Below are 558747 nucleotides of genomic sequence, written 5' to 3'. Positions count from 1 at the left end.
ACTGCAGAGGCCAGTGCTCAGTCTCGAATGACAACATCAATTCCATAATGTTTCGCAAATGTTATATCTGAAGACCAGGTTGCCGCACGGCGGATATCTTACAGCGGGATGCCTTCAAGGAAGGCTGTCAATGTGGCTGTCACCCTAGTGGAGTGAGCATTCATCAAGGTAGGTATTGGGTTATTGCATATTGAACATTATGTGATGCATTTAAACAGTTAGTTTAGAAATACGTTGCGATGTCAAAGGCTGGCCCTTGGTTCGTCTGTCTGTGCATAGTAGCATACATTGTGACTGTCAGAAGGAGTGTGTTCTCTCAAGGTAGAAAGCCAATGCTCTACGCACGTCTAAAGTATGTAACCAGGCTTCATGGCCTGAAGTATGTGGTTTGGGATAGAAGGTTAGAAGTATTATGGGCTTGTTGACATGGAATTCCGAGTTCACTTTTGGTAAGACGTTAGGGTGGGATCGTAGTATTACTTCCTGATTGGTAAACAAAGTATAAGATGGGGCAGCCGACAGAGCAGCCAGCTCACCCACTCGCCATGCTGATGTAATAGCTAGAAGGAAGACAACTTTCATTGTGAGTATGGTCATGTCACAGGTGGCTAGGGGTTCAAATGGTGGGTACGTTAGAGTGTCCAAAACCAGCTGCAAGTCCCACAGCACAGGAGTTTTTCTGCATGGAGGGTATAGATTTGCAAGGCCTTTTAAAAATTGTTTGATCATGGGGTGAGCAAATATTGAGTAACCTTCTATTGGTTGTTTGAAGGCAGAGATCACCGAGAGATGAACCCGGTTGGAGGGCAACATCAGTCCCGACTGCTGGAGGTGCAGTATGTAGTCCAGGATACAATGGGTAGGGATGGACAGTGTGTCGAGCCTATTAGCCGTGCACCAAGGATAAAAGCGATGTCATTTATAAAGGTAAGTCGTTCGTGTGAAGTCATGTCTACTGTGCATTAACAGGTTTCACCTCTTGAGAACAGATGACTTCCACTCAGTGGAACTAGCTAGGAACCACCCTGATAGGTGTAGTTGATCGATTCGGGGTGTATCATGGAGCGTCCCCGTTGCGTCAGCAGGTCGGGTTGTTCTGGCAAGTGGTATGGAGGCCATGGGGACATTTGTAGAAGAAGTGGAAGCCATGTCTCCCTGGGCCAAAACGGGGCTATACTTATGACCGTGGCCCTGTCCATGGCTATCTTCTCCAGTACTGTCGGAAGAAATGGAATTGTTGGAAAAGCGTATAGTAGGTGGCGACTCCAATCGAGCAGGAATGCGTCCCCGAGGGACTTCAGTCCCTGTTCCGATCTAGAGCAGTATTTCGGACACTTAGCATTGAGGTTTGTTGCGAATAAGTCTGTAGTGGGGTACCCCCATCACTGGATGAGAAAGTGCATTGCATCGCATTTGAGCTCCCACTCATGCTGGGGAAAGAAGTGCCTGCTGAGGGTATCAGCAATGGTATTGTCCTTGCCCAGTAGGTATGTACCAATGATGCTGATGCCTTGCCGAACACACCAGTTTCACAGCCGTGTGGCTTCTGCACAAAGGGATTTCAACCTGGCTCCACCTTGACGGTTGATATAGTAAACTGTGGTGGTGTTGTTGGTAAGGACTTGAATCATATGGCCGCAAATTGTGGGTAAGAATGCTTTGCAGGCATTGAATACTACTGCCCTGAGCTCCAGAAGATTGATATGTTGAAGCGCTTCTGTCGCGGTCCATCATCCTTGCGCATGTTCTCCTGAGCAATGAGCTCCCCACCCCAAAAGAGATGCGTCTGTTGTAATTTGTATGGTCGGTAGTGGAAGGGAACGTCTGTAAGCATGTTGGTGGAGGAGTCCACCATGCCAGGGAGCATCACATGATCGGGGGCACCGTCACTAGCCTATGAACATCCTGGTTGTCCGGGCAGTAGATTGAAGCTACCCAGTGCTGTAGGCATCTGAGATGGAACCTAGCATGTTGTACTACGTACGTTGTGGCCACCATATTCCCCATGAGTTGCAAGCACGTGAGTGTGGAGAATCTGGGTCTGATACAGATCGTATGAACAAGGTCTTGTATCTTGTGAAATCTGGCCACAGGAAGATAGGCCTTGGCTGTAGTAGAATCTAGTTGTGCCCCAATGAACTCAAGGGACCTTTAGGGCATGAAAGAGGACTTCTGGGTACTGACTACGAGGCCTAGGGCTGTAAATAAGTCCCTTTTGATGTTGGTGGCCCTTAGTGCCTGGCCATAAGTGGGTGCCTTGATTAGACACTCGTCCAAGTACAGAAATATCATGATGCTGTGATTATGCAGATATGCGGCGACTACCGATAGCATTTTGGAGAAGACCCTGGGTGCGGACGATAGGCCAAATGGAAGAACTCTGTATTGGAAGGGCTGTGTGCCTATGACAAATCTGAGAAAGTGTCTGTGTGCAAGATGTATCGTCACATGGAAATAAGCATCCTGTAAACTGAGGGACGTAAACCAATCTCCCATATTCAGGGCTGGAATGATAAAAGCTAAGGAAGCCATCTTGAACCTGTGTTTCAATAGATATTGATTGAGCCGTTGAAGATCCAGGAACGGTCTCCATTCCCCAGATTTTTTTCTCGGGGAGAAAGTACCAAGAATAAAACCCTTTCCCCTGAAATTATTTAGGCACTCTCTCCACTGCCCCGATGTTTATGAGATGTAGAGCCTCCTGCATTAGGAGAGCCTCATGAGATGGGTCCCTGAAGGAGGACGGGGGGAGGGGAGAAATAGGGGGAAGAGAAAAAAGTGGTATGAAGTAGCCTGATGTTATTAGCTCTCGGACCCAACGATCGGTGTTGATGGCGAACCACCTTTGTTGAAACAGTCATAAACGATGGTGAAAAATTTTCTGCAATTCTGGTTTAGATTGTAGGGGAATGGTCTGCAGCCCCTCAACAAGACCGTCAAACTGACCGCCTGTTGTGAGGGTTAGGTGCCCTACTCATCTGCGGATGTCATTTTGGCTGGCGTGGTTTCCCCCATTGTTGGGGTTCATATTGCCTGTATCTAACTGTGGCGTATGAAAACGGTTGTTGTCTATAATAGGACATATAGCATTTATGGCGGTACGGTGGTGTGTACATACTGAGAGTCCTCAGAGTCGTCCGAGAGTCCTTGCCTGAACGTAGGACTTGGTCGCTATTTTCAGCAAACAGACTCTGTCTGTCAAATGGCAAGTCTTCTACTTTTGCCTGCAGTTCTTTAGGCACCGATGCCATCTGGAGCCAGGATGATCTTCGCATTACCACAGATGTCACTGTGGTGTGAGCTGCTGTGTCAGCGATGTCTAATGAGATTTGTAAAGCTGCCCTTGAGGCAGTATAGCCCTCCTGAACCACTGATTTTAATATTTGACGTTTGTCCTCTGGCAAGTGTTCTAGCAGCATCACCAACTTCATAGAGTTATCAAAGTAGTGATTGGAGAGGAGGGCAGCATAATTTGCCGTCAGCATGGCAGAGGAGTAAACCTTCTTTTCAAAGAGGTCTAAACATTTCACCGGTGGCGTCGCATGCCACCACACATACGCATTCTGGCTGAACGCGTCCGGCCTTTAGGAATAATCATCCATTTTCGTAAACCTTTACCCACCTTCCTCACTCTCTATTCTGACCATCAGATATTATCACTTTGTTTTCTCTTATCCCAGGACTCAGTCCATATGTAAATATCTTCATGTTCATAATCCTTTACATCAAAACTGCTAGAAGGAAAGGAAAAATTCAAAAGTCTTCCCTCCCTATTCCACTATATGAATTAGTTGACTTGTGATTAGTACTTTTCCATATATCAAGAACGGGATTAAAAATATGCATTTAATTTACATAATGATAGAATTCCCTTGTTGAATAGGATATATGAATACACCTTCATAAACACATTCTGAAAAATTAGTGGGACTGCTGTTTTTGGACAAATCACCTTATTTTCTTCTCCAAACGTGGGAAAGGCATCAAGAATGCAATTTCTGGGAAAGCAAACTGAGGTTTGGACTAACACTAGGTAGCCACTGGTTCTTTTGTGTGGCTGCCAAGGGAATTGTTTATAAAACCCAGGTATTTGGACCATGTGGTAAAGAATATGAATTTCATCACAGACATTATTTCATCACATGAACAGTCTTAACAGAAGCATCGTTATGACACAGAATACAAGCATTTTGTGCAGAAACTCCATTCTGGCACAGAACTTAGGTTGATATTTTATAGCAACCAGATTTCTGCCAAACTACTGTAAATATAATATTTTACAACCAAAGTTAAAGTATACCCTCTGTATTAGATAGCAAACAGTAATACACATATATAAATAGTGAGATTTTAGAGAAGAAACTTTGTACAATAGTTTTTTATTAATTAAAAACAAGAAACTTATGTTGACTTACAATGAGACAGATCAGACGAAGTGAAAAAATATCACTATCAGTGTAATTTTCATTAGCACAATAGCTCTATCATATATTTGGAGGATGCATCTTTTTCCCCTCAAAACCGTTTAAGTAGTATTAATTAGTTTTGGCCTTAGCCTTGTTCCCACAGATCCCACTGAGTACACAGTTATGACAAACCTGAAGACAAGAACTGCATCTAAAGACACATAAGGCCATGGCGGTCCTCTCAAGCAAATCAGGGTTGTTGTTGGTTTTTTTGTTGTTGTTGTTTTTGTCGATATCCCTGGTTCATTAGCAGAAAAATAGAAAGAATTTCACATTTTTGATAGAAGACTTCTTTTGAATTCCATATTGCCTCCTACCTGTGACTTCCAAATGAAATATGGTGATCCTATCATTTTGCTTTCCTGGGTGGTGATGCATAAGGCATTATTTTCAGTTCTGTCCTTTCCATCAGGAAGGCTGTTAATGTGTCTCTATTTAGTTGTCTTCCTGTGCAGAGACTATTTTGAGACAGGTGTGTCTTGTCAGCTTGCTGAGGAAATTTGGTTCCTGATCATTCATGAAAGTCTTATACAAAATATTCTTACTTGGTTACTGTCTGTGTGCTTTGTGGAAAGTAGTCCTCTATCCTACAGTCAGTCTCTGCTGTCTCAAGGTACATTCATATCCTGTGATGGTCTCTCCTTCTTCCCATGCATTTGGTCCTTTCGAGTAGCTTTTTAAAGTTCTGGCTGGTGTAATGTCCCACCATGCCCCTTTTCTCCTATCTGGTCATATGCAAATTTTTTCTCTGGACTCTCAGTTTACTTGTCTTGGGGAACAGCAGCTCATGCCTTATGTTTTTCTCTGCCTTTGCTTATGGATAGTCTCATCTCTCAAACAAAGAGGGATTAGTGACACCCCATATCACTGTAGGTTCCAAACTCCTCTTGGAAATAGAATTCTTTTCTCCATTTGTGATTGAGTGTGCTTAGCTGTGTACTTCTGGTTAGTCTTTTGAGAACATGCACTGTCTTGTGCTTCAAGGCTCTTGTTATTTTCAGTTCTGGGTCGGTGGACTGGCTTGCCTTTTTTTTCTTCCACTGATTGGCTGTCCCTTGACTTGTCATGTGACAGTCAAGTTTACCTCTTCCTCCACTTTCCTCCTTCTGGAGATGCAAGATGAAACAGGAGTAACTAATTGTAGATTATCAGGGGATTATCTTGTAGGAGCTGAAGTGTGTGTTTTCAACCCATAGTCTTTACAGAGAGGCAGCAGTAAAGGTTATTATTTAAAAAGGCCTCCATTTACTTTGGCTAGATTTCCTGCCAATTTTTTTGTTTCCAGTTCAACCTGTAATCTCTGTGGCTTCATTTCAGACGCAGTGTTCCCTTACCACATCTGAAGTTTATTATTTTGGTCTCTGGGACAATAGCCATTGGTCTCAGTAGATACTGATTCCTGTCACGTGACCAGATATAGGCTTGTCAGACCCTGACACCTGTCAAGTGACTGGAAGCTGGAAATAAAGTTCAGCCAACCTTGCAGCACTCCTGTGTGTAACACCTTTACTACATGGCATTTTGATGTTTTCATGAAAGTAGAGTCATTCAAACATGTAAAATTATTTTGTCAAATTTCAAAGTTATTTCCTTTTCACAATGATCAGAACAGACCATTTTTTACATTCCAGTATATGTTTTGCAAAAGATTAAGTAAATTTTTAAGTGAAAACTTTATCAAAATCCAATCAATATAGACAAGCCAGTGGTTATGGTACTGTGGAAGCAGGCACCCAATGGTGAACACCACTCAGCAAGACATACGTTTGATCTGAGCACAGCATGTGCTTATGTGATAGAGATGTATCTGCCAGTTAAACAAAGTTCCGCAGAGGCATGTGATCCAAATACAATATATATGCCAGAGATAATGAGCACCGAACACATTTCCTGAACTGTGGAAATGCTACAGATGGAAGAGGTTTACTCATTCTGCATTCACACACGGAAGCAATGGTGACCAGGAATCCACAGGGTTACTTCTCCTGATCTCTTTTCTTTCTCCCTCAGTTAGTTCAGCTGCTCTGTGTGACTCTGCTTTTTCAGCAGTTATCGGAGAGTTTGCAGACCTGTCACTGGTGTTAATTTCTGATTTTAATATGCAGCTGCAGCACCTATGAGTAAGGAAAATAACATCAGTTAGCAAGAATAGTTACTGCAATGCTGTGTGCACATTCCGACGGCTTGCGACCAACATGAAATGTGTAAAAGGGTATGCCACCATCATTTCCATTTTGGTGCCAAAATAGCAACCAACAAATACAATGTAATTTTTCCTGATTTCCCTCACTTTTTTTCATTTTAATTCATTCCAAAGAGTGACCCACATCAAGACTAAAATCAAGGCCAGAAGCACAAGTTATCATAGAAAATGCACCTTTGCAAAATAACCGAACACTTTTACATTTTTAGGGGTCATAGACACAGGGTATGTCTAGACTATAGAGCTTTTCTGGGATACTGGAGGTCTCCCAGAAAAGCTCTGTTGCGTCCAAGGAATGTGTCTGCTTTTCCGAAAATTTTTTTGGAAAAACATATGCGTTTTTTGGCATCCCTGTAAACCTCATTTTATGAGGAAGAAGGGATGTTCCCAAAGACGTGTTTTTTTCAACATTTGGCCCTGTGTAGATGGGCCAAATGTTGAAAAAGCCTCTTTTGGAAGAAAAGTGGAAAAAGATACGCAAATTGCAATTTGCGTATCTTTCCCCGACTTTTCTTTGTAGTATAGACACAGCCAGAAAGTATGGCCAGAGTCACTGGGAAGACTAGCCTGTAGATACAACATGGTGCCATGCAGTAGCCACTTCTTTTAGAAACCAGATTCTCTCAACACTGCAGTCCTGGCAAAAGGAACTAACATGTGACCAGGAAGTTGGGAGACATGTGTTTCTGTATGTACAGAATGCAGTATCACCCTCTATTGGCTATGAACAAGAAATAGAGATTATAAAATCTCTATGAATGAAAAAAAGATTGACTGATACTAATATTTAAATGTCAGGCACTGTATTTTCGGGAAAAACAAATTAAGATAGAATTCTGTTTGTAAACAAATATCCAATAACTGAAAAGCACATCATCATTATAATAGGACAATCATTTCAAAGTGAGACATAAAAAACTAAGATCCTTTTACAGGAATGTTGCCTGCCTTCTCTCCTCCATGATAAATAAGTAACAGTCTTACTTGATTTGGTGAACGGGATTCTCTGAGGTCTATGGCCTGCGTGAATGCAGTGGATTGGATAGAAGTGTGTGTCTGGTGTATCAGGAGAATTGGATCTTGAACACACACTCAAGGAGGGTGAATATGGAAGATACAATGAGGAGTTCATGTCTACACTTCAGCAACTCTAACCTATCAGATATGGTCTGGAGAGAGGCAGTCCTCTTATTCTAATTCACATGTCCTCTTTCAACATGGTATTTAATAAAATTAATAACTGCTGGGAAGTGAGACGGTGGAAAATACCTCTGAGGAAGGTATTTCCACAACATTTGAGTGTCTTCCTTTTCATATTCCTTGAGAACTTCCATAGCTTCTGTTTCATGCTTTTTTCCTCTTTTTCTTGGTTGGCTGCTGAGGTACCTTCAGGGACAGTTTTGCCTCTCAATTGCTTTGAGCTAAACTTGTACTTTAATGGGATTTCTCTGACTTTAAAAATCTTGATCTTTCTTTGAACAGGCAGAGAGCAGAAAAACTTCCTCAGTCTGGAGAGAGGCTCTGCTTCAGGCAAACAAGCTGTTTCAATATTTGTTATGGTGTCTATAGCTGCAATGCTGACTGAGTCTACAGGGTCATATCTGAGATCCTCAAGAGCTGAAACCAAAAAGAAATGAAAATCAAAGCACATAGTTTAATAAGATGATATTTCAATAGGCCGCATTATCTAATGCCATTTTCTTGGGCCCCATAACATATTTTAGCCCCAGAAGCAAAAAATATATATTATTTCTTATGTGTCCCATGTGCCAGGATGAAAATTTAGTCTTTCTTGTCCCCTGACATCACCCTCAGTGCAAAGCATTCAGGCATTATATCGGATGCTGTAGACTGAGCGCCAGTGAGTTCCATTTGTGAAGTCCTCCTTTCTCCTCTGTAAATGGAAATGTTGGAATGTCTCCAGATAACACAAAACTCACACACACTGGGAATGCTCCTACAACAAGAACTGGGGTTAGGAATTGTAAAGGGATGTAATTAAAAATAATGGGATGACATTAAGCACGAAAGATGTGGGTCAAATGTGAAAAAAAATGACCAATTTCAATCTTTCAAACTGTCGTATAGTGTTGAAGAAAAGGGCGGGATGCCTGTGGCTTGGCTGATTTTTACTACATGACTACACAGAGCACGGTAGGGAACAACCCTGAATTAGATCTTCCCGCCCACTTCTTTTTCTAATGTATTTTATAAACCTCATTTGATTTTAAATAGGAATAAAGACTGCACAGTGCTGAAAATTGGGAATGGTTTTAGAATCTTTCATTTGCAAATCATTAGTTTCAATTCAGCCCGGTTCTACAATATGCAAACAACTTTTCTAGCAGCCAACTAATGTAAGATGAGTTAGGAATATAAAAGGTGCCACACTGAAATAGATTAAATAGATTCATTGTTCAACAGGACAAAGCTGGTTCTGAGCCACAGACATAGGAGGCTGACAACATGAACCCATAATAAGCCACAACAATGTTTTAATCCCATGAGGTATTAGGACCCTAGTTCAAAATTCCAATCTGCTGCAGAGACTGCGGGGGTACGTCTAGATTGTGGTGCTATTTCAGGATACTGGAGGTATCCCAAAATAGCTATTCTGCGTCTTTTGAACCAGCCCATTATTTCAAAATAGATTTTGAAATAATGAGCTTGCTACTCTGATGACCCTATAGCCCTCCTTCCACAAGGGTGAAGGGACATTTCAGAATAGTGCTTTATTTTGAAATTAGATCGAAATAAAATATACAATTTGCGTAGCCTAGATGCCTAGAATAGACCCTAGAATAGCTACCCACAGTGCATCGCTCTTTGAGTTGATGCAACCTCTGGCAATGAGGATATGCTCCGTCGACCACAGCCACCTAGTGGGGACATGCAAAATCACATTTGTTGAACCAGATTCTCAAAGATGAATTAAATAAAATTGACCTAATTTTGTAGTGTAAACATGCCCTAAAGTCTCCTTCCTGAGGGGTAACAACCAGTTTATACCCCCTCAATGTGCCCACTTTCATCTACATTGAAATTTCACCCCCATCATGTTGCCCAATTTTGTAGTCTTATAAAATTCTTCTGCACTCTTCCAAGTGTTAATTAAACTAAATGACTAAGTCTCAGCAAAATTTCACCACCTCACAATTTATCCCATCTTCCAGAAGGATAATAAACATATTGAAAACAGGCCCTAATGCTGATCCTTGAAAGACAACAACATACTTTATATGTTACTTTCTGTCTTTTAACTAGCTGCTGATATATGCCAAAAATTTACTTCTTGCTCTCTGGTTACTAAGTTTCCTTAACAGTCTCTTGGAAGGAACTTTATAAACACTCTTTTGAAAGGATAAACACATTTATTTCCTCTTTTATCCAGTACTTTCTTAACTCTTTCAAACAACCCTACCAGTTTAGAAAGGCAGAAACTATACTACCATTACAGATGCTGAATTAACTGGACATGACTCTTCTAAATGGTTTATAAATTAACAATTTTCTGACCTATTTTTTTCAGACACTGAAGAAAAACACAGCTGTCAATAACTTCTTAGAATTCCTCTTAGCACCGCTTAAAAATATTGATACAAGGCTGGCAATCCTTCAGCCCTTATTGCACAAAGCTTCTTTCTAGTGATACATGACATATTTATGTTGAACTCTTGCATAAAACCCATCCATTTCTGGCGATTTATTCCAAAAATATAGGAATTATTTATAAAAAATATCTCTGAATAGAAAATTATTGGATAGATTTCAAACACAAGGATACAGTAAACTTCCCCCTTCTAGACAGGCACAGCAAAGATGCCACAAAAAGGCATGGCCCCTGGTGCCCACACTCCAGTCTCAGCCCTCAAGGTTTATCCCTCCTAGTCCAGGTTTAGGCACAGTGGCGAGGTAATATGGGTATAACAGGCATAGTCACTACTCATGCTGTACTCATTCTGCAGATTAATAGCAAGATTTCAACTCTCTTGAGTGGTCAGGATCATACGGAATTCCTTACCTCTGAGCAGCAGCATCACATCATCTCTGTCAACTTCAATCAAGTTCAAATTCTTTACTGTGAACTCTAGATATGCAATCAAAACAACAGTCAGAAATTTGACTTGACTTCTCAAGTTTCACTCTTCCCAAAGGAAGAAAGGAGGAAGCTGCTCTATTAGGAAATCTGACAAATCTCTCCAAACCCCAAGTTCCCAAGAGACCAATTTCTAAAGGAGACTAAAGGCCAGGTCCTCAGATAGTGTAAAAATGAGTTCAATGGATCTACACCCATTTACAATAGCGGAGGATCTGATCTCTATAGAAATGCCCATGTGACCAGCTGAAGAAGAGCAAAGGTACGGAAATTCCTCTAGAAGGAAGAAAATGGAGAGATTCTCTGAGATAGCAGGAGAGAGCATCTCCTGGGTGCAGAGGGATAGCAGGTGGGATATCAATTGCTCCAATTTTTGTACGAACCCCTGGGGTCTGATTCAGTTCAGTAACTTAGGAACCTAGAATGCAGTTCTCACACAAAAAGGTCATAGCACAATGAAGAAAAAAAATGGCTTTGAAGAAATTCATTGGAACAGTAAAGAAATTCATTTTGTTTACCTATAAACCTGGCTGCTGCCTCTCGTAAAAGGGGCTGTGGGTTCTTTAGGTAGGTTATGCTCTTAAGTAAGAAATCCCCCAACATTCTCCTGCACTTTTTCACCTAGAAAACAACAAGAGTTATAGCATATTAACAACCCCCTTCCTACTTAGGCCAGAAATGTGGGGGAGCATGAAGCTCACCACTTCCCTGGCTCAAAGGACACCTTCACATGGCTTGGATTTAAGTTCAGAGAGAACCCAGCTAAGACTGGTGGACTATTTTAATTATGTTTCCAAGTCTGACATTCTGAACGAAATCTGGTATTGACCAGTGGGTGCTGATGCTAGTAAAGTCTCTACAGTAAAAGAAGCAGTTATAAGCAAAAAAGGAATCATTTAAAAACTGGAAGTCAAATATTAGTGAGGAAAATAGAAAGCAGAATAAACTCAGGCAAGTCAAGCGAAAGTGTATATAAGCAAGTTGTATATACCAATGTCTTTATGGGTGACCTTGAATGACGTTTCCTCAGCTCTCGTCCCCCTAAGAACCTTACTCTACTTATGCCACATCGATTACATCGTCATCATGTAGACCGACGGGAAAGAAACCCTTAAAGAATTCCACAGGGATTCCAACAATTTCCCACTATCAGCCTCAGCATGGATCAGTCCACATGAGAAATCCACTTCCTTGACACTACAGTACTATTAAATGATGGACGAATTTCCTCCATCCTATGCCAGAAACCTACCGAGCGCTATACTTACTTTCATGCTTCTAGCTTCCATCCCAGACACATTTCCCAATCTATTGTATACAGCCAATCCCTAAGATACAACTGGATTTGCTCCAGTCCCATAGACAAAAGCAAACACCTACAGGATCTATGTAGATCATTCTTAAAACTGAAATACCCGCCCGGAGAAGTGAAAAAACAGATCGACAGAGCCAAAAAGTACTCAGACATGAACAACTTCAAGACAGGCCCAGAAGAGAAAACAACAGAATTCCACTTGTTATCACCTACAGTCCACAATTTAAACCCCTCCAATGCATTATCAACAATCTACAACCTACCCTGAAAAATGACCCCTCACGCTCACAGGCCTTGGGGGAAAGGCCAATTCTCGCTTACAGACAACTCCCTAGCCTCTAACAAATTCTTTCCCGTAACCACGCAACACTCCTCCATCATAATCATCCAGGAATCCACCCCTCCAATCAGCCCCAGTGCCAACTCTGCCCACACATCTATATCGGCGATTTCATCACTGGACCCAATGATCACATCAGCCACCAAATCAGAGGCTTATTTAACTGCGCATCCACTAATGTGATCTATGCCATCAAATGCCAACAATGCCCCACAGCAATGTATATTGGCCAAACTGGACAGTCTCTATGGGAAAGAATTAACGGACACAAATCAGATATCTGAAAAGGCAATACACAAAAACCTGTTGGAGAACACTTTAATCTTTCTGGACACTCACTAATGGATCTCCAAGTTGCCGTTTTGTTTCATACCAATTCTACAAGCCAAATACACAGAGAAGGATTAGAACTTAACTTCATTTACAAGTTTAATTCTTATGCAAATGGTCTGGACCGGGATATAGGGCGGCTCACACACTATCTTCCACCTTTTAATGACTTAACCAACCAATCAGCCAATGGAGGTGCTAATGTTTCTTAACAGCCTCTTGTAACTATTTGAACTATCTACTCACTGTCTCTTTTTTCTTCCTCCTCTCCTCCTTTTCTGCTCCTCTTCCCTTATTTATTCTTGTATCTGGACTTATTATACTCCTGTCATCTGAAGAAGTGGGTTTTGCCCACAAAAGCTCATGATACCATCTACATGTTTTGTTAGTCTTTAAGGTGCTACCAGATTATTTGTTGTTTTTTTTATTTTTTTTTCCTGTTACAAGCTAACTTAGCTACCCCTCCGAAACTTCTGTATATAAGAAGGCAGGCCAAAAAATACTATGAAGAGCAACTAACAAAAGACATAAAAACTAAGAGCGTTTTTTAAAAAAGGTACATCAGAAGGGTCACCAGACAACAAAAGTGCTAACGGACACTCAAGGAAGACAAAGCCATTGTAGAGAAGCTAAATTAATTCTTTGTATTGGTCTTCACTGCAGAGGATGAAAGGGAGATTCCCACACCTCAGACATTTCTTCTTTTGTTGACAGATCTTAGAAAAACTATCCCAGACTGTGATGTCAATAGAGGTGATTTCAGAATAAATTGATAAATCAGGCCAATGGATCTTTGTCTTTACAGACTATTGTATTGTTTTCAACGGTTTGATTTGTCTTCCTACCCCCAAGCTTCTCCTCACTTAAAAACCACTCACTTACAAAAACAGACAGAGAAATAAAAAGTTCTACGCACACTACTATTGAAAAATTGCTCACCTTCTCGTTTTATCATATAATTATAAAATAAAACAACTGGAATACAAATACTGTACTTCCACCTCAACGTATAGTATATAGAGTAGTACAAAGAAGTCATTGTCTGAGTTTGTACTAACTTTGTTAGTGCTTTTTAAGTAGCCTGCTCTAAATATCTAGCTGAGTTGAAGTATCCCCAAAGTATATGTACCCTAACTGAGAACCACTGAATTAAAGGGGAATAAGTCACCATGATCAGATGACATTTACCCAAGAATTCCATAGGAACTCAAATATAAAATTGCAGAACTGCTGACTGTGGTAACCTGATCATCTAAATCAATCTCTGTACCAGATGACTGGAGGCTAGCTAACGATGATAAATGCAAAATAATTAACATTGGAAAACATAATCCTAACTACACATGCAAATGATAGGATCTTAACTAGCTTTTTACTGCTCATGAATAAGTTCTTAGAGTCATTATGGAAAGTTCTCTGAAAACTCCTACTCAATATGTAGCCGCAGTCAAAAGTGCAAACAGAATTTTAGGAACCATTAAAAAAGGGTCACTAAATAGTAAGATAAAATATAATATCCCTCTATAAATCATTGGTATGCCCACAGTTTGAATACTGCATGCAGTTCTAATCACCTTACCTCATAAAAAGATATATTAGAATTGAAAAAGGTACACGGAAGGGCAATAAAAATAATTAGGGGCATGGAATAGCTGCCATATAAGGAAATAGCTGTCATATAAATAGACAGACTGTTCAGTTTAAAAAAAGAGATGACTAAGGGGGGATATGATAGAGATCTATAAAATCATGAATGGTGTGGATATAATAAATAAGGAAGTGTGATGTGATTTACCCTTTCATGTTTAAATTGCAGCAAGGCTTAAACTGCAGCAAGGGAGGTTTAGGTTGGACCTGAGGAAAAACTTCCTAACTATCAGGGTGGTTAAACAGTGGAATAAATTGCTAGGGGTGTTGTATTATCTCCATCACTGGAGATATTTAAGACCAGGTTGGATAGACATCTATAAGGAATGATCTAGACCGTGTTTGGTCCTGCCGTGAGGGCAGGGGACTGAATTTGACCTCTCAAGGTCCCTTCCAGTTCTAGAATTCTATGATTCTATGTAACACAAGTCACCCCATGAAATTAATAGGCATTAGGTTTCAAAAAACAAAAAACAAAAAAAACAACAACAACCCATAAGGAAGTACTTCTTCATACAGCACACAGTCAGCATGTGGAAATCACTGCCAGGGGATGTCCTAAGGCCAAAAATATAACTGGTTTCAAAGAAAAATTAGATACATTCATAAAGAATAGGTCCATCAGTGGCTATTAGACAAGGTAAGTCAGAGGTGCAACCCCATGCTCTGGATGTCGCTATATCTCCAACTGCCAGATGCTGGCACTGGACAACAGAGGATGGATCACTCAATAATTGCCTTGTTCTATTAATTTCTTCTGAAGCATATGACATTAGCCCCTGAGGGAAGACAGGTTACTGGGTCAGATGGACCGTTGGTCTGACCAAGTATGACCATACTTATATTCTTAAGTGACAGGTTTTGTTATTTCTATAAAATGCTGCTGGCAAGAATTATTTAAGAATCTGAATTTTCTCCTTTATAGGAAACTGCTCTTGCTGCTGTGTGGACTAAGGAAGCCTCCATGTAGCAGCATTACATGTGTAAGAAGGAAATGTAGGATGGGCCATCTGTGGTGATGGAAGCCAGATTCTAGAGTCTACTTACTGAGTCTGATACACTGAAGAGGACACGTTATATTGCCTCTTGTGCTTTTCCAACCTCAGAATTGGGGAAAGCACTAACACACACCTCCTGTTCTCAACTCCATTGAAAACTCAAGATCACTTGCCAGAAATGTGCACATCTCTTGCAAAACCTGCAGATGGTCACTCAGCGTCATTTGCTGGAACAAGTTCCTTGCCTGACTCCATCCCATTACCTGTGCACACTCTGCCAGGGTGTCTCCACATGCCTGCAAGATAAAGACAGACATGGAGGAGTTCCTGACAAGAGCTAAAAGCTGATGATTGGTGAGAAAATACAACCAGAATGAAGTCAAAAATGCTTGGGACATGGGAAGTGAAGGTCCAGGCCCAGTATCTCTTTTCTCTCATCACATGGTAAGATTGAAGATGGGTGGGGTAAGATTGTCCACTGAACCATGGATGTAGAGAGAAACATCCACAAGGCAAGAGGTCCTAAAAATTCAGGTTCCTTAGCTCTGACTCACCTTGAGTATCTCATGATTATTCCCCTGCATCACGAGCATCAGCGGCACCAGGGCACAGTAGATCTCGTTATGGATGACAGGTCCAGGTTTATATTTGTTCACACGTTTCAGCATTTTGCCAAAGGCAATGATGGCAGAAATGCGCACTTTCTCTCTCTCCTGTGAAGGACACAAAGACGGGGAAATCTAAGGGCGAAAGACTCCTGCAATCAACTACTGCCATTATCCCTGCATAACGTAAGTGACATCATCAGGTCTGCTGATTAGTGCAGTCTTTAGATGTATAGGAAGGCAGGGTGCAAAGCAGCATAAGTTGTAGGTCAATCAGCAGTACCACCGTATATATTTCTTTTATTGTGGTGGACTCTGTCCCATGGTTGTTGGGTGATTTAGTCCAGTTTCCAGAGGTTCTTACCACACAAATCATGACCACAACTAGCACACTTGTTGGAAGTCTGTGAGGCAGCACCAAGGAACGAAACAGGCCATGCAGGCTAGACTCCTCTCTCCAACCTTCCAAGTTGGGACTGGGACACATCAGCAAGACGGCACGGAGCTGCTTGCAGTGCCACTGATTGTGCTGCCTCTTTTCCATGGAAAGAGGACTTTAGTCGCCAGTGTTGTCACCCAGAGACTTATCACTAGCATTAGAATTCACATACAACCCCCCAGTCTCTTTGACTGCAATTATAAAAAGGCCAAAATGAAACACAGAAATACAGACTATAAAAGGGACAGAGTGGGGACAAAAATAACTGGATTCCCCAGCATGGTGCTCAATCCCCTACAATCCACTACCTGCTTCCTAGTGAATTTTTCAACATACAGGTCTGTAGGGCAGTACATAGGACCTTGTCCTGACCTAAATTAAGCCAAGAAGAAAAAAAAATGTGCATTTTAACCTAGCGTTGCTTTCTAATATGAAACTACAATATTCCCTTCTGGTGAGACATGATGTTGTCACTACAGAAAATGGGCTAAGCAGTAAGGGGGTAGTGACAGGCGAAGAGGAGAGGATTGTGACCTTTGATTCCCTTCTCACCTGCTATCTGGAGAGGGCACTGAAAAATCCATGAATCTTCTAACTGAACCAGGAGAGAAACTCTCACCAATATGGCTTCATGGTCCTCAGGATTTGAGAGGGAGCTAGTAGCTGAATTCTCTCTCCCCATTTCCTCCCAGTCCTCACCTTGCACATGTCAGGTCCATGAGTGAACAATGGGTGGGGACTACAGTTAAGACTGACTCCAAGGGTTGGGTGCAGAGAGTAGTGGGTAGAAGGTGTGTGTGTGGGGCAGAGGGGGGAGGAAGGGGAGAGATAAGAAAGTTGAAGGCGGGAGATAAGAAAATTAAAGAAGTGGAAGGTTAGAGAGTAGAAGGTTAGAGAAGGAAACAGATTAAGAGAGAAGACTGGAGAGATTAGCAGCCTAGTAGAAATCAAGGAAAGAAAGAGACTGTACAATAAGGGAAGATGAGGAAAGAAAGATAAGGAATGAGGAAGGCATGAAAGGAAAAAGATTAAAAAAGAATATGGGGAATGAAGGGAGAGAACACCAAATTACTAATAGAAAGGGGAAATAAGAGGAGGGAGGAAAAAAGGGCTCATTAACTATAATTTTAAAATTAACACCAAAATATACATAAGGAAAGACAAATATTGCTGAGAAAGAATGGAAAAAAGAGAAGCAAAAGCAAGCAAGACTAATTAGCAACAAGATCTTTTATTCAATCCACAACACTCTGCTGCCTACCTGAAGTTCTGACAGATCAATGATGTAATGGTAGAATTCTCAATACCTATTACGTGGCTTGCTGGGCTTTGTTTATGGCCCTGCAAATAGATATAACTAGGGATAAGGGAGGAAAATGCAATGTAGGCTGGTCCATCTGGAAACATATGCTATCACTGAGGGTCTTTTGGACTCTGGAGGTTTCCCTAGAGAAATGGTGGCAATCTGGTAGTTTTAATTATTTATAATTAGACTAGAGAAAGCCCTTAAGGTTTGCTCTACACTAAAGTTGACTTAAGATACGCAACTCCAGCTACATTAATTGCATAGCTGGAGTCGACATATCTTAACTCGTGTTTTCGGGATGTCCACACAGCAGGAGGTTGACAGGAGCAAATGTTCCTGTTGTCTTCCCTTACTCCTCATGAGGAGCAGGACTACTGGCACCGATGGGGGAGCTCTCTCAGTTTGAATTAGTCGGTCTTCACTAGACTCCCTAATTTGAACCCGTGAAGATCGACTGAGGCATCATCAATCTTCCGCATAGGATAGATATGTCCTAAAGGAAAAAACCTCCATTTGCTCCCTCAGATATGGACATAACTCAGTAGCCTTTTCTATGCCCTGCCTATAGGACTCTGAGTATTACTGCACCGCCTGGCTTTTCAATTATTTGTATTCTAAAGAATTTCATGAGACTTGAAAGGAAGGAATAGCACAGACCCATAGACTCAAAGCAAACTAAACAAACAAGTTTTGGAGGATTTTTGCCTTCAGTCACTCCAGTCACTGTATGCTCTGTAACGACCATGCTCCTTTGTATAAAATTGTGCACACATGCAAAGTCATTCATGGTTTTGCCTTACGTCAGTAGTTAGCTGCCAAAGAGGCCGGACGATATGGCAAAATGCAACCTTGACCTCTTCCCCTTCCATGTAATAAATGATATTTCGTAGGGCTTTCACAGCCTGCTCCGCAATCCTCTCCTCTTTCTCTTTTAAGAACTCCCGAAGGATCTGAAGGAGGTTTCTGAGGTGTGTTGCCTGCACAGAAGCAGCAGTCTGTTAAACCTTCGAGAACTGGTAGATTAGGATTAGTCAAACTAAAAATGTTATTAATTTAGAGGGGTTTTTTTGTGAGGGAGGGAATGAATTCATAATTCGTTAACTATTTCTCATTTTGGCAGATGCATTTGTTATATTTGCTAGTATTGCATGTCGGAATAAATAATTTTCAGACTACGAATGGCTTATCCACAGATTACCAACTCTCAGCTCCAGTTATCTAGAACTCAGGATTTGTGACTGGTCACAAAGTACTGTTTCTTCTCCCTGACTGATGACTGAAGCTATTTAATAGGAGATCAACAAAAGGTGAGTATCCAGTCCTGAATAACAAACTTCCATTTCAAGTTTGTGACACTAATAATTTATGAATATGTCCATACCATCAGTCTTCATAATGTTCCCAAATAACCAATTGTCCGATACTGTGAATACTGTACCAGTTAATTAGCGTAGAGTAGTATATATATTAATAAACATGACTTTTCATTATGCAACTCCAAAAACTACCAATGACTGAACAATTTTCTATACAATGTCTTATCCTAAGTTTATTATATCCCTTATATATTCTGTTTTTTGTTGTTTGTTTGGGTGTTTTTAAACAAAAAAAAAGAATATTTTTTCCATCTTCCAGGACTGTACTGTCATCTCCTGAAGGCTCAGCTAAGTGTTAACCCTTAAGCCATAATCAGTAATTTTATTTCTCCATTGGTTTGATTTTACTGTTTCAGTGACATCAATACAAGTGCCGTGGTTCTCACATAATTGCTCTGAATTTGATTCTGCCTTACCATCATTTCTAGTGTATTTTTCTGGGGCTTGCTTTATAATGAAAAATTGTCCGTCTCACCTTCCCTGGGTGGAGAGCTAAATTACTGATTCCTCTGAGACCCAGCAGCCTCATGATGGGATTTGGCTCTTGGATCCATTTTTTCAGTGGGGCCAAAACATCGAGTTCCAGACTCTGGGCCACAGAACGGTGCCAGAGAAGCTACAAGCAGCACAAAACGAGACACGGTCAATTAACAACAGGCTTTCCAGTTCTATTTGCTGGGTAGGTAGCCTCTTAACTAAAATCACCCTTTCCTGGCAAATAAACTTTGCTGTTTCAAAAAAGCTCACACCTTACACCCAGAGGTTTAAGCTAGTCATGTTTTTTGAGCACTCGGTCAAGATCAGACTAATATTTAGATTTGACAGTAAATATCCCTTATAGAAATGGTGGTAGTAATGGTTTTCACTGAGTTAGATGAGAGGTCATTTAATAAGGATGATCCCTAAGAACAGGAAAGGGAAATGTTCTGCACACTGCACATGGATGTATAGTATGGTTTAATATAGAAAACTAGAACCATTTCTTTGGTGATCTGACTTCATCCCTATCACGTTTGCTATTGAACTTTTCTATTGCATATGTCTTGTTCACTTTTGGAACTGGCCTGGAGCAAAATACTCTCTAGAACTCCAGCTCCGCAATTAGTTAAAGAAGCTTACCTGAGCATAAAAGGCCCTGGACATAATTTTATCATGCTCATTCTCACTGTTGAGCAGCGGTATCAGCTGGTTAAAAATCCGGTGCAGATTAAGAGGCGTGAAATGCTTTACCATGGCACTGCAACAGGACACAAACATACCTGTGTATTATTAGGTGAAAAATGAATTGTATAGCAGGTTTCTGGAGCAAGGTCCCCAACTGAAGACAAGTTGATGAACGAGTAGCTTTCGCCTCTTACCTTGTGATCTCCATTATTCCACAGTAGTAATCACTGGGGCTGGAGAGCAGGTCCCAACCTCTGTGTTCCTCGACATAGTCTAATACCTCAACATAACCAGCACCTGAAAGCAGGGTCTTCACAGCCTCCAGAGCACAGCTAGATTCAAAACAATTCCAGTGTTGGTGTATTATGTCAGCACCACTCCTGCTCACTACATGAATCTGCAGAAGCCCCAAGACACAGATACCATATTATAACGTAACATTACCTCAACCCTCAGTGCCTGCGTAATATTAGAGTGTGCAGAGACCAGAAGTGGGCAATGGGTGCTGAGCAGTGTTCCCTCTAAGCTGCAGGGCAGCACAGCTTCCCAGGTGATTAACCAGCCCCGCCCCGTCAGAGGCTCACGGCTCCTTGTGAGGAGCTGACTGTCTGAGCGGGGCTGATTAATCACCTGTGAAGCTGTGCAGCTTAGTGGAAACACTGGTGCTGAGTGGTTATTTAATATAAGTGTGGATATTGAAACAATGGGAGGACGACTGTGGGGACATTTCTTCTCCTTTCTGCTCATATATTGCACTCAGCTTCTGTATGTGTGATCCCGAGATCAGCCATTTTGTCCATTCTCTGTAAGTAAGGGAGCCCAGCTGACTGCATGAAAATGTAACAACGCACAGGGAGCTGAACCACAGAAATACTATAGGAGAGACAACCAGGCCAAACAGAGCCTTGACTTTTCAGTAATTACCTGGAAGGATCAAATGCTTTGGGCCTCTGCCCCTGGCCACACTCTTTCCTGTAGACCACCATGTTCTCTAATGGATTCTGCTCAATGACTCGCTGTACATGGCCAAGCACCGCCAATAAGAGGCGAGGGTAAAGTTCCTGCACTGCATCTCTGCAGTTGGGGGTGGAGAGCATCTCACATAGTGCACAGGTCACCTGAAGAGGGTAAAAGAAGATTCTATTACTCTGAGTTCTTAGAAAGAGAGCAAAGGATATGAAATTGACACTCCTCCCCCCAAAAAAGATGCTCAAAAACAAGGGTTATCTAGTTCTTAGGGCCTTAAGGAAAGAGGGGGCCAATATCAACTTGTGATCAAATGAGGAATTTTCCAGGCCCTGAGGGGACAGCCAAAGTGTCTCCCCTCCCCCCGCCTACCAAATAAAAGCATCCCTAAAGGTTTTGCTTTTCCAGTTCTCTCTTTTGCTGTCAAAAAGCCACAGCCTAAATGCTAGTGTACTCACAGCAACGGGCTGGAGGGCGATCTCATCATCAGAGATATTGCTTTTGGCTTTTTGGACTGGTTTTTCCTCCAAGATTGTTATCAGCAGCTGAAGAACATTGAGTGTGGTTTCTCTTCTGGTGCCCAAAAACCTCCATAGCTCAGTTGTGTTGCTACAAACGTAGAGGCCCAAAAATAACACTTTTTTACTTCTATACCAACTTCCATTCAAAGATATCGGAGGACTGCAGTGAAACAAGCCTCCCAATACTGATGAGCAGCAGTGTAAGTAAAACTAATTAGCCCCATTTTACAGATGGAGCGGTTGTCCTGCACTGGAAAAGAAGAGGCTAAAACAGCCCCGGGTGAGGGCTGGGCCTTGAGCCAAGTGGGAGAAGGCGTAAGGCAGCTAGTCTGCACATGGCTGGTTTATACAAAATGGGCTGCAGAGCAGAGGGTACTCAGGCTTTCTCCAGCTCTGGGGGAGAAGGACTCACTGCCTGTATAGAAAAAGGTTCCCTGAACAAAGCCATGCTAGGGAAGGTCAGGGGGAGCCAGGGGAGCTCCAGGATGACCAGCTCCCAGACTGAGTCCCTGATGCAGGGGCCAGAGAGGGTACTAGAGCTGTGGGAGGCGACTGGGGATGAGGGGAGTAGGCAGCAGCTCCATCCCCCTTACCAATGATGAGAGTGGCTAGTGCAGACTGTAGTTTGCCCTAGAGGGAGGGGGTGAGACTCAGGATTGCGGTGGGTCATTGAGATAAGTGGTGCGATCAGGGGGAAGCCAGTTCCCTGAAGAGGAGGAACCCAGAGAGCAGGCATCACCCGAAGGCAGCACCCAGGGGAAGGGCACCATGGTCTGGCAGGGACACAGGGCATGGCATGAAGGAGAGGGAAAGGAGAGAGACCTGCCAGAGAAGGGCACTGCAGTGCTGGAGAAGAGCTAATTCCCAGAAGACGAGTAGGAGGTGCAGTAACGAGAGTAAACCTGTGCTGCAAACTCAGAGAGTGATTTGGTGGTGGTCAAACAATGAGGCACTGATAAAGCTGGATACAGAACCTGGGGTTCTCACACTTAACCCTGCGCTCAAACCACTAGATAGGAGGCGTCCAGGCCAACTGATGCAGGAGTACAAAGAGGGCCCAGGGTTCCTGGCTGCTGCTGCTGCTTTTGGAGCCGTGGGCCCTTTAAATTGCCAGCAAATCCCTTGGCAGTGCACTCCAGGTGACAGTGGGTGGGGAAAAGTCTAGTGCAGGCGGCGCTGAGGGCTGCCTAATCAGTCCAGCCCCTTCATCCCAAGGCCCTGCCCTTGCCAGAAGCACAGAACTGGGACCCCCTCCCTTGCCCAGGGATCTGGCAAATCTGTCGGCTCACCTGTATACATCCCTCATGCATGGACCTTCTACACAGGTTAAACCTATACTGCTATAACTTGTCTCCCTATATACATATATTGGTGATATCTGGAGTAGAATCATGCCCATGAGCAGAGAGCAGAGAAGTAAGAAACAGCATTCTGGGGGAAAAAACCCGAGGAAGAAGTGATTCCCCATCAATCATATAGAGGCGACACTGGCTTTATTTGTCACAACTGTATGTTACTAGACCAGAAAAGTGGGCTATCATGGTTTCCAGTAAAACCAGCAAGACACTATCACACAGTATAGGTTTTAAACACATCAAATAATTAATCACAACTAAAGCTGGTCCCAAAATTAACTAAATTTGTTGTTAAAATTTTAACTTTTGCCAGAAAGATGATGAATTTCTAATGAAAGAGATATCCCATTTTTCAACTTGCTTTAATCACAACCTAGTACAGTGAGGAACATAATATGAAATCTACATGCATAAAATGCAGGAACAAAAAGAAAGAAGGAACATACATTTGGGCTGTGTCCAGACTCAGGGGTTTTTTCGAAAAAAGTAGCCTTTTTTTGAAAAAAACCTCACCTGCGTCTAGACTGCAGCCACGTTCTTTCGAAATTAAATCGAAAGAACGCGGCTTTTCTTTCGATGGCGGTAAACCTCAATTTACGAGGAAGAACGCCTTCTTTCGAAAGTTCCTCTTTCGAAAGAAGGCGTTCTTGAATGTAAATAGGGCTTCTTCGAAAGAGAGCATCCAGACTCACTGGATGCTTTCTTTCAAAAAAGCAAGCTGCTTTTTCGAAAGTTCAACGTGCAGTCTAGACGCTCTCTTTCGAAAGAGGCTTGCAGTCTAGACATAGCCTTGGAGAACCAAGGCAGAAAGAGCATTGGAAAACTTTCTACCTGTCCCATGGGAGAGGATGGTCCAACAGGATAGGCACCACTTTCTTGGTGTTGTTTCCAGCCAAAAAACACACTGCCCTCAACATTTCCTGCCTCGTAGTGGGTTCATGGATAAGGCTGAGACGCTGGTAAATCCCAGTCAGAGTGTCATCTACCTGTAAGAAACACCCAGTTAAAGATTTTTCCTATACTTGGATACATGTGTTTATATGTTTGGGATGGGGGGATATTGTTTTGTTTCCCCCCTCTGGTGATAAAATGCACAATTTAAATTTCAGACACAGTGATGATAGCAACAGAATGTGTTCCTGTCTCCAAAGGAGACATCTTCCTAAAAACAAAACCAATCAATTTCTGGAGAGTGGTTCTGCATTGTCCTAATTATTTTGTCTAATTGAACTTTAATCTTTAATGGTAGCCTCTCATTGCTTAGAAGTCCCTTTATGCCTTCTCAAAGACTCTATGAAATTTGCAGAGAACTTCAAAAAATTCCCAGTTTCAAAGTTTCACATCTAACAACTACAGTATTTTCCAGGTAGCCTTACAATAATTGTCCAAATCCTTTGTGCTCTTTACTTCTTAATGTACAAACCAAACTGGCTCAAAAATAGGCATGAGAAATTTCAGGAAGAAAAGAGATCGTCTCCTTCAAAAATCTAGAAAGGCTTCAAAATTGGACTTATAACAGAAACTGCTTTACAGCCTTAACTATAGAGTCATTATTGTGGCTCTATAAGAAGACACTGTATGGCTGTGTCTACACGGGCATGAATTTCCGGAACTGTTTAAAACGGAATACTATTCCGTTTTCAGTTTTTCTGGAAAAGGAGCGTCTACATTGGCAGGCTGCTTTTCCGGAAATGCCCTTTTCCTGGAAAAGCGTCTGTGGCCAATGTAGACGCGCTTTTCTGGGAAAGAGCCCCGATCACCATTTTCGCGATTGGGGCTTTTTTCCGGAAAAGACTACTGGGCTGTCTACACTGGCCCTTTTCCGGAACAGTGTTCCGGAATAAGGACTTATGCCCGAGCGGGAGCAGAATAGTTTTTCTGGAATAGCGGTTGATTTTGTACAGTAGAGCGTCGTTGCTTTTCAAGAAATTCAAGGGCCAGTGTAGACAGCTCGCAGCTTATTCCGGAAAAGTGGCTGATTTTCCGGAATAAGTGGCCCAGTGTAGACACAGCCTATGGGTATGTCTACACTACAGCGTTATTTCAAAATATCTTATTTTGAAATAGTTTATTCGAAATAAGTTATTTGAAAATAACGTGTCTACGCACAAAATGCATTTCAAAATAGCGTTTTGCTATTTTGAAATAGTGCGTCCACACGCAGTGTGGACGCTGAATCACATTTAAGGCTGGTCAGAACCAGGTCCGGCAGGGCATCAGGTCAGGAGTTACTTTGTGTGGCTGCTGCCTGAGGCTATCTGAGGGTTGTGCTTAAAGGGACCCCCCCCCCCCGACAGTTGGTTCTCAGGTTTCTCTGCTTGCTTGACTACCTCGATGAGGGACAGCAAAACATTTTGTCTCTGCATGCTCTGATTGCCCTCACTCGGGACATCACAGCACTCTGCAACATGGAGCCAGAGCTGCCCCGGGCACTCTGGTGCTTCTCATGGACACGTTGCTGTGAGCCTGGCTGCACTTTCTGCAGGCTGCCATCCGGGATGTCCATCGGGGGGCTGTCAGTATCCAGGAGCCCCTGTGAGAGAGCTTCCACCCTGAGGAGCACTAAGAGACTCCCTGGTCTGCCCCACTGGGGGCTTGTGCCTCATTCCTCCCTCACATCTTTCCACTTACCCTTCCCTAACCCCCCTTCCTGATGTAAAATAAAATACACATATTTTCATGAACACAAACTCTCTTTATTTAACAAAACTGTGGGGGGGATGAAACTCTGGTGAGACTTGGGAAAGGAGGTGGGAGAGGGGAAGAGAGAGAGTGGGCGAGGGGAGGGGGAAACCTGGGAAGAAGGAGCTGGAAGGGGGAAACAAGGAGAAGAAGGGGGAGAAGAAGCTCAGGGTTCAGAGTTGGGGGTCTCGCCGGACCAACTTGATTTTCATGCAAACCTGCTCCTGGGTTCACATGTGGCCGTTGGTGGCCAGGCTGGCAGCTATCCTACCATAGACGGCTGTGTTCCTCCGTCTAGTGAGGAGATCATGGATGTTGGGAGCATCCCCCCCCAACCTGAATAAGGTCCATGATCTCCACCCTGGACCAGGAAGGTGCCCACCTTCTCCAGGCGCTGGCAGGCTCCTGGGAGCTGGCAGACTGATCCTGGGGAGCAGTGGAGGGCTGGCTGCCAATGGCTTGCTGGCTCATGTTTTGGGGCCACTGGGTCAGAGGCAGTGACTGCTGGCTCTGGGCTGGCAGGCTTGGAGCTGGCACAGGCACTGTGGCCAGAGTCAACCCCTTTAAGGGCTCCAGAGACGGGGGGAGGGAGAGAAGTGTTCTTGGTTGAGGCTGGTGTGGCCACCAGGGCACCCTGGGAAGGCTGGAGGCCCCCTATTTTGATATAAGTGTTTACACCGCGCTTATTTAAAAATAGCTATATTTAATTTGGTGTTATTCCTCATGGAATGAGGTTTACCAATTTTGAAATAAGCCCTCCGCTATTTCGAATTAATTTCAAAATAGCGGTTTGGCTGTGTAGATGCTAGTAAAGTTATTTTGAAATAACAGCTATTATTTTGAAATAACTTCGCTGTGTAGACATACCCTAGATCTACATTTTTAACTAGAATATCAAGGAATGGAAGCACTTAAAGAAAAATAACCTCCACTGCTCAGATTCTGGTTCCCCAGAAACAGAAGGTATTTCACAATGTTCTGACAAAGTGTATTGGGACTAAGCAATGGACAATTAAGAATGAAAGAACATAAGAATTTATGGCCATACTGGGTCAGACCAATGGTCCGTCTAGCCCAGTATCCTGTCTGATGACAGTAGCCAATGCCAGATGCTCCGGAGGGAGGGAACACAACAGGTAATCCTCACATGATCTCTTCCCTGTCACCCATATTCAGACAGACAATTTCATCACAGGGAGTTGTCAGCCATACCTCCTGGCTCCAGAACAGTCAATTCTAAAAGTGGCCTCTCAGAATCTCCTACCTTCTCCAGATCAGCTCCCCGTTCTTCCAGAATCGCACTGAGAAGTTCTCCAGCTGCCCGAGAGATTTTCCCCCTGGGATCTGTCAACCCATCAAGCGCTGTCAGAACCAGGTTTGTTAGCTGTAGTGGGGTAAAATATTCTGCAAAGGCCTAAAACAAAGAGGAGAAAAAGCATGTCCTGCTGTCACCAGAGCTGGAGTGACCAACTAACAGACAAAATTCAGTTCTGAAAAGGAGAAGAGGGGAGTACGCTAAGCTTGGGACCTAGGAAATCACATGAACTGTGGGGATAATTGAACGTTTATCCAACATTCTTCAAGGATCATTTTCATATTTTAGATGCTTTTAAATTTGTAATTGAAAATCTCTTAGTATATAGATGTTTCAGAAATAATATTAAGAAGCTGCCTTAATTTAAAGCAACAAATCCCAGCAGGGGATTTCAGCACACGAAGAAGAATGGGGGTATGAGGAACCTGAACTACAGCTTCAATGAGAAGGGCCCTACCAAATTCATGGCCATGAAAAAATGCATCATGGACAGTGAAATTTGGTCTCACTCTCCTGCCCTATAAAACCTGGTCTTTTGTGCGCTTTTATTCTGTACTGTACAGAAGACAGTATGTCTTTAATGGAGGAGACATATGTTTCCCAAATTGAGGGTCCTGACGGGAGTGCAAGGACATTGCAAGGTCATTTTAGGAGGGGAGGTTGCAGTATTGCCACCTTTGCTTCTGCGCTTCCTTCAAAGCTGGGTAGCTGGAGAGTGGAGGCTGTTGGCAAGGTCCCCAGCTCAGAAAGCAATTCCTTGCCAGCAGAAGCACAGAAATTAGGGTGGAAATACCAGACCATGCCAACCTTACTTCTGAAGCACCTTCCAGCTGCTTAGCTCTTCGGACCTGTGTAGCCCTCCGAGCTGGACAGCTGGAGAGTGGGGGTTGCTGACTGACAGCCCAGTTCTGCAGGCAGCAGCACAGAAGTCAGGGTGGAAATATCGTACCAGGGCATCCTTACTTCTGTGCTGCTGATGGTGGTGGCAGTTCTACCATTAGCAGCTGCCGCTTTCCAGCTGCCAAGTTCTGAAGGCCGTACAGCTGCCTGCAGCAGCACAGATGTAAGGGTCACAGCATTGCAATGCCCCTACAATCACTTTGTGACCCTCCCCAGCTCCGTTTTGACCCCTACAATTACATCATTGTGAAATTTGAGATTTAAATAGGTGAAATCATGACATTTACAATTTTTTAAATCCTATGACTGGGAAATTGACTATAATGAACCATGAATTTGCTAGGGCCCTACCAATGAAGTATTTCTAAATTATATTTTTTGGTTTTCAGCCAAAAAGTTTTTGGGTTTGGGGTACTTGGTAATTTTGTTTTCTGATGAAAATTCAGTTTTCTGAGCAAACCAGATATTTGTGTCTCAAAAAATTGTTTGGTGAAAACCACAGTTTTTCAGTTGATTAACATTATCAATGGACAAATTTTGAAAAGCCATACTCATACAATAATTGTTGCTGAGCAGCTCTAAAATCAGGTTAATGATTCATTACCCGTAACTCAACCCCTCCCCTTCCCCCCACACACTTTGGCCAATTTTTTGTTTTCAAAAGAAAAGGTTTCCTTGGCCTTTATAGTAAATGCAAATTTAGGACAAATCAAATCTCCCTAGCCAAAGTTGGAAGGAAATTCAAATAGGGTTCATTTTGATATTTGGCTGCATGCTTCACCAAGAATTTGTGATCAGTGTTTTTATAATACAGGGCTACTCAGTTTTGGAAGCCAGAATGATCCTCACAGCACATGCTGAGGGCTGCAACTTAAGTGTGGTTGCATATACATGCAAATAGATATGCAAATAGCTTCTCTCACACTGACGGCATGAATACAAAGATTAAGACAAGACTACGCAACACACAAGCCCCATTTAAGTCAGTTCTGCTGATATTAATAAAATGCAATATTTACCCTATTTCCACTCATATGACAACACTTTCAATGAGCAATGACAGTTCAGGAATTTAACTATTAAAACACATATCAACAGAAGACCATTAGACTGACTACTTTTTTGTTGAGCCCCGCGTAAACCCAAACTGCATCGCAGGCTGCAAACAGATGGGCTGCGGGCCACATGCGGCCAGCGGGCCGTGCTTTGAGTAGCCCTGTTATAATACATAGGAAAACACCATTCATTGGTCAGTGCCTTGAATGTAATTACCTTAGCAATTTGTGAGGTGTTGTTGTAGAACACAGAGGGACTGTATGTTCCCAGATTTTTTAGCGTGTCTACCTTCGTCAGTCCATGTCCCTTCTTAAGCTCTGGAAGAGATACACACCTTTGTGTAATTTGTCATTTCTCAATTAGGTGACATTTCTTTCTGTTCTTGTTAATATGTCTGAATGGGTCATGGTGCTAGTTGGTTCAAAACTCAGTAGAATAGCTAGTGATGCATGTAACACAAGCCCTGCCTTTATATATCACGTGTGAATACTATTATACTTATATAAGCCTGTGAATCAATATTTAATCTGAAAAGTGTGCACCACTCTGAGCTAGTCCTTCTTTTAACACTATATTTCCCTTCTGAAACTGAGCTTCCCACCCTTTGGGAAAATTAAACTATCTTGGTCTGCCCCTCAGCACTATCTCCCCCAAATGAGCAGTTACCCAGAGTAAATCAAGAGCTTCAAAATATACTTCCTCCCCTTAGATGCATTCAGTAGTGAAATAATTAACAATGTTGACCCATGAAATATTATTATTGGCACTTGAGTTAGCACCCATTGAAATAAATAGGAATGCATAGGACAAGTCACATCCAAGAGATGTTGTTTCAGTCTCTTTGCAAGGTCAGGCATACTCCTCTACACTGGTTATAGTTGGGTAACATTGTGAAGGTTTTCATTTCAAATCACAATGACCAGGGATTCCCTTAAAAGATGAAAGCGGAGATTCCAGAGATTCCTAGGGTCAGGTACCCCTCAGTTTGAGGACTACTACCTTAATACTAGATACTAGTTATAAATCAACTGCATCATTTCCGTGTGTAATTTGCTTCTCCCTTCCCTTATCTCTTCACCCCCCCTCAGGAAAACATTAATTTATTTCCATGGCCTTCCCAGGCACAACAGTTCTGCACCTGCACTGCTAAGGGAAATATGTATTTTCCTTGTCTGTACTTCATGTAGGGCACTGTGGGCTCAACTGGAAACAGATTCTAAATACATAAATAAAAACAGCAGCAGCTGTAACCATTTTTTCTAATTTCTTGATTATGCGGTGCCATGTTATAAAACAATAGAAACGATTACACTAGGAATTTGAAACTAATCTGCTGGTAATAAGAAACGCTTGTAAGGGTTTGCTCCAAGGAGGAACTTTTCAGTTTCCAATGATGTAGAAAAATGGTTTTCACTTACGCCTTTTAACCAGCTGGATACAATACAAGTTGTATACTGCCCGGGCTGCCAAGAAACAGATGTTGTCCACTGGGTCATGGCATCGAAGGGCAAGCAGCCTAACCAGGCGACCTAGTCTGCTGAATTCAATTGATGTCTAATTAAAAAGAAAACAAGTCAATTAGCAGTGGGGTATGTGATCATCAGTCAATATGGAGAGACACCTGGGCTTTGTGCCTATGAACATTTTAAATATTTCCCTCCTAACGCAATATGTTGCTTCAGCTTCATTCTCAAATTAGCATCTTGTAGTCAAAAAGTAAAATAACCTGAAAATCTAAATATTTGGAGTAGGAGCTCTGCAGAATCTTAACTGTCTGTGATTTATAATGGAGATCCTTGTGTACCAGAGGCACTACCTATGACGACAATGGACCAGATCCACAGGTGCACTGGAGGACTACTTTGCATATCTTTGGGGAACAGCAAAGGGTGTTTTTCCTCCTTTGGTACTCCAGCATGACTTTGAACAGCCTCAGGATTACTCTAAGTGGGTCTCTTATGCCAGTAGGGATTGATGGAGTATAGAATGCACCCCCTATGTCACTTTTGTTGGGGCATAAAGCAGCATGGTGGCAGAGTGGCTTAAAGCCAGTTCTAAAAGCCTGAAATTGCTCCTGAGTTCTCTCATGCCTGAGAAATCTTCAGCTGTCTACTTAGATCAGTTTTAAATACCCTTTGCACAATTGGTGTAGTACAAGGGAATTAACAAGGCCAGGGCTGGACCAATAAACTTTAGAAACTGTTCATACCATTGACTACAAGTGAAAATGCAATATATTCTATACGGATGCCTCAATGATTGCGGCTCTCTGGTAGCTGCAAAGAAACTGTGTAGTATGCAGAGGGTCACAGTCTCTATCAAGCCTGTTTCTATAGGGAAAGGACATAGAGCCATATGGGGAGGATGGAGAAGGTACATAGAATGGGATTTCTACTCTGGGCATTGAAAGTGAATGAAGATTTGGGTTCTCAGGTTCACAGTTGAATCAAAGCTCAAGAAGGAGGTCTCTTTATATAGGTGAGAGGTTGGTGTGTTTCTCCAAGAATGGTTAAGTGGACTAAAAAATGGGCAAGCTATGGTAGTAGTTGGTTTATGAATGGCAGCTGTCCATCTTGAAAGATGATGATGTAAGTGCTAAAGCAATCATGTTACTATGTGTCATGCAGCAGCATCATGAGTGGCTAAAAAGTCCAATTCTCAAGCAACCAATCCTGAGAATATATCCCCCCCACACACACACACACACAAGAGTGTTGGTGACAAAACACATCCCAGTTTGACACCCCAACAGATTTTAGAACTGTCAGATTGATCATGATCAGATTGGAGTTAGTCTTTATGCTATCATGGAAGTACTGAAAAAGACAGGAGGCTTGAGGGGGCACCCAGATATTCTCCAGCAGCTAGAAGTGATCTTTTCTGCTGACTAGGTCAAAAGCCTTTGTAAGATCTAAGAAATCCATGTAAAGAGGCTTTTGCCTTAGTAAGAAGACCATATCAATAGTTGATCTACCAGCATGGAAGCCTCACTGACTTTCTAGATATCCATAACTCTGGATATAATTGACTTCTAGGTTGGTTGTCACTTCATGTGGACCCTACTAAAAACATGGCAATGTAAATGATGGAAAAGTTCAGATTCCAACTTTGCCGCTCAGTCTATCTTTATTATACACAGAATATGACATGAGGTTTTGAGGTTAGCATTGGAAAAGCAGAGGAGATCTATTTTGGGTGAAGTGTGTGGGGGGTAGCCGGTGGCTAGATGGATGGGTGTTGATACCAGGCAACATTTAAAGTTGTTTACAGAAACTTGTCTCAAACATTGCATATAACTATGATGTTACATTTAATTAAACGATACTTACAGTGTTACCTTTATGTTTTTTGTCTAGCAATTTACAAACATTTAAAACCAGTGGTATACTTCGGAATTCCAATATATTGTGGGGTAGAATTACACAAGACAACAACCTGCTTTGCAGGTGATTAAATTCCATAGTAAAGGTGATGCTACAACTAACACAAATATTATTGGAAGGAAAAACAGCCTAAACACAAGAAAAAATAGTTTTTCTTACCCTGAGAAATTTTAAAAGGCTGGTGCTGATTGCATTGACATCGCTTTGGGGAATGGACCAAAGTGAATAACTTCTCAAGGGATACATTTGCACTGAGATAGTGCTAATAAGGCTTTCAGGGTAATTTGTCAGAAGAGTAAGATCTGCTGGAGCTTGACTCCACTGAAATCACTGGCAAAGCTCCTACTGACTTCAATGGAGGCAGTCTCAGTTCCTACATTTTGTTTGCTTATTCTGTGAGTAGTAGGTTGCTTATTTGGGCAGATGTATGTGCTGAAGAATTCTTCTTTATGGAGTGAGGTCAGTAGAGGTAAAGGGTTACTCACATCAAAATTGGGAAGCTTGGCCACGCATCTTAGGATCCGGGCACTGCACCACATTGCCCGTTCCCGCTCATGATCCTTTCTAGAGATGAGCCAGGGCTCTAGGTACTGTAGGCAAAAACAAAGGAGGTCACTGCTCACAAACATAAGTAAAACTGCTAAAAGATTGTGGCCCAGATCCCTCACTGGTGGAAACTGGGGTAGCGCTACAGACGTCAGGGAAACTCCTCTGAGTTATACAAGCTAAGGGTGAAGTGGCTCCTTTACCTGACGTTAGGTCTGATACAAAATATAGAATTTTCCTCTATGGGTTTTCAGCAAGAGGATCTCCCTACCTGGGTGGATTTTACTGTCTGCCTCTGTGGGAGCAAAGGGGGCTGAGAGCTGAGGAGCAGCTTCAACCTAGGACACCAGCAGGAGATGAGGAAACTTTGCTTCTGCCTAGTCCAGGGGTGGGGAACCTAAGGCCCAGGGGCCACATGTAGCCCTGGATTGCCTGGATCCAGCCCCCAAGTCTTGGGACTTCCTCCCCCCCCCCCCATATTGGGGAGCCCACATTGGCACTCCAGCCACCCTACCACAAGGCTGGAGCACATAAAATCTACTACACTGGGCCTGCCTAGGTTCTGGTGTGTGAGGGGAATGTGGGGAGTGTCTTTCTGCTTCTCAGTTGGGGCCATGTCAATGAGGGCCTTTTTTAATTTTGCTTCTCACCCAAAAAAGGTTCCCCACCTCTGGCCTAGTCCATGCCACTAGCCAAAGCAGAAATTGCCTGCATTTCCTGATACTGGCTTCTGGCCTCCAACTTGGCCAGGGGGCGAGGAAAGGAAATGTGTGGTGCTCTAGTTTGTGGGGGCAATGCCCTCCCTATCCCCATATCTGCCCATGGGTTCAAGGCTTCTGCCCCACAGGGAGGACCAGGGCTCAGCCCTGCACCTCCTGGCTTCAGCTTTAGCTGGGGCTCAGGCTCTGAGTTTCAGTTGCAGGCCGCCCCGGACTCCCAAGGGGCCAAGGATTTCTGATTGAAAACTGCTGATTTAGGGAGTGTAAGGGGCATTTCTGCCCACAAGTCAAGATTTGGGGAAAAGCACTTCAGAGAGGCATGAGGAGGGAAGTATATTTCTCAGCTGTTACAAAAGTGCTGACATTTCTCTTACACGCATTTGATTGTTCTAATGTCTTGAAGAGATTATAAAACCTCTAACATATAATCTCTAGAAAGAGAAGCGTATGGGAGACCATCCCTGGTAGGGCTAATTAAGGCATAAGCAGAATGGCCAAGATTTGTAAAGGTATTTATATAATTCAATGCCTAACTGATGTAGGAGTCTATGCATCAAAAGGGCTTTAGGCACACAGGAGCCAAAATTTCATTGGGCTCTAAGCATCTAAATCACTTCAGAAAATGAAATTCCTAAATATAGTTACAAATTCAAACCTGCAGGTTTGTGTACAGGGCCCCAACTCTTGGAGTCGTCTCCTGAGGGCAGACGCCCAGCTTTCATGATTGTGAAGAAAAGTTTGAAAACGTGACCTGAGCATCGCGGTGTACAGGTGCCTGCCTGTGTCTGCTAAAAGCCTGACACTACGGCTCTTAGAGATGTGAACTACTTTGTGCAGACCAATAGGACACACACTCCAAGGGAACCATTTTGCCAAACCATCTTGCCAAAACAGCCCCACTGAAGAACTCTATGTATGGTGAAAAGAGAAGAGTGGGCCCAGACCACCCACCCAAGTGGATATACTCTGATGCCGGGCGAAATACTGAGAGGGCCCTTTGCTGCTATCCCTGTTTCTCTGGGATGAAGAGGTCACCCCTGCTTCCCTCTAGGGTAGTGGAGCCCTGATAATGATCCTGAGGTACACAGGGGTCCCATATCACTGTTCCTGCCTCTTTGGGAGAAGAAAGGGAGTTCACTGCCACTGCCACTCCCTTTGATGGGCGAAGTAGGCTAGAGCATAGGGCTGTAGCCAAGGGATCCCAATATTGCGGTGTGCCTTTGGCTCCAGATTGTCTTAATTCAGCCCTGAGCTCAGAGGGGACAGGCAAACCATGACTGGACAGTTTTTCTTTTATAACTCCTTTTTCCTCTCTCGCACGTCCCACAGTTGCTTACCTCCAAAATCTTCTGGGCCTCCACAGGACATTCGAATACCAAACCCTCAAGCATTCCTCTCAAGGCATCTATAGTTTCCTTGTACAGAGACTAGCAGAGGAGGCAGTGAAATGGTAAGTGTCATATAACCTGACATTCTATGGGCAGCATGAGGTATAGGATACTTCTTTAGAGAGACAGGATGAGTCCCTTAGCCTCTCTGTGCCTCAGTTGCCTATCTGTAAAATAGGGATAACAGCACTTCTCTACTTTATAGGGCTGATGTGAAGATAAATATATTAAAATTGTGTGGTGTTCAGATACCTGGCAATGGAATCCATATAACATCATTAGGAACAATAATTTTGCTCATTCAGATATATGCACTCACTATTATTTTCTGGAGAGCTGCCTTAAACTCTGCTAAGAACAAGATGTGAAATGGGCTAGCCATTTTCAGCACAGATTATGATTCAAAGATCAATAAGGGTATGTCTACACTACCCTCCTAGTTCGAACTAGGAGGGTAATGTATGCATACCGCACTTGCTAATGAAGCCCGGGATTTGAATTTCCCGGGCTTCATTAGCATAAGCGGGGAGCCGCCATTTTTAAATCCCCGCTGCTTCGAACCCCGTGTAGCGCGGCTACACGGGGCTCGAACTAGGTAGTTCGGACTAGGGTGCCTATTCCGAACTACCGGTACACCTCGTTTCACGAGGAGTAACGGTAGTTCAGAATAGGACCCTAGTCCGAACTACCTAGTTCGAGCCCCGTGTAGCCGCGCTACACGGGGTTCGAAGCAGCGGGGATTTAAAAATGGCGGCTCCCCGCTTATGCTAATGAAGCCCGGGAAATTCAAATCCCGGGCTTCATTAGCAAGTGCGGTATGCATACATTACCCCGCTAGTTCGAACTAGGAGGGTAGTGTAGACATACCCTAACAGTGAAATGGCCACAGACACACAGACCTGTGAACATTGTTCAAAAATCAAGTCACAAAGTGAGAAAAAGAATCACTCTTTAAAAATCAAATTCTGTCATTGGGATAATATTTTTTCCTGAACTACTTCCCAGGCTAAGAAAACACCACCTATGGTTATGGTACCAGAACCATTCTCTTCTCAGGAGCCAACACCTTAGTTAATTTAAAACTGTGATATTCCATTATTTTCCTTCTGCCCTGTCTGTGGTGAAATAATTTGAGACTAAGCAGAACAGAGGCACCCTTAGTACAGAGTCCCAGGTGTACATACACTGGTGAAGCTTGCACACTTTGTCACGTTACCTATTAGTAACAGAGCTTGTTTCTTTTTAATTAGACATCAATTGAATTCTGCAGACGGGGTTGCCTCGTTAGACTGCCCACTTTTTATTGTCATGATCTAGTGAACAGCATCTGGTTCTCGGCACCCAGGCTTATATTCAATTTGTAATCTCTCCTTCTAGTCAAAAACGGTAAGTAATACTTAACATTCTTACTCTAGATCTCAGAATGAAGCTCTTATCAGGCCAAGTGGGGCCTGATGAATTAAAAATGCATAGGGCTTTTCTTATGATGAGGTTGGTTCTTTTTAAGGACAGATTACCTCTGAGAGTTGGCGTTGTATATTGTCACATGCCTCTGCTAACATGGTCTCTACTGGTGGCAGAGAAAAGACACTTTTGTAGCATGCCCGAAGTAGATTAGCTTTCTTCTCAGGTTTCAGTGGTGGCTTCAGCTTTCTGATGGAAGAGAGAAATTAGCATTATGACAATGTCTGGAAACCAGAGTAAGAACAAAGGAATCATTCATTAGTTCCCTTCTACCCTATTAGTGGTTAAGCACCACCAACCATAATGAGGTATTTGCTCTGACCATACTATGCAACAGAAAAGTGTGAGTGGGGGTATGTACCAAGATAACAGCTCTAATATCATGCACCAAAACTTATTTTAATAAGTGCCCTACTTAGTGATAAATTTATATCCCAGAGATAGGAAAATTAGCTTTTTCCTCACTTTCTTTAGAGGGAGTTCATAAAGCACACAGTAAGTTAACTATGTCAATAAATATTGCTTATGGGTAGATCTTGGTATAAACCAGGGAACAAGCCATGTTTGAATTCTGAAGTCTTTGTTGACAATTCAATATATACATATTTTTGCAAACCACAAGGCTTCCGTTGCTTTAGTCAGAAAATATAGTGGCACCATCTACTGGCCATAATCCTGCTGCACCCTTTTTGCATTTCTAGCACAATGTACATGTTGCACAGTGCGTATAGGCTTGCAAGGGTTAGATTTTATGTTGATAAACATTGATTTCACCATACAAAGAAACGGATGAAAAATATTTCCACTGATAATAATCTAAATGTACAGGGAGCCAACAAAAGAGAAAGGCTGCTTGAGAACTTGTTAGAGTCTAAGGGTAATATTCTTTTTTTATTCTGACATGTGTTGTTGATAATTTGTATTTTAACTTTTAATTTAAATTCATAAAAATAAAAAAACTTGATATAAACTTGAATATTATCTGTCAAAATTATAAAGAATAAAAATTGAATTCTGCCAAGCCTAAGTATGTACCATTGCCTGGACTACCTGGCTTAGATAGGCTTGCTCAAGTGTATGGTAATTATTTCACCCTCTGCTAACTGTAATACAATCATGACAGTTTCATGGTTTACAGCTGGTAGATAGTAAACAAAATGTAAACTAATGCTTTCAAAGTATTTGCATTAAGCGCTCAGTGTCAGTAATATCTTAGTTTTGGTTGTGTTCATATTTAAAATTCTTCGTATCCTTTTGCCTCTGCCAAACTGACCACCATTTTTTTAACAAAATCGTATATGGCAAAATTACGTCAACGGTTCTTTGTTGAACGAGTGAAATATGCTGTAAGTATACTTGTAACAAGCTAACAACCAAATTAATGCAACCTATGCAGTATACGGTACAGGTGAGCGGCACCTTTACATTTCAGCAAGTTGAAGCAATTTCTCATAACATTTTGTGACTGACAAATTTGTTTCCTGAAGTTTATTACCCAGGATTCTATGCAACTATAAAAACAGTTTGTTGCAACTTCATAACAAATATTGAGCTGGACTGTCAGACTAATAATACAGATGGTGGCCATCAGAGAGCTAGCTGGTTATCTCCATAATTTTCTGCCTGGCCCTGATCCCAGAAGTCAGAGTAACCTGAGGAAGTGTTTGGCATTTGAGGACAGTTAGAGAAGGTATGGCCAGAGTGCATTGTGATCCATGTCCTGATATATCCATTAAATTAGGGATTAGTGTAAGGCTTTGTGGAGAGTGCACAGTGACCATGTCTGTCGCTAAACCTTGTGAGTGTGGAATGTGATCCTACCATAGTCTTTAGCTTCCTCCCTGCCCTCTTTGGTGTAATTTGTGCACTGAGGGACACTAAGGCCATGTCTACACTGCACAGTTATTTTGGAATAAGGTACACTGGAATAGTTATTCCGAAATGGCTTATTTTGAAATAGTACGTCTACACTGCAGGGAGCCTCAAAATTAGTCCGAGGCAGGCTTCCCTAATGTAGACATGCCAATCTGATTTAGAGCCCCAGGAAGAATAACTAGGAGTGGCCCTGGTAAGAGGCTATTTCGAAATAGCAGCAGTGGAGTGTCCACACACACCTTATTTCAAAATAGCTATTTCAGAATAGGTGTTATTCTTCGTAGAATGAGGTTTACAGAAGTTGAAAAAAGCCGTCTGTTATTTTGAAATTATTTCAAAATAACAGAATTGCTGTGTAGATGCACACATAGTTATTTCAGAATAACAGCCATTATTCCAAAATAACTTTGCTGTGTGGACACACCCTAAGGTAAGTCTACATTGCAACACTATTTTGAAATAACTAGCACTATTCCAAAATAATGTAGTCTGCGTCTACACAGCAGGCAGTTATTTCAAAATATTGTCAAAATCCTGTCAAGCCGGAGGACTTCTTACTCCGACTCCTGTAACCCTCATTGTATGAAGAGCAAGAGAAGTCTAAGGAAGAGTGCTCTATTTCTAAATAAGTGCTGTGTAAACACTCCCTATTTCGAAATAAGGTATTTTGAAGATACACAATTGATGTAGCTCAATTTGCACAGCTTATTTTGAGTTAAGCCCTGCAGTGTAGACGCACCCTAAGGAGTAAAGAGTTTGCTGTGACTATGGCTGACCCATATGCAAGTAGACCCAAGGGAAGGGGAGAAGGCTCTTTACACAACTTCACAGGGGCCATACACAATTTGACCTGTCTTGTATCTGTAATAAAGTCTCAGCAGGGTAGCTGTGTTAATCTGTAACCTGAAAAACTATGAGTAGCCCTGTGGCATCTTAGAGACTACAAAAATATGTACAGCCTCTCTCTGACTTATGAACCGGTTACGGACCAAGCACTTGGTCGTAACTCGGTTTGTTCGTAAGTCGGACCCCATAGAATTACACACGACCGCGGTGTTTGTAAGCGAGGATCGCGTTCGTAACTCAGGGTCTGTCGTTTATGACAGTGTCGGTCGTAACTGTGAACAGTCATAAGTCGACCGTTTTCAACTCGGGGACCGGGTGTATAGTATCATGAGCTTTCATGGGCAAAACCTATACTACTCACTGAATCTGTAATATATGTAATACTACTTCATGCCTCTGTGGTTCTTGTGCCTTGTACAGGGGAAAGGAGAAAAGAATCTGAAGAGCCAGAATGTGTCTGGCTTGTCTCTGGTACTGTGATGTCTCCCCAACCCATGCAATCAGGCACTGCTTGCCACATACTCCACAGTATCCATTTCAGAAATGCTGCAATAAATTACAGAAACTTTGACCCAAACCACCAGGGAAACCTTTTTTTAGTTGCTCACAGAAAAGCTCTTCACTTTACCAGGTGCTATCCTAGGGGTAATATGGAGCAGAGACTCAAGACTGAAATCTGATGGCATGCTGGTTGAACTTTCACAATACCTCAGATTTGTGACAACAATCATGGCCTGCTGGCGCACGGGGTTAGACAGCAAGTTCACTGACTCTTCTTCAATCAGCTTCTGTAAATCAAAGAGGTGACAGAATAGAAGCAAGTGAGCACCAGCTTTGACCATCAACACCCTATCCTTATTTTCTCCCAGACACCGGATATTATACAGTTCTGCAGCACCAGTCAGTACTAGTGTAAGCAACACACCTGCTGGGTGTGGTGTACTATTCCATGCAGTGGCATGTAGATCACTTGAGGGTACGTCTACACAGCACCCTAAACTCGAAATAAGATACACACTTTGCATAATGCAAAGCATGTATCTTATTTCAAATCTATTTCAGAATAGCTTATTTTGAAATTTGGTGCATCTACACAGCATCAAATTTCGAAATAATGTGCTATTTCGATCCATCCCTTAACCTTTATGCAATGAGGTTTACCAGGATGGCAAAATAGCATGCACGTTCCTTCAAAAAATATTTCAAAATAATGGGCAGCTTGTGTAGACGCGAGGTAGCTATTTTGGGATACCTCCAGTATCCCAAAATAGCCATGCAATGTAGACATACCCTTACGGAGAGAAAGAATGAGTGTGCTCTATGGCCTTAGCTGGGACCCAGCTGGCATTTAGCACAAGCTGTAGCGGTTCATGCACTAAGCTCCAGAAATCCCAGGTTCAGTTTTGCCTGTCGGCATTACACTAGCTCCAGAGAGAAACAGAGCTGCTATTTAATCTCCGGAGCTCTCCAGATCTTAACTGTAAGAAGAATTTGACTATAGATCAAGTGACTAAAACAATTTCAAGTCCTTTTTAAAGAGGAAATCTATCCAGACCCTGCCGTATCTCATTTTCTATGTGCCATAAAAACCTTCTTAAACTGATTCAGTCAGTATCTCCACAATACACAGATAGACAGTTCTGAGAGATCCTGGGAGAGGCTTCCAAGTTCTGCTAAAGGCACATGGGTGCCCTGACAGGTTCGGCAGAAAGAGCAGGGTGGCTAAAAGCAGCATTGGTGGTCATTGCACTATATATTTGAGTGCTAGGGGTATGCAGTGTGCATGCATTTAAATGCTGAAAGCTGGTCTCTGGATGCTGGGCATGCACTCAAGATACGAGTGACTGTAAATTGCAGGAGGCCAGCAATAACAGTAGGCAGGGTTAATTCTGACAGGCCATGTAAACTGTGATAATTGAGGCTATGTCTACACTGCAGTAGTCCCATGCTGGCTGGCCTGGGCTCAGGGGTGTTTAATTGCAGGGTAGACATTCAGGCTCAGGCTGCAGGCTGGACTCTAGCACTCCCAAATCTTGAGGTGTAGCTCAAGCCCAAACATCTACACCACAATTAAACAATCCCTGAGCCCGAGCCTGCCAGACTCAGTCAGCTAGCACAGGCCAGCCAACTGTAGTGTAAACCTACCCTAAGAGAGGTGTAGAGTCAACATAGCACAGATGGAGAATATATGATAAAACAGAGCTGTCCACGTGCTGAACCTTTTAAAGACCCAAAGACTGCATGTTCCTTCTCCAGATCCTGCTAAATCTAAAATTGCTCAGTGTTGAGAAAACCTCCCTGCAGCCACCAACCAGTGAAACACCAGGCCATGGTGGAAAGATATCACCGAAGTGGCAATGGGGAAAGATATCACTGTAGTTTTATTGGGAAAGTAAGGGTTCTTTCTTCATCTGCTCCCCCCCGCCTCCGCCTCCCCCAGCTGGACTATTCCTCTGGGTCCCTGCTCGCTCACAGTCATTTCAGGCTGCCTCAACTGGGGGTTTACAGCATGCTTGAACCTCCTGGCCATTTCATTACTGGATGGCTTCTCTCCCTACTATTTCCTCTGTCATAGCCTAAGTCTGAGGCACATGGCTAGGGCTCCCAACTAGTTGCTGCTCTATGTTACCCCTACCTAAGGGCTTCCTCCACTGATCCCCTGCATTCCAATAAATTCAATGTTGCCTCTGACTGCTTGTCATGAATAAGGCTAGGGATTCGCTAACCCGGATGCACCCATAATGTCACAGCTGCAAAAGAGGGTCAGATTGGCCTTTGACTGAAGAGGGAATTCACCTCAACACCAGTGTTCCCGCTAAGCTGCATGGCAGCACAGCTTCACAGGTGATTAATCAGCCTCTCCCAGTCAGAAGCTCAGGACTCCAGGCAGGGAGCTGACTGACCGGGTAGGGTAATTAATCACCTGTAAAGTTGTGCCTGTCATGCAGCTTAGAGGGAACACTGCTCAACACCCGTCCAGAGTCATCCACCCATGTAACCATTTACAACTGAGGCCAACGCCTCAGACTTTGCCATTGTTGCAATATTATCTCACCACGTGGGGCCTCACAAATATCTCCATCCCTGTACTTTTTATTCTTGGAAACCTTTCACCCCAGTGGATGACAATACATCTGGGAAAGAGATGTAGGGATCCAGGTGGCTTTTGAGGGAATGGCACCACCTCCTAGAAGAAGCCTCACTCCTGGCCCCGGTCCTAATGGAACACAAGGATCTGGAGGATCTATGTCTTAACTAACATTTAGAATGACTGATTTCTCTTCTTTGTTTGCCTCAACTTTGTACTAACCTATCACCCAGGGATAAGAAACAGAAAGGCAGATGCCCTCCCCAACAAAGATGAATATCATGAACCTGGCGAAGAGTTCTCTGCCACCATGCTCAGGGTGTCCACATTTATCAACATCTGTCAAAGTCTGACATCCTCCATCCACTCCTTGCTCCCCAACAACCCATTTGCCACCCAGATCCACAAGAATCTGAATAATGAAGTTACCCAACCAGATTCCTAGTTCTGACTACGAAATAGCCACCTCTATCACAAGAATTGTATTATGTTCCGGGGAGACAACTTTGGCTTCAGGTATTAACATTATGCTTCATTTCACTACATGCAGGCCATTTTGGCTAATTCATGAGCTGGAATTTGGTTTTGATGAGCTTCTAATGACCAGGCCTGTCAGCTTACTGCAAGTTCTATGTCTGTACCAAGAACCCACAATCAAGATCTTTAGGAGTCCTCTAGCCCAGGGGTCGGCAAATAGCAGCCCATAGGCCAGATCCAGTCTGCCGGGGTTAGTCTCTGGTGGGCCCACACATTGCTGTATTTACCTGTGCCTCTGCAGGTATGGGGGATCAAAACTCCTGTTGGCCATAGAACACTGTTCCCAGCTAATGGGAGTTGTGATTGCCCGCACTTGTGGAGGAACAGGTAAATATAGCAACAGCGGCCCACCAGAGGCTAACCCTACTGAACCACCACCATTTTATTGCCCACACCTTGAAAGATCCCAGATCTACGTGGACTAGCCTTGCAACCAGGTTCCAGCAACTGATTCAAAGTGCCGCACCTGTGTATGTGGCTGCATGTCCTCAAAGTCTGCACACAAACTCCATCACTCCCAGTGTTTTACTGTCAGTATTTCTCAGAATTCTCTATAATTGCTCATTAACTTTGATCCAATGAACCGAGGCCCTGGGCCAGATTCTGCATTCATTTCTAGGGTGTAAAATGTGAAGCCCGTGGAGATACTCCAAGAATTAGACAGCTGTAACGGAGAGCTGTGTATTTTACTCACCACCATGAAAGCCACAATCATTGTTTTCTGTGAGAATTCATGGGCTTCTTTTGCTTTTTGGGCAATGTCGCCAACAGTTCTGGTGAATGCAGCCACTGACCTCAGAAAGTTCAGCTTCAGACTTAGGTTCTAAGTGAGGAATGGGGAGAGGGACAGATTAATAGCACAGAACTCTATGTCAGGAGATATAAAGCAGTTTAGGTCTTGGCTAGACTAGAACATAACATTGTGATGTAGTTCCAGCTAGTTTGCTTCTACTAATAGAGTAAAATGTTGACACCATCTCCCCTCACAGGCCTTAACTCAACCAGTTTATCACACTCTAAAGCATGCTGACTTTCTCTACGAGAGTTTTAAAAGGTGTTAATTCAGTGGTGGGCAATCTGCAGCCCGAAGTCTGTGGTTGCATACAAAATTTTGTATCTGCATCCACATCTGTATCTGCAAAAATGAGACAGGGATATTTGCATCCACATCCATGGATACCTGCAGATATAAATCGGATAGCTTCCATGTTGCTATATAAAATTTATATTCACATCCATAAAAGTGACCCGCAGATATAAAGTGGCTATCTAAGGATTAGCCACATGCAGCCCATCTGGGGTTCTACGAGTGGCCCACAAGACATTTTGTTTACTGTGGCCCACACACAGGATTGCCAGATTCCATTCATTTCTATCCACATACATTTTTTCCTACCAGTATTAATAAAGGGACATTTGCATAAAGAAAGGGCCCATGAGCTGAAGTCCATGCTGATTGCACACAACATTAACTGGAAAAGCTGAGCACTCCCTCTTCATCCAATCAAAGTATTGCTATGGTTCAATCCGCACACCCCGCAAATTCTAGGTATGTTAATGCAGTTAGCAAAACTACCCTATCCCTGGAGACCATATTGATTATGACAATTTTGCAACCCACTGAGTTGAAGGAGGCAGCCCACTCACTAGCCAAGGTTGCCCATCACTCTATTAATTAGACCAAGATAGCTAATGCTATATAACATTATGCTTTTACAGCCTAGTCTAGATAAGGCCTTAGAGAGCTCATATCAAAGCACATTAGTCCCTTACTCACTTTCCTGTTCCACATTCTGAGGCTAAATCTACACTAGAGGCCTTACAGTGACACAGCTATACCGCTGAAGCTGCAACACTGTATGGTCTCCCGTGTCGCTCTCCCGTCGGCATTAAGAAAACCTCCATTAAAAAGCGATGGTAGCTATGCCAGAGGGAGAACTTCTGTCACTGACATAGCGCTGCCCACACCAGCACTTTTCTCACTGAAAGGTATGTGGGTCGGATGAGTGTTTTTCCTCACATCCAACAAAAGTTCTACCAGCACAAGTGCTAGCATAGCTATAGCCTAAGAAATGTCCTCTCTTTATCCAACTAATATCCAACATCAGTGCTCATTGCTTGAGCTAAAGGGCAAAAGTTACTATTACGTGTTAAGCCCTTATGACCCACTGAAATACAGGAACATAAAGAGGGAGCCATGTGTATTTAGTATCTCCATACAAGTATCATTTGTTTTAATTATAGGTTGAACCTCTGGTAACTAGGGGTATGTCTACACTACAAAGTTAATTCGAACTAACAGACATGCAAACCGCTAGTTCAAACTTAATTCGAACTAGCGGAGAGCTTAATTCGAACTAGGTGAACCTCATTTTACGAGGACTAACGCCTAGTTCCAATTAGCTAGTTCGAATTAAGGGCTGTGTAGCCACTTAATTCGAACTAGTGGGAGGCTAGCCCTCCCCAGCTTTCCCTGGTGGCCACTCTGGGCACCACCAGGGAAACTCGTCTGCCCCCCTCCCGGCCTCCGATCACTTAAAGGGGCATGGGCTGGCTACGGTGCCCGTGCCAGGAGCAAGCCTGCCAGCACCCAGCCAGCAGACCCTGCACCTGGCATGGCTCGAGCCAGCCACCCGCTGCCTCCCAGCCCTCCGCCTCTTCCCGGGAGCAGGCTGGCGGCTCCCGGGAGCCTGCCCGGGTCTGCAAGATGTGGGTGCCCGCTTGGTCTAGTGCGGAGATCGTGGACCTCATCCACGACCTCCGCACTAGGCACAGGAAAGTGGCTGTCTAGGGCAGGATAGCTGCCAGCCTGGCCACCCAGGAGCAGGTTGGCATGAAAATCAAGGTGGTCCACTGAGACCCCCAACCCTGAGCCCTGAGCTTAGAATGTCTGTACTGGGTCAGACCAAAGGTCCATCTAGCCCAGTAGCCTGTCTGCCGACAGCGGCCAGCACTAGAGACCCTGGAGGGGATGGACCGAAACAATGACCAAGCCATTTGTCTCGTGCCATCCATCTCCAGCCTTCCACAAACAGAGGCCAGGGACACCATTTCTATCCCCTGGCTAATACCACTCCATGGATCCAACCTCCATGACTTTATCTAACTTCTCTTTAAACTCTGTTCTAGTTCTAGCCTTCACAGACTCCTGCAGCAAGGAGTTCCACAGGTTGACTATTTGCTTTGTGAAGAAGAACTTTCTGTTATTAGTTTGAAGCCTGCTACCCATTCATTTCACTTGGTGTCCTCTAGTCCTTCTATTATGGGAACTAATGAAGAACTTTTCTTTATGCACCCTCTCCACACCACTCATGCTTTTATAGACCTCTATCCTATCCCCCCTCAGTCTCCTCTTTTCTAAGCTGAGAAGTCCTAGTCTCTTTAGCCTCTCTTCATATGGGACCTGTTCCAAACCCCTGATCATTTTAGTTGCCCTCCCCTCTCCCACCTCCTTTTCCCAGTCTCCCCCAGTTTTGTTCAATAAAGAGAGTTTCTATTTTTGAACACACGTGTCTTTTATTTTGTACATCAGGAAGGGGGGCTAGGGAAGGGTAAGTGGAAGGAGGTGAGGGAAGAATGGGGTACGAGCCCCCGATGGGGAGGTCTGGGGTGGCTCTGTGGGCTTCTCGGGGTGGAAGCTCTCCTGAAGCCCCTTGATTGACCCCCCCTCCGGATGGCAGCCTGTGGCAAGTGCAGCTGGGCTGATGGCCGAGTGCTGCGACGTGCCGAGTGTGGGCACTCAGGGCACTCCAAGCCAGGACTGCTTTGCAAGCAGGGAACCCCTGAGAACTGTCTGTCCGGGGTGGGGGTCGGGTCCCTTTAAGCACAGCCGGCCTGCCCAGTGCATCCAGGAGCCCGGCATGCCTGCAGCGGGTCTGCCTGCCTTACCAGGGAAGGGGGTGGGGACTGGCAGGGAAGCAGAGCTGGCGGGGGTGGGGAGTGGCCAGTTCAGGGCTCGGGGGCCAGTAGCAGGGGAGCAGATATGACCATCTCGGGTCCGTCAAAATCCCTTATCCGTGACTGGTCAGGTCCCGAGAGTGCCGGACCAGGGAGGTCCAACCTGTATCATGATTAACATAACATTTATTAAGGCTGTAACTTACCATTTAAGATGATAACAAATCACTCTAACCATGACAATATGAATTTGAAAAATGAAAAGCTATAAAGGTAAACTTTTCAGTTTAATTTAAATAAGAAGGGAACAGTCTGAAACTGGCCAGTTGCCGTATCTATAAAAATATCCATTAGTAACACTGATCACTCCCTGCTACTTTTCATGATCAAGATGGAAAGAGACATTTTCTACCCCATTCCATAGATCCTGTGACCAAGAATTTGACAAATCTCCTGCTCCCAGGACATGCTGAGATGGCAAAGTTAAAAAAAAAACCTTTTCCTCCGATTCCAGTTCTGATAACCAAATGACAAGTCACAGCACTGTATTTGGATAACACTAACCTTGCTAGAAAAGATTACCACCAATCTCACCTATTAGTCTTAGAAACATCTGAAAACAGACATGGGAGAGGCACAAGGAATATAGAGAGAAGATATCTGGTAACTATACTGTATCTTTCTCTGGATCTGTTTTTCAAACACCAAATCAGAAATCCTCATTCTGCTTTAAAAATCATTATTATTGTCTTTTAAAAAAGGAAAGATCTTGGGAACGTATAGAACAGCAAGTGTTACTTCAGAATCAGGAAAACCAGTCAGATGGGATCACTAGTCTGATTGAGAATGGCAATCCCTATGTTCCTATGCTGTGGCTGCAATGCGGATATGGAGGCCCTACCATGACTTCTTTCCAGAATATTCACGTGAGAAGCTATGATATGACGACGTCCTAGCAGTTTCCTGTTAGTTTCCTAGTTGAGACAAGCTGAGCCCAAAACAAAGACTGCTGCCCCCCATGAACTCGAAAGCTCAAGGAGGAGAAAGCATTGTTAGCAATAGATCCAGATTCATCATACCGTGGCTGAGGCAGTATAGCGGCAATGGTGGTATAACATTTGGGATAGGATGTGGTCTACCCAGGGCAGGATGTTGTCCTTTGTTTCCTTAGCCATCTGGTCATAGCAAAGGTGAAGGGTGCTGGATGTCATACTCCACATACTCTGCTGTGCATCCTGTGGCAGAAGGGGAGATAAATGCAAACTCATCTTTCCAGATCTCTCACTCTCACTCTCTCACACACACACCCCACCACCAGAACTGCTCTGCAGTCCAAATATTCAGCGCTACAAAATTGTCTCCAGACAAAGAAAAACACCTGTATATGAAGGTGATGTTCTCTGAAAGGCTAAGAGTCATGGGCTTTATGGCCAGGGGGATCATTATGACCATCTGGTCTGACACCTCCTGCATAGCACAGCCACTAGATTTCACCCAGTGATTCTTGCAGTGGAGGAGGGGATTATTCTTCCCTCTGTGTGAGTGAACTCTACTGAGGCCAGTAACTTGTGACTGAACGAGAACAAATCTAATCGCTCTCTTAAAAGGACGCTCACTCTTAAATAAGAGCGGCAAGTAAGGAATTGACAAGAGCTGTGATATCGCAAGAGAAATCTCCATTGTGTTAGCATGGTCTGAAGGAGCTCTGCCTTGACATTTAGCGATGAGCTGTGGGGAAAAGACTTCAGGACCAGACTGTGGTGACATAACCACATTTACTCCGCCTAGGTATTCAGCAGACAGAGCTGGGTGGCCAAAGTGGCCAAGCGTGGCTATTGTCGGCTCAGCACCACCCTCTTTCAGGAGACCGGCATTTAAATATCAGAAGAAGGGAACACTAAGCAGCATCTTCTCCATGTGTGTGTGGGGGGGAGAGGGCTGTAACCCCAGTGGCCCCCAAGACAATGTGCTAACATGTCTCCTTTACCGTATTTCATAGCATTCATCCCTGCAGTCCTTTACACATCGGAATAATCTTTTCCAAGCCCATGGAGCTGAATAAGGGTTACTCCATGAACAAGAATTTGCAGACTTGGGCCCATAGTTTGTATCAAGCAGCGACATGAACGCCACACGAAGGCTGAATTTTAAAATCACGCCAACACAGGAAATTCAGCTTCCCACAACAACCTTAACTCTCCTACTTCGTACATTTGCATTAGAAGGAGGTCTGGAATGGGATATACAAAGGAGATACACCCCTGTCCTGGACACTCTATCCCAGCAGTGGGTGTCAGGCAAGGGATAAAAGGGAAAGTTACTTAGAATCTCTGGTGTCTAATAGCATATAAGGCAACACATTCCCCCACCTCCCTCCACCTGTCCAGAGCAAGATGTTAAAAGAGGAGAGCAGTGCTCAGGCAGGGGCTGACTGGGGAGAAGAGCAGCTCTCCATCTGTGAGAGAGGCCTGGCTCAGGTGAGGAACTGACTGAAGACTTGCAGCATGCCAGAGCCTCCCCAAGGGAAGGCAGGCCTAACGGGGATTGAATGTTTCATTTAGCACCAGTGATCTATCTGCGGCTGCTGATGAATGGGTTTGCTGCAGGTGATGACAGCAGCTAAATAAAAGACCTTTTGTTTCCTTCCACTGGACTGGGAGCTCTGCAGCAGTTTGTCTTGTGCCCAGAAGTGACCATGTCACAGGTCTTCCCCGGAAAGATCACGTGTCACCAGGTAGTATGACCCATTCTCCTACAAAAGTAATTCCTACTGGGAAAAGGCAGCACTCTTCTCCATGACTTTAAACAAATACAGATGACCCCAGAAGTGTCACTGAAAAGAAAGGATGGAGGGGAGACTGAGCCACCTGGTTGCTTTGCAAGCCTCATTTGAGTCATGGTTCCACACAAACAAACACATTTTAGCTGTACCTCATCGGGTGAGCTTCCTTCTGGGTTCATCATGCTAATAAATTCCTGAAGCACCACCAAAGTGTCCGTGAGGTGGCGGGTAGCTACAAGACTGATAGCTGAAGCAATCCCCTAGAACACAAAGTCATGCTTCAGTGTTGAACCTTCCCTTTCCTTGTTCCTCACCTGTACCCTTCAATGGAGCCTTTCCTTCATCCCAGACTTCCCTTCTACATCCCTTTGCCAGCTTTGGAGAGCCTCACTGGCCCTCCTATTCCATTCATACAGAGAGGCAAATGCTAACTCCTCCATCACTCTTCTCCTTTCCCCAGTCTGCTTGGAGATCTTTGACACCCTTTATATTCCTCTTAATTTCCCATCCTCCACTCCAAGATTACATAATTTCTAGTTCACACAGAAATATTTGCTCACTTTTCCGTTTCTCTCTGTGTCCCCCTCTCCACTCTATGGAAATCTTCATTACTGTCCCTTTCTCTCACCACCAAGATTCACTGCTAACTGCTCTGTTTCGCTCACCTCCCTCTCAGCTTCCTCCTGCTGAGAAGTCCGCAGTATAATGCTGAGGTACTCTCTCACCATATCTCTGTTTCTTGATGCCCGTAAGACTGCCCCATAAAATTTATATGGGAAAAACTATAAAAAAATACAGTAGTATCAGTAGATACAGGGGGATGATTATTCCCCATTAGTAAATTTTAGAGCTCCAGTTTGCAGTATATAATACAATAAGAAATAATTTCTTTGGTGCTTCCATGTAGTTGAAAGAACTTCACATCATTATGGGCACCCCATGGCTATGAGTAAAGACTTATGACGTTTGTTGGAGCACTAACTAAAGCCAGTTGCAGTCTGACCCTCCTTAGCTCTAAAATGCCCAGAAAGGCTCATTATATCTTTTGCGAGATGAAGATTTTGTTTCTTTTCATGTGTCTTACAATGGAAGGAGACAGTTTTCAGAAACTGCAATTGGCCATGATCCAGAGATAACATTCAGAATGGAGTTACCAGATCATCATATTTTATCTGCTCACTAAAGCTGAGATTTTAAGAAGTGGGTACCTAAAATTAGGCTCGTAAATCCATATTTAGGCACCTAAATGAGTCTCATAAGTGATAAGCACCAGTTGCTCTCATTTTCACTGGAGCTACATTGTTTTACACCATAGCTAGAGAACTGTAAGAGACAAGACAGAGTAATGGAAATACTACGCTCGATAAATGTATTTTGCCCTCAAAGAGTCGAATCTGTATACGGAGTTATTAGCAACTATTTTGGTAGTCCCACTGTAGCACACAATATTCAATATACATTTTTGAGGTGGATCACCACCTAAGACTGATGGCAGAAGTGTGTTTGAAGTAAGCACTGGAATGAGGAGAGGGTAATCACTTAGCCCGCAATCCAGCAAAGCACTGAGGTACATGCTTAACTTTAAGCATCTGAGTAATCCCATTGAAGTCAATGGAAGCCAAATGGGAACTTAAAATTCTTCTGAGAGAGAATATTAATTTCACTTTCTCTAACAAATAATCCTGTGTTTTTGTAGGTTGTCCCATACAAATTTCATGGTCAACCTGTGAGGAAAAATATACATGTGCATGAGTACTCTGTTGGTACAGGACTTTGACACAGAAGACTGGAAGATTCTTTCCCAGGATAAAGAGCAGCATAGAAGAAGATACAAATACAAGAACAGGAAATGAAATAGAAGAGAGAGCAGTTAAACTAAATGTTATGTAGAGTGAAAGGAATGTATAGAAATGATTGGAACAGGAGGGTTCTACTTTGTCAAGTATTCTGGTGCCATCAGGGAGAACATGTTGTTCAAATGCAGCATAACTTTCAGATCCCTATGGAAAGAGTTTTAATATGTATTCCTTACACACTGACCCTGGGCACCTTGTAATCTAGCCAGTCTGGCATACTTCCATGTCCCCAGAAACCTCTCCTAACACAGGTAGGCTGCATCTGTTATTTCACTCTTACTCTTTACACCCTAAACCCAGAACTGACCTTATCTTGGGGCCTCTGAGAATAGCTTTTACTTTTCACAAGAATCTCATTTGCAAGCTCACAGGACCATGCATCATCCATAATGGCTTCCATTGACCTTTCTAAAAGCTGTTGAGGGTAGGGAGAAAGCCTGTGTTAGGAAGAGCATTTACAGTTCTTCACACTCATCATTACCTATTTTCAAAATATGTGAATAGCCCAACATTTGGAGAAAGCTTGTCTGAGGATCTTTTATTAAGGCAAGACATTAGGAACAGAGTAATTGTGAGAAGGCCTATTTAGTCAGGCATTTGGTCTCCAACAATGACCAGTACCACATATTTTAGAAATAGCATAGGCATGGTTATGACAGGGTGAAGACCTAACTTCATCTCCCTCGCCTGCTTTCTAGAATAACTATGTAAAGAACATTGCACTGGATATTGGCCCAGTGCAAGATAATCTCTCCCTAGGGCAGTGTGGAAAACAGGAAGCTCCAGGGACTACAGAATGTACTACAGTGAACCCTCGCTACTTCGCGGTTCGACCATCGCGGATTCACGACTTCGCGGACTTTTTTCATTACATTATGTATATACGTGAATCCGCGATGGTCGAACCGCGAAGTAGCGAGGGCTCGCTGTATACATGTTAAATATACATGTCCCTACTTCGCGGATTTTCAACTATCGCGGTCGGGTTTGGAACCTATCTACCGCGATAAACGAGGGTTCACTGTATTACAATCACTGTTGTATAACATGCTGTATGTGGGTGCACCAATATGGTTTTGTTGCTCTGTAGATGCAGACAGTTGGTCAGGAAAGATAGGGCAACCAATCCTTTTATGCTACAGATGGCCCTGCATTTGTAACCTTGGTTAGTAGATACATGCTGAGTGCAGGTGGAACATAGTAAGCACATTGTCATAGAACTAAAGGCCCTTAGAGATGATGAATGTTACCTGAAGCAGCTTGTCCTTCCATTTCTCCTCTTCCAGAGTTCCTTCATTATGTGCTAGAAGGGGCAGAAATGCAGCATGTCGGCAAAAGCATTTTGAACACTGTTCAGATTGCTTCAGCAAGACATTATGGAAACTCAGAATACCAGGACGGAGCGAGATGTACCAGGCAGGACAAGGATGTGTACTTTCAGCTTGGCTAATAACATACACGTATGCTATGCAATAAAAGTGTTCCACCACTGGAACAAATTACCAAGAGAAGTGGTGAATTCTCCATCAGTTGATGTCTTTAGATTGAGACAGGATACTTTTTTGGAAGATATACTTCAGTTCAGCAGAAGTTATTGGGATCAATACAGGGGTAACTGGGTGGAATTCTATGACCTATGTTTTATAGGAGGTCAGACTGGATGATTGAATTGTCCCTTCTAGCCTTTAATATCTATTTATCTATGAAAATGTTATTATCAAAATGGATGGAGATACTGCACAACTGGCAGTTTTGGACAAAACAGAAAAGGCTTTAAAGGTGGGATTTTCAAAGAAGCCTATGGGAGCAAGGTGCCCAATTTCCACTGAACGATGGCAGTTTTCAAGTATCTAAATGGGTGTTATAAGGAGGAAGGAGAAAAATTGTTCTCCTTGGCCTCTGATGATAGGACAAGAAGCAATGGGCTTAAATTGCAGCATGGGAGGTTTAGGTTGGACGTTAGGAAAAACTTCCTGTTAGGGTAGTTAAGCACTGAAACAAATTAGCTAGGGAGGTTGTAGAATCTCCATCACTAGAGATATTTAAGAGCAGGTTGGATAGACATCTATCAGGGATGATCTAGACTGTGTTGGGTCCTGCTGTGAGGGCAAGGGAATGGACTTGATGATCTCTCAAGGTCCCTTCCAGTTCTAGTTTTCCAGTATGAATGTCACTGGAATTTAAGTGCATAATTCCCTTTCACTCATTTGAAACATCTCAATTTTAATTCCTTTTCGGACAAATTAAAACCATATTCCCTCCTCTCCTCAGCAGAGTCTAAAAGAATGGCAGGGGCTATATTTGGATAGTTTGATCCTTCTGCTACTCCCCAACACACTGTTACTCAGGGAAAATTCCTGTTGGAAAGCCAATGAGAGCCTGAGTAAGTACTAAGGGCCTCACAAATTGATCCCAGCTAAATAATATAGAAAAAGACATGGTTGACAAACAGCTTTTCCTTCCTTTCCAGTTCTGTTTCAGGGAATCAGGGTTACTAGGAAAGAAAATCCCCAACGGACTCAAGACGGGAGGGGAAGGGAAGGAGGTTTGACTTGCCTCAGGCATCAGAACACCTGTCAAACCATATTTGGACTATATTACACTGTAGTGACTCAAGAGCAAATGTCAACCCATGTGGTGTGCTGGGACAGATAAACCACTCTAAACCCACTTCTGCTACCACTGAAATCAGAAGCAAAACTTCAAATGACTTGAATGGGAGCAGGATTGCATAGGTTTGTAAAATCTGCCCTGACACAGACACATACTACTTCAAAGGAGCCATGCAAGTGTATTCTGAACATTCATCAGTTGTCCTGGGAACCCATCTCCCACTTCCTTACTTTCTAGATATTGAATAAGCTCAGGAATCATCTCCTTCCACAGCTGTCCCAAATCTGAATGCATCACAGGATGAAGAGAGTTGAGAGGGTGGAGGGCATGCAGCAGTTGGAGAGCAACAACCCCACAGCCTCCATCTTTGTAGGGAAACAATGAAATCACCTGGAAAATGAAGAGCCAACATTCAATTCAAGGCTTTAGCAGCAAAAAGGAAAGGTTGGGAGAATAAACTATAATGCTTCATTTTGACCCTTAAAAGATTGCTTGTACAGGGATGGGGATCAGGGTGGTCTAGGACAAGTTGACTTATTTATGGGGAAAATGGCATGTGTAGGACCCCACAAATTAGAGTTATTTCACAAGGATGGCACAGAGGCCTGCTTTCAATTTTCTGTTGCCACACTCGTCATCACTAGAGACCCCCAGTGTTCCAGCAGAGATGTACAGGCATCTGAATCCTTGGAAATGGTCCCTGTCCGCCAACAACCAGTACAGTTTAAGAAAGGCTCAGTGGGCCCGCCCAGAGTATGTCTATACTACATGGTTCCATCAATGGAGCCATGTAGATGAGGTTTCTAGACATAGGGAAATGAAGTGGCGATTTAAATAATCACCGCTTCATTTACATCAAAATGGCTGACACACTGTGCTGATCAGCTGTTTGGCGGCACAGCACAGGAGTCTGGACGCTCCGTGGATGACAAGGGAAGCCATTGTTGACCGCCCCGTTATGCCTTGTGGAATGTGGTTTCCCGGGGCGGTTGACAAGGGATTCCCTTGTCGACGTGGAGCGTTCATACTACCGCGCTGTGCCACCAAACACCAAACATACCAAACATACCCCCATTGACAACATTGGCTTCATAGATGACATATTTTAAATGTTCTTTGATTTATTATTGAACTAAATGCAAATATCCTGGACCAAATAGATGAGAATTTCTTACCAAAAGGCGGATCAGAAGGGCCTGAGGGGTTGGGAGTTCGGTTGCTGTCATAAAAAGAAATAGAAGGTCACTGAGGGTGTGTCTACACAGCAAAGTTATTTCGGAATAACTATGCGAGTGTCTGCACAGCAATTCTGTTATTTTGAAAAATACATCATAATTCTGAGATCCAAAATCTTACTGGGTTAAGAAGCCCCATTGAGTGAGGATTTCAAAGTAAAAGTTGATCTTTAATCTCTCTATACAGTATGTATATACAGCAGTGTTTTTCCGAAATAACAATGTGAGCGTCTAAACAGCAATTCTGTTATTTCAAATTCAATTCAAAATAATGGACGGATTATTCCGATCTCTGTAAACCTCATTCTATGAAAAACAACACCTATTCCAAAATAGCTATTTCAAAATAAGGCGTGTGTAGATGCTCCATTTCTGCTATTTCGAAACAGCCCCTCACCAGGGCCATTCTAAGTTATTCCTCCTGGGGCTCTAAATCGAGATAGCATGTCTACATTAGGGAAGCCTGCCTCAGTCTAATTGTGAGGCTTTTCTACAGTGTAGACGTGCTATTTTGAAATAAACTATTTCAGAACAACTATTCCGGAATAGCTTATTCCGAAATAACTGTGCAGTGTAGATGTAGCCTGACAGAGCACATTTCTGGTACAGGAGAGCTGAGGGGACAACAAATTAAGCTGTGACTTAAAGATTATACATTTTTTACCCATACATAGTGTTTGTTGATCAACAGAGTGGTTCTCTAATTTGTTATAAAGTCTGTCTCAGTTTTTCACTTTTGGACAGCTTAGTATGACCAATAATAAAACAAAGCATTTAAACATCTGGCCAGATGTCCATGTCTCCTGTCAGCATTCCTCCCATCAGGCAGATAGCACTAAAGCTAATGATATTTGAAAAGGTAAAAGAAGACAAGTATCTGGATTGAAAGACAACTGGGTAAATAAGAGACATCAGAATTGGATAACTTATCAAGAAAGGATGCTTGCAAAACACAAAGCAATTATATAGATTCCAGTACCTTTTGAACACTTATATAATGGCAGCTTCAAAGCATATCTATGCCTCTTTGAGCTTTGCTTTTCATCCTTTTGCTATTTAGCATGTCTCAATCCCAACTACCCTTTAATAAAAAATATGAAATGTAGAAGGCAGTCCCATTCAGAGTCTCAAGTAAAGACTTGTGTTGCTCTCCAAATAGTTTAAGGTAGAATTAATATAGCTGATCCCGATTTCCGCCTCCCTGGGAATTTTTTTTTAACATCTGCTTCTATTTAGGTATTATCTCCCTGCTCTTAAAACTCATAAGTTATAGATTCCTAGCATTCAAAACTTAAATGCTGACCAGAGTTTTAGTCAGTGTATGAAACCTGGAATGAAATGCAGCACTTTCATTGGTTGCTTGTGTCTTTACACATGTGTATGCAGGGAAACTAGGCAAGTTCTGTGATCGTCTGAGAAGGTGCCACAAGAACTCGATTGTCTCTTGCTAGTAGGCTAGGTACCTTACTGGTGTCAGTCCTGTAACCTCCAGCAGAAAGTTGCATTTGCATCTTATATTATGAAGAAGATTTAATTAAATGTAGCTTTTCTGATACTAACGTCGTCTGTGTAACTCCCCCAGGTAAGGAGACAGGCCTCCTTTCCCTGACTTTATGAACAAAGACGTCAAGGTCTTGCAGACGGGGATGAAAGTATTGGCATACTCCAGAGGGCACACAAACTGCAGTAGCATTTTCCAGGGCACCTGAAAACAACAAACAGCACAGGTGTGGGTATCTTTATGCATGCGACATGAGCTCTCTTTTGACTTTCTTTTTATCACTGGAAACAAATTGCAGTTGCTCAACCAATACTTCAGAACTCTGACCTCTTATTTAATGGCAGATAGAACTGACTGTCTCTGCCTCTGACAACAGCACATCCAAATCTATACCGTTTTGTGTGGTTCCTCAATCTCATTATGGTCTCGATTCCTCTGGTAAGTTAAATACCTTCAGTAAGCTAATATAAACCCTTAAATGCCAAGGAAATGTAAGGAGGTTAAAATATTCAAAATCTCACAAGAAAAACTTAGCATTTAGCAGGATCAAAGATACTCCTTCCACTCTTCCTAGGCAACCACATATTTCCCTCTTTGTGACAGACAGGCTTTTTTGCATATAAATAGCTCTCATGAGGAACACATTTGAAGGAAGATCTCTTAGAGGTGTGGCCCAGCTGGTGCGTTCAGATAAGGAATTCAGGAAGTCCCTTGAGTGAAACTACTGGTAAGTTCTCAGCCCATGTGTATTCATGCTTACCAGGTTTAAGGTGTTGATACTATACACCTGGACTGCCTCTTCATCCCAGTCACTTCCATGTTTCTATAAATAGATGAAAAGCCAGAACAAGTTAATCTATTTGTCTTCTAATCTCATCGAGATGGTGGGGAAGAAAGATAAAGTAAAGGCTTGGATTACTACAGGTATCAAGAGGAGTCTCTGAAAGACAGTTATTTGGGTCAAACACAGTGGTCCTTAAGAAAGTGGCATCAAGATCCAAATATATCCCCTTTCTTCTCTCAACTTGCTGTGACCCAAAAGCACTTTTCACTGAAAAATTTAAAAAGTGAAATCATTCCCATTCACTTAAAGATTTGTAATTTTTTCTTATTATAAAAAACAAAACCTATGTTTTGGGGTAAAACATACTTGATACCATCCCGTTAACTTAAATAAATGTAATTTGTGGATACTGGTGAAGACAGTAATAAGGGACAGAAAATTATACAGAACATGTGATATTTTTGTATCAATGGTACATAGTGATATATACGTTTATGGCAGGAAAAGGTATAGCAGAGTTTGAAAAGTCCAGGGAAAGACTAACAAGAATTGTTAAGAGGCCAGGAGGATTCAAAATAAGAGGAAAAGATATTCTGTTTCTTACCACAATGCTGCCAGGAAGCTCACACTGCCGAATGAGAAAATCCACCAATACACTGCCTCCTGGCAGAGTGAGATATCCACAGCATGCACAACTTCTAATCAACTGCAAGAGAGGCCTTTTTATCTGCAGGAGACACACCAACAAAGATAGTCAAAGATATCTAAAAATCCCAGCATGCACCACAAATGTATTTTCTAAAATGCTCATCCCCCCACAAAAGATTGTTTACTTTGTATTTCTTAAGCAGGGGCTCTGGTCTTGCTAATCATAAATGAGAAATCAGAGAAGACAGCTACCTCGACTCTGTTGTCAGAGCCACAGTGCCAACTATATGCCTCAGCCTAACAGGCAAAATCCTTACCATTAGTTACATTGGTGATGCTATACATTGATCTCCCACCATAGAAGTTTAAGACAAGCCTGACCCAAGACATCTGAAAGCTTTCTTACCTTATAGATGTTTTCCTGTATGATGAGAGCCACAGACTGCACCATAATCTCTTTCACTTTGTCCATATGAGGAGCTGAAAGGAATACAGAGAGGTGGTTTGGCAGGTTGGAGACCACCACGAGAAGCGCATCACTCTTTCTAACTTCTTTTACCAGCATTCTTGCCTTTTTTGGTGGATTAGATCAATATCTGACTCACTAAGTTTTAGACTCTACCCTCCAAAACAAGCTATGGAAGCAAAACCACTGCCATACTGTAATATTACATCACCTCTGCATGATGTGTCACCATGGCATGGATAGCAATACCTCACTCCAATGGTATTTTGGAACTCTTTCCATAGGTTGCAAGTCTCACCCTAAGCATGCGAGACAGCCCTGTCACAGTGAAGACTATTTTGCCTGATGCTGCTCCTACTGCCAGACTAAGGATACGTTTACACTGCAGGCTTATTTAGGAAAAAGCTATTCCAGAAGATATCTTCCGGAATAGTTTATTTCGAAATAGAGCATCCACACTACAGGGAAGCCTCAAAATTAGTCTGAGGCAGGTTCCCCTAATGTGGATGCGTTGTCTGTGGAGGCACTGGGGAGCAGTAACTTAGAATAGCCCTGGTGAGGAGCTATTTCGGCATAGCAGCAGTGGAGCGTGCACACACACCCTCTTCCGAAATACCTTTTTTGGAAGAGGCGTTATTCCTCATGGAATGAGGTTTACCAACATGGGGAAAGACCCTCCATTATTTTGATTTTCTTTCAAAATAACACAATTGCTGTGTGGATGCTAGTATTGTTTTTCCGGAATAACAGTGTAGTGTGGATGCACCCTAAGACTGAATAGAGCTATGCTGGTTTATACCAGCTGAGGATCTGGCACTAATACATCAGTCAGGTTGTGCACATATTAAAACTGGGAATGTATGCTTGAAATTCTAACACCAAGTTTCAATCTGCCCTGCACACAAGACGCTGGCTCCAAAAATCTGGGGCAGGACCCTTAACTGGGACACAGTTCCACTCAAGTCAGCTGAGAAAGGATTGGGTCCATGGGATTGACAGTCTGCTAATTCATATCATTTTTACACATTCATCTGGTCTTCAGGAAATGGAGGAGCTATGGCACTTGCTAGTGCGAGAGAATATAAGTAAGTAGTAAACAAGCTCCCCTATCACGGTTCTGGTCTCATGTCTTCCTTTGCTACTTACACTCCTCGGCAACTTCTCTCAAGACTGTGAGCGCTGCAGTGCACTTCACCTCTTCTGAGCCTTCCATCTGTTTTCTGAGGAAAGCCATAATCTCCTCCTGATAAACTGGGCCTAGCAGAAGAGAAGTCTGACTAATAACAAATTACATAAAGGGAAACAAACCCAACACTCGATTTCCAAGTGAGGTTTCTCTGAAAACTCAGGAATGCGAGACCCTGTTTCTGTCATTTCATTTCATTTCAATGTTTATTTCTAGTCTTACCCAGCACTTGGAAGGCTCGCAATGCAGAGGTTTGGTTACATTTACTTAGCATATCTGATTCATCAGTCTTAGTGCAAACCTAAAAACAGAAGAAATGCCTGTCACAGATGCATGGTACCATAGCAAAGGAGGATTTGAAACATGCACAGAAGCTGGAAAACATGGAACTTCAACTTGACCATCCCAGGAAGGATTCACAAACCAGCTCCTCTCAGAGAATGAGCACATGGTCTTCATTCAGCCCCACGGGAGTGTCCCAAGAGAATCACCGATACGTTTGTTAATTTTTCCTCTGACAGAAGAACAAGAGTCTATGTGACCCTGATTGATGCATCAGAAGAGGGAATTCCTCCAAAGGGAGTAGTTAGGTTCTTATTCTCATGAGATATCCAGTGATAAACCTTTCAGATTGAGAAGAAAGCAGGATGCGTTTCCTGACCTGAGAGTAGAGCGCAGGACAAAGCTCTTTTGAGAGAAGGGCAGTGCCCCACGTGATAGAGAAGAAAACAGCATCTGAAGGAGGGCAGATCTATGATGGTAGGAAGGGATTAGCAGTGGCTCCACCCTTGGAGTACACATTGCCCACTCAATGGAATAGCAGGACAAAACATTTCTAAACATTTCAATCTTGACAGCCCTCTGCAGAAACGTTAGATTTTTTAAATCCTTTTTTAGGATACCTGAGAAATGAGACCTCCTAGGACAACAAACAAGGAAGTGATGGGGAACATAGAACTGCAAAGGCCCAAATGAACTATTGACCACAAGTGGTATCTGGAGCAAAGTGATACTAGTTTCCATTCCTGATTGGTGTCAACTTCCTTACTTGTGCGAAGAGAGAACTAAGAATATTGTCAAGACTCTGGTACAGCCTCTTACTCCATTTCTGGTGGCACAGTACAGCATGCAGAAGATGGCATAGGCACTGTGGAAAAAGAAGAACAAAATAATAAGGAATTCTCAAAATAATAATGAACCAATTACCTATGGAACTCATCTAGTTATGAAAGGTTTGCCACATATCCTATCAATGGCTGAATTTACCCTGCGCCTCTCTCTGTACTTCCTGAGTCTCCAGGACAAGAAGCAGAGCATATGCTTCATTCCATAGGCCCTGAATCTATCAGCTGCCACCATGAAGTTCATCTTCTTGTATCCTAGTCTCAGGTGTTTTTTTTTTTTTTTAAAGATTTCCAACCAGTTCATCTATTTCTTATTCTAGATATCAGTCTGAAAGGAGCTGGGCAAGAGACATCACCTAGGCTTGGAATCAATATCTCCCCACAATATGGAAGCAATGGTTCTGTGGCAATGATGGGCAATCTAACTCCTCTAGTCACAAAACATAGGCATACCCTTGGACTGCTCACCTCTGTGACATAAAAATGTTGTATCCTGGTCCCATACTGATGCAGGAGTTGTGAGATCAAACACTGTAGATGATTTTTTAGTGTTTGAACAGACATGATGGAAAACAGCTGTCCGATTACATCCAGCGTGGCTTCCATCACCTACACAGGAGGAAGGAAAAACAAAGAATAAACATTTTCCAAATCAGACTGAGCATAGTGACCAATGTGTCCATGTATTTGCAGCATTGAGATGCCAGGAAATATCTTAATATTGTCACACTGATCTGGGTTTTAACATTACAGCTCCATTGAATACCTGCATTTCAGATTATTTGTCTCTCCCTGCCCTCATTGGGTTAACCTGCATTTTCCCAGCTTGAATGTGATAGTGAAATTTGCTACCTGTATTTTTTAGCTTCTTTGGGTCTTTTTGCTTATTGTTGTGTCCTCACTGGTATTTGCAACACTGTCCAATTTACTGTGCTTTAAAAAGAAAATTCGCCCTCCTCCAAGAGTTAAAAATTGTGATGAAAACTTTTATATATCCCTTTGCCCAGGTCTCTCTTGTTCTGTCTCTTCATGATGTCTGGTGTCCCCTTTATCCCTTCCATGAAGCTAATTTAGCACTTTAGAGTATGTCTACACTGCAAGCTTCTTTTGAAATAAGCTTTTTCGGAAGATATCGTTGGAGCATCTGCACTACAGGGAAGCCTCAAAATTAGTCCAAGGCAGGCTCCCATAATGTGGACGTGTTATCTCAGTTTAGAGCCCCAGGAGGCAGTGGGGAGGAATAACTTTAGAATGGCTTTGGTGAGGAACTATTTCAACATAGCAGCAATGGAGCGTCCTCACACACCCTCTTCCAAAAGAGCTTTTTTGGAAGAGGTGTTATTCCTCGTGGAATGAGGTTTACCAGCGTTGGAAAAAGCCCTCGGTTATTTTGATTTTCTTGCAAAACAACACAACTGCTGCATGGATGCTAGTATTGTTTTTAATGGTGCAATGTAGACACACCCTATTATGCAGTTAGGAGTAATACAGTTATTGAAAACTATCAATAACTTTCATGTGGAACAATGTCCCAAAAGAAGTGACAGAATTTCAATTGCTTAAGTTATTTCACATTCACCAAACCATGGGAAGCATGGAGAAAAACCTTGCATTGGTACCAGGGATAGGTAAAATGACCTAACAGGTCTTTCCCAACTTTAACTTCTATTTATGATAAAAGGTTAAGGATGAACCATTTTTGCTGAAATTTTGCTCACACCCCATCTCAAACAAAAAAAAAAATCACGTTCCTGGCATGGCGAATTTAAGTCTAAATAGTTGAAGTTATACCCAACTGAAAATTTTACAAAGGAAAATACCAGTCAAACCTACTTGTGTTACGTACAGTTCCACTATACTTGGTAACATGTTAGATGAATGTTCCTACTAAAATTATCAGTCTTGAAATTGTTAACAATTTTGAAATTTGAACCGTCATGATTAGTCTACAGTGATAATGTCCAGACAAGATAAAATGAACAGCTAAAACCTCACAGAGGTATTGTTTTAAGCTGTCTCTTAATAACTCAGGGAGATTTGGATCTTCACAACCCTGAAGGCTGGAAAATTAATGTTGTTTCCTAAAAAGTGAATGCTCAATTCCCCCAGAAATCATGAAGGCATTAGAAACAGAATGGCGTCCTAGCGCAGCCTCACTCACTTTCACACCCTGCTTTGTTCTCCCATGGCGGCTTCCTTTACACCAAAAATGAGGCCACATTTTCAGAGGCAGAAACAGATGTGAAGGAAGTTTGTCCTGCCTAATATGTGACTGTACTGTAGATAAATTAGGGATCAGAGAGTATGAAAAATCAGAACAGTGGGTGCTTTTTATTGTGTCTGTATAAAAAGCCCTGAATGTAAGGGGCTATAAAATTGGAACATTGGGTCACCCTAAGACAAGTGGACTATTCAACCCATAGCACAGGCTTTCAGACTCCTTTCACCTGTACACATTCGCTCTCCAAGCCCTACACATATACTGAAAACCACTCAGGGCCCAAGATTTTCCCTCCTCACCTTCCCCTTCGCAGTTGGGAACCACTTGTTGAAAAACACCAGGAAAGTCACGTAGGCTTTGGCAGCTGCTGTTTCTCCGGTAATGTCGAGCTTCTTAGCTCCTTGTGGTGGCTCAGCAAGGTACCTTGATGCACACTTGGCAAGTCCTCTTAGTACTGCATGGAGAGCCAAAGATTGTTATTGTACTCCACAGCTCGTAATAATCAGTGTCATTCTGGAAAGTTCTGTGGGGTCTATCACTGAAATGAAGAATATCCACATATTTTGCAAAGGCTTTGGAAAACAATTTCCTTTAATTCATAACTACTCTCCTTTAAACTCTGCTGGAAACCCAGGACACGTGTACATGATTCAACCTTTGCAAGTTTAATTGTCAAGAGGAAATGGGGCTTAACCACTCTGCACCTCCGAGAAAAAAAAACCATGACAATTCTCAGACCCAACATCTTACTTGGTAAAGAAGTCTCATTGACTGAGGATTTCAAAGTAAACGGTAATCTTTAATCCAAACCTAGCAGTGTAGACGTCAAGAGAAAATGTTTCAAACTCTGGCCCAGGGCACTGAATCCAAATGACTTTTTTCTGGACTTTATGACTATATGCACTTTTCACATTCACTGTCTTCCTAACCATAGTTCCATGCTCTGTCAGCCTCCACTGACTTCTCTAGCCTCCACTGACTTCATTTATATATCTCCAAATGAAATTTAGTATGTCCCTCCTAATGTATGAAAATCTCCCTGGGACTCACTTCAATAGATTTCTCTGACCTGTATATTCAGCTACTCCCCCTTTCTCATTCCCACTCTTCCATCCTTGCCCTAAGAAAACATATAGGCTAAGTAGGGTTCACTTAGTACCAGCTGGGCCTTAGTTGGGGAAGAAGTGGGTATAAGGAGCTTCTCTTCCCCTCAGTGTGTACTCTGCATAAGGCTGGCAGAACAGCAATCACTGTGCTCAGGCAAGCACATATTAATTTCCCCCTCCCCTCCTTCCTCCTCACACATCAGAAAGCCAATAAGGAAAGTCTGTGGGAAATGAGATCCAGACCTAGGAATGGAAAAATCCCTAAATACAAGGGAACTTGAAATTCTCACCATCACTAAATACCAGCATATATTCTTCTGACTCTACCAAGGGTAGGGCTGGAAGGACACAGTCCCACATTGCACCTATGTAGGGAGCCATTACTGGAAGAGAGGAGAGGAAAACACAATCAGCTTTGTTTCCAGCTGGAATGTTGCTTTTTGTCCCATGGGAGATTTGCTTGAAGGAATTCCATCTGCTTGACAGCCCCACTACAGAGCAATGGAGCACGCATGTAAAAGGGATAGACAACTCTATGCATTTTTGATAGATATGGCTCAATATCCTCCCTACAAGCAGATATTGCTGGTGGGCAGTTCCAAGTGGGCTGATACCTTAGTAAACAGCTCCTCAAGTAGCAGTTTTATAAAAAAAAAAATGTCAGAAACCTTATGATGTAAAAGACTCTCCCCTCATTATCTACTAACAGAGAGGACAGAGGTTTATCCATCTGTGGCCTAGAAATATACCCAGATCACTTTTCAGACAGCTGTACCTACCCCTTCTCATCATGATAGTTTCCAACCTCTTCCTGCATCTTCCACCAATACCCACTGGATCCCTTCTCCTCCTCCCACTCCTTCAAAAGCTTCCTTTCCTGGCACCAGAAACAGATCCTTCCCCTCAAGCCTCCCTGGTCTCCAACCTTCCTAGTGGTCAGTGGCTCCTGCAAGAAGCCAGGTTTTATCACTGAGCAATATGGTCTTTACCAAACTGGTGTACCCGCTGTAGCCACAAGCTAAACTCAAATGAGGGTATAAAACCACAAGGGTGCAGGACTTACCTTGCACCATAAGGGCCAGAGAGTCTACCTTTAAGGCACATGTTTGTGGTGGAGGCAGTGTTCAAGGAGTTTGAGGAAGGAGAGTTATATGCTGCACTGTCCCTTTGGATGGTGCAGCCTATTCAGCTCTGCAGTCCAGTGCAATTGTGGGTCAGGGGCTTGTTCCTTTTGGGGTGACTTGCAACCCAGGTGGCACGTGGAAAGAGCAGCCTGAGCAGCCCACTTCATCAAGCACAAACTGCTTCTCCCCACTGACATAGCCACAATAAGGCTATGGACAGTCTGTCCTCAAAAGGATGAGAGGAAGCTCCTTCAGGAGTGAATGGGGTAGGGCAGAGAGGTGGAAAATCCTGCCTTTCCCACCACTTTGCTACAAAAAATGGAACGCTAGAAAACCAGGAAGGTTTTAGCTTAAATGGGAGTTTTAATGCCTCTTCATGTCTCCATCCAACTCTTTGTGCTGGGATGCCCAGCTGGACGACAGCTGCTATAATGCAGCATGGCCAGGATCTCCACACTATACTGCCTCTCTTCACCAAGAGGGCTGATCATGCTCCATTATGGAAGATGTAATCAAGCAGCTGATCCCAGGTCATAGACAAGAATGTGAATCTGATGAGCCAACTACGACTCCCACGAGGCAAAACCACCCTCATTTTCAGCAAAATCCTTAGGTTCTGGAGCTAAAATGTTTTGGCAAAAAACAAATAACCCCTTTCAACTTCCCCTTCCCCTCCAAATCTACCAAGGAAAACAGACACTTTTAATGAAAAAATAATTTAGTCACAAACCCAGTTTCTTGTTGAAAACCAGTTTAGGTGGAAAATTTTTGATCAACCACAGTGTAGGGCTCATTATCAGAAGGGCTCATAAGAAAAGCTAAGGTAATTGAGACATGTTTAGTAGGGTCATATGAAACACTTTCCAATCTAACAAGAAAGTCAGACAACAGGAAGTTCAGAAAGATGGTACCACTGAGTTGACAGAGCTTCTCCACAGCACAGAGGACTTGGTGGAGCGGCAGGACTTTTGACTGGAATCTCTCTTGCAGTGTGGCCACGACCTCTCCTGGACAGTGCTTACCAACGGCCACTATAATGGCAATGGCAGCCTCCTCAAATTCCTCCTTCAGTTCCTTGATCAGCACAGAGAAATTCATGCCTCATTACATGCACTCAGAATTACATGTGGTGGACTCGTCTCTGTGGAATCATTACCATCAGAAAAAAGAGTCCAAGAGACGGGTAAGGAAGTGAACAGCTTCAGCTGAGATCAGGAAACCTTGCCCCCATGTTTGGGGAACAAGAACTGAGGGATAGGGTGGGGGGAAATAATGCAACCCTATGACGGAACTAGAAAAGTGAGCAATCTGATTGACTTAGGGTATGTCTACACTGCAACACTATTTTGAAATAACTAGTGATATTCCAAAATACCGTAGTCCACTTCTACACAGCAGACAGTTATTTTGAAATATTATCAAAATACTGTCAAGCTAGAGGATTTCTTATTCTGACCCTGTAACCCTCATTGTACGAAGAGTTAAGGGAAGTCGGAGGAAGATTGCCCTGTATCACAATAAGTGCTGTGTAGATGCTCACTATTTCAAAATAGCAATTGACGTAGCTCACTTTATGTAGTTTATGCCAAATTAATCCCAGTGTAGACACAGCCTTAGTTATTACAGTCCTGTGGTCTCACAGTTATAGCATCATGAATCAAATTCATCTTTGGGACCTTATTTTCCAGCTACAGGTTGATAATTCCCATTGAAATCAATGCTAATGAGGAAATAAGTTTGTTTAAACAATGAGAATGGGCGTTTCCAGGGCAGGCATTGCTTTCCTATAATTATCCATGACAAAAAATAATAAAATAGGATTCGATTTTGATTAGGGATGTTAGATATAGTGTAATTGAATAGTCGTGTAACCGCATGAAATCTTAACAGTTACGCAACTATTTGATATTCCTCGGGGGTGAGGCCAGCAGCCAGTGCACTCCTGACCCCTCTCCCAGGGAGCCCCCTGCCACCCTGCGCTGCTGCCTCTCTATCAGAGGCAGCAGCAGGGGGTGGCAGGTGGGAGCCAGTCTGCGAGGGGAGCCAGTTTAAAAACCAGTTCCCCATGCAGACTGCCTGCCTGTCATCCCACACTGATACAGGCAGAGCTCCTTGTGAAGAGAGGCTGCTGCAGGGGTGCAGGGGCAGGGGGAGATTGCCACAAAGCAGCCTCTGTCCATGGGGAGTTGGACCACCCTAGGACAGGGGCTGCTGCCAGGGACCACCTCTGTCCACAGTGGGCTCAGTCCACCACAGACAGACACAGCTTCACATCAGCCTCCTCCACCCACCCCTGGTGCTGCTTTCTCGGATAGAGGCAGCAGTGTGGGGAGGGAGGGAAGCTTTAAAGCTGGCTCCCCCCCATCACTGGCTTATGCCTGTCCCCACCTTTGCTGACTCTGCTTAAAGCCAGCTCTTCATGGGCATCAAGCTCCCCACTGCCCCACCTTGCTGCCTCTGATACAGAGGCAACAAGTTGGTGGGGAGTGTGTGTGGTCAATAAGATTAACCAGTAAACCAAGGCTTATTGGTTAATCGTGTAGTGGACTACATGTTATATAGTTGCTAAAGCAGGGGTGGGGAATAATTTTTGCCCAGGGGCCACTTCAAAAATTTGTGTAGCCGCCCTGGACCACCCTGGAAGGGGCAGGACCTAAACAGGAAGAGGCGGAGCCACCCCACCTCAAGGCCATGATTGGTCCCTTTGCCCTCCCTTCCAACTAGGCACCCGTGCCCTGGAAGGGGCTTGGCACACTCCCCCTCCCTCAGGTCAATCAGGGGGAGTGCAGGAAGCCTTCTCCCGCCCTGTGAGGAGCACGTGGCACTTTGAAGTGCCACAGGCAACTAGCAGGGCCAGGGCAGGACGAAGGAAGCTTTAGCTCTCCCGCCCCCAGGCCCTGATTGGCCTGGGGGCAGGGAAGCACATGAAGACTCCTCCTACCCTATTCCTGCCCTGCAAAGAGCACACGGCATTTCAAAGTGCTATGTGCTCCTCACAGGGCGGGGTGCAGAGGGCGGAGGACAGAGGAAACTTTGCACGCTCCTCCTGCCGCCAGGCCAATCAGGTCTCGGGGGCGGGGGAGCACGTGAAGTCTCCTCCTGCTCTGTGAGTAGCGTGCGGTGCTTCAAAAAGGCTTGGGGGGTGGGAGAGTGGCAGGGCCTCCACAGGCTGGATCAACCCACTTGGCGGGTCGGATGCGGCCCACGGATCCCCTTTTGCCCACCCCTGCCATAAACAGAATAATGGCCAATGCTAGAATATAATTTTGCCAAACATAACTCAGAGTCTGTTCTAGTTCAGTTCAGCTACTGAAAAAAACCTGAATATGTTTACTTAACTCATGAGAGCTGATAAAGTCTGTTATCATATGGGTTTTAGAAACATGTCACATGACATGCCCAGGACACTTATGCTCATCCTTTCTTGTTCATGGTAGGGATGTGAACGGGTAGCCAAGTACATGGTTAACTGATGATCTTGCCTGCATCAGAAGCAGCAGGGGGAGAAGAGGTGGGAGTTGGTGCGTTTGAGTGATGGCTGCCATGGAGCCACCTGCCCCCCCTCCACCCATGCTGATGTCTCTGATACCAAGGCGGCAGCACGGGCAGAGGTGGCAGCCTGGAGCCTGTACACACAGGGAGCCAGCTTTCAAGTTCACTCCTCATGCATATTCGCTTCTGATGAGCCAACTCTCTCCCCCCTACACACACACACACACACACACACATACACATACTGCTGCCTCTGTGTGTTCAAGGCACTCTGTATCAGAGACAGCAATGGGGGGAGCGGTTGGCTGGGCAGGAGCCAGTACATGTAGTACAGAGGCAGTAGGGTGGGATGGGGTGCAAGGGCTGGTGTTCCCAGGGAGATGGCTTAAAAGCCAGCTCCCTGTGAGCATGGGTTCCCACCTCCTGCCCCCGCCCCCACTTGTAAACGTGTATCTTCTGAAAACTTTAGTATTTACACAATTAAAAACATTTTAACATCCCTAGTTCATGGTACTATTACATAGAGAGATAGCACGATGTGCTGACTAAGACTTGGAATTCTGGATTCAGTTCTGAGTCCCTCTTTGTCGCGTACATCTTATGCTATTACCTTATCCTTGATGACAGTGATGGAGGTGATGTCAACCAGCCGCTGGGCCAGGTCACTATGCAGATGGGTGATAGCACTGATTTTTCTTTCTAGGTTTCTCAAGATGTGGAGCTCGTGCTCCACAGATGACTGCAAGGAGGACAGAACACAGTGAACTGGGTTGATATTTGGCAAAGTGAAAATGTAACATAGTTTCTTACAAATTCTGGGGATTATGATATCATTCCAGCTACTGGGATAGATGGGATGGATCAAGAGAGAAGGAAACAGAATATATGGGAAACATGAGAGGGAAACAGACTGAATCAAATCAAGTAAGTGGAGGGATGGGATGAATCATAAGTGAGGGGAAAAGTTGGCTTATATGGGAGAATGACAGCGGCTGGGTAATATAAACTGTTTTTGCATTGCACAGAGACTGTTCATACCAAATCGCGGCTTTCAAGATATTCTAGGATGCACTTTATCTCCACCTCCTCATTGTCTGAGTCAGCGAGCTCGGTTACTACTTCTCCCTTCCCCAAAGCCTTTTGGAACATTTTTGTGGCTGACAAAAAGAAAGAAAGTTAGTGTTTGTTTAAAAGACTGGTACTCTCCTCTCCCCTGTCAAGCAGGGCGAAAACGCAGTAAAACACACAGTCTCACACGATCAGTTCCTCTGGAAACGTTCCCTACATTCTGGACTAAATCCTTAGGTGCTTTCAATCCATTGACTTCAGTGGAGCAATGCCAATTTACTCTGGCCAAGGACCAGTCACTCCCTGTCCAAAATTGTTAATGACACAATGGAATATAGAAGTTTCACACTATCATGATCCTGCAAATGCCTCTAATTTGTAATGCAAAGAAGCCAATGAATAGTCTGGAAAGGAAACATAATCCCTATGACAGGGACAGTGTTATACAAATGAAGGGATTTTTAGTTCTCAATGAGACAATATAGAACACATAGCGCATGAGCATATGGGCATGATCCAAAGCACACTGAAGTTAATGGAAAGATTCCCATTAACTAGAACTGCATGAATAATGGACTTTTCACTTCACTGACAATTCTGAGAAAAGAAAAACAATGTTTTGGATTGAACCACAACTAAGATTTAAATAAATTTTTAGGTGAATTGAAAAGTCAGAAAATAATGAGTTCAGGTCAAATGAAACATTTTTGTTTTGACAATGTTAAACTGTTTTTATTATTTTCCAGTGTTTTGTCACCTCATTGAAATAAATCTGGCAAATTCAACATGAACTTGCTAAATGTTGCCACACTTGAATTTTTTGCTGAAAAAAAAATTCAGTCAAAAATGTTTTGTCCAGCTGTACCACTGATTCCCCTAGATTCTGTGACATTTGAATTGCAACAAGTTGCAACTCAATAAGTCAGAGGATTTCACAGAAAAAAAGAAAAACTAAACAAGCAGTTATGAAAAAACTAAAAATAATATTTATTTTGACTAGACCTCTAGATAGGTAAGCAGCGAAATGCTTTGAAAACTTTACATAAGAAGTGCTTCTAAAAATCAAAGTATTATTCATGTATTTTAATTCATTATAAATATCTATCAATCTATGTCCCAGAGACACGCTTCTTATGACAGGGATAGTGCAGATATTACCCATAAAACTTCAAAGCAAAGTTAACCTAAAGCAGAATATCATTAATTTCAAGGGTGAGAACAGGGCCACCACTTGGAAATAGAAAAGATGGGCCTGGAGCTGAACCTCCTCCCTTTTCAATACACCACCTAGGTTTGGCCACCAAACTCACAGATTTAAGGGACACACACTACTTCAGCCAGAATAGCCTTTATTCTGAGGTACCATGGCTATAAAGAACCCTGAAGTTAGTTTTCAGAAGTATAGAGGGAGAGGGGAAATAAAATTATGCTGAAGTAAAAAGTAAGATTTAAAGATCACAGGATACTTTCTTCCACTATTTGATCTGAGGAAGTGGGTCTGGCCCACGAAAGCTCATCATCTAATAAACCATCTTGTTAGTCTTTAAAGTGCTACATTGTCCTGCATTTTGCTTCAACTACCCCAGACTAACACGGCTACATTTCTATCACTAGGATACATTTGCTGTCCCTAGTTTGGGTACATGAGGACACTAATAATTTCCGTTGCCTTTCTCTGGATCAGCTCTGTTTCTGCTTTTTCTTTTTTGATGTGCTCAAGTGATACATAATTTTTAAATCAAATTCTTCTCTCAGTTCCAGAAGAGTAAATCCAGAGTAATCTTATTAAAAACCAGTTGTGTTACCCTGCCCCTTCTTTGGCCCTGTGGGGCCCCCAGCAGGCAACTGGTAGGAGCAACCCCTGTCTGTGACAGGCCCAGCCCAGCCCTACCACTTCAAGTTACATGCTGACGCCCCAGCACCCAGCTGCAGGCCTGGCAGCGAAGCCTCTCTCAGAGTGGGGCTGGCAGCCCTTGCTGATCCCATTCCTGGGGAGGCTTTGCTATGAGATCTGCAGTATGAAGCTCAGTGGTTTGAGCATTGGCCTGCTAAATCCAGGGTTGTGAGTTCAATCCTTGAGGGGGCCTTTTAGGCATCTGGGACAAATCTGTCAGGGATGGTACTTGGTCCTGCCTTGAGGGCAGGGGACTGGATTCAATGATCTCTCAAGGTCCTTTCCAGTTCTATGAGATAGGCATATCTCCATGTATTATTATTATTTATATTGCTAGGCCCACAGTGTGTGTAACCATGTAGGATTTCTAGCAGTTACACAGTTACATTTTTAAATGAATTTTTACATCCCTTTTATGTAGGTTACCATTCCTGATGTCTGATTTGTGTCCATTTATCCTTTGGCATAGATGCTGTCGGGTTTGGCCAATGTACATAGCAGAGGGCATATACATGCCACTTGACGGCATGTATCATTAGTGGATGTGCAGGGGAATGAGCCCCTGATGGTGTGGCTTATGTGTTTAGGTCCTGTGACTTTGGCTGCACCCACAACCATTTCCAATTTGGGGACAATTTATACTTTCAAGTTAGCATCACTACTATGGGCACCCACATGGCCACACAATATGCCAACATTTTTAGGGCTGACCTCGAAAAACATTTCCTCAGCTCCTATACTCTACTACCACTCCTCTACTTACACCATATTGATGACATTTCATCATATGGACCCACGGGAAGGAGGCCCTTGAAGAATTCCACAGGGATTTCAACAATTTCCAAGCTACCATCGCCTTAGCCTGGAACAATCCACACAAGTTCCTGTCTACTTCAGTAATAAATAATGATAGTCAGTTAACAGCACCCTATTCTGGAAACCCTCTGATTACAATTGCAACCACCACCACCAGATGGATTTGAACCTGGGATTGCTGGAGCTTAGTGTAGGAACCTTTTCATCTTGAGCTATAAAGCCAGCTCACTTTCAGCTTAGGCTTATTCTTATCTCTTGCTGTACATGGTCTAAGTGCCACTACATGGGACAGTGAACCACACTAGGTTTGTGGGTTACACTATTCTCATCTACATGCCTCTAGCTTCCATCCAGAACACACCACATGATCAGTTGTGTATAGCCAAGCCTTAAGACATAACTGTATCTGCTCCAATCCCTCAGAGACAAAAACCTTTAAGATCTTTATCAGTCATTCTTTTTAATGCTTAAAAATACCCCCACAGCTGAAGTGAAGAAACAGACTGAGGCTGTGTCTACACTCCGGAGTTTTTTTTCCCGGGATACTGGAGGTATCCCAGAAAAATTCTGCTGCGTCCAGGGAATGCTCTGCTCTTCCGAAATTTTTTTCGGAAAAGCAGACGAGCTTTTTTGGTATCCTTGTAAACCTCGTTTTACGAGGAAGAAGAGATGTTCAAAAAAAGGGTTTTTTTCCCCCTGACATTTGGGCTAGTGTAGAGAGGCCAAATATCAGAAAAGCCTGTTCCGAAAAAAGAAGCGGAAAAAGCTACACAAATTGCAAACTGCAATTTGTGTTGCTTTTTCTGGAAGATCAGAATAGTGTAGACGTAGCCTGACAGAGCCAGAGGAGTATCCAGAAGTCACTTGCTTCAGGACAGGCCCCACAAGGAAAATAACAAAACACCACCTATTATCATCTACAGCCCCTTCTAAAATTCCTCCAGTGCATCATTGAGAATTTACAACCTATTCTGGAAAAAAATCCTTCATTCTCATAGACCTTAGGAGGCAGGTCAATCCTGGCCTACAATCAGCCCCTCAGACTGAATCAAATACTTACCAGCAGCCACATATTGCACCACAGAAATATTTACCCAGGAACATATCTCTGCAACAAACCTCATTGCCAACTCTGTCCACATATCTATTATAGCAACACCATCACAGGACCTAACCACATAAGCTGCAACATGAGGGGCACATCCACCTGCATATCCACTAATGTGATCTATGCCATCAAGTACCAGCAATGCCCCTCTGCCATGCATATTGGCCAAATTGAACCAAACGATAAACAGTCACAAATCAGATATCAGGAATGGTAACATATACAAACCTTAAGGGGTGTGTCTAGACAGCACCCTTCTGTTGGAATAAGCTATGCAAATTGCGTAGCGCAAATTGCGTAGCTTATTCCGAATCTAGGTCAAAAGAGTTTATTTTGTGTAGATAGTGCCAAATTTCAAAATAAGGCACTATTCTGACAAATCCCTTAACCCTCATGGAATGCTATTTTGGGAAATAGCGAGTGCATTTAAAAACATGGAGTTGCTATTTCAGGATACTTTCTGCAGTCTAGACATGCCAGGAGGAACTAACCTCACTGAACATTCAGTAATGGATTTAAAAGTAGCTATCCTACAAAAAAATTTCAAAACCCCAATTACAATGGGAGACCAGCTGAACTGGAATTCATTTGCAAATTCAATACTATCAGTTTAGGGCTGAATAATAATCTTGACTGGTTAACACATTACAAAGGCAATTTCCTCTCTCTTGATTCCCCCTTTTCCATATCAACTGCTGTAAATGAGCCACTTCTACTCTGACTTGATTAGCCTCATTCACACAAGTACCCTCTTTCTTTGGTTGTCCTTATATAAACTCTGTAAACTGCCTCTGTAAACTCCACTCCAATTCATCTGATGAAGTGGGTTTTACCCACAAAAGCTTAAGCCCTAATAAATCTGTCTCAAAGGTGACACTGGATTCCTCATTGCTTTTGCAGATACAGACTAACATGGCTACCCCTCTGAAGCTTCTGTTATCCTGAAACCAAACACAATGTTTAAGGTCAACAATGTATTTAATAGCAGACGTATATAGTGGCAGTAACAATATTCTCCATTTTGTTTTCTCTCCTTCCATAAAAACACCTCTGACAGGTTTTGCTTGTTCTGTGGAGGTGAGACAATAACTCGGTGTTGAAGTCCTATTAGGGAGATTTCTGAGGTGAAGACGAAATACTCAAGTTTGAAGTTTGGCTTTGGATATTGGATCATTCAGACTCACTCAAAGGCACTTCCCCATCTTTTCACTTCTTTTATAGTATCAAACAAGTGATTTGCCTACTTTCTGGCCTGGTATGAATGTGCTTCTCTTTTCCTTCTGCCCGAGTTGGACACATTCTCTTCCTTTTCAATCTCCTATTTTCCTCTCTTCAGACAAAATCAGAAGGAAAATAAAGATGTCAAGACAATTTAGAAAAAGGTCTTTGTGAGCACATTAGCATAAAACAGAATTGACTCTGTTATATCTACAGCACTTTCAAGATGTAAAGTGTAATGCAAATACTCTTCATCATTAACAATAACAATAGTTATTTAACTATTACAGGAAATAATAATACCTCTAAAATCCAGTGGCTCGTCTACATTGGCCCCTTTTCCGGAAGGGGCATGCTAATTTTTCAGATCGTAATAGGGAAATCCGCGGGGGATTTAAATATCCCCCGCGGCATTTAAATAAAAATGTACGCCGCTTTTTTCCAACTTTTAGAAAAGCCGGAAAAGACCGTCTGCACTGGCCCCGATCCGGCCCGATCCTCCGGAAAAAAGCCCTTTTCCGGAGGATCTCTTATTCTTTGAAGTAGGAATAAGAGATCCTCCGGAAAAGGGCTTTTTTCCGGAGGATCGGGCCGAATGGGGGCCAGTGTAGACGCTCTTTTCCGGCTTTTCTAAAAGCCGGAAAAAAGCGGCGGACATTTTTATTTAAATGCCGCGGGGGATATTTAAATCCCCCGCGGATTTCCCTATTACGATCTGAAAAATTAGCATGCCCCTTCCGGAAAAGGGGCCAATGTAGACAAGCCCCAGGACTCTCTGGTCGGGCAACATCTGTGGTCTGGCAGGAACTCAGATACTGTTGGACTAGTGACTCCTGGCTGATCAGGGCTGATGTCAAGGAGCGCAGCCCCAGTCAGGGGCCAGGGCTAGCACAGTGGGGAGTGCAGCCTAGGCTGGAGCTGGCATGGTGAGAGGCATAGCCTCAGTCAGGGCTGGCATGGTGCAGGAGCGCAGTCCCAGCCAGGACTGGAGTCAGCTGCACGTGCAGCCTGGGCCAGTACCGGGGGCATGAGAGCACAGCCCCAGCTGGGGCTGGAGGCAGTGGGGTGAGCCCCGGTGTGGGGCTGGCACTGCGGAAGAATGCAGCGCCGGCCTGGCATGCCCGGTGGAGGGCTGGAGGCAGTGGCAGGCAGCAGGGAGTGCAGCCGCACCCAGCAGCAGAGCCTACAGCCAGGTAGGGAGCCTTGACCTCCCCTCATCCGGCAAACTCGATTGTTCGGGATGACTCAGGTCCCAAGGGTGCTGGACAAGGGAGGTCCAAACTGGACCAGGTATGTTAGCCAACTTTGTGATATTACAATGTTATCAACTTCCTGTTTTGAGATAGTATTAAGTTAGCAAGGACCAATACATTGCAATATAGAATTATGACAAAGTCCAACATACCACATGAGAGCACGGGACAAACCCTAACAAGCCATATGGCCACAGAATGTGGATACATAATTTCTTAAATGTACTGTAATGCACAATTCTGCACTGGCTAAATCATATGGAGTAATGGCCAATGAATTATATATTATCTGATCCAAAGACTATTCCATCCCTACTTGCTCATCACATGATTTAATGAGACAGTATTAGGTAGATTAGACACACACTGTAGATGTTTAAAAACTAAAACAGAAATAATAATTAATGTGAAAGTGTCTCCTTCGAACACTGACATATTTGGATGATTGTACATCCCAATGTGTGGGAATGATCAATCCCAGTCAGTTATACCTACTCTAATTAGGTACGGAAAGAAGGCAAATATATTATTATTATTTTACACTGATACTGTGGTAGTGACTAATGACATCAGTTAGGTCATAACAGCATTGTATACAGGATAAATGTATAGTATGTGACATCCAATGAGTTTATAGTCTAACAGACAATAGAAAACAGGAAGATAAAGGTAAGACAAGGTAATAAAAACAATAGTGTGTGTGTATTTTAGGACCGACTAGTTGTAAATAAAAATTGTAAACAATCAGGAGCAGTTCTCAGAGCTCACCACAGAAATGTATAAAAGAAAAATGCCCAAAGTCACAGGTCTTGCTTTAATAATATCCCGTTGCCCCCTTTAGATCCAAGTGGCTGGTCAAATTTTAGGGCCCTGGAGATGTAGCTGTTGGAAGAAGAAATTGAGGGAATCTGGCATTGTCTTTGAAGCATGTTTGCTTATTTATATGGAATGTACAAAATCTGAGTGCAGAAGGGATCAAGAACAAAAAATAAAGTGCAATTTCATAGCTTATAGCCCCTCTCAGCCTCTGTAGCCAAAATCTCACCCAAAATTCTCCAGGTCACACTGTGCTCACACGCTAGTGGTTGGCTTTCTTTCCTTTTGTCTCTGCATGTAGGTATTCTGTCTGTTCTCCATTTCCATAAGTTTTGCCTTCCATTGTGTACACACACAAAATGAACAATATTCAAAGCTGCTCTGCCTGCCTACACAGTCCAAATTCCTGGATTTTTCACAGTCCCCTTTTGTTTTAGATTGGAGGCTTCTGATTATGTAAATTGAAGGCTGTGTTTATACTCAGTTCAAAGAGGTTTGTGATAAGTGCAGTCACCAGTACCTCTTCAGCATAATGCTCCTTTCTTTTCCAGTAAAAACTACTCAAGTCTTAGAGCTAATTAACATTTTGTCGAACTGCTATACTACCTCTCATTCAGTAGCAGTGATCCTCTTGACATCATAATCAAGTGACAAATGCCTAGAGTAATTCTCAAGAAATCCTGCCTACTTTTAGCCATTGATGCAGCCAGGTTCGAACATGGCAATGCTTAAGGTTCTCTGTTAAATTAGTGCAGTCATTTATGATGACAGAATTGTCTAATGGTTAGGGAAGAAGGGAACCCAGGAAACCCAGGTCTACAACCCTATTCTTTCCCAAACTTCTTGTATAACCTTTTGCACATCTCTTTCTGCCTTTGTTCTAATGCTGTAAAATGGGGATAACACTTTCTTAACTCACAAATACATTAGAGATTATGAGGAATGCAGAAGCTACAATAATGGAGACCAGATAAGTATCTAAGGCTATGTCTAGACTACATCCTTCTTTTGGGAGAGGGGTGTAAATTAGACATATTGAAATTGCAAATGAAGCCGGGATGTGAATTTACCGCGCTTCATTTGCATAATCGTGTCATGGCGTTTTTTTGAAAAATGCTATTTCAAAAGTGAAAGTCTAGACACGGTTCTTTCAAAAGAAAAACCTTTTTTGAAAGACAAGGTAAATCTCATTTTTTGGCTTTTCTTTTAGAAAGAACCGTGTCTAAATTGCGGTTTCACTTTTGAAATAGCGTTTTTCAAAAAAATGCCATGACGCGATTATGCAAATGAAGCACAGGAAATTCAAATCCCAGCTTCATTTGCAATTGCAATATGTCTAATTTACATCCCTCTTTCGAAAGAGGGATGTAGTTTAGATGTACCCAAAAGATAGCTCCCCCAGCCCACCATCTCTGAACAAACCTCTTCGATAAGTGTCCAATATGAAGAAAGCAAAGAGACGCCTTCTCAAACCTCATTCAACCCAGTAATCAGATTTCTCTTTCCTGAGACATAAAGATTATTTATAAGAAACCATTTTAAATGTATTTATCAACTGTTCTCACTGCCATTTGCTTTAAAAAAAAAAGTTACTTACTTGTAACTGGAGTTCTTCGAAATGATTCTGCATATTCACATGTATGGGTAATGGCTGACCAGTGCAAGCTAAGTGCCAAACCTTCTCTAAGCAGTGCCTGTTTGAGCGCTCCTCCTGCTGCGCCTCTGAGAGTCAGGCTACATAAAGGATGCTGCACCCTCTACTGCCTCAGTTGCTTCCACCACTGACCCAGAGGCACCAAAATAGGACTCTGGGGGTGGAAAAAGGGAAAGATGAGTAAGAAGGTGCAGAGGCCTCTCAAAGAAGTAAACAAAGCAAACAAACCTCATTTCTTCTTCAAATGGCTCTGCATATTCCCACTTATGTGTAATTTGGCAAGCAGTGCTAAAGTCAGAAGGTGGTTCAGAGTCCTAATTATATAATGATTGCAGCACTGTGCCACCAAAACTATCATTTTATCTTGAAGCCAAATCCAAAGTATGATGTTTAGTAAATACAGGCAGTCCCCAACTTACGCGGATCCAACTTACATCGGATTCGCACTTACAAACGGGGCTTTTCTCGCCCCGGAGCTCACGGGCGGCGGGTCGCCACCCGTGTCCTCTGGGGAGAGAAAAGCTTCTCCCGGTCTCCCTGGTCTGCTGGGGGGGTCCTGCAAAGCCACTGGACCCCCCCAGCAGACCAAGGACACCCGAGCAAAGCCGCCGCCTGGGTGGCTTTGCTCCCGGGCAAACGAGCAAAGCCGCCCAGGTGGCGGCTTTGCTCTGGTGTCCCTGGTCTGCTGGGGGGGTCCAGCGGCTTTGCTGGACCCCCCCCAGAAGACCAGGGGGACAGGAGCAAAGCCTTGGAGCACGCCCGCAGCGGGACAGCCCGGGCGCGCTTGGGCTGTCCCTTGCTGCAGTCCCTTGCTGGCAATGAATGTAAAGTGGCGGTGCCTCCACCTGGCTGGCCTTGTACACACACTGGTGCCTTAAGAGCCTCCAGGAATATACAGGCAGTCCCCGAGTTACGCGGATCTTACTTATGTCGGATCCGCAGTTACGAACGGGGATTTTCTCGCCCCGGAGGACTCGAGCGGCGGGACGCCTGGTCCTGCCGCCCGCCTCCCCCGGGGCGAGAAAAGCTGCTCCCCGTCTCCCTGGTCTGCTGCGGGAGCCAGCAGACCAGGGAGACGGGGAGCAAAGCGGCAGAGGACCCAGGGCCGGACCCGCGGCCGCTTCCAGATCAGCTGGAAGCGCCGCGGGTCCGGCCCGGGTCCTCCGCCGCTTTGCTCCGCGTCTCCCTGGTCTGCTGGGGGGGGGATGCAGCTAGTGCCCCCCCCCCGCAGCAGACCAGGGAGATGTGGAGCAAAGCCCGGGGCCTGTGGTAGAGCAGGTGGGGCGCTGCTGGTTGGTCCCGCAGCACCGCTCCTTGGCGCTGCTGGACCAACCCGGCAGCACCCCAGCTACTCTGCCCCAGGAGTCCTGATTCAGCCGCTGCTGATCAGTTTCAGCAGTGACTGAATCAGGACGCCTGGGGCAGAGCAGCTGGGGTGCTGCTGGGTTGGTTCAGTAGCACCGAGGAGCGGCCGCGCTACTGGACCAACCCAGCAGCACCCCAGCTGCTCTGCCCCAGGCGTCCCCAAGTTAGCCGCTGCTGAAACTGACCAGCGGCTGACTACAGGAAGCCCGAGGCAGAGTTGCTCTGCCCCGGGCTTCCTGGAATCAGCTGCTGATCAGTTTCAGCAGCAACTGACTTGGGGATGCCTGGGGTTCTTAAGTTGAATCTGTATGTAAGTCAGAACTGGTGTCCAGATTCAGCGGCTGAATCTGGATGCCAGTTCCGACTTACATACAGATTCAACTTAAGAACAAACCTACAGTCCCTATCTTGTACGTAACCCGGGGACTGCCTGTACTCATTCCAACATAAATCTAGATCTAATTCCAGAACAACTACAAATCATATACATCTAATAGAACACTTTAAAATTAACCATCTTTACTTAACTAAACAGGGATTAACAGAATTAGAAGTGAATAGCATTAACAAAACACATAATAACTGAAGCTTATATAACTAGACAACAGTGACCCCGCCCCAGAGTGTGCACACCCCTAGACTCAGTCCCAGACACTTGTTTGTGTTGGCGCGCTGATGTTGCAGCTGTAGTGAGGATTTGGTCCAGGCTAAACAGCAGCTCTGTCCCAGGCAGCACTTTTCCAACAAGGCCCAAACTTACTGCCTCATGCTATGCCTATGGGAAGCAGCCTGCTAACTCCCAGTTCCAACAGGCATCTAGTAGCTGCACTCCAACAGCCACTCCACTGGGTCAATGTCCTTGGCGGCAGCAGCCTGGCTCCCCTTTTGGTTCCAAACTCCAAGGCAGAGTCCCAGACTGCCAGGCCTCTTTCTTCAAGCACATGGAGCGAGAGCCCTCTCCCCTTCTGATTCCTTCCTTCCTTTTTTCCCAAGGGCTCATGGGAATTGTAGTCTGGATTGTAGCACACAGGGTCTTCTCAGAGGCCCCTTTAGTAAGAGAACTACACATAAATGGCAGATTGGCTATCGAGGCATGGGATTTGCTCATCCTTCTGCTTCATGTTAGAGGAACAGCAAAGACAATATGAAAGTATGAAAACCACTCACAAGGTAGCTTATAGAGTTTGTTTGGCACCTTAAATGGGCTCACGAAACTCACAGCCTTAGCAGGTTGCAAGAGGCATCCAATATGGGTAAAGACACCCTACTCCTTGAAGGAGGGATGTTTAATACAGGATGTGACTGACACCTCTTGCACGGCAACTGAAGAGAAGGTCAAAATGGATGCCACACAATCAAATTAACTTGTGGAAATGCAAAGGATGCTCAGAAAGATGATGCAGCAGCAATGCCCAAATGCTTGACAAACCAGGACCAAAGTCAACATCCACCTCACCCTGCTCAAAAAAAGAAAAGCACTAATACCTCCTCTTCTTTTTCTGACAACCGCTGTTTCAGCTGCGCATGGATCTGATAAAATTGGAGCCAGAGAATCTTCAGCCACCAGGTCCTTATCAATCAAGAACACCACTTTTATAGCCATAAGGTATAGTATTAAAAAATGCAGGTGGTAGACCCGCCTCAGACCACAGAGCCTTTTTAATTTTACTCAGTTGGGCTTCAATCACAGCCGGTGACAATACTCTACTGTCTAATTGTGTGCTGTGTGAAAAAAATATTTCCTTTTATCAGTTTATCATCTTGTATTGAATATCCCCTTGGGTTGTGTATCATGAGACAGGGGAAACAGGAATGATGGAAATAGCAGTCTTCCTGAGGCAAGATAGACGCTGCATCGCATCAGATACTGTAAACCCTTTGTTTAGAAGTTATTAACCCGAGGTGCCTGATATATATATGTGCTGCTATAGGTTAGCAGCATGAAAAATAGGCTACAGTGGCTCTTAGCAAGAACCAATCTGTATGAATAATTTTGCATCCAAGATCCATTCTGCATGAGCAGAAATGCTTTCATTATTTATTTATTTATTTCAATGAACACAGTTTGTTGTGTGTATTTAAACATTTTCCTCCAGGGTTTGCAAGCCAAGCATTATGATGTTGTGTTCAGGCATGAGAATCAGTGAGTGCAAATAACTTATGTAGCTTCATTTCCCCAGGCAAGTGAAATGGAAAGGAGTAAATAGTATAAATGATGAAAAGTATGGATCAGCACAAAATCAAGTCCTGAATCCAAATGATGCTCAGGTGCTTGGGGTGTATTTTTTGAAGCCAGATTCACCGTTTGTGGTGGAGCCATCTTCTCTACAGCAGCCAAACTGAAATTCTGAATCTGAACATTTCTGAGCTTCTGTGAAACACATATTGAAAACTGGGAAAAGGTTGGTTTTGTAAGCTCATCCAATCTGCTGTATATTACTGATAAAACCATACAAAATTCTGTCCAGACTTTTCCTCAGATTTGGTTGCTCCCAGCTCAGTGAAAGTGCACTCTCTTCAATTCATTCTGGCTGTTTCTAGACTACACAGTTCTTCCGGGAAAAGATACGCAAATTGCAAACCACAATTTGCATATGTTTTTCTGCTTCTTTTTTCAGAAGAGGCTTTTCTGACATTTGGCCCATCTACACTGGGCCAAATTTGGGGAAAAAACCCTTTTTTGGAACATCCCTTCTTCCTCGTAAAACGAGGTTTACAGGGATGCTGAAAAACCACGTCTGCTCTAACAAAAAATTTTTCAGAAGAATAGACACGTTCCTTGGATGCGGCAGAGTTTTTCCAGGATACCGAACTCTGCAGTCTAGACGTTCCCCCTCTTTATTAGTTAAGATCAAATTGTACATCCCCATGTTGGGTACTTCTAGAACCTCTAAGAAACATATCATGTTTGTAATTTAGAAATGAGTGAAACTAGTTCTTAAAATGCTTACCGTTATTGTCTCAAAACTTCTGCGTCTCTCCTACTCAGTAAACCTTTCCCTCCCTTTTGCAGTCTGTACTAAAATCAGGCTCCGCATACAGCATATACATTTCTGAGGTAAACTGAAGGATGATCACTTTTTACTTGAAGGGAAAAACTGTTTGAGGCAGATCCTCAGCTGGTGTAAATCAACATAGCTCCCTTGATCCTAAGGGAGCTACACTAATTTACACCAGCTGAGGATCTGGTCCTAAATATTTATTAGGTCTTTGGTCTTTTCAAAGCAGAGTTCACTAGAACTATTATAGGAATATCCAGTGTCTACCCACGCAACCAGCTGAATTCTGGTGACATCCGTTGTCAGGATAGGTCATAATAGATTTCCATACTGTTGCTAGGAGATCCGCTATAAGACTTCTATAACAGGTTCTTCTGTTAGTCATCTCAGCTCTCCCCTCACTCGATTAAAGTTACTGGTATAAAACCAATGTTAAAGGTGCATCAAATCCAGCAAAGAGAATACAAGATTTGGGAATTGGGCACCCTTGGAGTGGAGCAGTCCAATCAATCAATCTGGTAGTCTGAAATGCTCAACATTTTTATTTGTATTGTACTAGTATGGGCCATGATGCTATTGTGCTTTTCACTACAGAAACACAATTACCTTCCCAAGTTTCCTCTTTACATAAGCAGCACTTTTCTCTTTTTAAAATATGAATAGTTCATTATTGATAGCACCTAGTAAAAAGCACTGACAGAGAAGTAAGTGGTAGAGCAAGTGCCTTTACAAAATAAATGCTACCTCCTTTGCCATGTTGAAAATATGCCATACTCTGGTAGCATTCTCATTTTCTCAGTGGAATTTAGTGGTGGAATACGGTTCTATCAATGCAAGTAGAGCGAGGCAGAACCTGATTCCAAATGAGTGATTATGAAAAAAACATGGAGGAAGAAAACAGGGATTCTGTTTGTCTCTTGACTATGTTTTGAAAAATAAAGAGGTGGTAAACAATTAAACCAATTCAAAACAGAGAAAAGGGACTACACAATCGTCCCAACATTCATGCACCAAATTATCTCAAGTGGTATATAGTAGTGTAGCCATAGGTCTTCTCCAATAAGTGACCTTTCTTATTCATACAAAGGACTTGATGCAAACTTGGCGTCCTGTTGATCTATGTACTTTGCTAACACAGAGATGAACAGGATCCCTGCCTTGTTGAAATCACTATCTAACATTTCAATCCTACAGATACTTATATAAAGTAGATACAATGTATTCACATGTTTAGTTACATATGCTTAAAAGTTTGCAGCAATGAGCATTCTAAGTATCCAGTTTCATGTTTTAAAAGAAAGATATTTCTCTTTCAGTGGAACCCTTATTCCTGAAAAAATGAGGTTTACGGGGTTCTCTTGAAAAAGGGTTTTATTTTCTGAAAGAACCGCATCTAGACTGCTTTTTTAGTCTAGACCAGTGTTTCTTAAACTTGTTAAGACCGAGGAACACTAAATATTTTTTGTTGAGCAGCAAAAAAAAAGTTGGAGGGAAAACGGTCAGGGGAAAACTATTGAGAAAAAAAAGGGTCAGGGGAAAGTTAGAGGAAAAAAAGTCATTTGCTCCTTTAAGGGCGGCCATTTTGAATTCTGTTGTTCTCCACGGCATACCTAGATGCACCCGGAGGGGCCTCGGCAGAAGGGATGGGGTAGGGCTGAGGCAGTGGTGGGCAATAATTTTAGAAGGGTGCCCACTTCACAAATTTTTTAAGAGACCCGGGCTGCCCTGGAAGGGGCAAGGCCTAAGGCAGAAGGGGCAGAATTAGGAACTTCTGTGCTCCCCACCCACAGACTCTGATTGGCCTGGAGGAGCGTCAGGGCAGCTGCGGGCCAGATCAATTGGCTTGGTGGGCTGGATCTGGACCGTGGAGGCTCTCTTGTCCACCCTTGGCAAGCCCCCAGCCCTACCTTCATCAGTTACCCGTGATGCTGCTCCTGGTAGCAGGTAGACTTTCCAGCTGGAAAACTTTCCAGGAGACTTTCCTGGTAGACTTTCCAGCTGCCCAGCGTCAACAGTCGAGCTGGTGCCACCAATGGTGCAGAACAAGGGGTGGCGATGCTATTCAATGCCACCCTTCCTTTTGCACTATACTGCTTTCTGAGGTGGGCACCTGGCCAGTGGCACCTGCTCTCTGGCCACCCCATTTGGAAGGCAGGGCTGCCACCAGCTGAGGTGCAGAAGGAAGCATTACAATCCCACACCCTGCTACATTTCCTTCTACACTGCTGCTGGGAGAAGCACTGACTGCTGAGCATGGCAGCCAGAGAGTAGTGGCTGCTGGCAGGACACTCAGCTTGGAAGACAGTGGCTCAATACCATACCATGCTACCCTTCCTTCAGCGCTGCTGCTGGCAGTGACACCGACATCTGAGCTGGGCACCAGCCAGCAGCCACTACTCTGTGGTCATCCAGCTCAGAAGGCAGCCCCAGCCCCAGCAGTAGTACAGAAGGAAGGGAAGCAAGATCATTTCATGCCACCCTTCTTTCTGTGCTGACTTCTGAGCTGGGTGACCTACCAGTGGCCACTGCTCTGCTGCCACCCAGATCCAAAGGTAGCGCCACCACCAGTGTAGTGCAGGAGCAAGGGTGGCAATGCCAAACCATGCCACTCTTCCTTTTGTGCTGCTGCTGGCAGTGGTGCTGCCATCCAAGCTGGATGCCCAGACAGTGGCCACTGCTTTCCAGCCACCAAGCTTGGAGGACCAGGAAAAATCACAGAAATTTTTCAGTATTTCCAAAATCTGCTCTGCCGAAGATCTGAGGGCCAAAGAAGAGGTCATGTCAGGGAAAATCTGGACAGCTGGTAAGCCTACTCACAACCCCCTTACACTCATTTTGCAACCCCCATTTGGGTTGGGAGCCCCAGTCGGAGAAAGGCTGCACTTGGAGAATCCCCAATGACCCTGAGGTCCAACATGGGCATGTTTCTGGCAGACTGTTTCCCACAACTTCCACTGACTAGGTCGGGGTGGGGGGGGAAGCCTTTTTTGGGTGAACGGCCACACACAAAGAAGAAGCAAACTTAGGAGCCCCAGACTGAGAAGGAAAAAGACACTCTCTACATTTCCCTCGCACACCAGCCCAGATGAGTAGATTTTGTGTGCTCCAGCCCTGTGTCTACACTGGGCCAAATGTCAGAAAAACCCCCCTTTTTTGGAACAGCCTTTCTTCCTCATACAATGAGGTTTACAGAGATGTCAAAAAAGCAAGTCCGCTCTTCTGAAAAGAATTTCGGAAAAGCAGCCGCATTCCCTGGACACCTCTGGTATCCTGGAAAAACTCTACAGTATAGACATAGCCTTAGACTTTTCAAGTCTTCAGTAGGTCCATTTGGTACAGCTTCTGTCTTGTGCACAGCAAATTTCATCATCAGCTGCCCTTGCCTATTTGTAACCTTGAATGACCCTTGCCACTTGGCCAGCAGATTGGACTTCAAAGTTGGAAGCAACAATGGATCCTCTCATTGGGTTTGAATTTTCACATTCTGGCCCATTGGTGTTGGTCCGTTCCTGGCTCTTAGATTTCATCAGGTTTTCCCACAACAAAGCTGGGGGCTGCAGGTTTCCTCTCTGACCGAACACACATTGCAGCACGTTCAGGAGCGGCTCGAGGAGAGCTGCCGGCAACTGGCGCCCTAGGCGGAATGCGCAATCGGCGCCTCCACCTCCATAGCCCTCAATGGTGTGGTGTCATCATTGGGTGCCACGTTCAATGCGGTGCCCTAGGCAACTGCCGAGGTTGCCTACATCCACATGCCTCCCCTATAACCCAGACATCCAAGCAAGGGGGTCTGTAGTAGTAGGCAAAGTCCGGCCCTGCTCTCAGGCCTGGGGCAGCTGCTAGTGGCAGAATCTGTCCTGCAGCTAGGATCCCTGTTGTACCTTCTTCAGCACCTCTCCTGGTCAGTCTCTTGCTCTGTGGGGTCTCTCCCCTGTCAGAGCTGGCTGGCTCGGTGAGGGGGGTGTATCAGTGCGAAGGTGCATCCCCTGGGGGAGGATGTGACTCTGGCTCGCTTGGCTCAGTGGGGCTCAGTCCCCTCCTTGTGCCCAGGAATCTGGCAATTCACTTTGTGTTATGGCCCATTGGGCTTTGATGGGTTGGCTCTTCACTCCTTTCTGGGGGGTGTCCCTGGGTGGTTCTAGCAGTCTGCTGACAGGATTCCTTTCCTGCTGCTCACTCGTCTGTAGTCACCCAGCCAGTCTGCTTCCCAGCCCTTTGACCTGCCCAGCTGCTGTTACCTGCCAATCAGCAGTGGCTGGTAGTGCCTGGATTAACCCTTTAGTTTCTGAGCTCGTGTGCGGGAACATCCACCCTATGACATCCACCCTTTGAAACTCCTCTTCCAGCTGGAGCAGGTTCTGTGGGGGCAGTGGGCAATGTTCCCGCTAATCTTGTCCATCCAGGTGCTGAGATTTATATCTGTGTGGAATAATGTTATGTGCACCGAAGCATATGGAATGTGCACCCCCAGTAGAAACAAAGCCTTGCTGTGGGCGCTCTGCTAATAATCTGGGCGGCATTGGAATCTCTCCTGAGGGGCTGCACAAACGGGGAGGGAGCTCTACACCCCATCAGAAGCACCTGAAAAGGCACAGTGCCTGCAGAGCCTCGGACACCTGATGGGAGGATGGGATAGAGTGGAGATAGCACATCCCCTTGGTTCTGATGTCCTCCTGTCTCGAGAAAAGAAGGACCTGTCAGACTTGGGTGATCTCAGTGTCTCACACCCTCCGACCCATTGCAGGAGGAGCTGCTGCCTCCACTCCCTCCGTCTCCCTATGACACCTGCTCCTTAGCAGCTTCTTGAGGTCAGGTTTCTGTCTGGTGTTGGTGAGCTCCATTCTAGAATGCCCACACCTCCACCATTAATATCATGGAAGAGAGTAGCCCTCAGCTACTTACTAAATTCTTGGAGTGGCCCCCCATCAAAAATTATTGTCCACCTCTGGTTCAAACCTTCAAAAAGGCCTTTTACTATTCTGCAAGATGCTGATTGCCCTCAACTTCCACGGAAGCCCATAGAAAAGGAAGGCATTCAGAACTTGGCAGCACAGCCTAAACGAGTGCTTTTCAAACTTTTTTCTCATGACCCAGTTGAAGAAAATTGTTGATGTCCTTGACGCAACATAATTTGACTGGAGCGTGGGCTGAGGATGAGAGTTTTGGGATGAAGGAGGAGGTTCCGGCTTGCGGGAGGGAGAGAGGGTCAAAGCTGGGGCAAGAGGGGTTTAGCTTAGGCTATGACTAGACTATCTCTCTCTGTCGACAGAGACATGCAAATCAAGCACTTTGAAAGTGCAAATGAGTCCAGGATTTAAATATCCCATGCTTCATTTGCATAAAGATGGCTGCCGCTTTTTTTTTTTTCAAAAAGATCTTTTTAGAAAAAAAATGGCAGTCTAGAGGGGATCTTTCGAAAATACAACCTTTTTTCAAAAGATCCTGTATTCCTCAGATCTTTCGAAAAAGTGTTGTATTTTCGAAAGATCCCCTCTAGACTGCCTTTTTTTGAAAAGGCCTTGTTTTGAAAAAAGCGGCAGCCATCTTTATGCAAATGAGCATGGGATATTTAAATCCTGGCTTCATTTGCATTTTCAAAGTGCTTGATTTGCATCTCTCTGTCGACAGAGAGGCATAGTCTAGATGTAGCCTTGAGCGGCTCCTGGTCAGCAGTGCAGCAAGGGCACTAAGGCAGGCTTCCTGTCTCTCCTAGCACTGCAGACCATCCTGTACCCTAGAAGCTGTCAGTAGCAGGTTCCCAGCTAAAGGGAGTACAGAGCTGGTGCTTGGGGTAGGGGCAGTGCACAGAGCCCTCTCATCCTAGGAGCTGATCCAGTTGCTGGCCACTTTGTGGCACGGTGCAGTCTGTGGTGCCAGGACAGGCAGGAAGCGGCCTTTGCACCTCCACCGATCACCCTGCAGCAATGAGACACAGGCGCCTGACATTCCATAACCCAGTACTGGCCTAAACTGGCCTAAACATCTGGAAGTATCAGGCCCCCTACTAGGTCTGGAAGATGGAATCTAAGATGAAATTGATGCTTATTTTGATGATGGCCAAACATGCTCACCTGGGATGAAAGCTATGCTGATCTGGTCACACTTAAGGGAGACCTTGTGAATCACCTCCTATAAGGTTTGGAAATCCACAAGGACACGGGCTTTGAACCATACATGTTATAAATTCCACAGGGACCATATTTTGTACAGAGAAAACTGGTTGCTAAACAGATAGATGTAATATATAATAAATAAGAACATGCTAAAATCTATTTTTGTAAATGGAGTGGAAATCACAGATATAGGGATATATAAGTACTAGCATATCAAAAGAAGGGACTTACTTATATATTTAAACTTGCACACAGATGTCTATGATTTTTCACTTCATAATGTACTAGATTACTCTGTCATAAATGAGTTTAAATATCTTTAACTCGCAGAGACTTCTGAAACCTATGTTGTCCCTTCCCAGAGGTGGGGCGGGGAGTGGGGGGAAGAATAGGTCTTCTGTTTCAAATGTGGTTGAATGCTGCCATCATGTGGCCACATTTATGTATTTCATGGTCAAAAACACCAAGTTAACAGGCATCCATCACTGAGGCTTAGTCAGCACTGCAGGGTTTTCATAGAATCATAGAATAATAGGACTGGAAGGGACCTCGAGAGATCATCGAGTCCAGCCCCCCGCCCTCAAGGCAGGATCAAGCTCCGTCTACACCATCCCTGACAGATGTCTATCTAACCTGTTCTTAAATATCTCCAGAGATCTTTTGCAAAAACTTCTTGCACAAAAGCATGTCCAGACCTCAAAGCACATCCCAGAAGGAATGTGCTTTGGCGCAAGAGAGTGTGCACACATGGACACGCTTGCGCAAGAAAGCTCTGATGGCCATTTGCTGTGCTTTTGCTGATAGGGGTTTCTTGCTCAAAAACCACTCCGGAATGTCCACACTTGCATTTTTGCTCAAGAGCTGTAGTGCAAAAGCTCTCGTGGGGAGAGGAATAACTCTACTGGCAAAAGCCAGTTTACTTGCGCAAAAATGCACTTGAGATGTGGATGCTCTGCTGGTTTTTTTTGCAAAAACCTTGTAGTGTAGACTGAGCCTGAGTGGGAAGCACAGGCATTGATTTTTAGTGTTGCAGGTGGGTGCTTTTGAAGAGGTATGTGAGAGTGGACTATGCTAGTTTTGGTGGGAGACTATTTTCAGCACACTTATACACTTCCTTTGTGTTTTATTTATTCAGTCTATATCTTTCATTGGTATCTTAATTTAATCATTAATAAAATAGTAGCAAACTACTAATTATATTATTATGAATTAGAGTATATTAAAATCATTGCAGGCACTTACAAGCTGTCTTCATTAATGGCCCAGCTCATGTCTCACCGTAGTTTGTTGAAGGGTAGCCATTTTAGTCTGTATCTGTAAAAATGAGAAGTCCTGTGGCAACCTAAGGACTAACCGATTAATTTGGGGATACACTTCCATGAGTAAAAACCACTGTGTCAGATACATGGAGTGGAAACCCCAGAGACAGGGATATATGTGTACTAGTTTAGTATATCAAAAGAAGGGACTTACTTATCAAGTGCAGGATGAGTGTTAATGAGGTCAATTCAGTCAGGGTGGATCCCTCCCATCCCAGCAATTGCTGGGGAGGTGTGAATACCAAGAGAGGAAAAATTGCCTTTGTAATGAGATAAGGATTCAAATTCTTTGTTCAGTCCTAATTTGACCAGTCTCACAGATCAGGAGGCAGGTGATGTTACCATAAGGACGATAGCATTACATCTGAAAAACACAGGCATGATACCCAGCTCTTCTGGAACTAACAGTGACAGAGCCTTGACAGGTGCTGGTCTTAAGATAAAGTAGTCACAGGAAAAATTATACTCTAATAGCTCAGCAAAACAAATCATGGACTGCACTGGGTTATTCTAAAACTAGATATTAATTTTGTCCTATAGCAATTGAAGAAATGGAAGGAAAACTCAGAACAATTCTTACATCAATGATCAGCAATGAGCTATTTTACTGTACAGAGCTTCTTTCAGTAAAGTCTGAGATGTCAAGATCCTGGGTTATAACATAGGCAGGCAGTTTACTGCCACTGAAGTATGCTTTTCTGTGGAATGCAGAAAAAATATAGTCTACATCCATATATTACAGCCATTATGTCCAGGACCCTTGACTTTGTGTGTTTCAACATGAGAGACTATGAAAACAGGAGAGGGAACATCAGGGCAATGACCAAATGTTAATCTCCTTCAGAAAGCCTCACCTCTCTGTCTTGCTCTTAAGTTTAGCTAAACTTGAGATATCAGCAGGAATCAGAAAAGGAGCCAAAGATCACTTTAATTGCGGTTAATTTGTCAAATGGCTCATTCTTTAAACAAGTTATTTTAAGCCACTAGTGACTCGTTCTTTTCTGTTTGATTTTTATATTATCCAAGCAAAATGTTATCTGAATGCTTCATGTTTGGAAGCTGGCTCTAATAAAGACTTTTATATAATATATTATATCTAAATAGATGGATACAGAATTTTAGATACATAGATATAGATATAGGGTACATCTACACTGCAACACTATTTTGGGATACTGGAGGAACTCAAAATAGCTGTCCCACATCTTCACAACAAGCCCGCTATTTTGAGCTCACCATTCCAACATCCCTGTAAACCTTATTCTACAAGGAGTAAGGGACATTTCGGAAAAGAGCTTTATTTCTAAATTAAATAATTAAATAAGCTAATCGAATGATTAAATAGCATCAAAATAAGATCCAAGCTCAAATTGCGTATCTTACTTTGAATTATGGTGCTGTATAGATGCACCCATAAGGAGTATATAAGGAACTTCCAAGTCTGAACAAATTCAAAATTTTCCTAGGAAGTTCTAAAGGCAAATTATTATATTATCCCCATTTCTTCTATCTCAACAACATTTTCCTCTTAAAGTTTTTTAAATGTGAGTCCCAGACTGAGAACCCATTACAAGATATGGACCAGAGAACAAAAAGGATTTCAAATATGTTTACTGGTCTTTATTTTAATTATGGCTAGTCCTCTATTCTAAGGTTTTAATGAGGAATGTTCACTATTTCTTTTTATTATTGCTATTATAAAACATATAGAACTTTATATTCTCTTCTCTAATAGGTTTAAAAACAGATTAAAGCACCTTCTTTTAATACAGGCAGTCCCCGACTTACGCGGATCCGACTTATGTCGGATCCGCACTTACGAACGTGGCTTTTCTCGCCCCGGAGCTCACAGGCGGCGGGTCGCCACCCGTGTCCTCCGGAGCGAGAAAAGCTTCTCCCGGTCTCCCTGGTCTGCTGGGGGGGTACAGAAAAGCCGCTGGACCCCCCCAGCAGACCAGGGACACCCGAGGAAAGCTGCCCAGGCGGCGGGAGTCCCGCTGCCTGGGCGGCTTTGCTCGTTTGCCCCGGAGCAAAGCCGTCCAGGCAGCGGGACTCCCGCCGCCTGGGCGGCTTTGCTCCTGTCCCCCTGGTCTTCTGGGGGGTTCCAGCAAAGCCACTGGACCCCCCCAGCAGACCAGGGACACCCGAGCAAAGCCGCCGCCTGGGCGGCTTTGCTCCCGGGCAAACGGTGAAAGCCGCCCAGGCAGCGGCTTTGCTCTGGTGTCCTTGGTCTGCTGGGGGGGTCCAGCGGCTTTGCTGGACCCCTCCAGCAGAACAGGGAGACAGGAGCAAAGCTGCGGAGCACGCCCGCAGCAGGATAGCCCGAGCACACCCGGGGTGTCCCGCTGCGGGGTGTCCCTGGTATGCAGGGAGACGGGGAGCAAAGCCTTGCAGCATGCCCGCAGCGGGACAGCCCGGGCGCACTTGGGCTGTCCCGCTGTGGGTGTGCTCCGCGGCTTTGCTCTCTGTCTCCCTGGTCTGCAGGGAGACAGGGAGCAAAGCCGCTGAGCATGCCCGCAGCGGGAGAGCCCGGGTGCGCTTGGGCTGTCCTGCTGCGGGCGTGCTCCAAGGCTTTGCTCCTGTCCCCCTGGTCTGCTGGGGGGTGTGTGCAGCTAGTGCCCCCCCCAGCAGACCAGGCTTTTCTTGCCTACCCCTGGGGTAGAGCAGCTGGGGGCTGCCGGGTTGGTCCCGCAGCGCCACTCCGGACCAACCCGGCAGCACCCCAGCTGCTCTGTCCCAGGCGTCCTGATTCAGCCGCTGCTGAAACTGACCAGCGGCTGACTACAGGAAGCCCGAGGCAGAGTTGCTCTGCCCCAGGCTTCCTGGAATCAGCCGCTGATCAGTTTCAGCAGCAGCTAACTTGGGGATGCCTGGGTTTCTTAAGTTGAATCGGTATGTAAGTCAGAACTGGCATCCAGATTCAGCCGCGGTTGAAACTGATCAGTTTCAGCAGCGGCTGACGCCAGTTCCGACTTACATACAGATTCAACTTAAGAACAAACCTACAGTCCCTATCTTGGGACTGCCTGTACATTATAGTTTTATTTGTTGCATGTCATGGTATCTTCAAGTTGTTGTACAATAATGGATACCAAGATTTTTAACCTACTGAGCAGATAAAAAAGAGAATTAGAAATAATGGATTTCTCTGTTATATATACAGATATCTTAGAGGCTGTCTAATAAAAAACTCTTTCCACTGAATAGTGGTGTTCTAGATCAAGTATAGCATTATTTTTCATAGAAAACATTCAGTATACTGTAAAATTCTGTAAGTTTTATAATAGCAGTAATAAAAAGCAGACATTCCTCAGTATACCTTAAGACAGAAGGAATTTGTCTTCACATACAAAATTCACTGAATTTGTAGCAGCAGCACTAGATGATAGGACATTTTCTGTCTTAATTGAAACCGTGCAATTACTAGATACATATTTTGCATTCCCAAGTGAGCTGTGCAATTGCCTTTTGACATTTAGGGATATTGCAGTCTCTGGGAAATCTGATTGTATCTCTGGATTACAAACGGCTAGGTATTATCAAACCATGAGCTTGATTATAATCTCACAACAAGTAAAAAGGAAATAACTCCACTGCAGTAAAACTGGTATGAGATCAGTGGTTTATGTTTTAAAAAACATCTGGACATATTCTTCATAGCTCATTTTAATTTAATAAGAACTTTACATATATGTTAGTCACAATTTTTTGCATCCTGTGTGGTCTTTTCTCTAAAATGACCATTAACCATTTGAAGAAATCTGTATGCATTTTCTGGTGTAAGCATTTTATAGTAAGACTATACTGACATAAAACTTTATTCAGTAAAAAATATTCTAACAGGCAAATACCTAATGGGACCAGATAGAAAAATACTAACAAACATCTTGGAACAAATGGATCATAAATATGAGGAAGACATTAGTACTTAGAGAGAAAAAAAAAACTATAAACACTCACAATGAGACTCATAAAACCATCATATGGAAAAATGTAACAATTAGTCCCCCACTTAACAAGATTTATTAATCAGTGCACCAATTCAGCTAACCGGTAGGTCACCATTGATCAAAAAGCATAAATGAATAGAGGCTGAATGTGAAGAATTTGAACAATGGAACAAGAGATTTTACCATCTTTATGTCTATTAATTTCAGAGTTTTTCTAAGGTTTTTAAAAAGCACCTTCAATTTATATAGGCTCCTTAAGATACAGTAATACAAATAAATCTGTATTTATGTATACAATACCTCTTTCAATTTTATTTTTCAACTAGTGATGAGCTTTGCAGTGACCTGATGATCAACAAATCTGGACTCTAGTGGATCAATGGAGACAAAAATAAAAGTTGGGATGTTACACTAAAAAAGTATTACTTTCAGTCCCTTCCCAACAGAACTAGGGGGTTATTAAACTGCTTCACAGTTGGAATTATAGTTGGAGAGGCAGTCCCCTCAGGTACCCATGACCTATATCATGTAGGTCTTTATAAATTAAAACCAACATCTTAAATTCATCTGGAAATTAATCGGTAGCTAGTGTAGATTGATGATCAACACAGGTGTGAGGTGCACTGTTGCCAAGCACACAAGCTGCCACTCTCTGCACTAGCTGTTAATTTCTAGGAACATTAATAGAGGATGTAGAGATAATCCAATCTCGAGGTGACAAAGGCATGAAGTACTATGGCAACATCATAAAGAAAAGGTCACAACTTCCTGACCTAGTATAGATCATATAAAATATTCTTGGCCACTTCTAGAAACAGCTGAGGATCAAGTAAGATGAACAGCCCTTCAGTAGAAGAGAGCTGATAGTATTGTTGATGTTATTTTGGTGGTTGATCTGGACTGGACCACAAGCACATTTTCTATGCAGATTGAATCTTAACTAATTTGCCCTCCAATTCCAGCCAGCAAATGGGTAATTAGCTATCTTTGGTGAACACTGATTTTTGGTGATTTAATGCCATTTAATTTTTAAGATTTCTTGCTCCCAGATATGCCCCAAATTAACAATGCTTAGCAGGTGCCTATTATAATGAGTTTAAGAAATCCCTGCCAGTACACTGAAATTGACAGCCACTACACTCAGATATCACACCTTCAATTCTCTTGAAATATCCAGGAGCAAGGGAATTCTGTCTCTCTGGAAAAGCACAAGAGATGAATATGCATTCCTTACTGCTTAAAAACTTGCACACCTAAATCTGGTAACTCCGTGTCGCATTCCATATATATCTTGGAACTTTCCAACCCAATTTTAGATAACTTAAGTTTTACCCCAGATATACACAGACTTTCATTGAAACCCATGTAATGTGATTTAAAAAAAAATTCAAACACTGCTTCAAGACCCAACTGCACAGAGAACCTGAAATCTGCAATGTATTTGCTGTTTGGATGCATATTAACCACTTTCAGCTTCAGTTGCTCAGTGTCAGGCTCTTATAGGCAAGGTTTACACAGAATATTTATGTGCAGAATAATTAAAAATTGCAATTCAATCTGGTAGGGCAGAATATTTTTGTTAGGAACTTTTCCACAACTAAGTACATTTTTAGGAGGCTAAGGCTACATAGTGTATTTTGGTGTATTCTTTGTACTTTTTTTTTTGACAAATTTTTTTTCTACAATGTTAAATTCTAAGACCATTATTTCAATTCTTTTTCTAAATCTTTTCCAGTACTTCTCTTCTTTCATGTTTCCCAGCACCCTGCTTTTACCATCTTCTCCCTGACACACTCTTCTTAGCTAACCCTCCCCTATCCTCTTTATCTCTCATTCACCCCAGGAGTGGGGGTAACACAGGGAAAACTTGGCAGCATTTGTTATTTCTACTCATTACATCCAGGGAGAAAGAAGGTCACTCAGGAGATGCCTCTGCTCCTGTCACTCTACATGAAAATTCTCTTCACTTCCCCTCTCGTAGGGCTTGATCCAGCAACAACTGACTTAAGTGATTAAGGATCAGGCACCCAGATCCCAGTGCTGGCTACCCATATTATACTCAGCAAAACAAGACCAGGCGTTGCAATCCCTCAAAATCACTACAGTAAACTTCCGATAATCCGGCACCTTTAGGACCCAGAGGGTGCCGGATTATCAGATATGCCGGACTATCAGAAGCGGGGGCTATGAGGGGTCTGGAGTGGGGTGGGAGGGGATGCCACCCCAGACCCCTCATAGCCTCCCCTTACGATAGTCCGGCTCTGCCCCAGGCGTCCCTGATTCAGCCGCTGCTGGTCAGTTTCAGCAGCAGCTGAATCGGGGATGCCTGCAATAGAGCAGCTGGGGTGCTGCCGGGTTGGTCCCGCAGCGCCGAGGGGCGGCGCTATGGCACCAACCCAGCAGCACTCCAGCTGCTCTTGGGGACGCCTGGGACAGAGCAGCTGGGGTACTGCCCGGTTGGTCCCGTAGCGCTGCCTCTCGGGGCTGCGGGACCAACCCGGCAGCACCCCAGCTGCTCTTGGGGACACCTGGGGCAGAGCAGCTGGAGAGCGGCCGGATTGGTCCCGCAGCGCCGAGGGGTGGCGCTACGAGACCAACCTCGCAGCACCCCAGCTGCTCTGCGCCAGGCATCCGGATTCAGCCTGCTGGTGAAACTGACGCTGCTGGTCAGTTTCAGCAGCGGCTAAATCCCGACTCCTGGGGCAAAGCAGCTGGGGTGCTGCCAGGTTGGTCCCGTAGCGTCGCCCCTTGGCTGAAACAGATCAGCGGCTGAATCGGGGACCCCTGGAGCAGAGCAGCTGGGGTCCTGCCGGGTTGGTCCCGCAGCGCCGTCCTTTGGTGCTGTGGGACCAACCCGGCAGCACTCCAGCTGCTCTACCCCAGGCGTCCCCAAGAGTAGCTGGGGTGCTGCCGGGTTGTTCCTGCAGCCCCGAGGGGCAGCGCTACGAGACCAACCTGGCAGCACCCCAGCTGCTCTGTTCCCAGCTTCCCCGATTCAGCTGCTGGTCAGTTTCAGCAGCAGCTGAATGGGGGAAGCCTGTCCGGCTGCCCCAGCACTTCCGGGTTCCTGATGGTGCCAGACCATCAGGAGTCCCGGAGCATTGGATGCCGGACTAATGGAGTTTTACTGTACTATAATAAACTGTCATGTCAGTTCCCAAATAATTTCACCAAAGTTTCAAGTTGCTACAATAAATAAATACATACATAAAAAAATCAAGATATTAGTTAGAAAGCCTACAATTTAGCTTAAGTGTCCCAAAGAAATGTTAGAAATAAGATACTCTGAAATCATTTACAAAAAGCAAAGTGATAGGTACAGTGGAAAATTTCATAAGCGCCCCCAACCCAAATCCAAATTATTTAAATATATGGAAATAATAATAATTGTACTCTTTACAATGCTACATATTTGCTCAGGGGGAATTTTGCCTGCATTTGAATGTTGATGGTGAATGACATACGGGGAACATACTGAAAGATATACCTGGCACCAATACATGAGATGTCATGTCTTTGAGACTGATGAGGCACTGTGGAACTTGAGTCTGAGCCATGTGTGTATGGTGGGGTCAATATCTACCTCTCTGGTTATGCATGTCTATGTTCTTTGTCCTCTGGTGACCCTCTTTTGGTGGTTCTCCGGTGATTTCTCTAGCCCCGCCTGAGGTTCTATTTTTAAGTAATCTCAGCCCTGGCATGGGGCTGTATCCCCAGAGTTTTCCCCATGGAGACACTACATGTCCGCCCCCAAGGCTCTGTCCTCATCTAGTTCCTGTAGCCAGCCAGGAGCTCCCTCAGTGCTCCCCTGGACTCTGGTGTAAATTGCCCTTAGTTCAGTCCAAGCAGTCAGCCAGGAACCCCTTCCTCCCCCTGGTCTCTGACCCCCACTTAGCTTTTGTTATGCTGCAACACCTTCAGGCAGCTGGGCATGAAATCTTTCTCCTCCAGCTCCTAATAGGACCTCAAGCCAACAACTCTTACCAACTCTCTTTTGCTGCTCTGTTCTGCCACCCCTTTTTATATGGTCCATGCTTCCCATGCTGCTCCTCTAGCCTGCTTAGAGGACCTTGACACTGCTCCTTCCAGGGATGGGTGGGGGGGGGACCTTTGGGTTCAGTTCACCCTCTTGCAATGTAATAACTCATTCTACCAAAACTTACAATTTCCAGTATGACCACCATTTAATTCTGCTGTTTTTGAGAATTTCTTCCTTGAAAATAACAGCATTGTTCTGGAGTTGGTCTTACTACATGCACACGGGAATGCCAACCACTAATGGGCTTTATCCTGTGATGTGCTGACTGTTCTGGCCTTGATCCAATTAAGCCTGTGTAACTTTAAAGAGATATGTAGTCCCATGGCATTCTCTGTCTTATGCTCTTTACTGGATTGGGGCTAGAGCATCAATACCCTGCCTTGTCAGGTATTCATTTTAGGACTAGGCAGCTCCAGGAAGCACTTTTGAGTAGATCTGGCTTGGAGATAAATAATTGTTCTCACCAGTTGGAAGCCACTGATCTGTTTCTATACTGAAATAATGAAACAGGATTCTCTCTTAGTTGAAAACACACATTCAGAAAAAAAAAGTCACAAGGAATCTCATGCTGAAATCACAACATATTAGCAGAGGAAACAATATTTTTCTTTATAGACGAACTGCTAAAGAAAAAGAATAAAAAAAAAAAGTCAAGAATCTCTTTAGAAACTTAACAACTTAAGCAGATCAGAAGCAGAAAGAGCATCTCTCCTGCCCTAGCAGGTTGTCCACTGCTGACAAAGTGGTGTAATGGCCAGAATTCTAAGTTGTGTAAATTCGGGGAACCTCCCCGCCCAACAAAAACAAAAACAAAATAAACCCTAAGACAGGAACAACTGACACATAACACAGAAGCTCAATTATAAAACTGTCACTGTACCTAGATGAAAAGTGCATTACTGAGTGAAAGAGGGTCATGTTCATAATTAATATGTTCTGTTAATCAAGTAGAAGAATTCATATAGTATCTGCTACTAATAAGCAGACTCTAGAAAGTATTATAGGTTGAATCTCTCTAGACTGAATCTCTCTCGCTCTGATCTGGCTACATCCATGGTCCAGCATGATTTTAGTTGCCCCGTAAGGTTTTGTTTACAGCCACCAGTCCTGGCTCTCAATGTTCTGTCCTGTTATTTAGCTCTAATTTACCCCTCAATGTCTTCTAAGAGCCCAGTAAGCAATGGAAATTTTGTAATGCTGCTAGACAATATTGACTTCCATTTTCTGGCAAATTCTCTGGTTCCCCACTGGTCAGGTCCCGAGAGTGCTGGACTACAGAGGTTCAACATGAAATTTATTCTAGAACAGATTCTTCATTACTGAGATTTTAAGATAAAGGAATAGAAGCAAATGCTTGAGAAAAAATGTTTAATTATAAGCTCTTCATGACTGCATCCTCTTATGAATCTGTACAGTGGCTGGCTCTGGGAGCTTCTATAATATAAATATGTAAGAAATAAGGAATCAAAACTAAAAACAGTCACTTTATTTCTTTCAATTGGCTTTTACACACCATTGGACTTACACTGTAAGACTGGCAAAGTTATTTGTGACAGATATTTAATGTGATTTATAAAATATGTTCCCATCAATGACATCGAAGTACAGGTATCATCATCACCATAGACAGGGAGTTACAAGAGACAGATTTATATGATGCCTTATAAATACATGATAACCAAAGTTTCAACATAATATACTTGGAATCTAGGCTGACCATTTCTCAAACATTACATAATGACTTAAAGGGCACTGAGTGTACATAGTGCAGCCTATAAAGCATTATCCTAGGACCAAATATTTAATATGAGTATTAAAATGATAGCAGTAATGACGGAACATATCAGGTCTCAATGGCCATTATTAAAAATTGAACCAACAGCAAAAATAAGAGTGGTCAGTGATCTAATTTGTAGATGTTTATATAAATTAGGTAGCAGGTAAAGGGAACAAATAGTCTCTTTCTTCCTCCTGAAAAGCTTCAGAACATTTGTTTAATGTATGATTATTGTTTTATTCTAAGCTACTGCTTTTTTTTAAGAGTTCAATGCCAGTTTATATTCTCACAGTTTATACTCTCACTGTTTTGGAGTGTCTACTGAAGAACTTCTATGGAATTCTTCTTTGCAGACTTGGCAATAATCCCTTTTGCATGTCTGATGCAAGAACAGAGATTTTGTTGTTTTTTTTAACTGCAGGTTAGTTAAAATTATAGGCTTATTTTATTTACAGTATTTAAAGTTAAGTTTTCCTTCCCCAACAATGAAATATATGGGAGGGATTACTACATGCTACAAAATAGATTTTAAAAGCCAAACCAAAGCTTGTGAGGAAAATAGTTTGTTCTATGCTCAAGTACACTGCATTATCAAATGAAAAGTGCATAAGTTCTATCATCATACCCAAAGGACCTACTGTATGATCCAAAAATCCAAGCAGACATGGAAAGTAAATACATATAGGTTTGGATATAGCGTCAAATGAAAAGAAAATATTATGAATTCTCTCTGGAAAGCTTCGTGTCACAGGAAGGAGCATGGTTACATCTGAAGTAAAGCAACACTTCTCATGTTGGACACAGAACTGCAAAAGAACCACAAATATACAGGCATAAATCTCATTGAACACAATGTGCACTGCATACACACATTAAAGAGTATAGTTAACAAACATGAAGAATGCTTAGTTCTAAACTCTAAAAGCAGTGAATAAAATCTAGAATTGAAACTGATAATTAAATTGAAACCCACTTCCCAAAAGAAAACTTTATGACAAAAAATGCTACCACTAATATTACACAGAAATGAGTTAACTGAAGATCATGTCTTCAATAATGGAATTTTTACATTTTACAAGTTTTCTACCTTGAAGAATTAAGTATAATTTCATAGAACATTCAAGAAAAGTAGAAGTGCTAACATGTAGTGAAATATTAAAATACGTATGGAAAATTTCAAATGGCAATTTTAAATTCTAAGCTTTTTATATGTACCCTGTGGATCATATAAAGTAGGAAGACAAGACATGTCCCTTCACGGGTTACTCATTCCTGTTTCACATTTGAAAGACACAAACCTCAGAGCAATCCAGCTTTCAAACCAATGCTAGCACAACACAAAAAAGCAAATAAAGAAGTCAGGTGTAACAAAGAAACACAAAAACTTTAGATAATAAAGACAAGAAAATTATCAGACACAATTTTCACAATTTAAAAATAAAACCCTGATGGTTACATTTTTGCCTTTTAATTTAAAAGAAAAAATAAAATTCCAGCCTTTATAGATAACTTGAAAGATCAGGAGTAGAATAAAAGAAGCAAGCTCAAAGATGAGAAACCATACCACTTCCACAATCTAAACTATCAGGAGCCAGGAGGGGAGAATAATTAAAACTATTTAATTTGGCAGAAAGACATGGTGGTACATACATGTAGCAATATTTCCCTGGAACTGCCTTAATTCATAACTATTATTTTTTCATGTATAGGCAATGAGACAAGAATACTTAGATTAGTTAGAAGTTTAAAACCAGTCAGTTTGTTATTGTAAGAATGTATTATTTTAAAAGCACCTTAGGCTATGTCTAGACTACAGAGTTTTTTTTAAAAAAGTGACCTTTTTTCGAAAAACTTCGTCTGCATCTAGACTGCTGTCGTGTTCTTTCGAAATTAAATTGAAAGAACGTGGCGGGTTTTTTGACAGTGGTAAACTTGCTTTTACAAGGAAGAACGCCTTTTTTCGAGACAGCTCTTTTGAAAAAAGGCGTTCTTGAATGCAAACAGAGCTTTTTCGAAAGAGAGCATGCAGATTGCTTGGGTGCTCTCTTTCAAAAAAGCAGATCGCTTTTTCAAAAGTCTTCTGGCTGTCTGGACGATCTCTTTCGAAAGAGACTTGTAGTCTAGATGTACCCTTAATCTGGTTAAGCATTCATATGGACTTAAGTAACTTTTAAAACAGAAAAGTAGTATCTAAAATTATAAATGTCCTTGTGTCAAGAATAAGGAAATCTAACTGGCTTTCACAGATGTGTTTATTATAACGGTAATATGTAATGTATGTAACCAACCTATTGTAAAGTATTGTTAAGGCTGGAGATTTAACTTAAGGCAAAAGATTCAAGCTATAGATATCTATTTAGGTTTTTACATATGGCCATGAGCAAATTTATCTTTGATCCTTTGCACTAATGTATTTCAACAAGGCCTACATATAACTATGCCACACAATAAAAAAAATACTATATACTATATTCTCCATTCTCAATTACAAAAATGTTTTAGTCCTTTGTGTATAATGATGTAATATTTACTGAATAACATCACATTATGAGATCATGCAATGAGATTACTGTATTGTAAAGCACACTGTATACGCAAGTTGGCAGAGTGAAGGCTGCTGTGAGAATATTAAAAGGGATAGGATTAACTTAATCATATTTAGCTGAACATTTTCTGCCTACTATTATTGCAAGTAACACCTAAGAATACACTAGAAAGGATTACAGAAAATACATTAATCTCTGTTTTGCAGTTGCACATTGTGCTATGAAATGCACAAACCAACTAGTTATTTTCATTATTTCTAGTGTTGGCCTTTTGCATGATAATAGGAGACATTTTTTTAAAAAAAAGAGAAGTATCATTGTAAAATCACAATACAGGCAGTCCCCGGGTTACATACAAGATAGGGTTTGTTCTTAAGTTGAATTTGTATGTAAGTCGGAACTGGCATCAGCCGCTGCTGAAACTGATCAGTTTCAACTGCGGCTGAATCTGGACGCCAGTTCTGACTTACATACAGATTCAACTTAAGAAACCCAGGCGTCCCCAAGTCAGCTGCTGCTGAAACTGATCAGCGGCTGATTCCAGGAAACCTGGGGCAGAGCAACTCTGCCTCGGGCTTCCTGTAGTCAGCCGCTGGTCAGTTTCAGCAGCAGCTGACTTGGGGACGCCTGGGGCAGAGCAGCTGGGGTGCTGCTGGGTTGCTCCAGTAGCGCGGCTCCTCGGCGCTACTGGAGCAACCCAGCAGCACCCCAGCTGCTCTGCCCCAGGCGTCCTGATTCAGCCGCTGCTGAAACTGACAAGCAGTGGCTGAATCAGGACACCTGGGGCAGAGCAGCTGGGGTGCTGCCGGGTTGGTCCGGAGCGGCGCTGCGGGACCAACCCGGCAGCCCCCAGCTGCTCTACCCAAGGGGTAGGCAAGAAAAGCCTGGTCTGCTGAGGGGGGGCACTAGCTGAACCCCCCCCCCCAGCAAACCAGGGAGACGCAGAGCAAAGCCACAGAGCACGCGGGCAGCAGGACAGTCCAGGCGTGCCGCGGCTGTCCCACTGCTGGCGTGCTCCGAGGCTTTGCTCCCCATCTCCCTGGTCTGCTGGTCAGACCAGGGAGACGGGGAGCAAAGCCTTGGAGCACACCCGCAGCGGGACAGCCCAGGCACGCTTGGGCTGTCCCCCTGCGGGCGTGCTCCGCGGCTTTGCTCCCCGTCTCCCTGGTCTGCAGGGAGACGGGGAGCAAAGCCTTGGAGCACGCCCGCAGCGGGACAGCCCAGGCGCGCCGCAGCTGTCCCACTGCGGGCGTGCTCCGAGGCTTTGCTCTCCATCTCTCTGGTCTGCTGGTCGGGAGACGGGGAGCAAAGTCTTGGAGCACGCCCGCAGGGGGACAGCTCAAGCGCGCCCGGGCTGTCCCGCTGCGGGCGTGCTCCAAGGCTTTGCTCCCCATCTCCTTGCAGACCAGGGAGATGGGGAGCAGCTTTTCTCGCCCCGGAGGACGGGGGCGGTGGACCGCGGCGCATCTGGGCATCCCGCCGCTCCCGTCCTCCGGGGCGAGAAAAGCCCCGTTCGTAACTGCGGATCTGACATAAGTCGGATCCGCGTAACTCGGGGACTGCCTGTACTTGGTAGATTAATTGTGGAGAAGATATAGCACCAGAAAATACTTTTAACTTATTATTTGAAATTGCCAATTTCAAACTGATGACATCACTTTCTTTAATTGAATTTTTAAAAATCTTGATCTTGATTCATTAATATAGATTTTTCCTGCCACTAAATGCATCCCTCTCCTTCAGATCACTATCATCTTACACTTCTGCTTCCTCCATCCTGGTTTGAGATTGAAAGAGAATGTATGGTTTAGCAGAACAATGTGTAATCCGCTAATCCCCCTTATTGTTCAATGATAGCAGAGGTGTTAACTATTTTTGCTAAATCATCTATTTTACCTTGGATTTAGCTGTGACATTCTGTGTGTGTCTGCACTGCAATTAAACAACCCTGCTTGGCCTGTGTCAGCTCACTTGGATTTCCAGGGCTTGAGCTAAAGGCCTGTTTAACTGCAGACAGATGTGCAGGCTCAGGCTTGCTGCCCAAGATCTGAAATTCTCCCACCACACAGAAGTCTGAGGCCGGACTTCTACACCAGAAGCAAACAGCCTTTTAGTGTGAGCCCTATAAGCCTGAGTCATATGGCATGAACCAGCTGCATGTATCTACTGCAGTGTTAGTACTCTCCAAAATTACCTTTCCCAGACCTGAAGATGAGTTGTGTAAGTATGAAAGCTTGTCTCTTTCACCAACAGAAAATGTTCCAATAGAATACATTACCTCACCCACCTTGTCTCTCAATCAAATTCAAAAGATTTAAACACATCTGGAATGCAGGCTAGGCAATATCTGATTGAAATTCATATTAATATTTCCATTCTAGATCTAAAAAATACCTTGAAATTCAGGAATGAAGTTGAAATTCTTATACAAGAATGGTTAATGAGAGCAGTAAATGGCTCAGAGGCACTGCAACATCAAAGCTTGCCTAAATAGATTGTTTAAAAAGATCTAATCCTCCATTAATAATCCTTTGAAAGAACTGTCTATATGCCAGATAACCGACTAACGTCTGAGAACATTCTGGATATGTTTATACTACACTTGGAGGTGTGACTGCAGTCCATGATACAGATCTAGCCAAGACAGCGTGAATATCAACAGCAGTGAAGCCATGGCTGCATGGGCTGCAACACAGGCTAGCCACCCAAGTACACAGACACATTCCCTGGGAGAACTGTACTCATTTGGCTAGTCCATTCTGTTCACTATTGGTGCTACATAGAAATGTCCATTAATTACAATTAAGTCACACAATTCATTCAAAAATGTAATTGTGATTAATCACACTGTTAAACAATAAAACACCAACTGAAATTTACTAAATACTAGAGGATTTATCCAGTGTTACTCAGGTCCTTAACTCAAATAATTTTTTTTCTTCATTTAAATCATTGTTCTGGGGTCAGAAGACAGGACACTGGTCTAAATGGACCACTGCTCTGACCCAGTATGATTGTTTTTATATTTAAGAGTGACCAGAAGGAAAATTTCAAATTTATACAAGATTACAAACCCTGTATAAACAATGTACATTATTTCCACAGATTATTTAAGTAGTTTATTGTTTCAGAAATATCTGTCTAATAAATACATTTTGAACTACATGTATGTTACTTTGTAAACTAGCCCTTAAATTATTTCGTTTTGATACTATAATGTCCTATGGTGTTCTTTGTAATGTGCTTTACACCATCACAAAAGAAATTACCATCACAATGTTTTATTCATGATGTGACATGCTTGGGGGCCTCAAGGCACATAAAATGAAAGCATAGTTTGAATAGAAGGCAATACAGACCTATTAATTCATGAATGCCTCAAGAACAGTGTTATCACATCATATATTTCATATGCGTCATATTAAAAGATCCCAGCTACCGGATGCATATTAACAGGCATACTCACCCTTTAAAATGTAGTCTGTTAATAAGCTTGGCACTTTCTCACTGTCCTCTTTCATAGCATGAAGGACTGAAAAGTATGAGATGGGAAGGGTGGAAGAGTAAAAGCAACAACTGAGATTGTTAGTCTTAAAGATATCCCTATTGAAAAACCACACTGAAGATACTTTAGCTACTTATGTATAATTCAAACTCGAATCAATAGTGTATGCATAGAATTACTCAAAAAGGACCATTTTTTTTTTCAAAAAAATCACTCTGAATTTTTTCTGTAATGACATAGGTGTTTTTGTTTCTCATGTATTTCAGAGCACTTTTATTATAAAAATCAATATAAACAGTAAATAAAACAAAAGAACATGGTATCAATGTTTCTTATTCCACTTAGCAGCTCTCAATATTGTTTTGGAGTTTTAAACCTAGATCTGTACAATGAGGAAAGATTTCTAACAGGATACTGAAATTATGAATTCTTTAATGTTTCAGTATTTTTTCATATTTTCCCCCCTAACACTGTGTTTTAACAGGCTAAATTTGCCTTCAGTTGTGAAGCTACAGAAGTTCTGTAAGAGTCACCAGGTTATGTATTATTTCATCTTTAGATAAGGCTACAAACAATAATTGTGCCATCATCTTTCCTCATCTACTGGGGAAGAATCTGTGACTGCAGTCACAGCCATCAAGCATTTGGGAAATGAGGTGGAAGAACATACCAACATTCATACAAAGTGGTGATTTTCCTTTCTGACAGTCTTCAGTCATGAAAAATTCCTTGTAAGGGCACAGACTAAAACTGAACTATAGTAGTTGCTAATTTCATTAGGATTGCAGCAATCAGGAAAAAAAGAGATGTGTCCATCAACTGGTTTTTCCACTCGTCTCCATTCAAACAGTGATAATGCAGAAGAATATCAGAATCCTTTCTACTGAAACATTGTATGTAAAATTCACGGATGAAAATGTGTATTTGAAAACAATGACTGTGCAGCAATGGCCCAGGGAAGATATCCAAAACCTGACTGTGTATGGAACTGACTTTGACAAAATACAGTTTTACTAATAATGCCATTTATAAGACAAATTTTATAAATAAGTATGGACAATTCTGAGACAAGTTTTCTGCAGAGGATAAACATTCAGATTTGCATATGGACAAGATATGAAGTTGGAATAAAGAATCTGTAATTGTTGTGAATTCTCCTCTTACCTAAAAAAGGCAAGTTGACAAAACATTTAGTAAAGACTAAGATTAAGCCACAAGATCTTGATCTAAAGAAGGTGTGAACAGTATTGAAAGACTGATGAGTATCCATGTAAGAATCATACTACAGTTGTGGGTAAAAGGTAGAAAGAGGAAAAGGAGGATGAAAGTAAGTAAAAAAGTGTCTACAACTTCAAAGATAAGGGGGAAATTTCCAATGACACAAACTGCAGTTAATATCAATGGCAATTAGGTGCATGACATTTGAAAAATGTCCTGTTTACTACCAAACCCATCAACTTTTCCTATGGGGTTTGTGTGTTTAAGCGTAATATATATCATACTTTAATTTCTTATATTTAATATGCTGACCTTTTCTTTGTAATATATAAAAAACCCACCAGCTTCATAACCTTTTATATGGCAAAGCCTGACGTAGCAGAATCTTTACCAAAATTGAGATATTTTAATTCATTGTTTTTAAAATGAGGTATAGGTTGAAACTCTCTTAACTGGGACTCTCTCATCCAGCAACATCCGTGGTCTGGAAGGACCAAAAATGTTCCAGTGGAGAGCTAGCGCTGGGAACCCTGCAGGCTGGCAGAGCAGCAGGAGCCCAGCACACAGAAGGGGGGCTTTCCAGGAGGGCAGTGGGAGCCCAGCATGTCCAGAAGCAGCAGGGCTGCTGGGCACTGCAGCTGGAGCCTGAAGCATAGAAGCGGTAGGGCTGCTGGGTGCTGCAACAGGAGCCAGGCGCTCACAGAGGTGGTGGGACTGCCCAGGAAGGCAACGTGAGCTGAAAGGGCAGTATGGGCCAGCAAGAGGGGGAAGCATTGGGGCCAGAAATGACCTCCCCTGATCTGGCAAAATCATCCGGGATCGGACAGGTCCCAAAGGTGCCAGACCAGAGAGGTCCAACTTGTAATTAAATACTGGAGTTGAAAATATTCACTTAAAAGTTAAATACTCTGATAGATTCATTTCAGTTGTTTTAGCTAGACCCTTAGCAATATTAGAAAGCTAAACATTATTGTGAAGATTCCATATTTAGTTTAGTAATACTGAAAGTCAACTCTTATATAAGAACTATTTCAGCAATCAGGATTTCACTTTAGTTCTGTTACAATCAATGGTAGTTATTATAAGGAAGAACTTCTGGAATGTGAAAGAAATCCATACCTACAGGGATTTAATTTATAAAGACTGAATGAGCACTGCAGTAAAAATGGTTCAGAAAACATCCAAGAGGATGCTACATTTATTTCTGAAAAATGTTTCAGATCTCTTGGAAACATTCACATGGTTCAAGGAATGCAAAATGCTTTCTCATTCCAGTTATGCAAAAATTTCATTCTATATAAGATAGCTAACAGTGTTAACTGTCTATAATTAGTGAAAAGTGAATTTTAAAAAATTCTTGAAAAGAATTGAAAAGAAAATAGCTCTCAAAATCTGGACAACTACCACAAGCCACAGTAGACTAAACAATCTACTGGCAAAGGATCCAATTTAGTTAACTTGCCAACTGTAGAACTTTTTTGCAAGCATTTAGAGTCAGAGCCAAAAGAGATCAAACTATTAATGAGAAGATTCCACTTTCACATTCAATGCTTGTTTTATGTTTTGAAATAGGCAGCTAAAACACAGAATACGGAAAAGATATTTCTATTGTTGATCTCTGGAACAGTGAAACTTTATAGGAAAAACCTCTGTTAACTGCTCTGGCTTACTTATATTGTCTGTTGCTCCATACTCGACTAGTGAATGGTGAGATGTATATCCCTCTGTAAGTGTTCTCAACACACACAAGAGGAATGAAAGAATCAGAAATACAGCATGTAGCGAGTAGCAGCATTTAATAAGGTCCGGAATGCTCATGTGAGAATCTGAATATCATATGACCAATGTTCCCACTAATTTTTCCCATATATGTGTGGAATCAATTTTGTTATGTGTACCAATATAGAGGTGATGTGTGGCAGGGCTGGGCCAAAGAGTTTGGCATGTGGGAGAAAGCCCAGGGCTGGGGCAGAGGATTGGGGTGAGAGGGGTTGAGTGCTCTGGATGGGGATGTGGCCTCTGGGGGGGGGAGTGGGGGGGCAGGATGAATTTGGGATGCAGATTGCCCCAGGGCTTTGGCAGGGAGAGAGGACTCCTGCCCCTCCCCTGCAAACAGCACCTGGGCTGAGAAGAGAGATCTCTCTCCTTGCTGCAGCAGATCCGGGTCTGGGGGGAGAGGCATTTCTCCCTGTCACAGCCACACAGCTTAGAGGGAACTTAGCATGTGACTATTCAAGAATACTTTTTTTATGTTGAAACTAGCACCCCCTGCTTGCTACGCTCACCAACCCCCCCCCCGGTCACTTTTGCTTCGCTGAGAAAGCCTGTTGATGCTGACAAAATATCAATAATCAAAACCAACTTAACATAACAAAACAAAATAATAAACAAAAAAACCAACAATAACAAACATCCATCCAAAAACAACCTGGCCACTGCAGCGACACCTGAACCTGACCACCCATCCCATGCCTGATCCCTGCAGCGCACCCCTGCCTGCTGTGCCCCAACAACCTCTCCTTGTGCCTGGCCCCTGCAGCGCCCCTCTCACCTGCTGCACCCCACCAGCCCCTCCCCAGCCCAAGCAGTATCTCCCACCCAGTGCATCTTTCCCTCCATGTACCCACCTAGTCCCTGGAAAACACCCGGACCACTGCACCGACAACCTCTCCCTATGCCCATTCCATTCAGTGCCAGTGCCACCCCCACCTCCAACCCTACTATCTGAGTTCATTCTAGAGACATAAAAACCAAAAGACAAAACAAGAACCACTCAACATTTATTATGGCTTAAAAATAGTAATATGATTTGGGGAAGAGAGGGGATCTTTCTCATGATTTTTTAACACTTCGGCTGTGTCTATACTGGCATGAATTTCCGGAAATGCTTAAAACGGAATACTATTCCGTTTTCAGTTTTTCCGGAAAAGGAGCGTCTACATTGGCAGGCTGCTTTTCCGGAAAAGCCCTTTTTCCGGAAAAGTGTCTGTGGCCAATGTAGACGTGCTTTTCCGGAAAAGAGCCCCGATCGCCATTTTCGCGATCGGGGCTTTTTTCCGGAAAAGACTACTGAACTGTCTACACTGGCCCTTTTCCGGAACAGTGTTCCGGAATAAGGACTTATGCCCGAGCGGGAGCAGAATAGTTTTTCCGGAATAGCAGCTGAGTTTGTACAGGAGAGCATCGTTGCTTTTCCGGAAATTCAAGGGCCAGTGTAGACAGCTCGCAGCTTATTCCGGAAAAGCGGCTGATTTTCCGGAATAAGTGGCGCAGTGTAGACACAGCCTTCTGGTTTGGCAATACTAGGAATGGGACATAAGATCAGCAGGAGAATTTTAAATATGCTTACTTTTAGTTAATGTTTGAAGATCTTCAACACAGGGGGGTCCACTTTTCTTCTCATAAGGAATGACTGTTGTTAAGTACTGTTAAATAAAAAGATAATTATTTAGTAACCATTTCATTTATAACTTATCCTGCTTGAACTACAAAAATCTTATTTTGTAGAATTACAAAATATTTAATAAGATCAGATAATTTGCAAGAAACAAATTTCTATGCCGAATGTTGTAATTCCACCTATAACACAAAAATCATTTTTTTGTTTAATCATAAATTACATAAAACACACAAACGTGAAGATGTATTAACAAACATTTTAAGAAAAAAAGTGTGTATCATTTAACATTCCTTACTCTAACAAGTTCCTTGTATCCCTTGTCATAGATGCTACTGAGAGTCTCTTCCTGGCCACACACTAAAACTATTGTGATGAGAATTGAAGCCTTTGTGCCCCAGGATGAATCACAAGTGAATGGAAAGTCACAGAGGTCTTGTCTTCACTACAAAATTATATTGACCTATGTTAGGTTGATGTGCAGCCTCTGCAATAATTACTGCATTTTCATGACCACACTACCTTCCTTCTGCCAGTGGTGGATGTCCTCAACACTTGCACCAACTGAAGTGGGATAGTGGGGCGGGCTATTAGCCTATGTTGTCATCCCTGTGCCAGGATAACAGATGGGCTGTGTCTAGTGTGGCAAGTTTTTCCGCAAAATCATGTGATTTTGCGGAAAAACTTGCCAGCTGTCTACACTGGCTGCTTGAATTTCCGGAAAAGCACTAACGATCTCATGTAAGATCGTCAGTGCTTTTCCAGAAATACTATGCTGTTCCCATTTGGGCAAAAGTCTTTTTCAGAAAGACTTTTGCGCAAAAGGGCCAGTGTAAACAGCACAGTAGTGTTTTCTGCAAAAAAGCCCCGATTGCGAAAATGGCATCCTGCCAATCTAGACGTGCTTTTCCGAAAATGCTTTTAACGGAAAAGTTTTCCGTTAAAAGCATTTTCGGAAAATCATGCCAGTGTAGACGTAGCCATGGAGTCCTGCCACACTTGGCTGTCCTTGGTGCAGGGGTGGGAGGAGCTTCAGCTCTCCAGCTGTGAGTACCACATGAGGCTGACAATCAACAGGTGATATAAGTAACACAGAGTCCATATGGGCACTGTGTCATCCTAACTATATTGATCTAAGTACTACACCTCTTGCAGAGGTAGAGTTAGTAGGTCAGTGTAGTAGGCAACTTACACCGCAGGAGCGATGCTGTACTGTAAATACTTACAGAGTTAGCTTGATATGGGCTGCTTTACGTTGACCTAACTCTGTAGTGTAGACCAGGCCTGATATATTCCAGCTCTCAAGCTGAGAATTTTCATACTGTGAATTAACATGAGTTACCATGAACTGAAAGAACAAAAAAACGGGGAGGGAGAGGAAAAGCTGTTGTGGGTACACAGAAACTGTTCAAAGGTAGTAAGCAACTTGTATTAAAACGGGATTTGAAAGATTTCAGTTTTGAAAGCTAAAAATGTAAATGAACATCTAGAGTTGTGTATGTGTGTGTGCTACAATATACACAAGCATCATGTCATCAATACTTTTAAGACTCAAAGTGCACAGCAACTTTAAACTCTTTCAGGTAACTAAAGCTTTTAAAAAAAATCCTTGGAGCAGACGTATTTCATGTTTGTGTTGAGATCTGAATGTTTGCAGAACTTTTGAAAATCCGAATGTTAAACAAAGTATAAAAGAAAACTGAAGATGGGACATGCACTAAATGTGCCTTTCAGGTTGTCTGTGTAAAAATAAAAAGCACTTGAAAAATCTTCAGGCTTGCATGTGCTATACCGTGTGGAATCTTAAAACAGCCACTGGATTTTTCTTAACAAGTGTTTAACTATGAAATGTACAGAATTCCAAGGAATTGTAGAGATCAAAGAGCATTCACTGCCTCAAGGTCTGGAAGTGATCCTTCTTTTAGGCGATGTCCCCACACACAAACTCATACTTGCATATAATACACTAGGTGCAAACTAAGATAACCTGCATCCTCTGACACCAGGCACTTCTAACTATTAGAACAACACAGGGGAATGTTCTAATTAAAGACATACTGTCACTTTAGTATAAGTAAACATGTTTATGTTACTAACACTTCAGATTATTAAAACTAGAAAAACATCTCTATGCAGTCTAGTGTTTTTCATTGCATACTAGATCCCCTTCCTCAACGCTGGCAGCAGCAATTTACTTGGGAATTTTGGTGCCACTCTCTTACTAGAACAGTTCAATATTGTCTTAGAAGGGTAGCTGTGTTAGACTGTAACCTTTAAAAACAATGACGAGTCCTGTGGCACCTTAGCTCTAGTCTCCAGTAGAAAGTTATTTTGAGATAACAAGCAGAGCATTCACATAACCAAGGCCATTATTTTGAAATAAGAGACTGGTTATTTCAAAATAACAACTCCTACATTCCACTAGTAATAATGATTATTTCAAAATAGTGTTTGTGGATGCTCCACTGATGCTATTTTGAAATAACTATTTCCCAGAGTCATTCAAAGTAATTACTCCTCAGTGCTTCCTGGGGCTCTAAGTCGAGGTAGCACATCGACATTAAGAGAGCTTGTCTCAGACTTATTTTGAGGCTTTCCTGTAGTGTGGCCACATTATTTCAAAATCATTCTTTTGGGTGTGATTATTTTGTAATAAGTTATTTCAAAATAATTTCCTAGTATAGACATGCCCTATGAGACTAACAAAAACAATATATAGTGTCATGAACTATTGTGGGCAAAACCCACTTCTTCAGAGGAGTTTGAAGAACTTCTCTGAAGTAGTGGGTTTTGCCCATGAAAGCTCATGATACTATATATTAGTTTTGTTAGTCTCTGCAACTAGTTGTTTTAACTCCTGCCACATTTAGGTTGGAATATGCTGCACGGGCTCCACCCATCCTCTTGTTTCCTCCAAACTTTCTGTAGATATCAAATTCTTTAGGACAATTTTTTAAAAGGTATTCAGATGTCTAATTTGCATTTCAGTGGGAATTAGGTGCTTAAATATCTTTTAGAATCTGGACCTTTATCTTTAATCCCCCCCGCCCCCCTCCCCCCCCACAATTTAGTCATATGTGCACTATTCAGTGGAGGTAAGCATATGGCACTTTGTAAACAATCTCAATCACTCGATCAATTTTTTATTTGTTTCCAGTAAGATCCAACAGGTAAATATTGTCTGTAATGAAGACTGTTATTTGTAGAACATATTCAAAGCTCAAAATCTTGATTACACTGTAAAGTCTCTGCATTCTTAAAGAGTAAAATAAATCTTTCAACTCACCAAAATGTGGAAAACTTTCTTTAAAGTTTATAAACTTTTATAACCCATTTACAAACTAGGGATACAACCCTTGTTAGAATTAATTATTTCACTTCTCTATCTCTGGCCACCATTTTTTGTTCAGCAAAATGCATGATCAGGACTTTTTGCTTTCATATTTTCCTGCACATCTGTCTTAATTTTCTTGGGATCTTGAAGGACAATCTGTTTTAAGATTGTAGTTTAAAAATTCAGATTAGATTCTCTATATTGTTGGGGAGAGGGTGACAAGTTGTGACAAGGAAAAATTGCTGCACAATGGCTGATAGATATGCTCATATGATATGCCTGCTGCTCTTTATGCTGGAGAAAGCCATTTCACAGCACAGGAAGCAACAATTGTAATTTATGGCACTTCTACATATGAATGTCTGATAATCTTGAGATGTCAGCTGAGGACCACTGTCTTACTTAAACTTCTGGACTTCAAGAAAAAATTGCCAGGATTTTCATGATTTTTTTTGAGATGACTGCATCTGAAGTGGAGATGGGGAGATAGCAGGGAGTGTTGTCTGGTTTGCTAAGGTATATTGCTTTTGGGGGTGGAGACACAAACGCTTCTTCAAAAACAGAGTGGGACAACCTTGTGATGTTGATTCATCCTCCAGAACCCCAAAGAGCTGGGGATTTGATAAAGGGCAAGTTGGGCAGGAGAAACCACTTTTTCCCAAACCAGACAGAGCAGCACTCACCCTTCCATCCTTGGGAGTGGCAAAATACCAGGACCTTTCGGGGCTAAGGATGCTAAGAGGCAGGTAATTGGCTAATTGTGTAGTTTAAAAATTTAATAGAATTTTTATCAACTACACGATTAATCGATAAGGAGCCACCCCCGCTGCGGTGCTGCAATTTTAATGTAGTAGGAGCTGGGCGTGCGTGCAGGCAGGCAGGCCTGACTGAATTACATCCAGTGTCTCCTGTCCTTCTGGTATAGCTGGATAATGATCCAACATGTTTCTTATCACCTTCAGGGCCCTGGTATTTAATAGGGATGTCAATGTGTAGTCAACTACACAATTAACTGATAAGCCTAGGCTTACTGGTTAATCTTATCGACTACACTCATTCCCCCTCCTGAAGCCAGCTCCCCAGAGGCATCAGTTCCCACCCCCTCTCCATGACAGCCTCCCCTTCTCCCCACCCCCACACTGCTGCCTGCCCCTCAATGCTGGTACCTCTATCAGAGGCAGCAGTGTGGGGGTGGGGAGAAGGGGAGGCTGTCATGGAGGAGCTTCTGTCTGTGGCTAGGGATTTAAGGGAGTAGCTACTACCCAATAAGCATATGCGAGTCAACTACTTGCTTTCCTGCCCCTTGTTGCCTCTGTGTCAGAGGCAGCAAGGGGGGTAGGGGAAGCAGGAATTGGTGCTGCAGGGAGCCGGTTTAAAAGACAGTGCCCCCCAGTACTATCTCCGTGGTGTGGGAGGGCAGAGGAGGGGGAGGGGAGAAATGAGGGTGAGATAGAGCTGCAGCATCCTTGAACCAGCACAAGCTGACACTGCTTAGTCCCAGCTCAGGGTTAGCTCCTAGGGTCGGCATGAGCCAGGACTAAGCTCAGCATTTTAAAAGTAGTAAAACAGAGCCACAGCAGGGCTAGCGCCTGTGGCTGGCATAAGCCGGAACGGCTTAGTCCTGGCTCATGCTGCCCCCGGGGGCTAAGCCTGCTGCGGCTCTTCAGTTTAAATGAGGAATTACAGAGCCACAGAGGGGGTTGCGAGCGACTCCCCCTTATCGATTAATCAAGTAGTTGATAAAAATTCCATGAACTACTCGATTAGCTTATTAACCTCAATTTAATATCCCTATATGCTGCTGTCTGCAGCAAACCTAGGCCCGAGGCTGCTCTGTGAGATGCTGGCACAGCCTCTGTCCACAGCGCATGCAGGCCCCTTGCAGACATGGTTTGCTGCCACCCCATGCTGGTGCCTCCATATTAAAGGCAGCTGTGCGGGGCAGCAGCAGGGAGCCAGTCTGCAAAGGGAGCAGGTTTTTAAACTGGCTCCCCTTGCAGACCTGCTCCCGCCTGACAGCCTGCACTGTTGCCTCTGATATAAAGGTACCAGTGCAGGTGGCAGGGGGCTCCCCAGGAATGGGGCCAAGAGTGCACTGGCTACCAGCCCCACCCCCAGGGACTACTGAAAAATTGTGCAATTGCTAAGTGCTGATGCAGTTATATGATTATTAAATTAATTGATATCTAACACCCCTAGTATTTAAAAATTATTCTCCTCCATCTCTGCAAATAAGACAAGAAGCAATGGGCTCAAATTGAAGCAAAGGAGATTTGGTGGGACATGAGGAAAAACTTCCTGTCAGGGTGGTTAAACACTGGAATAAATTGCCTAGGAAGGTTGTGAAATCTCCATCATTGGAAAATTTTAAGAGCAGGTTAGACAAACATCTGCCATGAATACAGGGTACTGGGTTTGAAGACCCCTGGAATGAACCTCAAGTTCTAGTATTCTATGATTCCATGTTGACAGAATGAAACCATTCTGCAGGTCCCTGAAATTATTCATTTCAATCACTGAATGAACAAAAGGAGGTGCCATATCCAAACAGAGGCTTTCCAAATGAATTCTGGATTGCATCAAGCTGTGTTATCACCAATATAACCTGCAATCCCCAGGATAATATTGACTTTCTGAAAAATCATAGGATCATAGAATACTAGAACTGGAAGGGACCTTGAAAGGTCATCAAGTTCAGTCCCCTTCCTTCATGCCAGGACCAAGCATCATCCATCCATTCTAGATCATCCCAGACAGATGTGTGAATCTAACCTCTTAAATATCTCCAGTATTGGAGATTCCACAGCCTCCTTGAGCAATTCATTCCAGTGTTTAATCACCCTGCCAGTTAGGAAGTTTTTCCTAATATCCAACCTAAACTTCATCCGCTGCAACTTGAGCCCATTGCTTCTTGTCCTATCATCAGAGGCTAAGATGAACATTTTTTCTCCTCCCACCTTGTAACACCCTTTTAGGTACTTGAAAACTGCTATCATGTCCCCTCTCGGTCTTCTCTTTTCTAAACTAAACAACCCTAGTTCTTTCAGTCTTCCCTCATAGGTCATGTTTTCTAGCCCTTTAGTAATTGTTATTGCTCTTCTCTGGACCTTCTCCAATTTCTCCACACTTTTCTTGAAATGTAGTGTCCAGAACTTGACACAACACTCCAATTGAGGCCTAATCAGTGTGGAGTAGAGCGGAAAAATGATTTCTTGTGTCTTGCTCTCAACACGTGTTAATGCATCCCAGAATCATGTTTGCTTTTTTTGCAATGATGTCACATTTTTTACTCATATTTAGCTTGTGGTCCACTATGACCCTTAGCTCCCTCTCTGTAGTACTCCTTTCTGTACCCCTGTGGAGCCCTACTTGTTATGTCCTTCCAGCATGATCGTGAGCCATTAATAATTACTCTCTGAGAACAGTTATCTAGCCAGTTATGCACCCACCTTATAGTAGGCCCCATATAGGTTGCATTCCCTAGTTTTTGATAAACATGAGAGATCGTATCAAATGCTTTACTAAAGCCTAGGTATACTACATCCACCATTTCCTCCTTATCCACCAGACTTTTTATCCTATCAAAGAAAGCTATCAGATTGGTTTGACATGATTTGTTCTTTATAAATCCATGCTGGCTGTTCACATAACAGATATCACTAGAGCAGCAACCCGGTCCTCTGCCCATACATCTACACAACATTATGCATTAGAACAGTATGCAACAGCAGATGCACTACTTGGACTCGGATGATATACTACCCTTCCTTCTCCCCTCTACTTCAGAGTTTCAACAAATTAAATACTCAGCAGTAGAGAAGGAATAGATGGGAGGCTGGTCAGGACAATGTTCTCTATCTGCTCGAGACAGAAACAATGGATGGCTGAGAGGTGGCCTGATTCTTACATAGGAGAGTATGACAATCAAAAGTTTTATGGTATGCCTACATTGCAATCATGGGTTGTGACTACAGCGCAAATAGACATATCTGAGCTAGTTCGATTGAAGCTACCTCAGGGCCCAAAACAATGAAGTCACAATGTGAGAAGAACTATCTAACTTAGTAATCCAAGTGCCTGGACAAACACAGATGATCCAAGAGAAAATAGGAGTTACACATTTAATTCCAATTTCTGCATGTAATTTTCTACAGTCTAACTGATCTTTTCCTTATTTTCTAAGATTCAGCTATTAACTCCCATATAGTTCTAAAGCTTTCGTCATTTCAAGTTTGCAAAGGTATCTACTTAAGGCTTAATTTGTGAAGAACAGTCTGTGCCATGAGAATAAAAGTTCTGGAACAATAAAAGTAACACTGATAGATTAATGTGCTATCAAGAATAACATTTTCCATATTAGAAATCTGCACTCAGAGATATCTAGTGGTTCATAAGAGGATTCATCAGCTCAGTAAAAAATAAAATAAAATGCAATCACAGTTATTCCACAAGAGTGTAGATTTTCATATACAAGATCCTCATAAATCAGTTACCCAGGAGTTAAGAAGAAACTGTTCTAACTCCATATGGACAAAAATTGATTACTTTAAAATATGGATTTTTACTTTAAATATTTTTGTTAATTTAAAGGTATGACAATTTACATTGTGACCAACTCTTACTATAATCTATTAAAAGAATATTATTTAAGCAATATGTGTTTATTCAAAGTTTTAAAGAAAGGCAAACCCTTGAAGGACGTCACTGGCTAAACATCTGGAACCAGAGTTTGTTGAAGTGCTAAACCAGCTTTTGACAGTAGTAACCTCTTTTGCAGGTTAAGGACGTTAAGAAGCGGGTAACTGACTAATCGTGTACTCGATACAATTTGCTTTGAGTGCACGCTTAGTCAATAAGGGGCCCATCTGAGGCTCTGCATTTTAATTGTAGAGGCAGGCAGTCTGGCTCCTACTACATTTAAACTGCAGCGCTGCAGCGGAGGTAGGTCCGGGACCTGGCACAAACCGGGACTCAGCCAACCTGGCTTGCACCAGGTCCCGGGCCACTGCACCTCTGCTCTTTAAACACAGTAAGAGCAACCTGGCTTTTACTTCATAAAAAGACAGAGCTGCAGCAGGGGACCTTGTGCGAGCCAGACTACTCAGTCCTGACTGCGCACCTGGCTCTTACTACATTCAAATTGTATCGAGTACACGATTAGTCAATTACTAGCTTCTTAATATCTTTACTCCTGCAGCTTAAGACTGGAGTGAAGTTTCTAATGTATCTGATATATCTTTCTAAAGTAAGTTTTATATACATGCAATACATTTCTAGCATGCTTTATGCTAATATTTATTTTAATTTTGAGAAGTGAAATGAAGCCTTGGAGGAGGCTATTATTTTAGTGAATTATTTCATGCATATCATGACTTGAATGGAGATAAAAAAGATACTATCTGCCAACTGTTACCCTGAAGGCAGGAGAGGATGGGGTGAGCATATAGAAGTTAATGTTTCAATCTGAGCACTAAACACGCTATTGATGCCAGGGTTCAAGATCTTAATTTCTACAATAGCACCAAGCAAAGAATGAGGAAAAGTGAGAGGATAACCCAGCACCTGTTTCTCTCCACCAGAGTTTCCAAATGTGTGGCGGAAGCCATTCTGAATGACATTTGAGATCCCTTCCATGCTGAAGCGCTAAAGGTAGCAAAAACATGGTAGAAAAAAGAAGGGGACAGAGAAAGAAGTTCAAAGACTATTAGTGAGCATTTACCCAGACAACATAAGTAAGATGAATGACAGAAACAAGCTTGTAGAATGTGTTACAAAATATTTCAACATTGTTGTTTTCTATTCATATCCAAAAGAAAGCTTTTAAAGAGGGCTTTATCATTAATAAATATGAACAAACATAAAAATTAAAAAACTGACCTGATTTCATAAAATGTTCTGCACATAAAGTCGGAAGCAAACATTCTTATATGGCAGATCACATGTTTATATGTAAATACACCTAACCACACAGTCTAGATTTCATTTTTGTTTAAGAACAATGATTTTAAAATCTATTAAGAGAATCTAAAATATTGTAAATAAGCTGATAAAAATCTTATAATTTTATGACAGCCAATGGGTAATATAAACCTACTATTCAAACACTGTCATATTTAAAGGTACACTGTTGTCATTTAATGTTTTTATGAAGATCGATGGAGTATGTACAACCAAGTAAAACCACTATTTACAATTATTCCTTTAATTATTTCATTATCCTATAATTTTATCCTTTTGTAACTCCTTTGCTACAATAACTGTAACAATTAAACCACAGTAATAATGAACTGTATTCCCAGAATTACGCTGATATAAAGTGCACAAAAGTTAGTTAACTAAACAGCGATATTAATTTCAAGCTCCATTAGAAACACACGGAGGCCAAGTTAAAGTAATTTAAATGTTTTCTACCAAATCTATCCTTTTGTTATTTTCATTTCTCTTTCGTTCACTCAAGGAAATAAGTTTAACAGATCCACACTTCTGAAAGTCTGTCTCAACACATGAAATTCAAAAGCTGACAAACTAAAAGGTAATCCCAGAATATTTGTAGAAATTTGTGACATCGTATAAATATATATGCATATGCTGTATACACACACACACACACACACGTACATATTGCCCTGTATTTATTTTTTAAAGGAAGAATTAAATGCTATATTAATGCAATGATTAAGTTTGTAAATTTACCACAGAAAATTTAGGAAATCAAAAGTGTAGGCTTTCAAAGCCACCTTAATTCACTTTCTTGAAATATACTAACATATTTTTCTGATTCTGGACACCCTTGTATCCACATCATACAGATTTCTGAAATAATATTTGTACAAAATATGCCTTGTGAGATATGACAGACACACAGAATTAACATGGCTCCTTCACCCCAGAAGTATATGTTTAAGTTCAGTGAAGTGTGTTCTTCTGAAAAGCTAACAGGTTGGAGTGCTTTACCGTCTTTTTAAACTGTCTTTACTATAATTTCTCTGGGATGGTCGAGTGAGATGGACTTGTCTCTGTAGTAGGATGATTTTAGAGTAAATATAAGACTAAAAAGGTAATAAAGTCACCTTGCAAGGAGCCATCTAATTGGACAAAGCCAGAGTAAGACTTGTGGACTGCTGATATTGGAGCCCTAACGCTAACCTAGACCAACGCTACATAGTCACAAGGAACCCAGGATTACATAGCAAATAGAGACTGAGCCTCTGACTTGCCTGGGTGAAACCCAGAACAACACAATTTTACATCTTCAAAGTTACATCACTAACTTTATTTAACCATTTAAACTTAGTCCTAGGTTTCTGAAGATATGCCCCATAATCTGTATTTAAACATAAGAATGGCCATACTGAGTCAGACCACTGGTCCATCCAACCCAGTATCCTGTCTACCAACAGTGGCCAATACCAGATGTCCCGGAGAGAGGGAACACAACAGGTAATCCTCACGTGATCCTTCCCGTGTCACCCACATCCAGAAAAACAGAGGCTAGGGACAACATTCCTACTCATCCTGGCTAATAGCCATTGATAGACCTAACCTCCATGAATCTATCTAGCTCTTTTTGAACCCTGATAAAGCCCTAGCTTTCACCACATCCTCTGGCAAGGAGTTCCACAGGTTGACTGTGTATACAAAAACCAGACATAGTATTTTTCAAAGGTGCTTAGCTCCTGCAGTCTTCATTACCATAAATAGAATCTGGGTTTGCTCAACATCTCTAAAAAAGCAAAGCTACTTCTATTTAGGTGTCTAAATATGAATTTAGGAACCAACATTTTCACAACCCGATTGGAAAATGTCCTATATCAGGGGCATATGGAACCATCAAGTCCATTTATTTGAAATTCCAAATTGAATGATTTGAGAATGGAACTGAATCACTTTACTGAAATTTGAACCATCCCATGTCAATATTTTTCTTAAGTTAATTGAAAATTTTACCTTTTGCTAGCTCATGTTAACCCCCCCCCCCCCCAAAGCCTTCAACTGAATTTCTAATATCACATTCAGTAAAAAGAAGCAAAACCTATTTTATACAAGGCATTTATTTCTCAAATATGTCACTTCTTTTTTAGATTAGAATTTTCCTAAATTACTGGTGTATAAAAAGAATGAAATTTAATTTTGTTTGGTACAGTCTTTCAAATTTTAATAATTTAAACACAATACTTTTAATACTTTTACTTAAAAATCATTAAGTGTTTGCTATGTAATTATGACAAGTATTTTTCCGTTTAGCTTCAAGTGTTCACTTTTAAAAGTTTTGTATTGATTTTGTATTGATTTTTTTACATTTTTATATAGATTTAACTATACCTGTTTAGATACTGATACAGTTAAAAGTGTGCAACCCTTAAAGTGGATATGCTAATAAAAGTATTTTATTATAAATACTTTTATAAATACAAAAATAAAAGTATTTTTACCAATTTATTTTGGTAAATGTGCAGACATTCAGATTCTAGACAGTCCAAGGTTTCATTAAAAAAATTCTATTATTTAGTGTTGGAAGACAATCTTCTCAATTCAAACATCAGTAGCTCTTTTTAAGAATGAAACAAGAACTTCAAAAATAGTGTGAACTGCCTTACATTTGTCTTACATATATTAGCTAATGCTAACTAAGGTACTTACAAGCTCTAAAAAAGTAGACAGTAGGAATGTCAACATGTAGTCAACTACACGATTAACTGATGAGCCTGGGCAGCAAGGGGGTGAGCGGTGGGTGCCAGTACACATGTGGAGCTGGCTTTTAAGCCAGCTCCCTATGAGCACCAGATCCCATGGAGCCCTGCAACCCCACGCTGCTGCCTCTGATAGAGAGGCAGGAGTGTAGAAGGTGAGGGGCGGGGGAAGATGAGTGCTGGCACATGCGGGAAACCGGCTTTCAAGCTGACTGCCTGCATGTATCGGGTCCCGCAGTGCCACCTGCTCCCCCATGCCACACTGCTGCCTCTCTATCAGAGGCAGCAGTGCGAGGCAGGGGGAGGGGTGGGAGCTGATATGTGTGGGGAATCAGATTGTAAGCCAGCTCTCCACCCACCCCTTGCTGCCTCCCACAAAGGCAGGGAGGGGAAAGTAAGGAGCTGGTGCTTGGGGGGGACCTGGCTTTTAAAAGCCAGCTTCCCCTGAGCAGCGGCTTCATCTGCTCCCACCCACCATTGCCCCGCACTGTTGCCTCTATGAAGGGCAGCAGCACGGGGGAGAGGGGAGGGCAGGGGAGCCTGCCGCAGAACAGCCTCTATCCATGGGAAACTCAGGACTGCTGTTTTTAAACCAGCTCCCCTTGCAGACCAACTCCCACCTGCTATCAGAGGCAGCAGCATGGGGTGGCAGAGGGCTCCCTAGGAGTGGGGCTGGAGTGTTCTTGCTGCTGGCCCAGCCCCCAAGGACTATTGAATAGTCATGTAACTGCTAAAATCTGATGTGGTTACATGATTATTCAATTACATGGTATCTAACATTCCTAGTAGACAGGCAATTGAATGTGCAATATGCACGTACAATCCCATACTTAATAGCACAACAAAGCTTAAGGGCTACCACTTTTCAATCATTTTAAAATTAAGCTGGTTCACAAATAAAGAATATCTTGTGTAGTCAACTAAAACAATTGTCTGAAGAAAAGAGAGCCCATATACTAATATCACATATCACAATTTGTATCATTTGAAAACAACAGGAGACACGTGACAATGTTCAGCCTTCTATACCTCCTGGGAACAAAGGGATCTGAGAATTAGAAATCAAGATGATACCGTGTGCACTCACAGTTCACATGATTGATACTGGAGAGGTATCCAAATCAATTTCATTTATTGTTCAGCTGTGAATCTCATTCCTGAGGATAAAATCCAGAAGAGTGGATCTAGGATATCTAACTTCCTTCAAGAAAGGCTACAAAATATACTCATCTATTCTGGCTGCCTCAAATAGTGTACTGCTCAATGAAAAATTAATAGATTCCTTATCAAATGCCAACAGAGCTTATAAATGTGCTGCTTTAAATTTGTGTTTAGTTAAAGCCGGGCTACTCAACATGCAGCCTGCGGCTCATTTGTTTGTGGCCCACAGTGTGGTTTGGGTTTATGCGGGGCTCAACACGCAGCCCGCGCGTGGGAGTCAAAACAAAAAAGTAGTCAAAATAATGGTCTTCTGTTGATATGCGTTTTAGTAGTTAAATTCTTGGACTGTCATTGCTAGTATAAATACTATCATATGGGTAGAAATTGGATAAATATTGCATTTTATTAATGTGAGCAGAACTGACTGAAATGGGGCCTGTGTGTTGTGTAGTCTCTTGCCTTAATCTTTGTATTCATGCCTGTCAGTGTGAAAAAAACTATTTGCATATACAGGCAGTCCCCGGGTTACATGGATCCGACTTACATTGGATCCCTACTTACAAACGGGGTGAGGCAACCCTGCACTAGCTGCTTCCCCACAGCAGACCAGGGAGATGCAAAGCTAGCGCCCCACCCCCTCCTGCAGACCAGGGAGATGCGGAGCGGCTTTTCTCAGCAGACACCTCAGCTTGAGAATAAAGGACTGAGGGAAGTGAGGTGTGGGAGAATAAAACTGAGCTCTGGAGAAATGTTTGGCTAGAGTTTCCCCTACAATATGTACCAGTTCCGACTTACATACAAATCCAACTTAAGAACAAACCTACAGTCCCTATCTTGTACGTAACCCGGGGACTGCCTGTATATTTGCATGTATATGCAACCACGCTTAAGTTGTGGCCCTCAGCATGTCCTTTGAGTATCATTGTAAACCCGGGGACTTCCAAAGTTGAGTAGCCCTGAGTTAAAGGGTCAGTACAGGCAGTCCCCAGGTTATGTACAAGATAGGGACTGTAGGTTTGTTCTTAAGTTGAATCTGTATGTAAGTCGGAACTGGCATCCAGATTCAGCCGCTGCTGAAACTGATCGCCAGTTCTGACTTACATACAGATTCAACTTAAGAACCCCAAGTCAGCTGCTGCTGAAACTGATCAGCCGCTGATTCCAGGAAGCCCGGGGCAGAGCAACTGTGCCTCGGGCTTCCTGTAGTCAGCGCTGGTCAGTTTCAGCAACGGCTGACTTGGGGATGCCTGGGGCAGAGCAGCTGGGGTGCTGCTGGGTTGCTCCAGTAGCGCCGCTCCTCGGCGCTACTGGACCAACCCAGCAGCACCCCAGCTGCTCTGCCCCAGGCGTCCTGATTCAGCCGCTGCTGAAACTGACCAGCAGCGGCTGAATCAGGACGCCTGGGGCAGAGCAGCTGGGGTGCTGCCGGGTTGGCCCAGTAGTGCCCAGAGCGGCACTGCGGGACCAACCGGCAGCGCCCCAGCTGCTCTGCCCCAGGGTCCACAACAAAAGCCTGGTCTGCTGGGGGGAGCACACTAGCTGCACCCCCCCCCCAGCAGACCAGGGACATGGGGAGAAAAGCCGCAGTGGCGGGGTGCCTCGCCTCTGAGGCTTTGCTCTGGTGCGGGACCCGCTTTGCTCCCGGTGCCCCTGGTCTGCTGGAGACGGTCCCCAGCAGACCAGGGGCACCGGGAGCAAATCCGCAGCCGCGGCGGGGTCCCGCGCTTCTGAGGCTTTGCCAGAGCTTTGCCCGGTGCCTCTGAGGCTTTGCCCGGTGCCCCTGGTCTGCTGGGGACCGTCTCCAGCAGACCAGGGGCATCGGGAGCAAAGCCGCAGCCGTGGCGGGGTCCCGCGCTTCTGAGGCTTTGCCAGAGCAAAGCCTCAGAAGCGCGGGACCCCGCCACGGCTGCAGGTTTGCTCGCGGTGCCCCTGGTCTGCTGGAGATGGTCCCCAGCAGACCAGGGGCACCGCGAGCAAAGCCGCAGCAGCGGCGTGTTCTCCCGCTTCTGAGGCTTTGCTCTGGCCTCAGAAGCGCGGGACCCCGCCATGGCTGCGGGTTTGCTCGCGGTGCCCCTGGTCTGCTGGAGACGGTCCCCAGCAGACCAGGGGCACCGGGAGCAAAGCCGCAGCAGCGGCGTGTTCCCCCGCTTCTGAGGCTTTGCTCTGGCAAAGCCTCAGAAGCGCGGGACCCCGCCACGGCTGCGGCTTTGCTCCCGATGCCCCTGGTCTGCTGGAGACGGTCCCCAGCAGACCAGGGGCACCGGGAGCAGCTTTTCTCGCCCCGGAGTTCCAGGTGGCTGACCGCTGCCTGTGAGCTCCGGGGCAAGAAAGCCCTGTTTGTAAGTGCGGATCCGACATAAGTCGGATCCGCGTAAGTCGGGGACTGCCTGTACACCAAAATTATTATTCACCCTTTTTTTCTTTACAATGTCTAACATGATTGTTATATGAAACCCTACATAATCTATAACCAAAGTAGTTCAGAAGTTGAATCCTATGAACCTTCCCAGTAGTTACAAATGCTTTCTATTCTTATGCACAGTAAAGACCATACAATTCTCACTTATCAGAATGATACAAGTCCTGTTATTTCTAGCACCCTCAACCTTGCTCTCTTTTCTTTTCTCTCTGTAATCTTCGTTTTTATGCTTATTCTTTTTAGAGCGTTTGCAGTATAAAGAAAAAAAACTTCATTTGTCAGCTGTTACCAAACAATGACATTACACATTACTACAGTTTTTCTCTGCTTATGTAAGGATACTGTATAGTAAGTGCAGCAGTAGCTTAATTAATACTAATTTCTTTAATGGCTTTCACAGTACTTATTGGGAAGTACTGTAAATCCCTTTCAACTGGTCTGTACATTGCAAGAAGAAAGCTGGGTTTGAATTAAATATACATTTTGGCAGTTTAATCTTTCATTTTAAATGTAGGTTTTTAGTTGCCTCATCACAGGTAACACAGTGTAATAATTAATCCCTAATCTATTATTCAATTATTATTATTATTTTCTGTTGCCTGGTAGACTTAGATTTGCTACTCTCGACCCCATAAAAGCAACAGAAAAAGTAATAGTCATATTTAGCATTTCCAGAATTAAAGAAAATACGTTAACAAAAAAAGTGTGTCAAACAGTCTAAGATCTTTAGGGCAGGTGCTGTTTGCCTTGTTCTGAGTCAAATAAAAGTGTCATCTTTACATGACATTGTAAACTGCCTGAACACACCTTAGGTAACAGTTTTGCTTAACGATTTTCAGATGTATAGTAATTTTGATCTGACAGCAAACAGTTTCAACTACAAAGTATACTACCATTTATATTCAATTTCCATTATTTTATGATGTTCTAAATAAACTACTGAAGAATATTTCTTATGTTTTCCTTCCTCCTCTTTCATTAACAAGCAGTATTATGCACACCTTCTGACAAGTACAGGGGTTAACTGTACTTCTTCTGTCATCATATCAAACTGTTTGATAACATCACAGTGTGAAATCTGCATGCACGTTTTCTTTCCCAGTGGAATGAGTTACAGAAATAAAGAGAATTATTTAGGTACGAATACTAGAATGCATGATGGGAACTATCACAATGTTACATTCTACTGTCTATTTAAAGCTTGCAAATATAAACCATGTATCACATTCTGATCTAAACAAACTATAAGTAGTATACAAAACATCAGTATTATCTGTATATTAGCATGCACAAATTTAAAATAATGAAGTAATGTGACATTTCTCTTTGGATCACATAACAGTGGCATACAGTAACATCAAACTGGCTCTTTTACTTAGGATGTAAAAGGTTAATTGGTAGGGGCTGGAGCAGCTCTCTGCCTACCCTGAGCAGGGGACTGCTGGGCACAGGGCCCACTACAGGCAGTGGCAGCTCCTGTCCGTGGTGGGCCCGGCTTGGGCGGTGTGCCACAAGCAGGGGCTGCTCCAGCTGGCTGGCCGGAGGAGTCCCTGCCACCTCCCCTCACTGCAGGTTACACTCTGGCTGCCAGAAAACTGGCTGCAGAGCCCTCAGTAAAGCCTCCCCAGGAGTAGGACTGGCAGCCCTTGCCAGTCCTGCTCCAGGGAAGGTTTCACTATGGGCTCTGCAGTATAAAGCTTATCATTAAGCTTTATACCATAGAGCCTGCAATGCATGTAATCGCTAGGATTTTTAGCGGTTACACAGTTGCATTTTTAGACACCTTTTTACAACCCTGCTTTTAACACTAGACTGGACAAAGTGTTAGAAAATAATACGGTAAAGAAAACAACTGCACTGGGGAAATTTAGACTGGGTGACATAATATATCTTTTCCATCTCTAAAGCCTGTTATTTTAATCCTATCAGATACATTTTCTTTGGTTGATGGCATATTTTATAGAGAACAATCATAGGGTACGTCTACACTGGCCCCTTTTCTGAAAGGGGCATGCTAATTTTACAGGTCGTAATAGGGAAATCCACGGGGGATTTAAATATCCCCCGCGGCATTTAAATAAAAATGTCCGCCGCTTTTTTCCGGCTTTTAGAAAAGCCGGAAAAGAGCGTCTACACTGGCCCCGATCCTCCGGAAAAAAGCCCTTTTCCGGAGGATCTCTTATTCCTCCGGAATACTTTGAAGTAGGAATAAGAGACCCTCCGGAAAAGGGCTTTTTTCCGGAGGATCGGGGCCAGTGTAGACGCTCTTTTCCGGCTTTTCTAAAAGCCGGAAAAAAGCGGCGGACATTTTTATTTAAATGCCGCGGGGGATATTTAAATCCCCCGCGGATTTCCCTATTACGACCTGTAAAATTAGCATGCCCCTTTCGGAAAATGTATAATGTATCTGTCTTTGCGCCCAATTCTAATTTCAGGTCAGTTAACAGGAACTTTGCATTGAGTTTACTGGAACCAGCATGGGGGGGGGGTGTATATTTCACTATACATACATTTTACATGTTAGATTTATGGGTATAAATGAGGAGTACAGGATCTTTCGAAATGGGGCATTTCTGTCGAAAATGCCCCATCTATATTGCCAGTTTTTTTCGAAAAGCCCTGTTTTGAAAAAAAGCAGCAGCCGCCATTATGCAAATGAAGAGCGGGATATTTAAATCCCTGCTTCATTTGCACTTTTGATGTGTCTAATTTACATCCCTCTGCGGACAGAGGGGTGTAATTTAGACACACCCTATCAGATTAAGATTTGTACAGCATTATCAATGACAGTGCTATACACATCTAACAGTGACATATTTTATGCCTACCCAGACAAAACCATGAAGCATGGCAATGACCACGACTCTGATGAGAAACGCACAACCGATTTTGAGCCATAGTGAAGTTATAAAGATGATGCTCAGAAGCTGGGAAAAAGTAAAAGTCTGGTAGGAATCATGAAAAGGAACATACATTTCAAGAGGAAGAACTGGGCATTGCCTGTGCTTGAAGGTAAGGAGAAAATAGGGATGTTCAATTTAGATTAATAGGCTAAGCGTATAGTCGATACAATTTGTATGGACTATTTGATTACTCTATAAGGAAGCCTCGCCTTTGAAGTGTAGCAACAGCCTTAGCTGACTCTGGGCTCCATGCAGCACTGCCACTTTGAAATGTCACATGAGCCCTGGCTCCCAGCGTTTCAAAGCGGCAGTGCCACGTAGAGCCCGGAGTCAGAAGGTAGTCCCTAGCTGACCCCAGCTCCACACAGCACTGCTGCTCGGAAGCCTCCCCTCTTCTTCCCCCCCTTGATGCCTCTTTCTGATGGAGGCAGCAAGTGGGGAGACGGGGGAGTGACTATCCAACTAGTATATCGACTATCTAATATGCTTTTGCTTATAGGATAGTCGACTAGTCTTTTACATCCCTAGGAGAAAATCAATATGATTTAATATGTGAAAGGTATTTATTATTTTTTACTTACTAGATAAACGTACACTATGAATTAACACTTAAAAAACTTGAATTCTGCATATCTATAAAAGCAATTACAATGACTCTTACTGTTCCAGGCATATGACCTCTTTCTTGTTTGCCATTCTGAGGACTACCGTTTTTCAGCTTTTTCTTCTTCTTCATTGTTTCTTTGTGTTCTCTCTGTTTGTTTTGTACTTCAATGAGGACAGAAATGAAGCTGTTTTTCACTTCCTTCTCAAACTCCAGCTCATCCCGTAGAGCCAACTGCTGTACCAACTCCTCAGAATAATCTTTAATGGCAGTCTCAATTTCTTCTAGTAGATCATTTAGTTCAGCAACAGATAGCTTTTGTACTCCTATTTAAAAAAAAGTAAGTAGCAAGTGAGAGGCTATTCTGCATAAAAAAGCAGTGTCCATTTTTTAGGTTTGGGGAGATTACCAAAAAGGATTTTTAATGATTCCCTAGAGTTTTGATTAACAACACTTCTTCCACTGATAAGATGTCATAACTAATTTTAAAACAAACACATTATGTACTTTCGGGGCATACAAGGTCACCGTGAACTTTTTTGGGGTTCTCTATTAAAATATGAAACATAAAATAACCACAGTTTTTTTATTACCACAGAACTTTGTGAAGAGTTAAGCAATCTGCAACTATCAGGTGGCAGGTATCCCTAAAGAAAGTGTGGTAAAGCTGCACAAGAACCATCCCCTGATATGACAATCTTGCAATATAACAGTTTATGAATATTCTGAGAAAAGCTACTGAAAAATTTATGGCAGGACAACCTATGGTACTTTCTGAAGTCTGCACATTTCAGGCCTGGTGTGATTGAGAGTTGCACTGTGTGATTAAATTCTAAGTATGGATACTGTTGCTGATTCTTATAAATCCACAAGAAGCTTTTGTAACCAGTGATCACTAGATTCTGCCAACATCTGCAAATTGCAGGAAGAATGGATGAGTCACTGGCTTTGCACCTTTTGTACAGATCCCACACAGTAATCTTGGGCAACTGTTCATTTGCCCCAAGGACTCTCACTAAGTGATCCCCTAACAACCTTGAACAGGAAGACTGACAATCAGGTCACTGGAAGGCTGGTAAGAAAACAGGGCTGTGATATATTTAGTATGACACAGTTCACTTTGGTTTCTTCTCTGTTCAGGCTGGTGTGGGGGAATGGATGACCTGATAGCTCTGAAACGAGGGCTAGTTTCAGGCTAGCTGATACACTCAAAGCAGACAAGAAACAAATGAGGTTGGTCAGCAGAGGGAAGCACCAAAATGCAATAGTGAGAGTCATATAGGATCCCTGACAGAGGGAGCATGTCCACCATTTGCAACACAAGTTTGCCTTTTCGGAGTCTTATTAGATTCAAAGTAGTGGTAGTAATAGCAGTTCAGGTAGTAGGTGTGACAAAGAAGAATAAGCAGATGTGTTCAAGTTACAGCTTGCTGGATTTAAAAGTGAAGAGGCCGATCAAGGGATGTTCTCCATTAGGTCTCTGGTTATAGAATTCACTCCCCCAACTAAATTTACCAGAGCTGGAAATTGTTACCATCTGGGCATGCCACAAAGCCCTTTTTTTCCACTGACATAGGGGGAACAGGTCAAAGAGAGACCTGAAGAATATGATACATACAGTATTATGACTCAGATGGCTATTATTGCATGGTCAAGTTCAGTTAGCAAGTATTTTGTAGATTTTATATAGTTACAAAATTGTTTTAAGAAAGTTTAACTGCCTACACCTATGGATAGGTGCTGAAAAAAATAAATATATCTACAGATACAACATATTACAACTACTGCAAATAACAGAGAAAATAACTGAATCTTGGCTTAATTTCTTCAATCACCCTGTGAAAAAATTATATTGGAGCTGGCTCTTCTTCACTCCCTTGCCAAGGGAAATCATCACCATTACACTGGATAGGTCTTTACTCTGGCAAGGGAATAAAGGGCAATCTTTACATACTCAAAGCAGCATAAGCTTTACAAGTTTGAAGCAGTTTAGGTTTAAACACTTGCAAGTGGTTCAAAATGCCCAAAGACATTAACTGGTTAAGATACTTGGGCCAACTCAATTTTCAGCATGTTGGCTTTGGCCTCTACTTAGAATCACAGAATTGGAGGACTGGAAGGGAGCTCAAGAGTTCATCTAGTCCAGAAGTGAGCGAAAGCCACTCAGTGAGTCTGATCTGGCCTGTGCAGCTGTTCCAGGCCCTGTCCCCTAGGACACTGCCTGGGAGCCGGAGCTGCGCGAGCCCTTTCAACTGCTTCTATTCTAAGGGTTCGTGCCTTCCCTGAGCCTGTCAGGCAACGCGTTGCCTGGCAGCCACGGGGAAGATGTGAGCCCTTCAAATAGAAGCAGTTGAAAGGGCTCATGTGTCCTCAGCTCCCCAGGCAATGCAGGGTGGGAGCAGCAAGCCCTTTAAATAGCAGGAAATGAAAGGGCTTGCAGCTTCCATTTCCAACTAACACGATGCCTGGGAGCTGAAGGGGAGGTGTAAGCCCTTTCAACTCCTGCTATTTAAAGGCCCAGCCCCTTCCATCTGAGGCCCATTACCACTTAAAAAATTTTTAAGTGGCCCCCCCAACTCAAAAATTATTGCCCACCCCGATCTAGTCCAATCCCCTATATTCGTGGCTGGACTAAGTATTATATACCATCCTGACTTGTAGTGTAGCATCTCAGCTATGTCATGGTCAATCAACTTATGAATTACTTGGTGCTTCAGTGTGTCCAAAAATTGAAGGGATGTTAACATTCATTGATGCCAATTCTGATTGTCAGTTCTGGAAAAATAAATATGCCAACTTAGGTCAAGGCAGTCTGATGACTAGAAGAGAGTGAAGTTTTCAAATGGAGATTAATTCTGAAACTGCTTTGCAACAAAAAAATTGAGGTAATAACTACTTTCTCTGGGGCAATGATACGAGAAGATGTCAGAGTGGATTCTGAGGGATTGGCAGAGCAAACTAAATGATTTTTTAATGCAAACCAAGGCATCAGTTGGTCAAAGCTGACTGTTTATCCATAAAAAAAAATGAAATGAACAAGAGTAACTGATAAGGGAGAGCAAAATTAATAGCATATACAATATGAACAAGACTGAATATCAAAACGTCTCTGAGATCACCTGAATCTTTTGGAAAATTAGGAAACCTTACTCAAAAGGCTTTTGAAGTCTGTCCCTTGGATTCCCTATCCCTGAAATACAGATTTTGAAGCCTCCATGCTGACTGAGATTTCCAGAGACCAGCCAGGATATGTCAGTTTGCAGTCTAAGTTTGACATTCAGAAAAGACAGCAAGCCACCTTGCCACAAGTGAGGTAGTTTTGTGGCAAGGCCCAGAAAGCAAAAGTGAGAATTCTGTCAAAGCTCTCTAAATCCAACCAAAAAACAGAATGATGTGGTGACAGCCACTGTCTGGGTTCATGTCTTTTCCCAGAGGGCAGTTTGGAAGCACAAGTCAGCAAAGCACAATCTTCAGGGGCATAAATGAACTCTGTTTAGCCAAACGTTTCATTTAACTGCAATTCAATGCATCATGGTCACACTATAAACAAACTCTCCCAAGTCTTTCTTTTGTGCAAGACAAAGAGGAAACAGAGTATTTTCCTTTGGCACAAATTAAAAGAAATGGCTACTTACTATAACTGTTGTTTAAAATACATGTCTGCATCTACCCTTTCGCCTTGCAGTACCCAGAGGGGTGGCACTCGTACCTTTTATTTATGGTTCCTACCCTGGCTATATGAAAGCAGTGCCTCCCCAACATACCTCAGTTTCTTCGCATAGAAATCCTACAAGCAGAGGGGACGGAAGAAGGGTTGTGGAATACATGGCTGCACCGCATCTTGAAGAATTATCTTTACAGTAACTAACAGTTTTCTTCTTCTTCGAGTAGATACTTAGGTGACTCTCGAATAGTACCCCAATCTAGGGAGGAAGAGCTTGGATTCTACTGAAATAGGGCTTGCAGTATTGCCCTTCCACGACCTGGGTCAGGTCTAGAAGATGCACTAAAATAGCATAATGGTTCATAAATTTATGTATGTATGACCACGTAGTTGCCCTGCAAATGTAGATTGGAAATATCACAAAGGAACACTATTGAGACCTCAACCCTCGTGAGGAGACATAGCCTAAACTCTCTCATAACAATCTGCATTAAGACTGTGTATCTGTCTGGAGATGATCTGAGACCACGAGGTCCCGTCAGGTGGTCTACATATGATATGAACAGGAGAGGTGAAGCACAAAACAGCCTAGTCCTGTAAAAGGCTAGATATTGCCTGACATCCAGAGAATGGAGGTGCTGTTTCTTTGGAGAGGAATGCAGCTTAAAGAAAAACACACGTAAATACACCTTCTGATCCAACTGAAACAGAGACCACCCTGAATAAAAACTTCAAGGATAATCACAGCATGACATTGTGCTTGGAGAATTGAATGTAAAGCAGTTCAGCCAATAAAGCCTGCAACTCATACACCCATCTTGTCAATGTGATGGTTATCAGGATTGCGGTTTTCTAGCCCAAGAGGGGCAGTGGGCAAAATACAAGGGGCTTGACTGGACGGTTAAGTAAAGCTGACAGAAAAGGCTCAATTTATGAAGATACGGTAGAGACTCCAAGGTGTCCTGTATGAAAACTCCAGTCATGTGGGTCCCACACACCAAGAACATCTACTTCACTAAGTAGAATATCCTTGTGGAGGACTTCCTGCTATTGAGTAGGAATTACTGACCAGTCACTGAGCACCACTCTTCCTTTTCTTTCAGCCATGTAACAGCTACAGTCTAAAGTGCAAGGGAGGGTGTAATTGTAGCGCCAAGTGAGCAAGTCAGGATAGAGAAGCAGTATGGGAGACTGAACTGACAAAGCAAGGAGGTTTGGGAATTAGCACTTCTTGGATGCTCTGGAGCAATTAGGATGAGCTTGGCCTGATCCGATTTCAGCTTGAGGATGACTTGAGGAAGGATCAGAATAGAGAGAAAGACACAGTTGAAAGCTTTGGTCCAGGCTCCCTCTCCAATGCTCCCCCAAAAGCAAAGTAGGCAACACTTTCTGTTTTTTTTCATTATAAAACAGTTTGATCATGGGGATGCCCCCATTGTGAAGACAACCCAGAGGATACTTGCCTTCAGGGATCACTCGTGGCTTAGGAAAACCCTGCTGACATGTTCTGCAATATGCTTTTGTACCACTGGCAAGTGTTACTAGAATGATGTTTTCTTCGATGAAGAACTGCCACAGTTGATCACCTCTAGGCAGAGTAATCTGCACCAGCCCCTGTTTGTTCACACAATATATTGCAATGGTATTGTCTGTATGTATGTGAACTGCTAAGTGCCTGATACAATCCCAAAAGGCACAATTTGTGTTGTGGATGGCCTGGACTGTTATGCTGAGTTTGCAGTCTGCGGCAGACCTGTTGAACTGCCTGGAAGCAGTCAGCCAGCAGGAATGCTCTCATCCTTGTGGAATCTAACAGGGGCCCAAGGAACTTGGTTTTTTTGAGTGGGAGCCAAAGTTAGCTTTCCAGTGTTTAGAATGAGTCCCAGATGGTCAAGCAAACACAGTGCAATGTTCACGTGGGCAAAGAATCTCCTTTCTTAAGCCGCCCTTTAGCAACCAATCATTGAATTATGAAAAGATGTGAATTCCTGTCCTCCTGAGATATGCCATGACAAAGCCATTGAAAAAGAGGTTTGTTTAGTTTGGAGAAGAAAAGACGGAGGGGAGATGTAACAATTTTCAAGTACATAACAGGTTGTTACAAGGAAAAGGAAGGTAAACTGTTGTGCTCAGTCACATCTGAGGATAGAAGCAGCAGCAATGGGCTTAAATTGCAGCAAGAGTGGTTTAGGTTGGACATTTGGAAAAGCTGTCATGTTAGTTAAGCACCAGCATAAATTGTCAAGATAAGTTGTGGAATCTGTTATTTAGGAGTATTTAAGAGTTGGTTAGACAAACACCTGTCAGGGATGGTCTAAATAATCATTAGTCAGTCATGAGTGCAAAAGACTGGACTTGATAAACTAGGTAAATACAACTTAGATGGTGCATAACTGGCTGGATAACCATACTCAGAGAGTAGTTACTAATGGTTCACAATCCTGCTGGAAAGGCATAACAAGTGGGGTTCCGCAAGAGTCTGTTTTGGGACCGCTCTGTTCAATATCTTCATCAACAATTTAGATATTGGTATAGAAAGTACGCTTATTAAGTTTGCAGATGACACCAAGCTGGGAGGGGTTGCGACTAATCTGCAGGATAGGGTCATAATTCAAAATGACCTGAACAAATTGGAGAAATGGTCTGAGGTAAATAGGATGAAGTTTAATAAAGACAAATGCAAAGTGCTCCACTTAGGAAGGAACAATCAGTTTCATACATACAGAATGGGAAGCGACTGTCTGGGAAGGAGTATGGCAGAAAGGCATCTAGGGGTTATAGTGGACCACAAGTTGAATATGAGTCAGCAGTGTGATGCCGTTGCAAAGAAAGAAAACATGATTCTGGGATGCATTAACAGGTATGTTGTGAGCAAGACATGAGAAGGCATTCTTCCGCTCTACTCTGCGCTGGTTAGGCCTCAATTGAAGTATTGTGTTCAGTTCTGGGCACTGCATTTCAAGAAAGATGTGGAGAAATTGGAGAGGGTCCAGAGAAGAGCAACGAGAATGATTAGTCTAGAGAACATGACCTATGAGGGAAGGCTGAAGGAATTAGATTTGTTTAGTTTAGAGAAGAGAAGATTGAGGGGGGACATGATAGCAGTTTTCAGATATCTAAAAGGGTGTCATAAGGAGGAGGAAGAAAACTTGTTCATCTTGGCCTCTGGGGATAGAACAAGAAGCAATGGGCTTAAACTGCAGGAAGGGAGGTTTAGATTGGACATTAGAAAAAAGTTCCTAACTGTCAGGGTAGTCAAACATTGGAATAAATTGCCCAGGAAAGTTGTGGAATCTCCATCTGTGGAGATATTTAAGAGTAAGTTAGATAAATGTCTATCAGGGATGGTCTAGGCAGTATTTGGTCCTGCCATGAGGGCAGGGGACTGGACTCGATGACCTCTCAAGGTCCCTTCCAGTCCTAGTATTCTATGATTCTATGATGATCTCTCGAGATCCTTTCCAGTCTTCTACAATTCTATGCATTTGGTGAAGACTCAGGTGGCAGACAAGAGACTGAACTGTATACTGAAAGTGATGCTCTCCCACTGCAGAAAGAAGAAACATCCTGTGGCTTGGTAGAATCACCACACAAAAGTAAGTGTCTTTGAGGTCCAGGGAAAAGAACCTGTCATTCTGAGTAAGTGTAAGGAGGACAGCCAACAGAGTGCCCACGCAGAACCTCATCTGTGTTATGAACTTGTTGAGGCCATGAAGATTGAGGATGGGTCTCATCCGCTTTTGGATTTTGCTATCAGGAAATATTAAGAGTAAAAGTCCCAGCACTGGTATCCTGGCAGAACTTCCTCTCCCACTCCCAACATCAGCAGAGAGGTGATCTACTTGATGAGCAGTGTTTCATTAGAAAGGTTCCTGAAGAGGGATGGGGAGAGGCATGAGGAGGACGGATGGAGAAGCACTGGATTGTGTAGCCCAATCTAACAGGATCTAGGACTCAGCTATTAGAGATAACTGTCCCAAGCCCTGTAAAAATGGGCTAGCCTGTTCCCAAAAGGACAGGGAGGATGAAGAGCGGGGTGCAATGCTCTGGACTAAGAAGTCAAAATGGGCACTTACCAGACTCTGAAGCCTGGGGCTGACTGCTTCCTCTTGTAGTATCAAGCCTTCTTTCGAAGATAATCCTGCTGTTTTCAGGGGGAGGGAGGGAGGAGGGTTTCACACAGGAATACTGCAGAGGATACTTTGCTGCTTGTGAGCCCCATATCAGCATCTTTGCATGGACTAGGGATGTGAAAGGTTAACCATCTACCCCAGTGTTTCTTAAACTTTTTAAGACTGAGGACACCAAACAATATTTTTTTTAATGAGGAACACCAAGGATTTTTTGTTGAGGGCGGGGGGAAGTTATTGAGGGAAAAAAAAGGTCACCTGCTCCTTTAAGGGCGGCCATTTTGAATTCTGTTGTTCTCCGTGGCACACCGGTGTACCACGGAACACAGTTTAAGAAACACTGGTCTACCCAGTAAGCATCACCCTAACTGGGTAATGCTAACCGGTTGAGCCAGGAGCTGCTGCCCATCTGCCTCAGGCAAGGTGCTGAAATAGCTCTGCAGAGGGCCCACCATGGACAAGCTGTAATAGGACCATTTGTGGTGTCAAATGCTGAGCAATGAGAGCTCTGTTGCTGAGGTCCTTCCACAATGATTCTGGTACCAGCTCTATGCCCACTGTGGGGTGGGGAATATCTGGGTGCAGTATTAAGGGGCATGAAGATTTAGGGAGTTACTTCATTGGAGGGGCTACTAAAGGCACGCGTCTTGGAAAGTTCTGGATCGGTGGTTAGGATGGAATGGAAAGGTAGAACAGATCTGCTGTAGCCTGGAACATTGACAACAGATACAGGCAGTACTGGCATTGCCCTTGTCAGTACCACACTCAATGGACATCTGGAGGTCAGAGCTAAGGTTAAAGCTAAGGGATTTCTACCCTTCCTACTCAATGCCAGGTAGTGACCAGAGATACTTGTGCCATCTTCTGTACCAGAACTGGTCCTGCACTAGTACACGCTGTTCCTATGGGAGGCAGAGGAGTTGCCAGGTTACTTGGAGTGGTCTCAACTGGTCTTATGAGACATCTTCATCAGCACTGATGACTGAGAACAGCTCCTCTGCCTCTTTAGATTAGTGCTTGTCCCCTAAAAGAGGCAGTGATGCTTTCTGAGCAAAGGGCAATCTTGGCTCAAAGAGGGCCATGGTTCAAGTGGATGCTGTTTGAGATAAGGGTCCCATGCCACCTGAGTCTGCTTTTTGAACGATCTACAGACTGAACAATGCTCTTTAAGATGGGCCTCACCTAGACAAAGCAAGCACTGCACGTGGAGGTCACTGGCATGGAAAGCCTCTCCACTCAAAAGAGGATGGATGTTTGACTCCCAATGAGGGCATTGCCGTGGGACACTATCCACTGACTACAATAAACCAAGCTAAGATTAAAGGCAAGGCTGTGAGATTACTACCACACATAGCTTTGACTATAGCCACGGGCAGTGAGAAGGAACTGAGGGAGAGGGTCAGGGTGGTACTGCCTCATAAGACAGAAGAGGAGTAACAACCATGAGCATTGCCTTTTTATGGGTACTTTTAGCAGTAAAACCTCCAGCACTGGATGCACATACCTAAGTGGAAAACTTGTCAGCATTAGGGATGTAACTGTTTAATTAGTTAACCAATACGCTGCTTACTGTGGGAGCTGAAGCAGCCCAGCAGCAGACAAGGGGGCTCCTCCAGCTCAGCTAGAGCGGCTCTTCCGTCCTGCTTCCTTTAATCAGTTAACCAGTTAAACAATATGTTTAACAGATTAACCAATTAAACTGGATTTTACATGCCTAGTGATCATCTACCTGAAGAACCAACAATGTCCAAAATCGCTAAAAAAAAGAATCTATGAAAGTAAAGGTGAAACTCTCACAACCACCTTCACCAGAGACTATTAGTCAAGCTCATTATGCAGTCGCAGAAGCACTGATTATAACTGAATCTGTTTCTTCTCTTGTTTATACTATAATAGAGAAACCAGAGTAACAGAAAATACATCATGGAAGAACTTTTTCTTCATCTTGTACAAAGCTTTCTACTTCTACTAACTTTAGGTCATTTCTCTAAATGAATATAGTGCACACTAGCAGATGTCAGACACATTCTATGCTTTAACATATTAAAAGTTACAAAGATTACATATCCTGTAAACAGTAAAATGCGGCATGCTAAACTTAAATACAGCTGCTTTTGTTTTAAATATTGTAAAGATAAGGTTTTATATTCTGTTCTAAGCAAACATATTCTTAGCAAAGTTTAGAGGGTTTTAAGTTGAAATCATACTAATTCTAGTTTACTTTCCCTTTCAAGATTTTCTGACTGCCTTGTCAAAGGCAGATGATTTCAAAGATGGAAATGGTTATAGATCAACTGTAGGGCAGTTTGAACCATTACCTATTTTCAAGAAGTTACAAATATACTCAAGATAAATAGATATCCCTTACTCTCTTCATAACTGTTGTTTGTACTGGACCTCTTGAGTGTTTGTATTTCCTGGGAAAGCATGGAAAGCCGGTCTGACTGCGTGGGTGCTTCGTCGTCTTCTGGGTCAGGTGATTCCTGCATCATTTCCTCTATTTCTTCAATCACCTTTGATAAACATGCATAAACGTACTGTTAGGGAGAGAATCACTGGTAATAGAGCAATAACTTATAATTGACATATGTTCTACTAACAACTCATAGACTTACAAATTATAAATTTTCTATTTCTATGTAATTTTTCTTCCAATAAATGCTATTAAGCGGTACTAACAAGGCAAAGCCAGGATTGAAACTGGGAATCAGGCCTCTCAATATAAAAAGGAAATTTCATTAAAACTAGAATATGGCACTATTTGTACAAATTGGCCTTCCCGTAACAAATTTATTTATTAATCTGGCCATATCTGTCTCATAATGGATAGGAAGTAAAGCTTGCAGCCATGCATACACAGGTTTTTATATAAAGCCCTCTGTGTATCTACTTCAAGGTCACTGATGATTTGAAAGTATGAGTCTGTATATATATGTCTTTTTCTAATATTCAGTCATGAAGCCTTCAGAACTCAGAAAATTCCAACTGAATCAAACTGCTGTGCATGTCTCCTTAGTCACACAGGCTACCATGACCACATCACACTTGTCCTCTTTACATTGGCTTCCACAGAATTTCAAATCAGATTTAAACACTTGATCCTTACTTCAAAGTGCTCCACACATTGTGCCCAAGATACTTCTGGGACAAAACCCGCGAGCAATATTTTTGCTCCTTCGGCACAGTGGACATTTCCAACAGTAACAGCAGGGGTAGGCAATAATTTTTACCTGAGGGCCACTTCAAAAATTTCTGAAGTGGCCTCAGGCCACCATGGAAGGGGCGGGGCCTAAATAGAAAGGGGTGGGACCTAAATGGAAAGGGGCGGGGCTACCCCACCCCCAGACCATAATTGGTCTGGGGGTGGGGAAGCCTCTTTGCCCCTTCCTTCCCACTAGGCACCCATGCCCTGGAAGAGGCTTGGCATACTCCCCCTCCCCCAGGCCAATTAGGGTCTGGGAGTGAGAGAGCGCGGAAAGGCTCCTCCCACTCTGCGAGGAGCACGTGGCACTTTGAAGTGCTGCTGGGCTCCTCTCAGGGCTGGGGCACGGCAAAGGAATCTTCAAGCAGCTCCCCCGCCTCCATGCTCTGATTGGCCTGGAGGCGGGGAAGCGTGCGAAGCCTCCTCTGTTCTCCCCCTGCCCTGCGAGCAGTGTGCAGCGCTTCAAAGCACCATGTGCTCCTGGCAGTTAGGGCCTGGGGGCGAGGGAGCATGCAAACGAAGCCTTCTCCGCTCTGCCCCCGCCCTGCTTGCAGAGCAGGGGCAGAGCAGAGAAGGCTTTGTGTGCTGCGTGCAGGGCGGGGGCAGAGTGGGGAAGGCTTCGGGCGTTTCCCCCCTCCCCAGGCCCTAATTGGCCTGAGGGCGGGGGAGCAGCAGTGCCTCTGCGGGCCGGATCCACCCACTTGGCAGGCCAGATCCAGCCCGCCGAGGCCCTTTTGCCCACCCCAGAGTAAGAATAAAGTTTTCCTATGCAAGAGGCAGAACTATTTTCTGGGTCAGTCTGAGGCTGTGGAATGAACATGTCACTCCCTCCTGGAACACAAAACTCACCATTTTCCACTTGCAGTGCAAGGTGCATTTCTTTGACTTTGCCCTCTTTAATATAAACACATAGCAGGAGATATGTTTAACCAAAAAAACACCCCACCAAAACAAGGCAGTCCATTCCAGTTGTTCCTCCCTCTGGGGAGAGGATAAGAGAACAAACAACATGCAACAGATATGTAGCCATGCTGCTGGCTGCACTACTTGAACATGTTCAGTCACTACAGTGATGGGCATAATATAAATACATGAACATAACAGAACAGAATGTAAGCTTATAGATTTTAGAGCACTTAGAAAAGACTGTTAAACAGTAAATGATTCTCAACCTTAACAACAGAAGAGCTGCTGCTCTGTAATAAGCTAAAACTGTGCAGAGATGTTACAATCTAAACCAAAGTCATACTGTCCTAAAAATATAAAAATCACATTTGCCTACACTGTCATTATTGGAAGCAACAAACTGTATATTAGTGACAACACACTTAAAAATTGTCATCTGCACTATTATCCAGCCTCATGCCATACATATTTAATTTAAAAGCATTTTTGTCTATATCTTCTTCCTTCAGATTCCTGCTGGATCATGCCAGGAAACTGAAGTACGAGAATTTTAAAGACCCATATAGAAACCCCAAAGCTAAGGCAGAGGGCAATTTGAATGATGAAACAGTACCCAATGTGGATCTCTACGAGGGGTGTAATTCCCCTACTTATGTACCCATACTTGTGCTAGCTATTATCAACTTATCTAATACATATATAGCAGCGTAACTGGAATTGCACAGATAGGGACAGTGGAAGCATGGCTGAACTGTGACAAGTACAAACCTACCTGAAGGTGGCGGGTATGCACCTAGCACAGCTCAGCTTCATCTTCACTGCTGCCACCTGTGTTACTGCTGCTACACTGCTATTTAGACTCACACTAGCTAGATGAGAGTTGGCACAGGCATGTATACATAAGCAGGGGAGTTGTACTCCTACATCATAGAACAGGCAGTCCCCGAGATACGCGGATCCGACTTATGTTGGATCCGCAGTTACCAACGGGGTTTGCTCTGCGTCTTCCTGGTCTGCTGGAAACCAGCAGACCAGGGAGATGGGGAGAAAAGCCTCTGAGGACGCCGGCAGCGGGACAGCCGCGGCGCGTCTGGGCTGTCCGCTGCCCGCGTCCTCAGAGGCTTTGCTCCCCGTCTCCCTGGTCTGCTGGTCTCCAGGGGTATGTCTACACTACAAAGTTAATTTGAACTAACGGGCGTTAGTTCGAATTAACTTTGATAGGCGCTACACTAGCGCTCCGCTAGTTCGAACTTAATTTGAACTAGCAGCGCGCTTAGTTCGAACTAGGTAAACATCATTCTACGAGGACTAAGCCTAGTTCGAACTTACTAGTTCGAATTAAGGGGTGTGTAGCCCCTTAATTCGAACTAGTGGGAGGCTAGCCCTCCCCAGCTTTCCCTGGTGGCCACTCTGGCCAACACCAGGGAAACTCTACTGCCCCCTCCTGGCCCCGGACCCCTTAAAGGGGCACGGGCTGGCTACGGTGCCCGTGCCAGGTACAAGCCTGCCAGCACCCAGCCAGCAGACCCTGCACCTGGCACGGCTCGAGCCAGCCACCCGATGCCCCCCAGCCCTCCCCCTCTTCCCGGGACCAGGCTGGCGGCTCCCGGGAGCTTGCCCGGGTCCACAAGAGGCGGGCACCCGCCTGGTCTAGTGCGGACATCGTGGACCTTGTCCACGACCTCCGCACTAGGCACAGGAAAGTGGCCGTCTAGGGCAGGAGAGCTGCCAGCTTGGCCACCCAGGAGCAGGTGTGCATAAAAATCAAGGTGGTCCACTGAGACCCCCGACCCTGAGCCCTGAGCTTACAATGGCCGTACTGGGTCAGACCAAAGGTCCATCTAGCCCAGTAGCCTGTCTCTCGACAGCGGCCAACCCTAGGGACCCTGGAGGGGATGGACTGAAGACAGTGACCAAGCCATTTGTCTCGTGCCATCCCTCTCCAGCCTTCCACAAACTTTGGGCAGGGACACCACTCCTACCCCCTGGCTAATACCACTCCATGGACCCAACCTCCATGACTTGATCTCACTTCTCTTTAAACTCTGTTCTAGTTCTAGCCTTCACAGCCTCCTGCAGCAAGGAGTTCCACAGGTTGACTATTTGCTTTGTGAAGAACAACTTTCTGTTACTAGTTTGAAGCCTGCTACCCATTCCTTTCCTTTGGTGTCCTCTAGTGCTTCTATTATGGGAACTAATGAAGAACTTTTCTTGATGCACCCTCTCCACCCCACTCATGCTTTTATAGACCTCTATCCTATCCCCCCTCAGTCTCCTCTTTTCTAAACTGAAAAGTCCCAGTCTCTTTAGCCTCTCTTCATATGGGACCTGTTCCAAACCTCTCATCATTTTAGTTGCCCTCCCCTCTCCCACCCTCTCTCTTCCCCTCTCCCACCTCCTTTTCCCAGTCTCCCCGAGTTTTGTTCAATAAAGAGAGATTCTATTTTTGACCACACGTTTTCTTTATTTTGTACATCAGGAAGGGGGGCTAGGGAAGGGTAAGTGGAAGGAAGTGAGGGAGGAATGGGGTACGAGCCCCCGATGGTGAGGACTGGGCTGGCTCTGCGGGCTTCTGGGGGTGGAAACTCTCCTGCAGCCCCCCAATTGCCCCCTCTCCCCAGATGGCAGCCTGCGGCAAGTGCAGCCGGTCTGATGGCCAAGTGCTGTGATGTGCCCAGTGTGGGTACTCCAGGCAATCCAAGCCAGGACTGCTTTGCAAGCGGGGCACCCCTGAGAACTGTCCGGGGTGGGGGTCAGGTCCCTTTAAGCACAGCCCTCGGCTAGCCTGAGGCAGCTCCACACTCTAAGTCCTCATCTGATGCCCTGCCGGCACTGCTTCTGGCCATCCTTAACCCCGGTTCAGGGTCCACTTAATGTGGACATGCTAGTTTGAATTAGGAAAACGCTAATTCGAACTAGTTTTTTAGTCTGGATCCGTAAGTTCGAATTAGCTTAGTTCAAATTAACTAATTCAAACTAAGTTAGTTCGAATTAGCGCTGTAGTGTAGACATACCCCAGCAGACCAGGGAGATGGGGAGCAAAGCCGCGGAGGACCCGGGCGGTGGGACCGCGGTGTGTCTCAGTCCGCCGCCCGCGTCTCCCTGGTCTCCTGGGGGAGGGGGGCGCAGCTAGTACCCCCCCCCAGCAGACCAGGGTTTTCTCCGGACGCCTGTGGTAGAGCAGCTGGGGCGCTGCCGGTTGGTCCCGCAACGCCGCTCTGGGCGCTACTGGACCAACCTGGCAGCACCCCAGCTGCTCTGCCCCAGGCGTCCTGATTCAGCCGCTGTTGGTCAGTTTCAGCAGCATCTGAATCAGGATGCCTGGGGCAGAGCAGCTGGGGTGCTGCTGGGTTGGTCCAGTAGCGCCGAGGAGCGGCACTACTGGAGCAACCCAGCAGCACCCCAGATGCTCTGCCCCAGGTGTCCCCAAGTCAGCCGCTGCTGAAACTGACCAGTGCTGACTACAGGAAGCCCGAGGCAGAGTTGCTCTGCCCCGGGCTTCCTGGAATCAGCCGTTGTCAGTTTCAGCAGCAGCTGACTTGGGGACGCCTGGGGTTCTCAAGTTGAATCTGTATGTAAGTCGGAACTGGCGTCCAGATTCAGCCTGTTGAAACTGATTAGAGGCTGATTCCAGGAAGCCGGGGCAGAGCAACTCTGCCTCGGGCTTCCTGTAGTCAGCCGCTGGTCAGTTTCAGCAGCGGCTGAATCTGGACGCCAGTTCCGACTTACATACAGATTCAACTTAAGAACAAACCTACAGTCCCTATCTTGTACGTAACCCGGGGACTGCCTGTATACATATTGCGGATGTCACTGTAAATAAAAGCAACCAGTTTGTCTCTAAATTTCTTTAGCGTCCACTAACCAGGAAGAGTAAAAAGGCATAGGACTCAGAGATTATATTAAACCATAACATTGTCTTTTTGTTAAATATTTTTCTTTACCTGCTCTGCTGTAAACAATGGTTCATCACTGATGCAAGAAACTATGATAGAATGCATATCCAGCTGTTCTCTAAGTTCTTCATCATCCGATAGGTCAAGGTTCAAATTTTCATTTAACTGAAAGCAGGCACAGAAAAAGTAAAAGGGCAAAAAGTTAAAATTACAATAACAAAAGAGTCTAGATGTCACCAATGAAACAAAAAAATAGATTTTTGCACATAACCAAAAATCTAAAAGTAATCGTATACCATTAAACCTAATAAACCCCTGTAACTGAAGTGTATTTTATTAATTTGATCCTGTTTTGTTTTGACAAGAATAGTATACATATTCTTTACTTTTCCAAAGGACAACCCAAAATGGGATTTAAAATAAATGCACACCACCTACTTAATGCCATGCAAACATTTGTAGACTAGGCAATCAGTTCATCAATCTCATGTAAATCATCATGCACTCCTTCAAGTAGAAGCAAGATATCAAAACAGGTCTATCAGTGAAAGGATACACAACAGATTTTTATTTATCAGACTTTATTGTAATTTTAAAGACTAGTTCGTAAGATTACAGCTATTTAAACTGCTGTTACCAGAATTTTTTACATAAGAACCAACAGTACATTTTATCACTTACTATATATACAATCTATATATAATTAGGAGCTAGGGTGAACAGACAATTCAAGGCTGTGATGTTCTATCATTAAACGAAATTACTTATTTTCTGGAAAACACCACACACATACTATGAGTTCTAGGGGTGCTGGCAGCCTCTTCAGGCCCTGGGCAAGGTGTACAGGGAGGGAGGGGGCTCCATGCTTCCAAAAGGGGCAAAGCTTTGAGGAGAAGAGGTGGGGCCAGGGGAATTCAGCCCTCTGTGCTGCCTGGAAAGCAGCACCTCCTCCCACAGCTCTCATCACCGCCTGGAACCTGTGCCACGGTGCTCCAGGTGGCAACTTGAAGAGCTGGGGGCTCTGGCAGCTGCTGCTGTTGCAGTAGCAGTAGCCAGGAGTCCCAGGCCCCTTTCAATTGCCAGGCCTCAGGGGAATTGCCCCCTTTGCCTCCCTCTTGTCGGTGGGCCTAATGGGATTCACTGCAGAAATATTTGTTCTTTAAACAAAAAGGCACACAATCTTGTAAAATCTTGCATCTCCACATGTAAGACTGGGGGACACAAAAATCAAGTGCTCAGCCTAATAATGTTAGGCCTACCATTCTGCCATTAGATAATGATGTACTTTTACCGTATAATTTGCATTTTCAGAACCTTGCCTATTTTAAAGTTTCACCCTAGCCAATCTAGGGATATGTCTACACAGCAACATTATTTCAAAATTACTAGCATTATTTCAAAATAACTTAGTCCACATCTACACAGCAGGCAGTTATTTCAAAATAATGTTGAAATACTGTCAAGCTGGTAGACTTCTTACTCCAACTCCTGTAATCCTCATTGTACGAGGCGCAAGGAAAGTAGGAGGAAGAGAGCTCTATTTCGAAATAAGTGCTGTGAGGATGCTCCCAATTTCAAAATAAGTTATAAGCACACTACCTTCCACATGCTTATGACTTAACCAATCAATGGAGGTGCTAATTGGTCTTATTGGCCTCTTGTAACTATTTGAACCATCTACTTAGTCTCTCTTTTTTCTCCTCTCCTCCTTTTTTCTCTTTTTTCCCCTCCTCCTTCTCCCCTTCCCTTATTTATTCTTGGATCTGGACTTCTAATACTCCTGTCATCTGAAGAAGTGGGTTGTGCCCACGAAACCTCATGATACCATCAACCTGTTTTGTTAGTTTTTAAGGTGAGATTAGACGATATGTTGTTTTTTAAGTTTTTCACATTTAGAGTTTATTGAGTACCCTGTTATGTAAAACGTGCTATGTTTTGATTTTAGTATTTCTGGTGCTCAGTGCAAATTTAATCAAGCTTGTGGTTGGATGCAAATATACAATCTTCCCAAATACCGCACCAAGCATCATTCGAAAATTGGGGTATCCAACCTCTTTTTTCAAGCACCCAGCTATTAGGCTGCAAAAGAATATCCAAACTTTCAAAATATGTTTTAGTACATTTGTATTAATAAAATGAAACTTCTTGACTAAGTAATGATACCTATTTTCTCTATTAGTAGAAAGGGGCAAGTGTTGCTACAATTCAGTCTCATTCAGGTTTTGTAGAACAAGGAAGTATATTTGGGCTCTGATCCTGAAACTGGATCCACACAGATCCAGGGACTTGCCTGTACCTATATGAATGCAGAACATGGTCTTGGTGGGAAAAAGTTCACACGGATTTACCAAGACAACAAAGATATTCACCAAAGGTTTTCTTTCTTGTGTCATTCAATACAAAACAAAGAGGCAAGCCTTTAAAAGTGAACAAGACAACTTCCACAGTTTATTACTGTCTTTGCCTTACTCCTCTGTTATGCAAATTGGTTTATTTGTTGACTGTCAGTCAGTTTAGAAGAAACCCACATCATGATACTTTACTGACAGCAAGAAGCAGAAATGTACGTATCAGATATGTCAGTGTTAAAAGACAAACATCATCGCCAATGTCGATATAAACAAACTAAAAAGAAAAATATTTTTAAGTGATCAAGAATAACTGTTTTAATAAAAATTATATCCTATGTTGCTTCTGTATCAAGAGAAAAAGCCCCCAAAGGTTTTTGGCTAGAGTCAGAACTTACTCCTTTTTCTGAAAGATTCAGTGTTGGCATGTGCAAAGCTCTGGTGTGGGAGGACTTCCAATCAACAGGCATTACATTACCATAATTATCAGTCAAAGCATTCCAAATCCTGGACAAAAGGATGAAAGAAACAAAGTGACATTAAAATGAATAGCAACTAGGCTACAAACAAACCAAATCAAAGAAACCAAAACAAAAAAGGATTATCTTTTTTCAAAAATTATTTTAAACATTTTCATGGTAAAAAAAATAAACACTGCAAAGGTTTAATTTTTGTATCCTCCTGGCATGCAAACAAACAAACAAAAGGAATCATTTGCTGATGCTTATACCTCAAGGAAATAAAAATAAAACTCAAAAAACTATGCTTCCTGATGGACGAGGTAACAAAATTTTGGGGGGGGAGAGGGAAGAGGAGTTTTCTGCTTGTTGAAATGCTAACCAGCCAATGTTCTTTACGCTCTTTCCTATTTCTTATAGGCTGTGTCTAGACTGGCCAGTTTTTCTGGAAAATCAGCTGCTTTTCCAAAAAAACTTGCCAGCTCTCTACACTGGCCACTTGAATTTCCGCAAAAGCACTGACTTCCTACTGTAAGAAATCAGTGCTTTTTGCGGAAATACTATGCTGCTCCTGTTCAGGCAAAAGTCCCTTTTGCACAAAAGTTTTGCGCAAAAGGGCCAGTGTAGACAGCTGAGATTTGTTTTCTGCAAAAAAGCCCAGATCGCGAAAATGGCGATTGAGGCTTTTTTGTGGAAAACGCGTCTAGATTGGCCATGGACGCTTTTCCGCAAAAAGTGCTTTTGCGGAAAAGCGTCCGTGCCAATCTAGACGCTCTGTTCCGAAAATGCTTTTAACGGAAAACTTTTCCATTAAAAGCATTTCCGGAAAATCATGCCATGTTGTTCTAATTTCCCTTGCCACCGGCCAATATGAAACTAATCTTGATGGGCAAAAACATTTTAGTCAATGGGATCATCTTAGGAAGAAAACCCACCTGATGCTCACTGTAATGCCAGTCTGTGTACCTTGCAGAAAACATGTGGCAATGAAATGTACCCACCTTGGCTGACCTGGATTAAAACAGCAGCAGGCAAGCGGTTTATAACCCCAGGGAGAAAGCACAGAGGCAATATGTTGGCTTTTAATGTTGCTTTGAAAGATAAGGCCAAAGGAATGGGCTGAAAAAAATCTGATGAGGTTCAACAAGAACATGTGCAGAGTCCTGCATGTGGGACAGAAAAATCCCAAGCACTGTGACAGGCTGGGGACCGACTGGCTAAGCAGCAGGTCTGCAGAAAAGGACCTGGAGATTACAGTGTATGACAGTGGTTCCCAACCTGTGGTCCACGATGGTACTGCAGGGGTGTCTGTGGAAAGTTTAAAAATAAGGATTGGGCCCACCCACTTTTCCTTTTCTTTTTTTTCCTCCCCCAGGAAGGGGGGAGGGCGTATGCTTGGAAAGTTTTTGGAACCACTTGTGTATGAGAAGCTGGATATGAGTCAACAGTGTGCCTTTGTAACCAAGAAGGCTAATGGCATTTTGGGGTGCGTTAGTAGGGGCACTACCAGCAGATCTAGGGAAGTGAGTATTCCCCTTTTTTTGGCACTGGTGAGGCCACAACTCGAATATTGCATCCAATTCTGCTCCTCCATCACAGAAGGATGTGGACACACTGGAGGGAGTCCAGTGGAGGACAACAAAAATGATTAGGGGGCTGGAGCATATGCCCTAGGAGGAAAAGCTGAAGGATTTGGGATTATTTAGTCTGCAGAAGAGATGAGTGAGTGGGAGAGTGAGGGGGGATTTGATAGCAGCCTTCAACTTCCTGAAGGGGGGGCTCCAAAGAGGATGGAGGGAGGCTGTTCTCAGTAGTGATGACAAATGATAAAAGGAGGCGCAATGATCTCAAGCTGCAGTGGGGGAGGTCTAGGTTGGATATTAGGAAAAACTATTTCCCTAGGAGGGTGGTGAAGCACTGGAATGGGTTACCTAGGGAGGTGGTGGAATCTCCATCCCTAGAGGTGTTTAAGTCCCGGCTTGACAAAGCCCTGGCCGGGATGATTTAGTTGGGATTGGTCCTGCTGTGGGCAGGGGCTGGCTGAGCTCCTGAGGTCTCTTCCAGCTCTATGGATCTATGAGGAACTACGGGCAGCAGCTCTGGTGAGCGTCCACAGGGCGGGGGGGGGGGGGGGGGGGGCTGAACTTGAGAGCAGAGCCACGTTGAGGGGCTCCCCCAGCAGCGCTGCTTGGTGCCTGCGGGGTGGACAGGCCCAGCATCAAGCCAGCAACAGCCCAACGGGCTCTTCACGCGCCACCCTCCCGCACCTACATGCCGCTGGCTCCTAGGGCGCCCCTCCCCCCGGCGAGTGCCCGTCATTCCCCCGCGGCGCCCGCCCCGCCCCGCTCACTCGTCGTCCTGCAGGGCGCTCTGCTCCGTGAGGGGCCGCGGCGGGACCCGGCTCTCGCCGCCGCCGTCCCGGGGCTGGGGGGGCTTGAAGCAGAGGAGCAGCTTGTCCCCCAGGTCCCCGGGCCCCCAGGTGTCCCCGTCCCGGGCCGGCTCGGGGCTGCTCCCTGCGGGGGGCTGGAAGCCGGAGAAATCCTGCCAGTCTCCGGGGTCCCGCTGCGAGGCCGCCGCCATGGCCGCCACCGAGACAGCGGCCCGGGCTGCGCGCTCCCGGGACCGGCGCTGGGCGGAGCGCGCTCGCGGGGCTCCTCCCGCTGCAGCGGGGACGGGGCGGGGCGCCTGGGGCCCTTCGCAGCCAGAGGAGGCGGCGCGGGGGCCCCAGGGAGCGGAGAGGAGGGGGCGGCCCCGCCCCGAGTGACCGTTAGGCGAGTCCCTGCGCCCCGCGCGCGCCGCTACCCGAGCTGCGGCCGGCAGGTAACCCCCCCCCCCCCCGCCTCCCTCAGGGTCCGGTTCCCCCGCTGCCCCGAGCGCCAGTCAGGCTGGGGGACCCACTGGCCTAGCCCCCCTCCCAGGTAAGCTGAGCGCTTGGGCCGCTGCCCAGGAGAGTTTCAGGTGCCACCCTGCTGATTTTAGCTGGGGGTCCAATAGGCAGGCACATGTGTTTCTCCTGGCAGTGCACAGCTGCACGTGCCTCGGTGCCATTAACAAAATTTATTCCACACGTAGATGAAAAAAATTGTAAAGGGGGGGGGGGGGCTACTGCTGCTCCTGGTCAAGGTTTTCAGAGAAGCCTGGGGTCTGCAGCTTGGATATTAGGAAAAACTATTTCACTAGGAGGGTGGTGAAGCACTGGGATGGGTTACCTAGGGAAGTAGTGGAGTCTCCATCCCTAGAGGTGTTTAAGTCCCGGCTTGACAAAGCCCTGGCTGGGTTGATTTAGTTGGGATTGGTCCTGCCTAGAGCAGGGGGCTGGACTCGATGACCTTCTGAGGTCTCTTCCAGCTCTATGGTTCCGTGATTCTATGAGCTGGGGTTGCTTTGTAGCTGACCCACACAGCCAGGGAACCTGGGAGGGCAGAGGTAAAATTCATCCAGGGCCAGGTTGGAGAATTGCTCTGCAGTCAGGAAGCTGGAATTCAGTGCAGCCCAGAGCATCAGGCTACATGATTACAGCTTCCAAGTAACCGGCGGCATCCCTTCCTTGGCTCCCACCATGGGACATGTTCTCTCATGGCCAGGACTGTGGGCGGGGGTGTCAGACCTCTGGGGCAGACCACACTGCTGCTGATTGCCTCTTGGATTAATGCACAGAGTGCTTTTGTAGCCCAGCTATGTGGAGTAGGAATGAGCAGGGCAGGGCTGAGACAGGCAGGAGGTACAGGGAAGGCAGCAGGGTATGTCTCTACCACAATCCTACAGGACTGCAGACTACAGCCCATGCCTGGCTTTTAGGATTGGGTGTCCTTGGAGAGCTCTCTTCCGCTTCAGAATGCTGAGAGTGAGCGAACAGGGCAGAACTGAGACCCCAGCCAGGACTGCGAGGAGGAGAATGAGTGCTGGGCTGTGGAGGACACTGCCCCACTATTGAGTAGTTCCTGTCCTGATGATTAGCCATACTCCTGAGTAACTAAAAACATCCAAGACCCCCATGGCATTCAGATCATTGGGAGTATACTGTATTTTCTTTAGGGAAAAACAATCAAATGGGCCTAATTGTTAAGGTTAGAGCTGCCTCTGGAGGAGTGGGAGCTGGGACCCACCCCCATTCATCCCAGGCCCACTTCCTTCCCACCTCTTTTTACCCTCGCTCCACCCCTTCCTCCAAGCCATGTGACCCCAGGGGATTAGTGGGTGGCCTAGCAGCAGGGGTTGGGTCTGCCCCTGCATTCACCCATGGAGGGAAGCAGAGTGACCTAACCCATTCTGCTCCACTGGCTACCAGTCACATTACTGTTGAGTATGGGGTGGGGGAATCCTACTTCTTTGCCCAGACCTCCTCCCCCACCAACCTGACTGGGGTAGCAAACTGGCTTGAGGCTAAGTAGATTCACTTCCCCTGCCTCTTAGTGCAGGGGTAGGGAGAGCAGTGAAACCCCCTTCGTACTTACTCACCCTGGCTGCCCTGAGCCCCACATGGCCCGGGGAGATTGCCCTGAGCCATCCAATGGATTGGACAGCTCTGGTTAAGGTGGGAGTACTGCTAACAAACGTGGGAATTATAGTGGATCACAAATTGAATGAGAGCCAACAATATGATTGTTGTGAAGAAGGCTAATATGTTAAGGTATATTAACAGGAGTGTAATATGTTAGATGTGGGAGGTAATTGTCCTGTTTTACTCAATGCTGATTAGGCCTCAGCTGGAGTACTGTATCCAGTTCCATACCTTAAGAAAGTTGTGAACAAATTGGAGAGTGCACAAGAGAGCAACAAAAATGAAAAACCTGATTTATAAAGAATGACTAAAAAACTAGGCATGTTTCATCTTGAGAAAACAAGGTTGAAGGAGGATCAGATAAGTCAAGTATTTATAAGAAAGACTATGTTCTGTTTCTGCTTCTCCTACCGTCAGCAGTGAGTTTAATCTGTTAACTATAAGGCTAGATATGTTCTGGAATAGGCTTCCAAGGGAGGTTGTAGATTGGATTTGTTGGACTTCTCTGTGTTAAGCTCAAGTGAGCCTTCCCCCTCCTACCATCATACACTGCAACTTTAAAACAGAATCCCATGGAAGCAATTCTGTTTTAATCTGCCTTTCAGTTGCTCTGTAACACAGAGCAAACAAGTATGTTTTACAAACGATATTGTCTTTGTTCTGTTAATAAAGCTCATCTTTTAAAGACCATGATTTGATTCCTGTGTCCTAGAAGGCACGAGATTGTGTGCATGTGCCTAAAACTACAAGGTCAGCTCTTTCTGGGTTCTCAAAGGGGTTTTTGCATTTGGGTGGTGATAGCATACCCTCCAGGCTCAGGGAACCATGGAGTTTTTAAACAGAAGCCTTTAGTGGCAGGGTATATTAAAGTCTTTTGTAGGCCCCCACCTCCTGCTCTTGAAGTGTCCCAGTGGGAAATAGCCTTGATAGTACTGATTTACTTCATTGGCTGGGGAATATGCCTTTAAATCCTGCAATGGAAGTATCAGCATTTATTTATTTAATGGTTGGACAGGCTGAATCACAAGTTAGTTATTGCACTTCACATTCATAGAAATGTCAGTTGAGATCCTTTGTACTTGGCACCAATAGGCACTATAGTCCCTGCCTCTCCGGTGTCAGATCTTCCCATTGGGCCTGGGGTAGTGGTAACCAGGCAGCTCACAGGGCTATAGTACTCAAAGTCCAACTTCATTCAGCATTTCTGATGTGTCTTCCTGCCTTGATGTGCTGCTTTTCTGTAGTGGTATCAATCAGTTTGCATTCCATTGCACCCATGCAAAAAAAAGTTGACTTGGATATCTCAATGTAGATTCATAGTGAAGGCAAGGTACTGTGGTTTTTACTTCAATGTAATTAGTCCAGATAAATCTCAGGTAGGCATATAGCTGATGACCATGATAACTACAGTGAGATATAAATTACCTTTACTTTGTCTCCTCTAGGATTTTACATTGAGGTAGCTAACTTGAGATAGCAATGTAAAAACACAGTGAAGCACCAGTTTTTTGAGCCTATCCTTGGGCATTAACTCTTTTTTCTTTTTCCCCCTGGATCTCCCATGGACTAGAAGCTTGCATGCATGACAAATAAATTGGGCAGAGTGGGGTGCCTCTTTGCTATCACTTCAGCTGAAAGAACCATTGCCTAACAATGGTTAACTGTGTGGCCTGCACACTCCTACGGCATCAGTTTTCAAATAATGGTATCCTTCAGGGTAGCACCGGTTTCATCCACCACCCATCAAAAGTACTTAAGTACATGCCAAGAATAGGCAGCACTTAGTCATACAAAACTAAGCAATTTTTATTTATAATACCAACACAGTCTACATTTTTGTGAACAAATACATTCCATTCTCAGTTCATGATCCTAGGAATTGATAAGGTCTTCATTGAAAGGCTTGCAGAGGCTTTGTGGGGGCAGCTCCTTCACTTCTACTTGCAGTGCTCTAGTTCTCTTTGCACAGGGTCCAGAGAATTAGCAGTGTCAAATCAGAATAAAATTAAATTATTTCAATAATTTTATACTGGCCTGATGAAAGAGAAAAACATTCACTGCTGGTTGTTCATCTGCTGTTAGATTGCCCAGAGTTGATTGGATTTGAAGATACAGGCACATGTCTCAGCTTTGAAGTGGCTAGATAGGAACTGATGAAATAGCAATAATATCTCCTACCACTCCCTCAAGCTTCTTACCCTTCTTATAAACTCTGATTCTGCAATTTTTCTTAACAGCTAAGAATTCCTTGATCTAAGATCTTAAATAAGGCCCTCTCTGTACTTCCCTCCACTTCTATGAACAAAGGAAAAAGTATGGTTTTAGATCTGGTTCAGTGGAAAGGGACTGACATTGTGTATTGAGGGACAGTGAAGGGTCTTTATGGATTTGACAGATTCTCTACTATACCCTCAAAGCCAGAAGGCTACAGAAGTAAGTTATTGTAGACTCAGCCATGTCAGTTACAAATAGGGAGGTAGTGCTACTGATATTGACATAGATTCTTGGGGAGCTGACAACTGAGAAGCCGTGCTATTCAAGAGCCACAGTGAGTAAGGTGTGCTTGGCAACATCAACTTCAAAAGTCAGGAAATACATTTTTTATGGTCAAACACTGTTCCTACTGTGCTTCTGCCTTTAATGCACCATTCTAAAATATATGATGTAATGCAAATGAGATTTTTATGTATAACCTTACAGAAACTAAGAATGTATTATTTTGAACGTGGCTTAAAGTTTGCCTCAGTGGTATCTGCAAACAAACCATGTTTGAAAGATCATTGCAAGAGATTTAAAGTAATAGATGTTTATGGCTAAAAGTTTAAGACCATACCAAGTTTGACACAATCCCTCTATTTGAAGTGCTCTAAAATTGGGACGAGGGAACAAACAAAAAGCCTCACAGTGACAGTATCGGTATAAAAGCAGAAAGCATGAGTTCAACTATCCTCATATTGACTGGGAAAATGTTACCTCAGGGCATGGTACAGAAATAAAATTCTAGACACCAGCAATGACAATTTCTTGGAGCAGCTATTCCTGGAAAAACAAAGGGAGAGGCAATTCTTGACTCAGTCTTTAGTGGAATATATGAGCTGGTCCAATCAATAGCTGAGCTGTGCAGAAATAATGATTCTAATGTAATTTAATTTAACATCTTTGTGGATACTTCCCCATCATGGTAACATTTAACTTTAAAAAAGGGAAACTACACAAGAATGAGGATGCATGTAAGATGGAAATTAAAAGGAACAAGAATTAAATATTTGCAAGAAACATGGGGACTATCTAAAAACATTGTAATAGACACTCAGGCCTAAATGTACACCCACATCAAAATAGAAAATCACATTAATGGAACCATGGCTAAAACAGCAGCATAATGGATGTGATTAGAAGGAAAAGACATCCATTAAAAATTGAAGTCAAATCCTAAGGAGGATAGTATGAAAGTGGACAAACTCTGGCAAGTTATGTGTAAATGTAATAATATACTAGGTCAAGAGAGAATTTGAGGAGCAACTTGCTAAAGACTGGAAAACTTACAATTTTTTGTTTTTAAATAGCGGAGAAGCAGGAGGCTGCCAAACAGATCACTAGATGAGCATGATGTTCAAGGAGCCCTCAGGAAAGACAAAGTCATTGCAGAGAAGCTAAGTTAATTCTTTTTATTGGTCTTCACTGCAGAAGATGTGGGAGATACCTCTGTATCAGAGCTATCCTTCTTGGGGGGAGGTTTTGGAACAAATCGATAAGACAATAATAAATCACCGGGATCAGATTATATTCACCCAAGAATTTACATAAGAAATTGTAAAACTATTAACTGTGATATTAAATCAACTTCGGTACAGATGATTGGAGGATAGCTACTTTTTTAAAAAGGTTCCGGGGTCAGTCCTGAAAATGGCAGCCTATGACAGTCTGTACTTCATGTTCACCCTTTTTACAAAACTGATACATTTTGTACAAAGTATGTCTTATGAGCTGTCATTGGAAAACTCAAGTCCTTATTGTCCAGGCTACATTGTGTGACAACATTAACTTGTAAGATTGTACTGTATGATAGGCATATTCCAAATCTGGGGAAGCAGCCCAAACCAGGTTCTCAGAGAAAGATGGCAAACCGAAACCGTTGCTAGGTGTCTACAAAATTAAATAGACTATCATCTGAGTATGTGACCAATCTTTGGCAGAAAGGCAGATAACAACAAGAAATTCACATCTTGGCAGTTTCCGAGCAACAGACTTGCTGTGGCCTGAACCTCAGCTGATTTTTAAAGAGGAAAATGACTAAAAAGCAAGACTAGAGAATACCGATCTTTCCTTTCATCTCTACTTATGGCACCAAAAATCCTTGAAAGACAGAGGAAGCATCATTTTCTGGAGAGTGATCCTGTCTGCAAGATTCAACCAGTGAAACTGCTAGAACACATGGTGAGAGTGATCTTTACAATTCACTTAGATTATTAAGTTAGGTGTTGGTTTGCATTTTACCTTTTATTCTTTGTAATCAATTCTGGATTTTACACCTCTATTTGTATTCACTGAAAATCTACTTGTAACTAATAAACTTGGTCTTTTGTTTTCTCTAAACCATTATGTGGATTGAATTGTTCGGGGAACTCCATTTGAGATAGCAGAGGTTGTTTATATAATTTTCTATTAATGCAAAGCTACTCAACTTTTGAAGTCCTTTTGAGGCCATAATGATGCAGGATATGCCGAGGGCAACTTGAGTGTGGTTGCATATACATGCAAATCTATATGCAAATTGCTTGTTTCACACTGATGAGCATGAATAGAAACATTAAGGCAAGGGTCTACACAACACGCAGGCCCCATTTAAGTCAGTTCTGCTGATATTAATAAAATGCAATATTTACCCGATTTCCATCCATAGGACAGCACTTTTAATGAGCAATGACAGTCCAGGAATTTAACTACTATAACACATATCAAAAGAAGACCATTATATTGACTCTTTTTTTTGTTTTGGCTACCACCGATGGGCCATGTGTTGAGCCCGGTGTAAACTCAAACTGCACTGCGGGCCACAAAAACAGGCAGTCGGTTAAGTAGCCAGGGCCTGTATTAATAAAATGACAGACTTTCTATGGGCTTGTATTGTCCAAAAGGAAAGATTTGGGCAGCAGAAGATGCATATTTCTGGGGACAAGTCTGAGGCTGGGAATTTGCTGATGTCATTCTGCAATATAATTCAGGAGAGGCCTGCTAAGAGCACTCTTACTGGGAACTAACCTGGGAATAATTTACATGCTAGATGCCAGGAGGGGCTGTTCTCCCAGAAAAGTTGTGTAAAAAGTACCCCAGATTGGAGAATTGAGTGGACACAGTTGTTCAACAGTTCATATTGTATCCTGACTGATGTCTCACAGATTGGAAAGCCTAACTTCAATACTGGAGAAAGTATAGTACAGAACAGAACATCAGACATGTAGACGGACTCAATTTTTTGGGAACAGAATCAATACATACAGCTTTTGTAAAGGAAAGTAATGTCTCACCCATCTATTCGAATTCTTTGAGGATGTCAACAAGCACATAAGAAAAGCATATATGAAAATGAATTAGTTATGGTATAACATGCCATAACTCATTTGATCTGTTCAGATCAGTAATCACTTGAAAGAAATAGAGTAGGAATAATTGGTCAGTTTTTACAACTGAGAGAAGTCAACAAGGATCTGTACTGTGCTGATGAGCTGGAAAATGGAGTGAACAATGAAATGATAAAGTCTGCAGATAATACAAACTTACTCAAGATATTAAGTCCAAAGAACTAAATGCAGAATTACAGGGGGATCTCACAAAATAACAGATGAAAGTCACTGTTGATAAATGGAAAATAATACATGCTGGAAAAATGTGATCCCCACTATACATGCAGAGATGACTGGTATCTGCTGGGGGCGAGGAGGGAAGCACAATTTAAAGTTCCCTCTTGCACAGCTTGAGTCACCCCTCCCACAGGCACATCCCCTCTTTTTATCCTCAATAGCTCCTCTCTGCAGTTCCTAAGCTCTCTGCTGCTGCCTCTCCTGGACACCACTAGGAGCTGCTGTATAGGGAGCTGGTCTGGCCAGCAAACCCTGGCAGAAATCTTGGGGATAGAGGGCATGTAAGGCTGCATACCTTCACAAGCATTTCCTTGTTATGCATTTGTTAAGCATTTCCACACAAAATGATGGGTTCTGAATTAACGATTACTACTCAGGAAAGATCTTGGGAATCACCATGGAAACTCAGTCTCTGAAAACTTCAGCTCAGTGTGCAGCAGTGGTCAAAAAAGCTAACAGGATGTTAGGAACTACTAGGAGTAGAAAATATAATAGATATAATGCCACTATATAAAGTCATGATCTATCCCCACTGTAACTATTGTGTTCAGTTCTGGTTGCTCCATCTTAAAAGAATATGGTAGAACTGGAAAAGGTTCAGATAAGGCAAGAGAGAATCAAAGGTATGGAATGGTTTCCATAAAAGACTAAAAAGGTTAGGGCTGCTCACCTTAAAAAACTGACGACTAAGGAGGGATATGGTAGAGATCTACAATATCACAAATGGCACGGGAAACATGAATTAAGGAAGTGTAATTTACTCTTTCCTACACTACAAAAATCAAGGGGATGATCTATGAAATTAGTAGGCAACAGGTTTAATATATGAGGAAGTACTTTTTCACACCATGAACAAATAACCCATGAAACTCGTTCTCTTAGGATGTTGTGATAGCCAAATGTGGACCAGTTCAAATAAGAATTAAATTCACCGAGGACAGGTTCTTTAACAGCTATTAGCCAAGATGGTTAGGGATGCAACCCCAAGCTTCTGATTGATACAAGCTGGGAGGCGAAGATGGGAGAATCACCCCAGCTTCCCCCCCCCCAGCTTTTATTATTTTTTTTTTTAAAACACATCCATCTAAGCTCTGGTTCTGTCCACTGGGCTAGTTGGACCATTGGTTTGACCCAGAATGGTAGTTCTTATGTTAATATGTATTAAAAGTTTAAGATTTGAGACATTTCAGTCTGTAAGATGAGGTAAAATTTGATATAGTCCACAATTTTACTGCTAAGACTCCACAAACATTTTCTCAATACCATGTGAAAATTCTTCAGTTCAAACCTGGTGTGTTAGAGAACCCCCCTCCCCAACTCAAAGGTCTTTAGTAGTCTTGGTTCAAAATTGCTTTAGAGGAGAAAGATAATGTGCAAATTAAAATCTCACAGAAATAAATCAGAGTAAATAAGATATAATTATAATATTTGCAGAGTAAATAAATTATAAACTATTCTCAAACATTTTATGGTAGTCATACATATGAACATTTTAAAAAAGTGCATCATTAGGTTTAAAATTTTTATTGTGCTGCCAAGAGCCAAATTACAAGAAACCGCCTTACAGTTTAAAAAAAAGTAAACAAGCAATCTGCTGAACTGCAGTGCACTCCGAGTGCCACATATGCATCTATTTTATTTTTCAGAAAATTATATCTGCATTTCTCTTACAAGAGCACAACAGGAACCAAAGTAAAAGAGTGTAAATGGATACAGCACATAGGATAAATCATATCTTTAAAATAATAATAATAATAATAAAATAAAAAACATTTTACACCATGTCCTATATCCTATTTTCAGAATATGGCCTTGATTGTAAAACAAAAGCAAGCTTTTACAATTTATGGATAAAGACTGCTTTCTCTTATGCAAGGAATGGATGATTTGTCTTGACAGAATCTTTGTAGTAACTGGACAGAAACATAGCTGTTTCAATATCATATCGAGTACAAAATGCTGGGAGGACTACATTTTTTCTTTCTTGTTTTTGGAAACTGAAGTCATATATAAACAGAAAAATGTCAACCCTGAATGATACACCTATTTTTTTCTTTGATGAAAACAGCTAGAACACCTTTATGATATTCTAAAACAAAAAAAATTGTTAATCTTCAGATTAATAAATTAGGTCATTATAATAATAAATTAGGTTATTTTTTCAGTTTTAAAGTTCAGCAACCTCCGACCAAGTATTTACAACAATACTTGAGAGTTCCTTTACAAAAAAATACATTTTCTTTTCACATTAAGCATACTGGGTATTTGTGTCTTTTATGACAAGCATTTGTAAAAGAAAAAAGGCAATGCACAAATGGGTAATTAGTATAAAAGTGCCAAGACCTGTCTGGAAAGTTAACTTTGTACTATACAGTCAGAGTTATAAATGAGGCAAGCTACAAACTTCCAGCTTTAAGTGGACAATATTCCAGTAGTTGTTTCAAACAATTGTTTGAATTTAAAAAAAATCCAGGAGCTGATGGTGTTATTCTAAGGAGGGGTATGTCTACACTACCACCCTAGTTCGAACTAGGGTGGTAATGTAGGCATACCGCACTTGCAAATGAAGCCCGGGATTTGAATTTCCCGGGCTTCATTTACAGAAGCCGGCCGGCGCCATTTTTAAATGCCGGCTTGTTCGAACCCCGTGCCGCGCAGCTACACGCGGCACGGGCTAGATAGTTCGAACTAGCAAGCCATTCCGCACTATCTGTACGCCTCGTGGAACGTGGAACGAGGCGTACAGATAGTGCGGAATGGCTTGCTAGTTCGAACTATCTAGCCCGTGCCGCGTGTAGCTGCGCGGCACGGGGTTCGAACAAGCCGGCATTTAAAAATGGCGCCAGCCGGCTTCTGCAAATGAAGCCCGGGAAATTCAAATCCTGGGCTTCATTTGCAAGTGCGGTATGCCTACATTACCCCGCTAGTTCGAACTAGCGGGGTAGTGTAGACATACCCGAGTTGATTAGTGCTGCATGTATATTGCCATCAGTGTCTCTAGCTAATGCATTCATTAAAAGCCTTTTTAAGGCTAAGCAGGAAAAGAAAAATAAGAAACACCCTGAAATGTAGCAAGAGCAACGCTTACTGCTATAATCGTGCACATACTGTACACACGCAAACACAAAAGTGTACACACGCATACATGTGCACGCATGCGCGCACACACACACACACACACACACACACACAAAACACTTTCAAATCAAATAAAACTGTAGGTAGAATGAGATGCTCCTCTTGTCTTTCCTAAACTCACAAGCAATTAAGCACTGCTATGGAATGCCTGTTTTATCTGTTTCTGCTCTGGGTAAAATCTCTCTCAGATAAAAATACATTCAACAAGAAAAAAATAGAAAATTATATATATACTGTATATATACAGATAGATGCTATATATATACTGTATATATACATATGCATATATAGTGTGTGTGTGTGTAGACACACACACACACTATATATATATGTGCACATATATACACACAGACAAATACTTTGTTGTTTTTAGCATAATTATATTTACATAAATATTCCTATAATGCTAACGTTTAAAGAAGCATGATCTCCTTTTTTTCTGAGCTTCAAAAAAGGTGCTTGAGTAATATACAATTAAAATTAGTAGCTTCCTAGCATGGAAGTAGTTTCTAATCTGCATAACCAGTAAATAAAAATCAGGAAAAAAACCTTAAAACAGTCTCTTTTTTTACTCTTTCATTTAAAAGCAAGAGCTTTGTCCAACAAAAATATTTTTTCCTCCCCCTCCACTGAAACTGTATGAACAACCAGAGATTAATACAAAATAACAAAACAAAAACACAACAAAAGCCCCTGGAACTGCATGGCGTTCTTGACTTTTCCTTCCTTCCTTCCTGCCTTCCTTCCTTCCTGCCTTCAATACTGCTGTCAAAAGATCCAGTGCTCAGATCAGGAATTATTTAGGCCTCAGTCATTTGCTAATTCTGCCAAACTCTGGCCAATCAGCTTTGCAGAAAACAAAATTAAAACAAAAAGCAGCACAAGGTATAATTTTATACATCCTTAATAAACCCACCCTTTATATTCTGCTATAACCTTTTCCTTGCTATCTCATTAACTACTGCAGCTTGTCATCATCATATAGAAAAATATATGCTACACCACACCTGTAACATGACAGGTTCTGTTCTAGGAGTATACTTTTGTAGCAACAGCTGGGAAAAAAATCAGACCTCTATTTTCTGTTTCCATGTGGGGTTAGGCTTTGCTGCAACAAATGCAGTTTCAGAGCAACAAGAAAAGCCACCATCCTGATGCTTGGCAAATTTCCTTATTTGTTTTCTCCCCAAGCCAAGCGTGACCAGCTTTTCTTCTTTGAAGCTTTCTCTCATTTCACTCCCCAGCCCCAAATTCCCCCTCCCACACAATCTCTATAGCTATGTTACAAGCAAATACATCTTAACAAGTTTTAAAACTTTGGTTCTGAGAAAACTCTTGGTCAGTTATCGCAAGGAAAAGTGGGAATGCTTTTTCTGGCACTTTGCAGGAGTCAGAGCCCATCCCAGTAAGGTCTTAGAGCTGTACATGAAGTCACAAATCCAATACAATCCACTAAGCAAGTGCACAATTCTAGTTTTATTTTAATAGCAGACAGTCTCTCTTTCTCTCTCTCTCCTTTCTCTCTCTCGCAAATCCTTTGCAAAGGTGCAATTCTTCAAACTGTTTGATAGAAATTATCTGCCTGTAGGTTGTTCTGTTTTTGCATGCTGTAGAATCCACTGTATCTTGAATCTGGGTCAGCAATTCTTAGCATCCTCTGAGAACTATCCACCTGAACCATGGTACCTTTCTTGCAGTCCACATATACAAGCTGATTGTTTAGGCAAGAAGACTGTTGAAAAATAAAGACAACAACAAAAAACACTCAGGTCATAAAAAGAAAGTTTATAAAAACAAAATCATACTAAACTGTTTATTTTCCTTTGTTACAAAGGTATAACTTTTACAGTCCTTGCTAAGTCAAGACTCCCATAGACTGAGTAAGACCTGAGTAAGGACTGCAACATTTCAGCTACAAGTATATAATTGTGTAAGACCAGAAGCAACCAAATGAATCCTTTTCATCTTGAAAGATGTGGTGAGAACTCTGCTACCTTTACTATTATTTATTAGAGATGTATAGGGTTACAAGATGGTTTAACTAAAAATACCGAACTACCTCCTCCTCCCAAAAAAAACACAGGGGGAAAATTCTATTGAGGAAAAAAAAAGGGTGAGACCAAAGTTGTTGAAGCAAAAAAAAAAAAAAAAAAGACCCCCCCCCCCCCCCCCAAAATCCCCATCATGGCCCCTTTAAAAAAAGCCTTTGAGGCTTGTTGCTGGCAGCCAACTTGTTTTCCTGATCCGAGCCAGAAGACAGCTTCCCTGTGGAAAGTGGGGGGCCCGGGGGCTGGGCCTGGTTGCTGAGTGTGTGTAGGTTTGCCAAGTGTCCAGTATTTTCGCCTCCTGTCGGGGGGGTGGGGAAGGGTGAAATCAGAAAATACCGGACATTTTAGGTGTCCGGTATTTTCTAATTTTTTTTTTACCGGACAGGAGGTGAAAATACTGGACGGTCTGGGTCAAGATGGAACACCTGGCAACCCTAGTGATTACTAGTGTAGTCAATCAATCAGTTAGCAAATGCTTATAGATTACTGCTATAGACTACACACATTTCCCACCCCCTACCAGTAAATTTTTTAGCAGACTGTCCAGCAGCCTGATTCAGTTCTGGCTCACGACAGGTCTGGTACCTAACCCTACTGTGGCTCTGCATTTAAGGTGTATTAGGAATTGGGCGGGCAGGCAGCCTGGCTACGTTCTGGCTCATGCTGGGTCCAAGAGCTCAGACCCCACCTCCCAGACAGGGTCAGAGGCAGCAGCACAGGGCGACAGGCAGCTGGTCTGCGAGGGGAGCTGTTTTTTAAACTGGCTCCCTTGGCGGATCAACTCCTGCCTGGTACCCCACGCTGCTGCCTCTGATGTAGAGGCAGTAGCACAGAGTGGCAGGGGGCTCCTAGGGAGTGAGGCCAGAGCACACTGGCTGCCGGCCCTGCCCTAGGGACTATGGAATAGTTGACTAATCAATAAGAATTCATGAGGTTACTCAACTATTCAATTAACTGATATTTAACATCTCTATTATTTATATATAAATATATAGTTTTACATTATATGTTTAATGACAACTATATTTATAAATTCAGGCTAGGCTGTGCCTGTTAGATATAATACAGATTACAAATTTCATGGAGCTGTGACTCTTGTGGGAGCACTGGTATTCTGTTTCTCAGAATTCTCTAATGGAAAAAAGGCAGCACATCTGCTGTTATATTACACTCATTTATAAAGCTCAGTCTTTTTCCTTGTAGGAAGAGGAGGGAGTGGGTCTTAATCTTTGGGCCAGTGCAGGAAGCAGGGTCAATAGCCCTGTCTGCTGCATGTTCTCTTTTGAGATGCCTGGAACTGCCAATGGATTAAGCCAGGAGGGGAAGGGGGCATATGGCCCCCAAACTCAAGGGTTAGAGGGGGTGGGACCACTACTCCCAGTGCTATAACACCAGCTCACTAGACCCCCAGGCTATATCACTCGGGGAAGGAGGTGGGGGGGGGGGAGTGATGGGGCAGTGGTGGAGCAAGGGTGGGGAAAGGGCTGGGCAGGTGGAATCTGGTGTGTGTGTGTGTGTGGGGGGGTTGTCCAGGTTCTCCCCTGGGCTAGAGGTAAGGGGGGGGGGTCCAGTGATGTGGCTGGTTCTCTACTCAGTAGTTGCCCCGGATGTAGAAGTTTTTGTGCTCACTTGAAATTTGCAAAACTATCCACTAATTTTTGGTTCCTTAGTAATTAGGCACCCAATCTGAGACACTTAGTACTTGCTTCTTCAAAGGTGAAGAGAACCCAGTTTCAACTGACTTCATGGACACAAATCAGATATCAGGAATGGTAACACACACAAACCTGTAGGGGGACATTTTAACCTCCCTGGACATTCAATAATGGATTTAAAAGTAGCCATTCTTCTACAAAGGGATTTTACCACCCAGTTTCAGAGAGAGACTGCTGAATTGGAATTCATTTACAAGTCTGACACTGTCAATCTGGGCTTCAATAAAGATATTAATTGGTTAACAAATAAAAAGCCAATTTCCCATGCCTTTGACATTCTGATTTCGCATCAAAATCGATGAATGGGACACATCCAGACTACTTAATTAGCTTCATTAACATGGGTTCTACAATCGGCAGGAATCTGCTTTTGCTGGTATGTATAACTTGGATTCTGAAATTTCCACTCCTACTCATCTGATGAGGTGGGTTTTACATATGAAAACTCGTGATCCTATATATTTGTTAGTCTCTAATGTATGCCCTGTTTCTGTGAAATATCTGCTTTAATACACAATTATGCCTGTGTTGAGTCCCATTAACTTTAGCAGGTCTCAATGTAGGTCTAAAGGTTCAATCCACAGATAATTTTGAAGGATCAGGGCCAAAACATTACACTTCTCTGTAAAGCCTCTTTTTATATTGGAAAGACAGCAAACTCACTCTTGTCCAGTCACACTTAGTATAAATCTACTTTGGTATTAAAAAGATTTAAAATAATGGCTCATCTATAGTTGCTTCCTCTTTCAATATTAAGGAATACAATTTTTGGTAAGATTAATTTGTACAGTTTCCATTTCATCTATTAAAGAGAAAAAACGCTTAGATCTCTGAGGTTTTGGATTGATTTCATGTAATTTGCCTTATATGAAATCTCTAAGCCTTTTTTATTAGAGTTAAATATGTCCATTTATCTATATTCTTTAGGATCATTATGGCTAGCATCAGGACTTCTGTTCTGGTACTGTCAACTGTATCCTAAAACAGTGATGTTTTATTTTTTAAGTTATTCTGATATAAGTTTGCTTTGGATATAAAGTAAAATGTCATCACTTGTGTAGGATGAAAATTTTATGGCTGACATTTCCTTCTGTTGTTTTCTCTCGTACAAGCTGCCAATAGTTCAAATGAAAGGAGGCTTGTGGTTTCTAGCTAAAAACACTCCATTTTTGGGAAAGAAAACCATCATGTTTATTGGATTTTGCAGAGATTCAGGGTTATGTGGCTGAAGTGACTAATGCATTGATGGCAAGACTTCAAAAAGAATAACAGATCAAAGGCTTGTGTCAGTCTCAGCGATCTGATTTGTTACAATTATAAAGGGCTTCTTAATTGATTTATCTTTAAGTATGATTTCTAATGTAGTTATACTGTGAGAATTATTCATCTGCTTCTCTTAATGGTGAGAAGCCACATGCTCAATATGCCATAAAGCGAGGAAAATCGTGTCCCATACAGAACTGTAATGGGCACTGACCTATAGAATACTGAGGATCCAAAAAGGCCTATCTGCTCAAGACTATCTATAAAGAAAATTATTATAGGGAACAGGAGAACTCTCAAGCACAAAAATGATTGTAACCTTTCTACACCAGAGACCTTATTTTCATTCTTGTATCATTTGCACTGTATACAGAAACAATATAAATTATTATAATTAAGAATGATTATGTAGGAGGGGAAGAGTGGATAGCAAACAATGGCGGGATTTAAGTGCTGTTGTTAATATGCTCTCTAAAGAAAACAGAGAGGAGTCAGGGTGTCAGAAAGACTAGTGAATATGTACAACAGTATCCTAAGAAATGTCCCAGTTGTTGAAACTTACTAGTAAGTATCCTCCAGCTAACAGACAGAAGTACAAAAGAATTAGGGATATTTGGAGGAAATAACTCTGTCAAACAAAGGTGAGATCTTGAATAAAATGTGACCATTTGCATATTCAGAAGTCTCCAGAGGATAACTTGCCTATAATTGTGGGAAAACTGCATACATCTAAGCCAATGTGTCACACTATGCTGGTGTTAGATATTGAAACAAAAATGCTTCTGAAACAAGACTGGATAAGGTAATAGATTTTTCTAAATTTAGTTATAACACCAAAAACAAAGTTTCTGGTAGATTTCAACTACTTAGCAAATGTAGGGCCTGATCCAGCAAACCTTTATTCACTTGTTCACATAAGTTAAACTTAGATATAGCCCTTTCAACTTCGGTGCCAGATTTTGAGATTTTTGCTATACAGAGTAGTTCCACTTAAGTTATTAGGACCATTTGTAGAGCAAGATTCTTCTAACTGTGAGAAAAGGATCAGAATATGTCTTTAAATAACTTTGATTTTTCTTCTGACAGAACAATGCAAAAAGTAACATTTTACTACATTTAGGGGACATCTGATGTGATATGAAATCAGAAAATTAGTGAAGATCTGCCACACTCTCTCATCTGCTCCAATGATAAATTTAGAGAAGATATAATACAGCTGTTCCTACTCAAATTTCTCTGTGGGGCAAACATATCCTTTTTTACAGAGATTTGGGCACTGCTTCTGTGTTCTCTTCCCTTATCTGTTCTAGATATTTCTTCCCTAATCTGTTGTGTGTTATATACTCTTCCCATTGGCTGAGAACAGTGAACCATGGCCAATAGGAGCTGCAGGTGGCTCTACCTGCAGATGCAAGGCAAACAACCTGTCTGGTGGTCTGCGTGTGGCTTATTCTGATAAGCTGTGTGTGGCCCATGGGCCGCAGGTTTCTCTCCAGTTGCTACACTGTGCATTTACATGCTACTTTGTAGAATGACTGTAAGAGACAAGGAACATGTAGCTTGGGACTTGGGGCCATGGAGAGCACAGCTGGGCTCAGTGCAAGATTTACAGGCTCTCTGGCCGCGAAAGTGGCAAGCAAGATGGGGATTGGCGAGCATAGAGCGCAGCCCCCTAGGAATCCTAATCAAAGATGTGGTAAGAATCAACATGATGTGTACATGTCAGGAAAGCTAATGAAGGATTGTTATTTGTTATTACATTACCTTTTACATTGTGTATATCTCATTGAATTAATGAAATATGAATGGAACCTTGGAAATGCTAATGAATGACTTCCTGATTGTAACAGAAAATGCTAATTTTAAAGTAAGAAATTGTGAAGGAGTAAAGATTCTTTTCACATTGCTTTCTGCATGGAAAAGCTATAAATATGATTCAATAAAGGATCCAGCATTTCTGAACTATTTGGATATCAGAAGGAACCCCGAGAAACATATAGAAAATTAGCACATTACTGCATCTCTGCTTTCATTTCAGATTTATAAACTTAGACTCACCTGTTAATGTATTTTACTTGCTTTAACCTCTGAATAGCTCACTTCTCTTTCTTAGCTAGTAAACATTCAGTTAGTTTATTAGAACAGCTGGCTGCCAGTGTTGTGTTTGGTGTAGAGACAGTATCTATTTACATATCACCTTCATATTGGTTCACATAAAATTCATGTGGGAGGGGCACAGCCAAGGGGTTTGAGTGTGGGATGGGGCCGAAGTCTGAGGCAGAGGGCTGGGGTTCAAGGTCTCTGGCTGGGGTTGCAGGCTCTAAGCTGGGGCTAGGGATGAGGGGCTCAGAGCTGGAACAGAGGGCTATGTTGAAAGGGCTCTGTCTGGGGGTATGGGCTCTGGGGTGAAGTCAGCGATGAAGGGCTTAGGGCTGGGACAGAGGCAGGGGCATGAGTTGGGGTTCCATGGCCAGGCTTGGGCATGGGTAGGGCCAAGCCACTCCCTTCATGGCGAGGTGAGTCTGGGTTCAGGTTGAGGTTGCATTTGAGCTGGGGAGAGGCTTCTGGTTTAGGCTGTCCCCCTCTTTGCCACCATGGTGCAGGCTAGGTTGAGGATGGGGGTTGCCTTCCTTCCTGGCTGTGCAGGTGCCTTGAATGCCTACGCAGTACTAACTAGGCAGCTGTGTGGTCATACAACTTAAGTTCCCTATAAGTGGCAGACCACACTGGAAAGTATAAGGGGATTGTTTGTGATGTCATAGTAATACCGGTAAAAAGATCCAGGAGTGCATTTATTATTGGCTTGGTGAAATCTAATTATGGTCTATACTACCACTTTATGGTATCTGCCCTTGTTTTCTGACAGTTTCACCTGATACTGGCATTCACAGTTGTGAGCAGACAGCATAACGGAGCATCTATCTATTCGAACAGGGAAGTTAATAACATGGTATGTCTTGTATGAATCAGTGCCAAAATAATGTAATTCTAACAGACTTAATCCCAATAGCTTTGGTTATATACATATTTACTATAGTTGGTTTTGAAAATCTTGATAAGGTAGTTGAATATCTTGATAAAGTAGTTAGAAATGTGGCTCAAGATACATTTATTTTGTGGTATGATAGGTGAGTTGTTGGTAACTTTATGGAGATTGGGTTTTTATATGGAGTCAGCATTAAGGTTGTTTATGAAACTGTAAGTACAATATTTCTTTCAACTAGTTCTTAACTTTGAATTTCCAAACTTTCATATATTTTTTATAATTGCAATGCACTAATAATGTTTTCAATTTAATTAACATTTATTCATATCCTATGAAGCAATTTAAAGACTCTCAGGATTTTTATAACACACAATTTGAAAAAACTCCATGTACTGCATACAATAGTAATTATATTAGTGGAAGTCTATTTTAAAAATGCAATCAGTGTCTGCACTAATATGATTATAGCAGTCATTTATCCACTCACACTTTTTTGTATGCTTAGCTTGGTTTGTACCTCCCTAAAATTCAATAGTATATGGAGTACATAACTGGTGAATTTCATTGGACATAAGCATAACTGTTCTGAATTAGTGCAAACTGTTTGAGACAAGGAAAAAACATTTAAATTAGCTAACTTTAATTGGACTCAAATGTATCCTACAGTATATTTCAGGAGCCACTCCCCCACCCCCACCCCCCCAGAAAAGCAGAAATCTGGAAATAGAAATGTTAATACTGTACCTTTGTTGGGGCTCTGTAACAGGACACTGGTATCCACTGCTTCTTCTGATTGACAAGCAGAAGGGCTATTATAAGAACTAGGGCTATCATGATGGGAACTGTCACCCAGGCAACAGAGTTGAGAGACGTGTCTTCACTGGGGTGCAATTCAATGCCTTCTCTGAAATCTGCTTGAAGATGACTCATGTCTGAAAGAGTGAACATTTTATTTTTTTTGTTACCAACAAAAGTGCTCCTTCTTTGTCTTGGCCATAAACAAGAATAGGGTTATAGAGATATCAGTGTCAGTACGACAGCCTTGTACTTTTTTGTTAAACATCTTTGGAATGTTTGTATTGATGCTGAGGGAGAGCATCACACTTGTGATTTGTTATTAGCCACAGTTTTTGTGGCCCTGGAATAATTATTTCAGCAAATGACTACATATGTAAATAAGACACAGCTACTTATTTCTTCTAATATTGTATCTATTTTCATTTCTTTTATATCTTTGAGGACCTGTGTTACTGCAAGCTTTGCACTTGCTTCTTGTATTACTTCTGTATCTTTAGACCCGGTCTATGTCTTTTGTGGCCATTTTCCTATTGCCCCTTTAAGGCAAATAATAATGTATGCTGCTTTTCCTTAAATTGTTTTTGCTTCTTGCCATCCCTTTCATATGGGTTGATTAATACAGAAATCATGGTGCCTGCCTTCAAAGACTCAGCGTTGTTTATTTGGTAGGCTCTTTATTGGAGAAGCCTGGAGACTCACCTCAGCTGCATTCTTTCAATAGAGGCACACACTGGAAAAATGGTTACTTTCCTTATAGTAACTGCGATTCTTCAAGACAGTCTGTGCATGTGGACTCCACTAATGATGTGCTGGTGCCCCTGCACAGGAGAGCAGAAATTTTTCCTCTCGGGGTATCTTCTAGGGGTCACACATGCAATTCTCATGTTCTCCTGCTACTCCTCCCAAGTGCAGAACAACCCCACATACCAACACTTTTTTTTGTTGCCTGGAATGTCAATAATAAACTCCAAGCTGCAGGGATGGAGGGCTCGTTGTGAGATCCACATAAACTGACTTATCTAAAAGAACCACTGTTACTGAGGTGAAAAATTGTTTCTTTTTCTTCACACTCCTATACATGTAAATTCCACAAATGGTGTCTAGCAAACAGATCAACATGTTGGGGTGGCAGTGTGGAATTTACTGGAACAAAGATAGTACAATTACTCTTCGAATTCAAGTATCCACTCTTGATAATGCTTCTAATGAGCAGTGTCTAGTAAGCATACGAAGTAAAGACCATGTACATGCTATACATCTATCAGCAGGACCTTACTGAAGCATGTCATTGATGAAGTCAGTGCTCTGGTAGAAGGGCCTGAAACGTTTGAAGTGGCATTCAGTTTATTAATCTCTCAGGCTGCTTTCATACAGCTTACACAATCCAGTTAGATACTAGAAGATGCCGATTTGACATTAGCTCTGCCACCAACGCTATTAACACAAAGTTGACCTAAAAAGTCTCATTCTGTTCAAGTAATATAAGAGTTCTTTTAATATCTAAGCTAAGGCATTAAGTTTTATTTCTGCTGGAATGATGGAGTGTGGAGGAGAAAACTGGTAGGTGAATATACTGATTATTATGAAAATGCTAACTGTTCTTGGAATAAATTTAGGAGATGGTCTGAATGAGACTATCAACATAAAAACAGTGAACAGAGACAAGTCTCAGAAGGGTAGCCGTGTTAACTCTTGTTTCCCCCACCCCCCCGAAACCGACCACATGGTACCTGAGGGTATGTCTACACTACAAAGTTAGTTCGAACTAACATATGTTAGTTTGAACTAACTTTCATAGGCGCTACACTAGCGCTTCGTTAGTTCGAACTTACTTCGAACTAACGGAGCGCTTAGTTGGAACTAGGTAATCCTCATTCCACAAGGATTAAGCCTAGTTCGAACTAGCTAGTTCGAATTAAGGGGTGTGTAGCCCCTTAATTCGAACTAGTGGGAGGCTAGCCCTCCCCAGGTTTTCACCAGGGAAACTCTACTGCCCCCCTCCCTGCCCCGGACCTCTTAAAGGGGCACGGGCTGGCTACGGTGCCCGTGCCAGGTGCAAGCCTGCCAGCACCCAGCCAACAGACCCTGCACCTGGCACGGATCGAGCCAGCCATCCGATGCCCCCCAGCCCTCCCCCTCTTCCCGGGACCAGGCTGGCGGCTCCCGGGAGCTTGCCTGGGACCGCAAGAGGCGGGCACCCGCCTGGGCTAGTGCGGACATCGTGGACCTCGTCCACGACCTCCGCACTAAGCACAGGAAAGTGGCCGGCTTGGGCAGGATAGCTGCCAGCCTGGCCACCCAGGAGCAGGTGTGCAAGAGAATCAAGGGGGTCCACTGAGACCCCCGACCCTGAGCCCTGAGCTTACAATGGCCGTCCTGGGTCAGACCAAAGGTCCATCTAGCCCAGTAGCCTGTCTGCCAACAGCGGCCAACCCTAGAGACCCTGGAGGGGATGGACCGAAGACAGTGACCAAGCCATTTGTCCCGTGCCATCCCTCTCCAGCCTTCCACAAACCTTGGGCAGGGACACCACTCCTACCCCCTGGCTAATAACACTCCATGGACCCAACCTCTATGACTTGATCTCACTTCCCTTTAAACTCTGTTCCAGTTCTAGCCTTCACAGCCTCCTGCAGCAAGGAGTTCCACAGGTTGACTCTTTGCTTTGTGAAGAACAACTTTCTGTTACTAGTTTGAAGCCTGCTACCCATTCCTTTCCTTTGGTGTCCTCTAGTCCTTCTTTATGGGAACTCATGAAGAACTTTTCTGTATGCACCCTCTCCACCCAACTCCTACTTTTAGAGACCTCTATCCTGTCCCCCCTCCGTCTCCTCTTTTCTAAGCTGAAAAGTCCCAGTCTCTTTAGCCTCTCTTCATCTGGGACCTGTTCCCAACCCCTGATCATTTTAGTTGCCCTCCCCTCTCCCAGTCTCTCTCTTCCCCTCTCCCACCTCCTTTTCCCAGTCTCCCCCAGTTTTGTTCAATAAAGACAGATTCCATTTTGGAAGACACGTTATCTTTATTTTGTACATCAAGAAGAGGGGCTAGGGAAGGGTAGGTGGAAGGAGGTGAGGGAGGAATGGGGCACGAGCCCCCGATGGGGAGGATTGGGCTGGCTCTGCAGGCTTCTGGGGGTGGAAGCTCTCCTGCAGCCCCCCAATTGCCTCCTCTCCCCAGATGGCAGCCTGCGGCAAGTGCAGCCGGGCTGATGGCCGAGTGCTGTGATGTGCCCAGTGTGGGCACTCAGGGCACTCTAAGCCAGGACTGCTGTGCAAGCGGGGCACCCCTGAGAACTGTCTGTCCGGGGTGGGGGTCGGGACCCTTTAAGCACAGCCCTCAGCTAGCCTGAGACAGCATCTCCACGCTCTAAGTCCTCCTCTGATGCCCTGCCGGCACTGCTTCCGGCCATCCTTAAGCCCGGTTCAGGGTCCACTTAATGTGGACATGCTAGTTTGAATTAGGAAAACGCTAATTCGAACTAGTTTTTTAGTCTGGATCTGTTAGTTCGAATTAGCTTAGTTCGAATTAACTAATTCGAACTAAGTTAGTTCGAATTAAAGTTGAAGTGTAGACGTACCCTTAGAGAATAAGGGTATGTCTACACTAGCTCGTTAGTTCGAGCTAGGTAGGGTAATAAGGGGAAGCGGAGTTGCAAATGAAGCCCAGGATTTAAATATCCCAGGCTTCAAATGCATGTTCGCGGGCGCCGCCATTTTTAAATCCCCCTTAGTCCGAACTCCGTGCCCGCGGCTACATGTGGCACGGAGTAGGTAGTTCAAATTAAAGATCCTAATTTGAACTACCATTACTCCTCACGGGCATGGAGTTCGGACTAAGGGGGATTTAAAAATGGTGGTGCCCGAGAACATGCAAATGAAGCCTGGGATATTTAAATCCCGGGCTTCATTTGCAACTCCGCTTGCACTAATTACCCTACCTAGCTCAAACTAATGAGCTAGTGTAGACGTACCCTAACAGTTTTATTAGGGAATAAGATCAGAGTTTAACATAAGAGCATGGATTTTACTAACTCTAGAGGCAGAAGTAATAGCTAATAAATTAGTAGCTCCAAGAAAAGAGAATTTCAGAAATCCCATCTGGAGAAAAGATGGCACGTTTAATTGTTGCTCTCTGAGCACAGAGAAGCAGCTCACAAATCCCAGAGTATCCCTATGGATCAAAAGAGAGGCAAAGTCTCTCCAATGAGAGAGCACATATAACCTCTGCTATTTCCTTTTGCTATTTTCCCTAGTGTAACAGTCTTCTCTCAACATTAGTAGTGCTTTATTTTAGCATATCTTTCATTCATGCCTAACCAGAGTAAAGACCCTGGGAAAGCTAACCAGCTCCATCATATAGGTAGGATGAAAAGAGGTATAGAGATGACTGACATCTTCAGACAAGAAAAATTTAAAAAACAACAAATAGGCTTGCAACACCTTAGAGACTAACAAAATATAGATAGTATCATGAGCTTTCGTGGGTACAACCCACTTCTTCAGATGAATGGAGTTTAAGGGGTCCAGTTTTCAAATAAATAGCACAGTGACAAGATGGGGGGAGAGAAGGAAAAGGAAGGGGAAAGGAATTGTCAGAGCTAAATGAAGCTGATAAGAGCACTTAATACCCACTCTAAGTACCCTTTGTTTGGTTGTTTATGTCATTAGGATGTGGAATATAATGGGACATCCAGCCAACGTCTTTGTTTAGACTTCTGTTGTAGGTATCAAACTTGGAAATGAAATTAAGTTCTGTAGCTTCCCTGTCATGCTGGGTTTTGAAATTGTTTTGAAATAATATAGTGACTTTGAGATCCATTAATGAGTACCCGGGCAAGTTAAAATGTTCACAAACAGGTTTCTATGTGTTGCCTTTTTGGATATCTGATTTGTGTCCATTAATTCTCTCATAGAGACAGACCAGTTTGGCAGAGGGGCATTGCTGGCATAGATCACATCGGTGAATGTAGAGTTATAGGAGCCTCTAATATGGTGGCTTATGTGGTTAGGGGTTCTAAAATGATGTCGTTTGTATAGATGTGTGGGCAGAGCTGGCACCGGAGTTGATTGCAGGAGTGGGTTCCTGGGTGAGTATGATGGAGGTGTGCTGCATGGTTGCTGGAAAGAACTTGTTTCAGGTTAGAGGGTTGTCTGTAGGCGAGGATGGGTCTGTCCCCCAAGGCCTGTGAGAGTAAGGGTCATTTTCCAGGACAGGTTGTAGATTATTGATAATGCATTGGACAGGTTTAAGTTGGGGGCCCTAGGTGATGACAAGTGGTGTCCTGTTTTCTCTGTAAGGCCTATCTTGATGTAGCTGATGTCTGGGAACTTGTCTGGCCCTTTCAATCTGTTTTTTCACTCCTCCAGGTGGGTATTTCAGTTTTAAGAATGCTTTATATAAATCCTGTAAGTGTTTGTCTCTGTCTGTGGGATTGGAACAAATTTGGTTGTATCTTAGGGCCTGGCTGTAAACAATTGATTGGGAAATGTGTCTTGGATGGAAGCTAGAGACATATAGGCAGGGCTCGACAATTAATGTAATCTACTCGCCCGTGGTGAGTAGATTACAAGCCGGCACAGCCGCTCAGCGCGGTCTGTGCATGGGCAGCGTGCCAAACTGCGCAACTGGTGAGTGGGGCTCACTGTGGGTTGGCGAGCCCTGCAAATAGGTAACTGTACTGGTCGGTAGACATCCGGTATAAGGTGGTGGAAATGTGACCGTTGTTTAATTGTACTGTAGTGTTAAGGAAGTGGATCTTTCGTGTGGACTGGTCCGGGCTAAGGGTCATGGTGGGGTGGAAATTGTTGAAATCCCTGTGGAATTCTTCAAGGATCTCCACCCTGTGGGTCCCTATGATGAAAATGTCATCAATGTAGTGTAAGTAGAGTAAGAGTGCTAGGGGGTGAGAGCTGAGGAAACATTGTTCAAGGTCAGCCATATGTTGGCATATTGTAGGGCCACATGGGTGCTCATCCTGGACTTTACTATTCTTCTTAATGGCTTCAGATACATACTCAACTGATACTGGTGACAAGACTTGTGTATGACCCTCGCCAAGAGAACTATTAGGGCTAATGAACGTCAGCTCTTGGTCCCCTCAAAAAGAAAAGAACGAAGTCACTCAAGAGCAACTCTTGAGCTTGCCAGATCCACAGATGAGTAACAATAGTAACAAGAGTCAACAATTGAAGCCAAAGCTGATATGTCTGCCAAGGGGAGATTGACCAATGCTAATAGGCCAGCCTTGATACTACACACAAGCCTAAACAATAGTGACACATACAAGAAAATCTGAGGACTCCAGTATCTCCAGAGTTGCTCTGCTACTACATTCTTGGTAACTTAAAAACAAACACACACACACAAGAAACAGTGTGATGGGAGGGAGAGAGATTCTAAGCTCAACAGATGCTTTCTTAGGGGACATTGATACCATGTCCTCCTAAAAATAAATGTTGATCTCCTCTGACAACAAATCCATAGTCTCCCTGCTGAACTTCTCCAATAAAGATTATATGGGTCTAAAATCACATTTTTAACCACAGTACAGAACAAGGACGCTTTGGGCCAACATTTTGCATGAATATTTCATTACCCTAAACAGCCAGAAAACAGAAAATACACCTTTAAAAACATGTGCGGCTATTGCCAGCTTCTGACTGAACAAAAACACAGGCATATTTCTTGCAGTGAAGGTTTAGTCCAGTAATTTAGTATTCAGAATTCTGTTTACCATATAGAAATGTCTTTTGGTGCTTTAACATTCAACTTGAGCAAAAGAACAGTTTTAATAGCGTCTACACTAATTTTACTTTTTATTCCAAACATTGTTTATCATACTAGACACTTGTTCCATGGGATTATCTGCCTCTGTGGTTGGACATAATGCCTGGGGGAAACAAAGGCCAACAGTACAATACAACAGCAGTTCCGTGCACCGTCACTAGTGACGAGAAGGAACTGAGGGTGGTGGGTGCTGGTGGTGTCCCTTATACCATGCCATGCATGCACTGATCTAGAGGGCAAGCAGACTATGTCCTCTACAGATATTGCTGAGGGAAAGATTTCTGGAAGCAATGCATGTGGTGAGCACACACATCTAATGAGGAATGGATGTGAGTAAGCACTCAAAAAACTATTTTTTTAGTTACAGTAAAACTCTGATAGTCCGGCATCCAACTGTTCGGCAGTCTTGATATTCCGGCATCAAAATGCCAAGCGCTCCTGACCAGCTGATTAAAAAGTAACCAGACAGAACATAAGGTTTGGAGGGGGGGGGGGGGAGCGGGGGAGCGGGATCATGTTACAGTATGGAGAAGAGCATTTTGCTTCAGTGAAGGGGAAGGAGGATCAGGTTACAGCATGGAGGAGAGAGACAGAAAGAGGAAAGGGGAGGGGAGAGGGAGGAAGATTGTGTCCTGGCTAGCTGTTAAGCCGTGCAGCTGTACCCGACCTCCCGATTCTCTGGCAAATCTGATAATCCAGCACCACCTAGGTCCAAAAGGTGCCGGATTATCGGAAGTCTACTGTACTTTGTTTTCTAACTAACTGTATATATTAATAATCTCTTTAACATTACACACTGGAACTCATTTTAAATTTTTATTTTGCTACTTTAAAATAAATATAATTTAAAAATTGAAGAACGGGCATGCATTCCTACCAGAATGAAACATTTCAGGCATTCTGCTTCTAGTACGGAATGCTAGATTTAATTATTTCTGGTTTTTAACATACAGAAATTATGTCTCAATCTTACCCAAATACTCTGAAAGCCTATCAAAAAGATAGCTCATTTATACCTTTACTTTCTTCCTAGGACAAGCGGATGTGTTTAAACATGTGTTAAAACATGTTGAGAAATCACAGACCTCACTGCCAGCTCTCACCTCTATGGAGATGGACAATGTCATTTTCACTAGGTGTAGGCCAAATTGGTGCTTCTAGTTCAGTATCTCCTCGATGATTTGTTTTCTCAATGGGGACGTTGGTGGGCTCAGGTACATACATCTCTGTAAGATAAGATAAATATTTTTTCATAAGTCCATGAAGTCAGAACATTGTGGTAGCCATGAATGGATGCTGGGCTCTTAATTCAGAAAATATTTCTTGTGTATTGGCACCCTTTTAACCCTGTGGATCTTATTGGTGGTTCATCATTAGTGTTATAGAATTTTTTATCTGCTATAACCTATTAATTGAGTACATTTAGAAAGTTATTATTTGTGCAATGGATCTCCCTATCTTTTACTTCATTTCCTAATGTACAGGATACCAGTGATTGCTACTCTACCATCCCAATGTAAAATGAATGGGATAGTCCAGTACTAATTTTTTTAATGAAAATATCTTTTCACCATATAGAATATATCTGGTAAGATTATCTAGTGCAATCTGGTTCATTTGTGCTGCTCTAAGTGGCATAAAAGGCCAAGAAAGGAGCTGGATCACTGCAGCTGGTGTAAAGTTGGCAGGACTGGTTCCTTTGCAGCCCCTTATGTAGGGGCATCACAGAGTTAGACATAGGGCATGGCTGAAGCTCTCTGACTGTCAGGTAGCCTTCTGGAGGTTAACAGCTGGTATAAGTAAGAATAATTGTTCTAATAAACTAAGTCTGATTCAGGAAGCTGCACCAAAGTCCCTTGGTTCCATTTGGTGCACAGTTGAGAAACTGTCCCATTACATTTATGTTACAATGAAAAGTACTCATATAAGCCATGTACTGTGTTATTAATATAAATAATTTGAAAAAAGTATCCAGGACTTGTGAAGCAACAGAAACATTAGGCACCTGTGGAGTCTGCAAGGACATCAAAATATTTCCACTCACACTTCATAGATGTATTTCACTGATCTAATAATTTTATGAAAGGTCATTCAGAGAGAGCAATGACAAAACAATTAATCTTTTGAGTTAACATTTCTTCCTTAGGACATGTGAGATTTAAACGATACACCATTGTGCACTGCTTTCCTATCTGCAGTGAGTATTCAATTTCCTGAGTTCTTTTCCTGTGTGTGTCTGTTTCTTGTGATATAAGCCACAGCTCCCCTGTTATCCTTTGAATATGTTGCTCAATATAAACCAGCACTCAAAATGGGTACAATAATCTATGCCTGATTACAGCCTTTGAGAACAGTATAACTTGTACATTTTAGCACCATGGTTTTATTACCTGGACACATGGGACAGCAACTCCCCTCAACGTTGATGGGTTCTACACAGGGGAGAGGAGGACAACTGACAGTGGAGCAAAGGGTCTGCCCCTGCAGGCAGTAGCAGTGTGTGCAGCTGTCGATGTCCCAACGTTCCTCATCTGCATATGTTTTTCCACTGAAGTGACATACCACCCTCTTTGGTATTGTATCTTCTGTTGAAAAAAAATTGCCCTGATAAACTTGAGATGGCAAAATATAAACATATAAAATCCAAGAATTAAATAATTTAAAAAATGGCATGAGCCCAATTTCTTAAAAATGTAAACACATGTTACATTAGTCAATGGATATGGAAGTCAGGACAGTAGAATGTAAAAATACCAGATGCTTTGCAAAAATGTTACAATTTTGTTACCAGTCCAGTTTCGTATGTACAAGCAAAACAAATGGGAACATAAAACTTAAGAACAGCGATTTTCTGTTTTTTAAAATATAATGTTTAAGTGTGTTCTTTAGATTTACTATGTTCCCATTCCTAGTTCAGTTATCTTGCCTGTATGCATCAGACCCATTTTGACACTAACAGAGTGTAGTTGTTAGTCAAAATAGTGTTGTAGGACTCTACTTATAAAATACTTAACAGTATTTATAGTATCAAAAAACAAAATATTGCTCAATTTTCAGTTATATTTGGGATTTAAACTTTGTAATAGAAACAGAGCATTAGAGAATACAGATGACTTTCCAGATTACCTTTAAGAATAGGTTTCACTTGATATGTATCAGAAGCTTATGAGTTTAGGCACTTTTTTATTATTTTAAAATTTTTACACACCATGAAAACTTTGAAAAATTGAAAAACAATTTTAAAATGCTCAGAACCAAACATCAGTATTATCCTACAAAATGATAAAAATAAAAATTGAATTTTGACAAACCAAATGATATGGCATTACACAGAGTACTCAGAGAGAGTAGATCCCATTTAATAGAATTAATGCAAAGACATTTTTTAATTGTTAAAGTAAATGAGTGAGTACCCTAAATGTTTTTTATTTCCTATAGATTTCATCTTAACTAAAACTTGAACGAGGAAAATACTGCTCCATGAGTATTTAGTGCAGTGGAAGGAGGAAAGAAAGAAGCAGTAGAGCATCCATGTGCAAAAGTGCAATCCCATCATCCCCTGATGAACATACAACAGGAATGAATAGGAGTGGTCATGAAAGATGGGGTGCCCAACTCCAACTGCCTCTTCTGATAGCTACTACTGTCTCCAGTAAAAGACCATGTAAATGTCTGAACCAGTCATTAATCAAATAAAAAAAAAGCCAAAAATAAGCACAAGACAAACAAGAGTCCATCTTCTTGCTCTATTTCTCTGCTATAAGCAAGAAGGGGGTTCTCAATATTAAATAACCATGTCTCCCCATAAGACAGGAGAATGCAGAACATGGAAGGTGAGTTTGGGGAAAAAAGCAATAGAAAAATTAGAGGAAAGGAAGGATGTGCTGAACTTGTAACTATACTAAATATGATATCTAGAAGCAATCATGAAATGGATCTAAAAATAAAAAGCAATTTAAGACATAATGTGGGAACCTCTGTTTTAAAAGTTCCAACAGCAGAGGAAGATACTAGCCCTACAGATTTTGCCAACAAAATTCATTCTCAATCATGGGATAAAAAACTCAGGAGGTCTGTATAGCAAGAGATGCTTTTGGAGAAGTGCTCAGGAAATCATCTAAAAGCGGAACAACAGGAAGCCATATTTTCAAATATAAACAAAGAAAAGCTATTGAAAGCTGCCAAAAAGAGCAAAAGATATTTTATAAATGTTCCAAGGTTTTTGTTTTTCCCAGATGTCTACCCCACCATTCACAGAAATAGCAGCGAGGAAAGAATCTAGAGACGAAAGGAATAAAAAAATTATTATACAGGCTTTTTTATAGCCAAACTTTCAGATTAGGGAACTTAATGTCAGCGGACATGTTCCTACAGTCAGTAAAACCAAATAATTAATCTCACACACTGCAAAAAGCACAAAATAATGGAAAACAACGGAAATGTACTTATTTACAGTCTCCATAAAAACACTTTCCTACAGAAAATATAGCAAGTCATCATTAGTAGACTATGTTTGAGAAGTAACTGAAATCTTGCTTTTTATATTCTGGATTTATTTGTTGCTACAAAAAGGGAAATTAGCAGGTCATACCTGCTATCGAATTTAGGTATTTGCAATTCAAACAGAACAACATTGTGTTGGTATATGGAAATTTGAAAGCAACATTGATTAAGCAGTAACAAATTAAATAAAATTAAGTAGACTCTTTCCTTTCCTAAGAAAAGAGAAATGTAAAAAGTTAACAAGCAACATATGCAGCAAAGAATATCTTAGATATTTAAAACTCTTTCCATTTTAACAATCTAAGATGGTCTTAAGGCTATTAGCCAGGGGATAAAATGGTGTCCTTGGCCTCTGTTTGTCAGAGGCTAGAGAGGGATGACAGGAAACAAATCGCTTGATCATTGTCTTCGGTCCACCCTCTCTGGGGCACCTGGTGCTGGCCACTGTCGGCAGACAGGATACTGGGCTAGATGGACCTTTGATCTGACCCAGTACGGCTGTTCTTACATTCTTATGTTCTTACTAACTTAGTAGATGAGGACTTTAAAAAAATAGCAATCACATAAGGTTCAATTCTCCATTCCCCTTACAAAGATGTAAATCAGGCTTAACTGTACTGATGTCAACAGATTTTCACTAGCACAAACAAGAAAAGTAGGAAGCCATGATTTTTAATATGAGTATTCCTCTTTAATTTATAAAATACCAGAGAACAAAATTTCATTTTACATGACTATTTCACAAATTTTGTTAAAATAAAATTAATATGATAACACAGATGTGTAGCTATGGAATTATGATTTTTAATTCCCCTCTTATGTTAGAGTCAAGCTGCACACAATTTTTGTTGAGTTAAAAAAACACCAATAACAGATGCAATATGACGACACTGGTTATCATTTGGGATTTTTATACAGCATAATATACTTCACATTTCTGATTTTCTCTCTCTTCCGTACTAGGAAGTTATTTATCTGAAAACCACATTTGTTACACTACATGTTCTCCTATGATTTTTGGATAACTAGTATATTTTACAAAATTAAACATTCTTTCTACTCATTCTGAACTACAACCTCTAATTCTCAAATTACCTATCAAACTCCTCATTAACCATCTAGGATAGTAGCCCTTTTTGGTATCAGTACAATAAGGCAAGCCAGCCAACATGCAATATTTATTGCTCTCCTCAGTCAAAGCAGAAAGGCCAGATACGCAACCTTCAAAATGTTCAGTGTTCTCAACTCCTGCTCATTTTAATGGGAGTTGAAGTATTGAGCACCTTGCTTCATGAAGCCCAGAAACTGTAGCCAAAATAAGCACAAACAAAAATAATAGAAATAGATGCCAAAAGGAAGGGGAAGATGTTCAAAACTAACAGACTGCCTATGTCTTTAAGAACACTGGACAGAAACATTTCTACTTAGTCCACAAAGGAATCCAAGAAAATAGACACTGCCCAATGGAACTTCACCTCGATTATGCTTTAAATACTGTTCAGAACATAGCTTTACAATCCTAGCGACCCTGTCAAAATAGCTTCTCCATACTGAACTTGAAGACAGCTTACAAAATGCTAGGTGCAGATCCACAAGGACATTCTGCAACTCCGTGGAATAACAAAAGGGATGGATTAAAAATAAAGGTGTGGTGGAAAATCTAGTCAGAATTGCAAAAGGATCCACCAGCTGGCAAAATCAGTGCGATACAGTCTGCTGTATAAGTATTCGGCATGGTGAAGGAGCCTTACCACAGAGCTATTCAACTCAAATTCTAAGTGGATCTTGGAAGAAGGGAGAAATACAGAGTATCTTACCGGGGTCTTGTGTCTTTGTCACATGGCCACAGAGGCTACAACTTGTTATCAGAACATTCTGCAGAGGAACATTCTGCTGAGGGGGTCTCTGAGGGTTCTAACAGATAAAGTCTTAAGAAAATAGTGTGTGCTGGAGGATGTAAAGAGAGGGTTTCCTGTTCTCAGAACCCCTTCAATAAAGTTATTAGGATGCAGAAGACAAGGACACCTGATGAGGAATTGAATTTTCTTATTTCCATTCTGTATTCCTCAAACAACTGTGATCAATTCAATCAAACTTAGTCCAAGTGCACATCTACACTACCCTGCAGTTTGGATTACAGCAGTGCAAATAGCTGTGAGCAAAGTGCTACCTTATAACTCTCATGTATGCGTACTGCAGGTGCAAACTAAAAGATTCCTACTTTGCATTAATATAATTCTGTCTGGAGAGGACTGCATTAATTCAAACTAGGAACCTTTTAGTTTGTGACCGCAGCACCCATACACGAGAGATACAGAGCAGCACTTTGTTACACAATGTTATTTACTCCAAATTGCTGGGCAGTGTAGACATGCCCTAAGACTTCCCTAACTCTATAACTCCAAATGAGATTTCCCTTCCACCCCAATGATGAATCAAGAAAGACTCCACCACTTTGCACAACTAAGCGTACATGCAAATGATGCCCCTTCTTTACATGACCACAACAGAAGATGTACTAAGTTGAAAGTGCATTTAATACAAAGATGCATGTATGTTTTAATACTAGTTTCTTATATTTCTCTGCATGTGTGAAAGGTGAAACTTTGGCTGTGTGTGACAGAAACTGATTAGGATGATGATGGTCCGTTATTACACGTGGCAATAGGAGAGAGTATGCAGACCTCAGGTCCGGCCTTAGGGCAAGGAGAGCAAGGTGGTTGCCTTGGGCCATGCGCCTTCAGGGCCCCGTGCTGCCTGGCGCCCACCCCACCTGCAAGCCACTTGGCCACGTGGTGCAGCCAACCATAACATGCCGCTTTGGGCCCTGCAAACTCTTTGACCAGGCCTGGGAGACCTTAACTATCCTTTTCCAGACTTTCTAGTACTTGTGGACTTTTTTGAAAAAAGAGAAACAAACCCTAAGAGAGGTTTAAAGTGTCTTTGTGTTGGCTGACTCTTAACATCATTTCAACATGAACTATCTGTAACTATATTTTATCATGTTGGAGGAAGATGGCAGACACACCTATGTTGAGGTATAGAGCTTTCCATTATTTGAGCTTCTTGTGATCTTTTATTGAGAAATTAACACCTTCATTGTTTGCGGCAGCTGGACTTACCCAAGAGCATTCCCCTGCTAAATATCGTAAGTGCCTTCTCTTGATCCCAGGAAAGTCTGTTCTGGTTTTAGCAAGATCAAAAATTTTGAAAATCACCATTTTCCTTATATCCATTGTTGTCTCCGGGGGAGGGGAAAAGGACATTGGTAGCATGCCAAAATAACAGCTTAACATAAATATTCTTAGTTTTGCGATCATACTGCAGATGATCTTATACCAGAAATCCTTGGAGCTGCAGGGCCAATTGTGGGAAAGGGACAGCTGGGCTAGTCTTCCTCCAACTACCTCTTAGACATAGCCAATGTGCTGCTGGGGCCATCTCACGCTTTGGGGAAACCAGATGTGGGAGGATATCCCTTAACTCAATGTGGCAAATGGGAAAAAGGAGGAGAGAAAAGAGAGATGGGGCAGGCTTCCTATCACCACTTTCCAAGATGGGCTCCTGGAACCAAATACTACATCTCTCCTCTCCAAATAACACTTTCTCCTGCTGATAGCCAAGGTAATAAGACCAATAGCTCAAGCAGTAGAAATCTGAAGCCCCCGCCCCGTCTGACTCTGTTCCAACCTGACTGCCACTGGGCTCCAGCCCTGCTGCTACAGGGTTTGGGCTCGGCAGGCTGCTGCCAGCTGGCTGTGGATCTCTGGGGACCTGCCCTTGGCTCAGCTCTGGCCCTCCTCCGACAACTGTCACTGCTGGCTCCATGCGCCATAGCCCTGACAAACCGCTGCAGGGGAAGAGGGGGGAGAAAGCCCCTTCCGGTCTGGGGTAACAGTAGCGTGTGAGCGCACTGTCTGGAGCCTTTCTCTGTTCTCCCACTGGCCAGATTCTGCCGAATGGGAGCAGCAGAAGGCCTGAAGACAAGTAAGTTTCTCCCACCCCCTCATGCACAGACCTGTACCCCCAACCCCTCTGAGCTGCCACACAGCAGGTGGTTGAAGGTCTGACAGCCATCAAGTGAGGGGGGGGGCTGCCATTTAAAAAACAGTTCATGAGGCGCTGAGATCCATAGGGGGGTGGGACCATGGCAGGATCCGCCCAGGGGTGTGTGTTGGGACTAGGGTGCACCTTGGCCCCTGAGCCACCACTCAGCGGCTGGCTGAAGCTCCTGCAGTTACCATGCCGGCAGCAGGACCCATGTGGCAGGGGGGTAGAGAGGGAAGAGAACGGATTGGGCTGGCAGAGGGGGAAGGAGCCCTGGCTAGCGGACGGGAGGGAGGGAGAAGGGTCCTTGGCTGGAGAGAATGGGGGAGGGAGAAGGAGCCTGAGCTGGTGGAAGGGAGAAGGTGAATGGGCCCTAGTAGGGCATCCCTGCAGCCTGGCCCTCCCCGGTGGTTGGGGAGAGAGCCAGGATTGCCTACCCCTGTGATGGGGGGTTGACGAGTGCAACGAGCAGCTCTTTACTTTATTCCCAAGTAGCAGGACTGTCAACCAGTGTTCCCTCTAAGCTGCAGCAGCATAGCTTCAGGGGTGAGTAATCAGCTCTTCCCCACCCCCAGTCAGTCAGCTCTGTGCTGGGAGTCTTGAGCCTCTGACTGGGTGGGGCTGATTAATCACCTGTGAAGCTGTGCTGCAGCCCAGTTTCGAGGAAACAGTGCTGACGATAGAATTTGCTGGGCCCTGGGGAAGCGCTCAGTGCTGCGGCCCCTCTGAATGGGGTAGAGACTTAGGCAGAAGAGGCAGGGCTGGGGGCCAGCCTCCCCGATCCAGCCCTCAGTGCTGCCTGGACTGAGCTGCGAGGGGCTCCAGCAGCGAGTTAAAGGACCCAATGCTCCAGCTGCTACTGCCTCTCCTTCTCCCACCTTCCACCCATCGGCAGCTCTGCCAAGTAGGGAAGAGCAAACTAGTTTGTTTATTTGCTTACCTATACAATAAGGGCAACACTGTCCTTTTCTCAAAACAGGTCTCTCACAGGATACTGGAGGGCAAGATTCAGAGTAGCAGCTAATCACACCATCCATGCAAATACAACTAGTGCAGACATTGGGTTTCCAGGACTCAGCTGTCAGGAAAATATCTCCTTCGTCGTTTTTACAGTAACTGGGCATGCTTTCGTTGCTTGATGAGGAGGGCTGAAGAGGTTCATCTGGAAACATGAATAGACAGATCAGCAGAAGTAAAAAACGGTTACTTACTACATCAGTCAAGACCACAGGACTACCCTTTCGGAACAGACATGCTAGCTGGGAAAATCTCAGAAATGTGTGGCCTGAGTTCCATGCAGAATGAGTATGGAGTTTTTTCTACTGAGACCCAGTTTGGCTACGGTTATTTGAGTCAAGATGCTGGGGTGATGTTCCTCGCACCCACCTGCCATTGTGATACTGGCAAACTTGAATCCTTTGTCTCTTTAGGAGAGCTACTATGACTGAATGCTGTAAAATGGCTTTGCAGACTGAAGGCCTAGTTAGCACTATTGATATGAGAGTTAGCAAATTGGACCCTGATACCGGGACCACAGACAGGGCACTTGGTGCCAAACAGACTATAGACGCTAGAAGGGACGGTACTGCCATGCTGGCAGAAAGGCAGTGAACAGATGTAATCAGCACTACTGCTACTCTTCTCTTATCCATTAAGAGATACAAGAGGGTCCATTTTAGGCCACTTGCTCCCTTTCAGCTTTGGAAACTGAGACATGTCTAAAACAAATTGACTCCTTTGTGCTTCAGTTCTGAGGGTCTCAGAGAAGGCGACTTCTTTCTCAGCTCAACTTTGGAAAGATACTCCTTCCTAACTGTCTTTAAAAAGTTGACTGTGAATCTCAGTCAATAAGAGGGGTTCCTTAGATATCTTGGGACTCCTGGGGGAACACACTGGGCTATTGATGGCTGAATGACTGGAAGGAGGATTGAGCCTTAGCTCTTGTCCTTGTTTTCCAGCCTTGCTCCTGTTGTCTTGCCTCATTCCAGGCAATCCAGCTCTGACCTTTGGCTCAGATTCCTGTCAACTGACTTCAACTCCAAGCATAAAGGCCTGACTCCTGTTCCAAGCATGAGGCATGACTACCCATGTCTCTAGTCTCTGAGAAACCCTCAATTCGCTTTGTGGAACTGGAACATATTTGTTCATGGAGGAAACCAGGGGGTGGACTTTCCTGGCCTCTGTGATTGTGAAAATCTCTCCATGGAGACTTAAAAATAGCCTCCCAAGTCCATATATGGGGAGCTAACTGACCTAAGAAACCCAGAAGTGCCCCAGAAACATCAGTGAGAGCTGGTAAGCGTTCAGCCTTTTTATAAACCAAGCTATCTAATCTACTGCCCATATACAAACTTAGGAGGGTAACTATAGATGCCATTTTTTTTAAATTGGCCAATGGAGGTTTGAGGAATTTGATACATCTTGGATAACAATAAGAGATATAGGACCATTTGAAGTTTATCTATTTTAACCCCACTTCCCCCCCCGCATTCTTTTATATTAATTCTCTTCTTTTTGCAACATCTCACAGTTTACTAGCATTGGCAGACTAGGGCTGGATTGTGCTGTCAAGAGAATGAGAATGGAAGAGGTTGCACTGCAGTTGTAGCCCCTGCAGAAATTCTTACCAACACCCTCATCAGGCTGATGCCCTGTAGTGCAGCTCGGTTTTCCCTAGGTTTCCACTATGTCTGGCCCTCTTTTCTGGCAGTTAGAGATGTTTACAGTGCCTCACTCCTCACAGCTTCAGAAGGGTGATGGCAACATCAGCACAGAACAGTCTCTGTTTTTTGGATGCACTGTCACTGGTCCTTGTGGAATTTGGGGGCAAGAAGGCTCCTTGTGACCTCTTTCCATATATAGTCAACCACACTCTGGTCTAAGGATGTTAAGGACTAGTCGATTAGGATGCTTATCAGATAGTTGAGTCGACTAGTCGATTATCTCCCCCCCTCCCGTTGCCACTATCAGATAGAGGCAGCAAAGGAGAGGGGAAAAGGGGAGTATTTCAAAGTGGCAGTGCCATATGGAGCCGGTACTGAACTCTGTGCGGTGCTGCTGCTTTGAAATGCCGAGGCAATGGGACTTCCTACTACCCTGGGCTGTATGCGGAATTCTGCATTCTCCTTTGAAATGTAGAAGAGCCCCCACTGGGGGCTCTTGTACATTTCAAAGGAGGAAGGCGGAAGTGCCTATCGACTAGTTGAGTGGTCGATGGAAATTCCATCGACTACTCGACTAGTAAATTAACCAGTATTTAACATCCTTAGTCTGGTCCTTATATAACATTCTGTATATTTTATACTCTCTTCATCTTTTATATGTGTGTCAAGAAAAACTAGACCTAACAAAGCAGATTCTTTGCCACATCAATACCATTACCCTCTCCTTAATTTGAAATATTGCTGTTTATCGTTAACAATTATGTTATACTCTTATTAGCTGTTCTATTGCCAACTTTAACGAGTATTAAAATGCTCTTACTGAAAACAATTTGTCTTAATATTTCAAATAAAGTTTCATTAGTCATTACAGAATACCCTTTACTAAAATCCAATATTAAGTTTACTGTGCTACATTTATCCAGTAGTATAGGAATTCTATCAAACACTTCATCAAATTTATCCAGCATGATTTGTTCTTTATAAATCCATTTGATATACTGGCTTCTTCAGCTTCTAGGTATTTGCACATGTCTTTCTTCTTTTCATAAATGATTGATTCAAGAAATTAGATTATCCCCCTGCCAACAAAGAGTTGTTATCTGCAGTGTATTTGTTAGAGTGTTTTGTGCTTGTCTGTGTTAAATGATTCAAGCAGTGGGGCTTCTATTAATTCCTATGGGAGACAATACCAATCTAAAGGATATTACTTCCTTTACTCTAGTCTATTCTATTATTGCAAGAGTGGCTATACCCAACTGAACTACTGTAAACTATTTTCTCTCTCTTTTTGGCACTTGTAGACAGCTAGTTTATCCTCATTCACAGTTTGGCCAAGCTATGCATAATTAGCTCTTTTAATCCTTCTTCGTAAATCAGTCTCTCTGGTCCCTTAATCATGTTGGCTGCTCTTCTCTGAATTCCTTCCAATTATTCACAATGTTTCTTAATATTTCCTTCACTGTTTTAATAGGTCTAGAAATCAGATTTGTGTGACAGCATTTGTTAGGATTATGTCCTCATCCACATCCAATCCCTTTGAAGACTGGGACAACATTTGCACTTTTTCAATCCTCTGGCGTTTACCCTCACATAAAGTGAGTGCTGTCAATATCACTGCTCCTTACAGCATCTATTCTTTTTTTTTTTTTAAATGTACAAAAATGTTTAAAGCTACAGAAGGCTTTGGAGCTCCTTCTCAAGAAAATGTCATGGATGATGGCTAAAGGGATTGCTTTAACTGCACTAGCAGAACCAGCAGTTGTTTCTATTCAAGTTTAAATATTTTTTGCCAAATACACAGGCTTTTGCAGAAAATCCAGAAAGGCCTATGCTGATAACAGATAGGCAATTGTTACCTGGGCACTGTGGACAGCAGGAATCCTGAGTACGGATGGGGTTTTGACAAAGAAGAGGTGGGCAGACTTCGGTCTCACACAGAACGCGTCCACTATGGCATGTACACTGTGTGCAGGTGTCAATATTCCATGTCTCTCCTTCTACAAAGTATTCTCCTCCTGGAGCATGGCAGATAGATGGACTGCTAAGCTCTGGCTTCTGCACAATAGATTCATCTGGGGAAAAAGAAAGAAAATTAAAAGGGAAACAAATGAAAATATATTGGGACTGCAGTTAATAAAAAGACAATCAACATATATTACTTTCTCATGGTTACTATTGATGATCTCGATGATGGGATAAATTGCATTCTCACCAAGTTCACAGATGACACTAAACTGGGGGAGGGGGGAAAGATAGATAAGCTGGAGGGTAGGAATAGGGTCCAGAGTGACCTAGACATACTGGAGGATTGACCCAAAATGAATCTGATGAGGTTTAACAAGGACAAGTGCAGAATCCTGCACTTAGGACGGAAGAATCCCAAGCACTGCTATCGGCTGGGGACCGACTGACTAAGTGGTAGTTCTTCAGAAAAGGACCTAGTGATTATAGTGGATAAGAAGCGGGATAAAAGTCAACTGTGTGCCCTTGTTGCCAAGAAGCCAAATAGCATATTGGGCTGCATTAATAGAAGCACTGTCAGGAGATCAAGGGAAGTGATTATTAGGGGTCAAGGATCAGAGGGGTAGTCGTGTTAGTCTGAATCTGCAAAAGTGTCGAGGAGTTCTGTGGCACCTTATAGACTAACTGAAGTGTTGGAGCATAAGCTTTCGTGGGCAAAGACCCACTTTGTCAGATGCATCTGACGAAGTGGGTCTTTGCCCATGAAAGCTTATGCTCCAACACTTCAGTTAGTCTATAAGGTGCCACAGGACTCCTCGCTGCTTTAGGGGCCTAGGGTATGTGATTTATGAGGAGAGGTTGAGGTAATCTGCAGAAGAGAAGAGTGAGGGTGGATTTGATAGCATCTTTCAACTGCCTTACGGGGGGTTCTAAAGAGGATGGAGGTAGGCTATTCTCAGAGGTGGCAGATGACAAAATAAGGAGTAATGGTCTCAAATTGCAGTGGGGGAGATCTAAGTTGGATATTAGAAAACACTATTTCAGTAGGAGGGTGCTGATGCACTAAAATGGATTACTAAAGAGGTGATGGAATCTCCACCATTAGAGGTTTTTACGGTTGGGCTTGACAAAGCCCTGGCTGGGATGATTTAGTTGGGGTTGGTTCTGCTTTGAGCAAGGGGTTGAACTAAATGACTTCCTGGTGTCTCTTCCAACCAAAATCTCCTATGATTATTGAAAATACACATATCAAAAGAAAACAACAACAAAGTCAAGTAAAGTTATCCGAGAAAGCAAGCTGCGTAACTAAATGAGATTATATGTGTTTTGTTCTGGCAAAAAGTGAGAGAAATGAGACATCACAAAAAGTAATATGATACTCCACTTACTTTTTTATAAGATAACATAATCTGAGAAAACAATTAAACACAGCCATAATTAATGAAATAGCTATAAAACAAGGATCCTCAACCTTTCTTGAATCATACCCTACCTTAGCATATTTTTAAAAACTTGGAGCACCTCTGCTCTTCTCCCTAGTCTCACTAGTGAGAAGGTTGCTAGCAGTTGGATCCCCATTTCAACTCACTCAAATTTGGCCTGGATGGTCTTCTGACTTATGGATAGGGCCCTAACAAAATCATGGTCCATTCTGGTCAATTTCAGGGTCATAATTTTTAAAATGATGTTTCATGATTTCAGATATTTAAATCTGAAATTTCATGGTGTTGTAATTGTAGGGTTCCTGACCCAAAAAGGAGTTGTGTGGGGGTCGCAAGGTTATTGTATAGGTGTTGCAGTACTGCTACCCTTTTACGGCAGTTGCTGGCAGCAGCAGCACTGCTGTTAGAGCTGAGAAGCTGGACAGCAGCAGACACTGGCCGGGAATCGAGCTCTGAAGGCAGAGCTACCACCAGCAACAGCGCAGGAGTTAATTCTGCGCTGCTGCCCGCGCAGCTGGTCCCTTAGTCAGCAGCCCTCACTTTCTGGACACCTAGCTCTGAAAGCAGCAGTACAGAAGTAAGTGTCACAGAGTGCTGAAGTGTGATATGGTGCTGCCTTCAGAGATGGACATCTCGCCATTATTACAACCACCATTCTCCAGTTACCCAGTTCTTAAGGCAGCGTAGAAATAAGGGTGGCAATACCGCAACCCTCCTAAAACAACCTTGTGATCTTCCTGCAACTCCCTTTTTGCTAAGGCCTCCCAAATTGAGAAACACTGAACTGTCCTGAAAAAACAGATTTCACAAAAGAACACCAGATTTCATGGTCTGTGACACGTTTTGCATGACTGTGAATTTGGTAGGGCTCCCCATATGACATTTTAAGTGATGTCCTGCCCCCACTCCTGGGGGGAATGTTCCCCTTGTTGAAAACCTCTGTTATTGAACATGGAAATTAGCAATTTCTATATAAATATTAAGTACTAGTGGACAGACACTTTAGATATGAGCTTGCAGTGAAGCTAAAAATCGCTGCAATTTTGATCTATATGCACAGTTCCATTCCTATATTGCAGTTCTGTGAGGCAATATTCCTTCTCCAGGGTACTGTACATAAAATCATCTCAGAATTTGATATCATGAATCTGGAAGGAATTCTTAGAACATTTCAAATGTTTAAGGACACGGATTAAGGACAAGAATAAGAACATAAATGACAAAGGGACAGAAAGCATTTAGGGTGGGTGTAATAATTTGGACACAGATGATACATCAGTTTAGTAGTTGACACAACTCACAAACAGTGCAATGCTGCAGATAGCCCCATGTCAGCTGTCTCACAAGCAGCTGCATCTCAAGAAGGGGATATTTCCTCCTCATTTATATTTTCAAGCCAGCCCTGGAGAAAAACTGGATCATGGGAACAGTACAGGATCAATCTTTGCCCCTTCTATATACCAGCTGCCTTCACTGGGGATACTAATAATTTTTCAGTGAGGACATCATCCTTCAAGAAAAGAGTTAATGGTAGGAACTCCTGGTAATGATACATGACTGCATTACATCAGTATTATCTTATTTTATCGATGGCTAATGACCTATAGTATATCTGAATAAACCTAATTGTCTTAGCAAGTAACCTATTTTATATCTGGGCATTCTGCGAAGCTGCAAACCAATCTAATGCACTGCAATTTGTCCAGGGCTGTGTCAAAACAGGAAAACCAGATAGCACTGCTCAACATTTTGCTTCACACTTCCTTAGAATGGAAACTGTTGCAACTGAGTTCCTGAAAAATTATGATAAGATGAGTCTTATAAAATATTCCTCAATCAATAACCTGGCTGGTCAAATGTGCTCTCGAATTGTAATCCTGATCATTTTGTAATCTTGCTGGCAGACACTGAGAAGGCCAACAATACTGGCTACTTTCCTAGTCAGCCTCACAGGCTCTGAAAGGAGATATGATGATTCCTTTCCTCTGACTCCCTATTGAAACCTATAGAGTTCCATAACATTACTTAGTTTATCCTCATCATTAATATGTAATAATAGAGATATAGTAGAGGAGTAAGCTATTGGTTGTTGAAACGAGGGTGGTGCTGCTGCATTCTGACTTATGTGCAGTCTTCCAAGAAAATCAGAAAGTGCAAAAGGCCAGCGTGTTATCCCCAAGCCGAGAGCACAAAGAATCAAGGGAGATAAACTCACAGGGTATGTCTACACTACCCCGCTAGTTCGAACTAGCGGGGTAATGTATGCATACCGAACTTGCTAATGAAGCCCGGGATTTGAATTTCCCGGGCTTCATTAGCATAAAGCCGGCGCCGCCATTTTTAAAAGCCGGCTAGTGCGAACCCCGTGCCGCGCGTGCCTCGTGGAACGAGGAGTACAGATAGTTCGGAATGGCTACGTAGTTCGAACTATCTAGCCCGTGCCGCGTGTAGCCGCGCGGCACGGGGTTCGCACTAGCCGGCTTTTAAAAATGGCGGCGCCGGCTTTATGCTAATGAAGCCCGGGAAATTCAAATCCCGGGCTTCATTAGCAAGTTCGGTATGCATACATTACCCCGCTAGTTCGAACTAGCGGGGTAGTGTAGACATACCCACAGTGTTCAGGGCACTGTGATTTCTTTGTGATTCCATGGCAATGGAATGTGCACCAAATCTGTATTTTGCCAAAGAACTTTACTTCAGATTGTAAGCTTTCATTTTGAAAAAAATGTTTCTATTCTTTGTCCTCACCCACAACTATTTCCAGTTTGGGGACAATTTATACCTTCAAGTAAGCAGCACTGCTATGGGTACCAAGGATTAAAATTACAGTTATCTGGCTAATTGTGTAGTTGATACAATTTGTATTGATTGCACGACAATTTGTATTGACTGCACGATTAGTCAATAACAACAGCTCTGCAGTGCTACCGTAGCGGGTAACTCCCTGAGCCGGATCAAGCCGGGACTGAGCAGTCCCGGCTTTTGCTGGCTCTGGGAGCTACCTGCACTGCAGCTCTGCATTGTAAATGTAGGAAGAGCCACTGGGCTCTTCCTACATTTAAAATGCAGAGGCGCAATGTCCTGGACCAGTGTGAGCCGGGACTGCTTGGTCCTGGCTTGTGCAAAGTCCAGCAGCCCCTGTTTGCAGCAGCCAGGGCTGGCCGTGGCCAGGGACTGCTCTGGCAGCAACCCATGTCCATAGTCAGCCCTGGCTGCCATGAACAGAGGCTGTTCTGACAGCAGCCCCTGTTCGTGGTGGCCAGGGTTGGCTGTGGCCAGGGGCTGCTGCCAGAGCCACCCTTTCTCATGGCCAACCTGGGCTGCTACAAACAGGGGGGTTGAGAGGTGGCAGCAGCCCCTGTCTGTGGGAGGGCTCAGGTCCCCACTGAGACGCCGACAAACAGATACTGCTGCCAGAGTCTCCCCTCTCTCTCCTCTGCTGCCTCTGGTAGAGGCAGCGGGGGTCAGGAGGGCATGCGACACCATGGAAACTGTGCTGGGGGGAACCGGCTTTTAAGCTGGTTGTCCCCAGCACCGTCTTCTATTCCCCCCTTGCTACCTCTCATATAGAGGCAGCAAGGGGGAGGGGAAGTGAGTAGTCGAGTATGCCACTCGACTACCTGATAAGCTTATACCTAACATCCCTAATGGGTACCCACAGGGCCCCACAATATGCCACCATTTGTATGGCTGACCTAGAGCAACGTTTCCTCAGCTCCCATCCCCTAGCATGATTCCTCTACTTATGCTACATTAAGAACATAAGAATGACTATACTGGATCAGATCAAAGGTCCATCTAGCCCAGTATCCTGTCTTCCAACATTGGCCAATGCCAGATGCCCCAGACAGAGTGAACAGGTAGTCTCCTGTCATCTATTTCCAGCTTCTGACAAACAGAGGTTAGGGACACTATTCCTACCCATCCTAGCTAGTAAGTATTGATGGACCTAACCTCCATGAATTTATCTAATTTTTGAACCCTGTCAAAGACCAGGTCTTCACAACATCCTCTGGCAAGGAGTTCCACAGGTTGACGGTATGCTGCATGAATAAATACTTCCTTTTGTTTGTTTTAAACCTGCTATTAATTGTATTTAGTAACCCCCTAGTTCTTACATTGATGACATCTTCATCATGTTGACCCACAGGAAAGAGACCCTTGAAGAATTCCACTGGGATTTCCACAATTTCCAACCCACTATCAATATCAGCCGGGACCAGTCAACACAAGAGATCCACATCCTTGACACTACAGTACAGACAGATGATGGTCACAAACACCACCCTATAGCAGAAACCTACTGACCACTATTCTTACCTACATGCCTCTAGCTTTCATCCAGGACATATCACATAATCTACTGTCTACACCAAGCCCTATGATACAACTGGATTTGCTCCATTCCCACAGAGGAAAATACCTACAAGATCTTTATCAGGCATTTTTAAAACTTAAATGCCCACCTGGGGAAGCGAGGAAACAAATTGACAGAATCATACAAGTACCCAGAAGTCAACTACTTCAAATCAGGCCCAACAAGGAAAATAACAGAACACCACTGGTCATCTCCTACAGCCCCCATCTTAAACCCCTCCAGTGCATTATTGACAATCTGCAACCTATCCTGGAAAACGATCCCTCCCTCTCACAGACCTCGGGAGACAGGCCAATCCTAGCCTACAGACAACCCCACACCTTAAGCAAATACTTATTAGCAGCCACAAAATACACCTCAGATACAGTGGTAGCTTCCTAAGTGAGTTTAACAAACTCCATTGCCAACTCTGTCCACATATCTATACAGCCGCTCCCCAAGTTACGACCACCTCCACTTACGACCATCTGCACTTATGACCAAAGTGGTCGTAAATGTGGATCCGAGTTACGAACGGCGATCCGCGCTTACCAACAGCCATGTAACTCTATGGAATCCGAGTTACGAACACTTCGACCAAGTGTTGGTCCGTAACTTGTTTGTAACTCGGGGAGTGGCTGTACAAGCGACACCACCACGGAACCAAACCACATACGCCACACCATCAGGGGCTCCTGCAATGAGGAGTAATGGTAGCTCGAATTAGGAGCTTTATTTCGAACTACCTAGCCCATGCCATGTGTAGCCGCGGGCAGGGAGTTTGAACTACCGGACATTTAAAAATGGCGGTGCCCGGGAACATGCAAATAAAGCCCGGGATATTTTAATCCCGGGCTTCATTTGCAAGTTCGAATGACTACATTAGCCACCCTAGTTCGAACTAGGGTGGCTAGTGTAGACATACCTGTAGATAGTGTGGGGGAGGAAGGGAGGAAGGCGGGGGGGGGGGGGAGAAATCACACAACTTGACGGGAATTTCTAAAACGTGCATCATCTAACTCAATAGTTCCTGGACAGCTCAGTGGGAGAGGGTGGCTGTACTGTCTAGTCTTGTGAGGAAGAAATTGCTACTGGGGAAGGATGCTATTCAGCCTGCACATACTCTTCCTCACTTTCCTGCGCTTCCCGATACACAGTGCCAAATGTGTTTTTTTTCAATGAGTGAGACTCAGGCTGAAACATAGCTCTCTGGAGTACTGATTGGGGATGTCTGTTCTGTCCTGATAGGCCATTGTCCAGCTCAGAAGGGGGCTCTCAGAGAACACTCCAGAAGAAGTTTAAAACAGACCTCTCTCACCTTCTGTGTTCTTTGGAAGAGGAGTGACAGACAGATTTTCTCAAGACTATGTCTCTCTTCAGGGTAAACCAGGCTTCTTGAGTATTAGCAAAATACTCACATCTCAGCACAGATGAGTTTTGAGCCTGAGGAATTTGCTTCAGTCATAGCAGTTAAATCCAGTCCCTAATCCTAACATAAGCTTTAACTAAACATTGTTTCAACTAATTTTAAGATACTAATTTAAATAGTAATTTCCATGCCTTTTACTTTGTTTCTTATGTTTGTTTTATTTTACAACAAAAGCAAAATATTGCCTTATCCTTTTAAATACTTGTTTTCTGTTGATTTGGCATTTTATTACTATTAATACCATTATTACTATTTTGAATTTTACTATGCAATACCGCCTACTATCTAGTAACTCAGATATTAATTATGATACATTCATATCTATTAAAGGAACAATTGTTTATTGTTTATCATATAAAATAGTCTCCTGTGAGCAATGCAATTGAGACTAAAAATGAAATAATGTTATACTTTTACCCAGCGTCTAACTTAAGATCTTTCAAGTATTTTAATGTGTAATGTTCTTATAATCAAAACAACATAATAATTCTACGTGATTTGTACTTCGCCTTCTTACCCCAAGAGAGACAATTGAATAATTTTCTATTACAGGAGCAAATATTTCTGATCTGCTACATGCAATCAGATTATTCAATTAATCAAGAAACCTGATTGAATGAATATTCCCATCAGACACACTGAAAAATTGTCATCAATAGGTGGCCATTAAGGAAATTTCATTTTTAACTTAAGGCTAATCAGAAGATTTTCATATGACATCACAGCTAGCAAACTGGAAACATAATATTTTAGAATTGCAACACTTTATTTTATTTTTTTTACAAATATTAATGAATTAACCCTCACAACAGCCATATGAAATAAGTATTCATACTTTTATTTTACAGTTGAGGAAACTGAAACACAGAAAACATAACAAAAGTCACCAAAATTAGTTTCTGGCATAGCTGGGTATCAGAACCTCATCTCTTGACTTGTATTTATGCCTTAACTATGGACGAGGAAATGTCACACACAAAAGTGGGAGTAGGGTTGATTTATTATATAATGTAGAATACAACATTTTACCTGGACATGATGGACAACATTGTCCTGGATGTATGGTAGGATTGCCACAGTTTGGCACAGGGCAGGTGATCAACGCACACATCTCCCGTCCATTGAGACAATAACATTCTCGGCAACCATCATGCCAACTCTCCTCTTTCTCATGACGATGACCATCCATTGACAGGCAAGAGCCTGTTTTAACTGGTGGCATAACAGAATCTGGTATCTCTGCATAAAATGATCAGAAAATACATGCCCTGGTGAGACTGTGTTGCTTACAAAAAACAGTGTATACCTTCACTAGATTTGTTTTAAAGTTTTTATTTTTCTATTATTAGTTATTGTTACTTTTACCTAGACTTAGAAATCGGGTAAGCCTCAGGAGCACTTGAAACAAGCCTCTGAATGATGTGCCAAGATAAAATGAACTTGCACAAAGTCAGTATTCACTTCCATCTACTGATAATGCATTGGTAAAATCACACAGAAACTAAATTTTTGGCATGTCAATGCTGGTAAGCAACTTGGCACACCCTTATAAGCAGGAGACAATATGCTTTGCTTGGAATATCTTTAGAGCTGGATTGCAACAGATAGGTGGTCACTTGCTTGGGTTTCCATGGCAGGCATCCATTGCTGCTCATACTGCAGTGACAACAAATGTAAGTCTCAGAGGGATGGCTGTGTGAGTGACAAACAAATATATACTTTTTAAAGTTACAGACTAAGGTGCCACAAGATTGTTGTTAACAAATATAAGATTACCCAATCAGAGTGAGGGCAATAGCACAGAGCAATGCTCATTAGGTTAAATTAATCCATCAATCAAAGAAGCATAGACCACTAGAACTGGAAGGGACCTCGAGAGGTCATCGAGTCCAGTCCCCTGCCCTCATGGCAGGACCTGGTACTGTCTAGACCATCCCTGATAGAGGTCTATCTAACCTGCTCTTAAATATCTGCAGAGATGGATATTCTAGAACCTCTCTAGGCAATTTATTCCAGAGTTCAACCAAATGTAAATGAACTTACCAACAGGGATGATTGTGTTCCACACTTCTGCATTCTGAGTGACTGGGATGACCCCCTACACCCTCAGTCTCTACCCTTCCACTATGAGGGAGGTGAGCACAAGTTTATTACATCAGAGCCACCACTCTCTCCAAGTAACTCCGGGTATGAAAAGGTAAGATCAGCTTCACTTGTCAAAGACCAAAGGAAGATATGATTCCAAAGCAATTTCACAGGAGCTGGGGACTGGGTCCACTACTCCTCCAACAGGGGGGAGGAACAGTTATGAGAACCCCGGCATAATTCTTCTACCCTCAAGACTCTAGTTTCCCAAAATATTGTCTGTCTCCCTCCTCTACTGGTGTATGCTGAGACTCAGCGACCAATGTAGGGTAGAAGCAGGGAAAACAACAGAGATAAAGAGAATGAAGAGGAAGCAGAGAAATGTAGGGAGAGACTGAGTGGAGAAGATAGTGACTAAAGAAAAACTTGGAGAGGAGGAAGAAAAAAAAGGGAAAGGGTGGCAAAGGAAAGGAGAGATGGTGTAAAAGAATGCAAGAAAAGAAACAATTCATAAACATTAAAGGAAAAAGACTAGCTGTAGGAAAACACTGCATCTCAACTCTTTTTTCTTGATGGAGCAAATGATATGACAGACTAACAACAGAGGGGAAATTAAAAGTGAAGGCAGGAAGAAAAGCACAGGCAGAAAACTTAAGCAAGTTTATTAAGAAAATTTAATATAAAATGTTACAATGAATGCTATTTTCTATAAATTATGTGAGTTCATGATAGCAGATAGTGTGACACAGTATTTCCATGAGTCGGAGTTGACCTTATATGCGTTGTAAGTGATAGGTTGAAAAGAAACCACAAATGAGTTATAAAAGGCCAGGCTAGTGAAGGAAAATGTTATGTAACACTGCCCAATACCATGTCTGATTTATATTTGTTTGAGTTGTTTTGGTCATTACAATATTTGATTAATTTAGCAAACATTTTTGTTTTTGTACTGTTCTGACTGGTCTGTAAGACTGCTAGCAAAGTTTGGGTTGCTTTTATTAGTGCATAGGTTGCATATTTTTTGCGGCCAGGATAGACAGGGATGGCAGAGACTTGTTCATGTCCTTCATGACATTTGATGTTGATGAAGGATTGACAGTGAATTGGTGAAGTGAATGGAATGAAGTATCTGAATGCAAATATTTCCAAGATCCAGCAATCTGTTGTGATGGCAGCCTAATGATGATAGAATGGGCACAAGAGCCGGTGAAATATAGCACTGTGTTGCTGAAGATGGAGGTGGGAAAGGTCATGCAGGCCCCCGACCAATATCTCAAACCTGCTGCTTGGTGGACTGGGATATAGAGGAGCTATTGTTGTTTTGGCGCTGCGTCTGAGCATGAGATTTGGGATGAGACTAGTCAGAGGGTCTGCACTGGTTTCTCCAATATAACGACTCACACTGGCATTGGCACGGCATGAATCTCCTTTGTCTGAAGGGAGGTATGCACATCCCTACCATCTGGAGTGTCATTAGAGAATCCTTACTAGTATGAAGGACCTCATTGGTTTTTGCAGCAAAAAGTATTCCCCTATCAAAGGGAAGGTCCTCTAATTTCCCTTTCAGCTCTTTAAGGACTCCTGCAGATTACGCAAAGGGCCTCCTGGCTTCAATGATGGAGGTAGCAGTGGATCTTGCCACAGTATCTGCCACATTTAAGGCCATCTGTAAGGCAGTATGACTTGTGGAATATTCTTCCCAGCCAACTGACTTGAACACTGGTCTTTTGTTATCTGGCAGGTGGTCCATCAGGTCGGTTAACCTGGAATAGTTATCAAATTCATGATTAACCAGGAGGGCAGTATAGTTCGCTTTGTGTAGTTGCAGCGAAGAAGACGAACAGACCTTTCTTCCAAAGAGGTCCAAAAATTTGTCTTGGGGCATATTAGGGTATTGTGGCAACTGTGATCTCTGTTGAGCAGCATCAACCACCAATAAATTGGGTTGTGGGCAGGTAAATAAGATGTTTAGACTTTTTTTGGGGGGGTGGGGAGGGACGACAAAATACTTTTAATCCACACATTATTAGTGGGAGGGGCAGACACAGGCATTTGCCAGATCTTGTCTGCTGTCTCCATAAATCTCCTCACCTATATGGAGCACGATTTTTGCTCTTTGAGTAGGTTGGAAATTCTTCAGGGGGCAGTGCTGCTTTTCCTTGACCTCCGTGAGTTGCATCTGTTGACTTGTGACCACTCTTTAGAACAGTTCTTGAAACTGTTTGTTGTCATCCACTGGGGATGACTGCTTCATCGGGAGATGATGCAGACTGATCAGTGAGTGAGGTGTCTAGATCGGGGCGGGGGGGAGGTGTCATAATCAACTGTTATTTGACCCTCCTCTGTGTCCCACTGAGCTGCAGTGGCTTGGGCACATCTGTGGGGTGAGGGAAGTGGTGGCCTGAAAGATGGTGTAGGAGGGAACCTCTGCAGCAGGGTGACCAGTGTCTGTAGTATTGAGGTGGATACTGCCACTCCATCATCCACAGAGGATGGTGAGCATAAGGACGGATATGCCTGTACATGTCATGGTATGATCTCATTGGTGAGGAGTATCTCAAAAGGAAGACATCTCCACAGTCCTCTTCAAAAAAACTCCGCACCGATGGCACCAGGAATCTCTGAGATCTAGCGGAGCCCTGAGATGAAGGAGGTGGTGAAGGAGAAATACACTTTGTTTGTCTGGGGCGCCATACAGTCCTGCATGGGGAGTTGTGCTGTGAGTGTGAGATATGATGATAGGAGGGGTGCTCAGTCAGTGCTGGGGAACACCAGCACTGATGCTGGTGACAACGGTGATGGGGAGAAAATCAGTTCCAGGCTCTCCAACATCGCAGGCCTGTGGTTGGATTTTGAATGCCCCTGTGTCAGCACCGGGCACTCACTGGGTAACGGCAGTGTTAACAGGGTGGAAGACTTGTTCACTTCACGTGGCTTCACTGGTGCCAGAAAGTGTCCGGAGCTGCCCGTGCCGGAGCTTCGTTTTTGTGTATTTAGTGGAATGGGTGGTCTCAGTGCCAGAAAGTGTCCGGTTTGTCACTGGTGCTGATTCGGGACAAAGAGGCCAGTAAAGAGTGCATTGGAGAGACTCTCTTTTTCGCAGCTTTTGGTGCCAGTGAGCTCACCTGTCTTTTCTCCAGCGTAGGAGGCTCCATATGAGAGCCTGAGTCCCTGGTGTCAGGAGGCTGAAGAGCCTTGTCAAAGAGGAGCATGCGGAGCTGAATTTCCCTCTCACGACAAGCCCGGGCAGTGCGTTTGGTGCACTGAAGGCATTTTTGAGGGATATGCGCCTCACCAAGACATTTAATGCACGAAGAGTGCCCATATGGCACGGGCATAGGTTCGCGACATCTGTCGCAGTTTTTAAAACCTGGTGATCCCAGCATATTAAGGGTCCAGGTTAAGTCTCTTTGTTTTTAGTTTTGTTTTATTTTTTACTGTTCTTCTTTCTTTTTGTTTTGTTTTTTAGGCCACGGCTGGTTGGGCCTTCAGACTCTGTTAATTTATATTATATCTTTCTGTTTCTTTTCTTTTTTTTGGTATTAATAAAAGAACTACTACTGACTAAGATAACTACTATTAACTGTAAAACTATAAAATTAACATTAACTAAGTACGTCTTTCTGAGGCAAAAGCTCAGAGGATAGAGGCGAGTTCCATCTGCAGCTGAGGGATGATGGAACTAAGGAGGGGTTGGGCTGCATGCACCAAGAAAAGGGCACAAACAGCACGAGGCGCCTAGAGTGCATGCACGGCCCTATTGGCTACTGCTATGGAAAACTCCAATCTGCAACACCTACAGTGGAGCACCCTGTGACGGGGCTAGTGAGCCCCGCACTCTTGACAGTGCCATCCCAGCGCTATGGGGAAAACAGGAGAGGCGGCAGTGTGCCACTTGCGTCTGCCTGGCGCAGGCGGACGACGTCACCTGCCGAAGCAGCAGGTGGACGACGTCGCCTGTCCAGTGCGGGAGAATGACGTCACTCGCTGAAGCGGCAGCAGGTGGCTTAAAAGACTTCGGGAGGACCCAAGGGAGGGGGAGCAAGGAGCATGATCCAGAGGAGGAGGACCGGCGAGGCAGCCCGGGGGCCAGAGAGCAAAGACACCGGAGGCACAGCCAGAAGGGGTGCAGTATCCAACGGAGGTATGTTGGCACCAGGATGCGGGTAGGAAATGGCCCAGGGTGGGGTCGGGAAGCCCGCGGGCTGGTAAGTTTAGGGGAACTCCCCTGTCAGCCAGGCATGGGAAGTAGGAGTCCCTGCTTTAGGGCCCTGGCCAGGGACCCAGGAGTGAGGGTGGGCCCGGGTCCCCCTATCCTGCCACCCACAATTGTCTCCTGGTGTTATGAAGGCGGTGAGTCTCAGGAAGGGTACCGGAGATGGAATAACTGAAAGACTGCAGGGAAACTGGTGGAGGGCTTTGGACGTGGCCCATTTGGACCAGGGCAGATGGCAGCTTACAGCTGAGGAAACTGGTGGAGGGCTTTGGACTTGGCCCATTTGGACCACAGTGGGCAGCAACCCACGCAGTGGGAGGGGAAGGGCATGAAGAGCTATCAAGGGGAAGGCTTTTGAGTTTCCTTCGAGTTAAAATAAAAGCGGAACACGCATGCCTCCTAAGTCGGATGTTTTACACACCCATGGAGCACCTACAGTGGAGGACATCACTCGAAGACCTTATTTTAGTGGATTAAGCTTAGCTGGTGTGTTTTGTTTTCTTTTGTTTAGCAACCTATATTGTTCTGTCTGCTATTTCTTATTACCACTTCAATCCTACCTTTTATACAATCACTTTTGTTTATTAATAAATGCAACATAAACCACTGTTACCTAGGAGGGAAAACAGCTGTGCATCTCTGTCATTGATAAAGGGGAGAACACTTTATGAGCTTGCTCTGAATAAAACTTATTTATCTGGGGGTTCTGGTGCCATTGGGGCTGTGGCAAGTCCCTTTGACTGAGCCTTTCCAGAGCTGAGTTGATCTCAGTGTCTGTGTTGCTCTCCTATGGGCTGTGAGACCCCAACTCCGTGCCATTGTTGGAGGAGAAAGGAGTGTTTGGCTCAGCAGAACAGTGTGGAGGGGTACCCCAAAGAGCAGGAATAGCTCAGTGGTATTTCAGCACATCAAGTGACAGTGTCAAGGGGATCTCTGTGACAAAACCCATCCCACATGGTCCCTGTTCGAAGAGTTTTTAGCCTAAATTAGTCACAGATATGACAAAATATAAACACACATCAAAAGTACAGGGAAAGGAAGGACAGTGATTAAAACAAACTAAATATTATGAGTCCTATTATTCTATAAACATTCACAGTGAGTGAATAATTGAAATTCTAATATATGGCTAGGACTAGAATGGTACAGTAGATATAGTTTTTCAGGAGGGATTGAAAAACATGAAGATGCATGGCACAAAAGAAGAGGGATATTCTTCCAACTATACAGAAATCAGTGAGAAAAAAGTCAAAGGTGTAGCAAGACATGAAAAATAAAGGAAGGAGGTAAAAAACTGGGCAGAGACCCGAAGGAAAATTCGAGAGTAACAGGATATGAGATACAGACAGAGGCAGAGATGTTGCAGAATCTTAACAATCCGAGTCAGGTATTTCATCGTGCCAACCCAAGCCGATTTCCTTTCGTCGACTTCCCAACTCTCTAAGCGTAAAACAAACTCCAGAGGCTCATTTTTAAGGAAATGGTTAGATTTTAGCTGCCAAGGACTCAATATATTGAGGATGGAAAGAAAGAAATTGTGGTAGTCCAGGCAAGATAAAAAACATGGTCTTGACAATGGAGGAGAGGAAAGAGTACATTTTAGCACTTTTACTGAAGGAAAAGCAGTAAGATAGAGGAAGTACTTTGATATAAGAAAAGAAAGATAGAGTGGAGCTATAGATATAGATATACAACTATAAGGAAATAAGGAGTTTTTAACCATGGTGGAGAGAATGAGGACAGAAGATTCATTAGGAACATATGTTAGATGTATAGTGTTAATCTGTTTCGATTAAGAAAATGCATAACATTCTTGAAGATATATGAGATAAGAAATTATGCATGCCTGGAGAGCATAAAGTAAGTACCCAAAAGTTAAGTCGAAGCTTGTGTATTATTGCCAAGCTTTGACACTGTTCATTGGTCCTGGAAGAAAGACTGTAGATTTTCCATACATCAAGTGTTTTCCTCAAGTTTTTTTCTACAGACATGGGAATCACATATTTTAACAAAATTAACAGTTATTTGTTAATTTTATTTGACCAGCTCACAGTCTCTAAGAACTTCTTGGACACAGTGTGATGAAATAGCAAAATTATTTTGATAATACTGGAGATGTATTTAAACAGGATCAGAAAAAAAACCCCAGTATTCACCTAGCTACCAAGGATCCTACTGCTAATTTGAAATAATAGTAATAATAATAATAATACTTAGCACTTATATAATGTTGTATATATTCAAAGCAATGTACAAATACTTATGTAATGATGTATAGTGAATTGGATCAGGTGGAAGTCAAAAGAAATATTTCAAAATATTTAAAATATAGATTTAAAGAAAATATATTCCAGCGAAGGAAGAAAAGAAATTCAATCAGTTTTCTCAGGCTTATTACAGGCCTGATTCAAATCCTACATCAACTGACTCTCACTGATTACTCAAATGGAAGATGGATTGGGGTCTCAAATGTCACCAGAAACGTGTGATATGTACCTTCTCTAGGCTGATATTAAAAACACAAAACCCACAAATGATACCAAAGCCCTACTATACAGGGTTCTCCCCTAAAGAATGTGAAATTGACTACCACCATCTGAGTTAACAAGTTTCAAGTCACAGAGAGGTAGCCATGTTAGTCTGTATCTTTGAATACAAGTAGTCCTATGAGTTCTCATGGGCAAAACTCACTTCTTCAGAGCTCATATGAAGAAATGGGTTTTGCCCATGAAAGTGCATGATACTACAAGTAGGACCTTTCTGGTCTGGCACCCTCAGGACTTGACTGGTCTCGAATGAGGGAATTTGCAGGATCAGGGGAGGTTCCTCCCTTCCTGACCCATGCTAAACTGCTGCCCCCCTTCCAGCAGCAGCTCCAGATGCTCCATTGCTGCCTGCTCAGCCATTAGTCCCTGAACCGGAGCTCTCCAGCTCCCGCTGGCCCTGCTGCTGCTGGGGCTAGAGCTCCCTGGCTGCCACTAGGACTGGGGCTGCGCTTTCTGGCCAGGGCCAGAGCCAGAGCCAGAGCTGCACAGCAGGTCCCCTGCTACTGCCCAGCTGCTGGAGCCAGATCTCCCTACTGTGCTGCTTGCCACTCCCCCACATGTGGGGGTCCCAGCTGAGTTGCCAGACCCCCTCCTGCTGCACTCCTGTCCCATAGCCAGACCTCCCTCTGTCTGGACATTGTGGTCCAGGAAGTGGTCCTCCCAAACCACAGATGTTTCTGGATCAGAGAGTCCTAGTTAAGGGAGGAACAACGTGCATGTGCGTGTGCATGTGAGCGAGAGAGAGAATCTCTAAGGTGCCACAGGACTACTTGTTTTTCAAGTCATATTAATATGATGTATTACTCCTTTTAACTTCTCACAGATTCTGATTGCTTTAAAACCAAACAGATATGGAGGTAATGTAGTCTCACACCTACCTCTGCACTTGCAGAGAAGACAACCATGATTATTCTGCTGGAAGCCCATTGGACAGATCTTACCACAAGGAACTTCTGGGCATTTCTTACAGCGACAGGTATCACAGCCATGCTTGTTCTTCCTAGATGACCGAAATAATTTGTCAAAGGTCAGCAGATCACTTTAAATGTCTGACTAAAAATGCTCATGATCTTCAGAGAAAAGGGTTCTCCTGAAATGACTAAGTAAGGCTATGTCTACATTTGCACTTGATTAACAAAACTTTTGTCATTCATTGGTGCCTAACTCCTAACCCCCCATGAATAACAAAGTTTTAACAGGGCAAGTGAAAGTCTGAATGCTGCTCTGTCAGCAGAAATACTTTGTCACAAAAAAGCCAACAAACAGCATTCACACAGGCTAAAGTTTAGAGACAGGGATGTGTTGACACAGCATTGTCTCTAAAAGCTGCATAATATAGATATACCCTAAGAAAATCTCCTTAATTGTAATTCTTGTACTCAGAGGTGGTCAGGAATAAATAGATCTCCACTCTTGGCTTGTGTTCTCTCTGTGTGACCGGCAGAAACACCCTATTTCAATTTCAAACTATTAAACCTCCTCATTTTCCTTACACATTTAAATGCTGATGAGCCAGCACTGCTTTAGACAATCAGTTCTTTTTTTCAGATGAAAGAATAATAGAGTAGTCATAATAAAAAAATCTCCAAACCATCGAGGAAGATGGAAAGGTGAGGAAATCTATTATAATCACTAACTTCCAAGAAAAAAATTACAAATAATGTTTTTTCTCCAATAAGTAGTATACAGTAGATCTCCATTCTTGCAAAATGCTCCAGGGATGTAACCAAAAATGTTAAATAAGTAACAGAAAGCTTATACAAGACAAGGAATGACAATACCAAGTGCTACAGACTGTGAACGTATAGAGACTTTTTTTATACATGGAAGTTTTCTATATTATGCATCTGCCGAAAGATACTGTGTACTGGATCATTTTCCCACCTCCTAGATAAATACAAATCATATCATGCTGGTAATGCTAATCAAGATAGTGTTATGAAAAAAAAATAGTTCCAGTCAAAAAAGCTTGTTATTGTTTTTACGAAATCGTGTTTTATTATTAAATCTATTTATACTATAGAAAGACAATATAGCTCATATTAAGTGTATTAAAATCTGGTTAACTGATAGATTGTAAAACGTTGAATAAATTGGAACAATTTATCTTGGGATTTGATATATCAGTTGATAAATCAAGACTAGATCTCTTTCATATATATATATATATATATATATATATATATATATGTGTGTGTGTGTGTGTGTGTGTGTGTGTGTGTGTTACTACAGCTCAAACAAAAGTAAGGGTCTCATAGTATTACAGTGAGATGGTAACTTCACTATAGGTAAAACAGGGACTAAACAACCAGTGTCAGCTCAACTGTTATACTTTATTGGGAGAGTTGATGATTGTCACCCTTAAATCTTTTGGATAAGACTTGATAATTTAAGTAGCAGTATATTAAAATAAATATATAGTGTTCATTTACGTTTTTATTAGAAGGGTAAGTTTCTAGCTTTATGGTGCAATAGTTTTAAAACTGTTTTTATTTTATTAAAAATCAGAGTATTCAGAATAGTCTCTCTCAGTCATCCCACACTATTAACCAGGGTATTGGTTATCGAAATATCTATGTTGAGCGCTAGCACATTTTCATATGCACACTTCATAGCAGTAAGGATAGTTGTTGGTGTTGGAATCCTAACCTCCCCAATGCCTTCCCCCTTGAGTGCTCCATCTTTTGATTCACCACCCCTACCAAGGGGCCTGAAAGACATGGAATGGTTAAAAAAAAGTGTAAGAGAGAGACTGTGTGATGAGGAAACTGATTCAAGGAAGGTATACAGGGAAGGAAGGCATGCAGTGCAATGAGAAGTGTTAAGGTAGAGGCAAACCATAAACTCAGGGAAGAGAGGTACACTTTTCTTCCATTTAAGCCATCCTAGAGGAGAACATGGAAAGGGAGAGCTCATGCTCCCACCCATTCATTTCCTCTTAAATGTAACTGTTTCTGTGCCAGAGTAATACCTCTTTTTCCATGTATCCCATCAAGTGCAACCCTTTCAGTGCCAAAACAGATGCACCCTGTCCTTCAGTCCCCATCTAGCACAACCTTTCACTACTGGAATGAATGCCCCATTCTTTGTTCCTTTACATGCCCTACAGAGTTTGCTCACTCTGTCAATTGAACCAATCTGATTCAAGGAGCTACATGAATAAGTTCTACAATCACTCGAACATACAGAAGCCTCAATGCAGGATACATTAAATCTTCCTACGATTTCACTGATTAAGTCATAATATGATAAGTTTATAAAGAATAGATTGTGCAACCCTTACTCCTATTGGTGAGCTCTACAAGTTATCCATTTACCAGCCCCACAACTCACAGGCAATGCAAAGTTTCCTTCATGGCCAGTTTAGACTGTGCCATTTGCACAGCTTCCACTGCTTTTTGGCCTACGTTTCCCTCTCAAGAGAAAAAACAGGATTTGAAACAGTTCTCAAATCTTATTAAAAACCACTAATATTTCTCACTATCTTTGAAGTCTAATCTGTTCATACGAAAAGGGGTTCAGAAAACTTCATGGGAAATCTTAGGCCACATCATCTGTAAATCAGCATCTCTTTTGCATTGCTACTTTATTCTTGATTAGAGAAAAACTATGTTCTAAACATTGGAATTTCAAATTATTTCCAGAAGAACGAGAGAGAGAGAGAGAGAATGGAAGCTCTCCTTGCCCTTTTTAATAGAAATTTACATACTTAGGAAGCTATTTTCGTCCTATTATTTTCAATATAAAATTCCACAGATTTCTGATCTTATGCTAGAAGTTATTTACCAAAAATCTTTTTTTAGGCAGTCCCTTAGCATTAGACATTGCCAGTGCACATTCTTTTGTTAAGCTGATTTGGTCTTTAACTCTGCAAAACTCATGAAAATTCCTTTATTTTAGAGATCCAAAGTTTGAGAATACCATTTTCCAGCCAATTCTTCCACTTTAACATTTGACCTTTTATTCTGAATGCTGGATTTCCCTAGATACTGCATGAACTTCAGTTGATTTCTTGGACTAAATATTAGTATGAAATGCATATCTGATTTCATTTTAATTGTCATTCTACTCTGAAAATAGACTATATTTTTGCTAGAGAGCTCTGTGCATATTCAGAAGCATATCTGTTGACTTTACAGAGATGTGTTTTATTTACAAACTTACATAAGGAAATATTGCTAAATTAGATGGATTCCATTCCTTCTTATGCTTTGTCAACACAATTGTTCCCTAAGATATAGTAAGTTAGGTATGCACAAAAAGATTAATTACAAAAATGCCTGAGAGCATAAACTATCCTGTAAAACTTCTATTATTGCTGATGATGCAGTAGCAGGAAAGAAGCCAGCATAGCTCAGATTCCAATTTGAATTGGTAGGTTCAATTAGAAAAAAAAGGATATTTTACTTGTATAATGAGCACATTTGATCTGCAAGTCATTGGCACAATAAGGGATTCCCAAAATGTTTACTAGTGGAAACATAGTTTTAAGTATTATGATATTTTGAAAAAACACATCATCTCTTCTATGAGTAGACTGTATGTGAAGTCAGACTCAATTCTAATGCTTTGCAAATGGTGCAGTGGCATTGTAGGGTCTATGCAAAGGGTCTTTCTTCATATTTGCCTTTTTAAAGTGTGTCAGTTTCCATCTGAGGTGTTTGACTAGTGTTTTAAAGGGCTTCCAGGCTACTTTAGGAAAGACAATCAGACCCAATATAGTCTCTCAAAGTCCTCACAACTTAAAACTATATTCTGGAATTCTTTGCCAGAGGATGCGGTGAAGGCTAGGACTTTAAAGGGGTTCCAAAAAAAGCTAGATAAATTCATGGAGGTTAGGTCCATCAATGGCTATTAGCCGGTGTGGGTCAGGGTTGCAATAGTATAGTTGATTAACCAATAAGCAAAAGCTTATAGGTTAATGCTATAGACAACACACATTTCTCCCTCTCTCCCCCTCCCCCCACCAGTAAATTTTTTTTAGCAGGCTGGCCAGCAGCCCACCTTAGTCTTGGCTTGTGACAAGTCCCCTGCTGTGGCACTGCATTTAAAGTGTATTATGAGCTGGGTGGGCAGGAAGCCCGGCTCAGTCCTGGCTCGCACCAGGTCTAGGAGCTCAGACCCCACCCCCAGACAAGGCTGCCACCCCAGGCTGCTGTCTCTTTATCAGAGGCAACAGCACAGGGTGACAGGTAGCCAGTCCACGAGGGAAGCTGCTTTTTAAATTGGCTCTCCTCACAGACCAGCTCTTGCCTGGCACCCTGCGCTGCTGCCTCTGATACAGAGTGGCAGTGGGGTCCTTGGGAGTGAGGTGCACTGGCTGCTGTCCCGACCCCCAGGGACTATAGAATAGTCAACTAACAGGTAAGAGTTCATGAGGTTACTCGATTATTCAATTAACTGATATTAACATCCCTAGTGTGGGTAGGAATGGTATCCCTAGCTTCTGTCCTCTGGAGGTGGGTGACAGGGGAGGGATCATGTGAGGATTACCTGCTGTGTTCCCTCCCTCTGGGGCATCTGGTATTGGCCACTGTCAGCAGACAGGATACTGGGCTGGATAGACCGTTGGTCTGGCTCAGTATGGCTGTTCTTATGTTCTAGACTATCTGAATGAATGTGTGTCCTGGTGCATCTTCATACTTCATAGGGTGAAGTCATTACCATTATGATGGAGATCTGCTGATCACACTTAAAGCTTTCCCTCAAGTTACTGGTATGCGTCTCAAAAAACAAAATAAAACAAAGCACTCTCCCTTCCCCACAAATCACAACTCAGAAGAAAATGAAGGAAAGGGCCAGGGACCTGACATGAAACTTGGCCTTAGCAAAGAGGCATCTCAATCAAATGTAAATTAAAAAGTCTCAGAGGGGTAGCCATATTAATTTATAACTTGAAAAGCTAAAAGTAGTCCCATGGCACCTTAGAGACAAACAAAAATGTATAATATCATGAGCTTTCATGGGTAAAACCCACTTCATTAAGCTCATGATACTATATATTTTTGTTAGCCTCTAAGGATTACTCGTCGTTTTTCAGTATAGGTAGCGAAGGGTATCAAAGACTTACCTCACAGACAAATATCTAATTTGAATGTAAATAAAAGTAACAGTATGAAGCAGCTGAAACAATAAGGATGAAGAGAGGACTTTGTGTATATGTTCATCCTTACTCTGAGAATTTATTCATTTTTTTTAAAAAAGAACAGTAGCAATAATAAAAGACTTTTTGAATCCTAAACAGGAAGCAAATTTGACTGAGAAATGGCTCATTATTATTCTTAGCAGCTATACATGTTCCACCCATTGGTGGTGTGGATTTTGGTTAAGAAAATTACTGCCAGTCACACACTGGGAATAAAGAACCATGAATGGAAATCTATTGCATTTACTTACCTTAGGACAACATTCATTCTTCCTAAATACCCAAGGTCCAACATCTAGAAGCTGCATAAATATGTTCAATGTGGTTTTCTGAGGTTTTACTTAATAAAGTGACCTTTTTCTCTCCTCCGCTCATAATTATAGTTTATTAAACAAAAGAGTAAGGGGAAAATTCTGCAAATAAAACTTTTAATCACATAAAGTGCTCATTAAGAGTGAGCTTTTCCCTAATTCATTTTAGTGGGAAAATGTATTATACCATTATAATAAAAAGAACAGCAAACATAGCAAATCAATATGAATAAAAAATAAACAAATAAAACAAATAGCAATGAATAACAAAAGATATATGGCATTTCAGAGCAATATTTCCAGGACTCACAATAGCACATAGTTATAAACACTATTATGTATGAGCCAAGGGTAGGATTTCCAGTGAAATAAAACAAATTAAATTGAAGGTAGAAATATTTTATAAAAGAAACATATAAAGGGAAACTTGTTTGAAAGATACTCGACAGCAAAAAAGTCAATTGAAAAGAAAAACAAAAATAGATCATTGAAGGCCTTGGCACAGGAAGGCACTTATGCACATAAATATGTGCTTTCCTGCATCAGGGCCTGAAAAGTCAATGACCTCCCTTCAAAATGACCATATTTCAACAGTTATTCCACACTGTAGTTTTAATGTTAAGAAATGGAGCCATCTTCTTTTAAAAAGTATTATTTGTGGAGTATATTTGTTTTAAGCTTAAAATTTGTTGAGAGCTGCCCTGTAAATAAACTATGTAAACTGCACAGGTAAATATGCTATGTTATGTTGAACTATGTGAGAAAGTGTGCATGCACAGACACATGTTCACTGTATGTACAGCTCAAGTAACAGTAAACTGGGGATTTATTTTTTCTGATGTTTTAAATTAGTGCTGCAACAATGTTACTGTACTTAATTTAAGAACTACAGGCAGTCCCTGGGTTACGTACAAGATAGGGACTGTAGGTTTGTTCTTAAGTTGAATCTGTATGTAAGTCGGAACTGGCGTCAGCCGCTGCTGAAACTGATCAGTTTCAACCGCGGCTGAATCTGGATGCCGGTTCTGACTTACATACAGATTCAACTTAAGAAACCCAGGCGTCCCCAAGTCAGCTGCTGCTGAAACTGATCAGCAGCTGATTCCAGGAAGCCTGGGCGGCTTTGCTCGGGTCCCTGGTCTGCTGGGGGGGTCCAGCAGACCAGGGAGACCGGGAGAAGCTTTTCTCGCCCTGGAGGACAGGGGTGGTGACATAAGTCGGATCCGCGTAAGTCGGGGACTGCCTGTATAACATGGGACAGCTGTTAAAGCAAGGTCTAACAACCTTGACAGTGTCCTTTTAATAGTGATATCATATTAGATATCATATTATTTTGTATAGTTCATTATTTATTAGAAAGTTAAAAACTGTTAATTACTGTATATAATCAGGAACAACAATATTTAAACACAGCATCTGAAAATGTAAATAAAAAAATCCATTTATTGCATGCCAAAGTTGAGTGTTGCTGTGCACCTGAATGTCCAATGAAGACATTTGTCCCCATGAACAAAATCAGATTGTGCTTTTTGCTACAAATTGAAATGAAACCCAAGTTTAAAAACCTATGGTTTTCATTGTTCATGGTAACATTAATTTTTTTTTACATTTCTTTACACTACTGGAATAATCATTTCAGTTTGAACTTTTGAATTATCAACATTAAAAGAAACACTAGATTCAAATATCAGCAAAAATTATTTGTGTGCTCCTTAACAGATGAGAACATGTGGAATATATGGTCACAGCTGGTAATTTTCAAAGCTCTCCAGAATTTTGCCTGAACTACATCTTTTCTATAATCTTTTTACTCCCCTCTCCTTCTGCTCACAGATTGCCCACATTTTCTTTTTACCTATTCTTTGTCTTCTTTATCCAGTTGACACTTGATGCATCCTATTTTTGCTGTGAAATGCTTGAACAGCCACACACTTAATCTGCAGTGTGTTCTGTTTAATTTCTACCCTCCTTGAAAAACTTCTAAATCCAAGTAACATATTAAAGCGATGCTTTGTGGGTTATATTAAATGGTACTGCTGCACATTAGTTATACTGGAGTGTTTTTATGTGGATATTTTTAAACAATGTAATGGGGGGAGGTGATAAAGCATATGGAAAGACATTCTTTTTAATATGATTAGCAATCCAAATAAAAAAATGCACATCCACTATTTTGTCAAGGTTTAATAGGAGTTCTCCCCTCACCTCCTCCAGTACTGTAACATATTGCACCTCCTGTTCCTTTTAGAATGCATGGTCCTCAGGGCAGGGGCCTGTTTCATGTTTAGCATATTTCCCTTTTGGAACAGTACTATGTACTCCATCATGCTTTATAAACAATAAAAGAGGACAACTGCATGGATACATTAAAATAAACACTGTACAACTCAGTGGTTGAATTGGGGGTTGAGTGCAGCAGATGTGTACGCTCCAGATTTTTCATCTGACAGTGCTAAGTATTGAGAGTTTGATCAGCTCATTTGTATGTCCCCCTTACAATTCTAGCACTGGTTAAATTCTCTCCTGTTGGATCATGGCAGAGCTGGATTTCTCTTTTTCTTCAAGTCTGTGATGCGTTTCAATCATTTGGGTGATTTAGGCTGCACCATATTTTGATTATTCAAAAAGTTTAAAGAAAATATTAAATAAGATGGAACTGCAGTAAAGTATATATTATAAAAGAGTAGACACTATGGGTGTGTCTAGACTACATAGCTCTGTCGACGGAGCCATGTAGATTAGGCAGGACAACAAAGGGAAATGAAGCGGTAATTTAAATAATCGCTGCTTCCTTTAAATCAAAATGGCCGCTGCGCTGATCAGCAGTCTAGACGGGGATCTGCCGACCCCAGAACCCTTCAATTATTTACACATCGCCGCTTCATTTCCCTTTTTCAAGTAAACTAATCTACATGGATCCCTCGATGGAGCCATGTAGTTTAGACGTACCCTACAAGGTTTAAGAGATAAGGGCCAAATTCAGTAAAAAAGGAAAAAAAGGAATGTCAGGGACTAAAGAAATCAAGTGTAAACTGCCAAGGGAACAACAGTAGTGGACTTAGCTAAGTACCTGATGGTTAGCTGTTGTGGTTTAAAACTACAAATTTTAGGCAAAGGAGGTGGACACATGACATTAGCCATATCAAAAGGTTAAATGTATATTGGTCCTATAAAATTGTGTTATGTCTTATTGGAGGGAATGTAGCACATTGGTTAAAACTTCTCTGAGGACACTGAATATCTCCGTATCAACAAATGCTAAAGAAATCTTTACCCATGAGAAATAACTGCCCAATTTGCTGAAGGATCCTTTCTTCCCCAAAAAAATTCTACTTGCTATTACCTTTTTTTTTTAAGAAAGCGTCTCATAACATTACAGGTGTCAGTGAAACTTAGAAAAACTTCAACTATGGGTTAGGTCCCTACAGTGGGTCATGACCCCATTTTAATGGAGTCGCTAGGACTGGCATTATGGGGCTAGAGTCCAAGCCCGATGACTTCAGCCCTGGGTGGTATGACTGAGGTTACAGGTCCCGGCCTGGGTCTGAAGCCCTTGGGCTTTGGTCTCCCCTCTCAGAATGGTGGGACCTGGCCTTTGCTTCTCCCTGCCTACCACTCATCCGGGGCAGCAGGGATTAGCAGGCTCCTGCTTCAGCCCTACAGTCCGGGGCAGCGGGGTGTGAGTGCACTCAGGCTCCTGTCCCCATCCACTCTGAGGATCATGTTGTACTTTTATTGTCAGAAGGAGATCATGGTACAATGTAGTTTGGGAACCTCTGCATTAATGTTCCACAGGAAGTAACTGGTAGAAAAGAACTGAAACAAATGATTGCTCAGGTAAGCTACTGTTATGTCATAATAAAGAGCTCAACGCAAAATACTAAAATAGAAGAAGCAAGTAATGAGATGGAGGGGATGTCAGAGATGATATCAGAAATATTAAAAAGCAACGAGAAAGGTAAATTATTTCATGCAGTTTTTTTTTTAAAAAAAACCTTTCTTTCAAAAACTGTTTAACATTATTTAAAAATACTTTTCTGCTTTTATAATTTTGTCATTATTTTGATTATTTGAATTTTCTTTTAGTATGGAGATCAAAATCCATATTTACAACTTCAATTTCTAGTGTCCAAGTCTGTTTGAGGAATACATTACACTTAACAAGTATTTACATTCCTGCCTCTCCACCTGCCTCCCATTTTCCATTCAGAAAATAAATATAAATAAATACATATTCATGGCTTTTGCATATTTTATATGCACATGAATTATGATAAATACACTTTCAGAATAAAAATACGTACAAGTATCCAAATGGACAGTACTTGTCACATACTATAGGTTTGCATTTCTTAGGCCTTGGACGGCACTGACAGATCTCACAGTTGTGGACATCAGTCTGGAAACCGAAGGAACAGTCCAAGGAACACCCTGATATGAGGCCAGTACACAGCTCCTCTCCTGTGAAGAACATATGCAGCTTAGCAAGAATGAAAAATGTTGTTCACATCAGAAACAAACCAAACCTTTTTCTCCTTTTTTTACCCTTTTAATGGTTTACTATAAAGGCTACTCACCTTTCTACCACCTGACTGGCCAAATAGTTCTCTACAATTCTACAGTAATGGGTCCAAGTACTACAGTTTGTAATAGTGTTATTGCTGTGGTTTTGACCTTTATTATAGAAAACCATTGTGTGTGTGTGTGTTTGTGTGTTTGCGTGTTTGTTTGTTTTAAAATAATGATTAGTTCCAAACAAAAATTTGTGAGTAGGCACCTTATAGCTAAGAAGTTAGTTGCAATGTTTATCTTTTCCTGGCAAGACCAACATTCACAAGTCATGCACCAACACATTCACATAAAAAACCTTTATAATACTACATACAATCCATATTTTATTTTTGTTTCATAGGTTCATGTACACTATAATGCATTTTATTTTCAACAGGATTAATCCTGTTAGCTACACTGTTCACTGTCACTTGTTTGAAGATTAAGACTTCCCCACTAAAAGCACATTACTACAGTGCCAAAGAGATGACAATCTTATATACACATGCTGGATTAAGTCAAAGAGCATGAAAATGGGAGTCCAATAGCATGGTTAAATAGCCTTGTGGCAGCAATAAAAGAAAATAGTGGATTGGAGGAGTCTGATTACATCTAGTGAATATAGTGGAGTCAGGAAGAGGGAATGACTTATGTTCGCTTTCAGCAAACCTTTATTACTTTGAGAACAACAAGTTTGCATTTCTTAATTGGGAAAAACAGTTTAAAACACTTTTAGATGTTGCCAAGCCATCACGTGCATGAATCCGCGTATTCTTAGCTTTTGTTTCTGTGCTGTTATACATTTTTAGGCATGTTTCCATGGTATGGCGATTAGACATTAGTAAAGAATATGCTAACACTTAAAAGTTTGTCTTAATGATGAAATGTACATTTTATATATTAGTTGTGGAGGTGAGAGAAAACAGGAATGCATAATATTCATTACTTTAGAAAGGGTAAAACAAAGGAAGAAACTTGGGAAATGACTAGCCAAAGAGAAAGCATATATTAAAAAAAGAGGACAAAAGAAAGAGAGGAAGATAATCAGAAAGAAGAATGGACTAGATGGCAAGTCAATGTAGACATATGCATAAAGGGCAGAAATGAAGGCTTCTTACCTGCTCTGGAGTTCTTTGAGATGACCTCTACACATTCACACTCTTGGAATACATGTACAGCTTGAAGCAGCAGAACTTTGTAATAGCAGTGCCTGCTGCAGAACTCTTGTGTCACCTACTCCTCATCCAGAGGATGGGGTTATAAAAAGGGAGTATGGCTTGCCAATCAGATTCATTCCTTCCACCATGTGTTCAAAGGTGAAACAGATTGGGATGTCAGGAAAGAGGGAAAGGAGGAAGGGGAATGTAAATGTGCCGAAGTAAACATGAAGAACGCCGGTTAGCTGAGCAAAACCTTAATTTATTTCTTTGTGATTCCTCTGCATATTCCCACTTGGGAGCTGGGCAAGCAGCACTCCTCCCTCGGGATGGTGGGACAAAGAAAACTAGTAAAACAGATACTGTCATGCTACTGATATAGATCCAGATTTAGGCTATGTCTAGACTGCAAGCCTCTTTCGAAAGAGGCTCTTTCGAAAGATACTTTCGAAAGAGCCTCTTTTGAAAGACAGCGTCTAGACTGCACGCGGAACTTTCAAAAGAGCAAGCCGCTTTTTCGAAAGAAAGCACCCAGTGAGTCTGGATGCTCTCTTTCGAAGAAGCCCTATTTACATTCAAGAATGCCTTCTTTCGAAAGAAGCACTTTCGAAAGAAGGCGTTCTTCCTCGTGAAATGAGGTTTACCGCCGTCGAAAGAAAAGCCGCGTTCTTTCGATTTAATTTCGAAAGAACGCGGCTTGAGTCTGGACGCAGGTGAAGTTTTTTCGAAAAAAGGCTACTTTTTTCGAAAAAACCCCTGAGTCTGGACACAGCCTTAAAGAACAATGTTTTGTGAAAGAATCAAGCTCTCAATGGCAGCTCTACAGATTGTGAACATGGGAATGCAAATGAGGGCTTGTTTACATGGGGAATCGCTGAGTGGCAAGCCGGGGTTGAATCTACAGCACCTTAGCTTGCACAGTAACTCATCATCTGGACACTGATATAGAATAGTGAAAGGTGTGGAGTACAACCTCCAGGATCTGAACATTTTCACTGCAATTTAGCAGCTTTCACATAGCAAGTTATTGTGTGGCAAGATGAGGCACTTGAGTGTCTGATTCAGGTTTGTCATGCAGTAACTCGTGTGGACAAGCCATAAGGCAGGGCATGCAAGTGGTCTTCACTTTGAGTGTGTTCTAAGCCTTTCAAGTTCATAAACACACCTCAACTGAGAGTCAGACATTTAGGTGCTGGCAAGTGATTTTCTGAGCTTTGTTTTCCCATAAGAGATAACCAGTGATTTTCTGTATTCCTTTTCCATATTCAAATAGAAGATTAATGTTCTCTTAGGATCCACGTAGTGTTGCTTAACTTCCCCATAGGCTATATCTAGACTGCAGGTTTCTTTTGGGCTTTTCTGGAAGAGATCTTCCAAAAGAGAGAGGCTACACAGCAAAAGCGCATCGAAAAAGTGATCTGCTTTTTCAAGAGATAGCATCCATTCAGTGTGGACACTAACTCGCACGTAAGCTGTGATTACTATGGGCGAAATGGCCACTAGGGCACCTGTGCTTTTTCCTCTTTCCTCTTCTTGCAAAAGAACTCCCTCTTCCTCATCCATACACGCCTTTTTCCAAAAGAGCTCGCAGAAAGAGGTTTACCAATGTCGGAAAAACCCCTCTGTTCTTTCGATTTTCTTTGGAAAGAACGTGATTGCACTGTGGACGTAATTGAAGTTTTTTCAGAAAAATGGCCGTTTTTCCGAAAAAACACTTTGTAGTGTAGACATACCCTGAGTGAGAGAGAGACTGAGGGAAAGATACTGGTAAGTTTATGGATTAGTTAAGATTGAATTTGGTTTCACTTTGGAGAGAAATTTCAGATGTGAATACAAGATCACTATCTTTGTGAATAACTCTGGGGAAAGAGGCAGAGTGCAGCCATGACAGCCTCTGGCTTGCTCAGCCTTCTAGAGAAGATAATAGGTTAAAAAAAAGTCTCAATTGAGAGATGAAATAGGGAATATTCTCCCATGGGTTTTAAGGGAGGATTCATTAGCCGAGTACTAAACTGAGATCTCACCCAGGTAGAAGGTTCTCTAACCACAGGGTAGACATTCATTAACTCCCCTCAAGAATCTTTTTATTGTATCATAGATAAATATCGTCTTTTGCTCAATGAAGTTGTGATGAGCAGAAATAGCCGAGAGATATATTTTTACCAACAACATGGAGAGCGCCAAGCATTTCAAAGTGCTCCAGTATGGATTGAACAGAAGCTAAAAACGGTTTTATGTTATTGCTGGTTGTCCAAAAAAAGGACCTTTTCCATTTATGAAAAACAGGTGAGTTGACACACATCCTCCAGGAAACAGTATCTCCTGTTCTGGTTCTGAATAGGGAAGTTCCAGATTTGTCAAAATCCTGTAGCACATGGCATTAAGTGGAAATAATCTGGGTCTGGATAACAAGTCTGAAAGACAGAATCCCTTATGACAGTTGGAAAAAAACAACAACGAAATCATTGTTGTCTTGCCTAGCTCAGGACCAACAGAAGAACCCAGGCTTTGTCTTCTCTGAGAACTTTCTGCATTAGACGCATGGGGGGAATTCTACCACCAGCCCGGAAGAAGTGCTTCTGAGATAGATTGTCTGTTTTCGCACTGGAACAAAATCTCTGGAGTTGTTTTTTTAAAAATAGGTCTGTCTTTGGATATACTCTCAGAAAGATGTTTTCTACTGAACTCTCGAGTGGTCACATGTGCTTATCATGTAAGTCTCTGCTTAGCTGATCTGCCTCCATGTTGTCCTTGTCAGCAAAATGGTGAATTACAGGATAAAAATTGGTGTACTATAGAGCTTAAAATGGCTACGATGCGTCTCTCTTCACAACCCCCATCCATTTTTATATAAAATACTGCAGAAGTATTGTCAGGAGTTACCTGAACCCGGCTGCTATGTAGACGAGGGAGAAAGTGCTTATGAGCCCAATATATTGCTCTAATTATTAGAATGTTGATGTGCATTTTTTTCTACCTTGAATGTCAGTGACTTTTCTGTAATAAGCTCTCTTGTCCCAACTGGAAACATTGGAGGCAACTGTAGCTGATGTAGGTAGGGGTTGGATGTAATCCCTTTCAGGATATTGCAACATGGAGTCTGCCATATGAGTGACAGGAACATATCTTTGGGTAGTGTCAGCGTCAAACTTGCGGTCTGTATTTGGTATACAATACAGTATCTTGGTAACCAGTGTGGTAGAAGCCTAATATTCAGAGAGTTGTACAAAGTTAAATTGTATGGCTGAAACCAGAAGGCCCATCAACATGAGGAAAAACATCACCTTTTGCCAAGAGTCCTCCTGTATTATTACTATAGCTGTAAGGATTTTGAATTATCTTTCTTCTGGAAGAAAAGCTCTGCCTTTCTGAGCATCCAGAAATGCCCCAGTAAAATATATGACCTGGGTTTTAGCAACATGTAATTTCTACCAGTTTATCTTGAACCTCCATGCATGGAACAGGATACATATCTGTGACGTAGCTCTTGCTAGGTTCTCCTGTAAGGACACCCTGATAAGCCCTTTGTCCAACTAAGGTTATATAGATACTAAGTCATCTCATATATGTTGCTACTGCTCAAAAGCAGGGTGTGAACACTCCAAGTATGAAAGAGGCCAAAAGAGGACCTTAAATTGATACTGATCTCCCACCACAAACTCTAAATATTCTGGATTGGAAGATTTGATTCATATGTGGCAGGAATAAGGAGTGAAGGAATGAGCTTAGAGTAAGCACAAGAAATTTGAACTTGACACATCAGAAAGAAAATGGAACGTATAACCAAAAATAATGAGGGAGAGGGAAGGAGGAAGAAAAAGGTGAGAGAGGAACAAAGAAACTTAAAGAAACAGAAGTAAAAAGAAATTACAATATTAAAGTTTGTATACTTTCTGAATTTATTCAAACATTATCTCAGCTATGTTTTAAGGATGCAGTTTATTACTTTATTTTTCATTGTTACTTTTAATTATTTTAAACATACTGCAGATCTTGCATGAATGCTGTGAACGAGGGCTGAAGAATTCTTTTTTGGACCCTCCACTGACATCAATAAGCTTGGAATCAGACCCTAAGACACCATTATCAGCTATGATTTGAGACTGGAGATGAGCAATTTCCTTCTTATGTTTTGGTTTGATAAATTCATTCCATCACTTTTAGACTGGAATGTTAAATTAGCATTTTTTATCTTAACTCAGCACATGCTATTAGAGAAGTCTGTTATGTTGTTTTGAATAATAACATCAATGTGCTCAGCACAGTAATATGTATAAGGATGACCAAGAAGGTTATAATCTAAAAACATTACATGCACCTGATGTATAGACTGGAAGACCTATCAAAGCAGTGCAGTTTTTCTTAGTTAATAATTTTAGTGGTAATTTATTATTGAAAGGCTTTTCATTTGGTAAGTGCTGATTTGATATTACTACTAATTGATTACTTAATGACTTTGCATACTATATAACCCTTTTAAGACATTTATTATGTTGATATATACAATGTATTTGTATGGGCAATACTTGACTAGAAAATTGGTCTATATGCTGTGCTCTGCAGATAAGTGAAGAGGAGCTCTGGAAAACAGCCAGACGGGGCAAGCACCATAGACAAGGATTCTCCCCTGTAAATACTCTGCTATTATTCATAAAAATGCACATCTTAAGCTGATCAGACAAAGTACCTCCTTGGACCTCGGCCCTCATGGTAGTACCTATGGAAAGCAGAAGCTTGTAAGGTAGCTGGATCAGAACCACAAATTGCTGTATACATTAGAACACGTCATCAGAAAGCAGATGAGAAATCAGTGCAGTCTGCAGAAAAAAGGTGTAATGCTCTCATTCCAAACTTGAACAAGAAGCTAAACTTCTATACTAGCTGAAGTGTCCAAAGGTCTTCAAAGATGCTAACAAGCAGAGAACACCAGAAATGAAAATTACAATAGTGTGACTAACTACAGGGAACTCTGTTTTATCATAGAAAGGCTATCTTATCTTTTCCTAGATATTGTGGAAAAAAACAAAAAATAATAATGAGATGGGCCATTGCTGTGACCTGGCAATCAAAAAGTGATCAGGGCTTCAAAAATACCAAAACCTGCTTATGAATTCATTAACTGAGGGCAGTCACAACCATTGCCATTTCTTCAAGTTGCTTTCCATGCCAACCCTATCTCCCTCTAAATGAGTGTGTGCTTTTATGTATTGAATTCAAACCGTATTTGCCCAGTGGCCTACATATCCTGACCTCATATAAAAGTTACCACTGCAGAAAAGTTTGGGAAGGTCCAACACTCCTTAAGATAAAGGATCAGTCAATATTAACCAGGAACACAGTAAGGGTATGTCTACACTACCCTCCTAGTTCGAACTAGGAGGGTAATGTAGGCATACCGCACTTGCAAATGAAGCCCGGGATTTGAATTTCCCGGGCTTCATTTGCATAAGCGGGGAGCCGTCATTTTTAAAACCCCGCTGGTTCGAACCCCGTGCAGCGCGGCTACACGGGGCACGAACTAGGTAGTTCGAACTAGGCTTCCTAGTTCGAACTACCGTTACTCCTCGTGAAATGAGGAGTAACGGTAGTTCGAACTAGGAAGCCTAGTTCGAACTACCTAGTTGGGGCCCCGTGTAGCCGCGCTGCACGGGGTTCGAACCAGCGGGGTTTTAAAAATGGCGGCTCCCCGCTTATGCAAATGAAGCCCGGGAAATTCAAATCCCGGGCTTCATTTGCAAGTGCGGTATGCCTACATTACCCCGCTAGTTCGAACTAGCGGGGTAGTGTAGACATACCCTAACTTAGCAAACTGCCATCTAATATTTACATAATTCAGGATCCCAAATGGATTTTATACTGACAGGAAGGATATTATTGATTGGAAATACTGAAATAGATCAATCAAAGTCTATTAAAAAAACTGGGACCACCATCATTAGTCATTTTTTGGCAAATCATCATTTTGTATTAAATATAATTTCTGTATAAGGGAAAATAGATGGTTGTAATCTTTTATTTACACCACAATAGATGAATATGTTTTTGAATAAATAAAATCTGAATTTCAAAATATTTACATTTTCTAACAATAGGATTCTGGAATTAACTTTGTAAACTTTGGTAAAATACCCCTTAACAAACACCTCATGCACAAAAAGAAATGGATTTGGTCCCAATGATTTTCACATTGAACATATTCCCAACTCTGACTAAATACATTATTGTGATAATAGTTTTATGAATTGATTTACCATCTTACACACTGAGATGCACAATGTGCATGAGAAAACCTGTAAGTACAATGTATTATTTCTGATTTACAGGATCTGAGAAATATTCTTTAAATTAAATATTTCCTTTGTAATGATTCCAGGTTATAACTTCTTTTTTGTTACATTTCTAGCAGTTTCTTCATTAGCAAGCATTCATGCCACTAATTTCCTGCTTTTATAAATGAGATACCCTTTTTGTTTATCACTAATTTTCCATTCCAGTCAAAGCTGCAGCACCAAAATTATTTAACAAATGCCTTGCTGCAGTGATAGATCAACTTTGAGTGTGTGGGCATTCCTATGTTTGGATGACAGTCTACTACTAAATGTAATGCTGACTACTAGCTTTGATTCTGACTCAGGTGATGAATCTGTAGTCCAGTAAGCTGGTTATTTCCCCAATGACTGAATGGCAAACTTAATCACAGATATATCATTGCAGTAAGGAAAGCACTTCCAGGCAGGTGCACTGGTGTCTGTCTTCCCATGATTCAGACAGTACATTTCTAAAGAATCTGCTAGCACCTGTACACCCAAAAGTAGCTTCTATGAGAGATCTGACTTTTACTGTGGCTTTGAACTATTAAGGCTTGTGTGCTAGCTCAAAAATTGTAGTTTACTCAGCAAAATACATGTTCTACATTTTCTTCTAGTTCAATGCCTAATAACATTGACTACACGTGTTAGAAGAGTGTGTTTGTATGAGAGCAATCCCAGTCAACCAACAGAAGATCAAAAACTAGAACTCAGTAGATGCAATTAACTCGCCTACCCCAATCTCTGAAAATAACAGAAAAACAAATAGCAAATGGCAAATAGAGTTTTTACTCAAAAGTCAATGAGCAAAAAAAAAGTAGATGACCAGAAGTTGCCCTTATTAATGATGGCAATGGTTCAAGCAAGAAAGTACAGTGTATTTAAACTGTTAGTGAAAAATGTGGATAGTTTGTGCATCAAAAATGAAAAGGTATAGGTTATACAGTATATGAGGGCCAAGTGTTCCATGGTTGAGTACAGAAGCCCTCTGAAATCACTGACAAGTCTATTATACGGTCGAGATTAAAAGCATTATTCCCACGTATCTGGTCACAGAATCCTCTTTGATAAGAGAGTACGTAGACTATAGCATTATCAAGGTATGAAAATGCTTACTTAGGGACTGCCTATCTAATCCATACTCACAGTAAGCAGTGAGAGTGAACACATTATAAATGAATATTACAGAATTTGGCATTCTGGAAAGCAAAGCTAATCTTTGAAGGCAACATAAACTGTGAAAATAAAGAGCAAGTGAAAAGTATATTGTAACATTTGAGCAAAATCTTGCAAAATCAAGGACAATGACTGAAATAGTAACAGGACAGAAAATGGGATAAATTCAGCTCACTACAACCATATAATCCACCGATATTAATGGGGCTGCAATAAATAATGTTTTCTGGAAGTGCAGACTAGTGAAAAGCAGGGTCTGCTTAGATTTATTTGTAAAATAGTGAAATATCAATGTGATCCAAAATCAAAATAGACTAGATAAGCATCAAAAATTGCAGCATGGGAAGAGCAATTTCCTGCCATATTCATGTAGTGCATATACCATTCCACTGAAAGACATGATTCAGTGTGTAAGGCATGCTCCAAGTAGAGTGCAGGTGCCCTTGAGACAAGAGTTAAAGGAAATGTGAAAGAATTATTGTGATGAACTAATGTAGTAAATATAGCCCCACAGACTGAGTGAAATGAATAGCATGTATAATAGAGGTATCAGGACACAAAGAATATGTGTGGACACCAAAGAAATCAGTGAGAATATAATGTACAAGCATCACTGAGAAAAATACAGAGATATCATCTGCACATTATTTTACAAAACTGAAATCACATGACTTTAGACACATGCAAATAAGTAATACAAATAAAAAAGTGTACATTCAACTTCAGACTGGCCGGAACCAAAGCACTGAGCTTGATACGTCATTAGCTTTGGGGAAATGTGGATCCAGTTCAAAACTTTTAATATTGTTGCTGTAACGGGCATACTAGAACAATGAATGTGAATATGCCTTAACTTTGAAAAGTGTGGAACTGAATATGGTTTAAGATCCAAATTTCACTACTTGGGCCCATTTCCACAAGTAACACATACTTTGGCTTGACATATGGGAAAAAATTCTGGTCTAGAAATGTTCCACAAAGGATGATGGAAAAGCATAGAGTCAGAGTCTACATTAGCAATGTGGTGATGTGGCTAAATCGTACAAAGAACGTATCAGAGGATTTTGGAGAATTAAGAAAAATGCATCAATGTAACTGAAGTTCTTTTGCTAAACCAAAGCTGATGTAATTGTGACAAATGTTAGCAGCAGCAGAAATGCAGCTGACTAAAACAAAACAGTACAAGAAATGATAAAACCAGAAGTGTTTTTTTTTTAATCCTTATAGGGAGCCTTGGATAAAACACACTTCAAGGACAAGTTTATACTTAGTCTTACAGCTGCCTTTAGAACAAGCCAATGCTGAACAGGCAGCTTCTAGATCCTAACGAGTGAAATCAAGTTAAATAATAGTTACAGAACCAATGTTAGCCTTTTTAAACCTGAGTAAGAAGATCAATGGTAAATGTGCCTAAATATTGACCAGGCAAGGTCATATTAAAAGATTAATGTTGATTTGCAGCAAATCTTGAAACACTGGGAAGTTCCAGATGACTTGAAGAGGCCTAATACTGTGTATTTAAAAGGGCAGACTGAATGATTCAAATAATAAGTTTGTTAGCCTGACATAGATCCCAGGAAAAATAAAGGAATGGCTAATCAGTAATTTTATCAATAAAATAATTAAAGGAGGGTAATATAACTACTGGCAATCATCATGGGTTTATGGAAAATAAATCTTGTCAAACTAACTTATCTTTTTTGGACAAGATTACAAGTTTGGTTGATAAAGGTAAGAGTGTTAATGTAAATATAGACTTCTGTAAGCATTTGACTTGGTACCACATAACATTTTGACTAAGACCCTAAAAAGATACAAAATCTTCATAGTATGCATTAAATGGGTTAAATCGGTTAACAGATAGGTCTCAAAATCTAAGTGTAAATTGGGCATCATCACTGAGCAACTGTGTTTCTAGAGGGTCCTACTGAGTTCAGTCCTTGGTCCTACCCAATTTACTGATAAAGTCTGCAGATGATACAAAGACTCAATGAATGATTAGTATTGAAGAGGACAGGTTACTGATATGGAACAAATTTGGATTACTTGGTAAGGTGGGTGCAAGAAAACAAATGTGTTTCATTACAGCCAACATAAGGACATACAGGCAGTCCCCAGGTTACGTACAAGATAGGGACTGTAGGTTTGTTCTTAAGTTGAATTTGTATGTAAGTCGGAACTGGTACATATTGTAGGGGAAACTCCAGCCAAACATTTCTCCAGAGCTCAGTTTTATTCTCCCAAACCTCACTTCCCTCAGTCCTTTATTCTCAAGCTGAGGTGTCTGCTGAGAAAAGCCGCTCCACGTCTCCCTGGTCTGCTGGGGGAGGCACTAGCTTCGCGTCTCCCTGGTCTGCTGGGGGGAAGCAGCTAGTGCGGGGTTGCCTCACCCCGTTTGTAAGTAGGGATCCTATGTAAGTCGGATCCATGTAACCCGGGGACTGCCTGTACTTCAAAGAAGAAAGGAAGGAGATTTCTATCTTGAGAAACAGTAATTCTGAAAAATATCCCAGGGTCATGACGGATCATTAGCTGAACATGAGACTCCAAAGTTGGGGTAATTTGAACCTTGTTGTGTAAAATGGGAATATTGAAGAGGAGTAGGAAGGTTATATTATCTCTGTAATTAGCACTTGTATAACTGCTATTGGAATATTGCATCCAGGTATAGTGTCCACAATACAAGAAGGGTTCTGATAAATTGGGATTCACAGAAAAGCCATGGAAACGAATAAAAGATTGAAAAGCATGTCTTATAGACACCAGGAGTTCGGTCTGTTTAGACTATCTATGTATGACTTTTTCACTGCCCATAAGTACTTATATGAGAACATCTGATGAGAGGGCAAAGATACAACAAGATCCAGTGGCTGGAAGCTGAAGCTAGACACATTTAGACTAGAAATGGGGAGAAAATTTTCAACAGGGAGGATAATTAACAGTTGGAACAAAATTACCAAAGGTTGTGATGAATTATCCATCACTGGAAATCTTTAAAGGACTGGAATTTGTTATGACTTGAAGAATCTATGTACAACTAAGAGAAACAAGATAGTTGAGGTAATATCTTTTAGTAAACCAACTTCAGATGTATGCATCTCTCATACCTTGCATCTCTAATATCCCTGAACCAACACGGCTACACTTCTGCTATATATGTACATTTTATTAATTCTGCTATTGAGATTATATATTCTTTATATGTCTGCAACCCTTAATTAGGGAGTAAACCAGCCATGGGATGAGAAGGACACCATGCTGTACCATGTACCATTTATGGAAGAATGAATGGGACAAACAACAGAAATTGTTAACCTAAATGGCTCTCATTCAATGGGAAATCCTTAAGACAAAGGATTGGTGCAAGGTTGCCATTTCAGGAGAGCGCAGGGTGGATGGGTGGGGAAGATAGCAGCTATGCATACTGGAACACGGTTTGCTTTTCCTTCATGTTCCCCTGACAATAAGGGAGTGAGGGGAAAGTACCTGGGTTCAATGAATTACTCCTCTGTCCCCTCCCTTCACCAGACAGGAGTGAGAGGCATGCACAAAAGCCATGTATTGTCCCTTCACTCTCTTATTAGGGGAACAGGAAGAAAAGTAAGCTATGTCCCAGTATATATGGCTGCTGCCCGCCCTGCCCTCTCGAAACTGCCTTTGGTTTGGCAGAAGCCATAAGAGAACCAATTTTCTCCAGCTTCTCTGCATGGGCTATAGTTTGACTGAACAGAAGTTCTCCAAAAATAGCAGAAGGAAACAACAATGGGACTCACCAAAACAAAAGATGCTATGGAGGAGGAAAGAACACAAAGGGGCACACTGTCATTGTAGAGGGGACCTTTTTGACAGTGGGACCAACAGAGACTGAAGGAATCTGCCTGCAGTGGTCAGAGTGAGAAAGACTCCATGTTCTGGAGGGGGATCTGAATGCCCAAGAAAACTAATTAAATCACAAAAAATGTAATTAATAATCAGATTAATGAGGAAACAAACAGGAAAGGGCAGATATATATTTTTAAACTTAGATCTGTGTATCTCTTGTGCTTTTTAAAGAGCAATTGCTCTAGAAACCTTTGAAAAACCTGTATTTGTTTACTTAAATTATCACATGTCCCTGAAGAAATTAATTGTAAACAAGAGTTCCCATAAAGTTGGAAATCTGAAAGGGTATGCTTAAGCAACTGTAGGGTTAAGAAAGAGGACTCTAGTCACAAGAGCAGTGGGGCCACAGCTGACTCAGAAGGTAGTGCTACAAAAAGAATCTGTGCTATGAGTAAAATGCAGGACAATGTAGCACTTTAAAGACTAACAAGATGGTTTATTAGATGATGAGCTTTCGTGGGCCAGACCCACTTCCTCAGATCAAATAGTGGAAGAAAATAGTCACAACCATATATACCAAAGGATACAATTAAAAAAAATGAACACATATGAAAAGGACAAATCACATTTCAGAACAGGAGGGGGATGCGGGGCGGGGGGGAAGGAAGGAAGGTAAGTGTCTGTGAATTGATGATATTAGAGGTGGGGAGAGTGGGATGTCTGTGAGCTAATGGTATTAGAGGTGATAATTGTTGAAGCTATCTTGGTAATGGGTAAGATAGTTTGAGTGTTTGTTCATTCCTTCTCGGAGAGTGTCGAATTTTAACATGAATGACAGTTCAGAGGATTCCCTTTCAAGTGCAGATGTAAAAGGTCTTTGTAGCAGAATGCAGGTGGTTAAGTCATTGAGAGAGTGTCCTTTCTGGTTAAAATGGTCCAGGCTGAGGTTGATGGTGGGGTGTAAGTTGTTGAAATCTCTGTGGAATATCTCCAGTGTTTCTTGGCCATGCGTCCAGATCATAAAGATGTCATCGATGTACCATAGGTAGAGAAGGGGTGAAAGGGGACGGGAGTTGAGGAAACACTGGAGATATTCCACAGAGATTTCAACAACCTACACCCCACCATCAACCTCAGCCTGGACCATTCTACACGAGAGATCCACTTCCTGGACACCACAGTACAAATCAACAATGGAAAATTAGACACCACTCTCTACAGAAAATCCACCGACTCATACAGTTACCTACATGCTTCCAGCTCCCATCCAGAATACACTACACGATCCATCATCTATAGCCAAGCCCTTCGATACAACCGCATCTGCTTCAGTTACCCCAGACTAACACGGCTACATTTCTATCACTGTGCTATGACTGTGTGCCTAGAGACCCAGACCCAGGAGAGCTTAAAAGCACATTGAACTAACATGTGGAACTCAAACCAAGCAGTCTGGTGAGTGTCCAGCAGGGGGAGCTTGATGATAGCTGTGACAGATGTTTTCCCCTAAATATATATGCTAGTTCACCCATAGATACTGGGAATGGAACATGAATTAAATCACAGAAGTCTTATTGTCTATATTATTTATGCAGGAGTTCACACTAGGTAAAGGCATGGAGGGTGCTGGAGGTCTAATATGGGTCTCCATCCTTCTTTCTTCTTGGGGATTATGAAATATTTGGAATGAAATCCCTTTCACCAATGTTGAGATGATATCTATGGCTCACCTTACAAGTAGCAAGTCTCCTATAAGAGTATCATCTCATGAAATTAGTGTCTGAAAAGGGATGGGGAAGGGGATTTTGGTGGGTGAATGAAGAGGAACTTTATAGTGCATCCAAAATGGATAGTGTAGAAAAGGATCCAGCAAGGGTTGAAGTTGACTCCAAGGTAAACCCACCCCATCTTTCACAATTGTATCAGAGGCCCTAGAATCTCCTGAGATCCCTCATAATTGATGTCTCTTGGAGAAGGTGATGAGTGTGGCTTATGTCTGATCAGACTGAGCCCAGTACCCCTGGATAAGAGCAGCTGGGCTCAATCCAGCTAATTAAAGAGGGGGCTCTTTAAGGGGCTGCTATTATGCAACTAGGGGGAAGAAGGGCTGAAGCAGGTTGAGCCCTAGGAAGGCCAACAAACAGTTTAAGAAGGAAGGCTACACTGAAAAGGAGCTAAGTTCTGCAGTGAGTCCCTGGAGCCAATAGGGACAGAAGCTCAAGGAAACAAATTCCTGGCTGAAGTGCCAAGAGGGGAGCAGAGCTGGAGGATACAAGAAAGCTGCCAGAAGGTGGGGAACAGCTTCTGCTTGGTAACCTTTGCTATAAAAGAACAGATGGCCTTAACTGAGAGTGAGCATGTCACTACAGCGTTACATATGAAGTGCAACAGCAGCCAGCCTAGGACACTGTCTTTCCCATACCAAAATTGCCCAATGAAGAAAATGTGGGCTCCCTCCTCCAGTGACAGTGCTGTCAGAATTATTGAGGAAATATCCTGACCACAAGAGGGAATAGGACCAGATTCTTTCAATTGCTCATAGACTGATGGTGTCATGTTCTTCCTTTTAAGAATCCATTATGATAGGATGGAAGATTCAGATCTGAAAGCATGGTAATGTTCTCCAAAGCTGTGTAATCATCACCACAAAGTGTCTTCTCCCTTTGAACTTTCAGTATCAGCCCCTAGGTGTATGTCAGTCCTGATGATGTATGAGATGGCTGTCTTTTTTTACTGTTACTCGATGGTCATATCAATCTATGCTTAGAGCCTTGCACTGAAAAAAATTTGTATCTGCATCTGATCTGCAAAATGATCTGCTGATAACTGCAGATTTGCAGGGCTCCAGATACAAAATGTATATCCGCATCCAATCTGCAATCTGCAAAACTGGCCACGGATATCTATGCTCATGTCTCTCTTTACTTGGTATAGACAGTGCTGAAGAGGAGACTCTCTTAGCCACAACCTTGATGGGTATTTGAGCTTCCTCGTACCAGGCATGAGGAGTCACCTATCTCAATAAATGAGATAAACCAACCTCCTCTTAGAAGTGGATCCAGAGGGATATTTTTCTGTAGACTCTAGAGAGGGTTTCTCATGCTCATGGTGAGCCTGTGATGAGGAATTCTTGCTTCTTCGTTTGCCTGTCCCTCCATCCAAAGTAGCAGTGCTGGGTAGCATGCTCAAGAATTCAGCTTGATATATAGGGAGGTCTGCTCACTCCAGATACAACTGGGAGCTCAGAGCCTGTTCCATGAGATGTTTTCATTCTGAACCTCCTATACCTGATGGGTTCGTGGTAGAAAGGAGTGACAGATATTATACTGAGCAGAGATAGGAGCTTCTCTGAGGCAACAGAGGCACCTGTGATGGTTGTTGCTGATTGGGAAGGAACAGAGAAGGAAATGCAGTTCTTAATACCCGGAGTCCTGGGCATAATTGGAGACCGGCAGAGGGAAGTGTTGTGTGTGTGAAATCTGTGCATCTAATAAAACAATTAAATTAAGACTTTTCATATAAGCTACATACAATTTGTAATTTTTGCCTGTTTAATGTAGAAGATCAACTCTGTGGACACTGGTATCTTACCATGCAGCAGTAAGGAAGACTGGAGAGGTGGTCAATCTGCACTGCCCCTCATATTCACAGATCAAAGCACAAGAAGGGAAAGAGTGCAAACCAACAGATACTACTAGCAAAAATAGTCTTAGGCATATGGAGTACATGAGTACCTAGAGTGGAATACACACAGGCAGCAGTGCATGAAGAACAACTGATTTTAAATAGGCCAGGAAAAGGCCCAGAAACACAAAACAAAAGAACGGTAGCAGGGATTTAAAGAAAAAACCCTCTCTCGGGAGAGGGCTGTAGTCATTCAAAGGGGACTAGACCAAGGTGCAGGTTAATGTTTGGACAGCCTAATTTGCTATCAATGTAGACTGTTTACTTTTAAAAACCATCTTGTTCCTACTGCTAAAAACAAACAATATTTTTCTTTTAAGAAGGATGTCTGATCAGTATGCCACTCCCCAGACTCCTAAAGGGAAAAATTGAAGGTGCCCAAATTGAGTTGGGACATGCAGGCAAGAATGGTTGATACACAGGGTACTGTACCACAGGCTTGGTTTTAAGACAGGAAGAACTGTGGAATTCTGCCAATGGATAAAGGCTTAAGGTGTAACATCCACAGGAAGGCACTCAGAGACCTGAAAGGGAATGGCAATGCAGCTATAACAATGACATGCTATTTTAGCTGCAATAATTATCATCATGGGATCTTTTTTTCTCCCAAGGCATGACACCTCAATGGATCATGGCTTGCCAGACAGAACTTCAAACAAATGGCCAATGATGACCCAAAGTGTGGTGAGCATGACCAGCTCCCTCTGACTTCAACAATATTTGGGAGGCTGTTTAGTGCTTCTCAGAATCACTAAAATCGCCTAAAAGGAGATTCAATTCAGTCCATAAAGAATTCCATAATTTAGTCCATAAAGGATCTTCCATGAAAACTTCTATCCATATATTATGTAGTCTTAGCAATTGAAAAGCAATTGCATCTCCTCTGGTATGTGTATAAAACAAAATCTAAGCTCTTACATTTATATATAAAAGCTTATCTTCCATTTACTATTTTTCACATGGACAAACCTAAAATTCTGAAATGGTCTCAGATTTTTTTCACATTTCTTTCCATTTTGCTTTCCCTGATCCTGTTATTCATAAGCAGACATGTATTCCATAAGTTTCATGTGAAGTGGGCTCTCATCCATTACCTAGACACAGCCATTCTTTTCATAAATTTCCCATGCTACTTATGGATTTTGAAGAGAAATCCAGGACCTGAAGAAGTCTGTGAAGGTTATGTTTGTTTTATATTTTATCTTCTAATTTGCAGACACACAGTTTCAGGTACCAGGTGGTCCTGACGTTAATTAAGCAAGAGCTATGGCAGTATTTAAAGCATGCCTCTGCAAAGTGTCCATTTTTGAGATTTGTAGTGTGGATACATGGAACTAGCTACATATATTTACCCCTCATTATTCCCTTGATGCTGAGGGTAAGTTGTATTTCAGGAGAGCAGTTTTACAGTATCTTTTAAATTAAGCAATCGTCAGACAGTCTCTTGGTGTGGATTGCTACTGCTGGTTCATCTTCAGAGTTGGAGAACTGGGGAGGCAAATTTATGAAGGAGAAAACTAGATTCCTTAACAGTAACTGGAATTTACTGAATATATTGCCTCCACAGATCCACATTCACCCTTCCTCCTTCCTTTAGAACTCTCTATTGATTTATAGTAGAGGGATAAAAACAGAGGATTGCAGTGTTGAGACTCTTTAAAACCCTGCTTAAAGAAAGTGTTTCATGAGTGTACTATGTGCAAATGGCCCTAATAAGTAACTGCTTTACACAGTTTTGGGATGTGCATCTCACATATGGCTCCAGGAATGTGGACTTACACAAGCAATAACTCAAATAAATATTTACTCAGAAGTAATATGGCTTTTGTATTCCTACAGACAGTTTCTGTTTCATTTGACAATGCTCACGGATCCAAGCCAGCTTGAATTAATTTTTCTAGTTTGATTTCATGAGACACATATTCTTTACTAAAATCAATATACTGTTACCACTATTGTTCTTCCTTCTGCCCAGACAATATTTTTGTAATTATAGTAAGAAGAGATTAAGGTTATTTGGTATGATTTGCTCAACATAATACAAACCCATCCTATTGAATGTGTATGTTTTCATTATCCTCTAGGCTTATGTTTATAGATCATATTTGTATTTTATTTTACTTGGGATTGAATTTAGAGATTTACCATATATTTACTGTCAGGAGCACTGTTTTCCAGGTCTAAAAATTTATCTATTTTTTTTTAATCGTTCTGATATTGCCCCATTTTTTCATGATCTTTCATAATTAATTGCCAGACATTCAATACAATTGTTAGTCAATGACATTTTTGATGCAGTTGTGATAAAAAAGTAGCTAAAATAGGCATATCTTCCTTTTACAATGTCACAGAAATTGAACAGTATGCAAAAAGTCTAAAGGGGAAAATTGTTAACCTGACTCTTGATCCTGTTATATGTGCTTGTGTGACAACAGAAAAAGGAAACATCTTTCTTACAGAAATAACTGATGCATTAGGAAATGCACATACTGCAAAATCATTAAAGAAGTAGCAGTAAAAGCTATAATAAATGGAAAAAAATGTGTGGTATGCAGTTTGGTAACAGAATATGCTGCAAATGTATCCAAGATGAGAAGATATGTAGAACAGAGTGAAGAGAGTCCCAAGCTAACAACATACAGTTGCACTGCTCATTTGATGCACCTCGTAGCCAAAGAGTCTCAGAGGGGTTGCCATATTAGTCTGTAACTTTAAAAACAACACCTTAGAGTCTAACAAATATTTTATATATTTTTAAAAATAAAGGCTAATGTTGCTGAAATTGAAAAATACTTCTGTAACAACCACTTTGCAGCAGCTGCTTTGAAAAAGAAAAAGGAACCAAGCGAATTCTCCCATGAGATGTGAGATGGAACTCAGTAGTGGACTGTTCCCAACACTATATCAATAACTAGTCTAATTTGATGACAGTTTGTGACCAAAATTGTGAAAAAATAGATTGCACTGTCACAGCCAAAGTTCCCAACATTGGGCTTAAGAGAAATGCTGAACACATGCTGAGTACTCTGAAGCCTATTTCTGTAGCCTAGAACAAAATGCAGGGAAAGAGCTGTTTTATTGCTATTGAATGTTTAATTAAATTAAAAAAAAATTATATAACTTGTTTTGTTAAAATATTATATGTTTTCTGTTGAAGAAAAAAATGCAGAGTACATAAATTTGTTTTATTTAACTAAAACAACAATTTAACTGGCAGGTGATGTATTCCTCCTAATAAAGCATGGCAAGAAAATCCTCCAAATATTAATGATTAAACGATTGAACTGGAGATAGTTCACCTCCCAATAATTTTGTAAATATGTGCTTCAATTACCTTCAGTAAATGAAATAATGAATCTTTCATTTTCTGATACAGCTGTAAAACTAATTTGATAAGTTTTCAAAATAAACTATTGTTTAAAAATGTATATAATGTACTTTCTAAAAATGAAACCTGTATCTCTGTGTTGTGAAGAATATGTATTAAGATTATTACAACCAATAAGAGTGCACTTTTATGTAGAAAACCAGGATTAAATCAAGTCTTCCTGATTAGTGATTTAAATAATAATTTAAATCAATTGGATTTAAATCAAATCCACCCTGAAGCTGACAGATCATTATCTCCCACATAATAACCTGAGACCCTCTGAGAGGTCATGATCCACAGTTTGAGAATTGATGATCTTGAATATCATGGATGATTTACAGTGAACAAAAAATTAATTGCAAGAATAGTTTTTTTTAAAAAACCAAATATATATACTTAGGTTAAGTAACAACTAAGGGGGTGAAATGATAAAATTTTCCATTTTTAAGGCATTAACACAATAAGATAAATTATTTATGGGTATACTCTCTCACTGTAGGAGACCATGAATGCCTTTTCTCTTGGCTCCCTCTTCTTCTCATTCGACATCCTTTTTCTTTATATTTTCAGTTTCAATTATAATGTTTATATTGATGAACAATACATGTAACTCTTCTCCTGACTTGCCTTCATGCAATCCTGCAACTCAGTCTCCTTCTCTGACATCTGCTTCTGGATGTCTTCTAATTCATTTAAGCCTCACCTTGCCAAAACCAAACTCTCATTCTTCCCTATTAGTTCCATGTCACCCCATGTTTCAGTCATTAATACAACCATCTTATCTGTCCCTCATGCTGAAACACTTGAGGGCTGTCTTTGATTCCTCTCTCCTCCCGCTTATCTCACAAATCCACAAGTCCCTTCTGAAAACACTTCATCCCTTCCATGCTGCATTAGATATCATGCTAGAAGAATAGTTTCTGTATTATTTATGTGCCACCCTTAATTATGGGAGGAGCAGTCAGAAGTCATTACAATTTTCTGCCTTTTTAAAAAATACTCTAATGTGGTAGGACTCTGACATTTGGCAGATAGAGAGTCAGAGTCAAGGAGGTGCCTTCTGCTAACCACATGAAAATCTATTCAGATTTAGTATAAACACTCGAAAAAAAAATCACCATTTCCTATCTGTTTCAAATAACATAGTTTGCTTTTAGTTTGATATACAAAATTCTTAAGATTCCATTGGTACTGATCATGCATCATACCAATGCCTCATTCTCAGGAGTCTACACTGAGATGAACTTCTGGAAAAGAGAACTGTTGCAGTAGAGCCTGTTTTTCCTGTGACTGTATCCGTAAAATACCCTTAGGATTATGAGAACATGCACTGCGCTAAGAACCAGAAAACTCTGATTTCTAGACTCACTTCAATGTATTGGTGATGATAATTGGCTTTTCACAACTCTTTATCACAAGGTATCACAAATTAGACAAGCCAGAAACAGAACCTAATATCATATGGTAAATTGAAATCTCTGCTACTTAACAACAAAAGCAAACATTTATCCTTACCTAAGACACCTGTTAAATAGGGCTACTCCTGCATATGTAACCCAGTGACTCTGTGTCTACAGATGAACACTACTCTCTCCTGCTGCCATCTAATGAAATTAGTCCTTTTGCTCCAGGGGAAGTTGTCTCAGCTGCAGTGCTAAAGATTCAGGATTCAAATCCTGCTGTTCAGATATTTGGAATTCGCAGGGGCCAGGTCTCAAATCATAGTCCACAGAGCTCTTTAAAACCAGTACATTCTGACCGGCCACCTGTTAAGTCACCAGAACTCAAAGCTCAGATTTGGCAGAGGACTCTAGTCAACAGACAAGTGAGCTCTTTAAACTGAGCAGAGGAACAGCACATCATCACTATAACTGGGTCTTTCCCTGCTTACAACTGCCTTCCCTGTGCTACCTGACTGCCAGCCTGCCAACTCCCTGGTCTGTCTTACACTGATCTTCTGACAGCCTGTCTCCCAACACCTGAGTCTTTGGGAAAACTCTGAAGGTAGACTGACAGCTATACTGCAAACTCTCCCTGTGTATGTGGAGATTGCAGATAGTACATACCCAACGGAATGATTCAAATTTTATTTTTCAGTGGTGTATACCAGTGGTCTCCAACCTTTTTACACACAAGATCACTTTTTGAATTTAAGTGCATTCCAATATCTACCTCAAACTCAAATATCCTTGCCCTGCCTCCTTTGTGCTCCTTTGCCCTGCCTCTCTCTGTGGCCCTGCCCCTGCTCACTCCATTTTCCTCCCTCCCAATACTCATTTTCACCAGGCTGGGGCAGCGGGTTGGGGTGCAGGCTCTGGTCTTGGATTAAGGGATTTGGTGTGTGAGAGAGGCTCTGATCTGAGCTTGGGGCAGGCAGCTGTGGTGAAGGAGGGGGTTCTAGGTGCAGGCTCTAGGAGGGTGTTTGGATGCATGGGGGGCTCAGGGCTAGAGCAGGGGCTTGGGGTGCAGGAGGGGGTTCATGACTGGGATAGGGTTTCAGGATGTGGACTCCAGCTGGGCACCGCTTAGCTCAGGTGGCTCCTGGCTGATGGTGCAATGAGACTAAGGCAGGCTCACCCCTGACCTGGCCCTGCACCACTCCCAAGAGCAGGTAACAAATTTGCTCTATCCCTAGTCCTGTTGTGCCCTCTCTCTGCTTTGTGGAGATAGGATACAGGGTAGGAGAAGGGAGCACCTTGACATCAGCACCCATCCTATCCCTGCCCTGCCATGTACAGCAAACAGGAGGCTCCTGGAGGAACAGCTCCAAGGAAAAGGGCCAGAGATGTGCAGCAGTGGGAGGAGGGGCAGCTGAAGTGCTGGCACTTGATAGCCACGTGGCCAAACCAGTCAGGATCACCTGTCAGAAACTCCAGGATCTACCAGTAGTTCCCAATCTACTGGTTGGTGACCACTGGTTTATACTATGAAGTCTCAAGGAAATGTTATTGAGAATCAAGTGTTGCTGTTTACCTATGAGGATACAAACATGACTGATATATGGGAAGTGCTCTCAAGACACACAGTTATATCTTCCTTGTAAAAGTCATATGCCAGATGAGAATTTGAGATATAAATACGAAGTGTAAGGTATCCAAATACTAAACCTAAAAAAATATGAAAACTGCAATGTTAATGATTTTTTCACAGAGCATTAAATGATAAAGATCACACACCAGAACAAATACTTTTATTTCTATCAAAGCTAACATATTTAAAAATATATATTCACTTAAGTGGAGAAAAAATGAAATGTCAAAGCTCTAAGAATTTCCAATGGGATGGTTTCAAGGATAAGCACAAAACCTCATCTACCTTTTTTCCTTAGCTGTTAAGTAACACTTTATGTTTTTTCTCCAAATACTTCCATTATGTTTTTACAAACAACCTATCAAAGTGAACAATCAATCCAAAACCAGTGAATTGTAATTTACCTGTGTACTGATATTTCCATTTCAAACTTCCTAAATTTTATTCAACATTAAAATAAACAAAGAATTATACCATGGTAAAACACATCGTAATAAAAAGGTATGAACCATGATTTCTGTACTCACTAGTTTTGCACTGACAAGTGCGGCAACCGTTTTGGTCCAGTCTGAAACTGTACATACAGTCTCTCTCAGTCAATGTGCAGTTCACCAAAATCTCACACGTGGGTGGACCTATTGTGATGTATGTTGGTTCTAATAAATTAGAAAAAGAAATAAACACAAGTATATATAATTAGATTAAAACAAACACTCCCATCTTATACTAGTTTTAAATCTGAAGCATTATCATATTATGAAAAGAATCTTCTTTAAGATTAAGTTATGGTTGAGAGTATGTACCAACAATTTAAGGTAAATATGGGAATGTTGCACTAAACCCTAATCTTTATAAACCCATAAAATTCAGAGTTTTGATTTTTTTTAAATTTAATCTCAACGTGCTAAAGGTATGAGAATGAACAGTTAGGTAACACATATAACCTTAACTCTGCCCTAAGGCAAACTATACAGAAACCAAAGGATTATGATTAAGTCACTTTGTGTTCCCAGTCCCAGATCACACTAAACTCAATTTTTACAGAGTTCTTCAAATAGCACATAAAACAACTACTGTTCTGCCTCCTTTGGATTAAAAATATGTAAAATAGAAGCATGTAATTCTCTCATTCTGCTTTCTAGAACTGTGCCTCCCAGCATGGGAACTCAGACTCATGCTCGCAGGGCTCAAGCCAGTGAATGAAAAATGAATGTAGGGACACTGTCTCGGGTGGCTTGAGATAACCACACAAACTCAAGCCAACCTGATCCTGGAAGCTTGACCTCAGATGGCTAGCTCAAGTCTCCATCGGAGAGGTAACATCCACACAGCTAGTTTTAGTGCACTAGCTTAAGCTCTGAAATCACATCTGTCTACTCAGGCTGGGAGGCCTCACACTCAGCTGCGGTGTAGTCATACTCTGAGTATCTGTGGCCCTCTTTAATTAAGAGCCTTAGAACAGCCATACTGGGTCCAATCCAAGGTCCATCTAGGTCAGTATTTTGTCTTTTGACAATGCCAATGCCAATGCCAATGCCAGGTACCCCAGAGGAAATGAACAGAATAGGTAATCATCCATTGATCCATCTTGTTATTCATCTCCAGCTCCTGGCAAATAGGTTAAAGACATTATCCCTGCTAATAGCCCTTGCTGGACCTAACTTACATGAATTTATCTTGTTCTTTTTTAAAACCATATTATAGTCTTGGCCTTCATAACATCCTCTGGCAAAGAGTTCAACAAATTGATTGTGCATTGTGTGAATGAATCCTTTTATTTGTTTTAAACCTGATGACTATTATTTTAATTTGGTGACCCCTAGTTCTTGTGTTATGGGAAAGAGTAAATGATACACTCTTATGTATATTCTCCACACCAGTCATGATTTTATAGATCTTGATCAGACCCCCCCATTAATCATCTATTTTCCAAGCTGAAAATTCCAAATCTTACAGTGGTGCTGGAACTATTTTAATAGTGTGTATGGGGAAGTGGAGGGGGTGCTGAGCTGTGCTGCCCCCACCCCCTGCACTGTCCCAGGCTGAGATTATGCCTAGGGTCCTGGACTGAATGCTATTGCCTCCAATGGTGTCCAAACCAGGAGAGTTGTCAACCTAGCCACAGCTAGAGGTCTCTGTGGAGCCATGAGCCAGCAGTGGGATCTCAAGTGACAGTGAAACCTGCAGGGCCGGTGGCCTGGATCCCATGGATGGTGGGCTGCAGAGCCCATGGGGATGGTAGACGGTGGGAACCCAGGTGGGCTGCCCAAATGACAGCAAAGGGTCAGCGTCTGGGCATGAGGAAGCCAGGTGGAATATCTGGGGGTGCTCCCTCACATCCTCATCCTTACATCCTCACGCTTATCATCCTTGAGTGTTTTTAGAATCTTGACGGTCTGCTGGTTGTTTAGCAGGATTCCTGCTTCTGACCTATTTTTTTTTCCTATTACTTTTTGACTCTGTCTAGATCAGTGTTTCCCAATTTTATCTGGCCATGGAACCCTTTTAAACTCAAAATAATTTTGCGGAACCCCTAATAACAGTCTAATAGATGGACAGTTGTGCTGAGTAGTGACATCATCGTCCCCACTCTCTGGCTAAGCTAGCATTACAAAGGGACACTTATTGTGTCAAACAAATTAAAGCGGTTTTCAATGAAATTCATAAATGTTTAAATATTATTATTTTTAAATCATAAAATGTTGTTGTAATGGAATTTTGTCACGGAACCCTTATCTTCACTTCGCGGAACCCCAGGGTTCCATGGAACACTATTTAGGAAACACAGGTCTAGATGATCTTCAAATTATATTTTCACATTTCACCTTGTCAGAGTTTATGCTCCTTTCTATTTTCCTCACTAAGATATAGCTTCTACTTTTTAAACAATGCCTTTTTAAAAAATCACTGCTTCTCTTTTACTTTGTTTCATCATGGTGGCACTTTTTTGGGTTCTCTTTTTTTTTAATGTGATGTATACACATTTAAGTTGAGACTCTGTAATGGTGTCTTTAAAAATGTATCCTTGAAACTTCCAGGCATTTTACATTTGGCACTATCTTTTAATTACAGGCAGTCCCCGACTTACGAGGATCCGACTTATGTCGGATCCGCACATACGAACCGGGCTTTACTCGCCCCAGAGCTCATGGGCGGCGGGTCTGCCACCCGTGTCCTCTGGGGCGAGAAAAGCTGCTCCGGTCTCCCTGGTCTGCTGGGGGGGGGGGGGGGTCCAGAGAATTTGCTGGACCCCCCCAGCAGACCAGGGAGACAGGAGCAAAGCCGCCCAGGCGGGGGAGGGTCCCCCGCCTGGGCGGCTTTGCTCCAGGGCAAAGGAGCAAAGCTGCCCGCGGGGGGTGGGTCCCCCGCCTGGGTGGCTTTGCTCCAGGGCAAAGGAGCAAAGCCGCGCAGGCGGCGGCTTTGCTCCGGTCTCCCTGGTTTGCTGGGGGGGTCCAGCGGCTTTGCTGGACCCCCCCCCCCCCCAGAAGACCAGGGAGACAGGAGCAAAGCCGCCCAGGATTCCTGTAGTCAGCCGCTGGTCAGTTTCAGCAGCAGCGGCTGAATCTGGAGCCAGTTCCGACTTACATACAAATTCAACTTAAGAACAAAGCTATAGTCCCTATCTTGTACGTAACCCGGGGACTGCCTGTACTGTTTAACTTCCTCAGTTGTGTGTAGTTTCCCTTTCTGAAAAAAATGCTACAGTGTGAGGCTGCTGTGCTGTTTCCCTGTCAAAGGGGTGTTAAATTATGTTCTGGGCACTATTATCAAGCAATCCAGCTATATTCACCTCTTAGACCAGATACTGTGCTCCTACTTAGGACTAAATCAAGAATTGGCTTTCCTCTGGCAGGTTCCAGGACTAGTTGCTCCAAAAGCAGTCATTTAAGTTATGAGAAACAATCTCTGAATCTCATCTCTAGGTGACATGTACCCAGTCATGTATTAGCCAAGATAGGGGCACCATTCCTGCCTAGCCTCTGTTTTTCAGAAGCCAGATGGACCTTTGGTCTGACCTAGTATGGCTGTTATGGTCATACAGAAGTTAATGACTATGTATTTTGATTTTTAAAAAACTTTTAATAGTCTCTTTAATCTCACAGAGCATTTTACAGTTACTATCACCATCCTGGTCAGGTGGTCGGTAGTGTATCCCGACTGTTATATTCTTGTTAATTAAGCATAGAGTTGCTATCCATAAAGAGTCTATGGTACAGTTTGATTCACTTAATATTTTTACTTCACTTGAGGCTACACTTTCACAATTTCACAGTGCCACTTCCCCACCAGCACAACCTGTTCTGTCCTTCTGATATATTTTGCACCCTAGCATTAGTTTGTCCCATTAATTATACTCATTTCACCAAGTTTCTGTGATGCCTACTATATTAATATCCTCATTTAATATTTAATGAGGCACTCTAGTTTATCCATCTTATTATTTAGACTTTTAGCATTTGTATATGAGGACTTTTAGCTGTCTGCCATTATAAGATTAATTTTTTTATCTGAGTGTTTCGCATCAGATCCTATTCATATTTTAGAATTTTCCATCCTCTTCTCCTTACTAAGCATAGAGAACCTCTGTTAATAACAGATTGTTCCCTAAGGCATGTGTCTCTCCAAATCACATGCTCTGTCCCACCCCCCAGCACTTAACATTAAAAAGGTCATAGAGCTTTTAGTTTTTAAATGAAAAGCCAGCAATCTGGATCCATTTTTGTGTAGGTAGAGTCCATCCTTCCTGTATAGGCACCCCTTTCACAAAAGTTTCCCCAGCTGCTAAAAAATCTAAAGCCCTCCTCCCTATCATCTCTCACACTGAAACCCTGAAGTTCTGCTTCTCCAACTGGTACTGTGTGGGAAGTGGAAGCATTTCAGAGAATGCTACCATGTTCACCTATGCTGACAGTTGTTTCTGTAACTAGCAGGCGTTGCTTCTATCTTTGAATCAATGCAAAAAAAAAATTCTGAGGAGTCAATGACACTTGTAAATGCAGTAGCAAAAACAACTAAGGTTAATGGAATTTATAATCTTTATAAACACGTCTAGTAAAGCTTTGCACTCTATGGGTATGTCTACACTACCCTCCTAATTCGAACTAGGAGGGTAATGTAGGCATACCGCACTTGCAAATGAGGCCCGGGATTTGAATTTCCCGGGCTTCATTTGCATGAAGCCGGCCGGCGCCATTTTTAAATGCCGGCAGTTCGAACCCCGTGCCGCGCGGCTACACGCGGCACGGAGTAGCTAGTTCGGATTAGGAAGCCTAATGAGGAGTACAGCTAGTTCGGATTAGGAAGCCTAATCCGAACTAGCTACTCCGTGCCGCGTGTAGCCGCGCGGCACGGGGTTCGAACTGCCGGCATTTAAAAATGGTGCCAGCCGGCTTCATGCAAATGAAGCCCGGGAAATTCAAATCCCGGGCCTCATTTGCAAGTGCGGTATGCCTACATTACCCTCCTAGTTCGAATTAGGAGGGTAGTGTAGACATACCCTAAGAAACTAATAGTTACAATTCATAAAAATTACAAGCACGAATGCTGAAACTGCCCTACTTTCTAATTTTTGTGAAACCAGTAACCATCATCCTAGAAAATTCTTAAGCTTTACTGGCACATCTTGTAAATTCATCAAGAAAAATAGTTAGCTTTAACTGAAATTACTCAAGTATTTTCATTATAATTATTGTGCTACCTCTTAGAGGCACTGAGAATGGGATATCATTGGGTTATGGGACATGCAAATGCACAATGAGGAAAATTCCTTGACTGAAACAGTTCACAATCTAAACAGACCAGATAGATAAGGTTGGAACAAGAAACCAGAAAGCACAGAATGACTTGTTTTTAGGCTGCATATAGTAGGTCAGCCACAGGGTCAGGAATTAAACTGCACTCTCTCCATTCCCAGTCTAATTTCCTATTTTCTAGACCACAGACTTGAATTCACCATGTTTCTAATAGTGGGAAGTTTTGAGAAAGCTTCTGCTGGCACTGGAAAAAGTTAAAAAAAGGGCATAAAATGATTAGGAAACTGAAACAGTTGCCATATTAATTTCTCCTTACAAGTCTGGGACTTTTCTGCTTAGAAAAGAGTAGAGACTAAGAGGGCATAGGATAGAGGCCTATAAATCATGACTGGTATGGAGAAAGTACATAAGGAAAAGTTATTTACTTGTTCCCATAACACAAGAGCTAGGGCTCACCAAATGAAAATCAATAGGCAACAGTTTTAGAACAAGCGAAAGGAAGAATTTCTTCACAGAGTACTCCATGGAACTCCTTGACAGAGTACATTGTGAAGACCAAGACTTTAATGGGGTACAAAAAGAACTAGATAAATACATGGAGAATAAGCCAATCAATGGCTATTAGCCAAGACAGGGGCACCATTCCTGCCTAGCCTCTGTTTTTCAGAAGCCAGATGGACCTTTGGTCTGACCCAGTATGGCTGTTATGGTCATACAGAAGTTATTGACTATGTATTAAAAACCTTAATACTGTCCACCCATTATTGTTTTTGTCCAATATTTTCCATTTGGTGACAAAAGAATCTTGTTTATGCTTTGTTCTGAGTTGATCTACTTCCTCTGTATAAACTCATAGCACAGCAAAAGCAAACAAATGAAGCTTTATTAGCTGCTACACTGTGTAATGGTCCTGAACAGAGACCTGTCAGAGAACATTTCTACTATGGTTTAGAATACTAGGTTAGAAGTAAATCAGGAGTGTTATAGGACCACATGATCATCTTCCATTGTACGGAATACTGGAAAGAGTAGCTGACAAGAGATTAATGATATTTAAATAATGGACTATCACATTTTACACAGAACTTTGTCCTAACTTAGATGGTGCAGGATAAAGGTTTTTTGCCACACATTGCTGTTCTCAATTTGATCCTTTACACATATGTTCTTGTGTTGTATTTATTTTATTGGGACGGAAATTCTCATTTATATAATACAAAACAGAACATATAAAAGTGTGTGTGCTGTGCTAGAAGAATATATATTTTATTAGACTAGAACTACCCAACTTTGAAAGCCTAGGGGGCCACAATGAAACTCACAGCTCATGCTGATGGCTGCAACTTAAGTGTGGTTGCATATACATGCAAATATATACAAATAGTTTCTTTCACACTGACGGGCGTGAATACAAAGCACTTCCCACAATGCCCTGGCACTTCCGGCATCTCCTCCTGGGGGCTAGAAACACAAATACCTGTACCCGTCTGTTCCAGCCAGCCTGTCCGCTTGCACCTTTCAATGCTCACCCACGTGGGAGATGCCTTGCCATTGTGGAGCGTGTTCCCAGTGGAGGCCATGTTCAAAGGATCCCACCCACAGGCCACGTGTTGAACCCGGTGTGAACCCAAACCGCACCACGGGCCGCAAACCAACAGCCGCATGCGGCCCCTAGACCGTGTGTTGAGTAGCCCTGTTTTAGACCTTTATAAAAGCCACAATTAATTAAGACAATTGAAAGTAGGAATTCACTACACATTGTTATCATATTGAATCATTTGTATCACCCGGACAAAAAATAATAATGGACTGTGGGCAGGGGAAGATTTCGTGCCCCCCGTTTTTTGAATTCACCTCTAAGCACTTAATTATAACTACATATATAGCAAAAATGTATGAAAATCAATTGCTATACTTTACATTTTGTAGCCCACGAGAGCTACAATAGCTTTGCTTTCTGACTCTATTGTAAACTGGCACATACTTTTGAAAAATTACCATTGATACCCTGATATGTTCAGCAACATGTTATTTTTTACATGACAATAAAAACATCACTACTCTAGTTAAAGTGATTTCTGCTAATCCTTCATTCATTGTGTTTTATTATTCTATTATCTCCCACTTTTATGCTTGCTCTAAGCATCCCAAATATTTCCAGGCAAGCTTACAAATCTGTTTTTCCCCCTCCTGTCCATAAAGGTAAGCCCTGAGATACAGTAATTTTATATGCATGCCTGATTCTCAATGAGCTGCAAACAGAGGACAAAAGAAATAATTTCACTCCCCACTCCCCCCACAAAAATGCAGCTAGAAAAAAGTATCAGCACTTTTCACTTCACTAGACAAGACTCAACAAATAAAGCCAGCTCTGCTGCTGCCAGTCTTCTGGCTATTTGAATAGGCAAACAGTAGTTAAGCTTGAAAAAGCCCATAAGGTCATGTGATCTGTGTTAGCCTTTCACTGGTGCACTTGGTAGAAACTGCAGAAGAAAGATTGAGTTCACAGACAAACAATGGATGGGAAAACTGCGTAGACTGTATACTTTAGAAGTGGAACTAAATGGTAGATAGAAGCAATGTAAAAGGGGGACCGAAAGAATAAAGAGGGAGTGACTAGGATGAAAAGGATGCCTCAAAATATAGGCTTTCACTGCCATGACATGCTGTAAGTTCATGTTACATCCATTTAAACCTCTTGTTTTCACATGGCTCATAACTATCTGAAAAAATTCTCCTCGGAAGCTAAAACTTTCCATTCATCATCTCAGCAGTTTTTTTCTTTAATTTGAGAACAATTTGTTCATCTTTTGATTTATGGAAGACTGACATTCATACATTTTTCACTTAAAAATAGGCCATTTCTGTATAGTAAGCGAAAGACAGTGGAGGAGGAAAAAACCTCTCCAAATCGGGCACGTGGCTACACTTTCATGAAAAACATTTTTCTTTTGTTGGAGTAAGTTTGCAAAAAATAAAAATAAAATAATTGGAAAAAATGCTTTGCAAATACTCAGCAGGTAAGTCCTTTGATTCATGCATCACCTAACAAAGTCCTCTATCTTCTCCAACCCTACGCGAAATGACTACACAATCTTATTATTCATCAAAACCAGCAACTAAGTAAAGACAATGGCTGCTTCTCTAAGGTTGCTGGCAATATCACATTCAAAAGGATGCTGTAAATATTTTCTTGAAGCACATAGCAAAATTCACAACAGAAGATAAGGGGAGAGGTATGAATTTGCAATTTTATTAAGATCATTTTGCAAGCTTTTTTGCAAGTTCTACACAGTCTAAGGCAGTGTTTCTTAAACTTTTTAAGACCGAGGAACACCAAACAATTTTTTTTATGAGGAACACCAACAATTTTTTGTTGAGGGGGGGGAAAAAAAAAGGCAGGGGGTTGCGGGTTGGGAGGAGAAGTAATTGAGGAAAAAAAGGCGCCTGCCTCTTTAAGGGTGGCGATTTTGAACTCTGTTGTTCTCTGCAGCACACCTCTGACTGCCTCGTGGCACACCGTTGTTCCACGAAACACAGTTAAAGAAACACTGGTCTAAGGCAATGTCTACAATGGAGACATCAACCATTGATGGTTAACCACCAACGCAGAGTCACCAGTGTAAAACCAATGCACACAGTTTTACTCTCCTTATTCTCCATTATTTGTGCTCATGCAGCTCATCTCAGTTTGAAACCAGAGTAGGATGCAACAGTGCAAATCATGTCTCTTTCGGTGTGCTGGCTTGGCTATATTAGGGGTTTACAACAATGTAGGCCACACTGATAGCTTGCAACCCGCATAAATTTTTAAATCTCCCATCTCAGGGAAAGACACTTTTATAAAATATCAACATGCTCCTGCCCCCACCCGGTAAACTGTCTCTTGTCAAATAGTAACAGCAAGCCTATGAAATTATTCCATTTACTTAAGATATAAGCCTCATAGCCTACACTGGATAATTACATGATAACATTATCAATGAGGCAGATTTTCCCCACTTTAATGCAAACAGCCCTTCATATAACAAAAGGACTTTTCTACCCAGGTATAATTGTGTACCCTGCTGAATCATGAGGTCTGGGAAACAAACACAGCAAAAGGACAGAGTAGGTTCAGATGAAAATGAAAGATCACTTTCAGCAAAATTTGAGTGAGGCTGTAATGCCCACTTCTCATTACACAGACAAAATGAAAAGGAGAGGAGTCTTTAAAGTCTGGGATTTTAGACACAGTGCAGGTATAACAAAAACTAAACAAGGACAACAAAGAAAAAGATAAAGCTTATTGATGAAACCCTGACCCTTCTCCTAAGCCCCACTCCTTGTTCACACCATCCTCCTCTCTCTGTTGCTCACTCCTCGTCCCTCCCATCTTCACTCACTTTCATGAAGGTGGGACAGAGGGATGATATGCCTTAACCCTGTGCCCCTGCTATACTGCCGACGGGAGCCAGCAGGGTCACTTTGGCTACATCAACACTGGCACTGCCGCTTTGAAGTACCCACTTGTCTTCCCTCTCCCTCCCCCCACCCCCCGCTACCTCTTTCTGACAGAGGCAGCAAGTGGGGGGGAACCGACTAGTCAACGTTCCTAGTGCAGTGTAGATGCACCCTTTTCGACCAGCTGTTCTACTGAAAACTGGATGACTGACAACTCTATATACTCCCAGAAGGAAGATGCACCAAAATTCACAAGATTCAATTTTAAGATGTTTTAAGGAAGAAAAGCAAAACTTTTGTCTACTCAGGAAAGTGAAATCCATGACAAACGACTACAAATTCTGATAATTTATATAGTTACTGATAAAACACAAAGCAGTATCCTCTGTCACCCACTATAAATTTCTTAGTATTTTATTCCTTCCCCTGGCTGCTCTGATAGTTTGAGACAAGCGAATGGAAAACCTTGCCAAAGTTAATGTTCTACAGACCTACAATTGACAGAATGCCAGCAAAAAATACTACAGTACATAATTTTCTTAACAAATATTGTTATTCAGCAGACATATTTCTCATTCAGTTACCTGTATTCTTTTGATTGCTTACAACTCTAAGCACATGTTTCAAGTGAACAGGTAATTACTTTTGTTTCATTAGGGATATCTACCACTGAAGGACAGGTCTTGTGCACACCTTTACCTGTTTTAACAAGGAGGCTGACACACTCAGTTCCATGAAAAACTCAAGGGCTTTGAGCATGTAGAATCAAGCTAAGAAACTGCTCCAAATCTTCATGCTCAACTTCTTTCTCCACTGAAACCTGAGCTCTGATTCAAATGATCGTTTCCAACTGACAAACTCAGTTTTTGTTTTAATTGTTTTTGTTTAAGTAAAAAAAAATGCAGAACAACTTCAGAACAGTTGTTAGGGATCTGCTCAAAGCAGCAACTAGCTTTTCAGTCCATTTGCCCTTCTTTGATGCCTTTTATATCACATACCAGAAAAGCAAATCTAGCTCAAGATTTCTTTATTTTATAAAAGCCATATATTCTGAAAAATATAGGCAAGACCTGAAAGTTTTGTCAATTCGTATCACAGGCCTTATCTTGCTACTTCCATTTATAGATATTCCATTGTTAGGTACATCTGTAGATTATGCCCTAGGGTTCGTCAATATAAACATCTGGCTAGCTGGGCTGTAAATCTATAGCACATCTGTCTGTACTGCATTATATGGCCACGTGGATCCTGCTACCATATACTCAAAGTTCTGTAGTGCACTCTGACAAAATAGCAGATCAAAACAAACCATGGAATTGTATTTCCTTGCCTATTCTCAGCAGGTGTTGGATAATATCTGCATACTTCTTTTAAAGCATGTAACCTGAGTTTGTTGTTGTTTTCAAGATCTAAAATAAATGATATTACAACAACAGAAATGTTATATCAGGTACTGTGAATATGATATACTGGCCACATTAGTATAGCACAAAATAATTGGCTGTAAGTTAAGGCTTATTTGTAAATTCTGATTTTATCAGTATACTATTACAATATATTGTAAATATCTTCTTTAATAGTGAGGTATTATAATATCTTTCATAAAGGAAAGGCTGACATTTTTTACCAAAATAGTAGTCAGAAGTTTGAAATAGTATTTTTATTTTGCAAGTCCGCCTTAATATGGAACTACAAAGGCAATATTACACTGATTCCCTTGACTTAATCACTGTTATTTCTGTTTCCAGTATTTTTAACAGTGGTTGACAATTTACAAACAACCTTTAAGGTTGTATTGTGAAAAGTAATTTCAATACGCTGAAGATTGGGGAAGATATTACTGCACTCGGATCAAGCATATATAAAATAAAATATGCTCTTGGCATTAATAAATTTATATTCTGATGAGAAATGGAGGGAACAAAGTATTAATTAAGGAAAGGAGAAATAGAATTAATTACTCTAAAAGTATCTATGAAGAAAGTCCTCTAGCATCAACAAGGCAGAATGTCCTTGTGTTGGGGTAAAGCGAAACAGCTCTTCCTAATGCACCTTTCTAATATGATCTATGTTTCTAGTCTAGAAGGCCTAATGGATTTTACTTTTTAAGAAAACCAGCACTGAATAGACCGATAAAGATGAAAAATCAATCTATTTTAGTATTTGTTACCAAGGTTATTGCAATATATTTCTTGAAATATACTTCATACACACAAGTGAATAGTAATCTAAAATACAAATTTGTTATGTAGCACCTAATCTGACAAACAGCACAGAACTGCCCTGAAGGGTGTGCTGCCTAAAAAAAATATCTTGCATTAGGCTTCTACATACTTGTTTGAATGTTGTCTGCAGTCCAAAAAAATATAAATGCTGCCTCCTAAGCGGCACAGTGCATGTTTACTTAAGCTTCCTGGAAAAACATTCATATAATTCCAAGAGTGACTAAATGTTTTCCATCCTCATAGTTAGCATTCCAGATCTCTTTTTTTCCTCCCGAGTTCATTACATGGAAAATACCAACCCCAAGTTCGAAGTAACAGAATTTCCTTCCTGGTGCCAACATACCTAATACAGAGTTAGCAAGCCTCACAGCTAATGATAATTTTTCATTATTTAACTTTCTCCTTTATAAAACTTATGAACAATTACTTGAAGTTGAATTAAGGTATTAAATACAAGATTAACTACAAGATAAATAGGGTGGAACTAAGTAAATATGTACACTTAATATTATAAAGCATGCTCTAAATGGGGTTGGAATAAATAATTTTTTATTTCAGATTTGTTGCCAAATGTTAAATTAATGTAAGCTGTTATCCAAATAGCTACTTTTAATCATTTGCCCAAAAAACAAACTGTGTGTGACAACCTGAAAAAAAAAAGCTATCCCCTGCTTCAGTGCTACTGAAAATAAAAGATCTCCCTTCAGTCTTCCAAGTCATAATCAGAGAAGGCATTATGTACTACTTTGTTCCTGAGCTGTTATACCAATACACATGCAGCTTCTGTTCAAATTTAACTTAATACAAATAGGAATTTGTTTCCACAGTTTTTTTGGCTGGGGCAAAATTGACCAATATTACTCTTTATCAACTGAAATAAAATCTGATTAAGACTATTTTAATTGCAAGTTCAATAGATAATGGGATATTCTGAAAAGGCAGATTACATTATCATTTCTGGAAGGTGTCAAGACAAAAAAGACTAGAGAGTAATTTAGTAATCTGGTAGAAAGCTATGTATGTATTATGTTCTGGAAGAATTAAAGAGATAACTGAAAAGGCTCTTTACATACAAAATCTATTTATTGAAGTATCATAGACTGTTCTTCCAGATACCTTGATAATGTATGCTTTCAGAGCTCTCCCCTCTGAGAATTAAAGAAAGGTTGCACCTTAGAAGTACAATCCTCCTAACACTTCTTGAAATTGGATAAGGGTTTCATTGGCATTTAGTGTACTTATATTCTGGGGTGTATAGTTTAAATATTCTGAAAACACTGGGAACGAGCATTAGTTTAAAGTTGCAGTTAGGCAAAACCATCTTACCTTGACTGTTACAGAATTGTGTATTTTCTTGATTCACTTTGAAGAAAGGACAAACTAGCAGTTAACTGAACTAGTACAGGGCCAAATAAATAGTGCCAAATTTTCTGCTCGTATAAACTGTAATGTAAGACCTATTGACTTCAATGAGGCTGCATCAATTTACAGCAACAGAAAGCTTCTTCCGGTTTTCCATGATTAAATTGTGCCCATTTTTACCTAATGAAATCTTAGATGTGCTAAAGGAATTGAACCCAACTATCCTGGGCTTCTTGGTGCCCTCGCAATCAAAGTTTCCCTTTATGAAGGCAAGGTGCCAGGCATACTTAAAGAGAAAAAGTGGTGAAGGCTCTGCCTATGAAACCCTCTTGTACCAGTACATTTTCCAATTAACATATAGCCTCTCATTTGCAATTCTGAATGAAGGTTATTGGAAAGTTTGTATTGGAACAACTAAATTTTCTGGAACTAATACCTGGTTTCACATATGGGGTTAAAGATGGAGAGCAGATTGTCTATGTTGACAATCTCTTCTCAGTAACCGATACAAGTCATCTGTACTTGCTGATTTTATAAGCTCTATCAGCAGTCTTCAGTATCATTCAGCATGATGTTCTGTGACTTGCCTGCAAGAGCTCTCTTCTGTGTTTTTTATTTCTCTGTGCCCTGGTCTAAACTCAGGAGTTATTTCGAAATAACTCCCCTTATTTTGAAATAATAAGTAGAGTGTCCATGCTATGAAGCCCATTATTTCAAAATAATAATTACTGCTTTCCACGGGAAATAACACTATTTTGAAATTGTTATTTCAAAATAGTGATAATGTGGATGCTCCACTACTGCTATTTCAAAGTAACTACTCCCCTAGAGGCATCCAACCTAATCACTCCCCAGTGCTTTTTGGAGCTCTATGTCATGGTAGCACGTTCACATTAAGGGAGCCTGCCTTGGTCTAATTTCAAGGCTTCCCTATAGTGTGGACATGCTCTTTCAAAATAGTTATTTTGGGAGTTATTACTTCAAAATAAGTTATTTTGAAATACTGCTCTAGTGTAAACATGCCCCAAGAGATGATTACCAAAGGCTGGTAATGAGATAATGAGACTCTGTTCAACTATACTACTAAATATCACCTTTTCCCCCCTAATCCAGATACTGCTTATTTCTGGTTTCTCTCAAATCTGACCAATGTAGGGAAATGCATATGAGCCAATTGGCTTAGGCTACATATGAGTAATATGTAAATAATGCTGACCTGTATGGAGAAAAATGTTTAGGGATAGGTGCAGTCTATGGGATGTATATGCATAATCTTTGCCAGTATGGGATCCCAGGAGTTATTTGTTGTACGTATATTGCCTTTTCCCATCTATTTCATCACAGTAATACATGCCTTTTTAACCCCAAGACAAAATTACATTATGCAGTCTACTACCCTAGGTAAAGCAAAAGGAATATTTGGTTAATGCAGCAGCCCATCTATATGGGACAAGCCACCACAGGATCCATCATCTGCAACAGTTGGGGGGAAGTTCAGAGAAAGTGAGTTTTGCACATTAGTTATGAACAATTACCTGAAACTTATTCTTCAGGTCGGAAGAAACAAAATCTCTTTTCTACAGCATTCCTCAACACCAATGTGGAATAAGGCTACCAAACATAGGGTATGTCTACACTACCCCGCTAGTTCGAACTAGCGGGGTAATGTAGGCATACCACACTTGCAAATGAAGCCCGGGATTTGAATTTCCCGGGCTTCATTTGCATAAGCGGGGCTCCGCCGTTTTTAAATCCCCGCTCGTTCGAACCCTGTGCCGCGCGGCTACACGCGGCACGAACTAGGTAGCCTAGTTCGAACTACCTCATTCCACGAGGAGTAACGGTAGTTCGAACTAGGAAGCCTAGTTCGAACTACCTAGTTCGTGCCGCGTGTAGCCGCGCGGCACAGGGTTCGAACGAGCGGGGATTTAAAAACGGCGGAGCCCCGCTTATGCAAATGAAGCCCGGGAAATTCAAATCCCGGGCTTCATTTGCAAGTGCGGTATGCCTACATTACCCTCCTAGTTCGAACTAGGAGGGTAGTGTAGACATACCCTTGGTTTAAAACCGTATGGGTATCTTAATTGTACTTAGGATACATAGAACTAGTTCTGAACAATAGCTCAAATGGCAACTGTGCATCCAGGTACTGATTCTGATCTCACACTGGTATAAATTCAAGTTTGATTGTGTAATCAAAACCTAAACCACCCCCAAACCTAGAAGGTAGCAGTGCAAAACCCAGAGTATAGTACACTTTAAAAAAAAATATGAGCTTCAGGTTGCCACTCTACATGAAATCATTAGCTAAGGCCAATTTTCAAGCTTTGTGAGGTTTTCAGTAGGGATGTTAAATATTGGTTAACTGACTAGCCAAATAACCTCATGAATTCTTATCGGTTAGTCGACCAGTCTATAGTATCCAGGGGCTGGAGCAGTATCAGAGGCAACAGTGTGGGGTGGCAGGCAGCAGCTGGTCTGCGAGCAATGCCAGTTTAAAAACCAGCTCCTCTCACAGACCGACAGCCTATCGCCCCATGTAGCAGCCTCTGTCCAAGGCTGGGGGCATGTCTGTGTTCCCGGACCTGGCATGAGCCAGAATTGAGCCAAGCTGCCTGCCAGCCAAGCTCCTAATAAACTTTAAATGCAGAACCTCAGCAGTAGTAGGTCCCGGACCCATCATAAGATAGGCCTGAGCCAGGTTGTTGGCCAGCCTGCAAAAAAATTTACCGGGGGGAGAGGGAAAAATGCATGGAGATGATAACATTAACCTATAAGCTTTTATTTATCAGTTAATCGACTACACTATTACATCCCCAGTTTTCAGCACTATTGTGGAATCAGGCCTGCTGACGGGGGATGGAGCAAAGGAGGCAGTAGCAATAGCAGCAAATAGCAATAGCAGCAGCTGTAGCCCAAAATCACTGCTGGAGCACAACTCCGCATGAATCTGAGGGCAGGATGGGGAACTATGGGCGCGGTGGTGCTGAGGGCTAGAGGCCTCATGCCCTTTCAGCCCAACCCTAGCTCTTCTGCAGTGGCTGCCAGCCCCACTGTGTGGAGTGAATCCTAATGCCTTTTAGGATGGTAGAGCCTTACATTTCTTAAGCCTTTTTAGCAGACAGACTCATCTATATAGTTATGGATGACAGCCAGTTCTTTCAAGGCTGCTCTGAAAAAAGTAATCAAAAACTCTCTCTAAAAAGCTGCAGAACTCTATAAATAAACTAGTAGTTTCTAGTATCTAGGCAATGAAATTCCAGTTCATTCTGAATTGGGACAGGCTAAGATAGCATTATGTCCTGACTACTATGAAAATTTGCCTTCACTTTAACAATGAACTTACACTGGGCAGGTTGAAGAATATAGTCCTTTTGAAGAACCTGAAAGGCAAGTTCCTGACATTTTCAGAAGCTTACTTTTGCCAATGAGCTGAACATATTTCAGTCAGAGAAGCAGGTTTGACTCAAGAAGAATGTAAGTGTTTACAGGTTTGAACAAGAATGAATCAAGTCATATAGCCTCAGATTCTGTTTCCAGGGTGCTACATGCTTTATTTTTAAAAAAATTCAGTATTTGCCCATTAACGTACCCTGGTATTTAACTTCTTGTGGACACTGTTACATAGACTTCTATCCAATCCCTTTTTCAATAAATGTAGCTCTTGTTGAACAAGCCCTTTTTCCAGTCTGCTGGCCTTTGGTGCTGCATCATTTAATGTTGCGTAGTCACACAAATACACTTGCGGTAAGCTTCTGTGTCTGTTACTTTTATTTCTTTAAACTTTGTTAAAATACACCTATCACAAAAGGCACGTATGCATTATTTACAAAGCACAAGAAAACAGCTAAGTAATAAAAGCCCAAACATTTGATTTAGGCAGACTCTATAAGGCCACATGGTAGAGCACAGCCTGTTCTTCATTCTATAAGTTAGAGATTCAGGAAACTACAATGGCTCTTCCCTACCCTAAATCAAATGTGAAATCTCCATGGTCTTTGCTATACTGGAGTCCATCATGAAGATAACTAGTCAATAAGGTGCTACAGTACTATTGTTGTTTTAAAAGTTTCTTTAATTACAGACTAAAACTGGTACTACCCCTCTGAGACTTTTGTCATGAAGGATACTACAGCCTCCTTTATGACTTGGTGAGGACCAGACAAAGACACAGGTTGTGTCTCGACTACATCTCTCTTTTGAAAGAGGGATGTAGTTTAGACATGCCCACACAAACACAATTGTTCAGGAATATTTTGGTCAGAGATTATAATCCAAAACCATATGTACATTTCTGTAAAAATGAATTTTCTCAGGATAATACAGTAAATTTACATGTCTTATCTCCGGCAAAAGACAATACAGTAGCCAAGCACCTTAATGATTTTAAAGATATCCCCAACCAAATGACAAAATGACAAATTAGATATGGAAAATTACCAATTACACTGTGAGAAAAATGGTTTAGATAAAGCAAGTGAGGTAGTTTCCTTTGGAAGATTATTTTGTGCTTCCTGTATTCATAAATTTACCTATTCCAAACATCTAACCAAAAGAATTAGCCAGCCAAGAACACTGTGACCCAAATTTTACAGTGCCTGCTGGAGAGCAGACTTTTCTATGTTCTGCTCTAAAAACCTACATACCAACATTCTTACACAGTGTCTGTCAAACTTAGGAGTTACTTAAAATTTTGATTCAAGAGAGACGTTCCAGAGATTGTGCCATTGTTACCATCCTACAAGCTATGAGACCATTGACAATTCACCTCAGCTCAGATGTGCCAAAAAATCCATATCAAAGCCACGACGTGAAGTCTATCGGAGTGATTTAGCCACATAGGTGTTAGAGAACTCTGTTATGGTTTGTCCATGGAATCCCTAAATCAAGCTCCAAGTTAAACAATAAGCATGCCAATGATGAATCGCACTGCTCGACTGAAGATTTCCAGAGAAGAAATTCCAATCCCAGAGATGGGAAACAAAATCAGAAATCTGACTCATAATTATCCAGCAACCTGCTGTCTCTATACACATTAACACTACCCAGCTACTCCGGTAGAATTTCATTCCATCCCTACTCTTTAATTGTATATTTCAGATAGTCATAGGCGTGAATATTTAGACAGATGCACTTCAATACTCAATTTTAAATATATTATCAATTATTTTACAGTACCCAAGAGTGTGCCAGGCAGGTCTCAATATAAACTGAGCTACACAATCAGCATACCAAAGAGTTTACAAACCAATTTCAGACTTGATTCAAAGGGGTTTGTGGGTGTGTAAAATCACAAAAGCATATGGAGTGCTGAGAGAACAGAAGAACATAAAATTATACAGTTAATCAATCAAGGTTAACCTTCAAGGTGGAGAAAAGGGATGGGTTATAGGGTTTATTTTTAATAGTTAATTATAGCAAAAAGAATAATGTCCTTAGCTGGATAACTTCTTGCAGGCAGAATAGAAAATATGAGCTTTTAGGAGGGATTCAATTAAGAGAGCGTAATGGCTTTGAGGATCAGTTCAAGAAGGGTATTCAATTCACAAGGTGGTACATTGAATCAAAGGCATTCATGTTTGTGGAAAGAAAGGGTCTCAAGTTATCAAGGCTGGCATCAATAGAAGAATATAGTGGGAGTTTAAAATAATATATTATTTGTACTCATATTGGATGTTTACAAACCTTTGGAACTTGATTTTTATAAATACATATTTTTCAAATATGCTGCTCTACATTTAGGTCTAGAGTTTAATAAAAAAACTTTAGTTATCAGAATATGAAAATAGACCTAAACTTGTTTTTTCTTAATAAATAATGAAAAAACTTTTCTTTTTCCCATATGTGAATAACTGCAGAAGACCCAATTACACCTGTAAAACTGGTCAAACATTTCTCTAAAACCACTTTTGAATGAAAGACACCAGTACTTAAAGGAGGAATTTAGAATGCTCATTTTTCTCAACATTATCTTTACAAAGAATTAGTTATAAGTTATATGTGTGCAGGAATCTAACATAACTGAACTAAATAGGACTTGTTAGTTTCAGCTCCTACAAATCATTCTGCCATCCAAAAGGGGCAACACAATATGGGGCTTTAATGCTTTTCACATTTATAGCCAGTTTTTGAAACATTACCTCTTCCAATAGATAGCAACTGAAATCTACAAATAGGTGCTCACAGTCCCATTCTGACTGCTGGAAAGCTTTCCTGATTTCACAAGCATGCAAATACAAACTGCATTAGAAAAAAATAAAGATACTATTTTAAAATACCTACTTTGAAAATAATGCCATACATCCGAGTCCCCTAACTTATTTTTACAGATCAGATACCTATCTTCCAGTGAAATGTAAATGAGAACTGGATTGACAAAATTAAGGAAAGAAATTTCTCCCTTCACAGTAAGAAAATAGAGGATTAACAGAACATGAAAATCACTATTTCCTGCAATTTATCGTTAAAAAAAATGAAATAAGGAATCTAAACAAGAAGTAACAGAACAATTCTCTTAAGTAACACAAATATATTATATATTAAAAAGAAGAAATCACCTGCAGTGTGCTCATTTGGAATGACCTACAGTAACATAGTTTGCTCATGTCAGAATTACTTAACATGGTATTTCTAAGCACAGTTGAAAAAAAAGAACACTTTTTTCCCCCACTGTGGTATAATCTCTTCCAGGTCAAATGATGCAGTGACAATATTTTTGGACTGAAATTCAACAAAACAATTTTTTATTTCTGTGCTCATCGCTTAATCATACATTTACAATGTAATATGGCAGCAAAAATAACTAGTGGCAATTTGGGTTGCATATGGAAGAGCAGCACATTGTTAAATGGAAGTAAAATTTATTTTGTGTGTGTATCTCTGGCACAAAAGCCCTTCAAAAATTTAGTGTTTCTATAGATCTTCATTTGAGGAAATCATGGGCCATACTTTATGAGGCTTAGGCTCATTTCTAAAACTGAAAGCGCTTAAGCAGTATCTGAGCCATGCCACCAGAAGATGAAAAAGCAAGGAGTACAAAAATCTCCCAATTCTGTTCCACTTCCAATATTTTCTGACGAAGGAGGGAGGATCAAGGTAGATATGAAAAGGAAATGTATTCAGAGAACTATAACTACTGCTAAGTAAGCATTCTTCATTGCATTTCCTTTATAACATTACCTCTGAAAATTACCACTCTAGTGGGAAGTAACAGTAAATGGAACTTGAGAATACCAATCAGCAGGAATGACCCTCAAGAGAGTGACTGAATGACTTTACATTTTAAAAAGATTTTTAAAAAAGAATGAAGAACTGATCTCTACAACTTGTCTTGTCTGAGAATCAACATGTCAGCTGGTGAAATGACACAACGGAAAGGGCAGCATGTCAGAAAAATCAATTAAAGTGCAAAAAAACCCCACAATCATAAAGCAAAATAAGAAAAGGCAAAAACAAACAACAAAACCTGCCCTCAGCCTGAAGGACTGAATCAGTTCTCAGAACCTAGTTCTGCAGCTCCAACTTCCCAGAGACATTCTTCCACCCAATTATTTCAGCATAAGCATCAATGAAAGGGAAAGGGAAAGGGAAAGATAAGCATGAGTCAACCACTTGTATATTGAGGACTGGATAGGGCACCTGGACCACTCTCAAACAAGTGAGCTTAATTTAGTACAAATATCAGCTGAACTCCATGTACAAACTTTGCAAATTTCAAATACAGAGATCTTACACACACATCGAGCAGATGCCACTGTCCATGCAGCACAATGGGCTCTAAGTATTTCTAGAGCCAAAAGTCATCCAACTTATACGTTTGATCTAGTTAGATTTTTGAATGGAATAGCTTGACAGTTGCATGTTTCTGAAATCCCACAAATAATCTTGAGTTCTTTCTAAATGGGGTGATCAATTTAGTTAACTACCACTTTGTCTTGCATATCAAATCTCTATAACTAGGTACCTGTCCTTCCTATATAACTGGGTCCCTCACACTCCTGGTCTGGCTTGTGCAACTAAAAAAAAATAATACTGTAGGGCAGGGGTGAGCAATAGTTTTTAATGGGGTGGGCACTCCAAAATTTTGGCAAGTGGTCAAGGGCCACACTTCTATGGAAGGAGTGTGGGGTCTGGTATGGAGGTTGGGTGCAGAAGGGAGCTTGGGGTAGGGGACTGGGATGCAGGAGGGGGTGAGGAGTCTGAGAGGGAGTTTGGGTGTAGGAGGAACCTGTGATCTGGGGTAAGGGCTTGGGGTGCATGATAGGGATATAAGCAACTAATCGACTATCTGATAAGCAAAAGCTAATTGGATAGTCAATACACTTGTCAACTAGTTGCTTCCCCCACCACTTGCTGCCTCTCTATCAGAAAGAGGCGGCAAGAGGGGGAAGAGGAGAGAAAGCTGGGGGGAGCTGGCATAAAAGCCAGTTCTCCTCAGGGTCCAGCTCTGTGGGAAGGGGAAAGGGAGCTGCAGCGGCATTCCAATTTTGAAATGTACAAGATTTTCAGCTGGGGCTGTTGTACATTTCAAAGTAGAAGCACCTTCATGGAGCCTGGGTTCAGCAGGGGACTCCTTGCTGGGGCTCTTGTCCATTTCAAAGGTAGAATGCCATGCTAGTCCTTACTGACCAATTGAATAGTCAATGGAAATCCCATCGACTATTTGATTAGTTAATTAATCGAAATGTAATATCCCTAGCGCATAGTCCAGGAGGAGGTATGGGTGCAGGAGAGGATTCCGGCCTGGAGGAGGCGTTCTAGGAGGGTGTGCAAGGTCTAGGAGAGAGTTCTGACCTGGGAGAAGCACGAAAAGGAGTAGAGAGGGGTTGGGTGGTGGCTTGTGCAGGTAGTTGTGGGAGGAAAGGATGGGGAGGGGTGCCAGAAGCAGGCTCTGGCTGGGTAGCACTTACCTTAGGCAGCTTCCAGCCAGCAGCATTACAGAAACCTGAGGCAGGCTGTCTGCAGCTGGCTACTCACTGCTCCACATGCCTCCGCTCCAGTCATGGGGCGGTGGGTGTGGGGGGCGGGGAGGGGGAGGAATGAGGGAAGGAAGAAGACCTCACACTTCCCCCTGCCCCTAGCAAAATTTCTCAGCTCCTAGTGACTGGAAACGGACCAATGAGAGCTGAGAGATTTTGTTGGGGGAGCGGAGGCAGCGTGCAAAGACTCCCTCCTCCCTCTCCAGATGTCCAAAGTGGAGAGCAGCTGGCCCTCTACTTCAGGGTCCCAGCAGGCAGCCATGGGCCAGATCTGGTGGCTTGACAGGCTGGATCTGGCCCGCTGACAGCCTCTTACCTGTGCCTGCTATAAGAAAAGTCCCCTGCGTCGGCAAAAAGATGGTCTATGTCTAACAGGACCTGTCCTTGAAAGTTCCCATCAATATTCATGTTTTTAAAAAATGTAAAAGTTCAGTATCACAGCCATTTAAGCCTTAATTCCAGAACTGCTTTCCCCAGTGATGGGGTGTCACTCACTGCACTGCCTCTGTTCTTCAGCCAAAACTTAAGGGCTCATCTCAGTGCACTCTGTTAGTGTCCTTCTTAGTCTGTTCTTCCACTGAGAGTGGTGCCTCCAGGGCTTCCCCTCCTGGAAATCACTTCCTTGTACACTTCCTCACCCTTACCTTATGGCCTTATCGCAGTCTCAACATACAGTCCACCATAATTCATGATAGCTCTCCACATGGAGCTTTCCGTGGTACTGCTGCTGCTCTATAGCCAGCCAGCCACCCAGTCTTCACAGGTTTGAGGCTCCAGCAACACTGAGCTGTCTCTGTAGTCCTGCAGCTTCTTCTTCTAAGCCTTCTTTGCCCTTGATTGTCTGATTTCTTCTGTCGCCACTCTAACCTCCTGGAGGACTTGTCTATGATCCTTTGTGGCCGCAGGGCCTGGTTCACCCAATTGCATCCCATTATATGTGTTAACATTCCTCTTATTCTGCATAACCTCTCTGATAAGCATTATTTTATTCTGCTTACTTGATACACTATCCCTACTCTTATTTTTTGTCCTGCCACCCTTTTTTTCATTTAGTCTAAAAAAAAAAAGTCTATTGTGGCTTGGTGGTAGTTTCCATTAGAAATTAGAGTTCTTAATTCCTTAAATCAAATATTCTTGAACTGCTGCAGGCTGGTAATTTATTCCTTTACTATGATGAATTAAAGTAGCCTGTGATTATGTCTTCCAAATTTGCCCTTGTATTTTCAATTTTTTCCTTTCCATGAGAAAGTAACAGATCTAGTTGGAGGTTTATGATTTCTCTGTCACTTAGGAATCCCTTGATGAAGAGCATCTGCTGAATAGTGTGTTGTTCTCTGGATTAGATTGCCATAAGATTGGGTCCAGAAATTTTTCACTATTATCTTTCCCCAGATTTGGTAGTTTGAAGCAGATGCCTATACTGAGCTTTCTGTCCACAGCAACTAAGATGATAAATGGAATGAAGGGTACAGATGGAGACACTGATTAAACTGGGATTATCAGTTTTGGAAAATGGCGATAATAAGGTAACTTTATCTGTAAACCCATCATAGTAGGGACCATCTTTTTGTTCTGTATTTGTACAACAATTAGGGCTGCTAAATGTTATGGTAGTGCAAAGAATAACTAAGAATTATAAAAACAACTGCCCCAACTTCCCTTGATCTGGACTAAGGGAAGACTCAGGACTTTCCCCCCTCCTCCCCCACAGGGGGGTGAGCTTATGCTAATGCTCCAGCCCTTGGGGAGTGGGCACCAAAGCAGTGAGATTTACAGCAGGGCTAGAGCACTAGTGCTGGGTCACCCTGCTGGGAGAGGGGAAGCCCCAAAGCTTTGCTGTGGGCTGAATCAAAGGAAGCCAGGGCCTGGACCTGACTCATGGGTCATATATTCCCATTACTAGTGACTTATTATTTTATCAAACATTAACTGTTCAGGCTGAAATTCTCCATGCTGGGTGTCTACCTCATGCTGAATTTATATGGAAAATAATTTTGGTAGAACTTAACAGCTAAAATCTCTTAAGATTGATCACTGAGCATTTATATCCTGGGTCTGTCTGTGTTGCACATGGGAGTTCCTCTGGATTATCAACTGGGAAGTCTCTGAAGCTGCAGACACACCTCCTCAGCTAGGAGAAATATGTAACCATCTGCCTCCAAGGTGTAGTGTTCTGTCCCTTCTACTGTCATCGAGACCACTTAGGGTATGTCTATACCACCCCACTAGTTCGAACTAGAGGGGGTAATGTAGTCATCCGCAGTTGCAAATGAAGCCCGGGATTTGAATTTCCCGGGCTTCATTTGCATGAAGCCGGCCGGCGCCATTTTTAAATGCTGGCTAGTTCGAACCCCATGCCACGCGAATTAGAAGCCTAATCCGAACTAGCTACTCCATGCCGTGTGTAGCCGCGCGGCATGGGGTTCGAACTAACCGACATTTAAAAATGGCGCCGGCCGGCTTCATACAAACGAAGCCCGGGAAATTCAAATCCCGGGCTTCATTTGCAACTGCGGATGACTACATTACCCCCACTAGTTCGAACTAGCAGGGTAGTGTAGACATACCCTTAGAGATTAAGGACTGTGCTGCAGCCTTAGCTAAGGCATTGGGGCTTTAGCTCATGCAGTAGAGATTCATACAGTCAACTCTAGACTCCCAGGTTGACGACCGGGATCTGTTGATGGCACACAGATCGAAATGTGCAAGTGCCATCTCTTGCAGAGAAACTGAGCATGCAAAGCTGGACTTTGTCTGTAATGATTGCTCTGGTCTGGAGTGAGACCAGGAACTACCTCTCCTGGGCTCTCAATCTCTCGCACCCAGGCAATGGGGAGAAAGAAGCCATTCAATTCAAATGCGGATGGGGAGAAAATAGTATTACAGGGTGGACCTTCCTTGTTCAGCACCCTCAGGACCTGACCTATCCCGAATGAGGAAGTTTGCTGGATATGGGGAGGTCCCTGGTCAAAAGCCTCCAAAGATGCTCTCCCTCCTTGCAGTTGGCTCTGCTCCAGCCCCACAGTCACTGGGTTCCAAACTGCAGGGTTCAGACTTGAGCTCTGGCCTGCTGGAACTCTCCAGGACAGAGTTACCCAGCTTCTGCGGCCCCGCTTCTCTCCTGCCCAAGCAGTCCTGCTGCTGCCCCACCGGCCAGTGCTGCCTGGGGACTGGGCTTGCCGGCAGCACCACTTTGGCCACTCACTGGTCCTGCTGCTGCTCCGCAGGAGCTCCAGGGCTCCCCGGGGATGGGGTTCACACTTCCAGGCATCAGGGCTCTCTGATCCAGCAACATCCACAATCCTTCTGGACCACAGATGTTGCCGGACCAGAGAATCCTGGATTTCAGAGTTTCAACCTGTACTACTAATATGTATCAGTAGTACAGTAAACTGCCAAAGTTATCAAGTGGCATTAAGAGAAGAAAATCTAATTTTATACCCAAAACAAGAAAGCTCTTGGAGATGCATACAGTAATGAATGTCAATCAATCAAAACATCCAACAATGTGATGGATTAAAAGGTCTGCTATTCAAGGAAAAAGCAATTTACAATTAACTCCTATAACACCAAAATATATGAGAAATCAGTCAGAGTAAAGGATCATCTTGTTGTAATAACAAATCACAGCGAAGCATGAATCTCAGCATGAGAAAGCATAAAAGAAAGGAGAAAGACAACAACCAGAGAAAAGCCCTGAAAGCTTTTCTCAAAAATCGAAGCGCATCTGGGGATGGAGACACACCAAATCCACTAGTGATAGAAGATTAAAAAACTCATGAATTGAGTGCGTAATGGGCTGCATAACTGTTCTCAGAAAGTAGTTATTAACGGTTCACAATCATGCTGGAAGGGCATAACAAATGGGGTTCCACAGGGGTCTGTTTCAGGGCCGGTTCTGTTCAATATCTTCATCAACAATTTAGATGATGGCATAGAAAGTTCGCTTATTAAGTTTGCAGATGATACCAAGTTGGGAGGGGTTGCAAGTGCTTTGGAGGATAGGGGCAAAATTCAAAATGATTGGGACAAACTAAAGAAACGGTGTGAGGTAAATAGGATGAAGTTTAATAAGGGCAAATGCAAAGTACTCCACTTAGGAAGGAACAATCAATTTCACACATCCAGAATGGGAAGTGATTGTCTTGGAAAAAGGACTGCTGAAGGGGATTTTGGTGTTATAGTGGATGACAAGTTAAATATGAGTCAACAGTCTGAAGCTGTTGCAAAAAAAGTAAACATGATGTGTTGTGAGCAAGACACAAGAAGCCATTCTTATGCTCTACTCTGTGCTGATCAGGCCTCATTTGGAGTATTGTGTCCAGTTCTGGGTACCACGTTTCAAGAAAGATGTGGACAACTTGGAGAAGGCCCAGAGAAAAGCAATACAAATTATTAAAGGTTTAGAAAACATGACCTATGATGGAAGACTGAAAGAACTGGGCTTGTTTAGTTCAGAAAAGAGAAGACTGAGAGGGACAAGACAGCAGTGAAGAAAGAACATGTTAAGAACTATTTAGAAAAGACATACACAAATCCATGGGTCTGGATTTAATGCATCCGAGGGTATTGAGGGAGTTGGCAAATGTCATTTCAGAGCCTTTGGCCATTATCTTTGAAAACTCATGGAGATTGGGAGAGATCCCAGATGATTGGAAAAAGGCAAATATAGTGCCAATTTTTAAAAAAGGGAAGAAGGACAATCCAGGGAACTACAGACCAGTCAGCCTTACCTCAGTCCCCGGAAAAATCATGGAGGGGATCCTCAAGGAATGCATTTTGAAGCACTAGGAAGAGGGGGAAGTGATCAGCAACAGCCAACTTGGATTTACCAAGGGCAAGTCATGCCTGACCAATCTGATTAGCTTCTATGATGAAGTAATGGACTCTGTGGACATGGGGAAGTCGGTGGATGTGATATACACCTTGACTTTAGCAAAGCTTTTGATACGGTCTCTCACAATATTCTTGTCAGCAAGTTAAGGAAGTATGGATTGGATAAATGGACTGCAAGGTGGATAGAAACTGGCTAGATTATCGGGCCCAACAGATAGTGATCAGCGGCTCGATGTCTGGTTGGCAATCGGTTTCAAGTGGAGTGCCTCAAGAATTAGTTCTAGGGCTGGTTTTGTTCAAAATCTTTATTAATGACCTGGATGAGGGGATGGATTGCACTCTCAGCAAGTTTGCAGATTACACTAAGCTAGGGGGAGAGGTAGATACGTTGGAGGGCAGGGATAGGGTCCAGAGTGACCTAGACAAATTGGAGGATTGGGCCAAAAGAAGTATGATGAGGTTCAATAAGGACAAGTGCAGAGTCCTGCACTTGGGACGGAAGAAATCCAATCATTGTTACAGGCTGGGAATCGACTGGCTAAGTAAAGGTTCTGCAAAAAAGGACCTGGGGATTACAGTGAATGAGAAGCTGGATATGAGTCAACAGTGTGCCCTTGTAGCCAAGAAGGCTAATGGAACATTGGGGTGCATTAGGAGGAGCATTTCCAGCAGATCTAGAGAAGTGATTATTCCCCTTTATTCAGGCAGTGGTGTGGCCACATTTGGAGTATCGTGTCCAGTTCTGGGCCCCCCACTATAGAAAGGATGTGGACGCATTGGAGAGGGTTCAGTGGAGGGAAACCAAAATAATTAAGGGGCTGGAAGCACATGACCTACGAGGTGAGGTTGAGGGATTTGGGCTTATTTAGTCTGAAGAAGAGAAGCGTGATGGGGGATTTGATAGCATCTTTCAACTTCCTGAAGGGAGGTTCCAAAGAGGATGGAAAGAGGCTGTTCTCAGTAGTGACGGATGGCAGAACAAGGAGCAATGGTCTCAGGTTACAGTGGGGGAGGTCTAGGTTGGATATTAGGAAAAACTATTTCACTAGGAGGGTGGTGAAGCACTGGAATGGGTTACCCAGGGAGGTGGTCGAATTTTCATCCCTCAGGTTTTTAAATCTCGACTTGACAAAGCCCTGACTGGTATGGTTTAGTTGGGATTGGTCCTTCTTTGGGCAGGGGGCTGGACTCGATGACCTCCTGAGGTCTCTTCCGGCCCTAGGATTCTATGATTCAATGATAAATCTATAGCATCTGTTCATGGTCAAGATTTATTGGTGACTTACAGGGATAACTTTTAGACAGTAACTTCCCCTTTTTTAAGCGTAAAGATCTTGTAGGCTTTATTAAAAATTATGTAGGCTTCATTATTAAAAAAAAGTCCCACACTTCCCCATGATGCAATACTGAGGGATGATGATGATAATAAATTGTAGGATGTCCAAACTAGCCCTAATTTTGGATTCTTAATGCAAGACATGGAAAAAGTAGGAAAGGTGAGTAGTGAGTGAATTTGCAGAGGCAGCATTCTCATAGAACAGCAGTTGCTGATATGTAACCTCCCTCTTCAAGTGGCCTGTGCATATCCCTACTTGGAGGAGATTAGCAAACAGTAGATTTTATGAAGTTTGGTTAAAGAGCACTAGGTGAACAAGGGCTGCAAAGGTGCCAAAATAAACCTCAGCTCTGGCTGGCAGCTGAGAGAATATTAGGAGCAAACACAATTTTACTCACCCAGATCCGACCACCATGAAAAACAAATATTTGCTTCAAGCACTTAGAGAGCTTCAATTACCTTCAAAAAGGTAATCTGCAGACATGCTGTGGATACTTTGTATCAGTTGAATACCCTCTGATATCTCCAGGAGAATGAATATCCAGCTAGTTATAACAACCCTGCAAAAGAGACTTGGGGAGATATATAGGCTTGGGCTCTGAAGAACAGCTACAGGGGCACCACAGAAACATATGACCATGTCACCTGATACTGGACTATGACAAAGGACTTCTGCCTTATGCAAATCCTATTTACAGGTGAAGAGTGAGATAATCACGGCTGTCAGTTCTCCCCAGCTATCCCACCCAAGATGACTGCTGGAAACAACTACGATTGAATTGAGGGAAAGGACTGGGTCCAGGCTGGAAGGGTGTCTGGCCTGTGAATCATACATGTAACTAGATTTTTTTTAGTGAATCTAGCTTAGAGTGCATACTTTCTATGATTTTCTTAGTAACCTGCTTTGCCCTATTTGCTCCCTCTTTGAACATTTAAAATACACCTTTTCTCAGTTGTTAAACTTATTTCTAGTTTATACTATAAACTGGTTTGTGTAATTTCTAACTGAGGGGAAGAGGTGCAAGCCTGTGTTTAACTTCCTTCACAATGAGGAAAGTGTCGTGTAGCAGGTCCTTTTGATCATGGCCTCGCGCGTATTGTCCATACTGCCACACAAAAGCCCCTCATAAGAAAAAACACAGGCTGCTGAGGCGGATCCAGAGACAGAGCTTGAATTCCATCCGGTGCTCAGCACAGTTCTCAGTAAACAGAACTGAACCTGGCAAACACCTGGGCCAGGAAGATAAGAGTAGGGAAAAAAGTTAGGTTAAAGAGCTCTAAAAACAGGACAAGATAGGAATAAGGGAAATGAGCTGTCATAATACACCAGTTAATAAGCACCTGGAACAGGGAAAGAAAAAACATAGCTAGCTTTCACAGGTGCCAATCATGTCTGCATCAGGCACTGACCACAATGCCTTGAGGCAGATGTCATATCAAACAGGAAGGAACCCTAATATGGTACTGGATATCAAATCATAGTATCAACTAAAGCTGAACCCTAATATGGCACGGGATGTCAAAATTATAGTATAAAGCACCCTGAGCCCTAAGCTCGAGGAGGTTCCGTATGAAAAATAGAAGGCACGTATCATCCAGCCTGGCTGAGGGGTTGATCACTCAAGGCTGCCTCCCACCCACCGAATCACGAAAGGGTGTATGAATCCGGAGCATGCTACGCGTTATTTTGTGTCTGTGCATCGTAATTGTTTCTGGGCTTGTGAGTATTGCTTACTATTTTGTATTAACCGTTTCATATTTAGAGGTTGTTAAGTATATGTAGATTAATGACTAACTCCACCAGCTGTTCAAAGATAACCACAGAAGGATTGGCTACGGGAGTTTTTATTATTGCTGTATTGGTTTTATTTTTATATATTTTTTTGCATGCTGCGCTGGGTGAATCAGAGACAGTGATTTAATATAATCATATTGTAGTTAATACAGTTTGTAATTAGTTAAGTGCATTTAAGTCTCAGGCCTTCCTCCTTCGTAGCCCCAATCCCTTGCCACAAAAAAACACCCCTAGACAATCCTCGAACCTCTGGTTCATCAGAAAGAATCAAACTTCACTTAAACTGGGGTTTGTACCGCAAAGGGGGAGTGTGAATATCTGGGCATCAAGACTAGTTAAAAGGGGCCCATGGCTGGCAGAGAAGAGGGGTGGCTCAGTGGTGTCCAAGCACCCCAGGTGATTTCCCAGGGGCCCTGACTCATCACACACAGTGCTAGATTGTAGGCACTGGATTCAGTTGAATGTGTATGGATTAGTGCTATTTATACAGTGAGAACCTAACCACCCTTGGTTCACTAGAGTCTATGGTGCCAGATCCCACACACAAATTTAGGTCAACCAGGAGGGATCTAGGGATCTTGGTGTTATGTCAGTGGTGCTGGGACCTCCACTCTGTGTTGATATTGCTGGGTCCTTGACACTAGCCTCAGGAAGACAGTTAAGACTAGAGAACTGGACACCACTTAAAACCAGGCAAAGGCTCCAAAGCCAGTGATGCACTTTCAGATGTTGCCAGATTTCTTCAACTGAGCTCAAGAAGCATTCCTAACAGCAGAGAGAGAGGCACCTCTCCAGGGGCAGATGACCGTTTTGCGGGGCCCCGGGCAGCATAATTTCATGGCCCCCCCCTTTGCCACGGCGCATGCACAGTGACACCATGCGCATGCGTGGTGGCGCCATGGCGCATGCACGGGGCATTTTGAAGCGCAGGGCCTGGGGCGGCCGCCCCATTCACCCTGCCCTATATCCGCCCCTGCACCTCTCTCATTCTATATCAGGCCTGGGCAAAATATAGCCCACGGGCTGGATCCAGCCCACCGGCTGGATCCAGCCCACCAAGCCACTAGATCCGGCCTACGAAGGCAGCAGGAAGCCCCAGGAAGGCTTTCCAGCTTGCCCTGCACGCCACTCAGAAATGCTGCTGCCCAGGCCCCTTTCCTATTTCAAAACTGGAGAGGAGGGGGAAAACTTCAGGAGCTGCCCCCACCTCCAGCACAATCCCATTGGCTGATTTCAGAAACTGGCCAATGGGAGCTGCCTGTGCGAATAACAGGCAGCTAAGAAGAATGATACACCCCTCTCCTCAGTTCAGTTATTCACTGAAGCACATAGCCGAGCAAGGAAGCCGTTTGGCTGGGAAACATTTTAAACTCTGTAAGCCTTTAGCTCTGCAGGCAGGCAAGCTGGTATGGCTGTTGGCTGGCAAGTCTCCAGGCCTGAGCCTGCCTCTGGCACCCCAGCCCCTCCCTTCCTCAACTGTCCCCCCCTCCCTCCCCCACTCAACATACCCAAACCCTCTGGCATCCATGCCCCCTCCCACATCTGGCACCCGATCTCTTGTCCAGGATCACAGTCCCCTCCTACCCTAGGTCAAATCCCAAACCCCTGTACTCTAGTCCCTGCCCTAGGTCACAACCGCCTCCTTCACTCAAACTCTCCCCCAGACTCCATTCTGCCTTCTACACCCCAGTTCCTTACCCCAAGCTCCCTTCTGCACCCAACCTCCATCCCAGACCCTGCATCTCCTCCATTAATATCAAGGAAGAATGCAGCCCTTGACCATTTTCCAAAATCTCTGAGTCATTCTCGGTCAAAAATTATTGCCCACCCCTGCTTTATATAGATTCAGATGATATCCATGACAGAAGAGGATAATTTCATGTCTGGTAAATGAAATCTGTGCTGACAACCTAAACAAACAAACAAGTCCTGAGAGGGTAAGAGAAAAAGAAGAACCGATGAGGGAAGAATCAAGAATACTGTGCATGATCCAAGCAATCAACACTACTTGCAGTTAAGAAGGAACTGAGGGACAGTTGGGGACAATGTTCTTTTTATACATATGGAATCTTCCATGTGGGGAAGTAAAGGAGTGACACAAGAGAAAATATTCTTCAGAAGATTTCAGAATTCAATACCAGAGTTACTAAGGCCAAGTGGGAGCATGGTGACACCACTCAAAGTAAGATTCCACTATCCTATTATCAACACCTTTATCTATCCAGATCCTCTTTTTTATTCTAAATTCAAAAGAGAGAAGTGGTACTATTAATCCACAATTTAAAACACCTCGGCTACGTCTACATTGGCACCCCTTTCCGGAAAAGGGATGCTAATGTAGACTTTGGAATAGGCAAATCCACGGGGGATTTAAATATCCCCCGCGGCATTTGCATTAACATGGCTACCGCTTTTTTCCGGCTTGGGGAAAAGCCGGAGAAAAGCGCCAGTCTAGACGTTATTCTCCGGAAAATAAAGCCTTTTCCAGAGGATTTCTTATTCCTACTTATACCAAGCCGGAAAAAAGCGGCAGCCATGTTAATGCAAATGCCACGGGGGATATTTAAATCCCCCGCGGATTTGCCTATTCCAAAGTCTACATTAGCATCCCTTTTCCTATTCCTACTTATACCAAGCCAGAAAAAAGCGGCAGCCATGTTAATGCAAATGCTGCGGGGGATATTTAAAATCCCCTGCGGATTTGCCTATTCCAAAGTCTACATTAGCATCCCTTTTCCGGAAAGGGGTGCCAATGTAGACACAGCCCGCCCCTATGTAAAAACTGATTCTCATAATTTCCAGTCTTATACAAAAGGGCATGCAATAATCGGTTTATAAAATTCATGTTCTAACAACATACTTCTGCTTCATATTGTTCAAGATGAGCAACTGTGATCTAAAACAAATTGACAATATAGAAACCTCCCATTTTCTAGATTTGCAAATCAGCAGATGTTTATACTTTTGCTTCAGTGCCTGTTAATTACAAAATGCTGTTGTAAGCAGGTATTTGCCTGGAGTTAATTTAAAAAAAACAAACTCAGCCAATTATGTAAAAGACACACATTTCGACAAAGAAATGAAAGCTAGCAGCTGAGACAGACCAAATATATATATATATATATATATATATATATATATATATATATATATATATATATATATATATATATCTATCTCCAGGGAAATTAAGGCAGCTAGCTCATTCACATTTTGGCTTGAGTATAAATGTTAAATAAAAAATGGATCCAGGAAGTCAAAAGATAAATATAATGTATTTGAGGAACCTCTTATTTTTAGGGTAAGATTTCATGATTTTGAACCCCCCTCATTTTATTTCCTTCAATTTCAGATAGTGTCTTCATTTTAAAATATATTTTATAATATATAAAAACAGAGAGAAAGAATAATGTTGAAATTTCATACAAATGTTTCCTCTGCTTTAACCCTCTCTATGATGTGTTTAGGTTGGAGAACATTTACTTGCTTCTCTTTTCCTTTTAATGTGGAAAGGGTAAGCTGAAGAGGGACCTTACAATTCCAGTATCAGGAGATGTTGAATTTACGCTCTTCTTTGCTCTGTTTGCTATCTCTTCAGCCACTTAAAATATACCCTTTCTTAGTTAATAAACTTATGTCTGGTTTATACTCAGAATGTTAAATATCGGTTAATTGACTAGTCAAGTAACCTCACGAATTCTTATCAGTTAGTCAACTATTCTATAGTACCCGGGGGCAGGGCCGGCAGCCAGTGCATTCCAGGCTCATTCCCGAGGAGCCCCCAGCCACTCTGCGCTGCTGCCTCTGTATCAGCAGTGTGGGGTGGCAGCAGCCCCTGTCCGGGGAAGGGTGGAGGGTTTGCGCTGGAGCTAATCTGTGCTGCCTGGCCACCTGGCTCCTAATGCACTTCAAATGCAGAGCCACAGTGGGTGTAGGTCCCAGACCCAGCGTGAGCTGGAACTGAGCCAGGCTGTCTGCTCACCTGGCTCCTAATACACTTTAAACGAAGAGGACTAAGCCTGCTAAAAACTTTACTGGCGGGAGGTGGGAGGGGAGGTTTAACCTATAAGCTTTTGCTTATCAGTTAATCGACTACACATTACATCCCTAGTTTATACTATAACTCAGTTTACGATCAGTATACTACTGGGCTAAGCACCGATATTTTTCCACAGACCACACACTGAGGAGTAATTCCACATCCATTACAGAAAAGCACTGATTGTAGTAAATACCACTATCATGCTTAGTGAGTTCCTTTACTGGTTTCATAAGATTAATATACAACTAAATCTCTGAGGCTTGCACAATACATTCTTATTGGAGTTCAGACAGTTGTTGGAAACACTGGCTTCAACTCAAATACAGAATATTTTGTGGAAACGTTCAATGATCAAAGTTTTTAAAGCTCTCTGTTATTCAGAGCCTAATCCATAATTGATTGAAGACATTGGAAAGACTCCCATTGAATTTAATGAGATTTGTATGAACCACCGAGTGAACTCTTAAATATATATGTGTATGAGGTAACAGAGGCATACCAGAGGCAGCTTAAAGTGAGGAACATCAATTGAGTTTACATATTTTATTAACAAAATAGTATATTTTTAGAATTATGTACAGCAAAACAAAAAACACCTCAATCTATACATTCATTTTTCATCAAGGAAATCCTAATTCATGCAGGGGTTTACATAATGCTGGTTAATATTTTTTGCTTGAAAAAGTTTTCATCCTATTTTTGGCAATATTTGTAAGGATGGATATGTTAATTAAAGCATTTTGATTTTCTTAACATTTTCTTATTTTCTAACTAACCTCTTTCCATTTTGTTGAAAGTTCATTGTATTTTATTTGTACTTGTTTATCTTTTCCATTGTCAATATTAATTGACCAACTTAATCAAATGTTAAGATTAAAAAACTTTTCAAAAATATCTCAAAATAAAAGTAAATTTGAAAGTGAAAAATATTTAACAAATATTCTATTAAAATTTTGGAAAATAAAATACAAGTTGGTTTTGAAAATCAGCAGAATGAAATTAGCTCTGTGAACTTTTCCTCACCATCCCAAACATATTCTAGTTTTGAGGGAGCTCAATTCAGCTGAATTTTGTATTTCCTTTAACAACCTCACCATGCAAAATAATACACTATAAATATTGCCAATAAGATACACGTTCCTCAACTTTCAAAAGGCTCCTTTGAAAATGCTAGCCTATGAATAGCCTCAACATAATGTTAAGCATCTGCTTAAGTCTTTGCAGGGTCAAGGAAAAAATAAATGTATCTCTGCCACCATTTCCTCCTATGAAACATGAAATTTTCTAATTTCTACTGTTTAACACATATTTTTCTACATATTTTCCCAAAACACGATTTAATAACATTTCTTGATAAGAAACGTAACTTCTCATAAGAAGTTATGCAAATTTTCATTATGTTAAAGCTGAACAGTTACATATCGGAGATGATTGCATTATGTAAGCTCCTATGAACATATGAGGAGAAAAGGGAGTTCTGAATCTTCCAGATGTCATAAAAATATCAACTTTTAAAAACAATGTCTTCTATAACATTGCTTGGAGTCTTATTGAAACAAGAGGTATGGGGAATTTCTAATCATGTTGTTCATACTTTTAAGGATGCTGAGGTGTTACAAAAACCTAAACAAGGATCATGTGACTAGCAGAACCCCGAGAGTATCTGCTAACTGACATCTGGGGCTTATCTTCATCAGAAAATAGGTGATAGAATTTCTAATGAGTCAGTTACCTGTCACATGACTGACCTGTCACTATAAACTGGGGCAAAATTGTGCTCAGAAATGCCAGTTAATTGAGATAAAACAATGCCTGGACTAGAACTAATCAGAAATAGCTAGCATGAGTGTCTAGCAGAATTGTCCTGAACTACAAGTCAGTAATGGTCCGCATCAGCTAACTCATCTAATCCCCATTATGATTCAAAACAATAAGGTTACTCATGAAGACAAACGGTTACAGGCTAAAAGGCTTCTACTGGGAAACAGCATTTGAAGTGAATATATCTTACCTTCACACACTGGGCAGCATTCTCCGGGTACTTTAACAGGATTCAGGCAACTCTGTCCACAGGCTGTTGCAACACAGTGGGGATCTCCATTGATACACTGACAGAAAGTGCAGTCATCTTCTCTCCAGCGATCTCCATGTGCTTGGATCTGACCATTGGCATAGCAGCCAGCAGGGTTATTAACTGGATATACTGGATCTAAATCAAGATAAATTATAGTAAGAGGAGATAGGTTATTCTCTGTGTCACACCTGGAAGATATTTATAAATGTGCAATTTGATAACACTGTTATGGAGGCTGTCCTCGAAATCCTCTTCCCTTTCTGGAAAAGAACCCAACATGTTCCCAGGGGCTTGGTACTCAGGCAGACAATGGGTCTGGAGACTCAGGTTACTCTTCTATATAGGTATAAATAAAAAAGTGAGTCCTTTTCTTTCAGGAGCTGACCTTGCCACTATGGATCCATGCTTTAGACATCTTTAGATGTGGCTACTTTAACATATGCTGCATTTTACAACTCTTTGGAAATTCATCTGGCACAAAATACAGGAACCTGATTGGAAAGGCTGTTTATTACAGGAATCAAATTGGTCCAGGATGCAAACAAACTGTTCTACATTTCCAATTGAATTTTCAAGTATTGGTATTTAAACTATGCAACACCTCAAATGGGCTGGATCATGGTTACCTCAGAAACCAATTCTCTTCGGGTATGTCTACATTAGCCCCCTAGTTTGAACTAGGGAGGCTAATGTAGGCATTCAAAGTTGCAAATCAAGCCCGGGATTTAAATATCCCGCGCTTGATTTGCATCTTCCCGGCCGGTTGCCATTTTTTGAAATTTACAAGTCTGGACTAACTGCCCACGTCTACACGCAGCAGGGACTCGGTAGTTCGAAATAAAGCCCGAGTTCGAACTACCTGTTAAACCTCATTCCAGGAGGAATAACAGGTAGTTCAAACTAGGGCTTTATTTCGAACTACTGGGTCCCTGACGTGTGTAGATACAGGCTGTTAGTCCAGACTTGTAAATTTCAAAAAATGGCGACCGGCCGGGAAGATGCAAATCAAGCGCGGGATATTTAAATCCCGGGCTTGATTTGCAACTTTGAATGCCTACATTAGCCTTCCTAGTTTGAACTAGGGGGCTAGTGTAGACAAACCATTCCATATGATACCATGAAATGTGAGATCTAGTTCAGGCCTTATTTTGACAGACAATATGAATTTCGATAGTGCTAGCTCCATCTCATTAGTTTAACATAACTGAAAATAACAGTTAATGCTTTTTAAGAACGTTTTTCAGTAATGTTAAACTAGCTTGACTGAGCTCATACGATGGAACCCACACCTTTTTGGTATTGATTTCTGCATCTGTGCAGAGTCTTAGATTTAATCACAGAAGGCTGTAGACAGGGCATTCTTCATGACAGCTTCCCGATTATGGAAACTGCTATCTCCCGGAGGGCCCAACTCCATGATCTTCAAGTCACACTGCAAGGACAGTTTGTTCTACCATTTTTTCTGGAACAGAGAAATGACTGTCACTGATGAAGCTGCATACACAAATTGGAGTTGGTGGTATTGGGATGCATCTATTTTTGTTACCTGGTTTGAACTGCAATTGTTTTTATAAAGTCTGTATATGCCCAAAATGTTAGATGGATGTATATTTTAAATCAAATAAAAACCAATACTTCGGGTCTCCTGGCCTCTGGTGATCCCAGCACAATGCCTGAATCAAATCTTAAATTCAAATATAACAACAAATTATTGAAGTGGCAATCAGGGGTGCTGCAGATCCAACTTGGTGTCAGAAGGCCCATGGTAAATCTAAGACTGCTTACAGCCTAGTAACAAGTATCAAAAAGTGTGCACTTATCAAGAACACAATCATAGAATAAATGCCCATTAGTGCAATTACAATTTAAAACATTTGTTAGAAGAGTGCAGGTTAGAATGCATAATATAGTTCTGCAGTTATGAGGGGAATATCACAATTATAGAAAAAATTAGGAAGTGTCTATTCTACAGTAGTTGCATCTATGCATGTTGCAGACAGTCCCCACAGAAGTAGAAATTCTTAGACTTGTTTCATTACCCCACTGGACATACTCTTCACTTACCTACCACCTCTATGTACTCTAGAAACAAGATTTTTGATGAAACTCCAAGAAATGTCCCAACGTTCTCATTATTGGTGATATCATTTTTTACTTTTTGGGGGTCTTAAAAACAACACTGTTTAATCTTCAAATCGAATGTAAGGGCAGAGGAAAGTGTGTGTTGTAGGGATTTTTGCACAAACTTTTCAGTATAGCCAATTTAGACACGTTCATCTGAAAATATAGGCAATGACTGTGGGCGCTCCAGAGCTGAAGTGCCCAGGACCCACCCTGCTGGTTAGCTGCCCTCACTCTCCATGCTTCCCAGCTGTTCAGTGGCATGCAGGAGTATCTGGAGGGGTGGGAGGAAAAGAATACGACAGGAAGTGGCAGAGTGAGGGCAGAGTGCACTTGGTGATAGAAGCAGAACAGGGCAGGAAGACATGGGGTGAAGCAGCAATGGGAAGCAATAGAGTGGAAGTAGGGTCAGGGTTGAGTAAGGAGTCCAGCATCCCCTGAGAAAACAGAAAGTCAGTGCCTCTGACTGCAAAACGTTTTTGTTCATAAACATACAATGAAGAGAAAGCAGGGTTATAACAAACAATTTTGCACCTTTAACTAAACTGAAGTGGATACAGGCTGAACCTTTCTAGTCCGGAACTCCCTAGGCCAGCATGATTTTAATTAGCCAGATGTCCTCTTATCATGGGTGTGGCCACATTTCACGTGATCCCATAAAGTTTCTTTATAGTCACCAGTCCTGGCTCTCAGTGTTTTGGCTGTTATTTAGCTCTCATTTACCCCTACATGTCTTCTAAGAGCCCAATTATCAGTGAAACTGCTGGTAATGCTGCTAGACAATATTGACCTCCCGTGGTCTCTGGTTTGGTATGGATCAGGTCCTGAGGGTGCTGGACCAGAGAGGTTCAACCTGTACTAGAAAATGAAAGTATTAAAAACCTCATGTCAAGAGACTTTCAATTCCAGATTACAGGCAGTCCCCGGGTTACGTACAAGATAGGGACTGTAGGTTTGTTCTTAAGTTGAATTTGTATGCAAGTCGGAACTGGTACATATTGTAGGGGAAACTCTAGCCAAACATTTCTCCAGAGCTCAGTTTTATTCTCCCACACCTCACTTCCCTCAGTCCTTTATTCTCAAGCTGAGGTGTCTGCTGAGAAAAGCCGCTCCGCGTCTCCCTGGTCTGCTGGGAGGGGCGCTAGCTTCGTGGCTCCCTGGTCTGCTGGGGGAAAGCAGCTAGTGTGGGGTTGCCTCACCCCGTTTGTAAGTAGGGATCCGATGTAAGTCGGATCCGTGTAACCTGGGGACTGCCTGTATTCTAATTTATATTCTATGTTGGCTTATTAAACAAACTTTTATACTTAAGGAACTTATTGTCTCTTTTTATGTACTTTTGTACATTATTATGTATACATAAGTAACAAACTAAATGCATTTTATTTTCAAACTGCGGAAAGGCCAGGAATTTACACTGGTGATACAAATTCATCCCATAAACCATCTGGTTATGTTGTTATTAACAGCTGGTGACATTACAATATAAAGTAAGCCTTCCCCTACACCCTTTGGGACTTAGCATTTATATCAGCTTGCATGCTTAGTGCCTTTTGCAGAAAAATCCCTTTTTACTTTTTCTTCTCTCCCCACCAATTTTGCATATACAGAGACATACATGCTACAAACATTACTTTGCAATACAGGCAGTCCCCGACTTACGCGGATCCGACTTATGTCGGATCCGCACTTACGAACGGGGCTTTCTCGCCCCGGAAGTCGGGGCGAGAAAGCCCCGTTCGTAAGCTGCCCCGGTGCCCCTGGTCTGCTGGAGACCGTCTCCAGCAGACCAGGGGCACCGGGCGGGTTCCCGCACCTCTGAGGCTTTGCCAGAGCAAAGCCTCAGAGGCGCGGGGAACCGCCGCTGCTGCCGCTTCAATCTGGGTGCCTATGGTCTGCTGGGGACCGTCCCCAGCAGACCACAGGCTCCCGGACTGAAGCCGCAGCCGCAGGGGGGTCCCGCGCCTCTGAGGCTTTGCCAGAGCAAAGCCTCAGAGGCGCGGGGAACCGCCGCTGCTGCCGCTTCAATCTGGGTGCCTGTGGTCTGCTGGGGACCGTCCCCAGCAGACCACAGGCTCCCGGACTGAAGCCGCAGCCGCGGGGGGGTCCCGCGCCTCTGAGGCTTTGCCAGAGCAAAGCCTCAGAGGCGCGGGGAACCGCCGCTGCTGCCGCTTCAATCTGGGTGCCTGTGGTCTGCTGGGGACCGTCCCCAGCAGACCACAGGCTCCCGGACTGAAGCCGCAGCCGCGGGGGGGTCCCGCGCCTCTGAGGCTTTGCCAGAGCAAAGCCTCAGAGGCGCGGGGAACCGCCGCTGCTGCCGCTTCAATCTGGGTGCCTGTGGTCTGCTGGGGACCGTCCCCAGCAGACCACAGGCTCCCGGACTGAAGCCGCAGCCGCGGCGGGGTCCCTCGCCTCTGAGGCTTTGCCAGAGCAAAGCCTCAGAGGCTCTGCTCCCCGTGTCCCTGGTCTACTGGGGAGGGGGGGGGGGGCAGCTAGTGTGCTCCCCCCCCCCCCAGCAGACCAGGCTTTTGTTTTGGACTCTGGGGCAGAGCAGCTGGGGCGCTGCCGATTGGTCCTGCAGCGCCCACTCTGGGCACTACTGGACCAACCCGGCAGCACCCCAGCTGCTCTGCCCCAGGTCCTGATTCAGCCGCTGCTGGTCAGTTTCAGCAGCGGCTGAATCAGGACGCCTGGGGCAGAGCAGATGGGGTGCTGCTAGGTTGGTCCAGTAGCACCCAGGAGCGGCGCTACTGGAGCAACCCAGCAGCACCCCAGCTGCTCTGCCCCAGGCGTCCCCAAGTCAGCTTCTGCTGAAACCGACCAGCGCTGACTACAGGAAGCCCCAGGCAGAGTTGCTCTGCCCCGGGCTTCCTGGAATCAGCTGCTGATCAGTTTCAGCAGCAGCTGACTTGGGGACGCCTGGGGTTCTTAAGTTGATTCTGTATGTAAGTCAGAACTGGCGGTCAGTTTCAGCAGTGTCTGAATCTGGACGCCAGTTCCGACTTACATACAGATTCAACTTAAGAACAAACCTACAGTCCCTATCTTGTACGTAACCCGGGGACTGCCTGTATCAGGTCAAGTTCAAAGATTACAGTTATTTGCATTACTCTGTACAACACAGTTTAAACTGTTGGAATTTAAAACTCCAAAAACCTGCTTCCTTGTAACTCAAGATAATGAACTACATGTGACTCTGGCCATGTTATTGTAATTATCATGCTTATGTTTGGGAATAATTCCTATTCGTACCATCTTCAACATCCCAGAAAATGAATAATGCTACATTCGCTTTCCCACGATTAGGAAGAAAATATGTTTTGATCTTCAGGAATGTACAAAACCCATCCAAATTTAGCAATGATTCTCATATATTTTTGACCACAAACGCAAAAAGGAAGCATATGAATCTCCATTACAAACTTTTATATTGGGGTATGTCTACACATCAAAGTTATTTCAAAATAACTTTCCTAGTATCTACACAAGCCAACCACTACTTCAAAATTAAATCGAAATAGCGGAGGGATTATTTTGAAATTGGGAAACCTCATTCCTAATTATGAAATTGCTATTTCGAAATAAGTGCTGTGTAGACACTTATTTCGAAATAGGGGGCCTCCAGCCTTCTCAGGGTGCCCTGTGGCCTCAACCAAAAACACTACTCTCCCTCCCTTCCCTCCTCCCCGGAGCTCTTAAAGGGGTTGACTCTGACCACAGTGCCTGTGCCAGCTCCAAGCCTGCCAGCCCAGAGCCAGCAGTCACTGCCCGACCCAGTGGCCCCAAACCATGAGCTAGCAAGCCACTGGCAGCCAGCCCTCCACCACTTCCCAGGAGCAGTCTGCCAGCTCCCAGGAGCCTGACAGGGCCCAGAGAAGGCGGATGGCAGCGTGGAGATCATGGACCTTATTCAGTTTGGGGGGATGCCCCAACGTCCATGATCTTCGCACTAGACGGGGGGGAACGCAGCCGTCTATGGCAGGATAGCTGCCAGCCTGGCCCCCAAAGGCCACATGCAAACCCAGGAACCGGTCTGCATGAAAATCAAGTTGGTCCAGTGAGACCCCCAATCCTGAGCCCTGAGCTTCCCCTCCCCCTTCATCCCCTTGCTTCCTCCTTCCAGGTTTCCTCCTCCCCTCTCCCGCCTCCTTTCTCCAGTCTCACCAGAGTTTCATCCCAACCCCCCAGTTTTGTTAAATAAATACATGTATTTTATTTGACATCAGGAAGGGTATGTCTACACTACAAAGTTAATTCGAACTAACAGACGTTAGTTCGAATTAACTTTGATAGGCGCTACACATGCAAACCGCTAGTTCGAATTAACTAGTTCGAATTAAGGGCTGTGTAGCCACTTAATTCGAACTAGTGGGAGGCTAGCCCTCCCCAGCTTTCCCTGGTGGCCACTCTGGGCACCACCAGGGAAACTCTTCTGCGCCCCTCCCGGCCCCGGACCCCTAAAAGGGGCACGGGCTGGCTACGGTGCCTGTGCCAGGTGCAAGCCTGCCAGCACCCAGCCAGCAGACCCTGCACCTGGCACGGCTCGAGCCAGCCACCCGCTGCCACCCAGCCCTCCGCCTCTTCCCGGGACCAGGCTGGCGGCTCCCGGGAGCCTGCCTGGGTCTGCAAGAGGCGGGCGCCCACCTGGGCTAGTGCAGACATCATGGACCTCATCCACGACCTCCGCACTAGGCACAGGAAAGTGGCCGTCTAGGGCAGGAGAGCTGCTAGCCTGGCCACCCAGGAGCAGGTTGGCATGAAAATCAAGGTGGTCCACTGAGACCCCAGACCCTGAGCCCTGAGCTTAGAATGGCCATACTGGGTCAGACCAAAGGTCCATCTAGCCCAGTAGCCTGTCTGCCGACAGCGGCAAACCCTAGGGACCCTGGAGGCGATGGACTGACGACAGTGACCAAGCCATTTGTCTCGTGCCATCCCTCTCCAGCCTTCCACAAACTTTGGGCAGGGACACCACTCCTACCCCCTGGCTAATACCACTCCATGGACCCAACCTCCATCACTTTCTCTCACTTCTCTTTAAACTCTGTTCTAGTTCTGGCCTTCACAGCCTCCTGCAGCAAGGAGTTCCACAGCTTGACTCTTTGCTTTGTGAAGAACAACTTTCTGTTACTAGTTTGAAGCCTGCTACCCATTCCTTTCCTTTGGTGTCCTCTAGTCCTTCTATTATGGGAACTAATGAAGAACTTTTCTGTATGCACCCTCTCCACCCCACTCATGCTTTTATAGACCTCTCTCATATCCCCCCTCCATCTCCTCTTTTCTAAGCTGAAAAGTCCTAGTCTCTTTAGCCTCTCTTCATATGGGACCTGTTCCAAACCCCTCATCATTGTAGTTGCCCTCCCCTCTCCCACCCTCTCTATTCCCCTCTCCCACCTCCTTTTCCCAGTCTCCTCCAGTTTTGTTCAATAAAGAGAGATTCTATTTTTGAACACACGTGTCCTTTATTTTGTACATCAGGAAGGGGGGCTAGGGAGGGGTAAGTGGAAGAAGGTGAGGGAGGAATGGAATACGAGCTCCCGATGGGGAGGACTGGGGTGGCTCTGCGGGCTTCTGGGGGTGGAACCTCTTCTGCAGCCCCCCGATTGCCTCCTCTCCCCAGATGGCAGCCTGCGGCAAGTGCAGCCGGTCTGAGTGCTGTGATGTGCCCAGTGTGGGTACTCCGGGCAATCCAAGCCAGGACTGCTTTGCAAGCAGGGCACCCCTGAGAACTGTCTGTCCGGGGTGGGGGTCGGGTCCCTTTAAGCACAGCCCTCGGCTAGCCTGAGACAGCAGCTCCACGCTCTAAGTCCTAACCTGATGCCCTGCCGGCACTGCTTCCGGCCATCCTTAACCCCGGTTCAGGGTCCACTCAATGTGGACATGCTAGTTCGAATTAGCAAAACGCTAATTCGAACTATTTTCTAGGTCTAGATGCACTAGTTCGAATTAGCTTAGTTCGAATTAACTAATTCGAATTAAGTTAGTTCGAATTAGTGCTGTAGTGTAGACATACCCGAAGGGGGGTTAGGGAGGGGTAAGTGGAAAGACGTGAGGGAGGAATGAGGCACAAGCCCCCAGTGGAGGCTCTTAGTGCGCCTCAGGGTGGAAGCTCTCCCGCAGGGCCTCCTGGATAGTGACAGCCCACCGACAGACCTCCCAGATGGAAGCCTGCAGAAAGTGCAGCCAGGCTCACAGCAACGCGTCCATGAGAAACACCAGAGTGCCCGGGGGCAGCTCTGGCTCCATATGTTGCAGAGTGCTGTGGTGGCCGTCATCGGCAACCAGAGAACGCAGAGACAAAATGCTTTGCTGTCCTTCATCGAGGTACACAAGCAAACAGTAAAAGCTGAGAACTGGCTCTCCTGGGGGGGAAGGGGCGGGAGAGGAGGAGGAGGTTTGGTCCCTTTAAGCACAGGCCTCAGATAGCCTCAGGCAACAGCCACACAAAGTAACTCCGTACCCGATGCCCTGCCAGACCTGGTTCCGGCCAGCCTTAAACGTGATTCAGCGTCCACTCAGTGTGGACATGCTATTTTGAAATAGCCAAATGTTATTTCGAAATGCATTTTGTGTGTAGACATGTTATTTCAAAATATTTTATTTCGAAATGACGCTGTACTGTAGACGTATCCTTTGTTATAAAAAAGAAAGCAGTAATTCTAGATTACAAAACAAGTGATAACTCAAACTAGCTCTATATTAGACATATAACCAACATTTTAATAATTAGTACAAGCGACTAGTAAAAGGAGCACATCTCAATATGTGCACAAACACACTTTCCTCTACCCTTACTTAAATTCCATTTGAAGAGAAAACAAGTGTTATTTTTAAGAACAAAAAAAAAGTCAAAAATAGTGATATCACCAATAATGAGAAAGTTGGGACATTTCTTGGAGGTTCATCAACTGCCCTTGTAAAGATACCAAGAGCTGTATTCAAAACACTAAATACCTTGTTTCCATTACAGAGAGATGCTCTGCAGCTTCACAAAGCTTGAGCTGTAGATGGAAGAGAGTAACAATAGCCCTTTGAGCAGACAGCGGTTCTGGGAATGAGGAGACCATGACTTCTATTCGCAGGTATTCCACTTTCCATTATTAATTCTAGGGATGTTAAAATGTATTTATTTAGGTAAACGTGTAACCACTGAAAGTTTCAGCAGTTACACATTTGCCTGTGAAGGGAGGCAGCTTAAAAGTTGGTTCCCTGCATGTACTGGCTCCTGCCTCCCCCCCTGCACTGCTGCCTCTATATCAGGGGAAGGCATGGCATGCACAGGGAGCTGGCCTAAAAGCCAGCTTCATGACATACCATCTCCTGTCTGCTCCAGCCCCCTGACACACACTACTGCCTTTGATACATCTCTATTTCTATGCCCTTCCTACCCCTCATTACTGAACAAGCTTCAGACCCCTACATTAGGTGACAATAGAATATATATATAAAATGTGGAGAATATTCAAAAAAGGAGGTTTTAGGGTGAGCACTTCTGGCAGAATAAAGAACAGAACCTTCTCCCTAACATGGTATGTGCAAATCCTACTAACATGCAGAATGAATGTGCCAAATCTAGGGTGACCATACGTCCCTATGCAGAATATGGGACACCTGGGAAAATTAATCATATTCAAACAAGTTCAATGGCAATCAATCAGAAGTATGCAGTACAAACATTCCAGTTAACATCGACTTAACTGAGCTTCTGTGGGGAGCTCTCTCTCTCTCTCTGACAAACTGTGCCCAGTGCTCTCCACCTCCCATGACTGATTGAGCTCCCACGATAGACCCTAGTACCTTGCCCAACTACTACTATTGCAGAAGCTTAATTCAAGGGGAAACGTGGCCACTGTTACATCCTTTCCAGGAGTGTAATATACTGGGCTTCTTCTATGACATCCACAACAATATTCATTTCTAAATGATCACTGAAGGAACAATCTCTACTTTTCTCTTGTTCTAAATAGTCTATGCTGTAAAAGATTATTAAATGTGATGTGGGGTGATGAGGGCCTCTCAGTGCTCTTGCATTTTTGTAAAAGCTAGTCATGGTCCAGCCTATAGAGTTTAGTGAGAAGAGAGGTATCTTATTCTTTTCCAATGAGTCTGACTTGTACTAGTTAGGAGTAAGATAATTAAAAAATGATTTAGAGCCCTCACAAGTTTAAAGAACATTAATTGCCAAAATAAGACCTCAAAAGTTAAGAATAACCAGAATTAAGGTAATCTTTGCAGCCTTAATTTTGCTTACTTGTACTTTTGCATTATGATAGTATTGGCCTTTGGCCATCATTGTATAAAAAGTTTGTGGCACACTCAGTTATAGGGGTTAGCTGCCTTGAGTTTCCAGTCCGGTGCCTCAACTGTTGTGAGCTTAGAAGTAAAGGGAAAGAGCATGGAGGAGCCATGGAAAACACAATTAAAATCATCAGGAAAATGTAAGCAGACACAATAAGCCACTGCACCAAGAAAGAAAACACAGAGGAAAAGATAAGAAAGGCCATAAAAAATCCGAAGCATTCAAAACAGAAGCAGAAGGAAAGAGAAAAAAATACAACCAATGATGTGTAATATTTGCACCAAATCAAAAATTAAGTCTTTAACTATTGTCTTTCGAACTTCTGTTAAACATACACCACTTCAGAAATTCAAAAAGAAAAATGTTGCCATACAATCAGTGGAGACTGCTAATTGCCATTTGGACAGAATTTGATATATTTGGGTTATAAGAGGCTTTATACCCAATTGCAACAGAGTGCTGGAAATCAGCAATTGAACAAGCACTCTGATCAGTGTTTAAAGAATTAGTCACCCCAGAGAGAGCCTGATTAAGGAAATTCCCGATTACCAGATCACAATGGGACCAGGTACTTTGAGCTAATTAGCCTATTAACAAGGTGAACAGATAAAAGGGCACCAGAAGGAAGTGCACAGTGGAGGAGAAGCAAAAGAGAGAAAGGCTAGCTGGGTCTGGTAAAGGGAGCAATGTGGATGGAGAGACTTCTCCCACCTCCACCACCTGGGATGAAAAGATAGTGATGCTGAATGACTGTGTACGCAGTATAACTGCATGAATACGTAAAAGGTACAGAGGGGTAGCCAAGTTAGTCTGTAACAGGAAAAACTTGAAAAACAACAAATAGTCTGGCAGCACCTTAAAGACTAACAAAACTTGTAGATGGTATCACGAGGTTTCGTGATACCTAGGATACCCACGAAAACTCATACCATCTACATGTTTTGTTAATCTTTAAGATGTTGCCAGACTATTAATTGTTTTTCAAGTTTTTCTATGTAAAAGGTAGTAAGGCAGAGCACTATAAATTATCTCCAGGGTGACAGCTATGAGAGGAAGATCAAGGAACTGTATAAGGGCAAAGACAACAGGTGCAGGCATGCCCCACCACACCAAGAGAAGTAGTAAAATTATAATCCTTGAGAGAGCCAATTAGGTAACCTCACCCAAAAGGACACAAATGAGTCAAAAGGGATGTACAGAAGAAGGGAACAAATATTTTGTTTGCCAGATACTGAAAGGCAGAGACCATACTTCCCTGAAATGGGGACATGGGAAACCATACCAGAAAAGGAGGTATATAAAAAGCAAGCCAGACCAACATCAGACAGCCAGACAAATGAAGAAAGAGCCTGATGTATGACACAAGGCCAAATTAAAAAACTAAACTAAACACCTTAGACTAAAAACAAGATCTAGACACAAGGTTCAGTTAACTATTTCTACTTAAGTAACACCAACAGCAACAATTTAACTTTTATAGCCCCCCCTTTTAAAAAAAAAAGATCTTAATGTATCTTAGAAATGGTACCAAATTTATCACCACTAGTGAGAGGTAGAAAACTGTAAAATAATAATAATAATAATAATAAATAAATCCTTATTTACAGATAGAAAGATAGAGTCACAGAAAGTTTAAGGCACTTATCCAATATCACACAATGATTCTGCAGCTGAGCTAGGAACAGAACCCAGACTTTGACTGTTAAGCAGTAATACAGACCTGTCCTAAGTCAACCTAACTTGCATAATTCAGGAGTGTGAACAAGATACCCGCTGAGGAACACAAGTTATAGCGATCTAAGAGCAGTCCACACTGGCGCTATGTCAGTGAGAGATGCTCTCCCATCGGCACACAGTGCCTTCATCAGATACAGTGCAGCTGTACAAATGTAGACATATCCTTATTCATACAAATGTATATTCATTAATTACAAAAGAAGAACAAAAAACATGACAGTATATATTCCCATCCTACAACCAGGAAAAATCCCTCAAACAAGAAAAACAAATCAACCAGAGCGGGACAAACCAAGGAGTCTTACAGAGTGCTCTGATATTAAACAAACAGGAGTTTCTGTCAAATCAAAGAGAGAAAGTCATCTCTTTGGTGAAGACATTGCCTGTCCCATGATCTGAACATGATTAAATTGAGCATCCTGCTTTATCTCACTTGTTCACAAAAGATTTGAAAGAAACAAGACTCAAATCCCTAAGGGCCTTTACAGAATCAAATTAATACATATTGAACATACTGAACACGTCAGTTAAGGGGCAGGTGCTCCCACTAGGCAATTCATAACTCATCTGGATCACCTTCATTAAAAGTGTAAGGGAAAAAGAACAAGGTTGGAGCTCTCCCCTGGATTCCTGGCCCCAACTCACTCAAGTTTAGGCAGTGTCAGACACCTAAGAGCGGTAGCTGTCTTTGGAAACATGGCTGGCAAATGATGCATCAAATAATTTCGTGCCCCAGTGTTAGTGCAAGCTGGAGGCTAGTGTCTGACTTCCTATAGGATCCTTTTTAGGTCAATGAAACCGTCATTCAGAGTGACTGAGATCACAGCTGCCTGGCAAGCAGAGAAGGCTGTCAAAAAGAGAGACAGAACAACTCATTCTCAGATTGCATTAGACTGGTACCACAAGCATGCTATATGCTTTTTAACTTTGGAAATTAACTGCCATAAATGCAAACAGAGCAATCCATGTTGTTTGCGATGGGAGACAGAGAAAGTCTGAGTGTTTTGTTTTGTTAATGAATGGGAGAGTTTTCCAACAGAGCTGTCCATCTACCTATGTGGATACAGAATCAAGAAGCAGCCTGCACAATACAAGGCTTTCAGGAGTAATTAGGGAATTTTAAATCATTGTGTTTATGCCTGTACCCTGCATGACACAGCTATGGTAGGAGTGGAGACAATGGCAGCCCCGCACCAAACACGGCAGCCATCAATAGTAGAAGATAATTTGGACAAAAAACTGCCATCCTTATATCGCTAAGTCTTAAAAAGAAGGACAAAATGCAACAATGCATACTAGTTATGAGTGCTCCTTACCACTTAGAAAAACGAAAGAGCAGCTGTACTAAGTGATTAATAAGGAAGTAATTACCTTCACAAACTGGACAGCACTCTCCTTCTGGAACATAGTACCTGTCACAGTGCAACTCGCCACACTGGGCCGAGAAACAAATCGAGACGCCACCCTGACATCGACAGAAACGGCAGGCATCCATTCGAAACATGTCACCATCATAATACTCCACACTGTTAAATATGCAAGCTGGCTTCACTTCTGAAAGTAGTAAAAAGAACAAAGTTGATTTTGTAGTTTTAAATAGTTTTGTAAACATAATGAAAGAAGGATTATTCTTCATAAGAATATCTGCCCCAAGCAAAAATACCAAAAATCCATGGCTAAAGGTTGTACTGAAAAAAGGAAATTACTATCTTAAAGAATGTCAATTCCAAATATGGCTACCCATTTATTCCTATTTTTATGACTTTGCAATAAAAGAGTACCCAGTCAACGGCTTTAAAGCTCTTGACAACAACCTTCTTAAAAAACAAACAAATGCCCAACAAGTACTCACAAAAACCAAATAGACTGGTAATGTTTAATTTAATCGTCTCCTAGAAGATTTTCCTTTAGAATCAATGCCACTTCTGCTCATCATCCAACTCATTATAGGCCAGAGAGCCCACCCTGAAGATTAACAAACTCATGCTGCCAGTTAACTAAGTGATACAAAGACAGTGCAAGAAAAAATGTCTTTAAAAAAAAAAAAAGCAATTATTTTTCCTACAGTTTGTGATCTTTCAAACATAGAAAACTAGAAGACTTACCTGGCGTTGCCTAGGTCCTTCGGGGCAGGGGGCTAACAGTGGGGGGAGAGAGGGTGTCAGGATTCAGGGCATGGCCTTGGGAATGTGTGTGTGTGTGTGGGGGGGCAGACAGGGCAGGAGGCTGGGGAAATGGGAGGTGCAGGAGTCAGGGTGGAGAGTTCAATAGGGGCTCAGAGCAGGAGACTAGGAATGTGCGAGAGTGCAAGAGTGAGGGTTGGGGCCAGTGTTCCCTGTAAGTTTTTCCATCCTTTGTCAGGATGAATTTTCCTTTGGGTGGGTTGAAACTTCTTATGTGCAACACCAATATTAAGGTAGTGTGTGGATGTACACCCACCAGTACAAACAAAAACCATAGATATAAATATATATTTTAAATAGTCCGTAGGTGTGGAATAAAAAATATTAAAACAAGGGTTAATTAACAAAGAGCAATCCTTATGATTATTTTATATGAAATCAAATAAACATAAACTGAACACTATCCATTCCTCCAGGCTCTCAGCATTTACAAACACGCACATGGCCCTGCAGCAGGCTTTCCAGAGTGCTGAGCAGGTGCAGGGCAGGCAGGGAGCCTGCTGAGGTTCTCACAGCCAGATCCAGCCTGCAGATCATCTTTTGCCCAGCCCTGGAGTAGACGCCGGAGTCAGCTTTGTCATTTATAGCAGGCAGCAGAAGTAGCTGCTGCTGCTTCTGCTCCTCCAAGAGGGTAAGTGCCCTGTCTCTCCCCCCCCCCCCCCACTTTCCCAGCCGATCGGCTGTGCTCCCTGCCTGCTCGGTGAGCTCTGAACATCTGTGAAGGGCTCAGAAAAGGGCAGTGTGCCCACATGGGCACACAGCTCACAGGGAACATTGCTTGCGGGGTTAGAGGGGACTCGGGGTGGGAGATTCCATCTGGCGGAGCCTTCTGTCTCCCCCTCATCCCCCAGCTATCCAGGCCAACAAGGGGCTTCTGTTTCCTAGCTCTTTAGGTCCTCCATTTAGGAAGAGCTCTTAAATAAACAAACTCACAGACAAACAGATACACATTTCTAAAATATACAGACAGATATTTCATGACCTGTTTCTTCCATGGGAAGACCATTAAATACTATCCACAAGTAGTCCCAGGGCAGCGTGATTAATTATCAACAAAATTCTGCATCTTTATCATTTGAATGTTAACTAGAATTATATTATCCCTCTACAGTGGTGTTGCTCAGTTCTTTCTAGACTTGCTTAGTTATGCATTATCAATACTACCAACTCTGGTGAATTTATCACAACTCTGCTTATGAAAACATGAAAGCCTGTCAACTCAAATTTTCCCAGACAATCCCTTGCAATTCTCTGAAACTCCCCCTCAAGAATGTCTACTTTCCTTTAAAAAGCTAAAATAATAAAATCAAACAACTGTAATCTTTGAAAAAAGTTGGTGGTAAATGTCCTTAACGAAAAAAGCTGGAATAAATATCTCATTATAAATTTACATCATCCCATCATTAGGATTTGTGGCAGTATTTATGTGCAATAATTCTCAAGCCTCTAGTTCGCCATAATGTATTTATTATGGACAAATTAAGATGGAGAGCCAGAATGATTTGAATAGGAAAAGCATTTTCTTTAAATTAAAAATGTACATAAAACATTCAGTTTCAAATAGATCATTATGATGTTCCACTGCCATGATACTGCAGCCACAAATCCAGCATTTATTACAAGTATTACCATAATGGCTACAAGGACCCCAGAGCACGTGCTCCTCCATGAATTGATCTACTTCTTTACTGAACCCAGTTATAATGTTGGTCTTTGCCACATCCTCTGGCAGCAAGTTCTACAGGTTGACTGAACTCTGTGAAGAAGTATTTCCTTCTGTTCATTTTAACCCCCCTGCCTATTCATTTTATTAGGCAGTTCCTGGTTTTTGTTTTATGTGAAAGTCTAATCACGTCCTTATTCATTTTCTTCACGCCATTCAAGATTTTCTAGACTTATATTGCATCCCCACTTAGTCATCTCTTCTCTAGACTGAACAGTCAGGTCTATTAATCTCTCTTCATATGGAGGTTATTACATACCCTTATAATGTTTGCTGTCCTCCTCTGTACTTTTCAATTCTAACATATCTTTTTTGAGATGGGGCAGCCAGAACTGCACATAATATTCAGGCTGTGGGGTGTACCATGGATACAGATATTGGCATCAGCATATTTTAGTTTTACTGTCTAGCAAACTGAACCTTTCCTAATGTTCTGTTAGCTTTTTTGACTGCCACTGCACACTGAAGATATTTTCAGAGAACTATCCACTATCCAAGATTTCTTTCGGGAGTGATAACAGCTAATTTAGACTCCATTCTGTACACATAGATGGGGTTATGTTTTCCACTACAGGCAGTCCCCAGATTACGTACAAGATAGGGACTGTAGGTTTGTTCTTAAGTTGAATCTGTATGTAAGTCGGAACTGGCATCCAGATTCAGCCGCTGCTGAAACTGATCACTTTCAACAGCGGCTGAATCTGGACACCAGTTCCGACTTACATACAGATTCAACTTAAGAACCCCAGGCGTCCCCAAGCCAGCAGACTAGGGAGACGGGGAGCAGCTTTTCTCGCCCCGGAGGAGGCGGGCGGCGGGACCAGACGTCCCGCCGCTCCAGTCCTCCGGGGCGAGAAAATCCCCGTTCGTAACTGCAGATCCGACATAAGTCCAATCCGCGTAACTCGGGGACTGTCTGTACTTTACTTTGCACCTTTCAATACTGAATTTCATTTACCCTTTTGTTGTCCAGTCATCTAGTTTTGTGAGATCTCTCTGTAACTCTTTCCAGTCAGCTTTGGATTTAATTATCCTGAGTAATTTTGTATTGTCTGCAAATGTTGCCACTACTCTGTTCATTCCCCTTTCAAGATCATTTATGAATATGGTGAGTTGCACAAGTCCCATTACAGACTCTTGATGGATACTGCTATTTACCATTCCCCACTATGAAAAGTGACTATTTATTCCTACCCATCAATAGAAAAGCTCATTTATTGATACCTCAATCTGGGACAGTTCCTCAAATACTTCACCTAAAAAGAATGGCTCAGGTGCCGGGATCTCCTTGGTATCTTCCACAGTGCAAATTAATTTAGCTTCTCTGCAACAGCCTTGTATTTCCTTTGTGCTTCTTTAGCAGACTGAAGCTTTGTCTACACTTCAGCGGAAGGTCAAAGTAACATATGCAACTCCAGTTACATAAAGGACGTAGTTGGAGTCGATGTATCTTAAAACATGTTTCTGCACCTTCCACACAGCACGAGGCTCATGTCGGCTTCTCTTACTCCTCATAAGGAGCAGGCACACCAGTGCCGACAGAGGTGCTCCCTGAGTTCAGTTTAGCAGGTCTATACTTCCTCATGTTGTAGATGACCCTGGACAATCAGAGCATCATATGGATTGATAGGCAGACTTCCTCCTTCTGATGTACTTTACAAAAATGTTGCTGTTAGTTTGTGTCTTTTGCTAGTTCTCTTTAAATTATTATTTTTCTGCCTCATTATACTTATATGTTTAAATTACTGGTGTTTATGCCCCTTTCTATTTTCCTCTCTTGAATTTGATGACCAATTTTTTAAGGATATCTGTTTGCCTCTAACTGCTTCTTATTCTGTTGGTTAGCCATGGTGGGGGTTGGTTTTTGGTTCTCTCACAGAGGGTATGTCTACACTACAAAGTAACTTTGATAGGCGCTACACAAGCGCTCTGCTACTTCGAACTTAATTCGAACTAGCGGAGCGCTTAGTTCGAACTAGGTAAACCTCATTCTACGAGGACTAAGCCTAGTTCGAACTTACTAGTTCGAATTAAGGGGTGTGTAGCCACTTAATTCGAACTAGTGGGAGGCTAGCCCTCCCCAGCTTACCCTGGTGGCCACTCTGGCCAACACCAGGGAAACTCGTCTGCGCCCCTCCCGGCCCCGGACCTCTTAAAGGGGTACGGGCTGGCTACGGTGCCTATGCCAGGTGCAAGCCTGCCAACCCCCAGCCAGCAGACCCTGCACCTCGCACGGCTCGAGCCAGCCACCCGCTGCCACCCAGCCCTCCGCCTCTTCCCGGGACCAGGCTGGCGGCTCCCGGGAGCCTGCCCGGGTCCGCAAGAGGCGGGCGCCCACCTGGTCTAGTGCAGACATGATGGACCTCATCCACGACCTCCGCACTAGGCACAGGAAAGTGGCCGTCTAGGGCAGGAGAGCTGCCAGCCTGGCCACCCAGGAGCAGGTTGGCATGAAAATCAAGGTGGCCCACTGAGACCCCCGACCCTGAGCCCTGAGCTTAGAATGGCTGTACTGGGTCAGACCAAAGGTCCATCTAGCCCAGTAGCCTGTCTGCCGACAGTGGCCAATCCTAGGGACCCTGGAGGGGATGGACCGACGACAGTGACCAAGCCATTTGTCTCGTGCCATCCCTCTTCAGCCTTCCACAAACTTTGGGCAGGGACACCACTCCTACCCCCTGGCTAATACCACTCCATGGACCCAACCTCCATCACTTTCTCTCACTTCTCTTTAAACTCTGTTCTAGTTCTAGCCTTCACAGCCTCCTGCAGCAAGGAGTTCCACAGCTTGACTCTTTGCTTTGTGAAGAACAATTTTCTGTTACTAGTTTGAAGCCTGCTACCCATTCCTTTCCTTTGGTGTCCTCTAGTCCTTCTATAAATACATTAAAAGCAAGAGGAAGACCAAGGACAGGGTAGGCCCACTGCTTAGCGAGGAGGGAGAAGCAGTAACAGGGAACTTGGAAATGGCGGAGATGCTCAATGACTTCTTTGTTTCGGTCTTCACCGAGAAGTCTGGAGGTGTGCCTAACGTAGTGAATACAAGCAGAGAGAGGGTAAGTTTAGAAGATAGGATACACAAAGAACAAGTTAAAAATCACTTAGGAAAGTTAGATGTCAGCAAGTCACCAGGTCCTGATGAAATGCATCCCAGGATACTCAAGGAGCTGATAGAGGAGGTATCTGAGCCTTTAGCTATGATCTTTGAAAAATCATGGCAGACAGGGGAGATTCCAGAAGACTGGAAAAGGGCAAATATTGTGCCCATCTATAAAAAGGGGAATAAGAACAACCCAGGAAATTATAGACCGGTCAGTTTAACGTCTGTCCCAGGGAAGATAATGGAGCAGGTAATTAAGGAAATCGTATGCAAACACTTGGAAAGTAATAAAGTGATAGGGAATAGCCAGCATGGGTTTGTGAAGAACAAGTCATGCCAAACTAATCTGATAGCTTTCTTTGAAAAGATAACGAGCCTTGTGGATAAGGGAGAAGCGGTGGATGTCATATACCTAGACTTTAGTAAGGCATTTGATACGGTCTCGCATGATATTCTTATTGATAAACTAGGCAAATATAACTTAGATAGGGCCACGATAAGGTGGGTGCATAATTGGCTGGATAACCGTAGTCAGAGAGTTGTTGTTAATGGTTCTAAATCCTGCTGGAAAGGGATAACAAGTGGAGTTCCTCAAGGGTCTGTTTTGGGACCCGTACTATTCAATATCTTCATCAATGATGTAGATATTGGGATAGAGAGTACTCTTATTAAGTTTGCAGATGATACCAAACTGGGTGGGGTTGCAACTTCTTTGGAGGATAGGGACATAATTCAAAATGACCTTAGCAAGTTAGAGAAATGGTCAGAGGTAAACAGGATGAGGTTTAATAAGGAGAAATGCAAAGTGCTCCACTTAGGAAGGAACAATCAGTTCCATACATACAAGATGGGAAGCGACTGTCTAGGAAGGAGCATGGCGGAAAGGGATCTAGGGGTCATAGTGGACCACAAGTTGAATATGAGTCAACAGTGTGATGCTGTTGCAAAAAAAGCAAATATGATTCTAGGTTGTATCAACAGGTGTGTTGTAAGCAAAACTCGTGAAGTCATTCTGCCGCTCTATTCTGCACTAGTTAGGCCTCAGCTGGAGTACTGTGTCCAGTTCTGGGCGCCACATTTCAAGAAAGATGTGGAGAAATTGGAAAGGGTACAGAGAAGAGCGACAAGAATGATTAAAGGGCTTGTTTATGAACTGGGCTTGTTTAGTTTGGAAAAAAGAAGATTAAGGGGGGACATGATAGCGGTTTTCAAATATCTAAAAGGGTGTCACAAGGAGGAAGGAGAAAATTTGTTCCTCTTGGTTTCTGAGGACAGGACAAGGAGTAATGGGCTTAAAGTGCAGCAGGGGAGGTTTAGATTGGACATTAGGAAAAAATTCCTAACTGTCAGGGTGGTCAAATATTGGAATAAATTGCCAAGGGAGGTGGTGGAATCTCCCTCTCTGGAGATATTTAAGAACAGGTTAGATAGACATCTGTCAGGGATGGTGTAGACGGAGCTTGATCCTGCCTTGAGGGCGGGGGGCTGGACTCGATGACCTCTCGAGGTCCCTTCCAGTCCTATTATTCTATGATTCTATGATTCTATTATGGGAACTAATGAAGAACTTTTCTGTATGCACCCTCTGCACCACACTCATGCTTTTATAGACCTCTATCATATCCCCCCTCCATCTCCTCTTTTCTAAGCTGAAAAGTCCTAGTCTCTTTAGCCTCTCTTCATATGGGACCTGTTCCAAACCCCTCATCATTGTAGTTGCCCTCCCCTCTCCCACCCTCTCTCTTCCCCACTCCCACCTCCTTTTCCCAGTCTCCTCCAGTTTTGTTCAATAAAGAGAGATTCTATTTTTGAACACACGTGTCCTTTATTTTGTACATCAGGAAGGGGGGCTAGGGAGGGGTAAGTGGAAGGAGGTGATGGAGAAATGGGGTACGAGCTCCCGATGGGGAGGACTGGGTGGCTCTGCGGGCTTCTGGGGGTGGAACCTCTCCTGCAGCCCCCCGATTGCCTCCTCTCCCCAGATGGCAGCCTGCGGCAAGTGCAGCCAGTTTGATGGCCGAGTGTTGTGATGTGCCCAGTGTGGGTACTCCGGGCAATCCAAGCCAGGACTGCTTTGCAAGCAGGGCACCCCTGAGAACTGTCTGTCCGGGGTGGGGGTCGGGTCCCTTTAAGCACAGCCCTCAGCTAGCCTGAGACAGCAGCTCCACGCTCAAAGTCCTAACCTGATGCCCTGCCGGGACTGCTTCCGGCCATCCTTAACCCCGGTTCAGGGTCCACTCTGTGTGGACAAGCTAGTTCGAATTAGCAAAACGCTAATTCAAACTAGTTTTTTAGTCTGGATGTGTTAGTTCGAATTAGCTTAGTTCGAATTAACTAATTTAAACTAAGTTAGTTCGAATTAGCGCTGTAGTGTAGACATACCCTGAGGTGTTGTGGGTTTTTTTTTTTTTTAGTTAGGGATTTATATTTAGTTTGATGCTCTATTATGCTGCATTTAAATACTTTCCATGTAGCTTGCAGGTATTCACTCTTGAGACTGTTCCTTTTAATTTCTATGTAATTAGCTTTCTCATTTTGTGTCCTTTCCCTTGTTGAGTTAAATACTACTGTCCTTGGTTTCTTATGTATTTTCCCCACAACAAGGATGTTACATTTAATTACATTGTGGGTGCTACTATTGAGTGGCTCAGCTATATTCACTTTGTGGAGCAGATCCTATGCTCCACATAGGACTAAATCAAGAGGTTTGTCTTCCCTTGTAGGTACCAGAATTAGCTTCTCCAACAAGCAAGAAGGGATAGTGAGTGGGGATTAAAAAGTAAAAAGGAAGAATTGCAGGAAGGTGGGCACACCAAATCTTATTCATTTTTTTTCCTTTGAAGAAATTACCAAGATGCTATGCAGAAAGGGAGTAGGGGAAAGGAAGGAGGACAGCTTGAGGAGGGTCAAAGTCATAAATAGTTAATTTGTTTGTGAGTTTAAGGTTCAAAAAGGAAGTAGATCTGTTTGGATAAGAAGATGACAGAATTAAAAGAAATAAAGAGTTAAGTGGTATGGAGAAAGTAAGCATAGCCACTGGACTTCTGCCAGAAACACTAAGCATCATAATAAAAAGAGTGCAGAGAACAGATGCTGGGAATAAGTCAACAGAGAGTGGCTGGATAGATCTTTTGATGGAGAGCAAAAGGGCACGTAGTGGAGATGATCAACACTTGAAGTGAGAAAAGAGGAGAGAAGGTTAAGAGCAGAAGATAATTTGTGAGTGCTGACTATCTGAAATTCATGGAAGGAACAGGTGGCAGAGTGAGGAAGAGGAAGCCAATGAGCAAAACTCAAGAAGATTAGATAGTGGTTAGAAGGAAATCAGTGATAGAGAAGAATAGAGGAAGCGGCGCTTGGCGAAGACAAAAAAAAAAAAAGCAACCATTTTAGGATGTAGGAGGGTTCATCCATATATGTAGGTTAGGGTTGTAAAATCCTGTTTAATTAGTGAAAGGGTTAAACATTAAGTTTGATGGTTACCTGATTAAATAGGGGGAGGGAGTACCTCCCCTCTTCCTCCCCTTCCCCCCCCCCCCCCCCACTGCACCCAGGATGGAGCACTGATCCCTCTTCCCTCTGTGGCTACTTCCAGCCCAGTGCAGGGCTGCCAGCTCCCCGCTTCATGTTGGGGGCCCCATAGGGCTGGAGCCGCCCTCTGCCCGTGGTTGCCTGTTAACATCCAGATTGCAGGTGAAGTAAGGAAGTGAGAACAAGAAAGAAGGAAGCTAAGGGATTCGTCTGGATATCAGTGTAGAATGGAAAATCATCAAGGAGGATGGGGAGAGGATTGTGATGTGAAGACCACCATGCTATAAGAGATGAAATCAGAGAGGAAGGTGGACAGAGGAGGAGTCATGTGGTCAACAGATGACAACATGGAGAAGGAGAATAGAACAATCAGATGAAGTATTGTTCAAAGGGAGAATAAGGGGAAGAGGAGGGAGGGACTAGAAATGTCAAGATCAGAGGACAAAAGGCCTACTGCCTTCACTATGATCTTTGGAAGTAATGCCAGAGCAGGGAAAGTAGGAGAAGACACAATCACTTACAACAGTGAATAATGGCTGGTGCAACAACAGCGTCAAGAGGGGAAAATCCAGATCTTTTAGAGACAAAGATAGAGAGGGTAGGAGAGGATGTGATCGTGTTTCTCTCACATTTTAAAAGAAAATAGGTGGAATAAAGATTCCAGGTGAAACAGGATTCAGGGAGGAAGCAGGTATGATGTTAGATGTTAGGCTCTGTTAACATACATTCCCTTTATAACTAAGCTCCTCCTTTAATCTCTCTCATTTGTGGTATTTTCTCAATTCAGAGAACATGCAAAGTTAGATGTAGTGTATAACTATCCAGCTCGAACGAGAAAAGTGAGCTCTTGCGAATCTCCTGCTATAGGCAGAATTGCTTTAGAAGCCAGAGCCACCCTGTGGAAAGAAAAACCTAGTTGTGAAAAGAATGTGCAATGTTCTTTAGTAAATTCTGACTGCAAAGAGGATTTTGAATTGCCTTTTAAATCCTTGGCCCCTTTTTTCATTTAATTTACCAGGCTATCTGCAGGAAGTTCTGCTTTCCTTCAATTATTTGTCCCACATATTCATGGTTTCATTTATTCCCTACTTGGTCTTGCCTTACCTAACCTGCTATAGCTATGTTTTCTATGACAGGAGTATCATTCCATATCAGGACTATCTGTATTCAACATTAAACATTCATGCAAATGGATCAGTACCTTGTTTTGAGCAGTAGGCTGCACTAGTCCACAAAAAGATCTGAATTACTGAGATTTCTCTAACTGTCCTTTGCTCGTGGCTGTCTTTGATTAGGACCATGGAAAAGATTAGAGATGCATTTAGTTTGAAATCCATATCGTGACTAGGTAGTCATTTTGCACAGTAACCCTAGCTATATGAGAAGTTTCAGTGTCTGTTTATAGACAAGTTTTGGCACTTTCCATAGCAGTATCGATGGGATCCCAGCCAGCCAGAAGGGAAGTGAAACTCAAGACAGTTGTCTGTTGTTAAAATGATTAAAGGTTACATGATTCCAACAACCTCCAATGACAGAATTCCTTCACTATGCAACAGGATAGCTGATATCAAACTCCTGGAAAACATTGCTGCAATTAATATGAACTTTAATTTAAATGAAAAGGAAAGAAGCTGATTAATTTAAATTATATGCTGGTATAAAACAATACTACTGAAACGCATAGGGTATATTTTCTGTATGTACAACTACTCAGCTATTCAGTGAGTGAAGAAATATCAATGTGTTATATGATTGGGACATTAGCAATAAGATCAAAATACTATATATTTTAGTTGACTTGCAGCATATCAACATGAATAAAAAGTATGTGGAATACAAAGCACTGAGTTATCATTGTTGTTCATGCTGTATAACCCCTATGATGACAACAAGAGCTACCTGTAAGTCAGTATGTTCTGTATCTGCTCAAGAATTATCTACAAAAACAAAACAGAGGCTTGGACTAAACCAAAAAACCCTATAATTTACAAATGCAATGTGACTGTTATTGCTAATAAAAATGTGTTTAGTCTATAAATGTACAGTGTTTTACACAGATGTTATAGAAACAGCCAACAACATAACCTGAACTATTTATGGTGTAAACAGAGTAGAAATAATGCAGGATACTGTGAAAGGTAGTGAAAGAAAGGAAGAGGTACTTACAACAGTTTATGGCATTGCTAAGATTCTGTGTTCTGCTGTTTACAGGTCATTGTTTACAGATCATATTTTATAACAAAATCGCTTCTTTCCTTCATTACTTCTTGTTTTGTATATGGCCATGTTGGTGTCAGGGAAATCCCATGTTATCATTCTAGAGTTCCTAACTTAATAGCCTGGCCTCTGCATATTCCAAACATTGCTTTACTATATTTGCTACAGTAGTAAAAGCTTTATGCAGAGGTCACTGTGAAAATATTTACAGTTTTGCCTTTCTCCTAATAAATGGTACCATGGTATTCACACCACTCTCTATACTTAAAAAAGAGTAAGCTAATTACTTACAAACATTGAATACAACTATTTTAATGGAAACCGCTGCAGTAATTAGACTTGGAGACTTAAAATTCACCTGCACAATATGGTGAATTATATCGATTAACACTAAATGCTAGTAAAAACCAAAGCAAAAGCAAAAAAAAAAAAAAAAGATGTAAATGTACAGGACTACAGAATTGCAATTCTAATAACAACTCCAGTTTTCACTATACTATTAACAGTCTTAAAAAAGTTCTCATTTCAGGATGTGACTTCCCATCCTATTGTTTCAGCCTTTAAGTTACTATTTTCTGAAAGTCTTTTTTAATTTTTTTGTTTGCCATATATACACACACACAGTTTCCCATTAAAAATAAGCATATGTTCACAGCCCTGCTGGAAGGACATAAAATAGAGTTCTGCAAGGATCAGTTCAGGGACTGGTTCTGTTCAATACCTTCATCAATGATTTAGATGATGGCATGGAGAATATTCTTATCAAGACTGCAGATGATACCAAGTCGGGAGAGGTTGCAAGTACTTTGGAGGATAGGGTCATAATTCAAAATGATCTGGACAAACTGGAGGAATGGTTTGAGATAACAGGATGAAGTTCAATAAGGACAAATGCAAAGTACTTCATTTAGGGAGGAACAATCAGTTCCACACATACACAATGAAAAGTGACTGTTTAGGAAGGAGTACTGTAGAAAGAGATCTAGTGGTCATAGTGGACCACAAGCTAAATATGAGTCAACAGTGTGACACTTTCAAAAAAAGCAAACATGACACTGGGATGCATTAACAGGAATGTTGTGAGCAAGACATGAGAAGTCATTCTTCTGCTCCACGCTGCATTGATTAGGCCTCAACTGTAGTATTGTGTTAGTTCTGGGCACCTTGTTTCAGGAAAGTCATGGAGAAACTGGAGAGGGTCTAGAGAAGATCAACAAACATGATTAAAGATCTAGAAGACATGGCCTATGAGGGAAAACTGAAAGAATAGGGTTTGTTTAATTTTGAAAAAAGAAGACAGAGGGGACATGATAACAGCTTTTAAGTACCTAAAAGGGTGTTACAAGGAGGAGTGAGAAAAATTGTTCTCCTTGACCTCTGATGATAGGACAAGAAACAATGGACTTAAATTACAGCAAGGGAGATTTAGGTGGGACATTAGAAAAAACTTCCTGTCAGGATGGTAAAACACTCGAATAAATTGCATAGGGAGGTTGTGGAATCTCCATCATTGGAGGTATTTAAGAACAAGTTAGATAAACATCTACCAGGTGCTTGGTTCTGCCATGAGGGCAGCAGACTGGACTTGATGACCTCTCTATGATCCTATAGATACAGAAAAAGATATGTGCATATTATGAGAACAAATATACAAAATTAACAAATTAAAATTACATTTAGTGATGTTAAAACAGCATCAGGATACACCATCTCCACCCAAAACATTAAAAGTACAGGGAAAAGTAGTTATGGGGAAAGGCATATGAATACTTCTCTACTTCCACAGTGCATACAACAACAACCCCAGCTCTCCCCACTCCCCGGGAGAGGGAAGGCAGCATGGCTCCAGCCCGCCTGAGTGCTGGGGAGGTGGGAAGAGGCAGGGCAGGAGGAGGGGCTGTGGGATGCAGAGTGACGTGATGACCTCACTCTGTCAGCCCACAGGAAAACAAATTGTTTATCTATATATAAATAAAATAAGAGGGGGAGGAGGGAGAGACTATATACATTTTTATAATATTCAAGAACTCAGGAAAACAGACATTGAGGATGTTCAACAAGGTAGCAATGGCAGATGGAAGTGATGGCATCAGGGGCCAGAATGTGTGTAAAGATATGGGACATTTCACCTTTGATTCAGTATGCGGGAATGCATACAGCGAGGAGGCAAGATGTGCTCTGAACAAACAACATAACACTCAGGAAGTGGCATAAGCAGATGGTATTAGGCCAGCATGGGCTGTCTAAATTGGAATCCAAGGTTAACAGTAATGGGTATATAAATAATAGTGAATGATTTACGTATTGTACATTATAGATAATAAGTCTGTCTGGCCAACAACATTTGGAAATACCTTTCCTAACAATGGAATACTTGATATCGCCAAATAGAGTGAGGGGCCATGGAAAGGTGCCAATACACAGAAGATTTGTGACTAAAGCAAGAATATTGTTATACGTTCACTAAACTCTCAAGTCTAAATAGGGAAAAGTCTAAATCAGGGAAAGTACTGTCAATGTTAACAATACAAGGCTGTTTAGTGTGAGGACTTGCAAAGTTTAGCATGTTAACTAGAACTCAATACTTGACTTCATAAGCTTTGTATGGAGTAGACAGGAGAGGGTCTTTGGATCCGGAAATGAAGGCAGGGAATAATCCAATGTACTGTGGGAAAGAGCAACAAAACTGTTGATTTATAATCCTCCTCAGTCAGCTGATTGCCAATTTAGTATGAGGTCGGTCTACCTAAATTATGGCTAAGATAAAGTAACATTTTATCCTACTTAACTTTTATTTACTTTTGATTTTCTCTGTATTTTATGGATTAATTAGATCTTGTTTTAAGTTAAACTGAAATATGTAGCCAATAGATTTGGGAACTCTCTCTCTCTTTGGAGAACCCCAAGGAAATAAACATCTCTCTTTCTTTCCCTTTCAAGTTACCACTTAAGAATGCAGAATGTGTGCATCTCCTTATTCTGTTGTTCTATAATTCTGGGGGGAAATCCACCTTATTTTTAGTTTTTGAAAGAATAGCAGTTCAACCAAAATCTCTCAGACTGACTCTTACATGGACACAGACTCTGCTGTATCATGCTACAGCATGCTTTTTTCCCCAAATCTTAGGGTTTGAATAGTCAACTGGGATATATTTTTGGTTTTTTGTATATTTTTCCTTAAAGTAACTCTCCCACAAGTATGCCACTGCCATCTCTTTCCTTAAAGATTTCTTTAGAGAGCAGTGGTGGCCCTGTAATACTTTGCTTGTTTTTTGTTAGCTTTATGCATGTTATTGTCTTTGAGCCCTATAATTCCAAATGTGTTGCACAGGAATTTCCAGCCCTACTGGGTAAATTCCATTGAATAATACTGAGCCCCAGTAAAGACAGAATACTTTCCATGCAGAGTAAATGGAATGTTACGGCTCCATGATGGTATGTCTGCTAATTTTAGAAGTACCTATCTATTGGATGACAGGCAGTCTATAACTGAAATAAATCTGTGTGAACCTTAACATTTGAGTTATTAAATTATAACTAAGGCACATGCACACCAACAATTATCAGATTTCTGCCAAAGACAGGGCTCAAACTCAGAGTGCCAGGCACAGTACAGGTTCAAAAGCCAGTCACTGTGAGAACAGGCTGCCTGGAATCCTTCTTGCTTCCAAAGTGCACTAATCCTGCTGCACATGAACCATCCTATTCTCTTTGGCTGCAGTTACTGACAGTGAGTTCCTAACTTACCTGTATTACCAACTTCACCAATCTAAACTATGGATGTTAAATTTAGATTAATGGGCTAATCGAATAGTCGAGTAGTCAATAAGATCACCTCCACCTTTGAAGTATTGCAACAGCCCAAGGGTTGCAACAGCACTTTCAGAGTTAAATAGACTCCTAGACTAATCTTTGAACTTCCAGGAGGTAAAACATGTCTTCATAGATCTAGAATAGTTAAAAAGCTGCTCCATTTTTCTCTCTCCACAGACTACAAAACACTACAGTCCATGTTTCTGTCACCTCCAGACTACTGAAATATACATTATCTATGGCTTATCTGAAAGACCACCAAGAAATTAAGGTTGATATAGCATCCAGCAGCCTGCTTGCTAAGCATGGAAGACAAGACACTACTGCTTTTTACTCTGTTTGTCAGGGATTCTAGGGCGTATTCAAGGTCCTCATTTACAAAGCCTTGAACAGAATGGAATCAATATATCTCCAGTATTTGACACACTTCAAAAACTCTTGAGGAAGCTGAAATTGGTAGCAGTGATTTTGGTTAACAGAGTTTAGGGTCTTGGAAAGACCAACCACAGCGTTCTTGGTAACTGAACCAGGGTAGGGAAACTTTCTTCTGACACACACCAAGTTAAGCCTGACTCTTACCACCTTCAAATAATACTACCAAAAAACACATGCAGCTGTTTACCTTAAGGAAAAGGTTAATGCAACACCTTTACAGATCTGATCACTTAAGTAAAAGGCTTTGAGGAGAAAGATGATCCACATTCCATGGAAATTATTCTCTGTATATCATGTATGCTGATTTATTGTAATCACTAACATATAGCATTTTAGAAAGCAACCCATGATATGCTCCCAATTAGTATATCATTTTTATACAGAATATTTACTGACCTCTATATAGAACCCTGATGATGAAGAAAACATTACAAACACACAGTCATTGGAAAAGTACCGTGCTATCTGCCAGACAAATTTTCTTTTTTCTCAAGACTCCTGCTATCTGGCTCTAGACATTCACTAAATAAGTATTTCCTGCAATCTGAACTCCAAAATAATAAATATCAGGACTACTACATGATGACTAAACAGGGAACATGAAAACAACATGACACAGTAGTATCACTTACAGCAGTAGAGTTAAATACTTAGCCTGACCCTCAATAGGAATCAAGAGCTATTCCAGTCGAAAGACAGTACCTTTCAATTAACTGAGTAATCGTGTGAACAATGTGGAGAAAAATTAGGCCATAATCCGCTATGTATGTTTAGCATTAAACAAAATCTACACTACTATTAATATTTGAAAAGAAGTACGATGAGCAAATTATCCCTCATAATCAGGGCTCGACAAATAATACAATCTACCAAGGGCGAGTAGATTGCAACCCGGAAGAGCTGGGTTCGGGCAATCTGCACATGCGCAGATTGCTGGACAGCGCAGCTGGCAAGTGGGGTTCGCTGCGGTTCGGCAAGCCCTGCTCATAATAAAAGGTGCATAGCTAAGGCTGATTCTTACCAAACAGAAAACAAGATTAAGATAACACACCTTTGTGATTACAAGGCCTCCAAATCATACCTAAATTAAATTCACAAAAAATATTCATAAAACAAAGAAAGATATTAAGACGACCTGTGGCAATTCTCCACACAAAGCCTTTTTTAGAGTTTAATGTACGCACTCTTCACACATATAATGTATCATCTGAAAGTTTATTTTAGGTGTGGTATGAGTTGGTAATTTGGCCTGTAGGCAGGTTGAAACAATGGTACCCAAAATGAGAAAGTGTCATTTTTTGTTTATTTCCAGACACATTGCAGTTTTTACTGTTTATTTTCTACAATGTAAAGTGCTGCTTCTTGGTTATAGCTACCAAACAACAAAGTATTAAACAGATTTTTATTGTTTTGCATAAAGAAGTAACTTCTATGATGAAGCTGTCTAGCATGTGGCAAAAAAGCGACTATTCCCATTTTGCAATATTCTAAAATGAAATGTTTTCACATCACATATTCTTAGTCATCCAACTATTTCATAAGTGATAATAATTTTCCATGCAACTGTTTTCTATGTAAAGAAATGTACTTTACTAGATCAGTGTCAAGTTGAAGGCTGTGCAACAGCAGCATGTCTATAGTTTTGGTAGCTATAACTAGGCATGAATTCCTAATCTAATGCTTCTCCATTTGTAAACTTTTGTACATATAGTGTAGCATCTAGTATGCCTGGCAGAACATTTTAATTTGTAAATGTGTATGTGTGCAGTATTCGCCTCTAAAATATTATATAAACTAGCTTGTTAATTCAGTGACATTTATGCACAGGTCAGTTTTAGTATTAAAATATGACAGTACACAGCTTCACATTGTGAAAATGACAGAAAGAAGTGCCCTACAAAGAAGTAATGAAGACAAAGTCCACAATCAAGTCCTTGCCTATGCAGCAAAAAGGGATGAAGATTTTACAGGTCTTATTAACCATATAATCAACAATACAATAAATTAATTTGGCCCAAAACCACATCCAGAGGTGCTTATCGACTTATGCACTGGTCTGTATATATCATCAGATGTACAAGAGTTTCTACTGAAAATAGCAGAAGTTGGTGAAGAACAAATGAAAAGATTTATCAGATGTGCACTTCATTCTGATGGAAGATGTACCTTTGTCAGCCCAGTCAAGAAATCTGCCACCAAAAGATTTGCTGACATGGCCAGAACCACCAAATTGAAGTCTGGCGAGGAAGGAACAATCATAGCAGCTTTCACTCCAGAAATTGTTTTCTGCAGAGCCCTGTCCTTACAAAGATCCAGATATGATATTTCAGTCACTCAGGTGCTGCTGTGCCTATGTCCCTCTTCTAGGCTGATGAAAGACTGAGAACATCAGCCTGAAAGAATCTTTGAGCTGAGTGCATGCAAAAAGGAAAGCACAATGTGTACCACAGATGCTATGGCTGTCATATAAATAACGCCTGGAGACACATTCCACACATTTGATGAACTGGCTACAGAGTACTTGAGGCAGGTCCTAGAACGCTCAGACACAAAGCTAATTCTGTAATTCAAGTCTTTGATAGATATGGCAACAATAACCTGCAGAAAGAAAAATATCAGACTGAATCTAAGGCTAGATACAAGAAAAAACAACTAACTGGTGGATGCCCTGTGTCTCCATGGAAATTGATTCCAAATGTGGCAACAAACAAGCACTTGTAAAATTCTTCTGTGAATATATGGTGCAAAATGCACTTAAGAATGTAGGACCACATGCAATATAAACACTCCCTGATGGAGGCATTTTGAATGGTGAAATAGTAAAATCCATCACTAATAGAGGTGTAGAAAGATATCCAAGACTTGTACAGTACTCAAAAGCAAGCAGTCATAAGTATGCTTCTGTATGTGCCAATGTGGCATTTGGGTCCTTTAGTGTTAAAGGAACCATAATAATTAGGTCACCTGACACAGGTCCTTGCTATTCATTACTTTCCAAAAATACAATACATAGGTAACATGATGGAAATAGGCACCTTCACAGCACAACTGACAAGTGTCACTTCATACTGTACGGGCAGTTTGTGAAACAGTCCTGCTTTCTGCAACATATTTCCTGCTGTACAAGAATTAACACAATGTGACTTTGGGCCATCTCTATTTGGTATTGGAAAAAAATGTGTTCAGTGTTGTCAAAACAAAGGGAATTTACTGCTTTCGAGATCTTGCCAAATTGGGAAAGAGTAACATACAAGATGTAATTTCTTCAGCAAGAAAGTGTTTTTCAGCTCTATACAATCAGAGAGAGAAAGAAAAGAAGCGTACAACGACCTAAATTGCTTGGGCTATTAGTGTTCACTAGGGTAATTAAGTCTTCCTTAGCTGCCAGTACAAAATTAAATCTTCAGTGACAGACACAGCAGTACCATGAAGAAAACCTGTGTGACCTTATTGTCTTTGCAGATTCTGAGCATTGGGACAACGCATAAGGTCAATGTAATGCAAGTAGTGATACCATTTTTTAGGTACACTTTTGCCAAGTTCAGCGTTTGTTCTTTCCTTGTCCCACATGCTACCACCAACTGGTGTCATGAAATGTGGAAAAATATTGTGGTGGAACTCTGCTTATGTCCCCCTTGACATACTTCTATCCCCATGATGGCGTTTATAGATTTTAAGGTCAAAAGAGACCATTATATCGTCTAATCTGACCTTCCGCATAGGCCAGAGAACCTCATCTATTACCCTTCAGTTGAGCCCAATAACTTGTGTTTGACTATAAAATGCATGAAGGCATCTTGATGTAAAAAGACACAAAAGATAGATTTACCATCAGCTCCCTTTATACTTTGTTCCAATAGTTCATCACCTTCACTTTTACACATTCATGCTTTATTTCTCATTTGTATGGCTTCAGCTTCCCATTAGTTCCTGTTCTACTTTTCCCTGTGACATTAGAGTCCTCTGCTACCCCATTTTCTTCCTGTGTGACTACTGCTCCACTATAAAGTAACATCTCAATTTTCTTTTTACTAAGCAAAATAGATTACCCTTTTCAATGTCTTGCTGTAATGTATTTTCCCCAGCCGTTGAATTTTTGTGTGTGGATCCTTTCTACACCCTAAATTTTCAAATTATTTTTAAAATGTGGGTACCAAAAATGTATGCACACTTCAAGACTTCACAAATGCCTTACACAGAGGTCAAATCAACTCTCTACTCTTACACGCTTGTTTGTACATCCAAGAACCATGTTGATATTGTTTGGTTGGCTGTTTTTAGGGTTGGCTGTTTTTGTTGAGGGTTTTTTTGGGGGTGAGGGCATGGTATAACACTGGGCCTTCTTGTTGAGTAATTATGAAACCACTATTTTTCAGGATTACATCCCTCCATTCTGTAGGCACAGCATGCATTCTTTGTTCAAAGATGTATTATCACGACTTATTAAGTGAGCATTGTGTGTGAGTTTCCTGTCATTATTTACAACTCCACCAATATTGTGACATTCACAAATTTTAATCAGCAGTGATTTCATATTTACTTACAGCTCATTAATAAAAATGTTCTATAGAGATAGGCCTAGAACTAATCGCTGCAGAACCCCACTAAAAACACCCTATTTCAATGAGAATTCCCTACTGACAACTGCTTGTCAAGAGCTATCAATTATCTACCAAGTTTTTAATTTTTTAATGCATGTTTTATTGATATTGTACAATGATAATTTTAATCAGAATGTCAAAGTACTAATTTGAAATATCTTACCAAAGCATATTATATCTAAGCAGTTACCTTCTAGACCAAGCTTGTAACAATGCCATACAAGATCCCATTTTCACGACATCTATGTTTTCCTTCCTACTGGAAATGTCTCTTCTCTCCTCTGACCTCTCCTCTGGTTTTTTCCTGGAATTGGTGGCTCCTGTCCCACCTGCTCCTACCCCAGGTGACTCACTTTCTGTTCCTCTCCTTTGATGACTGATATCCATGTATGAGATAAGCTGCTACGTAGTAATTTTACGCCCCTAGCAAAGTAATTCTCCAACTCTCTGAGGCTGACATCTACTTCCTTAAAGCCACCCTTTCTAAGCAGATGTTTTGTGACGTGATTGGCTTATTAGACAGAGGTGCACCTCCAATCTCAGTGCTAATGGCAAGATGATTCATTAAATTAAACCTTCATTAACAGAGTATGTGAAAGCCAAAGTTCAATAACTCATTTAGATAAGTGATAGAAATGTAGCCGTGTTAGTCTGGGGTAGCTGAAGCAAAATGCAGGACAATGTAGCACTTTAAAGACTAACAAGATGGTTTATTAGATGATGAGCTTTCGTGGGCCAGACCCACTTCCTCAGATCAAATAGTGGAAGAAAATAGTCACAACCATATATACCAAAGGATACAACCAACCCTGGTATCTTCCCTTGCAACAAACCCCGTTGCCAGCTTTGTCCACATATTCATTCTGCTGATACCATTATTGGACCTAACCAAGTGAGTTATAAGATCAAGAACACATATTCCTGCGCATCCAGAAATATAATCTATGCTATCATGTGCCGAAAGTGTCCGTCTGCTATGTACATTGGACAAACATCTCAGACACTTCGCCAAAGGATTAATGCCCACAAAACGGATATCAGACAAGATCACAAAGAAAAAACAGTTTCTTCCCATTTTAACCAGAAAGGACACTCTCTCAAGGTACATCTACACTACAGAGCTAATTCGAAATAACTTAGTTCGAATTAGTTAATTCGAACTAAGCTAATTCGAACTAACGCGTCTAGAACTAAAAACTAGTTCGAATTAGCGTTTTGCTAATTCGAACTAGCATGTCCACATTAAGTGGACCCTGAACTGGGCTTAAGGATAGCCGGAAGCAGTGCCGGCAGGGCATCAGAGGAGGACTTAGAGCATGGAGATGCTGTCTCAGGCTAGCCGAGGGCTGCACTTAAAGGGACCCGACCCCCACCCCGGACAGACAGTTCTCAGGGGTGCCCCACTTGCAAACCAGTCCTGGCTTGGAGTGCCCACACAGGGCACATCACAGCACTCGGCCATCAGACCGGCTGCACTTGCCGCAGGCTGCCATCTGGGGAGAGGAGGCAATTGGGGGGCTGCAGGAGAGCTTCCACCCCCAGAAACCCGCAAAGCCAGCCCAGTCCTCCCCATCGGGGGCTCGTACCCCATTCCTCCCTCACCTCCTTCCACTTACCCTTCCCTAGCCCCCCTTCCTGATGTACAAAATAAAGGACAATTGTGTTCAAAAATGGAATCTGTCTTTATTGAACAAAACTGGGGGAGACTGGGAAAAGGAGGTGGGAGAGGGGAAGAGAGAGGGTGGGAGAGGGGAGGGCAACTACAATGATGAGGGGTTTGGAACAGGTCCCATATGAAGAGAGGCTAAAGAGACTGGGACTTTTCAGCTTAGAAAAGAGGAGACGGAGGGGGGACAGGATAGAGGTCTCTAAAAGCAGGAGTTGGGTGGAGAGGGTGCATACAGAAAAGTTCTTCATGAGTTCCCATACAGAAGGACTAGAGGACACCAAAGAAAGGAATGGGTAGCAGGCTTCAAACTAGTAACAGAAAGTTGTTCTTCACAAAGCAAAGAGTCAACCTGTAGAACTCCTTGATGCAGGAGGCTGTGAAGGCTAGAACTAGAACAGAGTTTAAAGGGACGTGAGATCAAGTCATGGAGGTTGGGTCCATGGAGTGCTATTAGCCAGAGGGTAGGAGTGGTGTCCCTGCCCAAGGTTTGTGGAAGGCTGGAGAGGGATGGCACGAGACAAATGGCTTGGTCACTGTCTTCGGTCCATCCCCTCCAAGGTCCCTAGGGGTGGCCGCTGTTGGCAGACAGGCTACTGGGCTAGATGGACCTTTGGTCTGACCCAGGACGGCCATTGTAAGCTCAGGGCTCAGGGTCGGGGGTCTCAGTGGACCCCCTTGATTTTCATGCACACCTGCTCCTGGGTGGCCAGGCTAGCAGCTCTCCTGCCCTAGACGGCCACTTTCCTGTGCCTAGTGCGGAGATCGTGGACGAGGTCCACGATGTCCGCACTAGCCCAGGCGGGTGCCCGCCTCTTGCGGTCCCGGGCAAGCTCCCGGGAGCTGCCAGCCTGGTCCCGGGAGGAGGGGGAGGGCTGGGGGGCATTCGGTGGCTGGCTCGAGCCATGCCAGGTGCAGGGTCTGCTGGCTGGGTGCTGGCAGGCTTGCACCTGGCACGGGCACTGTAGCCAGCCCGTTCTCCTTTAAGGAGTCCGGGGCCGGGAGGGGGGCAATAGAGTTTCCCTGGTGTTGGCCAGAGTGGCCACCAGGGAAAGCTGGGGAGGGTTAGCCTCCCACTAGTTCGAATTAAGGGGCTACACACCCCTTAATTCGAAGTAGCTAGTTCGAACTAGGCTTAATCCTCGTAAAATGAGGATTACCTAGTTCTAACTAAGCGCTCCGCTAGTTCGAATTACATAAGAACATAAGAACAGCCGTACTGGGTCAGACCAAAGGTCCATCTAGCCCAGTATCCTGTCTACCGACAGTGGCCAGCACCAGGTACCCCGGAGAGGGTTGACCGAAGACAATGATCACGCGATTTGTCTCCTGCCATCCCTCTCCAGCCTCTGACAAACAGAGGCCAAGGACACCATTTTATCCCCTGGTGAATAGCCTTTTATGGACCTAACCTCCATGAATTTATCCAGCTTCTCTTTAAACTCTATTATAGTCCTAGCCTTCACAGCCTCCTCTGGCAAGGAGTTCCACAGGTTGACTACACGCTGTGTGAAGAAGAACGGTCTTTTATTAGTTTTAAACCTGCTACCCATTAATTTCATTTGGTGTCCTCTAGTTCTTTTATTATGGGAACTAATAAATAACTTTTCTTTATCCGCCCTCTCCACACCACTCATGATTTTATAGACCTCTATCATATCCCCCCTCAGTTTCCTCTTTTCTAAACTGAAAAGTCCCAGTCTCTTTAGCCTCTCCTCATATGGGACCCGTTCCAAACCCCTAATCATTTTAGTTGCCCTTTTCTGAATCCTTTCCAAGGCCAAAATATCTTTTTTGAGGTGAGGAGACCACATCTGTACACAGTATTCAAGATGTGGGCGTACCATAGTTTTATACAGGGGCAGTAAGATGTTCTGGGTCTTATTTTCTATCCCTTTCCTAATAATTCCTAGCATCCTATTTGCCTTTTTGACCGCCGCTGCACTCTGTGTGAAAGTTTTCAGAGAACTGTCCACGATAACTCCAAGATCTCTTTCCTGATTTGTCGTAGCCAAATTAGCCCCCATCATACTGTACGTATAGTTGGGGTTATTTTTCCCAATGTGCATTACTTTACACTTATCCACATTAAATTTCATTTGCCATTTTGTTGCCCAATCACTCAGTTTGGTGAGATCTTCTTGGAGTCCCTCACAGTCTGCTTCTGTCTTGACTATCCTAAACAGTTTGGTATCATCTGCAAACTTTACTACATCACTGCTTACCCCTTTCTCCAGATCATTTATGAATAAGTTGAAAAGGATTGGTCCCAGGACTGACCCTTGGGGGACACCACTAGTTACCCCTCTCCAATCTGAAAATTTACCATTTATTCCTACCCTTTGTTTCCTGTCTTTTAGCCAATTCTCAATCCAAGAAAGGACCTTCCCTCTTATCCCATGGCCATGTAATTTACACAAGAGCCTTTGGTGAGGGACCTTGTCAAAGGCTTTCTGAAAATCCAAGTATACTATATCTACTGGATCCCCCTTGTCCGCATGTTTGTTAACCCCTTCAAAGAACTCTAATAGATTAGTAAGACAGGATTTCCCTTTACAGAAACCATGTTGACTTTTGTCCAACAAATTATGTTCTTCTACATGCTTCACAATTTTATTCTTTACTATTGTTTCGACTAATTTGCCCGGTACTGAAGTTAGACTTACCGGTCTGTAATTGCCAGGATCGCCTCTAGAGCCCTTTTTAAATATTGGTGTCACATTGGCTACCTTCCAGTCATTAGGTATGGAAGCCGATTTAAAGGATAGGTTACAAACCACAGATAATAGCTCAGCAATTTCCCATTTAAGTTCATTTAGAACCCTTGGATGAATGCCTTCCGGTCCCAGAGATTTGTTAACATTGAGTTTTTCTATTTGTTCCAAAACCTCCTCTAATGACACTTCAATCCGGGACAGTTCCTCAGATTCATCACCCACAAAGGACGGTGCAGATTCAGGAATCTCCCCCGAATTAAGTTCGAACTAGCGGAGCGCTAGTGTAGCGCCTATGAAAGTTAGTTCGAACTAACTCTGTAGTGTAGACATACCCTCAATGACTTAACCACCTGCATTCTGCTACAAAGACCTTTTACATCTGCACTTGAAAGGGAATCCTCTGAACTGTCATTCATGTTAAAATTCGACACTCTCCAAAAAGGAATGAACAAACACTCAAGCTATCTTACCCATTACCAAGATAGCTTCCCCAATTATCACCTCTAATACCATTAACTCACAAACATCCTACTCTCCCTACCTCTAATATCATCAATTCACAGACACTTACCTTCCTTCCTCCCCCCCCCCCGCGTCCCCCTCCTGTTCTGAAATGTGATTTGTCCTTTTCATATGTGTCCATTTTTTTTAATTGTATCCTTTGGTATATATGGTTGTGACTATTTTCTTCCACTATTTGATCTGAGGAAGTGGGTCTGGCCCACGAAAGCTCATCATCTAATAAACCATCTTGTTAGTCTTTAAAGTGCTACATTGTCCTGCATTTTGCTTCATTTAGGTAAGATTGCAATGGGTAAATCTGAGGAACAAGGGGAAAAAAAGAGTTGTACCTTCAGAATATCTTAGGGTAAACAGTAAGGCAAAATAGTAAGAGAGGTAGCCATGTTAGTCTGAACTTGGTAAAACAAAACAAAAAAAGCAGTAATATAGCACTTTAAAGACTAACAAGATAGTTTATTAGGTGATGAGCTTTCGTGGGGCAGACCCACTTCTTCAGATTATATTCTGAAAGCGAATTGGCATGGCCATTATATAGCAGAAGGATACAATGAAAAAAGTAAAAAAGTTTGCAATTTTTTTACTTTTTTCATTGTATCCCTCTGTTATATAATGGTCATGCCAATTCACTTTCAGAACATGATCTGAAGAAGTGGGTCTGCCCCACGAAAGCTCATCACCTAATAAACTATCTTGTTAGTCTTTAAAGTAAGGCAATGCTATAGATAAGGAAGTAATGGTATAATCTCAAGACCACAGTCAACTGCATGAAATCAGCATAATAAAGATTTTTAAGTAGCGCCTGAGGAAAATCTTGCCTCTCTTGGGAAGTAAAATACCATGGACATACATTTCAGAATAAAGTAGGAATAGATGATGTAACAAAAACAGTTCCTATTAACTTATACCTTCTTAAACCTGCTTTTCAGTCTCATGGAACATATGTTGTAACAACTCAGACTATCTTACACACTGAGAATGAGATATAAATAGGTCCACAGTAGTCACAAAGTGTTCTTAAGCCTTAGGAGTTTATGTAAGAGTGTCTATAAATTACATCTATGAACACATGTCTGAAACTAGCTCAATATTTCTTAGTCATCAAGGTGCTATAGTGAATGATGAATCAAATTCTGCCTTATGTTATATGGTTAAATCAAGTACTCAGGTTTTCAAAAATGAGAAAGTTGTTTTAAGGATTATGGAACAGGAAGCCAGTTGAATATGCGACAAGCTATGTATGAGGCAGTAAATAAATGAGATGGTTTACATTTATCTTGTCAGAGTATACTGTCTTATTCCTACAACTGAGTTTTTTTTCAGATCATCAGTTACTTTCAATGGTAAATTTTTTCATGGACATAAGAAAAGCTCGTCTTATATATTTCATATATTCTCCTACTATTATCACAGTAAAGATGCTAACTATTTGCTACTTACTACATTTTAATTATTTAATCAACCTTTAAGCTGTTTGTACTATCACAACAATTACTCAAAACATTTTTGGTATGCATATACTGCACAAGAATTCAGAAATAAGGGCTGTCTCAAGCATATGCCAGATGTACAGGTACAGATAAATATGGGACAATGTACTTTTACAGACACCACAATATCATTATCCATTTGAGCATTCACCTGAGATACTTCCCATCTTGTGACCCACTGTAACACTCCTCTTTCACAACACCACCATCCATTGAAAAGCATCCATCCCCATGATCATGTACAATATTTGTGAAGCACAGTAGCTCAAGTATAAAATATTCAAGTTATTCAGAAAATGTCTTCTCTAAACTTTAGTTTTGAATGGAATTAGAATGAGAGTTAGTTTAAGCTGCTTTAGGAATATATGCGTCTTCAAAAGTTTTCTTAAATTGCTCAAAGAGTATATTTGTCTTTAGAATTATCTTGCAACACTTAAGACTGTCAGTAACAAAACTGCCTACATTTTAAAGGAGCATGGTATTTAGTATTGGCAAAGAAGATCTTGAATGTCAATTCCAATTGTGTTCTAAATTTACATTTAAAAGATCCAACAAATTCAGGATGGGGAAGGTGTGCAGTGAATATAAAAGGTTAAGAAATTGACTTCTTTCTAATGTAATTTTGCCGCATTACAGTATTTAGATGTGTTTTTATCTTGAACAGCCCTTGAGGAAATTGTTTTCCAAATTCCTGGATTGCATGTTCAAATACCCACACTTTCTAAAGATGTATAAATCATCCTCTCCATGTACAATAAAAACTTCACATACCATTGACACATTCAAAGACATCACAGCACTTGCCGGGTGTTCCATCTCCACGTGAGACTATCTGGGGAATGGAGCCTGCCTCACACACGGGGAAACCACATAAACCAGAGAGACACTCGCATCTGAAACCAAAAAAAAGGAAGGGGGACCCCCATAAGTAAATGAAGTCACATATCAGAGGAAAGCATAGCAAGGTAAAATAGTTGGTTTCAGCAACAGAGTTCCTGCTGTTAACTGTATAAATATTTTAAAATGACCTTTTATTAATAGCGATAAAATCTAATTTAACAAAGTCTATTATTTTGGTGAATTAACTCCCTGAACTTTGCTGGCCATAAGGAAGAACAGCTGGAGGTTTTCAGAGCTTGTGTTACAGCCATCAAGCAATATACATATATATACACACAGGTTCAAAAAGCAGCAGACATACAATAAACTTAAGATTATCTAAAGTAGCTTTACCCTCAAATGTAAATTCAGAAAAGTTTATCTTGGTGAAAATTAACACCAGCAAACTCAATGTATGGAAACGTCTGTTCCCTCATCATTCACTCCTCAGGAATATCTTAACTGGGTTACACAGGAAAAAGAAAGACATCATACTTGTTATCTAGTGCCATGACAACTTGGATAGTCATTTACAACTGTTCAAACTGAGTACAAAAAAGTACAATTGTGATTTGTTAATGTTTTATCGCCATTTTGCAGAAGGTCAAATGGTGCCACAAGGAGCAAGGTAGTGGAAAGATTTGGACTTTCCATGTATGAAATGTCCTGGTCAGGTTTTCACACAAAGTATAGAGTGCTTTTTAGATCAAAATTTAGAGTTGGAAAATATAGCATCCTGATAAGTAGTCAGAGATGGTCTCTACCTAATTTTCCTGCTTAAAAAAACCCCTCAAAGAGTTCTATTTATTTATGATACATGGAATGTATACGGCATTAATATTATTTACACAGTGACAACATACACTTAGCTATACATATATAAAAATTGGGTATATCAGACATTTAGTGGCTTCGGTCCAGAAAAGCTTACATATTAAAGGTGTGAGCAGGCAGAACAACACAAAACACAAGACAAAATAAACACAGAAAGGATAGTGGTTATTACAGCTGAGAAGTTTCATAGAATAGATATGTCTTCAAAAGTTTTTCTGAGCATAGAGATTCAAGTTTTATGAAAGGGTATAGATTAATTTACCAGCTGATGAATGAACACAAATTTCAAAAGTAAGAGGGGAAAGCCCCTATAATTATATTTTAAAGCAAGTCAGGAATGGAGGTCTCTTGGATATCTTTATAATACAGGCAGTCCCCGGGGTTACGTACAAGATAGGGACTGTAGGTTTGTTCTTAAGTTGAATCTGTATGTAAGTCGGAACTGGCATCCAGATTCAGCCGCTGCTGAAGCTGATCAGTTTCAACAGCGGCTGAATCTGGATGCCAGTTCCGACTTACATACAGATTCAACTTAAGAACCCCAGGCGTCCAAGTCAGCTGCTGCTGAAACTGATCAGCAGCTGATTCCAGGAAGCCCAGGGCAGAGCAACTCTGCCTCGGGCTTCCTGTAGTCAGCCGCTGGTCAGTTTCAGCAGCGGCTGACTTGGGGACGCCTGGGGCAGAGCAGCTGGGGTGCTGCTGGGTTGGTCCAGTAGCGCCAAGGAGCGGTGCTGCGGGACCAACTGGCAGCGCCCCACCTGCTCTACCACAGGCCCCGGGCTTTGCTCCACGTCTCCCTGGTCTGCTGGGGGGGGGCACTAGCTGCGTTCTCCCTCCCCTCCCCCCCCCCCCCCAGCAGACCAGGGAGACGCGGAGCAAAGCGGCGGAGGACCCAGGCCAGACCGCAGCACTTCCAGATCAGCGCCGCGGTCCAGCCCCGGGTCCTCCGCCGCTTTACTCAGCGTCTCCCTGGTCTGCAGACGCTTCCAGCTGATCAGCTTCCAGATCAGCGCCGCGGGTCCGGCCCGGGTCCTCCGCCGCTTTGCTCCGCGTCTCCCTAGTCTGCTGGCTCCCCCAGCAGACCAGGGAGACACTGAGCAGCTTTTCTCGCCCTGGGGGAGGCGGGCGGCGGGACCAGGCATCCCGCCGCTCCAGTCCTCCAGGGCGAGAAAATCCCCATTCGTAACTGCGGATCCGACATAAGTCGGATCCGCGTAACTCGGGGACTGCCTGTATATTTAAAAACAGACACACCATGAATTCTCCACTCCAGATCAACCCACCTGCTTGCATTGCACCATGTTGTGGAGGTGGGGAATTAGCTGCGGTTTAGAATACTGAACAAATGGCTGGAAATCAGGAACAAGGTTTTATTTGCCACTCCTAGGACTCATTGGTGTCTTTGGAAACTCATTTAGCTTCTCAGTGTTCATTTTTTCCTTAATATGAATAAATAATTCCCTGCCCACACCCACACACTCATATCCATAGTTTTTCTCTCTCTCTCACACTCACAAACACATCCATAGTCACTCACTCAATATATGGAAAGACAATACAAAAAATTTCCTAGGAAGCAAGGAAGCAAAATGTTTGTGATTGTGAGTCCCCTATATATGGTCCAGTCAAGCCTCTCCCCTTTCTCCCTATTTTTTGTCTTTATTTTTAAAACTAAGTGAGAGAATAGAAAGAATCAGACTGGAGAGACAATAGGAGGGATAAAGTATGGGAAAAGAGAAGGCTGACAAAGATAATTACAAGAAAATAATTCTCCTTGCTTCTCTCCCATCCTATGCAAAGGCAGACGAGATAACTGGGGGACATAGCAAGCTGCTTCCCTAGACAAAGGCTTACTTTAATGTGCTGCCTGTAGCATCCTTTGACCAAAGGAGACACTCTAAGTGTTCAGAAGGTCTATCTGTTAGTACATAATAAAAGTATCTGAGCAGTCTTATATACTTCTATAACAGATGCCTCAGCCTTCATTGCCCAAGATTTGGAGGTACCTCTAGACACATGATCTGATAATCAGGGCACAAAGATGATTAGCTTGATCCTAGGCTAGACAGATGCACTCATTTATCTGGCAACAGTAGCCTTAGAAGTGGCTTTTCCTTTGTGTTGACTAAATAAAACAGACTACAGTAAAACTCCAATAGTCTGGCATCCAAGAGTCCGGCAGTCCTGATAGTCTGGCATCAAAATGGCAAGAGCCTAGTGAGTGAGCTTCGGCAAAAAATGAGTCACAAGGTAACAGTGGCAGCAGCTGAACTGAGCGAAAAGGGTAAAAAAGGGTTAAAAAAACCTAAAATATTACAGTATACTGTATTACAATAAAAAGGGTTAAGAACACTTTATATACAGTATATACTGTATATAGTATATACATAACCAGCTTATAGTACCTCCTGATACTCCGGCATATCTGATAATCCGGCACCACCTAGGTCCCATAGGTTCCAGATTATCGGAAGTCTACTATTAATAACTATGTTTCTGAACCTCTGACAAAGACACAAATAAAAATTCAAAACTCTTTATATTCAAAAAAGTAGTTACTCAGCATGAAGGACTGCAGAACTAAAACAATGCAAAGAATGGATCCTGCTTTTGGGATGAATCAGAGTTCTTTAGTGAATTAGGCCATTTCCGACCACCTACTATTTCTGTTGAGGGAGTTAGAATCTAGATAGTGAATGTGACAGGGGACTGCAAGATGAGAAACTAAATACAACTGAATGACAGCCTGGACAATATATTGGATTCTTGCCCATACCACAAAGTTTCTAAGTGATGTTGGGCGAGACATCTAAAAGCAAGATTTTCATATGTGGCTGCTAAATGTGTGCTTCATTTACTAGTACCCAACTTAAGGCATTTAGGGACCAATTTACCTAAAATTTTTAACACTCAATTCCCACTGAAGTGAATGGGGGCTGGTTTTTTCTGAGTACACAACATGCTATCAAAACATTAAATACTCTAAAAAAAAATCAAGGAGTAAACATCTCAAGTTGGGTATGAAAAATCAGTATACAATTGACAAGTTTGGCTTTCTAATCTATCCCCACCCTACCTTTGAAAAAAATACCACTTCCTCACCCTTAATACATTTTTCTTCACAAGACCCCTAAAAACATCTGTGAGACACTCAGATATTGTGATGGTATTATTGCATAGCAAAGCCTGTAAGAAAATTGTTATTTCTGTATTCAGTACAGGTTTAGTAAGGCTTGCTGCAAAGGACCACGATGAATCTTTAAATGGGTTGGGAATTTGTGTCCCTGGCTGAATGAAAAAATAAACAGTGCTTTATAGGGGGAAGGGAGTAGGGTTGCCAGGTGTCTGGTACTGACCCGGACAGTCCGGTATTTTCGCCTCCTGTCTGGTAAAAAAATTCAGAAAATACTCGACGCCTAAAATGTCCGGTATTTTCTGATTTTTTTCCCCCTGCCATGAGGCAAAAATACCAGACACCAGGCAACCCTATGATACGCTCAGCAACCAGACCCAGGCCTGTCCAACCCCCCTCCTGCCTACCTGGTTCTGCAGGAGCTTGTCTTGTGGCTGGCAGAAAAACAATGGGCCATGATGATTTTTATTTAAAAAAAAAATTTTTTTATTTGCTCAACAACTTTGCCCTCCTCCCCCCATTATTTTCCCCAACAGAATTTTTTTAGTTTTTTGGGGGGGGGGGGGGGGGGCGGTTCGGTATTTTTAGTTAAACCATCTGGCAACCCTAGGAGGGAGGAGGAGGGTAGGACAGATCCACCAATGGGACAAGAGGGGGAGGGGGCAACTGCCCTGGACCCCAAGCCCTTTAAATTGCTACCATGCAGCACTTTCTGGGCAGTACTAAGGACTGCATGGAGGAGGCAAGCCACTCTCTGGTCAGTGCTGAGGGCTGCCTAGCCCCAGCCTTGTCCCTTCCACCTTAGGACTCAGCTCTTCAAGGGGCATAGAGCAAAGCCTCCCTGGTCTTGCCCATGGGCCCTGCAAAGCTGTCAGTTCTGCTGTGGGAGGAAAACTGCTGCAAAATGGGACAAAGTACCAGCCTGGCAATGCTGAGTCATCCCCTGGAAAATGTATAGGCAGAAGGATTTAAAAGAGGCAGCCCTGTGCGTGAAGCTCCTTTTTAGATGGAGCAAACTGAGGAATTCTGTTCTTTCCCATCTTTTGAGTGTTTGGCTTTGCAATCTTAATGCTTTTTCTTCTCCCTTTATCCCCACCGCCCATGTAATAATCTGTTAACTATGAGACATTAATGATGCATGCCTCAGCAAACTCAAAGATTCCTGTATGCACATTAGGAAATGATGGTATCTACAACTACATTTACAGTCATATTGCACAAATGTATACACTACCAAATATAAAATAAGTAATTTATTACAGGCCAAATTATGCCTTCAGAGGGGCTGTAGTGGAGGCTTAATTTGAAATGAATTGAATTAATACAGGTGTATTATTAAGGGTGTCTGTGGCACACAAAAAGGAAAGAACCCACTTTCAGTATCAGACGTCAGGGTTGATAGTCAGGAAAAGCATTTATCTGAACACATCAAATCTGGAAATTATTGTGATACAGCAAACATATTCCCAGGCCATTTTAAGTTACTTGTCCCATAAGAACCACAATTTAAGCTCTTGTAATGGTGCAAGGTAGCAATATTTCATATACTGCATACAATATTTCATATACTACAATATTTCATTACTACTTTACTCATAAATTATGAGTTAATATCTTCCAAGTCCTTTCCAAAGTTCAAATCTTAAATGAACCAAACTGTTCCATAGAATTTCTATAGATAGTAAATCCATGTTCAAATAATAAAAATTAGCAGTAGGGACATATTATTGATCATCTGACCAGATGACTGTGATATACTAAGGGAGATTACAGAAGCTGTAAAAATAAAATTCAGTAATAATGAGGGAATTTCAACTATTTCATGTTGACTAGGGACATGTGACCGCAGGATGGGATGCAGAGATAAAGTTTCTTGACATGTTAAATGACTGTTTCTTGAGCAACTGGTTCTGGAACCCACAATAGGAGAGGCAATTCTTGATTTAGTCTTAAGCGGAGCATAGGATCTGCTCCAACAGGTGACTATAGCTGGACTGCTTACAAATAGCAATCATAGTATAATTAGTTTCATATCCCTGTGATGGGAAAAACCCCACAGCAGAGCAGCACTGGAGCATTTAATTTCAGAAAGGGGAACTACACAAAAAATGAGGGGGTTAAACAGAAATTAAAATGTACAGTGCCAAGAGTGAAATCTGTGCAAACTGCAAGGAAACTTTTTTTAAAATACCATAACAGAGGCTCAATTTAATTGTATACCCCCAAAATAAAAAACACAGTAAGAGAACCCCCCCCCCCAAAAAAAAAGTACCACTGTGGGTTAATTCAGTGTTGATAAATGCAAAGTAACATATATTGGAAACATAATCCCAGCTATATGTATAAAATGATGGGGACTAAATTAGCTGTTGCCACTCAAGAGATCTTGGAGTCACTGTGGACAGTTCTCTGAAAACATCCATTCAATGTGCAAGCAGCAGTCAAAAAAGCAAACAATGTTGGAAATCATTATAAAAGGGATAAAGAATAAGACAGATAACATCTTATTGCCTCTATATAAACCAATGGTACACCCACATCTTCAATACTGTGTGTAGACATGATCGCCTCATCTCAAAAAAGATATCTTGGCCTTGGAAAAAGTTCAAAAAAGGACAACAAAAATTATTAGGAGTATGGAATGGCTGCCATATGAGGAGAGATTAATAAGACTGGGACTTTTTGGCCTGGAAAATAAATGTACAAAGGAAATATGGCAGAGGGCTATAAAACTATGACTGGTGTGAAGAAAGTAAGTAAAGAAGAGCTACTTACCCCTTCCTGTAATACAAGAATGAAGGATCACCAAATGAAATTAATAAGTAGCAGGTTTAACAAACAAACAAAGGGAAAAAAACAAAGGGTCTGGTAGCACTTTATAGACTAACAAAACATGTAAACGGTATCATGAGCTTTCGTGGGCACAGCCCACTTCTTCAGAGGACCGGAGTTATGAGTTTGGGACATGTACACTCGAAATAAATAGGAGAAGGGAAGAGGAGGGGGGAGGGAAGAAAAGGGAAGGGGTGGGAGACAGAGCATCATTTTTTCTTCCCTCACCCCTTCTTTTCCCCTCTCCTATTTATTTCGAGTGTACACATCCCAAACTCATAACTCCGGTCATCTGAAGAAGCGGGTTGTGCCCATGAAAGCTCATGATACCATCTACATGTTTTGTTAGTCTGTAAGTGCTACCAGACCATTTGTTGGATTTTTTTCTATAACAGACTAACTCGGCTACTCCCTGAAGCTTCTAAACAAAGGGAAGTATTTCACATAGCACAGTCAACCTGTGGAACTCCTTGTCAGAGGATATTGTAAAGACCAAGACTATAATAGGGCTCAAAAAAAGAGTTAAATAACTGTATGGAGGATAGGTCCATCAGTGGCTATTAGCCAGCATCTGTAGGAATGCAAAATGCAGGACAATGTAGCACTTTAAAGACTAACAAGATGGTTTATTAGATGATGAGCTTTCGTGGGCCAGACCCACTTCCTCAGATCAAATAGTGGAAGAAAGTAGTCACAACCATATATACCGAAGGATACAATTAAAAAAATGAACAAATATGAAAAGGACAAATCACATTGCAGAACAGGAGGGGGATGCGGGGGGGGGGGGGGGGGAAGGAAGGAAGGTAAGTGTCTGTGAATTGATGATATTAGAGGTAGGGAGAGTGGGATGTTTGTGAGTTAATGGTATTAGAGGTGATAATTGGGGAAACTGTCTTGGTAATGGGTGAGATAGTTCAAATGTTTGTTAAGTCCTTGTTGGCAAGTGTCGAATTTTAACATGAATGACAGTTCAGAGGATTCCCTTTCAAGTGCAGATGTAAAAGGTCTTTGTAGCAGAATGCAGGTGGTCAAGTCATTGAGAGAGTGTCCTTTCTGGTTAAAATGGCAAGAAACTGTTTTCTCTTTGTGATCTTGTCTGATATCTGTTTCGTGGGCATTAATCCTTTGGCGAAGTGTCTGAGATGTTTGTCCAATGTACATAGCAGACGGACACTACCCCAGACTAACACGACTACATTTCTATCACTATTCTGTAGGAATGGTGTCCCTTGCTTCTGTTTGTCAGAAGCTGGAAATGGGTGACAAGTGATAGCTCACTTGACGATTACCCTGTTCTGTTCACTCCCTCTGGGGCACCCAGCATTGGTCACTGTCAGAGGACAGAATATTGGGCTAGATGGACCTTTGGTCTGATGCAATAATGGCCATTTCCATGCTCACCTGTGGCAGAAAAATGGGATATGTTTCAAAATAAGTTGTGCAGATCTGTGACACTCTTCTCGCTCATATGAAAAATTCATTGGATAATAATTATGTTAATAGCTAAATCCCCATCCCTGGGCAAATGAGATATTCTGCATTGGGATTAGAGGGCCAGTTCACAACTCCCAGTGCTAAAATTCCAGGCTTTCTCTAAGCTCTCATCTACTTTCATTACACTTGGTTCACATTTTCAGAGGTTTCCTTTTCAGTAATAAGAGTTATAAGCTTGTTTTTTTTTTTTAAATGTCAGCAGAAATTCTGGAAAACAAGATAGTATCTTCAAAGAAGTCAGGGTTCAGTGTGAGGGTGTGTACTAGCTCTTTCTGAGTCTTCCTTTAGCCCAGACATTGCTTCCTCTTGTGTTCTTTTAAAAATAAATCAAGCAAATTACTGTTTTCTGAGATACAGTGAGATGTACTGACTAGCTTCTTATCTATATCCCTTCCAATGTTACAGCAACTTTATCAGCAGGATGCTTGTCAGTGAGCGGACACTGCAGGAACTATTATTAAGTAGATAAAGCAGTTGGATATTGACCTAGCACTATCTTTGTGACTCTACTTTCCAACAGATAATGGAAAAAAAGACAGGGAAAATAGTTTTTCTTAATATTACGCAGATTTAGGATGAAGATGAATTTCCATTCATCTATGTTAACACTGTGAGCGGTAGCATGAAACAAGAGACTCCACTTTGAGAGACAGGCTCCTAGGTGAGAGAAAGGATTGGAATGATAAATGAGCGGAAAGCTCAAAAAGCAGTGACAGCTCAGAGTCAAGATAACAGGAGGTGTGGTGCTACCAGAGGTGTGAGAAGGGACACTAAGGCAAGAATGAAGACTAGAGCAAATGAAAAAAAGGGTGAAGTATGAAAGAAAAGGTATGAGAGAGTACCCTAGAGCAACCAGATGAATGAGAGAGAAATGAAAGGACTTCAAAAGCACAGACCCAAAGAATTGTTTAAATAAAGCATTTATTATCTGGGTGCCAGCTCTGTAAAATGATAAAAAGAGATAATCATGTGATGACAACAATGGGACAATCTCTCTCTGAGCACATCACACAACTAGAGCTGATCGAATCTCTTCAGTTGGAAAATTTTGCTCTATTGAAACAAACTTTGCAGGAATATATTGAGTTTGAAAAAAGTGTGTGGCTGGTTTTAGAATAGACGTTTCATTTCACAATGACTTTGTTTTGAAATCTATTTTATATTGCAATTTATAAAAAATGTAAATTTTGAAATCACAAATTTTCCTTTAAAAAAAAAATTCCAGTTACTACAACCACTGGCATCCAACACCTCAACTTTTCAAAACATTTAATATAAACCCAAAAGATAGTCATTCAAAAAAAAAACAACCCATCTTTTAAGAGGAAAATGTTTTAGGAGTTTTTGTAAAGAATGGAGAGAGACACGGAGCTACTATTCAAAAGGGAACAAGTTCCACACCCTGGGGCTCAGAACAGAAAAGCCCTAATGTATAATTATGGGATTCTGAAAAAACAGGTAATGTTCGAAACCAGGCATTCCAGAACAAGACTTTTGGAGGTGGGTATGAATTTAGATGGAGTCTGCACTGTGAAGGGCTTTAAAAAATGTATGTGTCAATTTCAATCTACATGGCTTTTGATTTATAGCCATTGTAAAAGCAGGTATATGAGTACTCGCCATTGCTCCAAGGAAGGTGTTTTCACTGGAAAAAGCATCCCATTTCCAGTGATATAAATCTCTGCCTGTTGTCCTGAAGTATCATGAGATACTGACCTTTACTCCTATAACTGATCTAAGGCAGAGTATTCTCCACATTGGGCTTGTGACAATGCAGCTCCTTAAACAGATTCAGGGAACACTAATGATTTTGGGGGTTTAATAATATTATCTTTTGTTAATTTCTTTCCTTCCACTTTACATTTTGACCTGTTTTACCCTCAAATTTTCACCTCAATGTCAAGAGAAATGTGCAGAAGAATGAAGTGACTTTGACTTCACCAACCTGTGAACTGCAAAGAAAGAAACCAGAACTCCCCACATTCCATTTTGTCTCCTGCTGCAATCACAGAAACACTAGCCAAATATATCACACCAACCAAAAAAACAACAAAAAACTGAAATATTAGCAAGCATGGACACAATATTTGTAGTAAATAGGGGAGATAAACATGCAAGCACTACATGTACCACAATTTACCTCCACATGTCTAATTTATCCTTGCTGTCACTTACCTTGCAAACCAAAGAAAATCAAGTTATGCTAATAAAAATGTGTTTCCTGTAATTTTTTTCTTTAAAATAAATTTGAATTTAACAGTATTATGTGTGTGTCACAGAGCTCAACATATTGCTTAAATAAAATAGCTAATAAAGTATCTAGAGACTCACACCGGGTATTTCATTCTAGGATGGAAAAACCAAGGCTACCTTCCCTTTTCAATATTAATGCTCATTCATATCACACAATTCACAATTATGCCTGTTCATAGTTCTCACTATAAATTAATAGGATATTAAGCACAAGGCTTAAAAACCATTCTCCTACTCTTTATTCAGACATTTGTCTATCATTCGCTATTTTTCCCAGAAGCATGTCTGTAGGCTATTTTAGGTGGAATAAAGGAAGATATTATACTGCTAGTTGTGTATTATACTGAAGGTAAAGAGATCCTCTTCATTTAGTTGGAACACAAAATCAGTTAACAAATGCCAAAAGGTTCTCTTATATATGGCTTTGAGATATGTGCCAACTCTTATCCTGAAATAGACTAACAGTGTTCCTGGGAAGTGAACAGGTTTCTGGTTCCCAAAAAAAAGCATGCCATAAAAGCTTTTCTGCCCAATTAAAAAAAAAAAAAAATCACATGAGAAACTGAAGCCTCTCCTCTTCTGCATAATATGTCAGTAGTCTATGAAGTCAGCTTCCCGTATCCAGTATTCCAAATGTCGTTATAGCTCTACTGTCACTTAGCATTTCTTTATCTCTGCTAAAACAGTACATTCTTGGGGTGGAAAGGGAGTATGATATCCAATGAGTTATGGTATCGGGTTCAAGACACAAATAAATAAATTACTACATCTGTTAAATACTATCAGATTCTTTAAAATTGACAAAAAAAAGTTGGTTAACTTTTAAACTGATCATGACAATCAAAGCTGAACTACAGCTGACTTATTTGTTAATGATTTTATGAAAAATTTCCAAACTTGTGCAAAAAAATCTTCCTCTGCCACCAATATATATGCATGCCTACACAGAGAAATCTCTGCTCCTCATTCCTGGATTTTGTAATGCAAAAATCTTTACATGAGATATTGTGAGATAATGAACAAAAAGTCCTTTCCCCTGCATCTTAAAATCCTTTCCTCAACTTGTATATCAAAATCAAGCTGCTTGAGTTTTTTTTAAAACTCCAAAAGACTTCATAATTGTACTCCAAAATCTCTTTTAATTTCATTTCTTAATTTTTGATTTTCATGGCCCCATCCCCGCACCCTGGTCCTTTCCTAGTGGCTGAAGATTCAGAGTTAAGATGAAAAGGGTAGTTCAAGTACTTTGGCTCTATCATTTCTGGCTGTCTGAAGGCTGACACACCAGTTATGCTATTTGCACTGAGTGTTCCATTTAAACCATGGGGTAATCATTTAGGACTCATCTACATGGCTAGCCTACACCAGTGAGGTGTAAACTGTAGTCTATATACCAATCTGTCATGCACTAAGACAAGCCCATTAAAGAACATGAACACTTTCTTTTCTAGTGTGAAAGTAGAAAGAATTATACTATAAGAGAAAGATGAATTATGCTGTAATAATTGAATAAGTTGAAGGAATACTGTTTGTCTCTGAACAGGAAGAAGAAAAGTATGTTAATGTTGTTTGTAGGAATGCAGATTACAAAGTGCTAGCCAGAGTTAATAGGAAAAGGAACATTAGGTGTTAGGGAGAAAACAATTGAGATAACCAAGCAATTGGACAGGAGATTGCTGTGTGCTTGATGTGGAAATGAAGAATACTTGAGTAGCCTCACACTAATTATGTGAAGTTTTGCCCCCCTTTTAATCCTGTTAATTTTGGCTTTCTTTTGACTGTATAAATCAAGGGGTTTGAACCTTGTATGGCACTCACATTTTCTCCATGCATTTTAGCAGAGCTTTGCTGAATAAACAGAGCGGTCTGATAAATCTGTGAGTCCTGTCTGACTTTGACACTAGCTACCTTTCACATTTCTTGGTAAAATTCTATATTTTAAACCACTCCTTCTTGAGAATTCCTCAGAAATAAGCTTTTTTAAAGCTTCTAAAATTTCACACACACAATTTTGCACAGGAATTAAGCATATACAAAATCCAAACACAGGATTTTTAAGAAAAGTAACAATCAATAACAACAAAAATACTAGGTTTGTTCACCATGGCCCCAATTCACCAAATCAAAACACATGCTTAATTCTATCCCTATAATGTAGCCCACTTACTTCCATGCAAGGTAAGCAAAGGTTACTCACCTTTAGCAGTAACTGACGTTCTTTGAGATGAGCATCCCTGTGGATGCTCCACAGCAGGTGGGTGCTCCACAGTAGGTGTCGGTGCGTCCCAGAGCCACAGACTGGATTCTTCACAGCAGTGCATGGGGGCCGTGCATGTGTGGCAGAGGCGGCGTGCGGGCACAATTTGGGACTACCATACATGCGCTGCCACCCTCCCCTCAGTTCCTTTTCTATCTGGACACCCGGCCTAATAACAAAAAGGAGTCCAAAGTAGAGGGGAGAAAGGGAGGGTAATGAAGCACCCACAGGGATGCTTCTCTCAAAGAAAGTCAGTTACTGCTAAAGGTGAGTAAACTCCTCTTCGAGAGAGAGAGAGATGTCACTGTGGGTGTTCCACAGCAGGTGACTGAAAAGTAATGTGTCCTATGGAAGTTTTTTTGATCTGAGGAAGTGGGTCTGGCCCACGAAAGCTCATCATCTAATAAACCATCTTGTTAGTCTTTAAAGTGCTACATTGTCCTGCATTTTGCTTCAGCTACCCCAGACTAACACGGCTACATCTCTACCACTATTCTATGGAAGTAGGGACTTCAGATCAGATAGCAGGCTGTTGACAGGACAGCTTTCACCACTCTGGTGGAGGAAAGAAGCCCCTGAAAAAGTGCATAGTGCCTGGCAAACGTTTGGTCTGAGGTCCATTAACAGCAGCACATATGTCTTCAATAGGGATCTTGAGCAAGTAAGCAACTGACGTGGCTACTGCCCTGGTGGAGTGCACATAAATCGAAGTAGGTGGTGGCAATTGGTTTTGGTTGTAACACATTTTGATGCAGTTTTTAAGATCCAGTGTGACAGTCTTTGGGATGATATCTGCCCTTCCTTGTTGAGTTCTGTGATGAAAATGAAGAGTTTAAGGGACAGTCCGAAAGGTCTTGTTCTATAGAGGCAGAAGTGTGAAAGAGCACTACATACATTCAGGGTATGCATTTGAGCTTCAAAAGTATTGGCATGGGGCTTGGGGAAGAACATCCAGGTAAAAAGATGGTCTGGTTGATGTGGAAAAACGATTGGATCTTGGGGAGGGACTTGGGATGGGTGCACAGAAACACCTTATCTTTGAAAAAGATGGTGTATGTGGGGTTCTTTCATAAGAGCAGCCATTTCCCCTACCCAATGGGCTGATGTTATCACCACTAGGAATGCTGTTTTCAAGGATAGGTAAAAAAGCAAGCATGTAGCAGGTTTTGCACCTATGGTGAGCACTGTAGCTCTATCTCAGGGTATGTCTACACTACCCTCCTAGTTCGAACTAGGAGGGTAATGTAGGCATACCGCACTTGCAAATGAAGCCTGGGATTTGAATTTCCCGGGCTTCATCTGCATAAGCGGGGAGCCGCCATTTTTAAAGCCCCGCTGGTTCGAACCCCGTGCAGCGCGGCTACACGGGGCTCGAACTAGGTAGTTCGGACTAGGATTCCTAGTCGAACGAGGTGTACCGGTAGTTCGGAATAGGAATCCTAGTCCCAACTACCTAGTTCGAGCCCCGTGTAGCCGCGCTGCACGGGGTTCGAACCAGCGGGGTTTTAAAAATGGCGGCTCCCCGCTTATGCAAAGGAAGCCCGGGAAATTCAAATCCCGGGCTTCATTTGCAAGTGCGGTATGCCTACATTACCCCGCTAGTTCGAACTAGCGGGGTAGTGTAGACATACCCTCAGAGAGTCATCTAGGTACCAGGCTTTCAGGTGCAGTGTTAGAAATCATGGGTGTGGAACTTGGAGCCCTGGTTAGAAAAGGATCTTTAGACTGCATGGAAGCGTGATTGGAGGACATAGATCCATTCTGTTCAGGAAAGGGAACCAAGGTTGCCGGGGCCAGCAAGGGACTATGAGGATGATCCTCGCCCGGTCCCTCTTTATTTTGAGAATTGTTCTGTTGAGAAGGGGAATTGAAGAGAAGGCACATATAGTAGGTGATGGGTCCACTTGAGAATGAAGACATCTTTGAGGGAGCCCTTGCTGATGTGGCCCTGGAGCAGTACATGGGACGTTTTTTGTTTGCCTTTTTGGGAAAGAGGTCTATTCAGGAGTATCCCCAATGTCTGAAGATTGTAGTGAGGACTCTGTGATTGATCTGCCACTCATGGTCTCAGGGTAGGGTTCTGCTTAGTACATTGGCAATGGTGTTTAAGGAAGGTGGCATGCACTTATGGAGATAGCCTGGGGAAGGCATCAGTTCCACATGAAAATAGCCTCTGTGCATAAGGCACGGGAAGGGGCTCCACCTTACCTGTTTATATAAAACATGCAGGAGATGTTGTTGGTATATATTCTGATATGGTGTCCAAATATATGGTGTCCAAATATTTGACAAGCAAGCCAAATGACTCTGACCTTGAGGACATTGATGTGTGGGGTCCATGCTGTTGGTTTCCATACGCCCTAGTCATGAAGTCTTTCTTGTGCACCCTCACCCCATAAAGAGGCATCCCACGGTGGGTTCTGGAGTTTGAAAGGGAATGCGTAGGCATAGATTCTCTGGTTTTGTCCACCATAATATTGCACTTTTTACTGTGGGAGGAATATAGACAGAATTTTGGTTAGAGGGTGGAGATTTAGCTTGTAGGCCAATCTGAGCCAACACTGAAGGCATCTCATGAAGAAACGAGCTTTTGGAATAACAGGGTTGCAGGATGCCATGTGACCTAGAAGTTGATGACAGTCACGCACAGTGACACGTGACATTAGGCACAGCTTTAGAACTAGATCATGAATCTTTAGAAACCTGTTTTGTAGTAGAGAAGCTATGGTGGTAGTTGAATTGAGCTGTGCTCTGATTAATTGTATGGATTAAGTCAGTGTTAGCACTGATTTTGTCTCATTTACTAATAGGCCCAAGAATGAAAGCATTCTTGGATGAGGTAAATGCTGCAATGAGAGTCATATTCGGTTCTTGCCTTGATGAGGCAATTGTCAAGATACGGGTAGATGTTAATATCCTGTTTCCTGAGGCTGGCTTTAACCACTGCCAGCATCTTGGAAAAAACTTGGTGCCATGGAGAGTCCAAATGTTAGGACAGTATATTGGTAGTGTTGCATACCTAAGATGAAACGGAGAAACCATCTATGAGCAGGATGAAGAGTAACATGGAAAGAGGCATCCTGTAAGTTGAGACATGAAAACCAAGCATCCGACTCCAGAGAAGGGATAATTGGTAGTCAACATTACCATCTTGAATTTTTGCCTCTTCATGAATTTGTTAAGTGCTCTAAGGTCCAAAATTGGATGCCACCCTACAGTCTTTTTCTGTGTGAATAAAATCCACTCCCATATTCCTGTAGGACCGCTTTTATAGTGCCCAACTGGAAGAGGTGCTCGACCTCCTATTGTAAGATGCCTCATGACAGTGGTCACGGAAGGGAGACAAGGTAGGAAGGTGGGAGGGTGGAATGGAATATCCTGAAAGGATTGTTTGTAGTACCCATCAGATGTAATGTTCTGTCAGTTCGTATAAAAGGGCAGAAGATAATAGGTGAATGATCTGTCATTAATTGACAATTCTGGATTGGGTAGAATTGTTTTCTGTCTCAACAGATGGCTCTAATTTGCTTATTTGGTTGGTGCGGCTGGTTGGTAGCACTGCTCTGGTTGCATCTACCCTGTTGCCTGCCCTGACCACATTGTTGTTGCGGTTGATGGTCCTGTCTCATATATTGGTAGGTGTAAGGCGGATACCTTGGTCTTAGGTATGGTTGGTATCTATACTGCCTCCTTCTGGTTGTAAGTATGTGAATGCTGAGAGAGCAGAGCATCACATCGCCCAGGAATCCTTTATGCTGTTTATCTGGTGGCAGTATCTGCAATATGAAGAGCAGCTTGTAGAGCTGTTTGTGACATGGTGTGGCCTTCTGCAACAACCGCATTGAATTGTTGCTTCTTGGCTTCAGGTATGTCCTCAATAAAGGTGCTGAACTTTGAGTAGTTTTTAAAATCATATTTACTAATGGCAGCAGCATAATTACCAACTCTGAAGTGCAACTTGGTACAGATTTTCCTGCCAAACAAATCCAGTCTTTTGCAGTCTTTATCAGCTGGGGTGGATCCAGGCTGACGCTTGTTCCTCTGATGAGTAGTGTCCACCACCAGAGAATTTGGAGGAGGGGTGTGTGAAGAGTAATTGAGACCCTTTTGGAGGAACATAGTATTCCTATCCACCCTCTTACAGGTCGGGGGGATAGTGGCAGGAGTCTATCACACAGTTTTGGCAGGCTCTGTGATAGCTGGATTAATGGGTAAGGCAACCTTGGCTGATGGCATGGCCTGGAGGATATTGGTGAGCTCATGCTGTGTCTCTTGCACCTCCTCCATAGCATTATTCAGGTCAGCTGCAATTATCTTAAAGAGATCCTGAAAGGGAGTCAAGTCATCAGCCATGGTTGGAGGCAGTGGCATGGCTTCTTCCTCAGGTGAGGACGATGAATTTGTATCTGGGCATCACTCATGAGACTGCAGATCAGCAGTTTCCTACTGCTTCCTCTGTGGTGACAGAAATTGAGGTGAAGGAGAGGGTGTGGGCTAGATATGAGTTTTTTTGAATATATCTTTTTGTAGTCATAAATCCATGAGCTCCAATATTGCGACTATGCATAGGCATCCTTGGGTGTGGATCCCAGGGGGGCATGCTCACTGGATGAATAAAGCTGGGATGAGTCAAAGGCACAGATATTTTGGTACCGGGCGATAACTAGAGTGAGGATGATATTCCCTCTTCGTCGTTATTGCTGGATAAAAGTGTAGGTGATGAGACATGTTTCAGGAAGAATGGAGAATTAAACGAAGAATGACACAGCGAGATCTGCCTGGTGTAAATACCTGGGTGCCAGAGTAGTCGGTACCAAGGCCATTGGTACCAAAAATGGTACCAGAGCTGGTGTAGCTGCGGTGGCACCTATATGGGTTGCTGTACTGAGGTAGAGACAGCACCATTAAGTGGCGGGATGGTGCCAATAGGTTGCACAGTTGGTTGCCATGGTGGTAGGCATCAATGCCGAGAGTTCAACAATCTGGTCACTCAGGGCCATAATGGGTGCTGAGACGTGAGAGGCATGCACAGAATGGCCTGTAGAAGTGCATGGGGCATCGTAAGTGCTGAGGTAAGGTGACCTCTCAGCACCGATCTTTCAGTTATATGACACTTAAGCAACTGCCCCTGGAGAGATAATTAAAAGGCATATTTGTTTGGGGATTCTCCCCTCCTCCCCACTTTTCAGGTCTTGTCTTGTCAGGACCTTGCGTACCAGGATCTTAAGAGAGATGTTGTGCCTTTTCTAACAATCATTTTCAGGCGGCGTGTTCACGCCTTGAGTTTGGTGCAGTGTGTTGGCAGTCCTGTTGAACATGGGGCTCCTTGAGGCATTTCAGGCACTTAGCATGTCTGTCGGAGATGGTTTGGTGTCATTACAGGCTAAACAAAGTTTAAAGCCTGGTGACCCTGGCACTGCGGGGTGAATGCAAGCAGCAGGAGATTAAGTTGGAGAAAAAGCAAAGGCTGGGCTTTTTTGGTTTATTTGGGGTTTTTTTTTTATGTAGATGAACTTGGATAAGGCATAAGGTTACTGAAGAAGAAATAACCAAAAATTGAACTACTTATCTGCAGGATTAATGAGTGAAGAGCACCGCTGAGCTCCGTCTTAAACTGGGGACAGTAAGGAGGAACTGAGGGAAGGCTGGCCACGCATGCGCTGTAGTCCCAAGCAGTGCCTGTGTACCTCCCCTGCCATGAATACCTGGCCTCTCTATACTCTGCTGTGAAGAATTCGGTTTGAGGCATTGGGACGTACTGACACCTGCTGTGGAGAACCCACATGCTGTGGAGTACCCTTAGGGATGTCTCTTGAAGAAAAAACGTGTTTTATTATTCAAGCAGTATAACTGTCTTATTCTTTGTGAAAAGGCCTAAGAGTACTGAACTAACTTAGAGAACTTCCACTCTCAGATGTTGCTCCTGTGGTTCCACTGTTCAGGCAGGGTCCACAGCCTCTGCTCATGCTACTCATAAGATTTTCAGCTTGGTGTTCACATAAAAATGGTTTCACTTTATTTGGTGCTTGTTGTCTAGCAAACTTAGCACATATGGGCAAAGTGACAAACCACAGTACAACTCAAGTAGCCAAGCCAGGCACTTGGATGATTTGCAAGGGGGATCAAAGCCTGCCCCATTCCAGATGTGAACCAGCTGGGACACTCCTCCTTCGAGGTTCTTGTACATTTCCCCAATACCCAAGGTGGGGATGTTGAAAGTGACTGCTCAGCAGGTTGACAGACAAGATGGGAGAGGCCATATCTTTTATTCTACCAACTTCTGATGGCATGAAACATGCTTTGAAGCTTACACAGCTCTTCTTCAAGTCTGAGAAATGTACTCAGAGTTGGGATGTAAACTATAATTTAAAAAGTTAACTGGTTAAACAGTACATTTAGCCAGTTAACTGTGGAGTACCCCTCTGCACATGGAGCACCGCAGGCCAGCAACACCACACCACAGGTTGCCCAGACAAGCTGCCAGTTAACCAGTTACTAATAAGCATCACCCAGTAAGAGAGTTCAAATACTTTGGTGATCACAAGGGTAATGCTTAGGGGGAAAACAGTTACCCCTTTACATTCGTAACTCAGAGTATGATAGTTAAATACAATATGGGATAGATTATTTAGCCTAAGTAGTCAACACACATTTCAAGAGACCATTAAAGGTGAAGTGGCCAGTTAACACCTTCCTGTCATGGGGGAGAAAAGAAGGAAGGTGAGTAGTGAAAGGCTGTAATAAGTTAGACATCCATTGTCTCTATTTAGTCCCTGATTTCTAGTGTCTAGCAAAGTTACGAATTTAATCTGCCAAGCTTATCTTCTGAAAGTGTTATGCAGGTTTTCTTTGAGGATGAAGACTGGCAAATCAGATACTGTGGTCACTTTTCAAAGTGTTCACTCACAGATAAGTTTTTTTTTAATCTTGTATGATTTTCCCTGTGAGTTCATACAAGAGCGTAGTGATTGGTCTAGTTTTACCCACATAGCGGTTACTAAGGCAGTTAGTGCACTGGATGAGGTACACCAAATGCTGTGACTGGCATGTGCCTGCATCTTGAAAGGTATATTGAGAGGGGTGTTGATCATTGTAGCAGTGGAGATACATTTGGCATACAGGCAGTCCCCGAGTTACGCGGATCCGACTTATGTCGGATCCGCACTTACGAACGGGGCTTTCGCGCCCTGGAGATCGCAGGCAGCGGGACCGCCCAGAGCGCAGCGGTCCCGCCACCTCAACCTCCGGGGCAAGAAAAGCTGCTCCGGGTGCCCCTGGTCTGCTGGGGACCGTCTCCAGCAGACCAGGGACACCTGGAGCAAAGCCAGGGAGGCGGAGGGGTCCAGCGCCTCTGAGGCTTTGCTCTGGCAAAGCCTCAGAGGCGCGGGACTCCGCCGCCACTGCGGCTTTGCTCCCGGTGTCCCTGGTCTGCTGGAGGCAGTCCCCAGCAGACCAGAGGCACCGGGAGCAAAGCCGCAGCGGCGGCAGGGTCCCGCGCCTCTGAGGCTTTGCCACAGCAAAGCCTCAGAGGCGCGAGACCCCTCCACCTCCCCGGCTTTGCTCCGGGGTCCCGCGCCTCTGAGGCTTTGCCAGAGCAAAGCCTCAGAGGCACGGCACCCCGCCACCGCTGCGGCTTTGCTCCCCTTGTCCCTGGTCTGCTGGGAGGAGGGGTGCAGCTAGTGCGCCCCCCTCCCCCAGCAGACCAGGCTTTTGTTGTGGACCCTGGGGTAGAGCAGCTGGGGTGCTGCCGGGTTGGTCCTGCAGGGACCTACCTGGCAGCCCAGCTGTTCTGTCCGAAGCTCGAGATTCAGCCGCTGTCGAAACTGATCAGTGGCTGATTCCAGGAAGCTGGGGGCAGAGCAATTCTGCCTCCAGCTTCCTGTAGTCAGCCCCTGGTCAGTTTCAGTGGCAGCAGCTGAATCTGGAGCCAGTTCCGACTTACATACACATTCAACTTAAGAACAAACCTATAGTCCCTATCTTGTACGTAACCTGGGGACTGCCTGTACTGGCAAAGTCTGGTGCCACTTTGAATTGGTGTGTCCTGATCTATGCATAGTAATACTTGCCTTTTATACAGCATTTCTCATCACTAGATCTCAAAGGTGGTCAAATGTCATTAGCCCATTTTACAGATGGTACAGCCAAGATACAGAAGTGAAATAATTTTCCTATGAGGCCAATGCCAGTCAAAAACAGAACTCAGATCTCCTGAATACCAGTCAAGTGGCTCTATGTACCTCACCACACTGCCTAGAGGAACAGAGTCCTGTGGATCCACATTTTCAATTAGGGATTAGTTAGGATGCACATTAAATGGTTAACCAATTAGCCTGGGCTCATCACTTAACATGAATGGTTATACGCAAATCCTGCCGTGCCCCTCCCCTCCAACTCCTCAAAAAAAAAAAAGTTTTTCTGCAAGCACTAGCTCCCACCTTCTCTCCCACACAGAGGCAGCAGCATGCGAGGGTGGGGTGAATGGCTACATGGGAGCTTTTAAACATCCCTACTTTTAATCTGGGACAAAATTTCTTTGCAACCATAGCAATGTAAATCCAGTGTGAGTGCGCCATTCAAGTCCACACTCATATAACCAAATTTAATTCCTCTGTTTTGAGGCTAGCAAAATAACGAGAGAAGAATGAGGATAAAAACATTTTAAAAACAAGTATCAAATTATTTATCTGTAAATATTTTAGATGGCTTATGAATGTATAATGAATACATTTGCAATAAAATACTATGTTTACCTAAAATTTGTTTTAAAGTAATTGTACTAGAGGCAGCCTTCCTCATCATTTCTGTTTTAACAAGTTTCCTTTAAAAAAGTTGCACCTTTTTCTCATTTACAGCATAATGAGTGAGGGTCATGTCCCATGGAAAGAGTACTACATGATTGCATAAATAAATAATGGGTCATAATATCTGTACCCAAGGGTAAGGGTTATGCTTGTTAGTGTAACCTTACTTCTGGCATTTTCTAATTTCTGAGTTAGAAGAGTTAGGAGAAATTTTGGCACCAAATTTTCATAAATTACTCTCTATCTGAAAATTAAAGTATTTATTTTTATTAACTATGTCAGAAGATGTACGGGCATATGTCGATGTAGTACAGAATGAGAGGGCTTGGTGAACATGGCTTGATACTGACAAGGACCTATGCTTAGGGGGAGAATTACCTGCTTTGTGTTTTCTTTTTTGGCATTTTAGGTGGAAAATTGAGGAGTACATTTGGAATTCTGTTTTTCTAGTATTTTCTAGAAATATTACCATGTGTAATGGTATTTTAATGGAACATAACTTGCTGCAGACAATAACATATGGTACAGAATCTCAGGAAAATATCAGGTAACTTTTTGGTATGAACTGTTGTGAAACAGAAATATTTTAAAAATATAGTATATTGCATCCCAAGCACACTAATTCCCCATCATCTCATTAGGGAATTTTCCAGTTTCACAAAATTATTTGCCATTTGCCAGAAAAATTCTAATCAGATTTATTGGATGTTAGCAGTTTCATAAAAAACCTGATGTTTTAACTTTTTAAATAGTTTCCCCTAACTGGCATAAAATACATGTGCACAGTGGTTATTGTACTAAACATTCATCACCTCCAGTAGAGTAAAGTCAGTATATTCCTTACATTAATGCCATGTCTATACTAAATGGAAGACTGAAGTTGCGGAGGTGATGTTCTAGAGTTTCATTCAGTGGGTCTAGTAAAGACACACTAAATCGCTGAGGGTGCCCCTTTCAACTCTGGAACTCCTCTCCTTCATGAGGAGTAAGGGAAGTCTCCCACTGACCTACTGCCGAGGAGCTGCCAGAGAAATTCAGCTTAACTCATTAACTTAATTCATCAACTCCAGCTATATTATTTACTTTATAAAATAAAGGGAGACATCGAAGAAATGTTTATCAAATCAAAACCAGACACAAACCTCGTGGGAAGAGTACAGCAGCCATCAGCTGTCAACCTGACCTGGGTTTCATAGCTATCCAGTGGACAAACAACTTGTTGAACCGGGGGGCATTCCACGGTGCTGCAATCCACACTGAAAACTGAAGAGGGAGAAAAAAAAAGACAAAATGAAACATTATTTTACTCTTGTTACAGAAAGTCTTGTATGAAAGACAACATGAGAAAGAATCAACTTACTCATTCCTTATATCTAGGTGAGAAAAGTTGCTTCACTAATTAATGTTCTCCAGATAATACTAAAAAATAATGATACTAACTCTAACTTTTGTTGCATTTGCAGAGTCAAGAACTGACCCAACAAATATTAGTCAATTAAAAATTACTTAAGTCACCCAGATAGCTCTTGAATTCAAGTCTGAAAATTCGTGCAAAGGGGAGTAAACATTACATGAACCTGTCTGGTAGGATATTTAGAATAATGAAAACTGAAAAATCAAATGCATGACATTTAAGTATAAAAGTATATTTAGAAACAACATATTTAAAAAAATCTGTTTTAAAAAAAGAACCTAATAAAGCTTCTTTTTGTAAAGATTTAACCAGTGGAAAAAAAATGGAATAGAGGCACTTTTATTTATGCCTGGAATAACCTGATGTGCATCATCAGTTGTATTTTTAATGCATGTTCCATCAGGCTGTGGTGTTCAGAGGTTTGAACGTGACAGATGGGAAAAGCAGCAGTAATAGGCAGCTGAACTCCTCGCGACAAACAAAAATAAATGACTTCTTTTTACAGAGTGTCAAATGACTAAGGAAGCAAAATTTAGGTCGAAAATGTGGTTAGCCCTATAATTTATAGTCAAGAATTTGAAACCTGCTTTTTTCTTAGTTGATTCTAAATATACTATGTCTAAATAAATTGTATTGAAGCCTACAAAGCTGTCATGAAATTTACCAGTCTAGACAAAAATCTATTTGCTCTTTCTTACCAATAGTGTGGTCATGAAAAGCCTAATGAAATTTAGTTGTCTTTTTAATACTCATATGTATGATAAGGTGAATAGAATTTTACAGTACTAGCAATTCACAAAATACAGGCAATGCTTGATAAAACTCATTTGGCATCACCTAAAGTGACTGCTTATAATAGTGTGTGATAACTCATTCATAATGCCTTCTTCAATTACAAAAAAATAAACAATGAAGTTAAATTCTAAATTTTGGATGCTTCGTATCTGTATTCCCTAAGGCATGATTTTTCCAAAATGTCAAGCACAAAAAAACTCCAACTGACTTCATGGAGCTTTCCCTCTCGGAAACACCACCACCTGGGCATCTCAAAAAGGATACCTAGAAATTGTAGTAATCTAGTTTAATGGATACTTTAAATTTTTAAGTGGCAAGTGACTTGCCCTATGCCACATCTAGCATCAGCAGAACAAGCTTTAAAATTCATGAATTCTTGTCTTCTAGTTTAGTGCTTAGCCACTAACTTGCACGCAATCCACATGGCTATCCTTGGTAATGGACATTCAGAACGTATTTCTCATTTTTGTGGGCAACAAATAGAAATGAAAGCTTTAAGCCACTATAAATAACCAGCACAGCAGCCAGCTACATACCAGCAGAATTTTATTGATAAGTGCACAATTTGCAACACAGTATAGTTACACATTATATGGAAATCTTTAAAATATGATCAAATCTGAAATTTAAAAAAATTCCATTTACTAATCTCCACTTATTTACAGCATTACAGGATGAACTTTTAAAACTACAATCCACATCAAAGTTTGCATATCACTTTGCAAATGCAGACAGTAAGATACCCATCAGATTTTTTACAACGTTTACATCAAGAATATTTTTTAAAAAGCAGTTACCGCTCACAAATTAGGTATTTTAATGAATCATATATTGATTTCCTTCACTATAATACTGAAGGGTTGATTTTCCACTATATATAAGAGGAGTAAATTTAACCATTCTGTCCCATAATCACTAATGTAACATGGCACTGGGTTTCTGTTATTCTAAACAATGATATTGAACATCTAGATCTTCAACAGCCATATTTCACTACCCTGACTTCAGTATTTCACTAGTTATGCCATTTCCCAAAGTCCAGCAGACACTGAGCTATTCCAAGAGGCTTCCACCTCAAAAAGGAAAAAAGGGTTATGCAAGGCAATCTCCTCATATCCAATCGTAATCATGGAGAAGGACAACAGGGATCTCACAAAACAATGATTTCATCCAGCAGTTATGATAATTCCTTTTGACAGACTGTTTTCATGTTTTTCAATGGTTACAGCAAATAGATGCATCTCCATACATTCCACTAGTACAGCTATAAGGGGACAGAAAAATGTTTTATACACCGGGACCTCTACAGTATTTGAAAATGTCAAAGCTGAGAGAGATAGTAGGAGTCCAATGGAATAAATTCAAATGTCCTGAATCTTTTCTGGAGAGACTCATCCAGTGATAATGAAGGGAAACTGCACTTCCACCATCTCAGTATCTACGGAGTTTCTCCAGTATCAACCCTCTTTGGTACTAATATTCCCAGACAACCACTAGGAGGTAACACATAATAGGAGCAAATGCCAACAGTATGGCGATGACACTCAGTTCCATTTATCCTTCTAAATATACATTACCACAATTGTCAACCAATGAGTTCAGTATTTTGTCAAGATCAGTTCATGGATTGAACAACACTTGCTTGATGCAAAAGGTGAGCTAAATAGATGCCATGCTTGTTGATAGAGGAAAATACTATATGACAGGGGTCAGCAACCTGCAGCATGCGTGCCATAAGAGACATAGGAGCCAATTTTCTGTGGAAGACTAGGCGGGAGCTCAGCCACACCACTCCCCCCGCGCAGCAGGGAGTCCGTGCTGCGGCTCAAGCCTCAGCCACACAGCTGCAGGCTGGAGCACCAGCTACAACTTCCTGCTGAGATGGAAGGTTGGAGAGATGCACGAGTGTGTCCCTGGGGCTGCCCCAGCCCAGCCTGAGCATGCAGCTCTGGGGGGCTAAGAGGTTAACACCCCCACTCCCATTCAACAGGCTCTGCCTCCTGCTTCAGAAGGGAGTGGGACTGGGTCTGCTCTGCAGATCAGGGCTGGGTGATCCATCACACATGGGGCGTCGGGGCCTGGGCTGCACGGTGCTGCTCCCACCAAGGTGTAGAGGGGCAGACTGCCCCTTCCCCAGCACCTCGCTGTGCCCAGAGCCATGAGGCAGGGAAGGCTGGATGAGGTAGGGAAGTGACTCTGTCCTGCCCCACCCCCCCAACCCCTTCTCACCCCAGCACTGCTCCCAGGGGCTGCAAGTCCCAGCACTGTTGCCCTGCTGGTTAGTGCACTGAGGGGAACAGAGATATGGGGGTAAGACAGGGGAGGTAAAGGAAGATGCAGGGGAAGGATGGGAGGGGGCAGGGGCTGCACTGCAGGGGGATGGGGAGATGCAAGAAGTATCCCCTTGATCACGGGGCTGAGGGAAGCGAGGCTGGAACAGAGGGAAGATGTGTGTGTGTGTGTGGGGGGGGGGGGTTACAAGTTTCCTTTGCAGAAGCTGCACTATCCTTTACTCCCCACCCTTTTGTCTTCCTTCCTTCACATCACAGCATGGTCCTCTTTGCACCTTATCATTGTGTGTGAATGAGAATTTCAGCCCGTTTGCACAAACCAACCACAAGGGTTTTGATGTGCAGCTACTTGGCTGCATTCTCACCCTCTCACCTTTTCTGTGTTACTCCCCCAAGCTGCTTCTGCTCCCAAAATGTCTCGTACTCCCACCCCACACCCTCTCCCGCTGTCAGACTCCCTTCTAGACCCTGCCCTCCTCACCCCACCTCCCGCCCAGATCCTGCACCTCCATCCCTATCCCACTCGCTAGCAGCCCTGTCCCACACACTAAACTCATTTTTGTTCCCACCCCAGAGCCGAAGGGGGTCCCCAAAATCCACTGACCCTGGAACCCCAGGAAAGTAAAACTGGCATATGGGAAGCCCTGAACTTCAGTCATCCCTGTCCCTTCCTCTCTCCCCATGGGGCTGAAGCACCAGACGAGTGACATGACTCAGTTGGGGGCCAGATCAGTGAGGATTGGGGTTTTTTGAAGGAGTTTTTTTGCTTCTCATTTGTATGGCCCCCAATTGTGGGTCAGTGGCCCCCAATCCAAAAAAGGTTCCCCACCCCTGCCATGAATAAAGAAAACATTCAAACCTTTTGTATTGTATATAAATTAATATTTTAATTTATTTAAAATGAAGTTTGATAAACTAAAATGAGAATGTTAAAACACTTAGTCTAATTCATTTAATTTACATTTTCCTCCAGCTGCAGCACTAGCAAAATGGCTGAGGCGTAATTATGTAATTAACGGTGAGTTTCCATTAGCAACTGGTGGTCCACAGAAAGGTTTACATTACCGGGTGGTCCATGGGCCAAAAAGTTTGAGAACCACTGAAACAGAGACATCCCCGCTCTCTCTCCAACTCAATTATTGTTCTGTCTGAAATAATGGCTACAACGAACAGTTTTGGAAGATAAGCAAAGAAAGAAAGATTTTCCCAAGAGCTCAAAGGTTGATTTTCTCAAGTCACTGAACAAAATTAAAGTGCTCAGGTGTAATAGGCTATCTTATGTGAAGGAAGAGATTGGTTACTCCCTTTAAACATCTTTTAGCGGTAATATTTGCAAAAATTGATCACTCCTGGACTGATTGGTGAAAGGCTGTAAGCACAGCCAGGTGGACTTTTAACAGGGCTAAATAATAAGCCTAGGTTTTCAAAATTTAACAGATAACCAAGTCTAATAGAGAAGTGAGGCTGAAAAGGAGACGACTGATATGTGTGTGAAAGCTGGAACAGCTTCCACTTCTGACATTACATTTTTCGTGTGATTGGCTTCCTACTGTTTAGCGCCACAGACTACACCTTGAGAAAGCAACTCTTCTGCTCCAAGGCCAAGAGATATCAAGGAACTATGCTTAGCAGTGCAAAAGTGAGAGATTGGCTGCCTGACCTCTGCATCTTAACATATGGAACTAAAGAGAGGATAAGAGGTAGCCTCGGACATGTCCGGTCTGGGAACCATACCTGTTTTGGCCACATTGAAGCTATGAGGAAAACCACTGCTCTCTCATGTTTCAGCTTGTACAGGACTCAGAAGAGCAATGGTGATGGAGACTGACAAACCAATGAACATGGTAGGCATCTCTCAGGGAGTTCTAATAAAGTTATCTTGATCAGAAGTGCTGGCATTTTATGTTGGAAGATGTTGCAAAGCTTTCTGCTGTGAAGCTCTGCATGAGACAAATCTTGTAAAAAATATGATTTCTCAACTAAAAATTCATAATCCTAGCAGAAATACCTACTCAAGTGTTTGATATCTTGTACAAACTCTGCCTGAACTTCCACCATTCTCATGAGACCCTGAAACACGTTACATTGTTCTGGAGGACACTAATTTCAGGCCCCATCAGAAGATGAGAAGAGGAATCTAGAGATTCCTCCAGTGTCTCCCCTTCATTTGTAGGCTCCAATAAAGAAAATGGAGATGGTAGAAGAGTCTTCCCTAAAGATCTCTGGTATGGATCAGGACTTTAAGAGATCCTGAAACTCTGAGAGCAGACCAAGATGACTGCCAAGGCTCTGAGGGTTATTCTGTCCTTTTAACTGCCAAAGGTGGGGGAGGGCAGCATTCTGAGGCTTCCTTATAAGAATGCTGCATCCCTGGTAGAAGGTCCATGAGTGATCTAAAAGACCTTGGAAGGGAAATTGTCCTCATGATCAGAGTCTAAAGAGGAAATATTATTATCCTTGGTAAATGGAGGAGCAGTTCCAGTTGATGTTTACATGTTTCAATGTTGGAATAAACTGGTTCTGCCCAGTGTCACAGACATAAAAGTGATAGAAATGTAGCCGTGTTAGTCTGGGGTAGTTGAAGCAAAATGCAGGACAATGTAGCACTTTAAAGACTAACAAGATGGTTTATTAGATGATGAGCTTTCGTGGGCCAGACCCACTTCCTCAGATCAAATAGTGGAAGAAAGTAGTCACTTTCTTCCACTATTTGATCTGAGGAAGTGGGTCTGGCCCACGAAAGCTCATCATCTAATAAACCATCTTGTTAGTCTTTAAAGTGCTACATTGTCAGACATAAAAGTGTTCAAGTGAGCTAGCAGAAGTGGCAAGGCAACCAAAATACCAAATAGGTTGGTGCTGAGGGAGTCATCAATATCCAAAACAAAAAAGCCAAGAAAAATCACACTGAAATCATTAAAGGTGCACCATCAGTGCTAAGTGGTGTAAAAAAGAAAAATCTGGTACTGGAAGACACAGGAGATCCTTCACTGCAAGGAAGGCTTGTGGAATTGATGGTGTTGGAACATGAAGTGTTGGAAAAAGACTCAATAATTATGAGGACCCCAGTAAAAATCCCTGGTGGGAAAGTAGTGTTACCCTCTTTCATAGATGGGAAAGAAGAGAGAAAGATCTTTACCTAAGGTCACATTCTTGGCAGTCAGGAATTGAACCCATCTCAATGTGTTAACCACAGAACTATTCTCCTTGAGATTATCCCTTCTCCTTTTATTGATCTCCTCCCTAAAAAAATGCACTGTACTCTGCGTCTGTTCATATAGCAGTCTTTCTATGCTTATAATCAGGGCTCGCTGAACCGCAGCAAGCCCCGCTCACCAGCCACGCCGTCCGGAGATCTCTGCATGCGCAGATCGCCCAAAACCAGCTCTTCCGGGTTACAATCTACTCACCATGGGAGAGTAGATTGTATTATTTGTCGAGCCCTGCTTATAATTATTTTTATCACATATCACTGAACTCCTGTCCTTATAATATGCACTACCTTGTATTTGTACCTCAGAAGTTCTCCTTCACATGATTGCATACATATACATGCTACTATTGGGGCCTATGGCCCCAATGCACTTGAGTCAGACTTTTGCCAGCTATAGCACATCTATGCTCCCAGTGGGTGTCGAGCCATGAGCGCCAAAGGGGATCACCTCTCTGTTCCTTGTCACCACCCATAACAAGAGTTGGAGGTTTGATTTTTTCTGACCCTTTTATCACCTTGTCTATTTATATTTTAAACTCTTTAGGTCAGGGACACTATTTTATGAAGTGCCTGTATGGTATCCAGAACAATGGAGAGTTATTCTTGCCTTTTTATCCCACTACAAACCATGACAATTCATAAATGTTGAGGTCAAAGGGGATCATGATGATCATCTAGACTGACCTCATAATAATAAAAAGTCAAAGTAATGAATACTATACTGAACACAAAATCAGGCACCCCAAATTACTCTCATCATAGACAGACATTCAGTAAAACTCAAAGACAAAAATTTGAAATTAATAAAAAACTTGCTTTTTATTTAACACGTAATTAATCTGTGAAATTCTTTTCCACTTGGTAATATTGAGGCCAAGACCTTAGGACTCAAGAATGGATCAGATCTTTATAAGGATAATGAAAAAAAATTATAGCATATTAAATATAAATTAAGTATAATAAAAACTAGAAGATTTACCCGGCGTTGCTCAGGTCCTTCAAGGTAGGGAGTTGGGGTATGGCAGGTGCAGGAGGCAGGGCAGGGGTTTGGGGGGACTCAGGGGCACTGCCCAGACATCCAGCAGTTGCTCCCCAGGATTGGGACCTTGTAGTCATTCTGGAGCATAATAGTCCCTACGATCAGAGCCATCCCTTTCCATTTAATGAGAAACAATTGGATTCCAGGCACATCCCATTGTCCTGGCACAACCAAACCCTGGCCTTGCTTTAAGTTATGAAAAGAGGAAGCTGCATACCAAATCTGGTGGTCTTTGTTCAATAACTCCTCCTAAATGATAAGAGCTAACAGACTCACAGAAAGATGCACAGACAGGCATGCGCACACACTCTCATACTCTCTCTCAAATATACAGTAGATGAGAAGGAAGATGTAAACATACATTTAAACAAAAAAGTCGATTGTGGGATTTTTTGTACTCCCTTTGAATACTTCTAGTCCTGACCAACAGGACACTGGACTATAGGGTCTGATTTAGCATTGAACCTGCCAATACAGACCTAATGCCTTTGTGATGGTGGGGTCTACTTTTACAGCCAAATCTCCTACATTTTGTATAGAGATTGTCAGTGCATGCTGTATTGTTTCCATAAGTGTAACATACAGAATCTTTTATTGTAAATATCCAGAAACTACAGTCAATTTCCATTTGAAATACCAAATCACTTATCAGCATGTATAAATCAGGATGAGATAAAGTATCTGCCCTGTGCTGATTATATTTTGCCCATGTCTCACAACAATGGTTTGGCAATTTCCCCATACTCAAGTCTTGTACTGATGTATCTGGCCCCACCTACTAGTATCCACTGTGATCACCTACACTGTCAAATAGTTAGCCATAGAATTTGAGACCAGAAAGGACCACTAGATCTGATCTGACCTCCTTTGTAACACAGTTACCCAAACACTACCTACACACTAAGCCGAGATCTGAAATGAGACCAAAATACTATGCACACAAGACTAGACTATTATGAGCAATAGAAGGGAGGCGCACCAATGCCTGAGGACCCTGCAGTGGCAAGGAAATTATTAGGTGATATATACCCCAATAATTCTGATATTAGCCAAAGATTTTACTTTATTGTTAATTTACTGTATAATATTATATCGCATATAATCACTGTATGCTAAATAGAGTTAAATTTAAGGATTAGAGAAATATAAGGGCTTGTCTATACAAGTGTTACTCAAACTTTTTTTATAAAGTACCCCTTTTTTTAAAAAAAAAGTATAAATACCCCTAGTACCTGCAGTTCTCAGACACACAACTTTTTTTTACCATTGCAACACATTTGTTTAAACAACTTAATTGTAGCCGGGCGGATGATCAAATGTTTGGGTGTAAAAAGTACAAAAATAATAAAGCGATATAAAACTGAAAACAAAAATTCAGTTCTCTCCAAATTTCCGTGGTGTTGACGTATGCCCCAGATTTCTCTCAAGTACCCCAAGGGTACTTGTACCACTGGTTGAGAAACACTGGTCTATACTACAAAAGAAAGGTTAATTTAATTTAGGTCAATTTACAGCCACCACAGTAATTCAAGCTATTGCTCTCTACACTATCTTCCTTCTACCCGTGGAACGAATCCTAACCAGGAGCACTTGCGCCAACTGAAGTGAGGTATTGTGGGGCACTGTCAACTAAGAGTGCCCAGACTGGGAAAACAGAGTACCCCATGGGAAGCTCCAGTAGTAACTATCCCTCTATGGATGACCAATCCATGAAAGATCCATCAAAACCAAACAGCATCTAGAAGAATATTAATATGACTGTGACTAGAATTTCTGGATGTATATATGTAGGATGTATATATGCTGTGGTATTCATAACTGTGCTGGTAACTTTAATAAAATTTACTAAAGATATTAGCACTTGTTCCTGTTATTGGACATGCTCCTTCTTTTGGTTTTCATGTGTTCCTATGTGTTCTAGATTTGAAACAACAGGCAGAGGTAACTGTTGAATTTGACACTGTACCACCAGAGTTGAACCCACAGATACTGTAATATGAGATCACTAAATTTATTTTAAATAAAAATAAAAGGCCACACAGCAAATGACCCAACACTCACATGCTGCACAGGAAAATGAAAACCTGAAGCAGTCACTGGAAATCTGATGTGGGGGAAATGTCTCCTCAATCACTCATAAGACAATCAATTAGACCCTGAGCACACAAGCAAGAACCAGCCAGCCATGGACCTGAGACAGAGAATGTTCCATGACATTTTTGAGCGGTGGCCCATCCTTTCAGTGTACCATATGCAGCCATGGTCATCTCCTATTGCTTCAGAAGGAGGACATTAAAAATACATCTTTTCAGAACACAAGGGAGGGAATACACTCCCAAAGTCAGTGGCTGGCTAAAGCATGAACTTCAGAAACATAAGACATAAACCAAAAGTGAACCCAGGGGCTGTTGAGTCTACTGTAAGTACTGATGCTGCGGCATGCTGAGTTTCACTTTTGATTTCAATTAAAATAGTATCCCACAAGTGAATCATTTGTGTGTTCACAAGACGACTGAAATAGACAACGATTGAATATATTACCCAGTTCTCTGAGTGTATACATTTAGCTCATATGTAGTGATGGTATACCTTTGTTAAGTGCGGCAGATTCTCATTTTATGACCTATGAAAATCTTTAGACTTAGGGAGTGTCTTTTTTACTCTTCCTACATATAGAATCAGACTCGAAGGACTGGAAGGGCCCTAAAGAAGTCATGTAGTCCAGTCTCCTGCAGACATGCCAGGGAATAAGTATCACTGCAGCCATCCCCAACAGGTGTATGTCTATGACATTTGTCCACAACCTCCTCAGCTTTCTTCCAGTGGTTAACAACCCTGACAGGAAGTTTTTCCTAAATTTCAACCTAAATAACACTCGCAGCAATTTAAGTCCCTTGTTTCTTGCCCTACCCTCGGATATTAAAGAACAATTTTTCTCTCACCCTCCTCCTTGTAAAATCCTTTTATAGATATGAAAACTCATATCCCTCCCACACCCCAAAAACAAACTGATTTTTTTCCCCCAATCTTCCATCATAAGTCATGTTTTCTTGACTGTTAATCTTTTTCGTTGCTATTCTCTGGCCTTTATCCAATTTTTCCATTTCAGTTGAGGCCTAATCAGCAAGTAGTAAAGGAGAAGAAATACTTCTTCTGTCTTGTTTACAACACTCCTGCTAATACATCTCAGTATGATGTTTGCCTTTTTTGCAAAAGAGCAGTTACACTGTTGACTCATATTTAGCTTGTGATCCACCATGACCCCTAGATCTCTTTCCTCAGTACTTCTTCATGGGCAGTCATTTCCCATTTTGTATGTGTGTAACTGACTGTACTATCCTAACTTGATACTTCGCATGTCCTTATTGAAATCCATTCTGTTTACTTTAGACCATTTCTCCAGCTTGTTCATATTTTGAATTTTAAGCCTATGCTCTAAAACACTTGCAATCCCTCCCATCTTGGCATAACCTGCAAATTTTATAAGCATATTCTCTATATCATCATCTAAATCACTAACGAAAATGTTGAGCAGACCAGACTCAGAAATAATTCCACTCAATATGCCCTTCCAGCTTGACTTTGGACCTCTGATAACTACTCCGTGGAAGCAGTTTTCCAACAAGTTATGCATCTACCTGATATTAGCTCTATCTAGGTTCAATTTCCCTAGTCCATGAGAAAATGCGAGATAGTATCAAAAGCCTTACTAAAATCAACATGTATCACATCTACTGTTTCCCCCTACCCACAAGACTTGTTGCCCTGTCAAAGAAGTCTATTAAATTGGTTTGATATGATTCGATCTTGACAAATCCATGCTGACTCTCACTTATTTTTTTTATCTTCTGTCTACAAAATGATTGCTGAATTAAATAATAATAGATGCAATCCTCTCAGTATGGAAGGAACTTCTTGGGAGTTGCACGTTTTACTTAATGAGCATATCAGAAATTGTTTTTATTACAATACCTAGGGTTAGAGGCCTGCAAATACATATCTGCTTTTATATCCTCAGGTATCCACATCCACAAATATGAATGCAGATATCTGTTACAAAATTTGTATGCACATCCGTATCTGCAAAAACAAGCATCTAGAACACTGCAAATCTGCACTTACCCACTTTAGGTTTGCATGTCTCCACAATTGCAGATGCGGACATCGATGGAACATTTTTGTATTTTTCAGATACGCAGGGTTCTATCTATGGTAGTGTACACTAAAGTCCTTTATAGTTTTTACCCTCTCAATCCCTTATTTATCTCAGCAGAGAGAGAAATGTTTAAGTAAGTGTTGGAACTTTTTTAAAGGCTGTTGCTCCCATGCTGTGCAATACACAGTATTTGATAATATAGTACCTATAAATAGGATATTAGAAAACTTTACATTGTTTACAATGTAATCTGCACTGGAAAACAGTTATATTATACATTGTGCTTCTTAGATGGGAAAAACTTCAACATAAAAATTGGCACCCTTTTTACCTGGTTTACATTCGTAGAGATCACAGCACTCCCCTGGTTTCCCTGATGCTTTAGAAACCAATATATTCAAATAGCCTGGCTGGCAAACTTTCCTCAGGCAACCTGCAGGGTTGCAAACACAACGGCTTGGAAGTGGACAGCATTCCCCTGGAGGAGCATAACCTTCAATCAAGATGGAATCTTCTGGACAGCGAGGAGAAAACTGGACCTCACAGCGGGCCTTGGAACAGTCAGGTTTCTCTTCTGAAAAGGAGAGAAAAATCAGCATACTGTGTATGTCAGTAAAATACTGTCTGGATATTTAAGCTCCACAGAACTGCTTTGACAAGCCTGAAGGCTATTACCCTTGCAGGTGATGTGCCACAAGAAAAATTAGGATTGGCAAACACCAACCAAGTTTAACAGCAGCACTGGGATTTATCAAAGAACATTAGAACATAAGAATGTCCATACTAGGTTAAGACCAAAGGTCCGTCTAGCCCAGTGTCCTGTCTTCCGACAGTGGCCAGTGCCAGATGCCACAGAGGGAGCAAACAGAACAGAGAATCATCAAGGGAATCATTATTCCTCTCCTGTCACCCATTCCCAGCCTCTCACAGAGGCTATGGACACCATTCCTACCTATCCTGGCTAATAGCCATTGATGGACCTAACCTGAATTTATCTAGTTCTTTCTTGAACCCTGTAGCAATATGTATATAGAAGATGATAAATGCATGTTTATGTAGTTTATTAAACTTTATTTTTATTTTTTTAGTCTTTACAACTGCAGAATGTAGTGAAACTAAATGTTTGCTCCTGATAAATACCAGACATCTTTTTCTCTAATGGTAGATGAATCTGGTAACAATGCCGATAATTAATGTTGTCTATGTTTTTCCATACTAAAAACTGGTTTTTGGTAGCTTATATTTTTGTAAACTTCAGCTGTTTTAATTGAAATTTCCCATGCCAATGTCTGTCTTGAATTAATTTTTTAGTTTCTGCAAAAACAGTTCAGCCATTTACAAGAACAAGATTAGAGGATAAACAAGCTATTTCTGCTGTTAAAAAAAATCATACAAACTGTTTCCATTTGGAGCAGAGACCTGAAATTTGGCCATGGGAAGAGGGGTCACCCGGGTATCAGGGATGTACCTTTTTCTGTCGCCATTAAAATTAATTCAAATTTAGCTAAGTTACAACCCTCCAAAAATTTCACATTTCATTCCCCAAACCTGGGAAGCAAAGAATCTAGAGTCGCTGCATCTCTTTTGCTGACTAGAAAATTAACTGCAGAACCTACTAACAAAGCCTGCATCTCGCCCACCTGTTCTGGCTGGTCTACAAAGGGACTAACAACCTGCTACTTAAATCAGTTACTCTCTTAAGAAGTAGACGTTTCCATATGTATTTCAGTATGTGTAAGGGAGAAATTAAAACTAGGTAATTATATATTTAATATGTTGCATATTTAATAATACAATGAACAAAAGTTACTGGTATATGGAATATTAGCATTTCCAAACTTCTGAGCTTCCCTATGCCTTCATGTGGCATCTCGGAGACCTGGTCTTTAAGGGAGGACTGAGTCTCTTTTCCACTGTCCCTGCATTTGATCCAGGGGGGATTCTTCATTTTTGCCTTACTGAAAGGTCTGAGCCACTCTCCCTACCCACTATGTAGGATCTAAGGAGTCCTTGCTTCTAAGGGGTCTGAGAGGGAGGCTATCCCATGGGGTATCTGAGCCTCTCTCCCTGAACCCCACATAAACCAAGTTATGGCCCTTAACTCTGAAGGGAACTAAACAGTGGAATTCCCTAACTACAACCCTCTGGTGACAAACATTTCGTATTTACAGAATCAACTGGTGTGAGTGAGAGAGAGAGGGAGAGAGAGAATCTGGCTCCTAAAGTACTCAATGATTCATGGGAGTGGTCACTTAGGAAGAGGGTACATAATGGTTTTTTTGTCAACTAGGTCTTCTTTTAGGTGCTTCAGGCTACTGTAACCACCATGAAATAAAACTTTCAAGATTTCTCTTACTGGTCCTGTGAACAAATCCTAATATTTCAATACATGACCATTGTCCCTATTCTAATGTAAAAAAGTGTATCAGGTGAGAGGGAGCACTGAGACATCTCAGAACAACCTCATGGCCTAAGCAGAAAGAACAGCAGACTAGGACTCAGAAAACCAGGACTCTATTCCCAGCTCTGCTACTGAACATCTTAGTGATACTAGCCAAGTCATTTCACTAATCAGTGCCGCATTTTCCCTCTCAGTAAAATGGGGGTGATATTTTCCTCCTTAGTAAAATGCTTTGATCTCTATTGTTGAAAAGTTCTATATAAGAGCTCAGTATAATAAATATCTAGCCACAGTAGCATCTCAACTGAAAACCTACACAACAAGAAGTACCTAAATAAACACTAACTCCTATCAACACCATTTCTCTTCATGATTAAAAAATGAATTCATGCCGAGTTAAGGTTGCCCACTGATACCTTGTGTCCTTTCAGAAAATCAAATTCTGCAAAACTCAAACTTCTGAAAACGAGGAAATACAGAGTTTAGGTATACAGCCTCTTGAATGATGCATCAGTATACCCATAATGAACTTTATTACACACTGTCTGTGCACTGTATCTTATGGGAGCTACCTATACCTACCTTAAACTAGGGATGTAAACGACCTGTCAAGTCATTACTCGACTACTTGCTCCCCCCCCTCACTATACAGGCAGCAAGTGGGGGGGGGGGGGAGAGACAGGAGCCACTTGCTGCCTTTATAGTGAGAAGGGAGCAAGTAGTCGAGTAGTGGGGAAGAAGGGGAGAAGTTATTGAGAAAAAAGGTTGCCTGCCCCTTTAAGGGCAGCCATTTTGAACTCTGTTCTCCGTGCACACTGGTGTGCCACAGAACACAGTTTAAGAAACACTGTCCTAGACAGTCGCTTCTCATTCTGTATGTGTGAAACTGATTGTTCCTTCCTAAGTGGAGCACTTTGCATTTGTCCTTATTGAACTTCATCCTTTTTATCTCAGACCATTTCTCGAGTTTGTCCAGATCATTTTGAATTATGACCTTATCCTCCAAAGCACTTTGCAACCCTTCCCAATTTGCATCCCTACCCTAGACTCAAAAGCTTAACCTAATCCACAGAAAGCCATATCTGCATCCCTTTAGTCATTATATGCCCAATGCCATCTATACTTTCACTTTCTCTTCTTTACTCCCACAGACCTGACTTTGTTCCCACCTCACTGTTGATAATCTCCATGACAAGAGGACTGTGCCCAGCTACTGACAACTTCCACAAGCCAGCACAGAAATGAATCATACCAGATCTCTCAAAATACACATATACCACTTTCCTTTCATTACATAGGCACAGCCCTCTCGGATTACCTCATACCACAATCACAGTTCTGCCAAATTGCTCTAACTAATCCTTCCATCATTCAGTATAGCTACATATAACACAGTGAATGTGACTGGTATGCATGCAAATAATCCCCAGAGGCTATTACCAGCTTCAGGAGGTAAGGCTGAATAGACGTGTCCATGTACCTTAACTCTTCATTTCCTGGTTTTCAGACACTGAGATATCAGGTAACCTTAACTTTGCTTTTTGTCATTGAATAGTGAAAGAAACACGTCTGAAATACAGTCTAAACTATGTAAATTAATAGTTTCACCTAGGTGCTGTAATGTGAGGTACTAGGGAGGTGTTTTGAACCCCTTCGCTTTAAGTGGTTTCCATCATATACAGGTCTTACAGTTTGGTTCAACGCTCTCAGCACTCCCATGATCAAAAGTATTTCAGCATCTGTTTCCAGAGATGCCCAAAAGTCACTTCCATCCTGCTCTGCTACCTTTTTATCTTTACTCTTTCCCTTTTAACAAAAAAAAAAAAAAAAAAATCAGGGTTACAGGTTCCCGTTCAAGCTTCTCTTCCATCTTTAGATTCAGCGAACACTAAAGCTATGTCTACACTGCTCCCTCTTGCACAAAAAAAATGCAAATGAAGTGAAGCGTGGAATATTGCCCTGTCTCATTTGCATAATTAATTAGGCTCCATTTTTGTGCTAAAACCCCTTCTTGCACAAGAGCCGTTCTTCCTAATTTTTTCAGGAAGATCAGCTTTTGTGCAAGAGGGGGGTTTTGTGCAAAAAGGAGCCGTGCAGATGACTCCTTTCTGCACAAAAGCCTCTTGCACAAAAACGGATCCTCAATTATGCAAATTAGGTGCAGCGATATTCCACGCTTTGCCTCATTTGCATTTTTTTGCGCGGGGGGGGGGGGGGAGGGGGAGAGGCATGTAGACATAGCCTAGTATTTCCCTGAACAAAAAAGAGTTGATTTGGAATATTTTATAAACTAAACAACATTACACTTATACTTGTATGGAATTGTTGTTGATCAAGGAAAGATCAGTGAACCTGAAGACACAACTGGAGCTTACCAGATGCAAGAAGAGTTGAAAAGACATGGATGGAAAAGACATGGCTGGAAAATAGAGGAAACCTGACCACTAACCAGGTATAAACTTTAACTGATACTGCTTGCTTGATTTACTTTCCATGGTTTCTTATATGTTTGCCTGTTTACCATGTGTCTCAATCAATTTTAGGCTTATGGTTTGAATGAGTAGAATTAAATAAACTGTAAAAGATCTGTAATCTTGTTTTTAATCCCCTATCCATTACTAAAATATCTGAGCTCTTATGCGCCAAACATGATGGCCCTTACACTCTGACCATAAAAACACTGATAAGCCTACTTATTTTATGAACAGAGAGAAGTTCCATTTCCAGAATGTAAAGGGAAAAGCATGTTAAGTACCAGGGACAAATCACATTATTTCTTAAACAAACCCCTCCAGAAAACCCAGCCACAGAGCAGTTTCAAGGATTTCAAGAAATGTAATAGAGTCCTACCTACATATTCTCTTCCCCCACTCTCCAACCTGGGAGAGAAACTGAAACTATAGAAATCATAAGTATTCTTGTGATTTATTGGCTATTTTCAGATTTGTACAAATGCTAAGGAAAATTTGTTTCTCCTTCTTCAGGGTTTCCACTACAAACGAGGCCCTATTATTCCAGTGTCACTCAGCCGTTGTTACTTTGTTTCCATCAAAACTCAAAGTGAAACCATTTATTTTCACAGGGAAAGAACAAACTTCAGAACACTGATATTCTTACTATGGTACGTCTAAACTACATGCCTCTGGCGACAGAGGCATGTAGATTAGGCTACCCGGCATAGGAAAATGAAGCGGTAATTTAAATAATCGCCACTTCATTTAAATTTCAATGGCTGCTGCGCTGAGCCGATCAGCTGTTTGTTGGCTCAGCGCAGTAGTCTGGATGCCCCGCAGTCGACATCAAAGGCATTTGTTCACCTCCCAGATATGCCTCCTAGGATGAGGTTTACCTGGAAGGTTGACAAATGCCTTTGATGTTGACCGTGGAGCGTCCTGACTACTGCGCTGAGCCGACAAACAGCTGATCGGCTCAGCGCGGCAGCCATTTAAATTTAAATGAAGTGGCGATTATTTAAATTGCTGCTTCGTTTTCCTATGCCGGGTAGCCTAATCTACATGCCTCTGTAGTCAGAGGCATGTAGTCTGCACGTACTCTATAATACAATTAACTGTATGCAGACAGCTAACAATGCTTCTAAAAGAAAATTTCCTTAACATTTCAATGTAAAATTAACAAGACACTTGGGCACTCTTTATTTCATTTAACTCTTATGCAAGTTAACATACAATCACTAAAAGCAAAAGGTCAAGTATGATTGTGAAATCCTGCTTCTAAAAGGGTAAAATGAAAGCAGTCAACAACTGAAGGTTTTGTAAAAGATTGTTTTTTTTCATGTTCTCATCAGTGTGGATCTAAGCATACCCTTGATGTGCAGAAAGCCAAAACAATGTTAGTTATGTACTAGGCTTCAATTTTCAAAATTGCCTAAGTGATTTAGGATTCTAAGTCTTACTGAAAGGCAACATGACTCAGGTTCCAAAATCATTCAGTTACCTTTAAAATTGTACTCCGGTCTAGTGTGAGTGCTTGCATAACAGACAACACAGAAAGCATGAGTTTACTTTTTTATGTTGCCAAATGAAGCAAACCAGAAGCAATAACACACTTTACCAGAGGAGAAGAAGAAGTTACTCACCCTGTGTAGTAACGATGGTTCTTCGAGATGTGTCCCCGTGGGTGCTCCACTCCAGGTGTCGGGTCCCGTCCCGGCGCCGCTGATCGGAAGTTTTCCATAGCCGTAGTTGGGCCGGACCGCGCATGCGCGAGCGGAGCGCGCGGCGTTCGCGCCCTTGCAACGGTCCGGCCCCCCCCCTGTCAATTCCTCTCACCGCTCGGTCCCTGAAAGACAAAGCAGAGAGACCCGGAGCGGGGAGGAGGGTGGGGCGTGGAGCACCCACGGGGACACATCTCGAAGAACCATCGTTACTACACAGGGTGAGTAACTTCTTCTTCTTCTTCGAGTGGTCCCCGTGGGTGCTCCACTCCAGGTGAGTACAAAGCAGTAACCCAGAACGCGCTCCGGGTCAATTATTTTCTACCGTGGACAGTACCGCAGAGGCTACTGCAGCGTCTGAAGCCCACCTCTTCGTTATGGCATAATGCCGTGCGAAAGTTATACTAGAAGCCCAAGTAGCCGCACGGCAAATATCCGCCAGGGGAACTCCCCTTGCAAATGCAGTGGAAGTCGCTACAGCTCTCGTGGAGTGAGCCCGAGGTAATGAAGGAAGAGGTTTGTTTCTAATTGAATGACATTCCATAATACAGAGTGTGATTAATTTTGCAATGCGTTGAGTGGAAAGTGCCTTGCCTTTCGATCTAGGTGCCAAAGATACCAACAACCTGTCGGTTCGTCTCCACTGGCGCGTTCTGTCTATGTAGAACGACAGTACACGTCGGACGTCAAGTGTGTGGAACAGAGCGTCTCTACTGGAGGAATGAGGTTTGGGATAAAAGGTCGGAAGAACGATAGGTTCATTGATATGGAAAGAAGAACAAACTTTGGGGATAAAGTCCGGATGTAATCGGAGCGTTACTGTGTCCTTGGAAAAAACAGTGAAGGGGGGGCTTGCCATCAGCGCCCCCAATTCCCCTACCCGTCTCGCCGATGTAATTGCAAGCAGGAAGATTGTTTTCATCGTTAAAATATGTAGCGAAACCGATGCCAAGGGTTCGAAAGGTGGGTGCATAATGGTATCCAGCACTAAATCGAGATTCCAGGAAGGAGAGGGCGCGCTTCGTGGCGGATATAAGTTTTGAAGTCCCTTCAAGAACCTTTTTGTAATTGCGTGAGAGAAGAGCGCAGAACCCCCTACTGGTTGATGAAAAGCACTGATGGCTGCCAAGTGCACTCTTAAAGACGAAAGCGTAAGACCTGACTCTCGTAAATCAAGGATGTAGTCCAAAACATTCTGTAGAGGAGATGATAGGGGGTGTATATTGTTCTGAATGCACCAGTCAGAAAATCTCCGCCACTTTGCCAGGTAGGTATTCCGTGTAGACTGTTTTCTACTATGAAGAAGTACTGTCTTGACCTCTTCGGAGCATAGATTTTCATCTCCTTTCAACCAGTAAGAAGCCACGCCGTCAGATGCAGCGACTGCAGCCTGGGGTGTAACAGTGTCCCCCCTTCCTGAGTGAGGAGATCCTGATGGAGAGGAAGAAGGTAAGGTGGTTGAATTGACATCCTGTGTAAGAATGGAAACCAGGCTTGTCTGGGCCATGCTGGAGCTAGGAAAATGACCGTTGCTGCCTCTAACCTGATTTTCTCTAGTGTTCTGGAGATAAGCGGCGTGGGAGGAAACGCATACAGAAGTGCTTTCTTCCACCTGATCAGAAACGCATCGCCGAGAGAGCTCTTGCCGAGCCCCGCTCTCGAGCAATATAGGTGACATTTCTTGTTGTCGTATGTTGCAAATAGGTCTACCAGTGGAGTACCCCATCTCTGGAATATGGCAGATAGAACGTCTGTCCTTACTTCCCACTCGTGATCCGTGGGAAACTGTCTGCTGAGGGAGTCTGCAATCACATTGGCGGTGCCAGGTAAGTACGATGCTGTTATGCTTACGTTGTTCTGTATGCACCAATTCCAGCACCGCACTGCCTCGGCGCATAGGGAACGTGATCGTGCTCCCCCTTGTCTGTTGACATAATACATCGCCGCTACGTTGTCTGTCAGTATCCTTACTGTAAGCCCTCTGATCTGGGGAAGAAAGTGTTTGCATGCGTAGAAGATTGCTCGAAGTTCCAACAGATTTATATGCAGACGTCTCTCGTTGAGCGACCATTTGCCCTGTATTCGCTCGTTGTCCATATGGGCTCCCCAGCCTATGAGCGAGGCATCCGATGTTATCTGCACTGTTGGTTGCTGTCGATGGAATGGGACTCCCGTGAGAAGGTTTCTCGCTTCTGTCCACCACTGCAGCGATCTCTGAACATGTGGAGGTAACCACACTAGCTTCTGAATGTCGTGCCTCACGGGGACGTAAACCGTGGATAGCCAATGCTGAAGGCTCCTCAAGTGGAGGCGTGCATGAGGAACTACTGCTGTGGCCGCTGCCATGTGCCCGAGGAGACGAAGGCAATTGTGTACCGATATGGTCATGTTGCCAGTGAGTATAGTGACAAGATCCTTGATTGCCTGAAATCTTTCTTGCGGTAAGTAAGCTCTTGCCATGCGTGAGTCTAGGTTTATCCCTATAAACCTTATAAACTGAGTTGGAATAAGTGTCGATTTCTGCTTGTTGAGAAGGAGGCCGAGTGATTCGAAAGTTTGTTCGACCATCGCCACCATTTGCGACGCTTCTCGCTGCGTGGCGCCTTTTATTAAACAGTCGTCCAGGTACGGATATATTATCACCTGTAACCGACGCAGATAAGCTGCTACGACGGCCAGGGTCTTTGAAAACGCTCTGGGTGCTGACGCCAGCCCGAACGGTAGAACGCGATATTGAAAGTGATCGTGGCCTATCATGAATCGTAGAAAACGTCTGTGCGCAGGATGTATTGTGATGTGAAAATACGCATCTTGTAAATCGAGGGCAGCGAACCAATCGTTTAAATCGAGGGACGGTATTATGGAATTCAGGGTCACCATTTTGAAACGCTGTCTGCGAAGATAACGATTCAAACCTCTTAAATCGAGAATGGGCCTCCAACACCCCGTTTTCTTTTCCGTTAGAAAGTATCTGGAATAAAACCCTCTTCCCTTGAACTGATCGGGGACCCTCTCTATTGCTCCGATATCCAGGAGACGATGAACTTCCTGTTGCAAGAGATTTTCTTGAGATGGATCCCTGAACAGGTACGGGGAGGGTGGGGTGGTGGGGGGAATGGAGGTGAAAGGAATGGTGAAGCCGTTGTTTATGACTTCCAGTACCCATTTGTCCGTTGTTATCTCGACCCATTGGTGGTAGTAAGGTCGTAAACGGTGGTGGAACATGGGTTTGTCCAGGTTGATTGGTAGTGTGCGCTTGCCCTCGACCAGGGAGTCAAACTTGCTGCTTTGAGGCAGCCGTGCCTGTCACTCTAGGTGGTGGTGGACGCCTCCGCTGGGGGCGCTGTCTCGATCGCGCTTGGTCGAAGGGGCGATTCTGCTGTCTCCTCGACTGATAGTCATACCGTCTCTGGTATGGAAAATAACGCCGGCGACGGAATGGTGGTGCGTACATGCCGAGCGTGCGAAGCGTTGTTCTTGAGTCCTTCCCAGTATGAAGGATCTCATCTGTTTTCTCCGCAAACAATTTTATCTTATCGAACGGGAGGTCTTCTACCTTGGAGTGCAGCTCCTTAGGTACCGCGGCCGTGGCGAGCCAAGAAGATCGCCTCATTGATACCGCTGTTGCTACTCCCCGAGCCGCTGTATCAGCTATATCCATAGCTATCTGAAGATTGGCCTTTGAACACGCATAGCCCTCCTTGAGAATAGACCGTAGTAGCTCCCTGTCTGTCTCTGATGATCTCTGAGACAGCTCAGTAAGCTTTGTTATACTATCAAAGCTATGATTGGCTAGGAGAGCTGTGTAATTCGCTATGCGAAGGAGCAACGTGGCTGATGTGTAAACCTTACGGCCAAAGGCATCCAGTTTCTTCGCCTCCTTATCAATGCCCGCATTTTTCAGCTGCGGGTTCTTAGCCCTTTGGAGAGCTGCGTCGACCACCAGCGAATTTGGTTGCGGGTTAGTGAAAAGAAATTCTGAATCTTTAGACGCTATAAAATATCGCTTTTCTGCCGGTTTTGACGTTGGTAGAGTCGAAGCCGGGGTACGCCAGATTTCCGCAGCTGATTGGAGGATAGCCTCGTCCATAGGCAAGGCGACCTTAGATTGTTGTTTAGGGTTTAGGTTCCTCCAGAGCTTGAATTGTTTCGTTGGAGTGTCCAATATCTGAACCTCCTGAGATTGGGCCACTCTCCTAAACAGATCTTGAAAGTCCTTTGTGTCGTCTGGGGGAGATGGGTCCCCCTCAAACAGTGCGTCATCAGGGTAGGATGACGACATATCTTTTTGTGACATATTGTGCAGCTGATCGTCCACATCCGATATCTGCCCTTCCTCAGGCTCAGATAGCTGGACTGAAGGTGAGTGGGTGTGCTGTCGAGATGACGCCCCCTTCCAGTCCTTAATTGGTGATAATTGTCGCGATTCATGAGGGGTATGACAACAACAATGGCCAGGACGATAGTGATGCCTTTCATATTCGGATGCTTGATGGCCCCTATGATCAGGATGATCAGGCGAAGACCTTCGGGAAGAGTATCTACTGGCATACCTCCTATGATAGGATCTTGGGGGGGAATAACTTGGTGAACGAGATCTATATGATGATTCCCTATAATAACGATGACATCGCCCGTGACGATCAGAATAACGAGACCTTGATCTGCATCGCGGGGACCTTGTTTGGTGATGAGAAGATGTGCGATGAGTAATGCTTGGTGAATGAGAGGGAGAGATTGAAGGCTCGAGTGAGGGTGAAATTGAATGCCTCGTGACAGATTTCTTAGCAGCCTTAGTGGGGACTGCAGAGACAGAAGGAGTCTCTCCCCCTTGCACTGATAAAGAAGAATGGGCAGGGGGAGGACTAAGCAGGACTGCTTCGTCCTGCTGTGTTACTGCCCTAGCCGGCACCCCAGGCAGCTGTTCTTGCGGTGCCGTTGCAGCTGCAAGCTGATCGGCCGGTGCCGAGTCGGCACGGAGGGGGGCGCTCTGTTTATTATGCTCACTGAGCTCCGCGGTGCCGTGTGGCAGGGTTGCATCCGGTGCCGGACCCGGTGCCGGCTTACCCTGACTCAGTGCCGGCATTTGCGGTGCCGTTCTGACTTGCGGCTGGGCAGACTGCCGCGGCTCCAGCCCTTGGAGCGGTGCCGAGCGCTGCGTGTCAGTTGCGCTCTCAGCGGGACGTATAGCCGGTGCCGATGACGTGCGGCTTGATGTTGCCGCCTGCGGCTTATTTGATCTCTCCGGCTGTCTCGCGGCCCCGGAGGCTCCCTGTTTATGTCCCTGAGACACACGGGACAATGGGGGGGGCGGGAGGGAACGGGCAGGGGAAGCCCTTTTCCTTTGCGTTCCCGTTGCCGGTGGAGACTTCGCTCTGTTACCGTGCCCTCCGGGCGCTCCTGATAGATGTTGCTCAGAAGGCTGTAGCGCTTTATCACAGAGGAGGAGCTTTAAGCGCATATCTCTTTCTCTCCGCGCTCTGGGAGTCAGCTTTGCGCAATGAGCGCATTTTTGCGGGACATGCGACTCTCCCAGGCATCTGACACAGGCTTCATGCCCGTCGGAGGCAGGCATAGCCTCCTTGCAGTGTATGCACCGCTTAAAACCTGGTGAGCCAGGCATAATCTCCCTCTCTCGTCCTCTTCTTGTTTTGTTTGTTGTTTTTTTTTTTTTTTTTAAACTACTATTCTTTATCTTCGTCTGTTTCTTTTTCTTGTCTTTCTCTTTTTTTTTTTTTTTAGACGGTCCTGTGAGGAGAGAAACGGCGTTCCGCCAGCGACCACGGGCGGCTGAGAGGAACTGACAGGGGGGGGGCCGGACCGTTGCAAGGGCGCGAACGCCGCGCGCTCCGCTCGCGCATGCGCGGTCCGGCCCAACTACGGCTATGGAAAACTTCCGATCAGCGGCGCCGGGACGGGACCCGACACCTGGAGTGGAGCACCCACGGGGACCACTCGAAGAAGAACTACAACTTTTTTTCTTGCTTATAGAAAGAAAATATATTCATGAAATAATTTTAAATCACAAATTTAAATGCAATGACATCGCATTTCATAGACTTTTGCACCCCCCAATAAAATACTACTTAATGTCCACTGACAAATCTGCTATTGCTCCACATTCAAATATGTTACCTCCAACTAGTCATTATTTAGCAATGATAAATTTGTTCAAACTGAACCTGCATGTTTAATTTAATGTAACCCACTATACCAGTGTTTCTTAAACTTTTTAAAACCAAGGAACACCAAACAATTTTTTTATGAGGAACACCAAGGATTTTTTTGTTGAGCCAAAAAAAAGTCACCTGCCCCTTTAAGGGAGGCCATTTTAAACTCTGTTTTTCTCCATGGCACACCACAGAACACGGTTTAAGAAACACTGCACTATACTAATACATTGTCATACTGAACATTAGTGAGTGACGAGGACAAACTATAAAAAGGAATATTTTATAAATAATTTATCTGTAAGTCAACATGCCAGTTTTGGTTAGGAATGTGAATGGTTAATTGGTAAGCATTGCCCTTACTATTTACGGTTCACCAGCATGGCAGGAGCGTGGTGTGCAGTGGGCAGAAGCACTGCAGCTCCACCGGAACAGCCTCCAAGAGCAGCAGGAGGGGCACTCCAACCTTGTTTAATCAGTTAACTGGTTAAACATAATGCTTAACCGGTTAACTAATGAAACAGGATTCTGCATCCGTAGTTTTGGTATTTGACAGAGATTGTTTTTCTGTTGAAAACTGTCCAACTGTAATCGAAACACTAGTTGTTGATTAACTCAAGCATTATATTTTCATTTTGCTACTCTTACTTGTTCAGCTGTCCACTAAAAACCACATAAGAATGAATGCTTCTCACCCACCCCAGTTCTCTTTATCATGCTAACTGCACTTTATATCACATTACTGATATTACTATATATTTTAGAAATACATGTGTGTGTCTGTCTGTCCACCTGTAAGTCTGTGCAAGAACTCCTAAATTATAAGAGCTAGGACCACCGAATTTGGTATGCAGTGTCCTCTTATCCCAATTTAAATCAAGGTCAGGGCTTGGTTGTGCCAGAATAATGGGATGTGCCTGGAATGGAATTGTTTTTTTAAAAAATGAAAATGTAGGAAGTTGTACTGCAGAATGACCACACGGGGGCAGTAAGAGGCCAGAGAAGGGGACCGGGACAGCTATAACCCCACTGGGCCAGAAGGGGGCAGAGATGGAGAAAGGGACAGCTATCTCAGTTTATCTATTTGTGTGTATATTTTTCTGTCTGTCTCCCAGATGGGGGACATACATCTCTCCTGGCTGTACCCATTGAAAGATGCTTCTCAGCTGGCCCCAAGCTAATGCAGTAAAAAAAAGCTGTGATTGTCCTCCTCCCCCACCCCCCCGCCCCCGGCACCCTGTATACTGAATCCTCATCCACAGCCCCACCCCAGAACAATGATTTAAGTGAAGAAAAACAAAACTTATTTGAGTTAAGGACCCAAGTAATGGCAAGTAAATCTTCTAATTTTAATATAATGTTGAACATAATTTTTCATCTTACAGAATATCAATGACTGAAGTTATATGCACAGGTGTTAGAAAGAGCCTCATAACATCTTGACAACAGTTCCAACCATGCTCAATTTAAATGCAAGTAATCCAAGAGATGTCAGAAACACAGGTCAGGATGTAGAACTGGATAGCAGGAAACTTGCTGAAGAGTCAAGAAGTAAATCTGTGATCCCCTCAGAGGTAATAGGAAAAAAGGAGGCGGAAAACCTTCTAAATTAATCTGTGTCTAACTGGCCCCCTTCCCAGCTGAGGCTGAGACTTTTTTTTTTTTAAACCAAAAACAATTTCTTTTGCTTTTCATTCTAGGCTTTAAGTCATTTATCTTTTAAAAAACAAAAGAAGCTAAAATTCTAAATGAATAGTTTCTACTTCAGTGGTGGATGGTCTGGAGAGTGCAATTCTGCCTGGAGTAGGCTAGGATGTAGAAGGGAGCAGGCCTGTAGAAAGTAATCCTGCAGGGTGCAAACAGGCCCTGCAGTAGGAATAACAAATAGCATGTAATTGAATAGTCATGGAATCGCATCAAATTTTAGCAGTTACATGACTATTTGATAGTCCTAGCAGCTAGTGTACTCCCGGCCCCACTCCTGAGGAGGTCCCTGCCAGCCCACATTGCTGCCTGTCTGCCAGCTCCTACAGCAGCCTCCCATGCTGTCCCCCGGCCCTGCTTTTTCTGATAGACGCAGCAGTGTAGGGGGAACAGGTGGAACCGGTGCTAATGGGGCCCTGGCTCCTTCCTGCCTCCCCCTGCCACCTCTGTGGGAGGCAACAAGAGAGAGGCAGGTGGCTCCAGGGAGCTGGCACACACAAAGAGCCAGCTTACAAGCCAGCTACCCACTCATATCGGCTCCCATCTGCCCGTCCCCTGCACAGCTGCATCTGATAGAGAAGAAGCAGTGTTGGGGTTCAGGCAGCTCTGTGGGAGCCGATACATGCAGGCAGCCAGCTTGAAAGACAGCTCCCTGTGTGTGCTGGCTCCCACCTACCACCCCTCACCCTTCGGGATGCTGTTTCTCTATCAGAGGCAGCAGTGCAGGGGATGAAGGTGTGCAGGTGACACCCGGAGCAAAGCCGGGGAGGTGGAGGGGTTTATTTTGCCAGAGCAAAAGCCTCAGAGGCGCGGGACCCCGCTGCCGCTGCGGCTTTGCTCCAGGTGTCCCTGGTCTGCTGGGGACCATCTCCAGCAGACCAGGGACACCTGGAGCAAAGCCGGGGAGGCGGAGGGGACTGTCTGCAGCAGACCAGGGACACCTGGGACACCCCGCCGCCTCCCCGGCTTTGCTCCAGGTGTCCCTGGTCTGCTGGAGATGGTCCCCAGCAGACCAGGGACACCAGGAGCAAAGCCGCAGCGGCGGCGGTGTCCAGCGCCTCTGAGGCTTTGCCAGAGCAAAGCCTCAGAGGCGCGGGACCCCTCCGCCTCCCCAGCTTTGCTCCAGGTGTCCCTGGTCTGCTGCAGACGGTCCCCAGCAGACCAGGGGCACCCGGAGCAGCTTTTCTCCCCCCGGAGGTCGAGGTGGCAGGACCGCTGCTCTCTGGGCGGTCCTGCTGCCTGCGAGCTCCAGGGCGAGAAAGCCCTGTTTGTAAGTGCAGATCTGACATAAGTCGGATCCACGTAACTCGAGGACTGCCTGTAGTACGAAAGCTTGTCTCTTTACCCAACAGAAATTGGTCCAATAAAAGATATCTCACCCACCTTATTTCATTAAATAAAGCAGATACCTGGCAGGGACCAGGTCAGTTTCAGTAACCTCTTTCATATAAACCACATGGCATCTACAGCCAATAAACCCAGGCAGTCTTCTGCTCGAATGCCTCCACTCTGTTCTTGCAATAGATAGTAATATTTCAGTAATCACACCACACATGTACTGTCATTCCTCAGGTTAGAATAAGTGTAACTAGAATATTCCAGATATTGAAAAAATGAAAGTGATATTTAGCGTGAGACCACTACACTATTCTTTTCACATTCAATTACACAATGCTCAAAATGCTTTCTCCGTCAATGCAGACTCAAGAGGCATATGCACTGCATTTTTCTGGTTAGTGCTAAAGAGTAAATTATACTTTTTTTTTTTAAAGTGTCCCAAGCAGTACTAGGGACTAGTGAACATAACTGCATATGATAACACTTTCTTAATAATGCCATCATTTGATGCCAACTTTTTAGGACTGAGTGGCAGCAACTGCATATTTTTTTAAAGTTAAAAAAGAAAGATGAAGAAATGGGAAAGCATAGTACAATTCTCAGGTGGAACATTAGTCGGTGTCAGGAGCTTCCACTTTCTACACAATTCTCACACTTCTAAAAATACATAAGAATGATACTACAAACTGCTGACCATGCCTTTACTAGCACATGAACACCACTTATCTGCTGCACATTTCAGCCAACCACCTTTTTATTTTCTAATGATAATTGAGAAGCAATTTAAAAAATCCGTTTCAAAACAGAATTTTCAAGTAGGAATGTAAAAATGTATTTGGTTAACCCAGGGGTAGGCAATAATATTTGATGAGGGGTCACTCCAAGATTTTGGAAAGTGGTCAAAGGCGATATTTCTCTATAGAGAAGATGTGGGGTTTGGAACAGAGGCTGGGTGCAGAAGGGAGCTTGGGATACAGGAGAAGGTGTGGGGTCTGAGAGGAAGTTTGGGTGAAGTAGAGGATTGTGACCTGGGGCAGGAAATTGGGGTGCAGGTTTTGGGAGAGAGAAAGGGGGCAAAACTGAATTTTGCCAGGGGAGGGGTGTAGCAGAGAGTGCAGTGTCTGGGAGAGAACTGTGACCTGGAGCAACATGTGTATGCAGAGGATTTGGGTGATGACCTAGGGCAGGATGGGGTGGTGACCTGGGGCAGGGAGTTAGAAAGTGGGAGGAGCTGGGCTGCCAGGGGCAGGCTCTGGCTGGCAGTCAGTTACCTTAGGTGGCTCCCAGTAAGCAGCCGAACAGAGTCCCTCCTCCCTCCAGCATCTGCCACAGGCTGCTCAAGGAGGTTTCCTCTGTGCCGCTCATGGCCAACGTGTCCCTGGGAAGTGAGAGACTTCACGTGCTACCTCGCCCCAGGCCAACCATTGCAGCTGGAAGCAGGGCCTGGTGGTGAGGGACCTGCCAGGGTTACACAGCACCTATGGAGAACTGCCAGCTCTTTTGAACAAATGGTGACTCCTCTACGGCACAGCGGGAGGTTAACCAGTTAACAATTTACAAGGGATTTTATATCCCTATTTCCAAGTTTACAGTTAATAAGTAATACTTTACATTTCTATAGTGCTAAGGATTGCAAAGAGCTTTACAAATGTTAATTTGCTTTCACAACACCCATTATGAAGTAGGTAAATTTAAGGGTTCTTGAATAAATATTGTAGAAATAGGTCTATGTTGGAAATTAGGTATTTCATAGAATTTTTAAAGTTTGAATATTTATTTACTGTTGCACTTGTATTTTTGTTAAGGTACACAATTATGTTGCTGTTTGCTGTGAGGAACTTACTCTGGATAAACTGAAAGTAGCCACTGAAAAATTAAAGAACACTATATAAACAGATGAAGATCAAGTCACGTCAGAACTATTCAATTCAAATCAAGAGGACAATATGAAAATGTTGTAAAGGCTCTTCAATTTTGTATGGAAAGAGGAATATACTCCAGAAAAAAAAGGGACTATAATCAAACTCAGCAAAAGAGATTTGAGTGATTGTAACAACTGACACCAGATTATACTGCTTTCAATCCCAAGGGGAAGTCTTCTATACAGTCACCCTAAATAGACTTGAAAACAATTGGTTTTCCACTCTAACTCATCTTGTGTAGACCAGATCATCACCCTGCGAAATATCATAGAGCAAAGAAATAAATGGTATCTGACACTGGATCTTGAAGGCATCCATTTGTTAGCATAGACAAAGGATTACTGTGGCAGATCATATATATTCATGCAGTCCTCAGCAAAACTGTTCAAATTATTAAAAATCTGCATCAGAATGCAAAGTGTGCCGTAAAGAGAAACCAGGAGTTAATGGACCAGTTTAAGGTTAACACTGGCATCATTCAAGGTTGTTATATGATCCCTTCATCTTGTCTGGAGTTGTTACTGGCTTTTATACACCAGACGGTTAAACATGGAAATGGGCATTGGAAGGACAGATGGTGAACTTGGAGACACATTCTGCAGACAACTGTTTTATAAATAATCCACTGAAAATAAGCAGCAAAGACAGATGATTTTGCAATTTCTACCAAGCAAATAGATCTTATCAACAAACTCAAAGATAAAAGTTATGAAAATTAATTTTTCTACTAATATTTTTATCTACTTGGAAAATGAAGCCTTGATAGTACTTAAATTACTTATCTATGTAACATCATTCACAATACAGGTGATTCAATATGGGTACGTCTAGACTACAGGGTTTTGTCGACAGAAGCTTTGTCGACAGATACTGTCGACAAAGCTTCTGTCAACAAAGAGTGTCTAGACTACATTCAGTTCTGTCGACAAAGCAAGCTGCTTTGTCAACATAACACTATGGACGCAAAGGACAGTTTAGATGCAATAATGCCTTCTGTCGACAGAACTCTGTCGACAAAAGGCGTTATTCCTCGTAAAATGAGGTTTACCAGCGTCGACAAAACTACTGAGTTCTGTCGACGTTATGTCGACAGAACTCAGCGGTAGTGTAGACGCAGGTTTAGTTTTGTCGACAAAAGTCTACTTTTGTCGACAAAACCCTGTAGTCTAGACACACCCTATCTGATGTAAGGTAGAGAATAGATTAAGCAAGAAGTGAGTTAAAAATAAAAAAAACTTATACTAGTCTGGAAGTCCAACATGATTAGTAAAAACACTGAACTTACGACTTTAGAAACAACCTTCTATCACAAGCAAAATCCTGATAAAATAGCAAGTCCAGATAATGCAAAAGAACAGTTTAGAAGTCTGAATAAACTACTTCTCAATGTAAAATGGACTGAGAGAATAAGCAACAAAAAGATCCTAGATGATCACAACTATCTACAACATTAATAGTAGTACAGAAGAAGAGACAGACATATTTGGGGTATCTTTTAAGAATGCCATTTAATAGGCCACCTAAACAAGTGTATGGGGTTTTTGTTTGTTTGTTTTGGGTTTTTTTGGCAACTCGCCTGTAAGAGATGGAGAATCTGGCCTGGAGTCACACTCTAACACAATAATGGCTGAAGCAGCATTATTACATCTGAATATAAAAGATCTGGAAAAAAATGAGCCAAGGATAGAGATTATTGGTCTCATTTGACTTCTGTACCTGATGGTATGGAAATAATGATTGATAATACAAAATTATGTAAGCAGATAAATATGAGCTTCAATAGGGTCAGACACCCGGAATGAGTTCTTGCAGGGGACTACGAGAAGAGTATTTTGAGAAATATGTATGCAGCTAGAGAGTAAAGAAGACCTAATCTTGGAGGAAGCTCCCTCAAAGCTCCTTCAAACAAACAAACAAAAACAAAAAAGGACATATTTCAATTTGACTTTAAAGTCTCATAATTGAAGGTATGATATAAGCAATGTCTGTTGGGGTAAGACACTTGCCACAGGTCACTCAGGAAGTCTTTGGCTGAGACAAGAATAGAAATTAGATCAAGATTAGAAGAATGTGAAATAATTTGGAAGCCACTTGAGTTTAGTAGATTATCCATGTTGAATCAATCTTCTCAGTGTGACTCGTATACCTTTGAGAGAAAAGAAATGTTTGAGTGGTTCCAATAATGTGCATACGTGCAGTTAAAACTACAGTAAATATACGGCAGATACATATTTATGAACGAGAACCTACTTGAATTGCAGGATGATTTGTAAAAAAAAAATTGCAGCTGAATTGCGGAAAACCCATGGAAAATGGCAGAAAAATAATACTGAATCTTATTATTTGCAGTATTAAAGTCCATTATCACTTTCCCACAATTTTTCTGTTGGTCACCCACAGCTGAGGGTGGCTGCCTGGCGATTCCCACTGTCCAAATTGCAGCAGAAGTCTAATATTGCAGAATCTGCAATTTTCATGAGCAGGGCCATATTTATGATTAACGTATTTTAGAAAGTTGAATAGAATCTGTTCAGTGTATTTTAATGAAGTGAACAAAACTTTTAAAGGACCATTTCAGCCTCATTTTGAAAAAAATTCTGCGTAGGCATCAAATCCTTGCAAACATACTTGAGTAACTTGAGTATCACTAGAATTCTCTCAGTGTTGGACAGGAACAATGTGCATAAACAATGATAACTACATAGTTGTCACTTCAAAGTTTGACTTTTATGTTCAAAATTACCAAAAGAAATATAACTTTTGCTAATGTGTTTCACTGGTTATCAGTTCCATAAATGTAAAAATTAAGATAAAACCTGTTATATATTGAACATGAGACCTACTTATTATACATAATGCATACTAATATTGTATATGGCATATTACTTAGCTGATGCTTCAAAATTAGCCCTCAAAAATGTGGCTCTATACAAGGTAGCATGTGCAATTAATAAATTACATAAACCTCAAGGATAACAAAGTTCCTTGAATTAAAACGTATCTTCAAGAAGCCACATAGAGGTCATCATTTAAAAAGTCAGCATTTGCCAACAGAGAGCAAACATTTTAATAAAGTAATTTCCTTTTAAAATATTAAATAATTTGTTGTATTTCCAATAGCCTGTTAGCTTTGCAAATCTGCTCTTTAATGAAAAGCATTGCCCATCTATATTAACGTGTTTAAAAATGGAGAACAGCAGGGGCCATGGAGAGGAACGGGGGAAATCAACAAAAGATAACTGTGTTTAAAAAAAGTGTTATACTAATGTTATTGAGAAGCTGCTAGAGGTTTCTAGGATAAGAAAATAAGCTGGAAGCCAGAACTATTTTAGTTTATGACACTTTCCACATCAAAATAAACTGCATTTTTTTTTTAAATCTATGGGTTTTTTTATGGCCTTTATAGCATTTTTTGTAGAGGGGTTGATGATTCATGTGACACTGGATATTAAATTATCACTGGTCCCTTAGATTAGCAGTGCTTCTTTTGCTTTGGTTCAGGACTGAACATAGGAAATCCCAGGAACCACGTTTCAGTGAGTGGTGGCAACTATGTTCATTGGGGAAGCTCTTCCATCAATATAGAACTGTGCACACTACAAAACTTTTGTTTCTCAGGGTGGGAGGGTGTTTTCCACATCCATGAGCAATGTAAGTTTTGCCAATGTAAGTGGCAGAATAGACTTGGTCCTAGATCTTGGACCAATGTAGTTTTCATTCCTTAGTAATGCACAAAAGCCGTAATAAGACAGTGTCTTGATTAATCCCATATCAACAATGAAATCAGAGTGGTTTACACAAGTTAAATTTTTATTTAAAGGACATATTTAAAATGTAGCTTTCAACTCCACATCAAGCTCTTTTCTTCATTATATTTTGCATACTTTATACTGACACGCAGAGAAAGTATATGCCAAGCGTAGCTAATGAGAAAAACAGAACAGCTGAAGCTTGGTTAGCACAATGCAGCAATCTCAGGATATAAAGCAGAGTATGTGTAAACAGAGGAAAGAGTTGGAATCTGGGGCTTTATATAAAACTGCCTTTAACGTACAAATGAAAAGATCTCTACTTCTCGGGAAACTTTTCTGAAGCATGACTTGACATCTTGTCAGATGAAGCCAGAGATGCCTTTACTCAGTTTCCATAGAAACAAAGATAGACTGTTTTCATGGAAGTAAAAGGTTAAAGTGAACTACAGAAGACCCAGGTCCTAATGTTTCCACGGAGATACTTAAATTGTTCTACAGCTGCTCTTTTACAAACACGTTTAAGTGATATATGTATTTTTTCCTTTGTACCCCAAGAACAACACTGTGAATGAAACTATTTTAAAAATACCTAGAGTCCATAAGTGCCATAGAAAAAAATGTTCTTGTTCAATCTAGAGGATAGTTCATTTATAGTGTATTTTTATTACATCATTTTGCTTTGTCACAAAAATTTTAAGAGCACAAACAAAATTATGACAGAATATTCTTTGTATGCTATTCAGTATTAGATTTTTATTTCTTTTTATATCACTTTTGTGAAATCCAGACTAAAATACAGCTACTTTTCTTTCACTTGACAGTCTCTTACAGCTGTCATTGAAACAAATTCCAAACAATAGGCTCACAGTATAATTATACAGTGGCAGGAAGGAAATATTAAAAAGATTAGAAATAGATAAGAAAAAATGATTACCCAGCTGATGCAGTCAAAGATAGGGACCCATACAGGAATGCAAAAAACACTGAAAAGGATTTTCAAGAATCAAAAGACAGTTTTTAATAGCTTCAAAAATGAGATTACCTTACATACACAATATGTGCCATATTGTATATGGATGAACTGATTCAGAGAATAAAGGAACAAAAGCCTCAACCTTCACCTAAACTGCCAAATATACCTGAACTTTATTTTCATTCAGATCTATTTTTAATGGACTTTCATATGGCTCTCTAATACCACACTGACATTCCTAGGTTTACAACCCATATAATAAAGACAACAGCTGTGTTATTTTTGAAGACTACTTTTCTTGATGCATTTGTGTTGCAGCCAGCCATTTACATGACTGATAGAGAAAAGGAAAGATGGTCATGCTACAAGGCATTCTGTCAAAATACACATGGGGAGCAGAAATCAAAATCCTCTTGCTTGACATATCTGCAGACGTGTCAATATTTTGATTTTGAAGTTAGGAACAACTGTGTGAACACTACAGGAAAACAGACTAAATAACTATAATTAAAGGCTATTCACTTGCCTTCCCAATTAATACAGCGTCCTACTCATAAATAAGGAAGATAATAATGACAAGTTATAAGCAAATGTAGTAGCGTTAGAGAAGAAGGGAGATCAAGCCTGATCTAGGTCCAAAGCTATTTTCTTACAGGGAAGAAGAAGTTACTCACCCTGTGTAGTAACGATGGTTCTTCGAGATGTGTCCCCATGGGTGCTCCACTCCAGGTGTCGGGTCCCGTCCCGGCGCCGCTGGTCGGAAGTTTTCCATAGCCGTAGTTGGGCCGGACCGCGCATGCGCGAGGGCGGCGCGCAGCGTTCGCGCCTTTGCAACGGTCCGGTCCCCCCCCGTCAGTTCCTCTCGCCGCTCGGTCCCTGAAAGACAAAGCAGAGAGACCCGGAGCGGGGAGGAGGGTAGGGCATGGAGCACCCACGGGGACACATCTCGAAGAACCATCGTTACTACACAGGGTGAGTAACTTCTTCTTCTTCTTCTTCTTCGAGTGGTCCCCGTGGGTGCTCCACTCCAGGTGAGTACAAAGCAGTAACCCAGAACGCGCTCCGGATCAATTATTTTCTACCGTGGACAGTACCGCAGAGGCTACCGCAGCGTCTGAAGCCCACCTCTTCGTTATGGCATAATGACGTGCGAAAGTTATACTAGAAGCCCAAGTAGCCGCACGGCAGATATCCGCTAGGGGAACTCCCCTTGCGAAGGCAGTGGAAGTTGCTACAGCTCTCGTGGAGTGAGCCCGAGGTAATGAAGGAAGAGGTTTGTTTCTAATTGAGTGACATTCCGTAATGCAGAGTGTGATTAATTTTGCAATGCGTTGAGTGGAAAGTGCCTTGCCTTTCGATCTAGGTGCCAAAGATACCAACAACCTGTCAGTTCGTCTCCATTGGCGTGTTCTGTCTATATAGAACGACAGTGCACGTCGGACGTCAAGTGTGTGGAACAGAGCGTCTCTACTGGAGGAATGAGGTTTGGGATAAAAAGTCGGTAGAACGATAGGCTCATTGATATGAAAAGAAGAACAAACTTTGGGGATAAAGTCCGGATGTAATCGGAGTGTTACCGTGTCCTTGGAAAAAACAGTGAAGGGAGGGCTTGCCATCAGCGCCCCCAATTCCCCTACCCGCCTTGCCGATGTAATTGCAAGCAGGAAGACTGTTTTCATCGTTAAAATATGTAGCGAAACCGATGTCAAGGGCTCAAAAGGTGGGTACATAATGGTATCCAACACTAGATCGAGATTCCAGGAAGGAGAAGGTGCGCTTCGTGGCGGATATAAGTTTTGAAGTCCTTTCAAGAACCTCTTTGTAATTACGTGGGAGAAGAGCGCGGAACCCTCTACTGGTTGATGAAAAGCACTGATGGCTGCCAAATGCACTCTTAAAGACGATAGTGTAAGACCTGAATTTCGTAAATAAAGGATGTAGTCCAAAACATTCTGTAGAGGAGATGATAGGGGGTGTATATTGTTCTGAATGCACCAGTCAGAAAATCTCCGCCACTTTGCCAAGTACGTATTCCGTGTAGACTCTTTCCTACTGTGAAGAAGTACTGTCTTGACCTCTTCAGAGCATAGATTTTCATCTCCTTTCAACCACTGAGAAGCCACGCCGTCAGATGCAGCGGCTGCAGCCTGGGGTGTAATAGTGCCCCCCGTTCCTGAGTGAGGAGATCCTGATGGAGAGGAAGAGGGTAAGGTGGCTGGATTGACATCCTGTGTAAGAATGGAAACCAGGCTTGTCTGGGCCATGCTGGCGCTAGCAAAATGACCGTTGCCGCCTCTAATCTGATTTTCTCCAGTGTTCTGGAGATAAGCGGCGTGGGAGGAAACGCATACAGAAGTGCCTTCTTCCGCCTGATCAGAAATGCATCGCCAAGAGAGCCTTTGCCGAGCCCTGCTCTCGAGCAATACAGGCGACATTTCCTGTTGTTGTATGTTGCAAATAGGTCTACCAGTGGAGTACCCCATCTTTGAAATATTGCAGATAGTATGTCTGTCCTCACTTCCCACTCGTGATCCGTGGGGAATTGTCTGCTGAGAGAGTCTGCAATTACATTGGCGGTGCCAGGTAAGTACGATGCTGTTATGGTTACGCTGTTCTGTATGCACCAGTTCCAGCACCACACTGCTTCGGCGCATAGGGAGCGTGATCGTGCTCCTCCTTGTCTGTTGACATAATACATCGCCACTACATTGTCTGTCAGTATCCTTACTGTAAGCCCTCTGATCTGGGGAAGAAAGTGTTTGCATGCGTAGAAGATTGCTCGAAGTTCCAACAGATTTATGTGCAGACGCCTCTCGCTGAGCGACCATTTGCCCTGTATTCGCTCGCTGTCCATATGGGCCCCCCAGCCTATGAGCGAGGCATCCGATGTTATCTGCACCGTTGGTTGTTGCCGATGGAATGGGACTCCCGTGAGGAGGTTTTTCGCTTCTGTCCACCACTGCAGCGATCTCTGAACATGCGGAGGTAGCCACACTAGCTTCTGAATGTCGTGTCTCACGGGGACGTAAACCGTGGACAGCCAATGTTGAAGGCCCCTCAAGTGGAGGCGCGCATGAGGAACTACTGCAGTGGCCGCTGCCATATGTCCGAGGAGACAAAGGCAATTGTGTACCGATATGGTCATGTTGCCAGTGAGTATAGTAACGAGATCCTTGATTGCTTGAAATCTTTCTTGAGGTAAGTAAGCTCTTGCCATGCGCGAGTCTAGGTTTATCCCTATAAACCTTATGAACTGAGTCGGAATAAGTGTCGATTTCTGCTTGTTGAGAAGGAGGCCGAGTGATTCGAAAGTTTGCTCGACCGTCGCCACTATTTGTGACGCCTCTCGCTGCGTGGCACCTTTTATTAAACAGTCGTCCACGTACGGATATATTATCACCTGTAACTGACGCAGATGAGCTGCTACGACGGCCAGGGTTTTTGAAAACGCTCTGGGAGCTGACGCAAGTCCGAACGGTAGAACCCGATACTGAAAGTGATCGTTGCCTATCACAAATCGCAGAAAACGTCTGTGCCCGGGATGTATTGTGATGTGAAAATACGCATCTTGTAAATCGAGGGCAGCGAACCAATCGTTTAGATCGAGGGATGGTATTATGGAATTCAGGGTCACCATTTTGAAATGCTGTCTGCGAAGATAACGATTCAAACCTCTTAAATCGAGAATGGGCCTCCAACACCCCGTTTTCTTTTCCGTTAGAAAGTATCTGGAATAAAACCCTCTTCCCTTGAACTGATCGGGGACCCTCTCTATTGCTCCGATATCCAGGAGATGATGAGCTTTCTGTTGCAAGAGATTTTCTTGAGATGGGTCCCTGAACAGGGACGGGGAGGGTGGGGTGGTGGGGGGGATGGAGGCGAAGGGAATGGTGAAGCCGTTGTTTATGACTTCCAGTACCCATTTGTCTGATGTTATTTCGACCCATTGGTGGTAGTAAGGTCGTAAGCGGTGGTGGAACATGGGTTTTCCCAGGTTGATTGGTAGTGTGCGCTTGCCCTCGACCAGGGAGTCAAACTTGCTGCTTTGAGGCAGCCGTGCCTGTCACCCTAGGCGGTGGTGGACGCCTTCGCTGGGGGCGCTGTCTTGATCGCGCTTGGTCGAAGGGGCGATTTTGCTGCCTCCTAGACTGATAATCATACCGTCTTTGGTATGGGAAATAACGCCGTCGACGGAATGGTGGTGCGTACATGCCGAGCGTACGAAGTGTTGTTCTTGAGTCTTTCCCAGTATGAAGGACCTCGTCTGTTTTCTCTGCAAACAATTTTACCTTATCAAACGGGAGGTCTTCTACCTTGGAGTGCAGCTCCTTAGGCACCGCGGCCGTGGTGAGCCAAGAAGAGCGCCTCATTGATACCACTGTTGCTACTCCCCGAGCTGCTGTATCAGCTATATCCATAGCTATCTGAAGGTTGGCCTTTGAACATGCATAGCCCTCCTTGAGAATAGATCGTAGCAGCTCCCTGTCTGCCTCTGATGATCTTTGGGACAGCGCAGTAAGCTTTGTTATACTATCAAAGCTATGATTCGCCAGGAGAGCTGTATAATTCGCTATGCGAAGGAGCAGCGTGGCCGATGTGTAAACCTTTCGGCCAAAGGCATCCAGTTTCTTCGCCTCCTTATCAATGCCCGCATTTTTCAGCTGCGGGTTCTTAGCCCTTTGGAGAGCTGCGTCAACCACCAAAGAGTTTGGTTGCGGGTGAGTAAAAAGAAATTCTGAATCTTTAGATGCTATAAAGTATCGCTTTTCCGCCGGTTTCGAAGTTGGTGGAGTCGAAGCCGGGGTATGCCAAATTTCTGTTGCTGATTGGAGGATAGCCTCGTCCATAGGAAGGGCGACCTTAGATTGTTGTTTAGGGTTTAGGTTCCTCCAAAGCTTAAATTGTTTCGTTGGAGTGTCCAATATCTGAACCTCTTGAGACTGGGCCACTCTCCTAAACAGATCTTGAAAGTCCTTTGTGTCGTCTGGGGGAGATGGGTCCCCCTCAAACAGTGCGTCGTCAGGATAGGATGACGACATATCTTTTTGTGACATATTGTGCAGTTGATCGTCCGCATCCGATATCTGCCCTTCCTCAGGCTCAGATAGCTGGACTGAAGGTGAGTGGTTTTGCTGTCGAGATGACGCCCCCTTCCAGTCTTTAATTGGTGATAATTGTCGCGGTTCATGAGGAGTATGGCAACAGCAATGCCTAGGACGATAGTGATGTCTTTCATATTCAGATGCTCGATTGCCCCTATGATCAGGGTGATCAGGAGATGACCTTCGGGAGGAGTATCTACTGGCATACCCCCTATGATAGGATCTTGGGGGGGAGTAACTTGGTGAGCGGGATCTATATGATGATTCCCGATAATAACGATGATACCGCTCGCGACGATCAGAATAACGAGACCTTGATCTCCATCGCGGGGACCTTGTTTGGTTATGAGAAGATGCGAGATGACTAATGCTTGGTGAATGAGAGGGAGAGATTGAAGGCTCAAGTGAGGGTGAAATTGAATGCCTCGTTACTGATTTCCTAGCAGCCTTAGTGGGAACTGCAGAGGCAGAAGGAGCCTCCCCCCCTTGCACTGATAAGGAAGAACTGGCAGGGGGAGGACTAACCAGGACTGCCTCGTCCTGTTGTGTTACTGCCCTGGCCGGCACCGCAGTCAGCTGTTCCTGCGGTGCCGTTGTAACTATAAACTGATCGGCCGGTGGCGAGTCGGCACGGAGGGGGGCGCTCTGTCTACCGCGTTCGCTGAGCTCCCCGGTGCCGTCTGTCAGGGTTGCATCCGGTGCCGGACCCGGTGCCGGCTTACCCTGACCTAGCCCAGGCATTTGCGGTGCCGTTCTGACTCGCGGCTGGGCAGACTGCCGCGGTTCCAGCCCTTGTAGCGGTGCCGAGCGCTGTGCGTCATTCGCGCTCTCAGCGGGGCGTAGAGCCGGTGCCGATGACGTGTGGCTTGATGTTGCCGCCTGCGGCTTGCTTGATCTCTCCGGCTGTCTTGCGGCCCCGGAGGCCCCTTGTTTATGTCCCTGAGGCGCACGGGACAATGAGGGTGGCGGGAGGGAACGCGTAGGGGAAGCCCTTTTCTTTTTTGTTCCCGTTGCCGGTGGGGACTTCGCTCTTTTACCTTGCCCACCGGGCGCTTCTGAGAGATGTTGCTCAGAAGGCTGTAGCGCCTTATCACAGAGGAGGAGTTTTAAGCACATATCCCTTTCTCTGCGCGCCCTGGGAGTTAATTTTGCGCAGTGAGCACATTTTTGCGGTACATGCGACTCTCCCAGGCATCTCACACAGGCCTCATGCCCGTCAGAGGCAGACATGGCCTCCTTGCAGTGTATACACCGCTTAAAACCTGGTGAGCCAGGCATAATCTCCCTCTTCTCTTCTCTTCTCTTCTTCTTCTTCTTTTTTTTTAAGTATTATTATTCAATTCGACTAACTATTACTCTTCTATTTTTTTTTTTAAGACGGTCCTGTGAGGAGAGAAACGGCGTTCCGCCAGCGACCACGGGCGGCTGAGAGGAACTGACGGGGGGGGGCCGGACCGTTGCAAAGGCGTGAACGCCGCGCGCTGCGCTCGCGCATGCGCGGTCCGGCCCAACTACGGCTATGGAAAACTTCCGACCAGCGGCGCCGGGACGGGACCCGACACCTGGAGTGGAGCACCCACAGGGACCACTCGAAGAAGAAGTATTATTACAGCGCTAGGACAGAATTTTCCAACAAAATTTTGTTGGAAAATACCAATTTATCAAAAGCAAATATTCTTCATAAGTCTAAAATTATATTAATTTTACAATTAAAAAGTTTGGGAAAAGATATTAAAATGTTCCATTTCAACATTTTTAAGATGAAAAAAATCCATTCTTTTGATTCAAAATTATTTCAAAAACAATTATACATTTACAAATTTTTAAAATATTAAATACATTTTTGAAAAAAACCTTTTTGCTTTTAGATTTTGACTGTTTAAAAAGTTTATAAATGTAAAGGGTCAAAGTCAAAACTGAAACATTAGAAAAGTTCTGAAATAAAATGTTTTGATTGACCCAATCAAAAAATTTTTGGATTAGTGTTCATGAAAATTTTCAACATTTCAACATATTGTCCTGATTCAGCAATGAAATATTGTCAAAAATCTCAAAAGTTGTTACGTGATGGTGAAAAAGTTTTCCACTCAGCTCCAGATTTTAATAGTAAGTTCTATTCAGTAAACCTAGAATTTTTTAAAAGCAAAAAGTCTGATCTTTAGTTGCTTTTGTAAATCCCACCTGGTACCTGCCTGAAACTTGAGGCACCTAAATACTTTTGTAAATCAGGCTTTAACTGGCTATCTCCCTCCTAACTTCAGAATGAATAAAAGTCACTGAGCCCCCCCCACAATGGATGAACAAACTCCTTTCTCTGAGGACTTACAGATCTGGCTATTCACAGGACACAGCATGATGGGACTGGTAAAAAGCACTAAACTTTCTTTTTATATTTGATATACTTACAGTGGGAACAAGATTTGATTTTTTGTTAAGCTAAAAATAACTTAAAATAATGTTTCATAGGCTTCTTTATAGCGGAATCTCTTGGGAGCCTAATATTTTGCAAGTCAGAAGCACTGAAGTAAGGCACTAACTCAATGTGAGATAGGAAGGCACAACTAGGCCCTCAGATAATTTAATCACCACCTATAGGAAGATGCTCATTAATTAACACTCTCAAATATCTATGGAAGTTCCATTTCTTCCACTGAAGAACAACATTACTCTTCCAATGAGGCACAGTTATCAATGACCATGGTCACAGAACGGGAGAGGGAATCAAACATGAGCATCTTGGACAAACTCCTGGAAGGCTTTGTGCATTTCAAAGGCAGAGGCACAGCAGGATAGCAAGCACCTCCCTTATCGACTAATCGAGAAAGCGATGGAAATTCCATCAACTTCTCGATTAGTTGATTAATTGAAATTTAACATCCCTATTAAGAATACCAATGCAAAACCTCATAACTTCAGTTTTTCAGCAGACTTAGGGCAGAGTTTTCTTGTGAGCTGCAGAATGAGAAGTTTGCAGCTGTAGCTACTTGGACATTCAATAGCAGGGTGCCTCTTGCTCCACTCATCTAGAGAAGTGGGTTGTGCCCACAAAAGTTCATGATACTGTATATTTGTTGTTAGTCTCTAAGGTGCTACAGGACCACTCATTTACTTTTTTTTTAAAGTTACAGACTAACATGGCTACCTATCCGAGACATTCAAGAGCAGCGACAAGTCAAAATCCAAGGCTGGAAACAGACAATCTAAGAGCACTGCTCTCAGAAAAGGGAACAGGTAATGCAGAAAGTTAATTCTTCAAAACTCTTTCCTCTCCACACCAACATCATTTCCATCTGTCCATAGTACAGCTATTATCTGTTCTTCATCCATGTTCTAATTTTGGATAAAAAATGCAGAGGGCATGAAGGTGGTGCTGCTTGCATTTTATGGTAAATGCTGTACAACTACAAGTCATCCATGTATTACTGGCACTTGAGTTTATGTTGGTTCACCGTTTCCCTCAGTAGGTTCATACAAACTATGAATAAGATGAGGGACAGGTTTTGGAGCGCCACAGGTAAAAGACCAACTGCCCACTGGTGTCTGAATCCGTATGACAACAGAGAATTGGAATTTCACCCATGACCTCTCTTTATTTAGCTTCCCAAGAACTTAGTTTTAACTTTAGATTTTATTACCTAGGTATTTTTATTTGGCATACAACAACATTACATTTTGTAGAGTAGACTTAAACGCAGAAGGGTCCTTGCAAGGTACATAACAGCTGCAAAATTAGACAGAAATCTTCTCTCTTTATGTACATTATACATCTTATTGCATTTATAATACAATGCACAAATGAATCTGAGAACAGAAGTTTTACTTATCTTAGCACAAACTATCTTTCTTAGTCCTATCTTTCAAGAAATGATGCCTCCAGTCTCATTATTACATATGTCATGCCAGGCCATTTTTTTCCATATATTTGTTTTATTTCTATTATATACATAGGAACATATTTTTAAGACCATAGTAAATGTAACTATTTGAAACCCCATACTCCAAAGACCATAGTAAATATAATTATTTGAAACACCATAAACAATAGGTTGAACATACAAACTAGGGGAAGGGATACATGCTCACTTCCTGTGGTATTGCTTACTAGGGCGCTACTTCGTATGTTGGGCCCTTTGTTTTCAATGTTTAATTTTATTTAATTTTTCCAGGCAAATTTTGTGTTTATTACTATTACAAAAACAGGTGAAAATTGTTGGGGAAAAACCATTTTCTGGGTAAATATCAGGGTTTATTTTGGTGGATGAAAGGACGGGGGAAAGCATTCAGTAGCTTAATAATTTCATTAATGGAATTCACAGGGATTTGCTGCAGAACTAAAACAGAACTCAAAACACAATGCCACTTCTGAGTTTAAGAAAAAAACCTCTAATCCACAAATAAAAGTTTAAAATTTGAATAAACTACTTACTGTTGATTAAAACTGATTTTTAAATCTTGTGATTAACTGAAGCCATAAACGAATTGATTACACAGCCCATACAAGAAAAGCCATACTTTTGAAACACAAAGGCAATATAAAATGTTCTAACTGGTAATCTGCCAAATAAGAAATTTTAAAAGATAAAGTGAAGAAGGTTTAGGTGAAATTAAGTGCTATCTCTAAAAACATGTAGACGAAGACAGAAGTGAAGGAAGAGGAATCTTTTGCTCCCTATTTTACTGGCAGTTTCCTATACTGTGTATTATAAAGTTATATAGAATTAAAAAAAATAATAATCATGGGTAGCAGCCATGCTGAAAACAAGGAAAGTATACTGGTGAAACTATAATGCAAAAAGAAAACATTTGAAATGGCCCATAAGCACTACTTACTCTCATAGGGTCTCTTAGGTTCAAATATTGTTTTTTGCAGTGGCCAACAGGTTTTAATCATCACACTTTCACAAAAATACAAAATACATGCTACTGGAAGAAGCACCAATAAGTTTCATTTACTCAACATGCCCTCTCGAATTTTTAAGTATTTTAAGAACAGTACAAAAGTCACTGCACTACAGTTATGTCATAGAAACAGAGCACAGTCTAGAATTAGAATTACCTTAAGTAGCACAAACTGGAAAAAGAATTGGTCCAGTTCCTTGCACATACTTTTCGGTTAGCAGATTGAAATAAAAGCTTTACATTTCCAGAAATATGTCAAAGGCTTTTGACAAAAAAGACAAAAAAGTAACCAATTATACAGCAGCAATATATCATACAAGGACAGTATTATGGCATATAGCAAGTGCCACTGGGGAGATGGGTTGCTCTATGCTCTATTCCTGTCAAGCCAATCTAATTCAAAAGCAACCTTCCCCCCCCCCCAACACTACACCCTCTATAATGTGCCCTGGATATATGATGTCATCTCATGGCAGTCTTTACTCTATCTCAAAGCAAGAAAAGATATATCATCATCTGAATAGAGGGAATTAAAGGCCATAATTGCACGAAAGCTGGGAGTCGGAGCTTACACAGCACTGAGTTTCTGTAAACACTAACGCAAGAATTTTGCTGAGTCTGGAGGATAGTCATTAAATTTGGGCCCTTGTATGTGGATGCCAACAGCTTTTATGCAGAACAAAAGGCAGTAGGCTTGAAAAAGAGAACAATGTTCCTATGCCCAGCTATCAAAGACCTCAACAATGTTTATGGCAGCTACTTTTATTTAATTGTGGACTTCATTTCTACAATATTGTATGAACTATGCAGCACAATACAAACCAGTTAGGATGCTAAGTTTTCCAAAGAAAACTATGACCAGTAGTCTGCAAAAAACAGCTCATTGCTGTAGCACATATATTTAAAGGTGTATGTGCTCCATAACAATTATATGCCCAAGAGCTATACTAAGCATAAAAATGTTGCCATTAGGACATTCTTCCCCAAATTTACAACGTCGTTATAAAATCAATGGAAATCAAAAGAAAATGCATCAAAAATTCATTAATTCAGGGCTGATTTTTTTCAAGTTGTTTTGCCTTCCTCAGCCTCTCTTATTTTTCTTTTGCTGTGTCATTTTGTTTCTTCAAATCTATTACATTTTTCCATTGCCTATTTCTTCTTTTTTTAAAAAAATGGCTTGCCATTTTTAGAAATCAGAGTTGTAGTCCTTTCCCCCTCCAATCTTGTGTCTTGTATGCCATTTACCTCTATAAGTATATTCTATATTGACACGTGCATAATACCTACTTTAAAATATTTCAGACCACCCTTTCCCTCACTAATGCTGAAGAATAGTTTGTTTGGCTTATGTTTCCAGCTGGTTAGGGATGTTAGATAACATGTAATCAGGGCCGGACGGAGGCATGGGCGAGCTGGGCAGCTGCCCGGGACGCCAACCGATGAGGGGCGCCTGATGGCAGCTGTAAGGGGCGCGCAGCATCCCTTACAGCTGCCATCAGGCGCTGCACGCCTGGCTCCCGCAATGCTGGCCCCACAGTGCAGGCCAGCAGCGCCCTTCCTCCCATGGCTGAGGGGCCCTGCACGGCCCAGCACACGCGCCAGCAGCATGCAGGACTGGGCAGCGTATGTGCTGTGCGCCCTGGGGGCGGGCCCACGCATGCGCCATGCGCCTTGGAGGTGGCACCGCGCACCTGGGCCCAGGGCACCAAAAGGGCTCGGGCCGGCCCTGCATGTAATTGAACAGTGTGTGTAACCGCATGAAATTTTAGCAGTTGCACACCTATTTGACAGTCCTCAGGGGTGGGGCCAGCAGTCAGTGTGCTCCTGGCCCCACTCCCGGGGAGTCTCCTGCCACCCTTTGCTGCCACCTCTCTATCAGAGGCAGCTGTATAGGGTGGCATGTGGGAGCCGGTCCACGAGGGGAGCCAATTTAAAAACTGGCCTTCCACACAGACCAGCTGCTGCCCTGCACTGCTGCCTCTGATTCAGAAAAAAATCTGTTTGCACATGTTTGATAGAGATTGGCTAGAGTAAGAGACCCCAGAGTCTGATTTATAAAAGGGCTGAGCACTTACAGCTACAACTGAAGTTAAAAGGAACCATAGTTTAAACATATTGAAGTTCTGTATAAAACATTCTCAAATAATTAAAAAAACCACACCCAAGTACCAGGGCATCTGGACAACAAAAATAATTTGTTTTTATTTTAATCTTCATTTCTGTGCCTCAGTTAGTCATCTTTGAAAATGGGGATAATAGCACATATCCTCACCAGGTGATCTGAAAAGAAGTTCATTCACATTTCTGAAGAACTCAAATACCAATATAATACAAATAGTAGTAAGTGGTATGGAAAAATCCCAGGAGGAAAATAAATTTGTATTCAGAACAGGATTTTAACAGTATGTGGTAAATAAACCATGAGGTTGCACAGTGAACAATGAAGATAATACAAGCTATTGAATAGATGCTCATTTCAGTGAACAGTCCTACCTGAGCACTAAATAAGGCAGGGACTAGTGGGAAAAACAGCCTATGGTCATGTAATTAAACTGTATGCATATGCACAGGTAGTCTTTATTCTGGCATTTCCTAATTTGATTGCTTGATTTTGCAACCTTAATAATGTTCTCTTTTATAATTTATTTTATATTTTAATATAATTTTAGATCTATATTCATGACTGAGGAACGTTCACAAGGAGATTAGTGAACTGTATGACCACTACAGTGGTGAGTACATAGGTGGTGCATTATGGAGATCAACCAAAACAAAAGCTGGATTAGTTTATGTAGCATATAAAATTATCTGTTGCATAAAAAAGATTTTACAGAAAAACTATCTAGAGAGAGTTTTATAAAATATTAGTCTTTCTTGTACTCTGTCTTGTACTTCAGCTACTCTGAATCTAACTGTACAGTGCCTCAAGAGAAGAGACATTAAATATACGTATGTTACTGTTTTAAGCAATTTTTAAGGTATTTCTCTCTTGCCTATTACACACAGAAGTAAATCCTATCTATGTAGCATCTGGAAGTTGAGAATTTCCTCTTCCCAATGTGAGAACAAAAGAAATTGAAGTTTAACACAATATCCTTCAGTATTGAAAGTCTCTCACTGACCCTTACCTGGCCTGGGATTTAGGCAGGAAAATAAACACATCTCGAGCATGCAGAATGTAAGAAAATGTATAAAGCTGCTCACTGGTTTGAAATATCAGAATAAGTTGAGGGAATATAATTAACGGGCTGAGGGGCAATGAGGTAGTTAAGGTGAGTAATATATACATTGTGCAATGTATCTTTTAGATATACCTCCACAAGCGTATTACAGGTAAGGCTGGAACACTACCCAACACTTCCCATTATATAGAATATATACATAATATAAAATGCATTTTAAGTATCACTACAGTTCAAATATTATATTTTTCATTGATTAACAAGAAACATAATAGCATAATGCTACAAAAATAGTAGTGTAGGTATTGTGAGTAACTTAAAAAGGAATGGAGTAATTAGAGGCTTGTGAGCATGAAAAACAGCAAACTGGAGAAGCCTTTTTAATGAATGTCTTACCTTCTTTTTCATTAATATAAAATGGGCTCAGGACATCCAGACAGCTCTAAGTCTAAATATGAATTCCTATGCTTATATGAAAATGCAAATAGCTCATTTTTGTGGTACAAATGAGCACTGAAGTGGAAAGGAAATAAGATTTATTCCATTTTCCAAATACATTTAGTGAAAAAGACATTCAAGACTGTTTTTTCATTTTCAACGTTGGGAATATTAGTGTGTTGGGGTACTAACTAGGTATCAGTCTATATTTAATGAGTTTGACTACTGTTAGCAATTAGCGTGACAGGAGAAAATGTATAACTCCTCTCAATTTCTGTGGAAGGTTCTTCATTGTTGATGTAAGCCAGTAGTTCCCAAACGCTGGTCCCCAGACTGATGACAATTCACAAACCGCGGGCTGCCAGGCCACAGTGGCTATCGAAGCTCAAGCCAGCTGTTCTCAGCAGCTCAGCTCTAGCAGCTGTAGTGGCTGAGGTGGTGGCAGGAGGAGGCAGAGAAGGAGGTGCCCCCCTTGTTTGGGATGGAGGGGGCACGAAGGAGGACAGAGCGTTCATGTGTCACCAACAGTTGGTCCCCCCGCCCGTGCAGGAGGAGATGCCATAGGAGGTACCTTCCTCCCTCTTCCCCTCTCAGTTATAATAGCACTGGGGCTCTATACTCTTCTCTCCCTCTCATCCCCCCCGCCCCCACCACCGCTTTTGCCACTGGAGGCTCTGGGGCTGAAGTGGCAGCAGGGGGCAGCATAACAGGAGGTGTCTCCCCAGGGCTCCGTGCTCCCCCCTGCCCCTACCCGCGCAGCTGCTTTTGCTGCAGGAGGCACTGAGACAGAGCAGGAGGCAAAGGGCAAAGAGGTGTTGGGTAAGGACACAGAAGGCTCACGGGGCAAGAGGGTGTTGGCATGAGCTGTATGGGTCAGATGTTAAAGGGTCAAAAGGACATGGGGCAGAGGGGAGGTGGTCAAAGGGTGTTAGGCACTGGGAAGCAAGGGGCTGGGTTGGGGCTAGGCGGACCGGTAACATTTTATTTTCACATTTGCATAGTCATTATCTGTATAATGAACATGCAAATATAAAAATAAAATGTTACTGGTCCTCCAAAAGTTTGTGAATGGGTTTGCCAGTCCGGGGCATAAAAAAAAGATTGGGAACCACTGATGTAAGTGTATAGTTTTTTTTTAAAAAAATCTTTAAAAAGTATATTTCCATGAATTTGTATAAATATTCAGGCCCAGACTGTCCTAAAGCACTATGAAAGATCCCCAGAAAGTTTAGTGTTGTAAGCCCCCCCAAAAGGCATCTAAACAATTACAAATTAAGCACAGATCCCATCCATGGACTACAGTGGTATCTGACAAAAAGCCATATCTTCAAACCATAAATGCACCTGAAAGAAACCACAACTGAAGAAGAGTGGTGTCACTAGGTACAACAGTTGGGAATTCAGGATGGGGACTGAGTTAATTCTTGTTTCCATTTGCCTCTTTGCATTTCAACTGAGCACAAGACCATTTTATACACTGAGGCACAAAGCTAGAAACCTAACACATGGCATGGTCACATCAACATTACACGCAAGACAAGTAAGTAGCAACAGAGAAGATGCATGGAGGCATCTAGGCCTACCAGGAAATCACAATATAAAGTAGTGTTTCTAACCCACTTCGCAGAAATGAAAATATAGTACAAGCTCTTTTATCTGATGCTGGTAAATTAAAAATACCAGCTAACTAAGAGGGAGGGGTGAGAGACAGGGGCATGGGATCCGCTGCAGAACATATGATCTGGTAGAGAATTGGGCTCTGGAAGGGGTTTAAGGCAGGAGGTTGGGTGCTGGGTGGGGGAGGCACTCCCCTCCAGAAGCCCCTGCAAGCAGCTCCCAATCCGCAGGCACAACACCTCACAGCTCCCACTGGGTGCAGTCCCTCACCAGTGGACTGGAACCATCAAATTAGCACTCAGAGTGAAGACAAAGGAAGCTTGCCTGCAGACCTGCCTGGTCACACCTCCACCAGCAACAGCAGGAATGGGGAGCCACTGCCCTGCCCCCTACCAGCCAAGCACCCCAACACAATAAATTTGATTTTCAGTGCAGATTAGAAATACCACTATATTGAGCCTGCCTTTGCTGAAGTGCTGGATAAAATGGCTTTTTCTGTTATACATACATACATACATACAATCCCCATCCACTGGGCCAGATAAAAGTGAGGTCCAGACAGTATAAATCACCACTAAAGAGACTACCATCAAAGACCCCCTTTTCTTCATCTGGAGGCCCTGACCTTCCCAGTCCAACATTAAATGCACCTTCTGCATTACTTTGCCAATTTAAATGGTTTGGGCTATTTCCATTCCAAATTTCAAAAGAGCAATAAACTGTGATTAACTGGCTTTTGGTTTGAGATATTTTGATCATGATGAACAATAAAAGCATACACAAAGCCATTCTGCAGAGGTGTACTCTGAGTATGATCCAACTTGAAGTTACTGGTACCTTTTTCATTAATTCCAGTAGGATTTTGTATCAACTCTAAATGGCCAGTCTTATTGAAAATGGGTAAAACATTTAACAAGTCAATCTATTATATTTTGTATTAATTTGTGAGACATTTTATCTAACACCCAGTTTTTCCAGATGGCTGGGAAAAAAAGATAACTTTGGTATTTTGCAAGTTTAGACCAAGACAAGGTACCTCAGGTGTTTCTTAAAATCCTTCCTCCACCACACTCCTGTCATTGAAGAGCAATCCATATATTCCGCACATAAATCAACAGCAACTGAAGTAGAATGGGTATTAAGAGAAAAGAGAATGATCCTTACAAATTAAATGTGCAAACTCTTGGAAAGAATTATTTTCCAATTATTCTTGAACAGAACCTGTATTTCTTTTTGTAAGAAATTTTTCTGCACCTAATCAGCAATTCTTGTCAGAATGCAAAGAATACTTCAACTAAATGGGATTTTAAATTGAATAAAAAAATGTTTTTTTAAACCATAAAATATTATGCACCCTCCCACTAGCTACCTCTACCTAAACAAGTTTTGTAATATGCCTTATCTTCTGTACTATTTCCAAACACAATTTTTAAAATTCTTGTTTATATACTTCTAATTTAAAATGTTGCACAGTGGTTAACAAATCCACCATAATTCAATATCAGGAAAGTTCATTGCTTTATGCTGCTCAAGCATAATGATTCTATTACTAGTCTCCTAAGCTGCAATCTTTTTATTATAAGAGGTTCTAGAAGAGATCAACCTTTTAAAATGAAAACTCTTAAGTGGGCAATAGGAATTTTTAAAATAAAAAAGTAACAAAAATCATTTTAGGCTACCATAGGAAAAGGAAAGCAAATATATATTAATCCAGTTGTTTTTAAAACTTGCAGATTTCAAGCACCTAATCTAACTCACCTCAAAGCTGCAAATAAAACAGATAAAAAGAATGGTGGCACTGGTGAAGCGTGAACATATCCAAAACTTTAAATATGGAGCCCCCAAGAAAAGCTCAAAATAAATATGTAAGAAAGCATGTCATTGTACTAATAAAACAATAAGCTAATGAAATTATACATGCCATCTCTATATTTTTGCTGATGAACAGTCAAATCATTCTGTCTCAATATTTCCTGTAAGGTATATTATGTGTAAAGTTTTTTTTAAAAAAATTAATACCTGCTGTGACATGGCTCCAACCCTGTATTTATGGATCCCATGCTTTTGGACTTAAAGGCTCACTGACGTCCCCAATGTGACCTCCCATAGTGGCCGTGATGGACTGGCTTGGTAGACAGTGAGTCTTGCCTCTAACCAAAGAAAGGGAGTTGTGAAAGGTAACACCTCAGTTTCTGTTGCCATTTTAGTCTCAGTGGGAACAATACAATCTCTTCTGCCCTAACAATATTTCTGTTACTCACAGGGAAAAGCAGTGCTGGAACTCTGCTCTGCTCTTCTCCTCGCCCCCTCCTTCACTCTTACTTCAGATAGCTTCATAACCTAAAATTCTTAACTGTCCTTTGGCAGGTTAATTGGCATTGAGTGTCCTGATTAGCCTGGACTAGACTTTGTTTATACCCTTCTGGTCTGAGCCGTCACACTGCTGTCACGGAAATCTGTATCATGCCATAGATTTATAAGAAGTCCCTGAAATACTTATCCTTATGTAGCAACTAAATAGTTAATTTAAGTAGACGTCTCAGATTATTAAAAAAAATCTTTCAAACAGTTTAAAACTAATTTAACTCTGAAGAAAAACTTAAAAAACAACAAATAGTCTTGTAGCACTTTAAAGACTAACAAAATATATAGATGATATCATGAGCTTTCGTGGGCACAGCCCACTTCTTCAGGTGACCGGCTAACTCTGAAGGTCTCTAAGCTTAACTCTGAAGGTCACTTAGTTATACTGATTAATACACTGAAAGACATCTTTGCCTATTTCTGCAGAGAAAGGTCAGCTACTTTTCATTCTTCATTTGTTCTCCTTCTCTCTCTTCCCCTCACCCACCAGTTCTGCTTTGTTTTTCATTCAAAACTTACATGCTCAGATACTAAAACAAGAGCCAAGATTATACCTAATAGTAAGCAGTTAGAATTCTTATGTTCAAAGCACTGCATTAATATTAACTTTACTCCCCCAAAATGCTCCCAACTTCCTTGTGAAAAAGATACTTCAGTACTATCTTAAATATAATTGTCTCCCTTGCATTTGTACAGAGGTTTTTTGCAACCATACTGTAGAACTCAAAATGGTTTACAAGAGTAGACGAGCACTATTTATTTTAAACCAGTGGATCGAAACTTTTTCCACAGACCACCTGAAAATTGCTGAGGATCTCAGCGCACCATTTAATGATCTTTCCAAGGGTATGTCTAAACTACATGGCTCCGTTGACAGAGCCATGTAGATTTGTTGTTTTGGCAAAGTCAAATGAAGCTGCGATTTAAATGATCGTGGCTTCATTTAAATTTACATGTCTGCCGCGCTGAGCCGACAAACAGCTGATCAGCTGTTTGTCCGCTCAGCGCACTAGTCTGGACGCTCCCCTGCCGACATCAAAGCCCTTTGTCGGCAGCCCCGGTAAACCTCATCCCATGAGGAATAATGGGGCTGCCGACAAAGGGCTTTGATGTCGGCAGGGGAGTGTCCAGACTAGTGCGCTGAGCGGACAAACAGCTGATCAGCTGTTTGTTGGCTCAGCGCGGCAACCATGTAAATTTAAATGAAGCCGTGATCATTTAAATCACGGCTTCACTTGACTTTGCCTATGTGTCTAATCTACATGCCTCTGACGACAGAGGCATGTAGTCTAGACACAACCCAAATGTTGTTTGGACCATTAGCTAACTGTTGTAAAACACTTTGGACAGAAGTGCTATATTAAAAGACCCTTAATAATAACTATTTCTTCTGGAAATAAAAGCACATAACTCATTTTAGTATCCGTAGAGGTCTCTCCTCCCGCCACATTAGTCACAAAGCTGAAGGTGAGAAGGAGAGATGGCTCTCCTGGGCAGCTGCAGCCCTGAAACCCAGTGGGGAGGCGGGAAGGAGGGAAAAATCACTTAATTTGCTAGTGGCCACAGCCATAAATGTCCCAAATTCCCCCCTGCCCCTACCTATCTCTTATTTCCCCCACCTCACACACTGACCTCTCACATATACTCCCTATTTTCCCCACGGCCACCACTTCACCTTACATGTGAGAGTCCAGACACCTAATTAGCAGAGCCACACCTAATTAGGTGGGCAGCCATGCATTCTCCTGTGTGCGTCACCAAGTTGGCATGTCAGAGGGTCTCACAGACCAGCGGTGGTCCATGGATCACATTTTGGGTGCATCTACACCGCAAACCTTATCTCAAAACAAGCTACACAAATTGAGCTACAAAAATTGAACAGCTTATTTCGAGTTAATTTTGAAATAGCTTATTTCAAAATTTGGCCCTGTCTACATAACACCAAATTTCAAAATAAACCACGATTCCAAAACATCCCTTAATCCACGAGGTTTACAGGGATGTTGGAATAGCACGCCCATTCTTTTGAAAATATTTGAAAGATATTTCAAAACAGGCTTGTTCAAAAGAAGCGCACAATAGCTATTTTGGGATACCAGAAGTATCCCAAAATGGCGCCACTGTCTGGACATACCCTTTGAGAACTTCTGTGTTAGAGAGCGAGCACAGAGAAATAGATGATTTACACAAGGTTAGTCAGTGGCAGATCTAAGAATCTCTCTAGGCCTGGAAGGATTAAATTTTTTATCAGTAAATGAAAATTTCCCCATACAAACCAACAAAATAAAATTTCCATCACCATTTCCATCAATAAGCAAAATTCTGATTTAAAGACATTTACTTCAACAATTCTGACATGTGATCTTGATAATTTGCATTTCAATGGTTCTGTAGTTTAATCTCTGCCTACTGCACTTCTCATCTCATCTCCTATTGTGTGAAACATGCTCCCATTATTTCACACAATTATGAAACTTATGACAACATCTAGAATGCTTTAAAGTAAAAAAAAAAAAAATGTAAAAATAACTTAAATACAGAAATCTGCCAAACTTAAATGCAACCAGGCCTCCTACATTCACAATCCTACATTCAGACCACAGTTAACATTAAATAACTATGCAACAAGACAGACAATGTCTATAGAAGAGATGGAGATATGACAAATTTAAATTACCTTTAAACTCAATGGTTTATAAGATGGAGACATATATGCTATCCAACAACAATCTACCAATAAATTACTGGACCAACTGTTCAGATGGGGGTTTTGCCATTGACGTCAATGGAAACAGGATTAGGCTTTCAATAGGTTACTTTCAATTAGTCACAAAAAATGCTTGGGAATGTAGATTATAAAACGAAGCATGCTGTAATTAATAGAACTTTAAAAGATGTGTACACTGGGTGTACCTCAGTTGGAAAACAGAGGTAGGAGAACAACTTACTGATTCTACATGAAACAAACTGAAGTCAATAGCTTCAGCCAATTCTGAGACCAGCTCTATACAATTCTTCCTTAGTCCATCATCCACCTTGTCCAGAACTCAGTGCACTGTAGGGATGTGAAGGCCTAGTCAACCAGTCGCTTGCCCCCATCCTTGCTGTCTCTATCAGATAGAGGCAGCAACGGGTGGGGTGGGGGGAGAAGAAGAGCGGAGTACTTCAAACTGGGAGCGCTGCACGGAGCCCAGAGTCAGCTGCTCTGTGCAGCACTGCCACTTTGAATGCTGCGGCAAGCCCGGCGTCAGGCTTCTCATGTCATTTCAAAGCGACAGCACTGTGTGGAGCCTGGGATCAGCTGGGGACTGCCCAGCTGACCCCGGGCTTTGTGCGGCGCTCCTGCTTTGAAATGCCGCTTGGAACCCAGGATCAGCTGGGGACTCCAGCTGATCCCAGACTCCGCTCAGCGCTGCTGCTTTGAAATGCTGTGAAGACCTGACGTTGGGCTCCTCACAGCATTTCAAAGTGGCAGCGCTGCATGGAGCCCGGGGTCAGCTGGGGACTCTCTAGCTGACCCCTGGCTTCAGCTAAGAACAAGTTAAAAATCACTTAGGAAAGTTAGATGTCAGCAAGTCACCAGGTCCTGATGAAATGCATCCCAGGATACTCAAGGAGCTGATAGAGGAGGTATCTGAGCCTTTAGCTATGATCTTTGAAAAATCATGGAAGACAGGGGAGATTCCAGAAGACTGGAAAAGGGCAAATATTGTGCCCATCTATAAAAAGGGGAATAAGAACAACCCAGGAAACTACAGACCGGTCAGTTTAACGTCTGTCCCAGGGAAGATAATGGAGCAGGTAATTAAGGAAATCATATGCAAACACTTGGAAAGTAATAAAGGGTGTGTCTAGACTACTGAGTTTTGTCGACAAAAGTGGACTTTTGTCGACAAACTATACCAGCGTCTACACTACCGCTGAGTTCCGTCGACATAACGTCGACAGAACTCAGCAGTTTTGTCGACGCTGGTATACCTCATTTTACGAGGCATAACACCTTCTGTCGACAGAGTTCGGTCGACAGAAGGTGTTATTGCCTGTAGGATTGCGTCTAGACTACAGGGTTCTGTCGACAAAGCAGCTTGCTTTGTCGACAGAACTCAATGTGTCTGGACGCTCTTTGTCGACAGAAGTTTTGTCGACAGATACTGTCGACAAAACTTCTGTCGACAAAACCCGGTAGTCTAGACATACCCAAAGTGATAGGGAATAGCCAGCATGGGTTTGTGAAGAACAAGTCATGCCAAACTAATCTGATAGCTTTCTTTGATAGGATAATGAGCCTTGTGGATAAGGGAGAAGCGGTGGATGTCATATACCTAGACTTTAGTAAGGCATTTGATACGGTCTCGCATGATATTCTTATTGATAAACTAGGCAAATATAACTTAGATAGGGCCACGATAAGGTGGGTGCATAATTGGCTGGATAACCGTAGTCAGAGAGTTGTTGTTAACGGTGCTAAATCCTGCTGGAAAGGGATAACAAGTGGAGTTCCGCAAGGGTCTGTTTTGGGACCCGTACTGTTCAATATCTTCATCAATGATGTAGATATTGGGATAGAGAGTACGCTTATTAAGTTTGCAGATTATACCAAACTGGGTGGGGTTGCAACTTCTTTGGAGGATAGGGACATAATTCAAAATGACCTTAGCAAGTTAGAGAAATGGTCAGAGGTAAACAGGATGAAGTTTAATAAAGAGAAATGCAAAGTGCTCCACTTAGGAAGGTACAATCAGTTCCATACATACAAGATGGGAAGCGACTGTCTAGGAAGGAGCATGGCGGAAAGGGATCTAGGGGTCATAGTGGACCACAAGTTGAATATGAGTCAACAGTGTGATGCTGCTGCAAAAAAAAGCAAATATGATTCTAGGTTGTATCAACAGGTGTGTTGTAAGCAAAACTCGTGAAGTCATTCTGCCGCTCTACTCTGTACTAGTTAGGCCTCAGCTGGAGTACTGTGTCCAGTTCTGGGCGCCACATTTCAAGAAAGATGTGGAGAAATTGGAAAGGGTACAGAGAAGAGCGACAAGAATGATTAAAGGTCTAGAGAACATGACCTATGAAGCCAGGCTTCATGAACTGGGCTTGTTTAGTTTGGAAAAAAGAAGATTAAGGGGGGACTGTGGCCAGACAGCCTGCCTCCATATCATCCATCTTATTTGCCTCTCTGAAGCACAGGGCAGAGAAGGAGCAATAATATCAGCATAGTCTATGCTGGCTCATCTGATCCTGAAAAGCTGAAACACAGATATGTGGATAGAGAGCAGCTAAGTCAATAAGCTGGCCTCGAGGCTGCGGCTGGCACCTATGTTGATTCGAACACACACAGTCCCAGGAAGAGGAATTTCCCACTGAGAAAACAATGTCCCGTACTTCCAATTTAATCATCTCAATTCTCTCTTACAAGTGTAAATTAAGTTCACAACTCCCTTGTAAGAACTGGTCTCACAGCAGACAGACCAGCATCAATTGGCATGACAGATAAGAAAGAGAAATACGTGACCTCATGATTATAAAAGATGGGCCCAGCACACACTCACTTGGAGTGTCATTCTACCCTCTACCTGCTGGTCGGGTTAGGTGTTTGACCTCCCGAGGTTCTATGGGGACGCCCACCTCGTATTTTCGTCTTTCCTAGGAATTGAGGGACCGGCCCTGGCCTGACATGCTGGAGTCGAGAGGCACAGAAGGGGGTAAAAATGGTACCTGGATGTGGTCCTCTGTCTTAAGTGTACACATAGAAAGAGTAAGCTGTTACTTGGTACCATTATTTCTATTTTTCTATCTTTATCTTCTTTGTAACCATTTTTAAGACCTATATTTTGCTAATAGTTAAGAAATAGAGCAATAGCCATTGTAACCATATGATTTATAAGCTTCCTCAATAAACCTGTAACTGTTTAAGCTTTAACCTGACTCCTTCAGTTGCTGTAACAGAACCAAGCACAATTTTAAAAGAACTTCAGCCGGTCATAAAGGGACAGATATAGGGAGAGCTTGGGCGTTTGGATTTGTGTCACACCCAGGTGGCAAAATTCAGTTGGGGCGCTTCTCAGTCTCCCCGAGGCTGCCCGTTGCGAAGGAATTATGAAATTCTAGCAGCTAAAATCTGAAGCGTAATAAGCTCTTCCTATAAACTCGGGGCGTCTGTTGGCCTGCTGGCCACCCTCTGCGATGGGACCCCGGTCCTAGCAGTAAAGACACGGACGTTAAACCTTTTCTCGGAAACATACACACAGACACTGCCCTGACCGTCGGCTGACAGGGACATGATAGCAGTTTTGAAATATCTAAAAGGGTATCACAAGGAGGAAGGAGAAAATTTGTTCCTCTTGGTTTCTGAGGACAGGACAAGGAGTAATGGGCTTAAGGTGCAGCAAGGGAGGTTTAGATTGGACATTAGGAAAAAATTCCTAACTGTCAGGGTGGTCAAATATTGGAATAAATTGCCAAGGGAGGTGGTGGAATCTCCCTCTCTGGAGATATTTAAGAACAGGTTAGATAGACATCTGTCAGGGATGGTGTAGACAGAGCTTGGTCCTGCCTTGAGGGTGGAGGGCTGGACTCGATGACCTCTTGAGGTCCCTTCCAGTCCTATGATTCTATGATTCTTTGAAGTGTAGCAACAGCAATAGGGGCACCCTATCGACTAACTGAATAGTCGATGCAAAAATGCATCGACTATTCTATTAGTCAATTACCTGACACTTAACATCCTTAGTCCACTCTCTGCATGGTATCCCCATACCCAACTCAGTGCTCTATGTTGCATCAGAACAGCAGCAGCTGGCAGTTGTTTAACTAAAGTGATGTAATAATGATGCAAATGTGTAAACAATCTTCTAATCAAAAAATACACAGCATATAAGCAGGAGATGAACTTCTGTCAGAAGTTCTTGTGTGAACTAGGTGAACATTTGTCTCCATTCTCGTGTTTCTATTTCCAATATCTGTGGGTTTTACATATGGAAAGAGAGATTACTACAGTTTTTCAGTCTAAGGACCAACTTCTGTCCCTGTCCTTACTACAGGCAGTCCCCGGGTTACATGGATCCGACTTACATCGGATCCCTACTTACAAACGGGGTGAGGCAACCCGGCACTAGCTGCTTCTCCCCAGCAGACCAGGGAGATGCGAAGCTAGCGCCCCACCCCCCACCCCCCACCCCCGAGCAGACTAGGGAGACGCGGAGCGGCTTTTCTCAGCAGACACCTCAGCTTGAGAATAAAGGACTGAGGGAAGTGAGGTGTGGGAGAATAAAACTGAGCTCTGGAGAAATGTTTGGCTAGAGTTTCCCCTACAATATGTACCAGTTCCGACTTACATACAAATTCAACTTAAGAACAAACCTACAGTCCCTATCTTGTACGTAACCCGGGGACTGCCTGTATATATTTAAAAAAAAAAATTCCTACAGGACGACGGAAGTGACGTCATGCGTCACTGCATCCTGCAGGAAACTTTTCGTCCTGCTGACCTCTCCACCATCAGCCGCTTTCCCACTCCCACCTCCCCAATTGCCGGGGGAGGGAGCCTGTCCTGGGTGAGTGTCCCTGGGCCAGCAAGCGGCTGTTCCAGAGCGAAGCAAAGGTGGTGCATTACAGCACCTAGCCAGTGCCCTCCCTTAGTTTGCTCCTTCTGGAGGCGGCCCGTGACCCGGGAAGCTGCTTTCAGGCCAGGGCCGGCTCTAGGCACCAGCAAAACCAGCACATGTTTGGGACGGCACATTTCCAAGGGCGGCATTTCCAGGTAAGCAGCCGCCCCCGGCAATGCCTGGCCCCATCCCGCCTCACCAATTTTAAAGGGCCGCGGGAGACGCCTCCAGCATGCGCCGCCCTGTCCCCACTTCCCACCCAGCCCGGCAGCATCGTGCCCCTCGGATCCCGGGGGAGCCTGCCTGGGAGCAGAAGAAAGAGAGAGGAAGAAAATGTCTCTAAAGTCTCCCTCCCCCCGCCCACCGTCCTGCTGCCTGTCTCTTAAGCACGTGGGTGTTTTGTTACTTTTGCTGCCCCAGGGCCTGTTTTCCAGTCGCTCTTCATTGATCTTTTCAAGTTGCTCCTGTTTGCTCTTGGTTTAAAGTTCCATTCACATTTTTTTTCTGCTTCTTCTCGTCTCTGTGGTCAACTCCTCCCCCCACCACACACACCCTGCTCCAGTCCCGGGCTGCCCAGGAGCAGCAATGGTTTCTCACTCCCTGTCCGAGCAGGGCTGGCTCCTAGCTGCCCAGGATGGGCACAAGAGTACATCGGGGAGGGCTGGGGGCAGTGGACTAGCCTGGTGCCATGGTTGTTGGTCGGTATGTGAGGTTGTGCCCGGTGGGGATGGGGCTGTGTCTGTAACTCACCATGTCTCAAAATTGTTTGTCAGGACTCGCATTAATTTCAATTGAAAGTACCACTGCAAAAAATTTAGATTTTACTGAGTTATTAAAAAGCTATGCAAGTATAAAAACCAGAAAAATTCAGTTCATATAAATTCTTTTAATTTATGAGAAACTGGGCACGCCGGAAGACATTAACGTTTTTCATTACAGTGTATAGTTGAATCCAAATTGTTTGTAATTGTGTTTCTGTTAAAATTAAATGAGTACACTAGTAGGAAATTGTTTTATTTCACTAACTACACATTTTGGTTTTTTTAAAAACTTTTAAACAGTCAAAAACAAAACAAGAACAAAAACATTGCAAAGTGCAAATGTGTAAAAGCCAACAAAAAGGGGGGGGGGGGAACACGGCCCAAAATTTTTTTGCTTGAGGCGGCAAAAAACCTAGATCTGGTCCTGTTTCAGGCACAGCTACTGAGGAGCCTCAGGATTTCCTCCTCTTCCCTTCCCTATAGGAAGCCGCTGCTAGCAAGCTATTCTAGCAGGGGGGAGGGAGGATTCAAGGCTGGAGCACTAGCAGGTAGTGGGTCTGAGTGCTCCTGGCCCGAGAAGCCCGAGGCAGTGGCTCCTCACTGGGTCCCAGAGCATTGGGGCCGCAAGAGCAGCAAGCAGCTGCTGCCACTGCCCCCAGCTCAGCCTTGGCTTTCCTCTGGCAACCTCTGTGTGCTGGAGCCCTGGAAAACTGCTGTGGAGTGGAGGAGGAAGGGAGGGAGAGAAAGCCCTGAGTCTTGTTACGCAGGGAAGAAGCACTCCCCTTCCTGGGCTGGGGTAACAAAAACGTGCAAGCGCCCTGTCTGGAGCAGAGATTGCAGCCCCCTAGTATTTCTATAATTTTAAGTAAGCAAGAAACTACACACACAGCTTCAAGAGCAACAACTAGCCCTTAAAAAAATTAAAAAAAGTCTTATTTCAGTTTAACCTCTCTTTAAGAAAGTCTTCTTGTTCAGATAGATCTGAAAAACTACAGACCTTGTTTACACAGGTCAAGTAAGAAGCATGTCCTAACATACCAATCCCTGATGTAACAGGTTACATTCTTTCACACACACACACCCCTATGCTAACTACCAACCAGACTTAATTTAACAGAAGCCTTCCTTCAAGCTGAGGTGGTGAGTTTGCCACATGTACTACTGCCAGGTAATTGTGCCAGATGCTTTCAACTGAAAAATTACTTACATGCATGTTTATCTTTTACCTATTACTATTTTACAATGCTTGGGGTGAAGCTAAGACACTGGAAGCCTTAAAATCCCAGGCTGTGTCTACACGGGCATGAATTTCCAGAAATGCTTAAAACGGAATACTATTCCGTTTTCAGTTTTTCTGGAAAAGGAGCGTCTACATTGGCAGGCTGCTTTTCCGGAAAAACCCTTTTTCCGGAAAAGTGTCTGTGGCCAATGTAGACGCGCTTTTCCGGAAAAGAGCCCCGATCGCCATTTTCGCAATCGGGGCTTTTTTCCGGAAAAGACTACTGGGCTGTCTACACTGGCCCTTTTCCAGAGCAGTGTTCCGGAATAAGGACTTATGCCCGAGCGGGAGCAGAATAGTTTTTCCGGAATAGCGGCTGATTTTGTACAGTAGAGCATCGTTGCTTTTCCGGAAATTCAAGGGCCAGTGTAGACAGCTCGCAGCTTATTCCGGAAAAGCAGCTGATTTTCTGGAATAAGTGGCCCAGTGTAGACACAGCCCCATAATTTGTACTGTAAGAAGTCAGTTACTTCTGTCTTAAGGCAGGGGCTTTTATTATCCAACAGTTTTGCTTTCACTGAACTATAAAACCAGTTGTTTCCCTGCCAAAAGCTGCAGTTTTGCTTTTCTCCTGTGACATTTATCACATTATGGCATTTTTCAGGAAGGAATATCAAGACACATCAGTTCACTGATGTGAGACATTGCACAGAGATAAATTCATGCTTACAAACACAGGTATTTAAGCAATTTAAGCAGTAAGTAGCCAAAGAAAAGTGAGCAACATTTATTGTGCCATCATGGCTCACACTGGATAATTACTCTAACTTCTGTGCTTCGGGATCTCAATCATGTTAAGTAAAACCCATGACCTATTTTGCATATGGTGAGACATGAAATTAACTTTCCAGAAAGTCATCTGCAAAACAAAACTCTGTTTAAGAAATTGTCCAGATTAAAAAAATCATATATAATAAATAGTGCACATTAAAATTTCCACATAAACAAAATATATTAATGAAGTATATTTTTCTCCTAAAGAATAATAGAAAAATAAAGCCATGGAACCTCTAATAAAAAATGATCTATTATCTTTTTCCTGGCATTGCTTACTTGAAATGTCACTTAAGCTGAAAAATTTGTTTGAGACTAGGTAGTGCACATAGTACAGACTCTCAGGACATTAGAATCTTATGGAATTAAAAGAACTACATTGCAAAGAAAGCAAAATGTCAGTGCATACAAGTGTCCTTTAAAGAAGCTGCACATTCTAACAGTGCTGTTAAAGTACATACTATGCTAAAGGGAGACAACTTTTTGATAACCATTGTCTGATTAAAAAGAAAGGTCAGAGATTTAGAGTCCTTTAGAGACTCAGGAGCACAAACCAATTGAATATAAATGCAAACATATCAGGGCCTGAAAAAATAATCTGCAATAGAGAAGGAAAACACAAATGGTGGCAGGTCTTTGAACACAGCCCATGACTAGTTCAAGGTGAAATTCACCTCTATGCAGACAGCCTTAAGTCCTCAAAACAGGGCTCGAGCAGAATTTAGGTTTGTTGGACCTCTACATTAAGATTTTCATCCCAAGAGATGGCTCTTAAAAGGCTATACTTTCAGTCACTATTCCTTTCTTTGAGGAGGGCACCCTGATCCTCCCCATGCTTTATGAAAATTGACTTATGAATATGAACATGCATAACTCAAAGACACTATATACAAAAATATATAATTTAATGTAACAATTTTAAAGTTACAATCTGCTGAACATGCATATCCTATTTTTGTGCATATATCATTCTTGTATGTGAAGTTAGAAATATGAAATATTAATCTGGTTTCATAACTTTTGAGTGCCTGACTCTGCAACTTGAATAATTTTATTTTAAATTTTAGAAAGATTTTTTAAAAACAAACTAAAAAACAAATTTCACCATACGGCATCATACCTCAGAAACTGTTCATTAGCAAGGTTGGAACGTTTAGATCTGCCCATTGAGCTAAGGCAGTAAATAATGACAGTAGGAGGTTGTAATAAATTATATGGGCTGCCATTAGATAGGGATGAGACATATTTCACATTTGACAGCACAGGAATGGCGAGATTTGGGAATCCTGGGTTTGGCTCTGGAGAGAAGTATGTTCTTGTGGGCACAGACTCTTGTGCCCATTACCCACTAACTTTACCCTATCTGCCTCTCTCTCTAATCTATCCCAAGCCCGCCCCCTTCCTGATTGATCATTGCACTCCCCCTCTTATCATGTAGCAAGTCTCAGGCCATGTCTCCCATTGGCATGCCGGAGATCAATCTTCTGGTGTTCAATTTAGCATGTCTAGTTGGTACCAGTAGTTCTTAATTCGTGAAGAATAAGGAAAGCCAATGGGAGTATTTGCTCCTGACAAACTCCTGCTGTGAAGAAACACCAGGCTTGACTCACGGTCTGTCGACTCCAGCCATTTTATTTACATTACGTACCTTAAGATGATCTTAAGGCAAATGGAATATTAGGTTCAATTAAGAGGAGAATTGCCAGCAGATCTAGAGAAGTGATTATTCCCCTTTATTCAGCTCTGGTGAGGCCACATCTGGAGTATTGTGGCCAGTTCTGGGCCCCCAACTATAGAAAGGATGTAGACACATTGGAGAGGGTCCAGAGGAGGGCAACCAAAACGATTAGGGGCCTGGAGCACATGACCTATGAGGAGAGACTGAGGGATTTGGGCTTATTTAGTCTGCAGAAGAGAAGAGTGAGGGGGAATTGGATAGCAGCCTTCAACTTCCTGAAGGGAGGTTCCAAAGGGGATGGAGAAAGCCTATTTTCAGTAGTGACGGATGGCAGAAAAAGGAGCAATGGGCTCAAGTTACAGTGGGGGAGGTGTAGGTTGGATGTTAGGAAAAATTATTTCATTAGGAGGGTGGAAAAGTACTGGAATGGGTTACCTAGGAAGGTGGTGGAATCTCCACCCCTATAGGTTTTTAAGTCTCAGCTTGACAAAGCCTTGGCTGGGATGATTTAGCTGGGATTGGGCAGGGGGCAGGACTTGATGACCTCCTGAGGTCTCTTCCAGCACTAAGATTCTATGACCTTCCAGGTCCAGTATCACCTTTCCCTCACTGACTCCTTGTCCAATTTCAGTGCCACTGCTCTACGCATGCATGCATGGACACACACTTTCCCACTTCAGTCCCAGTTTTTGCTCCAAATCTGTTTCCTTATCAGATCTGTTCCTTCACTCTACTTCAGCTGCCCACTAGCTCCCATTCCCAGGATCCTCACCCAGCCAGACCAACTTCTCCCTGCATCACAAGTTCTTTTTCCCAATCCAATCTCTGCCCGTCTGTATTTTAACTATTATCTCCTTTGACATTTGATTCAGAAAGCTTCATATCGGTACTTGCTGGGCACCTGCATGGCAGGGGAGGAGAGTACTAAGAATATAGAAGAGAGTCTTTCAACCATAATTTCCAGTGTCTGGGCCTGAACTTAGTACAAATCTCAGCAGCACAGAGCTGCAATTGAAGGCAAAGCACAGTTCAGATCCCTGCATCTCTGGATTGGAGCATGATACATGGTTGTAGAAATCTTCAGGTAATTAAGCTGGAAAACTCAAAGTGTCTATTAAGCATGTGCAGATTGTCATTTGTAAAAACCTTACAATGAACAAATTTGGGCAGAATTTCATGAGGCAGAAAAAGGCACATCCCTGATATAAAAGCTACCTCCTGCCAAATTTGAAGTCTCTGGGCCAGAGCTTTTCAAAGAAAACATGATCAGAATTCGTTAATGTGGGAAAGAATGTATTTTTCCTTAGCCTCATTTTCAAAAATATGTGAACAGTTTGGGCAGAAAATATTCAATCTGAGGCAGACACGCTATATGGAAAATTTTAGCTTGGACAATAACAATCTTGTCAAACATTAAGCAACTAAAACAAGGTCTTATAATTGGAAGTGTTTAATAATCTTCATAACCAGTGCTATCTGCCTAATACATGACAATAAAATAAGGAATCCAAGATAAAATATGACAATTACTCTTTTGCCAAAGTAGCTTTGGATAAGCTTTGTAAGTATATTACAGGACAAGAGAGTCAACTTTGTTAACATGATGCCTTAAGTGGTGTATTTTCTCATTTTTAAAAGCATGTACGCAATGGGGCAAACATGACATCAGTCAAAAAAAAGTGCACACAACCAATGAGCAAAGGAGCCAAATATCAACAACTGCTCTATAGTAAAGGCTCAATTAACCTGAATTAATTTTAGTATAGACCCCTGGAACTCTGTCTTAATGTCCCAGTCCTGAAAGAATTATGTAAATAACTTCAATCACATTACTAGCCCGTTATACTTCATTGGAATGACTCTAATTAGCAATACTGTGCACATGTGAAAATGTTTCCACTACTTGGCCCTTATTAGTTATGGGTCACTTTTCTCTCTTACGTGGTGGTTTACACAACCAAATATGGGGTTATCAAATTGCAGCAACCTAATAAGTATTTAAGGCTGTTTTTATAGATTCCATGAAGCCTTTAATTTAATCAAAGCAGCTTATAAAAAATATTTCCTGAATCAGCAAGAGTACCATCATTTTTTTCTGTAAAGTTTCCTTCTCAAACTTGTCTAAATAAAAGAAATATACTATTTCTTCTAAGATTATACTTTTTTAAAAAAAATAAGCAATGTTAAAGTAGTGAGCTGTTTACTGCAAATATTTATTTATGGAATCCTTTTGATTTTACTAAAAAAGATTTTGGTCCACTTGGAAGAAGGCTATCCCTCTGGCTTGTTTAGGAGGGGTTATGGATAAGAAGCAGCCAACAGATCATTCTTTCAAATGCTCCTATAACAAAATCATACTTATAAAACCATATTTAGAAAGGAAAATAAACTCAGCAAAACTTGGGTGGCCATATCCATGAATCTGATTGGAGTATACCTGACTGAAGCAACTCAAGGAAAAAGTTACGAGCTTTAACAAATGTGTAAGCACAAGAGCATTTCACAAAACTAAATTTTCTCCCATTACTTAATGACGCCACTAATTTTTTCCATCCAGCATAACATACATCAAGTGAAAAGGATCATTAATTTGATCTAAACATAGATAACATATATGTAAAACTCATTAAAGCCACTCATTATAAATCAGCTATTTTTATGATTAAGTTTCCACCCAAATGTTTAATATAAGTTCATTGAGTTTTAATACTGGAATGATAGATTATGTAGTATTTACTGAAATCTACCAGAGATACTGGGGTTGTTTATATTTATACAGCTGACACTACTGATTTAATAAAAATCTTTTTCAACCTCCACATTCAAGCAAGAACACTTCAAGTAACCTCTGTAAGTATGGATGGTTCAAAAAAAAGCACAATCCTAGGTTTAAGAGTCACCCAATTAAGATTTATGGCATCAGTCAAACCACACACAAAAGAATTCAGAATGCCTGACTCAAAAAAGAAACCCCATGTTAGTACATGCATTCATCAAAAAACTTAAACATGTTCAATACAACCTCTACAGACTTGCAGGGGCGGCCCTAGACTAGCTGCCAGCAATTGGTGCCCTAAGCAAACTATGCAATCGGCGCCCCCACCTCCAAACCCCTCAAGGATATTGTGCCACCATTTGGAGTCCATTTAACTTGGCGCCCTAGGAGACCGCCTAGTTCGCCTATATGGACGGGCCACCCCTGTGACTTGTACAACTGGTGAATTCATTTTAAATTACAGTAATGGTAGTTTCTGTGTTTGTTAGCTAGGGAAATAACAAGCAGAAATCTTTGTGAACACTGAAGAACTTTCTTAGTGCTATTAACATAACCAACTAAGTATTTTGTGTTATACGCTATTTTTGAAAACTACTTCACAAAGTAAATGTATAATCAGAATTAATGGACAACCTTATTATGGATATGATTAAGCATAAACTTCGTATCCTGAGAAACAGATTAATAAAAACAACACAGTTTTCATAAATGTCTGTGAATACTACCATTAAAAATTCAAGGAAAAATACCGTAAAAGGGTCAGTGGTTTAAAACAGACACAATATACTGTCAGTTCTGAATTCTACTTCACTACCCATATTCCAGTGAATGCAAATAATAAGGTGACAAATATGTAACCCCAGGTGTCAGGAAATAACAGAACAATAGCATAGTATTAGAGGCAGTAAAACGTAAATAGCTAATGGTGAAAACCGTGTGTGTCAATACCACCACTGCTAAAAAAAAAATCAAAATTTTATAAATCAGATCATATAGCAAAAACAAAGTACATTCCATCTATTAATGCAACATTTCTATATTTAGACTTAAAATGCCATGCCAGCTTGGTTCGACAACATTATGTATCCAGCAACAAGGCTGGTTTCATTATGCATTTTATTCTCTTCAATAAGAAACACTAAGACAATTATTTTGTTAAATTACTTTAGCTCAGCAATCTCAGCCAATATTTTGGCCTTTCAATTTTATGCCCTAGTTTCCACACCGAGCTTAAACACACACACACACACACACACACACACACACACACACACACACACACTGTCAATGAGAAAATTATTCTTCCTGAATATATCAGGCTATAATGAAAAGAAATATATTAACTAGCCCGCTGGAGGTTTCTCCCAACCAAAACCTCTCTGGGAGAAAAAAGGTTTCCCCAGCTACAAGAAATTCTACTAGTGAATAAATACAATTTTATTTTCTTGCCTTCTAAAACAGCTTGAACAGTTCTATTTATGGAAATGTTTGAGATATTACTTATAGATGGTAACATGAAATTTACTTTAGAACTGTAAAAAATGGCAGAATTTCTCTAATTTATGCAGTTTTTCATCTTTAGATTCAAGAACTCTCAATTCACACACTTACTCAAAGAACTGCTTGCTCTCTCACAAAAATGTAATCAATTGCTTAATTTGAACTAGTAACAATCAAAGCAAGATTTGAAAAAGTGAGTTGATGCTTTGCTTCAAGGACTGAAAGAAAATTAAGTATGGCCCAACGTAAGTCACCTCAGCACTTCTTCTAATATCAAGCCTAAGCACAGAAAGTAAAGGACTGGCATTAGTAATTATGTGATGGATGGGAATAACAGCAAAGAACGCAGAATTATGAGATCACAAAATATTGTAATGCCTCTATGATGGGAATCTGCAATGCTGGTGTAGCCAAGTTCTGGGTGTTTTTTTGTTCCAAGATATCAAAGAGAAAGAAATGGGTGATGTAACATTCTATTGGACCAACTTCTGCTGGTCAAAGAGGCATTTGAGCTTACATAGTGCTCTTCTTGAGAGGCAGTTATTTGGATTAGATATTCTACTTTGGCAGGCCAGATCAGATGTATGAAAAAAGGTTTAAAAAATCTGGCAACAACTAGTCTTGAGAAAAGAAAATTGCGGGAAGAGCCTGATAAGTCTTCAAATATGTTAAGGGCAGTTGTCAACTGAAGGTAGGACACATAGTAGTGGGCTTTACCTGCAGACAGGAAGATTTAGGTTAGATATTCCAAAACAATTTCTAATGGGACGGCAGATAACATCTGGAATGAGCTTCCATGGGATACTGTGAAATCACCATCGCTGGAGATTTTTAACAACATGTTGGACAAACACATTAGGGATGGTCTATACTTGGGTTCTTTCTCTGCAAATGGAACTGGACTTTATGACCTCTCAATGTCCCTTTCAATCCTACTTCTCTAGGAACTCCTGGCTTCAAAACTGCTCCAGCATATTACTTTATCACATCCTTTCCAAGCAGAAGAGCAACTTTCATATAAAGTTTTGGGAATAAGATTTTCTATAAAAGAATGTAAATTTAAAAAATTAATGTACTTCTATATACAATGAAAATGGACAACACTAAATGATAAGAAAGACCCAATGGTACAGCAGAAAAATTTGTTGGGTTAAATTTTATAGCTGCAATTTTAAGACTGATAGGGACTATGCTTAAAGAGAAAAAAAGATAAAAGATGGTTAATTATGTCAGTAACTTAAATCAAAGTTTGATCATGACTAAGACAGCAGTAAAGACAATAGGTAGAGTTTGAAGTCAAAATGAAGTTTTCATAGGGAAAAAAATCTCATTTGGCAACAAATGTCATTTTGATATGGAATCGGAGAAAAAGTAGTAAGATATATGAAGCTGTGAACCTGTGGCCTTTTTCACAATTACAACTAAGAAGTCAGACCCGCAGTTCAACCTGAATTTAAATCTGTACAATAATTTGTAACAAGTATTTGTTTAATGACAGACTAAGATAACAAATTAATTTAGAATGCACCTCCAAAGAAGTCACCACATGACTCACTGACATGTTTTATAACATGGTATGCCACCAGAATCCAGTGATTATCTAATCTTATACAATTGAGAACAAATGAATCTTAAAAAAAAAAAGAGCCAAACTTAAAATTACCAAAACCCACACTGATTCTTGCCACAACTAAAATCTCCACAGAATATAGAGACAATCCTACAGTATTTGGTTCTTCACAAACGCTACTATAATAACTTTCCCTCTCTCAAATTCACACCTAACTCTTCCTTCCTCCAATCCTATTCTCACACAAACATTTTTCAAACTTTGACATGTTTTGAATGATACTCTCCTGTGAAACTGCAGACTTTCACTGCTCTTCTCTGGGCATAAGGCGCTATTTTCTAAGTCTTTGGCAGAGGTGGTTAAGAATGGTCTTTTTCCAATGACTACTACCTGGATTTTCATCTAGGCATTTTTACCGCCACTTGCAAATGTTATGGACCCACATATGCACACCACAGACTCCACATATTTGAGGATCCATTTATTGATCAAAATGGATTTTTGTGTTTGTTTTGGGGTGGTCTTTTTTTGTTTTAAGACTTTGTCCCTTCTCTTATTAAAATTAGGTGAACAGCAAGTGGAACTGCCACAGAGGTAAGGATAGCTTGCTTGTGTGAGCATTCTGTGTATCCCACTTAATAATGAAGTGGAAGACTCTTATTTATGCATGAGAAAGTAGTTTCTTAATTGCTGAATGTTGGTGGTCTAATGGGTATCCATTATATTTCAAGCAATGTTTCCAACCAGCAGAGAAAAACTGGGAAAGCGCATGACCAACGAGGAAGCACCAAGTTGGTCTTCCGAGACCAAAGAGTAGGCTACAAGAAGGGGGGAGGGGAATCTATTTATTTCAATGATTTACAAGTAGGTAATCCTCCTAACCGCATTTAAACCCCTGTGAAATACTGTAAGAGATATTTAACTCCAAAGAAAAAAGATACAGTTTCATAAACTTAAATTTACCTTCTTAAAAAAGAAGTATCCCCACCCTCTAATTCCTATCTGCAAAGCAAGACCTTGCCCACTCTGCTGATATCATCTGAGCCGGATCCGCTGAGAACAGGAAGTGAGATGAGCATATTAGAGAACATGTTCCAGCAACAGTCTGAAACTTTCAAAGGTCTCTCATATTTGCTATCAGGATCAATAGGGGACTGGTAGGTCAGTGGGAAGGGATCACTGGGGATGCTAATGGAGGCTCCTTTTGTTGATGAAGAGGAGAACAAAGCATCTACAAGACTAACAATTAGTTTCATAAGGGATACTGCTCACTTGCCACAGAACTGAGAGACCACTTACACATTTTTTTCTGACAGAGACAAGTGTCAGTGTCGTCTACTATGCTTACAAGGGAGAGGGAAATACTGAACATGGCTACATGCCATTTTCTTTAATTGACTGAGGGGGGGCACACACTTCCTGGGAAGGATGGAGGAAGAGCAGGGGGAAGAGAGGCACTGGTGTCCAGGCCCCAGCCCTGACGGCCTCTACTCACCCTCAGAACTGTTGATGCTGCTCCTCCCCCAGCGGATTCAGCTCAGACGTCATCAGCAGAGTGGGAGAAACCCCACTCTGAAACCAGGAAGTTGGGGAGGGGCGAAGACCTACAAACAAAAAGAAAAAAAACAAAAACAAAATATAAAAGGTAAATTTATTTTGAAAGAGATAAGGACTGGTCAACTTCACTGGGCCTGCTCAGTTTTTAAGAGTATTTTCATGGCTGAAAGTGAGGCTAACAAAGTTCCATATCCCAAGCAAAACAAAAGGACTTGTTCTTGCCTTCAAATGCTTTAACATGGTAATACTTATGTATTATTTGTGTCTTAGCCTGAAGGCACTAGGCTGCAGAAACCCCAACATGAGATTTCTGATGCAGAACACTTCATTCCAGAGAGGCTCCTTCCCCTATCCTTTTTTAACACCCCATGAAGGTATAAATGAGTTAAATGAGGGGAGAGGGGGAAGTTACTGAATCTGACAGCTTAACAATGAAACTATTTTAGAATTTTAAAAAGGCACACATCCTTTCCAAAGTATAGCCACCAAAATATCAAAATAATTAAACAAACCCCTTTCAGCAAAGAAACAAGCAAACAGAGAAACTATTTGTGAGAAAGGGTGAATGTAAAAAGGTTTGCATATATGGAGATAATATAAAGTATTTTTCCAAGGGGCTTTTCAAGAACCATCTGATGTCTTGGAGAATTACTGACAGAGATGTCAAAGGATAATTACTTTTACTCTTAAATATCATCACATAGCCCCTATTACTTGAAGAAAATGGGGAAATCCTTATACAGTAAGTAGAGCCAGAACAGTTATTAGTTATTATAACTAGTTATTAGTTAAAATTATTAGGATGTTTAACATATTAAAATGTGTTGAATCAATCTGGAACAAAATGTGGAAGTTTATTAGAAACATAACTGCTGAATTTCTTCCCTGTATATACTGTAGCGCTATGATGGACACAGCCATCATCACAAGTATGCAGATATTCAGTACACAAATGGACTCTTTTTCTACACTGAAAGGAGCGGTTGTGTACTACAGCATTATATTTTCAATAACCACCAAAGTTCATTCATAAACTAACGTGCCTAGAACATATTATGCACCTTTCATAATTAGCTTTACTGTAGGTTTTTCTACTTTATATTTGAATTATTTGTCTGTTTGTCTGTGCATCTGTGTGTCTGTTCAAAAACTCCTTCCAAAAGGTAAGAGCTAGAACCATCACATCTCGTATGCAGCTTCCTATCACTTAAGGAAGGTAAGGGTTTGGTTATGCCAAGAAAACAGTGTGCTCCTGGAATGGGATTTCTTCTCAAAGCCATAGAGAAAAGAGAATCACCAGGCAGATGATAAAAGTGTCTGGGGCTGTCGCTCTCATCCAGGACTGCCCCAGCTCCAAGCCTCCCCCACCAGGTGCCCTTTAGGGAGAATGGGAGGGGTTAAGCTTCTCCAACCCCCCGATTCATATGGGAACATTGCTAGCTGTTCCCCTTTGTCAGGGAGTGAGGGGAAGTGCACAGTTTACTGTATTCCTCACTCAGGTTGGGAAGTGCAGGGGGCAGATGAACCTGGACCTGCCCCACTCAGGAGATATACATCCCTTCCCCCACCTGTGACCACTGGAGCTACAGTAGCCTAGGAGAGACACTTCTTACCTGGCCCCATGCTGCTGTAGTGAGAGAGGGCTGGGGTAGTCCTCTTTCCCCAGAGCAGTCTACGTACTAACTCCTCATCCCTAGCTCCACCCAAGCAATGATTTAAATGAAGCATGTACATTAAAAAAAAAAAAAAAAAACCCGAAATGGAGTTAAGGACCTGAGCAATACTAGGTAAATCTTCTAGTTTTAAATATAATAAGAAAATAAAACTAGACAAGCCAATTGCTTCAACTTAATCACAAAATAGTTAAATCAGTCTGGTTGCATGCATTCAAATAACTAGTTAAAACAACAACAAAGTTTTTGCAAGAACAATTTCTGTTAGAATTTGACAGAGCATGGAAAGCAATTTTAGTCATGAGAGTTTTAGTCACTATTTTTTAAACGGTTCACAGTTGCATTTTCCACAAATCCAACAAACACTGTAAAACAGTAGAGAATGGTGGTCCCATGAGCTATTAGTAACTGAATTACTCATACATATAAACGTTTTAGAGGTATTATTGAGCCTGTAAAACAACACAGCACCACTATCTGGTTGAGGAAGCAAGCAAGCAGTCAAACTGCTCTGTAAGTTTCTCAAGTGTCTGAGGATTTTAGGACTTACACTCCAACTTTCAAATGGACGAGATTGGCATTAAACAGATTTTCAAAAGTAACAGGATTTCAGAGAAACTTCAGACCCCTGACACAACAAAATATTCACTTCAATCTTTCTAAAACCTTCATAAGAAAATGGGGTTAAATATGTTTTTATAACACTTATTGCAAAGTAAATGGAAAAACATATTTTAATTAAACAGTGACTATGTACAAACAGCTATTTGTCTGAGCCTAACAGAGACACACCCATTCTACTCCTGTATAAAAAAATCCATCAAATAATAATACAATTATAGCTATTAAAGAAATAACAGAGCCATTACATCTAGTCCATCCTGCACTCGGAGGACCAAGATTACTTTGCGGGGTCTTAACTATTCAGGGACTTCTTTAATTTTCCTGCAGAGATTATGCCTAAAACTACTAGATGTTGCTGAAACACCAAGAAATATTTACTGATGTTATACTAAATTTCACTTTCTTTCATTTCATGCCATTATTCTAATTTGTGCTGCCTTATACAATGCTAAATTATTCCTTTCCCTTACACAAGTTAATACTTTTCAAATATTTGGAGAGTCTCACGTTCCAAGCCTGCAGAAGAATCCCTGCAGACAGAGCCTTAAGCCTGGGTAAGTTTAGTTTCACTGATTTCAGTACAACTATGTGCTGATATAAAGGTCTACCTGCACAAGTCCCTTTACAAGACTGTGACCCTATTTGCTTATGCTCTACGTATTTTATAAAGAATTTCTTTTAAGTCGGGATGGGGAACCTTTTTTGGGTCAGGAACGGCTGATCCACAGAAAAAGCAGTCGAGGGCTGCATACAAGTGAGAAGCAAAATAATAATCATTCAAAACAAACCCTCACTGACATTGCCCCCGAATGAGAAGGAGAAAGACACTCCCCACATTCTCCTTGCACATCAGAGCCCAGGGGCGCCCAAATTAGTAAAGTTTGTGTGCTCCAGCCCCGTAGTGCGGCAACAGGTGGGCAGGAGCACCAGCGTGGGCTCCCAATTCTGGGGGGAAGCCCTGAGCCTCAGGGGCCAGATCCAGGCAAACTGGGGACTGCATCTGGCCCCCGGGCCTGAATTTCTCCACCCCTGATTTAAGTTATATAATCTTTATTTCTGAATTGTACTGCCAACTCATTTATTGTAGAATTCTGCACCTGTTTGTTTTTGTCATTGAACAGTCATATTTGAAATGCTTTATTTTCATACTTCCAAACTATGCAAAAAGCTTAACATCTCTTGTAACAAAGTTAACTTTTATTCATTTTTCTCATCTGCACATACAACAAAAATTCAGTGAATTTTCAGAAGTTAGAAATTCTAATGTATTATTGTATAACTGATACCTAATGCCTCCTCACATCACCTCTTTACAAGTAATATGCAATTTACAATCTAGACCTAATGAAACCTACATGCTTTCCGAGTGTGGCATACTGTCCCATTTAATGGTACCAAGTCCACTTTTAGAGAAAATAATGGGCCTGTTCTAAAGCTTTAGCTCACCTGATTTGTAGCTTATGCAATAGAGGCTCATACATTAAGTTCCAGAGGTCCAAGGTTCAGTTCCGCCCACAGACAACTGGGGGCTATTGGCATTACATTAACAAGACTATAAAAGCCTTGACACAAATCTACTGCACTGATAAGGGAGAACTAATGACATCAATAAAGTTGAACCTGTTAATGTTGATTTTCTGTCTATAACATCTAGGTTTTTTTCCCTCCATTAAAGCTTTCTTGGGGTCTCTTTCCCATGGGTATTTGTCATGGGTAATTTAGCCCAAAGAGGTAGCAGTTTGCATCTTTCAAATCACCTCACTATTTAATTTCTTATAATTTTATTAGTGTCCTCTTTACCCTTTTTCCAGAAGTCTAGAAAAAAAGCTACATGACTTGACTTATAATTAATCTTGTAGCACACAATTATATATTTAACATTCATTTACAGTCTTGCATGATATTCTTATCAATAAATGAGGCAAATACAACGTAGATGCGGCTACTGTAAGGTGGGTGCATAACTGGCTGGATAACCATTCCCAGAGAGTAGTTATTAACAATTCATAATCCTGCTGGAAAGGTATAACAAGTGGGGTTCTCCAGGGGTCTGTTTCGAGACCGGTTCTGTTCAATATCATCAACGATTTAAATATCGCCATAGAGAGTACGCTTATTAAGTTTGCAGATGATACCAAGCTGGGAGGGGTTGCAACTGCTTTGAAGGACAGGGTCATAATTCAAAATTATCTGGACAAATTGGAGAAATGGTCTGAGCTAAACAGGATAAAGTTTAATAAGGATAAATGCAAAGTGCTCCACTTAGGAAGGAAAAATCAGTTTCACACATACAGAATGGGAAGCGACTGTCTAGGAAGGAGTACGGAAGAAAGGCATCTAGGGGTTATAGTGGACCACAAGCTAAATATGAGTCAACAGTGTGACGCTGTTGCAAAAAAAGCAAACATGATTCTAGGATGCATTAACAGGTGTGTTGTGAGCAAGACACGAGAAGACATTCTTCTGCTCTACTCTGCGCTGATTAGGCCTCAGTTGGAGGATTATGTCCAGTTTTGGGCACCGCATTTCAAGAAAGATATGAAGAAATTTGGAAAGGGTCCAGAGAAGAGCAACAAGAATGATTAAAGGTTTAGAGAACATGACCTATGAGGGAAGACTGAAAGAACTGGGTTTGTGTAGTTTGGAAAAGAGAAAATTGAGAGGGGACATGATAGCAGTTTTCAGGTATTGAAAGGGAGGGTCACAAGGAGAAGGAAGAAAAATTGTTCTTCCTGGCATCTGAGGATAGAACAAGAAGCAATGGGTTTAAACTGCAGCAAGGGAAGTTTAGGATGGACTTTAGGAAAACGTTCCTAACTGTCAGGGTGGTCAAACACTGGAATAAATTGCCTAGGGAGGTTGTATAATCTTCGTCTCTGGAGAGATATTTAAGAGCAGGTTAGATAAATGTCTATCAGGGATGGTCTAGACCAGTGGTTCTCAACTCGTTTCAGTCCATGGACCACCAGGCCAATCAAAAAATTTTCGTGGACCACCTCCTTTTTCAGACTTGATAAAAAAGAGCAGACAACAAACATTTTGGTTTGAAATTTATTTCTGACTAACAGAATTTTGGTGCCTGCTCACACTGTGTGACTTTGGACAATGTTCCTGTGGACCACCGAAAAAGTCACCATGGACCACCAGTTGAGAACCACAGGTCTAGACAGTACTGGGTCCTGCGATGAGGACAGGGGACTGGACTCAATGACCTCTCGAGCCCCCTTCCAGTCCTAGTAATCTATGAGTCTATGCTTGTGGAGAGGGGAAGCAATACATAGGTCCTAGTGCCCTATGGAGTAGTTCAGTCAGTTCTCCAAATTTTACAATATAGACAACTGTCAGATGAACTTAAATGTTGTTGTGCTTGAAAAGTATACTTCAAAACCCAAATGATAATTGCAGAGGTGGAGATTCCTGTGCTTACCATTCCCACTAACCTGGCTTTGAGGACATTCCACATAAAAACTTTTTAGAACACATTTAACAATATTTTTCGTCCCTCTGAAATTCTCTAAAAATATTCCAGAATGTGACCTTGCAGATACCAAAAGTGTCCTTACAATTTCTATGCTGTGGAGGTATAAGGTGCCTTCCACTTGAAAATAAACTCTGTGAAATGTGTTTATAAAGCAGCTATAAATCAGCCTGGAAGCTGGGTAGTTAACTGCTTTAATTTAAAAAAAAAAGTCTTTGTATTAAGAAAAAGTAAAGGCTTGGTTTATTTGTGTAAGCCATGATGTTTGCAATGTCAGAATGATGAATGGAGATCTTCTCATTGAGACAGGAAAATGTCAAAAGGAATGCCAAGCCAGCATATTTAGTGCATGAATCCTGCCATAACTCAACTTCCATTTTTCATTCATAGTTCACCCAAAAATTGATCAGAAAAAAATTCCTCTTTTGAAATATGACGATTTTTTTGTTCCTTTGCTTTTCAAATTGTGAGCACTAAGATTCCCTTCTGTGATGATTATAAATATCTATGTATAGTTCAGTTACAGTTCACAGATTTGCTCTAAGTTTCATTTTTAACTTAAAATACTAGTATTTGACTGAGTATGCTCATGGGATATCACATAATGACTTCTTCTACAGTTTCCAGGTGAGGCAAGTCAGTTTGACTCTCAACTGAACTTTGAAGTTAAAACTTGATTGATGTGAATGGCTGTATAGGTATGGGTTAAGTCTGACTCATACTTAGGCTAGAACAAGGACTTGTCTAAATTTACAGCACTGCACCAGCATAGCTGAACTGATGCAGCTGCGCCACTGTAGTGCTTAGTGAAGATGCTACCTGTGCCTTCAAGAGAGCTTGGCCTGTTGGCATATGTACTCCACCCCCAAAAAAGAAACCCTCCCATTGACAAAAGGCTATATCTAGAGTGAGCGTTAGGTCAGTATAATTGCATCACTAAAGGGTGTGGAAAATTCACACCCCTAAGACATATAATTATAGCAACATGCATTGTAATGTTAAACCAGAGCTAAGTTTCCTGCAAGTCTAGGAGAACAGCAGCAGAATATCAAATCACAAAGACATTTGCAACAAAAAGGATGATATTTAAATGAATGTTTAGTGTCTATGCAAAGCATAAGAAAAATATCTTGGTAAATATCATTCTACTAGGAGTTTTACAAGGTGATGCTCAGGTCCTTAACTTTGTTTTGTTTGGAAAACAAAATGAAAATGTACATTTGAATCATTGCTCTGGGGTGAGGACGAGGGGCTGTGTACGCAGGCTGCCCTGGGGAGAAAGGACTACCCCAGCCCTCTCACTACAGCAGCTTGGGGCAGCATCTCTCCATGGCTACTGCAGGTCCAGCAGGGAAAGCTGTGGGAGGGGTGTGTGTCCCCCCAGCTGGGGCAGCTCCAAGTTTATATTTCCCTGCGCTCCTCAGCAAGAGTGAGAAATGCTGCAAACAGTGCACTTTCCCTTTGCTCCGTGATGAAGGGGTCCCCATATAAATCGGGGGGGGGGGAGAGATTCTTCAGCCCACCTCCCTTTATAGGGCACCTGGAGGGGAGGCTCTGATGGTCTCAGATGGGGAAGAGGTGCATCCCAAGCCAGCCCCTTTCACCTGCCTGATGATTCTGCCTCTTTTCTGTATCATTTTATGAGAAGCAATCCCATTCCAGGCACATTCTGTTTTCCTGGCACAACCAAAACCTTAACTTCCTTTAAGTTATGAGAAGAGGAAGCTGCATACAAAGTTTGGTGGTCTTAGCTGTTATTGTTTAAGAGAAGTTCTTAAACAGATAGACAAACAAACTCTCTCAAATATATAGTAGATTGGAAGACACAAATGCAAATGAAATGAACACACACTAATTTTAAACAGACTGCATTATCAGTATTTACACAGCACCAATTTGATGATGCCAAAAGAAGAAGAAAATCTTGGTGTGCAGGAATTAAAAGGACACTGCAGAACTTTCGCTATGCTGTATTACAGCTGTATGTTGTGCTATTCGGAATGTGGGCTGACAAGTTAAACCAGACTGATTATATTTCTGGTTCTCCACCCCTTTGGCCAAAAAACAATCCTCACAAAAATAAAAACAACCTTGTGATGCATAGGTGCTGAATTAGTGGGACTAGAGCTACTGATGTATACCCTGGCTCGAAGTGGTGTCTATCCTATTCATAGTTTAGAATTTGGTTTGGTGGCTCTCAGTACCTCCATTATACAAACTGTTCCAGCAGCCCTACTGTGCAGGTTTATTTTTCAAAGTGATGGCAGCGATAATGATGAACATTCCTGATGAATAAACGGGAGTGATAGATCCAGGCAATGACTTCTAATTCTGTCTACCATCATGGCTGCACTTTGGTAAAGAATCTCTCCAGTTAGCATTTCAGAAGATACCTTTTCATGAAAACAGTACAAACTCTATGCAACTGCCTCTATTGCTCTTTTCCACAATACTGAATCTTGCATAAGATTTAAATAAAGTAATAAATTCATTGAAACAGTCATGTTTAAAGTGGCACTTTTCCCGTGATGTGGGCTTAGAGCATTTGTATGTTTAAGGCAAAGAAGCGTATTATTAGACTTACCACATTGGCTAAAATATCTCAAATGCAGATCCCTCTTTCAAATAAATGGTGACCCTCTGTTTAGACTGGAGAGAGAAAGACATTGACTCCTCCAAGTGCAAAGTTTGGATGATATAAACCCTTAACTATTCACACACCAAAATTATACTAAACTACCATATACAAACATAGTAACGGTATGTGTACCTTTCCTAGAGTTGAAGGCAGATTCACAGAACAGATAGACTTTTACAATGCCCTCACTTGATGGCAGTACACCAGACTGGACACTGAAGGCCATTTTTTCTACAGTGGAAAAAAAAGTCATGTCAACTAGATAAACAAAAGGATATTGTTGCCTACCAAGCAAATGAGGAAAGAGTTTAGCTGTAGTTTAGCGTTGTTCTGAAATGTAGCTCGCTATTTCCTAAAGAGGGCTGTGCCTGGTTAGATCTATAGCTCACCATCTACTGACATTGATGTGGTATTCACAACTGTGCAAAATGAACATTTTTATAGTAATAGACTAATATAGGAAGAGCAGAGAAAAGGGGGACTCAAGCTGAGGCCAGACAAAGCTCAATGAAGAGAGAAATGTTTTGAAGAACTTTCTCTCTCTTCCAAATATGGAATTTTATCTACTCACAGACTGCTAGGATGGTTTGCAGCCTTGGATCATTTTAAACTCTACAATACTACTAGATACCCAAAATGCATGGTAGCAAAATACAACCACTTCCACCCACAATGGCTCTGTCTCAAGGCAGATAGAGAGTCCCAATCACAAAGAAGCAAGCATTTGTAAATTCTATACTTGACTACAGAAATCAACATCTAAGAATAAATTCATATGCCCTGAAAAAGCTGCAATTTATTAACAATGCATATCCATAAGTACATCATCCCGGAGCTCTGCTCTTTGCATGGAGCCTCCATTGACAAAAGATAATACTACAAGGTGTGATAGTCAGAGCCCACAATGACAATAGCCATAATTTTGAAACACCTGCCCATGACCATAATAGTTAAATTTTACTAGCACAATAAAGCTGACAACCAAAAGAAACTAGTTTTTGAGTGTTCGAGAACTTTCTCAAGAAATGAATTTAAAATCCGGAACTTCATCAAAAGACAGGAGAAAACAGAAGACACCCTCCTCCCACTTCTAAGAACTTTCATGCACAATCTTTTTTTTTTTTTTGGACTTAGCTTCATCCAGATAAATTCTTCAGACACAAAAGAAATCCTGTAAGCTAATCAGGCTTAAGACCAGGAAAGGAAAATTATCATTACTGTCTTTCTGGGTATTTACTTAGGAGACAGTCAAATTATGGTGAGACCCCCCATACTATGGAGGTGCTGGCCATGATTCCCTAGTTAAAGTTTGCATTAAGTTCTTCACTCAAAACAAGAATTCATCTATGATTTTGAGGGATGGTACACAACCAGAGATTGACAACACACAGTCAATCAGTAGACTCCTTGCGAGAAGACATTGTGAAGACCAGGACTTTAACAGGGTTCAAAAAAGAACTATATAAATTCATGGATGTTAGGTCCATCAGTGCTTATTAGCCAGGATGGTAAGAATGGGTGACAGGCAATAGATCACTTGATGGCTACCTGTTCTGTTCTTTCCCCTGGGGCACCTAGCATTGGCCGCTGTTGGAAGACAGAATAGTGGGCTATACGAAACTTTGGTCTGACCCAGTCTGGCTGTTCTTAAAGATTTCGTTGAAAATCGTCTAGAAAGTTACTTTGAGAATTTTGTTGTGGAAGGTGCTAATTTTGAAGTTATATCCAAACAAGTTATCTGGCTAGCATACTTTTTTTGAGGGGGGGAGGGAGATTTTATTTTTGGTATAGGCCTACTAAAAACAAGCAAACCAAAACAAAAAAAATCCTCTACCCACTCCCCGATTAGACATCACACTTCTCACTCTGGATTTATTTCAGAGAAATTCATGAAGGCTCCAAAGGTATTTCAAACAAAGCAGTGATGTCTCTCATGGTTCTCAATGGGATAGAAGTAACAGGCTACCCTCAGTTCAGATACACATACTTTCACAAACCCTGTGCTAAAGCCGAACTAAGATTACTACCACCACCCAATTCACTTCCCAACAGCAATAAAGCCAGGCTGCCATGACTGCCTCTCATGTTCTATCAGAATGCAGAGGCAACACTTACAAGCAAATAAATACAGGGGAACAGGAGGAGGTTGGGGCGATATGATTACCATCAGACATTGAAGAAACCTTGAAAATGAGCATGGGGAACTTGAGATAGGACAACATCCAGTATTCAAAGCAGCAGAGACAATAGCAACCTCAGGCCAAACTTTCTCTGTTTTACTACCAAGGAAGTTCCCTGTGATGGACTATAGGAAGTTTAGGCCCTCTAGAGCTGCCTCAGTAATGAAATTCAGAGTCTATTCCTCCACAGAGTTTTCCTGCCAATTTCCCTTTTGTTTCCCCTGAAGAGTTTAGGGTTTGGGACACTGGACAGAAGAGTCAAGGGAAAACTGACAAAGCAAACTACCACATTAGGACTATGTCTAGACTGCAAGCCTCTTTCAAAAGAGGCTTTTTTGAAAGTATCTTTCGAAAAAGCTTCTTTTGAAAAAGAGCGTCTAGACTGCAAGCAGTACTTTCGAAAAAGCAAGCAGCGAGTGAGTCTGGATGCTCTCTTTCTAAAAAGCCTTGCTGGCATTCAAGAACGCCTTTTTTCGAAAGAGCACTTTCAAAAAAAGGCGTTCTTCCTCGTGAAATGAGGTTTACCGCCGCTGAAAGAAAAGCCGCGTTCTTTCGATTTAATTTCGAAAGAACGCGGCTGCAGTCTAGACGCAGGTGAAGTTTTTTTTTAAAAAAAGCTACTTTTTTCGAAAAAACCCCTGAGTCTGGACACAGCCTAGTAGTCAAATGCTCCTCTCACCCTCCAAAATTTAGAAATTATTATGAAAGTTACTAATTTTAAAATTACATCCAAACAGTTATTTTGCCAGGACACTTTTTGGATTTATATTCAGGAAATGGTCTAGATGCTTATTTTGAACCTTTGTATTAAGAGCATGATTTAAATTTAAAGTGTGCTTTATAGTTTCACTAAAACACATGAATATCCTCACTAATCAGGTGTTTAATATCTGTTTTAGGAACCAATCAAGATCTTGGTTCACATTTTAGTAACGACCAATTAACCAGTGGATTTTACTGAAGGATGCAATAGACCCTCTGTCACCAAAAGTCTTTAATTCAGGGCTGGATATCTTTCTAAAGGATATACTTTACCTCCACCAGAAGTCAAGGTCTTGATGCAGAAATTACAGGGGAAATTCCATGCTCTGTGTTATGCTGGATATCAGACTATATCATCATAATTGGTCCCTTCTGACTTAAAAAAAATAGCTATCTGATATGCAGAATCTAGTATAAATTTTAGACAGTTTGTGCATGTATCTGCTGTCCATGAGTCTGTTCAAGAACACACCCTAAATGGTAAGAGCTAAGTCCACCAAATTTGGTATACAGCTTCCTCTTATCTTAACTTAAAGCAACATCAGGGTTTGGTTATGCCAGGATAATGGGATGTGCATAGAATGTGATTGTTTCTCATCAAATGGAAAGGGAAGGGTCTCACAGAAGGAATACTTATCCACCAGAATAATCATGGGGGGACAGGGAGTAGCTGCCGGCTGGGCCACATGGCCTCCAGCTCCTGCCCTAAACCCCTCTTACCCTCCTGCATCCCTGACATTCCCTGCCTCCTGCCCTTGCTCCCTGTCCTGAAGGACCCCCCCCCCCCCCCCCCAGGTCCCTGTCCTGAAGGACCTGAGAAATGCTGGGTAAGTCTTCTAATATTTAAATATATTTAAACCATGTTATACAAATCAAAATAAAGTAGACTTGTCAGGACTATACCAAGATTAGTGAGTGTTCAGAGTCCCCTAAAGAACTGAAATGTTTTCATTTTAGAAATCTGCACAGAGAATAGTTAATTCTATACCTGCAGCTGACACGATGCTCTCTAATTTTTAATTTGTCAGAGGCAAAAAATTGCCATCACTGACATCCTAATGGCTTCCCAAACCACAGGGACGCTCCATTTCGATTTCTGCTAAAAACCTCGTTTCTGTTTCTTGGTCATTCATCATACTATCCCATTTATTCAGCTACCCATAATATTTCCCCTTTATTTCTGAATACTCATCTGAGCTTTTGTTTTTTAAAAAGTTAAAAACATTTAAATATACCCCTAAAATCATCAAGTCAACCCTGAGAAATTCAGATTAGAAGGTACCTTTAAGAGATGACAAAGTGGTAAATGAATTTTGAAAAAAAAAGCAGTAAAAATAAAATGATCATATTTCAGACAAGGCTACAGTTCAAATTGTGTTCCCACTCCCATGGTCATCGACATGAGGGTCCTGTCCAGCCTGTCCAAATCAAGGCCCAAATCACTCCTCATTATTTTAGCCAGTCATTTACTCTGTGATATAGTAACACCTAGAAAGGTTGATATTTATTTCATTGACAATCAAAGAACATAATAAAAGGTGGGAAATCATTATCATGAAGATCTGCTTAACAACAGGAACACCTAATTTTGATTCCATGATAAGAGTGCTGCCTGGGAGAATACCACTCCCACAACTCACCAACCTAAGAGAAAATTGCAGCATGTGAGCACCACCAATGTGAAAAAAACAAGACCAAAGACACCAGCAGCGCATCCATGACCATATTCTGAACATGTGTATTATCTATGAGTGGTCCTTCGAGGTGTCTGTTATCTCCTCCACCCCCTATTTCAACTTCGATAATAAGAGAACAAAACAATTTTTCCTTAACACAAACAATCTGACAAACTCCCTAGAGACAAAGCAAGGCATAGAGCCAGTTGCTTGGCAACTGTATAACTGTATGAAGGTATACCTGTGCATAATCAAAGATGACAAAAAAAAGTATAAAAAAAATAAGAAGTAGGACCGATACCACAAAATGATAGCTGTTATGAACTACAGAAACCAAGAAATTCACTAGCACATTCCACTTGCAAGACTCTTAGAACTGAGAGATGCAATTCATGTCAGGGTGAAAACCTAGAAAGGTAATCAAGAGTTGAGAAAAAAACTACTCTTTCCAATGCTTAACAGACTCTCCTCCATGGAGTGGTACTTGTCTATAAAGCCCTAAAAAACTAATTTTTTATGCCAGTCCACAATGCACACATATCTAATAGGTTGACCTTTGTAAATCAGAAGTCTCTTAGTCTTTCCAAGATTCACTTTTTTTTTTTTACTGATTTCCAGTGTTTCAAACACTTCCCCTTCCTCCCTCCCCCACACATATATTGTAACCAGGGTTTTTTTTGTGACTGTTCAGCCCGAAACAGTATAGTCACCTATTTTCCCAGCATACAGTAAAGGAATGGCATTTCTCCTGTGCGCAACAGCACCTATTTTCCTGGGGTGGTTTGGCTCGGCTCCTAATGGAAGCCTACTCGGGATGCGCAGTGTTGGGGGTTTTTTTGGCTCCCAGCATGGCATTTTGGCTCTTAAAGGGGCATAACTGTATTTTGGCCCCTGGCACGCCTCTTTTTTTTTGGCTCAACAACTTTGCCCTGGAGTAACGGCACCTTTTTTCTTACAAAAAAAGCACTGATTGTAACCAAATATTTCCCTCATTTTCTGATCATATTTCCAGTTTCTCTCGGTTTCCTTAGAGTATTACACTTTAGCCAGCAACATCTTCTAGATTAATGAAATTTCCAGGTGATAGTATATATAATTTTATTATTACTTCCAGAACATTAAGTGAAGATATTAAAGAGCAACTTAACATCAGACACTAACCCAACAGATGTCTAAAGCTAATTCAATATTATGTTTTTTATTATTGACTTTTGTTTATGATACTTAAACCAGTTTTAAATCCATATAACAGTGTTCATATCCAAGGAAAATTTAGGATGTAGATACACCTAAGTGCTTTACTAATACTTTAATACTTCTTTAAGGACACTCTTAGTAGTCCAAGAACAAGCGAACTGCCAATGGAATTAAAAGGAAACACGCTTAGAAGTCATGGAAGTACAAAAGGAGCAGCACCACAAGGTTTAACTTGTCAAACTAGCCAGATATGCTTCCTACTAGTATTTTCCCCTTCAGTGTGAATGTTGAAAGAGGGAGGTTAGAAGGAGGAGGAATCTTTTATGAGCCTCATCATTCCCTGTACTGGGGGTGGAGTTGGGAGTGCAACACTAACGGCAGAGTCAATACCAGGCTATGGGAAGAGACTTGTACTTGCAGTAGTACCAAAGTTAGAAAGGAAAGCTGGTGAGGCAGCCCCAGAGAATGTTGGATTACAGTTGTAAGTATCTCTCAGTACTCTCAAAGGCTATGTCTACATCAGCACCCTTTTCCGGAAAAGGGATGCTAATGAGACAAGTCAGAATTGCAAATGCCGCGGGGGATTTAAATATCCCCCATGGCATTTGCATTAACATGGCTGCCGCTTTTTTCCAGCTCGGGGCTTTGCCGGAGAAAAGCGCCAGTCTAGACGGGATCTTTCGGAAAATAAAGCCTTTTCCGGAAGATCCCTTATTCCTGATTTTAAGAGGAAAAAGGGATCTTCCGGAAAAGGCTTTATTTTCCGAAAGGTCCCGTCTAGACTGGCGCTTTTCTCCGGCAAAGCCCCGAGCCGGAAAAAAGCGGCAGCCATGTTCATGCAAATGCCCCAGGGGATATTTAAATCCCCCACAGCATTTGCAATTCCGACTTGTCTCATTAGCATCCCTTTTCCGGAAAAGGGTGCCAATGTAGACACAGCCAAAGAGTCTACACGGAGATCTAATCAGTACTGGAGGATAGGTCATAGAAGACATGGGTAAGCTTGCTGCAGGAAAGGAGTCAAAACTGGTGGAGAAGCTCTCAGTATCTATCAATATCTGTGATTCAGGTTCTTTGACGATTTGTGTAACTTCATTTCATGCGATAGGAGCCTGGATGGTACAGGCGACTCTGGATGGAGTTCTTCAGAGGTCAACATGGCAGATGATACTGGAGATTCTACCAACCCATTGTCACTGCACCTTTCACTTTTGGTTATGGAAGATGGTACTGATAAGGATTTTGGAAACTCCATGCCGCTCTAGACAGCATCTCACTACGCAACACGGTCTTCTTAGCCAATATTGTACGGCTGATCATGATACAATAAGAAAGGACTGTTTCAGCAATACCCATGCTGCAAGATCTTCTGACCTTATACTAAGGAGACATTTCCCATTCTGGAAAATGTGGTCTTTCTTTCACAGAGGGTCTCCGAAACACCAAAGAACTCCTTGGGTCTATGATTACCACTGAAACAGAGGTAGTTAGTGGATCCAATACACAGGAGTCACTCAGACCCCAAGATCTCAAGGGGTCCTCTGTCTCAAGCTGCAGGGAGCTGAGAAGGAACTCCTGGTACACAGTCATACCACAGTACAAGTTTGTCTAGGGCTTAAGTGCAGTTCCATGGGCACTGCTGATAAATCTCTGATGAAGAGTAAAAAGGTGTGTGCACATCCAGACAGACACTATTCCAAGAACCACCTTTGGGATCATACGTGTGTAACATTCAGTCAAACATATGTCAAAGTAGCTGTAGCTGCATTCAAGTATACTTGCCTGTGATTTTGAACAGTTCTAGGGCTATTTCATGAACTTTTCCATGTCTGCCTCTATAGCAATACACTCATTGCTTTTCACCTTTTCATGTAAAGTGAAAAAACTCCATATGGCTAGCATTGGGTAACACATTTGAGCCTTCCACCCCTTTTCCCTATAGCCTGCATCCAGTCCTGTTAGCATGAAACTGTATAACAGTTTCCCATACCAAAAGAGCTCTGTCTTCATCAAATTATTGATGTAGTTAACAAATTTGCATGTAAGAAAATTGAGGAAGAGAGAATAAATTATTTGTACACAGCCCACAAGGGAGTTTCAGGGACTTGAAAAGTCCTGATGTTACACTTTTGGACATTTGCCAACTACTAGATCACATTGCTCAAAACCTCAGACTAAATCAGGAAAGTCTTAGCATCACCAAAATGACTGTTTTGGAAAATGAGGATGAAAACAGGTAATGTAAGTTACTTTGCTTTGACAGATGCAGGCAAAAAACAGAAATGAGCAAAACCAGGAAACTGCATCACTTAAATAGTATTCTTGGAGTCCATACTCTGAATGTGTTTAATGAAGGTACCTCAGGGGCATTATGATGCTAGCTATTGTTCAGTATTTTATATACAGTAGTTGAAAGTCAAGGTAGTTTTTAATGGCTGAAAAATATCTAATTTATGTAGACAGCCTTTTCTTTTGTATTTGTGAATTTAAGCCCAAAACCACTATTGCATATAATTAATGTTTCTGAGTCAGACCTGTAACACAACTATGCTACAGAGTGTAAATAGCAAAGGAAACCACTTAATTTTATAACTAGATCTACTTTTTAATTGTTTTCTAATGAAGAAACAAATCCACTGTACCACAGATTGCAACTCTTCAGGAAAACTGACCACTCTGTTTTGTCCACAATGTCTTCCTGAGCATCATGCAGATTTCACAAAATGAGGCATAATTTTTACCTCTTCTAGATTGTGTTAAGAAGATGAGGTGGAATCAAACTGATCTTTAATTAGCTCTTGAGGGATCAACTGTAAAGAATTTTATTCAGCATCCTTTAATAAAAACATGTACACTGAGAGCAAGCTATTACAGTTTTGAAGTACTATCATCACTCACTGCAAATGATCATTTAGTATCCTGCTTTAAAATTACCAACCCTGAATATTATTTAAAGTTTGGTTCTTTGGCAATAATCTGTAAAACATTCACTCCTGTGTATCATTGCTATATATGAAAACTTGCCAAGTAATTTTTAAGGCAAGATTTTCAAGGCACTGGTGGCACCTTCAGCAATACCTATCTTCAAGACTTACTTGAGTGGCAAGAGTGTATTAGAACAGGTCAGACAGAGCCTTGGCAGTGACCTCACTAGTGCTTCTCTTTGGAGCCATGAGAGCTGGATGACATCCTTGTTAATGTTATATTTAACATTGGCGGGGGGTTTTGGAAGCCTGGTGTGGCTAGCCAATTCTACAAGACCTTCATAGGAGTGACAGAAGCTGCATTAGATTGCTTCAGTCATTCTTCTCAAATCCAAAAAGCATCATAAGTTAAGTTCTTCCCCAAGAGCTCTCATCTGTGAAGTCATTTCATTTCCATTTGGTCTCCTCTCCCTCAAGCTGCATCTTGAGCATTAAGACTGATCAAGCACATATAGGCTTAATCAAAACAAATATGCTAATGGCAATCACTTTATTCTCTTCAGAGTAAATATCATTACCCATCAGTCTCAAATACAATAAAACAAGAATTCAAAATAAGCAGAGTCACTCAAGTTCTGTCCAGGTAAGATGGAGATGGTGATCTAGATAGGAAAGCATACTATAAGCATTTCAGTTGATAGGTGGAAGCTATGATCTCTGACAAGACTGAAGAGTGTCAGAATGCAAGACATCCAAACTGCAGCAGCACAGCCACAATAAGCAGCTCTCTCCATTTTCAGCTAGCCAGGAGGATTTGTCCTTTCCTCTAATTGTATCTAACAACTTGCTTGAAAGTTTCTCATTATACCTACAACAGCTTTAATATCCATTTTAGGGTTGCTCTTGCCCTGTATGGCCTACATATTGCATCCTGGCCAATAGACCTATGGAGATAAATCCTAGGATTTTTTTTTTTAGAAAACAGTCTCAGATACTCAAGAGTCTCTGAAGAGTCCCTTACTGGAACTCCTCTGCTATTCCTACTGTCTCTGTATGTTTTGTTACCTCCAGACTTCATGCCATTCCTAAAGATACCTTAGAAATTGGTGTCTTTTAATCAGAAATAGTAATTATTTTTCAAGTTGTGTACAATGGAAAGCGATGGGGGAAAAATAAAAACTTACCAGCAGTTCTGTCTATTGTAGTCTTCCTCTTCCTTCAGCCTATAAGAGTCCTTACACTAAGCGTTATGGCTCCACCTACCAGGAAGCAAAAGAATTGTCAATCAAGGACATTACAGCGATACCAGCCTGCCCACTTCCACTCAGTTACTATTTTTCTACACCATGGATACCTACACACCACATAAATACTTAGAGAAAATCCTTACCATTGAACTACAGGAAAGAGACCAAGAAGGAGAAAAGGAACGTGTTACAGGATTTGGGAGGATGTGGAGAAAAGGCTAGTTATCATAGTATCCCCCCTTGACATACATCTCCTTCTCCAGTTCTAGAATAAATAGCTTACGTGCAAATCAATGCAAGAAGAGTTGATATAGAAAGTTACTGCAAAGACAAACTTCTGCCTAAAGGCTACTTTCAAATCTGTGCAGCATATCTAGTAAAAGAGCAACCAAAACCTATCCACCTATCTGGTTCTCAGTGTATGGGAACAGGACTTCCACTCAATTCAGACACTCACCGCTTCCACTATTTTGATAAAAGAATATGCCCGTTAGGGATGTTAACTATCACGTATTTGTGTGAATGTATAACTGGTGGAATTTTTAGCAGTTACACATTTACACACGGGGGGGCAGGAGGGGGATGGAAGTCAGTGCTCATGGGGAGGTGTCTTAAAAGCCACTTCCCACATGTACTGGCTCCTGCCTGCTCCTCTCGCCCCTGTACTGCTGCCTCTCTACCAGAGATAGCGAGAGGGAGGGCAGGTGGCTCCCCCTAAACACTGGCTCCCGCCTGTCCGTCCCCCCCATGCTGCTGCCTCTGTGGGAGGCAGCACTGCAGAGCCAGCATGCACAGAGAGCTGGCTTAAAACCCAGCTTCCTGTGCATATTGGCTCTGCCTGACCCCTCCATGTGCAGCTGCCTCTGATATAGGGGCAGCACGTGGGGGGAGGGGAGGTGTATAGTCATTAGGATTAACAAAGACCAGGTTTATCAGTTAATCATGTACACGACTACACACTATCATCCATAGCCACCATCTCAAACAACTTCTAATTATGTTATTTGCAAATGTAGGTATCTGTAATCCTGAGGACATATCTACGATATGAAAGATTTGTGTGTTTCTCCCCCAAACAAATAATTTTCAGAGGAGGAAAGAAAAAACTGTCAGATCCATAAATATCAAACCTCGATCTACACCTATTCTCACTCTGCATACATGGGTATAAGTGCCCAGTTAACTGCACTGTTCTCAAGACGACATTACAAAATCAGGACAAAGTACACATTTTACCTCCCAGTTTCTCTTGTTGGAAGCGATAAGAAAAAAGTCTGCCAAGTTAATCGCACCTTTCTACTGAGGAAAAATATACCTATTTCTAGTCTCTGAAGAAGGAGGAAGCACAATCTATTGGCTAAACCAAGGCAATGGGAATCAGAGTAGCTGGGAACTATTCCCAGCTCACTGTATGACCTTTATACAAAACAACTTCTGTATTCATTTTCCCAGGCTAACATGAAGACACCTATTGTGTAAGGCCAACGTAAGTGTTCATGATTTAAAAGTGCTGCGTATTCTTGAATACTTCTGCTGTCTAAGAATTCTTCTAAAAAATATTGTAAGACAGACATAAGAAGAAACCATAAATCCCAACCTTGAAGGTACCAGATGTCAAATTAATAAATTCTGTTTAATTCAGTCAGAATACAAGGTCATAAATTCTTAGCTAAAGAAGAGAGGCAAGATGTGATGGTACATTAAGTGGCAAGATGCAGAGAAGAAAACAAAGTACAAGATTCTCAGCAAAGAATCATAATTCCCTAAGGTTAATGACCACAGAGAGCGAATGGAATTGTTCTTTGCAAGAAATTTTCCTGTAAAGAGCCCTTACATTTTTTTTCTGCCAGACCAGACAATCACAACTTATTCCTTTGCACTAAAGTGGCATTAAGATACTCAAGCGTGCCCACATACTAATTGTATTATTTGCAGAAGCTATTCCCCCAAGTTGGAAGTTCAAGAGAATAAAGCATCTGAATACCTGCTGTATTTGTTCAATGCAATATAACATGGCATATAGGCCAGTGAAGAGACTTCCAGATATGGCTACACAAGTTAGAGACAGATAATGGGGGGGGGGAGGGGAGGAAGAGAGGATCACATATACAAAAAAAAAATCACAGAAGACTGCTATGGCCCCATATAGAAATAGAGAGAGAATATCCCACTGGGGTCATGTATTCACAGGAAGCCACTGATTAGGGACACCTGATAGTAGTACTTGAATATGAAGTAAGCATGGCAAAAACTGCACCATGTTCCCAGATAATTTCTTATCTGGAAAGGAGGTTATGCTTAGAGAACTCACAAAGTATTCTTAAAAAAGGAGATCACAGTAAGGTTGCCTTAATCAAAAAAGGAGTGACAGTCATCTATCAGAGTTTCTTTCCAACTGTGCTCGAGTTAACATCTTTGTCAGATAGAGCTAAACAGCAATATTTTCTGCAAATGGAAGACATGAGGAAATGTTAAGCTGGAAAGGAGATAGCTAGTATCTAATTGGTATGAAAGGGAAGAACAAAACATTCTTCCTTCTTTTTGGAAAAAGGCTGAGGTCCTAAGCAGCCTGGATACCTTCTGGAACAAAGCAAAGATTACAGAAGTTATCATGGAATAAGCACCTGCAATTAGATCCTCAGACTGAAAACTTCAAATTTTACCACCACCTGAAGCTCCCCAATCCCTATGCACATCTCTCAGAAACCTTTTCATTTAAAATAAGAGCCTATTCTAAGAGGTAGTGAACAAAAGAATTTCAATTTGCAGCATTACATATGAAGCATCCAAATCAAGAAGAGGTAACCCAAACAAACAGGCAATAGGAAGTCTTCATCCAGAATAACCTGTCAAAAAAACAGCATCAAACTGTCTCCTAGTGGAATCAAGGTAAGAGAAAAAGACCTGTTACAAAGTCTATCCTAGATGGACAGAGGATAGGCTATGTGTTGACATCAGTATAACAAGAACATAATTCTGGAGCCTAGTGAAACTGATTCTTTAGTTTAGAAAGTCTCTGTAACAGATAGAGATACACCTAGCCATAGTACAAACATATAGCATTCAATATAGAGGTACCTATCATGGCTATATTCTTCTCTTTCCACAGCATGACAGTAACTTGGGGTTGTGAAGTAATCCTAAGAACTCAGCTAACCAAACTATCAGTTTCTCTAGGATGAGACAGATAAATATTTGCTCCAAGGGAACAAAATAGGAAAAAAGGTGGAGAGGTGGCAAATAGCTTAATGTCCTGAAATTTGACAGACAATAGCCCACAGGTATAATTATCCACTATGATCATACAAATACATCTGCCCTTCTAGTTTTGTGCAATAATTGGTCAATGTTTAAAACAAATCTATTTCATCCAGGCTAGAAATTAGGCTTTATTTTAATCTCTGCTGATAAAATGAACAAGAATGAAAGTACTGTAGAGTAACCTAGTGATTCTGTAACACACACACACACAAATTTAAAGTAATACTTTGACTATTTCACATCAACTAGGAGAAAAGCACATAAATACCTGGATGCTTATAAATGCTCTCATAGAAAGGGTTATCAAAGAGCATTGCATATGCAAAAGTTTGATCCTGCAAGCACCAGGCAGAGATCATAGAATGTATGTGCAGTCAATAGGAAGCCATAGAGAACATGTTCTCCAAAAACAAGTGAAGGAATGCAAACATCATTAAAAATTCCTCTTGTATATTTCCATCCCTCCTGCCCCTACAGATTGTGATACCAATTACATGCAATTAGCATCAGCAACATCAAGCATACATTCACCTACAGCAAATGTGTTGACAGAAGACAACATAACCCGTAAAGAGAAAAATTAACAGTTGCTCATCATGATAATTAAACCCTCTACAGTCCCTGACCTATCAGATGTTCTCTGAACACATCAGTCTGCCAAAATAACTTCAGCCTGCAGTCCATCCAATATCCCCCTCTAGTCAGTGGTGGTGATAGAATGCAGTTCTTTTGGATGTCACGATTGCCTGCTCTGTAACACAAAGAACAGTTCAAGTTCCCATATAGCTGCCGAACTCTCTACTTAATATTACCCAAACCCAACTCCTCTGTATTCTCTCAGTCATCTACCATCATCTCCTCAGCCTGACGGCATTCTTTCCTCAAAGAAAAAAATACAATGCATTCTCTTCCATTGGCAGTGATGTGAACTACCACCTTCTAACTTGGGCTGGGCAATAATTTTTGCAAAAGGGTCACTTCCCTAATTTTAGTAACTGGTTGCATGCCAGCTCAGGGCTCTAGAAAAGGGGGGGCGGGGCTTGGCCAGAAGGGGCTGGGAGTTATAGAGACAGAGAGTGTGAGTGTGAAAGAAACACTGTGTGTATGTGACAGACTGAGTGTGTGCAGCAGTGCGTGACAGTGACTGAGTGGCACAGAGACAGCGTGGCACAGAGAATGTGTGTGCTGGCTGCTGCTGAGTATGTTTCTGAGAGAAGCCAAGTGAAATTTGTCCTGCTCTGTTGTCTCCCCTCTCCCCTGCTCTGAACACCTCTGAGTTACTCACCATCCATGACAAGTATCAGAGGGTAGCCGTGTTAGTCTGAATCTGCAAAAACAACGAGAAGTCCTGTGGCAACTTATAGACTAACAGATTTATTGGAGCATAAGCTTTTGTGGGCAAAGACCCACTTCATCAGATGCGTGTCAGCTAATGCTCCAATAAATCTGTTGGGGTATGTCTACACTTGCACCCTAGTTCGAACTAGAGATGCAAATGCAGGCATTCGAAATTGCTAAGGAAGCGGGGATTTAAATATCCCGCACTTTATTAGCATGATCTCGCTGGCGCGCTAGTTCGAATCACAGCTAATTCGAACCAGGAAGTGCATGCCGGGATGCGTTAGTTCGAACTAACCCCCTTGGTTCGAACGAACGTTATTCCTCAAAAAATGAGATATTTAAATCCCTGCTTCTTTAGCAATTTCGAATGCCTGCATTTGCATCTCTAGTTCGAACTAGGGTGCAAGTCTATAAGGTGCCACAGGACTTCCCGTTGTTTTACCATCCATGCTGCACATTGGTACAGCTCCACTATGTGTGTCTCCTTCTCCCCGATCCCTGCTCTGCAGAGATGGAGTAAAGGGACAGGGGGACAGCAAGGTGGGGGAGTGCAGCTGAACACATGCTACTAGCTGTAAGTATGTACCTCTACTAATCAGCTGGGCAGGCTGTAGAGAAATGCTTGGTGGGCCAGATCCAGCTCCTGAATTTACCCACCCCTGTTCTAACTGCTCCTAGGCAGCAGCAAACAGTCTACCGCTTTTGCTTCAGCCCTGATTTATGTCAATTTAGGCCCATGACTTCTAGGTTTGTCTCCTAACCACTGCTTTCTTCACTCCTTTCCCATCTCCCCCTCCCACCTACCCCCCCATCTTCAACTCTCTACTTCTCATCTCCATTCCTCTGTTGTCATAAACTGTCAATTTCAGTCAACTTAGCCCCACCTCTTCCCCCTGCTTTCACATGTTCTCACCTTATTCCCTGGTTTCCTGCAATGGCAGTCATTGCACCCCTCCATTTCTTTTGCTTCATGCCAAACCCTCAGGCTCTATGCTTGTCAACTATTGGTCCCTATTTTTGTATTCCCCCTTCCCCTCTTTCAGCTTTACCTGCCATCCTGAAGATTATGAATTCAGATCATGACATGGATTTTTAAACATAATTCCCTGAATTGGCAACCTTGGGTTTCTCAGCTCCTCTACTTTGAATTCCTTTGTATTAACATTTTAAGGGGGAAAAAGCATAATTAAGAAACTTGTTTGTATGTGGTCAGCTGTTTCAGAGTAAGGCATTCTTCTACTGCTGTTTGCAGAAAGACAATGCCAGTTAAGACTAGCTTCTGTAAGAGCGTGTTCTAGATTCTCACTGCCTTCAAGAAGCAGCTCTTCACTTTACTTCTTTAATAGACAAGGGATGTTAAAATGCGTTTATTTAGGTAAATGTGTAACCTTTGAAATTTTCAGCAGTTACATATTTACACACCCAGAGGTTGGGGGGCATAGGGAACCGACTTTTAAGCCGGCTCCTCTCTCCCCCTCCCCGCACTGCTGCCTCTGTATTAGGACCAGAGGGGAGGGGTCCACATGAGCTGGTACACGGGGAAGCTGGCTTAAAAGCAGCAGAGGCAGCAGCGTGGGGGGAGAGGAGAAGAGCGAGGCCTATGTATAACTGTGAAGGTTAACCAATGGCCCAGGCTCATTGGTTAACTGTGTACACATTCACATCCCTAAGAGAGTAATTTTTGCAGCAGGAATGACAACAGGTAAGAAGTTAAAAGAATAAATAAGATGAACATAAATTATGCCAATAAGCCTCGAAAGCTGTAGAAAATATGGACAGCTAGCATTCAAATAGCTATTTTATTAAGATTAAAAGCCAGTGAATTAAAATGAATGATATCAGCAAATACTGTCTAACAATACAGAGGTTTATACAATTGAATAGTAATCTAATAGACTACTAGTTTAGTTTAGATTCCATAGATGGCAATATAGGTCTATACTCCTCTCTAAAAGGATAGAAGTGTATGAATATTCAGTGTTATTGGGACTCTAATTACAGAATCATGGAGATTCTTTTATAAGAGATCATATGGTCTTAGCCATGAACATAGAGTTAGCACTGGAAGACAAAAGTTTGTCAGTCTAAAATAACAAAGTTTCTTTCAAAATAGTGAACATGAACTTGATGGTGACTATTTCTGTGATGGTAAAGTCACACAAAAAACATCCAGCATTTGATGACGTGTGCACGTAATTAAAATCCAGGACCTGCTTTTCCAGAGAAGAGACTAATATGCAAGAACACTACTTTGCATATATAAGAAGACTTGAGAGCACAGATTTTACGTTTGTTGGCACAACAAAAGATAGTAAAGCAAATTTACCATAAGAGAAATCCAACAAGACAGCATCAGTTAGATCAATGGATACTCTAACACTCTTCTTTTAATGCTGTAATAACTTTCTCTGAAACTAAAAGGATAGTAACCAAAAAGACATTAAAAAAAAAAGCTTAAATATAAGCCAAATATAATAAAAAGGTCATATTGGAAACATGCAAGTAACAGAAATGATTATACAGATTAAGGATACAAAAGACAAAGTGACAGCACCTAATTTAAAAAAAATCTGTTCTTTAAGACTTGTGAAACAAGCAAGCCAAATAAGTTTGGGGTTTTTTTTATTCAAAGTAAAATCACACAAAAAGAACTATATCCTGTGCACAAGTAAGCCAGACTGAAAAACGGCAGCAACCTAGGAAAAGTAATTTCTTGGTTTAACAGAAAAGGATTTTAAGTTTACCATTAGGTTCCAAGTTAAAGGAGAATTAAGCAGGATGATTAAAGGGACACCATCAAAAAATACATTTTCACCTACATGCTGTGGACATATTACAAAGTTACGAAATTGAGAGAAAAAAGAAAAAAAGTTATGTAATCTTTCTGCATTTGTCAGTACTTGTATACTAAGTTTCACAAATTCAGACTGTCAGTTGCACTTCCTGTTTGAATTGCTTTGAAGGGAGCTCATGTGTATGCTCTTCCCCATGGTCTTCAGCAGCATTGAAATGAAGAGCCAGAAGTCAGGTAATTAACTGAACAGACAGGAAGGAGAGCCCAAACAATCTAATGCTGCTTTCCAGTGCACACTTCTACACACAGTAATGAAAGAGAAAACATATTTTTAAAATCCATTCACTACTTGAGCAATAAGGAATCACCCCCACAGATGGAGGAGAAGTCATGTATCCCCAAAGCTGGAAGCCACCATTCCCAGGAAGAAATATAGGATAATGGTGGTTGGTGACTGAGGCGGGACAGAGGCACCCTCTATTGCCCTACCATGGCATCCTTGATTAAATGTCTGCCAGGGGCCTATAGCAGAAATGTTATGGAGGGACTGTTGAGGCTCCTCTGACCCCTACCTCATCCTACTCATCCATGAGAGTACTAATAAGACTGAGCCGATCAGAAGTGAATACAGAGCTCTGGCAGTAAGGATAAAGGAGATGGGAGTGCAGGTTGTATTCTCTATCCTTCCAGTATAGGGTAAGGGTCCAAGCATAGATAGATGCATCCTGTAGGTAAATACCTGGCTGCAAGGATGTGTCACCAGGACAGCTTCAGCTACCTTGACCAAGGGATGCTGTTCCAGGAAGGACTACTAAGCAGAAATGGATCCCATCTACTGTGGAAGGAGAAGAGCATATTTGATACAGACTAGCTAACCTGGAGAGGAGGAGGCAGGTGACCAAAGCCCACAAATAAGTCAGACACATGAAGACCTGGGAGAAGGCTCAGAATTCGGGGGAAACATTGGCTGATGTAGGAAGCATAAGGGAAAGACAAGACATAATAGGAGATGGAGGAGAGAGAAATCAAATCAGTATCTGAGAGGTTAGTATACTAATGTGAAAAGTACGAGCAATATACAGGAAGAATTTGAAAAGCTAGTTAATAAAATATAACTGACATAGTTGGCATACATGTTAATGTGTGTCACAGACTTTATGAAAATTAGCTTATGAATATGAATATGTATAACTCAAAGATCTTTAGGCAAAATTCATCATGTCACAGTGTTTTTAAATTACAAATCTGATGAATGTGTATATTCTATTTTTGTGTGTGTATCATTCTTGTATGTGAAGTTAGAGATATGAAATGTGGATCTATTTATAATTCTAAGGGTGCATCCACACTGCAGGGCTTAACTCAAAAAAAGCTATGCAAATTGAGCTACATCAATTGCATATCTTATTTCAAAATAGCATATTTCTAAATAGTGAGCATCTGTACCGCACTTATTTTAAAATTGAGCTGTCTTCCTCTGACTTCCCTTATTCTTTGTACAATGAGGGTTACAGGAGTTGGAGTAAGAAGTCCTCCAGCTTGACAGTATTTTGACACTATTTCGAAATAACTGCCTGCTGTGTAGACGCAGACTAAGTTATTTTGGAACAGTGCTAGTTATTTTGAAACAGTGTTGCAGTGTAGACGTACCATAAATGTGCTAATGAGAGCCATTACTGATACTCTGGAAACTTAATGGTCCATTACTCAAGGTAATAATCTGTGAATGGCTTTGTTTTTCCTGTAAGCCTGGATTGTGGTTGGTCATGCCAGGACATGTGGCCAAGCCATTTTTAATCTGATACTTTTCCACTCAAGGTGAGAAAAATTTCAACTGAGCACACAAAGAATTCCCACTTTGGGCAAAAGGACCTTAAAGGGGGGGAACCAAACAACAGGGCAATAATCAGACACAGGAGACCTTCACTTACCATCCAAGATGCCTGCTGGAAACATCTAAGACAGAACAGGGAGAAGGATTGAGCCCCAGACAGATTAGAACAACTCTTAGAGTAAGGAATTCAAACTTATTGCCTGCAGGCTATGCTCCAGCCAGAGCAGTTTTGCCATCATAAGGAGAGCAGAGGGCCCAACCACTACTGCACCAACCTCCCCAGTAATCTCCGAGGCCATGTCCCTCAGGGGAATGGAGTGCCATGAGGAGGAGAAAGGGGGGCATTATCAGGAAGAAATAAAGCTTAGGCAATGGGAACAGAGAGTGCGCGCACGCACACGCACACCCTGGTACTTCTGGGGCCAGACTGCGAAACTGCTCCGGCCAGAGATAGCCCATGAGCCGTGAACTTGAGACCCATGTTGGGGTAAAAATTTGTATATATAAAGTTACTAGGTGTATTATGATTAGATGGCATATTTTATTTAGATTTAGTAACTTGGTTTGATCTGTCTGTTTTCCTCTTGCAACCACATAAATCCTACTTTTTATATTCAATAAAGTATTTTGGTTATCATCAAGAGCAGTGTAAATAATTGTTACTGGGGGAGGGAGAGCAACCACTGCACATCTCTCTCACTGATAAAGAGGGTAAATTTATAAGCTTCTACTGTGTACAACTTTTAGACAGAAAAAGACGGATTTATTTGGGACTTTGGTCTTTTTGGGGGGTTGTATTCATGGATTAATGACCTTATAGCTGAGCTGAGCTGGTTCAGCTCTTCTAGGGGGCTGTTATCACAACCACATGCCTTGACTGGGGCAGACCAGAGCTTCTAGCCCAGCAGGACAGGGTGGTGGGGTGCACCAGAAGGCCGGTAGATGGGCTCAGTGGCATGACCAGCACCATAGGTGACAGTCTTAAGGGGGCCTCTGATCAAACATGTCAAAATGTGTATCTAGAAGATCGGTATACATGAGTACAGCTTGCACACGAAGGACATGCAGGTAAAAAGGAGGTGTGTTGCTTTACAGACTCAAGATGTAGGAACACTCGGAGTGAGCTTAATATGAAAATAGGAGACAGACTTGTTGAAAGTCTCTGGATAAGGACAAAAAGCATAAAAACCAAGGGTGATATGGTATGATGGTAGAGGACTGCTACAGACAACCTAACCAGGAAGAAGAGGTTCATAAGAGTTTAAAAAAAATCATCCAAAGCATAGGATTTGGTGGCAATGAGGGACTTCAACTACTCAGACATCTGCCGGGAAAATAACAAAGAAAGGAACAGTTATTCAGCAAGTTCCTGGAATGTATTGGTGAGACTTTTTTTTTTAATTTCAAAAGGTAGAATAAGGCACTGGGAAGAAACAGTTCTAGATTTGATTTAGACAAATAGGGAAGAATTGTTTGAGAATATAAAAGTGGAAGGAAGCTTGGATGAAAGTGATAAAAATGGTAGAATTCACGATTTTAAGGAAGGATAAGAAGGAGAACAGAAAGACAATGGCTTTCAAGAAAGGAGACTTTTAGCAAGCTCAGAGAGCTGGTAGGTAAGATCCCATGGGAAGGAAGTCTAAGAGGAAAAACAATTGGAGACAGTTGGCATTTTTCAAATACATTAATTAGGGCACCAGAACAAACTTTTCCATTGCAGTCAAAGGAAAAGGGAGAGATTCCAGAAGACTGGAAATGGGCAAATATAGCAGCAATCTATAAAAAAAAGGAAACAAGGACAACCAGAGGAATTACAGATCAGACAATTTAATTTCACTACCAAGGAAGTAAGGCAAAGGACAACCCAGGCTCAACCAGATCTTTAATAATCTAAAATTTAAAAAAAAATCCTACAAAAATGGAAACTAGGTCAAATTACAAAGAATGAATATAAACAGACAACACAAGTATATATACTGTAGTGACAAAATTAAAAAGGCCAAAGCACAAAATAAGCTCAAACAAACATTCTGCAAATACATTAGAAACAAGACAAGAGATTAAAATGTATAAAGTTCGCAGAGGACACCAAAGGGGTTGAGTGTGCTTTAGAGGTTAGGATTTCAATTCAAAATGATCTGGACAAACCAGAAAAATGGTCTAAAGTAAACAGGATGAAATTCACTAAGCATAAATGCCAACTCCTTCAAGGAACAATCGTTTGAACACACACAAAATGGGAAAAAACTGCCTAGGAAGGAGTACTGAAGAAAGGAATCTAGGTGTCCTAGTGGACCACAAGCTAAATATGAAATCATCAGTGTAATACTGTTGGGGGGGAGGGAGGGATGTCATCATTCCAGGATTTATTGGCAGAAGTATTGTAAAAAAGACACAAGAGGTCATTCTTCCACTATACTACACATTGATTAGGCCTCAACCGGAGTACTGTGTTCAGTTCTGAACACCACATTTTAGGGAAGATATGGACAAATTAGAAAAAGTCCAAAGAATAGCAACAAAAATGACTGAAGGTCTGGAAAACAAGACCTATCAAGTGTTGAAAAAAAATTGGGATTGTTTAATCTGGAAGAGAAGACTAAGCGGGGACCGGATAGTTTTAAAGTACAGTACATAAAAAGTTGTTACAAGGAGGAGGGAGAAATGCATCCTGTCAGGGTGGGTAACCATTGGAATTAATTGCCTAGGGAGATTGTGGAGTCTCCACCATTAAGAGATTTTTAAGAGCAGGTTAGACAAACACCTGTCAGGGATGGTTTAAGTAATACTTAGTCTAGTCCCCTACACTCATGGCAGGACTAGATAATTTCCTGAGGTCTCTTCCAACTTTCAGAGCTTACATACTATTTAAAGAGTGCTTACAAGAAAACTGGTATTTTGGAAATCTATTTCAAGAACAGAAGTAGTCAAAAAACACTCCAAAAATCAATATATCTTCCAAATTACTGGGTAAATTTGATACATATTTATGAAGAAAGTAATGGAGAAATTCCCCAATATGAGTAATTCAGGATCTTTATCGAGTACCAAAAGGTAAGAAATTGCAAAATAGCAGGGGGCACATTATTTTAGGAAACTTATACCAGGATTGTTAAGGACAATAAGGGTTTTTTTAAAATGCATATTAGGGATCCTAACAATGATGTATGTACTAGACGAGATAATTTTACTATCAGCTGACAATTATTCAATAAATAATTTATTTTTATCTTCCATATTCTTTCCAAAGACAGAGTCATATCTTACAGCAATAATGAAATATTTTCTATTCCAAGATAAACTAGAAATAGGGTTGCTGGACATCCGGTTTTCGATCAGAACCCCTGGTTGGAAAGGGACCCTGGTGTCTCTGGACGGCACGTCTTAATGGGACATTATGCCGCTGACTGGACTTTTAGTGGGGTGCAGGCAGCCTCCCTGCCTGCCTTCATAAAGCAGCCAGCATGTCCCTTCAGCTCCTAGGCAGAAGAGTGATCAGGGAAGCGTCTTGTGTTGTCCCCGTCAACCATCACCGGTTTCTCATCTGGCCAATGGGCGTTCTGGGGCAGCGCCTCTACGCTCAGGCAATGTACAGAGTTTCTCTGATTACTCCTGCCAACCAGAAGCCTCTTGAGATAAGTGCCAGACATTTGGAGCCCACACCGCCTCCTGACCCATCCCTGAACCTCTTCCTTCACTTTATATTCCTAATTTCTGGGCCTCCCCCAAAGCCTGCACCCCAAGCCAGGGCCCTCACATCCTTTCACATCGCAACCCCCTTGCCAGCCCACTGAAAGTAAACAAGCTTGGGGGAAGCAAGCGACAGCAAGAGGGGGGAAATGGAGAGAGTAGGGGTGAGGCCTCAGCTACAGGGTGGAGCTTGTGCTGATTAAATTGGCAATCTTAACTAAGATGGATGCTAAACTGCATCTTTTAAAAGATAAAAAATAAATCTTCAGAATAAAATAACTTGCACCCAAAATATAAAACTGGCCAAGAAACTCTGGACTGATGATATATATTTTAATTGATTTTAATATAAAAGTCTTGACATACAGGGGAAATTGGCATACAGGGGCAATTCCAGAATTAATTTTCCATCATGCCAACAGTTGGAATTGCAGAAATTTCTGTAATGCCATAACGGTATTTGAGAAAGCCAAATCTCTTCATACACAGACTTGACAGTTGAAAAGAAGTCAGACTTCTCATACTCCTATATATAATGGTTGGGAGAAGACAATTGGATTGAACATAGCAACTTGCTTGAGCTGGCAAGTGTACAAGTGACAATACCATTTTGAACTGCAGTTGAAATTCCCGTTGCATGTGCAGCACAACACCAGTAGTAACGACTAATTCAACCCTGATACCACAGCAAACTGGATCCATAAGGGAAACCAATGGTGAGAGATCATGATGCAGAATCAAGCTGGCATCTCAAGCGCAGAAACAGAACGCAAGTTACCCATGAAAAATGAAAACTTGTCCACGCTGGTGGGAAGCAAGCATAGCTCACATCACCTCATAAAGAGTGCCCAGGAGAATACAAAGCTTTCTTTCCTCAGATATAAGGTAGATTCCTTCACAAACACTACACCTCCACCTAGTGGGAAAAAGTTTAAGGAATGCAAACAGAATGGGAAGGAGAGGTAAACTGATATGCCCCCACTGACAAAAAATATACAACCTTCTCAAGTGGGTGGCTGAGAAGAAATCACCAGACCAGTGTTCTCGGAAGCCAACAGAAATTATAGATGCTGACAAACTATAAAAGCTCAATGACCACAGGTGAACAAGATTCAATATAGATTCTCCAAGCAGAAAGGCTGATATCCATCCAGCTAAGTCAACAGTTCAACAGAGAGGCACATAGAACTCCATGCAAACCTAAGTCATAGACAGTCTCTGTATGCATGGCTGGAAGGCCAGTCAATGCAATATTTCAGCAACCATTTTCCCCATCTCAAAATCTTTCATGCTTATTCTGTAATTATTTTCTTCACATGTTCGCTTTCACGCTGTAAAAGAGAAGCATTAGAAATAGCTGAAAATTAAGACATGGTTCTACTCTATGATTCCAAGGTGTAGGGGGAAAAAATTTGAGCAGGAAGTGGGTGGGTTGGTGCACTTACATTCTTTGCTTCCTGGCAGGCTGCCAAACCCAAAAGCATACCATGAACATAAGGATTGTATGTAGGATGATGATTGGAGGAGAAGTACAAATACTAGCCTTCTGCCTGAGACAATCTGTGCCCTCCACCCTTTAATCAGATAGATTTTAAAAATCAAAATCTATTCTATTCATTGGGGGTATTTTGCATTGGAGATGAGGAGAAAGAGGAATCATTCTCCTAAATGGCCCGAAGTAAGATATGTCAGATTCCTCTTCATCAGTAAGACAACTGTAAATGCAGACAGAGTAGAGGGCTAACTACAAGGGTGCATCTACACTGCACCATAACTGAAAATAAGATACACAATTTGCATAGCTCAAATTGCGCATCTTATTTTAATGCTATTTTGAAATAGCTTATTTCGTCATTTGGTGCTGTCTACACAAAGCAAAATAAAGTGCTATTCCAAAACGTCCCTTACTCCTTATAGAATGAGGTATACAGGGAAGTCAAAATAGCGAACCCGAAATAACGGGCTTGTTGTAAAGACGAGCGACAGCTATTTTGGGATACCAAAATAGAGTTGCAGTGTAGACATAGCCCAAGTGAGATACATAAGCTCACTAAAAGAAAGGGAGCTGACCTATGAGAGTCGAAGAATTCTGCCATCATCTCCATAGTTCCTTGAGACAGGCTATTACACACTTCATACACAGGCTATTATACACACCTTAGGGGGTATCAAGGTCATGAGGAACAAGATATGGGGCTACAGGAGGGTCAAAGGAAGGTGGACATCAGATCCTATTCTGGGTAGAATATCATCCTTCCTAACGACTAAGAGCATATGACACAGGAAGATCAAATCCTTCTAGACACTAGCAAACTGTACTCCCCCACACAGTTTTTGAAAGTGATGGCTTTCATTCATAAGAAAAATCCCTTCTGGGACTTACCTTCTCCAGTGCCAGCGAATCCACAGAAAACCTGAAGGAAGCCATGGACTCCAGAGTTGGTCGTTTCTTAATCCACCTGCTAAAAAGGATCATGCTGGAGCTGGTAAGAACCATGAGCTGCACACCCCATGTTTAATAATCCACTTTTAGGAGGAGGGAGCAGCACACTGTGAAATCCATTCATTACTTTAGACTCCAGCTTCTGGGCTGGCAAAAGATAAGTAAGAAATCTGAAACTAAAAGCTACAAGCTCACAAGATGATCCCAGTCATTAAAAGGGAATTAACTCAAAGTTGATCACCATACTTTTCCCCCAAAAGCATTTTCAGGAGCAAAAGGGGGAAGAGATCAGATAGTAGAATAGTAAATAGAATCTAACTACGTCCTGACAGTTTAAAAAGATATTTTAGAAAAGAAAATTAATACAGGTACAGTTTAGTCAGAACTGGGGAGAAATGATTGCTCAGCAGGAGTCGAACCTTATAAAGGCATCAAAGTCATTTTGATTTATCTCCATAGGCTGGTAGGAGAATACACTCACTGCCTCAAAAGACATGCAGGACACAATACCACAGATATTTTTGTCTATAATTTCATAATGGTTTACCTCAGAATTGTTTCTAGAAATTCAGCTGACCGAAACAATATTCTATAAATTCAGGAAAGCCCAATCCCTGATAGAGTCAATTACGTTTTACTTAATACAAAATGTTATGTTTCAAGTCCATCTTATGTCTCTTCACAAAAATATTTCAGTCAACTGCACAGATATGGAGCGCAAAGATATGGAGCGCACAGATATGTAGCCAGTTAACAGGCGTCTCAAAGTGATTTTGTGGACCACTTTGAGAAACACTGCCTAGCTCTACCAGAACCTTCCTGAATGCACAGGTCTTGTGTAGTGAGGGATCTTTTTGCACTATTTTTAGAATGTCACAAACACAAAAGATACATGATTTACATTTTGTATGTTTCTCTTCAGTGACACAGAAATCACAGTGACACAGATTTTGGTTATGTCTATACTGCAGCTGACAGCATACTTCCCAGTGATACACACAATGTAGCCAAAGGTACAAGGGCAGGCGCTGAGGCTAGCCCTCTAAGTACAAACCCATCCAGACCCCTAGCTATGCACTCTGACAGCTAGCTAGCTTGAACCACTGCACTACAGCACAGTGTAGACATAGCCTAAATGTCACAAATTACCCGATTACCAGTTAGCCATCCCTACTTGCTTAAAGAGTTAAGCGTACTTTCTTTTGTTTCGCCTAATGAAACAATATATCGGTTTCTTTGAGAAAGCAGCAATACTTCCTATCGTAAAGTGATATAATGTGATCCTATCATTTATTACTTACACAAAATTCAAAGGTTTAATTAAAAATCCAAGGTATATCAAGTAATCTCACTTTTAGAAATAAGTACAAAACTTAATTTTTAAAAAAACTGTATGGTCATCACCACCTTTTAATTTTATCCTCACAATATCTCTGTGATGTAGGAAGTATTATCCCCATTTTACAGATAAGAAATGAAGGAGCAAAAGTACATGAATTTAGTTACGAAAATCAAGCTCATGTTATCTGTATTTATATATAGCTGTAACATCAAAGTTAAAAATTAATTCTAATTTTCCACCTTACTAGGCAAGGAGAATGGATCAAGAGGGTCAAATTTGGACCTTCACTCAAATGTGACCAAATAAGCTCAAAAGGGAAATAGCCTATGAAATTCTATCTGTTGTTCCTCCCTGGTCCAGTACTCTTGGGACCTGACCAGTGCAGAACCAGGGAATCCACCAGACCAAGGGAGGTCACTGCTGGCCCATCTGCTGTTGCCAGCTGTGGGGCTCCACTCTGGCATTAACAGGAGCTAGCATGACTGAGCAGGGAGTGGGGAAGGGTGCTTGAGGGAATAGGCAGGGTAACTGCAGAGCCCTGCAGCCATCCTGCCTCCTCCCCATCCCTACTCTTCCTCCCTCCCTGAGTTTGAGCACTGCAAATGAGTCACTTGCAGTGCTCTAGAAGGTCTGGGAGGGTGGGGAGGAGCTGCCATGTGTGGGGCCTGGCTTTTCCCTGTGAATGCTCCAATCCGGGAGCACCCATGGGGATAGTTGACCACAGAACTCTGGAGTATCGAGGTCCCACCTGTAGAAAAATCTAAACCAGGACTACACGGTATGGATAAGGAAATGATCCCAGCAACTAAAGCATCCAAATGTAACATATTTTTGAATTTGGGTGCCAAAGCTAGATACCAAGATACATGGCTGGACTGAGCACCTGCAACTGTAGTTAGAGAAAGGAACCAAATGGGAAAAAAGCCTTCCTGAGTTGATACCTGACCCATGAGACCACCTACAGAGAGCCATTCAGTTCTTCGGGGATGGGGGAGGAAGAGAGAGGAAGACTCTGGCAGTCTGACAATGACAACCACATAGGAAACTTTGGATTCCGAGTCTAGACTGAACTTATCTTGATGGGAGTGGTCATGTCTTCCCCATAACACATGACTCACTGGTGGCTTCAAATTCCATGGGCAGTACCCCTGAAGTTAGATGGTACTTGTAACTGACTTGGTCTCTTTCTTGCATGCCCTGGATCAATGGTGTGGGGAACACGCCTAACGAGAACTTCTGACAGGATTGGGGAGTCTAGGTCAATGTACTTGGCAATGCATTTGTTTATATGATGCAAGGGTGTAGAGTTGGCTTCTTTCATTCCATGATGCCAGCAATGTCAATGCTGACTTGGTACCATATGCGTAGGTGGTGTCAACGTTTGTTTTTCTCTCATTGATACCAGGGATAATCCTGCTCCTGGGCATAACAATGATTTCAGGGCGCTATTACCACTGAGAGCTGGAAGAACCATACTGTGTCTCTTGTGAATTGCTGGTGCTCCCATACAATGGCAGGCTCGCCAGGCTTGCAGGGCATCACAAACATGGCCTTCTTCTTGGATGAGGACCTGGAGGTGGAATTACTCTTGCTTTTTGTATGGGTGTTTCATGCCCCTGTTTCACAGGAATAGAGCAAAGGATTCCCTTAACCCCAGCACTGAATGTCCCTGTGCATGAGTTGCTTCTCTGTGTCTCTGACAGACCCACAGAAGGATCTGATGGACAAGAGCAGGAGTAGGCAATAATTTTTGGTGGGGGGCCACTCCAAGATTTTGGAAAGTGATCAAGGGCTGCACTTTTCTGTGGAGGAGGTGCAGGGTGTAGGATGGAGGCTGGGTACAGAAGGGCACATGGGGTAAGGGACTGGGGTGCTAGAGATGGTGTGAGGTCCGAGAGGCAGTTTGAGAGAAGGAGGGGGTTGTGACCTGGGTCAGGGGACTGGGGTATAGGGTCATAGATGGAGTATGGGTGCAGAAGAGGATTCTTGCCTGGGGGAAGGGCTCTAGGAGGAGGTGCAAAGTTTGGGAGGGATTTGTGACTTGGCAGAAGGGGAAAAGGGAGTGTAGACTGCAGCAGTTTTGGATGGTGATCTCGGGGAGATAGTTGGCATGCAGGAGGGACAGAGGTGCCACAGGCTGTCACTGGGAGACATTTATCTAAGCCAGAAATCCTGCAGCACCCCCAAGGCAGGCAGGGAGCCCAGCCTGCTGGAGTCCCAGATCACTTTAAACTGCAGGCTTGCTCCCTCCACATGGCTCTCAGCTCCAGGAAGGGGAAGAGGCTTGTGCTGCCCCCATCACCCAGGCCAATCTCTCAGCTCCTACTGGATGGTTGTTTCCAGCCTATAGGCGCTGAGGATTGAGCTGGGGTCCGGAGATCACTCAAAGCCTCCCCTTCCCTGCAGAGCAGAGAGCCACATGGACTGCGCTTTAAACCATGGCAGCTGTGTCTGATGGTTCTAGCAGGCTGAATCCAGTGGCTTGGCAGTAGGGTTGCAAGGTGTCCAGTTTTGAACCAGACAGTCCGGTATTTGAGGTTTCTATCCAGGAAATAAATTGAGAAAATACCAGACATATAAATGCCCGGTATTTTCTAATTAAGTAAGTTTTATTATTATGAGTATCGGTACGTAGTTACATACTGCAAGGCTGGTAGACACACTCACACTGCGTGACCATGTCTACCAGCCAGGCAGTACACTACTACGCGGTATAAAGGAGGATGACGAGGCCAGGGCGGGATGGAATCCCTGGAGTCAGACTGACTCATGCTTCGCTGGGGCCATGTGTGGGATGGGCAGCACCCCGGGATCTGCGTGTGCCCGGGCCAGCCCTGCTCCCTGCCAGCAGGTTCTTCTCCACCCCCTGGATCTCCCTCAGCCAACCCCGCTCGCCCCGACCCGCTCCCGGCCAACCCTGCTTCCCGCTGGCCAGTTTCCCGCCCCACACCCTGCTCCCCTCCCAGCCAGCCCTACTTCCTGCCGGCTAGTCCCCCCCAACCCACTCCCAGCCAGCCCTGCTTCCCGCCAGCTGGTTCTTCCCCCCCCCCCCGCCATGTCCCTCAGCCAGCCCCGCTCCCCCTAACCCCCTCCCAACCAGCCCTGCTTCCTGCCGACCGGTTCTCCCCGCCGCCCCCCCCCCCCCCCACTCCATCTGAGATCAAGTGTGTCCGGTTTTTTTTTTAAGCTATCTAGTAATCCTACTTGACAGGTGGCCCTGGACCAAAGTCAGAATGGGGCTTTATAGCCCAGTCCACCAGGAACCCACAAGCTTGTTCTCAATCTGAGGGCTGTAATCTTCACTGAGGAAGCAGAGGCACTTGAGAAACCATTGCTTACCAGGAAGGCCTGAGGGCAGGACACATAGTTCTTAAATCTCAGGATTTTGGACACGGTCACCCCCATAAGGGGGACAACTCCCAAGGTCAGCACTAAATCTAAAACTACTATTTAAAACCTATGCACAGATAATAAGCAGAAGAAATTAGCTAACGCTGTGGATGCTGCAGACATTCCATGTCGGAACAAAGACCATAGAAAAGAACTAGAGGGGCAGTCTGTCTTCATTATCCCTTATTCTCTCAGTTCCCAGCACAAAGAGAAGGATACAGATGTGGACCAAGTGACATTAATAAAAATCTTCTGGTTCCAGGTTCAAGCATACTCAGGGCATGTCTACAATATAAACTTAAGTTGACCTGACCATCGGAATGGGACAGCCCCTCCGGTCTTCATGGATTCCCACTCCAAGCTTCTCCGGGGCACAGCGGATGAGTCAGGATGCAGATCTTGCCACTGGGAGCATGGCTAGCCAAGAAGCATGGGGTGGCTTCCCCATTCCTAACAGAGTATGGAGCTAAGAGGCCTAGAGATGTGGTGAGGGCAGCTAAGCTTCCAGTAGGGTGGTCCGTGCCCTTAGGCTGGTCATCTGCCATGCTCCTGGCAGGGAGCAGGGAGCTTAGAACCCAGGCAGCAGCTCTGATTGGAGTGGAGAAAAAACAGCAGCCTGGGATAAGGGTCTGGATGGTAGCCTGGCTTGGTGCAGAGATCTGGCAGCAGTCCAGCAGAAGAGAGCAGGGCCCACTTTCTTGTCAGTTTTACAGCTCACAGAAAGTCCATAAAATTTACAAGAATGACAGACAACAGATTTAAGTAACTCTGAGTTTACAGGGACACCGCATATTCACGACACTGATGTAAGCCCTACAGCTCTTATGGAAGCAGAGTTGTGTCTCTGTAGTAGGTCACTTACACCAGCAGCAAAAGACTGAGTATATTGACATAATTAAATCTATGTAAGTTGCCTTATATGCACATAACGTTGTGGTGTAGACTAGGCCCCAGAATGGAGTATATATTGAGTCCATCACTCAAAAACCACCATCATCTGCTCATAACCTAAGGGATAGGGAACATGCCAGTCAGTACATCTCTTTCGTAGAATGTAAAAAAACCTAGGAAAATTTATTTTCTTGGCCATCCAATTCCACTGTTCACTGGGGCAAAGAGACTTTTACTTGAGACAGCACATTTGATAAAGCATGCTACTCAAAAGAGAGGTCACTTGAGGAATATCACAGCGCATCTGCTTAGTTCATTTGGATCATGGCTTCTTGTGTTAGCCTGTTAACCGAGTGTCACTCTTTTCTGTTTAGGAAACCACCACTATCCCACTTATCCTGGTTTATCACCTGTGACTTGGAAAGGAAGGAGTGGTTAAATCTCATTTCTGGTAGCTTAAAAAGTTTCATATGGAAGGCAGATTCCCTAGTGGGCCAAGATCTTTAAGCTAAAAGGCGGCTTAGGAAGGTTCCCTCCATCAAAAATTTGCATTTCAGAAGACTGCCCCATTAAGACACCAGAATATCATCACTATGTTGTCCTTCTACCACTAGATTGACAGCGCGAAGATATCTTCTCTGTTTGGCGGGCACTAAGCCAGAAAGTAAAGATACTCGGTAAAGTTAGTTTCCTGGTTCATGGGATCAAATCCATGAAAACTGATAGGAGACCCTTCACCTGCAATATTATTTGATTACATGAGAGCTAGTTTCTCTCTGATTTGCAAAGAGACTTATGCCTTGCCTCTCTCTTTTGGGGAGGATTAACAAGAGACTGGTCAAAAAACACTCCTCCAAATAGACATATCCCTCAGAAGGTACTTGTCAATTCTTCAAAGTTAACAACCACCTCTTGCCAAGAAACTTCACTGACTCTTGAACAATCCTTCAAGGAATTAGAGCTGACAGGTCCTTCTCTGTCCAGTTGTCAATAAAAGGACAAGATGTACAACAGCCATAGGCAGAAAGTTACTACCATCAATACCATGATCTTTGTGAAGACTCCAGGGGCCAGTGTTAGGCCAAAGAATAAAATACCAACAGCAAATGCTCCTGAACCAGAGCAAAGTGTTAAATATCTTATATCTAACTGTGTAACTGAAGTTCTTGACTATGTCAACCTCTGGAACTTCATACTGAGGCAAGACTTTAAAAGATATTATGTGCAGGGAGCACATATGAAAACTTAAGAGGAGTTTATCTTTTGACTAAGTTCAAACAGTATTGAGCCAAGGTCTACTCTTCTTCCAAGGCTGCTCCCCTACTCCATTAGAAGGCAACAAAGAACCTTTGCCTGTTGTGGAATTTCTGGAACCTTCTGATCTTCTAACCAAGTCATCTTCTGAATTTTTTTTACTGATTTTTTACTTCAATAAAGTCTTTCATGCAATATGGGAAGCCAGAAAAATCTGAAAATTAAACAAATTTTCAGGCTTTTCACAGCTTGTTGAAAGTTTTAGCTGACATTTTTAGAAAATGGAAGAAACTTTTAAAAGTTCCCATGAGAAGTCTTTTTTTTAAAAAAATCTCTATTTATTATAGCAAAGCACCAACCGAATTAAACTTAAGTTTGAGCATCACTTTCTGTTTGAAAATAGACTCTAGGTGCTTTAAAATGAGTTCTCAACCACGGTTAAACATACCCATGGGAGTATGCAGAGATCTACCAGGAGGTACATCAACTCATCTAGATATTTGGCTACTTTAGCAACAAGCTACATTAAAAGCATTAGCAAAGTCAGTACAATCTAAAATTTCATACAGTCACTTGTTTATACTGCTCTATTATAAACATTGTACGTGCATTTCAGTGTATAATTATATGATAAAATGAGAAAGTAAGCAATTTTTCAGTACTAACGAGCTGTGACACTTTTGCATTTTTATGTCTGAATTTGTAAGCAAGTAGTTTAAGTGAGCTGAAACTTGGGGCATGCAAGACAAATATCAGACTCCTGAAAGGGATATAGTAATCTGAAAGGCCGAGAGCCACTGCTTTAAAATAACAGCAGGCTTACTCAATGTCTGAATCTGCTTTACCACTTTAAGGGGTAAGGGTAAAAGATGGCAAATTTAGGATCATTTCAGCAAGAGGTTCCCAAAATAGAGCACCCCCAAAAAGAGTTTTACAAAATTTTAACTTACTCCTATAAACTTTTTTTTGCCCTCCACTACATTTCAGCCTCATACTATGGCTCTAATCTTTCCCAAACTGATCTCAGTCATCCAGGCCTCCCAGCATGGCACCCATGCCCTCCAATGAGTGGGACTTTATGCTGAAAAATGTTATTAACGTTTAAATTAGGAACATAAAATATCAGCAGCTGGAGGCAAAAAAAATGTAATGTGCAGCAAGACTAAAAAGAAAAAAGGTCGAGCTATATAATACACAGAATGCTGAAACTTTGTTTCTTCACAAAAGGACAGTAATTCAATGTTGGTGGCCCCGACTTTCTCTCTACCAGTTTCTTAATCTTTGCACTGGATTGACCATGCAGTAATCAATCCAGCAGCAATCAATTCACCAACAGTCATTTTATCATGTCTCAAACATGATCTCCAAGCACTTTCCCAGACTAGCAGAGTGTGCAGGGTGTTAGTGCAGACAAGGCCTTAAGTACGCCACTAAGGTTTTAGTCTAGCACACAATGAACATTGCAATACCCAGAGGAACCTCTGAAAAGAAATGGTATTCCAAAACAAGATGACTTTATATAGCTATATCGCCAATCTGTCACATCAATACCACCCAGCATGCCTCAAACTAAAGACATCATAAGAACCACTGACAGGTAAGAGAATCTGCCTTTGAAGAAAATGCAAAGCTCTCCCCCACCCTTACCATCTTTGTTCTTACACAGCACTCACTGTGGTATGTGAAAAACAAAGCTATTGAAAAGCTTTACATTTAAAAAAAAATCCTTAAAAAGGTGGGTTACGCTTTCTAAAAAGAGAAATCTGGAAGCTGGGTGCACTACTGAAACAAAATTCCAACTTGATTTGCAAGGGCTTCGATTCTTCTTTTTTTGCCCAAGACACCCTATGAAACAAGCCATTCAACTATACCCCATCCTCAATGGAGACTTGATTTTAGCTTCATTAGTGTCCCTTATCCACTTCTACAAACGTCTGCAGTGACTACTGTGGAAAAAAGAGAAGAGACCTACTGATGTAACTGCCAAGTAGTATGAAGACTCAAACCCAGCTGCTAGAATGTTAGGCATTTCCTTTGCTACAATATGTGACTATATCCATTAGCAAAGGTCAAAAGAACATTTTAAGATCTTCAGTATTTTTTAACCCAGGGTGAATATTTTCTTTGCCTTTCCTGGGTTACATGCCATTGTCAAGCATGTTTAACATGCTGAATTAATAAATATTTTAGCAGATGAGATTTTTGTCATGTATATCTTACAAATCATTTAAATTCCAGCACCTTAAATGAATGCACATTGGTTTGTCACTATGACAACTATTTTACATGTGCATAAAACTCAAGTTTACAAAGACATCCATAAACCTACTTGACCAAAAAAGTTCAATATTTTGTTCTTTTCCAAAGAATCTTTATAGCTATTAATCTGGAATGCTCCGTTTAGTTTTTCTGTGTCAAAAGTTAACTTAACTTGGATTTAACAGAGGTTGATCTAATGTAGCTAGATATTGACAGCACAGCCCAAAATTCAAACATTACAGGTATTTTCTGGGTAGCAGGCTTGTCAACAGGGAGGTTGTTAAAGGGGACAGAGGCCCTGGGGCTCCCAAACACCATCACTGCCACAGTGGCAATGGCAGCAGTCAGATCCTTGGACCCTTTTAAATATCTGTCAGAGGCCTGGGTGGTGCTGATGTGCTGGCTGAAGGAGGCTGTCCAGTCCTCACCTTTCTGCCCTAGGCCCCACCCCTTCCTTTGGGCACAGAGCCAGCCCTTTCACACTTCGGCCAGGACCTGACAAAGCATGTCAGCCGCTATGTTGGATAGTATGAGATATAGTGCATAAGGAGACAGGAAACATTTGGTCAGCAGCACTGCTTTAAAAACAGAAGCTCCAAAATGATACATGTCTGAATTGCATACTGGCACCAAGGCTACCCCAAAAAATCACAAAAGTTTTGGGACAATCATAGGTAGTAGGTGGTAGAGTACAAGATGAGTTCTAAGAGAGGTAGGATGGTTTTGCTAGCATATTGTTTTGAAACACAATAAACCACTTCTGTGCAATCTTCAGCAAAAGCTACTTGTCTCTGTGGTTTAGTTCCTAGTCTGTAAAATAGGGATAATTGCTTTACCCTGATTTATTGATCTTGACTATTAAACTATGAACTACTGAGAACAGTAACTGTTTCTTACTATGCTTGCACAGTGATACCTTCATCTTGGTTATAACCTCTAGGCACCATTGTATATATAAATTATTCTTATTATTAGAATTAATAATATTGATAATAATAAAGAAGCAAGGTAACTAACACAGGGAAAAATCCTCACAGACTAGAATTTAAACAGAACTTGCTCTAACCTAAATAATGAAGAACAAAGCTGCAAGGGTTAAGTTAAAGTTATTTAATTGAGAGTAATGTTTTCAAGGCAAATCAAATTACACTCTGTGCGTACTTATTTGTGTATATACACAATCCTTAAATACTTCCTTAATGATCCTGCAAACAATTATATGCTTAGTTTTATGTGCATGGGTAGCCCTTGGACTCAAGAGACTTCATGTAAGATAGAAAGAAGGGGAAGGCAGGGAACAATCAATGACCCCCTATCAAGATGCTTCAGAAGGAGAATGTGATAACTCTCATACATAAAATTGAAGCACTTGCATAAAAGTGAAAGATTACTTTGAAACAAGTAAAAAACATCTCACCAATACATTTGACCTTTATTCAAGTACAACAGAATTGTGTTGGAGATGGAAGACAACAAACTGCAAAGAGGGAAAACCTATTACTTCCTCAGAGTATGTTTTCACACACACACAATGAAGTTCAGGGGACATGGAAAACACTTGGAAGAGAGTCCTGGGCATTAACCCAGTAGCTCCTCCAACTTCAGATTGTGAAATCTTTATTTTGTTGGCCTCTTCCTCAGATTTAGAAAAAACAAAGCAATCAGTGAGCTTTATATCTGTGTTTTGAGGCATTCTATTTCTTAAATCAACTTTCCATAATTGATTCCGTACTGATTACAGTCACAGAAGCAAACAGAAGACAAAGACTGGAAGTTCAAGAGTACATACCTTCTATTCCCTATTCCCTGGCCTACCAGTAGGAATTTCTCCAGCCTACAATTGGTTCAGACATGATACTATCTTAGTCTCCCTGCACCTTTGCCCTACCCCCAAGTTTAAGCAAAAACACAGGAGGGAAGCAGTCCTTGTAGATCGTCCAACTTTGACAACCAGCTGGCTTCTAGCTGCAAGTCACATAGAGTCTGCAACTAGAACCGTGAATCTTTCCAAATGTATTAACTACAAACACCAGTTTCAGGTTGTGTGTCTATGGAGCTAAAAGTTGCACTAGCCAGCCACTCTTCAATATGCACCATTATTTGCATTACACGTAAGCATTTGCACAACACTTTTCCACTTTAATATCATGCTCTATTTTCATTAAATTAACTGTTTACTACCTCCACTGATCCCTGCAAAATCCCACTAAATGTCTCCCAAACCACACTTAGCAGTTTATCAATTACTGTACCCTTTGCTAAAGGCCTTAAGTCTGTTCTCAGTTCGTTCACAGTTTTTACCCAACCAAATCTGAATTAATTATGAGTATAGAATTTTATGAGACAATATAAATGGCTTCACTACAATCCAGGTGGTTCTTGTCAGCTCTAATTTTTAGGTCTACATTAATGGCAAAACATATTAGCTTTCAGGAGAAAGGGCCATGGCTCTGATTAAACACAGCAATCAATGTTTTTCCACTGACAGAAAAATAGAGAAGATAAGGAACTAGATTGGGAACTATGGAGATAGCACCTCAGATTCACTAAGAACACCGTAGCACTAAATTACAAAATATTTTTCAAGAAAAGTAAGTTCCCATAACACATAATACTAGTCAGAGAAAATTAGTCTATTTCCACAAGTTTTAAAAACAGTTTACATTTTCAAAAGAAGAGACATAGTTGTGTCTAAATTTGCCAATTTATCAAAATGTTTTGTAGAAATATTTGTCAGAAATTATCTTTATTTCTTGCCACCTCACCTGGCAGGCTGATGGGGAAGCCCCGGGCTTCGAGGGTCTGCTGCTCCAGGACAAACCAAATTTAAACAAAACCAATATTTCCAAAGTACTCTACAAAACAGAATCCCTTTCTCCATTCAGTTGTAGCTTTAAGTAATTTAACATTCAAATACATTACATTATTTGGCATGCATTTTTTAACATACCATTCCTCTTAAAGTGTTAAATAAAATTAAACCAAAACTACATTCACAGTAAACTTGCTAGTATTAATCGCAATACTGTCCAATTAAGTTAATGTGTATTTCCTAATATTACAATTCACAGTATCTTTTATAACACACAGTAAGCATGCATTTGTGGCATCTTTTTGTACTTACATTAATTTCACTGTCATACTAGCCCAGTAGATAGCTAACACTTTGTATGTGATAAATTATTGTCCAAAACACAAAATTAATAATCTGTCGGGACCCCCTACTACTTAAGACCCTTAGAGTCTTGCCTTTGCCCAGAAGAGAGGCCATGGGCAAGCACAGAAGCTCACATACCCCCATCCCAATGCTCAGGCCAGACAGCACCCTTTAGGAACTCCAGCCAAATTCCTTGCCCCTCTCTGCCCCCAGTAAACCACAAAATCTGATCCCATCAATAGCTGCCACAGCCTCCTGCAAAATGCTTTGCTGGGGCAACTGGCCTGTAAGTAAAGTTAAAATGCTATTTGGTTCCAGTGTGAGAGAAGAGAATCTTGTTATGCTATGTCTCATAGCAGTTCGTTTATAATTTGCAACTTGTCACTACATATCAAAAGAAAAAGGTGCCCAGGTAGGGGGAAAAAAAAAGCAAGCTTTGGCTGGGCAGCAAAGAAGAGGACATTAAAAAGTGTTTAAATAATTCTGGCACCAAGCTGTAATGGTAGCTTGCTCTCAGTTATGTTTATGTTTTCACCTTGATGAGTTTGGGATAATTCATAGCAGCTGAATGGAAGTACTTGAGCCTCTGTGGATGCCTGCCAATGACAGCTACAAATAGTTGAAAGTGAGATATGATCAGCACCCATTTGTCTCCATGGGGTGTTAACACTGAATCTCAGGATGAGAATTTGAGTGTCAATATTATTTCACTGCAATTATTTTAGCAAAATGTGCCTCTCCTACAATCCCAATCCACACCCCATGGACTTAAGTGGCAAGGGTTCTAAATGTCCCCTAGCCAGCAGCTTGAGCTTCTGGATTCCCCTTTGCAACCTTCCCCAATAACATATAATAAATAGGGTTGCCAGGTGTCCGATTCTGAACTGAACATTTCAGTATTTGAGCTTTCGGTTCAGGAAACAAACTGAGAAAATATAAATGTCCGGTATTTTCTAAATAAGATGTAATGTAGATTGTGATGTAAATGTCAAGTGTCTGGTATTTTTGTTGAAACCATCTGGGAACCCTAATAATAAAATTATGCACCATCAATAAAATTCAGCTGCCAACACCTAAGAATGTAAGCACAATATTAAAATAAGTCAAACTGAACAAAAAAAGGACCACCATAAATTTTCATGTCTAAATTTAGTAAAAGCTTCAGTTTTTTAATCTACCTGAAAGCTGCTACAGAATTTCCAAACTGTCTCAGACTGCCATGGAATTTAGAGCCAACTTGCTACAATATACACAGGACACTGTGGAGGTATGGAAGATGAGGAGGAACACACCACAAATCCCTGACTGAGGGTGCCTTGAGCAGAATGCATTTTTCTTGTGGAATCATAGGTAAACATTTGTTTACAGAACTCTTATGGGCTAGAATAGACTTCTAATTACGCAGTTAAACATTTTGTGCAGTCATCTGTGCTCACAGATGGGTTCTTGTGCAAAAGTGGTACTTTTAATTAAATCATATTTGTTACTGATTTAATTCCAGTTCCCTTTTCTGCACAAAATTGAGAACACTAGCAGAAGCATTTTAAACTACAGGCTGCTATCTCCTCAGACTGTGGTCCACGCTTTGGAACAGTTTAAAATGTACATATCTGGCATGCACAAACATATTAATAAAGGATTTTTTTTAAGCTACCATTAAACAATTTTCCCCCACACTTGGGGCTAAATTCTGCCTTCAAATACCTGTGTTGGGCTCCCATTTTAGTTAGAAGGCAAAATAAGCATATTCAAGGGCAAAAATTCGGCTCTTTGCCAGGATCACATTCCTCACTGAAGATATATGCCAAGTTTTAAAGTTCAGACATTTGAGTTATTTGAGCAAAAACATACATGGATTTTTTTGAAGTACAAGATTTAGTCAAACACACTCACTCATATAATTCAATAAAAATTCAACTGATTTAGCTCTGTCTCCATGAGTCATCAACCTTTGAGATCTGAAATTTCAGTGGAAAAAAAAGTCTGAAATTTATGAACAATTGAAGGCTAATATTTAGAATGAAGCTGCTTTCTCAAATTTAGTGTTCAATACATGCATATAAATGCTGTAATACCTGTTAGACAACCTTTAGAGCTATTCAGCTACATGTAATAATAATGGAATGCAAAAAGTATGTTCCAAATAACCGTCTTAATCAGCAAATCTCAGGAACTTTAAAATAAAAAGGACTAGAACATCAACTCCTCCTCCCTCTTCCTCAACACCACAAAAGAGGTTATTTTAAATTAAAGTGCATCCACATATATTTTTGTTTCTAAACCAAAATATGTATGAAGAATTTTATTTGCTCTAGAGTGAAGTTTGGCCAATTTTTCCACCAAAACATACTGTCTGCTGCAGAGATGGTATGCATTTACTTGACTAAGTACATAATTTCCGAATAAACATTTCCCCGAAAAAGAAATTGTTTTTATTTTCACATTTTAAATACATCTTCTATATAATGTCATTTTTTGTTTTAAACATAATTCCCATCAAGCTTATATTAAGAGCATTTGAGATAAGGGCTTCTTTGTATCTGGTGGCTCTCTCACTGCCTTCTGTATATTACTTAGGCACTGCTCCCTGTGTGTTATAGCAGTACTTAAACCCAGATGAGAATCAGGGCCTGTTATGCTTGACACAGAGTTTAATTATTTCTTTTTTTTCCTTTGGAATACACCAGACTGCTCAAGGATAAACTTGGAATACCTGTCTCCCTCTACAACACAGAAAACCTCTTCAAAATTTTGAACGAATCCTTTAGCTGGACAACACTACAATGTGTTTTAATGGCTGAGGAGAACAAGCCTTGAGGAATTCCCACACACCTATAACTTCAGGGTCAGATTTCCTGAGGTACTGATTATCCATATCATATCAGAAGTCTGACACACATGGTGGTTTTCTGTATCTCTAAGATCTTCCACAAAAACTTCTTGCACAAGAGTACGTCCACACTACAAAAGCACATTGCAAAAAGCGATGCTCTTTTGCACAAGACAGCATCCAGATGCATGGACACTCTCTCGCAAGAAAACTCTGATTGCTAATCATGGAATAGCCACCAGAGCACCTGTGCTTTTTTCGATTGGCTCTTTTTGCGCAAAAACCCGGTTGCCTGTCCCCACACACCTTTTTCTGCAAGAACTCTTGCGCAAAAAAAGGAGTTATTCCTCGTAGAAAGAGGAATACCTACACCGCAAAACCCCCTCTGTTCTTCTGATTTACTATAAATTTACTTGCGCAAAAATGCACTTGAGATGTGGATGCTCCACCAATTTTTGCACAAAAACCATGCAGTGTAGACATAGCCTGAGAGTTAGGCCCTACCACTAAGTCTCTGAGGGTACATCTACGCAGCAGCGTTATTTAGGAATAACTGACATTCTTAAATAACAAAATGTGTGACTACAGTACAAGCCTTTATGCCCAAATAATGTCGAGCTGGAGGACTTCTTACTCTGACTCATAGTAACCCTTCTTTCATGAGGAGTAAGGGAAGTCGAAGAAAGAGTGTTTTTCCTTAAATTTCCTGCTGTGTAGACCATGCCAAAAGCCAAATTAAGCTATTTCACCGTAAGCTACGCAATTGATGTAGCTGAAGTTGCACGGCTTAATTCAACTTTAGCCCTGCTGTGTAGGCATACCTTGAATGTTTAATAAAATAGGAGGACAAGGTATCTTTCAGGAAACGCAACATGTTAGTTTAACCCATTTGCTAAGAACTTCCTCTTTTCTTCTATAAAAAGATCTTGAAAGATTTTTTCATGATCATAGGCTTGTCTTATTCATCCCAGGTTCAGCCTCTGGAAACCCCCATCCATGGTCCAGGTCTATCACAGCTTCCCAGTTATCGGATCCATCTGCCATTAACAGGGTTCTTCAGACACTGAAGAGGGCCATACTTACTGCCCTGAGCTCAAGAACATAGGATTTTGCACCACATCAAACTAGCAGTCCATCTAGTCTGATATCCTGATTACCATGACCCAGTACGGTCACAGAAAGTTACATAACTTGTTCATGCATGGTTGGTTTTTTTTGGCCTCATGTTTATTCTTTGTCTCGTACCCTGGAAGATGAAGATTCATGACCATTAGATGTTTAACCACAGCTAATGTGAACATGACATGGTTGAGCTGGTTGCCAGATATTTCCCCATGGTAGACCTGTTTTCAGTTGTGCATGACTTTGCACAACCAACCATTATACAGTATTTCTCCATGTTGGGTATCCACATCAGGCTAAATTATTTTGAATGCTCTCACAAATCCTCCCTGTGACTAGACTCTTCATGTCTCTTCCCCACGGAACAAGATGAGCATACTTTAGACCACGTCTGCAGCTAAAGGCAGCTTCCAACTGTTTCAGACTTGGGTGGTACGACACCCTGAAACTGAGGTCAGGGAGCCTGTCTCCTCTGAGCTTCAATGCTCCACACTTTCCTCATACTCAGAGGAGGAAGAAGTAGACAGGCCAGAATGGCAGAAAAGGGATAGAATGTGACAAGGAGTCTGGTAAAAACCTGAAAGGGGCTCAGAGGGGAGGCTGTGCAAAGGACCTGGGACTAGGAGCCTGCTGGTGCCAAGGGTAGAAGGCTTGGATGAGGATTGGATCAGCAACTAAGGGTAAACTGAGTGACTGGCTGAACAAAGACTGGGACTATGAACTAGTGAGGGGAAGGGGGAATTCACTTGACAAGCACCTGGATTTCTGGGAGAAATCTGGGACCAGCAGGGCAAAGAAACTGAGACAAGGAGAGAGGAAGAGAAGTGGGAGAGCCTGGATGAATAGTCCCAGGAGGGAGATCAAGGCTTAGAGCCAGTAAAGGAAGGTGAGAAGAGAAAATTTAGATTAGGAGCTGGGAAGTGCTGGTTGGGCAGGGAAACAAGGACTGTATGGGGGAGGAGAGAGAGCACACTGGAACTTGGCCAACAAGCCCAGGGGGAAAGAGACTAGGAATAGGATGAGGAGACAAGAATCTGAGACTGAAACAAGAAGTCAGGAGGAAGAAGAGACAGAACTAGTAAACAGAGGGCATAAAGGTCAAGCTTGAAAGAAAAATTGGCTCAAAAACCAAAAACTCTGTGCCCACTAAAGCATACTTCCCTCAACAACCTCGAAGCTACCCAAGATCTGAATCTCACTGTTTCTTTGCAAAACCTACTAGTAGAGTGTTTAATCCCCCTTGGATGCTGATTCATAGGGAATAAATAATCTACTATTGCTATGAGTTACTCCAAGAGCCAGGAAATAGAGGATCTAAACATTCCAACCTTGCTAATTAACTAATCTGGGTATTAATACCACCATATGATGGTATTTTTCCCAATTTGATTTTTTAAAAACCTAGGTAATTACGCACACAAACGGCTCTGGCAGTGAGATGGTGGGGACCCATCTCTGGATGTCTCCCCCTGCAGTAGGACATGGTCTGAGATTAGGCAGCTGCCTGAGGTTCCTGCAGCTGGAGGAAACTTGTGGAGCTGGATTATATCTTCCCTGTACTGCCAGGGAGGACCCCATCAAACAGGACTTCCTACCTCAGACTAGGCAGGAGAAAACAGGACCTGTCCCTCCCCTGTAAACTGCTCAGGGCCAGGGGAAGGACATGCCAGAGTAGTCCCACCAGTATCTGCAGCTGCAGGAGGTTTCAAGAGGGAGCTCTGTGGTTGCTGCCTTCAGAGAGTCAGCTCTGTAGGCAACACAGAAGTGAGGGTGACAATCCCATGACCCCCTACAACAGGTTTGTGACCCTTTCCCTCCCCCCCCCCAATATATCTCCTTTTGGGCTGGGATCCCACAATTACAATACCAGGACATTTCAGATTTAAACATATAAAGATGTGAAATTTACCATTTTCCAAATCCTATGGCCATGAAATTGGCCATATCCTCTATATAATGCTAAGTACTCTGACAAAAATCTGGTTCTAGATATCTCAAACTGGGCACCTATTCTGACTTTAATCTCTCTGCCTCAGCTACCTATCTGAAAAATGGGGATAATACTGGTTGTAATAATAGGAGTTCTCTTAGGACCTGAGGCCAATGCACTAAGAATAATTAAAGTCCTTTTAACTTAGGATTGTTATGATCTCATCACCACCTGACCAGAGAAAAAACAAAACTTTAGAACATTACAATTTTTGTTCAAGAGCACTAACTACAAAGTTATATAGTTTTTTTATTTCACTGAAGTATTAAGCAATAAGATAATGAAATTACTTTGTAAACTGAGTTAAATCTTGGAGAAAAAACTACAATGTAATGAGGTAACCACAAAGACAAGAGCTTAAGACTAACAGGTGAAGTTATTGCATGAGCATAACCAATAATCAAATCACAAAATTAATGATTAAAATGGTGAGATCAGAGTAGCTCTTCCTTTGGCATAATTAGGGTCTTCATTCAGGTGTGACTGCTATGCTGCAAGTATAGAGAAGCCCTTCTAAAGAAAGCACAGACAGATGCTGAGTTGTCACCTGTAGTGAACTTGCAAAGAGCACATTTCTTTCTTATTGACCTGAGGTCTTTTATAGGTGAAACTCAGAGCTGATTCATCCCACAGAACCTCTCAGATTATCTTCTGATCAAATGATGGTAAATCACAGGTTTCTCATCCCAATTGCATTGTCCAATCCTGATCAGGCAATGCCATGGTGACTCTTGGTCCACTTACGGGATTCTCCTTTTAGGGTACTGTTTCTTAGTCACATTCATGAGTCTACATTTGCCTCAAATAAGCAACACTAATGAAATAATGAGTATTTAGATAATCTTGATAATTACAAGGGTTTGAGATCAACAGCGTAAATTCTTGACAATGATCTCTTGGTTACTTGGGTCTGTCATCTTCCTGGTCATGACTTATAAAAGTAAGTTCCTTAGTCATTTTTAAACTTCAAGACAGACAAGAACTCAAAATAAAATAAGAATCTGCCGAACTGTCACACCTGGGATACAGTGAAATAATCTTATACCCAGTATCAAGGCTTGCAGTCAAACTGTTTCAAAGTTGCTTTTTAAATAAACACATTTATTAAAAATATAACCAATTAAAGTTTCTACTCAGTGTCTACATGACCATATGCATACATGTCCTAGTTACACTCATTTTTCATTGGGCGGTCATGAAAATAAACTGATTAAATGTCTGTGTAACATCAAGATACTGCAGTGATAAGTGCCATAGGAAAGTCCCGGAGAAAAATAATTTTGCCATCAGTGCAGTGTTTGACTGGTGTGCAGTAAAATAAAGGTTGGGGGCTACACATTGAATAGTGAGAATAAAACAGAACACTGAATAACAGCTTATAAAGTTGCAAACTTTTTTTAATCTTCAATTAGTTTATATTTGTTTAATTAGTTTTCTAATTGCTAGTTACCATCTTAAGTGAGAGAGACCTCAAGAAAAATTATCTGTGCATCACAGTGTTCCTCACTCACTCCTTGGGGCTGTAATCTGCAGTTAGGAGTTAGCACTGAGCAGTAAAATTAGGCACTCAAAGTTACAGTTTTGTTTCCTGACAAATGACATTTCAAGAGATTTTATCCTCCTTTACCTAACCCAACCCTTAGCTGTCTCCTGAAGAGGCTCTTCATATTTAACAAAAGAGGCAGCGCAGCATCCTTATATGAAAAGGCAAGGATAATGGCAGCATGCACTTTTCCTCTCCACTATATGCCTCCCTGTACAGCTGTTGCCTGCAAGCGAGTTTCTTTTCTACTATGTGAAATAGTGAAGGCAGTAAGTCTCAGAGGGGTAGCCGTGTTAGTCTGTATCTGCAGAAACACCAAGGAGTCCTAGATAGTAACAGATGCATTTGGCTGAGTAAGTGGTTTTTACCCACAAAAGCAGATGCCCAAATAAATCTGTTAGTCATTAAAGGTGTCACATGACTCTTCGTTTTAGTGAATATAATGCTGGTTTTCAATCCTCTGCCTCATGATAAAAAGGTGAAAGTGACTCTGGTATGTGATGTTTCCCACCCTGATGATTGAAAAGGTGAGGCAGAGAAAGAACGTGATTCTTATTAGGAATCTCCTTCTTCTGCTGGAGCTCTGTAAATTTCTGGTGCGTGGATGCCTTTGATGTATAATGGAAGTATAATTAATGCAAGTCAACATGGCTTTATGGAAACTAGGTCTTTGTCAAACAAATATGATCATTTTTTGATCATTTTTTGATATTACAAATATGGTTGATAAAGATAACCGCACAGATGTAATATACTTAGGGTTAGACATTAATGTATTTGAAACAGTAACATGCAATTCAGGATTTAAAAAAAAAAATCCACTCCTGTTCAATATCAGAAGGCCACAGATCAACGGACAAAGAGATTAAGAAATGGTAAGCAGATCTCAAAAAGTATTTGTCAATGAGGAATTTTAAAATGGGGATGTTTTAGTGGGATGTTGCAAGGATAGGAACTGGGTCAATATTTTTTATCGCAGACCTGGAAGTAAATAAAATCACTGCTGATAAAATCTGCAGATGATGCAAAGATCAGTGAAGTAGTAAATAATTAAAACAGGGCAATCATATATGTGATCTGGGTACCTTGATAAGTTGTGTCTATTAAAATAAGAAGTTTTAAGATAGCCAAACGCAAAGTCATCTCAAGGAACAAAGAATATTAGCCATATCTACAGAATGTATAGTAAAACTCCAATTGTCCAGCATCCAGTGGTCCAGCATTCCTGATAGTCCGGCACCAACTGGAACCCAGAAGTACTCCAGGCAGCCGGACAATTGGAGCACCTGTGAGCCCTACGCACATTCACGGGCCAGGAAAGGGAAGGAGAGGAGAGCGGAAGAGGATTATACCCCTGTGACAGGTCTGCCAGGATCGCACTGCATCTAGCCGGGGGGAGGCAGGGTCGGCGGGGAACTGCACAGCGAGGAGCGAACCCTCCGCCGTTTTGTAGGGAGGCGGGGAAAGCTCCGCGTAGCCGCTGGTGACAGGCCAGCTGGGGTTGCAAGCGGGAGCGGCGGACTTGGGGAAGCAGTGGGGCAGAGTAGCTGGGGTGCTGCTGGGTTGGTCCCGCAGCGCCACTCAGGTGAGGGGCGGCACTGAGGGACCAACCTGGCAGCACCCCAGCTGCGCTGCTCACCCATTTCCCCAAGTCCACCGCTCATCAGTTTCAGCAGCGGCGGACTTGGGAAGCAGCGGAGCAGAGCAGCTGAGGTGCTGCTGGGTTAGTCCCGCACTGCTGCCCCTCACCCGAGTGCTCTGCTCAGCCGCTCTGCTCTGCTGCTTCCCCAAGTCCGCTGCTGCCGCTTGCAGCCCCAGCTGGGCTGTCACCAGCGGCTACACGGGGCTTCCCCCGCCTCCCTACAAAACGGCGGAGGGTTCGCCCCTTGCCGCGCCGTTCCCCGCCGCCTCCCCACCGGTCGCAGTGTGGGTTCCGGCAGACCCGTCACAGCCCCTCCGCCAAAGTACCTCCTGATACTCCAGCATATCCAATATTCCGGCACGCCCTAGGTCCCAAAGGTGCTGGATTATCTGAAGTCTACTGTAGGTGTCTAGCCAGTAATGATGCTGAAAAGGATTTCAGTGTCATAGGGAACATGCAACTGAACATCAACTCCAAGTCTGATGGCATAGGAAACAAGGCTAATGTGATCCTGGGGAAATATACATGGGAAAGTAAAAAGGTGATTTAACCTCTATATATTAGGGATGTTAAAAAAGCAGGGGTTGGAGGAGGAAGAGGAAGAGAAGGCTTTGCGGGAGCATTCACAGAGGAGACTTTTAAGCCAGTTCCCCACAAGCACTCACTCCCACGTAGCCACCTGTCTCCACACACCTCATGCTGCTGCCGCCTCTGTATGAGAGGCAGCTCCTCACAAGCACGGGCTCCTTCCTAGTCCCCTCCCCCTGCCTACAGCAGGGGAGAGGGAAAGGGGAGGGGATGCTGTAACCGTGAAGGTAAACCAATGAGCCCAGGCTCATCAGTTAACCATTTAACTGTGTATCCTAATGTATCCCTACCGTATACATCAATACTGATACTAGAATAAAGTGTCCAGTTCTGACCTGCACATTTTTGGAAGGCACATTAAAAACTGCAGTGTGCAGAGAACAACTACACAACTGATTTATTGGAAGGCATTTTCCCCTACTCCTTGAAAAACAAAAATGGTTACCTTCTTGTAATTGTTGTTCTCTGAAATGTGTTGCTCATGTCCATTCCAATCAAGTGTGTGCTTGATGCAACTGAAAATTCTAGTAAAGATACAACTAAGCAGGTTTTAGCCAACTAAAGATACAACTGAAGCCATGTTTTAGCCAAAGTGGCACAGTTTAAGCAGAGGCTCAGGCAGATTCTTGGTTTGGTGAAAATGTTTTACCCTTCCCAAATTCTCAAACAACAGTGGGCCAAGGGCTTGTCTGCAGAGGGGTTTTTTTTAAACCACTTTGAAACCAATATAATTAAATAAGTACAACTCCCTGGCATGAACACAGTCATACCAATGTAGCTTCCGCTGCACATTTATGAGTGTAAGAACCTAAAGGATAAAACAATTTTTTGTATTTAAATCATAAGTGTATTTAGAAGCATCACACAGCCTTTGTTTCAGAGCTGCTGTAAGGAGTAGTAATACACAAGGGTGCGTATGAGTGTTTTTAGATATTTGTCAGCTTATAGATGGGGAAACATTTCTACTAAAAGTATATCCACATGGTCAATTGTTTATGCTGTAATTTAATTAAATACTGTCATATTCTAGAGAACCTGTTGTGACTATCCTTTTCTTCACTTCTGCTACTAATTCAGAAAAAAAACAGGTTTAATCTGTGGAAAGTCAGATGCTTTAAGTCATGTTCTGTCTGATGCCTTGAGTAGTTTGCTATCAGCAATGAACACCGGTTAGGAGTCTAGCTGGAATCTCTTAAGAGAGGAGAACTACATTAGAGCTTTGTCATGAAGTGACAATGGCTACATGTTAACTAGGCTTTCAGTATTTCAGAAAAGAGAATCAGTCCTGACTTTTTTCCAAAAATATTTACTCTTCAAAATCAAAAATATAGCAAACTCCAGTCAAAAATAAAAATTGTTCTGTTCGTTGTTCAGCTATTTAATAGGATTCAAAGAATTTGTCTATAGTTTCATAAGTGAAGGACTTCCCAAGCAATACAAAATAAAAAACAATACAGGCTAAAACACTTAGAAATAAATTATTCAGATCAACAAGTGTCATTTGGAGCTTGTTAAGATTAACACAGCATGTTTACTATTATCTCCCAGAAATACAAATAGTCTAACATTACTAACCTACAGTATTATAAATTAGATGTTTGTAATAGTGCTTGACTTTTATCCAAATACTTTACAAACATTAATCCCAAAACACTCTTGTTCAGGAGCCAGATCAATATTATAAACTTAGCTTCTCAATCGGTTTCTCTACAACCACAGGAAGTGTCTGTGTCAGAGTCAGGATCAGAATTCAGAGCTTCTGTCTCGTAGTATTAGACAATATCTCTATCACTCCAAGTGATATACTGTGAAAAGAACTCAGACAAATTTTAAAACCAGGCTCAAACTTGAAGTGATAGTTTTTCTTTGCTGACTTTCATACTTCAGACCAAGAGATGTTTCCATTATACTCCTAAATTAGATCTAAGCACAAATTTTGTACCAATTTTAAAACTTTCAGTGAGGGGTATGAAATCCAATCAACGCAACACAACCCCCTCGTGTGGGTGAGCTTCTAACAGATCAGACCCAGCACAGAAAAATTACTCTATATTCTTCTAGTTTGAGAACTATGGCAGGCTTGCTAATTACTTAAAAAAAAAACACACACAACAAACAGAGGAGTAGCACCTTAAAGACTAACAAATCATGTAGATGGTATCATGAGCTTTCATGGGTTGTGCCCATGTTTTGTTAAAGTGCTACTAGACTATTTGTTGTTTAAGTTTTTCTTGTTAGACTAACTCAGCTACCCCTCTAAAGCTTTCAAATTACTGTACTATAAATTAAAATTAAGGTATATCTCATAAGGAGTGTTTTCTTGACATTTTACTTATTTAAAACTACCATCATAACTCAGACCAACATGACTAGTATTCTCTTTTAGAACATTTAACTACCACTGCATTGAGTGAACATGTTAAGCAACAGCTGTGAGCTTTTAGGGAAGGCATTCATATTTTTGAAACTGCTTCTAAATTCTTAGGATGAATTGAAAAATAAATGTTCTGACCAAGTAAAATTGCACAGACAGGTGTCAAGAACCACCACATTTTTCATTCCAGCAAATAGAACTTTTAAGAAAGCACTTCACACGCAGGTTTGATGGCAACACAATATCCCTGATCAGACTCTTTGGCTGAACCTAAGAGTGCTTTGTTAACTAGCCCATAATATAGCAATGTCCAAGTGCTATAACACCTAATGTGAGTTTGAGGATAAGTATGCACAAAAAAGTGTTGATCTAAAGCGAGCTAGAACAAAACAGAAGACAAGAAACTGAGAAGTACTAATGTTAAAATAATTCTATACTATATACACTTCTGAAAGAGTAGCAATTGCAACAATATATAAAACATTGTGAATCAAGGCAACCAAGAACACCATACTTTTTTGCTCTATATTTATCACATCTAAGCTACTAAAGTGCCTACATTTTTTCATGTGTCTATCACTTTAAATATAGCAATGTAATTTTCAACTTGCTTTTCCACAACTCTAAGAAATTGTGAAGCTGCACAAAAGGTCAATGGGGAACATCTAAACTGCACAAGATGTATTTTGTTTGTATTTAACCAACAGAGAATGCACTTCTCTTTAAAAAGACAGTTGGCACAAAACAGACGTCATCAATCTCATCCATTTTCAAATGAAGAAGTCTTAAGAGTCAAGCTGCATAAACCACATCTTCTTTAAACTCCACAGCATTAGTATTACTTTAAGACTTAAACACATACATACACCTTTTCTTTTTTTCCCTTTCTGTAAGTTAAAGTCAGTTACTCCCTGAAACCACTTAAGTTACTGTAAGAATCAAAAGCTATCACCTAGGCCCTGGTGAAAGATACACAAAGAATTACAAGTTGAAAATTACTGAAATCAGCTGCTTACCTTCAATCCTTTTTAAAGCTGACAGGCAAGTATCCTGGCTTGGAAACTCAAATGGATTACTACAGGTGCGAATGGTGTCACATTCACATTTCCCATTGATTATGTTGCAACCTGTTACAAGGTTTTCATTGCAAGGTTCAAATCCAAGTAGCTGATCATCATCCCAATTTTCATCTGAAAAACAAAATGAAGTCATTATGTTTATTCTATCAAATGTGAGAGAGGTAGCCTCATTAGTCTGAATCTGCAGAAAAAAGGAAGAGACCTCTGGTACCTTCAAGATTAACAGATTTATTTGAGCATAAGCTATCATGGGCAAACACCCCCCACCTTGTGATAGAATCATAGAATACTAGGACTGGAAGGGACCTCGAGAGGTCATCAAGTCCAGTACCCTGCCCTCATGGCAGGACCAAATACTGTCTTGACCATCCCTGATAGACATTTATCTAACCTACTCTTAAATATCTCCACAGATGAAGATTTCACAACCTCCCTGAGCAATTTATTCCAGTGTTTGACTACCCTGACTGTTAGGAACTTTTTCCTAATGTCCAACCTAAACCTCCCTTGCTGCAGTTTAAGCCCATTGCTTCTTGTTCTATTCTCAGAGGCCACGATGAACAAGTTTTCTCCCTCCTCCTTATGACACCCCTTTAGATACCCGAAAACTGCTATCATGTCTGTGGCCAGACAGACTAACCCCATATCATCCATCTTATTTGCCTCTCTGAAGCACAGGGCAGAGAAGGAGCAATAATATCAGCATAGTCTATGCTGGCTCATCTGATCCTGAAAAGCTGAAACACAGATATGTGGATAGAGAGCAGTTAAGTCAATAAGCTGGCCTCGAGGCTGCGGCTGGCACCTATGTTGATTCGAACACACACACAGTCCCTGGGAGGGGAATTTCCCACTGAGAAAACAATGTCCCGTACTTCCAATTTAATCATCTCAAATCTCTCTTACAAGTGTAAATTAAGTTCACAACTCCCTTGTAAGAACTGGTCTCACAGCAGACAGACCAGCATCAATTGGCATTACAGATAAGAAAGAGAAATACGTGACCCCATGGGTATATAAGATGGGCCCAGCATACACTCACTTTGAGTGTCATTCTACCCTCTACCTGCTGGTCAGGTTAGGTGTTTGACCTCCCGAGGTTCTATGGGGACGCCCACCTCGTATTTTCGTCTTTCCTAGGAATTGAGGGACCGGCCCTGGCCTGACATGCTGGAGTCGAGAGGCACAGAAGGGGGTAAAAATGGTACCTGGATGTGGTCCTCTGTCTTAAGTGTACACATAGAAAGAGTAAGCTGTTACTTGGTACCATTATTTCTATTTTTCTATCTTTATCTTCTTTGTAACCATTTTTAAGACCTATATTTTGCTAATAGTTAAGAAATAGAGCAATAGCCATTGTAACCATATGATTTATAAGCTTCTTTAATAAACCTGTAACTGTTTAAGCTTTAACCTGACTCCTTCAGTTGCTGTAACAGAACCAAGCACAATTTAAAAGAACTTCAGCCGGTCATAAAGGGACAGTTATAGGAAGAGCTTGGGCGTTTGGATCTGTGTCACTCGCAGGTGACAGGATCCACTGGGGCATCTTTCAGTCTTTCTCCAAGGCTGCCCGCTGCGAAGGAATTATGAAATTCTAGCAGCTGAAATCTAAGATGTAATAAGCTCTTCCTATATAACGGGGCGTCTGTTGGCCTGCTGGCCACCCTCTGCGATGGGACCCCGGTCCTAGCAGTAAAGGCACGGACGTTAAACCTTCTCTCGGAAACATACACACACACACTGCCCTGACCGTCGGCTGACAATGTCCCCCCTCAATCTTCTCTTTTCTAAATTAAACAAACCCAATTTTTTCAGCCTTCCTTCACAGGTCACATTTTCTAGACCTTTAATCATTCTTGTTGCTCTTCTCTGGACCCTCTCCAATTTCTCCATATCTTTCTTGAAATGCGTTGCCCAGAACTGGACACAATACTCCAATTGAGGCCTAACTAGCGCAGAGTAGAGCGGAAGAATGACTTCTCGTGATGTTTATAGCGCTTTCACTTGAGGCCACTTAACTGAATTAACGTTGCCCACAAAGGAGTCAATATTAGGTGCACTCAACAAGCTTTTTTTTTTTGGCAGGGAGGGTGTCATTTTTTAAAAAAAATTAAGTGCTAGCTAGACACCCTATGTTTGATATGCCACTTCTTTTGTGCATTACACTGAGCACCATATGCAGCAGTTATATTGATTGAAATAGGTTAATCCAGACAATATTAATGCTGAATACTGTATCATTTGTTACATTTCTCTATTCTGCTATTAGTATCAATACCAACAAAATAATTTGCACACAATAAGGTCAGGTTTACAGGAAAAATGTGTACTTTAAAACAGTACTCTCATTTGTGCAAACTGTAATTCCTTGAGCAAATTACTTGAAATTAAAATGATTTGCTGGAGAGAATCTGAATAAATCAAGGTTATACAGGGGAGAGTCAAAATTGTTTCACTGAGCTAGGCAACAAGGGGACATTGGAATTAACAGAATGCATAGGTAAACCAAATTAAAGGACCTGTTGCATGCTAGTTAAGGTCAGTTTGTAGAATTAAGGACTGCAAGAGGACTGAGTCAAATACTATAGCAAAATTTAGAGAGGTCTGATAATATCATTAACTGTATAATGTCAACAACAGTGACCTTTCTACCATAGGCAAGCACCCATCACTATTATAGGAAAAACTACTCTACTGTTTCACAAGGGTCTCTGCTGCCAAATGCTAAGGAGCTTCTTTTAGTGAAAAGACTTTACTTTCGAGACATCTATTACAGTCCACAAAATGTTTTTCATGTGCCCCTCTATCTACCTTTAGAACAAAAGGAAGGAGAAGAGAATTATTAGGGATGTGGAGAGAATACCTAAAAAGCATTTAAAATTAGTCCAAATATGCTTATTGAAAAACTACTGTCAATTCATTTCATTATTTCTATATTATCCATATCTTCATCTACCTTCATCACCCCTCTCAGTCTGATGTCCAATGTAGGTGATTAAAACTTCTCAGATAAGACCCATCCCAGAAAACAAGCACCTGTGTACAATTAAAATATTTAGCCTTTCAAACACCTGCCCTGAATTCTGGAATGCACCCAAAAGACACCTACACAAAACGCAAAAGAGGGAAGACAGCATTTTCTTAACCAGATGGAAGTGTGAACAGTGCACTTCAACAAAGCTAATAAAATTTTCGGTCAGAAAATATATTTGATTTTGATAAGACCAAACAGTATGCACGGAGTTGTCAAGAATGGCAATTTTAAGAGAAACTTGCATTTGAACAGGACAAATTGAACCCTTACCTTTGCATGGGTGTTTAATCACTAAATATCTGTTTGACAGTTAAAGATTCTTTTTTCAATTTTGGCCAAATTTTGTCTACTACTGCAAAGCAACAGTGCTAAAATCATATTAATGTAAAGATGCACACTAAATTACGTGTCTGTAACTGAGCCATTTGTTATGCAATAAGGCATCACACAAAGAACCAAAACATCTGAAGAATCATACCAATGGGCAGGTGATGACCGACTACTTAAATAAGCACAGATTTCAGTTATAGACAGTGAGTGGATCCTCTTCATACGATGCAACAAAGAAAGGAACTGAATGAGTTGCTTTTTCCAGAGAGAATGAGCCATAGGCCTGAGCGAGCCACCTTAAAGGAGTGTGCTTCAGTACCAGGGCAAACAGTTTAGGACAATTTTTTTTAACATAGTAGATTTCAGTCAAACAACACTCAATGCCTAGTAGTTTTCTTTTATGACAGTGTGATGAATTGGCTAAGTAGAAAGTGATAAGCAGAGTGCATGCTGGTGCATCTACTGGGGCTCATTTCCTTCTACTCAGGAAAATAATCGGTTGCCAAAAGAAGATTCCGTAGTAGTTCAGAGAAGTGGATTTAAAAAAGCAGGGTATCTGGGGTCCTGAAAGGAGAATGGCATTTGATGATCTGGAAAACTGCATTAGAACCCACCAAGTGTTAGGGCCAAAAGAGCTAAACTAAACCACTAAAGCAGAAGTTGACTAAGACCATGTCTATACTACCACTTCCCTGTGCTGCAACTTTCTTGCTCAGGGTGTGAAACACACACCCATTCACCCACCCACCCACCCCTCAAGTGCAGCAAGTTACAGCACTGTAGAGTGGCAGTGTAAAAGGGCTCCCAGCACTGGGAACTACGCCCCCCACTTAGGTAGGATACATAGAGTGCTATGAGAGCTCTCTCCTAGTGCCCGTGCTGTGGCTATCCACTCACTTTAATACTTTAAGTGTAGACTTAGTCTCATCCCAGCGGGGGCTCTTGTACATTTCAAACAAGGAATGTGAAAGTGCCTATCAACTAGTTGTGGAGTAGTCAATGGAATTTCTATTAACTACTCAACTAGTCGGCATCCTTAGTGTAGACACTCTTTCCTTTACATTGCTGGAGTGCTGCTCAGCAAGTGAATGTCTTACGATAACCCAGAAGACATGCATTCACCAACCAAGAACCCCACAGACTACAAAGACACCCTGACTACAACTGTAGAAGTTATGGTAGGAAGTAGCCCAAGGAGGAAATAGCCAGTGTTCCTGCAGCAGCATGGGCATGTTTTCAGCAAATTCCCTACTGAGTTGGTGGTAAACCTTGTTCTGGCACAGCTGGCTTCAAGGCCCTGTCAGCTTGTGCTGCCCTCTTATGAGCCACTTGCAATAATTGGGGATGAGATGAAAAGAGAAGTTACTCACTCTGTGTAGTAATGATGGTTCTTCAAGATGTGTGTCCCCATGAGTGCTCCACTGTTGGTGTCTGGCTCCTCCTAGTGCCAGGGATCAGAGACTTTTATGGCAATATCCAATCAGGCTGTGCATGAGTGAGAGGCACGCAGTGTTCCCGCCTTTAAAGTTAACATGAGCAGCCCAACTCCTCTGTTTCTTCTTTGATAGCCTCCTGGCAAGTTGTTAGTTCCAAAAGAAGCAGGGAAAAGAGTGGGTAGTAGAGCACCCAAGGGACACACATCTCGGAGAACCATTGTTACTGTACAGAGTGAGTAACTTCTCTTTCTTCTTTGAGTGATGTTCCCATGGGTGCGCCACTGTTGGTGACAGTGTAGCAATGCCCAGTTAGATGGTAGGTGGACTTCGTCTAGTCGTTGCAGGCCATGGAAAGATCGCTGTAGCGAAGATGATGTCAATTGTTGAGCGTGGTGGAATTGCATAGTACTTCAAGGAAATGTGTCTAGGCGACCATGTGGCTGCTCGATGCATTTCACGGAGAGACAGTCCCTTGAGGAAAAACATTGATGTCTCCATTGCTCTGGTGGAATGAGCTTTGGCAGTTGTCAGTAGTGCTCTATTCTGGAGTGAGCAGCAGGTGGTAATACAGGATGTCATAAGTTTTGATATGCACTAGAAAGAAAGTGGTTTTCCCTTGGACCTTTTGGCTATAGATATGAGCAACCTCTGTGATAGACAGGACGCACTCTTTTCGACTAAGTAGAAGACAATGGCCCTTCTCACAACAAGCATATGCAATATGGCTTCGTCCCTGGAGCGATGAAGTTTTGGGTAGAAAGTGGGAAGGGCTATGGGTTCATTGATATGAAATTCAGAATGAATTTTGGGTAAGAAGGAGGGATAGGATCGCAGAATAGCTTTATGTTTGTGAAAAGATCATGTATGGAGGTGAAGACATGAAAGCCACAAGTTCACTAACTCTCCTTTCAGACGTGGTTGCCAAGAGGAACACTGTTTTCATGGTGAGAAAGATAAGTGATGAAGTTGCCATTGGCTCGAAGGGTGGTTTTGTGAATGAGTGGAGAACCAGTTCCAAATCCCACGTGGGAGATATGGGTGTCCGTGGTGAGTGAAGCTTCTGTAGGCCCTTAAAAAACCTCTCAGAGATAGGGTGGGCAAACAGAGAATTCCTCTCTAGGTGGAGGAAAGCTTGCGACTACAGACAGATGCACTCTGAGTAATGAAAGAGATACATTTTGTTGTTTCAAGTGCACAATGTATTCTGGAATGAAATGGAGAGGTGCCACAGATTCCTTTTTTTAATTTTTGTTTTATTGTTTGTTTTTTGTTTGCTGCGGTTTGGTGTTGTGTGGTGGTAAACTGTTTGACTAACTATATACAAGCTGAAGTAAGAACTTTTTCTTTTAAACCTATCAACTGTTGAACAAAGGAAAAACTAACAGGAAAAGGTATGTCTACAATAGCTATCTAATTTTCTTTATTTTGCTTCACAGAAGTGATACGAGGAAAAGAGGTTGGAACTCCATCCTTAACTGAGGGCGGAGAAGAAGGAACTGAGAGGAGTCGGCTGAGCACGCTACCTTCAAAAGGCGGGAACACACACGCCTCTCGCACATGTGTAGCCCAACACCAACCAACCTTATCTTATGCCTGTCCCCCTCTCCGGGACAGGCATTAGGACCTTGTGCAAGGGTTTTGCACAAAAAGGAAACGTCCACACTCCTTCTTTTTGCGCACAAACCCCTTGTGCACAAAGAAACGGCAGAAAATACGTTAATGATGTCATGACTCATGCTAATGAGTCCCTCATTAGCATATTTTCTGCCAAAAACAACTCAGTGTAGACGTAGCCCAAGTCATTACGGAATCTGCCCAAAACATTCCCAAACTACTGCAAGAACACTGGCTAATCCCTCCTGGGACTACTTCCTCCCAGGACTTCTACAGTTGAAGTCAGGAGGTCTTCAGAGGGTATGTCTACGCTTGCACCCTAGTTCGAACTAATGTGACTCCTCATTTTTTGGTTCGAACTAACGCTTCCCAGTGCGCACTTTCACTTTCAAAACAGCTGCTGATAGGAGTAACGCACCATCAAGATCATGCTAATGAAGCACGGGATATTTAAATCCCCGCTTCATTGACTATTTCGAATGCCTAGTTCGAACTAGGGTGCAAGTGTAGACATACCCAGAGTCTCTGCATTCACCACCCAAGAAGTCCAATCTCCCCAGGTGGTCTTCAGATAATTTGGCACTTGCTTGGATCTCAGCATCTCCTGCTCCAGTGGTCTAGGATGCTGGCTGTTCCTCAACTGGAGCTGGCAAGGTATATCCTTATTCTTCAGTGGTCAGTCCAGACTGAGGTAGGCTGCTTCCTTTTATACTGCAGCCATGATTGGACTGGGTTGAGGAAGCATACCTTCTGCTGCTAAGCGTTCTGCCTTTACAGCCGGTCCCCGAGTTACGACTGTTCGTATTTACGACCAAAGCTCCCATGGAGCAGTCATAAAGGCAGTCCCCGAGTTACGAACGTGACCCGTGCTTACGAACAGCGCGGTCACTGTGTAACTCAATGGGGTCCGAATTACGAACAAATCAAGTTACGGCCAAGTGTTTGGTTCGTAACTTGGGGATAGGCTGTACTCCTTCTGTTCCAGTATCAGGAAAGTACACTCCATCTCAGGGTTCCACTCCCCAAAGAAGTCAACCACAGCACTCTCCTAAAGCATCTAACACAGATCTACGGAAAGCCAAGCCTATTGGCCCTTATATAGTGTTGCAATTCATTTTATTGGGACTTTATATTTTGTTATTTCTTAATGACTACGGAAGCTGGGCTTTAGATGATAATCTCCAATGTCTTATTTTAAGCAAATTATCTAATCCTCGTGGCTTCAAAGAAAAACTCACAAATGTGACCCTTGAAAGCTCAAAAGCCAAAGCCAAATAAGAGCATCAAATTCATTTTTTGTTTACAGCTTATGATTTAAAGAAATTCATTTTTGAGTTCGTCAGATTGGCAGCACTACGTTACACCACTCCTTGCTATCCAGAAGAACATTACCAGTGTCCCAGTATGCATATGAGGCCCCTCACTTGTACTAGAGGGAAGCAGGGAATACACATGGAGTGGAATTTCAACTGCCCTAATAATTTTTCTTCTTTATTCTAACTCCAGGAGAATTAATGTGTGGGAAGATGAAACTAAGAGGCAGTGGAGCCTTTCCAGCAGTTTTTTAGGCCAAGCTTAAATTCTAAATCCATTTATAAACTAGAAAGAAATCTCAGAATCAATCCTCTAAGAGGTCTAGAGAAATGTATTACAAGTTGATAGTCTAAACATAATTTGATCCTGCTGATTTAAAAAAGGTTATTACCAAAAGTTCAGTTTTCAAGTTCAGATCCTTAAACTTGCAAATAAATACCTTTATACACCCCAGACAACCATATTTGAATTCAGCTCACTCTAGTTACCTTAAAAGCTGTTAACAAGTCTTTCTAACAAATCAAATGCCTCTTACTAATAACTTTTATGAAAGCCCAATTAGGCTATTACGGTTCTCAACAGTACATTACATATGATACTCAAGCACAAAAACACCCACATACAAAAGCCTAACCCATATTAGTTTGTAGTGAAATGAAAGGACATCTACTGTAGCAGTCTGTTACATTCTTCCTGCCAGTTTTGCTACCAAAAATGTTGCTATCTGTACTATTTTACCTAAGAATAGCAACAGCAAAAGGTCATCGCATCACAGATTTACTGCTAAAAAAAAACCCAACAGAATATTCAACACTTAATAAGTTCATATTTTGGATTTCCAGACAATTTTTCATCCCTGAATTACTGTTGCAAATTAACTAAGTACTATAAATCTGTTCTATGGATGGAGATTGAGTATGTTGAAATATTTAAATGAAGTTCTTAAAGAACAGGAGAGAATTTACTTTGTAGTAGGTACTTTTTTAAAAAACCAGAAGCAATAGGTTTGCATGGCAGGATAGAGGAAGAAAATGCATGCCCTATGCCAGTGTTTCTTAACCTGTTTTTATAAAGTACCCCCTTTTAAAAAAAATTATAAGTACCCCCAGTACCTTCAGTTTTCAGACACTTTTTTTTCCTACCATTGCAACACATTTGTTTAAACAACTTAATCATAGCCGGGCAGACGAAAAAATTTTGGGGTGCAAAAAGTACAAAAATAATAAAGCGCTGTAAAACTTAACACAAAAATTCAGTGTTCTCCAAATTTCAGTTGTGTTGATGTACCCCCCAGACTTCTCAAGAACTCCTAAGGGTACTTGTACCACTGGTTGAGAAACACTGCCCTATACTGAAAGCCTCTTTGGGCCCAAACCTATCAGAAAGGTCATGCAACAATCCGTAATAATCCTTCTATAAGTGAAGTAATCTACAATAGAATCTCAAAGTTAAAAAATACCAGAGGTTACAAACTGACCAATCACCCACACACCACATTTGGTACTGGAACCACAAGTACATAATCAGGTACCAGCAGACACAAATAAAATACAGAAAAGACAATATGGTATAGTGTTAAACAAGCTACTGAAAAAGTTAGGGGAAAGCAGCATTTTTCTTCTGCATAGTAAAGTGTTAAAGCTATATTATGTTAATGTGCAGAAGATGTGAAAGAACAACCATAATGCTTTGCTCAGAATTTTAAAAATTTCAGCATTACAAACAACCTCCATTCCCAAGATGTTCATAACCCTGAGGTTTTACCATCATTTATTCTTTACTACCTAGGGCAGGAGGAGTAACAGTAGTTCGAATTAGGAGCTTTAATTCGAACTACCTAGCCTGTGCCGCGTGTAGCCACGGGCAAGTAGTTCGAACTACGGGGCATTTAAAAATGGCGGTGCCCGGGAACATGCAAATAAAGCCCGGGGTATTTAAATCCCGGGCTTCATTCGCAAGTTTGAATGACTACATTAGCCACCCTAGTTCAAACTAGGGTGGCAGTGTAGACATACCCTTAGTTATTTAGATTCACCTTTGGTGTTTAAGAGTAAATGAAAGTATGCTTCTGACAAACCATTTAGTGAATTTTAAGGTATTAAACATGTGAATTGTTCAGACTGTATTTTGTATTTAATTTTAAACCCATCTAGGATGTAGGCCAAGAGGTCAAATTAAGTAATCAGCAAAGACCAGTGTTTGTGACAACCCAGCTCCAGACTAACAGGAAGGTAGAAGTGGTCAGCTTTGCTGACTTCTCTGTTCTGTTAATGAAGCTAGGATAATGTGAAATGTTCTATGTGTTGATTACACCTATGCCTAGATGACCCCATGTTCTGAACATAATCTATCAGATTCCTTCAGGAGATATCAATGAGAAACAGCAGGCTTATGAGCCTTTTTGCTAACATGATAGGCTGGACAAAGTTCAGGATATTTTATTTGTTCTATGGATGAGTGACTCTGCAGAAAGCCCACTCAAACCTGATGAATAAAAGTAAGTTAGAGGTATACCCTGTGGAACGTATAAATAAAAAGAAGAGCCACTATCTGTACATTTGAACTTGCCATGTCCCCAACTGAAACTTGACCCCTCTTTCTGAAGTGTTAAGGGAAACTTCAAGAACTTGAATAGTAATAGAGGAGCCAATAATCTTTTCCTGAAAGCTGCTTTGTTTTCCCCTACATCTCCCACCCACCCTACCCTGGGGTTCTCCAGCCTGGATAGGGGCTCCCCAGAAGCCACCTGGTCTTGCTGATGCCAGGGGTTCCCCAAACACTGCCTGACCCCACTGACACCAGTGCCTTTCAGTCACTACTGGCCCGTTGATCCCGAGGGTTCCCCGGCCAGGGCTGGAGCTCCCCAGATGTAACCTGGTCCCTCAGGGGCTTCCCACCCCTGAATTGCTCCCGACACCAGGGCTCCTTGGCCCAGCAATATCCGTGTCCCTGCCAGATCATGGATGTTGCCAGACCAGAGTCCTGGATTTAGGAGGTTCAACGTGTATTTCACAGCTAATCAACATATTTGAGAGAAGAGGACTAATCATACAACAATTTTAATAAGGTAGCATACAACCTCATGACACCCCAAGGGGCAGAACTTGGGGAAAATACCACTAACTCCATCTCCCATTTGACACTGGGTAAGAGAGCAGTATGAAAGTATCTAAGGGTATGTCTACACTACCCTCCTAGTTCGAACTAGGAGGGTAATGTAGGCATACCGCACTTGCAAATGAAGCCCGGGATTTGAATTTCCCGGGCTTCATTTGCATAAGCGGGGAGCCGCCATTTTTAAATCCCCGCTGGTTCGAACCCCGTGTAGCGCGGCTACACGGGGCTCGAACTAGTTAGTTCGGACTAGGAACCTAGTTCCACGAGGTGTACCGGTAGTTCGGAATAGGAACCTAGTCCGAACTACCTAGTTCGAGCCCCGTGTAGCCGCGCGGCACGGGGTTCGAACCAGCGGGGATTTAAAAATGGCGGCTCCCCGCTTATGCAAATGAAGCCCGGGAAATTCAAATCCCGGGCTTCATTTGCAAGTGCGGTATGCCTACATTACCCTGCTAGTTCGAACTAGCGGGGTAGTGTAGACATACCCTGAAGTACAAAAGCTTTTAAAAAGTCAAAGAAGTGTTTAAACTGATATCGTTCAAACAAGTTCTTATGTTCAAGATACAGAACAAGAATGAAAGCCTTTAGGTAAAATTTGAGTGAAGAACCAAAAAATAAATAAATAAAAACAGTGGAGTGTTAAAAACAGAATAACCAACCTAAAGTAAAAATTAACAATGCTGCACAACTAGATAAGGGTATGTCTACACTACAGCACTAATTCGAACTAACTTAATTCGAATTAGTTCATTCGAACTAAGCTAATTCGAACTAGTGCATCTAGACCTAAAAACTAGTTCGAATTAGCATTTTGGACTTAGAGCGGGGAGCTGCTGTCTCAGGCTAGCCGAGGGCTGTGCTTAAAGGGACCCGACCCCCATCCCGGACAGACAGTTCTCAGGGGTTCCCCACTCGCTTGTCTAACTCAATGAGGGACAGCATAGCAGTCCTGGCTTGGAGTGCCCTGAATGCCCACACTCGGCACATCACAGCACTCGGCCATCAGCCCGGCTGCACTTGCCGCAGGCTGCCATCTGGGGGGGGTGTCAATTGGGGGGCTGCAGGAGAGCTTCCACCCCAAGGAGCCTGCAGAGCCACCCCAGTCCTCCCCATGGGGGGGCTCTTACCCCATTCCTCCCTCACCTCCTTCCACTTACCCCCTCTAGCCCCCTTTCCTGATGTACAAAATAAAGGACACGTGTGTTCAAAAATAGAAACTCTCTTTATTTAACAAAACTAAGGGTGGAGGGGGGGATTAACCTCGGGGGAGACTGGGAAAAGGATGTGAGAGAGGGGAAGAGAGAGGGGAGGGCAACTAAAATAATCAGGGGTTTGGAACAGGTCCTATATGAAGAGAAGCTAAAGAGACTGGGACTTTTCAGCTTACAAAAGAGGAGACGGAGGGGGGATATGAGAGAGGTCTATAAAAGCATGAGTGGTGTGGAGAGGGTGCATAAAGAAAAGTTCTTCATTAGTTCCCATAATAGAAGGACTAGAGGGCACCAAATGAAATGAATGGGTAGCAGGCTTCAAACTAATAACAGAAAGTACTTCTTCACAAAGCAAATAGTCAACCTGTGGAACTCCTTGCTGCAGGAGGCTGTGAAGGCTAGAACTAGAACAGTGTTTAAAGAGAAGTTAGATAAAGTCATGGAGGTTGGGTCCATGGAGTGGTATTAGCCAGGGGGTAGAAATGGTGTCCCTGGCCTCTGTTTGTGGAAGGCTGGAGATGGATGGCACGAGACAAATGGTTTGGTCATTGTCTTCGGTCCATCCCCTCCAGGGTCCCTAGGGTGGGCCGCTGTTGGCAGACAGGCTACTGGGCTAGATGGACCTTTGGTCTGACCCAGTACGGCCATTCTTATGTTCTAAGCTCAGGGCTCAGGGTCGGGCATCTCACTGGACCACCTTGATTTTCATGCAAACCTGCTCCTGGGTGGCCAGGCTGGCAGCTATCCTGCCCTAGACGGCCACTTTCCTGTGCCTAGTGTGGAGGTTGTGGACATTGGAGGCTTCCCCCCAAACCTCGATGAGGTCCACGATCTCCGCACTAGACCAGGCGGGCGCCCACCTCTTGCAGCCCTGTGCAGGCTCCTGGGAGCCTCTAGCCTGGTACCGGGAAGAGGCAGAGGGCTGGGTGGCAGCAGGTGGCTGGCTCGTGCCGTGCCAGGTGCAGGGTCTGCTGGCTGGGTGCTGGCAGGCTTGCACCTGGCACAGGCACCATAGCCAGACCGTGCCCCTTTAAGGACTCCGGGGCCGGGAGGGGGGCAGATGAGTTTCCCTGGTGGTGCCCAGAGTGGCCACCAGGGAAAGCTGGGGAGGGCTAGCCTCCCACTAGTTTGAATTAAGTGGCTACACAGCCCGTAATTCGAACTACTTAATTCGAACAAGGCGTTAGTCCTCGTAGAATGAGGTTTACCTAGTTCGAATTAAGCACTCCGCTAGTTCGAATTAAGTTCGAACTAGCGGTTTGTATGTGTAGCGCCTATCAAAGTTAATTCGAACTAACATCTGTTATTTCGAATTTACTTTGTAGTGTAGACATACCCTCAGAGATCTTTGGACCACAGTAATAATCTAGATCTCAGCTTCATATGACGCCATGCAATTCAAATGCTATTTCAGCTACAGAAGCAAACTGTTATACTCCAAGAAAATACCAATGCAACCACATTGGACAAGCTGAAGAGGGTTTAAAGAAGAGCAACACATATTACTGAAAGTTGACAAATACAGCCAAATTGTCTAATTATCGCTATCTGCTTAGTCTGGAGTTATTTGAAAGGATTCATCCTAATGGAGGATTTTAGAACAAATCAAGAAGATTTAGCAAGTTTCAGCTAAATGTCAGCAAAAGAAGTTTATTAATGTATGGATCATTAGAGTAACTGATTTCCAAAACCAAGTACAGAAATCCTAATTCCCAGGGCTCGACAAATCCGTGTAGCTAATTGCCTGTGGTGTGTAGATTTCAGCCGGTCGCCCTGTTCCCCGGCGGTGCATGCATGCACAGTACGGGTCTGGCACATGTGCGGTGTGGGTCTGGCGAGTGGATTTTGCCGTGGTTTGTCGAGCCCTGCTAATTCCTACAGCTGGGTAGAATACTGTTAAAAGCAGTCTAACTGGTTCCACTTCTTAGTAAATGAGTTAGATGGCCTAACATCTTCTTCCCCTCAGCTTTCTTTAATTTGGACGTGTGGAAAATTTGGTGTTGCACTCCTTGCATTCACAGTAATGTCTACACTTGTTCAACAATCCCTCCTCTCCCTCCCCTCCCCCCGCAAGACACAGACACAATGTGTTCATGATAACATGAAGAACTGTATGGGTTCTGTCACAAAAATAGTTTCTGCAATCACATCTACTGTCTTTAAAAAAAGTGATCTTATTTAGAAGCACATTTTTTTTAGTATGCCTGGAACTAAGATACCTAACACCACAGAAACAAGGGTAAGATTTTCAATAGCTATTTTTTCCAAAGAGTTTTCACAGACAAGTTATTTTGAAAATGGGGGTCTGACTTCTAAAAAATGTGAGAAGCTTCCTTTAAAACCATTTTATATGAAAATTATACTGTACTTGGCCCAAAGAGAAACCAGTGCCACAAGGATCAAAATAGAGGAGAAACAGGAATTTCCACCCATATCTCAGACTCGTCTCCTTTGCCTACCTCCTTGAGGGACAGCATAGTCCACAGCACTTCCAGCATGGAGCCAGACCTGCTGCAAAGTGGGGTTGGGCTATTAGACCTCCTGCTACACCTTCTGGCACAGTTAATGCAGGTCACCCTTGCGGCATTGCAGGACCAAGAAGGCCAAGTGAGACTAGGGTACCTCCTCACCCCAGCCCAGGTGCTCCTGCCCCACAGTCTCCTCCATCCTCCCTAGCACACTGCTACTTCTGGCGCCAGCACACCAGATCGACTTGGAGTGGTGGGATGATGGGCAGTGGCTCCAGAGCTTCCGCGTGCATAAGGATACCTTCATGAAGCTCTGCGAGTGGCTTGCTCTGCCCTCTGGCAACAGGACACCCGCATACAACCCACCATCCCCTTCCAGAAGCAAGTTGCCATCGCCCCTGGAAGCTCACCACACCGGACAGCTACTATTCCATCAGGAACTAGTTCAGCATGGGGAGATTGACTGTCGGAGCCATGCTCATGCAGTATGACTCTCTTGCTATTTTCCCAGGAGGGCGGGGAACTATTTCAATGGCTTCCCTAGGGAGAAGGGCAGAATCTCAGGCTACGTCTACACTGCACGCTTCTTGCACAAGAACCTTTTTGCGGAAGAGATCATCTTCAAAAAGTTCTTGGGCAAGAGAGCGTCCACATTGCATGGACGTTCTTGCACAAGAAAGCTCTGATTGCTATTAACAGAATGGCAGAGCGCCTGTGCTTTTTCCGGTAGGCTGTTTTTGTACAAGAAACCCCTGTTGCCCATCCACACACAACTTTTTGTGCAAGAGCTCTCATAAAAAAAGGCTTATTCCTCGTAGAAAGAGGACTAACTCTTGCACAAAAAGTCCTCTTCTTGCGATTTACTGTACATTTTCTTGTGCAAAAACGCACCTGTAGTGTGGACGCTTCACGAGTTTTTGCACAAAGAGCCGTTTTTGCACAAAAACTCTGCAGTGTAGATGTAGCCTCAGTCCTTAGAGTTTTTGCAGTCCCAGCTTCACAAAGCCCCATCAGGGATAAGGGAGCTAGGGATGCTTCTGCTGTGGGAAGCAAATTGGGCTCGGGGACCTCCCGAGAGCTCCTGAAATCCTGTGATTCTGTGTTTCCTTGTTTTTACAAGTGGTGAGGGCCATCAATGCCATCCTGCTATGGAGAGTCATCACCCTGGGTAATGTGGACCCCATCATCGCCAGCTTTGCCTCCATGGACTTCCCCAACTATGGGGGAGAGGAGCATTGACAGTACCCACATACTCATCCTTGCCCCTGACCTCCAGGCCTCTGATTACATTAATAGGCAGGGGTACTTTTCAATGATCCTGCAGACCCTCACAGACCACAGGTGCTGCTTATGGATATTAATGTTGGGTGGTCAGGGAAGGCACAAGACATTTGTATATTTCACAACTCTAACATATTCCTCGGGATGTATGCCATCGCTTTCTCTCCCCACCCCCAACCACACCATCAAGGTCGGGAAGGTAGACATGCCTGTGGACATGCCTATGTGCACTGTGGGTGATGCAGCCTACACCTTGTTCCCCTGGCTTCTGAAACCCTAGATGGGATATCTGGGCCCCTCTAACGTACGCACTTAAACACCAGGCTCAACAGGTGCCACAGAGTTGTGGAAAGTGCTTCGGCCACCTCAAAAAGAGATTCCAGTGTCTCCTCACCCACCTCCACCTCAGCAACTGGAACATTCCCCAGATGGTGATGGCCTGCTGTGTTCTCTACAACCTCTGTGAGAACAAGGGAGAGACTCTCTTTCCAAAATGAGGGCAGAGGCAGAGTGGCTCGCCTGGGCTTTTTAGCAGCCGGACACCACTGCCATCCGGCAAACCCATCGGGGTCCTTGTGCATCTGGAAGGCCTTGAGGGAGAGTTTCAGACAAGGCCACCTGTGAGACTCTACCTTCCCCCTCCCCGCCCCGCCAGCCTCTCCACAAGAGGCTCTGCACTGCCCCTCTGTGCCCTTCCTACCCCACTCCTCCCTTCCCCTGCGATAAAATAAACCAGACTTTTTGTTTTGGAACAATGAACTCTGTGCTTTTTATTTGGGCAATATAGACCTTGGGATGATCTGGTGAAAGAACCAAGGAGGGGAGGAGAAGAAGGGCTCAGGGATGTGGCTGGGACTGGTGTCTGCCTCGGGCACTTTGAGATGCTTCAGCTGCCCGAGAGGTCACACTGCCTCATATGCACAGCCCTCAGTGCCCTGGGATCCTTAGGAGGAGAAACCAGAGGGGCAGGGGCAGGTGCTAGAGGGACTTGGAGGGGAGTGGGTGCTGAAGGTGACCGCTGGAGCATTCAATGGCAGTGAGTAAGCACTCCACAGTAGGGATGTTAAATTTAGATTAATGGGCTAATTCTATAGTCAATGCAATTTGCATCAACAATTTGATTATTTGATTAGGGCGTCTACACCTTTGAAGTGTAGCAACAGCCCCAGGGCTCATAACCCAGTCAGCACAGCACTCCTCTAGGCCGGAGAGCTGCCCCTGGTACTCCCACTCGAAACTGCATTGGAGGGTACACAGGCACTCAAGGTGTTCCCTCGCCAGCTCATTCTGGGGTCGCCTACGCTGGGGGGCCTCGCAGGGGCATGCTAATGTTGCTGGAGGCGCTAGACACACTGTGCTCACTGCTGGTCCAGCTGTGAACAAATGTGAGAACGGCAGTATCCCAGGAGACAATGTGCATGAAGCCTAGCCCTAACTGTTGAGCCAACACCAAGGCTCTCGGTTCACATGATGGTAATGTGCTTCGAGCAAGGCCAGCTGCTGCCTAGATAGCGGGCAATGTGCTGCAGGGGCATGGACATCCCAGGGGAGCCTTGCTATCCCCATGTCCTGGGGACAAACAGCATGAGAAGGTGCCGGCCAGGCCAGGCCAGGCCAGGCCAGGAGACTCTGGGTGGTGTGAAGGGAGGGACAGAGACGGCTCAGCTTCCTTCCATGTCCCACATACATGGAGCCTGCAGAGAGAGAACTTCTATCTCCCCCCTCCCCCCCGCCAGAGGAGAGGAGGAAGGGTACTGGGAGAGGTATGTGTGAGTGGCAGACACCACTTTTCAGGGAAGTCTCCTCCTCTTCTTCCCCCAGGCAGGCTCCCATGCAGGGGATCTGTCTCCTCATCGCCGCACTTGCCCAGGACCAAATGCTGTCAAAGAGTGTGACCATGACTGTTTGCCATATGCGGCACTGCTGTGTGTTTCCCCTGACCTCACCTTAGTGGTGGCAAGGTGTTCCACCATGGAGTTGGGAGCGAGGCACACCTGTGCAGGAACCTCATGAGGAGCGAAAGGTTCCTGTGTAAAAGCCTCATGGGGATGAGTGTTCATTCACAGGCTGTTGGGCAGCACCCCATGTGTGTCTAGGGAAAGTGATGGAACTCTCCTGAAGTGCCGTCCATGGCCTCATCCAAGCCCTCAGGGTATGTCTACACTACCCCGCTAGTTCGAACTAGCGGGGTAATGTAGGCATACCGCACTTGCAAATGAAGCCCGGGATTTGAATTTCCCGGGCTTCATTTGCATAAGCGAGGAGCCGCCATTTTTAAATCCCCACTGGTTCGAACCCCGTGCAGCGCGGCTACACGGGGCTTGAACTAGGTAGTTCGGACTAGGATTCCTATTCCGAACTACCGGTACACCTCATTCCACGTTCGAGCCCCATGTAGCCGCGCTGCACGGGGTTCGAACCAGCGGGGATTTAAAAATGGCGGCTCCCCGCTTATGCAAATGAAGCCCGGGAAATTCAAATCCCGGGCTTCATTTGCAAGTGCGGTATGCCTACATTACCCTCCTAGTTCGAACTGGGAAAGGTTTACTGGCTCCAGGGAGATGACGACCTCCTGGCTAGCAGGCCTACTGTCCAGGCTGGTCGTCTCCTCCTCCTCCTCCATAGCCCCCGCCCTTGCGGAATCCACAATGAAGGGGGGGGGGTTAGGGGAAGGACAATCTGCCCCCCTCCCAGGATGGCATCCAGCTGCTCGAAGTAGCGGCAGGTGTGAGGTGCCACGTGGGAACTTTGCTCCTGGGCTTTGGTGTGCAACTGCTGGAGTTCTTTAAATTTTCATCCAGACCTGGTCCAGGATCCAGCTGTGCTCCTTCTGTGCCAGGCTTCATAGCCATAGACCTCTTGGTGTGGAGATCCTGCATATTGGTCTCTTTCCCTGAGATCTCAGTGAGATCCACTGATCTCTCCATCAGTCCAGGAGGGTGTCTTCTTTTGCCCCGGGCAATGACTTCCAAGCTGGCTGCAGGTTTGCTTGCAGCCATGGGGGGGCTCTAAGGGAACACCGTGGCCGGCCATGGCTCCTCTGCAGACAGCTGTGTGCCATGAGGCTGGCAGGGCCGGTGTGGTGACACAAGCCCTTTCCCTTCTTCCTGCAACTTTAAAGGCAGCAGTGGAAGGCAAACTCAGTGTTTTGAGGGGCATGGACAGAGTGGCTACCAGGGGAGTTGTGAGATGCCCTGGAGGCTAATTATTTCAAAATAAGCACAGCTGTACCATCCACACACACCCTATTTCAAAATAGCAATTTTGAAATGGTGTTGTTCCGAAATAATAAACCCTTATTTTATGAGGAATAATGCCTAAGAAGCCCATTATTTTGAAATAATTTTGAAGTAATGAGCTTGCTGTGTAAATGCTCGCCTTGTTATTTAGAACAAGCATGTAGTATCTATAATATCTGTAGTGTAGACATGCCCTTACTGACCCCTCTTCTTACAAGCAGCAAACTGTGTCATATATGTAGAATAATGGAATATTTAAACTTTAAGCTTTCAGAGAGGCACATTGTATAGCTATTTTAATAAGAGTCCCTCAACATTAAAACTGTAAAATAATGCTAAAGACCCTAAAAATCAGTTCCCAGAAACAAACAGTTACTACATTTCAGACCTTCCCCCCCCCCCCCCAAAAAGGAACAAGTCTAGTAAAACATTAAAAAATTTCAAAGTTTAATCCTTTCTTCAGTCTTACTCAACAGTGTACCACTTCAACTTTATGGCTGCAATCTACACAATTTAATTTCCTTTAGCAGTTTTAGATTTGCTGTACTTTGATTTTACTATGGTGTTTTTGTATTGCACAATTCTTGCATTTTGAAAAAGATAAGCTAGGTGCACTTATACTTTGCTACACTTCTGACGTGTCTTCTCACTAAAGGAAGTAGTTTCAATATTTTTTCATATGAAACTTTTTACAAAAAGATCATAGGTTTCCTATTGCTCAGGCAAGTTACAGTTTCCCAAGAGACAAACTGACCAACCTGACTAAAGACTAAGCAGTAATTTTTAGCCACTAGAACAGTGGTTCTCAAAGTGCAGTCTGCGGACCACTAGTGGTCTGCAGCCACCTCCCAGGTAGTCTGTGGCTTGAACCCAGCCCGCCCCTTCTCCCCAATGCAGTGGGGAGCCTGCGCTGCCAGAAGGCTTGGAGCATCAGCTTCGGGGTGCACTGGAAAGAGGGAAGTGAAGAAAGCCCCAACCAGACCTGGTTCACCACTCGTGCCAGCTCCCAAGATCCACCCTAGATCTCCACCTGCCTCCACTGGGTGGCACTGAGACCTCACGGAGAGCCAGGACATCCCCCCATAGGATTGAGGCCCTTCCCCCACACGCGCACCATTGCTGCTGCTCTGCCCATCCAAGCCCCACCAGCATGCAGGTGGGCTGGGAGAGAAGGAAGCAATGGGCTGGCAGCAATCGCCTCCAGCTCCCTGCCCACTTCTACCAGGAGGCACAAAGCTAGGACACCCCAAACAGAGCTAGGACATCCCCCCATGGAATTGAAGCCCTGGCCCCACACATGCTGCCGCTGCTACTCTGCCTGCCCTGGCCCTGCCAGCATGCAGTGGGACTGGGGGAGAAGGAAGCAATGGGGTGGGAGAGTCTACCCATGGCCCACCCAAGAGCTGCCCTGGCTCTCCGCTCACTTCCACAGAGAGGCAAAGGGACCCTGCACAGAGCAACTGTTCCACCTGCCACAGCCCTGCCAGCAAGTGGGGACCCGCAGGTAGAGGGGTGGGAACAGACTACACTGACCCCAGAGCCTGGCCAGGACAGCCCCCAAGCAGCTACCACAGCACGAGACAGACAGGGGGGCTCTGGGGTGATCACTACGTCATGTAGCTAGTTTCTTACCAGGCAAGTTTGAAACAGGCTACAGATAGCTTTAACTTGTTTTCAGAAAACAAAGAGAAAGCTTTAGACAGATTAACTGAATCCCACATCAGGCCAAGCCATATAGCGTATATGATTCAAAGATTATTAACAGAGATGAATACTCTCTCTCTCTCCCCCCCCCCCCCCCCCCCATTTCTGCTCCAGTACCTTATTATCTAAGCAGAATTTCCCTGGCTACCAGCGGGCATGGGATCCTTGGGAAGATGCTTATGAAGACTTCTGCGAGATAGTTCATTAGTCTGGTTATTTCAAGTTCATTTCAGCAATTGCAACAAGTTAAAACAAACCAAAGCAGTTGCAAAGCCACTGATAAATTACTCATTTAGTATCTGCTGCCATGTAAGTTTCCAACCTATTTAAGACACTTTTGTGAAGTAATCAAAACCTCTCTCTAGGAAGAGGAACAGTAGGAGAGAAGTTTTAAAAATTCTAAGTTTGTAAGGGAAAAAAGGTAGTTACAAGCCAAAGGCAAAAAGCATACACGTAGGGGCGGGGGGAAAAATATGCCTTCACCATTGATAAAGCAACAACAAAAAGTACAGGTTGGACCTCTCTTGTTCGGCACCCTCGATCCCAGATGAGGGAATTTAATGGTTATGGGGAGGTTCCCGGATACCAGCCCCTCAACCTGCTGTTCCTCCCAGCTGCCAGCTCCTTCAGCACAGCTGGTCTGGCTGCAGGCCAGCCTCAGACCCTGGCTCCACTTCCAGCCAGCCGGGCAGCTCCAGCCTCAATGCCAAATGGCAGACTGTCCAATCGGGCTGCTGCAGTCCCAACGCCACTGCCACACAGCACGTGGCCCCAGCCACACTGATTCTACCAGGCAGCTGCAGCTGACTTCCCCTGCCAGGCTGTCGCACCAAACCTAGCTTTGATGCCAGGCGGCAGGCAGCCCCAATCACGCTGCCACCACTGATCAGACTGCTGCATTCCCACCACCTCCCAGGCTGACACAGCCAGGCGAGACATCCCCTCTTGAGCTGCTGTGGTCTGGGCTGTGCTGTCAGGCAGCAAACAGCCCTGATCGTGCTCCACTCGGGTGGCTGCTGCAGCCCGCTGCTAGTAGACTGTCAAGGTTACACTGGCTCCAAGCTGCTGGCCCCGGGGCTCTCTCATTCAGAACATCCATGGTCATGCCAGACCACGGATGTTGCCAGATGAGAGAATCCTGGATTTGGGAGGTGCAACCTGTAGTCCACCTCTCTCACCCCATCTACTTTCACAGCAAGATACAACTCAATGGAGGTGTCCTTAAACAGAATGGAGGGACTTCAGCCACCTCAGGTTAAGTTAACTTGGTAAATCTAGTCACAAATCCAGCAAGTGAATATTGTCTTAATGAAACAAGAGTTTGGACAACCACAGAGAGTGAGAATATACACACCCACTAATAAGTACAGTAATGGCAACAGTTCAAGTTTCTCCAAGCTGCACATGTGTCCTCACTTGGAACAGTAGGAATTAATCATATGAAAAAAAATGAACTTTGACCCACAGACCACTGTTAAGTTTGTGGTATGAACACCCATCCATTAGCAGCTACATGAAAAAAACTGCATGCCAAGTATTTCAATTAAAAAATATGCTTTACAATTCTGAAGTCAAAAAACAAGGTCACATTTTAAAGCTTGTGTATTTTAAGTCTAGGCACCCTGTTTTATATCTAAGCAACAAAAATAAGTAAGTTCTCTTATATTTAAGACATCTAGGATACCCACAACTTTCATTTAAAGTCAGGGATGGGAAACCTCAGGCCTGGGGGCCAGATGTGGCCCCCAACTTGCCTGGATCTGGTCCCTGAGGCTTAGGGCTTCCCCTCATGCCATCACAAGGCTGCAGGAAAAAGGGGAATGTGGGACATCTCTTTCTCCTTCTCAGTCAGGGGTGTCTCACTTGTATGTGGCTCCTGAGCAATTTTTTTGTGGGTCAGTGGCCCCTTGATCCAAAAAAGGTTTCCCACTCCTGATTTAAGTCCATGGGAATTGCGGGTGTTTATTTCTGGAGGATAGACTACTTGATAATTAAGTGCTTAACCATATGTTTGGGGTAGCTAGCTTTGAGCACTTCCTTTGACTAGGCTTTCTCCAATACATGAGTAGCATCATGCGTATATGTAAACCCTCTCACCCATCAGAACAAGACACTCCATTGCACAAACATCTAGCACTGGGGAAATGGGTGAACACTTGACCGATGCTAACAACATATAATGCACTAATGGAAGGCATTCAGATACTATAGTAATAGGCACCATAGTACAGCAAACAGAGCAGAATACTCAAGTTTGAGTTGACCAAAATTTCCTAAGATCACTTTCAAACAATTTACATAGATTACATTGTTAAACAAACAAACAAAAAAAAGAGTCTGTTTCCCCAAATAAATGCACTAAATGGAAAACCCAATTTATGCAATTACATTACAGGCTCATTTATACACAAGTATCTTAATCAAAACAGACAGCTGTTCATTCCTTTACTTATTAAAAAATTGTTCTCAATGAGCGATCTAGTTAGTCCTAAGGCATCAAAAAGGAAGAGTTACAGTAAGATTTTTTTCATTGGTAATACTCCCCCCCCCTTTTAGTCCACGGCATGTAGAGTTGATTGATAATATTCATATCTGATGGATCAATTAACCTGCCAAGAAACACTAAATTTCTACATATTAAAATGTTGACATTTTAAAAGATACAAAAACTACACACCAATCTCTTGTTTATACCCTTTTAACACATAACTAAGCTAATGTTATCATTACAGAGACTACAAAAAATAAAATCGCTCTCCATAACACATTTTTGTCTAAAGAGTAAATTTGGCTACCCCGTCCCTTTCTGAAATACATACAGAATTCTTAATTTCTCCCCTGGGCTTTGCTTTCATGAGGAAAAGTAACGTTAGATACCATGCATTAATCTCAACCTAAGTAGCGTGAAAACTAGATCAACACAAAAGTGGAACCCTTGAGGTAGCAAAGGTTATTGTAACACTATATTGATGTGTGTTCAGCACCAATTCATAAAGAATAACCCACTTCTTAAAGTACCAACACCACTGACTGCAGCATGTCAGGACTCAAGAAAAATTCTGAATATAAATTCCTTCATTGAAAGAGCCATCACAAAACTACTTTGTCCCACCAAATGTGCAGATGGCATAGATCAGGGGTGGGCAACCCTTTTTGGGTTGACAGCCACTGACCCCGGGGGGGGGGGGGGGGAAATCAGTCAGAGGCCATACACAAGTGAGAAGAAAAAAAATTTCCAAACTCTGGGGCCTGAGGTTCCCCACCCCTGACATAGATACTGCTTTTTGAGACGATGGCATCACCTGAAGTAGTTGTAATTGCAGCAGGTATAAATAATATCAGTCTAAAGATAAGTGTAAAAACCTGACAACAGGAATGTGTCAGAAAGGATCTATGTCAGATTTGTTTCAGCTAAGCCATTTATGAAGCCATAAAATAAAAAATTTCTACATTTATAGCTGTAACCAGTAGGGGTCATTTCAGTGTAAAAATTGCAGTGAAAGGAACAGACAAAAAAAAAAAAAAAGAGTATCTGTTTCTATTCAGTTACATACATTGTTTCCTTAGCTAGTGGATTTCACTTTTATTCAAGCACATTTGTTATAGAAGAACTGCATGCACTGCAATGGACATGTCATACTGCATACTGTAATAATTCATTTTATCCCATTAGCCAGTAAAGAAAATACTACATATAGTATTACCAGCTACCAATAAGGCAGACAATCTACCCCATCATACTTCTACCTGTAAGTTATAGATGTAAACTGACTAGTTAAAAACAAGTCCTTTCAACAGTTTATAGATACAACACTACAATTATTTCCACCCCAATCAAAAACAGGCAAGGTACACACTGCACAATTTCGTGGTTTAAGACAAGACAATTAAAATGCAGAACTTTACATAAAGCAACCATTATCCTAGTAATATCTTCTAGATTTGGTAAAGGCAGCAACTACTTAAAAACTTATTTCAAAGTACCCCCCAAAGTTCCTAAATTATTTCTTTGATTATTGCTACAGAAACAACTGAAACTAATTTCCAGTTAGAGTACTAAATGAAATATAATCTTGCCAAATGGATGTGTCATTCTATTTTTAAGAGTATACAGGATGGTACTAGTTGAAATCATGCAATGTTCATACTGCATCAATTCAAAAAGGATGAAGTGTTCTTAAACTTCCAGAGAAGTCCACATTATGATACATGAAGAGAGCTGGTTTGTCAAGACATTTAATTACTGTAAGCTTTTATTATTCCACTCTCCAGATCATACTATGCCTGTACTTAGAACATGCAAGAACTGGAATCATTATCCAAAATGAAACATATTTTAATCATACATACCTTTCTATATACTTATAATTTGAGGTGTGTGTGTGTGTGTGTACACACGTACACACACACACACACAGTTTTAAATACAATTTGTTTCTATTTATGTGGGAAAGAAAAACCAATGCAAAATTGAATAAATCAAGCAAGCCTCTTGAAAAAGTTACCTACTAATTCATTAAAAATACACAACCCATTTCTCACTTCAGCTATGCCCTTGCAACCCCACTGAATGAATCCTGAAAGAATTGTATTCCATTTGTTTTTGTATACACAGATCACACCAACTTCTCTTATATTTATGTTGTGGTTTACAATTCACTGAAATCATGTTCAGCAATAAACATGATATGTAGAATGCTGTTAGCTTTGTCAACATGGCTGTTTTATTTAAATTGAGTTTTGTTGTGTTGTGTTTTGTTGTTTTCAAACAGTTTTTGGACGAATGCCTCCTCCTTAAAAAAAGATATTTCCGGACTCTTTACTGCCCTCTAGCCCTAAAGCCAAGTAAACCCGCTCCTCTCACTTTCCAGAACTGTCCAGTCAGTCTTAAAAAATGCATTTCCCACATAGAACTACTATTTCCTATGTCTTAAAATCATGCATTTTTCCTCACATATTTTAAACCTTCCCTTCTTTAGCTATCCAACAAATGACAGATTCCGGGACCCATTCTGTCACTTGTAATCAAGCAAGCTACAGGGGAAAATATATGCATGCATTTCTAGTATCTAATCATCTTCAACCCATATGAAACAGGCAAAGGGAGACTGGTAGGCTGGAGATGAGTTGCAGCCATATGGGTTTTTTCCCTTGTAGGAAAAAAGGGAAGAGACGCATTTCATCATGCGGGGTGGAGGAGAGAGCTGAGGGAGGAGGGAAGGTGTTAAGTGACAGGAACAGGAAGGAGACGTTTGCCACAGACGATCAGCCTTTGTGTTTCCTTACACAGAGGGAATCCGGAATAAGCATCACGTGTATTATTGAGCTCTGTTTATTCCACGAGGGCAAGTTGCCAGGCTGTTGTTTCAAGCGCTTTAAATCTGCTCAAGAAATTTGGCAGGGGCATCAGTAGTTGACCGAATCGACAGTAATTAACAATCTACGAATGAAAATGGATTCGAGATTGCAAGAGTTTTTTGAATTTATAACAAACTACTTCAAAACTATCAAATTTAGATTCAACGTTTCAAAACACAGGGTTTTCTCAGCTGCAACATTCAGTGAAATGCTGCCCGAAAGTTAGAGTGAAGGCAAAAAAGTTGCTACCAGAGAGCACTATTTCTACCGATCCAGATTGCGAGTGTCAGCCTCACGTAAGAAGTGGTATGGCTGGCAGGACTAAAGCCATTGCTAATGTCGAAGAAAGAAACAAGGCTATAACGAGAAACCCCAGGCTACCACCCTGATACCAAAGGATGCTGGAAGGAAACAAACAGTACAGTTCCGATGTCCCTCAAAACAAAAAAAAAGCGAAACCCTTATTTAAACTGAAGCAATCGAAATGGCATTTTTAAAAACAAACGCAGGAGAGGGAATAAGTACAACTCCCCAGAACCGCGAGTACATAAAAAGGGCACCTGCCCTCGATCGTCGGAAGGGATCGAAAAAGAGAGATTCGTGATTATTTTCCAACTGCACAGGGAATTAATGGGGGGGGGGGAGAGAAGAGGAGCAGGGGGGGGGGAAAACAAGGTAAACTCTACCAAGAGCAAGTGGGGAAGTCATCAGCCAGCCTTACACGTTCTTGCAGGATCGTGGTCCTGCCTCCCGGCCCCCCAACGCGGAGCAGACACCTAGCAGAGAGACGTTACTATTCAACGCAATTAGCATTTAAAAGCTCCGCAGCTCACACAGACTCAACATTGGACGAGCGGAGGGAAGCGATCCAGCCACAAAGCGACGGGACCCCTTTCCCCAGCTCTTTAGCTGCGAACGAGCTTCTCGCTCCCGGTAAAGGAGCTTAAAAACTCCGCAGCGGGAAAGGGGGAAGCTACCGAGCCTGGCGGGGCGGGGGGGCAGCCCTGACAGGAGCTGGGAAGAGGGGCCCGCTGCTTTTACCTTCGCAGACGCCCACTTCGTACTCGGTGATGGAGTCCCCGTTGAGCGGGGGGCGGATGACACAGCGCAGCCCGCGGTCGCAGGCTCCGTGCAGCCCGTAGACGCCCCCGCAGCTCTCGTTGCGCTGCCGGGCGCACATGAAGCAGCAGCCGCAGATGCCCAGCACGATGCTGCCGGGGCAGCTCTTGGGCTCCTCGCACTTGGACTCGTCGCAGGGGAGGCAGACGAGCGCCCGCGTCCCGGACGCGCCCAGCAGCACCAAGAGCAGCCACCCCGCCGCCAGGTGCCAGCCGCCGCCCGGGCGCCTCCGCCCTGCCAAGACCGCTGCCAGGTACATCCCGGCCGCCGCAGCCCGGCCCGGCCCCGGGGGAGCCGCGCAGAAGCTCCCGCGCTAGGTCCCGGATCCCAGAGTCCAGCACGAACCAGCCCCGCGCCGGCTCCTGCCCGCAGCCCCCGCCTCCGGCCCCCCGAGAAAAGTTTCCTCTCTGCGGCGCCAGCCAAACTTCTGCTCCAGGCGGCGGCGGCAGCGGCGGCTCCACCCGCTCCTCCTCCGGGAGGCAGCGTCCGTCAGCCCCTCGCCTGCCCCCTGCGGGCTCCCGCGGCCCCGTCGGCTCCGTGCGAGGGGGCGCGCGAGGAGGCGGTTGCTGCTGCGGGTCGCGGGGTGGAGGGTGGCGGTTGCTCTGCCCCGCTCGATGCCCGAGCCCGGACTCCAGCCTCCGGCTGCCTGCGACTCTCCCAGCTCCGCACGCGACCCCGCCCCGGCCCCCATTGGGCGGCGAGCGCCATCGCCCCGCCCTGCCTTTCCGTCCTCCTCGCTCATTGGCCAAGCGACTCGCGGGCGGCTCCGCCCCCTCCTCCTCAGCCCCAGCTCTTGAGCTAGAGGCGCAGCGGCAGCCGCCTGGGCCCCAGCGCGGCGGCAGTTTCCCTCCGCCCTTCCCTCGCCCGGGGCTCCGCGCGCGGGCGGAGGCGGAGCGACGCGGGGGCGGGCAGAGCCGTGTCGCCTTGCGGGCCGCAGTTCCCTGCCCCTGCCGGGGCCCCCGCACGGGCTGAGAAGGCGGCAGCCCCTGCAGGAGAGGGGAAGCCGGGACAGCGTCCCGCGCCCGGCAGAGCAGAGGGAGCCCCTCTCCCTTCCCTGCAGTACAAGGATCCGGGACGAGACTCCCCTCCCCCCCCAACTCTCCTCAGCCCAGGGCCACGGAGCCCCAGAGCGAGGGGGCATTGCTGCGCTCCGGGGAGGGGCTGGTGCCCGCAGGACTGGGGCGGAGGTGCCCGCGTGCCGGGGGCTCTGCTGCGATTTTCTGGCTTCCTCCAGGGAGTTGCATATAAAGACCTGGCTGGCTGGGAAGTGTCGCCGCCCTGCCCGTATAAGTGCGCGGACAAACACCTCGCCACAGGGCTGGGTGCCGCGCTCCCATCCGCGGGCAAGAGGTGAAACCCGCTTCTTCCTCCCAAGCGGGGCGGGGGCGAGAGGGGGGATCCTCCTTTGCTTCCATCAGCTTCAAGCCCTGAGCAACCCAGAGCGCGCGGCTTGTGTGCAAAGCGTAGCGCTTCAAAATGTAGACCCCAGGCATAGGATCGGTCTCCACCGAAGCAAAAATATTAAGCTTTCCCGCTTATCAGTAAATCTCCCTGTCAAGCTGCTGCCCTTCCCTGACTGAAAACAGAGGAGCATTCCTCAGAAGAAACGCAGGGATATGAAATAATTAAGCAGGAGAGCGAGTGTGTGGGAGCTAGGGATTCATTGAATTAAACAGCTGAACTACAGCCCAGTAGAGGAACAGAGAACAGTGAGTAATAGAGGTGGGAATGATAAATATATAAATAGTTTGCTTTGCTCTCAGCGAAGTGTAGGGGAAATAGCCAGCTAGTTGAAAACCGAGAAGGCCGACTGGGGTCAGTATACCTAGTGTGTTGCAGAATGCCAAAGGTACAAGGTGAGTACAGTGCTGCCAAACTGATGAAGGGGAGAAAATAACGATGTGGTGTACAGGAAGATAGTACATTAAGCCCACCTCAGCACTGTTTGCACCAGTTCTCTAGATGGCGAAGCCAGTACCCTAACAGAGGTGACCAAAGAGGAACAAAGGGACGCTGTCCATTATGAAAAACAAAACAAAAACTAGAAGAGGAGGATCACAGATCAAGGCATTCCAAAGGTGCTGAATAGACAGACTGTAATGTTACTGAACTTTGTACATTTGTGGTGATAAAATATGCAATGAATGTGAGAATAAGGTAACTTGCTTAGTAGGTGTGATTGGGCCACCCGCACAACACTAAAAAGGGGAAGTCTTTGGTTGCCCTAATGGTATCAGCTATATTGGAATTATAGCTAGGACAAAGGTTCTGAACTAATTACTAGGTTATTAGAAGTCTTAGACCTTTATGATTTTTCCAGTTCCATATGCATGCTCAGCTTCACAGTAGGAATTAGCATTTCAGTATAAGCTCAACACTAAAGGCCCTAGGGAAAACTCCATGACTGGCATGGTTAAGGACAATCAGAATGAGAGATTTAAGTGTATCAGAAGGAGACAGGAAAGCATGCTATGAATGGGGGAAGCAGAGAGATGGGATGGGGAACAAGGGAGTTGCTGAGATAGGCAAGGGAGTAGCCAGTTCCAGGCAGAGTGAGTGGTCCCGTTGGTTCCTATTAACTTGCTCCCTAGGCCCATCCCATGCTCCACAGTGGCCACTCCAGCTCCTCTGACTTCTGCTCTTTCCTCTGCTACCTCCTCCCCCTACTCACACAACATGCATGAATATATATGGGAGTGAATCCCATACAATATTTCCATTGTGATGATGATAGGACTAGGAGTCAGTGAAGCTATCACCCCTAATGGATGAGGTCCATTACTAGATGGAAAAAGTAAACATGATGATCCTCAAAAGGCATGTGTATTTCTATTCTTACGTGGAAATAAATATGATGATACACTTGTATCACATGACAATGGCAAAATATGGTTTATTAGTAATTAAGGCAGCTGAAGTACCTACTAAGGATAGCAAATTTTAAATCAGCAGGCTGAATAGCTAATTCTTTTAGGACTCTTGGGTGCAAGTTGAGGAGACTGCAGACTTGCTGGTATGATTTTGTAATAAACTTTGAAATAATGGGAAAATTCCAGAAGACTGGAAAACACCAATTATTTAAGAGTTATGGATAATACCTAACTGTGAGAGATTTAAGAGCTCAGTTGATTTAGTTTATCACAAAGGAAATTGAGAGATGACTTGATTAGAGTGTATAAATACCTTCACTTACAAAATACTAGATATTAAAAGGGTTATCTAGTGCAGGAAGACATCTCATGAACAAATGTCTAGATGTTGAAACAAGACAAATTTAAATTAGAAATAAACATTTTTAACAATCAGAATGACTGGATATTGGAAAAACTATGCAAGTAAGCAGTGGATTCCCCATCTTTTGTTGTCTCCATATCAAGATTGGATGCCTTTTTAGAAGATATGCTTTAGATCAGGGGTGTCCAAACTTTTTTCAAAGAGGGCCAGATTTGATGAAGTGAACATGCGTGAGGGCCGACCATTTTGCCTGACATTCTTTGAACCATTAAAATTAAATGAAAATTAACTATTTTATGCAAAGTTTATTGCAAACGGCATACTTTTCATTTCGTCACATGGATGACAAATCTAAACAGGTGTTAAATCACTCTGCCTTTCATATCTGAAGGCCAGATGAAAAAAAAAATCCAGGAAGCTGAAATATATGTCAGGAACATTGTAAAGTACATTACATATTATTGGTAATAAAGGTTGTCTGTCAACTTTTAAGTTAAAAAAATATGAACAGGAACATAACGCCAAGTATACATGTTGTGTCCAAATATATTTATAACTGATTTAGACCAACTGACATTAACTGAGATTTTACAATGTATTCATCTCAATACATATGGATTCGTTGGGGGCCATAAAAGATAGATATTGCCAAATTACCCAGGGGGCCGTATTAAACTGGAACACGGGCCGCAATTGGCCCACGGGCTGGACTTTGGACATGCCTGCTTTAGATCATCAGTTTTCAGCCTGCAGGCCACATGAAGCCCAATTAGCATATGTTTGTAGTCCATCTATGTGCTAAAAGCCTCAGGGTTCATGGACCTCAGGGTACAGGTCTGGCCTGAGGCTGGCCAAACAAGGGTTAGCCCCATGAGTTCTAGAGGTTCAGGATAGCCATGTCCAGGGTCCAGGACTCTTAGTCCAGCCCACGATGTCAGTCCAGAGCTACTGTCCTGCTCCACAATTTCAGAAGTTGCCATCTGGCCTTGCGTGGCAGGGAGTCCAGGGCCACAGGGTTGCCAACCAGTCCTGCCAGCTGTGAGGGTCCATGGCAGCCATGTGACAGGGGCCAGGGCTGCTGCCAAGCCCTGCTAGCTCCAGAGCAACTGTCCAGTCCCATTTGGCTGAGGTTCTAGGGTTGGCCTTGTCAAAATTCTGCAAGGTGGATGGCCAGACGCGCATGGTCTCAGGGCAGGTCTATGGTGGAGATCTGGAGCTTGCACCCAACCCTATAAAATTGGGAGTCCAGGGCTGCTGCCCAACCATGCAGCTTGGGGTGCCTGGGGATGCCCACCTGACACCACAAGGTTGGGGGTCTTGGACTGCTGACTGACCCTGAAACTCCTGAGGTCCAGGGCTGCCATTCAGCCATGCAAAATGTGTGTCCAGAGTTCGCTGCTGCCCTGCCACTCAGCCCCTGTGGCTCAGTATGGACTGCATATGTGGCTCACAGTGATAAATAAGTTGAGAACCACTGCTTTAGATAAACAAGTTATCACGCGCAACATAGGGGTAACTAGGTAAAATTCTAGGCTATTGTTAGATTTTATATTAATTATTATTCTAGACTAGATCAGATTATATGAAACAGTGGTCCCCGCTGGCCTAAAAAATCCATTAAAGCCAATGTTAACATTGGTATCAGAAAGAGAAACAGGCTCAAGATTCTTGCATTCATTGGCACCTTATGCAGGAAGGGGACATGCTTAGTGTTATTTGCATTACTTAGCATCTAGGGGCATGTCTACACTAGGCAATTATTTCAAACTTATTTTGAAATAACTCACAAAATAACTATTTCAAAATAGAGTATTCAAACTACAGGGAAGCCTTAAAATTAGTCCAAGGCAGGCTTCCTTATGGTATGTCTACACAGCAACATTATTTCAAAATAACTAGTGTTATTTCAAAATAACTTAGTCTGCGACTACACAAGAGGCAATTATTTCAAAACAATCTTGAAATACTGTCAAGCTGGTAGACTTCTTACCCTGACTCCTGTAACCCTCATTGTACAAGGGGTAAGGGGAGTCGGAGGAAGAGTGCTCTACTTCGAAATAAGTTTTCCCAATTTCAAAATGAGCTACACAATTGACATAGCTCAATTTGCGCAGCTTATTTGGAGTTAAACCCTGCTGTCTAGACACAACCTCAATGTGGATAGACTACCTCAGTTTAGAGCCCCAGGAATCACTGGGGAGTAATTACTTTGAATGACTCTGGAGAGTAGATATTTTGAAACAACAGCAGTGGAGTGTCTACACTACCACTATTTTGAAATAACTATTTAGAAATAAGCATTATTCCACATGGAAAGTAGGAGGAGTTATTCTGAAATAACCAGCCCTTTATTCCACATGGAAAACAGGCATAAGGATCTTGCGTAAAAAGGGGGTTTTGTGCAAAACGGCCATGACCACACTGCTTGTTTTTGCACAAATACCTCTTGCGCAAAAATGGCTTGGAATAGATTATGCAAATGAAGCGTGACAAAATGCTAATTAGCACTTCATTTGCATTGCCTCTTCCGGCAAAAAGTCGTAGTGTAGATGTAGCCTCATTGTCTAAGGTCCCTGCAATGGCAGGAATAAATTAATTAAATAAAATATACCCATTACTTGTAGCAAGTTAGCCATACCCCATACTGCAGAGGCAAGTGAAAAACCTCTAAAGTCACTGCCAATCTAAACTAGGAAAACATTCCTTCTTTACCCTACATATGATAGTTAGACATGTGGCATATGAATGTCCAGCTAAGAAATGTCCAGCTAAGTATAGGAAAATGTCCCATGTGTCAATAGCACCTTGGCCCACACTGTCCAATGTACAATTTGCAGCCATGACCATCTGATGCTTTGATTAAGGAAGGGAAAAACAGACTACATAAGAGTTGTAAAATCCCTTCCTGATCCCAGCAGGTGACCAGCTGAAGCCCTGGAATATGCACTTTTAGAAACACAAGACCTGAACCAGAAAGAGAGCCTCAAGGTTGCTGAGCTCTACATTCCACCACCACAAACAACCACTCATACATTTGTCCCAACTCTCTCTTAAAATTAATTAAATTATTTATCCCCACAACTCCTATTAGGAAGCTATTCTAGAACCTCATCCTTCTGGTGGATAGAAACCTTCTAATTTCCAGTGTGAGTTTGATCATGGCCAGTTCATACCCTTTTCTTGTGCCTACATTATAGTTCAGCTTAAATAACTCTGATGTATTTACAGAAAGTATTCATATATCAGCTTTCTTTTTGCTAGGCTAAATAAGCCAAGCATTTCCAGTCTTCTGTCAAAAGATAGGCTCTCCATTCCCCTTATTATTCAGTAGCTCCTCTCTGCCTGTTTCATTCTGAATTCATCTTTCTTGAATGTGGGTGACCAGAATTGTACACAATATTCCAAATGAGGTCTTACCAGTGCCTTTATACAATGGCATTAATACTTCTCTGTCTACTGGAAATGACTCATCTGAAACATTCTAGTATTTGTCCTTTTTCCATCTTTAAGTAGCCAATACACCCAGAGTCTCTCTTCTCTGTAGCTTTTAACTAAAGTGCTCCCAACTTTTATCAGCAATTCTTATTATTACATCCTCAGGGTATGTCTACACTACAGTGCTAATTCGAACTAACGCATTCAGACTAAAAAACTAGTTCGAATTAGCGTTTTGCTAATTCGAACTAGCATGCCCACATAGAGTGGACCCTGAACCGGGGTTAAGGATGGCCGGAAGCAGTGTCGGCAGGGCATCAGATGAGGACTTAGCTGCTGTCTCAGGCTAGCCGAGGGCTGTGCTTAAAGGGACACGACCCCCACCTCGGACAGACAATTCTCAGGGGTGCCCCGCTTGCAAAGCAGTCCTGGCTTGGATTGCCCGGAGTACCCACACTGGGCACATCACAGCACTCGGCCATCAGACCGGCTGCACTTGCCGCAGGCTGCCATCTGGGGAGAGGGGGCATTTGGGGGGCTGCAGGAGAGCTTCCACCCCCAGAAGCCCGCAGAGCCAGCCCAGTCCTCCCCATCAGGGGCTCGTACCCCATTCCTCCCTCACCTCCTTCCACTTATCCTTCCCTAGCCCCCCTTCCTGATGTACAAAATAAAGGACAATTGTGTTCAAAAATAGAATCTCTCTTTATTGAACAAACCTGGGGGAGACTGGGAAAAGGAGGTGGGAGAGGGGAAGAGAGAGGGTGGGAGAGGGGAAGAGGGGAGGGCAACTACAATGATGAGGGGTTTGGAACAGGTCCTATATGAAGAGAGGCTAAAGAGACTGGGACTTTTCAGCTTAGAAAAGAGGAGATGGAGGGGGGATATGATAGAGGTCTATAAAAGCATGAGTGGGGTGGAGAGGGTGCATCAAGAAAAGTTCTTCATTAGTTCCCATAATAAAAGGACTAGAGGACACCAAAGGAAAGGAATGGGTAGCAGGCTTCAAACTAGTAACAGTAAGTTGTTCTTCACAAAGCTAGACTTAAAAGTCAACAGATTCAGACTTTGGCAAATTTACAAAATGAAATTGAATTTCACTATCAGAGCCTGTCACTGAGAACTCACTGCTTCTTGCCCCTATCTGATTCAGTCAGAGGTCGCTTGGTCCAAGTATCTCAAATATTCTCACTTTAAATCCCTAAATTGCACTAGAAATGGACTAGTAAACAATGCAGATCACTAAAAATAATTGCAGACAATTAACCCAAAGAAGCCCCAAACACATTTTGATGCTACATTCACAGCAGATCAAGCTTCTGGGATTGTTTGTCCACTGACAGTTTTTCACTAGTATAACTTCAATGCATAGAGAAGAAAATCTGGTACTTTTAGTGGTTTGATATTCATATGAAGTGTTTTAGAGATGTTTTAGTTTATTTTATCATCTACATTGTTTAGGCTTGTGGAGGATACTTTTTTCATTACAAAATGCTGAGTTTCAATCACATTATTTATTGAAAATCTGAATAAAATGTATCTCAAAGTGTCTTATTTTGTATTCTAAAATTTGTTCCAGCCCTGCTCATATGTCATATCAATTGTTCACCTAACACTTCTCAGGTGCTTTTCATGTTTAGAAATATCACTCATTTTAGTCTCAAATTTACCTATTTTCCACACAAATTTAGGATCCTCTCTCATTTATTGTTGGAAATTATTTACAGCAGAAATAAAGGACTGTGAAAAAAAACTTATGCAAAGAGTTATTTGGATAGTGAAATTAATATTACATACATTTCCTACATGAATAATTTTTGGCCCCCTCATTTTGTGCCTTTGTCATACATCTCACCTTTGTGCTTTGGAAGCCTGTGAGTTATGATTTGTGCCTCCCCTGTAACCTTGATATAAAACTTCTAACCTGAACAGATTAGAACAGGTGAGCAGTCTAAATCTCCAAAAAGGAGTGGGAGGTGAAGACCATCACCAAGATAAACAGCAGTGAGAGGAGCAGATTACATAGTAATAATTCTTCCCTCCCTTACAAGTATATTGTGATATATAATTCATTAATGTGAGAAACAAGGTACGTGCAGACATATTTGTCATTGAACCAATATCTGTTGGTGGAAATGATAAGCTATCAAACTGTATAAAGCCCTTCTTCAGGTCTGGGGAAGGAAGCAGAGTATCTGAATTAAATACAAGTTGGGACAGACTGTTAGGCAGAAGGAGTAACACATGTTGGAGACAGTCACTTGAAATGAAGTGGGCAATTGGGGTTAGTTTTTTTATGCCTAAAGGGTTAGAAAGTGAGTAGTTAAAGATAACAGACAGTATGGTGTGTTAATAATCATTTAATTCATTAATATTAATAAAGTGTTCCAAAATCTTTGGATGCTGTTAAAGTGAAACTGTTACTACTACATGAGAAAATGGGTAGCAGTTACATGCAACTGATTTCTTTCCAAGATCGTGTTTAGCCAGTTTATATTGAAAAAATATTTTATTCATTTCTCAAGAGCAAAACCCTTTTCTATCAATTGTATCCCTATGTAATCTGAAGACCATTATTTGAATGTTCAGTCCATTAAGGCTGGTGAGAAATTAGGGTTGTCCATAACAGCACTGGGGATGCTTTCAGTTTAGACTTCAGTTGCATAATACGGCATCAGATGGGAAAAGGGCCTGATTTTTGAAAAAAGGATAGGCATGCAACTTCAAATGCAAAATGGATATAGCATTGATCCCTGACTTGCACATACCTGTACAATGACTGGATTTGTAAATCAGATAATAGCAGATGCAAATGACCAGAACAGACTATGGCTGTATCTAGACTGGCAAGTTTTTCCGCAAAAGCACCTGCATTTGCGGAGAAACTTGTCAGCTGTCTACACTGGCCACTTGAATTTCCGCAAGAACACTGACGATCTCATGTAAGAAATCAGTGCTTCTTGCGGAAATACTATGCTGCTCCTGTTCGGGCAAATGTTCTTTTGCAGAAAAGCGTCCGTGCCAATCTAGACGCTCTTTTCCGCAAATGCTTTTAATAGAAAACTTTTCTGTTAAAAGCATCTGCAGAAAATCATGCCAGTCTAGACGTAGCCCTTGTGTATATCCAATTACTCAGGTAGTGTCCACACAAACAGTACTTGTGAATGTAAGTTAGGCATGCTTTTTTGCATTTAGCCATTTTAGAATTTAGGGCCTAGAGATAAAGTTAAAAGGACTAGAAAGTTGGAGTTCAGGCCTGTTTATATGGTCTCTCCCCACTCTACCAACAATTCTAACTTCAAAACCCAGAAGTGTTTGAAATTTGAGCCCTCCTAATAGTCATATTTATTGTAACCTCTTGAGTATGAAACACACTTTATATTGCCATAGGAAGACAATTTGCTGTACATTTGCTAAAAAAAGGCATTTTAAAAACAAATAGGTACCTTTAATTGATAAATCAGTCTAAGGAACTATATTCATCTTTATTAAGGAAATTCTGCCTAACAGCAAAATAGGTGAATTAGTCCATCTGTCTAAATTCTGTTTTGGAGTGTTCCACAGTAGTAACATAATTTAAATATATGTTTAGCTTAACTAAGACCAGTTTTCCCCAGATACTTTATGTGCTGTGTAACAGTTTAGCAGGAAAAAAAGATGCATTGAAAAGAAACTAGATACACTAAGATCAGATGGAGGATCAGGTCTATCGGTCATGACCTAAAATTTGCTATAGCTAATGCTGTAGGCTGAGATGTGACTGAAGTTACTAATAATACGCATTAAAGCCTGAAGTGAGTTTCAAAGTTACAAAGCCATAACATCCCAGACAAGGTTCTTCTTTTCATAGAGCACAAATATGAACTCTTCGCTCACAATAAGGAGTTACCCACGGATGCAGTCCCACTGGAGTCAATTGGGCTTCTGTGCTGTGTAATTGCTTGACAGTGTGAGTAGTTGGTTTACAATCTGGCCTCAACTAAAATATCTTTTATTTATTTTGAAGATCATCTGATTTTGACTGAGCAGTTGACTCCCTCACTCTGGCTCATTGGAATCATGTAATAAATAGAATGTTGTCCAATGAATCACAACCTGGGTCCATATATATTAGCTAGATCTAATGTATTGTAAAACATCTCTTATGAAAACCTGCTATACCAAAGACAAACATTGCTTGATTGGAATGTATGACAAAAGGAGTTTCTCCCTTCAGACAGCTATACTATGGACCAGGGATAGGTCCAAGAATATTTAGATTTGTTGAAAAAAAGAGGTACAAAGAAAAGGGTGACAGCTAGTCTATTGTTATAGATTAAAGGGTCTCTTCTATGTCGTAGCCTGTAACTGCAATCCTTTGGGAGTGTCCCCGTTAGTGGACCCTCCCACAGGACCCTCCCATAAAGACCCCTACATTTACACAGGGACAAGCCTATGGCCTCCACAACTCTGAAACAGGGCCTACAGATGCCAACAATCTCTGACATTTCCAAATGTCTCCCAGCAGCAGATCCAGAGAAGCAAGAATCCTGTGGAAGTCTAGTGAAGTACTCCTTCAGAGCATAATGCTTTCAGTGAGTATATGCAGTGACACCTGGAAGGCTTTTCAAAACAAAAACAGAGGTAATTTATTAGTCATCTGGAGTACAGAATCTGAATGTCCTTAAATTAGATAGTAAGACATGGTCTATTGTGGCCAAGCCAGTACAAACAACCAGCCAACCACTCTTATGGAATCCATTCAGTCCCAGGTAAGAGCTAACTCACAGCCCAGTATCCTGGCACCTTCTGGTCCTTTGTTCTTGAGCTGGGACTTGTGCTCTGCTTCCCTGCTGAGAAATGATGAAAAATCCCCTTCCTCTTGCTTTTGGGTTCCTATGTGTGAACATCCTGGCCTTTGATATTAGATTGATTCCATTCTTGAATGGCCCATTTTTTCCACCAAAGATGTTTACATCAGAGAAAATACCTCATGTCTGCAGGAGCACTCCCAGAGCCACAGCTTTTAAAACCTTTTGTACCCATTGGGTAGCAATACAAAATGGAGAGGGAAACTGAGGCACACATAGTCATAACAATATTACAGAAAATTCTCACTGACATAACCATAGCTATACCATTATTGATATGCCTATGCGAAATGAAGAGAATACATGTGTTTATTTAACCTGGAATAGTCTGTTACAGATAGTTAATGTGTCTTAGGAACAGGCCCATTATATCGAAATATAACGAGCTCGCTATTCTGACATCCCTGTAAACCTCATTCCACGAGGAGTAAGGGACATTTTGGAATACCAGGGTATTTCAAAATTTGGTTCTGTGAAGACAGCATTAAATAAAATAAGCTATTTCAAAATTGACTGAAAGTAAGCTATGTAATTTGTATAGCTCAAATTACGCAGCTTATTTCAAGTTATCTGTGCAGTGTAGACACATTCTATGTGCCCAAAGTTCCCATTGACTTCACATGAGTTAGAGGAGCTCCATCTCTCCTTAAATATATGAAGCACATTTTAGCATTGAAACTCTACTCTCTAAAGTAATATATAATGTGATCCAACCAACAGGGCTTTAGGAGGTGACACAGGAGACCTGGGTTATATCTGTTGTGTGACTGTAGGCAAGTCACTTCAACTATTTTTCCTCTTGCACTTTTACTTAGCTATTTGGATGGTAAGCATTTAAGAGCAGGAGCATCTTACACTAGCGTGTAAATTCAGTGCCTAACACAATGGAGTTGTGATCTCATGTGGGGCATTAGTTGCTACTCTAATACAAATACTAATTAACTGGGCAGCTATTTCTTCATGTAAAAGTACTCTAGGAAGGGTATATAAATATGAAGATCTTCAATGTGCTTGTATTTCTGTTCAAAGTTAAGTGATTCTACTGAACTAAACTGAGGTCAAGTTTTTTCTCTCCTTTTTTTTTAAATTTATATGATTGTGTGTTGGCATCCTGATCCACATAACTGTCATACACTAGGTATAAGAGATTAAACGTGACTGTCAGTCTTTTATGCTCTTTTCTTAAATGCATCTCTTAATCTAATCCTCCTGGTGGGGGAGACCTTAAGCTTCTTTGGGAATTATGTGGACTAGAATACTCAAAATTTCTCTCTGATTTTGTATTTAATCCCACAAAGAGACTTTATCCCTTAAAACAACTGGGATTGATTCTCCATTGCCTTGTGCCTAATTTTACATACACTTTGCACAGGTAAGTGACAAAATACTTCCAAGTCTGATTAGGAAACATTTTATACCCATTTATATTATACCTGCTCAAAGTGAAATGATTGCATTAAATACAAAGCAGGGGGAATCAGGCATACTAACTTTTGCAAAATTTATTATTCACTCCAAAATGTTATTTTTAACTGTACCTGTTTTCTTCACTTTCCGCTCCTACACATTAAGGATCAGATCTGTGGCCATTTTATGCCACTGCAGTAATGCAAAAGGATTATACAGCTAGCTTAGCTGATTTCCTGTGGATTCCCCTAGCACAGGAGATTCCTGGGTGACTGTCAGAGTTGGTGTGAAAGATTTTGTGCCATTCTTCTATGCAGCTCTTCTGCCTGGGTCATGTCAGTCCCCAACTGGTGAAATGTTCCACTGGTGACTCCAACTTTAAATAGTGCTGTGAGGGCAGGTGATTGATTACCTAGAGTGCATAAAGCAGCCTTTCCCTGTACCTTACATTCTATGGCTTAAGGGGAGGCCACCTCTGTATTTCCTTTTCCTTTCTGTCTTTTTTTAACACATAAGACACAGGTTTATAAATATAAAGGTCAATTGGCCATATCATGGTTTCCAACTTCACTTCACTGAATAGGGCCTAAGGAAATCCCACCCTTCTGTAGGCAGAGTATTTTTGTGTTCTTGGGAAAACCCTAATAAATATGGGCAGAGACTCTTTAAGCACAGGAAGACTCCACCCATGGAGACTTACACATTCAGGGGAATGCCTATAAATAACAACATGATACCCAGTAGCACTGGAACAATTTTTATAGTGGAGATGCTGAAGGCAAAAACCATGTGTTTGATTTGTTATTACTAAAGACAGAAGGTATGGTAGTACCACCAGCACATATGTTGATAACTGTCTAGTATCCTCCCACCTTAACCCCTCACATTTCTCTGCCTCACTCTTCTTCATAATCTGGGCTTGAGTCTCACTTTCTTATGAAAGATTGTGATGGGCCAACTCTAAATGCAATGGATTCTGCATATTTCCTACATTTCTATCTTGGTTCAATCAGTGATATGGAACTGAAGTTGAATTGACATTAGAACTTGTTGAATACAAAATATTTTTTCCCACAAATATTTTGAATATTTAAATGAATTCACTTCTGGATGTGATTTGATTTGCCTGTGATTACCTTTAAAGCTCCCCAAAAGGCCCTGTCTATCTCAGAAACTAGCTTTTCCTTTATACATCATCATGCCAGTTAAAATGGTCTTGGAAGCTGCTTTAACAGAATAAAACTCTCTACCATTAGTGCTAGGGGTCTTTCAATTGGTGCCCACATTTGCATTCACTCTTTTGAAATTAATTTCCCTTACAAATTTGTCAGATCACTAGTCTCACAAACTTAAGGAGTATAATGAAAGATGCATTTATTTGGATGAACTTTTGATTTTACATTATACATGAATACCCAGCCATAAACTCTAATTGAGTTTTAAGATAGATATGCAAAGTATAAAATGCATAATGTGTTCATAAAGCATTCACTATAGCTTTAATAAAAAATGTGGAATGAGTGACAACTGACATACAATATGACATAATAGTAGAGGAAGGGTGTGTAATGGCTCAGACTATGAAAACTGAAGATGGAGTTCGGAGCACTCCAAACATCTAGAGGACAGAAAAGATTCAGAATTGATGTAGCCAGATGATGAAACAGTGAATATAATGAATCATACTATGATATTAACTGCATCCATATCACATCAGACAAAGGTGATAGATTATGTTTGGAAGAAAAAGATATTATAGTGCCTTAGAAAAGTAGTGCTAATTACAATAATTTTGTTTTTGCTATGAAACTTATAGTAAACAATATAATTTTTTCAAATTCTTGGAAACAGTCTTTTGTGCTCAAAAAGTTATTTACATCTCTGATTTATAGAAGCTAATATTAAGAAGCACAAAATGCAGAAATAGTATTTTTCTAATAAGCAAGATGTAGAATTACAATGAAAATATTGTGCCTTAGTGATCACACTTGGGAAAATGTCAATGGAGATCTTACAGGAAGCTAGTGCAATTTTCATATCAGGAGATATGAAAATAAGAGTTCTGAAAATTTTGCTTTTCTCCAAACGGTTATTATCTACTGTATATTTAAGAAAGCTTGTCTGTGTATCCATCTGTCTGTCTTTGTGTTTGTCTGTTTTTTCAAAAACTCCTTCTAAACGGTACAAGGTAGGACCACCAAATTTGGTATACAGCTTCCTCTTACTATAACTTAAAGCAAGATCAGGGGTTGCTTGTGCTAAGAAAATGGGATGTGCCTGGAATGGGATTGCTTCTCATAAAATCAAACAGAAAAAAGACAGTCACCAAATCAAGTACAGTCCCCAAAATTGACATAAGTAAGTGAATGTTGCGAGAGGCCTCAGAACAGGCTCAAGGAGGGTAGGGGCTCAGGGTGGGTGCACCGAGTGCCACTTCTGCCTACCAGCCCCAGCACAGAGCTGCCTCATCTGTGCTTCCTCTCCAGCTGTGGCAGCTCTGTGCTGGGGACATGGGAACTGATGCCTCAGCCCTCAGCCATGGTAGCTCTGTGCTAGGACCAGAGGAGAAGGCTCCTTCCCCCAACCATGTCACTCAACCTGGAGTTGCCCCAGAACTGCCACTGCTCGAGGGTGGGAGAGGGGGTCCTTCCATGGCCCCTACCCAGACTCACCTGGACCTGCTCTAGCTGGCTGTGCCCACTGGAGCTTCAGTGGCCATGGAGAAGCACTTCTCACCTGGCTCCAAGCTGCTGTAGTGAGAGAGGGATGAGGTGGTTTTCTCTCCCCAGGACAGTCTCCATACTGAACTCCTCATCCCTAGCCCCACCACAAAGCAATGATTTAAATGACACATGTACATTTTCATTTTATTTTAAAAAATTGAGTTGAGGACCAGAGCAATGCCAGGTAAATCTTCTAGTATCACTGTATAGATATTGACAATTCAGAAATATTACTACATTAAATCAATTGTTATGAGCTCCTGACAGAAAAAAACAAAATGAATTTTTCAACACTGTTTCAAATCAAGTTTACTTAGGCAGTGATGTCTACTTTTCTTCTCTTGGGCAAGGGACTTCTGTAGTGGTGGCCTCATCATTCCCTATTCTGAGCAAAATCCTTTACTATAAAAGATACTCCTGATAACCTGGATACACCTTGAATTACAGCCGCTCCCCGAGTTACAAACAAGTTACGGATCAACACTTAATTTGACTACCTTGGGTATATGTGTGTGATGTAGCTTTTTGCTACATTATCACATGATTTCCTCTATAAGACCCTCCCCCTTCTTCAATGCAAGAGGCAGGGAGTTGCTATTCTGTTGTGCTCAAGGTATGGGAGGGAGATCTTGGTTCTGTCCTTCCATTTGTCACAAGTTTGCTACTGATGCTAAGCAGAGCTATTCTGATGCATACATGCAAGGAAAGCAAATGAAAGTACCTAAATTCCTAACTTCTAAGTGCTTGGCTTTGCTACCTTTTAACATAATTTTTGTATGGAATTATAAGTGTGTTCTATTTCCTTATGATCAAAATGTGACTTACTATTACAATTATTATAAATGTAGGGTAATTGTGATTAATACAGTATTTGATACATTAATCTGTCCTTTGAAGGAGTACTGAAATGCACAATGCTTTTGGCAGGGATCTTTTAACTTTGTTGACTACACAATAAGGCAATATATTTCAAGTACAAGTTGCTTAAACATTTATTTTGCAAATCTCTTCTTCGACAGATAGTTAAACAATAAAAGATTGCATGCAAGTAAAATAATTGGGTTATTCCTCTAAGGAGTATGATCTGCTAGCTCACATGCTTCTGTGACTAAGTATCCATTCCTATGCAGACTATCCTCAAATACATGTTGATTCCAAATCATAAATCTCCATATATATTTTAGAAATGAAATGTCTATCTGTCTGTCTGTCTGTGCAAGAACTTCTCTTAAATGGTAACAGCTAGGGCCACCAAATTTGGTAGGCAGCTTTCTATGACCCTAAGTTAAAGCAAGGTCAGGGTTTCGTTGTTCCAGGAAGACCGGAAGTGGTGGCTGAAGAAGTAAATAGCTCTTTTAATGAATTATATCTACTAATATGAGATTATGTAACTTCGTGAAGTGTAACCACTTTTTGATGAATTTGTTAGTAGTCTTATGAATTACCTTGTAAGAATCTGTCATTGTAACTTTTGTATATATTGTAACTAAAACCCCATTTTAAACTTTGTACTGCCTTGACTTTGTTTTAGGTGTGTGTCTGTAATCTCATTTAGCATGTGGGTGTGAGTGCAATGGGATCAGGCGCTGAAGGCAGCCAGCTGCCAGCACCTCCTTGGTGGCTGAAGAACAATGTGAGGGAGCCCAGCAAAAGAACCCATCCAAGAAAGAGAGAGACAAAAGCCCCATCAAGAAAGAAAGATTGACGTCTCATCTGCCATTAACTGATGGCTCGTGACCATACAGTGTTTTGGGGCAGTGGGACAAGACAAGATCTATGGACTAAAACATAAAAAATGGGTGCAAAGCTATAGAATTGGTTCTTTCTGTTCTACCATCATCCTCCAGGAGCTGTGGTGCACATCGACATGACCCTCCATGTCTAGACACCTGGCCAGTGAAATAACATGAGCAACTGAGGCTGGTGACGATATCCCAGCTGTAGAACTGTGTGTATGAGAGTGTATGTGTGTTGTACAATTTTAGTAGCTAGGGACTGTAGATTAATTCTGCCTTCACAATACATTTGGAATATTGCCTTATTCCCCAAACAAGATTCTGCTAGTTCTATTTCTACAAGTCTAACTGTGGGAATGGGGCTTTCCCCTCAACATGGAAAGGGAAGGGCAGAGAGGGAGGGATAGGATACTGCAGAGTGAGCACTGGGGACAGCCACACTAGCACAAAACTGACCAGCTGGAGATGGGGCTCAGCATGTTTCTGACCAGGCCACCTTCTATGGGTAAGGTTCCATCCCCCCTATACTCACAGCTACAGGGCCCTCACACCCTGCTAAAGGGCCTGGGGATTCCCTCATCCTGCCTATGGGGGCCTGCACACTTCCCCCTCCCCTGATGCTCCATACAGGCACATGGAGATTTCCTCTTCTCCGTCACTGTGAGGCTCCTACAGGGCCTAGCAATCCCTCCCTACCCTTCACTATTTGACCGGGAGCATGAGTATTCCCTTTGCCCTCCCTCCTCCCGGCCTTCTCATGGGGCCTGGGGATTCGCAACCCCTTCTCCCGCGATGCTGATTCATTGGGGGCCTGGGATTCCCTCCCTCCCCCACCACCCGTGTGGCTCCTCCTGGGACCTAGGAATGTCCTCGTCCCCCACCCCTTATGCTGCTCCTCTCAGGGCCTGAGAGTTCCCCCCGCCCCTGGAGTGGTTCCTCGTTTATTTCCTAGCAAAACCAAACCAGTCATTTCTAGAGTTACACACACGAGCACTTCGGGTAAATCTGCTAGTGTCCAAATAATTTGAAATCAATCTTACATGGTCTGTAATGCCTGTGTAGGTGGTGTCCAGAAGTCTCTTCCTAATCTAGCTATTATTGACAGCACCTGTTCCTCTAGTTCCTAGCACCTGTTCTCCTAATGGGAGTATTAACATTTACTTCAATGAGAGCAGGATCCGGTCCCTAATCTGTTGACATTCTTGTACCATTTGAACAGCTATCTAAGCAGAAGAAAAGAACACCACATACTTCCTTCACCAAGATACAACAGTACACAGAGAATCCAAATCCTGCTTGTGCTTATCATGCTATTATGTTCATTGGATTAAATAAAACTACTAGGCTACGTCTACACTGGCATGATTTTTCCAGAAATGCTTTTAACGGAAAAGTTTTCCGTTAAAAGCATTTTCGGAAAAGCGCGTCTAGATTGGCAGGACGCTTTTCTGCAAAAGCACTTTTTGCGGAAAAGTGTCCGTGGCCAATCTAGACACGGTTTTCCGCAAAAAAGCCCCGATCACCATTTTCATGATCGGGGCTTTTTTGCGGAAAACAAATCCCTGCTGTCTACACTGGCCCTTTTGTGCAAAAGTTTTTCGGAAAAAGACTTTTGCCCGAATGGGAGCAGCATAGTATTTCCGCAAAAGCGCTGACAATCTTATATGAGATCGTCAGTGCTTTTGCTTTTTGCATTCAAGCGGCCAGTGTAGACAGCTGGCAAGTTTTTCCGCAAAAACAGATGATTTTGCAGAAAAACTTGCCAGTCTAGACACAGCCCTAGTGTGAGCAAAGCTGAAGCAAATATTTATTCAGCAATCTATTCCTGCAACAAACCCTGTTGCCAACTCTGACCACATATTCATACAAGCGACACCATCACAGGACCTAACCACATAAGCCACACCATCAAGTGCTTATCCATCTGCACATCCACTAACATGATCTATACCATCCAGTGCCAGAAATGCCCCTCGACCATGTATACTGGCGAAACCAGACAGTTTTTATGCCAAAGGATAAATAGACACAAATCAGATATCAGAAATGGTAAAACACATAAACCTATAGGGAACACTTTAACCTCCTTCTTCCGACTGTGCTCCACTGTTAGGCCTTTCAGAGACCTCAGAAGAAAGGTAACACACAAATAGTCCAAACATGTCTCCTTCCTCCTCATTTCAGGAAACATCTGATGAACTGTGGCCTACTTTGGCACTCTCTGATACATCATGCATTGTTCATGTGAACTCTCCACAGTGCTGTGTCTGGGAGCTAGTGAGGAGAGGGCTACTCACCTCCCCAAGGCTGACATTTCTGAAATGGGCTTTCCCTTTTATTAAGGGGCTAAGAGGCTAGATGGCACATAGTGATAACATGAGCTTCTGCTCCCTAATCCCCCCCAACTTTCTATCTTGGAAGCTGAGAGACAGTCTCCAATACCACAGATGAGAGGAAGGGGCAAGGAGGAGGAAAGCCCCCATTCTGTAGTAGCATGCACAACAGGATCGGTATAAAAAGATAGAGCAAATGTATAGCACCTGTAACAGTGCGCAGTGGCAGTGAGCACTCCCCAGCATGCCAGGCAACTCTGGGTGGCATTCCAACTTCCTCTGACCCAGTGCCTTCTGTTGCTCGCCCTGAGGTGGGGCTGCATTGTATTCCCCTTTACTATAGGTTTTACCTCAAAGGCAAAATCTAGCCCTTACCTCGTGTAATGATTAGAGCCCTTCCAAATTTTTGGTTGATTTTGGTCAATTTCATGGGCATAAGCTTTTAAAAATAATACATTTCATGGTGTTATAATCATGGGGGGGGGGGGCTAACCTAAAAGAGGTCCCGGAGGGGGGGTCACAAAGCCATTGCCAAGGGGTTGCAGTGATGCCACCCTTACTTCTATGTTGTATCTGGCTGCAGCACTGCCTGCAGATTGGGGTATCCACAAATCAGCAGCTGCTGGCAAGGCATCTAGTTCTGAATACAGCACTATCACCAGCAACAGTGTAGAAGGGAGGCTGTCATGGTATGAGGCCTCACTTTTAGGGGAAAGACAGGGCTGACCTTATCGTGGGCAATGCGGCAACCATCCAGGGTATCTCCCCCAACCACCACCCATAGCCATCCCAAGGCCCCTTTAACTCCCAAATGTTGGGGAGCTGAGCCAGGAGCTGGGAAGAGGCAGGTTTGAGGATGCCATTGGGAAGGGCTCCTACTGTACACCCAGCTCTAGCTGCTGGTCATGGCCTGGTTGGTGAGGGATAGAATTTCTTCTGCCACTGCAGGGGCCACTCCCAAGGTTGGGTCAGACCCCTCACCAGGAGCCTCTTTCAGCTGCAGGAAGCTCTGCAAATGCTACCGGGGAGTCCAGCTCTGAAGGCAGCACTGTTGCCAGCAGCAGTGTAGAAATAAGGGTGTCATGATATGATATATTGCTACCTTTATTTCTATGCTGCTGGCTGCATCTCTGCCTTCAGAGCTGGGCTGTTGGCCAGCACCTGCCATTCTTCAGCCATCCATCTCTAAAGGCACCCGAGAAATAAAAGTGGCAATATTGCAATCTCCCCAACTCCATCTTTTGGATTTGGATCCTAAAGTCTGAGATTTGAAACTCTGTGGTCTTCCCATGAAATGAATAGTATAGTATAGTATAGTATAGTATAGTATAGTATAGTATAGTATAGTATAGTATAGTATAGTATAATAGCACCCAAAAGACCAGATTTCACAAGGGAGACCATGATCCATGATGTGTGGTTACATGGCTATGGATTGGTAGTACCCTAATTATGATTTTACTACAGATGACTGGCTATTGTTTCCTTTTCTGGTTGGCAGTTGGCCTACTTCATTTGTTCATCAATTTCTTTTTGAAAAAAAAATAGCTATGACTTTGGACCCCTTATTTTTTATTAACAGTGTTGTATTCCTCAAATGGCAGCACTATTAGACTGTGTTATGGCAATTATTTGGTAAAAAGGGATTCCGTTAGTCAAGTAAGTTGCCTTTTAATAGCGATTGTAGGATGACTGTGATTCCAAACAGAGATCACACTCTTGCTTATGCTTATTGTTACCGTTTGTGTTTACATTGCCTTTGGAGGAAATAACAAATGGGAGTTTGGCCTGGAATTGTTCCTAGACCTTCCCCATGATCCTGAGAGGGAACTGGAAACATAGACTCAGTGGCTACGTCTAGACTGGCCCCTTCTCCGGAAGAGGCATGCAAAGCAGGCAAGTCAGAATAGGGAAATCCGCGGGGGATTTAAATATCCCCCGCGGGATTTAAAAAAACATGGCCGCCGCGTTTTTTCCGGCTTGGGGAAAAGCCGGAAAAAAGCATCTAGACTGCCGCGATCCTCCGGAATAAAGCCCTTTTCCGGAGGATCTCTTATTCCTACTTGCAAGTAGGAATAAGAGATCCTCCGGAAAAGGGCTTATTTTCCGGAGAATCACGTCTAGACTGGCGCTTTTCTCCGGCTTATCCCCAAGCCGGAAAAAAGCGGCAGCCATGTAAATGCAAATGCCGCGGGGGATATTTAAATCCCCCGCGGATTTTGCTCTTCCGATGTGTCTAATCTGCATCCCTTTTCCGGAAAAGGGATGCAGTGTAGACACAGCCTACCAAGTTAGTTCAAAATAAGTTATTTTGAAATAATAACTCCCAAAATAACTATTTTGAAATAAGGTTATTCTTCTCACAAGCAGGAGTTATTATTTTGAAATAACAAGCCCATTATTTTGAAATAAAAGGCTGGATAGTGTGGATGCTTGCCTTGTTATAGCAAAATAAGGGGAGTTATTTCGAAATAACTCTCCAGTGTAGACATGCCCCTGTTTCTTATTGCTCCAGCAAACAAAATCCATTCAAGACACAGGGCAAGTGGAGAAGGACACACAACAGTCTTTAACTCTTGCTCCGGAAAAACTCAGTGGAGGTTTTGGCTGAGTAAGAATTGTAGGATTTGATCCTCCAAACAGATTTCTTTTCAAAATAAGCTGAAATTAAAAGCCTCTCCTTTCAAAAAAGAAACAGAGCTAAAAACAGGACAAGGTCAAGTTGTTTTAGAAGCAACTGTAACAAATTGTATATAGTCTTATTTTTGTTTCAGCTGAAGTTCATAGAATTTTTATTAAGAATCTAAACTACATACAGTACTCAGATGGAACCAGAGAGGACAACCTTTTAGTGCCTGCTCAGTGGGAGAGTTATATTCATAACTTGTGTTGGGGTCAAACTTAATGTTGACAGATACTGTTACTCCCCTTAAATATTCAAAGACCAAGACAACTTGCCACCTACAAAGAGTATAATATATCAGAATGCAAGAGGCTTAAGGGAAGGGGGGGAACCTTTGAGCATATTCTGTCTACTATATGGAGGAAAGGTCCAATTTTTCTCCCATTGAAATAAGAGTTTTCTGACAAATGAAAAAAGAATAATTACATTTTCTTAATAATCTAACTCAACAAAGCATACTGTTTTCAATTTGTAGTGTAAAATCTCCACCCAATGGATACAATTTATTTTCCCCACCCCACATTAAAGGGAAAAAAGTCTAACTCTCTCAAGAAATTAAATTACCCAAATTGCATTTTATTATAGGAATATGAAAAAAGCTAGGGGAATCTGGGTGGGACAGTTGTTTTCACAGTCATTTATTGAGGGAAACAGTCACTATAAAAAAGGAGAAACAGAAACATTCAAAATATAGCCCTCAGTTAAGATCAGTAGGATATCAAAACTCTGTGCGTAAGAGAAAGAGTTTATGCCAGGTTTTTCTCACTTCAGAATTCACTCTCCCTTCAGTTCAAAATATCCCAGATATATTTTTTGTTCTTCAGGGCATGCTACAGGTATTTGAAGAGAGCTAAGGAGACCTTATTTAGGCATTGAGAGGTGGGGAGATTTCAGTTTGAACCAATGTATTCACTGCTTGGTGTGCATATGTGTGTTTGTAAACATATAATGTGCTGGTGTTTTGGTTTTTAATTGAGGTCAAGGGTACAGAGATCTCATATCAGGCTTTATTTTATGTGTGTTTATATAAATCTTATCAGCTAAAATAATATATTTCAGTAACAATTATGGAAGCGCAGATGGGTATGTAATAGAGACACGTAAGGAAAAAATCATAGTCCATTCTTCTGATGCTAGAGATTGCTTGTGAGGTGGAGAATATAGCTGTTTTAAATAATTATATGGGTATATACTCGAGTATAAGCCGACCTGAATATAAGCCGAGGCACCTAATTTTACCCCAAAGAACTGGGAAAAAATATTGACTCGAGTATAAGCCTAGGGTAGGAAATGAGACAGCTACTGGTAAATGTAAAAAATGAAGATAGATACCAATAAAATCTCGGTATCTATCAGAGACGCTCGGACACTCGGCCGAACCAGCTCAGCCCCCGCCGCCCCCGCCCCGCAGCCCCCACGTTCCGGCCCCCTCGCCTGCCAACGAGCCCCCTCTAAACGAGCCAGAGGGGGAGGGGGCTGTGAGAGACCAGAGCCGGGCATCGATGGGCCAATGAGCCAGCGGGGGGAGCGGGTGCTGGTGCTGGCTGGATTTTACCACGGGAGGGGAGGGGAGGGGAGGGGGAGCAGGGAGCAGCGGCTGGTCCCGAGCTCAGCTGTTCCCGAGCTCAGCGCTGCACCCGAGCGTCATGGCGAACGGCCCCAAACGCCCTTCCTCCCACGCGGCAAGGGCCCATGGTGCCGGGCAGGCAGGGGCTGGGGGGCCAGGAGAGCCAGGAGGGCAGGGGCTGGGAGGGACGAGGAGACAGGGGCTGGGGGGGACAAGGGGACAGGGGGGCTGAGAGGGTCAGGAGGGCAGGGGCTGGGGAGCCGGCGGCAGAGACGCGCTGAGCCCGCCCGCGAGCAGGAGGCTGACTCGAGTATAAGCCGAGGGGGGCATTTTTCAGCACAAAAACTGTGCTGAAAAACTCGGCTTATACTCGAGTATATACGGTAAGTATCAAACTCTTTCTAAGGCAGACTTACTAGTTCTAAAATAAACTTAAAAAAACAACAAGTAGTTTGGTAGCACTTTAAAGACTAACAAAACATGTAGATGGTATCATGAGCTTTTGTGGGCACAGTGTGCTGTCCTGTGGTTGTTGGTAAGAATCATCTTGAGGTTAGGTGGTTGTCTATAGGAGACTATTCTTACCAACAACCACAGGACATACCACACTAATACCAAACCTGGTACCTTCCCTTGCAACAAACCCCGTTGCCAGCTTTGTCCACATATTCACTCTGCTGATACCATTATTGGACCTAACCAAGCGAGTCATCAGATCAAGAACACATATTCTTGCGCATCCAGAAATATAATTTATACTATCATGTGCCGAAAGTGTCCGTCTGCTATGTACATTGGACAAACGTCTCAGACACTTCGCCAAAGGATCAATGCCCACAAAACAGATATCAGACAGGATCACAAAGGAAAAACAGTTTCTTGCCATTTCAACCAGAAAGGACATTGTCTCAATGACTTGATTACCTGAATCCTGCTTCAAAGGCCTTTTAAGACTACACTTGAAAGAGAATCCTCTGAACTGTCATTCATGCTTAAATTCCACACTTTACACCTAAGTTTGAATAAAGACTTTAATTATCTTACCCATTACAAAGATAGCTTCCCCAATTATCACCTCTAATATCATTAGCTCACAGACATTTACCCCCCCATCCCCCTTCTGTTCTGAAATTTGATGTGTCCTTTTCATATGTGTTCATTTTTTTAATTGTATCTTCCACTATTTGATCTGAGGAAGTGGGTCTGGCCCACGAAAGCTCATCACCTAATAAACCATCTTGTTAGTCTTTAAAGTGCTACATAGTCCTGTTTTTTGTTTCAGCAAGACCAGACTAATACGGCTACATTTCTATCACTATCTATCAACCTAGGCTGAGAGGCTCATTCCTGCTCACTCTGAAATGTCACATAGAAATACCCTCTCTAGGCTAATCAGAAGTTCACTAAAGCAGAGAATCTAGTGCCTGTATCTCTCAGGCCTTCAGTCATGAGCCAGGCTCAACAGTTATTGTCCTCCCTTTTCATCAGGGGTTTTTACTTCTCTTCTTTGTGTGTGTGTGTGTTGAGGGGCGGAGGGAAACAAAGTCAGTAGGGAAAACCAGGCCCTCCCTCTGTTCTAGGCTTCAGCCCAGGGATCCCATATTAAGTAACTAAAGACTCTGCTTCCATAGAGTCACGGTTGTTTTCTTGTGCCACATCCTCCCTTCAGGTTTATGCAGTCTCCAGAGACTGTCTGGCAAGGCCCGCCTTGCCAAGCCACCCATGGCTACATCTACACTATGAGTTTTCTCGCCAAAAAATATGCTAATGAGGGACTCATTTGAATGAGTTGCGATCTCATTTGCATATTTTCTGCCGATCTGTTTTTGTGCTGGGGTTTTTGCACAAAAACAAGCAGTGTGGACATTTTCTTTTTGTGCAAAAACCCCTTTTCCCACAAGATCCTTTTGCTAAAAAAAAAGAAGATATACCGATCTCCACACTGCTTGTTTTTGTGCAAAAACCCCCATGCAAAATGTATTGGCAGAAAATATGCAAATGAGATCACGAGTCATGCAAATGAGCCCCTCATTAGCATATTTTTTGCCAAGAAAACTTGCAGTGTAGATGTAGCCCAAGTGTCTCTTCCTGAGTTCCAGTCCCTAGCAGGGCTCATCTAGAGACTCCTCTCTTTCTGCTGCTGCTGGTCAGCCACTTAGCCCTGGGTTACACGATTTCAAAATAATAAGCAGAATGTCCACACTACCAGGCCCATTATTTTGAAATAAGGGGCCGGTTATTTCAAAGTAATAACTCCTGCTTTCCATGAGGAATAACATTTATTTCGAAATAGTGGTAGTGTGGATGCTTCACTGCTGCTATTTTAAATTATCTACTCCCCAGAGTCAATCAAAGTAATTATTCCCCAGGGCTTCCTGGGGCTCTAAGTTGAGGTAGTGGATCCACATTACTGGAGCCTGCCTCAGACTAGTTTTGAGGCTTCCCAGTAGTGTGGGCACACTATTTTGAAATAGTTATTTCAGGGGTTATCATTTCGAAATAAGTTATTTCGAAATAATTTCCTAGTATAGACATGTCCTTAGTGACAACCAGGGAAGTAACTGCCCATTAACCCCTTCACAGCAGCCACTGCGTGGAGTTTATACTCTCCTTTATATGCCCTAAAACATATACAATTAAATTGTGAAACTAGAATTCTATTGTTCACTCTACTTATTTGTTCAACTCTTTCCCCCAGCTCATGTCTGTCATGTATTTTGACTGTAAGCTCTTCAGGGCAGCTGCTACTCTGTGTTTGCACAGTACCTCACATAATGGGACCCCATTTTTAGTTGGTCTTTAGGTACCACTGTAATATATTTGATTAATAATAAGGACCAAGGACAAATTCTTGCCTGTGACCTTTGGAGAGTTTCATGCCTCTGACAGAGCTAGCTCCATGCACACTTTGAGATGAAGAAAGTGCTAGAGCTATAATTGTGCTTGTTTTTTGTACAGGATTTGTTGTTTTTTTTCTTCTTTCTTTATCACTTTTCTTTCATGAGCCTGGGCACAATCTTTAATGTTTGAACAAGTTTGAACATTTTTAATTTAAGGATTTCTATATTGTATCTGTTTTCTCCTCGCTGTGTATTTATTTCATTGATTGGTAGAATATTTATTTAATTACTTCAGGCCTGATCACTTTCTTTAAAAAAGCTTAAATTCCACATAAATGTGTAAAACAGTAGAGGTGACAATAACAAGATCAAGATTGTTAACCTAAGTAGAACAGTGAATGGATTCCTATAATAAAGAAACCTATTTTGTATCATTATGTCATGGCAATTTATCCTGAATTGACATCTACCAACACTTTGTAAAGGTGAGCTATGGACGTGTTATGCAGCTTCAAGTCAAAACAGAGAACACTTGATGGCTTAGATCAAGTACTCTTTGTTGATTTGGTTTGCCTTTTTTCCTTAGATAGTGTTTCTTATACCAGACTGCCTCTGCAGGTTAAGATCTGTTGATGTGAAAAAGAATGTAAACTGTGACCAACAAGTTTCAGGTCTTGAAAAAAAGGAGGAGAGAGAAATTGAAAACAGGCAGAAATGAACAAAGAATAGTGAGGTAGTAATAAAAACAATCAAAGATTATATATTAAGTCTCAGAGAACAATCCTTTCCCACTTAAGCCCATGGATCTAAACTATAATGGGCTCAACAGGCACTTTCTCTGCCAGGGTCTGCACTAGAGAGGAGTGATTAATTCACAATGAATAATTTATCTGACAAACTTAGACTTTTTTTCTGCTTGAGATTTATCTTCCAAGCAAATCATAGTTGCTGGTGAATATATGTCCCTGGAATGTATTAATCAGATTTAAAAACATGATTTTCACCAACAGTTCATGGAAAGTATTCTGTACTTAATATTCAAAATATAACCTGTTTTGCTGAGTTTTGATTGGACACTTAAATCAAATGCTATTATTTCTGTTCCCTGGTTAGATGAGTATGCAAACACTTCTGATGCAAAAGTCCAAAAGTATAATTCCATTTCTAAAAACCCTCAAATATGCAGTAGGGAAATGTACCTCTGTAGACACTAATGCCAATAAAATTCAATTGCTTGAATATTCATAGAGAATATTTGCCAAAGTATATTATAAAAAACATTTGATCCAATATTTGTAATTATTTTTGCAATATTACTGTGGATTATTTCTTGCTTGCATCATTAGTACTGTATTAGTAGCATACATAAGATCATTATGGGAAAACAATCCCCCCCAAAAACTAATAGAAAATTCAAGGATCTTGATAGATTTTATGATACTATGAAAATGTGAAGCAAACTGAAATCTTCAGATAAATAATATGTTACATGATTCCTGTACATAAATGAAAAAGGCAGTATTAGTAGGTTGTGGTAGCTGAATGTTTTAGTTCAATTTTGATTAGAGGAAGCTGGGAAAACTACAATATGCCCTGATTCAGCAAGGTACTTAAGCATACGCCTGACTGCAAGCCACTTGAGTCAAAGCTAGTCCTGGTTAAAAAAATGCAGAAAAAAATTGTGAAAAATGTCAAGCCTATCGTAAAAATTTGGGAACATTTTTCATTTGACTATTCCATAAGCTGGACATAAGCTCTGTAAGAAAACAGCTAATTGTAAAACATTTAATTGTTTTCAGAATGTTTAATTGAAATTTTTGATCAGGTTTAATTGGGGGCCTTTATACAATGGCATTGATGCTTAATCTACTGTGTTCTTGAATATTATGCAACTTCCCTGAATAGCAGTGTATGACCTTTAAATGTTTTGTAACACAATACACCAAAGATGAACTTTCAGAGCTCTATTCCACTGTTACTTCCTGTGTGAAGTAGCATGTTACTCCCCTGTTGCCAGTAGCATGTTGCCAAGGTGCTGCGTCTTATTGCATTAGAAACTATCACAATGAGACGGACATATTCCCGTTCAATAGTTTGCTTGGGAAATCCTTCTCCTTGTTTATGTCACAAATCGCATTTCAGTACAATTTAAAGAAAGCGACTCCAATGAAACTGCTCCTGTTGAAGTCTCCAATGGCTTCTTCCTAGTCAAGCTCCATCTTCCTTCTCCTTTCAGCCATCTTTGACACTGCCAACTGTGCTTTTTTTTCTTGAAATATTGTACTCCTTAGCTTCTGTAACTGTCCTCTCCTGGTTCTCCTCCTCCTCTCTAAGTGCTCCTTCAGCCTGTCTTTTGGAGAATCTTCATGATGGGGTGTGATCACGGATGACCCCTTGCGGCGGTTCTCTGGTGTACTGACTATGCCACTGACATTCATCTTCTAGCTCTCCCGGGCTCCCCATCACCCTGTCCTGCTGGGCCAGTTTTCTAGTCTCCCTTGGACAAGAACAGAGTTGGGTTAACCATCCCACCTGAAGAGCAAAGTAGACACTGAATCACTTCAGCTCTGGGAGAATGTAGTTCTAGGGCTCAACACCCAGGAAACCCACCATCAAAAGGGATCAGAACCCCATATAAATCTGTCTGTCTTTGAGTAAAAGTTTTACACAAAGAAAGCTCATGAGGATGTTTACCCTCTTTATCAATGAAAGAAGGAATATGCACACTGATTGCTCCCCTCCAGTTAACTATTATTTACACTGAGCTTTTTAGTAAACTAAAAAGACTTTATTAAGTACAAACAATAAGATTTAAGTGGTTGCAAGTGAAAATGGACAGAACAAATCAAATTACAGAATTAAAATGAAAATAAAATGCATAGCTAGTTCTAACATACTAAAAAACTTATTACAAGCAATCCCTTAGCCTAAAGATCTTGTTCTTATTTCAGGTTTGTCTTCAAGTTATAGATGATTGTTTCCTTTGACTTGGGTCTTTGATAATTTCCTTTGTTTCTCTTGAATTTTAGTGCGTCAGACCTTTCCCCAGGTCAGCCAAAGACAAAAGTCAGATCCCTTCCCATTGTTTATATAGATTCTATTTGGGTGGAAATGTTTTGTTCTCTGCTCCCACCTTTTATAGAAAATTACATGGTCAAACTGGTATCCCACTACCAGGTGGTACGGTTATATGTCTTTCTAAGACCATTCCTTAGACCAACCATTGCTTAAACTTAAAGAACAAATAAGGCTATTCTCAAGTCATTAAGTTGATCACCCAGTCATTAAGGCTTCCAGGAGTACCACTGAGGGCTTACATTTACACATTTAAAACCATAAACCATTTTATACCCCATATTTCTAACTTCATATACAAGAATGATACATGCACCCAAATAAGATATATAGATCCAGCAGACTATAACATTAAAATTGATAGGTTACATGAGGTATTTAGTCCAAAGAATCTTCGAGTTATGCATATTTATATTCATAAGCCAATTTCATAAAGTATGGAGAGGAATCATTATACTTGTAATCCCCCTTTCAAATTTTCTTAGGGGCTCTTTCCTTTATCCTCTTCTTTCTTCCTTTACATCTTCTCTGAGTAATCTTATCTCCAAAGACAAATTCGACATCCGTCTTTATATTGAGCTACCTCTGTACTCCAGACCCATCTTCTGTCCAAGCTAAAATGTTGACTACTTTCTCTGATAGCTGTTCATTGAGGTCTAGCCTTCATGTCAAGCTCAACAGGTCTACAACTGAGCTCTTATTCTTCCCTCCAAGCCCTTCTTGCTTCCTATTTTCTTTGGGTATGTCTACACTACCCTCCTAATTCGAAATAGGAGGGTAATGTAGTCATACCGCAATTGCAAATGAAGCCCGGGATTTGAATTTCCCGGGCTTCATTTGCATAAAGCCGGCAGGCGCCATTTTTAAATGCCGGCAGTTCGAACCCCGTGCCGCGTATAGCCGCGTGGCACGGGGTTCGAACTGCCGGCATTTAAAAATGGCGCCGGCCGGCTTTATGCAAATGAAGCCCGGGAAATTCAAATCCCAGGCTTCATTTGCAATTGCGGTATGACTACATTACCCTCCTATTTCGAATTAGGAGGGTAGTGTAGACATACCCTTTGTAACCCTTCTGCCGGGTAGGCCCGGCAGCAACCAGGGCCGGGTTGAAAATCTAGTGGTCTATCTCACACAGAACCAGCTCGAGCCCCCACCCAGTAACCTGGGAAATTCACACACCCCTGGGCACCTCTGAGAGGCAATGAATGCTTCCATGCTCGCAAACACAGAGTCTGAGCGTAGGAAAGAAACATTTAAGGAAAGAGAGAGAGAGAAGTCACATGGCATTAACTTGGGAAAATACCACAAACAGAGTTCATAGCCCAAACCAGGAGCTAAGTCCTCCCTCCCCCACTCCCAGCCAAGAATTACCCGAAGTCACAAAGTCCAACACCCCAAAAGTCTCTGTCCCTGGTCAGTGCTGCCCAGAGTCCAAAAGTTCACCTGCAGGGTTTTACCTCCCAACTTGTGCGGAAAGGGGGCAGGGGGATCGATAGGGGCACCTTACATTATCTTAGGTCAACAGCTCCACTTCTCCGTAGGGTTCTGCTGCAGTCTTTAACACAAGCCATTCTGCCATGCTCCACCAGCTGCTCACCGGTTGTTCCCACCGGCCACTTGGCTGGTCGTCTGCCGCCGTTCCGCTGGTCACCTGCCGCTGCTCCTACCGGTCGCTCGTTCCCACCAGCCACTCCGCTGGTCGCCTGCCGCCGCTCTTATCAGGTTATGCCTAAATCTTTCCTATTGTTTCTGCATGGCGTTTCTAAGATATGGCCTTCCCTATCCAGCCACCCAGCTAAACTCCTTGTCCAGGCTGTCATCTCACATGTCCATTACGGCAACATCCTTTTCTCTTCCCTTGCCTCACTCAGATCTATTCAAAACGCTGGTGAAACGATCATTGACCTAGCTAGCGACTTGAATGATCAGGGCGCCCTTTTTCTTGCATCCTTTTATTGGCTCCCTCTTCTCTAGTTCACTTGACTTTCAAGGCCCTTCACTATTCCCATCATCTCTCATTCACTACGAAGATACAGACTCCTGCCTCTGAGTGCTAGCCTTCATCTTGCACTGGCTGCATTTTCAATAAGCACTTTCACACTTTCTCTCATGCTGTTCCAGGCACTTTTCTGTCGCTCCTCATAAACATCTGCAAACAAGGCTACCAATGCGGGTGGGAGAAGCAAAGGTTCCTTGGGACCCAGAGACAATCTCCCCCCACACACACACACATTGCCCAGGGCCTGGCAATGTTTGTTGCTTGCCCTGGCTGCATAGCTTCCTTAGTATCCTCCTTCAAATCCCTTCTAAAAGAGACATCTCTCCTTTGCAGTGATGCCTACAAAGGCTTGACAATGCTTAGGCCACTGATGTGCTGAGATCACTGCTTATCATGCTGACTAGTATTGCCTCTTTGTTTCCCTGTACTCCCTAGTGGGCTTGTCTTTCTCCCTGTGTTGTTTCTTGTTTTATAATTTGATAAGATCTTTGGGACAGGCACCATTTTTTTTGCTCTGTCTACACAGTGCTGAGCTGAATGACATGCTGGTTTATGAGTTGGGCTCCAAGACACAATGGTTATACAAGTAAAAATACTATTTGATTAGTACAACTACACTTATCCGGCATCATTATTGCTGTAGTGATAAATTGAAGCTGTACACACGCCAGTGCTTTCCAATGGGAAAAAAAAATAACTTGCCCAAGGAAAAATGTTACAACAATCCTAGCAGCTCCAGGGAGCCTAAAGACCTAGAAAGAGTGCTGTAAATGAGTGATGTAAGTGGTGGCTTTAGATACATTGGGAATACTTGTCAATTATTGCCACTAGATGGTGCTGCTTCTTGTGTAGGGGAAAGCATACTTTCCCTCTCACTGTCTGTTCCTCTTTTGGTACAGTCTTTGGTTCCACGTATCAGGGTCACTTCTATTTATTTTGCTGCAATCATTGTGGTCTTAATGGGACAGGATAAAGCTGCTGTTTATTGTGGTCTTAAAGTGGACAGGATAAAGCTGCTGTTCCTTAACTGGATTTGTGCTGGGAAGAGATTTCACACACACAGACACGCACATACATATTAATTTAAGGTCACTTAACTGAGTCTATGTTTGTCCCTTTACAAGAAGATGCCTTGCACACCCTTATGTAGATTTAACAACCAATATGGAGAGCTTCACTAAGACTGTTGTGGGAAGGAGGCTGAGATCTTGACCCAAGCTATGCTCTCAGCCTTGGCTGGGACTGCAGTGGAGCTCTTGGCCTTGGTTTGAGCTCTAAGCCCAGAACCTTTCCCACATTCTTCCCCTTCCACTGTAGCCCCACCTCCATTCTGCCCCTACTCCACTTCTTTTCCACTGAGGCCCTGCACCTCCCTCCCTGTTGCAGACCCAAAGACCAGAAAACTTCTCTCCACCCACTGCTGTACAGGGGCTGCGTCTGAGAGCGAGATCACCTCCAGCCCTGGTGTTTCTGGGGCCCCCAAAAGCCAACCTGGTGGTACAAGATTTGGGAAGGATGTGTCTCCCTCACTTTACTGTGGGGACATAGAACTTCTCCTATGGATCTGTGACCATGGTTCTGTAACTAACAGCTGTCGAAATGACAGGCATCTGTACAGTTGTGGTTTTGAAGGTAATGTGACTTTTCTCTTCTCAGATGTCATGATTGGTTTCTCTCCATATGAAATCTTGCATTGCTTTAGTGCAAAGCACTTTCCACAACTTAAAAAGGTTGCCTCCAAGAGCCTGTGGCATATGGCTTTTATGTATTAGTGTCCATAAAAGAGATACCACTTGGGTTTAAGGACTGTGTGCCAGATGGTAAAAGCCATATGTATTGCTCAGCCCTTAGAGGTTTTTTTAACTTTATTTTTGTTTATAGCAGAGAATACATTTCTGGGTTCATAAAGTTTCAGCAGGTTCTGTGTCCTTTTTTATGTCCTTCTGAATCCAGGCTATCAGAAATTAACAACAACAACAAAAAAGGTTTTAAAAGAGAAGATAGGCAGGCTGCCTCCTGAGGGGGTAAATACTCATTTTAAACTTATCCTGGCATTTGATTGCTTAAATTAATGTGCTAAAAATGTTGTCTGCCCCATGGAATGTTTTATTCAGAATATGAAGCAGGATTCTTTGAAACAGATAAAGAAATACCGTTAAATGCACCCATTATTATTGAAACACAATATTGTTTCTTAAATTCAACCATTCTCTCATTAGTACATATAAGTTACATAACTCACATATAGAATACAGGCAGTCCCCGGGTTACATGGATCCGACTTACATCGGATCCCTACTTACAAACAGGTGAGGCAACCCCGCACTAGCTGCTTCCCCCCAGCAGACCAGGGAGATGCGAAGCTAGCGCCCCCCCCCCCTCTCCCCCAGCAGACCAGGGAGACGCGGAGCGGCTTTTCTCAGCAGACACCTCAGCTTGAGAATAAAGGACTGAGGGAAGTGAGGTGTGGGAGAATAAAACTGAGCTTTGGAGAAATGTTTGGCTAGAGTTTCCCCTACAATATGTACCAGTTCCGACTTACATACAAATTCAACTTAAGAACAAACCTACAGTCCCTATCTTGTACGTAACCCGGGGACTGCCTGTAGTGATAGAAATGTAGCCGTGTTAGTCTGGTGTAGCTGAAACAAAATACAGGACTATGTAGCACTTTAAAGACTAACAAGATGGTTTATTAGATGATGAGCTTTTGTGGGCCAGACCCACTTCCTCAGATCAAATAGTGGAAGAAAATTTTCTTCCACTATTTGATCTGAGGAAGTGGGTCTGGCCCACGAAAGCTCATCTTCTAATAAACCATCTTGTTAGTCTTTAAAGTGCTACATAGTCCTGTATTTTGTTATAACTCACATATGGATCTGAACATAAATATCACATAATGGAGTTTACCAGTCACAATAGGGAATAATTCATAATATTTTGAAAGCCCTGTTGTTAGAGCCTTGCAAAGCTGCAGATATTTCCTTTATATCCACATCCATGGATGTGGATATGAATATCTGCAGCTCATTTTTGTGGATATGGATGAGGATATGGATACAAATTTTGTATCTAGAACCCTGCAGATCTGCAGACATTTGGAAATGTCAGTGCAGATATCTGCAGCTCATTTTTGTGGATACAGATGCAGGATACAAATTTTGTATCCCTGCAGGGCTCTTCTTATAACCTGGGGTCATAGGCCATATGAGCCAAAATACTTCATAAAGCATATTGAACTCCAACAAGAATTCTTTAATATGCACCTTCTGATAAGTAAGTGCCTTCTCATCAAGTAAATTTTTACAGTGTATGTAGGACTGTGTTAAAGCCCAGAATTTCTGTGACAATATTCCTACCAGAATAAGATTAATACTACACCAGGAGATTTCACAGGACAGTGTATTAGTCACCTGACTTGAAATGTGTCAACTCCATTTTTGGAAATTCCTTAAAACCCCAGTCTTCATACTGAAAAAGTAACCAAGCATATATGCTAAGGGAACCGTAGTATATTGGGCTAAGCATGGGGTTAGTAGTCAGGTGTTCTAGAATTTTTATCCTCACTCTTTCACTGACTTACTGGGTACGTTAATTAAACTCTCTGTATGTAAGTTTCACGAACGGTAAAATGGAGAGATAGTGAGTTGCATTCATTCTTACTTCACAAGGGTTTTGTGAGGAACAGAGGGACTCATATATTGTGAAAAAAATATTGGGTGCTCAGCTGATGGATGAAGTTTTATTGAATTTACTGGAACTTTTCTGAATCCACCAGCTGATGTTTTGATATTAGTTCATTCCATGACAGTCACTCACATGCCTCAAATGCGGTCTCCATTATTGAAGCAAGTTCATCACTATCACATATTTATAAGCAGCTACTAGGTGACAACTGTGCCCCTGGAGTGCATGCTCCACCCCAGCAACCTGAGACCAAACGTGTGACCTTTACTCCAAACTCAAACAGTGCTACCACAGTTACTTCCTTTGATTCTTGGAGTGGAGTCAGCTACAAGCAGGTCTTCCTGTTTACTGTACCTCAACTAAGTGACCTTGGGAAAATACATTATTCTGATCTGAACAATCTCTTAAATAACCTGTAGAAAATGTTATTGGCTTTTCATTTCTGTGTACTGACAAAGTCATCACGGCAAATCCCCCTGTCACTGAGGGATTTTTCCACTGGCTAATCTAGTTAATTTCTAGCATTTTCTGCAGCAAAATCTCTCAAGTACCGAAGACTTCATGCTTTCTAAAAACTGTACTCTGTGCTCTCTTCCAGTATGCAAATGCTAATGTGAGTATGGTCAGAGATGGCTGATACCTACCCACATAGCTTCAGTGCTACAAGGCAATTAAATGTCCTAGGGTACATTGTGAATATCAGTGGAAATGCTCACTTGCTTCTGCTCAGGAGCCCCATATCTGCCTCATAGATCCAGTCAAATGTGTCTCTTGATTATTCACCAGGTTGCTATGTAGGGTTGCCAGGCGTCCGGTTTTTGCCCAGACAGTCCATTTTTTCTGGCCCCCGTCTGTTAAAAAAAAACAAAAACCAGAAAATACCAGACATGTAAAATACCCGGTGTTTTCTGTTTCTCTCCCATGGAAGGCCAGTGGGGACAATCTTCCCATGCCACGTCTGGTGTGGGCGGGGGGAAGTGAGGAATGCGGGGATTCTTAAGGGTGCAGCACCTTTTCTTTTTTTTTTTTTGCTCAACAAGTTTGGTCTCCCTTTTTTTTTTTTTTTTGTTGCCATGTTCGGGATTTTTGGTGAAAGCATCTGGCGAGCCTATTGCTATGAGGGACTCTAGTTGCTGAGAACACAGGTGTTTTGACTCCTCTAGAGTCTGAACATAGTCCAAAGTCCAGGCACTGGATGTTACTGCCACCTTAAGATTCTTACACACACTCACAGGGTGCAGACTTTTCAAGTTGTAACCCTTCTAGGAGCTGTGACTACTTGCTCCAGGGCCTAGTTCCAGGAACCAGGGATGATAACTCAAACTCCCTTTGTAGCTTAAATGCATCCTCTCCCAGAACTTCAACCATGTCGATGTCCTGAGTCTATAATTTTACCTCTTCAAAGGGTACATGAATTATGTAGCTACTGACAAAACAGACTTTGCAAGGGATTCTAAAACCATTGTTCTTTGCTTAATTGCATGTGTATGTGAGAGAGTTGTGCAAAAAAAAAAATACATCTCACATACATAATAACAGCCCTGCCTCAGTTTTCTCACCATCTATAGCATTTTTGAGCTAGGGTCAGGATCTTCTGGGAACACCATGGGTCCTTCTGCTACAGTGCCTGACTTTTGTTTTGATACATCTCCCTCCAACTCGGATTGACCAAGATCAGAGAGAACATTTTCTTCCCCTGCCAAAAACTTCCCCTGTAGTTTTCTCCCCCATTTGTAACCTTTTTAACCCTTAGGAAGGTGCCTCCTGACTCAGCCTCTCCATGTGATTCCAGACCCTGATCAGGTGACTTTGTTGCTAGGTGATCTCCATAAACCAGTTCTCCTAGATAAGAGGCAACTAGTTGTTTAGCACAATTCCATTTCAAAAGGAGATCACTTAAATCAATGAGCCTCTATTGTTAGTCCTTTGCCAACAGTGCCTGGAATTCCACTCCAATAACAGTAACAGGACAACAGAGAAGGGAAAGAACTCTTATATCCAAAATGGAGTCTGCCAGAGATATAGAAATAGGCCTCACTATCAAACAGAATCCATAAGTTGTACCTCCAGATTCTACACATTGTCACAAGCTCCCCATCCCCTTTTCCCTTAAGTGATCTCCTCTCTCCTTTAAGTCCTCCTGGCAGTTTGCAGGCCTAAAAGGCATTAAATGCACTCACGTCATGTAGTGTTTTGCTATTCCTGGTTCTCTTTTCTCCAAAAGGAAAGGTTACTACTCTAAGTTAACTGTTTATTGAAAGCATTAAGGCAATGCTAACAGAATACTCAAGGAAGTACTTCAGAAGCTTCTGGGACGACTTCAGAGCAGATGGCTGCTTGAGGAGGGCTCTGCACCTGCCTGTCAGAATCCACCCGCATCTATATTCAGATGCAAAGTCACATTTTCAGAGCTACTGGGAGAGCTGTAGAAGAGTCTGCTGCAGATGGCAGACCCAGAAAACAAAAGGACTTTGACAAAATTAAAATAAAAAAAAATCCTTTATTATAGCTAGCAGGAAAGATATCACATTTCTTCATGATCAAAATCATAAAGTCCACATGGACAGACAGTCCCTCAAATAACATTACAGTTAAACAGAGAAGCAATCTTTTATGATACCATGAGATGCAGTGGCTGATTATATAGAAAATATTCCCTATAAAATAAGTTATTTTGCCTTTTTTTTATACACCCAGCAATTAGTAGTGGCTGAAGAATGCCTCCTCACTATTCCAAGCATTATTTTCCCCAGAGTTAACAGGGTTTGGGACAGGCTAAGTCTTGCATGCTGAATCTTGCTTTGTGAAGTTACCCAGTGCTCAGGCCCTTTTCTTTGTTTGATGTGAATACTTATGATTGACCTGTATTAGTGAGAATGCTTGCGAAAAGTGTGACTTTAGTGCGACTACTAATCAAAAATGGATTTTGAATAGCCGATTATGTTTTACCTTTGCAGAACTGGAGTGCCAGAGTGGGGGGCAGAAAGGGGTGGGGTTGAAAGGGTTGTTAGTAATGTTACTGAAGTCCAGTGAACTCAATTGTAAAGATTTTCATTGATTTAATGGACTTTGGATCAGGCCCTAAATGATGAAGGGATATGCCTGGCAGATGTACTACCATTGCCCTCAAATCAAAGAGGGTAACAAAATACTAAGTGCAGAGTCCAATTTCTAGGGAATTCCATCTCATTTGAAAATGTCAGGTGTAATATACTTGGATAAGCAAAGGACGAGGTCCAAAGATATTAGGGATAATGAATGCAACTAGGTTTGAAATCCATAATTAAAAACAATTAAACTTCTATATTACAGTGAAATAGAGAAAGCTGAAGGCATAAAGTTAGCGAAGAAGCTCACTGCCAACTCTAAATGTATGATTGCAGAGCTAAGGTATTCAGTCAATTTTTGAAAGAGTCCTCTAAGGAATTTGCCTGCAGTGCTGGGATATGCAGAGATGTGTGAATGAATCATCTGACAGAAATTCTTTGCAGCTTAGCTAGCAGGTGTAGCCTAAATTACTAGAGGGGAATAGAAACACAAGCAATAATCAGCATGAGTTTATAAAGAATAGATCTTACCAGACAAACTGGATTTTTGAGAGGGTGGGTAGAACAAGTTGAGGGAAACTTTTCTCAAAGATTATGCACCAGTAATTTGATTATAGCTAAAAGGAGGTTTTGGTATTTCCCATAAGTGGCTATAAGTGGCCCTAAATTTCAGTGTGTCCTGGTAAATGTGGGGAATAGAGGGGCAGGCTGTGGACTGTACTTAAGGGTATAGCTGTTTATCTGCACTTCCAAAAGCCAGAAGATGAGAGTAATACTTAAACAATGCTGCTGCTTTAGTTGTGCCTTAGGCATTACCTGTGTTCTGCCTCAGACAGAGGCAGAAGATCCTGAGACACTATTCCATGTTGGTTCAGACTAACAAACATGCAGGATATCATGGGATGGACAGAGAGACAAGGAAAAGAGATACAGACAGAAGAAAGGCTGGGTGAGAGACAAAAAGAGTTGGAATTTATCTATGCCTTTGAGCACTGCAGGATGCAGGTTAAACAGCCTTCTTGCAAAAAGGCAAGAAGAGCTTATGCTGTTTTTGAGTGGTTATTGTTGTTTTGCTGGGGCTTGCATAGTATACCTGCTGCACTTAGGCATAGATGTGATTCCTTTCTATGTAGTAAAATAGGTGAGGAAGAGGAGGAGAGGCAGACTGGTATGGATAAAAATGAGCAGGAGGATGTGATACCAGCAGTAGGACCCTCTATCTGGCATCTGTTCAAGTACATGAAGGATTGTTTGAAGTACATAAAAAGTTGTTACAAGGAAGAGGGAGAAGAATTGTTCTACTTAACCTCTGGAGATAGGATAATACACAATGGCTGTGTCTAGACTGCATCCCTTTTCTGTAAAAGGGATGCAAATTAGACATATCGCAATTGCAAATGAAGCGGGGATTTAAATCCCCCCCACTTCATTAGCATAAAAATGGCTGCTGCTTTTTTCCGGCTCGGAGCTTTGCCGGAAAAAAGCGCCAGTCTAGACATGGATCTGTCGGAAAATAAAACCTTTTCTGAAAGATCCCTTATCCCTCTTGGAAGTGGGTCTGGCCCACGAAAGCTCATCACCTAATAAACCATCTTGTTAGTTTTTAAAGTGCTACATAGTCCTGTATTTTGTTTCTCAGCTACACCAGACTAACACGGCTACATTTCTATCACTATGGATGAATAGTGCTTTTGACTCATCCAAGGAACCACATCTTTTTCTGCCTCATGTTTTTTCTGCCCTGAACTTTCCCTTTCAGTGCATGTAAGCATTTATTGTCTTGTGAGCCTCTTAAAATGGGCCCTGCAAATCAAATCTTTCCTTTAATAAAAATCACTACCTAGATTTTGAATAGTTTTCAATATTTTTTCATCGGTTACCTTGTTGATGAGATTTTCAGAATTTTTATACCACTGTAATTTGAAGGATTGTAATTTTATTATTGTTTGGATATGCATGTTTCGCAGCCATATATTAACACATACCAAATGTAGCTTTTTAAGAGCTGGAATTTAGTCTTACGATTTATGTCTCTTCCCATCAGATGTTTATTCTTCAGGAGTTTTTCATTCTTGTTCTTCTGGCACTGAAGTTAGCTTCAAATCTTACATCTTCTATAGAGATGTTCCTAAATAGCAGTAATTCCTCATTTACTGTACAGTTGCGTCATTCATTGTATGTTTTCCCAGGATTCTTGCATAGCACCATAGTTTTGTGTTGTTCACATGCAACTCAAGATCATTTTCATATGTAATCTCCACTAATTTCATCAGTCCTTTTTCTGAATCAGCCAAAATTGTGTAGCAAATGTTATTCACACATTTTCAATTAATCTTAATGCCTTTTTCTGTTTTTTGATTAATTTAATTAAACTTTCACTATAAATGTTGAATAAAGTCAGTAACATTATACAACCTTGTCTCATCTTCTCTTGATCTCTATTAGATTTTCAGTTTCATCTCCAATTATAATCACTTTCTAATTCCACTATAATTTTACTACCTGGAGTTCATATCCATCAGCCCCTCCTGATAATAATATCTATTACACAAATTGTAGTGACTGTCAAATGTTTTTTGGAAGTCAATGAAACACAAGTAGATTGTTTTCTTCATTTTTATTGATCTTTCTAATATGAGCTGCAAGTTCATAATGATGTTTATTGGGTCCTTTCTGCATTTGAAGCCAGATTGCCCTCTTATTTCTTTATCAATATTTCTTTGTATTTGGTCTAACCACATGCAAATGTATCTTTGAGGCATAAGATACTAGACTGATTTTTCTAAAGTCTTTACAATCCACAGTGGTGTTCTTGGGGATTTGGATACACAGCGAGGTTGTAAAATCTTCTGGCAATTTTCTGGTCTCAGACATATTCTTCATTACTTCTGACAGGACTTTCAAGTCTTTATTTCTCTATGCTTTTAAACACTTCAGTTGGTATTCCATCACAACCTAATGCTTTTCCATTCAGAAAGGAGCCAATAAACATCCATGGCTATGTCTCTACTGCCCCCTCTAGTGCAAAAAATATGCAAATGAGGTGAAGCGTGGACTATCGCCATGCCTCATTTGCATAATGAATGAGGCTCTATTTTTGTGCAAAACTCCCCTCTTGCGCAAGAGCCGTTCTTCATGAAAAAAATGTGGAAGAACGGCTCTTGTGCAAGAGGTGGTTTTTGCTCAAAAAGGAGCCATGTAGATGGCTCCTTTTAGAGCAAAAGCTTCTTGTGCAAAAATGGAGCCTCATTAATTATGCAAAAGAGGCACAGTGATATTCCATGCTTTGCCTTATTTGCATATTTTTTTGTGCAAGAGGGGGGGAGTATAGACATAGCCCAAGTGATTGGGCATCAAAATAGCAAATGAAATTTAATGTTGATAAATATAAAGTAATGCACATTGGAAAAAATAACCTCAACTATATATACAATATGATGAGGACTAATTTAGCTAAAAGTACTCAAGAGAAAGATCTTAGAATCATTGTGGATAATGCTCTGAAAACATCTACTCAATGTGCAGCGGCAATCAAAAAAGCAAATAGAATGTTAGGAGTCATTAAAAAAGAGATAGGGTATGTCTACACAGCAAAGTTATTTTCAAGTAACAGCTGTTATTTCGAAGTAACTGTACTAGCGTCTACACAAGCCAACCGCTATTTCAAAATTAATTCAAAATTAATTTCGAACTTGGTAAACTTCATTCCATGAGAAATAGCACCTATTTCGAAATTGCTATTTTGAAATAAGCGCTGTGTAGACACAGAATAGGGGCTATTTCGAAATAGGGGGCCTCCAGCCCTTCCCAGGGTGCCCTGCTGGCCTCTCTGGCCCCAACCAGGAAAACTCCTCTCCTCCCCCCCTCCCCAGAGCCCTTAAAGGGGTAGAGTCTGGCCACAGTGTCTGTGCCAGCTCCAGGCCTGCCAGCCCAGAGCCAGTATTCGCTGCCCCTGACCTAGTGGCCCCAGTACAACCCAGGCAGTCAGTGCCAGCCATCCCTCTACTGCTCCCCAGGTCCAGTTCCCCAGCTCCCAGGAGCCTGCCAGGGGCTGGAGAAGGCAGGCGATTTCCTGGTCCAGTGCGGAGATCATGGACCTGATTCAGGTTTGTGGGGGATGCCTCCAAAGTCCATGATCTCTGCACTAGATGGAGGAATGTGGCCGTCTACAGGCAGATGGCTGCCAGCCTGGCCACCAAAGGCCACATCCGAACCCAGGAGCAGGTTCAGATGAAAATTAAGGAGCTGTGGCAGGCTTATGCCAGGACCACAAGGGGGCAGCTCCCAAAGAGGGGCAGACCCAGAGAGCTGCCCCTATTTTGACAACCTGGACCACATCCTGGGGGCCAGAATGGTCTGTGCCCCCCAGATGGTCATCGACCCTGGGGCAGAGGGCCCTGACCAGGGCATGGAGGAGGAGCAGAAGGAGGGCCAGAAGCTGCAGGAGCTCAGAGAGAGCGTGCCGTGCAGCTAGGACCCCCGAACCGTCTTAGCGGACCTATCGCTGGTGTCATTTGGGGAGGCAACAACATGTGAGTGCCATCACTGTCCCCTTATGGGGAGGGGAGGGAGACCAGGGACTGCACACATGGGCCTTGCTGACCACAGATCACGCAGCGACCTGTGCACGTGTGAGCACGTACTGTGCCACCCCTCAGCACGTGGCCCCAGTTGGCTGCTACACAGGGGCCTTGGCCTGTTAGCCACATGCATATGTGAAGAGACATGACATGCTCCTGACCCTGGGGTGGGACACAGCAGGACGTCCTCCCTCCACAAGCCCCCTCTACACAGAGGCAGGGAACATTTCCCTTCCCCCCCCACACACTATAGACAGCACAGGGGCATGGGTGCAGTCCCGGGGCAGCTCCCACTCCCGGGGATAGCAGGACATCCTGAACATGACCTCTGTGCAAGGCACATCGGCTCTGATGGTGCGGAGACCTGTTGTCCTTGCCTTGCAGAGTGGGGCTGGTCTTCACCCCCCGTGTCCCCAGGGAGAACTGACCACTTCTTTTGTTTCTCCACAGCCACACCAGCTGTGAGTGCAGCGCGTACCACACCACACGGTACATCCTCCTGCACCCAAGGATTCCGTAGGCCCACCCGTGCAGTGGAGGGATACCAGCATGAGCACCTGGGGGCACTTCGTGCCCTGCACCACAGCCTCGACCACTGGGTACAGGAAGACCTGCAGCTCCGGCGGGGGCAGCTTGCCCAGGGCCATGCCATCTGCCAGCACCTGCAGAGCTGGCTGCTTCCTGCCACTCCAGCCCCTGCTGCCTCCCCAGCTACTGCTCCTTCTCCCCCTGCTGCTTCTTCCTCCACACTCTCCCCTCCCGGGGATGCTGAGGCCCCCACATCCGCAGTGCTGTGAGACAGGCTGGCGAGACCCCCAACCCTGAGCTTCTCCTCCCCCTCCCTCTCTTTGCCTCCCCCTGCCAGCTCCCTCCTCCCAGGTTTCCCCCTCCCCTCTCCCACCCTTCCTCATCCCCTCTCCCACCTTCTTTCCCCAGTCTCACCTCAGTTTCATCCCCCCATCCTAATTTTGTTCAATAAAGAGGCTTTGTTGTAATGAACACGTGTCTTTTATTGTACAGCAGGAAGGGGGGTTAGGGAGGGGTAAGTGGAAGGATGTGGGGAAGGAATGAGGCACAAGCCCCCAGTGGGGCACACCAGGGAGACTGTTAGGCTATGTCTACACTGGCATGATTTTCCAGAAATGCTTTAACGGAAAACTTTTCTGTTAAAAGCATTTTCAGAAAATTGCGTCTAGATTGGCAGGACGCTTTTCTGCAAAAGCACTTTTTGCGGAAAAGCGTCCGTGGCTAATCTAGACGCACTTTTCTGCAAAAAAGCCCCAATCGCCATTTTCGCGATCGGGGCTTTTTTGCGGAAAAGAAATCTCTGCTGTCTACACTGGCACTTTTTCCCGAACGGGAGCAGCATAGTATTTCCGCAAAAGAACTGACAATCTTACATGAGATCGTCAGTGCTTTTGCGGAAATTCAAGAGGCCAGTGTAGACAGCTGGCAAGTTTTTCCGCAAAAGCAGATGATTTTGCAGAAAAACTTGCCAGTCTAGACACAGCCTTACTGTCTGCAGAACGTCCTGCCAGGCTCGCAGCAACACGTCCAGGAAAAGCACCAGAGTGCCCAGGGGCGGCTCCGGCTCCATGCTGCAGAGTTCTGTGGTGTCCTGAGTGAGGCCAACCAGAGCACACAGAGAAAAAAATGCTTTGCTGTCCTTCAGCGAAGTAGGCAAACAAGCAGGAAAACCTGAGAACTGGCTGTCTGGGGGGTGGGTGCGGGGTGTCCCTTTAAGCACAGGCCTCAGAGAGCCTCAGGCAGCAGCCACACAAGGTAACTCCTGACCTGATGCCCTGCCAGAACCTGCCAGAACCGGTTCTGGCTGGCCTTAAATGCGATTCAGCATCCAATCAGTGTGGACGCGCTATTTTGAAATAGCAAAATGCTATTCGAAATGCATTTTGTGCCTAGACGCATTATTTCAAAATAAGATATTTCGAAATAACTATTTTTAAGTAAGATATTTCAAAATAACGCTGTAGCGTACAGATACCAATAGAGAATAAGACAGAGAATATCTTATTGCCTCTATATAAAACCATGGTATGCCCACATCTTGAATACTGCATACAGATGTAGTTGCCTCATCTCAAAAAAGATATATTGGCATTAGAAAAGGTTCAGAAAAAGGCAACAAAAATGATTAGGGGTTTGGAGCAGGTCCCATATGAAGAGAGATTAAAAAGACTTGGACTTTTCAGCTTAGATAAAAGGAGACTGAGGGGGAATATGATAGAGTTCTATGAAGTCATGAGTGGTATGGAAAAAGTGAAGAAGGAAAAGTTATTCACCTATTCCTACAATAAAAGAACTAGGGCTCACCAAATGAAATGAATAGGTAGCAGGTTTAAAACAAACAAAAGGAAGTTTTTCTTCACTCAGCGCACAGTCATTCTGTGGAACTCCTTGCCAGAGGATGCAGTGAAGGCTAGAACTTTAACAGGGTTCAAAAAAGAGCTAGATAGATTCATGGAGGTTAGGTCCATCAATGGCTATTAACCAGGATAGGTAGAAATGGTATCCTTAGCCTGTTTTTATCTGGAGTGACGGGAGGGATCACGTGAGGATTACCTGTTGTGATCCTTCTCTTTGGGGCATCTGGTATTGGCCACTGTCAGCAGACAGAATACTGGACTAGATGGACCTTTGTTCTGATCCAGTATGGCTGTTCTTGTGTTCTTATATAAAGTTTTTTACTGCTGCCATGATTTCACGTATTATTGGTGGGCTTATATGATTCATGCAAATACTATATTTAGATGCCCAAAGCAGACAGGAATTTAGTGGAATTTTTCAAAAACATCTAGGCACTTTTCTTTCAGCATAGTTATATCAGCAATACATATACACCCCTTTCCTTCTATAGATACACATATTCCGTAAAGAACACCTTTTTTTTTTGCATTAGCTTTTTTCCAAGTGACATAAACTAAACTTAAAAAAAAATACTGATTCCAGAATAAGAGTGTCCATATGGGATGCTATACTAGCAGCAGTACTATATTGCTTTAAATTCAAACCTTAGACCAATGTAACTCTCATATAGACAACGAATAATCCTGTGGCACCTTAGAGACTAACAAAAATATATATAGGATCATGAGCTTTCATGGCAAAACTCACTTCTTCAGATAAGCTTGAGACCAAGCTCATCTGAAGAAGTGGGTTTTGGCTACGAAAGATCATGATGCTATATATTTGTTAGTCTTTAAGGTGCCACAGGACTACTAATTGTTTTTAAAGTTACAGATTAATTTGACTACCTCTCTGAGACTTTTTGGCTCATAAAAGAAAGCCTTTAAATGTAGGGGAAGGGGGAAATCTTGTCTTTTGAAATCAGTGTCCATTCACTGGCCATCTTATTCTCAGGACAACCTCAGACTGCCTCTCTGTACTGTGTCTCAGAGATTTCTGCCTCTCTAGGGCCTGCTCTTCTAGCCATTGTTCCAGGCCACCTCCCAGCTCGTAGAGTTAATTTTACGTCAGCATTTCTACTAGGCCCAGTTTCACATTTTGGAGAAATGAAGTCTCTGTTCCACATAGGAAGCCAAAGAATCATACTTATTCTAACAACATACCCCTCGAGCTTTGGCAAGGTCTTTGTACTTTTCTGGCTCCAATTCCAGCATTTCAAAGACAACTTTGATTTTTCTCTGTTAAGGTGATTTACTTCTGATTGGCTTGTCCATTGTGCTTGGATATAGGCAAAGTTCACCTTCTCCATCTGTATCCTGTTTAGATATTGGCCCCTCAGGAGGGAAATGTTATTTTTCCTCAATATAAATCTTTCTTATCCTCTTTCACTTACTATGAAATAGAAAGACTAACTCAGCTACCCCTCTGAAGCTTATGAAATAGAAATAGTTGAGACCCCAAAACCTTTGTCACACATGGTTTTGAATTTAGATAACAGGCTTGGAGTCAAGAGATTCTTACTCTGCCCCAGTTTCCTCTGTGTCCTTAAGCAAGTCATTTAATCTCTCTGCAGAATGAGGACAATAGCTACAGTATGAAATCAGAATTGGACCAAAAAAAAAAACAACTACCATACTTCAAAAACATGTCATATATTAGTCAGAAAGTACATTTATAAAGGGCCAAATTCTACTCTCTCTCACACAATCCATCATCAGAATCAATCATAATTCATGTATGTAACTGGAGCCTAATTAGGCCTCCTCTCTCTTACCTGTTTTAAACAGAGTACTCAATAAGAGTAATCACCAGCAGTTTGCCACCTCCAGATAGCTATAAAGTACCATCCGCTTTCTCTGATTTGTGGTCAATTACTGAACTCTCTGGTCTTTTCCCTGTGTTTTTATGAGAATGAAATATGATTAAATACACTATAGTATAAACTGCCTGGTGTCAAATGAATTCCATGTTACATGTATGGATATCTGTTTATTGGAGATAAAGCTACAAGATCTCTCTATTTTCCTCTTCTGGCATTTCCTCTTGTATCTACTGGAGGAATGCAAGGTCAGAGACAGGATGGTTGCTAGCTGGATTGTTAGATAGCAGAGTTGAGGAAACTTTGAGTAAAGTACATTTTGTTTAAAGATGTTATTTTTATCACAGTCAGAATTTTTTCATTTATAACACATCAAATTAGAAATGAATATTTTTTTCTTACTTCAGTTTTTTGTTTTGTCAGTTTTCATTCTCCTCCCCTTTTTTTTTATTGCCCTTCACCCTATCCAGTGGCAAACTGGAAAAAATAGGGGAAGAAGAGAAAAGAATAAAGGATTAAAAACAAACAAATTTGAAAACAATAATTTTTTAAACTAAAAAATTGATGAACAAATTTGAACAAAAATCAAGTCTCTCAAGAATTAAACCTCTTTAATTTCAAATACTGTACAGTATTAAACCCATCAAGAGATTTTAAATACAACACAGTATTATATATTGTATGTAATGATCACTTAAAAAGAACCATCAGTTACAATAGTAGCATTTCTGTACATTGTAAAAATGCTAATTTTACACCAAGCCTGTGAAGAGAGAAACTACCTCTTATAAGAGACCACTTTTGCTAACTCTCATGATTGACAGTTTTATTGTAAATATAGGGGTGTGTGTGTGCGTGCGTGAGATATATATATATATATATATGTGTGTGTGTGTGTGTGCATGTTAGACTTTTCCCCTTTCCCCCACATCTTTGTATATCATTTCACTTCTTAGACTGTAAGTACTGCAATAATCTGTATTTGATTTGGTCTTATTAAATATTTTCATTAATTAAGTAGAAGAGGGGGTAAAGAGTATGATAATTAAGACAGTGATTCAGTGAAGCACTTAAGCTATTATGCATCTTTAAGCAAGTGAATATTTCATTGAAGTGTTTAGGATTAAGTACTTCCTTAAGTGCTTTGCTGAATCAAGGCCTAAATTAAAAATAATACTTGTACTTTTAAAAGCAAGAAGTCTGTCTGCCTATCTTCTAGGAGACTGGGATGCAAGGGGACCCAAGAGACATGATTAGACAGAAGGACAATATTTTCTCTTTCATAGAAATTTTATATTTAATCTTTTATTGTTTTTTCCTTAATCTAGAGTGAAAATACTCAGTGAATATGTGTAAGGTAAAACCAAGAAAATTAGTGAAAAAGATAGTATTGTTGAAATGCTACAAAGAATTGAGACAACAAAGTAGTAAATAGCATAGAAAATATGAAATGAAAACCTAAGGAAATATGAAAGGTATGTAGTTTAATTAAAATGATAAAGTGTTTTAAGGCTGTGTTCAGAGACTACCAATATTCTCACTCAGAGAATACTGAAAAAAGTGTGTGTGTGTGTGTGTGTGTGTGTGTGTAGGAGTGTGGAAGGCAGTATTTCTAACACTGGTGTGAGATTAGAGGTTATGTAGAGAGAATGCAATAGAATGGCTTAAATAGCATAATGTGCTTATCACAGGTTGACTGTCCCTTTCAGGCAAGCTGCATTCAGCCTTGCCAGTAACCTACCAGTTAGCCCCAGCTAATGGCGATATGGCAACTTGATGTTAATTAATGACTCCAGCTGCAGAGAGTCAGAAAGGGCTACTTAAATAGATCTAGGAGCTCAGTCTTCAGGCTGAGACTGTAGCAGAAGTAGGTGTTTCTGGAAATGGGGTACAAGTTAGACCAGGCATTGGAGCAGACCATCCCAGGAACAAGAGTCTGGGTGCATAAGGAGATAGTCCTGGGGGCTTGTATTCCCTGTTCCCCTTCTGCAACACAAGAAACACTCAGAGCAGATTAGGCTATGGGAGGAATGACCCTGAGATAAGATCTACAAGGAGGATTAAGACCCCTAAGGGAAGCTGTCAGCATCCCTGAGAAAGGGATGAAGTGGGGAAATCTTACTGGGAAGGAATTGAGACAAGAGAAGCTCTGCAGGGATTAGGGGAAAAAGTCAGGAAGCAGAGGACTTCAGTTGAACCTGGCAAGGATAGAAAATTTAGTAGTTTAGGATTTTCCCATTGGTAAAATCATCACTTTTTAAAAACAGCCTTAAAAGGAAAAACCATCCCTATTATAAAACCCATGTAGAGTGGAATTTGATTGTATTGTTTATCATTTGTGGTGGTGATGATTAGCAATCGTTACATGATCAGGACAGTGGTTTCCTGTTTGCTTTTCAGTACATAACGCTAAGACTATGCTTTCAGCCGGGATTACTTTACATTTAATTTGGGGCCAGAAACAAAATTGGGGACACACAAATAGGCTTCATGAGAGAGCACAGTGTGCGTGTCTCTCTTCTGTAATATACTGTATTGACTCTGCCTGACAAAATGGCAGCTGCTTTTTTAGATAGCTGATTCCTACACATGTAAAGATTTGCAGGAAACAGAAGAATGAATATGTAAAGTCCCACAACAAGAAAGCGCTTATGTGCCTAATGTTAACCACACACTTGTTTAACTTCTATTGCATCAATGGAACATAAATTAAATGTTTGAAGCACACACTTTTTCCTGAATCATGGGGTAGGTTCCCATGTGAAGCTATTACTATCATATTACGGAACCCCATCAGTGACATAGCTACTTGCAGCACATTCCTGTTACTAAATGTTTTAAAGTAAGTTTAATTTTATGGGAAATTTATATTTACATTGTGACTGAAGGTGATTGCCAGGAAAGGCATGTGGCACTTGCTTTCTCTCCCAGTTCTTCATTTATATTAAGAGATTCATATTCTATGGTAACATTTTCATTTGCAGCCCGTTCAGGCCAATAAAAAGCATAATCATTTCCTTTCACAGTAAGGAAGGTGCATGACATCCAGCTTTAATTTCAGCACACGTTTCTCTTCCTGAGCCTTTGTCTGATAACAGCTGGTCAATATATTTCTTCATTATAGACCCTGTTACCTCAACCAGCTAAATCAGTGTTCCCAATACCTTCCTTTTTCCTATTTCCTCCTCCTCTTGTAATTTCATACCAAATCCTTCCAGTGCAGGCAAAAATACTCCAGAAGGTATATATTGTAGATTCTTATTCTGCACTGTCTTCATTCATTCCTTTGCTAAATCTGGTCTCAGGAAATCATATCCACAATCATAATTCACACATAAAAACATCCCTATGGCAGACTATGGAGAAAACCAAACAGAATTTGCAACACAAGATTCTATTTTCAATTTTTTAATGTTTTGTCTTGCATTGGCACAAAGCCTTCTCTAACCCATTTGATACTGGAGGGTAGACAGCAGTTTAGTGTGCTTTATTGAATTCTTTTGAGAAATATGTGGAATTCTCCAAAGCAAACCATGGACAATTATAAAAATATTATTTGGGTAATTCTCAAGCAAAAAATACCCTCCCCCCCCACATTTTATACTGCCTTGATGTTCTTGACAGCCAAAGTGGTTGTCATGTACTGTTCATAGTTCTGGTCATCTGGGGTAAGCAATAGTAACTATACACGATTGCTGTATTATTTCTGCAAAATCAAAGTGCAGTCTTTTGTCTTGGCTTAATGGCCCCCATTCCTGTGGACAAAAAAAGCATCTATGCCCCATTGTTTCCACATACAATTCTGGGAAATTATGAAAATCACAAGCTAGGGTCTCATGGAGTGGCATATTTTGCAGCAAGCAAGAGAATTTATAGCACACTAGGTACTCCAAACTAATGTCCCTTTTGGCGCTCTGAGTTTGTCTCTACTACATGTTGGTGCTGCAGTGATTGATCCACTGGTTGTCAATTTATCATGTCTGCTTAGATGCAATAAATCTATCTCCAAGCGCTCTCCTCTCAACTCAGGTACTCCACTAGGGTGAGAAAGTCTGGCTGCGTAACACCAGTGCAGTCCAGACATTCTATTTCCACAAATGTATCCAGGCTTATAGGGGTCTCATGTAGCTTCTGGGATCTCTTGTTGCACAAAAGATCCATTAAAGAGGCAAGGATTAGCATAAATTGGGGTATAACCTGCCAGTTCCAGAAAATCTGTCCACAGGGGCCACTGCATTTACACATTCCCAAGAGCAGATCCCAGGTATTTTGTCTCCGCGTGGCCAGCCTGAAAGCCATGAGACCTGCTGCCCTAAGAGACTGAATCACCATCCTAACTCTGAGGAAGTACTGGACCTGATAGTTGTATAAATCACCACATTATCAAGGTGGGACATAGTGTATGCCCACCTACCCCATGCAGTCAGCCCCTAATCTCCCCCTTCCCAGCCCAGGAGGGTTGAAGAGCCTGCTGGGTTTCAGTTTATGTCTCTGTGGCTCTCCTTGGGCATGAGACTCTCCAAACTCCCCTCCCCTCTGGCGTCCCCTCCCCCCCCCCAAGCCAATTAATTAATTATTTCCTCCCCCAGCCACTTATTGTCTCCTTCTCTTGGCTGCTCTTCTGCTCTGGGAGCTCTTCAGTTCAGCATGCAGCATTGTTTAGCTGCTGCTTACAGAGCCTTGTTCCCTGCTTGGCCAGCTGAGCTCAGTGGGAACTTTGATCCTCTGAGTGGGGCTCAGAAAATAGCTGCATGAATATGCAGCTCAGAGTGAATTTTGCATCCCAGTATGACTTTGGCTGGGAAGCCAACAGTTTAAAATTGGAAAAGGGAAAAATACCTTCTAGATTATCTTCCTCCTGGGTGCTGAGGGTGGCTTCTGGCTCTACCTTAATAGCTGCCCTCAAAATACTGGCTACAAGGCCCCAATCTTGGCTCCATACCACTGGGTAAACTAGATGCTGAGCCATTGCCACAGTCCTTTTGACCGCCTGGTTTCATTGGACAATCTAAGCTTGATGTAGGATATGGTTGCACCAAGGCTGGATTACCCAATAGGCAGACTAAGCACGTGCTTAGGGCACCAGCAAAGCAGGAGCGCAAAAAAAAAAAAAAAAAAAAAAAAAGAGAGAGAGAGAAAGAGAGATTTTATGGTACAGTATTGTTCTTATTTTGAATTACAAAATTCAATGCTTAGGGCCTGTAAAGGTCTTAATCTGGCCCTGGGTTACACAGCCTCAAAGGCAGCCCCCCTACACCCATTCTACTTCTTGTATATCCTTGGGACTTATCAATTGCTAATATATGAATAAAAACATAAGAACGGCTGTACTGGGTCAGACCAAAGGTCCATCTAGCCCAGTATCCTGTCTGCCGACAGTGGCCAGCACCAGGTGTCCCAGAGAGGGTGGACCGAAGACAATGATCAAGCGATTTGTCTCCTGCCATTCCTCTCCAGCCTCTGACAAAAGAATGTTTGTCCTTAATCTCAATTCAATAGACTAAACATAGGTTTTCTGTCTTTAGTAACTGGGACAAGTTATTTAATATCCTTTCAGACCAAGTGGCTCCCCTAGAGCATCTGATTCACAACCTTAGAGGAATTGGTCTGCATATGTGGGTAATCTTGGTACCGAGAGCCTTCCTGTCCAAGGGTTAAACTATTTAGGGGATCCCTCTGCATCCAACTCCCTCTCAAAATACCTGGCCTGCTACTGGGGTTGTTTGTCTTAATAGCTTGGGGGACAACCATAGACTTATCCCATGTCCTAGGGACACCCTTCCTGGAAAGAGTCTTGTAGTCCATGTCCACCCCCTCTTGGACACAGCAAACTCATGATTCTTAAGTTTATAAGTTGACTCACAGTCTAATTCTGCTTTTAGAAAGCTTTCCATAAAATATGCTGCCTGCTCTACCTGGTGACAAAAGACCCTGCCAGTGGGATCCAGGAGAACTGTTCTAAGATCTTGATGATTTCCATTGAGATGCATGTCTCTGGTTTCAACCAATGACAGTGTCACGGGGCCCTGACACAAACCTCCCTGGTCATGTCCCCCAGCCCCTTTATCTACTCCGGATTTCCTCCCATCCCGCTGGATCACGAGGTTCCATCATTCTCTCATGTCGTCCCGACAATCCCCCGAGCGGGGAGGTGAGGGGGGTCTGGGCCCTCCCTCTCTCCAGACCCCAGCCCGGGGCCCTAAGGCAGGGGAGAATATCCTCTCTCCCCTCACCTGGTAGATGGGGCTACGTGCCGCAACTCATCAGCCCACGGGCAATTGTCTGCACCCACCCTAGGCTGCTTCCTCACCCCCGCTCACCAGGGTGTTTCTCCCGTTGCTTCCTCAAGGCCCTGAGCACCTTCATCCGGTGCTCTCCCTGGACTCCTTGGTCCCAGTGTCTCTGCCGGGTTTATCTGGTGGAGGGTGCTGCCCCTCACTTCCAGGACGCCTGCACCGGAGTCCCCCGGGTGGGTCCTCCCCTTTTCCTGCTGCTCCCACCTCCCAGCGTTCTCCCCCGTGCCGACGTCAGCGGGCATCGGGGTTTCCACTGGGCATCAGCAGGGGCACCATCTCTGGGGCTGCCTGAGTGGCACGGGGAAAGCCTTGCCGGCTGCGTCTGGGGGAGCACTGGCCAAACTGCCATTTGGGCGGCACGTCCCTGCTGCCTCCTCCACTGCTTACCTCGCGGCGGGGAAAGCCGCTCCGCTTCTGTCAGCCGATGGTCAGGGCAGTGAGTGGTGTGTGTGTGTTATACACCCGAGACTTTAACTGCTGAGACCGGGGTCCCTTCACAGCGGGCAACCTGGAGGAGGTTGACGGGCGCCCCAACAAGTTTACAGGGAGAGCTTATTACACCTCAGATTTTTACTGCTAGGATTCATGATCCCTTCACAGCGGGCAGCCTGGGGAGGCTGAGAGATGCCCCAACGGATCTGTCCCCTGGAAGCAACACAATCCAATGCTCAAGCTCTCCCTATATCCGTCCCTTATGACAGGCTGAAGTTCTTTTAAATTGTGCTTGTTTCTGTTACAGCAACTGAAGGAGTCAGGTTAAAGCTTAAACAGTTACTATTTTATTGTTACAGGGTAAACTTAGCTATTAAATGCTACTGCTGTGTTACAGATAACACAGACACTACAAAGGACAGGACAGAAATTACACTAATAAGTCCCTTACAGGTACCATGAAACCCTTTTGGTTATCTGAGCTCTTATTAAATGCATGCAAAATAGACACCTAGCAGGTATATATATTCTCACCCTTGCATTCCAGACTTGGCGTGGCCAGTGTCTTTCTCTCAATCCCTTGGGAAGAAGTAGGGTGAGGCTGGGCATCCCACAGACCTCAGGAGACAATCAATACCTGCCAGCAGGTGTAGATGATTGGAGCTCGAATGGGGTGGGCTACTAAACCCCTCTTTATACCCCTTGGCTGTGTCTACACTGGGCCACTTATTCCGGAAAATCAGCCGCTTTTCCGGAATAAGCTGCGAGCTGTCTACACTGGCCCTTGAATTTCCAGAAAAGCAACGATGCTCTACTGTACAAAATCAGCCGCTATTCCGGAAAAACTATTCTGCTCCCGCTCGGGCATAAGTCCTTATTCCGGAACACTGCTCCGGAAAAGGGCCAGTGTAGACAGCCCATTAGTCTTTTCCGGAATAAAGCCCTGATCGCGAAAATGACGATTGGGGCTCTTTTCCCAGAAAAGCAGCCTGCCAATGTAGACGCTCCTTTTCCAGAGAAACTGAAAACGGAATAGTATTCCGTTTTAAGCATTTCCGTAAATTCACGCCAGTGTAGACACAGCCCTTGGGTCATGTAGGCTTCTTCTTGGGCTCAAGTGGCCAATTAGGAAAAATGGCTTTGAATGCCAAGTTTCCCACGAAGGATGCAAAGCATAATTCACACCTGGGAAAATGCAGACAATGGGCACCTCTGGTATGTGATGGGTGAAGATTCCTCTCCTGGGACAGTGCAGGCGTGTCAATTACTGGTACTAGCCATCAGGGTGGTGGGAGGCCCTGGGTCGTCAGCTAGCCCATTTACTGTCTTGTTTCTGTTTATGGTAGAGTCAGGGACAGGCAGCACACCTGCGTTCCCAGGGCATCAAAGGCTGACTGCCTTTCTCTTGCTCTCTGAGGGGGGGAAACAAGATGGGGTTCATGTCTGGCTACAGCATCTCCCTGGCCTCCTGGGGGGAGGGGCATGGTTAGTTAAAATAAGAGATAAGGGATCTTTTGGAAAAGGCTTTATTTTCTGAAAAATTCGCGTCTAGACTGGCGCTTTTTTCCGGCAAAGCTCCGTGCCGAAAAAAAGCGGCAGCCATTTTTATGCTAATGAAGTGGGGGAGATTTAAATCCCCGCTTCATTAGCAATTGCGATACGTCTAATTTGCATCCCTTTTACGAAAAAGGGATGCAATCTAGATGTAGCCCAAGTGTCTGTAGCACTTTAATGATCAGGTCTTACCTTAGCCTAGGGGGTGTTTCAGATAGTCTACTCACTCTCTTGCAGTCTTCTGATGCAGGTATGGAGTTATAGATTCTTCTAATTCCAGAAAAGACCATTGTGATCATCTAGTACGACATCCTGTATTACCCAAAAATCATATTCCCCACCTCCTTCATTGAGCCAGGCTTCCATTTATATCTATAGCTGGGAAGCATCAGACTCAATTGCTTGTTGCTGTCTGGCAGTATCAGATGATTCTCAGCACCTGTCTTCTAGGCTCATCTCCGGAACAGGCCTGGTTGCTCCCGGGTCTCCCAGTCCGTATAAGGACAGACCCCCTTTCCTCCATTATCCACTCTTTCTCCTTTATCTTCATCCTCATTCAGCACTGTCTCCCTTGGTATATTTGTCCAGACTAAAAACACAAGAAGTCTAATTCTCTGTCTTCCTCTCTCTCACACAGCAAGTCCTCCCCCCACCAGCTCTGCTTGTGGGAGGGTCAAGTTTCTCTCCTGAGCTCTGGGTCATACACAGGGAGAGAGAGGAATTTGGTGCCACCTGCTGCTGCCTGTGTGGCAGTCATTTGGACTTGTTCTAGCTGAGTGTAACAGTCTTCTAGATGGTAAGGGTAATGTTTTACACTCAGCATGTCGGCTCTTTTCCGAGGTGTGAATGACTCCTCCAGGAGCAAGGAAATGAAGAATGAGGCAGCTTGTATTTTTGGTAGGGTTACACATACTGAGAGCCAATGCTATTGTGGTATTTCAGTTGAAACTAGGACACAACTGCATGCCAAAATACAAAAGAAGAGTCTTATTTGACATTTCATATTTAAAAAAAAATCTGGTTCTGGTTTGGCCTTGGAAAAGGATGATTTCTCAGTAGATGCTGGATTCTCCTGAACCACCCAATTTATAATCTAAATGATACTTTTAAAATAAATTAAAACAAAACAACAACAAAGCCTGAGATTGTTACAGCAACAGTGATCCTACACTGACCTAAATGATACTTAGTAGGGATAATTAAGAGAATTGTCCTCCACTTAAGAGGTCTGACTTTCATATGCACAATGCACGTTTACCACTGGAATCAGTGGGAGTTGAAGGTGATTGACTTTTATCTGCATTAATCCCATATACACAACTGATCAGGTAAAACAAATAACCCTGGTCTAATTAATCATTATTCTAATGGAATGGATCCAGATTTCTGTTTATCTTAATAGAGCTGTCTTAACTTATTTTGCTCTTTATTCAGCAATCTTTAATCTGACAAAACTCTTGAAGTCAATAGGTGTTTTGCCTAAGAAATGCACGAGTAAGGAATGCTGAATAGGCACAGTAGTGATTTATATATCTATACATACACACCCCTCCTCCTTGAAAGAAGGCGATAGACTAGCTGATATATGAGCCAAGACAAACATTTATTTTGGAAGCTATCGTTTTAGAACTGACTTTGCTGCAGAATTAAAAATTGTTTGAAATTAGAGAAGTTTGTTTATGTGGAGGTTATAAAAAGGAAGAAATCACTTAGTGAAATGCAAATCCCCCCTCCTCCACAGGCTGCCCTTGACCTTTAATTCTGCCACTCCAAAAGCTCCTTAAATATTTGGGTCTGATATTTTGGGACTAGACAGGTACAGATAGAAAGATATACCAGCAACTGTGATTCATCCCTAACTGCAGAGTAAAATATTAAGAGAAATACTTCTAAATATATTTATGATATTACTATTTTAAATGCATGTAACGCATTTGTGTTTTAAATTAATCACAGGTTTGCACAGACTTGTACGTTTTACTACCAAAACACTAGGGTTCCAAAGAATAGGAAAGAAACAAGCTCTGACGATAATGGGTTTTTTTTTCTACATAACCACTTGACTTAATGTGTACTCACATAGCTACAGCATTCATACTCGGTAGAAAATGTTTGCTGTATCTTGATCTGTTTAATCCTTTCTGTAGAAGTCCAGCTTGCCCACATTAAATATGATCTGTTTAACACATGTAACTGTGAGAACACTTTCTCCTTTTATTAACACTAAGTGTTACCATGTATCCAACTGCCAAGTGCTATGCAACAATTACAGCAAGCTCTTTAATATAGTGGCTTGTGGGAAATGAGGAGACTCAATCTCTCTCTCAGCAGCATGGGCAAATGCAGCAGCTGTTTTAGAGATATAAACATGTACACAACTGGCTTCTAGGCAGTCACTTTTGTTGTTTAAACTACAAGTCTCGGTAATCATACCTGTAAGCAATAGGGCTATGTCTAGATCCGCAAATACTTTTAACGGAAAAGTTTTCCATTAAAAGCATTTTCGGAAGAGAGCGTCTAGATTGGCACGGACACTTTTCCGCAAAAGCACTTTTTGCATAAAAGCGTCCGTGCCAATCTAGACGAGCTTTTCGTCAAAAAAGCCCCGATCGCCATTTTCGCGATCAGGGCTTTTTTGCGGAAAACAAATCTGAGCTGTCTACACTGGCCCTTTTGCGCAAAAGTTTTGTGCAAAAGAACTTTTGCCCGAACAGGAGCAGCATAGTATTTCCGCAAGAACACTGACAATCTTACATGAGATCGTCAGTGCTTTTGCGGAAATTCAAGCAGCCAGTGTAGACAGCTGGCAAGTTTTTCTGGAAAAGTGGCTGATTTTCCAGAAAAACTGGCCAGTCTAGACACAGCCTAGATGTATTCAGAGTGTTGGCATTGGCTTGTAAGAGTGTTGTAAAATTTCGTAGCTTAATTTATTAATGACTGAAGCTTCAATGTTTGTAAACTGTCTCAGAAGGCCTCTAGGATCTATTATTTAGTCTTTTACCAATGATGTCAAAGCATCACCACAGCACCAAACTCTTTCAGAAAAGAAATATCAAATGAAACACATATCAAGAATTAAAAAAAAAACACCTCATAGTTATTGGCACTTTCAGCAAAGACATAGGATTCTCTACTGCAAAATTCAGTTGTAGCTACCCCATTTTACTTCACATACAGGTTGCACCTTTATACCAAATGATATAGCATAGATTTTCAACACTACTTACATTGGGCTGCTTCAGGATGTGTCCCTTTGGACACCCAAAACCACTAGTCACTTTTAAAAAATGTAGTCCATATATGTTCAAATTAAGCATGCACACACACACGCTGTCATTAATATGGAGAGTTATATAATTTTGTGTTTCTTTTAATAAGCTTTGCATCGTAAGGATATTTTGAGATCACTGTTGAAGGAATAGTGTTTATTTGGGATCAGAGTGAAGGCTGTTGAGCTGTGGAATGTGGGTAATTGGTTTATCATATGGGCATTGCAAAATGTATAATTTGATACATTAAACTAAATGTCTTGGAAGGTTCTGATTTCATAATGTTTATTCCCTGCTTTATAAGCATAAATGACCCACAAAAAAGGTGCAAGCCAGGCAAGGCCTATAACTTGAGAAGGTACCAGACATCTAAAAAACTGGTAAATAGGAAAAGTAGTTACCTCTGCTTCTTTGTCAGCTCTTTGCTGCCAGGTCTTAGTTATTATAAAGGAAAAGACAGGCACCATACAATACATTCTAAAAAGCTGAAGAGACTTAAATATACTGTGTGTTACATCAGGACATGTGCCTTCTTTTAATAATTAATCTATCTTTCATGTTGGTATTGCTCTATAGCTATGCTGTAGAGAAAACACAGCAGTATCAAAGAAGACTTCTAGTTAAGGAGAAAACAAACAATGGAAACATTCCCTGAATGTTCATTCATAATAAAATACAGCACAAGTCATGTGTAATGAGGCTAATGAAGTTCTCATTTTCCAGTTATTATACAAATACACAAGGCCCAT

General features: G+C 42.3%; 3 protein-coding genes and 1 long non-coding RNA gene across 20 annotated transcripts; 1 reads left to right on the top strand and 3 right to left on the bottom strand.

Annotated features, from left to right (window-relative positions):
* Positions 1 to 6308: 6308 nt before the first annotated feature.
* LOC102447280 (maestro heat-like repeat-containing protein family member 1) lies at positions 6309 to 83433 on the bottom strand. 10 transcript variants are annotated; one of them, XM_075924938.1, is made up of 45 exons: positions 83105 to 83433; positions 78732 to 78942; positions 75092 to 75177; positions 70000 to 70118; positions 69572 to 69700; positions 66381 to 66543; positions 64636 to 64728; positions 63539 to 63693; positions 61487 to 61627; positions 60943 to 61041; positions 60117 to 60195; positions 59855 to 59965; positions 58649 to 58722; positions 58199 to 58321; positions 57571 to 57633; positions 56870 to 57014; positions 55250 to 55293; positions 54305 to 54464; positions 52712 to 52764; positions 51769 to 51876; positions 50271 to 50387; positions 49755 to 49865; positions 47903 to 48058; positions 43621 to 43749; positions 40010 to 40089; positions 36634 to 36769; positions 35066 to 35155; positions 32949 to 33053; positions 30499 to 30634; positions 29297 to 29397; positions 27074 to 27223; positions 23959 to 24113; positions 21710 to 21860; positions 21210 to 21403; positions 20480 to 20617; positions 20241 to 20358; positions 19597 to 19737; positions 18546 to 18722; positions 15950 to 16108; positions 15569 to 15691; positions 11284 to 11386; positions 10691 to 10756; positions 9483 to 9548; positions 7939 to 8286; positions 6309 to 6580 (listed from the first exon to the last, which is right to left on the bottom strand). In XM_075924938.1, exons 3-45 carry the CDS (start codon positions 75144 to 75146, stop codon positions 6561 to 6563), a joined length of 5184 nt encoding a protein of 1727 aa, XP_075781053.1. In that variant the 5' UTR covers positions 75147 to 75177; positions 78732 to 78942; positions 83105 to 83433; the 3' UTR covers positions 6309 to 6560. The 10 variants fall into 10 exon arrangements, with proteins under 10 accessions (XP_075781053.1, XP_075781056.1, XP_075781057.1 ...); XM_075924941.1 differs by having other exon boundaries at positions 66384 to 66543; XM_075924942.1 differs by lacking the exon at positions 9483 to 9548.
* Positions 83434 to 100044: 16611 nt separating this feature from the next.
* Positions 100045 to 151482, bottom strand: FEZ2 (fasciculation and elongation protein zeta 2). Of its 2 annotated transcripts, XM_075924936.1 has the most exons (9): positions 151082 to 151482; positions 148672 to 148780; positions 145974 to 146090; positions 140290 to 140434; positions 130185 to 130453; positions 119913 to 119993; positions 110969 to 111044; positions 106363 to 106428; positions 100045 to 101156 (listed from the first exon to the last, which is right to left on the bottom strand). In XM_075924936.1, exons 1-9 carry the CDS (start codon positions 151309 to 151311, stop codon positions 101140 to 101142), a joined length of 1110 nt encoding a protein of 369 aa, XP_075781051.1. In that variant the 5' UTR covers positions 151312 to 151482; the 3' UTR covers positions 100045 to 101139. The 2 variants fall into 2 exon arrangements, with proteins under 2 accessions (XP_075781051.1, XP_075781052.1); XM_075924937.1 differs by lacking the exon at positions 119913 to 119993.
* LOC112547155 (uncharacterized) lies at positions 151416 to 183243 on the top strand. 5 transcript variants are annotated; one of them, XR_012902851.1, is made up of 6 exons: positions 151416 to 151551; positions 153431 to 157669; positions 164066 to 164209; positions 165950 to 166370; positions 170124 to 170207; positions 178861 to 178996. It is a non-coding gene; the product is annotated as an uncharacterized LOC112547155 (long non-coding RNA). The 5 variants fall into 5 exon arrangements; XR_012902850.1 differs by having other exon boundaries at positions 165950 to 169773; XR_012902849.1 differs by lacking the exon at positions 178861 to 178996 and adding an exon at positions 181266 to 183243 and having other exon boundaries at positions 165950 to 170207.
* On the bottom strand, positions 162855 to 499683 carry CRIM1 (cysteine rich transmembrane BMP regulator 1). Of its 3 annotated transcripts, XM_075924932.1 has the most exons (17): positions 498934 to 499683; positions 471721 to 471894; positions 353354 to 353596; positions 341256 to 341376; positions 318396 to 318517; positions 291001 to 291183; positions 277413 to 277610; positions 241159 to 241287; positions 217838 to 217994; positions 207956 to 208077; positions 199260 to 199469; positions 190897 to 191112; positions 187318 to 187539; positions 180218 to 180412; positions 178931 to 179053; positions 170988 to 171175; positions 162855 to 163963 (listed from the first exon to the last, which is right to left on the bottom strand). In XM_075924932.1, exons 1-17 carry the CDS (start codon positions 499268 to 499270, stop codon positions 163787 to 163789), a joined length of 3117 nt encoding a protein of 1038 aa, XP_075781047.1. In that variant the 5' UTR covers positions 499271 to 499683; the 3' UTR covers positions 162855 to 163786. The 3 variants fall into 3 exon arrangements, with proteins under 3 accessions (XP_075781047.1, XP_075781048.1, XP_075781049.1); XM_075924933.1 differs by lacking the exon at positions 353354 to 353596; XM_075924934.1 differs by lacking the exons at positions 318396 to 318517; positions 341256 to 341376; positions 353354 to 353596.
* Between the last annotated feature and the right edge of the window lie 59064 nt (positions 499684 to 558747).

Source organism: Pelodiscus sinensis, chromosome 3 (assembly GCF_049634645.1).
Source record: "Pelodiscus sinensis isolate JC-2024 chromosome 3, ASM4963464v1, whole genome shotgun sequence".
Taxonomy (NCBI): domain Eukaryota; kingdom Metazoa; phylum Chordata; order Testudines; family Trionychidae; genus Pelodiscus; species Pelodiscus sinensis.
The sequence above is the reverse complement of the archived record's forward strand: the minus strand, read 5'-3'. Positions and strand labels throughout refer to the sequence as shown.

What these genes read in the sequence shown, in the direction of transcription:
- LOC102447280 (XM_075924938.1), bottom strand. Translation starts at nt 75,146, where the DNA reads ATGTGTCCAACTCGGGCAGAAGGAAAAGAGAAGCACATTCATACCAGG. An exon ending in GAAGCTCTGTCAACTCAGTG is followed by an intron (nt 64,729 to 66,380) that starts GTACCATCTTTC and finishes CCTCTCTTCCAG; the next exon opens with TAATGGCTCCCTACATAGGT. An exon ending in GTATCAACACCTTAAACCTG is followed by an intron (nt 57,015 to 57,570) that starts GTAAGCATGAAT and finishes TGTTGTTTTCAG; the next exon opens with GTGCCCTGGAAAATGCTACT.
- FEZ2 (XM_075924936.1), bottom strand. Translation starts at nt 151,311, where the DNA reads ATGGCGGCGGCCTCGCAGCGGGACCCCGGAGACTGGCAGGATTTCTCC. An exon ending in AGCGCCCTGCAGGACGACGA is followed by an intron (nt 148,781 to 151,081) that starts GTGAGCGGGGCG and finishes CCTTTTGTCCAG; the next exon opens with GATTTGGAATGCTTTGACTG. An exon ending in TGAATCTTTCAGAAAAAGGA is followed by an intron (nt 146,091 to 148,671) that starts GTAAGTTCTGAC and finishes GCCTGCTTTCAG; the next exon opens with TTAAATGAAAATTTGAACCT.
- CRIM1 (XM_075924932.1), bottom strand. Translation starts at nt 499,270, where the DNA reads ATGTACCTGGCAGCGGTCTTGGCAGGGCGGAGGCGCCCGGGCGGCGGC. An exon ending in TACTGTCCATTTGGATACTT is followed by an intron (nt 208,078 to 217,837) that starts GTACGTATTTTT and finishes TCGGTCATCTAG; the next exon opens with GAAGAACAAGCATGGCTGTG. An exon ending in GTTACAGAGCCCCAACAAAG is followed by an intron (nt 163,964 to 170,987) that starts GTACAGTATTAA and finishes ATTTTTCAACAG; the next exon opens with TCTTCTTGCCTAAACAATCA.